A 535,385-nucleotide genomic window follows, 5' to 3' on the forward strand; every position below is an offset into this window, starting at 1 on the left:
AAGGCTGTGGTCCATGTGATCAGATTGGTTAGTTTTCTGTGACTGTGGATTTCAGTCTTTCTGCCCTCTGATGGAGAAGATAAGAGGCTTATGGAAGCTTCCTGATGGGAGAGACTGACTGAGGGGAAAACTGGGTCTTGTTCTGATGGGCGGGGCCATGTTCAGTAAATCTTTAATCCAATTTTCTGTTGATGGGTGGTGTTGTGTTCCCTCCCTGTTATTTTCATGGGGCCAAACTATGGTGGAGGAAATTAAGATAATGGCAATTACCTTCAAAAGGTCCCATGCAGGCACTGCTACACTCAGTGCCCCCAACCCTGCAGCAGGCCACCACCAACCCACGCCTCTGCTGGAGACTCCTGGACACTCACGGGCAAGTCTGGGTCAGTCTCTTGTGGGGTCACTGCTCCTTTCTCATGGGTCCTGGTGCGCACAAGGTTCTGTTTGTGCCCACCAAGAGTCTGTTTTCCCAGTCCTGTGTAAGTTCTGGCAGCTCTATGGTGGGGTTAATGGTGACCTCCTCCAAAAGGGCTTATGCTATACCCAGGTCTGCTGCACCCAGAGCCCCTGCCCCTGCAGCAGTCCACTGCTGACCCATACTTCCTCAGGAGACACTCAAACACAGTTCTATCTCAGTCTCTGTGGGGTCTCTGGGTCCTGGTGGTATGTTTGAGCCCTCTGAGCGGGGTATGGGGTTTGATTCTAAACACAATTTCGCCCCTCCTACCATCTTGCTGGGGCTTCTCCTTCCTCCTTGGACATGGGGTATCTCCTCAAAGTCGCTCCAGTGCCCCACAGCCACCACTCCAGTGCCTACCGTCTTGCTGGGGCTGTGGTGTTGGAGAAGACTCTTGAGAGTCCCTTGGACTGTAAGGAGATCCAACCAGTCCATCCTAAAGGAAATCAGTCCTGAATATTCACTGGAAGGACTGATGCTGAAGCTGAAACCCCGATACTCGGGCCACCTGATGCGAAGAACTGACTCATTGGAAAAGGCCCTGATGCTGGGAAAGACTGAAGGCCGGAGAAGGGGAAAACAGAGGATGAGATGGTTGGATGGCATCATCGACTCAATGGACATGAATTTGAGTAAACTCTGGGAGTTGGTGATGGACAGGGAGGCCTGGCGTACTGCAGTCCATGGGGCCACAAAGAGTCGGACATAACTGAGTGACTGAACTGAACTGAACTGATAATAAAGCAGCCCAATAAGAGAATTCTTATTTTTTGTATTGAAAAGCAGGAAAAGATAATGGAGAAGCTGTATATTTCCACGGAGAACAGAGTATAGTTAGGAATATTGTTTCTTTAGGCCTCCACTTCTATTTTGTTAATCATATTATCAAAACTGTTTAGTTCAAACGCTTGCCCACATATTTTTTTATCGGCATAGACTAAAATAAGTTTTTATACCACAGCATTTGAATACACAAATACATTAGCGTCCCTTTAATTTAAAAAATGATTTCATTCCCGAGAGTAGAGTTTTTCTAATTGTGCATTTTTTCTGTTCAAAGAAGAAACCTACAGGGAATTCCCTGCTGATCCAGTGGTTGCTAATCAGCATTTTCACTGCCACTGCCATTGCCAAGGGCGCAGGTTCAATCCCTGGTCGGGGAACTAAGATCCCAGAAGACGTGCCACTTGGCCAAAAAGAAAAAAAAAAAAAAGAATAAACCAACAACATTTTGTTTCCTCTTTGGCTACGGAGGAAAGGTAAATGTATTGAAATAAAGCTATGAGGGGTCGACCTGTATCTCTTGGCTTTGCTTTTTCCTATGTTTACTTCATTCTCAGGTAGACCTTTCATTTGAGAGACAGAGATTACCACTTGCAGTTCTAGACTGGCATGCCACAAGCTCAGTAGCCAGAGTACACCTTTTTCCAATAGTTCTGGAAAGTTCTGGGGCTGTCTTTCATCAGCCCAGCTTGGGTTTTATATCCATCCCTGAACCCAACCAATAGTTATGGCCAGGGAACAAAATATGTGGATAATCCAGGTCCTGGGTTACTCATGACCACATAAATGACTTGGATAAGGCTTCCCCTAAGGGCTTCTCTGATAGCTCAGATGGTAAAGAATCTGCCTGCAATGAGGGAGACCAGGGTTCATTCCCTGGGTCAGGAAGATCCCCTGGAGAAGGGAACAGCAACCCACTCCAGTATTCTTCCCTGGAGAATCCCATGGACAGAGGAGCCTGGTGGGCTACAGTCCATGGGCTCACAGAGTTGGACACGACTGAGCGAATAACTATCTAAGGAACTCCCAGCCTGTGGTTGGGTCTCTTCACACACTTTGCTTCCTCTTTGCCACTGTCTGAATCAATGTAAAAGATATCTATTATTTCTATCTGCCCAGAATCGAGTCTGTCTTAATTTATATAGATATCACTGAATATCACAAGTTCCTAATTACACCAAACCCCTGGATCCAACTATACATAAAGTCACAGCCACTCCTGGACTATCAATTCGCCTTCTCCCTCAGGTAAATCTGAATGGTGTCTTCAGACCATAAATTACCCTCTCCCTTAAGCCAGTTTTGAATGTCTTCAGTAAACTGACACAGAAATGAATAATTTGCAAGGTGGCAGAAACTCAAGCAAATTAATAGAGCTAAAAAGCATTTATTTTACTAGTTACTAAGGAGAAATAGTAATTTCATGGTGGAGGAAACCTGACAGATGTCACTTTACCAAATGATCACAGTTGCCATTACCAAGCATGAAAGAAATTGACATCATGGGCCTTCATGAAATGTTCCTTTGGTATCTCTAATTTTCTTGAAGAGATCTCTAGTCTTTCCCATTCTATTGTTTTCCTCTATTTCTTTGCATTGATCACCTAGGAAAGCTTTCTTATCTCTCCTTGCTATTCTTTGGAACCTCATTCAAATGGGTATATCTTTCCTTTTTTCCTTTGCCTTTCGCTTCTCTTCTTTTCACAACTATTTGCAAGGTCTCCTCAGACAACCATTTTGCCTTTTTGCATTTCTTTTTCTTGAGGATGGTCTTGATCACTGTCTCCCGTACAATGTCACTAACCTCCATCCACAGTTCTTCAGACACTCTGTCTATCAGATCTAATCCCTTGAATCTATTTGTCACTTCCACTGTATAATTGTAAGGGATTTGATTTAGGTCATCCCTGAATGGTCTAGTGGAATTTAGTCAGGAATACCAATGATATTTATGATTAAAGTGCATAACCTGAATCTAATCATGACAGAGACATATTGAAATTGAAGGATAGTCTATAAAACAACTAACCTACAATCTTCACATGTGTCAAGCTCATACAACACAAAAGAAGTCTGAATTGTTTCAGCTTAAAGGAGACTAAAGAGACATGACAACTTAAGGCAACACATAATTTCTGTAAAAAGGGTAATATGGGGACAATTAGCAAAACTGGAAAAGAAATGAAGATTAGATATTAATACCTTGTCAATGTTAATTCTATTACACTATGATTGTGTAAGATAATGCCTTTTTCTTAAGAAATGTGCACTTAGTTCCTTAGGGTAAAGATTATTGTGCTTCAGTTTACTTCAAACAATTGAGAAAAAATAATATGTGTTTATATACAGAGGTAGAAAAGGATAAAACTAATGTAAAATGTTGATGTCTCGGGAATGAGGGTGAAATGTGTTGAAATTCTTTGTATCCATCTTAGAACTTTTCTGCACACCTGGTACTACGTCAAAATGAAAGTTAGGATTTTATTTTATTTTTTTTAAGTTAGGATTTAAAAGTACATTGCAGGGACTTCCCTGGTGGTCCAATGGTTAAGACGCCACCTTCCAATTCAGGTATTGCGGATTCTATCCCTGGTCGAGGAACTAAGACCCCACATGCAGTATGGCCAAAAAGACAAAACAGAAAACAGAAACAATATTGTAATGAATTAAATAAGGACTTTTAAAATGTAAAAGTACACACAAGAGAATCTTTTTTAAAAGATTTTTAAAAGTACATTGTAAAGGTTTCTGACAAAGTCATAGAGGCAAAGAATAGGAAGTACCACTGGGTCTCATGGGTTGTGCAGATCTGACCAGTTCTTTTTATCTTCCCTCGATCTCATCATCTCTTGTCTGCATCCCTCAGCAAATTCCCCTCATTCTCTCCTTATAGATACCTAGCTTCCCTCTTTGTCCATAATTATTGTTTGTCCAGAGACTGGCTGCCACGGTTCTAGAGCGCCACACGCTTGCCTGACTCTGAAATGTGGTGCCTTTATTCCACATTCCAGACAGACCAAGTTGGATGAGCTCAAGTTAGGTTAAGAAAAGGAAACCATGGGGAAATGAAGACTATCTAGTACTGGAAGAAAATGGAAATACTACCTATCAAAACTTGTGAGAGGCATCAAAAGAATTTTGGGGAAAAATTTATACCCTTAATACTTATACTAGAAAAGGAGAAAGCTCCAAAGTCATGAGGTGACTATCTTAAGAAACTAATAAATGAACCATAGAATAAACCCAAAGAAAGAAGAAGGAATAAGAAAATTAAATCAAATAAATTAAAGGAAAAATGCAGATTCTTGTTTAAAAATCCAAAAGTATGGTCTTTGAAACTAACAAAATATGCAAATCTGACTACATAGAAAAGAAAGTCATTAGGATTATGAATAAAAAAGGCAATAAAACTATGAAAAGGAAGGATTAAAGATAAAGTAAAAGAAGGATTTCCCTGGTGGTTCAGTGGCTAAGACTCTGTGCTCCCAATGCAGGGGGCCCAGGTTGAATCCCTGGTCAGGGAACTAGATCCCACATGCCTTAACTGGAAAAAAAAAAAATTCTCATGTGCCATAAGGAAAACTGGGGATGCCAGGTGCCGCAACTAATAGCCAGTGCAGCCAAATAAATACATATTAAAAAAAATAAACTGAGAGAAAAGCATAAGAGCTTTCAGTCCTAATGGTATTTTGTAGGTTAAAGCAATCTCAAAGACTGCATGAGTGTGTGCGTGTGCATGCACATGTGTGTGCGGGATGGAGAGCCATGACACCCCCCGAAGTAAGGTGTCAGAACCCAAGTACAATGAGAGGGCTGTCTAGTGCAGGCTCTTAGAGCCCTGGGGTAAGGAAAAGGGTTAGTACCTGGGACAAGGGAGGCAGTAACAGTGGGAAATCAGTTTTAAATACAGAGGGATTCATAAAAGAAAATCAATAGATTAATGACAGCCGATTTCTCATTATCAGAGAAGGGACCTTGCATAGATCAAATTGCATCATGAACCAAGGATAGTGGTTAATTCATTCCGTGTGCCTGAGGACAGGAAGAAAAAAGAAAAACAAAACTAAACAAAAATGGTCAGGAAAAAGCATGTGCTCATGGGAGTGTAAATCAATACAACCATTTTGCCAAACTGGCTGTATCTACTAATTCTGAACACATGCATACCCATGCGTGCACGCTCAGTCGGTAAGTCATGTCTGACTGTGACTCCATGGACTGTAGCTCATCACGCTCCTCTGTCCATGGGATTCTCTAGGCAAGAATACTGGAGTGGGTTGCCATCTCCTTTCCCAGGCAATCTTCCTGACCCAGGGATCAAACCCACGTCTCCTGCAGGAGGATTCTTGACTGTTGAGCCACCAGGGAAGCCCAATTAAATTGTATATTCATCCAACGGATACTATGACAATGAAGATAAATGAACTACTGACCGACAACATGGTTGAATCCCACAAACACAATATTGAATCCAAAAGACTCAAAAGAGAACATACTGTATGATTTCAACTCTTTAAAGTTAAAAAGTCAAAACTGATTTATGGCAAAGGTGGTTTCCTTTGGGGGAGAGGGAAACAGTGACTTGAAAGGGACCCAAGGAGGGTTTCTAGGGGACTGATAATGTTGTTCCTTGACCTGGGTGCTAGTTACACAGGTGTTGTCACTTTCTGAAATTTATCACACTGAATATTTGTGATTCATGCATATTTCTTTCTCTGTATTATGCAACATTAAATTTTTTACAGTATATCTCATAGATGATATTATGATTTTTCTGATATGGTGAACAACCTTTGGTACCATTCTGAACAAATACTAAATTATATTTGTCATTTTATTTATGATTTGGTTTCATTTCAGAAAAAAAGTATGCTTTAAACCATCCCCAAAATATGCATGCATATGAATTTGTGTTATATTAACTTTAGATAATTATAAACTTTTCTTTGTACTCATATGAATGCATTTAAAGATGTTTTCAAGTTGTTGAGGATACAGACGCAGTGTTCTGCCTGCCTTGACTCTGGCCTCTGAATGTCTGTTGTTGTTCAGTGGATAAATCATGTCCGACTCCTTGCAACACCATGAACTGCAGCATGCCAGGCTTCCCTGCCCTTCATCATCTCCTGGAACTTCCTCAAACTCATGTCCATTGAGTCGATGATGCCATCCAACTATCTCATACTCTGTCACTCTTTTCTCCTCCTGCCCTCAATCTTTCCAGCATCAGGGTCTTTTCCAACAAGTTAGTTCTTCTCATCAGGTGGCCAAATTATTGCAGCTTCAGCTTCAGCATCAGTCTTTGAAATGAATATTCATGGTTGATTTCCTTTAGGACAGACTTATCTCCTTGCTGTCCAAGGTACTCTCAAGAGTCTTCTCCAACACCACAATTTGAAAGCATTAATTTGGAAAGCATTAATTCTTCTGCGCTCAGCCTACCGTAGCACCCTCCATAATGCGGCAACCAAGAACGTTCGGGCAATTTCCCGAAACTCCCACTAGGGGGCAGTACCGGCCCGTTTGAGAAGACTCAATATACCAGAAGATTGGTTGTGAATTGGGATCTGGAGCTCAGGGGACGGGTCTGTGTAGTGGTAGAGGGTGCCCTCTGCATGTTGTGGTCACTGAGCCCCAATATTAAAGGCGAAGTAGCTGTGTAGGGCATCGAGACGTATAGGACTGCAGGAACACAGTGTGGGAAGGGACTTTCCTAAAATTGAGGCTGGAGAATAACAGGGAGTGGTAGGAGTTGAGGTTGGTGAGATGGGCAAAGATATATTATGAAGGATTGTAGTTTATCCTCTGGGTGATAGGAAGCCACTGAACAGTTGAAACAACAACATCAACAGATGAACAGCATTTATGAGCTGTTTCCACATGCCAATCTCTTTTCTAAGTTTATGTATTCTCTCCCAGAACCATCAGAATCACTCATGAGCTCAGTTGTTCTGTCATCCAGGGTTTATTCACCCTTTTCCTGGTGCTATGCAGTCTTCCCTTGGGAAGCATCAGTGCCTAGGTCCCCTACTTCGGATAGGTTTTGTACCAAGCCCCCCGCTCTACCTGGAGCTCCACTAATAGGCATAGCTCTCAGAACTGGCCAACCAGAGGGTCTTATTTTCCAAGCCCAGTGATTGGCTTAGGGGTCACCAGGTGGCCCAGTCAGAGCCAATGAGAGGACTCTGATCCCTCGACTGGTCTCCTACTTAGAACTCTGCCCCGCCTCTGAGCTAATATTAAAGCTCCTTTCACTCTCACCCTGAAGGACCATCACCCACAGAAGGACCATCTGGGAGCTTCACTTAAGCTCCTCCAAGGCTACTAGAAGCTTCTCTCTTCGGACAGACCTCAAGGTTAACTACAGATGAGACTTCCCATTTCTCATCCCTCTTGCTCAATAACCCTAAAGAATTCACCCTTAGTTCTGGATTGCCCCATCTTGGGACAGTCTGTACTTTTCACATATGTAAGTATCAACATCAGACTGATAATCTCATCACCACACCCCAGTGCACCCCCCACATCTCTATCCTGGGAGAAGAACTAAATTCTCCCGATTGGTCAACACAATGTCAGAAGTCAGAGAGTGGGTTTTATTCCTCCTGCTAATAGGAAATTCCTCCTATTTCCAAAATAAGAAATAGAAGACAACCACACACATCACTAGTTCAACTTAAGTGTGGCTCACCTATGCCTAATTTGAGAAAGGAGAAAATTATTTCTCTGTTCAATAATCTCCTTCTATCACCATTAACCTTTGAGATCCACAATGAAAGCAACTCATCTGCTGTTTGGTCCTATCTCCTTAAGAATAAGCAAGGGGGAAAAAAGTAAGACCTGCCAGCTGAGAAATAAAAAATATCTTCTCTAGGGACTTCCCTAGTGATCTAGTGGTTAAGAATCCCCCTGCCTGTGCAGGGGACATGAGTTCGGTTCCTAGTCCTGTAAGATCCCACTTGCCGTGGAGCAAATAAACCCGTGCACCACTTGTGAGCCACAACTACTGAAGCCCACACACCCTAGAGCCCATGCTCTGCAACAAGAGAAGCCCATGCACTGCAATGAAGAGTAGCCCCTGCTCGCCGAAACTAGAGAAAAGCCTGTGCACCACTGAAGACCCAGCACAGCCAAAAATAAATAAATAAAATGATATAAAAAATTGTTACCCTTAAAAGGATATAAAGAGAATATTATGACAACTTTGTGCCAAGGGCTTTGACAAGTAAGATGAAATGTCAATTCCTTGAAAAATACAACATATGAGAACTAACCCAAGATGCAATAGAAAATATGAAGAGCCCTATATTTATTAAAGAAATTGAACTTACTATTAAAATCCTTCCCACAAAGAAAGCTCCAGGACCAGATGGCTTCACTGGTGAAATCTACAAAAGATTAAAGGAAGAAATAACATAAAAACTTTCAAATTTAAGATATAGTTATATGTGCTGAGATGAGCATAATCCTTCAAATAACATTAAGTAAAAAAAAAGTCAATGTGCAAAGGGACAAATAATATTTTTTCATTTATATATAAAAAGGAGTAATATAGGTGCATTTTCATGCACAAACTATCCTCTCCAAGGATACCTCATTGCCTTGGAGGCATGAAATTGAGGGACTGAAATTGAGTAGTTGGAGAATGTTTCACTTCATTTCCTTTTGTGCTATTTTAATTTTTAAATAATTTCTAAAACTGTACATGTAACTAAAAAAAGTTTAAGGACTTCCCTGGTGGTCCAGTGGCTAAGATTTCGCCCTCACAATGCAGGAGGACTGGGTTCCATCCTCGCTCAGGGAACTGGATCCCACATGCCACAACTAAAGGTCCCAAGTGCTGCAACTAAGACCTGACACCGCCAAACAAATACAAAGCAAACTTCCCCACTTCAATCTTGATAGTGGGTGGGAGGGAAAATAAGAATATATTTTAAAACCCTTACAATATGAACAACTGTGAATCATTATCAGGTTATGAAAAAAGGGCATAGAAGCCCCCATGAGACGCCACCCGGTTACAATTCCTCTGATCCCTTTCTGATTTTTGTGATAATGATTTCCTTGCTTGTCTTTTCTTTATAGTTTTACCACCCATGTATGTACCCATCCCCCTATACACTATATTGCCATTTTATTATCCCTGCTTTCAAGTTTATTGACTAGAATAAGACAGCATGTCCTGTTTGGTGTCCAGTTTCTTTCACACAACATGTGTGTGAGATTCATCCATGTGGTTGTATGCATCAGTAGTTTATTCTTTTTTCATTGCTGTATAGTAGTCTGTCATATGAATCTACCACAGTGTGTTTCTCTATTCTCCAGCTGATGGAAATTTGGATAGCTTCCATTTAGGGCTATTGAAAAAATACTGTTGTGAACATTTCTTCCTGTACATGTTTCCTGGTGTCCATGTTCAAGTTCTCTAGGATATACACTTAATATAAAACAGGTAGATTAAAGATTATGTGTATTTGCAAACTACACTCTCTCCCACTTTAAAATGAAGTAACTGCAACAAGAGATGTTAATAACTCTCCCAAGATCACAAAACCACAATGCCTGGCTCCCAGAGTGCTCTGACTTAACACCCATTGGCATATGATGGGTGCCTAATAATTGTGAGCTGTTATGCTGAGGGTCATTGAGGTTTTGAGGGGGGCTTTTCTTTCCTGTCCCCGTTATTCTGAACTATGTCCCTATAAGTTAATAATTAACTGCCCCTCAAGGAGTCTGTGATCCTAAAGATTTGCCTTTCCCTGGCTACTGTCTGGTTAATCAGTCACTGTCCCTTGCCGGGCAAGGGCCACTGGGTAGACCAGCTGCCTCCAAAGCCCCCTGACCCAGTGTGGAAGTGGTGAAGGGTTCCTGATGCTCCGGACCTGTCGTGTGCTCTGCTCCCGAGCTGGCCCCTCCCCAGGGGGCTGGCAGCCGCTCAGCTTTGATGGTGGGGCCTTCCACCTCAAGGGCACAGGAGAATTGACCCGGGCTTTGCTGGTGCTACGGCTGTGTGCCTGGCCACCTCTGGTCACCCACGGCCTGGCGGTGAGCAGCGACCCCAGGGGGACTAGCCTAGGAAGTTCCTGGGGCCTGGTTCTGAGCCCCTGCTCCCTGTCACCCCAGCTCCAAGCCTGGTCTCAGCGACTCCTGGGCTCCCGGCTCTCGGGTGCACTTCTCCGAGCATCCATCTATGGGCAGTTTGTGGCTGGTGAGACCGCCGAGGAGGTGAGGGGCTGTGTCCTACAGCTCCAGAACCTAGGCCTGCGGCCTCTGCTGGCAGTGCCCACTGAGGAGGAGCCAGACTCGGCTGTCAAGACGGGGTGAGTAAGGGGGCCTGGGCCCAGGGAGGCTGGGAGGTTGGCGGGAAGGGGGCTAGTGGGCCCCCAGCCCTGATGCCTGCCGTCTGGGCAGTGAAGCCTGGTATGAAGGGAACCTCCGGGCAATGTTGCGATGCGTGGACCTGTCACGAGGCCTCCTGGAGACCCCTGACCCAATGGGAAATGCCCTCATGCAGCTGAAGATGACGGCGCTGATGAGCACTCGACTCTGTGTAAGGCATGGGCCAGGTGGGAGGGGAGGGGCGGGTGCCCACCAGATCCCCCTCACCGCCCCACCCACCATCCCATTCCAGAAGGAGCTCACCTCGTGGGTCCGAAGGCCAGGGGATTCCTTGGAGCTGAGCCCTGAGAGGCTGGCAGAAGCCGTGGACTCTGGACAGGTAAGGACCACAGGTTGGGGGAGAGCGAATGGTTGGTGGGGAGTGCAGAGGCAGCAGACACCTGCCAGCGGAATGTTCTAAATATTTAACTATCTCTACTTCCCAGGCTTAGAACTATCAGAATAAATGGGGTTACTGCCCTGGGGCATGGCTGGAGAGTAACCGGAATATGGGTCACCTGGGGATTCTAGGCTAGGCGCCTGGGGGCTGGGAGCTCTCGTAGGATCAATTAAGACAATAGCTCTTTACCAATAAGAAAGTAACCAATATTTTTTCCATCAACTCAGCTATACTAGTGTATGCTAACTAGCTAGGAGCTATGATTAGACCAGTGGAGCTTTGGTTCATTCATTCACTCATTCGTTCTTTCATTTATTCTTTATTTCTGTATCTTATTTCTACCTTCCCCTCCATCAGTAACCACTTCATTAATATACATCTCTTTGTTGCCATGATGTGGTTTTGCCAAATATATGCTATTTGGGGGCTTATTTTTCCAACATTTTATTACACAAATTTTCAAACATACAGAAAAATCAAAAGAATTTTATGGTGAACACCTGCCGTTGTTAACATTTAACTATCATTGCTTTTAAATCATATCCATTCCTCTATCCATCCACCCACCCATCTTATTTCCCGATGCATTTCAAAGTAATTTGCAGACATCAGCACACTTCTCCCCCAAATGCTTCAGAATGCATATCACCAACTAGAGCTCAGCAGTCACTTCTTTTCAGGTAAAACTTATATACAGTGAGATGCATACACTGTAAATGTACCCTTTGACGCGCTTTGACAGAGACACACCGCAGCTGCTATAATCCCTATCAATGTACAGAACATTTCCATCACTGCAGAAAGTCCCTTCGTGCCCTTCTCCATCAATCTGGGGGTTGAGTATAGTTTTAAATATATACAAGTAACATTCAACATTATGTTGAAAAAGACTCTGATACTGGGAAAGATTGAGAGCAGGAGGAGAAGGAGGCGGCAGAGGATGAGGTGGCCAGACAGCGTCACCAACTCCATGAACATGAGTTTGAGGAAACTCCCAGAGACAGAGAAGGACAGAGAAGCCTGGCACACCACAGCCTATGGGGTCATAAAGAGTCGGACGTGACTTTGCGACCAAACAACATTATGTTATCTATTGCATTCTGTTTCTTACATTTTTCTCACTGAGCACTCTGATTTTTAGATCCCCCCAAGCATCTCTGTGTACATCTAATCCATTGTTTTTTTTTAAATTACTTATTTATTTCTTTTTGGCTGTGCAGGGTCTTCATTGCTGCGCTTGGACATTCTCTAGTTGGGGAGAGCAGGGGATACTCTAACTGTGGTGCGTGGGATTCCTCACTGCAGTGGCTTCTCTTGGTGCAGAGCACAGGTTCTAGGGCGCCGGGGCTTCAGCAGTTGTGGCGCACAGGCTTAGTGGCTCCGAGTCATGTGGAGTCTTCCCAGACCAGGAATCAAATCCACACCCACTGCATCGGCAGGTGGATTCTTAACCCCTGAACCACAAGGGAAGTCCTAATCCATTGTTTTTAATTTGGGCTTCTGGCCGCCTGTTTTACCTCTCCTGGGATGGGCACCCAGGTGGCCTCTGAGTCTCCATCACTGCCAAATAACACTACCTGGGACCCGCTGGTGTTTATTTTTTAATTTGTAATTTTTTTAAATGCATCACAGAACACATAGAAGCAGTGCTTAAAGGATCAGCTTTGGAGCATAACAAGTTTCACCCCTTCGTGAGCTTTTCACTCGCATGCGGCAATGGTAGTAATCTCTTCCCACGGCAGTTTTAAGGACTAAAACCCTTGCCAGGCTGGCATCTTCACCATGACAAAGGGGCCCTCCTCCTTCTGTGTCACTCACTTCCCTTGTCTTCCCCAACACCATCACACCTGGTGTTCCTCCTTTTCCATCTCTCCCTGCTCATTCTCAGTCTTCGTTAAGTTTACTCTGCCTGACACTCAAATATGGAGGTTCCTCAGGGCGAGGCCCCAGCTTGCTCCTCACGCCCCTTGAAGGGACCTTCTCACCCACTCCTCCAGCCTCAGTTTCCCCATTTTGCACTAAATGATCCCCGTTTCCTCTGTCTCCAGGCCCAGCCTTTCCCTGACCCTCCTCCTGCACCAAACCTCCCCCTGGGCGTCCCCCAGACTTCTCACACCCACTGGGTCCCACACTGGCCTGTGTCTCCCTAAAGCTGTCCCTTCTTCCTGTCCCCACGTCACAGCCGCCCTGCCACCCCCACCCCAGATCCCAACCCCCACCCATCCTTGGTCTTCACAGTCACCGGTTCCACAGCACAATTTATGACTGTCCTGTTCACGGCCATGTCCCAGGCCCTAGCACCTAGACAGGGTGTGATAAACATGTCAAATGAACGAATAAATAAATGAAGCAAGTGAATTCGGAACAACATATTAACGGTGGAGAACTTACCAACCACTCACAACGTGCCACGCGCTGTCCTAACAGCTTTACATATATTTGAGGGAGGCATTTCCTCTCTGCCTGTGGGTGGGGGTACAGGGTGATGGTTAAGTACTCAGGCTCTGGAGAAGCTGAGGTTTAAATCCTAGGTCAAGCTGTGTGACTTCAGATGAGTAACTTCACCTCTCTGTGCCTTCCCCTCTGCTTCCCGTCTGTAAAACGGGGGTGACAGGAGTCGCCACCTCAGACGGTGGTGAAGGGTAAATGAGGGCCGGGTAGGCCCCTGTGAGGGTGGCGGCTCCACCAGCTGCTCACACCCCAGAACTCCCCCGGACGATGCCCCACAGCGGGAGACGGTTCCCTGACTGGGGAGAAGAACTGGGCAGGTAGGTGCCCCTCGCTCTTCTCTCCTCCTGGAGAGTCTTCTTCCCCAGGGCGGGGTCCGTATCCAACCTGTCGGCCATGAGTGTGTGCATACGTGCTAAGTCGCTTCAGTCACGTCCAACTCTTTGTGACTCTATGGACTGTAGCCCTCCAGACTCCTCTATCCATGGGATTCTCTGGGCAAGAATATTGGAGTGAGTCGTCATGCCCTCCTGCAGGGGATCTTCCCAAGCCAGGGGTTGAACCCATGTCTCTTGTATCTGCTCCATTGGCAGGCAGGTTCTTTACCACTAGTGCCACCTGAGAAGGAGTCCTGTGGCCATAACAGAGCCCTGAATTCCATCTGTTCCTCTTTATTAACTTCCCCATTTCTCTGAACCCAACTGGACTCTCTGAGTCACCAGCAGCTCACATTCACTGTGGAATCCCCATAAGAAGACCAAGAATTGTGTGCGTTAGTCAGTCATGTCGAACTCTTTGCAACCCCATGAACTGCAGCCTGCCAGGCTCCTCTGTCCATGGAATTCTCCAGGCAAGAATTACTGGAGTGGGTTGCCATTCCCTTCTCCAGGGGAATCTTCCCAACCCAGGGATTGAACCCAGGTCTCCAGCATTGCAGGCAGCTTCTTTACCGTCTGAGCCACCAGGGAAGATCCCTGTTACAAATGTGTAACAATTTCTTAAATGTTTGTTGAGCATGTACCATGTTCCAGGTGCTGTGCTAGGGGTGGGGACTGTTGTTGTTCAGTCACTCAATCGTGTCTGACTCTTTGCGACCCCATGGACTGCAGCATGCCAGGGTTCCCTGTCCTTCACCATCTCCCAGGGCTTGCTCAAACTCATGTCCAGTGAGGGGTGGGGATGCTGACCAAGATAAACAAAATCTCTGTCCTTGAGGCACTTACTTGCAAGAGACAATCATTCAAGTCAAAGCCAAAAAGAAAAACAAATATCGTGTATTAACGCATATATGTGGAATCTAGAAAACCAGTACAAGATGAACCTACTGCAAAGCAGAAATGGAGACAAAGATATAGAGAACAAAACATATGGATACCAAGGGCAGGGGGTAGGATGAACTGGGAGATTGGGATTGACATATATCAGTTCAGTTCAGTTCAGTCACTCAGTTATGTCTGACTCTTTGCGACTCCATGGACTGCAGCACGACAGGCCTGTCCATCACCAACTCACAGAGCTTACTCAAACTCATGTCCATTGAGTCGGTGATGCCATCCAACCGTCTTATCCTCTGTCATCCTTTTCTCCTCCTGCCTTCAATCTTTCCCAGCATCAGGGTCTTTTCAAATGAGTCAGTTCTTTGCATCAGGTGGCCACAGTATTGGAGTTTCAGCTTCAGCATCAGTCCTTCCAATGAACACTCAGGACTGATTTCCTTTAGGATGGACTGGTTGGGTCTCCTTACAGTCCAAAGGACTCTCAAGGGTCTTCTTCAACACCACAGTTCAAAAGCATCATTCTTCAGCACTTAGTTTTCTTTATAGTCCAACTCTCACATCCATACACGACTACCGGAAAAATCATAGCTTTGACTAGATGGACCCTTGTTGGCAAAGTAATGTCTCTGCTTTTTAATATGCTGTCTAGGTTGGTCATAACTTTTCTTCCAAGGAGCAAGTGTCTTTTAATTTCATGGCTGTAGTCACCATCTGCAGTGATTTTGGAGCCCAAGAAAATAAAGTCTGTCACTGTTTCCATTGTTTCCCCATCTATTTGCTATGAAGTGATGGGACTGGATGCCATGATCTTAGTTTTCTGAATGTTGAGTTTTAAGCCAACTTTTTCACTCTCCTCTTTCACTTTCCTCAAGAGGCTCTTTAGTTCTTCTTTGCTTTCTGCCATAAGAGTGGTGTCATCTGCATATCTGAGGTTATTGATATTTCTCCTGGCAATCATATACAGTATTATATGTAATATAGATAACTAATGAGAACTTACTGTACAGCACTGTACAGTACAGCATTACTCAATGCTTTATGGTGACCTACATGGGGAGGAAATCCAAAAAAAGGACAATATGTATATGTATTCACTGATTCACTTAGATGTATAGCAGAAATTAACACATCATTGTAAAGCAACTATGTATGCTGTGCTGTGATCAGTCTTGCCTCACTCTTTTGAGACCCCAAGGTCTGTAGCCCATCAGGTTTCTCTGTCTGTGGGATTCTCCAGGCAAGAATGCTGGAGTGAGTTTCCATTTCCTCCTCCAGAGGAGCTTCCCAACCCAGGAACTGAACCTGTGTCTCCAAGCCTCTTGCATTGGCAGGTGGATTCTTTACCACTGAGCCATCCGGGAAGCCCAGAAAAAGCAACAATAAAAGCCCAAAAAAGCCCAATAAAAATTTAAAACAAAAAACCAAAGCTGAGTGCAGACTTGCTCGGTTGCCGGTCATGTGGTAGGGAGGGGGCGCAAGGCACCCAGCCAGGAATTTCGTTCTTTTTAAAGGTTAGGTTACCCTCTGGGTCTCAGTTTCCTTATTTGTAAATTGGAAATTATGTTTACTTAATTGTTTTAGGGAATCACAGTAATTAATGCAGATAAAGTAGGTACATTCGAAATTGGCTTCCGAGAGCTTTCCTTTATTAGTAAACCGCCTTTTCACTTGAGCTCTTTTGAAAGGTTTCTGTTTATTAGAAGTGATCTTGGATTCAGATGTGGAGGGTGGTGCAGGGACAGACACAGAAAAACACTGCCCTCTCTTCACGCTACTCATAAGTGTGTGTAAAATGTTTAACTCAGAGAGGATATGTAACAAGTATAAATAAGCATTGTAGAATGAGATGGTTGAATGGCATCACCAACTCAATGGACATGAGTTTGGGCACACTCTGAGAGATAGTGAAGGATAAGTAAGCCTGGTATGCTGCATCCATGGGGTTGCAAAGAGTCAGACATGACTTAGCGACTGAACAACAACAAGGACTTCTCTGGTGGTCCAGTGGCTAAGACTCCATGCTCCTAATGCAGGGGGCTCAGATCCCATCCCTGGCAGGAAACTAGATCCCAAATCTCACAGCTAAGAGTTCGAGTGTTGTAACTAAAAGATCCTGCATGCTACAACTAGAACCCTGCACAGCCAGATAAATAAATTAATTTAAAAAAAAACAAGCATTGTTGGGAAAAATAAGGCTGAGGAAGGGGAAGGGAAAGCCCTACCTAAGGAGTTGCAAATTCAAACCAGAGAAAATAAAGACCCTGTTGAGAGGTTGGAGTGGGGTGGATGGACATCTAGGGGAACAGTGTTCCAGATGGAAGGAACAGCCAGAGCAAAGGCTCTGAGGTGAGAAGGTACATGGCATGTTCAAAGAATAGCCGGGAGGCCAGTGAGACCAGAGGGCAGTGAGCAAGGCGAAGGCTGGGAGGAGGTAAAACAAAGGGGTCAGACCAGGGAAACCTTGTGAGTTGCAATGAGGCATCCTGAGAAACTAATGCAAGATAATACTCGCAGCTCTTATTAGGAGCTGACTACTGTTCCTAGACGCTAATTCCAAGTCACTTCACTCTCCCAGCTTTGGTTTTCTCACTGGAAAATGGAGCTTGGAATAACATCTACCTACTAGGATCATCGTGAAGATTAAATACATAAGACGGCATTTGAAGTCACCTAATATTATAACAATAATAGCATGTATCGAGTGCTTAGGGCTTCCCAGGTGGCGCAGTGGTAAAGAATCTGCTTGCCAAAGCAGGAGGTGCAAGAGACATGGGTTTGACCCTGGATCGGGAAGATCCCCTGGAGTAGGAAATGGCAATCCTCCCCAGTATTCTTGCCTGGGAAATCTAATGGACAGAGGAGCCTGGCGGGCTATGGTCCATGGGATCTCAAACAGTTAGACACGACTGAGCACACACAAAACAACAAAAACATTGAGCGCTTACCATATGCTGGCCCTGTCCTGTCCTGCTTATGGCCAGGCACTTCTCACATATTAACCTATTTTCATCCACACAGCAACTAAATAAGGTAGATACTATAATCATCCCCATTTTACAGAGGAGAACATTGAGGCCCAGAGAAGTTACATGACTTGTTCAAGGCCACACAGTGAATGGTGGAGCCAAGACTCAAACTCAAATTCTTGGCTCTCAACCCGTGTGTGTGTGTGTGTGTGTGTGTGTGTGTGTGTGTGTGTGTGTGCTAAGTTGCTTCAGTCATGTCTGACTCTGTGTGACCCCATGGGATTGTAACCCGCCGGCTCCTCTGTCCATGGGATTTCCCAGGCAAGAATACTGGAGTAGGTTGCCGTCCCCTCCTCCAGGGATCTTCCCGGCCCAGGGATAGAACCCGCATCTCTTACCTGCATTGACAGGCAAGTTCTTTACCACTAGCGCCACCTGGGAAGCCCATCCATCCCTGTATTATACCTTAATAAATAGTATCTATATGATACAGCTGCTTTCCAGATTTCTAGTAATTTCTAAACTTTTTTCCCTGCCTGCTGGTTGGGGAGAGGAGGCTTGGGCTCTGGAAGGGTCCAGTAGACCTGAGCTGCCTTGCCTCCCCGTTGCACCCCAGGACCTCCAGGTCTCCTGCCTCAACACTGAGCAAACACGACATCTTCAGGCCTCCCTGAGCCGCTTGCACCGGGTGGTACAGGTAATAGCTTTGGCCGAGGACTGCTCTGCCGCACCGGCTTGTGGGTCACCCCTGGGGCCCGACCACAGTCCCTCTCACCCTCAGCACGCCCGGGCCCAGGGCGTGAGGCTCCTGGTGGATGCCGAGTACACCTCCCTGAACCCGGCACTCTCTCTGCTGGTGGCCGCCCTGGCCACGCGCTGGAACAGCTCCAGGGAAGGCGGGCCCTGGGTGTGGAACACTTACCAGGCCTATCTGAAGGTGTGTGGTGCACTCCAGGGATGGAGGGGGCGGTTGGGGGCAGGGGGCTGCAGGCCAGGGTCCCAGCGCCTTGACCTGAAGCTGCCCATGTGCTCCACCAGGACACCTACCAGCGGCTGAGGCGGGACGCTGAGGCCGCAGACAGGGCTGGCCTGGCCTTTGGGGTGAAGTTGGTACGAGGGGCGTATCTGGACAAGGAGAGAGAGACGGCCCAGCTCCAGGGAACCGAAGATCCCACTCAGCCTGACTATAAGGCTACCAGTCAGAGGTGGGACAGGGGCAAGCCGGCCTCTGAGATGGATAACTGTTGCTGTGGTTGTTCAGTCACTAAGTTGTGTCTGACTCTGCGACCCCCATGGACTGCAGCATGCCAGGCTTCCCTGTCCTTCACTATCTCCCGGCGTTTGCTCAAATTCATATTCATTGAGTCAGTGATGCTATCTAGCCATCTCATCCTCTGCCGGCCTCGAGATGAATAGCATTAGCATCTAACCTTTCATTAGAGCTCATTCCCCACAGTGTCCAGCAACCTACGTGCATCTACAGGTCGCTCTCTCTCCCCGATCAGGAGACTGTCACTTCCCACCTGAACAGCAGCCTGTTCCCTTCTCTGTCACCCCTCCCCAACCTGTTGCCAGCGGGGAGCCTGTTAATACCTGTGTCAAATCTCCTCCCTCCTCAGTTCAAATCCTCCCATAGCTCCCAGGACAGCCTTGATAAACCCCCGCAGTGGCCTGCAGTCCTGTCCCCTCAGTCACTTCACTCCAGCCACACTGGCCTCCTTGATGACCCCAGGGACTTTGCACTTCTTGTTCCCACTGCCCAGAACCTTCTCCCTCCAGATGGCCACATGGCAGGGCTCAGTCACTCACCTTCTTAGGTCTTTACTTGTTGGGACCTTCTCAGGGGACCTTCTTGCCCTCCCTACCAAAAAACTGAAACACACCACACCCTCTCTTCTTGGATTATTTTTCTCCCAGCACTTATTGGGAGCAGAGCTTTGGCATTCAGTTGCTCATTGTCTTTCTCTCCCATGAGAGCGTGGGCCCAGGAAGGCAGGGCTTTCTAACCTGTTCACTGCTGACTCTTCAGTGCTTAATACTGCTCCTGCTCCATGGGAGGTGCTGAACCCTCCTGCCAGTGCAGAAGATGCAAGAGATGCAGGTTCGATCCCTGGGTCATGAAGATCCCCTGGAGAAGGGCATGGCAACCCACTCCACTGTTCTTGCCTGGAGAATCCCATGGACAAAGAAGCCTGGTGGGCTGCAGTCCATCGGGTCACAGAGTTGGACACGACTGAAGTGACTTAGCTCATGCAGACTGACTCTAGAACACTCGTTCTGATACACCTCAAATCACAGGCAAGACATGGCTGAGCTGCTGGGGCCACCATCTGAGGGCCCTGAGAAAAAAAGATTTATTCCCTCAATACACACTTGCTGGTCACTTGCTTTAGATCAGGACCTGTGTTGGATTCTGGCTGCGGTAGCAATCCAGCTGGACCCCAGGCCCTGTCCTCATGGAGCTTTCAAAGCCTGACTCCATTTCCCACTGGACAAGGAGGGGTCTGTAGAGCCACAGGGACTTACCTAGCTCCCACAGAAAGTGGCCAAGCCATGAAGGCTAAGCTTGCATCCAAGGCCCATGAAGCCTCCTAGGCACATTTGTGTCCTACGGGCTTAATCATTTGGAATCATTTTTTTTTTTTACTGAGATATAATTCACATACCATACATTTGCTATTTTAAACTACAATTCAGTGGCTTTTAGTATAGTCATTAGATTGTGCAGCCATCACCACCAATTCCAGAACATTTTCATCATCTCAAAAAGAAACTCCGGGACTTCCCTGGTGGTCCAATGGTTAAGACTCTAAGCATCCACTGCAGGGGACATGGGCTGGATCCCTGATCTGGGAACTAAGGTCTCACATGCCTCGGCAAAACAAACAGACAGACAAACAAAAATGGCACAGCCAAAAAAAAAAAAACCCATATCTGTCAGCTGTTTTCGTTCAGTAGCCAAGTTGTGTCTGACTCTTCAAGACACCATGGACTGCAGCACGCCAGGCTTCCCTGTCTCTCACCATCTCCAGGAGTTTGCCCAAGTTCATGACCAGAATCAGTGATGCCATCCAACTATCTCATCCTCTGTTGCTGTCTTCTCCTTCTGCCTTCAATCTTTCCCAGTGTCAGGGTCTTTTCTAGTGAGTCAGCTGTTTGCAAAGTACTGGAGTTTGAGCTTCAGCATCAGTCCTTCCAAAGAGTATTCAGGGTTGATTTCCTTTAGGATTGACTGGTTTGATCTCCTTGCTTTCCAAGGGACTTTCAAGAGTCATCTCCAGCACCGCAGTTTGAAAGCATCATTTCTTTGGCACTCAGCCTTCTTTATAGTCCAGCTCTCACATCTGTACACGACTACCGGAAAGACCATATCCTTGACTACATAGACCTTTGTCGGCAAAGCGATGTCTTTGCTTTTCTAACACACTGTCTAGGGTTGTCATAGCTTTCCTGCCAAAAAGCAATCATTTTCTAATTTCATGGCTGCAATCACCATGCAGTGATTTTGGAGCCCATGAAAAGAAAATCTATCACTGCTTCCACCTTTCCCCCTTCTATTTGCTAATCTTCTAATGCAAATATCCATTAGCAGTCACTCATAATTCCCATTCCCTTAGGCCCTGGAAGCCACTAATCTACTTTTTATCACTATGGATTTGTCTATTCTGGACATCTCATATTAGTGGAGTCATACAATACGAGATTTTCTGCACCTGGCTTCTTTCTCTCAGCATACTGTTTTCAAGGTTCAAACATGTTGTAGCGTGTGTCACCGCTTCATTCCTTGTTATGGTTGAATAATATTCCATTGTATGGAGAGACCACATTTGATTTATCCATTCATCAATTGATGGATATTTGGATTGTTTGCACTTTTTGTCAATTGTGGATAGTGCTGCTATGAACATTCGTGTACATATTTTTTGGTAAATGTACATTTTAAATTCTCTGAAAAGTCCACCTCTCTAGGACTGGAATTGCTGAGTCCTATGGTCACTCCATGTTTAACTTTTTGAGGAACTGCCAGATGGTTTCCCAAAGTGGCTCCAGCCTTTTAGACTCACACTAGCACAGTGGGAGAATTCCAATTTCTTCACATCTTCTCCAGCATAGTACCATTAACATTTTAATAGATATTTTAAATAAATAATACATTCACATGATTCAAAAATCAAAATGGGGACTTACCTGGTGGTCCAGAGGTTAGGACTCCGTGCTTCTACTTCAAGGGGCATGGGTTTGATCCCTGGTTGAAGAACTAAGATCCCACATGACACTCTCTGCACGGCCAAAAAAAAAAAAAATCAAAATGACAGAAAAATGAACAGGCTGACACAGCTCACTTCCACCCACATCCCCATCCAACCATGGGGGGTCCCTGCCCCTACAGGGGCCCTCTGTTATCCTCTGGTTGTTCATTTAGCCAGTCCCTCACTTACAGACATTTGGGGTGTTGCTAACCCTGCTCTGCAGACATTGCTGAAGTGAATATCGGTGGGTAAATGTCATCTCCTGTGACATAGCCCTTTGCTGTGAGACTGCCATTGTGCCAAAGACTTTAGGTCATCTCACTCCATCCTCACAACAATGCTGACAGGTGAATGTGTGTTGTTAAAGAGATGAAAAGGCTCAGAGAGATGATGTCCCTCACAGGTGAGGCAGGTGGGAGGTAGGTACTTCCTGACTTCAGGGTCCTTGCCTTTAGGCTCCCTGCCCCTCAAGGACATACATCCCCAGTCTCTGGGGCCTGACCCTAACTCACCAGGTGCCATAAGCTGACCCTGCATCTCCCTTCAGTTACAGCCACTGTCTGGAGCTGATGCTGACCCAGGTGTCCCATCGTGGCCCCATGTGCCACCTCATGGTGGCTTCCCACAATGAGGACTCTGTTCGCCAGGCAACCAAGCGGTATGAAGTAGGGGAATGAAAATAAGTGCCCAAAGGGTGGTTGACTAGGGGAGGGACTGTGGGGGCCAGTAGGTTCAAAGGGGGTCTGGGGAGAACATTCAAAATATTTAACCCCTGCTCCACCTGTAGGCTCCAGTTGAACAAGGAACTGCCCCTTATTTGCTGGGGAATATGGAAGTCCAAACATTTCAAGAAAGGAGCTGAGACTCACTGGGGAGCTTTCAGGGGTCCCAGGGCCATGGTTATTTATCAATGAGTTTGGAAATACTTCAATATTTGAATAACTAGAAGAGCCATATGAGTGTGTCATGGCTGACTTTCCACTCTGGATCCAGTCACTGTCTGGATTGATAATGTGACCTTTTCTGTAGCATGTGGGAGCTGGGCATTCCTCCAGATGGGCCAGTCTGCTTTGGACAACTTCTGGGGATGTGTGACCACGTCTCCTTGGCACTGGGTATGTGAGTGATCCATCCCTCCCAGCCCCTACTCCCACCTCACACCTAACCTGCCCCAGCCTCATTCCCTCCCAAACAGATCCCTTTTCCCAGACGATGCCTGGCCAGGCTCCCATCAACAGCCTGCAGCCGGCCCAGCGGCAGGCCCTTCCAGAGAGGTCTGTCCCATATCTGAAGGCCTCGCCGGCATATGTCTCTGCGTCTGTGTTCTGTTGTTTTTGTCTTGATCTTGGTATCTTGGTTCTTGATCTTGGTATCTTGTTTCCTGTCTGCTGTTATCTTTACTGTGTTGTTCCCCGGGGCCTGAGACCAGAAGATTTATGTTTTCTTCTGCCAGGCACTAAGGGGTACAAAATCACTGCACCCTAGATTCACAGCTTGAGGTTTCTTCAGATATCCCAAGGATCCACACTGGGGCTGCAAATATTTTAGGAGACTAACCCATGGTAACGGGCTTCCCGGGTGGCTCAGCAGTAAAGAAGCTGCTTGCAATGCAAGAGATGCAGGAGACGCAGGTTCGATCCCTGGGTCAGGAAGATCCCCTGGAGGAGGGCGTGGCAACTCACTCCAGTATTCTTGCCTGGAGAATCTCATGAACAGAGGAGCCTTGTGGGCTAACAGTCCATAGCCTTGTGGGCAAAGTCTGACACAACTGAAGTGACTGAGCACACACGCACGCAACCCATGGACACAACCTCTCAGAGACAGATTTCTGTTTTCTTCCTTGCTTTGTTTATGGTCAATGCCAACCTTCCTTACGAGAGAGTTGACTTCTTGTTAACTCTTTCTCTGAGGGTCTAGATTTTGGGGTTCACACTTAATCTGGGGAAACTCTCCTTTATAACTCAATCCTGGTCAGGCTTTAGGCCTCCATTTCTGTACCCCTTTAACTTTGAAGTCATTAGACAGCAGCTCGGTTTTGTCCTCAGGAAAGAAACGCTTCTTATGTAATCCTTCAGCTCTGGGTTCTCTCTTTTTTAAAAAAAACTTTTTTTTAATTTATTTTTGGCTGTGCTAAGTCTTCATTGCTGCGTGGTCTTTTCTCTAGCTGTGGTGAGCAGGGAGTTACTCTCTAGCTGCAGTGCACAGGCTTCTCATTGCAGTTTCTCTTGTTGCAGAGCACGGGCTCTAGGCATGGGGGCTTCAGTAGTTGCGGCATGTGGGGTCAGTACTTGTGGCACATGGGCTTAGTTGTCCAGCGGCATGTGGGATCTTCCCGGACCAGGGATTGAACCTGTGTCTCCTGTACTGACAGGCAGACTCTCTACCACTGAGTCACCAGATAAGCCCCTCATTTTTTCTTAATTCTTGAATTAGTAAGTTCTTTATTCTCTTTGCTTCCCTAATATCTCAGTTGGTAAAGAATTTGCCCACAATGCAGGAGACCGCAGTTTGATTCCTGGGTCAGGAAGATTCCCCTGGAGAATGGATATGCTACCCACTCCAGTATTCTTGGGCTTCCCTTGTGGCTCAGCTGGTAAAGAATCTGCCTGCAATGTGGGAGACCTGGGTTCAATCCCTGGGTTGGGAAGATCTCCTGGAGAAGGGAAAGGCTACCTACTCCAGTATTCTGGCCTGGAGAATTCCATGGACTGTATAGTCCATGGGGTTGCAAAGAGTTGGACATGACTGGACTGAGCAACTTTCACTTTCACTTTATTCTCTTTGCAGCATTTTTATAACTTTGAGAATTTTTTTTTAAATGTTTACTCCAGGAGTTTGTTTTTTCAGCAGGAGATTTTGTCCAACTCACCTAATCTGTCATGCTCTCAGAAATGGAAGTCTCTGTTCCAGATGGAGCCTAGGGGAGCCTCTTGCCAAACTTGAGCCCACACCCTGCCAATACTCTCCCTCCAGGGCAGGCTGGCTATGCCGTGTACAAGTCCATCCCCTATGGCTCCCTGGAGGAGGTGATCCCTTACCTGATCCGGAGGGCCCAGGAGAACCGAAGCGTACTACAGGGTGCCCGCAGGGAACAGGAGCTGCTCAGCCAAGAACTTCGGCGGAGGCTGCTGGGGCGGGGCCTGAGGGTATCCCCCCGTTAGCACCCCCAGGAGTCAATAAAGTTCTTGAGCTGTTGCCCAGGCAGCTGTCTTGCACCGAAGCCACCTCTTTGGGGAAGGGCTTATCTTGACCTCAGCCAGCCCAAGCTCGGGGGCTCTGCAGCTCAACAGGGATATTTAGATGACCCTAGAGCACACTGAGGGCATTGATCAAAGACTAAGGAGGTCACCCCTCAACCCTGAGGCAGTCTGTCCTGCAAAGGGCCTGGGGTCAGCTCTCCTCAACCAGTCAGTGGCTGACATGGGAATTGTCTTCACTCCTGTGACACCCAGGTAAACAGCACAGATGAAGAGCAGACACTGGAACACTGAAATCTAGAGGCTGGGCTAAGGCCACACGTCCAGGGAGGGACAGAGAGAAGAGCAAACCACTCTCTCACTTAATAAGCATTTACTGAGTCTCCTTCTGAGCTAGGCTCTGAGATAAACAATGCTGGGGACACAACAGAGACCAACACAACCCCAGGCGTGGCCTCACTGGCCTTTTAGTCCAGTAGGGGGAGACAGACCCACATTCACACAGTGACAGCCCAGGGTGATCAGGGCTGTGATGGGTGAGCTCGGAGGAGTATCTGGGCAACCTTGGGGAAAGCCCAGAGGCTGAAGGAGGCCAGAGGAGACAGCTGGTGATCAAGAGGGCTTCCCGGAGAATTCACAAGAATAACCAAGTAAATATTGAGAAGAACATTCAAAGACAAAGGCATATGCACAAACAGACTGGGGAGTGGGGAGACAAGGATGGGGGGGCAGAGGATGCAGTCATAGGTGCTACACTGCAGGGCTTCAACTCTGCCCAAGGTCACTAGGGAGTCAGGAAGATTTGAAGCAGGGAAGAGACAGAGTCAGGTAGGACTTTAGTTAAGAGTCCCCTGGCTGTCACATGATGGGTGGACTAGTGGAAAGAACCACCAGAAGACTGAGTGGAAGGGCCATGGAGCTGATAGGCTGGATCTGACGGAGACATTCAGGGTGAGACTCAGGGCTCTGGGTGAGAGGGGACAGTGGGACCGACTCTTAAGATGAGGATCTGGCAGGAAATGCAGTTTGGAGGAGATACTGAAGCCAGTGTGGGACCGGGTGGCTGTGAGGGTCCCAGGGGACGTCCAGGGAGAGGTTTCCAGGACACTGAGGAGCCCACGTGTGGGGCAAAGAAGAGAGACTGGGGCAGAGACAAACAGAAAACTGCCTGTGGGGGTGGATAAGAAGCATGGGAAGACAGCCAAGGACAGGGATGGTGAAAGGCTGGGCATTCCAAACAAGAAGCCAGTAACATTAGGGAGCAGCCATAGCTCTGGGGTGGACATTGTTCTCTCTTCTACTGGGTCACCTCAGGGCCATAAGACTAGCTCTCAGGGGCCGGAGGCTACTGCGCAAGCGCAAAGATGACTGGCGATCACAGATGCGCATGCGCCTGGAATTGCCGCCTAGACCTCCGGAACTTCAGCGTGGGGTCACGTGGCAGTCACATGGTGATCACTTTCCGAGCCCAACGGTAGGTGCAAAGCTGCAGGGACTGGGCCCGCAGCTGGCCACCAGGCCCCTCCCCCAGCCCACAGAGCCCCGCCCCCATTCTCCCTTCCCACCCCTCCTGTGCCCGCAGACCCCACCCCTTTCTCAGCATCGGTCTCAGTTCTGCACATCTTTCCCCCAGCCCACAGATACCATTTTCAGACTACTTCTTTCTTCCGTCCCTTCTCCTAATCCATAGACCCCATCCTAGTACACAAACACTTCCCTAAAGCTCAGTCTATGCCCCCAGCCCTCAGACTCTTTCCCAGGCCGCAGACCCCAGCCACTGCCCTCCTGCCCTTCCTCAAGGCCCTTTCCCAGCCTGCAGACCTTCCTCAGGCTGACCTCCTTCCTTGGACACTCCCATCTCACAGCCTGTAGACTGCACCTCCTTCTCAGGTCTTAACCCTCAGAGCCCTCTTCCTCCAGCCCCTAGGTAGTCTTCAGACTCTCTTCCCAAGCCCCATAGCCTTTACTACCCCTCTGCCACAGAGAGCAGATTTCCTTGGCTTCTTTTCATTCCCAGACTCCCTTGGACCCCTGACCTTCTGGTCTGAAGCTCTCCCAGGTCCCACCCTATTTCTCATTCAGATGCCTCTCTCCAAATCACACCCCTCCCAAATCGCCTTTCTTTCTCAGACTGCCCCCCAAGACTCACAACCAGCTCTGTCTTTATTGCCCCCAAAGGTCTAGTCCTTCATGTCCTTCTGCCCTCATGAGACCTGCTCACTGATCCCTGGCCAGGAGCTGACGGAGTCCACAGATGCCCTCACTGCGTTCTCGATTCCCCGTGGAGCTGGGCTCTGTTTCGGATACAGAAAGCCAGGTGGGCCGTCTGCATCGCCTGGCTGTGGCTGGGGGCCCAAGCTGGGGCCTCACCCGACTCCTGCGGAGAGGTGAGTTTGGCTGCTGAAACTGCCTGGGGGAACGAGATCAAGGAGCAGAAAGGAGGATGCGACTTCACTTGATGAGTTAACAATTGTGTATCAGGCACCTGTCATGTGCCAAGGCGCTGTTGTTTGTGATGAAGACTTAGGGCTGAAAATGATCCTCCAGATCATTGTGAATTAAATCTATAATGAAAATTTAAGAGAATGATGAGAATGAGGGAGACACCCTGCAAGGATGGCCTTTCGAATGGGTTGATACGTGGGTCCCACAGCATAAGAGCCAGTCATGGAAACAGCTGGGGAACAAGCACTTCAGAGGGTATAGCCAGTGCAAAGGCCCTAAAATCAAAACAAACTGGGTACACAGTATTGTAGAGCAATTATTCTACAATTAAAAATAAATGTTAAAAGCAAAAAAACTCCCACAAACCCCAAAACTGTGGATATGTAAGTAGCAGCAGGGAGCAAAAGAACTCAGGGAGGCAGCAACTACAGACAGGAACAGGCCTTAAGAGTAGTGTGAATTTTGTTGGAATTTGTTCTGCGTATAATTGGAAACCCCTGGAGTTGTAGGCAGGAAATTAACATGATCAAACTTACAGTTTCTGTTGTTCACTGATTTTTGTAAGTTGATTGTGTATCCAGCCACTTTCTGAACTTGCTTAATAGTTGTAAGTGTGTGTTGATTCTTTTACTTTATTGTCATCCGCAGACAGTGACAGTTTGGTTTCAGCTATTCAGTATTTAAAACTACAGTCTCTTTTTTCTGTCATAAGGTGTTGGCCAGAACTCCTAAACCTTGTTATCAATGGACATCTCTTTTCTTATTCTTATTATTAAAGAGAAGAGTCTTATGTTTCTGTATTAGGTACTTTGCTTGCTCTTGGGTTTTGGTTTGTAATTTTTATCAAGTAAGAAACTTTCCATCTATTCTTAGTTTTCTGAGGTATATTTTTTTTCCTTAATCATAAGTAGGCATTGAACTTTTTTTTGTTGTTTTTTGGCATTTAATTTTACCAAGTGCTTTTTCTGCATCTACTGATACAGTTAAATGTGATTTTTATTTTTTAATTTGTGAATGTGTTTTTTTACATTGATAGATTTTCTTTTGTTGATTCATCCTTGCTTTCTGGGAGTAAATCGATTGGGTTACCCCTTTTACTTTATTTAAGGGCTTTGCATGTATGATCATAAATTGAATTGATGTGTGACTTCATTTCTGGTTCTGGAAACTCTCATCTGGTTTTGGAGTTAAGGTCATATTTTGCCTCATAAAAATGAGCCTTGCCCTCTTGCCCTGGGTACCTTTGTACGATTTTTAAAATTTACTTATTTGTGGCTGTGCTGGGTCTTCACTGATGTGCAGGCTTTTTCTCTAGTTGTGCTCCACAGGCTTTTCATTGCGGTGGCTTATCTTATTGTGGAGCATGGACTCTAGGCGGTGGGTCTCAGTAGTTGAGGCTCCCAGGTTCTAGAGCACTGGCTCAGTAGTTGTGGTGCATGGGATCTTTCCAGACCAGGGATTGAACCTGTGTCTCCTGCATTGGCAGGCAGTCTTTACTGAGCTACCAGGGAAACCCCCTTTTGTGTGATTTTGACACCTCTGGGATAGGGGGGTGGATGTTGGCAGGGCAGGTAGACGTCACCTTGTTCCAGTTCTGTGGAGTGTGTTGAGATGGATTCTGAGGCAGAGTCCCCAGCGGCTGGAAGGTGGTGGTCCCAGGACATAGAGATGGAATCTGGAGTCAAGGTCACCCAGTCAGGGAGGGATTGTGGGGGCTGGGAATTGGGAAAGGTGTTGCCAGGACCTCTGCCCCTGGAGTAAGGGGCAGGGATAGTCCTAAGCTTCGCTGCCCCTCAGTTGTCCAGGTAGACGGTGAGAACTCGGCTGGGCAGACAGCACTCTTCCTCTCGGCGCTGCTGGGCCACAGCTCAGCCGTGCAGCTCCTGCTGGCCTCTGGTGCCAACCCCAACCAGTGAGTGGACACGTGGCGATGCCCCCATACTCCCAGTGCCTCGAGTCTGAGCCCTAGAGAGCCTGAGAGCCAAGGCTGTCTTCCCCAGAGACCTGTCTCCCTCAGACCCCCTCCCATCCCTGGTGACCCATCTTGTTCTCCCAGTTAACCCCTTCTTGTCCTCCAGTAACTATTCTCATCTTCCTGGTGCCTCCTTGCTCACCGCCATCCTCTCACCCTCTCAAGGACTCTGCTGTGTCCCCAAGTGAGCCCCCCATCCTGATGCCCTCCTCCCACGAGCATAGTGACCCCTGTATCCCTCCATGCTCCCCTCCTGCCACCTCCTGTCCCTGTTCTGTCCCTTTTCTAACCCATTCCTGTCCTCACTGTTCTGCTGCAGCCGCTGCCTGGATGGCAGCACGCCCGTGCACGCGGGTGCCTTCTCGGGCCGTAGGCTGGTGCTCCTACACCTGCTGCAGGCGGGTGGCGACCTGCGTCTGCGTGACCAGCAGGGGCGCAGCCCTCGGGACTGGGCAGCACAAGGTAGTGCCAAGCAGAGCTGGGAGGTGAGCCATGACCAGGGTGGGCTGAGGGCCTCAGGGCCAGGCCCCCCACCCTGCCTCACCCCACATGCTCCCCACCCCGTCCAGATGCTGGAACTGTTACAGCTGTGCCGGGCCCACATGTCAGCCCTGGTGCACGGCAGTGAGTTGGCGTCCGCTGCCTCCCTGGGCCAGTGGCAGGCCAGCTCTGGACACAGCCTGTGTGGTGGTCTGCGGCTGGTGCAGGCAGACAGGTAACGGTGCACGTCCTGAGGCCTGCCCACCCACCACGTCTGGCTAGCCTGGACTCACTCTCAGATGGCCCTTTACCTCAGGGCATGGAGGCCGGAGCAGACCAGGAGACCCTCCCATGTCCCTGCCTTAGGATTTGGCCAGGTAAGCGGGAGATGTCGGAGGGAGTGGGGACCACGGCATCTGTCGTCTTCCTGCCTCATGGTCCCGCTCCCCACCCCCAGCTGAGCAGCCTGTGGCCACTGGGGCTGGTAACAGGCGTACCCCTGGTGGACCCCAAGGAGCTGCTGCCAGCGCAGGGCGAGCCCGACCGCACCTACAGGAGCAGCTCCCACACCCTCATGGCCAAGTGAGAGAGCCCCTCCCACACCCTGCCTGGTGTCCAGCAGAGCTGGGGAGAGTCCGGCGTCCTACCTCACTGGGAAACCCCTTGTCTCAGACCCGCGCTCTCTCCCCTCCCCCTTCCTCCAGCCTCCTGTGGAGGGGCCACCCTGTGACTGTGCGGCAGTTGAAGGTGCCAGGAGCCCAGGCTGATGTGCTGTTGGCTGACCTTCAACACTGCAGGTGGGTGCCCCCAGCTGGCCTCCCAGGCCTGCAGTCTCCTGCCCGCCCTCCTGACTCGAGTGTTCTGGAAACAGACGACCAGGGAACGTGGTGGTGGCTGTGGTTACAGCCTTCACCCCTGGGCCAGCACTTGGCACGGAGCCCTCCTACTGGAGTGACCCACCTTGCCACAGGAAAGTGGGCGCTCAGTTCTGTAGGCCTCGGAGAGGAGTGGGTGTTGGGAGGGTACCACGGACACTGGTGCTGGCCCCACCGCTGCCAGGCTGTGTGACCCGGGGTCACCGTTTCTCCTCTGTCCGGTGGCTGAGGCAGATGGTCAGCTCCCGGCCGGGCGGGCTGGGGCCTCCTCATGAGTGGCCTGCTCTCCTCCTGCCCAGCACCCTGCACCACCCCAGCCTGCTGCTGCTGATGGCACTGAGCCCCTCGGAGGACCTGTCGGGGCTGTGCCTTCTCTTCGAACCCGTGTGGCTGGGCTCCCTACATGTGGTGCTACACCCCCGGGGCCCACGAGAAGGGGGACCCCCCAGCCCTGTGCCAGGCCTGTTGCCGGGCCACCTGCTGCTGCAGGTGCTGGAGGCCCTGCTGTTCCTGCAGGCCCGCCGGCGTGCTCACGGTGGCCTCAGCTCCCATGCTGTGCAGCTGGTGCGGCCAGGCCTGGCCAAGGTGGGCAGCCTGGAGCACGGGCGCCCGCTGCACCAATGCTGGCTGCAGCCCAGGTGAGTGCCTGCCTCTCTGTCCTGCCCCCGTGGCCCTGTCCAGCAGCCGCTGACTCACCAGGTCCCTTGGCCTCCACAGGCCGTGGCAGGGCTACCCCTGGGGAGGCCCAGGCCCAGGGCTGCCCCCGCCTCCTGAACTGTACCCATGGCTGCCGCTGGAACTCATCCGCGGTGACACGCCTGCGGCCACCTCAGACCTCTACAGCTTCTGCATCCTAGCCCAAGAGGTCTTCACGGGTCAGTGAGTAACCCTGCTCCTAGCCCCACTGAGACCCCCCACCTCTGTTGGGTCCCCCAATCATGCTTCCTCACAGGAGAGCTGCCCTGGGCTGGAAGAAAAGGGCTTGAGGTGAAGGCTAAACTGGAGGCGGGTGAGAGCCCGGCCCTGGACCCCCTGGTGCCAGCCCCCTACCAGGCCCTGGTTCGGGCTGGGCTGGGCTTAGGGCCTGCTGACCGCTGTGGCAGCCTGCAGAATACACGATACCTGCTGCGGGAGGCCATGGCTCAGGTACAGAACAGGTGGGCAGGGGAGGGTGGTAGCCATGGAACCGCAGGCAGGGCCTGTGTCCCACACCCAGCCTCCTCTCCACAGGACTCTGCCTCTGAGGTGAGCTCCCCAAGGGACTGGACCCCACAGTGCCCTCCACCCCAGGGTTCTCTACCAGGTTAGAGGGCACAGAGGGGATGGGAGCAGGTGCTGAACAAAGCCCAGCTGTGCCCCCGCCCCATTTCCAGCTAGCTGGTCTGCAACCCCAGAGACACTGTACTGTGAGGTGGCTCCTAGAGCGAAGACTGCACCCGGGCCTGTGCCCCCTATGATGTCCCTAGGCCCCTCCCCATCCTAGGTAGGAGCCAGGACAGGCACGTGGAGGACCCAGGGAGCTGTGGGCCACCCACGCCAGCTCTCTGCCGTCGCTCTCTGCAGGTCATGGGCCACAGCAGAGTCCAGAGGGGTGCCACCTGGGACTCGGGCAGCAGCTTGACTCTAGGCAGCAGCCCGAGTCCCCGCCCTGGCTTCTGCCCAGGGCACAGCCCCACAGCCAGGGTCAGCCTGGACCGCAGCCTGGAGCCCAGATCAACAGTATGGATACCCCGAGTCCTGCGCCATCATCCATTTGTTCACCCATGACCCTTCCCCCCAGTTGTCACCAACCCCAATTTCCCTGGCTGCCTGTCCTCTGACCAGGGCACCCCGGGGATCCCCACTGTTCCTCTCGCTGACCGGTGACCCCCCGCCCGACCAACCCTGCTTCCCCCAGGGCCCTGCCCTGCACGCCAGCCTTCAGGACTCAGCCTCCCTGCTGGGGACTCAGAGCTCTGAGGAGCGGTTTGAGAGGAAGTTCTCAGCCAAGATCCAAGCCCTGCGGGGGCTGCGGCGGCACACACACAGGGCTGCCCTGCTGGACCCCCAGCCCTGTGAGCCCACCCCCTGCCTGCTGACCCACAGGGAGGCTTCCCACGCCCTGGAGGCTGCTGGCAGGGAAGGCCACGAGGGCAGGTGAAGCAGAGGGCCCTGAGCCCAGGCCCTGCCCCAGCCTGCCCTCCCAGGGCCCTCCTGAGCTCCGTGGCCACTGGTGGCAGCTCTAGTCTTCACTCCTGCAGGTACCCAGCCCTGAGCTGATCAGAGGAAGTCGCTTCTCCAGCCTGCAGAAGTGAGAAGTGGGGTGCTGGTGGGAGGGCCCCGGGTCCCTTCCTCCTCCCCAAGGTCAACCTCAGCCCACCCCTACTCCACCCTCTCCCAGGATGGATCTGCTGGAGGAGATCATAGCAGAGCTGCAAGGTGGATGCCAACTTGAAGACGGGCCCAGGCTCAATCCCGCTCCTGACACACATTGTTAGGGCGCCCATGGCCCCTTCTCTGAAGGTCGCCCCTCAGAGCCTCCCAGGAGTGACTCCCCCACTTAGCACCTGCTGAAATGATAAAATGAAAAAGCAACCCACCTGTCACTTCCTCTTTATTCACTGAGCCTGGCCCCAGGATGACACCAGCAGCCACATTTTCACCATTTTTATTCATTAATTTTGTCAGATGGTTTAGTGGGGTGTGTCGGGGGAGATGGCAGGAGCAGTCCCCCACCCCCTGTGCACAGGACAGGACATGCTGGGGACCCCTGGAGGGAAAGGGAGGGTAAGGAGTCAGCCTAACCCTCTCAGATTTGTGCGAGAGGCCCCAGGATGGAGGGTGGCGGAGGGGGGGACGGGCACGCCCATCAGCCCAGGGTAGGTAGGCTGTGATAACGGGTTAGGGACCCACATCGAAGGCAAGTTACAAAGTTAGAAACCTGGGGTAGGGGTCAGAAGCTCAGGAAAATACAAAACAAGGGATTAGGTTGGACCAAGATCAGTGAGAGGGGAAGAGAAAGAAGGAAGGTCCCTCCCAGCTCCGGCTCAGCAGTAGCTTCGGGTCTGGCTCTCAGGGTGGAAGGACCAGCTGGGAGTAGGGTAGGCAGGTGGGGGACCAGCCCCCTCCCTCCCTTGCCCCCCATTCCTGTACAGGGACCCTCGGTGGTGCTCGCCCCGCCTCCCATAGGCTGGTGGGGCTGCCCTGTAGGGAAGAGGGTCTGGAGGGCCCCAGGGCCCAGGCACCCTGTGAGGGGTGTGGTGGCCCCAGGGGGCCCGCTGCTTTTGGGGGAGGCGGGGGGCTGGGGGGCCAGGATCAGAGCGGCTGCGGGGGTGGGCAGGAGGGGAAGAGGAGCTGGAAGAAGCAGGTGAGGGGCCCCTGGGCCCCAGGGCTAGGTTGACATAGAGGGGTTCAGGTCGGGTGGGGCGCCGGGCTGAGTGCTGGGGGGCTGAGTAGCCAAAGTGGTCGTGGGGAAAACAGGAGGAGGGTGGTGGGTAACTGAGCAGGAAGTCTGGGGACCTGTGGAGTGGTGGGGATTGGCCAAGCATGCCGTACGAGGCATTGAGCCTGTCTGGGGGCATGGAGCGCAAGGGACTCCAGGACCGAGTGGGGCCAGAGTAGGGGGATCCCTCACCCGCCTCAATCTCATAGTACAGGTTCTCTCCTCTGTCCAGTGGTGCAGGGGGAAGCAGGGGGCTCCTCCAGACTGGGGCCGGGGAGCTGGGCTGGAAGGATGGGGAGCCGAGAGGGTACAAGCCTGGTTTGGGGACCCCGAGGAAGGGTGGCAGGCACTCCCGGGGGGCTGAGAAGAAGCCAGGGGTGGGAACCTGCTGAGGAACAAAACACAGGAACTGGGCTGCCATCTCTGGTGCAGCCCTGCACCCCCCACCCATCCTGAGCTGGGCACTGACCTGGGCAGGGCCTCGGGGTGCCCTCCTTGAGGTCCCTGTGGGCCGCTGGCTCCTCACCAGGCTCCCATCACTTTGTTGCCTTGGTAAGGAGGGTGGGGGTCCCGGAGCCCAGCCACCTGGGTGGGCTAGGGGGTGGGGGGGTGGCCCACTCCCTGAGGTCCCTGGGGGCTCACCACCCACCTCCAGGGACAGTGAACGGTGGAAAGGGGACTGAGGAGCAGATGGGGTGCTCCCCTGCTCCTGCTGGCTCTGTCTCTGGGCCACCTGCTGAGCCCGCTCAGCCAGGGCCAGGGCCATGAGGCGTGCTGGATTTTTGGGAGGTGGGGGTGGAGCCCCCCCTGGGCGCAGGAGGGACAGGGGTGGGGGCAGCAGCGGTGAATCCATACCAGCACCTAGGAGAGGAACGGGAAGAGGAGTCAGCCGTTGGGCACAGCCTTGGGGTTGTGAGGGGGCTGGGCTGGGCTGCACAGGACAGGACACACCATGCTGGCCTTGGGTTCCCCGGGGACCAGGCAATGCCAGCTTGCTGCAGATCTCTTGTTGGCAGGTGTCACTCAGCTGGGCCTCAGCTCCACGCAGCAGCAAGGGGATGAGGTGGGGGCGCAGGCCCGGGTTGGGGCTGAGGGCTGGTGTTGGGGTGGCAGAGGCAGGTGTTCCTGCAGCCCCCAGCAGCTCCAGGACAGCAGGTGGCACCGACACAGACAGGGGCTCCGAGATGTCCAGGGCAGCGGGTGAGGCAGGGCTGGTGGGGCCCCGCGGCGAGAGGGCCTGGGGGGTCGCCCTGGGTGGAAAGGCAGAGGCGGGGGCTGGGGGGGCCGGGCTGGCAGGAGGTGCCGGGTCCCCGGGGGTGGGGCTGCTGCAGCGAAAGGTAAGGGGATCAAAGTCAAGCCCCCGGAGCCCCTCCAGGCAGCGGGGTGGGCTAAAGTCCAGCTCGTCACCATCGTCTAGCCAGGCTGAGGTTCGGTGTGAAAGGGAGCCAGAGAGTGCCCCCAGCCCAGCTGTGGAGGACTCGGAGGAAGAGGAGGAGGACGACTCGGAGGAGGACTCAGTGGACTCAGATGACGACAGACTCTCGCAGGAGCCAGCGGGTGCGGGGCCCACGGGAAAAGCGTCACTGCTGGAGTGGGGTCGCCGTAGCCTGTGCAGCCGCTGGAGGCCTGGAAGGGCAGTGTGGGGGAGGAGGGGTTAGGGCTCAGGGGTCAGAACTACCTACCCAGATACATCAGTGAGAACAGGACACACCCCCCCAGTAAGTTGGGGAAAAAACACACAGACACGTCCCTGCCTAGGGTCACAATGGCTGGGTATCCAGGGAGAGCTGTGCAGACTCACAGGTGATAGAGGACATCAGTGCCAAGTCCATGAAGAGAATCGTTTCAGAAGCAAGAACAAAGTCTGACAACCCCACTGGCTACAAGCTCGAGACCGACAGGATCTCATACCTGGTGGCTGGGAGGACAGCCTGGGGCGACCACATCTGGGAAATACTTGGGCCTCGTCTAGTACAGCTGGATATGGGCGTATTGTACAGTGTGCTCCTCCACTCCTGGGCGTGCTTGTCAGAGCCCCTAGATCCATCAGGGGGGCATGGGCAAGTATCCCCTCCACTCGACAATGGACAGTGATGGAGAGGAAGGAGCCTAAGCTACACCAGTTGTGCGGACGGCAGCCTGTGATGTAGTGGTGAGTGAGGACACACACAGCATGATACCCCTTTTTAATGATACCCTTTAATCAAAGTTTCAAAACAACTAGCAGTATGTTGCTGATCCCTACACCTGTACGTGACAAAACTGTAAAAGAAAAGAGATAAGGACTGTCAGAGGATGCCTGAGGTGGGGTGGCATCAGGTGGGATGGGGAGGAGTTCGCAGGTACTGTGGTGGGAGGCCTTTAGTTCTGGCCAGTGGGTTCATGGGTGTTCATGATACTATTTAATTTTTTTCAAAAGGGATGAACAAAAGACTAGAAGGACCCTGAGTGGGCCAATGACCACAGTGCATCGTGAACCAAGAGTGAAGCTTTATCAAACTTACTGTACGTAAGGTCCAGATTAAAACAAAAAACCCCAAGACCCCCAAGTCTAAGAACACCATGTGGAGGCCAGCTTAGAGCGCCAGTCCCTCCCAGCTCCACCTGGGCACAGGCAGGGGTCGTCACCCCGTGCTCACCAGCCCCACTGGCCTGCGATGACAGAGACTCCTCACTCTTGGCAGACCTCAGTGTGACAGTGTCAGGTCGGCAGCCTGCAGGGAGAGGACGAAGGGTCACGGGGGGCACTCCAGGGTGCCTCTCCAGCCACCATGCCCACTGCCCGGCCTCTGACCTGCAGGCTGCGGTCGGGCCCGGGTGCCCCCTAGCCAGGGCAGAGGCTTCTTTCGGGGGATGCTGGGGCCCCGGCCCAGTGCAAAGAAGGTCTTCCAGCTGCTACCCCCAGGCTTCCGCTGTTTCTCGCCTCTCTCCCCTTTCCTCCTGGAGTTTGGGTCAAGACACAGGAGGCCAGCTGAGGAGCTGGGTTCCCCCGGGCCAGTCCCTCCTTTCTGGGCATCCTACTCACCTTTCCACAGGTGAAGTTGGGGCCTTGGAAGTTGTGGGCTTGGTGGGTGTCCCCAGCCGACCCTGGGTCCGAGCCTGGGCTTCCTCTAGCGTCAGCAGGCGAGTGGAGGGGCCGCTGCCCGCAAGGGACTTGGGCCTGGGGAGGAGGCAGCGGCCTGGGGAGTCGGGAGAGGGGGCATCCGTCAGCCCTGGGGCTGCTGAAGGCCACAGGCAAAGCCAAGCGCTACAGCCCAAGCCCCGGCCCCGCAGCGTGCCCACCCGGGCTTGCAAGGCAGGGGACCAGGACAGATCAGGCGGGAATGGGTGGGCAGCAGGCAGGTGAGGAGGAGGAGTGAGGCAGAACGAGCTGATGAGGAGGCAGCTCCCAGCAGCCAGCGAGGACAGCGGCTCTGGCTTCAGTTACCTCGGGCCAGAGGGCCCTCCGACGTGCTGAGTCCTGACTGGGCTGGGGTCCGGGGCAGGGCAGGGAGTCTGGGTGGGGCCAGGGCAGGGTCAAGTCTGGGGACCTCCCACCTCCTCCCAGGTGGACCCATGGCCCCAAGTGCCCCCAGGAGCTACAAGGGGTGAAGGAAGAACGATGTCCGGGCCAAGAAGTGGGGATCCTGAGCGTAGGAGCTGAAATGAGAAGGGGGGGGAGGGGAGGGAGAGGCCGGGGCGGGGTCCTCAAGGAGCCAGAAGGGAGGTCCAGCTTCAGTGGGATAGGGATGGGGCTGGGTGCCCACCTGCCCTCCCACTGCAGCCCTGACGATGGGGGGCGGTAGTCAGGACAAGGAATAGGATGGGCATACCTGCAGGGTCAAGGCCAGCAGATGTGAAGGTGTCGCTGAACAGGACATCCACGTGGGTGAGAAGGAATTCCACCACCACCGACTGTACCCGCACCTCCCGGAAGGCTGCTGCCCCCCCTAGCCCCACTGACTCCAGCTCCATGGACCTGAATGGGAGGAGGGGGAGGGTGGCCGGGTGCCTGGAGCCCCAGCTGGTGGGTTCTGGCTGCGGGGCGGGGGTAGGGGCGCGCCATGGAAGCAGTGACTGTCATTCAATGTCTCTGACCTTATCAAACGGATCACATCTAGAACTAGATTCTCAGCCTTTCCCCAGAACCCGCTCCCTTCCTGCCTATCCCATCTCAGTCAATACCTTGGTATTGCCCTTGACCCCTCTTTCCCTAGCACCCACATCCAATTGCAGGAAACCCTGTGGGCTCCACCCACAAACTCTATGCAGAATCTGAACTCAGGCTCCCCATGCCCCTACTCTGGCCCTGCCTCCATCCTCTCCCTCCTGGACTAACACACAGCCTCCTCCCTGTTCTCCCTGCTCCCCACCAAACCCCTACAGTCTACTCCCCACTCAGCCAGAGGGAGCCTGTGAACCCCTAAGTCACAGATCAGGGCCCTCCTGGCTCAGAGCCCTCCTCTGGCTGCATGTCATTCCTGGTAAAAGCCAGATCCTCACCATGACCCACAACTTGTAAGTCACTCTTCCCTGTCTGTTCCTGCATCACCTTTCTGACCTTACCATCTCCTCCCCCTCAACCGTGCACTCTCTCACTCAGCTCCAGTGACACTGGCCTCCAAAACACTGGGCCCTGGCCCAGCCCCAGGACCTTTGCACTTGCTATTCCCTCTGCTTGGTTTGCTCCTTCTCAGCTACACAGGTCCCTCTCTTACCTTCTGCAGCTGTTAATTCAAATGTTACCTTCTCAACAGAGTCTTCCCCACCTATTTTATTTAAAGTTGTAAACCTATATATTCCAGATCTGTCTTTATTTTTGCTCATAGTTCTTACACCTACCACATACTAGCTAGTTTATTTATTTATCTGATTCCCAAGAAGAACTGAACTCCTCCAGGACAGAGAACTTGCCTGTCTCAGTCACCATCAAATCCTTTTCGGCTTACCCTGCTGCTGGCCAAGGAGGACTTCTGCCTGAAGCCTTCCCTGCCACTCTTATCTAAAAATTTCAAGTGCCATGACTGACCAGACCTCCTTCCCTACTCTGTAATCTTTCTCCTCGGCTCTCATCACTGTCACACGGTGCTCTTTTTTTTTTTGGTAATGTCCACTGTCATCTCCCGCATGAGATTGTGAGCTCAGAGCGTAGGTTCCTGCTCACCACTGTGTCCCCAGTGCTGAGAACAGGGGCTGGCATATGGGCACCCAACACTTAAGAAATATGTGTTGAGGGACTTCCCTGGTGGTAGTGGATAGGAGTCTGCCTACCAGACCTACCCCCAGGGGACGTGGGTTCAGTCCCTGGTCTGGGAGGATCCCACATGACTTGGGGCAACTAAAGCTCGTGTGCCACAATTACTGAGCCCATGCGCTCTAGGGCTGGTGAGCCACAGCTAATGAGACCCTGTGCCGCAACTACTGAATCCTGGGTTCCCTGGAGCCCACATGCCGCAACTACTGAAGCCCATGCACCTAGAGCCTGTGCTCTGCAACAACAGACGCCACCACGATGAGAAGCCTGTGCACTGCAAGGAGTAGCTCCTGCTCACTGCAACTAGAGAAAACCTCCAACGCAGCAACAAAGACCCAGCACAACCATAAATAAATAACAAGAAAAGAAATAATGTGTTGGGTGAAATGATCAAAAGAGCCAAAGCTGGATGGGTTCCTGGGGTGAGGTTGGGGGGGTGGCGGGGAGATTCCAGGCCCAGCCTGTGGGTTGGTAGGGAGCTGGGGGAGCAGGCTGATGAGCTGCCAGCTTACCGTAGCAGGTTAGGTGCCCAAACAATGGCCAGGTTGCGGGCGTGCATGCTGGTGTTGGCACTGTGTCTCGCCATGCGGGCCAAGTGCCTCAGCAGGTACTCCAGGGTCCTGGGGGTGGGAGTGGACACCTGAGCCTCACCTCCCTTGGGAGTCCACCACCATCCTTCCCTGCCCCTCCTGGTTTACCGGTAGTGCGGCGGGGGCAACTGCTGGATGACGTCGTGAACCCTCACCAGGCGCTCCTCCTCCCCTGGCACCGACATGGCCTCCTGAGACAGTGCACAGTGTGAGGGGCACTGGGCTGCCGCCTCCCAGCCCCTCCTACCTCGCAGTCACCCTCACTCACGCTGAACTTCCCGTAAAGCTGGTAAGTGAGTAAAGGGTTGGGCAGCTCTCGGAAGTAGAGCTTGCAGAGGGAGGACACGCTGTGGATATCCTGCAGGAAGGCGGGGCCAGACAGTTCAGGGATCCTCTCACTGTCGAACTCATGCCTGAGGCCACCACGTCGAGAAGAAGATACAGGTCAGAGCTGGCCCACCGGGCCGGGTCCTGCCCCCACACCCAAAGTGCCCACAGGTAGATGCAACCCTCTTCCTGTGCTGGGTTTTCAGAGGCAGTACCTTACTGAGCCCCCTTCCCCCCAACAACCCTGCATGCCAAAGACAAGGGCGCCCCATTTACACAGGAGGACACTGAGGCTCTGGTGGGAGACACACTGCTTGTAGCTACCCAAGCCTATCTGCCTCCAGAGTATGACTGGGCTCCATCCACAAAGCTGTGCCATTTTCCTGGCTCCAAGAGGCACTGGAAAATGCAGTTGAAATCCTAGTGGCTTCTGCTTACAGCCTGGCGGTGTCTCACCCTCTCAGGTGAAAAAGCTCTATACATGGGACCTCGGCATCAGGTTCTATGCTCTCGCCTGGAACCTGGGCCTCAGTGCTTCCCGCTTCTTCGACTGTTATGCCTGCTGCCTCTCTTAGGCCCACAATCCTTCCTGTGGTTCCTCTCTTACTCCCAGTAAAAACCAAGAGTCTAACAGTCATCAGAAAGGCCCCGTGAGCCTGCTCCGCCCCTAGTCACTTCTCAGCCATCATCTCCTGCTACCTTCTCCTCTCACTGGCTATTCTCTCCATGGTGGACAACCACAGTGCTCGCTCCCCCACCTCCTCCACAGCGAGCTGTCTCCCAGGAGGCCTTCTCCACCAACCTTGATTCCTTATTATGATCTCCCTCACCCCGTCTTTTATTTTCTCCAGGCCACTTGTCACCTATTGTCAACTCTCCCCTTTCCTCTCTGCCTCTCTCTCCAGCATGTGGACCCCATGAGGGCAGGAGTCTCCAGTTGTCTTGTTCACCATGGTGTCCCTAGAGCTTAATGCTTGGCATGTGGCAGGTGCTCATGAAGGTTGACCCCTCCCCTTTGAATGCTCATTCTACTCTCACCTTTCAGACCTCAGCTGAGGCATCACCTCCTCAAAGAAGGCCTCCCTGTGCCCCCCACCCTTGATCCAACCTTGCCTTTGTCCTCCTAACTCCCAATAACTCTGTGTCCCCAGCACGTGGCACAGGGACTGGATTAGAGATGACACTCAAGAAATGTGTGTGGAGGGAAGGGGTTGGTGGAGGGTCCTCACCGTAGCCTCTGGATGTTGGATGACACCCCCGAGAGCCGATAGATTCCATCCACCACCCCGTGGGCCTCAATAAACTCAGAGCAGCAGCGCAGCACCTGGGGCACTGGGAGAAAGTGGGGGTTCGGGTCTGGGTGGGTCACAGCCTGGGGGGGAGGAAGGGCAGGGGAGGTGGACCGGGCCTCACCGTCCTGGCCTGAGTTGCTGAGGTGTTCTCCCAGGTCACAGCCAAACACCCTCTGCCGCAGAATGCCCCGCTGCCGCAGACGCTGCCGGGAAGGGCGGGAGCGCATGAAGGTGCGGAGGAGGCCAGCCAGCTTCCCCCGCGGCCGGGGCACCGCTGTGGAGATAAAGGCAGGTCACACAGGGTCGCATGGGGAGAAGGGGCAGGGTCTGGCCCCTAGTAATTAAACAGGTAATGTTTGCATCACCTGAGGTCAGAGAGGCGACACCCTGGGGAGCCATGACACCACATGGGGGACCATCGGCATCTGCAGGGTGAACAATGGTGGAAAGGATGGAGGGCAGGGAAAGGATGCAGGAGGGCCTCCCCACTCTGCTCAGGACACTCACCCCCCTTTAGTCCTGGACCCGGCCGCTCCGTGAATAGTTCCACACACTCGCTGGGGAAGAAACCGACCTGAGGAGGGTTTGGGGTCAGTGACGGGGCCACCTGAGCTGGCGCGGTGCCCCGGCCCCACCTGTCCAGCTCGAGCCAGGCTCACCTGGAAGCCCCGCTTGCCCCGCCACCAGCTCCGATCCTCTGTGGGCGGCATGTCGATCACGGAGACAATGTCTCCCACCTGGGAGTGGGTGGGCATGAGGAGGCAGGGTCAGAAGGCACAGATGAAGTGGGGAGCCTAGCTGGAGTCTGCTCCCCCACAGCCTTACCTCAAAGGACAGCTCATCAGGTGCCTGGGCCGTGTACCGCTTTACCACATGGGCAGCGGCCACCGCGGGGATATTGAGTGAGGCCTCCTCACTGAGGAGCAGTCGCCGGCCGTGGTTGTCCAGCTGAGATGGAGGGGGATGTGGTAGGGAGAGGCCAGAAGAAGGCAACAGTAAAGACTGAGAAGTTTCCACCACTGGAGGCCACGCCCTGTCCCTCACCTGGGTGCCCCCGTCACTCAGAGCTATTGGTAAAACACCTACACTCTTGCCCCTTCCAAAGCAAGTTCCTTCCATGTCCCAGGATGCCCCTGCGCGAAACCATCCTGATTCACTCTTGCACCCACATCCTCTGCAGCAAACACTGCATATCTGCTATCCGAAAACCTGCACTCTTAGCCTGGCGTTCTGCGAGCTACAGCCAAACCTATTTCTAGCCCGTATACCAATATACCTTGAAATTCTCACATCCCCACAGCCCAACACCTGCACACACACACACACACACACACCCACTTGCGTTCTCTCTCACAGGCAAGCGCCCACACAGATACTGAAATACCAGTGCCTCCTCCACTCCAGCTCTTTTCTTTCCTATGCCCACACACCCTCCCAGGCTGCTTCTTGCTCCTCAGACATCCCTCCCTCACCCTCAGCTCCAAGCCCCCTGCCCGGGCCCACCTCCATCCAGGTAAGCACCGGCCCACAGTTGAGGTTACTGTCCACCAGCCCTGACAGGGTTTCCAGGTACTGCAGCAGCAGCGGCACCAGCATCTGGGGCAGGTTGTCAGAGTAGGGTTTGTGAGAAGACCCCACCCAACAAAGCCCACCGCCCTCCTGTACTGCCCTGGCTCGCCTCTGGCGGGGCTGAAATTCAACGTGAACACATGGGTGCCGCTCCGCTGTGAAGTACTGAAATACTTCAGTTGATAAATAGGTTGGGCCAAGGCCCTGTGTGCCCCCAGCAGTCTGGCCATTCTGACCGTCCCCTGGAACCCCCTGAAACTCCTCATGATCCTAAAAACTAAAGGCAGTCACCCTGCTGCAGTTCTGAGGCCCCCAACTGGTTGGAACTCAGGACATACCAGTGTTTAATATTTATCTATTTCCCCTGCTTTGATGGTTTCACCCATCACTGGTGAGGACACACCTTGGCTGAGGCAGGGGCTGAGACAAGTAGTTTACCTGGGCAGCCCTGGTGCCCTCTGGGGGTGGAGGAAGCTCTGGGAGGCAGGAAAACCTCCGGTCAAATATGCATCGGTGGAGGTGGGCATCCAAGGAACGGAAGTCATCATAACTGCGGAGAACTGGCCAGGAACGGCCCTGTGGGAGTGCAAAGGACAGGAGGGTACAGCGGCTTCATTATACTGAGCTGAGGACCACAGCAGTCAGTTCACCGGGCCAGAGGAGAGGCAGGGGTGGCTGGCCGCACCTGACAGGTCACCTGCACCCCGAACACCAGTTCATTCTCTCCAGAGACATTCGGACCTTCACGCTCTGGAGACAGCAGGAGCTGCAGAGGGAAACAAAAGGCCCAGGTGAGGATCTCACTTTTGTCCCTGTCCTGACCTCTCCAGATCGGCACTATCAAGGGATGGGACCGTGTCTGCCTCCTGGTTCTCCCCACAGTCAAGGCCTGGTGATGGCTCACTCAGAGTCCAAGGTCCTGGCACAAAGTTCACACCTAACACAAAGTCACTGCTGAATGAATAAAGGAACAAATGAATGAAGGAACAAGTCTCCCCTCTGCCCTGCAGCTCCTGCCACCGAGCAGTCACTCCTAGGGAGAGGTTTCAGGGGTAAAGTGGCTGATACTGCTTCAGGGTTGGGTGGGATCCCACCTACCCACCTGGGTACAGCTCCCATACCTGAATGTGGCCGAAGTCAACGTTCTCGTAGTGGAAATGGGCACAGTCTGCCAGCCGGGGAAAGGGACCTCGAGGAGCCGAGAGCCTGGGGGACAGACGATAGATCACCAGCAGCCCTATGCCTGGCTCCCCTCCTAGGTGGAGCCTCTCCCTCACCTCTCACCTCTTCCCAGGCTTCCCCTTCACACTGGGTCCCCCAGTGGGGGGCAGGGGCTGCACCGAGCCCTCCCCTGGGCCATCCAGGCTGTCAGTGCTGCGAGCCTGTAGAGCAGAAAGAAGAATCAGAGGCCCCCAGAGATGGGAGCAGAGAGACAATGGGAGCATTGTTATCTGGCAGCCTGGGCCTGCAGGCCCAAATTGCTCCACACACTGTCCTGAGCATGGAGTAGAGGGGTAGGTCAGGGGGAGGAGAAGGCTGGGCTCAGGGTAGGTCTGCTTCTTCATGTGTGGTCTGGAGCGGGGGACTGGAAGAGCAGGGGCCATGGGTGTGTCAGGGAAAGAGCATGCTGGTATTATCTATCCCTGTTTAAAAGCCTCCTGTAGCCTCAGGAGAGAAGGCGTTGTGCCCTTCCACGCCTTTCATCTGGACAATCACAGCTCCCATCTTATCAATCTCCCTGCTTCCACCTCTCCCTTCCTGCCAGCTTCTTCACAGCAAGAATCATTATCACTTTCACAAAACACAAATCTGCCTCTGTCTCTCCCCAGGTCAGGGATCTTCAATGCCTCCCTGTTGTCTTTAAGATAAAGTCTAAATACTTGGTCTCTGCTTACCTCTCCAGCCTCATCTCTTCCCACTGCCTCTACTCTCAGAGCTAGAGCTCTCAGACTTCTAAGAGTCCAACAAAAGAATCATCTTCTCATTTCCTTCTAGGCCTTTGCAAAGGCTGTTCCCGCTGCATGGAACACTCACCCCCATCTTTTACCCATGCTTTCACTTAGCCCTCAGATCTGACTCTCATGGTAGCCTCCCCCATCCCAGGCTTGATGATGTTGCCTTAACTTCCCTCATTACAGCCTTGTGCACTCTGAGATGTCCCCATCTGGTGACAAGTCCATCTCCCCCACTGGACTGAGGCTCAGTCTCTATTCCCCCAGCATTGCCCTGCACAGAGCTAGTTAGAGAATTGAAGCTCCTCACAAGTAGTGTTGTGCCTGATTCCTCTCTGGGTCCCAATGCCCAGTGCCAGCTCAGTCACCCAGCAGGGGCTGGGTAAAATCTGATGAATAAATTAACCATCTGCCAGATGAGAATTTCCCAGAATGGGCCCTAGCCTCTCCCTCCTTCATCCTCCTACAACCCCGATTTCATCCTTTGAGTCTCACCCTTGGGTTGGTCCCCCTCCAGCCCATGAAGCTACCCAAGGCAGGATGGGTTCTGACTTTCTCCGTGCCTGAGCAAAGGGGCTACACAGAGGTCTCAATGAATGCTAAGTGAGGGAATGAGGGAATGAATGGATGAATGAACAGGAGCAGCATGGTGGGAGAGGGAGACGATGGGGGAGGGCGGATGAGGACAAGAAGATGGAGAGGACTCAATGATCACATGGGGGGGTACAATGCACGCTGGGGATTGAGGTGGAGTAAGGAGGAGGGGAGCAGTTGGAGAGGCTGAACTAAAGGTTCAGGCTGATGCGGGGAGTGGGTAAGGGAGGGTTGGTTGAGAAGGACTGGGATGGGATGAGAGAGAAGGAGAAGAAAAGGGTCAGGCTGAGGATGGAGCCGGGTGGGGGTGGGGCTCAAGAATGAGAAAGGGGCTGATGGTAGGAGGAGGAGGGGTCTAGGCCACGGAGAGGAGGAGGATGGGATGACGATGCTGAGGATGGCTCTGGGCCAGGGGCTAGTGGAGGACTCGGAGACCCTCAGAAGGCCCCCGCGGGGGCCACTTAGAGGATGCGGGGTCCTTCCCTGGACCAGCCCTTTTTCCTCCCAAGTCTGGGTCTTCGGCCACTGTCACCCCCACACAGGGCGTGGAACGGGGATGCGCGCTGAGGGGGCGGGGCCGGGATAAGGGCTCGAGCCCAAGACCAGGCCCGGGTACCAGAGGGACCGCGATGAGGGGTGAGGGGCGGCGCGGGCCGCGGACTCGGGCGGGGCCAGGGGCGGGGCGCGTGGGGCGTGGCCGCGCGCGGACAGACTGACTTCGCCGATGGACGGACGGCCGCGTAGGCGCCTCACCACCATAGTCGCGTAGCCTCCTCAGGCGCCAGCCGCGCTGGACCCCTCGCTCGTCGTCCTCGTCGCCGATGCCGCCGCCATGGCGACACAAAGGGGAGGGCGCGAGCCGCGCGCGGGCGGCTGCAGGCCCCGCCTCTAACGGCTGCCCGTGGCTCTGGCGCGCGCGCTCCACGGGGGCGGGAGCAATGAGGGACGCGGCGCAGATTCTCGTTGGCTCCACGTTTAGCCTTAGGACGACGCCCCGCCCAACTGGAGGCTAATCATTGGCTTCAGCTTGGGTCCTATTTCTGGCTGGATCTCTTCGGTCCCGCCCCGCGAAGTTTGACAGCGCCACGCCCATGCCTGCGTTTCATTGGCTGTCATTCCCCTCCTGAGACACACCCCCAGGTTCTTTATGCTTTGCTTCTAACATTTCCAACACTAAGCAGTGGACCCTTCCCTTAGTCCACCGTCAGTGATGGCTCTTCTGACACTCTTAACTGGCTTCTCCCATGGCTGCAAGCTTTTCTCCACTCCCTAAACAGCTCTTCAAAGTCCCGATCCCCACTTTGTCAGTCCCGACTCAGCCCCTACCCCTGCCCTTGGAATACTAAGAACATTGGCCCATGGATGTTTTTCACTGGCTCAGATGACTCGCATAAACTTAATTCTAATTGTTCCTGTTGACTGAAGCTCAGAAAACACTCTGTAACAATGCCCTTTCCAAGAGAACTTGCCATTGGTCATGCCCTCAACAAGGTCCTCGAAGGTACATCCTTGATCCACCCATTCATTCATTCAAAAACTCTGATCACTTATTTTGTGGATCTATCAGTAACCAAAACGGGGGAAATATACTCTGCCCATATGGAGCTCAAAAGCTAGTGGGGAAAGAGTTGGCAAAATAAATATTTTAAAATATGGATAAAAGTTAAGCAGAGATTGGGGAAAGGGAGTGTGATGGAGGAGTCAATTTACAGCTCAATTTATTGAACTTGTTGACCTCACTTCCATCACAGGGATTTCCCACATGAAGTACCCTCTGCCCGGAATATTCTTTGCGCCCCCACCCCCTCATTAAAACACAACTGCAAATTCTTTCACACTCCTCTCGTGAGAGAGTAGAGTCTGCCTTCCCTCCCTCTTGAATCTGGGCAAGACCGTGACAACTTCAACCAATAGAGAATAGGAATGAATAGGAATTGACACTATGTGATTTCCAAGGCTAGGTAGTAAAAGGTAATGCAGTTTCCTCTTTGTCCGCTGGAATGGCTAGCTCTGGAGCCTTGATGCACCGTGTAGAAGTGCAGTTCTGCTGAGGCAGTTCATGCTTTGAGGAAGCCTAAGCCACAGACTCTGCAGGTGCAGAATCTGCCTGCAATGCAAGAGCCACAGGAGACAGGGGTTTGATCCCTGAGTTGGGAAGATCCCCTGGAGTAGGAAACAGCAACCCAGTCCAATACTCTTGCCTGGGAAATCTCATGGACAGAGGAGTCTGGCAGGCTACAGTCCATAGGGTCACAAAGAGTCGGGACACAATTGAGCACATGAACACAAACAAACCAAAAAAAGCCACATGGAGAGACACTACAGTCCAGCTTGGAGTTGTCAGAGCCCTGATGCCGAACTTAGGAGCGAAGAGGCTCCAGAGATTCCACTCCCAGTGTCAAGCCACCTTTGTCTTCCCAGCTGAACCCCTAGACATCATGGAGCAGAAACGATCTGTCCCCAGCTCCGTCCTGTCCAAATTTTTGACTCACAGAATCTATGAGCATAATCAAATCATTGTTTTATACCACTAAGTTTTGGGGGTAGCTTGTAATCTAGAAATAGTCATTAGGATGGCCCTTTGTTAATTATTAATTCCTACCTATCTCAACTCCTCAGGAATACTTCTAGGTCCCACTCACCCCACATACACCAACTAAATCAGATTCTGCTGCTATAAACATCTTTTTTTTCTCCTTATACCTAAACAGCTATTTCCTTCTTTTTATGTTATTTAAATGTATGGTTTGTTCAAAAAGACTGAAAACAAATATTTACCATGTCTATAACATACAAAAGCTACTTCTTACAGAAATCTATCCTATCCTCTTTTTTGTAAATACAAGTATCAACATAATCCTGATCGCATATTTAACCTTATTATAAAAATTGTCTAACATACAGCAAAGCTGAACAATTTTACACCCATATAACCACCCCAGATCCTACCATTAACATTTTACTATATTTGTTTTATCTCACATCTACCTATTACTCTATTCATCTGTTAATTTAACTTTGGATACATTTCAAAATAAGTTAAAGACATTGTATACTGTCCCCTAAATACTTCAGCATGCATATTTCACTAGAGTTCAATATTTATTTTTCTTTTCAGGTAATATATACCCAATGTAATTCACAATTTCACTGAATTTTAACAGGTGAATGTATGCATTTGTGCTAAATCGCTTCAATTGTATGCGACTCTTTGCAATCCCATGGACAGTAGCCTGCCAGGCTCCTCTCTGTCCACGAGATTCTCCAGGCAAGAATACTGGAGTGGGTTGCCATGCCCTCCTCCAGGGTATCATCCCAACCCACGGATCGAACTGGCATTTATGTCTCCTGCTTTGGCAGGTGAGTTCTTTATCACTAGCGCCACCTGGGAAGCCCCCAGCAAGTGCATATACCTTCATAATCCAAATCCTTACCCAGGATGGCAGCTGAACATTTTTATACAGCATCCCAGGACTCCCAAATGAGGTGGCGGGAGAGATAGGAGAAAACCAGAGGGCTTCCGTGGTGGCTCTGTGGTAAAGAATCCACCTGTCAATGAAGGAGACACGGGTTTGATCCCTGGTCCAAGATCCCACATGTTGTGCAGCAACTAAACCTGTGTACCAAAACTATTGAGCCTGTGTTCTAGAGCCGGGGAACCACAACTACTGAGCCCACGTGCTACAACTACAGAAGCCCCTGTGCCCTAGAGCTTGCGCTCAGCAACAAGAGAAGCCACCACAATGAGAAGACTGCACACCACAACTAGAGAGTGGCCCCTACTCGACACAAGTAGAGGAAAGCCTGCACAGCAATGAAGACCCAGCACAGCCATAAATAAGTAAATAAATAATTTTTTAATTATTTAAAAAACAGGTGGAAATTATATCTATTCTAATACAATTTAGAAAGTTAAAGTAAAATTGCTTCCTTTGCATTCTATTTGTGGAGGCAGTCACAAAGTTCTACCCAGTGTCAGGAAGGGCCATGGGCCCTATTTTTTTGATAGGAAATGTGCCAAAGAATTCTCAGACAAAACAATAGGTTTTTCAATAGTCCAGAGAGATGATGATAGTCTAGACTAGGGTGAAGGGATGGGTTAAATTCTGGAGAGTTTTTTTTTTAGTAAGTGATGTGACTCTTACAGTTTCTCATCACAGCTTTTATTTATTTAATTTTTTTGGTTGTGCTGGGTTTACTTTGCTGCACTCTGGCTTTCTCTAGTTATGGCGAGCAGGGGCTAGTCTTTGTTGCAGTACTCGGGCTTCTTTTTGCGGTGACTTCTCTTGTTGCAGAGCACAGGCTTTAAGCACACCGGCTGCAGTAGTTGCAGCAGACAGGCTCAGTAGTTGTGGCACAAAGGCTTAGTCGCTCTGCTGTCTGTGGAATCTTCCCCAACCAGGGATCAAATCCAAGTCCCCTGCATCTGCAGGTGGATTCCTATCCACTGTACCACCAAGGAAGTCCCTGGAGAGATTTTAAAGGTAGAGACGATATGACTTGCTGGTCAACTGATTGTGAGGAGAATCAACGACAGCTATGAGGCTTCTGACTTGAGCAGGTGGAAGGATGGAGCTGAGAGCCAGGGAGGAGCAGGTTTAGGGCAAGGATTAAGACCTATGGAGTTTGAGATATTTCTTAGAACTTTTTGTGTGGATGATGAGCAAGTCATGGGATATAGGAACCTGAGGTTCTAGGCTGAAGATAGAAATTTGTTGTAGCAGTCAGGCTTCACAATTTGTATGACTTTGTACAGTTCAAACTCGTCTATCAGAACAGAGATGAGGTTCAGAACCATGAAGCCAGATGAAAGCACCTGGGATCGATTGTAGATAGAAAAGTCAAGGCTTGGGACAACAAAGTGACAGGTGTGAGGCACAGTGAGGCACAACCAGATTGGTGAGGAGAAGGCTGGGGTTCTGGAAGCTAGGCAAGGAAGTGCTTCAGAGAGTGAGTGGGGATCAGCACACCTAATGCTGCTGCTGGGTCAAGCAGGATGTGGAGGCCTGACCACTGTCCAACACGCTAATGACTACAAGCTTCACACCCAGAGAACAGTTCCTTTGGTCTCATCTGAGACAGGAGGACCCACTCCTGAGTTGTCAGATAAAGTGAGGCCCAGTCTTGCCCAGACCCCTCTCCTGCCCTCAAAGATGAAACCAGAAGAGACTTGGCTTCAGTGGTCAGAAACTAGCGTTAAGTGGCGCAGGGCAGAGCTAGTGTGGGGGAAGGGAGGGGGCACAGGGAGCTATTTCCCTAAATTGGCAAGACCGTTGGCCTTTTCAAACAACTTCCTTTTCAGAAATAACCTGTAATCTGAAAAAAAAAATTTTTATTAAGAAAAATAGAATTTGGACAATTCGAAGTCGTCTGGCCTCAAGAGAGGCTCCTTCCCTCCTCAGCTGCAGCCTTGGGGATCCGGGTGGGGGGGCGACCTGGTTGGAGGAGACCAAGACTCTGGGTCTTCAGAGTGGCCCAGCAGGCGGGCTATTTGGGCATCCAGTTTCCTGGAAAAAGGACAGTGGGGTAGCGGTTGAGATATTTGCTCAGGATTAGGGTCTGGGGCTATATATGTTTTGGGAAAGGGGCTCAGGAGAGGTGGGCACCACATGGCAGTCTCAGAATTCAGGGGCTGGGTGTGTTAAATCCTGGCGATGGTCACCTTTTCTGCTGCCGCAGCGCCGCCCTTTGAATCCTTAGCACCTGCAGTATTGGGTCGTCCTGGAACTCGCTGCCATCGGAGTCTAAAGGACAAAGGAGCAAGATTCAAGGGGCCAGACTCACAGCGTAATGGACTGCCATTCAGAACAGGGCAGCCACGCGCGGCGTGCGCGCCTGCTCACCTTCCGCAGCCTGCAGAAGTCTGGCAGCCTGGGAGAGCAGGTCTTCTGAGGGGGCGTGGCCAGCAGCGGGTGAGGGCGTGGCTACCACCGCAAGCGACCCCGCCTCGAACTGAGGGGGCGGGGCCTTAACACAAGTGGCCACCTCCTCAGCTGGAGGAGGCAGGATCTTGGGCTGCACACACTTGACTTCAGCCAAGGGAGTGTCTTTGTCCTTCCTAGGCACCGATCCCGCTAGGGGGAGCATGGTCTTGGCATTCCGAGACCGCGCCTTAGACCGACCCGGAGATTCAGATAGATGAACCGTGATCTCTGAGCGAGGGGTCAGAGCGTGTGTGGCCTTGGCTTTCTGAGGTTCAGCCTCGAGTGGAGGCGGGCCCTCAAGGCGGGGGGGTGTGTCCTCCAGGCTGTCCGGAAACAGCCGAGCCGTCACCACCTGGCCCAGCGCGCCTCTGAGCTGCGGGCCAGGGCCCTCGTGCTCATCCGCTGCCGTGACTCGCCCTGAAGACTTCTGGCGTTGGGCTCTGCTTCTCCGAGGCTTGGAGCTCTGCTTCTCGAGCTCCGCTGGGCTGCTTGGTGCAAGGGTGGGGGGGCCCTGGGGGGCTGCAGGGGTCGTGGGTGTGGAGGCAGGGAGCGCGGGGGTTGAGGCTGGAGGGGCAGGAGTGGAGGCCAGGGGCGCTGGGGTGGAGGCCGGGAGTGTTGGAGGGATGATCCCAAGAGATACCCAGGGACTGGGCTGTGGGGCCCAGAAGAATCCATGGGGACTGGGACCCCAAAAGATGTGTGGAGAGAACCCTGGGGGAATAGGAGGCCTCTCCATGCGGAAAGCTTCCTGGAGACCAGGCGGAACCACACTGCCCCAAAGTGGGATGGAGTTAGACTGGGTTCCCAGGGAACCAAGGGTCTCCGCAGCGGGAGGAGATGGCTGTGGACAGATGGGGGAAGGGACCTGAGAGGGAGAGAAAAGGTAGAGAGTCCTCAGTCCCCCTCAGCCTCCCCCTTTCTCCAACTTCCCTTAGGATCCTCCCTCCACCCCCCTCAGGCTCCTCCCTCCTCCATCTCACCGTGGTGGTGAGGGCAGGGGTCTGGGGCAGCACCCAGGTTCCGTCACCCTGGCTTCTTCGAGCCTGTTCAACTTTCCGCCTCTGCCGCCACTGGTACAGAATGTCATCCTCTGGCCGCAGGGGTGCCTGGGAGGAGGCCGGGGCAGGAGTAGGGATGGGGACAGGTGCTGGGGTTGCTATGGAGGAAGTAGAGGGAAGAGGGGTAAGGCAGGGCCTGGGGTGATGAGCAAGGGTAGCCTAGCACACACCCTTTGAGTACCAGGTTATTCAGACAGGCTCTCCAGATATTGTCCCAAGTCCCCTGCAGATTGGGAAATGGGGAAAGGGGCAGAATTGGAGGAGAGAGCCCTCATGGGCTTCAACCTATCATTATTTGACTCTTCATTCATCAACAAATATTACTGAGCTCTTACTATGTGCCAGGCACTGGACACGGTGGTCACAGCAGGGACCAAGGCAGATCGTCCAGAATCTGCCCACATCTCCCCACTTTCCTGCCCTCACCTGTTAACCCTACAGCAACTTCCTCCCTGGCTTCCCTTTTCTCCCATCCTCCCAAACTGCCTCCATCTGCAGCCAAGGAAGCCTGTGAACACCTGAGTCAGGTCAGGGCCCTCATGATTTAGAATCTTCCCTAGGCTGCACCTCTCTCCTGGTAAAAAGCACATCTTTGCACTTGTGGTTCCCTTTGCCTGGAAGACTCTTCACTTGTGCAACCACAGGGTTAACTCCAAGTCCTTCAGGTATTTGCCTAAGTACCACCTTCTTCATGAGGCCATCCCTGGATGCCCTATTGAAAACTGCAACAGCCCAGCCCTACCACCCTCCATCCTCTTTCCTGTTCCATTTTTCTCCTTAGCACATCATCTTCTAACTACTAAAGGTCACACTTCTTTCCTTATTCATTGCTCATCTCTCCCTCCACAATGCCGACTACACAAGGACAGCAGTTTTTATCTGCCAGGCTGTTACCAGATCCCCAGTGTCAAGAATAGGGCCTGGTGTCACTATATGTGGCATTAAGGCAAAATGGAAAATAAATATATGCAAAATTGTGCTCCATCCCAGTGCCCAGCACTGTGCTGGGGATATAGCAGTGACTAAGAGCAGGATTACCACCTGTCCTCAGGCCTGTGGGACAAAGGGACATCATTTCCCATCACCCAGGGCATCATTTCATGAGTCATGATTAGTATGGCTATCATTATCTCTCAGAAGCCCTACTTACTAATGCTGCACAGAGAAGGGGAAGCGGGGTAGGAGGCAGCATCCGGGACCTCTCCTCCCCTCCCCTCTATATCCTGTGATCCTACTTCCTGACCTGGCCACTTTCCTCTACTCTGCTCCTCAGGCTCTGGCCCAAGGCAAACTACCAAAGTCTGTCTCTCACTATGTATTCATAGCAGCCACAGGGAGTTTGCTAACACCCAGTAAAGATCTTGTCCCTGCCTTGCTCACAACCCTCCTGTGGCTCCCCAGTAGATCATGACCAAATGCCTCACATGGCTACCCACCTCCATGTAATCTGACCCCTGCCAATATCTTCCACCTTATCTCCCACTACCCTTACCCCTGGCTCTTGCCTTTTCTTGTTCATTATCTGCATTGTGCTCCCTCCCATCTCAGGTCCTTTGTACAGGCTACAGGGCTATAGTCCTCGCCTTCATCATTCAGGTCTCCACTTAAGATAGCACCTCTTCCAGGAAGGCCTTCTCTGACATCCCAGTATCACAAGTTTCTCCTGCATGACCCTCATTTCTACTTATATTTGTTTGTGGAGTTATGCACCTATTCTGTGCCCCACACTCACTATTCTGTGAGGACCATGAAAGTGAGACCATGTATGATTGGTTCACTAAGGAATCCCCAATCTTGAGCACAGGCTTCATACACAACACGTATTCAATGTGTGCTGCATAAAAGGATATATACATTTACTCTGCAAAAAACCCATGAAGTATGTAGTAGGTTTATCTCTATTTTACAGATGAGGAAACTGAGGATCAGGAAGGAGAAGTGAATAAAAAGAGAAGCTTGGAAGGATCAAAGAATCAGGGGAGGGCTTGGGCAAGATCACTCAACATGCACAAACAGCACTCTGTTCTCTCAGGTTGCCTGTCCCCACTCGTGGGAGTCCTATGAGATATGGAGAGAATCTTTCCTGGCTACCACTGCATCCCAGGAACTGGGGCACACAGTAATAGTAACAAGAGTGATGACAGAAATAGTAACCCACGTCTTTAACCCAACCTCTGAAATCTTGGGGGCAGAAATTTGAGAGTTCAACACTTTGCATGTTTCAGTGAAGTTGCTAGGTATGTACAGGGTTGACAGGGGTCTGGGTCAGAACATCAGACTCAAACACACTGGTATATAGTTGAACAGTGTGAAATTGCCATTATTCAACCATTTCTTACTTACAAAGCCAAAAATTTCATAAGATTCATAGTAGTATGAATATTTACTCCCTGACTTCAGACTATACTACAAAGTCATAGTAATCAAAACAGTATGGTACTGGCACAAAAACAGACACAGATGAATAGAACAGATCAAAGCACCCAGAAATGAACCCACACACTTATGGTCAATTAATCTATAACAAATGAGGCAAAAATATACAATGGGGAAAAGACAGTTTCTTCAATAAAGTGCTGCTAGGAAAACTGGACAGCTACATGTAAAAGAATATTAGAACATTTTCTCCCACCATATACAAAAATAAACTCAAGATGGATTAAAGACCTAAATGTAAGATCTGAGCCATAAAACTCCTAGAAGAAAACATAGGCATGGCATAGCAATATTTTTGTAGATCTATCTCCTAAGGCAAAGGAAACAAAAACAAAAATAAATGAATGGGACCCAATTAAACTTAAAAGCTTTTGTACAGCAAAGGAAACAATCAACAAGACAAAAAGACAACCTATTGAATGGGAGAAAACATTTGCAAGTGATACAACTGACAAGGGATTCATAGCTCATACAACTTAACATAAAAAAAAAATAAACAATTAAAAGATGGGTAGAATCTGCCTGAGGACAACTGAGGCCACTTCCTGGGTGCCTGGCCTCGCTGCCCAGCAGCCCCCCCGTGGCAAGCGGCCCTGCCCATGGTCCCTTGATTTCCGCGGGGCTTGCTGGGGGGCTGGGGCGTGGGTGGAAGCCGGTTCACATCTGGAGAAGCACTAGACACCCCCCCACTCGCCCCGCTTTGTACTTCTCTTACTCTGAGCTGTGAGTAATTTTAACCCTGTACACATGGCAGCTCTTCTGATGCAGAGACTATTTTATCAACGTCAGTGCCATCACCATAGGATAACTCCATGGGTGTTTCCAGACTCAGGCTCTGAAGGACGAAATAAAAATGTTTTTTTTTTTTTAAATAAAAAGATGGGCAGAAGACCTGAACAGACACTTTTCCAAATAAGACAGATGGCCAACAGGCACATCAAAAGATGCTCAACGTTACTACTCATCAAAGAAATGCAAATCAAAACCACAATGAGATAGTCACCTCACATCTGTCAAAATGGCTGTCATCAAAAAGACCACAAATAACAAACGTTGGAGAAAAGGGAACCCTTGTACACTGTTTATGGGAATGTGTTTAAATTGGTACAGCTAGTAGGGAAAACAGCATGGAGATTCCTCAAAAAACTAAAAATAGAACTATCATACAATCCAGCAATTCCACTCCTGGGTATATATCTGAAGAAAATGAAAACAGTAATTTGAAAAGATACATGCACCCCAACAGCAGCATTATTTACCATAGCCAAAATATAGACGCAACTTTGGTATTCATCAACAGATGAATGGATAAAGAAGATGTGGTGTATATATACAATGGAATATTACTCATCCATTAACAAAGAATGAAATTCTATCATTTGCAACAACACAAATGGTTCTTTTCTGGGGGTGGGGGGAAGATATTATGCTTAGTGAAATAAGTCAGACAGAGAAAGATGAATACCTCATATTATCACTTATATGTACAACTGAAAGAATAAAACGAATGAATATAACAAAACAGAAACTGACTCACAGATATAGGGAACAAACTAGTGGTTAGGGGAGAGGGAAGCAGGGGAGGGGTGGGATAAGGACAGGGGATAAGAGGTAAAAACTTCTGTGTATAAAATAAATAAGCTACAAAGCTATATTGTGGAGCACAGGGAAGATAGCCAATATTTTAGAATACAGAGTTGGCCAAAAAATTTGTTTGGTTTTAAGTGAAAATAAAAGACATACTCTTCCTTCTCACCAAGAACTTTATTGAATAATGTATTCACTAACCAAATGAACTTTTTGGCTAACCTAATAACGTTAAGAGCTTCCCTGGTGGCCAAGTGATAAAGAATCTACCTGCAATGCAGGAGACATGGATTCTATTCCTGAGTTGGGAAGATCCCCTGGAGAAGGAAGTGGCAACCCACTCCAGTATTCTTGCTTGGGAAATCCCATGGGCAGAGGAGCCTGGTGGGCTACGGTTGGACACTAAATCACCATCTCCACAAATAACTTCAAATGGAGTATAATCTATAAACATTTTGAATTACTATGTCATCCACCTTAAACTAATAGAATATTGTCAATCAACTATGCCTCAATAAAAAAGGATGACTTCACCCTAAATGAGATAGATATATAAATACTCTTCATATTGTTTAGGTCAAATTTTGCTGCCAAATCAGCTGTGGTGCCAAATTTGCAACAAGCCTTCTGATTTTGGAGCTTCGTGTTCAGAACTGCAGACAGGATGCAGAGAGAGAAATTGCATACTCATGGGAGCTACTGTGTATGCTTTCTTAATTTTTCTGGCCACGGCTCATGGCATGCAGGATCTCAGTTCCCTGATCAGGGATTGAAACTGCACCCCCTGCATTGGCAGTGTGGAGTCTTAACCACTGGACCACCAGGGAAGTCCTCCCATAATAGGTACTCTTAACAGAGCCACGCTACATGCTCCATGTATTCACCAACTCTTTTAATCCTCATGAGACCTACAGCAGGGGAATACAGTTATTATCCCTGTTTTACAGTTGGGTAAACAAGGTGCAGAAAGGCCCAAGGTCACGGTGCTGTAAGTTGAAAAGTTGGAATTTGCACCCAGACTGCCCTCATCCTTGCCTCCCAGAACTCACCTTGTACCTTGAGGTCAGGGTCCTTGATGGAGTCAGGAGTGAAGGTCATGGAGAAGGGAGAGAGGCCATCAGAGCTGACGGGGAATGAGGAGCTGCCGCCATCACTGGGGCTGAGGGAGGAGGTGGAGGAGACGGAGGCCTTGCTGGAGGGAGAAGGCAGAAGTGAGGCCACGGGGGTCTCAGAGGCAGCGGCCTGGGTCCGGAGAGGAAGGACTGGGGAGGATGATGTAGGAGGGGGAGGCACCTGCGTTTGAGCAGCCTGGCAGCTCTGCTTTGCAGGCTCAGTGTCTCCAAGTCCAGCAGGGATGAGTTCCATGTGTTGAGACTCTGTGAGGTGAGAGGGGTCAGAGGCCAGCCCCCATCACAAAGGCTTCTGGGAAAGGGGCTCCAGACAGAGGGCCTGGATGCAGGTCTACATTCCACCTGGCACCCTCACATGCTGGCTGACAATCTGCTCCTCCTCCTTAGGGAAGACAGACCAGGTTTCCCTCTGTGGATCCATAACCCTCAGTGCAGTCATTGTTATAGTAGGAGGGTTGATCCTACCTTCCTGATCAGGCCTGGCTAGTCACAGTGTTCTGTCCTCCAGTTCACAGTGACTGGCTCACAAAGAGCGAATGAGAGTAAGTCCTGGGGCTTTGGATGGAGCTATTGGAAAAGCTTTTCCTTTTCACTGGAGTAATCAAGTATATCAGATGCCTACAGCTACTGGAGACATCTTAGCTATTTTTGAGGGGAAAGCCTACCTGAGATTGAGCCAAACAAGGAGGAACCGAAAGCCATGAGAGTTGAGTTCCTCTCAATATTGTTCAATCACCTGGATTCAGCTATGCTCAAAAGCATCTAGTTTTGGATTTCTTGATTGTACTAACCAACAAAGCCTCCCTTTTTTGTTTAGGCTGCCTTGAATTGGGGGTTGACTCTAATGCTAACTACACGTGTTTTTTTTTTCTTCTTTTTTGGCTGAGCCATGCAGTGACATATAGGATCTAATTTCCTGATCAAAGGTCCAACCCATACACCCTCCATTGGAAGTGGAGAGTCTTAACCACTATATCACCAGGGAATTTCTGACTCTAGGTCTATCTCAGGGCTGGTGCTATCAGTCCAGGCATAGAGGGAAAGAAGTGAGTGGCAGTGTCACCTGCTTTATTTCCTGAAGGGGTGCCATAGCCTTAGCCTGTGATGCACTGGCCATCTTGGCATGAGTCAGGACTGCTGTGTTGGGTCTTCCTTCTGGTTCACTGGCTCCTGCTGAGATGCCCCAGTTGATTTAGTTGGGGGCAGGTAGAGGAACTGCTGGGGGTATTGCTCAGGAGGAGATGAGACTGAAGCAGGTACCTGCTGCAAGTTGACTGCCAGGGTCTGAAGATTCAGGCCACAGCCACCAAAAGTCAGCTGGAGTTGGGCCTGCAGACTGGCGTTCTTCTCTGCTTGTGGGCTGAGCCTGTCGGAACCGGTTTATATACCTGTGAGCATCAGAGAATTGGAAGGTGGGTGGGATGAGGAGCACCCAATAATAATAACAATAATAATGACAATAGTCAATATATATGTAGCACCAGAGCAACACTTGGTAGTTGATCCTCAGCATCTGTTCTCTTTTCTTATACAGTAATGCAATATTATGTAAGATGATATAACCCTGGGCACACAGCCATTCTTCTATAAATACATTTGCCAGATGCCCTTGCAGCTTTATGGCCATGTATATTCCTGACCACAAGATGCAATTCTGGAAAATGGATATGGCTGGGAGACATTATGGGCTATGAAGGAAAGGGTTAACAGCCTAGGGAAGGGAGAACGACAAGAGAGAAGGAAACTGTGTCTCTGACACCTCAGTTAGGGGCTGCCATATCAGCCCTGGTTGCTTCTGCCTGGACTGTTAGGTGAGGGAGACATATTGATGAATACTCTTGTTTAAGGCACGATTCATGTGGGACTCCTTGTTATAGCAGCTGAACTTGGATCCTACAAATCCAAGTGCTCACTATGTGGCTCACTATTGTTTGTTACAGATGCAATACTGATAGTAATTCATTGAAAACTTAAAACAGACCCAGAACATATGTGCTATTAATATCCTCAATTTACAGATGAAGAAACTGAGGCCAGGATTGTACAGTGACAAAGCTTGGATTTGAACCTAGCTCCAGAGCGCTTGGTAACATGAATTAAGCATGGTCCTAAAAGTGCAGCTCTGGCTAGGATGATTATTATGAATGTCTGCCCCCTCGCACTGATCCAAACCCTTCTTTTCCCTGAGAGCTACTGGAACTTACTTGGCCACCACGGAGTCCCCACTGTCAGTCACGGTGGGTGGTGGGGAGGCTCCCATCTGGCCCTCAGTGGTGCTGGGTGGGGAAGGGGTCCCTGAGCTGGATGGCCAGGACTCCTCAAACAGCTCAGGGGAGCTGAGGCCTGTGGCCAGAACCTTGGGAGCTTCTGGAAGCCTGGATCTCTGGGATCTGGATGGGCTCAGGGTCTAAGGTAGAGAAGGTGAAGAGACGAAAAAGTGAGGCTGAGGAGTCATCCCTGTAAGGAAAAGAAGACACATACGAAGTCTCAGTCCAGAGGGGAGGAAACACATCCCACAATGGCAACAACTCAGAGTGACTGGGGAGGTGACAAGGGATTTAGGTGGTGGAGGACAAGGGCAGGGCCATGGGGAAGAGAGGAAGGGCTGTCTTCTAATCTCTCACCCCCATCTCTCATCACGTCTTCCTTCCCTCTAGTCGTCACTCCCTTGTTACTGGCTGGCACACTGCACTCTCTGTGGGGTGTCCTCACCTGGGAGTGCCAGGTCTGGCTTCAGGATGGCCAGTAGTGGCTTCAAACCACACTACGGTTCCCACGGAATCCTGGAAGAGACGAACTATAATTTCCATGAAGCACCACTGTACACTCAAGATAATGACACTGGAGGCACGATTCCCACCAGTTCTTGGAGCAGTCTCAAAAGAGAACCCGGGAACTGTTGGTTGGTGATTCGTAACCCTGGATCCAGTCTAAGAGGAGTCTTTTAAAAATGCAGAGGCGTGGTCCTCACCTCAGATCAAAAGAATCAGAATAGCTGGAAGGGGGCTGGGCATCTACATACACCTGTTTCACAGTGTTCCAGGTGATTCTGAAGTGGAGGTCAGGAGAAGAGCCAAGGCTAAACCCTATCACTGTATATTTCCCATAAGTCCTTGGGACACTAAGGAAAGGGGTAGACGGATTACAATTGCTATAGTCGCTGGGCTCCGCCTAAGCAAGACACCCGTGGCAGTCTGGGAGCAAATTCAAAATTACGAATCTTAACTCCCAAGGTGCCCCCGGACATTTTTAGAGAGAGAGAGAGAGAGAAAAAAAGCCCTTAGGGCCATTTAGAGAGCGGAACTTAAAACGCTATGGAACCCCCGCAGTGGTAAAGTCCGAGGTTGGAGCCGCTTAAGGCTGTGGAGCATCTTGGGAGTTGTAGTTCCGGTACGGTTGAGCACACTTGACTCCGGACCGTAGCAAACCCGATCTTAGGCTGTGTTACTCTCACCCTTGATCCTCCCCAGGCCTCCTGTGATCCATCACCTGCGGTCCATCCTGCAGCTACCTCGCCGATTCCGCCTGCTCTGCTCGGTCACCGGACTCACCCGGAGCGCATCTTTGTCGCTTAGCAATACCCTATAACCCCGCCCCTCTTTGGGACTGCCGGCGCGGGAAGAGAGCGGTCTCTAAGGCGACCAATGATAGAGAGGAAAATATAAGTAATTGGACAATGGCCAAAGGGAGCTGTCTCACAATTGGGTGTAACGGGAATGAGAGAGCATATTTGATTGGGGAACGGTAGCGAGCTGCAGTAATTGGCAAGCCTGTGGACCAATGGAAAGGATCCGAGGCTGGGCTCGCGGTTAGGAGGAGGTTCCAATGTACTCTTCGCTGTACGTAGTCATGTATTCTAACCACTCCCCCTCTTGCTGTCTAAATCTCATCCAGATTCCAGTCTAACTATGGATTTTCCCGTTGCAGGGGCCATCAGGGAGCCTACCCCCTCTCTAACCGCCGTCCCTCCATCAGTCCAGAAGTCTACCAGTCCCCCCCGATCTTCTAACCACTTTCGTCTTGCTCCAGGAGCAGCTGGTTACTCCAAGTGCCAAGCCTGGGCTCCTGGCCGAGGTGGCTGGATCATAACGAGCTATTTCGGGCCCCAGCGTGCGGCCCCCGGGGGGCCAGCCTGTACTGTTCTTGCCCGCGCCCCCTGGCTGCTGCTCACCTGGCAGACCCCGCTGTCCTGCGCACCCGAGGCTGAGTCAGACTCACAGAATTAGGCCCAGCTTGCCGGGGGTTGGGTCCAGGGCCCTGCTCAAATGGGAATAGGGTCTGTTCTGTGTCCTCCTGACAGCCTGGCCCAGCTACCGCATTCCCTCTACCCAGGAATCTGCTCCTAAGACCGGCATCTGCGTCATCCTCAGAGCACCTTCGGGGAGGGGGTGGATTAAAGGGACTAGGAATTCTTTGGTGGGTTTCTCAGGCTGTAGGTCCCAAACGCCACGCTTGCACCCCACTTTGGCAAGGCTCCGCCGCCTCAGCCTTAGTTTTTCTTTCTGGAAATTAGGGAATGATACCTCGCTGACATCCAGCAGGCGCTTAATAAATGGCCAAGTCATTGTTGGGCTGTCTAAATAAGGCTCTATTAATGGCCGGCTCTGGCCGCGGTCCCAATGTCCCTGGGCGGCCCGCGGAGGGGCGGACACAGGGCGTACTATAAAGCAGCGGCGGCGCTCGCTGGAGCACGGCGGAGCCTAGGGCGACGGCGGAGCAGGATGGAGATCCCGGTGCCTGTACAGCCGTCTTGGCTGCGCCGCGCCTCGGCCCCTTTGCATGGGCTGTCGGCTCCCGGGCGCCTCTTCGACCAGCGCTTCGGCGAGGGGCTGCTGGAGGCCGAGCTGGCTGCGCTCTGCCCTGCCGCGCTGGCCCCCTACTACCTGCGCGCACCCAGCGTGGCGCTGCCTACCGCCCAGGTGCCAGACCTGGGGGAGGGGCGGTAACCTGACTACTTCCAAGGCTGGGGTCCTCGGTCACCCTGAGGGGGGTAAAGGAAAGTCCCTTGACTTTGAGCGGGGGTGGAGAGTCCGGCCACTCAGAGAGGCTTCCAGAGTTCCCTGAGTATGGATTCTCAGAGGTCGTTTTCCTGAATCGGGTGGGAGGGCCCAGTCGTTGTGAGGAGAGTCTCACGTCCCAGAGGAGAGTAAGGGCTGGGTCCCTAATAGAGTGGGGACGCTCACTCTGAAAGGGTGTCTTGGTGATTCTGAAGGAGGCTGGGGACCCTCGGAATCTGGGTTAAAGGGGGAGCCCAGCCATTCTGAAGGGCGTGGAGGGAGGGAATTTTTTGTTATTCTTGAGGAAGACAGTTTGGAGACTGTGGGTGGTGACTGTGTGTGTCTCATGGAGAGGCAGAGGGGAAGGAGAGTCTTGCAACATGAGAAAGGGGGGTCTGGACACTCAGAAGTGGGGGAGGAGTACTAATAACTGCTGAGGGCTCAAGCAATCTCGTAACTCTAACTCGAGCGGGAGGGTAGAAAGGGAACTCTGGAGACTCGGGGAGGAGGCTTCTTGGCGATTTCTGGCGGAGGTGGAGCAGTAAGGGCCCCAGGGGCTCTGAGGGGAAGAGGGCTGAGGAGGCAGTGCCCAGGAGGATACACGGACTGCGAGGTTGTTGACTCTGGGGGAGCCGGCAGGCCTCACCCTGTGAGGGCAGTGGTCCCTGACCTTGCAGGGCAAAGGACGGACCCTCATCACCCTGGATGAGGCGGGAATCCCAGTGGCTACAGGGGGAGGGATCATGCCAGTTATTCTGGGTAAAGAGGTCCTCGGTGGCTAAGAGTAGGAAAGGGGACGCCCCAGTTCCGCAGGCCAGGCTAGGCTGCAGCACCGGAACCAAAGGGGAGCCTAGGGGAGGGGCCTTGCTGGGTCCCGGGAGCCGCGCCCCGCCCGATGACCATCAGGTTGTGCGCAGGTATCGACCGACCCTGGGCATTTCTCGGTGCTGCTGGATGTGAAGCACTTCTCACCCGAGGAAATTGCCGTCAAGGTGGTTGGTGACCACGTGGAGGTGCATGCGCGCCACGAGGAGCGCCCGGTGAGCCCGCTGGCGGGGGCGGGGCCAGAACGAGCAGGCGGGATCCGCAGGCGGGAGGGGCGGAGCATCTACGGGAACCTGGCGGAGCCTCTCAAGCCTCTCTCCCTCCAGGATGAGCACGGATACATTGCGCGCGAGTTCCACCGCCGCTACCGCTTGCCGCCTGGCGTGGACCCTGCGGCCGTGACGTCCGCGCTGTCCCCAGAGGGCGTCCTTTCCATCCAGGCCGCACCTGCGCCGGCCCAGGCCCCACCGCAGTCGCCACCCGAGGCGGCTGCCAAGTAAGGGCCAGGGCATACCTGAACCCTGGGAGCCGCCTCAGCGCCCCTGCCCCTTTAAAGCCGACCTGGCTCCGCCCAACCAGATGTCCCCAGCGTGCGCCAAGACTACCCGCCCACCCAGTCTGGGATCTGCCTTGAACCTTCCAACCTGCTCATCCTTGATAACTTAGGCTTTCCACTGACACTCCAGCTCTTACACCCTTCCGTGATTTCAAATCTCCAGACATCTAACTTCCAGACCCTACAAGCACAATCCCTCAGCTAGTCTCTCATCCTCACCAACCCCACTTGGCATATAACCCCACTTCAAACTCCCTATTTCCTTTTGAGTTTTCTAGGAAAACATCCCCTCACCCCATTTCAATCCCACCCGCCACCAAAGATTATGGTGTAGACAGCCCTGCCCCCACCCTAGGCCAGTCAAGCATAATTCCCCCTTCTCAAATGTCCAAGACTCTGCACAGACCTCCCACCCTGGACCATCCTGGCCTGGTCCCCAAGACTCTGGATCCTTCCCCTCATTCCAACCAGATACACCACTTCTCCTCACCCTCTCCCTCCAACCCATCTTCTAATCTGAAACCTCAGCCAGCCACTCCCAGATCCTTGAACCCCTTTTCTGACCCTACCCTTGTACCCCCATTCTAAGCCAACCAGAACCCTCAACTTCAGACTGTATAGATACCCACCCCTCCTCCCCAGAGTCTGCACAGATATCCCACACTATCCAGAACTCCTCAGTCATTTTGTCTCGACCCCCCAAATCTCCAACCACAACACCCCTGCCCTTATTCTCCAAGACCCAACCAAGCAGCCACTTTCTTTAATTCTCTACAATCTTTCTCCTTCCTCAAATTCCCTGATGCCCCATCCCCCTACCTAGGCCCACTCCCCCAATAAATGTGCTAGAGCTGTGCCAACTGCTTTATGTCTGATCCAGGAAGGATAGGGTGTAGCAAATGGGAGACCATTGTGGAGGAGGGGAATGTTTATTGTGATGGGGGTGGGGACAGGGGAACATCACTGTCGCTCATACATCTCCCGTAGGATCTTCATGCTCTCTGAGTAACGAAGCTGGTTCCGATGAGATGCCTCCTTCCACCTGCAGTGGGGGTAAGGAAGGCAAAGGAAGGACTCAGAAGTCGGAGCAGAGGCCGTGGAGAACAAGCTGGTGGGGGGATGCTCACCTCTGGCGGATGCGTTTCCAGCGCTGCATGTTACGGTAGATGAGCGTGGAGGGTGAGGGCTCAGGTTCGGAGGGCTGCATGGACAGAGAGGCCAGGCTGGGTGACCACGCCCACACCCCACAACACATGCCCCATGGCCCTGAGCCAGCCCAGGATATTCACCTCATCATCAGGGGTACCCTGGGTCTCAGGCTGCAATGGGGATGGAATTCGGGATCTGCAGGCATCTCCAGGTGGCCCGGGAGCTGTGGGTGGAGGCAGCTTATACACGTCACGACTCTTGCTGTTGGTGATCTCGGAACCCTGAGGATACAAGAACCCCACACCAGGCCCAAGAGAGTCAGAGAAGAGGGTCAGGGGCACACATTTCACACCTTCCCCAGAAACAAAAGACATGAAGGTTTCTCCAGGGACATGTACTTAGGAATCATATGTTTGCTCCAAGGACCCCTGTCCAACTCAGGGACCTCTGATCACTCCTGCCCAGCATAGAGACCTCCATCTATGGAGACCTCCATTTCCAGCCCAAGGGGTTGCCATCTGCTCCCCTAGACCAGGTGGCTATACTTGGTTGCCCTAAGGACCCCTGCTCAGTCCCTCAGCTCTTGGTGACTTCTGATCTTGGAGGGAACATCTATTTACCCGGGGAACCCTATCCCCTCTGCCTCTCAGACCAGAAAGCCATGTCTATCTGCTCTAGGGCACTCCAACCTTTGCCCTGGCCTAAGGGTTCCTATCTGTGTGCCTCACCGGATTCAGGAGTCACTGGTGTGCTTGTCTGCTGGGGAGGGTACCTTGTGACTGCCTACCCACTGCACTCCCTGGCTGCTGTGTGGGAGCCTGCCCCCATCTCACCTCCTCATCCTCAGGCAGGGGGGGCAGCGGCGAGCTGGGTGAACGTTCACGCTCACGCACTGTGGGGCTGTTGCGCATCCAGGCTCGGCAGATGGGGTACAGTGGCGTGTTCTCACTGAACTGAGCCAAATCCACACTCCGGTCAAACAGCTTGATCACATAGGTGTCTAGGGTGGGGTGAGTGGGAGGGGTATGAACATTCTTGCATAGCTCCCCCATCACTGCCCGCCCTCGAGGGCCACCGCCTACTCACTGGATCGCTGTGGCCCTCCCTCGGCCAGCCCCTCATCCATCTCCCTCCTCTTCTTCCTCCGCTGGTGGGGGAATCGGGCAGATGGCCTGTGTGGGGAGGGAGAACATCAGGACCGGGGTGGGGACTAGGGACCTCTCATCAGCTGGTGGGGCCCCTGCCAACTTACCGTTTGCCAGTGGCTGTGATGGAGCAATCCCTGTGGAGAGAGACAGGGTGTCAGTAGGCTTGCCCTTGAACGAATGCCTGCTTACCACCCCTCAAAGAGCACCCTGGGGGTACTGTGATTGAGCTCATAGAGATCCCACCAACCCCAGAGGCCTTGGGTCCCACCCCTTGCAGGCTGACATGCCATCATCAGGGGACCTAAGCTTCTGCTGCTCCAGGGCTTTTGTACATGAAGAATGGTTAAGACTGTGGTGGAGAAAGCACAGGGAAGGAGGGTCAGGGCTCAGATGAGGAAAGAAGTTATCTACCACAAACCCTCAGACACAGATCCCATCAATAAAACTTACTTGTTGTGGGTATCTGAGGAGGTCTTCCCAGGTTCCTCATCCAGACGCTCCCTGGTAGCAGAAGAGAACTGCACGCTCAGGGTTCCAAGGGCCCAGAGTGGGAAAGTACCCAGTGGCCTTGTCCATTGGGCCCCTTCCTTCCTAAGTCGTCTCTGGGGTCCCACCTACAGCCAGAGGGTCCCACCCGCTAGGGCCCCCAACTTCCCATGACCCCGTCCTGAGTCAGATCCCAACCTGTCCATGTGACTCTTCTCTAGCAGACACTGCAGAACAGCATCCAGTTGGTTCCGGGCCTTGGCCATCTCCAACTCTGGGGAAGAGGGAGGGTACCAAGCAGGAGTCACTTCCCAGGCCCAAGGCAGGTGGGCAGCCACTGGATCAGGGAAGGGCATGCATATATCTAATCATTTGGCCAGGCCAGGTGTGCTAGGAGGGTATAGTGGGCAGAGCCTACTGAAGAGCAAGAGCTCTGGCTTCCAGGGCTGACCCACATGCTCATGTGTGATCTAAGGTAAATCACCTTACCTCACTGAGCCTGTTTCCTCATCTTGAAAATGGGTCTCCAAATGATACCTACTGCTAGGACTGTTTTGAGGTTTAAATAAACCTATGCTGTATATGAGAGCTTATTATATGCCAAGCATTGTTCCAGGCACATCACGTATATCAACCCATTGAGTTTTTACAACAACTCTGGAAGGTGGATATGATTTTTATCCCCATTTCAGAGATGATGAAACTGAGGCACAGAGAGGATAGGCTACTTGCCCAAAGTTACACAGCTAGAAAATTGAAAGGCTGAAGATGTACACCAGGTCATTTGGCTCCACAGTGGACATTATAAGGCAGGGGCTCAAACTGGGTGCAGAATCCAGCCCCAAGATGCACTTTGTTGGCTGAGGTAGTGGAGTTATTTCAAAGCTATATTAAATCTGAATGAGATGACTACATTTGAACAGTTGGGCGATTTCACCTAAAATATCCATTTCAGGCTTTTTTTCCCCCAGGAAATGAGATCTGGGCCCACCTTCCTGCATGCCACAGGTCTAGCCTGGCTCTAAGAACCTATGTGTTTGCCTTTCTTCATCACAGAACTTATGGAGGTGATAATGTTATAAATTTTCTCCTTACATTTCTTGTGGGGTGTTCATTCTTCTCTTCCAACTAATAGGAGCTCTGACCCAGTGCTCAGAGCCTGGAAGGACACTTGGGTACATGACTAGCCAGTGCTGAGACTTCCTGAAGAGGCCAGGAGACATTACTCAGAGGAGACAGGGTGGGGATGTAGGGCTGGGAGCAGCTGAGATTCTTTAGCAAAGAGCCTTGGGTAGGAGCCAAGGTATGGATCATGCCCAGCGTCTTTCCTCAGTCCCTGCTTCTCTCCTGAACCTCAGATCTTGGGATCCCATGGACTCCCGGACACTTCCCCCTGGACATCCCCCAAGCTCCTTCCACAGACTGGGTCCCACGGTGGCCTCAGTGTCTCTCTAAATGTATCCTTTTTTCCTAGACTGCCATCTCAGGGATATCCCTCCTGTCACCCAGTCCTTTTCTTGATCTCAACGTGGTCACTGCTCTCCCTTCCCCGCCCACCCCACAACCTGTCTACTTGTCTCCTGAGGGTCTCTCCCCTCTCCCCCTTCCCTAGTCTGTCTGTCGTGTCCCTTCCTCCCCCTGGGCCCCCAGCCTCAGTCTCCCCTTCTGATTCACCCTCCACAAGGTGGCCAGGGGAATCTTCCTAAAGCCAAACCTGACCCCGATCCTTCCCTGCTTAGAACCCTCCAGAACTCTGCAGTGCCCACTGAGGCAGAGTCCTAGTGGTCAGCCTAGTGTTCACAGGCTTCCATGACCCTGCCTACTCCTTCCTCAACACCCTCATTTGTGGTCAGGCCCCCTTCACTCTTCCACCCACGATTTTTGGGGCATTTTTTGGCAGTTGGAGGGGGCATCTTGTAAAAACTTCCTCTGTGGTTCAAAACCCTCCCTTGGCTCCCCATTTCTCTTGGAGCAAAAGCCAAAGCCATAACCTGGGCCCACAAGATCTGCCCCCCTCCTTCCGCTCTTTGCCCTCATCTCCTCACCTTTATACTTCACTTCACTGGCTCTGCTCCAGCCACTCTGGCCTCCCTGCTGGCCCTTGAACATGCCAGAGAAATCTTTCACTTCTCCGCCATTTCAAAGCTATTTCCTTTGTCAGATTTGCTGTTTCCTCACTTATCACTCTCTCCCTCACCTTGCCTCACTCCTGATCTCCTTACCTTCTCCTGTTTCTTTCTTTCTTTCTTTTCTTTTTTTTTTTTAACCACTTATAGCATTTACTATCTCATGTCATTTTACTTGTTCTGGATTCCAGGTCTCTCCCACCACCCTTAACATGCTAGCCCTGGGTTCCCATCAGCTTGGCCGAAACCCAGAATGACTTCCTCTCTATCAGCTTCAGTTTCCCCATCTGAAGTAGGAATTATTAATCCCCTAGAATTATTGGGATGCTGCTGCTGCTAAGTCGCTACAGTCGTGTCCGACTCTGTGCGACCCCATAGATGGCAGCCTACCAGGCTCCCCCGTCCCTGGGATTCTCCAGGCAAGAACACTGGAGTGGGTTGCCATTTCCTTCTCCAATGTATGAAAGTGAAAAGTGAAAGTGAAGTCGCTCAGTCGTGTCCGACTCTTCGCGACCCCATGGACTGCAGCCTACCAGGCTCCTCCATCCATGGGATTTCCCAGGCAAGAGTACTGGAGTGGGGTGCCATCGCCTTCTCCGGATTATTGGGATACAGTGACTGCAAAGATTAAAAGCTTTCCTGTACTTCATCAGCACACATCTGCATAATGCTTGACTCAAGACCACTGATTGAAAGGGGGAAATGGAGGCAGAGCCATAAAAAGAGTCCTTGTTGGAGTCACACGGTTCGGGTTCCCCATGTCTGACCGCACCACACTGCCAGGCCACCACCAGTCAGCCTCAAAGCTATCCTGAACACAGATCGGGAGGCTATCAAGGTGGCCGGAATCGCTCGATCGATGCCTGACAGCAGTAGTTATATGGGCTGCAGGGAGAAGTCACGTAGTCCACCTTATCGCGACAATCCTGTCTAATGCGGCTCCCTTACCGGCCCCCAACCTCGGGATCCTCACCTGATTTCTCCACTTTCACCTTCACCGGGAACATGGTTGGGGTCTGGGATCTGGCTAGCTGGGCCAGAGGAGCCCAAAAGAGCCTAAAGTCACAAGTCAAGGCCGGAGGCAGACGGGGAGAGGTCAAAGGTAAGCTTCATGTGTAGCCAGTCCGCCACCCTGAGCAGTGTCCGGCCGCGACCGACGCTGATGCCGCCACCTCCTCCTGTTCCTTCTGTGGGCGGGCCTTCTCGGCAGTTCCTTGTTCCCATTAGTCAGTGCAACCGTCAATCCCATATCCTGGCCAATTAATAGCTGCCGCTGTAGGCTCCCAGCTCTCAGTCCCACCTTCCTAGAGCCCGGTTTCCGGAAACAAACCAACGACATTCCGGGGCCCTTCCCGGGATGTGGTTCTAACTTCCGAGACTCGGTAGAAGTAACGCACGGTGGGAAACGAAGGATCAGAGCATCGCGAGGCTGCTGCTTGGAAGTCAGAGAGTTAGAAGCTTTGAGTAACACCAATTTAGCTATTGAACAGGAGTTATTTAACCGTGGAAGTCTCTTTATCCCTAAGAGGTAAACAAATCTGGGGTTAGGCGGGGCTCCCTCTTACTGAGCACTTGTTAGGTGCCAGCTAGCTCCCTGTTAATCTCTTTTCAAATTTAGCCTCATTCACTTAGCGAATATTAGCGTGCCAGGTACTTCTCTAGGTACTGGGGACACCGCTGTGAACAAAACGGATAAAAATCCTTGCCCTAATGAGCTTATAGAGAATGGAAGATAAACAAGTAGAACATTTTAAATGAAATGTAATAGGAAAAAGAATGTAGCCTGAAAGAGACATAGGGAGTACCCAGGAGAGGACTGAAACTTTAAATAGGATGGTCAAGGAAGCTTTCTCTAATAAAGCAATTGAATACTTGTCTATTGGTACAGTCTCCTTCAGAAAGTGGGGAACTTCCATTTACCACATGTGCCTTGGGGGTGGTATTGTGATCCACACTTCTGATGAGAATAATGAAGCCCGGTGGAAAAGTTAATATTTTCAAATTCACATACTACCAGTACAGGATAACAGCCCCTACTAGTGGAAGTACTATTCCTTTTTTGGTTCCAAATCTGTAAAAGAGGGTTCCCAAGCAAGAAGTTTCCCATTTTTGAGAGTTATGAGTAGTATACAGTAAACTAATGCACATCATGTTTGAAGCACTAAGCCTAATACAAAGTAAGCAACAAACAAATGTTTCTGAATATTAATAATTATTTTAGGGAATTCTCTGGCAGTCCAGTGGTTGGGATTCCGTGCTCTCACTGCCAAGGGTCCAGAGGGCCTGGGTTCAATCTCTAGTTGGGAAAATAAAATTTCACAAGGTGTGTGCATGGGGGGCAAACCCCCCCCCCAAATCATCTTATCTTTCAATCTCCAAAAGATCCCAGGAAGTCAATATTGAGAATTAGGGTCCTTTATTGGGGGATGTCAGCAGAGAACATAGGAGACAGGAACAAGTCTTAAGGGCTTGAGAGTGGGCTTGGAGTAGAGGAGCCCATCCTGGTCCTCAGGCCTGTGCAGAAGAAGCTGTCAGGGGGTACCCAGCGGTATGGTGAAGGAGAGGTAGTCCCCAAGGGCACCCCAACGTGGCCGGTAGATCTGGAAGATAGTGATCCAGGTGGAGAGTACAATCACCCATAAGAAGAAGCCGACAGCTGAGCGCCAGACATCTGTAAGAGGGAACAGGAAGGGAAAGGCTGGCCTCCACCTGCTCTGTGGTCTCCCTGAAACCAGCCCTCTCTGCTTTTCCACAAAGTTCCAGGATTCTTGAACCTCTACCATCCCCTCCAACCAAGGATTCTTGAGTCCCCCCTCCTTACACCTGATGGCCTCCCTTCATCTGTGCCCTGGACTCACAGCCTTTGATTTGGCTCTGCTCCGTGTATGCCGGGACAATGAAGGCCTCTCGGAAGAACCAGAAGATGTTGACCAACCAGAGAAAAGGCAGGAAGGCAAACCCACCTAAAGAGAAGAAAGAAGACTGGGACATGAAGAAATGAGGATCCTCCCAACACCTACCTGTTGAAAGGTCCAGTAGGAAGATCCTCTCCCACAACCTAAGTGAAATGGATATCTCTGCTATCAGGGACTCAGAAATCCTGGCTCCTCCATGGGATTCAAGAATCCGAGTCCTCAACCACCTCTTTGTCAAAACCAGGAGTCCAGCCCCCGCAACACTTCTCTTTTGGGACCCAGAAATTGAGGCCCCAGTCTCCTCCTTCCGCAAGACTCAAGCCCTTCCTCTCTTGGGACCGAAGAATCGGCGTCCCCAGCCACTTTATCCTCTGGACCCAAGAACCCATGCCTCCAGACCCTCTTCCATCAGGCGCTCTAGTCCCGCCCTCTCTCTTCGGGTACACTAGGATACCCGCCCTTACCCAGGTAGTACTTCCGGCAGAGGTTCAACTTCTCCTCGTTGGACACCCGCTCCAAGTTCATAGTTGCGCTGGGGCCGCGTCTTCCGAGGGTCTGGGGCAAGACCCAAGTCCTGACCCTAAGTGACAGATGCAAGGATCACAAACAACCACGCCCCTATTACGACAAAAGGGAGAGAAACTGAAGGGTGGATTTTCTTAAAGAAGGGCACCCCAGCCCCCACCAGCAAGCTGACTGGGTTGAGACGCTCTTTATGCTTATTTGGGTGCGGAAACGACCCCCGACTCACCAGTGGAGTCTTAACTTCCTCCGGTCTGGACCCCTTTGCCACTTTCAACCACGGACTTTTGCGCGAGATGCCGCAAGTATCTCTGGAGATTGTAGTCTTCTTTGGTGAGGCAACGCCGCGCGCATGCGCCTTTAGGCAACTCCACTGGGTGAGCCAGTGCGGAGAGTGCGAGCCTCCCTCACGCAAGCGCACTAGGGAGTTTCTGAGTGTCCGAGGCAGCGAAAAACTACACTTCCCAATGCTTTTAAGCAACGGAAATGACGTAAATAGCAGACAGAGTTGGAGGGTTTGGGTAAAAATGGCTGAATATTTAGCATCGATATTCGGGACTGAGAAGGACAAGTGAGAATGGGTGCAGGGAGTGGCCCCTCGGGGGGCCGGGAACGGGGCACTTGGTAACCTGGTGGCTGGGCGGCGTGGGTCGGTGTTTCTGGGGTGTCCAGCTCCCTGGCCCTCGGTTCACCTCTGTCTTTGCACCTCTTCCAGGGTTAACTGCTCTTTTTACTTTAAGATCGGGGCCTGCCGGCACGGGGACCGGTGCTCCCGGCTTCACAACAAACCGACTTTCAGCCAGGTGAGACCCGGCGCGGAGCCTGGGGGGTTAACGCCTCCCGGCCATTCCCCTTCTGTTGTCCATCATCACGAGGTCCCGCCTTTTCCGGATTTCTAGGGCCCACCCTATCGCCGAGCTTTTTTCTTGTCGGACCTCTACAGGTTCCTCCCCAAACCTTCAGGCCCTTCTCCCAGGAACTTGGCCACGCCCCCGTACGTACAGACCACACCCCTGGGCTATCCCTCACTGCTAGATACCTCCTCTTCTGGTTCTCTGAGGGGCAAGCGTTGCTGAGGCACGCAAGATGTTTATGCTTTTTTCTCTGATGCAAGGTCTCAGCGGCAACCTTCATACCCCACCCCTTCGCATATAACCCCGCCCTCTGAGCTCAGCCCCTGCCCCTTTTAAATTCTGTTCAGACCATAGTGCTGCTCAACCTGTATCGGAATCCACAGAACACCGCCCAAACCGCAGACGGATCGCACTGTGAGTGAGCGGCCGGTGTTGGGGGCAGGGCGGACAGCCCCTAGCAGGCCTCCCCCTGATTCCACCCTGCACCCTCCTCCAGGTCACGTGAGCGACGTGGAGGTGCAAGAACACTATGATAACTTCTTCGAGGTGAGGGTTGACGGGGGTGGGTTGAGTTTCCAGTGGGCCAGGAGCTCCGCTGATTTCTTCCTGATCTTCCATAGGAAGTGTTCACCGAACTGCAGGAGAAGTACGGGGAGATTGAAGAGATGAATGTGTGCGACAACCTGGGGGATCACCTCGTGGGCAATGTTTATGTCAAGGTGCCTGCTGTTCCCCCAGAGCCCAGAAGTGAAGGCATTTCAGTGCCCAAAGGTCACCATTGAAGCCTCACAGCTTGAGGTCCATCACTAAACGCGGTCTAGCCCCTGAGCTGCTAGCTAATCCCCTGAAGATTTCTGAGTTTGATTGCTCACCCTGACTTACTTTTCCTCAGTTTCGGCGCGAGGAGGATGCAGAGCGGGCAGTGGTTGAACTCAATAACCGCTGGTTCAACGGGCAAGCTGTGCATGCCGAGCTGTCTCCCGTCACCGATTTCCGGGAGTCGTGCTGTCGGCAGTATGAGATGGGGTATGGTAGTACAGCAGTGGGATGGGCGCCTGGAGTCCCAGGCTTCTGTTGTGTGTTGAGGGGGCTGTCAGTGACAGTGGCCTCATCCATCCATTCATCCGTGTATTTATCCTTCACCCAGGGAATGTACCCGCGGTGGTTTCTGCAACTTCATGCACCTGCGACCCATTTCCCGCGACCTCCGGCGGCAGCTCTATGGGCGGGGACCCAGGCGCAGGTATTTCAGGACCAGCCTACTGAGACTTCTCATACTCCAAGCCCCCCGAACCCTGAGATGAATCTGATCTTATGCCCCAATAAGTGTCTCAAGCCTTTTGTGCCCTAAGACTAGCCCTCAGCCCCATCTGAAGGTCAGCATCTAAGCCTCAACCCCTAAACCAGCCTGAATCCCAAACCCAAGTCTATCCTGGATCTCCAGTCCTGAAATTAGCCCCTATGCACCTATCCTGAGGCCACCCCCAGGAACTATTTACTTCATCAATTGCCATGATTTATCCAAGAGCAGGGAGGCTGAACTGGGAGATCTGCACACCATTTCCTATGGCTCTAACCCTCCTCTCTCATGTCCCCAGGTCACCCCCAAGGTCCCATACTGGCCACCGTCCCCGAGAAAGAAATCGACGACGGTCCCCAGACCACCGGCATGGCCGTTTCTGAGACCCTGATCCCCTTGCCCTCCACCCCTGGCAGGCACAGATGTTCCTGGCCAGGACACCTCAAAGCTCCCTTAACTTCCCAGTGGCATCTTCTCCAAGCTCCGCGTCTCCATGATGTAACACCTTCAACACAGGGAACTTCTATTGCCCCCCCCCCAATAAAATTCTGCACTGAGGGTTTAGAGCTTCTTTGTTAGCTTGAGCCTGGCTGTAGGCTGGTTTCCTTCCACCCCCACATCTGGTGAAAAGGGGAAGTGGGGCCGGGCTCTGGCCACAACCTCAGCCAAGGAACTTCCAACAACAGGTACGAAAGCAGAACACCCAGGGTCCCAGAAATCCCCAAGTGGGACTGGATAAGTGGGGCTGCCTTTGTGCTGGAAACTTCACATCTGGCTGATGACTCTCGAGGGAGATGCTTGGTTGCAACAGGTTGGAGGACTCCTAATCTGGAGGAGATTGTGGTTAGGAGCTAAGGTAAGGTTGTTGGGCATTGGGTGGGAGTGTCTAGTGGGTGAGGACTGGGTCCTCCATGCCCACTGCCCCGAGATTGAAGTAGGTAGTACTTAATACTTAAGATTATTCTATGCCAGATGCTGTTCTAAATGCTTTACTTTCAGTCATAGTTTTACTTCTCCACAGTTACCCTATGAGACAGGTTACTATTATTATCCCATTTTACAGATGGGGAAAAAAGGGCAGGAAGATGGCAGAGATAGGATATAAATACACGCAATCTGGCTCTAGAGTCCTCGCTCTAGCCATCTCGAGGCCTTATGGCCTCTCTGATAACCGGCCAGGAGCTGGACTGGGGGCTGGGGGGTAGATTCTTGGCTTCTGAAGGGGACTGAGGATCCTATGCCTCCACATCCACTGCTTCCTTCTTATGCCCCGGTTTCCTGCAAGTGTGGCAGAAGCGCTGTGGCAGGAAGTCGTGTGGTCAGGGGCCCCCAGATTGCAGGCTCTGCCCGGATGGGGCCCCTACGCCTCCTCCCGACTGCTGTGCTGCTCCTGGCCCAAGCGGCGCCTTGGGAGGCCTCTCAGCACTGCGGCCGCCTCGAGTACTGGAACCCTGACAACCGGTGCTGTGGCAGCTGCCTGCGACGCTTCGGGCCGCCCCCCTGCTCGGGTGAGGAGCGGGGACTAGGCGTTTGCATATGTTCGGGCGGAGTTAAAGGGTGATGGGTTGGGGGGAGGGGCGAGGTCTGTGGGCTATGGCCTGTGAGGCTTGCTTCGGGGTAGGGGCGGTGGGCTGTGCGTAGACAAGTGAGGATGAAGGCTAAGCCTGCGAAGGGAGCTGTGTGGGTTAAGAGGGTCAAGGTGAAGGTGTATGACCCATTAGGCGGGAACCGAGCAGTGAGGAAGAAGTGGGCGGGACAACTTAAGGGGCGGGGCCTGGGTAGAGAGGGTTGGGAGGCTGCCTGAGATAGTGTGGGGCGGGGATAGAGGTGGGCACGTCCGCTGATAGGTTGGGTGAGTACAGTACAAGGGGCGGGGCCTGCTAGGATAGGGCAAAGATGAAAGGGCGTAGCTAGCGCAGAGAAGGCCGGCTTGACAACAGCACGTGACACTCTCTCGCACCAGACCTAGAGTTTTCCGAAAACTGCGGGCTGGATGATGCCGGCAATCACGTAATGCACCCTTTCAAAGAATGTCCTCCTGGACAGTGCAATCGCAACAGCGCGGAGCTATGTAGCCCTTGTGGCGGGGGAGCAACAGCACCCATTCCCTCAGGGAGCCGCGGCGGAACCGGGCGGCCCTGCCAAGAGGTACTGGTTAGGTTTCAGAGAGCCTGGGCAGGGTGCAGCTTGCGGAGCGGGGCGAGGACTGGAGGCGTGACTTGGGATCGGATTGGTGGGGTCTTATCAAGGGAAGGGGAGTAGCTTAACTGAAGAGGGTAGGGAGGGGGCCATGGTATCTGGAGATGACCTGCCCGGGTTAAAGGAGTCGGGGGTTGGGGGGGAGGGGCTGGATCAGGCGGAGATGTGGACCCATTGAGGGATGTAAGGATGAGAGGTTTGTGCTGAGGATTCGGAAGTAGGGCATGGCTCGCACTTTATTCCAACGCCTTGTTTTCCAGAAGCCTGTCCCTAACAAAGAGCCCTGCCCACTGACACCTGTAAAATCGAGCGTCGTTAGGTCCCAGGAGCCCAGCTCACCAGCGATTCCCAGTGTTTCGTGGACTTCTGAGCACAAAGCCCTTCAGCAGGCCTGGCCGAGTTTGAGTTTTGCCCTGTTCCTAGTGCTGGTTCTGCTCGTGACCTCAGCCATAATCCTGCTTGCTCTGCAAAGGCATCACCGTCGCCGCGACCAAGGGAAAGCAGTCCAACACCCATATCCTAGCTTGGTTTGCAGCGACCTTGACACCCACACCCGCTTCTTGCACTCGTCCTCTCCAGCCTCCCTGGAGACTTCAGAGGCAAGGGACTCATGGAAGGAGGTCTCTCTGCCTCCACTCCTAGGCAGAGGTTAGTTGAGGATACACGAAGGATGGGGAGGTGGGCTGGAAACTTGCACTTCCCCCACTCACCCCTCACTGTCTCCCAGAGATGCCAAGCCTGGAGTCGCAGCTCCTGTCTTGCCTCCTGGATGAGCTGGAAGTGCTGGAGGAGCTGATCCTGCTGCTGGATCCTGAGCCTGGGCCAGGTGGGAGGATGGCCTGTGGCACCACTCGACACCTGGCTGCAAGATATGGACTGCCTGCTGCCTGGTCCACTTTCGCCTACTCACTGCGGCCCAGTCGCTCGCCTCTGAGGGCTCTGATTGAGATGGTGGTGGCGAGGGAGCCCTCTGCCTCTCTGGGCCAGCTTGGCACACACCTGGCCCAGATAGGGAGGGCAGATGCACTGCAGGTGCTGTCCAAACTTGGCTGATCAGGGGCTTGCCTGGCCTAGTCTTCAATAAAGTTTCTATTGAAGTGAGTGCTGCTGTCTCCGGGCCTCATTAAGAGCCCTCTTAAAATAGTATGAATTAGGAATTCCTGGCAGCACAGTAGTTCCAACTCTGCATTTCCACTACAAGGGGCCTGGGTTTGATTTCCCATCAGGAAACTAGGATCTTGCATGCCGCTCCCCACCCCCAAAGCCTTAATTGGGCCAAAATCCAACAGACATCCTCTGATTCCCCTTCTACTCCCACCCCCACAGGAATGGGCCAATCCCACCTCACATACAAGACCAGCTGTGGGTTACTTCTGGGCAACCAGGGTCCCCTCTGAGAAAAGGCCCTGCTCCCCCTGGGAGAGTTCATCTACAGGGACTTAGATTCTAACCCGGAATAGGTACTGTATTTACCTCTGAGCCTTAAGAGACCCCCACAATTCTAGCTCTGAACCATGCCCTCTCACCTACCTGTTTAGGCTGACAGGCTTCCCTGGCTCAGGATGGGTGTGGGGCACAGAGAAACAGGAGCTCCTACCTGCCCCTAGCACCATACAAATGGAAGACCACCTCTCCAAACATTGACAGACTTTATTGTGGGGGGGTTCCCACCTGGGATCCCACCCCCTTAAATAAAAAAGTGCATAGAAAAGAAGGGATTTAGAAACTTTTGTACAATATCTACATCCTGGGCCCCCAGGGCAAGAAGGGGGCGATTGCTGGGTGGGCTGGAGGGGTGGAGGCAGGGCCCTCACCACCTGCATGCCCACATCCACCCTGAACATGAGGGTGGAGGTGAGATGCTCTGGGAGGGACGAGGGAGCCCCCAGGCTAGGGGCAAGATGGCAGCGGGGGGCGTGGCAGGCAGCCACTGCTTCAGTTAAGGAAGCGACGGCAGCGCTTGGCGCCACAGTTGCAGGGCAGCTTGTTGCTGGCATCCTCAATGGGGAACTTGTAGTCATAGGTGAGTTCCTCACCACGCAGGATGCGACGCAGGGCGAAGATGACAATGTGCTTCTGGCCCTCCACATGGATGACTCGAGAGAAGCAATTGGGCTCACACGAGTGATTGATGAAGCGGGCAGCGTTGCCATGCATGGTGGCGTCCACCACGTCAAAGTCATCCATACGGAACATGTAGCACCCAATGCCCTACAGGGACAGGGTGGGGACATCAGAGGCTCTGTTCCCATGGACCGCCCTGTTTCAGCTGCCTCATTCCCATGGCCTGGCAGAGCCTACCTTCCCATCATAGAACTTCTCCCGCTTGTCAGTCAGCACAGAGCGAATGACAATACCAGAGTACTCAATGACCATCTCGCCGGCATCGATGTTGCGCTTACAGAACAGGCCCCGCCCGTGGATGGCAGATCTGCAGGGTAGGATGGGCAAGGGGGAGGTCAGGGGGACAGAACCAAGGCAGCCCCTGACCAGGGCAGTTGCCTGTCCACCCAAGGGGCATCCTCCCCACAACCCCACGAACCTGTAGACACCCACAGCCTCTTTGGATGTCTTCTTGAGGTGGCGAAAGCGCATGGCCATGGGCAGCTCCAGACTGGTGGCACGTCTGGTGGGGGATGGCAGTGTCACACAGGCTGGTACCCAGAAATGACTTCTCTTGCCCTGATCACCCTCTTTTGGGCCCTTCCATGCCACCCCCAGCACCCTGGCCTGCCCCCTTACCTGGTTGACCTGAGCTGCACTTCATCCTCTTCCTCGTCACAGGTGGCTCCCTCAGGAAGCACCCGGTGCTGGGAGGCCAGGAAGTTGAACATGTCAAAGGTGCACTTGCTGCAGGTGGGAGGAAGGAAAGGAGGGAGGTTCGTAGCCATTCTTTCAGAAGATGCTACCCATTTATTCTTTGGCCTGGGCCTGCTGCTGCTGGGGCAGGAGGAATACTGCTACTATTGAAGACACAGCAAAAGGGAAGAGACACATCATTCCTCTGATGTGGGCTCCAGAAACAACTTCTGGAGTAGCCTAGTGTCTTCTTCTCAGACCTCAGTTTCCAATCTGTGCAGACTAAATTCCCAGCCTTGAGAACTCCTCTAGGGCTACCCGGACCCAGGGGCCACACCCCAGACCTCTCACCGGAGATAGACCTCAGCGCGGGCTGCCCCATGGGGATTCAGGGGTGGCTCCTCCTGGCCCTCTCCCTGCTGGTGGTAGCGGAACTTGTAGTGCTGGCAGCGCTGAGCCCCGGGCAGCTGCTCTGCCAGGAAGATGACAGCATCGTGGTGGATGCCCAGGAGCCTTGCTCCACTCATTCCTGGGGAGAGTCAACGGTGAGGACACACTGGTCATGTCGGAGGCCCATCCTGTCAACTGGGAGTCATCCCAGCTCCCAGCATCCCTGTGGACCCCCCTCAGTTACCACTGAAGGAGAGATGTCTGAGCCGGGCATGCCCTCGGGCCTCTTGCACCTTCTCAATCAGAGTTCTCCACGCCCCTGGGGAGAGCGCAGGGCCAGAGCTGTCAGGATCATGTTCTATGGAACATCTCCCCTCCCTGTCAATGCTATCCCCAACTCACCTTCCAAGCTCTCTGCCTCCACGCTGAACCCATCCTCACTGCTGATCTCAAAACGCAGGTGTGGGCCAGCCCGTTTAGGGGCCTGGTTTTCTTTGTCCTCTGGGGATGGAGGCTCTTCCTCGGAGCTTGAAGCCTCACCTGGCCCCAGGGAGCAGATCAGAGTTGGGGAGGGTCACCCTTCCTTGACTCAAACGTCCCTGGCTCCCCTCTGCCTTCCCTTCCTCCTCGGGTATAAGCACAGTTACTAGATTTAATAGCCTTCCTCTTGCAATATTTGCCCAGTGAATCCTACAGAGTGGACATTAGTTTTTCTAAAGGGCCTGCAGTCCCTTTTCTGTAGGACATGTTCACAGCTCACTCAAACTCAGCCTATCACAAATGCCTATCTACTCCTCATTCTTCTGAATCTCACACAAAATTTACAATACTGGAGAACTATTTTGCACATGTGTTTTTTTAAGTGGGCTTCCCTGGTGGCTCAGTGGTAAGGAATCTGCCTGCCAAGCAGGAGACGTGTGTTTGATCCCTAGGTTGGGATTATCCTCTGGAGAAGGAAATGGCAACCCACTTCAGTGTTCTTGTCTGGAAAATCCCATGGACACAGGAGCCTGCTGGAGTACAGTCCATGGGGTCACAAAAGACGAAGCAACAGACAATTAATCTCAAAAATATACAAGCAACTCCTGCAGCTGAATTCCAGAAAAATAAACGACCCAATCAAAAAATGGGCCAAAGAACTAAACAGACATTTCTCCAAAGAAGACATACAGATGGCTAACAAACGCATGAAAAGATGCTCAACATCACTCATTATTAGAGAAATGCAAACCAAAACCACAATGAGGTACCATTTCACGCCAGTCAGAATGGCTGCTATCCAAGTCTACGAGCAATAAATGCTGGAGAGGGTGTGGAGAAAAGGGAACCCTCTTACACTGTTGGTGGGAATGCAAACTAGTACAGCCACTATGGAGAACAGTGTGGAGATTCCTTAAAAAACTGGAAATAGAACTGCCATATGACCCAGCAACCCCACTGCTGGGCATACACACCGAGGAAACCAGAATTGAAAGAGACGCGTGTACCCCAATGTTCATCGCAGCACTGTTTATAATAGCCAGGACATGGAAGCAACCTAGATGTCCATCAGCAGACGAATGGATAAGGAAGCTGTGGTACATATACACAATGGAATATTACTCAGCCATTAAAAAGAATACATTTGAATCAGTTCTATTGAGATGGATGAAACTGGAGCCCATTATCCAGAGTGAAGTAAGCCAGAAAGAAAAACACCAATACAGTATACTAATGCATATACATGGAATTTGAAAGATGGTAACGATAACCCTATATGCAAGACAGAATAAGACACAGATGCATACAACAGTCTTATGGACTCTGAGGGAGAAAGTGAGGGTGGGACGTTCTGGGAGAATAGCACTGAAACATGTATATTATCATATGTGAAACAGAACACCATTCCAGGTTCGATGCATGAGACAAATGCTCAGGAGTGGGGCAATGGGATGACCCAGAGGGATGGGATGGGGAAGGAGGTGGGAGGGGGGTTCAAGATGGGGAACACATGTAAACCCAGGGCTGATTCATCTCAATGTATGGCAAAAACCACTACAATATTGTAGAGTAATTAGCCCCCAACTAAAATAAATAAATTTATTAAAAAAAAAAAAGAGGTAGACATGACTTATTGACTAAACAACAATTTTTTTATGTGCACCCCATTTCTGTAAAGATTACCAATATAGTATTATGAAAAGCCGATACTCACAGAATCAAGTATATGTACACCATGAGGGACTTCTCAAGGGCTAAAGAATTTAAAGCTAGGACAGACAGGCCTAGCTAACATAGGTGATGTGGATGTGAGAAAGAGTCAAGTCAAGGACAACTCCAGGTGTGGAGTCCAAACAACTGGAAGGATACAACGGCCACTGACTGAGGCGGTAAAGGTGAGGGAGAAACAAGTCTGTAGTGAAGTCAAGGGCACTGAGTCAGATCCCTTGTAGAAAACCTCCCCTTTCAACTTGTGGCAGAGATGGCAGGTGGGCAGCAGGATACAGGAGCCTCGCTAGCAATTTGGGAGCTATCAGAATTAGAGATGGGATTTAGAGCCAGGAAGATAGACGAAAGCACTCAGGAGTGAGTGGAGATCGAGAAGTCAAGGCCAGAGTCCTGGGACATACCCAAGTTGACAGGCTAGAACAATGAGGCACAACCAGAGGTGAGGAGAGGGCTGGAAGCCAGGAAAGGAAGTGCTTCAAGGAGGGAGGGATCCATGCACCAAATGCTGCTATTGGCTCAAGCAGGATGTGAACTGAGGCCTGACCACTGTACCTAGGGTGAGTGGGATGGGGGCAAATGTTTTGAATGGAGCACATTTTAGGAGAGGCAGGACTCACATGGCCATACTTTCTTCCCACATTAACTTCTTTGGGCCAATCTGCCCATACGCCCACCCTCTGGCCCTAAGCAAGCCTAAACCTAACTCTTGCTGTGTGACCCACATCATCATCAAGCCTCCAAGTGCCCCAGGGTCCTCCTCTGACTTCTTCCGCCTTTCTCCACCCTCACTTCCATTCTGTTCCCTGAACACAACTACAGAGACCAGTCTGTAGACAGAGGCCTCGCCCAGGCACACTCTCACTGGCTTCTTTCTCACAGCGCTCATTCTAAGCTAAAGTGCACTTGTTAATTACATGTCGGTTTCCTCTAGCAAAATGTGTCTGGTCCCTATGGGCAGGGACCTGTATGTCATGGTCACTACTACCTTCTTACGCCGTCTCTGACCCCAGTAAGTAGCCTTTCAGCTAAACAGTCTCAGTCTACTTCATTCCACTTCCTTACTCAGCAACTGAGCTCTACATAATGAGAAAATCCACACATCCCAACAGGACTGGGGCTACGAGAAATTCTGAGCCTTGGGCTGCTCAATTACCAGCTTACTTGGCTGGAGCCCACTCCCTCTCCCCCTGCCCTCCATGACCAGCAGAGCACTGCCCTTCCAGCTTCACTGAGTCCATCAGCCAGAACTGCTCCAAGTGCCCCATCCTGCATCCTGATGTCTCATTATCTCTGCAAGTACAGGCATAACTCGGAGATATTGCGGGTTCAGTTCCAGACCACCGCATTAGGGTAAATACTGAAATAAAGCAAGTCAACAAATCTTTTGGGTTTCCCAGGGCATATAAAAGTTATGTTTACACTACATTGTAGTCTCTTAAATGTGCAACAGCATTATGGCTAAAAAAAACAACGTACATACCTTAATTATGGCTAAAATATGCTAACCATCATCTGAGCTTTCAGCAAGTTGTAATCTTCTTGCAATAATAACAGCAAAGATCACTGATCACAGATCACCGTAACAGATAATGAAAAAGTTTGAAGTATTATGAAAATTACCAAAGTGTGACACAGAGACACAAAGTGAGCAAATACTGTTGGAAAAATGATGCTGATAAGACTTGCTCCATGCAGGGTTTCCACAAACCTTCAATTTGTAAAAAATGTGATAAAGTGAAAGGCAATAAAATGAGGTATGCCTGTACACCTTCCTCGTGTCCTTCCCTTTGTCTCAGAGGTCTCCAATTCAAACCTGATTGCCACACCTTCTCCCACCTCCTTTTCCATCCACGAGTCCCATTCACCTTCCTTTTTGCCTTTGCTTTCACAGCCCTCACATAAAACCCCTGTAAGTCTGTCCCCCGCTCCCCTCCAAGACTCTCAGCTGAGCTTTTTGGTGAGGTGCCTGGGCTTTGTTCTGGCTTCCTCATCACCCATTGCTTCAGTTTTGGACTCTGACACAACCTTTTCCCCACCCTGTGCTACCTGCACAGACAGTACACCTCTCCCAGACCCCACGTGCATGGAGTCCTCTGCGGCAGTTGGGATGGCCGACTACACTGCCTTCCCTGAGCCTCTGGATACCACTCTCCTCTGATTTCCCTACTGCTCTTGCCCTTCCTCTGGGTCTCAAGTGGGCTCAACCCTTTCTGAATGATCCCCAGAACTCCATCTTTGGCTTTACTAGGTACCTAACCCTCTGACCCTGGCACACGAAGTTCTGAAGCCCTTCCTTGACCTCTTGGGCACACTGGACAGGCATGTGTCTGTTTTTGCCACAGGCCACGAGCTCCTAAGGGTGTCTCTGCAACCCTAGCACCCCACCTCAGGCTCGTATCCAGGTTGAGTGTGCAATGTGCAAGACCCAGGGAGTGTTTCAAATGGACCAATTGTGTATCTCAGTTACTCAGCTGAGACAAGCATGGGGGAGGGAGGCAGTGAGAGGGTGAGGCTGGTCCCTACCTGAGTAGTGGTGCCACTGGGACTCAAGCAGCAGGTCAGGGGGACCATCAGGGGCCCGGGGAGGACCACCTTCGGGAAATGGCAGCAGAGGGGACTGGTCCTGGAGGGGCCTGTGAGAAGAGACCTGTCAGAAGGAGGAAAGGACAGTGGCACCACAGCCTCCAGGGAAAGGAGGCTGGCCACTCACCTCGGGCTTTCCCCTGCAGTGGGCTCCCCAGGATCATCCAGGTCGAGAACTCCACGCACAGTAGGCGTTTTCATCCTCACTCGGCTGAACCTGGGGTAGGGGCACCGTAAGAAGGCTGAGTGCCTTCGCCTGCCCACCTCTCTCTCACTCCACAGCCTGGCCACGCTCACTCACCCACTGCCACAAGGCCCTGGACCCTGGGGGGTGTCCTCCAAGAACTCTCCATCTTCCTCCAGCCGGGGAGTCTTGCTTGGTGGAGGCGCTGGTGGAGAACGGCCAGAGAAGGTGGACACCCTTTTGACACGGATGGCCTGGCGGGGCGGGCTGGGGGGCCCACTGCTCAACACCAGCGTCAATGGAGGGGGGGGTGGGGGCGGAGCGGGGCGGACCACCCCTACCACTGGCAATACACCCAGCAGGGGTCCTGGGGGCAGAGTCCAGGAAGTGGGAGCCGTGGGGGGCATGGGAGGGGGCAGAGGCGGTGGCTTCACCGGGGGTGAGACAGGTTCACCCTCCCCCGCCATCTTCACAAACACCTGCCCCAGCTTGTTGACGAGGATGATCTTGGATGCGGCAGGTTTGGGGGGCTCTGGGGCAGGGCCCAGGCTCAATACCCGGACCCCTGGGGGTCCAGGGAGCCAGGCAAACGTCCGGGTGGGGTCAGCTGGGTTAGGGGGCAGGCCCTGAGGGGGCTGGCTGCCGTTGGCCAGAGGAGGTGCTGGGGGGAGGGGCTCCTCTCTGGGTCCAGCACCCCCCTCCCCAGGCCCCCCTAGGTTCTTCAACACAAAATCCACGATTTCTGACGGCAAGTCCTCGGGAGGTCGGGCCCTGTCCCCTGCAGCCCCGATGACCCCCGCCCGGCCTGCTCCTGGCCCTGAAGGAGGAGTCCCCTGGCCCCGAGGCTGCTGGACTGCCTCGGCCTCGCTGTCGGTGCCATCATCCACTCCGTCCAGCTGTTCAATGCGGGGGGCTCCAGGGAGGGCACCAGGACCCAGGGCAGGGCCGGACACCACAGTCACAGGGAAGTGGACGTAGCGGGGGGTGGGGCTGGCCTCCTCCTCTGAGCTGTCCCCCGGGCCCCCGTGGCTGCTCCCCCCGGCCCCTGCAGCCACGATCTCTTCCTGGAAGGGCTCAGTCCCCAGCAGGCTGGCCGCAAAGTCCAGGTCAGCAGCACTCAGTCCTGATACCACCTCCATGTCCTCAAAGTCTGGGCCCAGGTCTTCAGGGGGTGGTGGAGGAGACGGGGCCCGGCTTGGGGGAGCCAGCTCCCCTGAGGTAGGTGTGAGGGCTCTAACGACTGAGGTAGGAGGGGGCACCCTGAGCTGAGGAGAGGTTCTGAGAGGGGGAGAGGCCCGCCGTGAAGGTGGCAGCCTGGAAGCCAGAGGGCTGGGGCGACGGGAGCGTCTCGGGGGAGCTGGGAAGTCCGGGTCTCCCACCGTAGGGATGTGGTGGGTCAGAGAAGATGGACTTCCTGTAGGGGGAAGGGTTGGTGTCAGCCAGGAGTTCCTGCCTCACCCTGCCCCACCCCTCCCCAGGACTTCCAGGTACACACCAGGGGAGGGCAGGGGTCCAAAGGACACACCCCCCAAGGGCCTCCGGGATGGTGAGTAGTTGGGCACTTTGATTCGAGCCCCCGAGAAGGAGCGGGGGGCTGGAGGAGGGGCGCTGCTTGGATCCAGCCGAGGTTGGGGGTCCGGGTTCTGAACGGGTGGGTGGTGCTCAGGAGCTCTAGGGATAAGGGCATCGGTATCTGGCGGGGGGTCCACATGATCTGGGGGCTCTAAAGAGGCAAGAGAATGGCATCGTGGGTGGCGGGGGCTCCTTGTGAAAGCCTCTGCTCACACACCTTTCATTCTTTTGAGGCACCCACACCTTCTCCATCTGGCCCCTGACCTGGGCACGAGGTGCTTGCATTCCCAGTCATCGCCCAGGTCTCAAACCTCTCTGGCTTCCGCAAAACCTCCCCATACACCTGGCTCAGAGTCCCTTTGTGACCCCCTCCTCACCCATCCTTTGCCATTTTCTCAATTCCTGGATGCCTGCTGCTCTCTTCCAGATTCACGCCCCATGCAGGGTACTGCCCTCCCTCCAGCATGGCCACTTTCTTACTTGCGCTGCATATCCCAGCCACATCAAACACATCCACCCCATCCTGGCACTTGTGGTGCCCCATTACTTGGCTCCACCCAATCTGTACAAGCTGATCTCTGCCGCCTCCTCCCAACACTCCTGTGTTTCCGGCCAGGATGGCCGTACCCTCTTTCCTCTCTTTCCTCCATGTTGTGCTCCAACCCAGAACAAACACCTTGCCCACAGCACAATCCACATCTCTCCCTCCTCCCCCTGGGCCCACCAGGACCTCTCTCTCTACTAGTCCTTGAGCCCATTTGGTGCTTCCTGCCAACCGGCCCTAAGTGCTAGCATGGAGAGGAGGGTGTCAGTTTGGGAAATGAGCAGATCTAGGGTTGAACCCTAGCTCCGCCACTATGCCCCTTCTGGGATGTACGGAGGAGCTTATCCCCTTCTCAAGGGGCCATGGGGAGCATAACACGAGCATGGAGCCCCAAGTCAGGTGGCCATAAATGCTCCCTACATTTATCCGAAGCTGCCACCCTTATAAGCAGTTAACGCGCATCTCTCTCCTCACTCCTGGCATGAAGTTAATCTTAAGCTACTACCATTACAACAAACAGAACAATAGCAAACATCCTGGGATTTCATTAGGGCACAGGAGAACAAGGCTTGGTGGGTAGCTGTTTGCAGAGGACAGCACTCGGGGAAGAAAGTGCGTGCGCTCCAAGGCCGTACCTGAGCAAGGGGCAGGACTGTGCACAATGGTCTGGTTCTCTTCTGCTGCCTCCAGGTGAACCGGCTCTTCCCTCGGCCCCCATGGCCGATACTCCAGGATCCGGCACCGATACCAGCAGCGCCGCCGAGCATCTACTGTGCTCCAGTACAGACGGGAGCACCTGGGGGGTAGCGGGGGTGGGACAAAAGGGTCAGGACAGCTTGGGAAACAAGATCCAGCCCTGGAGGCCCCCAGCCCCACCAACGCCCCTTGGGTTGCTCACTGGTAGCCAATGGGGAAGAGCCGTCCCTCACAGTCTGAGAGGTCAGACAGAGTGCCCAAGGAGTCGATCCGGATGGAGCCTATGGTATAGGTGGGTGGGAGAGGTCAGGAGAGCGGGCCTAGGCAGGGTCAGGAAGACGAGGGGAGAAAGCAAGTTGCTTACCAATGAGCACATTGATAGCATCAGGTTCAAGCCCCGTCAAGAACTTTCGCTTGAAATTGATGCCCTCAAAGTCCACGTAGACTCGGCGGAGAACATCAAAACCGTCAGCGTTCACGATCTCCTGGGAGGTGGGTGGCAAATGGGGTTGCTGGATTGGTGAGGGGGTGAGGGGGATGTGAGGGAAGGCTCGCTCCAGAGACCGGTCAGTCAAGGGGCTTGACTAAAGGACTGGGAGCGGGGAGTAAGGGAACAAGGAAGAGACACTAAGAGGCAGCTGGGTGAGGCCCGAGGGGCTACGGGGCTCCCTGAGAGGAAGCAGAGAGAGAGCAGCGGGGCACTGTGTCCCCAAGATGAGGGCCCACCTTGCCATCCAACAGGTCTGTGTGCTTCTGGCAGAACACTTTCTTGTCATCCTGGAAGATGCAGTAGCTGGCCCGGGCGCACATGAAGTGGAAGTTGCTAAGGCAGGAGGAAAGGCAGCAGCCCACCGTAGCACCAGGCTTCAGGCAGAGTTCACAGCGCTATGGGAAGAAGGGGTTGCTAAGTGAGGAAGCCAGGGCCTGACACCTAGCATCGCAAACCTCAAAGACTCCGCTTGGGCCCCTGCCGAACCTAGCACCTCACAGAACAGCAGCATATTACCTCCCCTCCAGTGGCATCCAGGCCCACATGCACATCAAAACAAGCGCAGACTTCTTGAAACAGAGTTGTAGCAGGAAAAAAGTAACAGGAGCTAAGGTTCCCTCACGCTGTTCTAATGTGGAGCCCATATTACTTCACTGAACCCTGACATCTGCCCACTGCGGCAGGTCTCTCTCTCATCCTACTTCCTGAGGTTGAGCTGGCAGCATCCCACAGAGCGGGGGTTCCCACGCAGTACCTCACCTCACAGGGATGGAGTAAGAGGTAAATGCCACACAAGCTTAGTAACAGGAGATCATCTAATTTTTAGTCTCCCAGGCTTCAGGCCCGTATTAAGCCAGAGAGCACAAACAGAAGACTTGCTTTCGCTGCAGCACTCGAGTCCTAGACGGCCAAAAGAGGCACCAAGGACAAGCTGTGGCGGAGACCGAAACCAGAGCTGTCTCTACTGGAGTTGGGCCCCAAGCCAGTCCCTGAGAACTGCCCCCTCTCCAGGCCCGTGCCCTCACCATCTGCCTCCCTCGAGCCACAGCAGCATGCACGTTCTTGAGGGAGCCGTCATTTTCTTCAAACACTTCGGCTGACCAAATGGCACAGTTGACGTGTGTCCACTCATTCTGCCCAATGTACAGGAGCCGTCCCGCCTCCTGGGAGCAGAGTCGCGGTGTGAGGAGAGGAGTTGGAGACCAGACCCTACTACCTGGGTCTTCATGCAGTAGCCCTCACCTTTGAGTCCGCATCCCCGTACTTGAGGCAGAGCGCACATTGACGAGGGTCCTCCAAGTGTGAGAAAGCAGCTGAATCCTTGCCCTGGAAAGCTGCAAGGGGTATGGGAAGGACGGTCCAAGAATGAGGACCCGGAGCCTGGCCCACCAACTAGGCGATCGAGCTTCTAGCCCCAACTGCTCAGTACCTGTTGAGGGATCCCCTGGAGGCTGCCCTGATTCTGGGGTCTCTGGTTCCTGCTGCCTCCACTGAGCGTAGACGTGGTCCAGGGATGGGGGCAACACAGCATTGGGAAGGACTCCGCTGTGGACAGGCAGGGTCAGCCTCTGACACATCTAACGGAGGGGTGCTGGACTGGGGCCCACCCACAGGATCAACATGATTACACCATGACCCCCTCTGTCCTCTCTCTACGTGGAACTTCTCTCAGCCTTCCAAACAAGCCAGACGCTCTCATGCCACCTTTGGCACATAAAATACTGTTCTCCGTGCCCAGAATACTTCTCCTCCACTTCTCAGCTTAGATGTCATTTCTCTGGGAAACCTCAGGCCTGAGGCTTCTAGGCAGGCACCTCCTCTGGGCTCCCACAGCCCCTGGGCCTCCCCATCAAAGCCCTAACTGTCCGGGTTATCAGTGCCTGCCCAACCCCCCAAACATGGCTTGCCCACTGCTGTCCCCAACACCACCTTGCATAATGTACAACCGAAGTAAGAGTTAACCACACAATATGAGTCTCTGCTCGTCTAGAACCACTGGGGACTCTCATCCTGCTCCCACCGCCCTCCAAGACCCTAACTCTGCTCCTTGTCTATTCTCAGTCCAGCTGGACCCTGGATTCCCAGGTGCCCCTGCCTTTGCCCTCACTCCCTGGTTCCCCTCCTGCTACCCAGCCTTGCTCACTTGGGCAGCCGGGTACTCCGTCGCCAGTACTTGGGGTCGTGGGCGTCGAACCAGCCGAACGCAGACTCTAGCAGCTGGGGAATGGGTTAACAGGATGAGAAGAACTGTCTTCCCCAGGAGAGGTGATGGGGGCAGGAACCCACTCTCTCCTCCCCGCTACCGTGCAAGCCACCCTCACGGCAGCCCCCGAAGAACTCACCTTCAGTAGGAGCCCCTTGGTCTGGCCTCCAGCCCGGCGCTCCAGTGTCTCTCCTTCCTCAGAGTGCCTCATCAGGATGCCCACCACATCCTCCATGAAGCTGTGCTGTAAGGGGGTTTGTCAGGACCCGAGCCCCTACCCCAATTCTCTCCCCCAGGCACGCAGGGGCTCCTCAGTGTCCCACTCACCACAGACTTGTAGTGGCCTTCCTCAAAGCGCCGGCTCACAGAGTGCAGATCACAGGGCCCTGGGTGCAGCTGCTGTCCATTCTGCCCACACTGCAAAGAGGGGAAGTCAGCAGGGCTCGTGCTGGGCCGGGGCCCTCCCGTCCAGTCATCCGGGCCCGCAGACCTGGGTGCACAGCAGCAGTGGGCCTGCCACCTTGGAGCTCAGCAGGCCCTGAAGCACCTGGCGCAGGCCCCCCTGCAGGGCCCCACTCAGAGCCTCTCGCCAGCGGGGGTGCGTGGCCCCAGCACACGGCCCACAGGTGTACAGCACCGAGTCTGGCAGCCCTGAAAGGATCTCGTAGTCTTCATCTAGAACAGCCAGGACAGAAAAGGGAAAAATGGTTTCAGTGATGTGGAGGTTCTCAGCCGGCCCCAGGTCACTAAGAACATTTCACTGTCCCCTGAGAGCCTGTGGCAAAGGGCAGGACAGGGCTGAGACCACACCCCAGTCTTCCGTCCACTCACCTGAGAGCCCCTCACACTTGGCGTGCACCCAGTGGTCACACTGTGCACACTGCATCATCTTGCTCTCATAGTCGTTGTCTTCGTAGCAGCGTGTGCAGATCGGGCAGTAGTTTCCTGGAGCAAGAAGAGGCAAGTCAGAGGGGCTGGTGCCATGAGCTGCCCTCAGCAGCCTGGCATGGAGGCCAGCCGGCCCACGACTGCTGCATGAGCTGCCCTGTCCTGCCCCACTTGGGTCCTACCATGCCCCAAAGGCTGGCTAAGGATAAGGTTGCTCTCCTAACTGCAGCCCCAAGGCCTCACAATGCAAAGAGCCTTGTTAAACTAAACCTGCTGTTTGAGCCAACAAGGAAGCCCAGGTCTTCAGAGAGCTCAGCAGAGACTTAAGGTTCTAGGAAGTACTTCCGGGACCACCATGAAGGTGGGGTCCAAGACTTCCACTCCCACTGCCCTCAGAGGGGCCATGTCCCTCTCTTAAGTACTAGGTGGGCTCCTACAAAAGAGTACTTTGAATGGAAGGAAAGGCTCCAGAGATAGAAGAGTGGAGAAATACTAGCAAAGAGTATCTCTTCCAACTGCTTGTCTAGGAACCTGGCCCATTCCCCGGTGGCCCCCAGGGCCCAGGTCCCCACCTTTCTCAAAGAGCTGGGTGCACCTGGGGCAGAGGCTGTAATCTCCAGACCACTCGACGTCCCAGTTCTTGCCTGGAGTCGCCCCACAGCTCTTACAGCGCACACAGGCTGAGCAGATCTGGGGGGTGGGAGGGGCAGGGCAATGTTAGGGGGAGAGCCAGACACCAGGCTGGAGCAGTGCAAAGTGGGGAGGGGCAAAGAGGAGTGGGCAGGAGACAGATGCGAAGGATGGGTAAGGAGAACAGGTGTGTGGGAGAGGTGAAGAGGAGGATGGAGAGAGAAAGAAGCAGGGCAGGAGAGAGATGAAGTGGGGAGACTGGCAGAGTGAGACGGGAAGAGATGAGGCTACAGCAGGGGACTGTAAGCCGGGAACTACGGAATCCATGAGCCTGTAAAACCATTATATACAAATTCTGCACAGAAATCTTGTCTGTGAGAAATTCTTGAAGAGGACATGTGATGTTTATCAAACTCCCAAGAGGACCTCCACCCTTGCACCCCCAAGAGCCCTGGCCTAGAGCAATCCTAGGGTGGTGGCGGCATTAATTTAGGGCTCCAACGCCAGGGGAGAGGGCCTCATCTCTCACCCAGTGGCGCCGTTTGCGTGTGGCCCGGGTTGGGTAGCTGGGCCCCAGACAGGCTGGGTGGTAAGCATGGCGGCACCGCTCACACTCCAGGAGGTGCTGTAGGATATTGGAGAAAGACAGCAATGGCAAAACCTACCGGCTCAGAGACACCCCTCTCCTCCATGCTGACACTGCCACGGCCCTTGTGCCCAAACCTTGGATCCCCGGCCTTTGCGCCCACAGACGTGACAAAACTTGCAGCGGCGGCAGCACCAAGTGTCATGATGTTGGGGCAGGGGTCGCTCGGCCTCCTCCAGGCAGAATGGATGGAAAGGGTCACAGCAGACCTGGCAGAACACCAGCTAGGAGTGGGGAGAGTGAACAATGGGCAGAGTGAGAGGCCAGGAGGCCAGGGAAGGTGACCCTGTTGAAAGGGCCCAAAAACCAGGCAGTGAGGGCTAACAGAGACTTGAGAGGGAAGGGATCCAACCTCATGCAGGCCTTTGCTGGCACACAGCAAGCACACCATGGGTGGTCCCCCTGGCACGGAGGTGAGTACGCTGAGGCCACCCATCAGCCACACGTTCTCCAGGTCACAATCCTCCTGAGGGAAGAGAAGATGCAAAATCAGGGAGCAGCCAAGAACACAGCAAGATCTAAACTTAAAGACCAAGGTTCTCATTGGTAACCAACATGTTTCTTCCCACTGCAGTCCCTACCACCCTGTGCCATACCTTAAAATCCACACGGACCCGGTGCACACCATCTGGAGACTTTTGTTTTCCAGTCCAGCCATTGGGGAAAGAGGCAAAGGGGCCAGGGGCCAAAGCATCCTAGGGAGGGACAGTGCTGCTCAGAGGGCTGCGGCCCCACCCTTTCCCAACTTTTCACTGCCCTCTGCCCAGCCTACGCCACCCTGCCTTTTGCCTACTTGGCCTTCCAGAGAGATATGCCTGCTTCACCCACCCAGGACCTGTCCTCTGGCATGGACACACTACAGCACTCAGGTGAGCCTGTGACCCTGAGCCACGGAGCCAAGGAGCCAGGAAGCTCCTTGGGATGGAGCCACACCTTACACAGGGCTCAGGTTCTTGGTGTGGGGCTATGCTGACCTTGTCCAGGCGCCTTCGGGCCTTGAGCTGCAACACAGGCTGCAGGGTGGGTTTGCGGGGCCGGCTCTGCTCCTCTGGTTCTGGCACTGGCAGCTCTAGGCAGGAAACAGGAATGGTGATGTTCCCCCTCTTCTCTGCCCCATCCCCCCTCCTCTACCATCCCTATGTGATTTCCTGATCCCCAGGCCTTTAATGAGCCCAGGTCCATGAGAATGACTTCAGCCTTGTTCAATAACCTACTGAAAACCTCCCGCACCCATTCTCCCTGTCCACTAAAACCACACCCTTCTCTTCACTCAGCCACTCTCCTGGAGACTGACAAGAGCCTTGGGTTGGGGAGTCCTAACCCTTCCTCACATAGGACTTATAGCGAAAGCAGCAAACAATTCATACCATTCTCCCGGGGGGTCCGACGCCGAGGAGCAGGGGGACCCCCGGGCTCTGAGTCATCCGAGTCCTCGAAGATATCATAGGAGGGTCGCTGTTTGACGCAGCGCCGGGCTGACTTGCGCTGCAGTAGGAAGGAGTCCTGCTCCTCGGACCCCGGGGGGGCCACCACCTCCTCCCGGGGCCCCCCAGCTCCTGCCCCCCGGCGTGGGCCTGGAGGACCAGGAGAGGCCTCAGGAGATTCATCGGAATCCCAGGGCAACAGCGTCTTCACTATCGTCCGGCCTGTGGGAACAGGGGACTTAGTAGGATCTGAGCTCAGCCAGGGACATGGATACTAACATGGAGAAAAGCCAGAAAAAAGCGCGGCAGAAGAGAACAAGTACGGGAGATACAAAAGTGCACAATGGGAAAGACGACAAAGGTGGTGGACTGCAAAGATAAAGGGAGGAGAGCAGAGAAAGACAGTTTCCTCCATACCATGCATCTCAGTAAGACTGTGTAAAGAAATGTTTCTCAAGCCTCGTTACCTTTTTTGGCCAGCCGTTCCATCTTCCGAGCCTCTATCTTGTCACACTTCCGGTATCTGGGGAGGGGAGCAGCACGTCACCAGGGTAAGGGACTGGTGGTCTGGGGGAAGAGAGGAAGCTCTCCACAAGGATGCCAATCCCACTGCTCTGCTGGGGCAGGAGACCTGGGTGACTGACAACCATGGGCGGGAATGGAGCCTGCGCCCCAGCTACTCACACACAGCACTGCTTCTTGGTGTTGGGGCCCCCAAACTTGGGCTTGTCCAGGCAGTTGACACAGGAGCCACAGTCCTGCACACGCAGGCAGCCCCGACAGTGTCCACACCGTGCCATCCGCATCTTCTTGCCATGATGGGAGGGCAGTGAGCGCCGGGGTGCGTGTGCCAGGGTCCCTCCAGACCCTGCAGGCTCTGAGTCTCCCCCGGGCCCTGTTGACTCCACCTTTCCCGGCTGGGACCGGGATGGGACGCTCTCGGTCTCAGATGCTGATGACGTATCTAGTGCAGTGGAGAGGTGGGGATGGAGCCACAAAGCACAGGAGTTCTACCTCGGTTCCCTGACCTCCCAGAGATCCCATTCAACTGGCCCTACTTTCCTACCATGCTCAGGCTCCAGGTGCTCCTAAGTCTGCTCTAAGACCTAGCACTCCAACCCACTTGCCACCTGGCCCTAAGCACCCTAGTCAGCTGCCATTCTCCCAGGTTCTTGATTCCTCCGTTTACCCCCAAACTTGACACAGCTGTCAAAACTTCCCCACAACACACCCGCCCCTACCCTCCGCGTTGAGGTCCTGCCGATCGCGGAGAGGGAGAGCGCTGAGGCGGGGGACGTCTTCGGGCACCATGGCCCGGGCCTGACCCAGGGCCACAGCAGCATGACGGCAGACATGTTTGATGCGGGGGCCTTGCACAGGGGACTCCGGGCCCTGGGGGAGGAGAAACCAGGAATACCTGTGGAGAGCTGCCCCTCATACCCCCTCTGCCAGTCTTCCCCAGAGGTCCTTCTTCCCCCTCCATACCGATGGTCTCTCCCTCTTAGTTTCCACTGATTCATCTTCCGACTTGACAGAACCTCTATCTGGGATCTGCTTGATAGTCCCCACAACCTCCTCCATCTGCCCTCCAGGGCTGGGCTGGTGGGGGAATAAATAGGGTCAGAGGATGGAGAGTGAGGACAAATGGGGCCAGGGAAGGAACCCAAGAAGCTGGGGGACAGAGGAAAGACTGGCTTGGAAGCTCCCTGCAATGCTAGAAGGTGTCCTGAGAGACAGGAGGTAAAGGGACTGCAGAGAATCGAGCCTAAGTGACTGGGTGCAGGGGCCTGGCCAAAGCACCATGCTCACCGGCATCAAAGACGCCACTTTCTGCTGCTGCTGCTGGTCAATTTTGATTAGCTGCACCTTGGCTCTCTTGAGGAGGCTGAACATTTTCTCTTCCACACCAGACAGTGGTAAGGACCCCAGGCCTGCAATCCGGGCCTTTTCCAGTGGTGGCGCCTGCTGTGGCGGTGGCTGCAGCTGTAACTGTGGCTGCAGTAGTGACTGCTGTGGTGGTAGTGCCGGGGGCAGCAGCTGGGTTTGCAAGGCCTGTAGGGGCTGCTGCAGCTGAGCATGAGGCTGCTGCCCACTGCTTGGAGCTGGAGCCCCAGGGGAGGGCACCTCAGCTTTAATAGGAGTGGCGACCACAGGGGCAAATCGAGGCAAGCTGAGGTGGTTCGTGCGGCCCACCGCCCGCGGCTCAGGCTCAGCTGGAGAGTCATCGGCAGGAGGTGGCTCTGGCTCAAGGGCTTCAGGGGCCCCAAGAGGAGGAGTAGTAAGCACCGATTCGTAGATCTTCAGGTGGGCTTCACTTGGGGTAAACTGAGGGGCCCGAAGGAGCAGGGGCCTCCGGGATGGAGTGACAGGGGCAGGAAGTGGGGGTGGGGCCGGTGGAGGAGCAGGGGGAGGAGGGGGCAGTTCCCGGGTCAGTGAGGTCCAGCGAAATGTGGGTTCCCTTAGGATGGACCGTCTCTTCTCAGGGAGTGGGACTGGGGTAGATGGAGGAGTTGGGGCACGGGGTGGAGATGGGGCTGGTGCTGGTTCCTGGGGAGCCAGCGGGGAGGTGGCAATGGGAGGCCGTAGAGTAGGTGAGACCTCCACCTTTGGGGGCTTGGGGGGGTCTTCATCCATAAATCGCCGGGGTGTCTTGATGACACGGGAAGAGCGGGCACTCACCACAGGCATAATAAACTGTCGGATGTTCTTCAGAAAGGTGGTACTTTTGGGGGCCACAGTGGGGCTGTCTTCCAGAGGGCCTCCTGTGGTGGTGCTGGGGACTGGAGTGGGAGGAGAGGTACCCTCTGGCCCTGCCCGAGCAGCTTCCCGCTCTGCCCGCTGGCTGGGAGTTAGGGGAGGCCGGCCCCTCTTTCGCGAGCATGTAGCTGGGACCATGGGAGGAGGGGACTCTTCCTGCTCCTCAGGGGCACGAGGCGGTGGAGGGGATGGTGGGGGTGGGGGAGACACAGGTGGGGGGGGAGGGCAAAGTGGGGATGGAGGAGATGCTGAGGGGGGTGGCAGGGATGGAGGAGGTGGAGGGGCTGGAGGAGTCAGGGGAGGTGATGGCAGCTTTGCCTCTTCCTTTTCCTCAGCTAGCACCATTGCTTCCTCAGCTACAGCTCTCTCTTCCTCATCTTCCTCTTCTTTCTCCTCCTTTCCCTCCTCCTCCAGCTTCTGCTCCTTTCTCCAGCAAGGGCCCTCTCCTTGCCCAGATCCAACTCTTCCCTGGGGGGCATCCTGCCAGCTTTCCTCATGCTGATCTTGACCCTGACCTGATTCAAGTCCCAAGGACAACTGTCCCATCTTCATTTTTTTGGCCTTTGAAACAAACTTGATCACGAGGGGGAGCCGGCCTCGGCCTCGGCCCCTGCCTCCACGGCCTCCTCGCCCAGACTGTCCTCCACGCTTGGGGGTCCCAGGTCCTGGGCCGGGCCCCTCCTTGCACTTCCAGCTGCCAGTTCGGTGTTTTACTGGAACAACAGGAGGTGGGGGCTCAGGTTTGGGGATTGTCACAGCTGCTTCTGCCACCACTACTGCTTGTTGCTTCTTCCTGCAGGGGCCTGCTGGCCGTCCTGGGGGCCGTCCCCGAGACCGACGGGGGGTGGAGGACTCACATGCCCGGCTCCGGGGAGCTGGGGGTGCCTGGGCCCGCCGGAGAAGTTCAGTCAGTGCCTGCACCATCCGTTCTGTGCCCTCCTCACCCCGTTTCCGGGCAGAAGTCTTTGGGGGTGTAGGAGCCACATCTGCTAGGCGAGGAGGCGGAAGGGGGGTCGTCTTATGCTTGCGGCCCCGACCTCGGGGGGCTCGACCTAAAAGGAGAATAGGTGTGGGGAGATGGGTCAAGCTGGCCCTGCAGACAGAGAAAGACTCCACGAGTGCAGGGACTCTGACTTGTCTGTTTCCCCCACAGCCCAGCCTAGCTGGGGCTTCGAACACGGAACACACTTGGTAACTGATGGAGACTCTAGAACAGGGCAGAGCTGACACGAAAAGCAAGAGTAACATTCCTATAAAGCTACAGAGGTAGAGTTTCCCCGTCACTCACCTCGCTGGGATCGGAGCGCAGAGCGCAGGGAACTGGGGGCCACATCTTCATCTGAATGAAAACCCTGAAACTCCTGATTTAGGGGACCAGGGGTGGAGGGGAGAAACAGCAGTCAGTGCCAAAGCCCTTGTTTAGCCTGAGACTCAGGTATTGAGGAAAATATCCCCAGCTTCCCCCACAACGTATCCCTATTTACAAATGAACTAAAAAGACTAGAAGGTGAAGGGGGAAAAAAACACAATCTCTTCCCAGGGATGGAAATAGAATGTATTTTCAAATTGCATCCCCAGTTTCAGACCAGACCAGCACAAGCCATCAGTGGTCCACTGGCTCAAAGGGAACAGAACAGGGTCTTCCTAATTCAGGCAGTAGCCACTACCCTCATATTCCCTCATCCTCCAACTCAGAAAAAAGTAGAACCTCTGTCTATGCCCTCTCAAGCTGCAGTTTCTCTCTGAATGAAAAATGGGAATTGGGGCACCCAAGTGGGGTGTGCATGTGCGTGTATTAAGTAGTTTATCATATTATGACCTGCCGTGAGCCCTCAAGTGGCTACAAACCGTCCCAAGCAATACAACCCACACCTCCGAGCCCTTTCTGAGAGACTAGTGATAAACCCTGAATTGAACTCAGACCTGCTGGAGTGCCCAGTCTCACTTATGTCCCATGTCTCTTCCACCTCTGCCCCCAAGAGGAAGCCCTCCACCATTCTCCCCTCTCCCCACTTTAGTCGGAAGAAGAATTGGTGCACTGGTGAAATGTGATGTGTCGGAGCTTATGAGGCCGGGTGGGGCAGCTTGCAGGTCCACAGGCTAGCCTGCGTCCACTCAAGCCACGCTTCTGCTGTCAACCACCACTGGTTGGGCATGCAGTCCCATAGCCTCCTAGCCCAAATCTCTCCAGCCCTGGCTTTGCCAACTACCAAGAAGGATCAGCCCAGGACACTTCAGCAGGACCTGCCTCGAGCCCAAGTGCTCAGCGGCAGCTCAGGCTTCTCTATCCACTTGGAGAGGCCTCTTCCACCGACAGCTCCGCACAGCCAACCTCCTCCCCTGCCTACTTCCAGGGCCCTTTCCCTCCCCAAGAGCCCTGAGGACTCCACTTCCCCACGCCACCCCTCGAGGCCACCCAGACCCCTGGAAGACCCCTGCCTCCGCCCCGCCCGGCGCTGGGGACGCCTCCGACTGCCTCACCTCATCGTCGGACTCCCCGTCACTGCTCTCCTCCTCCAGCAGGCAGCCCCGGCTCGGGCCCCAGCCCCGGCCCCGACCCCGGCCCCGGCCGCGCTGAATGCGCGGGCCGGCCCACAGGCGGCGGAGCCGGCGCAGGCCCCGGTGGAGTCCCAGCAAACGGAGCAGGGCCGTGTCCTCCCCGGGCTCGGCTCCGCCCGGCCCCGCCGCGCCGCCACCGCGCCGCAGAGCTACCCGCACTCTTTCGGCCCCGCTGCCCCGTCCGCCGCGGCCCCCGCCCCCGCCGGAGCCCCGCGGCCGGCCCGGGAAGCGGCCCCGCGCGGAGCCAGGCCCGGGGCAACTGCCGCCGCCCGCCGCCGCCGCCATCTTGGCACCGTGAGAGGGGCCGGGGAGGCGGGGGGAGGGGCGGCCCGTACGCAGGGCCGGGGGGAGGGGAGCAGAGGAGGGGCGGGGCGGCTTAGGTTCACGACAACAACCAGCGCCGCCGCTGGGCCGACACAAGCCGGGGGCTGGGCCGGCCGCGCGGGGCACCACGGGAGCGGGAGTCCGAGGCCGGCCGGCTGGTCACCCTTAGACCGCACCTAAAGAGCCTAGACCCCGCGTCGCGGCGGGAGAGGGCGACGCGCAAGGGCTTCCGGGAAATGTAGTTCGAGCGTCTCGCTCCTTCCGCCGCGAGCTAGGGCCGCGAGAGCTGGGACTATGGGAGCCTGACCCGGCCCAGAAAGCCATCTCTCGGACCGCCGGGAGATGTGGTTCTCGCCCCAGACTTCTCCCATTGTTCTTGTCGAGGCCAGCGGCCCGCGTGAACTACCACTCCCAGAGTGCAGCGGGCCTTAGACCCTGAGACCCTCAGGGACCCTGGAAGATGAAGTTCGCGACTGCAGGAGGCGTGGGCTGGGTAAGGGGCGGCCGCCTCAGTTTGGAGTTTGACCCGGCAGCCGCTCCGTACGGCGTGGAGGGAAGATACTGGAGGGGCTACGGCCTTTCGGCTCTTGTGCTCCGGAAAGGAGTCGGGTGGCTGAAAGCAGAGCATAGCATGCGTTCCTTTCGAGCCCCGGGGTAGACGACCCAGACTCAGACTGGCGCGCAGTTGCTTGCTGTGGAAGGGACCAGTAACTTAGGTTCTCACAGACTTTCCACACAGGGCTTGCTGCGAAGTCGGTCTGGACACCACCCTGTCCTCGCGGCCCGCTGCCTCGAGGGGAGGATCAAAAGCCCCGGGAGACGGAGGCGGTGGCCGCCACGTTGAACCACCAGGGGCCGCTACAGGACTAGGGGCAATGCTGCCCCCCGCGCGCAGACGAAAATCTGGACTCGACTTTCTGGTCCCGAGAGGAGAGCACAGGAAACTCTTTTTATTTTGGTGATGAATCGCCAGTCCCCGCACAGTTAACCGTCACTCGTGCAAACTTCACCGCCCTCACCCCAGAGGGGCTCTCTGGCCCAGGTCCGCGGCCCGAGGCCGTCTGGGAGAGGGCTCCTGGCGCTCTTCTCGCGGCGCTTCTTAGAGCTGAGTTTGCTAGGCTGCCGCAGGCGCGGTGCGGAATCAGAAGCCTAGCCTGCTCGCCGGCCCGTCTTTCACTTTTTAATTGTAAGCTTGGCTGAAGCCAAAGAAGTTACTGACGCCCCGTCAGGTGGTGGAGGAAGAGGGCCTACTGGGAGAGGTCGAGGCCCTAGACGGCCTCGAGGAGGAGGAGTAGAGGAAGGTGGAGCGAATGGTCCATCCCGGCGGGAGCTGACTGGGCGAGTGGCCGCGCATATGCGCCTGCATGGAGGCCAGGCTGGAGCAGCCGGCCTGGCACAGAGGGCAGCGGTAGGGTGCGGCCCCGTGCGTCCGCAGGTGCTTGGTCATGGCTGAGAAGTCCCGGGAGCGCTGGGGACAGAGGCTACAGGAGAAGGGCTTCTCTCCTAGGGCAGGTGGAGGGGAAGGCTCATGAAGGAAAGAAGAAGGGAGTGAAGGCTCGCCTAGGCGTAGGTAGGGGCAGCTGGGCAAGGTTGTTGCTCGGGAGCACGGCACTCACAGAGGGACTTAGGAGCGGGCCCACTGGAGTTTGGAAGGAAGCAGTTTGCACAGGGCAGAGCGCCCATACCTGTGTGGACACGGTAGTGCGTCTCCATCTGATGTTTGAGTGAAAACCTCTTCCCACAGACAGAACAAGAATAGGGCCGAGACCGAGCAGGAGTGGGTGGGGGAGGATGTTGGTGAGATGGATGGCTTGCGGTGCCGACATGACCCACACAGGTTGCAAGTTCACCTGTGGGAACAAAAGGCAAAGGAGGGCAGGGCTGGGATTCCCAGAGCCGGGTCACTGGAACGCTCAGGCTGGGGCTACAGTAGCGCTGAGCCAAAAGCACCCTCACCCTACTCACCCGTGTGCCTCTGATCAGACTCTTCAGTCTCCCCAGGGCTGAGCTGTGTGGGGCCCTGGGGGAGGGAACCTGGAGGGAACAGAGTGAAGCAGGCGCCCTGCTCAGGCTGGACTCCTGGAGCCCCGGCCTCAGTCCCAGCTGAGAGACCGTGTTACAGGGTGCATGCCAGGCAGTGAGGGGCTTACCTGTGGTGGGGCTGGAGGAGGCCAACTGGTTCTGGCCCCAAAGGCCTTTGTGGAGGTTCAAGGACAGTGGGATCCTGGGGGTGGGATGGGGAAGAGTTACAGCCTTGGTTACACCTGGGATCCTGTGGATCCCTTTCTGGGGAGGGAGGAGTCATAAGTCCTCTGTGGGGACTGGGCTTTGGCTTGCCCTGTGGTGACAGCTTCTTGTCCTACCTCAACTCAGGAAATGTATGGTAGAGATAAGAGATGTGGTACCCTTCCACCCATCACTGCTGCCTCTCCTGAGCCACTCCCTCCCAGCCAGAGGTCTTCCATAAGCCCTTCAACTCACCTCTGGTCCCAAGGCCAGACCTCTTGCCAAGCTCCAGTCATAGGGATGCTATGAGAGAAGGGAGTGCCATATCTGGGCGGCAACAGAAGGATGCTCCACAGGGCAGGCTGGCCCTCCCCCAACCAAGGGGCCTCAGCCCACCAAGGCCTAGGGGTGATGCCAGTTTGGAAGGAACCTGCTGGGGGAAGGGTGCCAGGGAACTCCCGCAGACTTTCCTCAGAGCCCCTTGCACTGTCCCTCAACCACATGATCACTTCTTGCTTCCTACCTACTCTGCCATGGCCAACAAGGGCTTGGTGGAGTTTCTCCTTTGGTCTCATCTGCTCCCCTGGACCCTCCAGAGTTGCCTCTGCCATCTCAGGGCTCTCTCCTGGCAGCCTGTGCCTGTGCAACGTCTCCTGCTCTTTCCCACCAGCCCTAACAAACTTCTCTGGTCTCTGCTTCTCCCCAGAGGCCCCCACGCTTCTCATCGAGTCCCTTGTGGGTTTCTCTATCTCCTCCTGTTGTTTCTTCAGCCCTGGACCCAGCTCTTCTCTGGCCATGTCCCTTCGAGCCCTAATGCATGCCTCTTCCAGGGACTGCACCCCCAGTGCTCTGGCTGCCTCCTCAAGGGGCCCCAGTTCCCCAGGATGCAGCTCTAGACTCTCCCCATAAACAAAGTGCAGAAGTTGGGCAAAGGTGGAAGGGCTGATGCCTTTCACCACAGCCCAGCGGCCCCTGCGACCCAGTTGCTGGCTCACACCTGCCAGCACCAGGCTGTGGGCAGGGAACTCCTGGCTCCCCACTGTGATCAGGGTATCACATAGTGCTGGCCGGAGCCTGGCTGCTAGCCGTACCAGCCGATCAGAAGCATAGGGACTAGGCAGTCTTGTTGGGGACAGGGGCATTGTGCCTTGCCTGGGTACCAATCTCAGAGGTTCTGAGAGAAAGGCCACAGTGTAGGGTCCATGGTGAAAAGGGGAGGGAGGAACCGCATACTCAAGCCTGTGGAGGTGAGGGGAGAAAGAGTGAGTTGCTGACTTTGAATCAGCTCTCTGTCCTGAATGGAGCAGATAAACTGACCCAAGAGAAAACCTGAGGTTGTTCAGAATCATAGCAGGGGTGGAGGTGGTGAGAATGGAAATTAGACCAAATTCAGGACTTAAAGGGCTATCTCAAGTAGTAGATAGATGGGTCCTGCCAGTTGGCAATGTCTGACTTAAGGGAGAGCAGACACTGATATTTCTGCTTCTCCAAGCTCGTCTGCAGGGAAAGACCCCTGAGTAGGCCCCGGCTCTCATTCCAGACAGGATCACCACAAAACCCAGTCAGCCCTGTAAGTTAGGGATGGAGCCAGACACAGCTTCATGGGAGTTTAGAAAGTTAGTGTGTCCTCCTCCTGCAAGCCTGTCATGTGGAGCTGAGGGCCTGAGAAGAAAAAAGGGCAGCAGGATGGGGTTGTAGCTGCAGAAAGCAGATTCAAAGCATCAACTGATCATCTCCCTCAGGATGAAACTTCTAGAAACCATCCTCAGAGAAGGAACTGGAAGTGACCAAAAGCTCCCATGCAGTGAGATAAAGAGAGCAGGTTGGAACCCACAGGAGAGAAGGCTCCTCACCCAGGGATGGAGAGATGTCGGAGAAGGCTTTGACCCCAGAGGAAGCAGGCAAAAGGGAAATGGAAACTATGGAGGGAGAGGCTATTTCCTCTCAAGATAAGGATAAGAAAAAAAAAAAAAAAAGATAAGGATAAGGAGACGGTTCAGTTTTGTTTTTCTTAAGCCAAAAATGAAGACTAGAAAGACAGAACCCAACAAGGCAGAAGTTTGTCACACATCAAAACCACCACATTGGCTTTTAAGAAGAGAACTGGGAACGCAGATACAAAGAGACAGACCTAAGTGTCCCAGAGCCCAGCAGGCATATTCCTAAGTGTGGGCTCAACCTGAGTTCAGACCCCATAGGAGGGAGGAATTACTACTTGGACACCTCACAGGGAGGGCTACAGGCTGGCAGGAAGTGGACAGAAAGAGGAGTGTAATGGGAGGAAAGTCTTAGATGGGGAGAAGCAACCACTCACCGGTTGTAGCTTCCTCCTGGACACCGCATGCTCTGAACTGCTGTTGCGGCTCCTGGCCCCCCTACTCTGGAGCTAGCCCCGCCCCTGACCTCACAGTCTTCCATTGGGTGTCCCAAGTATCAGTCTGCCACAGTCCCCCAAGGGGTGTGGTCTTATACCCCTGGCTGTGCTTCACCCCTCCAGGAAAGACCACTCCTCTCCTTCCAGAACCCAAGCGTTCTGCCTCCTGACCTATGGTCTTCTTATTTCATTTGTGAATTTCTGGAGTCAAAGAAGTATATCTGAAGCAATAAGAACTTTGGGATAATCAGATCTGCATTTGACTCTCATCTCTGCCACCTACTAGTTGAGTCACCTTGGGCAAGTCACCTCTCTGAGCCTCAGTTACCTCATCCGTGAAATAGGGATAAGCTCTGCCTACCTCATTTTGAGATGGGGTGAAGATGAAATGACATGATGTATGTGAAAGTGGTTTCTCGGTACATAGCATCATTCAAATACTATTAGTTCTGTTTCTTAGAGGTGTCAACAGAGCTCTAGCAGCTGGAAGCTCTTTATACTACCTCAAAAGTAAAAAGGACTGAAACATCTGGATTCTAAGAAGAGAGCGAAAGAGGGCCAAAAGCCTGCCTCCTCCTCCCTCTCTTTGACTTGGTACTGGGAAGCCTCCACTCCTCTGTGGGAATGACCCAGGTCATTTGGGCCATCACTGGGGACGGGGTGTGTGAGTGACTCAGATCCTCCCATCACGCTCTGAAGGGGGCAACCCCAGGAAGGGCCTGCGGTGGTCTTCGAAGAGAAAAACTCGTTTTCTTGGGCTGATGACAAATGACATTTCTCTGAAATCAGGACTTCGGGGTTTCTTTGACTTCCTGCCCAGGGGGTGAAGGTCCTCGGAGATTTGCCCTCTTTTCACACTTTAGCACTCCTTAACCTGGGGAAAAGATGAGGTCTGAGAGATTCACATTTCTTTTTCTGTTTCTTATTATTTCATTATTTCTTGCAGATTTTTCATGCATAGAACAGGTATTGCTAGATAGCTTACGATATGTGCCTGACATATATGCCTAATAAATAACTAGAAGAGTAAGAAGTCAGGCACTGGTAGGCTGATCTGATGACAAGACCTAGTCTGCTTTCCCCAAGGCTTCTCTCTTAGATTATGATTCCCTCCTAGACTCAAATATTATGTCTCTAAAACTCCTGTTTCACCTTTTGGCTTCAGGACCCCCAAATGTTCAGACCATCCTTCTACTCTCTCTTGAGACCTAACATACCTTCATTCTACCTCTCATTCTAGGTTGGGTGCAAGCAGATGTTATCCCTTCCTAGATCAGACAGGGTGTGCCAATGGGTGGGGCCAGTGGAGGGGCAATAATAGTGTGGGGAGAGGGGAAGATGAGTCAGAGTGAAAGGGAAAATGCAAATGGGGAAGTTGTATTCATTTGCTACTCTGGTCGTTAAATATTTTCCATTTCTAAGCTTTCTAACTCCTCACACCACCACACCCAGGGACCCATGAAATACCCATATAAAAGACCCTTGACTTGGACATTAGAAAAACACCAATCCCTGACATGTATGTATATGGAGGGAAAACATCCTTCCTCCCACATAGAAATACACACTCTCTGAGGATTGGAATAAGTGGGGGAAGCCACAAAGGAGAAACCCCAAGTGTAGGTATAGGGGCCTGGAAGATTACGTCATCACCCGGTGGAGTGGGGTCCCCCTCACTTCCCAGGCCTACAGCATGTGCCCATGACTCAGCTCCCCCACTGGTGGTTTGCCCACTGATGTACAAAAGAGTTGGAGGCTGTGCTCAAAGACTAGTATTTTCTTATCCAAATGCAGTTGACAGGGAGTGCCAACGGGCTTTCAGGAAACTTAACAGGGAGGGTAAGGGGTGAGGGGACTCCCCGTTCAGTGAACTAAAGCCCCCAAGGTTGGGAAACCCCATCCTTCCCTCCCACTTGGTGTCTACCCTCACCTAAGGATATCCCTTTAGAGACTGCCTCCTTAGAGGTGTCTCTTGGGCCCTCTACCCCTCAGCCCTTCTTCCTGCCTACATTCTTGACTGCACAGTCCAAACCGTCTTTCACTGGGCAGTGACAGCAGAAGCAAGTAGCACTTTGACTTGGAAGGGTAAGCACACTGCTGACTGTTTCTCTATTTTTTTTTTTTGGCCACAAGTCATGAGGAACTTCCCCAACAAGGGTTCGAAGCCTTGTCACCTGCACTGGAAGTGCAGAGTCTTTATCATTGGACCACCAGGGAATGTTGTGTTTCTCTTCTTTCTCTTCTTTCCCCCACAGTCTCAGAAACCTTGCCCACCCTCCACTTGCCAGGCTGACTCAATAGGAATCTCCTGCAGTTGTCTCTCTGGGGTGGAGCCAGGAAACCACAGGTTTTGTGGACACAAGCCTGCCTCTTGGGATAGAGTGGAGTAGGTAGGAGAGTTTACATAGGATATAATTGGAAGAGAAGTATGTGGGAAAAGGAGGTATGATTTTTGCCTCTCAGTCCTTTATAATATTTATATTACTAAATAAAGTTTGAAATCGGATATCTTTTATTCTTACTGATATACTTGACCACAAGCCCCTTCAAGCACAACTCAGCTTGATGTAAAAAATGTCAAAATAACAATAGTACAGATTCTCTCTAAATATTATAATTAAAACTTAGACCATCAGGAGACTTCCCTGGTAGCCCAGTAGCTAAGACTCTGTGCTCCCAACGCAGAGGGGCCGGGTTCGATCCCTAGTCGGGGATCTAGATCCCACAAGCTGCAAATAAGAGTTCGTATGATACAACTAGAGATCCTGCATGCCACAAGGAAAAGCGAAAGATCCTGTGTGATGCAACTAAGACCTGGTGCAACCAAATAAATTAATTTTTAAAAAGAACCTGCTTCTTAAAAAAAAAGGCTAAATAAACCATCAGAATATGCCAATTAGAGGGATGCTTATTTGTTTTATGAAAAATACTCCCTTTGTCTCATGTATTAAATATTGAGTACCTCCAAAGTCAGGTTAAACAAGATTCAATTTAGGAAAGTTCTATGAACTTTCCACTCTTCCCAGAGAAACATCGCTTTCTGAAAATTAAGGTGATTAAACTCCCCACATTTTATGCAGCTTAAAACCAATTACCCAAACCTTACAGAAAACTTGAAGTGTCCATTCTTTAGTTAAGTACATCCAAGACATACGAGGGAAGAGATGCCACAGAGTGAATGTGTTTCTTTCTTCCCTTAAATCTATGTTCTACATAACCCAAGATCTGGATATAGTAATAGGCAGGTGAGCTGAATCTAGGTCATAGAGACCCAGTTATAGCACACTTTTTGTAGATTAAGTGGCAAAAGAACCAGACTAGAAATAAAAACAATTTAGGTTCCACTGCATCTTCACAATAGACATCTTTCTTCTTCAGCCTTAACTTGGGGCTAACTCTTCTGAGACCTTCAACTTCTTCACAGGGACTACTTTCCACACCAGTGTTGAATATCCATATTGCCTCAAGTCCAGACAGAGGGCGCCACTCCGTCCTCTAGTTGTGTCCCTCCCCTTGGGCTGAGGAGATATCAGGTATCTAGGAAGTATCCACTTGTACCTCCCAATTCTAGACCATACTCTGGGAACTCAAAACCCCTGATCTCCTGGTCCAAATGGTCCACTACCCAGGCTCACACGAGCCTCAACCCTATAGATCTATACTCTTCAGAATGGTGTGGCCCTGAATAGGTGGTGGGAGGGGCATGTAGACTGAGCTTGGACAGGCAGGCTAGTGTGTGAAACACCTTGAAGTGTGCGCTAACACCAGATGTGGGGAGAAGAGGGAAAATCTCCCATTTCTAGTTTTGCCTAATAAACAATAGGGGGGCCTGCTTTATTCTCGTAGTTGTTAACCTCTCAGGGGGTCACTATCCTTTTTAAAATCGTATGTTATGAAATCAACTCTTTACATCAGAAAATTGTAGCTTCTCATACCATTTTGCATATGAATGACAAGAGAGTCACAGACTGCTCTGAAACATCCTTGGACAGGATCCACTTCTCCTCTTTGTGGCTGCTCACCTCCCCACCCCTGGGCCCAACAATACACATACAGTTTTTCCAATTATTTCCAGGAGCTCATAGACCCTTTAATCCACTCATAGACTACCCCCTTGCACCACACCCTTGGTTTGAGAACTCTGGGTGTACATGAAAGCACCCTGAAAGCTTTAATACTTTGTAGAACTTGAACAGCTGAGTGAAATTAGATATCAACCTCCTGCACTGTAAGTATAAAAATCTACTTCCTCCTGTGTCCAATACAACGTCCATCTTCCCCAAGACCCTGCCCCATGCTTAGAACCTGATAGCTTCTGGAAATGACCAGAAACAGTTTGGGGGAAAAAATGGGGACAGGGACTAAAAGGCCCCAGACACAACTCAATCCTGATTCTGTCTAGAGCCACCACAAGTCAATAATACTTCATGGAGGGCAAACAACCTGCTGGAATTCAGAGACACCCTCCTCTTCCTGGAACCTCCAGAAAACCACGGGCCTAACCTCTTGGCCATGTTGTCCAACTTGTACCCAGTACTGGAAAATCTTCCATGAATACCTCAAGCTGGAATCCATAGACCTCCCCACTCCCAAGGCCTTGCAGCCACATGTTCCTGGCACAGCCAGGATGCAAAGACTCTTGACAACTTCCTGTTGGGCTTTTGACTTCATCAACACTCACTCTCAGCCCAGGCTGGATCCAGAAACTCCAGAAGGCCTCTCAAGTGCTCTTCATTAGTTTCATTTCTTAGTCAAAGACTCCCAGTAACCTCTGGAGAGTCACAGACCTTTCTAGTCACCAGATCCAGGCTCAGTCCAGAGTCCAGACAACCTGTGATGGTTCAGAGGCCATACCTCATGGCCAGTGACCCCACACAGAGCTCCAAGTGACTACAACTGCCCCACAACACATTTCCAAATCAGGCTATCTCAGGGACCACGGACCAATTCATAGGACATGCTGGCCGGGTTTCTGCCCAGCTGGGCCCAACGGTGCTCAAGAGACCCCATTTCCAGCCTCTTCAGTGCAGAAGGCGTCCCTAGAGGCCAAAGCCCTCACCCCTCTTTCCCAATCTTCCTCCTCACGACAACCACTCAAGCCCCCATACTTCAGCTTTACCTCGGCCAGGTCCAAGCCCGAAGAAAAGTAAGAAAATCCATGATGCTTACTGACTCAGCCCCTGTTCCTCTCCCCACTCAGCCTCACATTCACTCAGGGCGGCACAAATCCGAGTGGCCGTTAGAAAGTGGAGCGGCGCGAGGCTCTTGGAGCGAAGCCTGACCGCGTGCACAGCTCGCTGGTCCCGCAGGGAATCCGAGGCAGAAGCCGATTGGCTGCAGTACTGGCCACACCCTCTTTCCTGGCTGCTGCCTGCGAGCGAGCGACAGCTCCACTCCCCACCCTCCCTTCGCCCTTCAGTCCCCGCCTCTGCCTCGCGACCTCCACTGATTGGCTGCAGAGCCCAAGCTCTAGCTCACCTGGCCTGCGCTGTGCTGAGGAGGCCTTAAGTCTGATTGGTCTGCGGACTTAGGCTTCAGGCCTCTAAGGCTGAGATCTCACCCACCAGCTGGTCCTCAAGGCTTTTTAGCTGCGGAGATTGCTAGTCCCATCCTCTATAGACTGAACCTCCTTCATCTGCATCACCTTGGAGGCTCCCTCTGTAAGGAAGGGCTTAGGGATATCACTTCTTTCTTGCTTCTGTCTTGCCATCCTGAGTAACTCTCACTGCAAAGTTTTTCACCTTTCTCTCAACCCCTTACAATCTGTGGAGAAATGAGTGTGATTGGATGGGGGCTCGGGGCGGGGGTGGGGGTGGGGGTGGGGAGGCAGCCAGGCTTTGAATGTTTGTGGGTAGCTCTCCTTTCCCGCCCTTTGCCCTGCTGAACGATTAATTGGCTGCAGAACGCACCCTGCCCCATCCGGGAGTATAGGGAAACAGAAGACACAAGCGTGGACAGTCAATGCTTCATTGACGCCTTAACAGTCAGCTGAGTCAGGATTTAACTGCGTACTTCACGTACCAACCGCCACCGTAAAGAGAATGACCCATTACTCTGCCCTGCCATTAACTTGCCCTGGGTTAGAACCCGGCTAGCGGACTTTCTGATTAGGCAGCATTTTGGTGCTGACACATCATGCCATTCTGAGGTTGGTCGACCGGCTCTCTTCTCCCACCATCCTTGCTAGCATAGCATGGTGGATAGGTTGGCCCCACTGGAGGGAGCCAAGCCCAACGGTTTCGGGCGGCGGTTAGAATTCTGTCCCTTTTGCTTCTTTGCAGCTTTGGGGCTCAGGGGATAAGTAGAGAAATAACTATGGCTTATGGAACAGCGATCCCATGCCAGGTCCTATGCTAACTACACTTATGTTGAGAAGCAGAGAACCTTGTGGTTAAGAAGCTGGACACTGGATCCAGTATGCCTGGATTCATGTTCTGGCCTTGCTACTTGCTAGTTATGAGACCTTTAGCAGGTTACTTAACCTGTCTTGGCCTCAATTTCCTCATCTGTAAAGTGGGGTTAATGATAGTAAATACCTCTTAGGACTGTCAAGAGGATTAAATGAACTAATATAACTACAGCATCTCTTCTCTTCCGCAGTGCCCTGAAACTGAGTTGTTTCCTTGTAATCAGCATCACCTGCCTTAATTCTGGTGTAGACACTGAAAATTAAGTCCAGATATTTGCGATGGGAAAATATAGGGGAAGTATTCTCCTGTGGCAAGTACAAAGCCCTTGAGAGAGCAGTGAACTTAGTATTTCTGAGGGATAGCACGAAGTCCAGCTGGAGCCAGGCAGATGACTAAGACTCAGGAGTTCAACTCAGCTGCACATGTGCTCATAACAGGCATCAAAACGACCTTGTACTTTTCAAAGCATGATGGACTTTACCTAAGATTTGACCTCTGGGGAAACTCAAGGCCATGTTTATTTTTGAGGCTCAGTATGCAAGCACAGGTAGAGATGAAGCTTAGAAGTCAGATTGTCTTGAACCAGGGCTCATGTTTAGGGGTCAGAAAACTTGCATTTGATCAAATATTTATGAAACTTCAAAAGCACATGCCACCTGTGCCAAACCCTAGGAGGACTTAGCCCCTTCAAAATCTTGAAAAGACTAAGATTCTAGAAAGGAATGAGACCTTACAACATATCTTTCCAGAACCAAATGGAAAGTGTAAGGAATAAAAGCCCAAAAAGGGCAGTCAAACGAGGGCTGGGGGAGGGAAAGGGTGAAGGAAGGTGGTGACACCAAAGTATATATTTTTGGAGGACCTACTATGTGATAGACATGGTGTTTAGTACAAAGCATATAATGGCAAACAAGAAGAGACCAAATGTGTTAGTCTGCTTAGGCTGCCATAACAAAATACCACAGACTGGGTGCCTTAAACAATACAAATTTATTTCTCACAGTTCTGGAGACTGAACGTTCAAAATCAAGGTGTCAGCTGAGTTGACTTCTCCTCAGTCCTTCCATTGGCTTGCAGATAGCTGTCTTGTCCCTGTGTCTTCACACGGCCTTGCTTCTGCTCACACACACTACTGTTGTCTCTTTTTCTTACAAGGTGCCATAAACTGAATGTTTGTTTACCTCCCCCCATTCATATGTGAAGCCTAATCCCCAATGTGAGGATATTTGGAGATGGGGCCTTTGGAGTGATTAGATCATAAGGGTAGAGCCCTTATGAATGGGATTAGTGCCCTTAAAAAAGAGGCTTCAGAGAGAGCTCCCTTGCCCCTTCCACCATGTGATGTTACAGTGAGAAGATCACCATCTACAAACCAGAAGGTGGGCCCTCACCAGATACCCAATATGCCAGTGCCTTGATCTTGGACTTCCTAGCCTCCAGAACTATGAGCAATAAATTTTATAAATGTTTATAATCTACCCAGTCTATGAGGGACTTCCCTGGTGGCTCAGATGGTAAAGCATCTGCCTACAGTGGATACCCGGGTTCAATCCCTGGGTCGGGAAGATCTCCTTGAGAAGGAAATGGCAACCCACTCCAGTATTCTTGCCTGGAAAATCCCATGGACAGAGAAGCCTAGTAGGCTACAGTCCATGGGGTCGCAAAGAGTCGGACACGACTGAACGACTTCACTTCACCCAGTCTATGGTGTTCTGTTATAGCACCCCAAACAGACTAAGACAGAAAGAAGGATATTAGTCCTATTGGTTTAAGTTCCTGCTCTTAGGACCTCATTTAACTTAATTCCCTCTGTAAAGGTCCTGTCTTCAAATACAGTTACATTGAGGGTTGGAGCTTCAACACATGAATTTGAGGCAGGGACAGAATTCAGTCTATGCCACCGAATATCTATAACTGAGGAATTAAATAGTCTGGTAGGGAGATGCATATTATTTGCATCATGTGAAGGGAGCAGAGGAGAACAGTTCAGATGTCAGATCTGGAATCAAACTGACAGGGTCCTGCCTCAGTCCCTTTACCAACCATGTGAACTTGAGTAGGTTTCTTCCTCTTTCTGTGCCTTGAGAGAATCAAATGAGCAGATATCCTTGAAGTCCTTAGGTTAGCCCCCGACACAGAGTAAGTGCTCATTAAATGTTGGCTATTGTTATTCACTACAAGTAAAATTAAAACTTGCTAAAATGTTCTGAAGGAAACCCACAAGATAAAGTAAAATTCTGGCCTGGACAGCGTTTTCAAGAAAGACTTCCTAGAGGAAGTGATGTTTGTTCTCAGATCTAAAGGATGGGTACTCACTAACCAGACTAGGGAAGGAGGAGAGTTTTCCAGGTAGTAGGAAAGTAGGTTCCAGAGCTCTTGGGTGGGAGGAAACTGGCCCAGAAGTCCAGTGTCTCTGGAGCAGAGAGAGTATAGACAGGAGGCACAGGGAAAGCTGGGGAGAGTGAGGCCGGTGTGGTTGCCAGGGCCTGGTCTTGCAGACCATCCATGCTCAGGAGTGCTGGCCTTCTCTTAAGAGCCATGCAAACTCGCAGAAGGAAGTGTCTTTTTTTTTAACAGAGACTAATAGTTTGATGAACCTTTATGTACTTATCACCCAGATGCAAGAGCTATCAACATTCTGCTTTTTTTTTTTTTTGCCATGCTGCATGGCGTGTGGGATCTTTAGTTCCTTGACCAAGGATAGAACCTGCGCCCCCTGTGGTGGAAATGCGGAGTCCTAACCACTGGACCACCAGGGAAGTCCGTTCCTGCCTTTCTTATTTCATCAATACTCCCTCAGTCTTTTAAATGTTTTTGTCCTTGAACACATTCTACTTAACAATGAAAGCTATTCGGACAAAAATCTCTTGAGAAGAGGAAATACACAAATCACTTTATTAGGGGGGAAAGGCACACACTTTTGGTTTTATCTAGAGATAATGTATGGTTTTTAAAAATTATTTGGCTGCATCAGGTCTTAGTTGCGGCATGTGGGATCTTTGTTACATCATTTGGGATCAGTGGGGCTCACAAACTCTCTAGTTGTGATGCTTAGGCTTAGTTGGTCCATGGCATGCGGAATCTTAGTTCCCTCACCAGGGAAGGAAGCTGCGTCACCTGCATTGCAAGGCAGATTCTGAACTACTGGACCACCAGGGAGGTTCCAATGTATGTTTTTTTTAAATGACATATTTTTTGAAATACTTTGAAAAATGCTTTAAAATTTTTTTTAAGTACCAATCAATAGACTTAACAGTACAGGAATACTTTGTTTTATTGTCTTTATCATGCTTTGCAGATACTGTATTTTTGTTTTTTACAAATTGAATGTTTGTGGCAACCCTATATTTAACAAGTGTTGGTGCCATTTTTCTAATAGCATTTGTTCATATTTCTGGGTCATATTTTAGATAATTATTGAAATATGTCAAACTTTTTCACAATTATTATATTTTATGGTGATTTGTGATCAGTGATATTTGATGTTATTACTGTAATTGTTTGGGGGCAAAGACAGGGAAGTCTGGCGTGCTGCAGTCCATGGGGTCGTAAAGAGTCAGACAAGACTTAGTGACTGAACAACAACCACCACCACAAACCAGGCCCATACAAGACAGCAAACTTCATAAATGTTGTGTGTGGTCTAACTTCTCCACTTATCAGCCATCCCTAATTGTCTCTCCCTTTTTTAGGGTCTCCTTATTTCCTGAAAGACAACAATACTGAAATTAAGCCAATTAATACCCCCACAATGGCCTCTAAATGTTTAAGTGAAAGAATTACATGGGAATTCCCTGGTGGTCCAGCATTTAGAATTCCATGTTCTCACTGCTGAGAGCTGGGGTTCAATCCCTGGTTGGGGAACTAAGATCCCACAAGCCATGCAGTGTAGCCAAAAAAAGAGAAAGAGTTGCACACCTGTCATTTTAAATAAAAAACTGGAAGTGATTAAGTTTAGTAAGGCAAGTTGAAAGTTGAGATGGGTCAAATGTTAGGCCTCTTGTACCAAAAAGTTAACCAAGTTGTCAATGCAAAGGAAAGTTCTGGAAGGAAATTAAAAGTGCTACTCAGTGAATACTAAGTAAAGTATGAGTGCTAAGAAAGTAAAATAGCCTTTTTGTTGCTATGGAGAGAGTTTTAGTGGTCTGGATAGAAGATTAAATCAGCCATAACATTCTCTTCAGCCAAAGTCTAATCCAGAGCAGTGCCCTAATTCTCTTCAATTTTATGATGGCTGAGAGAGGTGAGGAAGCTGCAGCAGAAAAGATTAAAGCTAGCACAGACTGCGGGACTTCCCTTGTGGTCCAGTGGTTAAGACTCAGCAATTCCAATGCAGACGGTGCAGGTTCCACCCCTGGTTGGGAAAATAAGATCACACATGGCACACAGTGAGCATCCCAGGTGGCACTAGTGGTAAAGAACCTGCCTGCCAATACAGGCGATATGAGAGACATGAGTTCCATCCCTGGGTCAGGAAGATTCCCTGGAGGAAGGCATGGCAACCTACTCCAGTATTCTTGCCTGGAGAATCCCCATGGACAGAGGAGCCTGGCAGGCTACAGTCCATTGGGTCACAAAGAATTGGACATGACTAAAGCAAATGAGCACACACGCATACCATGCAGTGCAGTCAAAAAATTAAAAACAACAAAAGCTAGCAGAGGTTGGTTCGTGAGGTTGAAGGAAAGAAGCTGTCTCCATAACAGAAGAGTACAAGGTGAAGAAGCAAGTGCTGATGTAGAAGCTGCAGCAAGTTATCCAGCAGATCTAGCTAAGATAGTTAACAAAGGTGGCTACGCTAAACAACAGATTTTCAATATAGATGAAACAGCCTTCTATTGGAAGAAGATGCCATCTAGGACTTGCAGAGCTACAGAGAAGAAAATGTCTGGCTTCAAAGGACAGGCTGTGTCTCTTGTTGGGGCTAATGCATCTGATGATTTCATGTTGAAGCCAATGCTCATTTGCCATTCTGAAAAGACTAGGTCCCTTAACAATTACATTAAATCTATGCAGCCTGTGCTGTGTAAATGGAACAACAAAGCCTGGATGGCAGCACATCTGATTACATGGTTTACTGAATATTTTAAGCCCATTATTGAGACCTACTCTTTCGGACAAAAAAAGATTCCTTTCAAAATATTACTGCTCATTGATAATGCACCTGGTCATCCAAGAGCTCCAATGGAGATGTACAGTGAGATTAATGTTGTTTTTATGCCTGCTAATACAACATCCATTCTGCAGCCCAGAAACCAAGTAATATTTTGATTTTCAAGTCTTATTGTTTAGGAAATACATTTTCTAAGGCTATGCTTCCATATATATGATTCTTCTGATAGAGATGGGCAAAGTAAATTGAAAACCTTCTGGAAGGGATTCACCATTCTAGATGCCATTAAGAACAGTGTGATTTACAGGATGAGATCAAAATATCAATATTAAAAAAGGTTGGAAGAAGTTGATTCCAACCCCTCGAGGGGTTCAAGACTTCACTTGAAGGAAGTAGCTGCAGATGTGGTAGAAATAGCAGGAGTTCTAGAATTAGAAGTGCAGCCTAAGATGTGACTGTATTGCAGCAATCTCATGATAACCTTTTCACAGATGAGGAGTTGCTTATTACGGATGAACAAAGAAACTGTTTCTTGAGATGGAATCTGCCCCTGGTGAAGATGCTGTGAAGATTGTCGAAATGACAATGAAAGATTTAGAATGGTACACAAACTTAGTTGATAAAGTGGCAGCAGGGTTTGAGAGGATTGACTCCCATTTTGAAAGGGATAAAATGCTATGAAACAGCACTGTATGCTATATAGAAATTGTTCATGAAATGAAGAGCCAATTGATGCAGCAAATTTCATTATATTTTAATAAATTGCCATAGTCACTCCAGCCTTCAGCAACTATCACTCTGATCAATCAGCAGCCATCAACATCAAGGCAACACCCACCAGCAAAAAGATTACAATTCACTTAAAGTTCAAGTGATGGTTAGCATATGTTTTAGCAATAAAGTATTTTTAAATTGTTTTATATATAATACTATTGTACACTTAATAGATGACAGTATAGTGTAAATATAACTTTTATAAATACTTGGAAACCAAAAAATTCTGGTGACATTCTTTATTGTAATATTTACTTTATTGCGGTCATCTGGAACTGAACCTGCAATATTGCTGAAGCATGCTTGTATTTTAGAGGAATGTTTTCAGAAGATTAAAACTGATTGGGGTTTTACCACTCACTTGGCTTGATGAGTACTATGGTAATCATTATAAATATAAGTATCTATGATCAAAATAGGGCTTTTACCCATAAAATATTTTGATAGTTAAATAGAAAGCATATTATGTGTCTCATGATGCTGTTAACCTCATTCCTTCCTGATCAGAAAATTTGCCTTTACTGAGTTAAAAGTTTGGTGCCATGGCATGGAAATGTACTCATCTATTTTGACTTGAAGAAGGTCAGGAAAGTCTAATAAGGAACAGAACTTGTGTCTTGCAAGCCTCCAAAAAGTGTCAGTGATTGCACCTGTTATTTCTAGACCTCTGTAAGTCCTGGTGGTATCTCAGTTGACATCAGGCAGGGGTGTGATCAGTAGATGTAATGCTTGGACTAGCAAGTAGATCTTTTGTATAATAAAACTTTGCTATAATTGCTTATTAGTTCCACGGTTATTTTTTGGTCCATTCTTTTATATTTTTTACATAGATACTTAATGTCATCTGCAAACAAAGACGATTTTATTTCTTCTTTTTCAATCTCTGTATGTTTTGTTTGCTTTTCTTGTCTTATCGCATTACCTAGGACTTCCAGCAGGATTTTGAAAGGGAATGATGAGATGAGACAATTTGGCAATTTGACCTTAGGTACTGCAAGAGGAATCTGACTACTAGGGACCTTCTTTTAATTATGTGTCCAACAGTACTGAAGTGGAACTCCAAAAAGACCACTTTCTAAACTTTTTACCTTTTATATTTTCTTTCCAATCCAGTGCCCATGGCATCTGAGGAGGCTGTCTGATAAGTATATAAAGGAAACTTGATGTCTTTAATAGATCTCCTGCTTGGGTTTTGAAACATGAATTCAGGCAAAAAATTGTCTCCTTAATCTTCTGTAATATCTGAAATTCAGAAAAAGGCACTTGTTTATAGAACAACTCTTTGGTTACTGGAAGAATGGCCCAAGGCATAGACTACTGTTGGCATTAACTATTTCCCATCTAGCTTCTGTCTGGGAACTGTTGGCTATCTGAGGAGAACAAGCTGTGAAACACTCTCAACTAAAGGTGTTTGACTACTTCTGCTGGGGACTGCTGGCATGTTTTTTTTTCATCCTGGTACATTGTTCAAATAGCCTCCATAATTCCCCTCCCTTCTGCACACCTCCCACACTAAATCTGGCCTTAGCCATTGACTTGTTTTGACCGATGGGACACTAACACATTTGGCAAAAGCAGAGACTTGAAAACTGAGTACACATTTTGGGACTTCTCTTTCTGCTCTTGGGAAACTTGCAAATGCTGCCATGTGAGTAAGCTCGGGCTTGCCTTCTTTAGATACATGGCCCAGTCAGAGCCCTCATCCCAGCCACTTATACCAACTTCTAGCCCACCATACATGTGAGGGAGGCCATCTTAGACCAGTCAGCCCCCAGCCACCCCATTAGCTGACAAATTGCATGGATAAGCCCAGGTGAGAAAAATGGAAGAAACTGCCTGGCTGACTATTGTTGTTATTCAGTCGCTAAGTCATGTCTGACTCTTTGCAATCCCATGGACTGCAGCACACGAGGCTTCCCTGTCCTTCATTATCTCCCAGAGTTTGCTCAAACTCAATGTCTGTTGAATCGATGATGCCATCCAACCATCTTATCCTTCTCCTCCTGCCCTCAATCTTTCCCAGCATCAGAGTCTTATCCAATGAGTTAACTCTTGCATCAGGGGGACAAAGTATTGGAGCTTCAGTTCAGCTTCAGCATCAGTCCTTCCAATGAATATTCAGGGTTGAGCTCAGCCCAAATGGTCCCACAGAATCAGGAGCTAAAAAAATCATTATTTTAAGCCACTGTGTTTTGGTGTAAGTTAACAAAAATTAACTTATATACCCTGGACCAGAGTGGTTTCTAGGCAACAAATATCACTTGCCTTGGCTCTGGGTATAGATCTTGAAAGTTGAAAAATCCCTTCAGTTTCTGGAATTGTCTAATCAGTTTTCTGAATATGTTTTTATGAGATGAATTTTAATGCCGGGGATCAAATGCCAGGCTCTTTTGATCACTTTTTCCAGCAGGACTGGAAGTGGTTCTTCAAAATGACCATTTTTTCTATTTTGCATCTTTTGACTTCCATTTGAAAAAATGAGAAATCATTTTTTTCATCTGAAAAAAAGTGAGAAATCATGATTCTATTTCATGTTTTCAATAGCTTTCTTACTTGGGTTAAGTGGTGCATTCCTAGCTGGGTTCAGGAAGGTGGCTCAGAAAGACCTGGAGAAGAGCCACAGGACCTGCTGGCTGGTCACAGCTCAGCAGTAACAAGAAGGAACCACTGGAATCCGGAGAGAAGCTTCTAACTTCTGCTGTGTCCCTCTAGCGCCCTCTACTGATAAGACCTAACCTTGTGCCGAACGATACATTTAGAATTCAGCAGCATAGCCATGATGTTTTTCAAAACCAAGAAATTAACACTAGTATGGGACCGAGTGACTGGAAAAAAAAAAGGACCATTAACTAAACTCGAGATTTTATTTGGACTGCCCTAGTTTTTTCACTAATGTCTTTTTAGGATTCAATCTAGGATGCGTGCTAAGTCGCTTCAGTCATGTCTGACTCCTTGCGACTCCATGGACTGTAGCCCGCCAGGTTTCTCTGTCTATGGGATTCTCCAGGCAAGAATCCTGGAGTGGGTTTCAATGCCCTCCTTATAGACTGTTCATAGAGAAAAATGCAAATTGCAAAACTGAATTAATGCTAAATACAATGCAATCTAGGATACCACATTTCATTTAGCATTAATTCAGCTTTCCAGTTTGCATTTTTCTCAATGAACAATCTAGCTTGGATATGATTTAATATAGCAAAAATAAATGGAGCTCCCTTTAAACTTAGCTGCATACTATTCTATGGTGTAAAAAAACGATTTGTATCACTAGTTCTCTTCAGTTACTGCTTTTGTTACCCTTGTATGTGGGTTTTTGAACACACTTGGGAGGGTATATGCAAGATAGATTCCCAGAGGTGGAATCAGGTGGGTCGAAGGGGTGTGAGTTTTACATTTTAGTGAATAAGTCAACTTGTTCTCATGGAAGGAATGTAAGCTTGAGTGCTATATAACATTAGTTTATCCTTTCTATTCCATGATCTCCAGTGGTGAGAGAGAGGTTGGCTCCATGAGACGGAAGGGACAGATGAGCTTGGGGAGGAAGCAAGGAGACAAGTCCAAGGGCCCCTCAGTGCCAGGCCGAGGAGCTGGACTCTGCTGAGGGCACTGGGGAGCCATAGCGAGTTAGAGGCCAGATTCAGCTCGAGACAGATGTGGTCCTGCAGAGGTACAGTAGGAACAGCCATCAAATGGCTGCCTCTCTCTTGGGTGGTCCTGGGAGCCTCATCTCTTTGCTCCTCTCTCACCCTCAGGAGCGGGCCTCTGAGTGGTAGGGCCGGGGCAAACAAACCCGTCCTGCCAGACGAGGCCTACCTTGGCCAGGTTACACTGCTGCCATTCCGGCTGAGCAGAAATGTGACCCGATGAAGCCAGAAAAAGGAGTGGCCGATGTGGGACAGAGGTGGAGGTCCACCTACGCATGGCCCAGAGGCCAGCTTGACTCCAAACCCCAGGGTCTGACAAAGCCTGACTTTGTCTTAACTGTTCAGATAAAGTTTGAAAATGTCTAGCAAAATAATTCTTTTCGCAATACACATCTCATGTCCAACAGTGAAGTTTTTATTAATATTTTATTTTTTTCTTTTAAAAAAATCTATCAATCATTATCTATTCAGCCATCCAGTCATCTATCATTCATCTATTTATTTATACAGGTTACTACCAGAAATGAAAAAAACAAGAACAGCTTGTTTGCAGTTGTCTGCAGTGGGGGTTAGGGGCGGGAAGGGCCTGGTGTCTGGTTTTCCCAGCTCTGGTCTCCCTGAGACTGCCCAGTGGTGAGCTTCCTTTAAGTTTCCTTTGCCAGTCACTTATTTGGATCTTACTGGAAACAGAAAGGCCTATAGAGGGACCTCCCCCCCATTGCTTCTACTTCACAAACTGCCTATCAGAAATTGGTTCACATCCCATTTAAGCAGGCAAATTTAAGTGCCATTGTTAAATTGCAATGGCCAATGTGAGACTGATGTCCAGACAGGAGTATTTGTCTTCTGGAAGCTGTGGTTGTGTGATTGGAGCTAGCACTGAGTAGAAGTGTTAAGAAAATTCAACTGAATAAATCTGAAGATCTAATTGGCTTAATTCAACGGGTCATGATTTAGACAGCATCCCATCTAGCAAGTAGAAAGGAACTCTGTTAATAGTTATTTTTGTGGAGGACAAAAGCAAGAGTTTTCATAGAAATTTTTGGAAAAGACCAAAATGCCCAAGAAATGAAATAAAAAATCCCCCTCTAGTGTCTCCTCTTCCTTAATAACCAAGGTTAAACTTTGGGATTTTACAAAGGCTTTTTTTACAGCGTTTTACAGTTTTAAGGCAACTGTGTTTTACAACTGTGTTTTACAGTTTTTAGGCAAATACACACATATTTATATTTTTATCAGCCTTACCCAGCAGTTTATTTCTGTATTTGATTCTGATTATACAGGATTGAGAAAATTCCTGATCCATAATAAAGAGGTCTATGGATTCCTGAGCTCTTAGAGTATAATGAACCCTATGCTATAAGGTAGGGGCTGCAGGAACCCCATTTTCCTTCGTACTTTTTTTTTTTGGCCCCACTCCGCCACATGCACGATCTTCGTTCCCGGACCAGGTATCAAACCCGCGCCCCCTAGTGGAACTGCGGAGTCCCAACCACTGGACCACCAGGGAAGTTCCAAGAACCCCATTTTAGAGAGGTGGGTACATGGAGGCTCGGGGCTTCCCTGGTGGCTCGGTAGTAAAGGATCTGCCTTCAATGCAGGAGACCCAGGTTTGATCCCGGGATCAGGGAAGATCCTCTGGAGAAGGAAATGGCGACCCACTCCAGTATTTTTGCCTGGGAAATCCCACAGACAGAGGAGCCTGGTGGGCTACAGTCCATGGGGTTGCAAAGAGTCAGACAAGACTTAGCGACTAAACGACAACAACGTGGAGGGACAACAACGTGGAGGCTCAGAGTGTGGTGGTGGAGGGTGAGAACTCAGTACTGCCTCTTTTCCTTTCTCAGAGAATCTGAGTCACTGACTAGGTCACTGTGAACTTCCACCTGAGAACACATCTGATTTTAAAAGTAGATTGTGACAAAATACCCTCTTTTCCTTGACATGTTTACAACGTGGTCAAATATGTGCTCAAGGATAGAGGAGAAGTTTCGTTCCCTGGCCTGCAGAAAAGCCTGTTAAGCCAGTTAATCTGGAGGTATGCTTATGTGTTAAAATATGGTACATATAACATCTACATCTACATGGTGTTTAAAAAAATTCTGTCTCGAAAAGCAAAGTTGTACATTGCTGAGTATTTCAGAAATCCCTTTACTAGCTTTTGTTTTTGAAAAGTAACAAATTATCTTTACAAAGCATTTTTTCCCAAACATCATAAAGATATATATGGTGTGGAAATTCCTCCTCCTCTTGGCCCTCCATCCCACACTGTTTCTCAAAAAAAATCTTTATGAGAAATACATATCATTTTTATAAAAAGGAAATCACTCATGCATGTTGTTCTGCTCCTTGCCTTGTTTACTTACAGCAGAGTATGGTGATCTGTGACATATCTGTATTCTGGAACACACGGCCACAGTTTCAAAAAAAGAAGTGAATTCACATATGCTGACATGAAAAGATGACCAAAATATATACTTAAGTGAAGGAAACAAGTTGCAAGGCATATTTTGAGCATGTTTCTATTTTTTTTATATTTACGTATTTGTTTTTGGCGGCATCAGGTCCTATCTGCAGCATGTGGTATCTTTCATAGTGATGGGCAGGCTTCTCTATAACTGTGGTATGGGCTTAGTTGCTCTGTGGCATGTGGGATCCTCATTCCCTGACCAGGGATTGAACCCACATCCCCTGCATTGGAAGGCAGATTCTTGACCACTGGACCACTAAGGAATCTAATCCAAAGCATGATTCTATCAAATGTGTGTATATATGTGCTTATATAAGCATGTATAGATACATTGATAAAAACTCTTGAAAAGCCATAAAGACATTTATCATGTATTAATAGCATTACCTATAGGCTTGGAGAAGATCTAGGGGGGATGTTTACTGGGGAATGGAATATGGGACACTTCTCATTTGTAAAATTTTATAATCTTTTAAATGGAAGCATTATAAATTATTTTTGCTTTCTAAAAAGTATTTCCCATAGTCCTTTAAACATTATTTTAAAATCTTGATCTATTTCTTTAAAAAGAAAAGACCTACCTGCATACAGATCTACAGGAATAAAAACACTGTATGTGCTTTGCCAGTATTTCTACTTGCATTCCTTGGAGGTTTTTTTCATGTTAAAACAATATTCTTTACTATTGTTTATGGTATTCTAGAGTACAGACATAACATAGCTAATTTAACCAGTTCACCACTGATGTTCATATAGGTTACTATAATGAACACCCTTATATATGCTTTTCAATTATTTATACCATTATGACATCTTTTTATATCAGCTCACATAGATTTACCTTCTTTATGACAGCCACAGAGAATCCCAGTCCAAGGATATAACATGAGTTGTACAACCCACCCTCTGCTGATGGATGTTCTGTTGTTTCCAATTTTTCCCTGTAATAGATTTGACCATTAAAGTATGCTTTCAAAAGCTGACATCTGATTCCAGCATTTGCAGGCCATTTGCAGACCAGTGGAGGAAATGAGGACCCTGACAAACCTCATTTAATGGGTAAGGAAGAATTCTCCTCATAGGGCCTAACCACTGTCAAATGGCCAGAGCATGGGCCTGCTTCAGAGAGAACAAAAGAACAATGATGAGGTTCTTACACTGTTTGCTCTCACACACCCCTTAGAGAACTTACTGGAAGCTTTAGTCCCTAGTAGGAGGATGTCTGGGGCTTCCCAGGTGGCTCAGTGGTAAAGAATACTCATGCCAATGCAGGAGACACAGGTTCAATCTCTGGGTCAGGGAAGACCCCCTGGAGAAGGAAATGGCAACCTACTCCAGTATTCTTGCCTGGGAAATTCCACGGACAGAGGAGCCTGGTGGGCTACAGTCCATGGGGTTGCAAAGAGTTGGACAGGACTTGGCGACTAGATAACGACAATAAAGGAGGATGTCTGTCACCTGTACTGGCCCAGCAGCCCTGCACTCTGATTTTCTTTTGATAACCAGTCCCCTTCCTAACACCACCCCTGGATGCATCCTTAGCAGGAATGTTAATCCACACTGCCCTCCCTTCCCAGACTGGAGTGAGGCTAAAACCTGAACCAAGACAGTGAGATTTAATCCCTGACCTTGGTGAAAGCTTTTGGGAAAGAGGCCTTTTCTCACTGCTGTGTTGCTTAGCTATAAAGATGTAAGTCTGGTGTTACCAGAGAAAACCTGCCAGAGAATGAAGCAGGTTTCCTGGAAACCTAGATTAAGCCCCTGGATCCAGACATGCCTGAAGCCAGAGCTACAGACTCAAGTTACATGAGCCTACACATTCCATTTTATGTTTCAGTCAGTGCCGGTTGGGGTGTAGTTCTTACGGTATAGTTCCACGGGTATAGTTGTTATTCATTTACTTTGGCCTTAGAAGAAAACAAACGAACTCATTCAAGTAGTATTTATTGAATATCCATGCTCAGCCCCATGCCAGGCGATGCGGGGGATATTAAAGTGACCATAACAGAACTTGTCCCTCTCCTCATGGCAGTCCCAGTTCTACCAGAATTTAAACAGACAATCACAAACTATTCAGTGATGATGATGGCATCCACCATGGAGGAGGAGCTCCGGGAACTATAAGAAAGGCATCTGTGAAAGGGGTGGTGGGATCAGGAAAGGGCCCCCCGAGGACAGGACTTTAAGTTGACCCTGAAAGATGGGCCAAGAATCAGTCTAGTGAAAGGAGGTTAAGGACTAAGGGTCTGTACACACATGCTACATACACACCCCTTAGAGAATTTGCTGGAAACTTAGTCCTTAGTAGGAGGTTGTCCAGGGGTTTTAGGGCACCCCAACTCTCAGCAGGGCTCAGAAACCTGGTATAACATCTTTGGAGTGGAGGGAGGGCCGGGCCAGGGAGGTGGGCCAGGGAGAGGTGAGTTCACCGTCTCAGCCAGAGGATGCCAGAGCAGGAGGAGGAGGAAGCGGGTGTGCACGCAGCCTTCACTTCTCGTTCCTCACAACGTGGTGTAGAAATACATGGCTATCAGCATCACGGGGAGCTGAAGAGGAAGCGTCAGGTGAGGGGCACTCCAGCCTCACATCCCCGTCCCACCCAGCTCATAGGCTCTGCTTCTCACCGTCCACATCAGGATGGCAAACCCAAACCACGAGATGCCCCATGTGTAGCTGTCGATGGCGTGGCCAATGTGTTCAAAGCAGCCCTGGGCAAGGGGAAAGTGGGAATCTGAGATAATGCCCAGGGAGGCTGGCTGCTGAAAGCAAGTCACTGGGCACCCTTGGGAGAGTCACTTCCTGCTTCGAGCGTTGTTTTTCTTACCTGTGGGATTACCGAGGGTGGGGGTTTCTCACCCTGGGGATCACGGCAGTGTCTCCCTCCCAGGGTGATTTCGGGGAGTCAGGACTGTGACGATAACCCAGACTGCACCAGCAGGTGCTGCCTCGATGGTGCAGTCTGAGGGCGATTCTGTCTGGGGCCGGCTTTCCATGCTGCCCCCAAGTTCCAAAGGTTTGAAATAGACCTTTAGGATCAGACCAGTTCTAATAGCTTCTCATTTAGAGGTGAGGCTGAGAAGGGCCAGAGCCCCACACCACTGACTTCATGTAGACCTCTGCTTGATCTGACTTGGAAGTGGCCAAGAATAAAGGTTCAGGGTGTGTGCCCTGGAGTCAGCAGGACAGAGGTGAGGGCCAGCTGTCGTTTGTTGGCTATGGGGCCTAGCTATGATTCTGACCCTCTGAGCCTCAGTTTTCCCATCTGCTGCTGCTGCTGCTAAGTTGCTTCAGTCGTGTCTAACTCTATGCGACCCCATAGACGGTAGCCCACCAGGCTCCTCCGTCCCTGGGATTCTCCAGGCAAGAACACTGGAGTGGGGTGCCATTGCCTTCTCCATTTCCCATCTGGGAAATAGCAATATTGACAGCACTACCCTCCAAAAAAGCAGCTGTGATGATTCTGTGAGATGAGGCATGTAAGTGCTCTGCACAGAGCCAAGGCTCAAGGAGCAGCTATCTGACTCTAGAGGGGTGATGGTTTGCATCAGGCTCCTCTCTCCATGACACTTGATCTGAGACACGCCGCTGAAGGGCCCCCCTAGCCCACTGGGACTGGTTCCTCTCCTCTGGCTTCTCTCTCTGCCTCTGCACTCCCCTTGCAGGAGTTAAAGCACCTGGTTGGGGCCTCACTGCATGAAATCACATCCCAGCTCCATCCCTTACTAGCGAAGTTCATCATCTGTAAAATGAGAACATTACAACCTTACCTCATTAGGCTGCCATGAGAATTAAATAAGTAAAAAGGGAAAATGTAAAGCACCTAGAAGGATGCCTGGTACAAAGTATAGGCCCAAGAAATGTTAGAGGTTATTGGTGGTGTGCTGCTGGTATTGTTCTTGTTGCTCTGATCCCCAGACAACCTGAGAAAAGTTTCAGGTGCCACCAGGTCTGGATCAGACCAAACTTGCGGTATGCATCCCACTGACTTGTGGCGGGACAGATAGAGGGTTGAGAAAGTCAGAGGGAGGGGAGAGAAAGAGAAAGTCACATGGGGGTTGGGGAGGAGATGACAGACAGATAGTGGGAGGGAGAAAGAGACAGAAGAACCAGAGAGGGCCAGACAGACCGACAGACACAGCAGGAGGAGACACACCTTGGTGAACAGGTAGTCCAGGTGGCCCAGGCGGCAGCCTTCTTCATTGACTGGGATGAAGTTGCCAGTCCATCGACAGCACAGCGGGGGCCAGGGGAACACCACCTCTGGGGTGGTGGCCCGGAAAGCTGATGTGAAGTTCACCCAGTCCATGGGGCCTGACGTGCCACAGCACTCTTGCTGGAGGGAGAGGCTGGGGTCAGGCGGGCTCCAACTCAGAGAGGACAGACGCTCCCCTGCAGTCACACAGCGAGGAAGGCCGAGGTGGGCCTGCACTCCAGTGTCTGTGTGTGAGCAAGGAACAGGCAATACTTGTCCCAGCACCCCGAGGCTGATGGGGGATATGGATCAAACCCACACTCATGGTTTATTTTTTAAATTTTTTGGAAAAAAATTTCATTTGAAAAAAAAATTTTTTTTTTTAATTAGCTCTCAACAAAATGAGTTAAATGACACCAAAAGGCCGATTTCTGGCTTCTCCTGGCCTTTGTGGGTGTTTAATTTGTGGCTCCCAAATGATGGAAACATAGGCCCCTTCAAACATGGGCTCCCGTCCGGGCTAGCTTGAAGCAAACGGGGACCTCAGTTTCCGCGGGGTTCTCAACATTCTCCCTTTGTGCTCCTGTATCACACTAAGTTTAATTAACATGTGTTTTTTAGAACCTGGCAGCCCGGGTTTGAGTCCTTCTGGTTCTGTGACCGACTAGCCATGTGACCTCCTGTAAGCCCTCAACCTCCTGCCTCCCTTTCCTCATGGCTAAGAGCTGATCTCCCTTATGGGCTGGCTGTGAGGATTAAAGAAGCTTCAAAGTGCTTTCAACGGTGCTAAACAAAAGGTAGTGCTGGTTGTGTTTGCTGTTATTATTATGACTATTATTATTATTAAGACAGTGCGTGTGATGGTTCAGAGCAGGGGCTCTGGATCTAGGCTGCCAGGTTTGAGCCCCAACTCTGTCCCTTACCAACCATATGGGCAAGTGTTGTTCTCTCTTGGGTGGTTTTTCATCTGGTAAATGGCAACGACCAGAGTTCCTCCCTCGTAAGAACCACGTGAGTAGATATCAGCCACCAGTGGGCATCATGGGAGCCCTAACTACCTCTGTGGTTAGAGCCTCAGATTCCTGCCCCCAACCCCCCAACACTGCGGACCCTCACCCACCTCAATCATGATGCGATCCCAGAGGCGGGTCAGTTCCCGGCCCTGGTCCGAGTTTGCACTGTAGAAGGTCAGCATCTGCTTGGTGATTAGGGATGGGTTGGACACCATCTGCAGAGGGCCGGGAAGAACAGGGTCCAGCCTGGCTGGGTGGGGAGAGAGCTCGACCACCACTTCCGCCGGAGACCCTCACCAAACTCCCCCCACCGGAAGTCAAGTCCCTCCCCTGGCCTCTGCCGGACTCACGTAGTCTCGGTGGGTGTAGGACGTGATGCAGGAGGCGCACTCAAAGATGTAGATGATGAGCATGAGTACCAGGTACTGCGGAGAGACGGAGGGAGGGACGGAGGGCCAGTGCCATCAGAGCAAAGCCTGTGAGGTCACCCCCCTCAAGGGATGACTCCATGGATAGAAATGCAATGTTTTGTTTTTTGTGGGGTTTTTTTTGGCTGAGCCCTGCAGCTTGCAGGATGTTAGTTCCCTGAGCAGGGATCGAACCAGGGGCCGGCAGTGAAAGCACCACTTCCTACCACTGGACTGCCAGGGAATTCCCAGAAATGCAATTGTTTAAAAAAGTATCGGACAATGTGAATGGAGGTCTTCCCTGGTGGCTCAGACGGTAAAGAAAATGCCTGCAATGCGGGAGACCTGGGTTCGATCCCTGGGTTGGGAAGATCCCCTGGAGAAGGGCATCCCACTCCAGTATTCTCACCTGGAGAATCCCCATGGACAGAGGAGCTTCGGGGGCTACAGTCCATAGGGGTCCCAGAGTCTGACATGACTGAGTGACTAAGCATTCACAATGTGAATGGAAATATCTACATGGTGGATTCATAGGTGCAAACCTTTCACCCTTTCCGTATATTTGAAATTTTTTTATAATAAGAGGTTAGGAGGAAATGAAATTTAAAAATATGTAAGGTATTCCCTGAAGTTAACTATTAGCTTGGATGCAGTCAAATGAATGTCTACTATAGAAAAGAAAAAAATAAAGACATTCCTGAGACAACCAGGGACATCTGAACACAGACTGGGTATTGGAAGATAGATAGGAAGGGAGTGGGGTAAATTTACAGGGTGTGCCCACGGTATAGTGGTTGTGCAAAAAACACCCCCCCCCAAAAAAAAAACAAACCCTTTGGTGTTTAATGAAAATTATTTCTCTGACCCTCAGCTGTCCCCTCCCCTTACCCTTAAAGCAACAGAGGGTAGGGTGTGGACATGCCATCTTCACTGCCAGACGAGATGCTATGGCCCAGCACACCTGGCTGTTTTAAAACTGTGTCCTTATCGCTCAGAGAAATGTGCACTCAACTATTTACAGGGAAGTGACTTGGTGTCTGGAATGCGCTTCAGAATACCCCAGGAAAGAAAAATGCGGGCAGGCAGAGGGTGGGGTGGGGGGATGACATGTGGGTGATATTGTTGAAACCAGGTGATAGGTCCACAAGGGTCATGGTGCCCTTCACTCTAGTCTGTTTGAAATTTCTCATAATAATTAAAGAAAAATTCTGTGTCTCAATTAATGACAAACTCACAGGGGAGACAGACACCGACTTTTTTTCTTTTACTAGTTGGGTGGACTTTTAGGACTGGAAAATTGTTGTGTTGGAGAACTAAGTGCAGGAAAGAAGAAAAAAAGGAAAGGCACGGACAAGAGTGTTTTCCATGGCTCCATCTTACACACAGTGCAGCCAAAGTCCTTACCAAGGCCTGCAGGGCCACCTGACAGGCCCACCTCCCCTTTCTCCCCTCATCACCATGTCCATCCCCCAGTGTTCTCTTCCCCTGTCCGCCCTCAGTTCCTCTCACTGCTGCTGCTGCTGCTGCTAAGTCGCTTCAGTCGTGTCCGACTCTGTGCGACCCCATAGACGGCAGCCCACCAGGCTCCTCCGTCCCTGGGATTCTCCAGGCAAGAACACTGGAGTGGGTTGCCATTTCCTTCTCCAATGCATGAAAGTGAAAAGTGAAAGTGAAGTCGCTCAGTCGTGTCCGACTCTTAGCGACCCCACGGACTGCAGCCCACCAGGCTCCTCCGTCCATGGGATTTTCCAGGCAAGAGTACTGGAGTGGGGTGCCGTTGTCTTCTCCCTACCTCCCCACGATTGGCTCCAGCCAACACACACATGGTCCACAGCCCCCTTCACCGCGCCCCACCCCCTCAACCTCGCCTCTGTTTCACTTTACCTGCAAGTTCTCCACTCTTCCTTCCGCAGCTCCAGCTCTTCCTTCCCTGGTCACTGTCTCCCCCATCACAGTGCCCTGCCCCATAGCCAGGGCTTTAATGGTTTGCTCACTAAATAACCCAGTCCCTAGCACAGGGCTTGGCACATGGTTCTTGCTCAATACACATTTGTGGATTAGAGAAGTAGTTGCTCCTGGGAATCCAAAAAGCCCTCAAATGGGGAGGAAGCCCAGTGTTGGCTCTGGGTCAGTGGGGCCGGGATTGGAATTCCTGCTTTCCCTATCATCTGGTCTGTGGGCCTCTTTGAACCTCCATTTCTTCATCTGGTAAATGGGTAGAGAAGCACTCACTTGAGAGGGCTGCTGGTTGGCTTGAAGGCGTTCATTTTCTAAACTGCTCAGCCTCATGTCAGGCACATGTGAGGTACTTGGGGGAGTGTGGGTTATTGCTGTGGGCAGAGACTAAGAGCCTAGGCTCAAGCACTGATGGGCTCAGGTTTAAATCCTGGCTCTGCCACTCGCTTGCTGTGCCACCCTAGAGAAGTGGATTCACTTCTCTGAGCCTCAGTATCAACTCTGTCAAATGGGCTCATGAGGATGAAGATGGAGATGATTGTGGTACCTCATGATGGGTGGTGAGGCACAAATGAACTAATCTATGGAGCAGATTAATTAATGGAGCACTCATTAAATGGTAGCCGTGCTGTTTCTTATTGTCGTTGTTATCAGCAGAGCTCACAAGCGCAGACCCTGGAGACCAACCAGCTGAGGTTCAAATCCCAGTCCTGCTACTCAAGAGCCATCTCCCTGTGCGGCGCCTTCTCCCTTGCTTCCCCTGGGCCCTAGTTTTCTTGGTAAGACGAGAGTAACAGCTGAGCCTAGGTTACTTGCTTATGGACAGATGAGATGATGTGATTGCCAGGAGGCCCTAGTGCAATGCCAGGGGGAAGGCCCCCTAGTGGCTTCTGTGCAGTTAGTATTATGGCTCTGTGAGGATGACCTCTATGGCCAGCTATGCCCATCCCTTCCTCCCGGGACCTCACCATGAGGATCATGGAGCGGCGGCGGCAGAGCGCTGCGCCCACACCAAAGCTGGCCACCACGAAGAAGGAGAAGCCGCAGAAGATGGCGATCCAGGCACCGGCGAAGACGTCATCCTTGCCCGAGACGCCCATCAGCGGGTACACGTGGTACTGATCGGCAGTCACCCATACCGTTTCAGCAAACAGGGCCAGGCCTGACAGCTGGACAGAGCAACCGGTCAGCAGGGGCTGGGCAGGGGCAGTTGTCTCACCTGCATGAGTCTCTGTAAGCAAGTACCTTTCCCACTCTGAACCTCTACGGCCCTCTTGATAAAGTAGTAAGAGTGTCAAAGCCGTCCCCTTCCACGAGCAGGGATGAAGCTGGGCAGGGGACCGAGAGAGGAGGGAGGACCCAGCCAGATCCCTGAGCTCCACCTCCACCCGAGCTGCTAAAGACTTCAAGGATATGAGGAGACACTACATGCAAAGCCTGGAGCTCATGACTGGCCCCAAGGAGATGCTGGGTCTCCTGGAGAGAGTTGCTGTTCCCTGAGGAGAGGAGCCTGGCTGTGGCCAGAACAAATGACAAAGGCATCGACCCTTCGGTCCAGCCATTCCACTCACAGGAATCGATCCTCCAGATATACTTGCCCATGCAGGAAAAGCACACACCCACCAGGTTATTCCCTGCAGCACTGTAGGGAATAAAGGAGCCAGGGTGCCACACAACGGAGGGCTCTGCAGTTGTGGGAAGGGGCGGGGAGGCTGGCTGAGGCCTGGTGTGGAGGGGCCTACACACAGCGGGAGCAAGAAGATGGGGGAGGCACAGGGCAGGATGCTGAGTGAGAAAGAAAGGGGAGAAAACAGGTACATAGTTTCCTATCTGCTTGTATCTGATTCAAGAAATATTGGAGAAAATAAAAATCTGGTGACCTCTTGGGATGGGGAACCAGGCGAGAGGAAGACTGCTCGGTGGTACCTTTGCCAACAATCAGACCAAGGTTCACAGAGTATTTATTGGGTGCACTGGTCCCCAAAACTGCTTCCCATGTGATAATCATCATTGTTACCAGCTGTCCTGCGCTACTGTTGTGACGGCCCGTACAGATAGCAACATGTGTGCCAGGCTCTGGCCTAAGCACAAATCCAGTAACTCATCTGATCCTCTCAGCATTCCTATTTTATGTCCATCTTACAGATGAGAACACTGAGGCCCAGAGAGGTTACATCACTGGCCCCAGGTCCCACAGTAGAAGGTGATAAAGCTGAGGTTTGAACCCAGGCTGTCTGGCTGCATGTGCAGGTATCAGATAACTAAAAGGCATTGCTATGGGCCTCCTGTGCACCCAGCAGGCACTTTATGTCCATAATCCTGTTAATGATGACAGCTGGCACTTGTCAAGCGCTTTTTCTGATCTGAGGACCATTAATCTGAGGATTAATCCACTCAACAGTGCCCACAGTGAAGACATAATCTATAGATGGGGAAACAGGCACAGAGAAGTCAAGTTGTTTGCTCAAGGTCACACAGATGGAGAGAGGCAGAGCTAGGATCCAAATCGAGACCGTTCTGATTTGAGAAGCCAGGCGACACGGGCCATTAAGTGGGTCCTGGGCTCTCAGCCGCCCTGCGCCCAGGCTCAGGACGACTTCCTCCTCCTCACCTACCCATTGGGCTCCCAGTGGATGTCTTACCAGAATGATGATGTTGCCCACGACCAGCAGACCCACCACAACTGGAGACCCCTTCTCTGTCGTTGCTGCTGCTGCAGAAGCCATAGTCCTACCTGGGACACATGAGCAGGGATGAGGCTGGGTAGAGGCTGGGAGAGGAGGGCGGCAGCCCTTGCTGGACAGGACCACTGCCCCCATTCCACACCCCAGCTGCAGGGGTCTGCTCCCAGCTCTCTGCTGGGCCCAGGCTGGTATCCAGTGTGCCCACAACCCTGGCAGTGGGCCATTTTACAAAAGAGGAGGGACTTCCTTGGCAGTCCAGTGGTTAGGACTCTGCGCCCCACTACAGGGGATGTGGGTTCAATCCCTGGTTGGGGATCTAAGATTCTGCAAGCAGCGGAGCATGCTCCCCCACCCCCAAAAAAAGAAACCAAGGCTGAGATGGGGCAGTCACTGATCAGAGCTCAGGGCTGGCCTCCTCAGCTCCCTCTACCCATCCAGACCCCCAGGGCCCCCTCCTCACCTTCTCTGCCTGTAGCCTCTCTGGCCAGCCCCTCCCACAGGGGCTCCCTATATACACCCAGGCCCCTCCTTAGGCCAGTTTCCTGGAAGGGGGGAGGGTGTCTGGAGGAGGGGACAAGAGGTCAAGCGGGCAGGCCAGTAAGGGAGAACAGCTTTATGAACCCACTGCCCCACCCCGCCCCCTGGCAGTGATTTATAGACTTGAAATTCCAGATTATGCTGGCCACATGGACAGGGTGACAGGCGGTGGACTCTGGTTCTCGGTCTGTTGTGGTGGTGGAGTGGGGGGTAGGGCGGGGAGGGCCAGTATACCACCCGACTTCTCTCCGCAGAACTAGGGCCTCCCTGGGACGGGGAGAGATTCAAATGAAACCCACACGCGAGTCTGGAATCCCAGAACTGCCTCCGCGGCTGGTGGCTCCACCTCTCCAGGGCAGGGACCCCGGCCCGCCAGGGCCGCTGGACGAGGCCGGGAGGAGGGAGGAGATGAGGCAAGTGGGAGGGATGCTCCCCTCTGTGGCCGAGGGAGAGTTTGGAAGGTGTGTGTGCGTGTGTGACGGGAGTTTGAGATGAGTGTTCAACGAGCAAGCGGGGAGAGGAGTGTGCAAGAAAAAGGGAAGGCATACTGAATGGACTTCGTGGCAGCCACCCCCCCCCCCGCCTCCCCGCCTCCCCGCGCCCCATCACCACACACGCGCTGACAAAGCAAGGTCACAGCGGGGAGGAGCCATGGTTGGAAATGTCTTCAGTCTGCGGAATCAAAGACCTAGGTTCTGATCCCAGTTCCGCCTACTCTGTGCCGCGTGACCTGGTGTGTGCGTTTGCCCGTCTGCAGAATGGGTACCATCATATCGCTTTCCTGGGGGGCGGTTGGAACTGAGGGCTAGGATGTCTGCGAAGGAAGTCTTTCCGCCAGGTGTGCAGCGGGCGAAGGCGCCTCCCCAGACGCGTTCCGGAGAGGCCCGCGGTCCCTCCGATGGCGCCCCCCAGTGGCACACAGGCCCATTCCGCAGGCGAAAATGGTGGCCTGGACTCGGTCCTCCAGAATTTCTCAAGCCCGAGAGCCGGCGCGTTTGCTGGATTTTCTCTCTGGGTTTTGGCTCCCCCAGTGTGAGAAATGGGCAAACAAACGCGACTTAAAATCCCATTGTCAAGATACTGGCTTGGTGGGACTGCCCTGGTGGTCTGGTGTTTAAGAATCCATGGCTTCCAATGCAAGGGGGTTCAGCTTGGATCTCCGGGTGTCGCTAGTGGTAAAGAATCCGCCTGCCAATGCAGGAGATGTAAGAAACGCTGGTTCGATTCCTGCGTCAGGAAGATCCCCCGCAGGCGGTCATGGCAACCTAGTCCAGTATTCTTGCCTGGAAAATGCATGCCATGGACAGAGGAACCTGGCGGCCTACCATGGGGTCGCAAAGTCGGAAAGGACTGAAGCGACTTAGCACGCGCGCACATGGAACTAAGATCCCACAAGCTCTGCGGCCAAAAAAAAAAAAAAAAAAGATACTAGCTTGGTAATAAGACACCAGAGATGTTTTCCAGCTAAAATGGATAATGTGATTTTTAGTCAATCCACTTCACATTTAAAATGGTTTTTCTCTGTTGACTTACATCTATATTAAGGACTAAGGAGAACATTAGAATAATAATGTATACAACCTGTCAAATACATTTTATAAGTTTTAGCTAAAATAACTTGCAAAATAATAGGGCCATGCTGATAATGTGAAATATTTTTATTTTCAAATAGTTCATAACTATAAATAATTGGATGTTATGTAAAAAGTCTAATAAAAGCAAAAAGTTGTTGTCAGTGGGGGCATTAATATGTCACATGTCATAAAAGGGATCTGTTTTCTTCTGAAACAAGAACCCAGTGTATCTTGATGTCAAGCTTGAATTTTCACTGTTCTTTCTTATTATGATATAAGCTAGTCTTCAAAGCAAGAAAATTTGAAGTGCTAATTACTCAGATGTTCAGAATGCTGATGATAAAAGCCACAATGCCAAGATCTTCTTAAGAGGACATACACTTACACACGATCCAGCCATTTGTCCCTGGGAATTCCCCCACTTTCATCTACTGAATGCTGTGAATGTATTCCACATTGGAAACCACCCAAATGCCCCTTAACAGGAGGCTGGATAAGTCCATGATGGTACATGCATACAACAGATACTATTCAACAGCTGCTGCTGCTGCTGCTGCTGCTAAGTCGCTTCAGTCGTGTCCAACTCTGTGCGACCCCATAGACGGCAGCCCACCACGCTCCGCCGTCCCTGGGATTCTCCAGGCAAGAACACTGGAGTGGGTTGCCATTTCCTTCTCCAATGCATGAAAGTGAAAAGTGAAAGTGAAGTCACTCAGTTGTGTCCGACTCTTAGCGACCCCATGGACTGAAGCCTGCCAGGCTCCTCAAGAGGGAATGAATTATGGATACATGCCACCACAGGGATAAATCTCAAAAGCATTATTGTAAATGAAAAAAGCCACACTTGAAAGACTGCCACTGTATGATTCTAGATAGGAAGTTCTAGAACAGGCAAAAGCAATAGAGTGATAAAAGTCAGGGAGTGGTTACCCTTGGGATGTGACTGGAGGGGACAGGAAAGGGACTTCTCTTTCTGAATCTGGACACCAGTTACGCAAGTGTGTTCAGACTGAAAATTCATCAAGCAGTACCTTGACGATAAGTGCACTTTTCTGGTTTTTTTTTATTCCAATGCCTTCAAAAGAAGGTAGATCCAGACTTCCCTGGTGGTCCAGTGCTTAAGAATCTGCCTGCCAAAAAAAAAAAAGAATCTGCCTGCCAATACAGGGGACACAGGTTCGATCCCTATTCTGGGAAGATTCCACATGCCTTGAGGCAACTAAGCTAGTGCTCTAGAGCCTATTAGAGCTTGTGCTCTAGAGCCCATGAGACACAACTACTGAAGCCTGTGTGCCTAGATCCTGTGCTCTGCAGCAAGAGAAGCCACCACAATGAGACACCTCTGCACCGCAGTGAAGAGTAGCCCCTGCTCGCCACAACTAGAGAAAACCCACTCACAGCAATGAAGACTCAACACAGACAAAAATAAATAAAAGAGGGTAGATCCTTTCAAAAGAAACATATTTGATGTGTTAAAAGTGGTGTTTTCCAAAGAAGGCACACAAGATAATTTTAGGTGCTCCATGAACAGAAAATGAAATGGCATGAAATGACATAAAAGTTATATGAAAATGAGCCACTTCTAACCAGTCTTTCTGATGTGTTTTGCTTTCCCTGGTCAGTGGTGAAAGGAAAGTTTTCTCAAATTTATTATAAAATATTTCAGTATGCAAGAAAACATAGAGATCATATAACTGACACCAACATCCTCACCCCCCAGCTTTGTCAAGTCTATTTTACTGTATTCACTGCAGATGGTTTTTTTAAGGGGCACACATCGCAGATGGCATTTGAAGTCACCTCCTGCTCAGAGACAACTTCGCTACTAAATTTGGGAGTCCTCCTCCTCCACATCCCTTCCCTTGTCTTCCTTTTTAGATAGCGGGTGTCATGGATTGCGTTAATCCCACACCCTCAGTTTATAGTTCATTATCCCCCACAAGACACCTCTTGATTTAAATTTAATGTATTCTGGCCTTCACCAGTGGCTCAGATGGTAAAGAATCTGTCTGCACTGCAGGAGATGGGGGTTCCATCCCTGAGTCAGGAAGATCCCCTGGAGGAGGAAATGTCAACCCACTCCAGTATTCTTGCCTGGAGAATCCCATGGACAGAGGAGCCTCGTGGGCTACAGCCCATGGGTTCACAAAAAGTTGGACATGACTTACTGACTAAACCACCACCACCACTTCAAGCTGAAACAAGAACAGGCTACATGAATGGATCACACGTGTAACTAACCAATAACAAAAATTCAAAAAATTTTTATGTATTCCCTCAGTCTCCATATCCCAGTCTCTTTTGGTGCCCCACCTGCTACTGACAAACATTCTAATATGTTCATACAGTATTTTCTGTTGTTGTTGAGTGAGTTCTTGTAAAATGAGTACCATTGCGTCCAGCGCATGTCTATTCTAATTTCCCTCCCCATGATTGTGTTAATAGCTTATTCTAGTCTTATTTTTCTTGCTGACCACTAGTTTTATTAAGGGCCATCATTGTTACTCTGGGTTCATTGAGTCCATGGCTTCTGATGGTTGCTTGGAACACCTCTGGTGCATCCCTCACAGTTTACTGTCTCCTGCCCAGAGAGGACAGTCAGGCTACTTCCAACTTCCCCACCTCCACCATTCCCACCGTAAATAATACTGCAATGAGCTCCCTCATGTGTGGCTCTGTAAACAGACCTTGTGTCTCTTTCTTAGGGAGCAGAATTGCTGGGTCCTGGGTATGTATGTGGCAGTTTGCTTTCCACAAGGCTGTCTCCTTTAACACTCCAACCAACAGTTCATGAGAGTTCTTGTATCCTTCTCTCACCACCCACACTTGCCATTACTCAGCTTTCTAGTTTTTGACAAGAGTAATTCCGTATAAAGTGATACATGCCGTTATTTCCATTCTCACTCCATTTTATGACTGAAGATTTTGAACATCTTTTCAAATGTTTGTTAGTGTTTGGGGTTTCTACTCCTATGCATGCTTTCATATTTTTAATATATATGCATGTATTCATCAACAATGTATAGAATAGCTTTATTTATTTTTATTGGAGTATAGTTACTTTACAATGTGTTAGTTTCTGCTGTAGAGCAAAGTGAGTCAGCTATATGTATACATATATCCCCTCTTTTTCGGATTTCCTTCCCAGTTAGGTTACCACAGATCTCTTAATAGAGTTCTCTGAGCAATACAGTAGTTTCTCATTAGTTATTTTATACACAGTAGTGTATATGAGTGAGGGAAGTTGCTCAGTGGTGTCCGACTCTTTGCAACCCCATGGACTATATAGCCTACCAGGCTCCTTCATCCATGGAATTTTCCAGACAAGAGTACTGGAGTGGGTTGCCATTTCCTTCTCCAAGTAGTGTATATAAATCAATCCCAATCTGCCAATTCATCCCAACCCCCTTCTCCCACTTTGGGGTCCATGCATTTGTTCTCTATGTCTGTGCATAGAACAGTTTTAGATTTGGGGGCAAACTTTACAGAAATTGTGTCTTGTGCTACAGGCAATTGATTTTTTTTGCACCTCAGCATTACACTTTTGAGATTTATACATCACCTATGTGGCTCTACTTCATCCATTTTTTTTTTGCAAGAATATGTCATAGGTTAAAATTTCCTTTCCAAATGAACTTATCAAAGAGGGTATAGAAAATGGCAGAACAGAGGTACACAGACTTAGCAATGTTCTGAAACCTGAAGTTTGGGTGCCAAGGTGATAAAGAGAGGCTGAAATCCCAGGTGCTCCTTTGGGTCAGCTGAAATTCATGGGTAGGGGTGTGAAAGGTGGGCATTACGCCCAAGAAAGGGAAGCTTCAGAGCTGGATGGGGCCAGTGTGAAAGGTGGCTTGATGGGGAGAGAGGAAGGGAAGCAGGGGGAGAGGGAGGAGTCAGGGAAGACTAGGACGTGCTGTGAAGTGGTGAAGCAAGGAGGAAAGCATGAGGGCAGGGTGGTCAAAAGGCCACCTTTTTAAAAATACATATATTTATTTATTTGGCTGTGCAAGGTCTTAGTTGCAGCATGTGGGATCTTTAGTTGCAGCATGCAAACTCTTCATTGCAGCATGTGGGATCTAGTTCTTTGACCAGGGATTGAACCCAGGCCCCCTGCATTGGGAGCTTGGAGTCTTAGCCACTGGACCACCAGGAAAGAACTTTTTTTTTCCCTCAGATTTATTGAGCACCAAATATGTGATCAGATCAGGCCTGAACTAAGCATTAAGGATCTGATGCATATACTGAATTTTCTCCCAATTCTGTGGGAGGCAAGGCTCGGAACATAGCAGTGATAAAGATGGCTCTGTCCCTGCTCTCATAAGCTCATGGAAGAAGGGGCTGGCGATGGGGTGGGGGGTGGGGGGAGTTATGCGGACAGACACTCAGCAGAAAGTGACAGCTCAGCATGGTCAAGGGGATGCTGGAGTGACCAAGGGAGGAAGCTCAGGCCAAGAGGTCAGGGCCGCCACGGGGAAAACAAAAGGGAATGTGTGAACCCAAAGGAAGTGTCTAACCCAGCTGAGGATGTAGAGGAAGGCTTCCTGGAGGAAGGGACATTGGAGGAGGAGACTGGGGCTGGCAGGTAAAAGGCAGAAAACATTCCTGACAGAGGAAGCATGATCTATATATACAATGGAATATCCTTCAGCCTTAGAAATGCAGGAAATCCCGCAATACACAACATGGATGAACCTAGAGGACCTGGTGCTACATGAAATAAACCAGTCACAGAACAACAAATAGTGCATAATTCCACTTATCACAGGTAATGAAGGGACTTCCCTGGTGGTCTAACAGCTAAGACTCCATGCTCCCAATGCAGGGGGCCTGGGTTTGATCCCTGGTCAGGAAAGTAGATCCCACATGCTATAACTAAGACCTGGCACCGCCAAATAAATAAAAATATTTTTTTAAAAAAGAGGAAAATAGTCATACTCATTAAAGCAGAGAGTAGAATGGTGGTTGCCAGGGGCTGAGGGGTGGGTGAGGAAAATGGAGGAATTACTAATCAACAGATATAAAGTTTCAGTTTTATACAAGATGAATAAATTCTAAAGGTCTGCTGTCCAACACTGTGCTTACAAGTTAACAATACTATACTGTGCAAGGCTGTCATGGTGGAACTGTTCCCCATAGTATCATCCTGCAGGTCACCTGTCAAATCTTTTCAGAAGAGACAAATTGTGGCCCCCACTAACAGGGCAATAAAATGAAGAAGGAATATACATATTCCTTGCCCTTGTGGAAATTATGTTTTAGTGGTGGGGAGATGATTATCAAGGGGTAATATGTAAGGAATATTAGTGGTAAGTGCTTAAGAAATGAAAGGGGTGAGGGCAGCAAAGTGTGTATGTTTTGTTTTTTTGGCCTTTCTTGCGGGATCCCAGTGCCCTTGGCAGTTAGTGTGGAGTCCTAGCCACTGGACTGCCAGGGAATTCCCTGTGTGTGGAGGTGTATCGGCAGGTCGAGTGGCCAGGGAAGGGCTCACTTCACGGTACTTGGGGAAGAGCTGAATGTGGCAGGGAGCAAGCTGAGTGGCTAGCTCGTGGGAAAGCGCTGCAGACAGAGCCTTGAGGTTGGAACCCGCCGAGCGCGTTGACCTTCTCATTACCTCACACAGTTCCTGGCACAATGAAGAGCAGTGCAGGAAGAACCGCAAGGGCACATGAGTGGTGGGAGATCAAGGAGGAAATGGAGAGCTGTATCAGTCCTTATCAAATCAGCTACAGACAGACTCAGTCTTTATGCTTCTAGATGCTTCTCTGGGCAATCTCTGAAACTGCTCATGGTGGCAGCCTCTGGGCAGAACTGGGTGAGTGGGGTCAAGAGAAGTCCTACATCTTGGTTTTTCGCTGGACTGTTTTCATTTGAAATTTCACCATGTTTACATTCTTTCCTATTTCCAACACATGCCAGAAGCTTCTACAGTTTCTATGTGTGCACTAGGCCCCTTGGTTTACAGCCCCTCTCTTCATGGGTGGCCATTTCAGGAGCACTCTCCTCAGGGCCATTTTTCCTCAATATGAGAAGAATCATCTCCCTGCTCTTTTGAACATAAGTTTGTAAAACAACCATTTATTGTCACCCTGCTGATTTAACTTATATTCAGAGTACATCATGCAAAATGCTGGGCTGGATGAAGCACAGGTTGGAATCAAGACTGCCAGGAGAAGTATCAATAACCTCAGATATACAGATGACACCACCCTTATGGCAGAAAGTGAAGAACTAAAGAGCCTCTTGATGAAAGAGGAGAGTGAAAAAGCTGGCTTAAAACTCAACATTCAGAACACTAAGATCATGGCATTTGGTCCCATCACTTCATGGCAAATAGATGAGGAAACAATGGAAACAGATAGACTTTATTTTCTTGGGCTCCAAAATCACTGCAGATGGTGACTGTAGCCACAAAATTAAGACGTTCGCTCCTTGGAAGAAAAGCTATGACCAACCTAGACAGCATATTAAAAAGCAGAGACATTACTTTGCTGACAAAGGTCCATCTGGTCAAAGCTATGGTTTTTCCAGTAGTCATGTATGGATGTGAGTTGGGACTATAAGGTAAGGTGAGCGCCGAAGAGTTGATGCTTTTGAACTGTGGTGCTGGAGAACTCTTGAGTCCCTTGGACTGCAAGATCAAACCAGACAATCCTAAAGGAAATCAGTCCTGATTATTCATTGGAAGGACTGATGCTGAAGCTAAATACTTTATCCACCTGGTGTGAAGAACTGACTCATTGGAAAAGACCCTGATGCTGGGAAAGATTGAAGGCAGGAGGAGAAGGGGACGACTGAGGATGAGATGGTTGGAGGGCATCACCGACTCGATGGACATGAGTTTGAGCAAGCTCCAGAAGTTGGGGATGGACAGGGAAGCCTGGTGTGCTGCAGTCAATGGGGTTGCAGAGTCGGACACAACTGAGCAACTGCTTGAGAAAACACCAATTTGGCCACAACATGGTGCGCTAGCTGTCATTCTGCCTGAGGAATTCCCTGTTGACAAGTTTGCAGTGGATGATATTTTGTACTGTTGTGTGACAATTCCTTTGGGAATGTCAAGAAAGAACACTTCTTAACTTGGTCTACTTAAATGACTTCCAATCGTCACCATGATCAACACAAAGAGGAAGCCTAGAAAACTGGGAGAAATTACACATTGTACGTTAGACTGCTTATTAGACAATATTAAGAACTTCTTAGTTTTTAGATATAATTATGGAACAACAGACTGGTTCCAAATAGGAAAAGGAGTACGTCAAGGCTGTATATTGTCACCCTGCTTATTTAACTTATATGCAGAGCACATCATGAGAAACGCTGGGCTGGAAGAAACACAAGCTGGAATCAAGATTGCTGGGAGAAATATCAATAACCTCAGATATGCAGATGACACCACCCTTATGGCAGAAAGTGAAGAAGAACTAAAGAGCCTCTTGATGAAAGTGAAAGAGGAGAGTGAAAAAGTTGGCTTAAAGCTCAACGTTCAGAAAACTAAGATCATGGCACCTAGTCCCATCTGCTGCTAAGCTACGTTGCGTCAGTCGTGTCCGACTCTGTGCGACCCCATAGATGGCAGCCCACCAGGCTCCTCCGTCCCTGGGATTCTCCAGGCAAGAATACTGGAGTGGGTTGCCATTTCCTTCTCCAGTGCATGAAAGTGAAAAGTGAAAGTGAAGTCGCTCAGTCATGTCCTACTCTTCGCGACCCCATGGGCTGCAGCCTACCAGGCTCCTCCATCCATGGGGTTTCCCAGGCAAGAGTACTGGAGTGGGGTGCCATTGCCTTCTCCCTAGTCCCATCACTTCATGGCAAATAGATGGGGAAACAGTGGAAAGTGTCAGACTCTATTTTTGGGGGCTCCAAAATCACTGCTGATGGTGATTGCAGCCATGAAATTAAAAGACGCTTACTCCTTGGAAGGAAGGTTATGGCCAACCTAGATAGCATATTTAAAAGCAGAGACATTACTTTGCCAACAAAAGTCCGTCTAGTCAAGGCTATGGTTTTTCCAGTGGTCATGTATGGATGTGAGTTGGACGGTGAAGAAAGCTGAGTGCCGCAGAATTGATGCTTTTGAACTGTGGTGTTGGAGAAGACTCTTGAGAGTCCCTTGGACTGCAAGGAGATCCAATCAATCTACCCTAAAGGAGATCAATCCTGGGTGTTCATTGGAAGGACTGATGTTGAAGCTGAAACTCGAATACTTTGGCCACCTCATGCGAAGAGCTGACTCATTGGAAAACACCCTAATGCTGGGTAGGATTGGGGGCAGAAGGGGACGACAGAGGATGAGACTGTTGGATGGCATCACCAACTCAATGGACATGGGTTTGGGTAGACTCCGAGAGTTGGAGTTGATGGGAGAAAGGCCTGGCGTGCTGCAATTCATGGGGTCGCAGAGTCGGACACGACTGAGCGACTGAACTGAACTGAACTGATGGTATGTTTAAAATAAATCTGTACCTTACTTATTTCCAGATGAAACAGGATCTCCAGTATTTGCTTTAAAATTATCTAGCTGGGGAATTCCCTGGTGGTCCAGTGGTTAGGACTTGGCACTTGTATTGCCAAGGGTCTAGGTTCAATCCCTGGTTGGGGAACTAAGATCCCACAACCTGGGTAGGGTGGGAATAACTAAATAAAATAACCTAGTAAAGAGGAGCAGCTGAGATGAAACTGATTGGTCATTTGTTGTTCACTGTTGAAGCTAGGTAAGTTTTTATTATACTATTTTTGTGTGATTCAAAATGTAAGTTTTTAAAAATTGTACAGGTAACAAAGTAGAACATATGGATAAACTTCAGCACATACAGGAACTTGAAGTTATTTTGTATAATCATTCACTCTATTGTCTGGTAAAGAAGAGGTGGTCAAAGTTTATTCAAAGAAAAACAGAAATAAAAAACAAAAAACCCCACCCTGAATTCAGTGCCCTTTACTGATCATGGTACTAATTCTGCCCCAGCTTCTGGCCCCATCATCCAGCTCTTTACACATACGCAGCCTTACACATTTCCAACGAGCATTTATTATTAGTTAAACCATGGTTCAGGATCCCAGGATGCGGATCACCATGTATCCAGGTCCCCCTTCACCACCCTGGGGAGAAGGACAGAGGACAGAGGAGGTGGGAGGGAGCCAGTTCAGATCTTCCCAGGAAACGTGCCTTCTGCCCGGCGGTCGTCCCAAGTTGACACCTGTAGATAGACAGCCAGTGTTATTCCCTTCCTCCACAGGGAAACCAGATGGGTGGACTTCTTTGCATTCCTCCCTCTGCCTACCTGTTCAGTCAACAAGTAACCCCAGTACCTGCTATGTGCCAATACTGGCAACTGTTCCAGGAGCCAGGGGGCCAACAGTGACCCAGAAGGACAAAAATCAATGCGCTAAATGAGCTGACACACTGAGGGGAGAGGAGGTGGAGGGTGGGTGGAGAGGAATATCAGGCAGACTCATAGCAGAGCTATCCATGGGGAGACATGTGTACAGAGCTCCAAGAGTGTGACTGTGCCCTGCTTCAGGAACCCCAAAGTCAACACTCAATGATGTTTGACAGAACAGAGGAAAGAAGGAATACTGGGCAGCTGTTGGGGGGGAGGGGTGGAGGCTATCTATACTTCAGCAGGAATGCATCTCCAAGATATACAGTTAAGTGCAAAAAGGCCCAAACTGGATATACAGCATGATTCTACTATTGCTCATGGATGTGTGCACACCTATGAAACATAGCAGAAAGGCCCACAGCAAACTGTTAACACTACCTAGAACTAATGCTCTGCAATATGTGGACCCTCCTACAGGCAGTCAGAAGCACATTTTTATACACACATGCACACTCACATGCGATATAGTAGAGGCAATGGATAAGTGCATGGACAAGGAAGACAATCTGAACCCCTACTCCATTACTTCCCAGCTGTGATCTCCTCAGGCAAATCACTCAACCTTTCAGGGCTCCAGTTTCCAATTCTGTAAAATGACGATCCTAATAAAAGGACCTATCTGTTTTTAGCATGTTCGCCCTTTTATGACATAAAATACTTACAACATTTAAGTGCCTTCAGTAAGTGCCTGTTTTATTTACACACACATACACCATACATCACAAATACTCTGTACTTAAACTGTCCTGCAACCTGCTTTTTTCATGAGTCTTAGAGCTCTTCCTGTATTCTGTCATATAGGCCAAGATGAATATCCATTTGTTTAACATGTTTCTGAATGTTCCCCATTACAAACCACTCTGCAGTGGATGTCCTCGTACACATTTTTACAGGATGCGCAGAGGTGAAAAGGCCATATCTGCAGTATGATTTTTTTTCATTTTGAAAGATCCTGCCTCAGGATTGACCTTCAAAGTGACTGGACCAGTCTACAAAACCACCAGCACTGAGCACTATCTACCACCCCCCACTCTCTTTTATATTGAAGGACCAGGCTGATCCTTTGGTAAATTAGTCTTTGCTCAATAATCTCACTTCATGGAAAGGAGACGCAAAATATTTCCTGTAGTAGAACTGTATACCACAGTATCATTTAAAAGAGTGAAAAAAGACTGCGTCTAGTTAAAGGGGAAGGAACTATTTTTTTAACTATGAAAGACAATGGCTACCCAATAATTGAGCAGGTTGTACTGACATAAAAATAAAACAAAGTAAAAAACCCAAAGATAAAACAGTATCTAAAGTATGATCTATAACTGTATTTTAACAGTATATAAACATACACCCACACCTATACAAACATTAGCACACAGAAAAGGAAGTGGAAGATTTATACCAAACTTCGAAGGGAAGTTAACTTTGGATTCAGAAAGGGGATGACTTAGGAGATCTCCACTTTCTACACTATAAAAACTTGTTTTGAAGCTTTCCAAAAAGCCACTGAATTTTTCATGGAGAAACTACAGATGTTTTAACACTGGAAAGGCAGTTCCTTGGTGGCCTAGTGGTTAGGATTCAGGGCTTTCACTGCTGTGGGGGCCGGGGTTCAATCCCTGGTGGGGGAACTAAGATCCTGAAAGCCTCAAGATGTGGCAAAAAAGAAAGAGAAAAGCTCATTGGCAAAAATGTTTTAAATTCTCATACAGGAAAAGTGATGGACTCTTACCCCCATTCTTCTCCAAATACACATTTTAGGGTTAGAGACTAATTTTTTAAAAACACACAGGAAACACTTGGAAGATGTTACATTATGATCAGCCAGATCAGGAGGATGAGGAATAATTTTTTCCCCTTCCTCTACTTCTTAAGTTTTTATGAGGTGGTTTCATTCTTATAAAAAACAAAAACAAACAGCATTAACACAACAGTTATTTTTGTTTCACCAATTTCTGGAACAAGGAAGTCAGGGCTGCTGGGTATAAAGAGTGTGTTAAAAAAAAAAATGTGTTCATATCCATCCCTAAGAAGGGCTAAAAAGGCAGATACAGCGAGCGCTTGAGGGGAGGGACCACACAATCTGATGTTCCCCAGGTAAGGGTAGGCCCTAGTGCCAGGGACTAGGGTATGGGGCAGCACTGGGTCTAGAAGCACACTTCCTAGCACTTGGGCCAGTGTGCACCCATCCAGTGCAGGCCCAGAGGCTGGAGAGTGGATGGTACCCAAGATCACATAGGGACAAGGAGAAATCCTGAGAGGGGAGTGGGTATGCAAAGGCACTTAAGAGTGTGTGGCTGGAGAGGTGCGAGGTACCAAACAAGTTGAGGAAGAGTGCATTAAGGCAATCTGTTCTCAACAAACAGGCCCCAAAGATGCACATCAAGGATGCTTAAAATACTGAAAAATGGGAACATCATCTCAATCAAAGGGGACCAGTTAAATAAAAGCATCTGTATATTAATAACCTCCCTGGCAGTCAAGTGGTTACAACTCTGTGCTTCTACTACAGGGGGTGAGGGTTTGATCCCTGGTTGGGAAACTAAGATTCCACATGCCATGCAGCATGGCCAAAAAATTTTAAAAAAGGAAAGAAACAAACAAAAATGAGGTGGATCTATATGCACTGTCATAAAAAAAAAAAAAAAAGGCTAAAAACATGTTGATAAGTCAAAGCAAGACATAGGACAGACTATACAGTATGACCCACCCATACACAGAAGTTCCATAGGCTTATGAATGATAAATGTATACAGAGAAAAAGGAATCTGCTAACAATAGTTACCTAAGGGGAGAGGGGGACTGAGGAGCGTAAGTAGATCTAATTTTTATTTTATTGTATTGCTCGTATTTGTTTTGTTTTTAAAAATGAGCACTGTTTTGTAATATCATATTCTGATTTTAAGACACATTTTTTCATTTTAACATCTCTGAAATTAGCATTAAAAAAAAAAATTTTTTTAACATCTCTAAGTGTTTCTTGTAGTCAATGGGGTCCTCAAGTTGATGAAATAAAGTAATATTTTACTTAAAAAAAAAAAAGAGGGTATGGCAGAGTATCAAATAGTAACAACAGGTCTGGTCAGATCAGGCCTAGAAGACTGCCTTACTGCATCCTTAGTTTTAGAGATACACACTGAAGCAGGCAGGGGTGAAATGACATATCTGGGATTTGCTTCAGAATACTCCAGCCAAGGAAAGAAATAAAAAGGACAGATGGGACTTCCCTAGTGGTCCCGTGGTTGACAATCTGCCTTCCAGTGCAGGGGACTCAGGTTCGATCCTTGGTTGGACAACTAAGCCTGTGCCCTGTAACTAGAGAAGCCCCCTCGCATGCCGCAACGAAGAGCCCGTGTGCTGCAACACAGACGAAATGCAGCCAAAGAAAACGGGTGTGTGTGTGTGTGTATAGATAGAAGAGATGTGGAGAAATCTTGAACTAACTACTCAGTTTGGGTGATGGGTGTATTTGAGGTCACTTAATTATTCTACTTTTATATACATTTGGAAATGTTCATATAAAGAAAGGGCAAGACTCCAAAAGTGGATAACTCCACAGAGACAGGGCATGTACTTGTAGAGCACCCGGGCGAGATGGACCTGGCTGCCTTGGCTGACAGCCTGGCTGATTGAGAGCCCTGGTGAAAGGAGGAAAGGGGGGTGATTCTAGGAAGAGGCAAAGGTGCATCCTTGGCTGGTGTGAAGCCTTGTCCTCCCTCTGCCCTTCACAGATAAGCTCCCACCAAGTCACCATACGCCCCTTGGCAAAAACCCCACCCCACCCCAGCATCCCAAGGGCCCCAGGAGGAGGCACCTACCCAGGATATGGGGCAGAGGGACTTGTACACACGCCGGTACCATTCGCACACGGAGACGTCACCCCCTTTAGCGGTCATTGCCTTCTCACAGCGGTGGAAGTCTGTGAAGAAAAGGAATCAGGGTCAGCCCAGACCGAGGGCTGGAACACACTTCTGATCAAAACTCACAGAAATACTTTTTACTTCACAATCAGTTACATAAATTTCCCCCACTCCCAAGTTTCACAAAGAAAGTATATCCTTACAAGTGTGGTACTGAAAAGGGCTAGACACACCACACTAAGCTTATTTTGCAATCCATAAAGAACTACTGTTTGGGACTTCCCTGATGTTAAGAATCCACTTCCATTCATTACAGGGGACCGGGGTTTGTGCCCTGGTGGAGGAACTAAGATCCCACAGGGCAACGAAGCCTAGCCTGTGCACCACAAAGCAGACCCAGAGTAGCCAAGAAAAAAAAGAAAAAAGAACTACTGTTCAACTTGGAACTTCCGGGTCAGAACAACAGGGCAACCTGAGAAATGTGTGGGGGGAATATGGAAGTCCAGAACCAGGACAAGGGAAGGGGAAGATGGTCTTGATGCTAAGATGCTGGCATCCAGGAGAGGAGAAAGGAGGGGGATAATCTGCTTTTTAATAGTAGGAAATTAATTCAAAGATTACTCCAAGTATTACACTCCTGGGCACACTCCCTAAGAGAGAAAGTATTCACAAAGACATCAAATTACATCAATTATAGCAGCATCATTCATATGAGCCCCAAACTGGAAACCACACCATTGTTCATGAATGAAATGCTGGAAAACTGTATGCAATAAAAATTAGCAAAATATATGCCACAGCATGGAAGAATCTTTGTAACTGCTGAATGAAGAAATCCAAGCATAAGACAACACACAGTATTTATAAAGCTTACAAAGAGGCAAACCTGAAAGCAGTGATAAAACCAAAACATGACCGCCTTAAGTCTGTGGGGTTACAACTCTAGTGGAGAGAACAGAGTGTTGCTTTCAAGAGATGGCATGCAGCAGGCAGGGGAGCTCAGAGGACTGGCAGTATACAGTTTTCTATCCAGATTATAATCACATGGAAGATTCAATTTAGAGTTATTCATTTAGCTGTACATTACGGTTTATGTACTTCCTATACATATGTTACATTCCATACAGACAGACAGACATATACACATCTTAGGGGGGAAAAATCACTATGGGATCCAAAGTTTGTGACCCTAGGTCAGATCTTGAACACAGGTGGTGATGGGGGGCATGGGTGCCGTGAAGTAGGATGTTCAGAATGAAAGAGAAGAGGCTATGAGGAGGCAAGAGGTAAGTGATATGAGGTGTGGGATCAGGGGAAGGTCAACACCGCCCCCCTCCTCCCCAAGTCCTGCTCACCCAGGTAGTTCTGCCAGCAGTTCCTGGTCTGGTTCTGGTTGGGGAAGCGGCTGTCAAAAGGAGCAGTCTGGTAGTTACTGATTTTGGTCTTGACGTCTTCTGCCATAGTGCTGACTCCTGGAGGGAAAGAGAGTGGATTCTGGCAGAGGTCCTAAGGGGCCTGGACACGGGGCTGTCAGCCCACCCAGGCCCAATGGAGGCCTGACAGAGAAGAATGGGCTGGGTGTGAACAAGCCAACACCCCCTCCCTTTCAATATACAGACAGAGGTGAAGCAAGAACACATCAGGTACAGAAGTCACAGCAGGATGTGTGCGGTAGACAACTCCTTGGTAAAAAAAAAAAACCAGGCCAAAATAACACTAGCTGATATTCACTGAGTGCTTACTATAGGCAAGGAAGCTTTACCCCTAAAGCTACTCTAAAAGACAGGAACTACTACTATCACTGCTTCACAGACAAGAGACAGGGTGTTTAAGCAACTTCCCAAGGTCATACAGCACACACGGGGTGGAGGTGAACTCCATCACTAACATAACCTACACTGCGAAGGTTCTTAATCTCTATTGGTGCCATGAAGTCCCCGGGAGTCTAATGAACCCTTTCTCCGAACATGTTTCAGCGCATTTAAAAATTGCACAGGATCACAAAGAAAACCAATTACATGTAGCTAAGGATTAATGAACTACCACAATTTCAAAATAATCATGCCTGAAAAGGGTTATGCTGTGAAATCTGCAAAAATAATGGGATACATGATATGATGACCTGTGATTTTCACTGCTGATAAAGTCACAGATGATGCCAAATACTACCGCTACTGCCTCCATTCCCAAGTGAAGGAAATGATACATATCAATGGGAAACTGGCAAAAATAACAGATGCAAATTTCCCTCCATTCACGTACTAGCATCCCTTGAGTTCCACCCATTCTGTGGCACCTAGGGTTAAAAACCTGTCCCATAATCTTTTATGAGGTGACACACGGTTTTCATCAAGGACTCTGACACCACCTCTATTCCAGGTTATTCCAGAAGTCGTGGTACTACATAGAAGTTAAGCAGACCAGTAATAAATTCAAGTGACCTAGGGTAGTGGTAAGGATTTGTGGCACCGGAGTTGTGTCTTTCCGGGAGCACAGGATGTGGAACACTAGACGCGGTGACATAGACGCGGTCGGAAGAGTTGTTTTGAAAGCCATCTCCACCCGATTTCGGGAGTAAGGCTGGACTGGGGATGACGCTGCAGCCCCTCCAAAGTGCAAGGGGCGGGGGGTGGGGGTGGGGAGTCACCAGGAAGCCAGGCTGCAGCCCAGCCAAGCCTCGGGGGTCAGGGGCCGGGGAGAGAAATGCCTGCGGCCTAGTGATTAAGAGCAATGCAGTCCTAATGATTTCCAATCCTGATCGCTAGCTAAACTGCGTATCTAAGCCTCAGTTGCCTCCTAGCTTAAAGACATAATCACAGGCCCTATCTCATAGAGTTGGAGGGAAGCTTAAATGAATCAACATAAATCGCTTTGAAAGTTCTAGGCATCCGAGAAGAACCAAATAATCGTCAGCTACGATTAATAATTGAAACGACCCCAGGGCTCCGGGAGGTCGGCCACCGCCGGCTGGAAACCTCATTTCATTTTCCAGTAGGGATCCTCAGTCCTCCAGGATGGGGTTCCAGGGTCCCGAGCTCTCAACACTCACCTAAAGATGCCCCTGAAGTCGCTGGAAGCTCAATGTGACCCTCAGCAAAGACGCCAGTACCGGACCGGAAGCGGAAAAAAGGTCGGCCGGAAGCGGGACGGAGCAGCGCACAGAGGAGTCTTCCGCACGGCCAGAGCGCCGTCCCTGGAGCCGTTCGGGCCACTCCCATACTTGCGAATTCCAACCTCCTATTGGGCCGAATGCCTGTTTATTCTCATTCTCAGCCCAATCGTAAGCTTGCGTGGCACTTGGCAGGTACCGTTCCGATCTGTCCCAAGCTGTGGACTCTATTCCAAAGTATTGACTGCTACCAGGTCGCCTCTCTGTCTTTACTAGGAGAAAGGGGTTCTGGGTCCTGGAGTTGGCTGGAGAGTGGTCCTGCGGAAAATATTCCAGCAGAAATGCTCTTATTCGTGCAAGAATTATTTACTGAATATTTACCCAGTGCCAAGTACTTTATTAAGGGTTGAGGAAACATAGTTGAACTAAACACAAAAATCGCTATGATTATTATGGGGCCAATTGTTAGTTTGGCCCCAGGTAAACAGCAGGGAGAGAACACAGCTCCACCCATCAACAGAAAATTGGATTAAAGATCTACTGAGCATGGCCACGCCTATCAGAACAAGACCCACTTTCCTGATCAGTCTCTCCCATCAGGAAGCTTCCACAAGCCTCTTATCCTCCATCAGAGGGCAGACAGACTGAAAACCATAATCACAGAAAACTAACCAATCTGATCACATGGACCACAGCCTTGTCTAACTCAGTGAAACTATGAGCCATGCCATGTAGGGCTACCCAAGACAGACGGGTCATGGTGGAGAGTTCTGACAAAATGTGGTCCACTGGAGAAAGGAATGACAAACCACTTCAGTATTCTTGCCTTGAGAACCCCATGAACAGTATGAAAAGGCAGACAGAGAGGACACTGAAAGATGAACTCCCCAGGTCGGTAGGTGCCCAATATGCTACTGGAGATCAGTGGAGAAATAACTCCGGAAAGAATGGAAGAGACGTAGCCAAAGCGAAAACAACACCCAGTTGTGGATGTGACTGGGAATGGAAGCAAAGTCCTATGCTGTAAAGAGCAATATTGCCTAGGAACCTGGAATGCTAGGTCCATGAATCAAGCAAATTGGAAGTGGTCAAAGAGGAGATAGCAAGAGTGAATGTCGACATTTTAGGAATCAACAAACTAAACTGGACTGGAATGGGTGAATTTAACTTAGATAACCATATCTACTACTGTGGGCAAGAATCCCTTAGAAGAAATGAAGTAACCCTCATAGTCAACAAAAGAGTCCGAAATGCAGTACTTGGATGCAATCTCAAAAATGACAGAATGATCTCTGTTTCCAAGGCAAACCATTCAATATCATGGTAATCCACGTCTATGTGCTGACCAGTAATGCTGAAGAAGCTGAAGTCAAGCGGTTCTATGAAGACCTACAAGACCTTCTAGAACTAACACCCAAAAAAGATGTCCTTTTCATTATAGGGGACTGGAATGCAAAAGTAGGAAGTCAAGAAACACCTGGAGTAACAGGCAAATTTAGCCTTGGAGTACAGAATGAAGCAGGGCAAAGGCTAATAAAGTTTTGCCAAGAGAACACACTGGTCATAGCAAACACCCTCTTCCAACAACACAAGAGAAGACTCTACACATGGACATCACCAGATGATCAATACCGAAATCAGATTGATTATATTCATTGTAGCCAAAGATGGAAAAGCTCTATACAGTCAGTAAAAACAAGACCAGGAGCTAACTGTGGCTCAGATCATGAACTCTTTATTGCCAAATTCAGACTTAAATTGAAGAAAATAGGGAAAACCACTAGACCATTCAGGTATGACCTAAATCAAATCCCTTACGATTATACAGTGGAAGTGAGAAATAGATTCAAGGGATTAGAGCTGATAGACAGAGTACCTGAAGAACTATGGATGGAAGTTCATGACATTGTACAGGAGACAGGGATCAAGATCACCCCCAATAAAAAGAAATGCAAAAAAGCAAAATGGCTGTCTGAGGAGGTCTTACAAATAGCTGTGAAAAGAAGAGAAGTGAAAAGCAAAGGAGCAAAGGGAAGATATACCCATTTGAATGCAGAGTTCCAAAGAATAGCAAGGAGAAATAAGAAAGTCTTCCTCAGTGATCAGTGCAAAGAAATAGAGGAAAACAGTAGAATGGAAAAGACTAGAGATCTCTTCAAGAAAATCAGAGATACCAAGGGAACATTTCATGCAAAGATGGGCACAATAAAGGACAGAAATAGTATGGACCTAATGGAAGCAGAAGATATTAAGAAAAGGTGGCAAGAAAACACAGAAGAACTATACAAAAAAGATCTTCATGACCCAGATAATCACGATGGTATGATCACTCACCTAGAGCCAAGCATCTTGGAATGTGAAGTCAAATGGGCCTTAGGAAGCATCACTATGAACAAAGCTAGTGGAGGTGATGGAATTCCAGCTGAGCTATTTCAAATCCTAAAAGATGATGCTGTGAAAGTGCCGCACTCAGTATGCCAGCAAATTTGGAAAACTCAGCAGTGGCCACAGGACTGGAAAAGGTTAGTTTTCATTCCAACCCCAAAGAAAGGCAATGCCAAAGAATGCTCAAACTACCACACAATTGCACTCATCTCACACGCTAGTAAAGTAATGCTCAAAATTATTCAAGCCAGGCTTCAACAGTACGTGAACTGCGAACTTCCAGATGTTCAAGCTGGTTTCAGAAAAGGCAAAGGAACCAGAGATCAAATTGCCAACATCCGTTGGATTATTGAAACAGCAAGAGTTCCAGAAAAACATCTACTTCTGCTTTATTGACTATGCCAAAGTCTTTGACTGTGTGGATCACAACAAACTGTGGAAAATTCTGAGAGAGATGGGAATACCAGACCATCTGACCTGCCTCTTGAGAAACCTGTATGCAGGTCAGGAAGCAACAGTTAGAATTGGACATGGAACAACAGACTGGTTCCAAATCGGGAAAGGAGTACGTCAAGGTTGTATATTGTCACCATGCTTGTTTAACTTATATGCAGAGTACATCATGAGAAATGCTGGGCTGGAGGAAGCACAAGCTGGAATAAAGATTGCTGGGAGAAATATCAATAACCTCAGATATGCAGATGACACCACCCTTATGGCAGAAAGTGAAGAAGAACTAAAGAGCCTCTTGATGAAAGTGAAAGAGGAGAGTGAAAAAGTTGGCTTAAAGCTCAACATTCAGAAAACTAAGATCATGGCATCTGGTCCCATCACTTCATGGCAAATAGATGGGGAAACAGTGGAGACAGTGACAGACTTTATTTTGGGGGGCTCCAAAATCACTGCAGATGGTGACTGCAGCCATGAAATTAAAAGACATTTGCTCCTTGGAAGGAAAGTTATGACCAATCTAGACAGCATATTAAAAGCAGAAACATTACTTTGCCAACAAAAGTCCGTCTAGTCAAGTCTATGGTTTTTCCAGTAGTCTTGTATGGGTGTGAAAATTGGAGTATAAAGAAAGCTGAGCACTGAAAAATTGATGCTTTTGAACTGTGGTGTTGGAGAAGACTCTTGATAGTCCCTTGGACAGCAAGGAGATCCAACCAGTCCATCCTAAAGGAAATGAGTTCTGAATATTCAATGGAAGGACCAATGTTGAAGCTGAAACTCCAATACTTTGGCCACGTCATGTGAAGAACTGATTCATTTGAAAAGACCCTGATGCTAGGAAAGATTGAAGGCGGGAGGAGTAGGGGATGACAGAGGATGAAATGGTTGGATGGCATCACCGACTCACTTAGACATGATTTTGAATAAACTCTGGGAGTCGGTGATAGAGAGGTCTGGTGTGCTGCAGTCCATGGGGTTGCAAAGAGTTGTACATGACTGAGTGACTGAACTGAACTCAATTGTTAGGGGATGAAAACAAATCATTTTTTTTCTCCCAGGTCATTTGTCACACTATGAGGGTGCCCAGACTCCACCTCCCTGTTCATTACCATCTTTCTCCAAATCTTAGAAGGCACAAATTAACAAAGATTTGAGTGACTGAGAGTTCAGAAACCAAATTCCTGCCACACAGAGAGGAGGGGTTAAGAGTTAAAGCTAGGGTCCGTGAAGGGTCAGAAATTGACCCATCTCTGCAAATGACAACTTCTGGTCACAGACATGTCCTTGACTCCTTTCTCTCACACCCCATAGCTGATCAATCAAGAAATGTTCTTGCTTCTGCCTTAGAAATATATCCAGAATCTTCTGATTCAAGTCACAGGAACCTCCAGCCTGGATTATTGCAGTGGCCCACTCCCTGACCCCTAAGCTTCCCTGCTGTCTTCCACAATCAGGTCACTCAGCCAAAGGGACCCTGTGAACTTCTCTTCCTTGGCCTGGCAACCTCCCCATGTGCCTGGTCTGACTCTTTTAGTCGAAAGCCAAAGTCCTTACAAATAACCTACACAGTTTGCCTCCCTTTATACCCTTGTTACTGTTCAGTCTCTAAGTCGTGTCTGACTTTTTGCAACCCCACGGACTGCAGCATTCCAGGCTCCCCTGTCCTTCAGTATCTCCGGGAGTATGCTCAGATTCATGTCCATTGAGTCTGTGATTCTATCTAATCATCTCATCTTTTGCCACCCCCTCTTCTTTTCCTTTTGCCTTCAGTCTTTCCCAGCATCAGAGTCTTTTTCAGTGAGTCGGCTCTTCGCATCAGGTGGCCAAAGTATTGGAGTTTCAGCTTCAGCATCAGTCCTTCCAATGAATATTCAGAGTTGATTTCCTTTAAGATTGACTAGTTTGATCTTGCTGTCCAAGGGGCTCTTTGAGAGTCTCCTCCAGCACCACAATTTGAAAGCATCAATTCTTTGGCCCTCGGCCTTCTTTATGATTCAACTCTCACATCCATCTGGTGACTCGGATGGTAAAGAATCTCCCTCCAATGTGGGAGACCTGGGTTTGATCCCTGGGTCAGGAAGATCCCCTGGAGAAGGAAATGGCAACCCACTCCACTTCTTGCCTGAAGAATCCCATGGACAGAGGAGCCTGGTGGGCTACAGTCCATGGGGTCACAAAGAGTCAGACACAACTGAGCAACTAACACACACACACACTCACATCCATACATGACTACTGGACAAACCATATCTTTGATTATACGGACTTTTGTCTGCCAAGTCTCTGGTTTCTAATATGATGCCTAGGTTTGTCATAGCTTTCCTTCCAAGGAGAAAGTGTCTTTTAATTTCACTAAAGTCACTATCTGCAGTGATTTTGAAGCCTAAGAAAATAAAATCTGTCACTGCTTCCACTTTTCCCCTTCTATTTTCCATGAAGTGATGGGACCAGACCCTTATCTCCTCCTAACTGCTGCTGCTCCAGCCACTTTGGCCTCCTAGCAGTTCCTTAAACCTGCAAGCTGGCTTCCCCCAAGGGTCTTACTGTTCCCTTGGCCTGGAATACTTTTCCTTCAGCTGGCTCCCTCCATCATGTCCTGCAGGTCTTTGTTAAAATGTCACCTTATCAGTGAGTTCTTCTCGGTCCAAATATTTAAAATTGCTATCTTGTCAGTTTCTTCCCTACTTTATTTCTCGAAAGCACTTATCTTCTAACGTGCTATATCCTTCCTTTTATTGTTTATCCCTCTCTCTCTTTTTGTTTCCCTCAATATAATAGAAGCATCACAAAGGAGCAATTTTTGTCTCTTACTCACCACTGTATCTCTACGACTTAATTTCTGGTACATAGTATGATTACTCTATAAATATTTGTGGAATGAGTGAATTTTTTGTGTGAATAAAGTGGGCTTCTGGGGACTGGAAGAGGGAGCCGTGAAAGACTGTGGCTCGACCTTAAAAAAAAAGAGAGAACTGTTATTGCCCCTCCCCTCAGTCTGGCCTCCAAAGCTTCTCAGGTGCTGAGTGCAGGGTCCAGGCCTAACTGGGTTGGGGGCGTCTTATGCTCTGTGTTCATGAATGCTGTAATTTTTTGTGGAGCTGCCTGTTTATGTGCCTGCATTACCCCTTCGAAGAGATCTTCCTGAAGCCCAAATCCCTTCCCTGCTTAAACTCCTTGGCTCCCCTGTGCCCTCAGACCCATTACCTTGGCCCACATGGGCACTTCGTCTTGGAGCTTTGTGAACTGACTCATGGTCCCCTCTCCAGCTATGCTGATAGTTTAATTCATTGAACAGTGCTGTGAGATCTACCTCCAGGCCTTTGATTTCTTCTGACGGGAACATTCTTTGCCTACCTGACTTCTTTTTTTTTTTCTACCTGACTTCTTAAATCAGCTATTTTTCTTCTCCAGTAAAGTTTTCCCTGACCAACCCCAAACTTCCCGCTTCAGGCTAGGGCAGGTCCCTCTTTGGGGGCCTCCTCTACCCCTGCAGAGTTCCCCCATCTCAATCCTGACCACTCTGGGCTGTCCCTGTCTGGTGGGGGGTCTGTCTCCTCACTGGACTGTGAACCTCCTATGGGCAAGGTCCAGAGTTGTCTTTGTCACTGCTGAGTCCCCAGCATGGCCCACAGAAGGACCACTTAATAGGCTGTCTTTCAGGCTCAGTAGTTCCCCGATCGGGGTAGGCTCTCACTAGGGTATGAGTTCTGTGTCCCGCAGGTTGGAGTAGACGCTTCTAGGGGGCAAGCACTAGGTCTAATTCCTTGATGGTCCCTGGCACTGGGGAGGCACACAGTAGGCCCTTTTTGGAATATAAGCCTTCTCTTCAAGAGGGGAACAGTAGGTAAACTGGGAAGTTAGTGATAGGGTCTGATTCCTGTGCAGGTCCCAGCACAAGGCAGGCGCAGAGGGAACTGAGTTTGAAACCTCTGCACGTCCCATTACACAGTGAGCACACAGTAGTTCCCCTTAGGGTCTTGGGTCTGTTTTGGTCATCGTGTTTCCTGGGATCACATGGGGTTTGTTGGGGGCGGAGGAGGGGGATGTGGATGTGGTGATACGCACAGGCTCCCAAGCAGAAGTAGTCTGTATCAGTGGGAAGGATGCAAACAGCACAACGAGGCTTGCTTGGGTATATTTATTGGGTCGTTGCTCCTAGCCCGCCTCCCACAAGGTCGGGATAGACTACATCAGGCACGCGTCCCCCGAAGCGGTACGTGTACTTGCGCCCCCCGCTCTTGCGCACGATGTCGCGGCGGTAGTAGTAGCGCAGACCTCGGCTCAGCTTCTCGTAATTCATGCCTGGCTTCCTCTTGCGCTCGCCCCACAGCCGCGCCACCTAGGGAGGAGCCGGAGCTTAGTCCGAAAGGGCGGGAGAGGGCTGGGGAGGGCGGGGCTAGACGGTGGATGGGTGGGACGGGGGCGGGGTTCCGGTCTGTCTGCAGAGGGTTAGGCGGGGCGGAGCAGGCTGGAGATGAAGGCGAGGCTGCGGGTGGGGCCTAGCACTAGGCAAAGTGCTGGTGGGGCTAAGGTGAACACTGGGAGACCTGGGCGGAACTTGGCGGGTCTGGGAAACTGCCCTACCTCTTTGGGGTCGCACAGTTGGAACTCTCGGCTATTGCCGGTCCAGCGGATGCAGCTTCTACGCGCCCCGTCGTGGAGCAGCTCCAGGAGGAACTGCCACAGCTGAATGGGACCTGTGGGGTGGGGACAAGTGTACATTCAGGTTTCCTGGCCCCAGATGATGTCGCTTCGATGACCCAGGAATCCGGATCTGCTCCTCCTTGGAGACCAACAAATCTGGATTTCTCCATCTAAGGGACCTAAAAATTGGGATGGGGACCCAGGCGTCCGGAGCCCTCATGTCGGAGATTTAGGATTTTGGCTGCCCCATCTCGGGGACCCAGGCATTCAGATCCTCATCTCTTTCTTCTCATCGAATCCAGGAGCCTAGGGCCTCGTCCCTTGCTCCCTAGAAACACTAGAAGCTGCTTGTGTCGGACTCCTTTCCTACCTAGGTACCCGGCAGTAAGGCCCCCTCCCCCTCCTCTCTGGAGCCCCGCTAATTTCCTGGGTCCCGCCCCCTTCGCGCCTCATTAGACGCCCGCTTCGATCCCACCAGAAAAAATCTCGCGGACCTCACCTCTGTGGTTAGTTTTGGGGTAACGAGCCAAGGTTGCGCGGTCCGACTGCTGGGTGGGTTCAGAGGAAGTGGTGAAATCTGAGCTCTGGTACTCCTTGGAAGAGGTGGTGCAATCCGTATGCAGCCCTGAGTCCCAGGAGGTGGTACAGTCCGAGGCCGCAGGGCCGGCCCAAGGAAGGGTCGAGTCGGCGCGAGGCTCCCCGCCGAGGCTCCTACCCCAGCAGGTGGCGCCGTCGGGGCCGATAGAATTGTCCCAGCTGGTGGAGCTGGAGGCGACCTGGGCGCACGACCACGAGTTGGCACTTCCCGCGGAGGTGGCGTAATTCTGGACAGCAGCCCCTTCGGAGCCGGTCCAGGGGGCGGGACCCAGGGCCTGGGAAACACCGCTGCAAGGGACGGTGCCGCAGCACGGCAGGTCTGTCCAGTCTCCCGGCCACGGAAGAGCTTGAGGGGCGGGCTCTGCGAGGACAAATGGACCCCAAGTGAGAGGAGTCCAGGTGTCCCGATCCCCTCACCCCTCCGGGATTCTGGGAATCGAAGCTCTCAGCCGTGGCGTCTGGGACTCCAGGCTCCGGGATCTAGGTCATACCACCTTAAGGACATGGTGTCCCTGGTCCTATCCCCCTTCCCCTCCATAGATCTCGGAGTCTAAACCTCTAGTCACAGTGGAGGACCCCAGTCCCCTCCTCCCCCCGTGCTTTTCCGCTCACACTCACCTGCCCCCCATGGAGCTTCTGGGTACGGAGTGGAGCTCCAGTCTGGCTGTGGGAGCCCTGCAAGGAATAAGGATGTAGCTGAGTTTAGGGAAGGGTGTGCACAGTGAGTGGAGACTCCCCTCAGCCACTCACCCAGTGGACTTTGTCAGGGACTGAGAGTTCTCAACCCCAGTTCCTACTCATTCAGATCTAGGACTCAGGACCCTGGCCCCCCTCCACCTCCTTCTTCAACCTCTGCAGTTCAAGCCCACACCCCTCAACCGCAGGACAAGCATGTCCCCTTCCTCAGACCTAGGAGTCCAGCCTCTCACCTTCTTCCCCAGCACCCAGGGGTCTCAGCCCACAGCCACCTTTCCAGCATGTGTCCCCTATCAGCGTGTCAGGGATGTAGAAGTTGAGTTCAGCTCCTGCAGGCAGTGAGGTTAGACAGAGCCCCATCAGGTTCAGCGAAGGCCCCCACCTGCGCACCCACCCCACACACATCATCTCAGCCCCTGGGACCTACCCAGCCCTGACATCCTGTGCCCCAGAGGCACTTCCTGTGGTGATACTTCATCCCAGTTCCACAAGTCCATGGATGTCCGTTGTGAATGTACTGGGTCGGAAAAAAATGGGGGGGGCACAGGGTGAGCCTGTGACCCTTAGGGACCCTGGAGTCTGAGCCCCATCCCTAGCTTCCCTCACAAGGAGGAGTCCAGGCTCCCTTCTTCCCCAGGGCCCTGGAATCTTGGCCGCCAGTGTCCTTTCATCTCAGACCCAGAGTGAGGGCCCCCAGACAACCAGACCCAGGAAACCAGGCCCCCAGACACCCGGTCTTCTAGCCCCCAGTTCATGGCTCACCTCTGGCAGGTCCTTCTGCCCCCAGCCGGGGGTCTCAGCCCCATTTCATACCATGCACCCCCTCCCCTGGGGGCCTGAGCAGGGGGGGCGGATTTTCCAAGACGTCAGAGCTGGGGGTCGCAGTAGGGGTCGAGTTGCAGGGGCTGAGGCGTGGCCAAGCCATGTCACCCCCGCCCCACTCCCCTCTGGCCCCGGGGATGACCGCCGGCCTCCGGGGTAGCTTTGGGAGGCAGCTTTGGTTGTCCCACTGCATGGCTGGCCTGGACTTGAACGGGAGCTTGGGAAACAGCGGGCTGGGTTGAGACCAGGGTGCAAGGGGTGTTTCCGGGGTGACAAGAGCCAGGCGGGGGTGGGGCTTGGGGACTTGATCCTGCGACATGGGAGGTGGTGGGGGGAGCAGGCCAGGGGTCAGCTGGGCTGTGCCAGGCTTATCTGCAACAGGAAGGGGGATTTCCGGCCAGAACCCCGGTCGACAGACGTCACAATCGGCAGGGGGCCTGTGGGGGATACGGTGGGGGTAGATGACCTGGGATCCTCCACCAGGCCCAGTTCTCCCCTTCCGAGGGCTTTGAGGAGGACATTCTGGATGCTTCCAAGGACAGTAACAATGTAAACAATAACAACAGTGATAGTAATAGCTGACATTTACTGGGGTCTCATTGCATACCACCAAACTGTGGGCCTTTGTTTAATCCCCTTACGAGGTAGGTATTAGTCTTATCCTGATTTTATGAAAGGGGAAATTGAGGAGGATTACTCCCACTTTTCTTCATCTCCAGAATCCATGCCCTTTCATGCTATAATAGTTCAGGACAAATGGGGAAAATTTGAGTAGGAACTGAATATGAGATACAGAATGAATCGTTTTCTTTGATGTGATAATGCTATTATAATATGAAATGCTATTTCAAAGGAACGCAGCTATTTAGGGGTGAATTGTTATGTCTGTAACTTTTCCAATGATTCAGCAAAACAAAACAAAACCATGTATACTTGCAACATATACATACATGCAATATTTGGAACATACAATTAGAAAATTATTTGTTGTTTATCTTAAGTTCAAATTTAGCTAAGTGCCTTGTATTTTTATTTCCTAAATCTGGCAACCCTACATCCTGGTTGCTTGACTTCAGAACCTATGCTTGTTTCCATCCTGCAATATTGATAACTAGATATGTATCATTAAAAATAACCTCTTTAAAACTCACAGACTTAGAAAACTAATTTATGGTTGCTGGGGGGAAGGGATAGTTAGGGACTTTGGGAAGGTGATGTACACACTATATTTAAAATGGGAACCAACAAAGACCTATTGTATAGCACATGGAACTCTGCTCAATGTTATGTGCCAACCTGCATGGGAGGGGGGGCTTGGGGGAGAATGGATACATGTATATGTATGGCCGAGTCCCTTTGCTGTTCACCTGAAACTACCAATTGTTTGACTATACTCCAATACAAAAATTTTTTGTGTGTTAAAAAAAAATTAAAAAGAAAAAACCTTTTAAATATGGACCTTTTCCAACATTCACCCAGTTTGATCATTAACCACTTGCCATTCTGGGGGTGTGGGCATTGCCTTTCTGTGTTACACAAAGGAAACTGGGCCTCAAGAGGAAGAGCCACTCACTAGGTTACACAGTGGGTGGCTGGTGCTGGGATTGGACCCAGTGTTGGTTGAACCACAGAGCCCTCAGGAGTCATTGGTCCCTCCGTCCATCTAACCCAGGGTTCTGAAAGGAATCTCCTATCTGCTGTACCCCACCAGGCCTGGGGCCTCCTCTCCCTGAAGCTGGTCTCTCATCATGTCTTCCTGCTCTGGGTTGGTGTCCTCTGTTGTGACAGGCCTGACTCTTGGTTGTGGGATCTTAGTTCCCAGACCAGGCATTGAACGCTTGCCCTCAAGTGTGGAATCCTAACCACTGGACCACAAGGGAAGTCCCCCAAGTCTCTTCTGGTGTCTCAGTCCCTCTCCATCTGTCTCTAAGTGTTCCTATCTCTCTCCCTACCTCCTTATCTGTTTCCATCTCTTTCCCTCTCTGGACTTTTCCCCCCAACTCCCTTTCCTGTTGTACTGCCTCTGACCCACCACTCTCTTTTCTTCCTCTTTTTGTCTTCCTCCCAACCCCTCAGTCTCTGCTCACTACATTTCCTCCATCTCTGTCCATCTGTCTCTCACCCCCATTGTTCTTCTCTCCCCTTGGGACTTAAATGCATGTTTAAAACCCTCCTTTCTGGAATCATTCGCATCTCCTCCCTTGCTTGCAGTGAATAGAAGGGGTTTAGGAGAAGGGAAGGGCTAGTGATGTGGGGATGGGGTTTGAGGGTTCTGGAGCTGGGTGGTCCAGCCAGGTGGCAGGGGGCTGAAGGGCACTTCCTGTCATTGAAAGGAGGCCCTCACCCCTCTAACCAGACTGGAAAATGTGACGTCAGAGTGGGCAGTAAGGGAGGAAGACCGGAACAGAGGAAATCTGACACCTCTCCTCGGTGACTGGCTTCTGGAGAAGCCTCGGTATTGTTTCTCCCCTCCCAATCTGGGGTTCTGATGGCTATGCCCCTGGGAGACCCTTGTCCCCTCCCCATGCCATCTCCCTCCTTTGGCTGGTCACTGCTCCAACCTCCTTTCTGAACCGCAGTTTTCTCTAAAGTGCAAATCTGTGATGCCAGTCCCCTGCCTGAACTTTGTCTCAGATTCTCATGGCTGGCTGCTGCCTTCAGGGTAAAGTCTAAGCTCTCAGTCTGGCATTCAAGGTCCTGCATGCACACTTACTTCTGACAGGCAGAGATAAGCCTGGAGCTGGGAAACAGGAGCTGGGGAGACTTACAGATGGAGAGAGAGGAGAGACTCAGAGACATTTAGAAAGAGACAAGAAGCAGAGGGGGACTCAAGAGAAACAGAAAGAGGCATAAACATTCGAAGAGAGCAGAAGTCAACTAGGTTTTGGCAGAGCGAAGAAACTGGAAAACAGTCTCAGAGACCTAAAGGGTGAGAATGGCAGAGACAAGGAGAGAGAATGATATTAATAGAAGAGAATGAGACAGTTTCAGAAATGACCAGTGCCTTCAGGAAGCTTTCCTGGACTCCTAGGGATGGTTCCCCAGCCCAACCCTGATAACTCTGGGCTGTCATTGTCTGGCAATGGCCCTATCTCTGCCACTGAACCATTAGCTAGGAACACTGTTTGTTACCACTGTAACCACACACTGTCCAGGTCCCTGATGAAAGTGGATGAATGAATGAAAGCCTGGAAAGCTCTGAGCTCCAGAAGGGCAGGGTGAAGACCTGAAGATCCACTACCTTGGTGTTGAGAACACAGGGTGGAGTCAGAAGACCACTGGTGTGAGCCTCCACTTGGCTTTGACCTTGCGCTAAGCCTCTACTTCCTCCTCTGAGGAATGAGCTGCACTCAGTGTACACTTAAGAGGTTTCAAGAAGATCTAACGGGCATGTAGCAGCATTGAAGATGCCCATCTGCATGTTTATGTAAACTTTCAAGGCTCCCCACTATCTCCAGAGTGGAGGATGCTAAGCCCTGCTCTCCAAAGAGTGCTTCCAAGCCTAGCCAAGGATGGAAATGAACATAAATTTATTGAAACTGGTGTTGGGGAGGATGGGTGGGTGGATAGTTGAGGGTTTTCTAAAGAACTGTGGGGAGGAACCAGCGCCCGGCCGGATGGGAGCGGGTGCCTGGCCACGGACCCTATCTCAGGCCCAGTTTCTTCTTCTCCTTCTGCTTCTTGCGCACCACGTCCAGGTTCCGGTCTTTCCACATGCTCTTGCGCAGCTTGATGGGACGAGAGCCCACATACTTCCCTGTGGGAAGAGAGGGTTCAAGGTTAGGCTCAGACCAGATGCCTGCCATGCCCACTGACCCCAGGGGAGACCACACTCACCATTCATCTCACGCATGGCGCGCACATAGTCACTGGGGTCCTTAAAGCTGACGAAGCCATAACCCTTGGTCTTGCCCGTGCGCTTGTCGCGGATCACCTTAGCCTTAAGGAAGGATGGGAAGCGGCTGAAGGCTCGGGCCAAGATGTCATCATTCACCTCATTGCCCAGGTCCCCACAGAAGATCCGGAAGTCATCTGGGGTTGGAAGAGAGATGACCAGAGGATACACATGTGTGGCCTGGTGTCTGTCTTACTGAAATGATCCCACCTTCTCTGGGAGCATCCCCCAAGCCCTCTTCCTTCTGTATCCCAGCAGTCTTGACCTGAGGTCCTCTTAGTTATAACAGCCAACACTTGGATAGTATTTACCTGTGCTAGGCTCTCTGCTAAGCACACATAAAATTTTCACACACCTGGCATTCCCAACAACCCTTTAAGCCAAGGCACAGAGAGGTCAAATCACCTGCCCAAAGTTAATCAGCAAGCAGCAGAGCTGGGACAAGAACTCAAGCATCTATCTGGCTCCAAAGCCTTCACTTTCAACTAACGGCACTGCCCTGCCCCACGCCAGGGCCACCTCACCCAGTCCCGTGATGAAGCCCCACCTTTGTCACCACAGCCCTCGCCTGTCCTCTGAGCCCCCAGCATCCTTTGGTCTCCTGAACACCTCTCCACGGACACTCTCTGGGCCCCTGTCACCCACTGGTTCCCATAACGGCACCCCATGACTGCAGACTTCATCATTCCTCAGCTCTGCCTCCTCTGCAAAGCCCACTTTGATCCCCTTTGAGTCCCTGAAACCTGAACACACTGCCTGATTCTTCTCCAAGGTCAACTTCAGCTGCCATTTTTGGATATACCTACCGGGCTGAGCCTGCTGCTGCTGCTGTTGCTAAGTCACTTCAGTCGTGTCCGACTCTGTGCAACCCCGTAGACGGCAGCCCACCAGGCTCCACCGTCCCTGGGAGCCTGGTCTTGACCAAATGTGCTCAAGCTCAAAGAATCCCTTCCCCCATAAGCATATACTGTTACTATCCTCTTGCTAGAAAACGAAGCTTGAAAGGCTGAGTGACTTGCCCAAGGTCACAGAATTAGAGTCTACCGCCTGGCCACCCCTGGGCCAGTGCTGCACGGCTCTGGCCTGGGGTGGGCAGATGGTCCCAGGAAAAGAGGCAGAAGTAAAGGAGTGAGGTGGGACGTAGGCCCCTTTCCTTGGCTACCACTGTGGTTGCCTCACAGCTTTGGTGGTGACTGAGGGCACTCTTGAACAAGTAAGGTCACGCCAGGCAGAAGTAATCTGACAAACTTAAGAGGGTAGGACCATCCATAAACCAACTGATTTGAACACTTCAAAAAACTATTATACCTAAGACAAAGCAGTGGGAGGGAGACAATTCTCTTTAAAAGATAATCTAGTGACACAAAACTGCATGCCTCCTGGTTCAGGGGAAAAACAGCTATAAGAAGATAGTTTGGAGACAACTGGGAAAATCACAATATAAACAGAATATGAGATAACATAGTTACTGTTAATTTTCTTAGATGTGTTAACTATATAATGATATGAAAGAAAATATTACTTTTCTTAGGAGATGAATATTAAGGTATTTAGGAGTGAAGTGATAACCTCATTTATAATTAACTTCACATGATTGAGCAAAAACCAAAAATAGATACAACTGGAGGGTTACAGTGAAGATAGCAAAATGTTAATTGCTGAATCTAGGTGGTTGAAATATAGTTAACTGTGCAACTCAATATTTAAAATTTCTCACAAAAAGTTAGGGAAAAAAAGAATGGTCTTTCTCCTTTAACAAGCCAGGCACCTCATGAAAGAAATGGGCCAGAGGTCCTACGCACCAATCCCCTCTACCCAGTTCTGTTCGGTGGTCGGGGGAGGGCCTGCCCCCTGAGCCACAGTCTGGCTCTCCAGGTGGGCTAACAACAGTCCTGCCCTACAGTGAGGTGTGGAGCTACCCGGTCCACCTTCCTTGGCTGAGCAGCACAGACCCTGCACTCGAGCCCACTCACCTGCATCCCACTCTAGCAGGCTGGGGTCCTCCCAGCTGCTCCCAGCTGCTGTGCGAATGCAGCGCTTCAGTTTCTCTGGTTTCCCTTTCTTCTTGTCCTCACTCAGAGGTTCTGGCACCTACATAGGAAAGGAAGGGTGCAAAGGGCTAGATGCTGAGTCTCCTGGGCCCATCTGCCCTCTTCAGGCTCTCCCACTTGGTCCCCCTAGTTCTCCTGTCTCCATAGTTAAAGTGCAGGATATGCTTCTGGGTGTCAGGTGTGTGTGCGTGTCTGCCTCCCTATTCCCCATGTTCTCCCAACCCTTCCAATTTCCTGGGTCCTTCCTACCTCTGTGGACAGAGGATGACATGTGTTTCTGTGTTGGGAAGCCCATGGGCCGCTGTCCGCCCATCCAGACCTTTCTGTCCCCCACTACTCTGCTCCCTGCTTACCTCAAGAGCCATGAGGCCAGGGGGTGGCTCAGGCCGAGGTGGCCGGGGTCTCGGACGCAGGGACAGGAGCTCAGGAATGCGCAGCGGGGGCAGAAGGCCTCGCACAACTTCCAGCGGGAGGGGCAGGGGTTCAGGCTCAGGCAGAGGCATGGCCAGGGCCAGTGGCAGGCTGGGCCCAATGACTGCAGGGCCAGCTGGGGCACCCCCGGCTCCCACTGCCACTGCTGCGCTAGCCTCCTCCAGCCCGGCCGCTGCCGCCACCACAGCCTCTTCTTTCTCTTTTAGGCCCAACCCCAGGCCTAGGCCCAGCTCTCGGGGTGTTGCTGGCTCTTCCTGTGGGCAAAAGGAGGGCATGAGGGGGGCCAGATCACAGGCTCACACCTCCCTCTCACCCTTATCTGTACAACAGAGCAAGGGCACCGGGGCCAGAGAGCAGGCAAGAGACACCAGGACAAGGAACAGTGTCTCTGCTCCTGTCAGACAAACACAGGGATAGAGAAACAGGCAGAGAGACAGACAAACACAGGGACCAAAAAAACCCCATAAAGACAGGAAGAGGGAGGGACAATCAAAGGAAAAATACAGATACACAAAGAGAAATACACCTATAATTTGTGTTTTCTCTCTAAACTTCCCTCAAAAAAAGCAAAAAACAGAACAATATGGCCACAGGAAGAAACAGGGAAAGACAGAGGCAGAGACACGTAAAGCCGGGGAAAGGCAGACTTGGTGGACACAGCTCATCAGGCCAGGATGAGGGTCCTTCTGTCCACCGCACCTGACCCTCAGTTCCCTGACCAACTCACCAGAGGAGGCCTCAGAGCAGCCATGGAGCCCAGGGGTGGTCCAGGGGCCCGAGCCATCGGTGGCAGCATCATAGGTGGTCCAGGGGGCCCAGGCAGGGGGGGGCCCACGAGGGCCTGGTGAGGGGGCCGCAGGGCCATAGGGCGGGGCCCAGCTGCTGCAGAGGTAAGAGCAGAATCTGTCAGGGTGTTAGTGGGGGAGTTGGAGGACTTGGGGAGAAGTTATGTGGCGGGGATGATGACCTTGCCCCCTCACCTGCTCTCTGCAGCACGTGAGGGACGAAGGCTGGACGCAGAATAGTGGCACTCTGGGGGGCCACAGCTGTGGGAGAGATGAGGGTGTGTGTCAAGGGGGCCTGGGGCACTCAGGGCAAAGTATGTGCCTGTGGGTGCTCTGAGCACCCAAGAAATTCTGCGGAAGAGCCTGGGGAACCCTCTGGGAGATGCAGGGTCCTTTTCATTTGTTCATTCAGCAACACTTACCACTGATGATCTCCTCTGGGCCCGGCCCTGTCCTGGGCAATGCTAGGGGCACACCTAAAGACCACAGGCCCTAGGGGTGCTCCTGGTCCAGAGCAGAAAAGAACAGACTCATCACCAGAGTGACAGCCAGAGTGATCAGGGCTGGGATGAGGGAAGCCCAGGCAGGGTGACCGAGGCTGGCAGTAGAAAACTCAGAAGAGGGACACCAGGGGGACTAGAGAAGGCTTCTGGCAGAAAAGGACCTGTGAGCTGAGACCCAAAGGATAATGAAGAGCTGGTAATGCAAAGGGTAAGTTTGGAAATATTACTGGCAAGGAGAACGCTTATAAACCAAAAATTTTCTCTCTTTAGTTTAGCGTAATTCCAATAGGGGAAGTCAGGAGTTGGAGAGCATCATAAGAGGATGGTCAAAAGGTCAGTAGGCATCCAAGCATAGTCTTGGTGGCTGAAAGACTGTTTCAGTGGTTGTTCTCCAGAGGGTACTGGGGTGCCACAGCAGGGCTGGAAGCTGGGCAGGGTGACTAGGTCAGATTTGCACTTTCATCAAAACCATACTAAAGTATAGGAGATATTAAACCTCAGATATCAGATAAAAGAGTCTATCAGGATTTAACTGAAACAATTAACAAGTTTGATCTAATGAGATGACACCAGAACATTACAGAACACATATCCTTTTCCTACCTGTAAGGAAGTTAATGTCACAAAAATTGACTGTGTGTGTAAGAGTCATCTCAACAACACGAAGTAAGAGTGTCTTGTGGAGATGATATATTTTAGTTGATTTTGGTTAGCTAGATTTTAGTTTAGTTGATAGGTCTGGAAGGTTAAAGTTGGGTGACAATGAGCAGGAGAGGGAAGGGACCTAAACAAGAGCCTTGCTGGCACATCCCAGCAATGTCTGGGGCTCCAGGGAAGGAAATGGGGATCTCTCCCTGCAAGGGGCCGGCTGATGTAAGGTCTTGACTGTCAGATGAGGACCATAGGTGCTTGTTTGATGGTTTGGTTTGTTCATCCCATCAAAAGAGAGCGTGTAATGCTTACAAGATGGCAGGCACCCTCAAAGACGTTATATTTTAGAGGAAGCAAAAGATGATAACCATAATAAACAAATAAATTGTATAACTTGTTATGAAGAAACAGCAAAGAATATGGATTAGGAATCACAATAAGGGGGCTGGTTTTCAATGACCCAGTAAAGCCTTACTAACGTCAAATCAACAAAGTACATGATTAGGTTTATGCTTTAGAAAGACAATAATATCTTGGGGATGAAATGGAGAGGGTGAAGTAGTCGAAACAAGAGTGCTTGGTGAAATGTGGGATTCTCTGGCCCCAGACCTACCTGCTCGCCGCAGGAACATGGCTTCTCGAGCCTCTGGACTGTCCAGGTGACTCCGATCACCAGGGCCAAAGCCAACTGTTGGGAGGGGAGTGATGAGGATGGTGGGGGGGAGGAGAGGAGAGTCCCAGGCTTCCCTTTTTACCACCCTGCTTCCCTCGTCCCACCACTTCTTACTTACCTGGACCCACAAAAGGTGGGCCACCCACCATGGGAGGAACCACTGTGGCTGCAGCGGCTGCTCGGGCCTCCAGAGTCTGTTGGACCTGTTGGATGGGGCTTGGGGTGAGGGGTCTGACTCAGTGCCCCCAAGCTGCCTGGCAGGCTCACCTGGGAATCAAGGGTTTTGTTCTTTGCACTGTGTGGCTATCTCTCAAACTTTAGGTCTCAGCTAAGACGTCACTTTTCAGAGAGGCTTCTGGGATCACACTAGCTCAAGGTGTCCTTAGTCCCTCCCTGGTGTAACTTCTCTCATCATCCTGCTTCATCTTCCCCAAAGCACTCACCACTACCTGAAATTATGTCCAGCTTGTCCTCCTCCTCTCCCATGCTACCACCCTGCTCCAAGCCACCATCATCTCTTGCCTAGAGTATGATGGTAGCCTCTTCCTCAGACTGCTTGATTCTGCCCTGGCCCCCTACAGTCTGTCTTCTAAACATAGCCAAAGTGACCCTGGCGACACCTAAGTTGGACCATATCACCCCACTGCTCAAAATCCTTCAACTGCTTCTCATCCCAGAGTAAAAACCAAGGTCCTTATGGTGATCCACAAGGTCCTACTAGATCTGTCTCTATCACCTCTCTGCCCTTATCTCCTCCTATTCTCTCCCTTGCTCACCCCATTCCAGCCACCCTGATCTCCCTGCTGGTCCTTGAACACGTCAAGTATGCACCTACCTCATGGCCTTTGCAGATCAACAGTTGTCTGGGAATACTCTTTCCCCAGATATCCGCATAGTTCCCTCCATCATGCTCTTTATATCTTTGCTTAGATATCACCTCCTCAGAAAGGTCTTCCCTGACCATGCTGATAAAATTCTGTCCTTCTTAATCTACTTTAATCTGTCTCTCCACAGTAAAACAGAAACTCCAAAAAGGTAGTGAATGTTTCTCTGTTTCATTCTCTGCTATATGTCTAGGGCCTAGATTGGCATCTGGCACAGAAGAGGCACCTGAAAATTATTTGTCGAGAGAATGAACAAGTTTCATTCGCTTGTTCACTCTTTGGTAATCTCTTTCTCCACTAGTCACATATTGTTAAATATGGAGAACTTGAATGTGATTAATGAGACTGAGAAACTATGTAACTCTAATATGAATTTTAAATAAATACAGGACATTTCCATCACTGCAGAAAGTTCTACGGGCCACCATGATCTAGAATAAAAGCATGCAAAGGGCAGAATTATTGTCTCAGTCGTTACCGAGTCCTCAGTGCCTGACACCTAAAATATTTGTCATGCTAATTAATCAACAAACCAGCATGTCAATAGCTCTCCGTATACAAACATGTGTCTGAGGCATTGTGCTCTCTTCTATGCCTTATTTCAGCCGTACCTGCTGGTATGTGTTGGTCGCGATAATTGGGCGGATCACAGGAGCTGTTGGGACTTGCATCGCTTCAACCGTGGGGACTGTGGGCACCGCAGGCACGGCAGTTGGGATTCCTGTTACGGGAGCCCCCAGAACTTCCTGCTCAAACCTGGGAAGGCAGGACAGACACCACAGCTCAGGACTTTGCACCAATTCTGGAACGGTGGGTATATCGCGACAGCGCTTTCACCCCTGCCAAACTCTCCTTCTTAACTCTCGTCTCCACAATCCCGAAAGTCCCATTTCCCCAAGACAGAAGTATATATCGAGTCCATCGTGGCCTGGAGGCTCCAGGGCTCGACGGTTCTGACTCTAGAACGGCTTTTATCGTTCCCTATCGCGGGCCTTACAGGGCCATCTCCGCCTCCATCTCCTTCAAGCGTTCCTCGCCGCTCTTTCCCGGGATGCCGGCACCAGGGCCCGGAACCACAGGTCCTCCCGCACCCGGGAGTCCCGGGGCTGGCCCCGCTCCGGCCATCGCTGCTGCCGTCGGTGTCGCCAGTACTACCGCCTCCGCTCAGTCGCCTCCGCCGGTTCCGCTGTATACTCTCTGGCTACGTCAGGGTGGGCGCTCGCGGATGACGTATCAGCGAAAGCGACGGGCGCCGACACATGACATCATGCGTCAACAGGGCTGGGCTTTGGAGTGATGGCCAATGAGAACCTAGCCACACCCAGAGGGTCCGCCCCCAAGGAGAAATATAGGCCAGTCAGAGTGCCGGAGAAACGAGTCAACGGAAGAAACTGAGTCTAGGAGAGTGCAACACAGAGAGACGGCCACGCCTTCATGGGGGAACACGGCCCGCCCCTAAAGTGGAAACTTGACCTTTGAGAACTCTGGGAATTTCGGAGGTCCCTCCTGTGCCACCGCGAGACCCGTTCTGGAAGTGTTAAAACACAGTGACATCCCAGTCACCCCAGGGCAGGATGGGGCTGGAGACAGCTGGAAGCCATGGTCGTCCACTTTCGGACACGCTACCAGTGACTTCCAGAAAAACCAGGACCGTGATGTGGGAATTTCAGAGGAGGCGCCTGACCTCCTGCAGGAGGAGGTGACACCTGAAGACTTCTGCTAGATAAAATGAGTATAGAGACTCTGGGTAGGATGAATAGTTCATGCAAAGGCCAAGGGACAGTAGTCAAATAAGTCAACTCAGAAGGTCACGTGTATAGTTTTGGTGTTTGTGCTTTCTTGAGACACAGCTTTCTCTCTTTTTTAGTCCTCAAGATGTTTTATGAATATTTTAAAAACTACACAATAGTAGAGAGAATAATATAACGAACATCCACGTGCCTCAAGAATTTACTAATATTTTACCCTTGTTTTGTCTATACGTTTTTTTCGCTTTACATTATAGCAAATTGAAGCTATCTGTCAATTCGCCCGTACTTGCTTCATAATGTGTAACAGATAAGATGTTTATTAAATAAGGAGTATTTTTTTAAAAAAATAACATGTTCATATCCAGGAAACTGTCTTATCATCTTACACCTAGATTGCGTTCTATTTTCCCTGCCTCAAAATGTCTTTATATTACAACAGTATTGTAAAAATCAGGATCCAAGTAAGGCCCACATTTCATTTGATCAGTGGGTCAGTCTTCTTCACCCCCTATCCCACCCCTTAAAACTTAATTGTACTGCCTGCCTTGGTTTTTTGAAGTTCCAGTTTGAATCAGCATAAACGAGTGATTTGTTAAAATAGTTTGCTTGCTTCTGTGCTAGAGATATTATAAGAAGAGAATAAGATACCTTAAAAATTATTAACTAGAGTCCATACTTTATTCAGTTTTCCTAGTGTTTACCTCATCTATTTTCTGTTCAAGCATTCCATCCAGGATAACATGTAACATATAATTGTCATGTTTCCTTAAGCTCTTCTTGCCAGTGACAATTTCTCTTTCTTTTTTCATGACTTTGATAGTTGGAGGAGTACTGGTCATGTATTTTGTAGAATATTTCACATTTGGGACCTCTCTGATGTTTTTCTCATTATTAGGCTGAGGTTATATTTTTTTGAGGATGAGGGGGAAGACCGCAGAGGTAAAGTGCAATTCTTATCATATCAAGGGTACATACTGTCAACATGAATTATTATTAACTTTAATCTCCTGAGGTAGCACTTGTCAGGTTTCTCTACTATAAAGTTACTTAAAAAAAAGAAACCTCCCTTTTTTTTTTTAATAAATTTATTTATTTTAGTTGGGGGCTAATTACTTTACAATATTGTAGTGGTTTTTGCCATATATTGACATGAATCAGCCATGGGTTTACATGTGTTCCCCATCCTGAACGCCCCTCCCACCTCCTTCCCCATCCCATCCCTCTGGGTCATCCCATTGCCCCAGCCCTGAGCATTTGTCTTATGCATTGAACCTGGAATGGTGTTCTGTTTCACATATGATAATATACATGTTTCAGTGCTATTCACCCAGAACGTTCCACCCTCATCTTCTCCCTCAGAGTCCATAAGACTGTTCTATGCATCTGTGTCTCTTATTCTGTCTCACATATAGGGTTATCGTTACCATCTTTCAAATTCCATATATATGCATTAGTATACTGTATTGGTGTTTTTCTTTCTGGCTTACTTCACTCTGGATAATGGGCTCCAGTTTCATCCATCTCAACAGAACTGATTCAAATGTATTCTTTTTAATGGCTGAGTAATATTCCGTTGTGTGTATGTACCACAGCTTCCTTATCCATTCGTCTGCTGATGGACATCTAGGTTGCTTCCATGTCCTGGCTATTGCAAACAGTGCTGCGGTGAACGTTGGGGTACATGCGTCTCTTTCAATTCTGGAGAAACCTCCCTTTTCAACCCTCTTGCATTGTTGATGGCAATGTAAAGTGATACAGCTACTACAGAAGACAGTATGAAGATTCCTTAAAAAAACTAGGAATAAAACTACCATATGAAAAAAAAACAAACTACCATATGACCCAACAATCCCACTACTTGGCATGTATCCTGAGAAAACCACAATTGAAAAAGACACATGTACCCCAATGTTCATTGTAGCACTATTTATAAGCTAGGACATGGAAGCAACCAAGATGTCCATCAACAGATGAATGCATAAAGAAGCTGTGGTACATATACATAATGGAATATTACTCAGCCATAAAAGGAACACATTTGAGTCAGTTCTATGAATTGGACGAAGCTAGTGCCTATTATGCAGAGGGAAGTAAGAAAAGAGGAAAACAAATATCATATATTAACATACATATGTATATGAAATCTAGAAAAATGGTACTGATGAATCTACTTGCTGGGCAAGCATAGGGACTCAGACCTTGAGAACAGACTAGCTGACATGCCGGGGGAGGGGAAGGAGAGAGTGGGATGAATGGAGAAAGTAGCATGGAAATGTAAACACTACCGTATGTAAAACAGAGAGCCAGTGGGAATTTGATGTATGACTCAGGGAACTCAAACCAGGGCTCTATGACAACCTAGAGCAGTGGGATGGGGTGAAAGGAGGGGGGAAGTTCAAGAGGAAGGGGACATACGTATACCTGTGCTGATTCATGTTCATGTATGGCAGAAACCAACACAATATTGTAAAGCAATTATCCTTCAATTAAAGATAAAAATAAAAAAACAAAAACCTTTTCAAGCTCTTTGTCTTGCATAGGGGATGTCTAGTCTATCCCCTTCATTTAAAATTATTAAATCATTTGTATCAGTATGGACTCATGGATATCTTATACTTTTGGTTATTATTCAATAACTTATTTAGTTGCTAAAATTGTTTCAGCTTATTAAAGTCTTTTTTTTTACCTTCTCTTTACCTTCCTCACTTTTTTTCTCTTTCTCCCCTAGACACACACTCTCTCTTTTTCCCTATTTGTTGGAGAAACTGATCACTTGTGCTGTTGGATTTCTCACATTTTGGATTTAACTAATTACATTGTTTCACTTGTTCCTCACTGGCCCCTCTCCCTTTCTTGACAGAAGCTTGATTAGATTTAGGTTTAATTTCCTGAAAGAATGCTTAAGAGGTAGTGCTGTTATAAACCAGCCATTGAATCCTACATGTAGCTTAGCTCAGCCCGGTAAAGAATCTGCCTGCAATGCAGGAGACCCAGGTTTGATTCCTTGATTGGGAAGATGCCCTGGAGAAGGAAATGGCTACCCACTCCAGGATTCTTGCCTGGAGAATCCCATGGAGGAACCTGGCAGGTTACAGTCCATGGGGTCAAAGAGTTTGACATGACTTAGTGACTAAACCACCACCACTGTCCTGTCAGGAGCAGGTGGTGTCTGGTTGTCCTGCTTCAGTGATGCCAAGATTGATCAGCAGTGTCATCCTGTTCATCCATTTAAAAAAGCTCAATCAGCCCTTCCATTCATAGTTTTAGCAGTGCTTGATCATCGTCACCTGTGTCTATTTCTTCATTGATGTATGGAAGATAGTGGTTTTCAAATTTTATCATTCTCTCTAAAATCATTAGTGACTTTTATAAACTTCCTCTTTTCAGAACTTGGGTTACTTGTTCACAAACAGGAACAGAAAATGCCTGACTCTTTCCCTATTTTATGGGGGGCGGGGATAAGAAATGAGTTGGTTACTAGCACCCTTCAAAGGACCAATGAGGTATATGTGTATGAATATCAACAAAAACTTATGTTTTCAAACATATTTATATGCTTCAAGTCATTCTAACTGTGGTTCAAAATGTCCCATCTTTAGCCAATATGTATGGATACATAGATGCAAAATTTTCCATACAATTTCAAATGGTTTACTAAACTATTTGAATCTTCCTGGAGTCAATTCATGGACCATGGCTTGGGTAAGGACTCCTGCTCTTTTATGTATAAACTGAGTTCCTATCAATCAGTCAAGGATGTTTTCATTTAAATGCAAGCCAAATCCCTTTGGGTATGATATATAAAAATAACTATAAAGGTTAATTGTATACTTTCAAAAGATCTTGACCCTGTGTAGTATTGTATTATATGTTTTGTCCACATATGTTTGATTTAATGTGGTTTTTATATGAGATTTACTATAGAATAATATCTTTTTGATAACTACTTAGTAGCTTTGGCTTATCTTTCATATGCCAAGGAAAAGCCATTAAAAAATTTTTAGTACACAAATTGATTCATATGGAGCCATGTTGAGTATTGTTTTGGAATATATATATTTAGATACATATCTTTCCAAAGCATGACCCCTCCTTTTCTTTCATTCTATTCATTTTCCTATTGATATAAAAAAATAGACTTACTAAATACACAGGCTGGAAGTGCAACTCATTGACCCCTAGGACAACTACTTTTCCTTGTCCTGGCTGTGAGCATGATGTGGATCTTGGAACATGGGGAATCAATGGTCTGTTTTGAAATTTCACTTGGGAAATGATTGTTGAAAGATATCGGCAGGCAGCCAGGGCAGCCACAGCCACTATGTGTGACCTTTGTAAACCATCGCCTCAAGAATCCACAAAAAGTTGCATGGACTGTAGTGCAAACTACTGCAGTGAATGCTTCAAAATTTATCATCCTTCTGGGTACTGTAAAAGCGCAGCGTGAGTATGTGGGCCCAACTACAAATTTTAGATCCAAGGGAAGTTTCTATTAAGATAGAGTATTAGACTTAATGGGCTTGCCTGATGGCTTGGAGGTAAAGAATCCACCTGCAATGCAGGAGACTTGGGTTCATTCCTGGGTCCAGAAGATCTCCTGGGGAATGAAATGGCAACCCGTTCCAGTGGTCTTGCCTGGGAAATCCCATGGACAAGAGGAGCCTGGTGGGCTACAGTCTATGGGGTCTCAAAGAGTCAGACATGACTTAGTGACTAAGTATCAACAACCTCTTCATATTGACTTCTGAGTCCTTTGACGCAGTCCCAATATTCTTAGAGTACTTCCTTGCTGCTGGCACAAAATGCTTCGTACTCATTTTGTACATTTCCTGCCCCAGACTAGAATCAGTTATTTCCCCAAGGATCCTTGGTTCCTTTGAGTCAGAAGTGGTACTTAGAGACCACAAGCTGGGCATGAGGGTTACTGGGTTGTATGTAGAGGTTTTCTGTGGACTTAGCTAGGGAACTATATATATATATTTCTTTTGTTGTTTGTTTGTTTAAGAAAGAGAAAAATCTATGAATTCATTCTAGCATTTCCAATTCAAACGAAAGATCACAGGGTATTACTTCTTTGATTTTATCTTTGTATTTCTTTTCACTTGCATTTAAAACTTGGTCCCCAGTAATGTTAGCATAGATACTTTTATGCTTTAGTCTAATATACATAATTTCAAAATATATGATGTTAGGTCTCAAAATTTTAAACATTTATCAAAATAAAAAAATCAGTATTATGAACAATAAGACTACTTGAAAGTAAGTTGCAGACATCATCCTTAATACTTGATACACATTCTCTCATCTAACCACAATATCATTATCACACCAAAGAAATGTAATAAAGATACATTTTCCAATATACCAATTTTCCATTTCTCATATGAAAATTTCCCCCATTGATTTAAAAATGTACTTTCAAACCCAAACACTTAAAAATCACAACAGCCTGTGAGTCAATCAATATCTTGCATTACATTTGGCTGTCATGTCTCTTTTAATCTAAAACAGTCCCCTCTGTACCCTCTCTGACTTTCTGAAGATGTGATCTAGTAGTTTTGTACATAGTGCCACAACTTATGTTTTGCCCCGTATGTCTTCGGATAGATTCCTATAGGTAGCATTATTTTGGCAAAGAGTATGTGCTCATATAGTTTTGCTGGAGATTATCTCACAGGTGTTCCATATGGCACACCCACTGATATATCCATTCATATATTTTATCCATTTTTCTATGGATTTGGAATTTTTCGTTTCCATTTTGACACTACACACACATACATACACACTCACACATCCTTTTATGGTATAAACTGCAAGCATTTTCCCCTAATTAGTCATTCCTTGTTAACTTTGCTTTTTTTTTTAAATCATGTAAAAATGTGTTTTATGTTTTTGTCCGTATTATTTCCCCTTATTGCATATGGATTTCAAATCATATTGAAGAAAGTTTGTCCAGCTTCTAGTTTACAGAGGAATTCGCCTTCGTGGAGGTCACATTTTGTTTGAGAAGGACAATAAAAGATAAAGTAAAATAGTATATGTTAGAAGCTATGTTACAGGAAAAAATTAAGCAAGGACAGGGTAAGGATCACCTTGTTCAGTAGGGAGGTGGCTGGAAAGTGCGATGAAGAGAAGAAAAAGGAGGGGGGAGCATTAAGGTGGCATGTGGGAAAGCAAATGTGTGAAGACTGAGAAAGAGCAGCTAGGGACAGGAGGGGCATTGGGGAGTGAGGGTGCTCTGGAGGTCAAGAGAGGAGCTATGGGAAGGGAGGTGGAAAATCAGGTTTAAAATCTCAAAGATGTCAAATATCCCTAACTGGTAGACTAACTGCAACCCCAGTAAAACTCCCATCTATGTATTTCTTCTGGAACCAGTCAAATTTGGTATAAAGTTAATTTCATCTAAGAGAAAAGGACAGCAAGTAGAGACAGGGAAACACTGACAAGCAAGAGCAAGATGGCAACCAGTCACTGCAGTTACGACATATTACACAGCCTTTAAAACTCAAACATTGTGGGGACGGCACACAAGAGTCAGACAGAGAGTGGGCTTGGATACAGCCAGATACAACCAGATACAACCCAATTAGCCATGGAAGTTTAGTGTATGAAAAATATCTAAATCTACTTTATAAAGCTTAGGTGGGTAAAATTTTACTTTACAAATTGAAGATAGTTCACAGTGAAATACAGAGACCTAATGAGTACAGCCAGATTAGTTCTGACAAATCCATACACCTGTGTAACCCTCACCACCTTCAACACACAATATATTTTTAACTCTAGAAAGTTTGTCTCCTCCTTGCCACCTACCCCTCCCTTAGAGGTGACCACTGCTCTGAATGAGAATCTTTGGAAGTGCTTAAAATAAGACAAAATGGAATCCATTTGGATAAATTCCAAATGGCTCGAAGATTTAAATGTTAAAAAAAAAAACAACTGTATAAAAACTCAGAGACAATCCCATCTCTTAAACCTTCTCTTCTTCCAACAGTGACACTGCCTCCTCAGCCCTCACACCAACACATGTGAACCAGGGCCTCTGCCCGTGCTGCGGTCTCCCCTCTGCAGGCGCTCCTCACATACCCGGCTGCTTCCTCCTCACTGCCTTTACAGGGTGGTGCCTTGCTCTGTAGCCCTCTATTTAACATTGCACCTCTGCAGTCGCTTCTTCTCATAGCAGTTCTTCCATATACTAGATATTTTGTGTACTTATTCTGTCAGCGGTCTGTTCTCCTGTCCTAGAACGACAACTCCCTGAAGGCTGGGACTTCTGTCCATTTTTTTAGTGCTGGATCCTCAGTGTTTAGAGCAGGCACTTGATTACTTCTTACTGAGGGTAAAAGTGATGAGGAGAGTCTCAGCTAGGGTGAGGCCCACGGTACCTTGTTCATCTTGGCTTCAGTACAATGACAGGACAGTGCAAGGCAATTGAGAGGAACAACTGAGAACAGCCAGGGATGCGGGACGGCAGCTGTGGTAGAGACCATGGGCTGACGTGTCCAGGCAACGCTTTCTTCCGGAGGTCTTAAGGGAAGTGAAGTGTTGGGATGAACAAGTGCAAAGCTCTTGATTTCTTTCTGAGCTACCTCTTCATCTGCACAACTGCTGCAGGGCACCTTGGGCCTGGACCCAGCGCAGCTGCCACTGGGACAGCGACAGGCCTTGGCAGAGCTCTCTGGAGAGGGCAGCTTGTCCTGGCTGCTCCCACCTGGAGAAGGGGATGGGGTTAAAAGGGAAGGTCCAGGGCCTCCAGACCTTCACTAGCCAATCCTCAACACCACGGTCTGCTTGTCAGCAGCCCCCCACCCCCTCCCCTGGCCTAAGTTCTGCCCGTTGCGCCCAGTTCAGCCCCCACCTCGTCAGGTCCCCCTCTCACCAGTCCCCCACGACTCCCTGGAGCTCGGGGACTCGCTTCAGTGCTTGTTTCAGCAGGTTCTCCAGCTGCTTCAGGGCCTGTCCCAGACTCTCCTTCTGCTCCTTTTCCTGGGATTCCTGGATCTGCAGCAGCTCTGTAGGTTAGAAACCCAGGGGGCAGCACTGAATCCTTGGGCTCCCGGGTGCCTCGCAGCTAATCAGTCACCAAGTCTCCAATCATCTAGTCTTCACCTCAGCATCTCTCCTAAACCTCTCTCTCCTCTCAGGTCCTCTTACCAGGTGCAAGCCCACCATGCCCCAGGTGTCCTTCTGAATACCTTCCTCCCTCCCCCTCAGTCTCCATGGTCCATCCCTCGGTGTCCTACCTGCTTCCCTGCTTACCCCCAGCCTCCCTCCTAGGCGCCAAGCCTCGGCCTCTTACTGGTCCATCCTTCACATGGCAGCCAGAGTGATCTCACAGCCTAAACCTGATCCTTTCCCTCTCCTGCTTGGAACCCTCCAAGGCTCCTCAGCGCCCAAGACCAAGCCCAAGCTCTCAGCCTACTACTTGAGGAATGCTCCATGTGGCCTCTGCTCACTACTGCAGAGCAAAAGCCTCATCTGTCCCCAGGCCCACTGGAGACACCATCTTTCCTCCTGGCAGCCCTTCCCAGCATTCCTCACCCCAGCTGCTTCCTCAGACTGCTGCAGTCCTTCACTCCACTGGTGTCTTCCCCGGGGGACTGTGACTCGTCTAGTGTCTCTCCACAGACTCAGAACAAGCCCAGCTCAGAGTAAGTGCAGATCAGCAGTGTGGTCAGACCCTTCGGGTCTGAACCCCTTCCTGGCCTTGTAACCTCAGGCATGACACTTGCCCTTTCTTTGGGCACTCTTAGGGACAGATGGAATTATTTGAGCCATAGGCTAGTGAGGCAGGGGACAGATGGGGGCACTCTGGAGAGGGGACCCACAGGGCTTACTGACAGGTTGAAGGCAGGGGTTCAGAGGACTAAGAAAAATTACGGATGACTCCTGGGTTTCTGGCTTTAGCCCCTGCATGAGGGCAGTGGGGTCACTTATTGAGGGAAGGAAACCAGGAGGGAAAAAAAACAGAACTGCTTTCTGGACTAAAGAGAACTGAGTTCCAGTTATAGATATGTTAAAAGTCCCTGATGCCCACGAGGTAGAACAATGCTGTGCCACGTCTTGGGCTGTTTCTGCTGTTCCTTCACATTGCTCCTTGCCCACTGAAGAGTGGCCACTCAAAGGCCTGAAAATGGTCTCTTCCTGCTTTGCTGATAGTACACTGATTCACTTCTCTTCAAGCCACCTCTTCTACCTATTTCTCTTTTGAATTCTTTGCTTCTACAATTGGGACACCGTGGGGCTGGACAGCTCTCACCTCTCTCCCTGTTGAATTCTCAGGGGCTGCTGCTGCTAAGTCGCTTCAGTTGTGTCTGACTCTGTGCGACCCCATAGACGGCAGCCCACCAGGCTCCCCCGTCCTTGGGATTCCCCAGGCAAGAACACTGTAGTGGGTTGCCATTTCCTTCCCCAACGCATGAAAGTGAAAAGTGAAAGTGAAGTCGCTCAGTTGTGTCTGACCCTTAGCAGCCCCATGGACTGCAGCCTACCAGGCTCCTCCGTCCATGGGATTTTCCAGACAAGAGTACTGGAGTGGGTTGCCATTTCCTTCTCCATCTCGGGGGCTAGTACATGGCATATACACAGTGAGTACTTGCTTAGTGAATCCAGTAATAAAGGACTTCTGAGTTTTAGCTTCCTTTCTGTAAACTGCAATCTTATACTCCCTTCCCTCATGGTAAGGACTAGAAGAGACTGTGCATGTGCAGATAGTAGAGACTGGAATCACACAAGGGACACAGAATGCTTAATTGCAGCCAGCCACAGCTCAATACCCTGTTCAGGTCACCTGACTGAGTCTTCCCAGCCATTCTGTAAGGTATTATTAATGATTATGCTTAGTCCACTGCAGAGGAAACAGGCAGAGGGAGACCATACAGCAAGGAAGAGGGGTTGCTGAGAAAAAAATCCAATAGTTTACCTACACAGCCTGGTATGTAACTACTCAAGTATACTGCCGTTTGATGATGGATGAATATTTGGCAGTTTGATGAGCAGTGTCACCTAGTGGTTAGGAGCACAGACCCATGTTAGACGGCCTGGGTTCAAATCTAGCTCAGCCATCTGGGCAGCTCGCAAGCCCTCTGCTTCTCAGTTCCCTCCTCTGTAATATGGAGAGAACCCCCAAGGATGCTGTGCAGACGACACTAGCGAGCATGCTCAAAGACCTCAATGCACAGTGGGCACTGTGTAAGCAGTGGGTATTTGTGATTTCTTCTGGAGGCTGAAGGTCCTGGGAAGGGGCTGGGATGCTGGATAAGGAAATGGGGCAGGCCTACCCTGGGTAGACGGTCCTGGCGGCAGGCTGGTCTTCATGTGGAGCAGATACCAGTGTCGGAGACTTTGTTGGTCCTGGAGGAACAGAAGGTCCTGGCGAAGAGAGGCAGCCTTCGGGAGGAGCAGCTCCGGAGCCTGCAGGGAGGAGGAAGGATAGTCACCTGGGGCGGAGGTCGGGGTCGGAAGACAGGTCCGAGGTGACAGGCACTCACCTTCCCCGCGGGCAGCCCCAGTGTGTGGCTCAGCGCTATGAGGCTGGAGCCCCTTGGGGATGCAGGATGAAGCTGGTGGATGGATGGCAGGACCGTAGGGAAGGGCTGCAACCTGCGGAGTGGGTTGGGAGGGGCACTGAGAGGGAGGCCGGGTTCCAGAGGCCCAGGAACTTGGAGGTGGGGCTGAGGGTGAGGTCTGGCAGCCTGGGAACCCTAGGACTGTGTTTTAGGAGTGGGCCCAGGGAGTAGCAGTCATCCACGACAGGGTATGTGGCAACCCCCATCTCACCCTCCGGGGCCGTGCTGCAGCAAGGGGCCCAGAGGAAGATGGGGCAGGTGCTGGGCTTCCTGCTCCAGACACCGCACCAGCTCCTGGCTCTGTGGAGCCACTGCCTCAGATGTGGGGACCACTTTTCGCTGAACCAAAGCTAGCACCTGTGGGGAAGGAAAGGGATGGGAAGGCAGCGTGAGGCTGCTTAGTCCCCTCCCGAGGAGGCCCAGCCCTCCCCAGAATTGGCCCCGATTCCCATCTCACCTCCCCAGGGCTCCGGCACAAGCGTGTCTTGCTGGATGAGTTGCCCTTGATGAGCAGGCGGATCTGCTCCTGTGTCTCCTCCTAGGCAACCAAGAGGCCACGGAGATGGGCTGATTTTCCGTTTTACCTCCCAGCCTCTGCTCCTGCTCACCCCTTTGCACAGGCCCTGACTTCTCTTGGGAGTCTCACCAAAGCCCTCTCCCTTCACCAGGAGGCCCAGTTCTGGCTCCTAAGGCTCCCAGTCTCACTCAGGCCCTCCATCAGGCCCAGCCACTTCTCCTGCAGTCCCACTTCTCACCACTAGCTGGCGCCAGTGCAGGATCCGTTGCTGTTTGGCCTGCAGCTCCTTGAGCAGAATCTGCCGATGCCCAGCAGCCTCCTCCAGCTCCTGGCTCAGGGCATGCAGGGCCTTGAGTTTGGCCCACAGGGCACAGACCCGGAGCCCCAGCACCAAAGTCTGCCTGCGGCCCAAGTAGGAAAGAACAAAGGAGAAGGAAGGTGACTAAGATTCTCGGCAGAGGAGGGAGATCAGATGCGCAAGGATGCACAAGGAACCGTAAGCATAGGGAGACGACCCAGCAGAGCAAGCAGGGAGGCTGAAACAGGAGCCAGAGTGCAGAAGTCCATATTCTGAGACCCCTGGGAGAGACATGGCCTAAAGGCCATGGCCCTTGGAGACTCCTCACCTCTCGCTGGATCCCAGGATACATCTATCCGCCTTCTCCATCAGGCCCTGGAGGCGCAGGGTCAGGACTTGCTGCTCCTTCAGGAGGGGGCCCCGCTGGGTGACCAGCTCACCCACAGACCGCCAGCCCTCCTGGAGTGAGCACAAAGTCAGGGTGACATGGTCCCGGGCAGGGAGGGGATCGAGGTGTTTTGGGTGGGAAGGGGATGGAATCCTGGGAAGGGTCCTGGGGGTCACCTGGATGAGATGCACCATGGATGGCAGGGTCTGGCTGGAGTCTGACTGGTCTGGTGCCTGGGACCTGAGAATAAGGACTGAGCTGTAGTGGGAGAAGCCCTGTCCCCTTGTAGGTAACCAGTGTCAGCCTACCTGCCAGAGTGGTTAATGGGCCTCAGTTCCCATTGGCAGGCACCTTGCCTGGTCCTGACCTGTCCCAGCTCAACTAGCCACCCGCCCGGCGCTGCCTGGGAGCACCAACACCCCACCTGGTTCTCTCCGTATCCTGAAGCCCATCCACACTGCACAGGGACTGGATCTCTGCCTCCCGCTCTGCAGCCAGATGCTGCAAGGCAGCCAGGACGTGGCCTGGAGGGTGGTTTGTCAGTAGGCTCTGGTGGGGAGAGGGGTGAAGTCAGGGCAGGATGGGGGCAGGGCTATGAGCTGGGACTCCATGGAGAAGGGGTAGGGATCATGAGTGAGGTACTGGCTCCCTGAGGTTTAATCATGGGGCAGGGGGTGTAGCGTTTCTTGAGAGTGCTCCTCACCTCCACTGAGCTAAGCCACTGCTGGTAGGAAGTTCCAAAGTGGTCATCTTGCAGGGTTCTGTGGAGTTGGGGAAGGGGACAGAGAATGTTACAAGAAACATTAATTCACCCTTTAATGATCACTGCCACTCTGTAAGGTAGGGGCTGTCACTGTCCCCATGTTAAAGATTGGAAACCAGGTTCCTCTATACCAGCTAGACTTGCGTGTCCCACTTAACAGCATATCAATGCCTTGGCCTTGGACCCTTTCATGTGTGCTGTTTACCTGGAACACTCTCTCAATCTTTTATCCCTCCTCACCAAAGCACCCATCCTCTCTGCCTCCTTAGCTGGGTAAGGTGTCTCCTTTGGGTACCCACAACCTCCCAGGCTTGCCCACCCTCTGAGAGCCCTGACTACCTGGGTCGTCACTATCTCTAAAGGTCTGCTTCCTCTCTTCCCAGCCTGGGAGCCCTGTCAGGGCAGGGCTTGGGGCTGACAGAGCCCAGAGGTACAGTGTCTGTAACAAGGTTTTTTACAGGGTCTCTGATGGCTGAGGGCTACTCACGGAATGTTGCCTCCCTGGGCCTGAGGATTCAGGAGGCTCTGTAGGAACTGGGTCCGGAGGCTGCAGGCTGTTCGGACATCATGCTGTGAAGAAGAGGGTGTAGTATGAGGGGGGCCCAGAGGTCCATCTAACTCCGGACACCCCACCTTTCTCCCCGCTGGCCCAGGACTCTTACCAGGACCGCAGGCTCCAGGCCCAGGGCTGCTGATGTCAAGGGTCCAAAGTTTATATCCACTTTGGCCTTCCTGTAGGGAAGAGTACAGTTGGGGCTGGGGTTCCTGGGAGGAGGCAGCTGGCAGCACAGAGGTTGGTGTTCCCTCCTGCTGCTAGCAAAGCTAGTCACAGGGATCACTGAGCCTGGATTTCAGAGGCCAACCCCCAAATGAGATCACAGTCATCTGGCTGGATGACTGCATTAATCTCCTCATCCATCTCCCTGCTCTTACCCTCTGCAGTCTGTTCTCCACCCAGTAGTAGCCAACGATCCTGTTAAAACCTCACGCATATCATGTCCCTGTTTTGCTCAAAACCTTTGAAAACGTGATGGGTTTCCATCACACGCAGAATAACAACAATTAGAATGCTTCTAAGCACTCTGCTGATTTAACTCAATTATCATACCTACCTTTTAGAGTAGATGTTGATATTATCCCCCTTCTACAGAACTTAGAAACTGAGGCACAAAGCAGTTAAATACTTTGCCCAAAGTCACACAGCTATAAGTGGCTGAGCCAGGGCATGAACCCAGCCTCAGAATAAAACTCCAATGCCTCCACAGTGCTCTGTCCACCTCTCCAACCTACTCCCTTATTACTCTGCCCCTTGCCTTCAAAATTTAAGCTGAACTGGCTTCTTGGCTGTTCTTCCCACATGCCAGGCTCAGGGGGCTCTGCTCTTGCTGTTCCTCTCCATGGAAATTCCTCCCCCAACTCAAATGTTAACCTCCTCAGAGAGGTTTTCTCTGACCATTGTACCTAGAGTAGCAAGTCCCTCTCCCTTTCTATATCACCTTTTCTTCATAGTGCTCATCTCCACCTATGATTATAGGGTTTGTCTGTGTCCTAGTTTACCACTTGTCTCCTCTGCATCAGAATGTGAGCTCCATGAAGGCAGGACTGTCCCTTGTTTACTGTTTTTTTTTTCTCCCCCCAGCAATTGTGTCCTAGATATACAGCTGGCACCATTCTAGGCATTGGAAAAACAGGTGGCTGAGATGGCAAAACTTCCTGGCTCCATGGACATTAAATCCTAAGGAGTGGAGCTCAGAATTCTAGAACCCAGAAGGGGTCTGGGCAGAGCACTGGGTCTCTACAAATGTCTGTATGCCCAGCTTGGTGAGGGATGCTCCCTGGACACCTGAGGCCTACCTCTCTATGTCCTGCAAGCGCTTGAGCTGATTCTGCAGTCGCTGCATGGGATCCTGGAGCCCACGCTGCTGTCTTCGCATGGCCCCAGCTTGAGCCCGGAGGAGGAGAGCACGGCGCTGGGTGTCTCGCATGCTCTGTAGGTTCTGCTCCATGGCCATGTCTGTGAGAGGAACAGGGGTGGCCATCAGTGCTTTCCCTCACCCCATTCTGCTGCCCATCTCTCCAGCCCCATGGTTCACCCTGAGCCTCAGTCTCTTGCTCCATCAGCTCCAGGCTCTGGTCTAACTCCAGGATCTCTGCCCGCAGGCGGGCAACAGCAGCTTCCAGCTCCAACTTCCGGCGGGCCTGGTGGAATCAGGTACAGGGTCAGATGCATGGCCTGACTGCTCTGTGTAGGGCAGCAGTCTCTCACCCGCCCAGTTACTTGGCACAGGGTTTTCCCTAGGCAGTTTCAGTGCCTGAAGAAGAGCACCAGGGTACTCTCCTGTTCCCCTCCTTCCTTCTGGGACTGCCTCACTGTCCCCCCAACCTGTTTCCTGTCTCTGTCCCAGTCCTCATTTTCCCATTGAGCCCGACACCTGGTGTCCTGAGGTCTCCTGGAAGCCTCCCCTGAGACGTCACCTGGGCACCATGCATACGCTGGGTCCCATTCTCGCCTCAGCATTTCTCCCAAGCCTGTCTCTTCTCCCATCAACCTCACCAGCTTTGATGCCTCATATCCATGTCCCCCCAGTCACAGCTTACACCTCCTCCCCCTGGACTGCAAATGAGTGCTGGGATCGGGCTGTCTTGTGACACAGTGACCCTTGGCATCACCCAGCACAGAGCTGAACCCAAAGCAGAAGATCTGTAAGTCCTTTTTTTGGATGAAATAAAACATTGCAGCACATGCTTCTCACCTCTGGATTGTCCTGGTGGCCATACCTGAGGAAATGAGACCAGAGTGAGAGGACGATGGAGACTTTCAGGGGAGAGACGGGACATGTGAGGCTGGGGGCAGGGACATGGTTGGATGGGGCTGGGGAAGACAGGAAGGGACAGCTTTGAGGACTGGTTACCAGAGCAGGTTTCCCCGGATCTTCCTGACGTTCCTAAGTGGAGAAGTAGGAGGAAGGGGAGTTACAGTGGGACTCTCCTGGGCCCCTTCTCTGCCACAGCTTCCCTTCTGTGGCCAGGCTCACCTCTGGCTGTGGACGTGCCGCAAAACATAGGCCCAGATGTCGGCCCCCTGGCCCAGACACAGCCTGTGGGAACAGCATGTAAAGGTATGCCTGGGACATCATACAGGGTGGAGGATCCTCACTAGCAGGGTGGTGAGGAGGTAAGACCTTTACTAGGGAATTCTCATCTCTACGGGAGGGAGGGTCCATAATTTGGGGGGTAAGGTATTCCCTCCTGGGGAGTTCTCAGAGAGTGTGCATCTCATTGGGGGTAGGGGTATTCTCATTCCCTGGTGGAGTGCTCCCTTTCTCCTGGCAAAGGATTATCTCCAGTTACTTCTAGAGGTGGGGTGAGGGCTACACTGCCAGAAAGGGCCCTCTCATGATCAGTTGTGGGTCATCACTCCTATATATTCAGTCTTGAATGGTCTTTGAGGTCTTGAGTGGTGGTCTTTGCTGACTTGAGTGTCCTCACTAGCTGGGGTGGATGGTGATGTACTGAGGAACAGCCTTACCCTGGAGATCCAATTTTCACACTGATAAAAGAGAGCTTTATTACTAACTCATGGAGGATCCCCACTAGTGCAAGGGACCCCACTTTGGGTGGCCTCAGAGGATGGGGGTGGGAGTGTGGGAGTCACCACCAGGATGCCCTCACTCAATTCAGGATCCTCTGTCTGGATTTACTACCTGCAGGGCAGGAGCGCCCTCCAGGGTTAATCGCACTGCGGCAGGAGCGCCCTCAAAGGTTATTTTCACCGGGGCAGAGGGGGGAGGGGAGGACGGCGCGTTTTTGGATGAAGATGTGGGTCTCATCCCGGGAGACTCCATCTCCAGGGTGGGGAGTCCTCACTTCCAGAACGGCTCTCACCTGCGCAGCGTCGACTCCGGGACCCGGGCCGCCACGGGCACCTCCATCTCTTCCGCCGCCCAGCAACTCAGTTCCCGCGCTTGCTGAGCTAACTCCATGACAGCGACCAGGCCGCTGCCTCCCGCCCCTTCTTCAAGTGTGGCGTCCTTCTCTGACGTCACGCACGCGCCGGAAGTGACGCCACGATCTCCAGGAAGGCGGGGGCTTTGCTGCTCTGCGGAGTCTCAGAGCCGATCCACAGCTCTACTTTAGGGTTCTTGTGAGCGAAGAGGAGGAGAAAGCAATGGCACCCCACGAGGAGAGGAACTTGAAGAAACGGTGGGATCCGCTTGCCTTCTGCGTCTTCCTTCCTACTACTAGCTGTTTCCTAAGAGGCTAACGGTCCCTAATGCCTCCCTTCATTTTCTTGACAAAATGGGATTTTCATCCTAGGAGGATGACAATCAGGCGAGGGGATGCCAAAATTACTGCCCTTTGATTTCAGAAACAGGGTGTCAGGTCTGAGTGAGGGACAGGGGCAGTTGGCATGAGCCTAATATTTCCTTGGCATGCTTTCTTCTAGGTATTCGTTCGTCCTTACCAATCCGTAACATTCGTGAGCTGACCGTGTGCTGGGGACATCCCGGTGGCTGAGACAGCCCCAGTCTCTATGCTCCGGAGCTCACAGTTCAGTGAGGGACGTAGACGCATCACCTGGTAAGGATGAATAGGACATAAGCAGCAGGGGTGGGTCACTTTGGGGTACAAGGAATGTGAGAGGTCTGTGGAGTGCCCCCCGAAAGCGCTAAATACTAGGGCTGGAGTCCTGGAGGGCCCACTCAGCCTCAGACATGGTCCTGAGAAATGGTACCATTCAGGGACCTCTCATTCAATATGATTGTGTCATTAATCACTGTCCTCAGTGTCCAATAAAGAGCCTGAATCTCTAAATAGTTGTTGAATAAACAAATGGGGGAGAAAGATGGTGGGGTGAGACTAAAAGCTGGGAACCCAGGTAGGAGGATGGAGCAGGATGAGGGAGAGGAGGGTGTTGAGGACAGTGCTGGACAACTGTAGGGATGTTGAGTAGAGAGGTACCTGAGTGGGTCTCATGTGAAGTTGACTGGCTGTAGAGGGGTGAAATACAGCACTCTAGGCTGGGGATTAGGTGGAACAGACCTTAATATGGGGAGATGAGAGAAGGGACAGCTTTGGAAGAGATGGTGACAACAATGTTATCAACACACTCTATGGGTGTGAGGAGTCAAGGAGATGTCCAAGGGTCAGCTGAGTCTCTGCTCCAGGAACAAGGGGACTACAAGGTCTCCACTGAGATAGCAGATTTCAGGGAGAAGCTGAATTGAGCTTCAAATGCTTATGGGCTGAGATGCAGAAGAGGGTGCCTGGGGCTGATATAAAATCCAGATGGGCTTCCTGGAGGAAAGATTAGCAGCTTCTACTTCACCATTTTGATTTCTCAACAGTCTTGATTTCTCTCAAACATCTCCACCCTTCCTACTTTTGTGGGTTGTTTTGCTATTAAAAAAAGCAATTAGACAGCATGTTTGCCATGGGTCTCTGAGCCTTTCAAGGGGTGTTAGAAAGTATTGACTGTTAAAGGAATAAAGAGACATCACAGATTGGGAGAAAATATTTGCAAAACACATATCTGATTATTGACTTGTACCCAAAATATACAAAGAACTCTTAAAACTCAACCATGAGAAAATAATCCAGTTTAAAAATGGACAAAAATTATGAACAGATGTCTCACCAAAGACAATATACAGATAAATGCAAGTAAGTATATGAGAACTTGTTCAACGCGATGTCATCATGGAGTTGCAAATTGAAACAATAATGGAATACTTCTACATATTTACTAGAATGTCTAAAATCCAGAAGTGAGGCGGCTGACATTTAGCCAGTCATGCAGGTTGTCCCTGGCTGGCTGCTGGCACATCATGTTTGCACAGGGCAGCAGCCAGGTCAGCAATTGTTTCACCTTCTCCTGGCTCTTCCTTCAGCTTCTGCAACTCCTGGGCCATGTGTGTGTTTAGCTCCAGCTCCTCCTGTGGGCATTCATACCAATAAGTTCAGAGGCAAGTTTGTTACAGCTTGTGCTAGCTTTCCCCCATTTACATCTGTCTTCCCTTCCTAACAACTGCCTGCCCTCTGCACTTTGAGTGGCAGCATCAGACACTAAGACAATAATATTAGGGACTGCTTAATGTCTCCACCAATTGCATAGGGTCAAATCCCTGTCTGTCTGTCTGACTGTCTATCTGTCTACCTATCTGTCCCCCCTATTGGTTCAGTCTCTCTAATTGAACCCTGATATCAGGAGGAGACTGAGGCCAGGGCAGGGAACTAGGGCAGGGGATGGTAGAACTGAAGCATAGCGAGGGACTGGTGAGAGTGATGATAGGGCTAACGGGAGGGAACTGATTCTAAGATTAAGACCTTTCCAGAGAGGAAAGCAGTGTTCTCTTTGGGATAGTACCTGTTAAGAGTCCCTCCCTCTCACATCTGAGCTTTTATTCCTGCTCTGCCCCCTAACTCAATTACCCTTCTTTCTTATCTTCAAAGGCTACCTCCTCCTCATTCTTTAATTAATTAATTATTTTTACTTTTGGCTGTGCTGGGTCTTTGTTGCTTTGTGCAGGCTTTCTCTAGTTGCGGCAAGCAGGGGCTACTCTTTATTGTAGTGCACAGGCTCTAGAGTTAGTGGGCTCTGCAGTTGAGGTGTGTGGGCTCTAGAGCACTCAGGCTTCAATAGTTGTGATGCATGGGCCTAGTCTATCTGCAACTTGTGAAATCTTCCCAGACCAGGGATTGAACCCATGTCCCCTGCATTGGCAGGCAGACTAGGTGGACTTTTTAAGAAACTTAGGTATTTTAAAGCTCTGAAGAGTTGATGCTTTTGAACTGTGGTGTTGGAGAAGACTCTTGAGAGTCCCCTGGACAGCAAGGAGATCCAGCCAGTCCATCCTAAAGGAAATGAGTCCTGAATATTCATTGGAAGGACTGATGCTGAATCTGAAACTCCAATACTTTGGCCACCTGATACGAAGAACTGACTCATTGGAAAAGACCCTGATGCTGGGAAAGATTGAAGGTGGGAGGAGAAGGGGATGACAGAAGATGAGATGGTTGGATGGCATCACTGACTCAATGGACGTGAGTTTGAGTAAACTCTGAGAGTTGGTGATGGACAGGGAGGCCTGGAGTGCTGCAGTCCATGGGGTCACAGAGTCGGACACGACTGAGTGACTGAACTGAACTGACTGAACTGAACTAGATATTTTATGAAATTCCTAACAAATAGAATGACATGGATTTAACAAAAATAGAGTAACATTAAGCATGAAATGAGGTTTTGCTTTAAGTTAGTACAATAGCAAAATTTTAAGATTAGTGATGGTATCCAATTAGGTAAAACCACCTGTCACAATAAATCAAACAATAAACTTTTCTTCTCACCAAAAAGAAAGAAAATTGTCAGTTTCATTCTTTTGCATGTGCGTGTGTGCTAAGTCTCTTTAGTTGTGTCTGGTCTGACTCTTTGTGACCCTATGGACTGTATCCCCAGGCTCCTCTGCCCATGTGATTCTCCAGGCAAGAATACTGGAGTTAGTTGCCTTGCTTTCCTCTAGGGAATCTTCCTGACCCAGGGATTGAACCCGGGTCTCCTGCGGCCCCTGCATTGCAGAAGGATTCTTTACCAGTAGCACCACCAGGGAAGCCCATATTTTGCATGTAGCTGTCCCATTTTCCCATCATCATTATTGAAGAGACTATCTTTCCTCCATTTTATATTCTTGCCTACTTTGTTTTAAATTAATTGACCATATGAGAGTGGGTTTGTTTCTGGACTCTCTATTTTGTTCCATTGATAAGTGTCTATTTTTCTACCAGTACCATACTGTTTTGATTACTGTTGCTTTGTAGTAGTATAGTTTCAAGTCCAGGAGGATGATAGCTCCAGCTTTATTCTTCTTTCTCAAAATTTGTTTGGCTATTTGGAGTCTTTGGTGGTTTTATAAAAATTTTAGGATTATTTGTTTTAGTTCTGTGAAAACTGCCATTGGCATTTGGGCATTTGACAGGGATTGCATTGAATCTGTAGATTGCTTTTGATAGTAAGGACATTTTAAAGATATTGATTCTTCTGATCCATGAGCATGGTGTGCTTTTCTCATCTTCAATTTCTTTCCTTGGTATCTTGTAGTTTTCAGAGTACAATTTTTTTTCACCTCCTTGGTTAAATTTATTCCTAGGTATTTTATACTTTTTGAGGCCTTTGTAAATAGGATTTTTCCCTTAATTTCTCTGATAGTTCATTACTAGTGTATAGAAATGCGACAGATTTCTGAATCATATCGTAGTTCTATTATTAGTTTTTAAAGGAAACTTCACACTGTTTTTCATAATGGCTGCACTTATTTACATTCCCACCAACAATGTATGAAAGTTCCCTTTTCTCAATATTCTCTCCAACATTTGTTATTTGTACACTTTCTAATGATAGCCCTTCATACAGATGTGAAGTGATACCTCACTGTGGTTTTGATTTGCATTGCTTTAGTAATTAGTGACATTGAGCATCTTTTCACATGCCTTTTAGCCATCTTTTGTCTTCTTTGGAAAAATGTTTATTTAGGTCTTCTGCCTACTTTTTGATTCCATTTGGGATTTTTTTTGATGTTGAGTTGTATGAGATGTTTGTTTATTTTGGATATTAAGTGCTTATGATGAAGCATTAGTTCATCATTTGCAAGTATTTCCTCCCATTGTATAGGTTGTCTTGTTTTGTTGATGGCTTCTTTTGCTGTGCAAAAACTTTTAAGTTAAATTGGATCCATTATTTTATTTTTGCTTTTATTTCTTTTACCTCAGGAGACTGATCTAATAAAATATTGTTACACTTTATGTCAAAGACTGTGCCACCTATGTTCTCTTCTAGGAGTTTTATGGTTTCAGATCTTACATTTAGGTCTTTAAACCATTTTGAGTTTTTGTATATGTTGTGAGGGAATGCTCTAATCTTATTGTTTTACATGTAGTTGTCCAACTTTCCCAGCAGTACTTGTTGAAGAGACTGTCTTTTTTCCATTGCATATTCTACTAATTGACCATAGGTGTATGAGTTTATTTCTGGGCTCTCTATTCTGTTCCATTGATCTGTCTATTTTTTGTGACAGCAACATACTGTTTTGATTACTGTAGCTTTGTAATATAGTTTGAAGTCTGGAAAGGTTATACCATCAACTTTCCCCCCTCCCCTTGGGATCATTTTAGCAATTTGGGGTCTTTGGTGGTTACATATAAAATTTATTCTAGTTTGTAAAAACTATCATAGATATTTTGATAGGGATTGTATTAAATCTGTAGATTGCTTTGTGTAATATGACTATTTTAGTATTCTTCCAATCCGAGAGCATGGGATACCTTACTATTTCTGTGAATAACCTTCAGTTTCCTTCATCAGTATATTATAGTTTTCAGAGTACAGGTCTTTCATCTCCTTGGTTAAGTATATTTCTAGGTATTTTACTTTATTTTTTGATGTGATTTTGAATGGAATTTATTTTTTTTACCTTGGGTCTCTCTTTAACTGTTGCCATTTTAATTATGTCTTGGTGCAAATCTCTTTAAGCTCATCTTGTTTGGGACTCTCTATGATTCTCAGACCTAGATGTCTGTTTCCTTCCTCAGGCAAAGGTAGTTTTTGGCTCTTATTTCTTCAAATAAGTTTTTTTTGTCCCTTTCTGTCTGTTATCCTTCTGAAGTGAGGTGAAATGAAAGTTGCTCAGTCATGTCTGACTCTTTGTGAACCCATCGAGTGTAGCCTGCCAGGATCCTCTGTCCATGGAGTTCCCCAGGCAATGAATACTGGAGTGGATAGTCATTCCCTTCTCCAGGGGATCTTCCCAACCCAGGGATTGAACCCAGGTCTCCTGCATTGCAGGTGGATTCTTTATCATCTGAGCCACCAGGGAATGTTAATATGCTTGATACTGTCCCAGAGGTCCCTTAAAAATGTCCTCATTAAATTTTTTTCTTTTTTCTGTTCTGATTGGGTGATTTCCATTTTTCTATTGTCCAGATCACTTATCTGTTCTATATCATCTGGTTTGCTGTTAATTCCCTCTATTGTATCTCTTATTTCAGTTACTGTATCTTTCAGGTCTGTTTGGTTCTTTCTTATATTTTCTAACTCTTTGTTGAAGTTCTCACTGAGTTCATCCATTCTTCTCCTGAGTTCAGTGAGCATCTTTATGATCATTGCTTTTAACTCTTTATTAGATAAATTGGGCTTAGTTGCTCAGTTGTCTCTCTTTGTGACCCCATGGACTGTAGCCCTCCAGGCTCCTCTGTCCATGGGGATTCTTCAGGCAAGAATACTGGAGTGGGTTTCCATGCCCTCCTCCAGGGGATCTTCCCAACCCAGGGCTTGAACCCAGGTCTCCCACATTGCAGACAGATTCTTTACAGTCTGAGCCCAAGGAAGCCCACTGGATAAATTACTTATTTCCATTTCATTAGGGATTTTTTCCCCCTAGAGTCTTTTTTTTTTTTTGGTCTTTTCATTTTGTTTGACTTTCTGTGTTTGTTTCTGTTAGTTAGATGAACCAGCACCTCTTTCAGTCTGGAAAAAGCAGCCTTGTGTGGGAGCATCCTTGGTGTAGACTGCCTGTACCTGGTGGCTTTGGCAGGCCTACTGGAGAACTGGGCAGGGGCTGGGGTTAGTCCCAGGACACTCTGCTGGTGTCCTTGGTAGATACCTAAAAGCTATTGTGGAGCCAGAGGAAACCCTAGAGCATGTTGTGCCAAGGCCTCTTTGGTGGACAGCTGGAGCTGGAGCACACATGGACTGGGAAGTCTAGGGATGTGTCATGCTGTAGGAGCCTTGGCAGGCAGCTGGAGCTGGAGCAGGCACAGGCTGTGGGGATTCCTAGGGGATCAAACAATGCCGCTTGCTGGAACCTTCAGTCCAGCAAGAGACTCTCTCCAACTGGAAAGAGTTCCAGTAGGTCCCTACCCATTTGGCACATACTCTAAGGTTAGTGAGTGGGATTTAAATGCAATAATATGCATAAGTTCCTTGAATTGTGATTGACACAGTTGACTGGTCAGTAGCTACAGTGGTGATGATAGTGATGATGATGGTCCTGATAAGCAAGACCCAGTTTCCTGCTTCCCCACTTCTTAGTACTTGCTTTTTCCTCGGCCCCTCCTTCATCCTGAGAGCCCCAGGCTTTTTCATGTGGTTGTAGAATGACTTTCCCTGCTCCTGCGAGGTGAGAGAGAAAGATGTGGTTAGAGGCTAATTTGGAAGAGGTGCTCTGCTTCCTTCCATAAGCTCTGCGTGTGTGCTAAGTCACTTCAGTTATGTCCAACTCTTTGCAACCCTGTGGATGGTAGCCCACCAGACTCCTCTGTCCATGGGATTCTCCAGGCAAGAACACTGGGAGTGGGCTGCCACGTCCTCCTCCAGGGGATCTTCCCTGACCCAGGGATCGAACTCGAGTCTCCTGTGGCCCCTGCATTGCAGGATGATTCTTTACCACAGAGCCACCGGGGAAGCCTTCCATAAGCTCAGAAGCCATTTATTTAAGTTTCATTGACTCAAGCAGGGTCATATGCCCACTGCTGAAGCAATCTCTGAGCCAGACTATGACTCCTCACACTCATAATGATTACTACCCCATACATCCCAGAGGTGTTTCTCACCTCCTTCTCCAGCTCAGATGAGGACAGCTCTCTCCTTCAAGCTTCTGAGGCCCCAAATCCCTCTTTTTCTCTTATACTCATGCATCAGTAATCCTATTTACCGTTCCTTTAAAATTCATCAAGGCTTTTCCTTTTCCACTTCCCTTACACTGCCCTGATATTCCATCACATCCCATCTAGACTTTCACAGCAGTCTGCTGCTGTTACGTTTCCCCCACAGTCAGCTCCCCTCCAAAGTCATGGAGAGCCTGTTAACACCTGAGTCAGCTCTTGTCACTCATCTGTTCGAAGGCTGTTGATGTTCCTCAGAGTAAAGTTAGCTCACTTCCTTCTTATTTTCTGTTACCTCTCTGATTTCTCCTTTAACCATTCCCTGTCTTGCCTTCTGCCCGTCAGCTACACCTGGCCTCCTTAATATATCTCAGAAATATCAGACATGCTTCTCCCTCCAGACCTTTGAACTAGCATTCCATCTCCCTGGGATAAGCTTCACTTAGATATCTGCCTAGTTTCCTCACTTAAGTCCTACAGGACCTAGATCAAAAGTCAGATCTGGGACTTCCCTGGTAGCCCAGGGGATAAGAATCCTCCTGCCAATGCAGAGGACACAGGTTCGATCCCTGGTCTGAGAAGATTCCACATGCCTTGGATCAACTAAGCCCATGTGCCACAACTACTGAGCCCACGCTCTAGAGCCTGTGCTCCACAGCAAGAGAAGCCACCACAGTGAGAAGCCTGAACACTGCAACCAGAGAGCAGTCCCTGCTCACTGCAACTGGAGGAAGCCCATGTGCAGCAATGAAGAGCCAGCACAGCCAAAAATAAATAAAAGTCAGATCTTCATTGGAGCATTACCTGCCTCCCTATTTAAAATGACAGCCCCTCACTGTCATTTTGGTTGTCTTTTTGGTGATTGGTTACTTCCAATCACCCTTATTCTGCTTTATTTCTCCCCACAGTCCTCTTAATATTTCACTATTTACTATATTTATTACCTTTCACACCCCACAAGAACATGAGATCCATGAGGTAGGATTTTTTTGGTTTTCTTTGTTGTGTCCTGTGCCTGGTGCAACAATAGATGCACAATAAAAATTTGCTGAATGAAAGAAGAAATGAAAGAACAACTCGCAGCTCTGTGTGGGGGTGAGTCTGCCTTGCCCACTGGGCTGTGGGTTTCCTGAAAGCAGGGATGGGGTCTGTCTTGGTCACAGCTGTGTTTCCAGCATCACCCAGCACAGAGCCAGGCATGGAGGGGATTGGGAGGTCCTATAGGAGAGTGACTGTATGTGCAAAATATTCCTGTGAGCAGATCTGTGAGAACCAGTGTTGAGTTTCCTCTTCAGGAAAGGTGGAAATGGGGGATATCTTTGGGACTTTCATAAGCACCTACAAGGATTCTTAACAGGAGGAGGAGAGAGCCCCGCCTATTTTGGAGAGGGGGAGATGTGTGACATTACTTACTGCCACATTGGCCTCCTTTGTGTTCCTTGAATTGCCAAGCTCATTCCAGCTTACGGACCTTTATGCTTACTATTCCCACTCTGTGGGAACTCTGTTCTCACAGTTCTTGGAACAGCTCTCACACTTTGACTTCTGTATCTCAGCTCAAGGAACATCTTAGAAAGGTGTGCATTGGGTGTCCAGCCTGGCACTACATTTCCCAGAGGCCCTTGTGTCCAGTTGATGCCATGAAATTAGTTCTGTTGAATGGACTGAGAGCAAATGTGATAGTTGGTACTTTAGGGCCAAAGTTTTATTAAAAAATTTATACTGCTTTATTGAGGTATAAATAACAAAAATTGTAATGTGGTTTAAAATGTACAACATGGTGATTTGATATATGTGTCATTGTGAAATTATTACCACAACCAAGTTCGATAGCATCACCTCACAGAGTTACCTTTGTTTTTGTCTGTTTTTGGTGACAGTGCTTAAGACTTATTCTCTTAGCAAATTTTAAGTATACAATACAGTATTGTTTATCACAGTCACCTTGTTATATGTTAAATTCTCAGACCTTATTCATCTTATAACTGAAGGTCTTTACCCTTTTACCAGCCTGCCCTCATATGCCCCACCCCCAGACCCTGGCAACCACCATTCTACTTTCTGTTCTTATGAGTCTGAAAACAAATCTAAAAAAGATTCTACATATAAGTGATAGCATATAGTATTTGTTTTTCTCCACCTATTTCAGTTAGCATAATGCCATCAAGTTTCATTCATATTGTTGGAAATGGCAGGATTTCGTATTTCTCATGGCTTAATAATATTCTTTTGAATATAGATATCAAATCCTCTTTATCCCTTAATCTGTTGATGGACACTTAAGTTGTTTCCATATCTTGGCTGTTATGAATATGCTGCACTGAATGTGGGAGTCCATCCAGATATCTCTTTTAGATAGTAATATTATTTCTTTTGGATATACCCTCAAAAGTGAGATTACTGATTCATATGGTAGTTCTATTTTAAAATTTTTGTGAAGCCTCCATCCTGATTTTCATAGTGGCTCTACAAACTTACTTTCCACCAACAGTGCACGTGTTCACTTTCAAGTCAAGGCTTTAAAGAAACATATGGGAGTTCTCCATTCTTATCTTCTGCCTGGACTCAAAGGATTCTGAGTCCTTAGGGGATGGTGGAATCACCACATGGAAGGATCCTGGGTCCCTTGCCCACCTTGGCAGGTTCTGTGAGTGAGAAATAAATTCCTATTTTGTGAACTATTAAATGGTGGGGTTTATCTGTTACAGCTGCTAGCATGACCCTAAACAATATACCTTCCAGACTTTTGCTGTCTATCCCAGTGCGTCTCAAACTATTTGTGATTGTGGAATAAGACCTGTATTTTAATATCTCCCAATCTGTCATGGACTGATCCTATGCCCTACACAATGAGACAAGTCTATTTCAAATACTTGGATGTCATAACAGGTCAAATTGCTATAAGTCTGAAAGCACCTACTGGCAATTTCTGCACATACCTTGTTGCAAACTATTAATAGTGGTAGACCAGTATTATCACTGCCATAGCTTATTACCCTGTTTTATTTTTCTCTGTGACATTCACCATTCCTTGTAATTATTTATTTCTATTTGTTTGTGGTTTTCTTCCCACTAGAATGTGGGGAAAACTTCCCAGATGTAAGCTCTGTGTAGTGATTCTCGTACCTAGTACAGTGCTTGGTACATCATAAGTGCTCAGAATATTCAACTTACTCAACAGAATAAGTACTTGTTGAATGATGAATAAGCCTCATACTTGGTGGTTAGAGGGGAGAGGAGGTAATCTACCTATTACAGAGGCTCTACAATCAAAATCCCAAATTCCAACAAGTTCACTGACAGTTGCTCACTCTCGAGTTTTCTGGTGGACCACAGCACCCAACATGACCTCTTACAACCCACTTCCCTAGGTTTTCGCCAGTAGAGACTGGACCCTCTATTCTGTTATTGTCTGGTGATATGACTGTCTTTCAGCCTGGTTTATAAGTTCACAGGAGGCACCAGTGGCACTTAAGTGGTGACTGCTCTGTCCCCAGAGTGTGGCAACACATTCAAAGCCCTTGGTCAACATAAATAGATTTATGACATGGATACATGAATATGGGCAGAGGAGAACAGTGTTCTACCCTGGCTCCCATGGTCCACATCTTGGCAGGGTCCCAGGATTGGTCTTGAGCTCTGTCCAGTGGCCCTCCTCCCCCATCAACCACCTCAAGCTGCCTCAGCTTGGCAATACTTGACCCACTAGACACTGAGGGGTAGGTGTCTCATTTGGCCCAAACGGATACTTAGAACCAAGGTAAGGAACAGTTTTGGATATATTTGGTGCTTTTTTTTTTTTTCTCATGAGATGGAGAGGAGGTTACCGAGAAAATAAGTCCATCATGCAGAAAATCAAGATGATGAGTATGATGACGCTTCCCATAACAATCCCCAGGACTGCAATGTAGAAGGTTTGGTGGGAGGTCTCGGCTGCCATGGCTCGATTATTCCATCTATTGCAGTGCCTTGTCTGATTGGAGGTGAGAAGTAGAATAGGAATAGATGGGCATAAAAAGATTCTTGTATGGGAGAGGGGTGAGCCATGGGACCATAGGAACACAGGGTGGGGACCGAAACCCAGAGGCAGGAAACAAGGAAGAATTTGAGTCAGTGTTAGGGCTAGGATGGAGAGTGTGAAAGAGGGCAAGGATTGGCATGACTCAGATTCCCACCTGGATGGAGAAGATCACTGCCACAATTCCTATGGGAAAACACAGGAAGAGGGCCAAAATGGACAGGCACATATAGTCTTTGGGGGGCTTGGCACGCAAAATCTCAAACGTCTGGGAGTAGGAAGTGAATTATGGCTCAGTATGGCTTCTGGGTTCTAACATCCCCTCTGACATCCTCCCTTTGACCTTCCTCGGTTCCTGTAAAGTCTTCACTGACACGCTTTAAAACTCTCATTGACTCCATTTACTTCCTACTGCATTCTCTCCAACCTCTCCCTATTCCCTTTAATACCTTCTCTGTCCTCTAGAACTGTCAGCCCCCCGACTCCATCCTCATCCCCTCTACCCTATAATCCCGCTCAGTTCTCTGTAAGGCTTTCCCCATCTCCTGTAAACTCCTCACCCTATTCTATAACTGCCTTTCAGATCCCTAAGCACGTCTCACTTGGTCCTTCCATTGTCCCCACAAAATCATTTACTGACTCCAAGGATTCTCATTTGGCCTCCCTGAAAACTCAGCTGACCCCCTAAGAGCATTTTGTTCTTATAAAACAAACCCTTATCATTCCCCAAGCAACCTTTTCTTTGTCTCTATTCACCACCCTACTAAGAAGACCCTCATTCAACACCTTAACACACTGACTTTTCATGTGTAAAACCTTCATTATCCTCCTGAAAATTCTCAACTTATAATAACTTCTAATGACCTTAATGGCTCTCTTCTTGCTCCATTTATAATATTCCTCACTTTGTCCCTATGAATCTGTCATGGTCCTACCTGTTATAACCCTTATTGTTCACCTATTAACTCCTCCCCACCCCACCCCCCGCCCCGCCCGCACCAATAACTTCTCACTTGGCTCCTTTAAGACCTTCTTTGAGCAACTGTAAACTCTTAAGTCCTCTCCTTGTCTATACATAGCCTCTTCTCTGTCCCCTTATAAAGACCTGCCGTGTCGCCCTCTAATGCCCTCTCGTTACGTCTGAAACCAGCTTCAAGACCCTGCGAACTTCCTGTACACTTATGACAGCAGCCTTCCCGTTCTCCTAGACCCGTGCCTCCCTCTAAATACTTAATACCCTCCCTTCCCCTTATGAAACACTTTCTGTCCTCTCATTCCCCTCAACCCATGCTGGCTTTCTTCCTCCCACCCTGTCCCCCCATAAATTCCCGCCCTGCCCCCTCAAACACCCCCATTAGGGCATCTGGATCTGGCTACATGGAGCCTCTCCCTGACTCCAACCCGCCAAGGATCGCCATGGAGACCACGCAGGCTCCGCCTCTTACCCTGTACCTTCTCCTATTGGCTGATTGGAAGTTGCGTGTTGGGATGGGGAAACCAATGCTGATTGGTCTCGTGGAGTGTGGGTCTGTCCTAAGCTCTCCTGTGATTGATCAATTCTGGGAGTTATTTTTACTGCAATTTAGTTTTTTTTTTATGTTCTTTTTATTTTGTTTAGAGTTATTTATCTGTATCGGATACAAGCCCTTAGTCAGATATGCGATTTGCAAATTATTATGTTTGGGTCTTTATCTTTTTATTTTTTGTCATTTGCAGAGCAAAAGTTTTTAATATTGATAGAGTATATATATATATATTTCTTTTAGGAACGTGCTTTGGTATCATGTTTAAGAACTCTTTGTCTAACCCAGTGTCAGAAATATTTTCTCCTATATTTTCTTCTGAATGTTTGATAGATTTACGTTACATATTTGATTGTTAATTTGGGATGTGTTATTTTCTAATATAATAAGCATCTGAGTATAATATGTTTATTTCTAAGCACTGCTTTAGCTGCATCCACATATTTTGATAAGGTCTATACTTCTTTTTTGGGGGGGCTGTTCCTGGTCTTCGTTGGTACCTGGGCTTTTCTCTAGTTGCAGGAGTGGGTGCTACACTGTAGTTGTGACATGCAGGCTGCTCATTGCAATGGCTTCTCTTATTGCGGAGCACTGGCTCTAGGGCACATGGGCTCAGTAGTTGCGACTCTCTGGCTTAGTTGCTCCTCACCATGTGGGATCTTCCAGGATCAGGGATGGAACCCATGTCTTCTGCATTAGTGTGGGGATTCTTTACCGCTGAGCCACCAGGCAAGCCCTATACTTCTTTTTTGATGTGTTAAATACATTTTCTAATTTCCCTTGATTCATGAGTTATTTTGACTTGCAAGATTTATTTACCAAGTGTTTGAAGATTTTCCTGTTAACTTTCAGTTATTTATTTCTGCATTACTTGTATTATGGTCAGCACATTAGTTTTCTGTTTCTATATGACAAATCAGCATACACTTAGTGGTTTAAAACAACAGCCATATATTGGCTCACAGTTCTGAGGATGAGAAATCCAGGAATGGTGTGCCTGAGTTCCCTGCTCAGGCTCTCACAAGGCTGATATCGGTGTGTCTGCTGAAATGTGGTCTCCTCTGCAGCTCTGGATACTCTTCCAAGCTCATGTGGTTGTGACCAAATTCATTTCCCTGTGGCTTGGGGACTGAGGCCATCCTCTTCCTTGCAGGTTAGCTGCCAGGATCTATTCTCAGCTTCTAAAGCACACCTGCATTTCTTGGCCTGTGGTCCTGTTCATCTTCAAAGCTGTGAACAGAGAATCTCCCTCCATCAAAATCACTCTCATGCTTTGTGTCTGACTTCTGTCTCTTACCTCTAGACCCACATTTAAATGCCTCATCATATGTTTAGGTTAGACCCATCCATATAATCTTCTTCTCTTAAGGTCAGCTGTACCATAAAATCACAGGAGTGATATCCCATCATAGTCACAATCTCAGAGATTTTACAGGATTGCACACCAGGGGCTGGAGTTCTTTTGTGGTTAGGGGGGCACATTAGAGTTTTGCATACCACAGTCAGATAATATAATTTTGTGTGATTTAAATTCTTTGAATTTGTTAAAGTTAGTTTTATGATCAAAGATATGGTCTATCTTTTTAAAAATTAAAAAAATTTTAAAACAATTTTAAAGGTTCATTTCCACTGACAGTTATTACAAAATGTTTTCTGTATTCCTCATGTTGCACAATACATCCTTGAGCCTGCTCAATAGTTTGCATTAATACCTGCCCTCATGACCTAATCACTTCCCAAAGGCTGTACATCTACGTAACATAACACTGGGGATTAGGCTTCAAACATGGGAATTTTGGGAAGACACGAACATTTTGATTTGTAGCAAATCATCTCAAATTAATGATGTCAGCTTCCACTTTGAGTATATGAAAAAAGGAGAGCAAATTACAATAAAACCAAGCAGAAGAGTCATTTTAACAAATGATGTTGGAAAAATTGGATATCCACGTGCAAAAGAATGAAGTACACCATACACCAAAATTAACTAAACTGGATCAAAGGCCTAAACATAAGATCTAAAACCACAAAATTTATAGAAAGAAACATCAGAGAAAGCTTAATGGTGCTGGATTTTGCAGTCATTTCTTGGGTATGACAACAAAAGAATAGACACAAAAGCAAAAATAGATAAAATGGACTACATTAAAAAAAAAAACTTGTATGTATCATAGAACATTAACAGTGAAAATGCAACCTATGATGGAATGGGAGGAAATATTTGCCAATCATATATCTGATAAGGGGCTAATATCCAGAATATATAAAGAACCCCTACTACTCATAAAAAGAAAATAATCGATTAAAAATGGGCAAAGGACTAGATATTTCTTCAAAGAAGATATGTAAAAGGCCAATAAGTATATGAAAATGTGCTCAACATCACCAGTCATTCCCTAATGCAAAATCAAAGCCATAATGATATATCTATCACCTCATATCCATTGGGATGGCTACTTTCAGAAAGCCCCAGAAAATAACAAATGAGGACAAGGTAGTGCAGAAATTGGAACCCCTATGCACTGTTGGTAGGGATGCAAAATGGCACAGCTGCTATGGACAACAGTATGGCAGTTCCTCAAAAACTAAAAAAAAATAAAAATTTTTTCACTCCTGGGTATATGTTCAAAAGAAATAATTAAAAATTATTTCACTTCTGGGTATATGTTCAAAAGAATTAAAAACACTCATGTTTTCAAAAGAATTTGCATACCCATGTTCATAACAACATAATTCACAATAGCTAAAAGGTGACAGCAACCCAAGTATACACTGATGGATGAATGGATAAACAAAATGTTGCATATATATATATATATATAAGCACGTATTTATAATACATGATAATATATGTGAGTGACTTGGGGTAAAGAATCTGCCTGCAATGCAGGAGCTGCCGGAGATGAGGGTTTGATCCCTGGGTGGGAAAGATCTGGAGCAGGGCATGGCAACTCACTCCAGTATTCTTGCCTGGAGAATCCCATGGACAAAAGAACCTGGCATGCTACAGTCCGTAGAGTCACAAAGAGTAAGACACGACTGAAGCAACTTAGCACACATGTATATACATACTTGTATGTTTATATTGGGCTTCCCTGGTGGCTCAGATGGTAAAGAATCTGCCTGCAATGCAGGAGACTAGGGTTCAATCCCTGGGTCAGGAAGATCTGGAGAAGGGAATGACTACCCACTCCAGTATTCTTGCCTGGAGAATTCCATGGACAGAAGAGCCTGGATATATATAAAATATATTTTATATGGATAAAAACATTTTTATGTATGTATATTATAAAAACATTTATATATATATATACACACACACACACACACACACACAAAATCCAGCTTTAAAAAGGTAAGGAATTCTGATAAGTGCTATAATATGGATGGACCTTAAGGACATTATGCTAAGTGAAGTAAGCTAGTTACAGGGAGCTCCCTGGATGTTCAGTGGTTAGAACTTGAACTAGTCCCTGATCAGTTAATTAAGATCCTGAAAGCCATGCAGTGCAGCCAAACAAGCAAAAAAACAAACAAAATAAGCTAGTTACAAAAAGGCAAATATTCTATGATTTTCATTTATAAAAAGAATCTAGAGTAGTCAAATGTGTAGAGACAGAAAGTAAAATGGTGATTTCTAGGGGCTGGTGGCAGGAAGAGAGTGGGAATTGTGTTTAATAGGTATAGAGATAAAGTTTTATAAGATGAAAACAGTTCTGGAGATTGGTTGAACAGCAATATGAAATGTACTGAACACCCCCAAACTGTACATTTAATATTTGTAAGGTGGTAAGTTTTGTGTTATATGTATTTTACCACAATTAAAGAATGCCATTTATATTGGTGTCAAAAATATTAAATAACTTGAGATGAATTTGACAAAAGATATGCCATATTTGTACATTGGAAACTACAAAACATTGCTGAGAGATTTAAAAGAAGACCTATGTAAAAGGGGAGATATACCATGCTCACAGATAGAAAGAAATAAAATATTGCTAAGATGTTGTGTGTGTGTGCTAAGTCGCTTCAGTTGTGTCCAACTCTTTGTGACTGTATAGACTGTAGCTTTCCTCTGTCCATGGGATTCTCCAGGCAGGAATACTGGAGTGGGTTGACATGCCCTCTTCCAGGTGATCTTCCTGACCCAGGGATCCAACCTGCGTCTCTTATGTCTCCTGCATTGACAAACAGATTCTTTATCATTAGCGCCGCCTGGGAAGCCCTGCTAAGATGTCAGTTCTCCTCAAATTTATCTATACAGTCTGTGCAATTTCAATGAAAATACTCACAGGCCTTTAAAATTTGTTTTAGAAGTTTATAAGATTCTTCATAAATTCAGACGTAAATAAAAAAGAACTGGAATAGCCAGAATGACTTTGAAAAAGAAGAACAGAATGGGAGAAGTCACACTCCTTGACTTCAAGTCCTACTATAAGGCATGGAAAATGAAAAAGTGTGGTATTAATCTCAAGATAGAGAAATGGATCAGTGGTAGGGTACAACCTATTTTTAGTTGAACTAGATCTTAACATATCTGAGCATTTGAATTTTTAAAAAATATGCAGAGGCAATTCAGTGGGGAAGGCCAATCTTTTCAACAAATGTCCCTGGAATAATTGGACATCTGTATGTGGTGTCCTTGGTGGTTCAGTGGTAAAAGAATCTGCCTTTAATGCAGGAGACTCAGGTTCAATCCCTGGGTTAGGGAGATTCCCTGGAAAAGGAGATAGCAACCCACTCCAGTATTCTTGCTTGGAAAATCCCATGGACAGAGGAGCCTGGCTGGCTACAATCCCTGGGGTCGCAAAGAGTTGGACATGACTCAGCACACACACATGCATGCATGCAGAAGAGTAAACTCAGATGCATACTTTGCATCTAATAAAAATGAACCCAGCATGGATCCTAGACTTAAATGTAAACTACAACCATAAAACTTCTAGAGGAGGATGTTAAGAGAAACCTTGGTTTAAGAAATCCTTGATTTCTTAGATTCAACAACAAAAATATGATCTGTAATAAAAGAGAAATTGACAAAATGGCCATTATCAAAGTTAAAATTTCCAATGTTCAAAAGACACTGTTGAGAGAAACAAAAAACAAGGTACAGGCTGGAAAATCTGACAGAGGACTTGATTCCAGAATGTATCATGAACTCTTGAAACTCAATAATAAGAAAAGAAACATGGACTTCCCTGCTGGTCCAGTGGTTAATACTTTGCACTCCCAATGCAGAGGAACCAGGTTGGGTCCCTGGTCAGGGAACTAAACTTGGTACAGCCAAATAAATAAATATTTTTTTTAAAAAAAAGAAAGGAAGCAATCCAATAAAAATGGGCAAGGGACTTCCCTGGTGGTCTAGTGAAGACTCTGTGCTTCCACTGCAGGGGGGCACAGGTTCCATGCCTGGTCAGGGAACTAAGATCCCGTATGCTACTTGTTGAGGCCAAAAAAAAAAAAAGCAAAGCATTTGACAAACACTTCACCAAGTATTGATGGTAAATAAGTAGTCAGAAAGATACTCAATAGTATTAGTCACTAGGAAAAGGCATGTTCAAATCACTGTGAGATATCATTATATAACTAGTAGAATGGCTAAAATGAAAAGACTAACCATACCATGGCAAAGATGTGGGGCAACTGGAACTCTCATGCATGGCTTATAGGAATGTAAAATAGTACAACCACTTTGGAAAAACACTTTGGCAATTTCTTAAAAGCTAAACATGTATCTAACATACGATCTAGCCATCCCACTCCTAGTTATTTATCTATAAGGAATGAAAGCATGTACCCACATACCCATACAAATACTTGTGTTTGAATGCTCACAGAGCTTTATTTGTATTAGGCAAAAACTGGTAACCATCATAGTGTCCACTAACAGGTTAACAGAAAAACAGACTGTGGCATAATCATATAATGAAGTAGTCAGCGATAAAAGGAATAAACTGTTGATAATGGAACAGCATTGATGAATATCAAAATAATTATGCTGACTGAAAGATATCAGAGAAAAGAAGGACACATACTTTGTGATTCCAGTTTTATGTGAATTCCATAAAATTCTAAAAGATACAGACTAATCTATAGCAACAGAAAACAGATCAGTAGTCACCTGGGGCGGAGAAGGCAGTGGCACCCCACTCCAGTGCTCTCACCTGGAAAATCCCATGGACGGAGGAGCCTGGTAGGCTGCAGTCCATGGGGTCGTGAAAAGTCGGACATGACTGAGCGACTTCACTTTCACTTTTCACTTTCATGCATTGGAGAAGGAGATGGCAACCCATTGCAGTATTCTTGCCTGGAGAATCCCAGGGATGGCAGAGCCTGGTGGGCTGCCGTCTATGGGGTCGCACAGAGTTGGACATGACTGAAGCGACTTAGCAGCAGCAGCAGTCACCTGGGGAGAGATGGAAGGGCAGGATGACAAAGTGGCTGGAGAAATAAGTTGGAGGTGATGAATATGTTCATTATCTTGATTGTGGTAATAGTTTCATGGGTGTATTACTTGTGTCAAAACTCATCACATTGTATTTTAAAATATCGTGTAGTCTTGTCAATTATACTTTGATAAAGCTCTGAAAGATTAAGTTAATAAAAGAGCAACAGAGTAAATTCTGTAAGTAAAAAAGAGATTAAAGGCAAAATAATTTTTTTCTTTAGGGTTTAAAAAACTAAATGGCATATGCACACTACCATATGTAAAATAGATAATCAACAAGGACTTACTGTATAGCATAGGCAACTGTACTCAATACTCTGTAATAACCTATATGAGGAAATAATCTGAAAAAGAATAGATATATGAATAACTAGATCACTTTGCTGTACCCCTGAAACTAACACAATATTGTGAATCAACTATATGCCAATGAAAAATAAAAAAAACAAATGCCTGGGAATTACATTTTGTGTTTATAAATCTGAATTTCCATGACCCCAGATTGTAAATGATCCATCCTATATTTTAAAAACACAGAATTGACTCAATATTTCAGGTAAATTTTAAGAACAGTGCAGCCAACTTCAAACCTGAGTAACTCTCAACCTTCTCAACCGACATGTGCCATGCCGTGCTAAGTCGATTCAGTCACGTCTGACTCTTTGTGACCCTAGGGACTGTAGCCTGCCAGGTATCTCTGTCCATATGATTCTCCAGGCAAGAATACTGGAGTGGGTTGCCCTGCCCTCCTCCTCAGCTGATGCAGATAAGAGCAATTCCAGCTGTAATTAGACACACTGAAAAGCACATGGACACTGTAAATGTGCCACAGAGAAGAGAACAACTTTGTTCATCTTGGCTTTTTTGTTTGTTTCGTGTTAACCAGCAGAAATCTTTTCTAACATAACATCAAGTCATGGACAGACAATACTCGAGGCTAGATAAAATCAAGCCAGTACAAGGTTTTGCACTCAATGTGGTAATCGCATACACTTCCATCTTGGGTTTTTATGAGATTGATTGGAAGTTGGTTAGATTCATACCAATGCACATTCTCCAACTGCCATTTTAATTCTTCCAGTTTTCATTCCTGTTGTTCAGTCTTCCAAACAAAAACTATCACAGGTATACTTGTTCCTCCAGACTAGAATTAAGGTGGCACATATAGGTAGTCCCCAGGCCTTAAATTCTCATTTTATCTAGGTACTTGGCCTCCTGGAATAGACTATTTTCCAGGTTCCCTGGGAGGTAGCCAGAGGCCTTGTGGCTAAATTCTGGCCAATGTGATGACAACAGAATAGATGTGTGTGTAAAATTTCCTGGAAGTGTCTTAAAATGGAGTAAGCATTTCATTTCCCCCCCACTCTTCCTCTTCCTACTGCCTGAGATGAAGATGAGTCTATCAGTCTTGGTCCAGGGCTATGACCACAACTGCAATAGAAAACGATCAAGAACAAGGTAATGAAAGTGCAGAGGGCAGAACAGGCATTGAAGCAGAGGGTGGTGGCAGAGCTGACTTGGGCTCAGATCACGTCTCCCTGGAGGGTGGCTCTCTGGGTCTGCAGTTGGGGGGAAGGGCATGGAGGAAGAAGCACATGGGGGTCAGTGACAGTGGTTGGCAGGGCTGCCATCTAGAGCTGTTTCGGTTTTGCACCCATTGCTCATGACCTGACCTGGCAGGGGAGTGCATGGGAGCTGCTTCAGTTGTCCAGGTGAATGGGCACCTCTTCTGACTCACACAAGGGCTCCCCAGAGGCTGGTGCTGGCCCTGAGGCTGGGACACAGTGGGTGTGGTGTACTAGGCATTTGGAGAGAGGTGAGGCAAAAGAAGATCAGTCCTGGGTGTTCATCGGAAGGGCTGATGTTGAAGCTGAAACTCCAATACTTTGGCCACCTGATGCAAAGAGCTGACTCATTGCAAAAGACCCTGATGCTGGGAAAGATTGAGGGCAGGAGGAGAAGGGGTCGACAGAGGATGAGATGGCTGGATGGCATCACCGACTCAATGGACATGGGTTTGGGTGGACTCAAGGAGTTGGTGATGGACAGGGAGGCCTGGCATGCTGCGGTTCATGGGGTCGCAAAGAGTCAGACACGACTGAGCGACTGAACTGAACTGAACTGAGGCAAGCCAGGATGCCTGCGATGAAAAGCTGACCGGGGCAGCAGAGGAACCTGGGTGATCCTCAGCCAGAGGCTGCCCTGAATTTTCAACGTCTGTGCAGCCTGTGTGTCCTTGGCTGCTGCTGGCTTCTCAGCCAGCATCTGGACATCCTGCAGTTGGGCTTCGTCTCAGGGTCTGGGAAGGTTCTGCGGATCTGTCTGGGGGCTTCATCTCAGAGGCCCCTACATCCAGTTGAGACCATAAGACTACTTCTGTACAAGACTGAGACAAAAGTGATTAAGAAAAAAGTGATGTGTGTTACTTTAAGACCAAAGCTTTATTTCAAAACCCTTCCCCTCCTTTATTGAGGTGTATGTGACAAAATTGTAATATATTTAAAATGTACAACATGGTGATTTGATATACATGTCTACAGTGAAATTTTTACCATACTGAAGTTAATTAACACATCCATCAGCTCACAGTTTCCTTTTTATTCAACTTTTTTTGAGGGGGTTGGGAGAACACTTAATAAATTATAAGTATACCAAATGGTATTGTTAGCTCCAGTTACTATATTATATATTAGCCCCTTAGACCTTATTTATCATATAACTGAAAGTTTGTACTTTTTTTTTTTTTTTACCAGCTTATCCTTTTTTTTTGGTTGGGGGACTGTGTGGCCTCACTTATGGGATCTTAGTTCCTTGACCAGGGATGGAACCTGTGGCCTCTGCAGTGAAAGCACTGAGTTCTAACCACTGGACCACCAGGGAATTCCCTGTCAGCCTATCTGTTTTTCCTCACCACCTTCCACCCTCTGGCAACCATTATTCTAATTTCTGTTCTAATGAGTTTGTTTTCTTCAAGATTCCACATGTAAGTGATATCATATAGTACTTGTCTTTGTCAGGCTTTTTTCATTTTTTATAATACCCTCAAGGTCTATCTGTTGTCTCAAATGGCAGGATTTCATATTTCTCACAGATTAAAAATTTTCCTTTGTATATAGATACCAAATCCTCTTTATTTCTTTTTTTTTTATAAATTTATTTATTTTAGTTGGGGGCTCCTCTTTATTTCTTAAGTTGATGATGAACACAGTTCATTTCCATGTCTTGTCTATTATGAATAATGCTGCAATGAATATGGGACTCCAGATATCTCTTTGAGATAGTGATTTTATTTCCTTTGGATGTATACTCAGAAGTGAGATTGCTACATCATATGTAGTTATAATTTTAATATTTGAGGACCTCCATCCTATTTTCTGGTCTTCCCTAGTGGCTCAATGGTAAAAAATCTGCCTGCAGTGTAGGAGACTTGAGTTCGATCCCTGGGTCAGGAAGATCCCCTGGAGAAGGAAATGGCAACCTACTCCAGTATTCTTGCCTGGGAAATCCCATGGACAGAGGAGCCTAATGGAGTACAGTCCTTGGGGTTTAAAAAGAGTTGGACACAACTTAGCGACTAAACACACACACATGTCTTATTTTCCATAGTGGTTGTTCAAGTTTACAATCTACCAACAGTGGACAAGGATTCCCTTGCAGGCCAAGGATATTAAGAAACAAGTGGAGGTGTTAACTCTTTCATCCTCTGCCCAGACTCAAAGGACTCTGAGCCCTTAGGAGATGGTGGAATCACCAAATAAAAGGAACATGGATCCCTGGCTTAATCTATGGGTCACTATAAATACTCACATGGAAAGGTTGTGATAGTGTGAAATAAACTTGTATCTTGTGAGCTGCTGATTATTTGAGGGTTTTGTTTTATTTTTACAGCCCCTAGCATGACTCTAAACAATATACCTTTTAGACCTCAGTGCCCACTAGCCCAGTGCGTCTCAATCTATTTGCAACTGTGGCATAGATTCTGTTTTTGGTATCTCCAATCTGTCATGGAGGGCCTCCCTGATAGCTCAGTTGGTAAAGAATCCACCTGCATTGCAGGCTTGATTCCTGGGTCAGGAAGATTCAGTGGAGAAGGGATAGACACCCACTCCAGTATTCCTGGGCTTCCCATATGGCTCAGCTGGTAAAGGATCTGCCTGCAAAGTGGGAGACCTAGGTTTGATCCCTGGGTTAGGAAGAAGGGAAAGGCTACCCACTTCAGTATTCTGGCCTGGAGAATTCCATGACTGTATAGTCCATGGGGTCGCAAAGAATTGGACATGACTGAGCAACTTTCACTTTCACTTTAAATCTGTCATGGATTGATCCTTTTGGTCTATACTTTGTTTGACAAGATTCTTGATCTTATACTTGGAGGTCATGATGACATCAAATTGCTATAAGTTTCAAAGTACCTACTGCCAATTCCTGCACCTGTTTTATAATGAACATTAGCAGTTTGATGGACCAGCTGTCAATGTTCATTGCATTATTGCTTTAGCTTATTACTCTGTTATTTCTCTCTATAGCATTTATGGTTCCCTGTAATTATCTTGTTTATTTAGAGGTCTATTTGTTTATGGTTTTCTTCCCACTAGAACTTAAGCTCTATCAGAGAGGGGCCTGATTTACTTTGCTCTGTTGCTTTCCTACTTCCCAGTCTAGTGCCTGATACATAGTAGGTGCTCAGAAAGTATTGTTGATTTTTGAATCACAAGCAGTGGTGTTGGTGGAGAGAGGAGGCAACCATAGCTCTCATGGAAGCTGCCTATGATCCTACCTGGTCTGAATTCTAGCCAGTTTACTCACAGCTTCTTGACTCCCTGGTTTTCTGATAGACCCTCAAGTATCCCAGATTAGGTCCAACCTCCTACAATCCCTCTCTTTAAGTTTTCCCCTTTAGAGATGGGATCACTATGGACTGTCACTGTTTAGTGATATGTCTGTCTTCCAACCTAGATTATGAGATTCTGAAGGTGTAAGGTTTGATCTCAAGTGATGACTGCTATGTCCCCAGAGTCATGCAGCACAGTCTAGGTCCTTGGTCAACATAAGTAGATTTATGGCATCAATGCATGAATGTGGACAGAGGGGAGGCTGCTGTGGGGAATCAGTATGCTACCTTGTTTCCCATGGCCCACATCTTGGCGGGTTCCTAGGAAGGTCTTGAGCTCTGATTTGAGGGGCTGCCTGAACTACCACTTTCTTTCTCCCAACAACCACCTTATGGCACTGGCTCAGGTTGGCAGCACTCAGAATGCCAGACACTGAGAGGCAGGAGTCTCATTTGGCCCCAAAGGATACCTAGAGCCAAGGTTAGATACACTGTGTATATTTTTTTGGTTGCTTTTTCGTGACCTGGAGAGGAAGTTACCGGTTAAGTAAGATTGTTAGGAATACAGTCATGGTGAGGAGTATGATGACGCATCCCGAAACAATTGCTGAGACAGCAAAACTGAAGACTTTGTGGGAGGTCTTGACTGCTAAGTTTCGCTCATTCCTACGGTTGTGGCGCCTTGTCTGAGTTTGGGAGGAGAGACAGAACAGGAACAGAGGGTTTAAAAGGGTTCTTGGAGGGGGTGAAGGCACTGCAAGGACTCAGCGTGGGGTCTGAGTCAACAGGATGGAGAACATGGATGAAACTGGTTCAGGGTCAGGGCCAGAGTGGAGAGGGAGGGGAGGGTGAGAACTGACACGATGCACATTCCCACCTGGGAAGAATAGTACAAGGCCACAGTGCCTAAAGGACAGCACAGGAGATAGGCCAAGATCGCCAGCAAGAGGTGGTCGCTTGGGGGCTTGTCAGATCTAATTTCAAAAGCCTGGGGAGAAGAAGTGGGTTATGGTTCAGTGTGGCTTCTGGACTCTAGGATTCCCAATACCGCCTACATTTCACCCTGCTTGGTTTCTATAAAATCTTTACTGACACTCTTTAAAAATGTTTCATTGACTCCTACTAGTTGCACCATACCCCCTTTAACCTTACTATAATACCTTGATGTCCCCTAGAACTCATTTACCGCCCCCCACCTCCACACTCTCTAATCCCTCTCTGTTCTCTATAACCCTTTCCCTGCCTCCTACAACCTCCTCACCATCTTCTCTAACTTCCTTGCACACCCCTATAACATTCCTCACTTGGCCCCTTCCACTGTCCCTGCAAAACTGTTCATTTTATTTTTGTGGCATCTTGTCTGAGTTTGAAAGGAGAGGCAGAATGGGAATAGATGAGCTTATAAGGGTTATTGTATGGGGGTGAGCCATTGGGAGTGTACAGACCCAGGGTAGGGGCCTGAATCCCAGGAAGGAGGACAAGGAAGAAGGCGATTCAGGGTCAGAGTCAGATAGAGGGAGGGGAGGGCTGGGATTCGCAAGATGCAGATTCCCACCTGGGAAGAGTAGAACGTGGCTGCCATGCATAAGGGACAACACATGAAGCAGGCCACGGTTGGCAGCATGATGTCATCCTCGCTGGGTGACGCCTCTGTCATAATTTCAAACACCTGGGGAAGGAGTGGGTTATGGCTCAGTATAGCTTCTGGTCTCTCATATTCTCTCTGACCCCCTCCCTTTTTACACCAACACATCTCTCTGTGGCTCCTATAAATTCTTCATTGACCACCCCTTAACCCTTGCAAACTCTCACTGTCTCCCCCTAACATCACCCTCTCTCTTTTAATACCTCCCTGATCACTAGACCTGGTAGCAACCTCCCACCCCACCCCCATGCCCTAGAATCCCTCTTTGTTCTCTGTAACATTTTCCCCTTCTCCTGTAAGCTCCTCTCTGTCTCCTATAATTGCTTGCTGATCTCTACAGCTTGTCTCACTTGACCCCTTCCACTGTCCCCCTAAAGTCCCTACTGATTCTGATGACTCTCACTTGGCCTCCCTGTACCTCAGCTGACCCACTGTTACTCTTTGTTTCCATTAACACTCTCATAGTCCTCCAAGCAACCTTCTCTTTGTCCCTATAAACCACCCACCTAAGAAGACCCTCATTCAACACTTTTCATGTGTAAAACCTCCATTGTCCCCTTAAAATCTTTCACCCTATAATACTTTGAATGTCTTTTTAAAAACGCTTATTTATTTGGCTGTGCTGGGTCTTAGTTGTGACTCTTCAGATTTTTGGTTGCAGGATGTAGGATCTTGTTCCTTGACCAGGAATCGAACCCAGGCCCACTGCGTTTGGAGCAAGCCACTGGACCACCAGGGAAGTCCCTATAATACTTCTAATGTCCTTAATAATTTTCTGCTTGTCCCCTTTATAACTTCCCTGCTGGCTCAGATGGTAAAGAATCTGCCTGCAATGCAGGAGACATAAGAAATGTGGGTTTGATCCCTGGGTTGGGAAGATCCCCTGGGGAAGAGTATGGCAACTCACTCCAATATTCTTGCCTGGAGACTCCAAAGACAGAGGAACCTGGCAGTCTACAGTCCATGGGATTGCAAAGAGTCGGACATGACTGAGCAACTAACATTTCATTTCATTGTCCCTTTTATAATACTACTACTCATTTGTCCTTGTGAATCTGTCATGATTCTATTATGACCCTTATTTTTCATCCATAAACTTCTCCCTTCTCCCCCTCACACCATAACTTCTCACTTGGCTCCTCTGTTATTTGACCAACTGTGAACTAAAGTTTGCTCCGTTTCCACTTACAGCTTCTTCTCTATCCCTTTATAAAGACTTGCCCTGTCTCCCACTGAAACCTTCTACCTCTGAAACCAACTTGGTGATCCTTTGAACTCCTTTTCCCACCACTAATTACAACCTCCCTATTCTCCTAAACTTGTGCTCCCTCTAGATACTTCTTTACTTATAAAAGTGTCTCTGTCCCCTTATGAACCTTCCCCCCTTTATTTCCCCCACCCTCTGTAACTCTCTCCCTCCCATCTGTCACCCCGTAAATTCTCTCCCTGCCCCTTCAAACATCCCATTAGAGCAACTGGATCTGGCACTACCAAGGCTACATAGAGCCTTTCCTTCACTATCCAGAGATTACTATGGAGACCAGGCAGGCCCCGCCTCCTAGTCTATCTTTCTACTTCTATTGGCTGATTGGAGGTTGTGTGTGATGACTGCTGCTCCGTGTAATGACTAGGGTAAGCCAAATACTCACGTGGCTGCTGATTGGTCTGAAGGAACTCAGGCTCTTTCTACTTTCTCTGGTGACTGATCAATTCCAGGAGTGCCTCGAGGGTCCACCTAGTCAAAGCTATGGTTTTTCCAGTAGTCATGTATGGATGTGAGAGTTGGACTACAAAGAAAGCTGAGCAGAGAAGAATTGTTGCTTTTGAACTGTGGTGTTGAGGAAGACTCTTGAGAGTCCCTTGGACAGCAAGGAGATTCAACCAGTCTATCCTAAAGGAAATCAGTCCTGAATATTCATTGGAAGGACTGATGTTGAAGCTGAAACTCCAATACTTTGGCCACCTGATGCGAAGAACTGACTCCTTAGAAAAGACCCTGATGCTGGGAAAGATTGAAGGCAGGAAGGAAAAGGGGACGACAGAGGATGAAATGGTTGGATGGCATCACTGATTCAATGGACATGAATCTGAGTAAATTCTGGGAGTTGGCGATGGACAGGGAGGCCTGGAGTGCTGCAGTCCGTGGGGTCACAAAGAGTCAGACATGAATGAATGATTGAACTGATACAAGAAAAGTCTTAATGACCTGGATAACCATGATGGTGTGGTCACTTACCTAGAGCTGGACATCTTGGAGTGTGAAGTCAAGTGGGCCTTAGGAAGCATTACTACAAACAAAGCTAGTGGAGGTGACAGGATTCCAGCTGAGTTATTTAAAATCCTAAAAGAGGATGCTGTCAAAGTGCTGCACTCAACATGTCAACAAATTTGGAAAACTCAGCCAGCAGACAGGAAAGAGTTTTTACTCCAGTCCCAAAGAAGGCTAGTGCTAAAGGATGTTCAAACTACTTGTACAACTGTGTTCATTTCACATGCTAGCAAGGTTACGTTCAAAATCCTTCAAACTAGGCTTAAGCAGTATGTGAACTAAGAACTTCCATATGTACAAACTGGGTTTTGAAAAGGCAGAGGAACCAGAGGTCAATTTGCCAACATTTGTTGAATCATGGAGAAAGCAAGGAAGTTCCAGAAAAAAATATACCTCTGCTTCACTGACTACTCAAAAGCCTTTGACTGTGTAGATCACAACAAACTGGAAAATTCTTAAAGAAATAGGAGTACCAGACCACCTTACCTGTCTTCTGAGAAACCTGTATGTAGGTCAAGAAGCAACATTTAGAACTGGACATGGGAAAACTGACTGGTTCAAAATTGGGAAAGGAGTATGTCAAGGCTGTATATTGTCATCCTGCTTACTTAACTTATATGCAGAGTACATCATGCAAAATGCTGGGCTGCATGAGTCACAAGCTGAAATCAAGACTGCCAGGAGAAATATCAACAACCTCAGATATGCAGATGATACCACTCTAATGGCAGAAAGTGAAGAGGAACTAACAAGCATCTTGATAAGGATGAAAGAGGAGAGTGATAAAGCTAGTTTGAAACTCAACATTCGGAAAACTACGATCATGGCATCTGGTCCCATCACTTCGTGGCAAAGAGAAGGGGAAAAAATGGAAGCAGTGACAAATTTTATTTTCTTGGTCTCCGAAATCACTGTGAATGGTGACTGCAGCCATGAAATTAAAAGATGCTTGCTCCTTGGAAGGAAAGCTATGACAAACCTAGAGAGTGTATTAAAAAGCAGAGACATTACTTTGCTGATGAAGATTTGTAGAGTCAAAGGTATAATTTTTCCAGTAGTCATGTACAGATGTGCAAGCTGGACCATGAAGAAGGCTGAATGCTGAAGAATTGATGCTTTTGAACTGTGGTGCTGGGGAAGGCTCTTGAGAATCCCTTGAACAGCAAGGAGATCAATCAATCCTAAAGGAAATCAACTCTGAACATTCATTGGAAGAACTGATGCTGAAACTGAAGCTCCAATATTTTGACCACCTGATGCGAAGAACTGACTCATTTGAAAAGACCCTGATGCTGGGAAAGACTGAAGCAGGAGGAGAAGGGGACGACAGAAGATAAAGTGGTTGGATGGCATCACCAATTCAATGGACATGAGTTTGAGCAAAGTTTGGGAGATAGTGAAGGACAGAGGAGACTGGTGTGTCCATGGGGTCGCAGAGAGTCGGATGACTGAGCAACTGAACAACAGTAACAACATTATATCCCAGTAATGATTTGTCTTATAACTGGAAGTTCATACCTTTTACCACTTTCATCCAATACCCCCTCCCCCATTCCGTTCCTTTGGTCACCACAAATCTGGTCTCCTTTTTTTAATGAGCTTGTTTAAAGTATAATTGACCTATCCCTGGTGCACAATATCGTGATTTGATATTTATCTACAGAACAAAATAATCACTGTGATGTCTAGTTATCATCCATCACCATAAAAAATATTACGTTACTACTGACTATATTCCCCATGCTTTACATAAATGTGATTCATTTATTTTTTAACTAGGACTTTGTACCTCTTAGTTTTCCCTTACCTATTCCACTTATTTCCCCACCCCCTTCTGTATCTATGACTCTTTTTCTGTTTTGTTATGATTGTTCATTTGTATCATGTTGGTAGTAAAATTATTACCATAATCAAATTAATTAACACATCTATCTGCTCACACAGCTACCTCTTGATTGTTTTGGGGGAGTGCTGAATGCTTAAGATATACTTTCTCAGCAAATTTTTAAGTACAAAATGCAGGATTGTTAACCATAGTTACAGTGTTATATATTAGACCTTCAGACCAAATTCACCTTATAACTGAAATTTTATACGTTTTTTTACCAGCTTGTCCTCCACCTTCCAGCCCCTGACAACCTTCATTCTATTTTCAGTTTCTATGTTTTTTTTTAAAAAAATATTCTCTACACAAGTGATATCATACAGTATTTATATTTTTCTGATTTGACCTATTTCATTTATAGTAATTCCCTCAAGGTCCATTTGTGTTGTCTTAATTGGCAGAATTTCATATTTCTCATGGCTTAATAATATTCACTTCTGTACATATAACACATCTTCTTTATCCATTCATCCATTGTCAGACACTTGAGTTGTTTCCTTATCTTGCCTATTGTGAATAACGCTGCAATGATCAAGGGAGAGCAGATATCTCTTTGAAGCAGTGATTTTATTTCTTTTGGACATATGCCCAAAAGTGAAATTGCTGCATCATATGATAGACGATCATAGTTAATATTTAAATTATATTTTTGAGGGTCCTCAATCCTGTGTTCTGTAGTGTTTGTCCAAGTTCACATTCCCACCAACAGTGTATGAGTGTTCACTTTCAGGCCAGGGATTTTAAAAAGCTGGTGGAAGACTTCTGTGGTGGTCAAATGATTAAGAATCCACCTGCCAAGATGGGGGACATGGGTTCTATCCCTGGTCCAGGAAGATCCCACAAGCCACAGGGCATCTAAGCCTGTGTGTTACAACTATTGAAGGCCGCATGCCCTAGAGCCCCTACTCTGCAACAAAAGAAGCCATTGCAATGAAAAGCCCATGTACCACAAGTAGAGAGAGCCCACATGCAACAATGAAGACCCAGCACAGGCAAAAATAAATGAAATTAAAAAGCAAATGTCTTACTGTCTTCTTCCACCTGAGTTCAAAGGACTCTGAGCCCTCTGGAGATGGAATCATCAAGCAGAAGGAGATGGGATTTGTGAACTATATGTGGGTCACTAGCCCACATTTTGAGGTTGTGATAGTGTGAAATAAACTTGTATCTTGTGAGCTATTGATTTGAGGGGGTTTATTTGTTACAGCCTCTAGCAGGACTCTATAAACAGTATACTTTCTAGACCTCGGTGCCCACTAGCCCAGTGCATCTCAAACTAGTTTTGACTGTGGCATTGGATCTGTTTTTGATGTCTCCAGTCTGTCATGTATTGATCCTTTTGGGTAATACTTGTTCAAGAGGACAAAACTCTTGATCTTATACTTGGAGGCCATGACACTGTCAAATTGCTGTAAATTTCAATGCACCTACTGTAAATTTCTGCCTGCTGCTGCTGCTGCTGAGTCGCTTCAGTCACGTCCGACTCTGTGTGACCCCATAGATGGCAGCCCACCAGGCTCCCCTGTCCCTGGGATTCTCCAGGCAAGAACACTGGAGTGGGTTGCCATTTCCTTCTCCAATGCATGAAAGTGAAAAGTGAAAGTGAAGTCGCTCAGTCGTGTCTGACTCTTAGCGACCCCATGGACTGCAGCCTACCAGGCTCCTCTGTCCATGGGATTTTCCAGGCAAGAGTACTGGAGTGGGTTGCCATTGCCTTCTCCAAATTTCTGCCTAGCTTGTTGTAATTAACATTAACAGTCAGTGGACTGGTACTGGCACTTCTCTAGCTTGTTACACTGTGTTATTTTTCTCCATAGCATTTACATTCCCTGTAACTATCTTGTTTATTTAGAGCTCTGTCTGTAAGCTCCATCAGAAAGGGGTCTGATTTCTTTTGCTCTTTTGCATTCCTAGTTCCTGTTATAATGCCTAATAAATAGTAGGTGCTCAGGAAGTATTGTTGAATGATGCCTAAATTACAAGCAATGCTGCTGCTGCTGTTCGCGTCAGTCATGTCCGACTCTGTGCGACCCCAAAGACAGCAGCCCACCAGGCTCTCCCGTCCCTGGGATTCTCCAGGCAAGAACACTGGAGTGGGTTGCCATTTCCTTCTCCAATGCATGAAAGCGAAAAGTGAAGTGAAGTCACTCAGTCGTGTCTGACTCTTAGCGACCCCATGGACTGCAGCCTACCAGGCTCCTCCATCCACGGGATTTTCCAAGCAATGGTGTTGGTGGAAAAAGGAGGAGGCGACCGTAACTGTTATGGGAGCTCTCTACAATCTTACCTGACTTGAATTCTAGCCAGTTCACTCACAGATGCTTGACTCCCTAGTTTTCTGATAGACGACAAGTACCCAGATTAGGTCCAGCCTCCTTTATCCCCTACTAGATTTCCCTGATTACAGATAGGTCCACTGTGGATGGTCACTACCTGGTAATATGTCTTCCCCCCTGGTTTATAAGTTCTGAGAGGGTGGGGATTTGATCTGAAGTTGACTGCTGTATCCCCAAAGTCAGGCAGCTCAGTCAAGGCCCTCGGCTGACATAAACAGGTTTGTGGTGTGTGTTTGGGCAGTAGCAGAGACTGCCCTGGGGAAAAAGTGCCCTACACTGTCTCCCATGACCCCCACCCCTCAGCAGGGTCCCAAGGTTGGTCTTGATCTCTGGCCTGAGTTATCACTTCCTTCCTCCATCAACCACCTCAAGGTGCTTCAGGTTAAAACACCTGGCACACCAGACATTGGCCCATATGGATACTGAGAGCCTAGGTTAATAACTGTTGTATATTTTAGTGGTTTTCTTCATGAGTTGGAGATGAGGTCACCGTTTAAAAGTGGCTATTATTAATATAATCCAGCTGTTGAGTGCAGCAATGCATGCCATAATAATTCCCGCCAGTGCAAAACTGAAGACTTTGTGGGAGGTCTCGGCTGCCAAGGCTCGTTCATTCCTATGGTTGTGGCGCCTTGTCTGAGTTTGAGAGGAGAGACAGAACCGGGATAGATAGGCTTAAAAGGGTTATTGCTGCAGCGGGGAGGGGGTAGGGGGTGGGGATGAAGGCTGCAAGGACTCAGGGTGGGATCTGAGTCAACAGGATGGAGAACATGGATGAAATTGATTCAGGGTCAGGGCCAGGGTGGAGAGGGAGGGGAGGGTGAGGACTGACACAATGCACATTCCCACCTGGGAAGAATAGTACAAGGCTGCAGTGCCTAAAGGACAGCACAGGAGATAGGCCAAGATCGCCAGCAAGAGGTGGTCACTGGGGGCCTCGTCAGACACACTTTCAGATTCCTGGGGAGAGGGAGTGAGTGATGGCTCAGCATGGCTTCTGGACGCTACCATTCCCTGTAACTTCCTTCCTTGACTGTCCTTGATTCCTATAAAATCTTTACTGACACTCTTTAAGAGTCTCACTGACTCCCTCTAACTCACACCATATTCCTTCAAACCTTATTACCCACTCTAATAAATACCTTTGTGCCATAACTCGCAGACCCTCTCTTCTCCCCACCCCGATGCCCTATAACTCCTTTTTGTTCTCTGTAACATTTTCTCCATCTCCTACAAGCTCCTCCCTGTCTTCTGTAACTACTTTGTTCCTCTCTACAGCATGTCTCACTTGACCCCTTCCACTGTTCCCCTAAAGTCCCTACTGACCCTGAGGACTCTCACTTGACCTCCCTGTACCTCAACTGACCCACTGTTACAGTTTGTTTCCATTAACACCCTTATTGTCCCCCAAGCAACCTTCTCTTTGTCCCTATAAACCACCCTACTAAGAAGACCTTCACTCAACGCTAACACACTTTTCATGTGTAAAACCTCCATTGTCCCCCTAAAAGCTCTCACCCTATGACACTTCTAATGTCTTTAATAGCTCTCTGCTTGTCCCTTTTATAATAATACCATTCATTTTGACCCTAAGCATCTGTCATGGTCCTGTTATGACCCTTATTGTTCAACTATAAATTCCTCCCTTTTTCCTACCCCCATATCCTCTCACTTGGCTCCTCTAAGATGTTTTTTGAGCAAATATAAATCTAAGTCCTCTCCTTGTCCGCTCATAGCCTCTTCTCTGTCCCCTTTTAAAGACCTGACCTGTTCCTCCTAACACCTTCTCTCTGTCTCTAAAACGAGCTTGGTGATTCTTTGAATTCCTTCTCCCTCCACTAATTACAACCTTCCAGTTCTCCAAAATCCATTCTCCTTGAATAATTCTCTACACCCTCTCTGCCCTCTAATGAAGCCCTCATTGTGGCTTCATTCCCCACTCCCTCTAACTGTCTTTCTCCCTCCTGTCACCCCATAAATTCTCTCCCTGCCCGCCTCACCTCCATTAGGGCATATGGATCTGGCACTACTAAGGTAACATAGGGCCTGTCCCTCACTCCCGTCTGCCAGGGATTACCATGGAGACCAGACAGGCCCCTCCTCCTATTCTATCATTCTACTTCTATTGACTGATTGGAGGTTGTGTGCTAGTTGAGGAAGCCAGTTCTCATCTGGCTGCTGGTTGGTCTGAAAGAGTTCAGGCTCCTCCTAGTCTCTCTGATGATTGATCAATCCCAGCAAAGGAGAGACACTGCTTGGTGCAAGAGTGATATGAGCCTAGGAGTCTTAGGTTGCTTCAGACACCTTCAGAGGGATCATTTAGCAGTGGCAGGTGGAGGATGATCTTTGCAAGAATGAACAGCTTTTCATGTGCTTATTTGCCACCTGTACATCCCCTTTGGTGAAGTATCAGTTCAGGTCTTTCTCCCATTAAAAAATAGTTTTTTTAAAAAAATTACAGTTAGGTTTGAGGGTCATGTATATTTTGAATTCAGATATCAAATATGTGATTTGAAAGTATTTTCTTTGGGTCTGTAGCTTAATCTTTTTATTTTCTAACAGTGTCCATTGCAGAGCAAAGTTTTTAATTTTGAGGGAGTCTAAATTACTTTTTTTTCTTTTATGGAGATGTTTTTGGTATCATGTCTAAGAACTCTTTGCTTAACTCAGGAGGATTTTTTCCTATGTTTCCTTCTAAATGTTAGATTTACAATGTACATTTAGCTCTATGGTCTGTATTGAGTATATCTGTATAAGATATGAGGTTTTAGTTGAGATTAGTTATATTTTGGTTATAGTGATCCAATTAAACAACATGAATGCCCATTTTTTTTCATAAATTTCTTTTGTACTTCTTTTTAAAATAAATTGACCATATTTGTTGTGTGCCTCTTTCTGCATTCCTTATTCTATTCTGTTGACCTATGCATTTATCTGTTTGCCAATACCACATTGTCTTATTAATGTAGCTTTATAATGATTCTTAAAATTGTGTAACGTGAGTTCTATAACTTTATTCTTATTTTTCATAATTATTTTGACTATGTTTATCTAGATCTACAAATCTTGTTGGTATTTTAATAGGAATAGTATTAGAATTTCATAACTACTTGAGAGATGTTGAACCTTTCAACTAACAATCGTGGGAACACTTATAAGTCTTCTTTTATTTCTTTCGTCAGCTGCTGTTGTTTAAATAGACAGTGCATACACATAATCTCTTAGATATACACTCCACTAGTTTTTTTTTTTAACTATTTATAATGGTATTTTAAAAAGATAGGCATTCTTATTGTTCATTGCTAGCATTTGCTAATATCTTAGATTTTTGCTTGTTGATATTGTACCCTGTGTTCTTCTAAATGCATGTTACCAATTCTAGGAATATATATGTATGTATGTGTTTTTTCTTCCCTTTTTATTGAGATGTAATTGACATATAGCACTGCATAAGTTTAAGGTGTACAGCATAACAATCAGACTTACATACATCATGAAATGATCACCACAATAAATCTAGTGAACATCCATCATCACATACAGATACAAAATAAAAGAAAAAAAATTTTTTGCCTTGTGATGATTTACTCTTAGGATTTAGGATTTACTCTCTTAACAATTTACATATAGAATTTACAGCAGTGTTGATTATATTATCACATTGTACATAATATTCTATTCATATATTATCTATTATCTATTCTATTCATATATTATCTTATAACTGGAAGTTTGTACCTTTTACCACTTCCATCCAATTCCTCCTCCCCTACTCCCATCCTTTGGTCACCACAAATTTGATCTCTTTTTTATGAGTTTGTTTGAAGCATAACTGACCTATGCCTGGTGCACAATATAGTGATTTGATATTTCTATACATTACAAAATAATCATTGTGATAAGTCTAGTTTCATCAGTCACCATACAAAGATATTTCATTACCATTGACTATATTCCCCATGATGTACATAAATGTGATTCACTTATTTTTTAACTGGAAGTTTGGATCTCTTAATCTCCCTCACCTGTTCCACTTACCCTCCTTTTGGCAACTATTTGTATCTATGACTCTCTTTCTGTTTTGTTATGATTATTCACTTGTATCATGTCTGCAGTGAAATTATTACCATAATCAAATTAATTAACACATCTGATAGCTCACACAGTTACCTCTTTATTTTGGGGGGGGGGTGTTGAGTGCTTAAGACTTACTTTCTTAGCAAGTTTTAAGTTCACAATACAGTATTGTTAATGGTAGTTACAATGTTCGGAGAAGGTGATGGCACCCTACTCCAGTACTCTTGCCTGGAAAATCCCATAGATGGAGGAGCCTGGTAGGCTGCAGTCCGTGGGGTCGTGAAGAGTCGGACACGACTGAGCGACTTCACTTTCACTTTTCGCTTTCATGCATTGGAGAAGGAAATGGCAACCCACTCCAGTGTTCTTGCCTGGAGAATCCCAGGGATGGGGGAGCCTGGTGGGCTGCCGTCTATGGGGTCGCACAGAGTTGGACACGCCTGAAGTGACTTAGCAGCAGCAGCAGCAGCAGTAGTTATTAGACCTTCAGACCTTATTCACCTTGTAACTGAAATTTTCTACTTTTTAAAAAGTTTTTACCAGCTTGTTCCTTTCCCTCCCGCTTTCCAGCCCCTGGCAACCATCATTCTACTTTCAGTTTCTATAGGTCTATATTTTAAAAAATTACATATGTAAGTGATATCATACAGTATTTATCTTTCTCTCTTTGACCTGTTTCATTTATGGTAGTTCCCTCAAGGTCCATCTGTGTTGTCTTAATTGGCAGAATTCATATTTCTCATAGCTTAATAATATTCCTTTCTGTACATGTATCACATCTTCTTTATGTGGATGACATTCATCCTTTATCAGACACTTGAGTTGTTTCCTTATTTTGCCTATTGTCAATAATGCTGCAATGATCAAGGGCGAACAGATATGTCTTTGAAGCAGTGATTTTCTTTCTTTTGGACATATGCCCAAAAGTGAAATTGTTGCATCAGTTGATAGACAATCATAATTAATCTATAAATTATACTTTTGAGGGTCTCCCATTCTTTTTTCTATAGTGGTTGTCCAAGTTTACCTTCTTACCAACAATGTACAAGTGCTCACTTGCAGGCCAGGGATTTTTAAAAATCAAGATGGGGTTCTCACTGTCTACTTCTACCTGAATTCAAAGGACTCAGTCCTCTGGGGATGGTGGAATTACCAAATAGAAGGAGATGGGATCCCTGAATTATTTGTGGGTCACTTGAAATGCCCAAATATGAGGTTCTGGGAATGTGAAATATACTTCTATTTTGTGAGCTAGTATACTTACTACAGCCACTAGTGTGACCAGAAACAATATGCTTTCTAGACCTCAGTGTCCGCTAGCCCATTGCATCTCAAACTATTTTTGATTGTACTATAGGATCTGTTTTTGCTATCTCCAGTCTGTCATGGATTGATCCTTTGGGGCTGTACTTTTTTTTTTTTTTTCATGTTTAATGGGTGTAATAAGTTTACCCATTCAGTTCCTATTTGCAGCACCCAATATTCTTTTGAAATACTAGACAGACCCGGCAGTGGCCAACAGTCAGGTTGTCTGAGCATTCCCTGTTGCAGTGGCACTTGTCCAAAATTGGTACCTCCCTATCGTTGAGTGAGCTTTAAATGTACCAGTGAAAAAGCTTTTCTCCTTCAAGGGGAAGAAAGAAAATCACTCCTCAAAACCCAGCAGATGTGGCTGTGCAGTCTTTCTCCCTGTCCCATCTCTTCAGGCTTGTTTCTCCTTTTCTTTTTTTGCAGTGGAGCAAGAGACCAAAATCTAACTTGAGTTACAAGAAACAAGCCAGTGACAGCTATAAAGGGAGTGACCAGGAGCAACAGAGCCTCCTGTCCCTCCCACAGCCAATATACGTGCATTACAGAAAAACAAAAATAATAGACTCACAAAATACAGCAGCCAGAATCACAAAAATCCATTCATCCAAGGGTGGTGGGAGGCAGAAAGGATAAGTGGAAGGGGAAATGGCACAGGGAGAAAGAGTATTCAAGTCAGTCCAGGCACGAGGCTGTCAAGTGTTAGAAAAGAGCTGCAGAAAAACCTGAAATCCTTTCAGACTCACCAGTGTTTAAAGTCCATAGTGGTGTCAGGAAGATCCTGCCTTATGTGCACCAGAGACAAAAGTCCGGATTCCTCAGAGAGAAGGGAATGTGTCTAGGGCCTTTGGCATGGTGGGCCCTGCCTTCCCTGGGAGGGGATGGAGGTGAACCAGGAAAAGAGCTGCCACGGCATTCTTCTGATACCTCCGTCTCCTCCGGATGGAGGGTGATGGACTCAGGGGCCAGCAACAGCCTTCAGCTCAGCAGGAGATGGGTGTCGTGAAGAAACTCTGCAGAAGTGGAAGTTACTGCAGGTCCACCCATCTTGTGGAAGAGTCTGCTGCTTAAGAAAATCACTAAGGAGAAGAGGTGCAATAGGAAAAGGTATGCTTTGCTGGGGATCTTTGCTTCATTGGCGCTGATAAGGAATAAAGGGAAAAGGACAGAGAAGAGGCAGCCACTGACAATGTTGGAAGACTGCACTGCTATGAGGAAAGCCAGGGGCAAACCAAATCCAAAGCAAGGCCAATTCCTTTCTGTGTTTGACAACTGCTGGTGCATTTCAATTCCTTTATTGAACCATCCATTGAAGCAGTATAGTGAGTAGAGCTTCTCTGATGGATCAGTTGGTAAAAAAATCTACCTACAATGCAGGAGATCCCGGTTCGATTTCTGGGTCGGGCAGATCTGCTGGAGAAGGTGTAGGCTACCCACTCCAGTATTCTTGGGCTTCCTTTGTGGCTCAGCTGGTAAAGAATCATCCGACAAAGCGGGAGACCTGGGTTCAATCCCTGCGTTGGGAAGATCCCCTGGAGAAGGGAAAGGCTACCCACTCCAGTATTCTGGCCTGGAGAATTCCATGGACTGTGAGTAATGAGTAGAAAAGAGACATATGCAGAAGACTAACCAGACTAACCAGCTGGGTGGGAAAGAGACTCACAAACATCCCCTGGAGGAGGAAGAGAGCCTGCAGCAAAAGGCTGAAGAGCATGTCAGCAATTATTTTGCTGACCCTAGGGAATGCAGGAGGCTTCCTTCCTGATACATCGGATGCCAGGTCAGCTATATCATGGAACCAAATTGAGCTTATGACTTTGGTGAGCGCCAAGAGGGAGTGCACCGACAGAGCTCTGAAAGTTGACCCAGGGAAAATCTCCAGCCATGATCAAACATCCCCGTGTAGTGATGGGATCACCAATAATCGGGCCGCTACTGACTGAAGCACAGGAATAAACACTTGATGAAACAAGAGGAGATTGAACCAGAAAACGCTACCATTCCGAGCGCAGCACTGAAAAATTCTCCTAACAACATGTGGTTCACTCTCCTGCTTCCTCTCCGTGCTCTGGGCTCTCCTCTGAGCCAGGACACGGCTTGCCCTTTTTGTGCACTGCTCCTCTCTCTTTTGTTGAATTCGAGCATCTAGCTTTGAGATGGTACAAATTCCCCAGACGGAGGTTTTGATTCCCTGGGTAGGGTCCTGTGGAAAGGTTTTGACTCTGTAAACCATTTCTTCACTGCCCAAACTATCAACTACACAAAGGCGAGAGAGGTGTCCCCAGATCTTTCATCATGAGGGACACAGCTGCTTTGCCACCGGGGCTCCAGCTCTAGCCGGGCCTCTCGCCCTATGCGGACCCGCTCAGCTCCTCCCAGCCCAACCTGCCTGGCCACCCACTCCTGCCCCCGTGCTCCCAGGCCAAGGCTGCTGCACCCATACTCTGGCTTATACTTGGTTCAACCAGATAAGACCCTTTATTTTTATTTTTTAATTTTTAATTGGAACAAGACTCTTGATCTTATACTTGGATGCCATGACAATGTCAAATTGCTGTAAGTTTCAACGTATGGCTTCCCTGGTGGTTCAGAAGGTAGAGAATCTGCCTGCAATGCAGGAGACACAGTTCAATTCCTGGGTTGGGAAGATCCCCTGGAGAAGGGAATGGCAACCCACTCCAGTACTCTTGAGTGGAGAATCCCATGGACAGAGGAGCCTGGTGGGCTACAGTCCATGGGTGTCACAAAGAGTCAGACAATCCTGAAAGACTAACATTTTCACTTTCAACGTACCTACTGGCAATTACTGGTGATGGACAAGGAAGTCTGGCGTGCTGCAGTCCATGGGGTCGCAAGGAGTCGGACATGACTGAGGGACTGAACTGAACTAAACTGGCAATTTCTGCACCTATCTTGTGTAATTAACACTAACAGTCAGTGGACCAGTATTGGCATTGCTTTAGCTTATTACCCTGTGATATTTTTCTCCACAGTATTTACATTCCCTGTAATTACCTTGTTTATTTAGGGGTCTATTTGTTTATGGTTTTCTTCTCACTAGAGCATAAGCTCCATTAGAAAGAGGTCTAATTTATTTTGCTCTGTTGCTTTCCCAGTTAGTGGCTGAGACATAGTAGGTGCTCATAAAGTATTGTTGAACGACGCCTAAATCACAAACAATGGTGTTGGTGGGGAGAGGAAGCAACCATAGCTGTTAGGGAAACTCTCTACAATCCTACCTGGCCTGAGTTTTAGTCAGTTCACTCACAGCTGCTTGACTCTCTGGTTTTCTGATAGACCACAAGTACCCCATATTAGGTCCAGATTAGGTTCAGCCTCCAATACCCCCCACTGGATTTCCCCAATTACAGATAGCTCTAATGCGGATGGTCACTATCTGGTGATATGTCTTCCCCCCTGGTTTGTAAGTTCTGAGAGGGTGGAGATTTGATCTGAAGTTGCCTGCAGTATCCCCAAAGTCAGGCAGCTCAGTCAAGGCCCTTGGTTGACATAAATAGGTTTGTGGCATGTATTTGGGCAGGAGGGGAGGTTGCCCTGGAGAAACAGTGCCTTACACTGTCTCCCATGAGTCCCCCTTGGCTGGGTCCCAGGGTTGGTTTGAGCTCCGGTCCAATAGGCTGCCTGAGTTACCACTTCCTTCCCCCAACAACCACCTCAAGGTGCTTCAAGTTAGAACACCTGGCACACCAGACACTGGCCCAAATGGATACTTAGAGCCTTGGTAAGTAACGCTGTTGTATATTTTGGTGGTTTTCTTCATGAGCTGGAGATGAGGTTACCGTTTAAAAGTGGCTATTACAAATATAATCCAGGCATTGATAGCAGCGATGCATGACAGAATAATTCCCGCCACTGAATAACTGAAGACTTTGTGGGAGGTCTTGACTGCCAAGGCTCGTTCATTCCTACGGTTGTGGCGTCTTGTCTGAGTTTGAGAAGAGAGACAGAATAGGAACAGATGGGCTTAAAAGGATTATTGGAGGGGGTGAAGGCACTACAAGGGTGGGGTCTGAACCAACAGGATGGAGAATATGGATGAAATTTATCCAGGGTCAGGGCTTCCCTGGTAGCTCAGATGGTAAAGAATCTGCCTGCAATGCAGGAGACCCAAGTTTGATCCCTGGATTAGGAAGCTCCCCTGGAGAAGGGAATGGCTACCCACTCCAGTATTCTTGTCTGGAGAAATCCATGGACAGAGGAGCCTGGCGGGCTACAGACTATGGGGTTGGAAAGAATTGGACACAACTGAGCAACTACACACACACACAACACTCACACAGGGCCAGGGTGGAGAGGGAGGAGAGGGTGAGGACTGACAAGATGCACATTCCCACCTGGGAAGAATAGTACAAGGCTGCAGTGCCTAAAGGACAGCACAGGAGATAGGCCAAGATCGCCAGCAAGAGGTGGTCACTGGGGGGCTTCTCAGCCATAATTTCAAACGCCTGGGGAGAGGGAGTGGGTTATGGCTCAGTATGGCTTCTGAACCCTACCATTCCCTGTAACTTCCTTCCTTGATTGTCCTTGATTCCTATAAAATCTTCACTGACACTCTTTAAAAGTCTCACTGACTCCCTCGAACTCACACTGTATTCCCTCGAACCTTACTATCCATTTTAATAAATCCATTTACCCCATAACTCCCAGATCCTCTCTTCTCCCCACCCCCATGCCCTATAACCTCTCTGTTCTCTGTAACATTTTCTCCATCTCCTGTAAACTACTCCCTGTCTTCTACAACTGCCTTACTGCTCTCTACAGCATGTCTCACTTGACCCCTTCCACTGTCCCCCTAAAATCTTTTCTGACTCTGAGGACTCTCACTTGACCTCCCTGTACCTCAACTGACCCACTGTAATACTTTGTTTCCATGAACACCCTCATTGTCCCCAGAGCAACCTTCTCTTTGTCCCTATAAACCACCGTTCTAAGAAGATCCTCACTCAGCACTAACACCATTCACTTTTCTTGTGTAAAACCTCTATTGTCCCCTTAAAGACTTTCACCCTATAATACTTTAATGTCTTTACTAGCTCTCTGCTTGTCCCTTTTATAATAATATCGCTCATTTTGCCCCTAAGCACCTATCATGGTCCTTTTATGACCCTTATTGTTCACCTGTAAACTCTTCCCCTCATCTATCCCCCACGCCCATATCCTTTCACTTGGCTCCTCTAAGACCTTTAAGCAACTGTAAACTCGAAGTCTCTTCTTATCCACTCATAGCTTCTTCTCTGTCCCTTATAAAGACCTGCCCTGCGTCCTCCTAACGTCTTCTTTCTACCTCTGAAACCAGCTTTGAACTCCTCCTTCCTCTACTAATTACACAACCTCCCTGTTCTGCTAAACTTGTACTGTTTCTAAATTCTTCTCCTCTTAATAAACCCCCTCTGCCGGCTCATGAAACTCTCCTTCCGCCTGATTCTCCCCTACCCCTCCTAACTCTCTTCCTGGCACTTGTCACTCCATAAATTCTCTCCCTACCCCTTCTAATCCCCCCCACCTCCCTCCTTTAGGGCACCTGGATTTGGTACTACCAAGGCTACATAGGGCCTCTTTCCCACTCCACCCTGCCAGGGATTACCATGGAGACCAGGCAGGCCCCGCCTCTGTAGTTCTACTTCTATTGGCCGATTGGAGGTTGTGTGTGCTGGGGAAGCCAGTACTCAAGTGGCTGCTGATTGGCCTGTAGGGGTTCAGGCTCCTCCTAGTCTCTCAGGTGATTGATCAATTCCCGAGGAGCCTTGGGGAAAAAAGCGCCTCTTGGAGAAAGTGATGTAAGCCTGGGAGTCTTGGGTTGCTTCAGGTACCTTGAGAGGGGTCATTTAACGATTTGAGTCAGGTTCTGCAGCAGTGGCGGGTGCTGTTTGTGAGGATGAACGTCTTTTCATGTGCTTACTTAACACATCTATATCCCCCTTGATGGAGGGTCAGTTCATCTCTTTTGCCCATTTTAAAACAATTGCTTCGTTTTTATTACAGTTGAATTTGAGGGTCATTTATATATTTTGGATACAAGTCCTTTGCCAGATGTATGATTTGCAAATATTTTCTCTGGTTCTGAGGTTCATCTTTTCATTTTCTAACAGTGTGCACTGCAGATCAAAAGTTTTTAATTCGGATGAAATCTAAAGTATTATTATTATTTTTAATGAGGGTGCTTTTGGTATAATGCCTAAGACTCTTGCTTAACCAGGTCAGGAAGATTTTCTCCTATGTTTTCATCTTAAAGTTTAATAGATTTATAATACAATTTACATTTACATCTATGCTCTATATTGAGTTTCAAATGTGAAGTTTTAGTTGACATTATATTTTGCATATGGTGGTCCAATTAACCTAACACCATTTCTATTTCTTTGGTAAATTGCCTTTGCGCTCCATTCTAAATAAAATGGCTGTATTTATTGTGGGTCTCTATCTTCACTCGTTATTATGTTCTGTTGACTTATGTGTTTATCCATTTGCCAGTACCGAACTGTCTTATTCATGTAGCTTTATAACGATTCTTCAAGTTGGGTCATGTGAGTACTCCAACTTTATTCTTATTTTTCAGAATTACTTTGACTATGCTTGTCTAGATCTACAAATCTTTTTTGTCTTTAAATAGGAATTGCATAATCTCAAAAATAATATATGTGTATATGTATAACTGAATCACCTTGCCGTGTACCTGAAACATTGTAAATCAACCATACTTCAATAAAAAATATATATTAAGGAATTGCATACGAATTTCAGAATAAGTTGTGAGAGGTGTCAAACCTTCCAATCATCAACTGTGGGCAAACTCTCCATTTGTTTAGTTCTTCTATTTTTTTCATCAGCCATCTAGTTACACACACAACTTATGCACATGATACATTAGATTTGCACCCAGTGTGTGTGTGCTCAGTTGTGTCTGACTCTTTGAGACTCCACAAACTGTAGCCTGCCAGGCTCCTCTGTCCATGGGATTTTCCAGGCAAGAGTACTGGAGTGAGTTGCCATTTCCTACTTCAGGGGAATCTTCCCAACCCAGGGATTGAACCCGCATCTTTTGTGTCTCCTGCATTGGCAGGCAAGTCCTTTACTACTAGCGCCACCTGGGAAGTCTCGGATTTACACCCAACTACTTGCCTATTTGGGAGCTACTGGAAATGGTATTTTAAAAACATTTTTTATTTTGGTTTCTGATTGTTTATTGCAAGCATATGGAAATACAGTAGATTTTTGAATATTGATATTGCTACCTGCACCTTGCTAAACTCATCGATTTTAGGAGTTTTTATTTCATTTTAGTTTTTTTTTTTTCAAATTCTTTGGGCTTTTCTACATAGAGAATCATGTCATCTGCAAATAAGGTAGCTTTAACATCTGTTTGTATGCCCTTTTAAAATGTATTTATCTGACTGCACTGGGTCTTTGTTGCCGCATAAGGGCTTTCTCTAGTTGCGGCGAGTGAGGGCTACTCTCTAGTTGTAGTGCACAGGCCTCTCACTGAGGCGGCTTCTCGTTGCAGAGCAAGGGCTCTCGATGCACGGGCTTCAGTAGTGGTGGCATGCGGGCTCAGTAGTTGTGGTGCATGAGCTTAGTTGCTCTGCAGCATGTGGAATCTTCCTGGACCAGGGATTGAACCTGTGTCTCCTGCATTGGCAGGCAAATTCTTTACTACTGGACCACCAGTGAAGTCCTCTATGCCCTTTCCCCGCCCCCCCGCCTTGTTCTGACATATTGTGCTGATTAGGACTTCCAATCTGATGCAGCATAGGGGTGATGAGAGTGAACATCCTTGCCTTGTTACATATATGAGGGAAGAAAGCTTTCACACTTTCAGCACCACATATGATGTTAGCTATAGGTTTTCTGTAGACACTATCAGGATGAGGAAGTTTCCTGTTCTGGTTTGCTGAGTTTCTATTGTTAACGGATATTGACTCTTCTCAAATGCCTTTTTTATATTGACTGATCGTGTAGTTTTCCTTTTTTTAGACAGTTCATATAATGGATTACACTGATTTTCTAATATTGAACCAACTTTGCATTCTTGGGAGAAACCCCAGTGGGTGATGCTGTATTCGATTTATGTAGTTCTGTTTTTGGTTTTGTATTGTTTCTTTGAGAATTTTCTTATCTATATTCATAACAGATATTGATCTGTAATCTTTGGTACATTTTTTTTCTGATTTTAGTATCATGATAATGCTGGCTTATTGAAATGATTTTGGAAATATTTCCTCTAATTTTTTTTTTTACTGAAGGAGCTATTTTCTGTTTGGTGGTGATGGATATTTTCATTTCCTTGATTGTGGTAATGGTTTCATGGGTGTATACATATGCCAAACTTACCAACCTGTATACTTGAAATATCTATAGTCTTGTGAATTATATCTCAATAACCACCCCCCCAACTCCAGTACTCTTGCCTGGAAAATCCCATGGATGGAGGAGCCTGGTAGGCCACAGTCCATGGGGTCGCTAAGAGTCGGACACGATTGAGCGACTTCACTTTCACTTTTCCCTTTCATGCACTGGAGAAGGAAATGGCAACCCACTCCAGTATTCTTGCCTGGAGAATCCCAGGGACGGCGGAGCCCAGTGGGCTGCCATCTATGGGGTCGCACAGAGTCAGACACGACTGAAGCGACTTAGCAGCAACCCCCCCCCCCCAAATTAGTAAAGAGTAATAAAGTAATTTCTGGAAGAAAGGAGATATTAAAGGCAAGACTAAATTTCTTTCTTTAGGGCTTAAGAAGCTAAATGCTTGGATATTGTACATCCAGGTGAAGATTATATCTCCAAGTTTCCCTGACCCCAGATTGTAAATGATTCATCCTGTATTTAAAAAACACAGACAGTGACTCAATATTCCAGATACATTAAAAAAAATTATTTATCTATTTATTTTGGCCACACTGCTCAGCATGTGTTGAACCTGTGCCTGCTGAGGTGGAAGCTTGGAGTCCTAACCACTGGACCACCAGGGAAGTCCCTCCAGATACGTTTCAAGAACAGTGCAGCCAGCTTTAAACATGAGTAACTCTCAGTCCTCTCAGTCGACACAGATAATAGCAATTCCAGCTGTAACTGGACACATTGAGAAGCACATGGACTCTGTAAATGTACCAGAGGGGAGGCACGAATTTTGTCCATCTCAGCTTTTTCATTTGTTTTGTGTTAACAGGGAGAAATCTTTCCTAACATAATATCAAGTCATGGTATGTTGTTTACAGACAACACCTGAGGCCAGATAAAATTGGACCAGCACAAGGTTTTGTGCTTAACGTGGTAATCACATACACTTCCATCTTGGCTTTTCATTAGATTGATTGAAAGTCAGTCAGATTCATAGCGATGCACTTTCTCCAACTGCCATTTTAATTTTTTTCTTCTCATTACTGATGCTCAATCTTCATAAAATCACAGATGTATTTGTTCAGTTTTCATATATCACAGATATATTTATTCCTCTAGACTGGAGTTAAGGTGGCATACACAGGTGGTCCCCAATCCTGAAATTCTCATTTTATTGAGGCACTTGGCCACCCATAGAAAAGACTGCATTTTCCAGGTTCTCTGAGAGGCAGCCAGAGGCCATGTGATTAAATTCTGGACAATGCAATAGGAGCAGAATAGGGGTGTGTGTGTGTGTGTGTGTGTGTGTGTGTGTGTGTGATACGTAGGTTGTGGTACTGACCCTCAATATAAATAATGTAGTCAATCCACCTTACAGTTCTTCTGGTGCAAGGGTTTGGATCATAAAGTATCAAACATTGTGGGGAATAAATTGTGGGGATAAAAACACAAAATATCTGTGTTCTCTTTAGATTTCAGTATAAGATGGTCCATAATAATTTTTTTTAAAGAGAAAGCAAAAAGAATGATAAGATGATTCATCTCAACCATTAGGAATTTTCACAAAGCTTTTTTTCTTTTGTGATGTAGTTGATTTACAATGTTGTGTTACTTAAAAAAATTTATTTATTTATTTATATAATTTGCTGGGTCTGTGCTATGCAAGGGCTCTCTCTAGTGTGTGGGTTTCTCACTGCAGTGGCTTCTCTTGTTTCGGAGCACAAGCTGTAGGGCACGTGGGCTCAGTAGTTCTGGCTTGCTGGCTCTAGAGTGTGGGCTCCGCAGTTGTGGCACATGGTTTAGTTGCCTTGTGACATGTGGGATCTTCTTGAACCAGGGATCAAACCTGTGTCCCAAGGCAAATTCTTAACCACTGTTCCACCAGGGAAGCCTGTGGTGTTAGTTTCTGCTATACAGCAAAGAGGTACAGTTTTATATATATATATACACACATATATATACACCTATACATATAATATTTATATTTTTTCATATTCTTTTCCATTATAAGTTATTACAAGATATTGAATATAGTCCCCTGTGCTATATTATATATTATGACAAGTAGGACCTTATTGTTTACCTATTTCATATAGAGTAGTTTGTATATGCTAATACCAAACTCTTGATTAATCCTTCCCCACCTCTTCTCCTCTTTGGTAACTCTAAGTTCATTTTCTATGTCTGTAGGTCTCTTTCTATTTTGTAAATTAGTTTACTTGTATCATATTTTAGATTCCACATATAAATGATGTCACATGATATTTGTCTTTGTCTGAATTACTTCACTTAGTTTGATAATCTCTAGATCCATCCATATTGCTCCAAATAGTATTATTTCATTCCTTTTTTATGAGTGTGTAGTATTCTGTTGTGTGTGTGTGTGTGTATATATATATATATATATATATATATGTTATATAAAACTTCCTTTTTAGCCATTCATATGTCAGTGGACATTTAGGTTGTTTCTGTATCTTGGATATTGCAAAGAATGCTGCTATGAACATAAGGGTGCATGTATGTTTTCAAATTAGAGTTTTGTCTGAGTGTATGACCAGGATTGGATTGCTGGATCATATGGTAACTCTATTTTTAGTTTTTTAAGAAACCTCCATACTGTTTTCCATAGTGGCTATACCAATTTACATTCCCACCAACAGTATAGGAGAGTTCCCTTTGTTTCACACTCTCTCCAGCATTTATTGTTTGTAGAGTTTAATAATGGCTACTCTGACTGGTGTGTGATACTTCCTCATTGTAGTTTAGATTTGCATTTCTCTGATAGTTAGCTATGTTGAGAATCTTTTCACGTGCCTATTAGCCATCTGTATGTCTTCTTTGAGAAATGTCTATTTAGATCTTCTGACCATTTTTTGTTTAGTTGTTTGTTTTATTCTTATTGAGTTACATGAGCTATTTGTATATTTTGGAAATTAAGCCCTTGTCAGTTGCATTGATTTGTAATTTCTCCCTGTCTGTAGATTGTCTTTTAATTTTGTTTATGGTTTTCTTTGCTGTGCAAAAGCTTATAAGTTTCATTAGGTCCCATTTGCTTATTTTTGCTTTTATTTCTATAGCCTTGGGAGACTGATCTAAGAAAACATTGCTACAATTTATGTCTCAGAATGTTTTGCCTATGTTCTCTGTTTTATGATGTCCTGCCTTTATTTAAGCCTTTAAGCTGTTTTGAGTTTATTTTTGTGTATGGTGTAAGGGAGTGCTCTAACTTCATTGCTTTACATGTGGCTGTCCAGTTTTCCCAGCACCACTTGCTGAAGAGACTATCTTTTCTCCATTGTATATTCCTGACTCCTTTGTCAAAGATTAATTGACTGTAGGTATGTGACTTTATTTCTGAGCTCTCTGTTCTGTTCCATTGATCCATGTCTGTTTTTTGTGCCAACACCATGCTGTTTTGATTACTATAGCTTTGTTGTATTGTGTGACTTCTAGAAGGGCTATGCCTCCAGCTTTGTTCTTTTTCCTCAGAACTGCTTTGGCAATGCTGGGTCATTTATGATCATTTTATTAGGGTTATTTGTTCTAATTCTGTGAAAAATGTCATGAGTAATTTGATAGAGATCAAATCAATTTGTAGTAATATTTGTTTGGATGACGGAGGATGGCATCACCAACTCGATGGACATGAGTTTGAGCAAGCTCTGGGAGTTGGTGATGGACAGGGAAGCCTGGTGTGCTGCAGTCCATGGGGTCTCAAAGAGTCAGACACGACTGAGCAACTGAACAACAACCAAGACATTAATACAACATTGTGAATCAACTATACTTCAAGAAAATAGTTTTTGAAGAAAAGAAAAGAAATGAAAAAAAAAAAGACCCTAATTTGCTAGGTTGAAACGGTAGCTCATGAGAGGGAACATATGACAAGTGTCACTTGCAGTAGGAAGGTGCTAATTTTCTTCTAGAGGTTGGATGATTGAGTCTGGCACAAACAAAATCCAGTATAAGTATTTTACCAATTAACAATTTTTTTTCACAAGGGGAGGCACATAAGTGAGATCTTACGTATTTCTGTTAAGGAGTAGCTAATATATTTTTCTACAGATGATCTTGAATCGGTCTCTTACCTGCAGCTGTGTCCTCAGCCCCGTTGTGTCATCATTTCTCCTTTGTATAGATAATCGCTTTGACTGATCATGTTTTCTGGTCCATGGCATATCTGCTGCCATGTAAGAACTCGAATGAGTCCCTCTCTGGGGAAGGGCTGCATGTCTGATGGGGAAAGAGGACACAGGCTGGCTGTGAACACTGGGGTGAAGCCCCCATAGTTCAGAAGTCCTGCTGGTTTGGTTGGTGCTTTACATCACAGGGAGAGGCCCATTTTGCCTGTTCCTGTTGCCAGGAGAGGTCCTCTGAGTCCAGCCCAGGTGTGTTCAGGCAAGTGCAAAGCTGGCTATGCTGTGGAGCTGCTGGGCATTGTCATGCCAAGGGGAAAAATCAAACCAGGGAGAAAGCCTCGACCACCTTCACTCTGCAGGAGGGGCAGCTGTGTCTGTCATGCTGCAATCGACCATTTTAACAACAAGCACTTTCACAGTGCTTATTATATGCTAGGCTTTTTGAACTCTGTGAACTCACTTAATCCCCACAACGTCTATGAGGGTTCTATCATTGTACAGTTGGGGAAACTGAGGCAAAGTCAGGTTCATTAGCTTCAGCACCAGGTCCTGACTCGGGATTTGAATGCAGGCTGGCAGGCAGATCCCATACTGGCAGGCAACTGGAATGCTTGCCTAGAGCTGGGACACCAACCAGGCCAAGCAGCATTAGTCCTACTCAAGGCACTTTCTTCTCTTCCCTCCCTTCACTCTTGCTAATGCAGAAAATCCTCATCTCAGGAGCTAAGACAATTCCATAAGCTATTTGATCCAGGTCCTGGGAAGGGTGGCTGAAAGGAGTGTTGCGGCCACCTTGGAGGTGGGGTGTCACTTTCCTTGGGGAGATCGTGAGCCCCAGCCTCTTGTCTATGTCACTAGAAGGGCTAAGAGTTCTTCCCAAGGACAGGGAGGTGGGTGGGAGGCCCTGGAGACCCTTGAATCTGCCAGTCCTGCTCCCAGTCCATGACCACAACTGCAGTGGAAAGCGATCAAGAGCAAGGTGATGGAGTGCAGATGGCAGAAGAGGCCTTGAAGCAGAGGGTGGTGGGAGAGAGGACTAGGGCTCAGATCACGTCTCCCTGGAGGGTGGCTCTCTGGGTCTGTGGGTTGAGGGGAGGGGTGGGGAGGAAGAAGCACATGGGGGTCAGTGACAGTGGGTGGCAGGGCTGCCACCTAGAGCTGTTTCGGTTTTGCACCCATTGCCCATGACCTGTCCTGGCAGGGGAGTGCATGGGAGCTGCTTCACTTGCCCAGGTGAACGGGCACCTCTTCTGACTCGCACAAGGGCTCCCCAGAAGCTAGTGTTCGCCCTGAGGCTGGGCTGCAGTGGGTGGGGGTGTGCTGGGCATTTGGAGAGAGGTGAGGCAAGCCAGGATGCCAGGGGTGGAAAGCTGACCAGGGCAGCAGAGGAGCCCGGGTGACCCTCAGCCAGAGGCTGCCCCGAATTTTCAACGTCTGTGCAGCCTGTGGGTCCTTGTCTGCTGCTGGCTTCTCGGCCACCACCTGGACATCCTGAAGTTTGGCTGTGTCTTAGGGTCTGGGAAGGTTCTGTGTATCTGTGGTGGCTTCGTCCATAGGCAAGAGAGTCTAAGGCTCAGGAGACTGCTTTCCTGCTCAGTTGAGGCTGTAGGTTTGGTTCCCTTAGTTTCTCTCTCCATGAATTTCTTTGCCTCATACTGTATACATCTTCAGTATCCTCTCTTCTAGCCTCTTCACTCACAAACTGCCCCATAGGGTTGTGTAGCTGCAGATACATTCCTTCCCTAAAGAGACACACATACAGGTCCGTGCAGAAACCACATCTGACCCTACTTTATAGTTCCTGTTTGTAATTCTGAAAGCGTGCCCCCGGGATTCAGAGAGGTGTTCTAGGCAGAACTGTTTCCCCTTCAAGTTCATATGTTGAAGCTGTAACCCCCAGTACCTCTGACTGTGACTGATTTGGATATATGGCCTTTAGTGAAAGTGAAAGTCACTCAGTTGTGTTCAACTCTTTGCGACCCCATGGACTGTACAGTCCTTAAAGAGATAATTAATTTAAAATGAAGTTATTAGGGTGGACCTGAATGCAGAATGATTGGTGTCCTTAAAAGAAGAGTCTGTTATACAGAGTGAAGTAAGTCAGAAAGAGAAAGATAAATATTCTATACTAACACATATATACGGAATCTAGAAAGATGGTACTGATGAATTTATTTGCAGGGTAGCAGTGGAGAAACAGACGCAGAGAACAGACTTACGGACCTGGGGTGGGGGCAGAAAGAGGGTGAGAGGTATGGAGAGAGTAACATGGAAACTTACAATACCATATGTAAAATAGATAGTCAATGGGAATTTGCTGTATGACTCAGGGAACTTAAAGAGGGGCTCTGTGACAATCCAGAAGGGTAGGATGGGAGGAAGATGGGAGGGAGGTTCAGGAGGAAGGGGACATGGGTGTCCCTATGGCTAATTCTTGTTGATATTTGACAGAAAGCAACAAAATTCTGTAAAGCATTATCCTGCAATTAAAAAATAAATAAAAAATTTTAAAAAAGGAGATTAGGATACAGACAGCACAGAGGACAGCCATGTGAGGACACAGCTAGCAGATGGCCGTCTGTAAGCCCCAGAGCCAGGCTTCAGCAGAAACCAAGCCTGCTAACACCTTGATCTAGGACTTCTAGCCTCTGAAATTGTGAGAAAACGATCATCTGTTGTTTGAGCGTCTTGATCTGTGGTGTTTGTTTTTCTTGGCAGCCCTAGCAAGCTAACACAAGAGGTGTACCTATTCCTGGATGATTTCTGGTGGACACCTTCTAGCTGCTACAAGAACTTTGGGGTAAACTTAGGCAGAAATATCCAGGTACGTAACAGGAAAACAAGACACCTCCCAAGACAGTGACAAAACCTCTCCAAACATCTTAGCTAGAAAAGCCTGCAAGATGCATCTTCTTATATATTAATCTCGGGGAATTCCTTAATGGCATCATATATGACGCTCTTCTTCAGCTCCTAGGAAATCCAAGCTAACTCACTAACAGCCTCACAAAGAGCCATAGTACTTCCCATTGACCTTCAATGCTACCTGGCACAATTTCCCTGTTGCCCCACAACAACCTCCTGTAAGATATTCCCTTTACTGTAATATGCCCGCCAAGGCCATACAGCCTGCCTTGGTCCCTGCTCACACTCTTCGCGCTGACATCCTTGACTTGCTAAACCAAACAGGGACCAGTGAGTCCCGGTAACACATCCCCAAAACCTCCCTAACACTGTCAGTAACCTCTGAGTTTTGCACACCAATCAAACATCTCTTTGGCATCTACAGTCTTTGCAATCCTCAGTTACCCCTGTTACCCTCTATGAATGCTCTCCACTGATCATTCAGAGCACCCCCAGTGACTATCTAGTTTGTACTTTCTCTTTTTTAAAAGAAATTATTATTGTTATTTTAAAATTAATTAATTTTTGGCTGTGCTGGGTCTTTGTTGTTGCGTGCAGGCTTTCTCTAGTTGTGGCAAGTTGGGGCTACTCTGTTGCAGTGTGTGGACTTCTCATTGCAGTGGCTTCTCTTGTTGCAGAGCACAGGCTCTAGGCAAGTGGGCTCAGTAGTTGCAGCTTGTGGGCTCTAGAGCACAGGCTCAATAGTTGTGCCACACAGGCTTTGTTTCCCCACGGCATGTGGAACCTTCCTGAACCAGGGATCAAACTTATTTCTCCAGGATTGCAACGTGGATTCTTAACCGCTGGACTAGCAGAGAAGTCATTTAAATTTATTTTTTAATATTTATTTATTTGGCTGCATTGGGTGTTAGTAGTGGCACTTGGGATCTTTGCTGCATCATTTGGGATCTTTCACTACAGCTCATGGACTCTCTAGTTGTGGCCTACGGGCTCAGTAGTTGTGGTGTGTGAACTTAGTTGCTCCGTGGCATGTGGAATCTTAGTTCCCCAAACAGGGATCAAACCCATGTCCCCTGCATTGGAAGGTGGATTCTTAGCCACGGGACCACCAGGGAAGTCCTAGTTTGTACTTTCTCTTTAAAAAGGCCACTGACCTCCAGTGACAGCCCTCAGTGAGCCAGTTTAACTGCCCACCTGCCCTGATATAGCCAGTCTTTCCTGACATGGCCCCTCTGTCCTGATATGACCGCTTTGTACCCTCCATAACCCCAAGTGTTTTGATTTTCCCCACAATGTCCTTCCAATCCTTCCTCACTGCTGTGAACTAGACTCCTTTAATACTGCTGGATCCCCTCTCTGCTCTGAGAACATGTTTTTCCTGTCCTCTTCCATCCACGGATGTCCCAATACTCCCTTCTCAATAGAGCCTGTTGTCTGTATCACCTCTGTCATGCTCTGTTTCTCCGAGGGGCTCCCCCATCACTGCACCTGTGTTTCTGTCCCTAAATAACAGCCTCACTGCCCTGCGATTGTGCACAAGGTTAAAATCACCCCAAAGGAAAGCTTCTGCCCACCCTACCTCTGGGCCAGCCCTCTGCCTAGCATCCTGATTGGCCCACATCCTTTGAGGGGGTGGCTCTTTAGTGCCTGTCCTCACCTAGTTCTTGGACTTGCCCTAGAATATGCAGCATTCAGGCCTATTTCTGCATTTCTGGGGCTCCAGGTTCTGAATGTCAGAGTACAGAGCTGAGTCAAGGTTGTTGGTGGATGTCTGAAGGAGAGTGAACTTCAGGATGGCCTTCTGATTTAAGAGTGTCCAGGTCTGGAGGTGCCCAAGCTGACTCCTGTTTTACAAAAGTGATCAGGTCCAGAGGTCACTAAGCTCTGGGCTTCCCTGGTGGCTCATTTGGTAAATAACCTGCGTGCAATGCAGAAGACCTGAATTTGATCTCTGGGTCGGGAAGATCCCCTGGAGAAGGAAATGGCAACCCACTTCAATATTCTTGCCTGGGATATCCCAGGAATAGAGAAGCCTGTGGGGCTATAGTCCGTGGGGTCATAAGAGTTGGACATGACATAGAGACTAAATCACTACAGATCTGGAGGTACCCAAGTGCCCCAAGCCGACTCCTGTTTTACAAGGGTGTCCAGGTCCAGAGGTCCCTGAGCTCTGGGTTCTTCAGTTATCAGGGTTCAGAGGTGCCTGAATTAATCCATTTTTGAGGGTGTCTGTTGTGTCACAACCTCAGGAGTTTCCTATGTGAAATCTGAACCTGGTCCCTCTACCCCCGCCCCCGCCCCATAGATGAAGGACAGGCTGAAGAAAGAGGCAGGCCACTCCAGACTGTGGAGTGGAATTTTTTGTTTGTTTGTTTGTTTTGGCCATGCTGCTCAGCATGTGGGATCTTAGTTCCCCGACCAGGGATCAAACCTGCCACCCTCGTACTGGAAGCACTGTGTCTTAACCACTGGACCACCAGAGAAGTCTGGTGGAAGTTTTGATAGCCAAAGAAACTTACATACCAGGCTGGTACGGGGCAGCTGCAGGACGAGTAGGTCTCTGCACCTGCCTGCCAGAATCCTAAAAGTTTATCTATTTTTATTTTAGAAAAGTAATTTTATTTATTTATTTAGGCTGTGCTGGGTCTTCGTTGCTGTGTGGGCTTCTCATTACAGTAGTTTCTCTTATTGCAGTGCATGGGCTCTAGGACGCATGGGTTTCAGTAGTTGCGGCTCCTAGGCTCTAGAGCACAGGTTCAATAGTTGTGGTGCACAGGCTTAGTTGCTCCACAGCATGTGAGATCCTCCCCAATGAGGGATCGAACTTGTGCCTCCTGCATTGGCAGGCAGGTTCTTTACCACTGAACCACCAGGGAAGCCTTCTTAAAAGTTTAAATAGAGACCTTAACTGGGTTCAGTCACGTATTCAGTCCAGATGGCCTCAACAACACCTTACTCTCCCAAGGCTACTGTCCTTGTAGAGGTTCCCACTGTGGCAGCAGTGGGCAAAGTATATATTCCTAGGACAGAAGAGGGGGTAAAGAGCTTCTGATTGCCCAAGTCTATTTTGGAGTTTACCTGGTGGTCACATCCTCTTCATGACTTCCTCCAACAGTGGCCTGGTCTGGAGGTGTCCGGGTTTTGTGGCCCTCTTGTTATAAGGTGTCTGGGTCCAGTGGTGTTTACGTTCTGGGTTACCTTCTGCTCCTGAAGGGGACCAGGAACAGAGGATGAGGACAGACCTGCAAAAGAGACTGTTAAAGAGCTGCCAGCATTTAGGAGGAGAATGGAGAGTGTTTCCCCAGAAACCAGGTGAAGAATATATTGGATTGGCCAAAATGATCATTCAGGTTTTTCCATCACATCTTACATCTTATAGAAAAACCCAAATGATCATTTTGGCCAATCCAATATTTGCAGATGGAGGGAGAGATCAGCTGGACCAACAGAGAGACCCAGAAGGTGAGTCCTGGAAGGTGAAGAGCTGGAAACATTTGCAGAGGGAACTAAGGACTATTACACACTCAAACAACAGCTCTGCACCATCAAGTGTTCAGTTCAGTTCAGTTCAGTCGCTCAGTCGTGTCCGACTCTTTGCAACCCCATGGACTGCATCATGTCAGGCTTCCTTGTCCATCACCAACTTCCAGAGTTTGCTCAAACTCATGTCCATCATGTCAGTGATGCCATTCTCCACCATCCCCTTCTCCTCCTGCCTTCAGTCTTTCCCAGCATCAGGGTCTTTTCAAATGAGTCAGTTCTTTCCATCAGGTGGCCAAAGTATTGGAGCTTCAGCTTCAGCATCAGTCCTTGCAGTGAATATTCAGGACTGATTTCCTTTAGGATGGACTGGTGGACCTGCCTGCTGTCCAAGGTACTCTCAAGAGTCTTCTCCAACACTGCAGTTCAGAAGTATCAATTCTTCGGTGCTCAGCTTTCTTTATGATCCAATTCTCACATCCATACATAACTACTGGAAAAACCACACCTTTGACTAGATGGACCTTTGTTGGCAAAGTAATGTCTCTGCTTTTTAATATGCTTTCAAGGGTTGTCATAGTTTTTCTTTCAAGGGGCAAGTGTCTTTTAATTTCATGGCGCAGCCACCATCTACAGTGATTTTGGAGCCCCCCAAAACAAAGTCTGTCACTATTTCCATTGTTTCCCCAACTATTTGCCATGAAGTGATGGAACTGGATGCCATGGTCATAGTTTTTTGAATGTTGAGTTTTAAGCCAGCTTTTTCACTCTCCTCTTTCACTTTCATTAAGAGGCTCTTTAGTTCCTCCTCATTTTCTGCTGTACGGGTGGTGTCATCTGCATATCTGAGGTTATTGATATTTCTCCCTCCTTGATTCCAGCTTGTGCTTCATTCATCCCATCATTTCACATGATATACTCCACATGTAAGTTAAGTAGGTAGGGTGACAATATACAGCCTTGATGTACTCCTTTCCCGATTTGGAACCAGTCTGTTGTTCCGTGTCCAGTTCTAACTGTTGCTTCTTGACCTGCATACAGATTTCTCAGGAGGCAGATAAAGTGGTCTGGTATTCTCATCTCTTGAAGAATTTTCCACAGTTTGTTGTGATCCACACAGTCAAAGGCTTTGGCATAGTCGATAAAGCAGAAGTAGATGTTTTTCTGGAACTCTCTTGCTTTTTCTAAGATCCAACGAATGTTGGCAATTTGATCTCTGGTTCCTCTGTCTTTTCTTTTTTTAAAAATTAATTTATTTATCTATTTTTTAACTTTACAATATTCTCTGCCTTTTCTAAATCCAGCTTGAACATCTGGAAGTTCTCAGTTCAGGTATTGTTGAAGCCTGGCTTGGAGAATTTTGAGCATTACTTTGCTAGTGTGTGAGATGAGTGCAATTGTGCAGTAGTTTGAACATTCTTTGGCATTGCCTTTCTTAGGGATTGGAATGAAAACTGACCTTTTCCAGTCCTGTGGACACTGCTGAGTTTTCCAAATTTGCTGGCATATTGAGTGCAGCACTTTCACAGCATCATCTTTGAGGATTTGCAATAGTTCAGCTGGAATTCCATCACCTCCACTAGCTTTGTTTGTAGTGATGCTTCCTAAGGCCCACATGACTTTGCATTCCAAGATGTCTGGCTCTAGGTGAGTGATTACACCATTGTGGTTATCTGGGTCATTAGGATCTTTTTTTGTATAGTTCTTCTGTGTATTCTTGCCACCTCTTCTTAATATCTTCTGCTAGGTCCATACTGTTTCTGTCCTTTATTGTGCCCATCTTTGCATGAAATGTTCCCTTGGTATCTATTTTTCTTGAGGAGATCTCTAGTCTTTCCCATTCTCTTGTTTTCTTCTATTTCTTTGCATTGTTCACTTAGGAAGGCTTACTTACCTCTCCTTGCTATTCTTTGGCACTCTGCATTCAGAATGGTATATCTGTGTTTTTCTCCTTTGCCTTTAGCTTCTCTTCTTTTCTTAGCTATTTGTAAGGCTTCCTCAGACAACTATTTTGCCTTTTTGCATTTCTTTTTCTTGGGGATGGTATTGGTCACCATCCCCTGTACAAGATCATGAACCTCTGTCCATAGTTCTTCAGGCTCTGTCTATCAGATCTAATCCCTTGAATCTGTTTGTCACTTCCACTGTATAACCATAAGGGATTTGATTTAGGTCATACCTGAATGGTCTAGTGGTTTCCCCTAGTTTCTTCAATTTAAGTCTGAATTTTGCATAAGGAGTTCTTGATCTGAGCCATAGTCAGCTCCTGGTCTTGTTTTTGCTGACCATATAGAGCTTCTCCGTCTTCAGCTGCAAATAATATAATCAGTCTGATTTCAGTATTGACCATGTGGTGATGTCCATGTATAGACTCATCTCTTGTGTTGTTGGAAGAGGGTGTTTGCTATGACCAGTGTGTTCTCTTGGCAAAACTCTGTTAGCCTTTACTGTGCCTCATTTTGTACTCCAAGGCCAAACTTGCCTGTTATTCCAGGTATCTCTTGACTTCCCGCTTTTGCATTCCAGTCCCCTATGATGAAAAGGACATCTCTTTGTGTGTGTGTGTGTGTGTTAGTTCTAGAAGGTCTTGTAGATCTTCATAGAACCATTCAACTTCAGCATCTTCAGCATTAGTGGTTGGGGTATAAACTTGGATTACTCTTATACTGAGTGGTTTGCCTTAGAAACGAACAGAGATCACTGTCATTTTTGAGATTGCACCCAATTACTGCATTTTGGACTCTTTTGTTGACTATGAGGGCTAATCCATTTCTTCTAAGGGATTCTTGCCCACAGTAGTAGATATAATGGTCCTCTGAATTAAATTTGCCCATTCTGGTCCATTTTAGTTCACTGATTCCTAAAATGTCAATGCTCAGTCTTGCCATCTCCTGTTTGACCACTTCCAATTTGCCTTGATTCATGGACCTAACATCCCAGGTTCCTATGCAATATTGTTCTTTATGGCATCAGACTTGACTTCCATCACCAGTCACATCCACAGCTGGGTGTTGTTTTTGCTTTGGCTCTGTCTCTTCATTCTTTCTGGAGTTATTTCTCCACTCTTCTCCAGTAGCATATTGGGCACCTACTGACCTGGGGAGTTCATCTTTCAGTGCCATATCTTTTTGCCTTTTATACTGTTCATGGGGTTCTCAAGGCAAGAATACTGAAGCGGTTTGCCATTCCCTTCTCCAGTGGACCACATTTTGTCAGAACTCTCCACCATGACCTATCTGTGTTGGGTGGCCCTACATGGCATGGCTCATAGTTTCATTGAATTAGACAAGGCTGTGGTCTAGGTGATCAGCTTGGTGAGTTTTCTGTTATTGTGATTTTCATTCTGTCTGCCCTCTGATGGATAAGGATAAGAGGCTTATGGAAGCTTCCTGATGGGAGAGACTGACTGTGGGGGAATCTGGATCTTGTTCTGATAGGCGGGGCCATGCTCAGTAAATCTTTAATCCAATTTTCTGTTGATGGGTGGGGCTGTGTTCCCTCCCTGTTGTTTGGCCTGAGGCCAAACTATGGTAGGTGTAATGGTGGTAATGGTGGTAATGGTGACCTCCTTCAAAAGGACTTACGCCTGCACTGTTGTATTCAGTGCCCCTGACCCTGCAGCAGCCACTGTTGATCCATGCCTCTGCTGAAGGCTCCTGGACACTCACAGGCAAGTCTGGCTCAGTCTGTTGTGGGGACATTGCTCCTTTCTCCTCGGCCCTGGTGCATACAAGGTTTTGTTTGTGTCCTCCAAGGTTCTCTTTCCCCAGTCCTGTGGAAGTTCTGTAGTGAAATGCCACTGGCCTCCAAAGTCAAATTCCCTGGGCGTTCTCAGTCTCTTTGCTGGATCCCCAGGTTGGGAAATCTGTTGTGGGTCCTAGAGAATTTCTTTGGTATAATTGTTCTGCAATTTGTGGGTTGTCTGCTTGGTGGCTCTATGGTGGGGCTAATGGCAACCTCCTCCAAGAGGGCTTATGCCACACGCAGCGTGTCCCAGGTCTGCTATAGTCAGAACCCCTATCCCCACGGCAGGCCACTGCTGACCTGTGCTTCCTCAAAGTGAAAGTGAAAGTGAAGTCGCTCAGTCGTGTCCGATTCTTTGAGACTCCATGGACTGTCGGCTACTAGGCTCCTCAGGAGACAGTCCATGGAGTTTTCAGGCAAGAGTACTGGAGTGGGTTGCCATTTCCTTCTCCAGGGGATCTTCTCGACCCAGGGGTCAAACCCGGGTCTCCTGCATTGCAGGCAGATGCTTTACCATCTGAGCCACAGGGAAGCCCTCGAACACTCAAAAGCAGGCCTGGCTGAGTCTTTGTGTCCCAGTGTGCACAAGGTTTTGTTTGAGCCCTCCGAGCGTCTCTGGCGGGTATGGGGTTTGATTCTAAACATGATTTCGCCCTTCCTATCATCTTGTTGGGGCTTCTCCTTTGCCCCTGGACATGGAGTATCTTTTTTTGGTGGGATCCAACATTCTCCTGTTGATGGATGTTCAGCAGTGAGTTGCAATTTTGGCATTCTTTCAGGAGAAGATGAGTGCACATCCTTCTACTCTGTCATCTTGTCTTGAAATTGTGTGTGTACATGCACATATGAAGTCAAAGTGCAAAATACACACAGGGTGGATTTACAGCAACAGGAGTTCTGTGGTTTCTTCCAGACATGGAGGGAGGGAAGAATAGAATAGAGAACAGGAGGACATGAGTTTAATTTATACCAACAACATTTTATTTTTAAGAAAAAAAGATCTGATGCAAATATAGGAAAATGTTTGTATCTTTTAAACCCAGATGGTACATGGGGGTCTGTCAGACTCTTTCTATACAGTTTGTAAATTTGAAAACTATCTGAATAAAGTCAGAAATTAATTTTTTTTTTAAGTGAAGAACATTCTGGTGTTTTTGTGGAGGGTGGACCAGAGGAAGAGACAGACCATGGCATGGACCAGAGCAGATGATGGCTGAATCATACCAGGGGGCTCATGGGAGAGATGTTTGGTTCAGCAATATGTCCCCTGTGCCTGTCACAACAACAGATGCACAATAAAAGTTTGCTGAGTGAAAGAACAACTCATAGCCCTGCCTTCCTCTGTGGATTTCCTGAGGGCAAGGTTGAGGTCTGTCTTGGTCACTGCTGTGTCTCCTGCATCATCCATCACAGAGCCAGACGTGGAGGGAGCTTGGAGGTCCTACAGGTGGGTGGCTGTATGTCTGTAAAATATTTCTGTGAGCATATCTGTGAGAACCAGTGTTGAGTTTCCTCTTCAGGAGAAGTGGAAATGGGGGACATCTTTGGGACTTTCATAAGCACCTGCAAGGATTCTTACCAGGAGGAGGAGAGAGCCCCGCCTATTTTGGAGAGTAGGAGATGTGTGACATTACTTACTGCCACATTGGCCTCCTTTGTGTTCCTTGAATTGCCAAGCTCATTCCAGCTTACGAACCTTTCTGCTCCCTATTCCCACTCTGTGGGAACTCTGTTCTCACAGTTCTTGGAACAGCTCTCACACTTTGGCTTCTGTATTTAGGCTCAAGGAACATCTTAGAAAGGTGTGCATTGGGTATCCAGTCTGGGACATTTCCCAGATACCTTTGCATTCAGATGAGGCTGTGAGACTAGTTCTGCCCCATGGACTGAGAGCAAATGTGATAGTTGGTACTTTAGGGTCAAAGCTTTATTAAAATTTTTTACCCTGCTTTATTGAGGAATAATTGACAAAATTGTAATGTATTTAAAGGGTACACATAGTGATCTAACATGCATATACATTGTGGTGTTATTACCACAGTCAGTTAATTAATAGGGCTTCCCTGGTGGCTCAGTGGTAAAGAAACTGCCTGCCAATGCAGGAGACACGTGTTCAACCTTGGGAGGGGAGATCCTCTGGAGAAGGTAACCCACTCCAATATTCTTGCCTGAGAAGTCCCATGGACAGGTGGAGCCTGGTGGGCTATAGTCCATGGGGTTTCAAAGAGTCAGACATGGCTTAGGAACTAAGCAGCAAGTTAATTAATACATCTATTACCTCTATAGTTATCTCTGGTGAGGATACTTACTCTCTCAGCAAGTGTTAGTATTGATATATACAATGGTACTGTTAACCATAGTCATCGTGTTACATTTTACACCCTCAGACCTTATTCATCTTACAACTGAAAGTCTGGATACTTTTACAGTCTGTCTCCATTTCCTCCATCACCCAGCTCCCGAAAGTACTATTCTACTTTCTGTTTCTGTGAGTTTGGCTTTTTCAGATTCCACATAAGTGATATCACACATTGTCTTTCTCTCTCTGACTTATCTCACTTATCATGATGCCCTCAAGTTCCATTTATGTTGTGGAAAATGGCAAGATTCATATTTCTCATTAACTTCTCAAATTAATAATTTTTATTTGTATATTGCCCACTAGCCCAGTTGTGAAGTAGTTATCTGTTTTTGATATCTCCAGTCTGTCATGGACTGATACTTTTGGTCTACACCTTGTTAAATAAGACAAGACCCTTGATCATGTACTTGGATGTGATGATGCCAGATTGCTGTTTCTAAGCACCTTCTAGCAATTTCAGTACTTATCTTGTTGTACACCATTAGCAGGCCATTAGCAGTTGGTGGACCAGTACTGGCACTGCTTTAGCTTATTACCCTGTTTTATTTTCTCCAAAATTACAGCATTTTCCATTCACTGTAATTATCTTGTTTATTTAAAGATCTTTTTGTTTATGATTTTCTTCCCACTAGAACGTAAGCTCCATCAGAAAGGAGTCTTGTTTATCTTGCTCTTGAAAGTTCCCTAGTTTCCAAAACAGTATCTGGTAGATCATGGATGCCCCCACAGTATTGTTGAACAATGATTAAAATCATAAGCACTGGTATTGGTGGGGAGAGAAGACAACCAAAGCTGTTATAGAAGCTCTCTACAATCCTAATTTGACCCTAATTTTAACCAGTTCACTGATAGATGGTTGACTCCCTGGTTTTATGGTAGACCACAAGTGCCCCAGGTTAGGTCTGCCCTTTTACAACCCATTTCCCTATGTTTCCCCCATTACAGATAAAACCATTCTGGAGTGTCGCTGCTGGTTAATGGTTCTGAGGGGATGGGGTTGAGTCTGTAGTGATGACTGCTGTGTCCCAAGAGTCATGCAACACAGTCAAGTCCCTTGGTTGGCATAAGTAGATTTATGGCATGAATGCATACATGTAGGCAGGAGGGGAGGCTGCCCTGGGGAAAGAGTGCCCTCTCTTGTCTCCCATGGCCTGTGTCCTGGTGGGGTCCAGAGTTGTTGCTGAGCTCTGGTCCAATGAGCTGTCTGAGCTCCCACTTCCTTTCCCCATCAGCCACCACAAGGTGCTGGATCAGGCTGGTAACACCTTTTACTTCCAACCATGAGACGGTGTGGGCTTCCCTGGTGGCTCAGTGGTAAAGAATCCTCCTGCAGTGCAGGAGACATGGGTTAAATCCCTGGGTCAGGAAGATCCCCTGGAGGAGGACGTGGCAACCCACTCCAGTATTCCCGCTAGCAGAATCCCATGGGCAGAGGAGCCTGGCGGGCTATAGTCCATACAGTTGCAAAGAGTAAGGAACGACTGAAGTGACTGAGCACACACGCACACACGAAATGGTGTCCCATTTGGCCAGATAGATACTTAGAGCCATGGTAAGTCACACTTAAATATATTTGGTGTTTTTTTTCATGAGCTGGAGAGGAGGTTACCGAGACATTATGAATAGTAGGACTGCAATTGAGATGAAGACTAGGATGATGCAGATCAGGCAGACACATGCTGTAACAATTGCTGAGACTGCAAATATGAAGGCTTTCTGGGAGGAGTTGGTGGCCAAGGCAAGTTCATTGTTATTGATGTGGTTCCTTGTCTGAGTTGGACGGGAGAGACAGAGCAGGAATAGTTGGACTTAAAAGGATTATTGAATAGGGGTGAGCTGTGGGTCTGTGGGGGCACAGGGTAGGATCTGAAGAAACAGGAGGGAGAACGTGGATACAGTTTGTTCAGGGTCAGGGCCAGGATGGAGAGGGAGGGGAGGGCGAGGGCTGGCGTAATTCGAATTCCCACCTTTACAGAGTAGTACAAGGCTATGGTGCCTAAGGGGCAACACATATTGCAGGCCAAGACTGACAGCAAGAAGTGGTCACTGGGGGTCTCCTCAGATGTGATTTCAGATGACTGCGGGCAGTGAGTGGGTTATGTAGCTTAATATGGCTCCTGAATTCTAACGTCTCCTCTGACCTCTCAACATGTCTCTTCTTGGCTCCTATAGAAATTTCACTGACCCCCTTGAAAACTCTCACCAACTCCCTCTAACTCCCACCATGTCTCCTCTTAGCATCTCCTTATCCTCTTTAATACCTTCCTGTCCCCAGAACTCTCAGCCTGCAGCCGCTACTTCATGCCCTATAACACCTCTCTGTTCTCTGTAACATTTCCCCCATCTCCAATAGGCTCTTCTCTCTCTTCTATAACTGGCTTGCTGGTCCCTACAGGATGTCTCACGTGACCCCTTCCACTGTCTCCACAAAAATCCCTACTGATTCAGATGACTCTCACTTGGCTTCCTTATACCTCAACTGACCCACTGTCATACTTTGTTTCCATTAACACCCTCATCATCCTCCAAGCAACCTTTTCTTTGTCTCTATAAACCACCTTACTAAGAAGAGCCTCACTCAACACTAGCACACTCACTTTTCATGTATAAAACCTTCATTGTCCCCTTAAAAACTTTCACCCTATAGTACTTGTAATGTCTTTACTAGCTATTTGCTTGTCCTTTTTATAATAATATCACTCATTTCGTCCCTATGAATCTGTCATGGTCTTGTTCTGACCCTTATTGTTCACCCTAAACTCTTCCCTTCTCCCTTCCTAAGACCTTCTTAGAGCAACTATAAACTTTGAGTCCTCTTATTGTCCACTCATAGCCTCTTCTCTGTCCCCTTTTAAAGACCTGACCTGTTCCTCCTAACACCTTCTCTCTGCCTCTGAAACAAGCTTGGTGATCCTTTGAATTTCTTCTCCTTCCACTAATTACAACCTTCCAGTTCTCCAAAATCCATTTTCTCTAAATAATTCTCTACACCCTCTCTACCCTCTAAACTCTTCTTGTCCCTTCATTCCCACCCCCTCTAACTCTCTTTCTCCCTCCTGTCACCCCATAAATTCTCTCCCTGCCCGCCTCACCTCCATTAGGGCATATGGATCTGGCACTACTAAGGTAACATAGGGCCTGTCCCTCACTCCAGTCTGCCAGGGATTACCATGGAGACCAGACAGGCCCCGCCTCCTATTCTATCATTCTACTTCTATTGACTGATTGGAGGTTGTGTGCTAGAGTTGAGGAAGACAATTCTCATCTGGCTGCTGATTGGTCTGAAGGAGTTCAGACTCCTCCTATTCTCTCTGATGATTGATCAATCCCAGCAAGTGAGAGACACCACTTGGTGCAAGAGTGATATGAGCCTAGGAGTCTTAGATTGCTTCAGACACCTTGAGAGGGATCATTTAACAAGTTGGTACTTCAGCAGTAAAGGGTGATCTTTGCAAAAATGAACAGCATTTTATGTGCTTATTTGCCTCCTGCTCTGTGTCAGGAAGATCCCTTGGAAGAGGACATGGCAACTGACTCCAGTATCTTGCCTGGAGAATCTCATGGACAAGTGAGACTGGTGAGCTACAGTCCATAGGGTTGCAAAGAGTTGGACACAACTGAAGTGACTTAACACACATATCCCCTCTGATGAAGTGTCAGTTCAAGTCTTTCTTTCATAAAGAAAAAAATTGGGTTGTTTTTATTACAGTTAAGTTTGAGGGTCATTTGTATATTTTGCATACAAATCCTTTATCAGATGTATGATTTGCAAATATTTTTTCTGGGTCTATAGCTTAATCTTCTCATTTTCTAACAGTATCCATTGCAGATCAAAAGGATTTAATTTTGATGTAGTTTGAAAGTGAAAGTGAAAGTTGCTCAGTCCTGTCCGACTCTTCGGGACCCCATGGACTATACAGTCCATGGAATTCTCCAGGCCAGAATACTGGAGTGGGTAGCCTTTCCCTTCCCCAGGAGATCTTCCCAGCCCAGGGATTGAACCCAGGTCTCCCGCATTGCAGGCAGATTCTCTACCAGCTGAGCCACCAGGGAAGCCCTTGGTGTAATTTAAATTACTTTTTTTTTTTTTTCTTTTCTGGAGGTGTTTTTGTATCATGCCTAAGAACTCTGCTTAATTCAGTGTTTTCTCTTACATTTTTGCTTGTAAGTTTGATAGGTTAACAATTTACATTTAGATTTGTAATACAGATTGAGTTTATGCTTGTATAAGATGTGAGGTTTTCATTGGGATTAGTTGAGTTTTACATATGGTGGTCCAATTAAACACCATAAAACACAATTATTTCTTTGATAAGTTGCCTTTGGATGCATTTCTAAATAAATTGACCAAAGAAGGCCAGTAAATAAATTGTGGGTCTCTTTCTGCACTCATTCTGTTCTGTTGACCTGTGTTTATTCATTTGCTAATACCACACTGTCTTATTAATGTAGATTTATAGTGATTCTTCAAACTGGGTAATGTGAATAATAACTTTATTCTTTTTTTTTTTTAGAAGTGTTTTGACAATGCTTGACTAGATCTATAAATCTTGCTAGTTTTCTTTTTTAATTTTAGTGGAAATTGCATTAAAATTTCCTATCAGTTTGGGAGAGATGTTGAGTCTTCCAGTTCACGACTATGGAAAGGCTCTCCATTTATTTAGGAGTTCTTTGATTCTTTCTTCCTTTTTTTGGCCATGCCACACTGCTTGTGGGATCTTAGTTCCCTGACCATGGATCGAACCTGAAACCTCAGCAGTGAAAGCACAGAGTCCTAACCACTGAACTGCCAGGGAATTCCCAGACATCTTTGATTTCTTTCAGCAGCAGCCAAAGTTACACACACAGCTTGTATAAGTAACATTTTAGATTCACACCCGACTAATTGCTTGTTGAGGGGCTACTGAAAATGTATTGCAACCTGAATCTTGCTTAACTCATTTTACCAATTCTAACATTGAGTGTGTGTATATGGATTCCTTGGGACTTTCTACTTAGACACTTATGTCATCTGCAAATAAGGGTAGTTTTTATTTCTTCCTTTACTATTTGTATGCCCTTTCTTTTTTCTTTTTCTGACGTACTGTGCTGATTAGGATTCCCAGTCTGACATGGAACAGGGATGGTGAGAGTGGACATCCTTACCTGTTGCATATATTAAGGCAGAAAGCCTTCCCACTTTCATCACCACATAATATTAGCTAGAGGCTTTCTGTAGATGCCCTTTTCAGGATGAGGAAGTTTCCTTTAATTCTGGTTTGCCATTTTTATTGTACATGTATGTTGACTTTCCTCAAATGCCTTTTCTGCATCACTTATCATGTGGTTTTCCTTTTTTCAATAGTTCATAGAGTGGATTACATTGATTGACTTTCTGACATTGAACCAGCTTTGCAGTCTTGGAGAAACCTCAGCTGGTGATGGTGTGTTCTATTTATACATTTCTACTTACACTTCTATTTTAAATTTTCTAATATTTCATTGAGAAATTTGCATCTATATTCATAAGAGGTATTGGTCTGTAGTGTTTTATCCATAGTCTATATGTGGTTTTAATATCAAGACAATGCTGGCCTCAAAAAATTAGTTGGGAAATACTCTCTCCTCTTCTATTTTTCTGGAAAAGATTGTGTGGAAATGATGTTATTTGTTTGGTAATAATTTACTAGTGAAACCATCTGGTTCTAGAGATTTTTATTTCAGGAGTTTTTTAGTTACAAAACAAATTTCTTCTCTTTTTAAAAAAATATTTAATTATTTGGCTGCACCAGGTCTTAGGTGATGCACATGGGATCTTCAATCTTCGTTGTGGCGTGTGGGATCTAGTTCCCTGATCAGGGATGGAACCCCCTGCCCCTCTTTCCCCAATGCACTGGGAGAATGGAGTCTTAACTACTAGACAACTAAGGAAGTTCCAAGGGTCGACTTTTAAATATGAATTATTGTGTTATTGAAATAGACGGCAAAACATTGTGTTCATTATGCAATGATAATGTGACTATACTGAAAGATTACACTATATGTTGACCTTATCAGACTGAGTACTCAATGCAATATCCCTAGCTCACAGAAAATAAATATTCAAAAAAATTTAAAAATGAAAAAGGGAATATCTCATCACAGTAGAATTTCTTCACAAAAAAAGGAAAACATGAAAATGAGGCTGTAAGCAAAGTAGGTTTCTAAATGGCTCATTTGTGAGTCAAGCAAGGAAAGCATTTACCAATGGTGAGTTAATTAAATTATGTTTGATAGCAGCAAAAAGAAAATCTGTCCAGAGGAAATACATTTATCTAAGAGTATTAGCCCTTCACAAGAAGAGTTGCTAGAAGAATAGAAGACATTGAAAGCAGCATCACTGTCAATTACTAAAACAAGACATATTCAACATCATACAGAACAAAAGTAGAAAAGCAGTTGCCAGAAGTCAATAAATGGGATAGACTAAATTAGAAGAATTAGAAATTAGACTAATTAGACTAATTAGACTAAATTAGAAAGAAAAAATCATATGATAATCTCAAAAAGCATTTGAGAGAAAAAGCATTTGACAAAATACAACAGTCTTTCATAATAATACTTTCTTTAAAAAAACCTCTCAATAAATTGGGTATAGAAGGAATAACCTCAACACAATAAATGCCATATATGACAAGCGCACAGCAAACATCACACTCAGTGATGAAATGTTGAAACTATTCCTCTAAGATCAGGAACAAGAAAGGGTGACCACTTTCACCACTCTTATTAGGAAGTCCTAATAGAGGAATCAAGGAATGAAAAGAAGTAGAAGGCATCCAAAACAGTACACTCTTGCACATCAGTTCAGTTCATTTCAGTCGCTCAGTCGTGTCCGACTCTTTGCGACCCCATGAATTGCAGCACGCCAGGCCTCCCTGTCTATCACCAACTCCCGGAGTTTACCCAAACCCATGTCCATCGAGTCAGTGATGCCATCCAACCATCTCATCCTCTGTCGTCCCCTTCTCCTCCTGCCCCCGATCCTACCCAGCATCAGGGTCTTTTCCAATGAGTCAACTCTTCGCATGAGGTGGCCAAAGTATTGGAGTTTCAGCTTCAACATCAGTCCTTCCAATGAACACCCAGGGTTGATCTCCTTTAGAATGGATTGATTGGATCTCCTTGCAGTCCAAGGGACTCTCAAGAGTCTTCTCCAACACCACAGTTCAAAAGCATCAATTCTGCGGCGCTCAGCTTTCTTCACCGTCCAACACTCACATCCATACATGACCATTGGAAAAACCATAGCCTTGACTAGATGGACTTTTGTTGGCAAAGTAATGTCTCTGCTTTTAAATATGCTATCTAGGTTGGCCATAACCTTCCTTCCAAGGAGTAAGCGTCTTTTAATTTCATGGCTGCAATCACCATCAGCAGTGATTTTGGAGCCCCCCAAAATAAAGTCTGACACTGTTTCCACTGTTTCCCCATCTATTTCCCATGAAGTGATGAGACCAGATGCCATGATCTTAGTTTTCTGAACGTTGAGCTTTAAGCCGACTTTTTCACTCTCCTCTTTCACTTTCATCAAGAGGCTCTTTAGTTCTTCTTCACTTTCTGCCATAAGGGTGGTGTCATCTGCATATCTGAGGTTATTGATATTTCTCCCGGCAATCTTGATTCCAGCTTGTGTTTCTTCCAGCTCAGTGTTTCTCATGATGTACTCTGCATATAAGTTAAATAAGCAGGGTGACAATATACAGCCTTGATGTACTCCTTTTCCTGTTTCTTAGCAATATTTTTTTAAACTCTGTCTCTGCAGGCAGGGGAAACAAAAGCAAAATAAACAAATGGGACCCAATCAAACTAAAAAGCTTTTGCATAGCAAAGGAAATACAATGAAATGAAAAGGTAACTTATTGAATAGAAGATAATCTGCAAATAATATGTCTGAAAAGGGGTTAATATCCAAAATATATAAAGAACTCATATAACTCAATATAAAAAGTTTAAAAATGGGCAGAGAGCCTGAATAAGCATTTTCCCAAAGATGTACAGATGGCAAACAGGCACGTGAAAAGATGTTCAGTATCACTAGTCACCAGGGAAATGCAAGTCAAAACCAAAATGAGATATCACCTCACACCTGTCAGAATGGCTATAATCAAAAAGACAAGGAATAACGAAGATTAGTGAGGATGTGGAGAAAAGCGAACCCTAGTATACTGTTTGTGGGAATATAAGTTGGTACAGTCACTAAGGAAAACAGTATGGACATTCCTCAAAACACTAAAAATATGATCCAGCAATCCACTGCTGGGTATATAGTCAAAGGAAATAAAAAGAGGCTCTAGAAGAAAGATCTGCACTCCCATGTTTATTGCAACATTATTCACAATAGCCAAGACATAGAAATAAGAAATAATAAATGTCTGTCAATGGATGTTGCTCAAAAGGACCAAATTTCCATTTAGAAGATGAATAACTTTTGAGGATTTAATGCACAATGCAGTGATCACAAATAATAATATTGTACTACATACTTGAAAGTGGCTAAGAGAGTAGATCTTAAATGTTCACTCCACAAGAAAGAACTGATAATTATCTCTCGTGATGCAATTGTTAGCTACACTACAGTGGTAATAATATTAATACTACAGTATAGAAAGTATATCAAACTAACACACTGTACACTTTAAAATGACACATCTCAGTTATATCTCAGTAAAGCTGGAGGGGAAAGTAGTTGCCAGAGACTATGGGGAGGGGGAAATGAGGATTTACTACTTAAATGGGTACATTTTCATTTGGGATCTGTAACTTCTGAAGTTGAGCAGCAGTGATGGTTGTACAGCAAAGTAAATGCACAAAATGCCACTGGATGTTTCACTTGAAAATGATTAAAATGGCAAATTTTATGTGTGAAAGTGAAAGTCGTTCAGTCCTGTCTGACTCTTTGCGACTCCATGGATTATACAGTCCATGGAATTCTCCAGGCCAGAATAGGGAGTTGGTGGCCTTTCCTTTCCCCAGGGAACCTATTTTCCTATTTGGAACCAGCCTGTTGTTCCATGTCCAGTTCTAACTGTTGCTTCCTGACCTGCATACAGGTTTCTCAAGAGGCAGGTCAGGTGGTCTGGTATTCCCATCTCTTTCAGAATTTTCCACAGTTTATTGTGTTCCACACAGTCAAAGGCTTTGGCATAGTCAATAAAGCAGAAATAGATGTTTTTCTGGAACTCTCTTGCTTTTTCGATGATCCAGTGGATGTTGGCAATTTGATCTCTGGTTCCTCTGCCTTTTCTAAAACCAGCTTGAACATCTGGAAGTTCACGGTTCACGTATTGCTGAAGCCTGGCTTGGAGAATTTTAAGCATTACTTTACTAGCATGTGAGATGAGTGCAATTGTGCAGTAGTTTGAGCATTCTTTGACATTGCCTTTCTTTGGGATTGGTATGAAAACTGATGTTTTCCAATCCTGTGGCCACTGCTGAGTTTTCCAAATTTGCTGGCATATTGAGTGCAGCACTTTCACAGCATCATCTTTCAGGATTTGCAATAGCTCAGCTGGAATTCCATCACCTCCACTAGCTTTATTCATAGTGATGCTTTCTAAGGCCCACTTGACTGCACGTTCCAGGATGTCTGGCTCTAGGTGAGTGATCACACCATCGTGATTATCTGGGTCGTGAAGATCTTTTTTGTACACAGTTCTTCTGTGTATTCTTGCCACCTCTTCTTAATATCTTCTGCTTCTATTAGGTCCATACAATTTCTGTCCTTTACTGTGCCCATCTTTTCATGAAATGTTCCCTTGGTATCTCTGATTTTCTTGAAGAGATCTCTAGTCTTTCCTATTCTGTTGTTTTCCTCTATTTCTTTGCATTGATCACTGAGGAAGGCTTTCTTATCTCTCCTTGCTATTCTTTGGAACTCTGCATTCAAATGGGAATATCTTTCCTTTTCTCCTTTGCTTTTTGCTTCTCTTCTTTTCACAGCTATTTGTAAGGCCTCCTCAGACAGCCATTTTGCTTTTTTGCATTTCTTTTCCATGGCGATGGTCTTGATCCCTGTCTCCTGTACAATGTCATGAACCTACATCCATAGTTCATCAGGCACTCTGTCTATCAGATCTAGTCCCTTAAATCTATTTCTCACTTCCACTGTATAATCATAAGGGATTTGATTTAGGTCATAGAGGTCAGGGGTGGCAGCTGAGAGGAGCTACCCCACGTCCAAGGAGCGGCGGCTGCAGGGGCACAGGAGGGCTGAGAGGAGCTACTCCAAGGTCAGGAGGGGCGGCCATGAGGAGACACCCCTCATCGAAGGTAAGGAGCAGCAGCTGCGCTTTGCTGGAGCAGCCGTGAAGAGATACCCCATGTCCAAAGTAAGAGAAACCCAAGTAAGACGGTAGGTGTTGCGAGAGAGCATCAGAGGGCAGACACACTGAAACCATAATCACAGAAAACTAGCCAATTTAATCACACGGATCACAGCCTTTCATGCAAAGATGGGCTCAGTAAAAGACAGAATGGTGTGGACCTAACAGAAGCAGAAGATATTAAGGAGAAGTGGCAAGAATACACAGAAGAACTATACAAAAAAGATCTTCATGACCCAGATAACCATGATGGTGTAATCACTCACCTAGAGCCAGACATCCTGGAATGTGAAGTCAAGTGGACCTTAGGAAGCATCGCTACAAACAAAGCTAGTGGAGGTTGCTGTGCATACACACTGAGGAAACCAGAATTGAAAGAGACACATGTACCCCAATGTTCATCGCAGCACTGTTTATAATAGCCAGGACATGGAAGCAACCTAGATGTCCATCAGCAGACAAATGGATAAAAAAGCTGTGGTACATATATACAATGGAATATTACTCAGCCATTAAAAAGAATACATTTGAATCAGTTCTAATGAAATGGATGAAACTGGAGCCTATTATACAGAGTGAAGTAAGCCTGAAAGAAAAACACCAATATAGAATACTAACACACATATATGGAATTTAGAAAGATGGTAATGATAACCCTATATGTGAGACAGAAAAAGAGACACAGGTGTATAGAACAGTCTTTTGGACTCTGTGGGAGAAGGCGAGGGTGGGATGGTCTGAGAGAATAGCATTGAAACATCTATATTATCATATGTGAAACAGATTGCCAGTCCAGGTTTGATGCATGAGACAGGGTGCGCAGAGCTGGTGCACTGGGATGACCCAGAGGGATGGGATGGGGAGGGAGGTGGGAGGGGGGTTCAGGATGGGGAACATATGTAAACCCATGGCTGATTCATATCAATGTATGGCAAAAACCGCTACAATATTGTAAAGTAATTAGCCTTCAACTAAAATAAATAAATTTAAAAAAAAGCTAGTGGAGGTGATGGAATTCCAGCTGAGCTATTGCAAATCCTGAAAGATGATGCTGTGAAAGTGCTGCACTCAGTATACCAGCAAATTTGGAAAACTCAGCAGTGGCCACAGGATTGGAAAAAGTCAGTTTTCATTTCAGTCCCAAAGAAAGGCAATACCAAAGAATGCACAAACTACAGCACAATTGCACTCATCTCACACATTAGCAAAGTAATGCTCAAAATTCTCCAAGCCAGGGTTCAATAGTACATGAACCGTGAACTTTCAGATGTTCAAGCTGGATTTAGAAAAGGCAGAGGAACTAGAGATCAAGTTGCCAACATCCACTGGATCATAGAAAAAGCAAGAGAGTTCCAGAAAAACATCTATTTCTGCTTTATTGACTATGCCAAAGCCTTTGATTGTGTGGATCACAACAAACTGTGGAAAATTATTCAAGAGATGGGAATAGCAGACCACTTGACCTGCCTCCTGAGAAATCTGTATGCTGGTCAAGAAGCAACAGTTAGAAGTGGACATGGAACAACAGACTGGTTCCATATCGGGAAAGGAGTATGTCAAGGCTGTATATTGTCACCCTGCTTGTTTAACTCATATGCAGAGTATATAATGAGAAATGCTGGACTGGATGAAGCACAAGCTGGAATCAAGGTTGCCAGAAGAAATATCAATAACCTCAGATATGCAGATGACACCACCCTTATGGCAGAAATCGAAAAAGAACTAAAGAGCCTCTTGATGAAAGTGAAAGAGGAGAGTGAAAAAGTTGGCTTTAAACTCAACATTCAGAAAACTAAGAATGGCATCTGGTCCCATCACTTCATGGCAAATAGATGGGGAAACAGTGGAAACAGTGACAGACTTTATTTGGGGGACTCCAAAATCACTGCAGATGGTGACTGCAGCCATGAAATTAAAAGACACTTGCTTCTTGGAAGAAAAACTATGACCAATCTAGACAGCTTATTAAAAAGCAGAGAGATTACTTTGCCAACAAAGGTGCATCTAGTCAAAGCTATGGTTTTTCCAGTAGTCGTGTATGGATGTGAGAGTTGGACCATAAAGAAAGCTGAGAGCCGAAGAATTGATGCTTTTGAACTGTGGTGTTCAGAGTCCCTTGGACTGCAAGGAGATCCATCCTAAAGGAAATGAGTCCTGAATATTCATTGGAAGGACTGATGCTGAAGCTGGAACTCCAATACTTTGGCCACCTGATGCGAAGAACTGACTCATTGGAAAAGACCCTGATGCTGGGAAAGATTGAGGGCAGGAGGAGAAAGGGATGACAGAAATGAGATGGTTGGATAGCATCATTGACTCAATGGACATGAGTTTGAGTAAACTCCAGGAGTTGGTGATGGACAGCGAGGCCTGGTGGACAGAAAGGAAGCAAGCTCTCACAGTCTCTTCTTATAAGGGCACTAATCCCACCGGGATTATCCCATCCTCATGACCTTATCTAATCCTAATTATGTCCTAAAATTCCTATCTCTAAATTTAATCACACTAGGGGTTAGGGTTTCAACATATCAATTTTGTGGGAAACAACTCCATCCATTGTAATGATCAAACTCCCTACTCATCTCTTTCTTCTTCTTTTAGCCACTGAGTTGTGTCCAACTCTCATGCAACTCCGTGAACTGTAGCCCGCTAGGCTCCTCTGTCCATGGGATTTCCCCAGGCAAGAATACTGGAGTGGGTTGCCATTTCCTTTTCCAATGGATTTTCTCGACCCAAGGATTGAATATGCATCTTCTGCATTGCAGGTGGATACTTTACCACCGAGCCACCTGGGAGGCCCCCCTATTCATTATAGAAATCTAAATTAAAGCAATACAGAGCTATTGTATAACTTCTCACCCACCCAGCACATTGTGTGCTGACAAGAAGACAAATAACAATCCTTTCACACGCTGGAATTGGAAGTGTGACTTAGTGAAGCCTTTGCAGAAGTCATCATAGTATGATGACCACCAAGTCCTTATACTTTGACCCTGCAATCCCACTTCTTGGATCTGTTTTCCAGTGGTACTTGCTCACTTGCACAGAGAACCATGCCCAGGGGTGTTCTTGGCAGGATTGTTTGTGGCAGCCAAAAGATGGAAATCATTTTTATATCCAACTGGAGGGTCCCCAGAGTGAAGTTTGTAATTCCTGATGTGACCCCCAAAGCAGTTATTAAAAGGGAGAGAAAATCAGGATATAGGTTCTCATCTGTGGAGAAGTAACTGGGAGAGGGCATGGGGGTCTTTTGGTCTGGGCCTTGTTTTCAGATGCAGTTTCCATGAGTCTCCCATGTGTGAAAGTGTATACATGTATGATTAGGCATGTTTATGCACTTCCATAAAAATACTTAAAAAAATAGGAGATTCAGTGTACTCTTAATTTCAGTGAGACTCGGATTCCCAAGCCCATCATTTCAACAAGAAATCTAGGTCTCTCGAGGGTTCTTAGGGAGTATTTCTTGGGTGGGAGAGAACTAGTTTTCTCTTCTTAATTCACATATCTGTGAGAAAAGAGGAACCTTGCGTACAGTTCTCCTTCTGACTTGAAAATTCAAAAGCATATCTCTTGTTCACGAAATAAAGGATATCAATTCAAGGATTGTGAAGTCACTTGAAACAAGTATTGTTAAGACACTTGAAATAAGTTAGATGTCTTATCAAAACTGAACACTGAAGTTAAAAATCACAGTCATAGAACATGGTGATAATGTTGCAGTCTGAGTGTCTTAAAGTTTGTTCAGTTTTCTGGGGTTAGATATAAACTTGGATGAGGCCAACTCGTAGTGTGGAACAGAATCCACTTTCCTGCAGCTGCTTATTCTTTTGAGATTGTCTCTGTTATCCTTCTAACAGTTCTTTCACCAGAAAGAAGAAAGGCACACAAGTTCATGCCAGTGCTGGAATCACACCCTCTTCCCTTGTTGCTCAGATGAGAAAGAATTGGCCTGTGATGCAGAGAACCGGGTACAGTCCCTGGGTTGGAAAGATCCCCTGGATAAGGGAATGGCTACCCATTCCAGTATTCTTGCCTGAAGAATCCCATGGATATAGGTGACTGATGGGCTACGGTCAGTGGGGTCGCAAAGAGTCGAACACAACTGAGTGACTAACACTTTCACTTTCCTCTAAAACCAAGGGAACTATTATTATCAGCTAAAACCCAGTGGCATTAGCTTCCATTGATGGTTCTCACCTGAGTTAGTAGTTACTATGGTGTTTGAATGATTGTCAGTTTTCTAATGATGCATAAGAAATTTCCACAAACTTAAGTTTGTTAACTTAGAGTTCTGTGTAGGTCAGAATGTCTGGTGAATGATTGTCAGTTTTCTAATGATGCATAAGAAATTTCCACAAACTTAAGTTTGTTAACTGAGTTCTGTGTAGGTCAGAATGGCTGGGTTCTCTGCTCACCATTTCACAAGGTTAAAATCAAGGTGTTGGCCTGCATTCTCATTTGGATCTAGGACACTCTTCCAAATGAATCATGGTTACGGCAGGATTCAGATCCTTATTGCTGTAAAACTAAAATCCCCATTTCCTTCCTGGCTTTCAGCTGGGGGCCACTCTGAGTTAAAGGTTGCCTGTGCCTGCATTTCTGGCCACATGGTCCTTTCTGAGTTAAAGCCAGCTGGGGAGAGTCTTGCTTGCCTCTAAGCTGCCTCATGCCTGGGAATCTTTGCCAGTAAAATCCAGTCCTTTTAAGGAACTCATCTGATAAGGTTAGACCCTTTGAAGATATTCTCCCTATTTTACCATTAACTGATTGGGGACTTTAATTACAGCTACAAAATCCTCTCACAGCGGCACACAGATTGGTATTTAATGAACAACTAGGAGCAGGTATATGTGTCAAAGAGCAGGAATCTTGGAGTCATCGTAGATTCTGCCTACCACAATGGTGATTTCTTATTTCCATCATTCCATCAATATGTATTAGATGGCATGAAACTCAAGAAAGACCTTCAGTTGTGGCATATGGGATCTAGTTCCCTGACCAGGGATCAAACCCAGGCTGGGAAGTCTTAGCCACTGAACCACCAAGGGAAGCCCCCGCCTAGTTTTCTTATGAGGTTTGTCTACTTCCTCACTCCCACAGCTCTTGGGTGGGGTCTCTGGTACTGGCTCCTGCCCTGACTGCACATAGGCATCTGCAGGAAGGAGGAACCGGAAGCCAGCCTTACGGCTTGCAACTAATTCCTATCAGGGTTGGCGGAGTCAGTGTCCTGACAGAGGATGGAGCACCCTGTGAAAAGTTAAAGAAGCCTGGGAGGCTACTGTCCAGGGTCACAAAGAGTCGGACACGCCTGAAGCGCCTCAGTACGCACCCACCTTCTTGAATCCTGGAGGAACTGAGTAAAGTGGGACCACGCCCCCTCACACGGGCAGCCAATCAGGACCTGCTCTGATTTCCCCTTTGTGAAGTACTGGCCCTTGATGGTCTGGGGTCTGGGTCTTGGGATTCTGGATAGAACAAGGGGACGTGTAGTGGGTTTGGCTCTCTTTTGAAGATACTTGGAGTCTTTTAGGATAGAAAAATCATGGCCTCGCAACCCGACCCAGGTGCGCCACCCCCTGACCCCGCCGCCGGCGCGGTGCCCCCCGCGGCTCCTGGGGCCCCAAAGGAGGCGGGTCAGCCACCAGAGGCTACACAGACGAAAGAAGAATTGTTATTTTATGCCCCGGATTACCTGTGTTTGACTGTCGTGGCCTTAATTTTATTCCCTCCCCTGGGAATACCAGCGTTCGTACTCAGCAGCAAGGTAAACCAGTGCCTAAACCTGGGCCCATCCTGTCCTCTACCTGCCCCCTTGCTGTCCCCTTGCATCTGCTCCTGTCCTGGGATATGGGCAGGGGTTTTCCCTCCTGACGGGAGAGGTGTCTAGCTATTACCCAGGGGTGTGACAAGGCTGGACTCAGAAACCCAAATCTAAAGCTCCCATTCCTACAGACCAGAGAGGCCAACAAGAAAAGCGAATGGGAACAAGCTTATATCAACTCAGCACGAACTGGTTGGCTGGATGTATTCGCCATACTCATCGGCTTAGGCCTCATTTATTACTTAGTTCTATTTATCTGAAGTCCAGACCCAATAGCCAACGGGTTCACCCACCCCAACAGGACCGGCTCACCAAGACACTAACCAGCCAAATCAGACACCATGCAAGAAACCAACAGCTGGATATCCCCTAGCCAGAAAACCTACCAGCCAAGGAGCTCAACATCCAAGCAACCCACTAGCCCAGGAAAACATTACTTTATGCTCTTGGCCTCCAGTTCTGTCATTATCCATCTTGGGGATCTTCACTTTGATGCTCTGGATGCCTTAAGCTCCTTGATACTGGGCTGCTCTTTCAGGAAAATATTTCTTTAAACCAATAAAATTGAAGGGTATGTTCCAGCGTCTCCTGTGTGTACATGTGTGTGTTTCTGAGTCAGTGTCTGTGTTTCTCTGGGGCTATGTGTTTCCCAAATCAGGTGAAAATTAGAATGACCTAATGGTGAAGCACAGAGACATAGAAATCTGGCGGATGTAGGTCAACTTCTGACACTTTAAAAACTGTATATCCTTGAACAAGATGATTTTCTGGAAACTGGTTACTTTGTAAAATAGATATAATAATTGCCAATGTAGAATGATATTTAGAAATTTGAATTAATGTTCTCTAGGTTCATTCAAACTGGAATTCCAGGCTTCCAGTGTCTCAGAGAAAGGAGGGAAAAATAGAAACCTCCTCCAGCTTTTGAGATTTAAAAGCCAAACTCTTAGGAAAGAAAGACCTCAAGAACTAAATAGTGAAATTGCCAGCAGAGCTGATCAGGACTGCCTCTCCCCCAATCCTGAACTGGAAATGGCTGCCTATTTATGGAATAGGGAAGTAGAGAAAGACTTGATGCCAGTATATCCATCAGAAGGCCCCTAATAACATGCATCTCAGGAAGGGGCAGGGTGTCAAAGACCCTGGTTAATACTTGTATTCCCACTTCACATACAAATCCTAGAGAGGCTTTAAGATCTCAAAAAAAATATACTGTGTGGTGTGGAGGTCTAGGAAGAAATGGTCTCAGACAGCCAAGTGGGATATCTCACGTCCCAGCTTGGTGAGGAGGAGTTGGAGGCTTACAGAATGCCAAGTGCCTGAGTGACAATGACTGTCAGGGAAACCAGGGACAACACAATCACCATCAAAAATGAATGGAAACAGAGATCAAGGGTGATCCCATTGACAACATTCAGGGGTTTCTTCTGGGGCCCTAGCTTCACAGACAACCCCAAATGCACACCCAGAAACCTTAGCCTTAGTGGAATTAAGTTTCCACAGTCAAGGGGAATGGGAATTATCAGTAGACATATATTGAATAGCTAGGGGAAAGACCGCTAACTCTTTCTCCATGCCCATCTCCTTTTCTTCTTGGGGACACAACTCAGTCACATTTCCTAGGTTCCCCTATGTGGCCATGAGATTGTCCTTGGCTTCATGGAATGTGATCACAAGTGATGTGTGCTACAAGTGATGGCCTTAACCCATCTCCCGCACAAGCACTCCACCTTTTTCTTCCTCCCTTAGCTGATTGGGCAAATGATACCCCTGGTGATTTGAAGGTCACATGTTATAGAGATAGAAGAGCTCCCATCTGCCTCAGTCCCTGAATCTTAGGGACTACCACCCTAAGATTACCGCCCTAAGATTACTACCGCCCTACCACCTCCCATGATGGGAGCAGAAAATAAACTATGTTGTGCCATGTTATGTATGACCTGCCTATTTCCACAACTTAATCCGCCCTAACCTGCGCAAATGCAGGAAAATAGAATTACATTGCTTAGACATCTGGGGTTACAGCTTTAAATTCATACCCAATAAGAGACTCATCTTGGAAGGTTTATGGAAAATAATGAGTGAAGGAGAGAATGAAAGTGATAGTCTATGGTTAACCTTGACCTTACCTGTTACAATGCTGTTTCTGTTTCTTCTGTGGCCCTGGGTATCTGCACAGACCACACTTGTTTGTGGCATACTGCTCCATGTTATGGGTGTGTCCGGGAAAGGAGATTATAACTGCTTGTTTGTTGTGTTGGTGGCTCTGGATGGTCAGGGTCAGCCATCCCTGTCACTCCCCAGACCAGCCTAAGCTGGGGCTGTCACATTCATCTGCAGAGCCATGTCGAGTCAGGATGGCCTATGTCAGGGTGAACAGCCAAATCCAAAAAAGTCATATGGTGGTATAAAACTTGGAAAGCCAACCAGTCTTCTCTGCTTCAGCTTCCTAACTCCCCCCAACCTGCATTCCACTCTCAGACATTCATCTGGTATTTACCAACATGTAATGTGAAAATGAAAGTTGCTCAGTCGTGTCTGACTCTTTGTGACCCCATGGACTATGCAGTTCATGGAATTCTCCAGGCCAGAATACTGAAGTGGGTAGCCATTCCCTTTTCCAGGGGATCTTCCTAACCCAGGAATTGAACCCGGGTCTCCTGCATTGCAGGTGGATTCTTTACCAGCTGAGCCACCAGGGAACAAACCCCAAATGTCTATTCTTCTATCTTGAGACATCATCAGTTGAATTACTAGAATGAAACACACAGATATAATACCTACCCATTTTTCTCCCCCTTCTACTTCCTGCAGAACGGGACTACTATTTTTATTCAATTTATAGGGATTATATTTCACTAGGCCTGTGTAAGTATGCTCCATTACTGAGCATGGTGGTTCATGGTGATTGAAATTGAAAAAAGTGAAAGTGTTAGTCACTCAGTCATGTCCGACTCTTTGCAACCCCATGGACTGTAGCCCGCCAGGCTCCTCTGTCCATGGAATTCTCCAGACAAGAATACTGGAGTGGGTTGCCATTCCCTTCTCCAGAGGAATCTTCCCAACCCAAGGATCAAACCCACTATCTGAGCCACCAGGGAAGCCCCTTATGGTGATTACATACTCTGAACTAATTTTTGAACTCAACAGCCAAGCAACCCATCTGCCTGGACTCCTTCAGATTTTTTTCTTCTTCCTCTGTCTCCTCCAGTTTTTGCTTCTCTTCTCCCTCTTCCTCCTGCTTCTCTTCACCTTCCTCCTCCTCCTTCCTCTGTTGGTTCTGTTTGCTCAGTTATCTATGTGCTCCTTCATGAGTTGTTCCCAGACTCTCCAGAACTCTGTAACTGCTCTCAACAGAATTCCCCCATGGCCAAATCAGCCAGGTCATTTTTAATTCTCTTTTTCCTTTGGATCCTTAAACCTGTTTCTTTACCTGAGATTTTTAAATTTAATTTTATTTCTTTTTGGCCATGCCACGTGGCAGTACCTTGACATGCAAGATCTTACTTAGCTCCCCATCCAGGGATTGAACCCCCACCCCCTCTTCCCTGCATTGGGAGCTTGGAGTCTTAACCACTGAACTGCCTGGGAAGTCCCATGGAATTTTTTTTTTTGGCACAACTTCCACACAAATATATTCTCACAAAAAAAATCAAGTAATAAAGAGAGTCTGAAGGAGAGGAGAAGCTCATGTTATGGCTGGTCCTGGTATCACTTTCCCCCTCTCGTAGGTTGTTGTTTAGTTGCTCAGTCGTGTCTGACTCTTCAGGACCCTATGGACTGTAGCCTGCCAGATTCCTCTGTCCATGGGATTTCCCAGGCAAGAATACTGGACTGGGTTGCCATTTACTTCTCAAGGGGATCTTCCTGACTCAGGGATCCAACCCCTGTCTCCTGCATTGGAAGGTGGATTCTTTACCACTGGTGATTGCCACCAGGTAATTGCTGACAATATCTTATTGTATGACAATATCTTATTGTATGACAATATTTTATTGTTAACACTTTCAGTTACCTTTATGCATTTCCATGTGCATACGTATTCAAACACCTTGATACCACACTTCTGCTTACCTCTAGATCTTGAAAATGCTTTCATGTTAATACTGAAGATTTTCAACACCGAATGCCCTGCATTCTACTTGTCTATAACTCCCCTCTGTGAACTGATCATGATGATTTCCAATTCCTAGTCCATCTTGTTCCAATAATTCATCTCTGAGGGCATATGTGTTAAGTTCTAAACATTGGGAGGATTAGCTGGGTTTTCAAATTGTGCAAGTAGAAGTGAATTTTAGGAGCCAGCAGATGGCTGAGCCCCAAGAGAGAGTCCTAGGCATATTCATCCCTCGTTTCTGTCCCCCTTCCTCTGTCCCCCAGCAGGAAGAGCCGCACAGAAGGAGGCCGCCTCTCTGAATTGTTATTACTCAGTTCTGGAAGTTTGAAAGCAGTAGGCTGGAGGAGCGAGTGAACTTCCAAAGGTGAGGGTTTACTCCCTAACTCTTCTGTGAACACTAGCAGCCTGGACTGTTGCTGCCGACTTCTAAAGGGACAGCCGATGACTTCCTCAAGGCAACTACGTCGAAGTCAAGAGCAGGATCTGAAAAGCATTCTTCCAGCAACCTAGGCATTCCATCCACAGATTTATACCCAAAGAAATGTGTACATATATTCTAGAACAGTGGGCCAGTTTTGTGGGAGACAATTTTTCCATGAACTTGGGCAAGGGGAGGGGTTGGTTTGGGAATGATTCATGTGCATTATATTTACTGTGCACTTTATTTCTATTATTATTAGATCAGCTTCATTTCAGATCATCAGGTATTAGATCCCAAAGCTTGGGGATCCTTGTGCTAGAATATTCATAGCAACTTTATTCCTAAGAACCCAGACTGGAAACTACCCAAATGCCCATGAACAGAATGCCAGAATACATTGGGTGTGTATTCCCCAGCAAAGAGGATGGTTGCTCCACAACTACACACAACAATGTGGATGAATTTCCCAGACATAAAATTGAGAAAAAGAAGCTTCCTACAGACTGATACTGTAGAAAGTACAAAAGCAGGATAAATTAGTGTTTGGGGAGCAGTGACTGGAAGGAGGCCTGGGGTTAAGAGGTTGAATGCTGGTTACGCACATGAGTTCAGTTGGAGAAGATCTGAGCTGTACCTTTCTGATACGTGCACTTTTCAGTGATGCGTTAGTTGCGCAGTCATATCTGACTCTTTGTGACCCCATGGATGGTAGCCCACCAGGCTCCTCTGTCCACAGAATTTCCCAGGCAAGAATACTGGAGTCGGTAGCCATTCTCTTCTCCAGGAGATATTCCCAACACAGGGATCAAACCTGGGTCCTCCCGCATTGCAGGCAGATTCTTTGATAGGTCTCATGGTAGACCTATCATACTTCAATAAATTGCTTTTAAAACTCAAAGATTACCCTCCAGTGCTTCCACTACATGGAGTGTGGATTCAATCCCTGGTTGGGCAACTAAGATCAAGCATGCCCCATGGTGCAGCCAAAAAGTAAAAAAAAAAAAAGAAGAGAGAACTTGAGATTCCTGGTGGTCCAGTGGCTAAGACTCCTCGCTCCCAATGCAGGGGCCCAGGTTCAATCCCTGGTCAGGGAGTTAGGGCCCACATAATGCAACTAAGAGTTTGCATGCCGCAACCAAAGATCCTGCATACAGCAATGAAGATTGATGATCTTGAGGGCCACAGCTAAGACCTAGTGCACCAGATAAGCAAATAAATAAATAAATACTTTTAAAATGTCAAAGGTTACCTTTAGGAAACAAAAATCACACACACACACACACACACACACACACATGCTCACCTTTCCTTCAATTTATTAAGCCTTCACCCCTCCAGCCACTTTCTGCTCCATACCACCTGTGGCCACCTGTGCACCTTATAAACACTCCACACCAGCTGGAGGCAGCCTTCAGTCTTCCTAGGGTGTCATACTTTTTCTTATTGTTGTTAGTTCCTGGAATCCATGTTTTTCTCTCCCTTTTTGTTTTAGGGGAGAAGTGACAGAGAACATATCTCTCCGATTTAAAAAATAGGAACTCAGGTTACAAATTTCCAGTTTCACCATCAACATGAACCCATTTGTTTTGACTATCTGTACATTCCCTGGTGGCTCAGTTGGTAAAGAATCTGCCTGCCATTGTAGAAGACCCAGGTTCGATCCCTGGGTCTGTACCCTCGAGAAGAAAATTGCAACCTACTCCGTATTCTTTCTTGCTTGGGAAATCCCAAAGGACAGAGGAGCCTGCTGGCTACAGTCTATGGGGTTGCAAAGAATCGGACACAACTGAGCAACTAATACTTTCACAACAACTTTCAAAGCACACACAAACACACCTCAATTGCCACTGTTCTGTCTCCTTTCTATCTCTTATTTTGAGATGTCTTAATTTTTATTGGGTTAGAGTTCCAGGACTTCATATGGTATCATACACGAGTAGTTAGCTTAAATCCTGGATAAAATAAGAAGATTTTGTAATTGGAACACATGAACAATCTTACTAGGGATAATATTTTTGTGTCACTTTCTCAATGGTCTGTAGCCATTTTCTCATGTCCAGGTTCAGTGATGGCAGTAAGTCTGGTGCCAGCCTAATTCTCTCTCCTTTTTAAAAAAAAATTTTTTTTTAGGCCCCATCTCAAGGCTTTCAGGATCTTAGTTCCTCAACCAGGGATTGAACCTGTGCCCTCTGTAGTGGAAGCGTGGAATCCTAACCATTGGACAACCAGGGAATTCCCTGTCTCTCCATTTAAGTAACTGTCTGGGACTTCCTGGGATGTTTGTCTTACTCTTAGAATTCAGGAACTTCACCAGAACAAGCCTAGGAGTGTGTGTGTGTGTGTGTGTGTGTGTGTGTGTGTGTGTGTGTGTGTGTGTGTGTGTGTGTGTGTGTGTGTGTGTGTGTGTGTGTGTGTGTGTGTGTGTGTGTGTGTGTGTGTGTGTGTGTGTGTGTGTGTGTGTGTGTGTGTGTGTGTGTGTGTGTGTGTGTGTGTGTGTGTGTGTATGTGTTGTGCACCGTTCTGTCAGAAACTTTGTGAATTCTTCCCATGAGCAGTATTTTGTCCAGCTTGGGAAAATTATCTCATTTTTACCTTGTTACTTCCTTTCTTTTTCTGAAAATTCCTACCTAATATCTATTAGATCTCCTGGACCTTTTAAATAACTTTTTTGCTTGTGTTGTTGTTTTCTTGTTTTTCTCTGAATTAAATTTTCTATTTAATTATATGGACCAACAAATTGATCATTTATTTCAATTCTTCCCAGGTGGCACTAGTGGTAAAGAACCCACCTGCCAATGCAGGAGACATTAATAGACTCGGGTTCAAATCCCTGGGTAGACAAGATCCCCTGGAGGAGGAAATGGCAACCCATTCCAGTATTCTTGCTTGGAGAATCCCATGGGCAGAGGAGCCTGGTGGGCTACAGTCCATAGCGTTGCAAAGAGTCAGAGACAAGTAAAGCAACTTAGCACGCAGCATGCATGCACTCTATATCAAGTTTAGATTTGCTGAATATTTTAAAATTATTAATATATATAAATTAAATAATTTTAAAAATCATTTAATTTAACTAATGAATTTTGTAGGGTAGCGGTATCAGTTAGAGACCTCTCTCTTTAATAAAGAACTCTTTTCTCTTCCACAAATTCAATGGAAGCCCCTAAGCTAATTAGATGGTCAATTAGAGAACTTCTGAGGTCTCTTGGGAGAATCACAATGTTCTTTTGCAGGCTGCTGGTGGCAGGTTCCTTTCATAGGCTAGAGAGGAGGTTCTTGGGAGCAGCAGGCAACAAACTTTTGCTCCTGAGTACCCATGATGAAGAGAATGGCAAATGTTTCCTTCTGTTTTAGACACAGTGCCAGAATGAGCTTTCTTCTTGTTGTTCAGTAGCTCAGTCGTGTCCGACTCTGTGACCCCACTGAAGCATGCCAGGCTTCCCTGTCATTCACTGTCTCCCGAAGTTTGCTCAAACTCATGTCCATTGAGTCGATGGTGCCATCCAACCATCTCATCCTCTGTTGCCCCCTTCTCCTCCTATCCTCAATCTTTCCCAGCATCAGGGTCTTTTCAAATGAGTCAGTTCTTCACATCAGGTGGCCAAAGTATTGGAGCTTCAGCATCAGCCCTTCCAATGAATATTCAGAGTTGATTTCCTTTAGGATTGACAGGTTTGACTATCTTGCTGTCTAAGGGACGCTCATAGAAAAAGGTGTGAGTCACAAATACACATATACACAAATTGGTTTCACAATTATTGACTGAATATTTGGAATTCATAAAAATTCAAATAAATCTCATAGTAATGTAACCAATGTCATCACTAGGTCAACTGTTAAATTTAGTATTCATAAAAAATGTAGTATCTATTGAATAACAACTTGGATGTCAGACTTCCCCCATTCCAAGAATTCTCTAACATGCAAAATGGTTGCCAACAAATCTTACCCAGGCTTTCCTGGTGGCTCAGTGGTAAAGAATCTGCCTGCCAGTACAGGAGCCACAGGAGACACGGGTTCGATCCCTGGGTCAGGAAGATCCCCTGGAGGAGGGCATGGCCACCCACTCCAGTATTCCTGCTAGGATAATCCCATGGATAGAGGAGCCAGGTGGGCTATATAGTCCATGGGGCTGAAAAGAGCTGGACACAACTGGACATGCATGAAAGGTGGAGTCTTGCTGTATTTAATCTGTTGCTCTGTTGGTGGGGGATGTAAAAAACCTCCCCTATCCTTGGTTTTCCTTAGGTCCAACCTCAGAAATTGGGAGCCCTGCTTCTTTTTCCTCTTCCCCAGGCAATCTGATGAAAGAGGTTGCTACCAGAGGGGACTCTCAAATGGATTTCAGGGCCAGAGGCATAACACCTAGGGGTCTGTTAGAAATGCAAATTCATTGGTCCTATCTCAGACCTGCTAAATCAGTCTCTGGGGATGTAGCTCAGAAAACTGTTTCAAGAAGCCCTCCAGGAGATTCTGATGGCACTCCTTCACTTCTACTGCCCCATCAACTGGCTGGCTGACCTCTCCCACTTCTTAGAGCGAAGCCGAGGAAATTCTTCTAATGGCTGGCAGCCACGCCCTTTCCCAAAGCACCACTCCCTTCCTCAAGGACATTGGCCACTAGTCTCTAAGTACCCCTTCTCACCTCTTCTTCTGCCACTCCCTTTAGGGTTCCCTCTACTCCCTCCATTGCTCCACTGACACCTCCCCAACCATGTGCTCTAGGCAGGGTGGAGGGGATACATTCAAGACCCATCTTCTAGAGTCTGCAGCCAAGAACCAATAGGAAATATGCTGAGAGAGCCCTGCCAAGGAGTATCAATCAGCATTTAAAATTCAAGAAGGGCTGGATGTTGTTCCATATTTTTAAGGAGAGAATTTGAGGGTCCTTGTGAAATTTATTCAATCAAGACTTTTTGAGAGAGTTCTGGACAGTCTGCATCTCTTTCAAGACTTGTCATTGCCCAAGACCTTGCCCCCCCCATATATATCCCAAATCCACACCCCAAATCCTTTTCCTAAAGTCTCTACTCCCTGCAAGTCTTCTGTTCTAATCTTAGGAATTTCAGGGTGGGGATCATCCCTGCTGTAGTCTTCAAGGACCCCCACCCTCCTACCCTGCATTTGACTTTATAAAATCACATCACTCTCCCATCACCACTGACTGAAAAATAACAGGAAGAATAACTGGGCTAGAGCTGAACGTTTTTCTGTGTGAGCCAACTGGCTGAGAATATATGGAATCTGGAGAAACTTCCTCCTCATCATATATATATTTTTTCATCTTTCACTGCTGGTCTGGCAAAGCCAAGGGGAACATCAGATAGAGACCCTCCAACCAAGAAACTTTATAGACAAAGAACACCTCAGGCAACAGACCCCACAGGCAAAGGACTCTCCAGTGAAGAGAATCTCCAGGCAAGATTCCCACCAACCGATAGACTGTTGAGCCAATCGTATCCACTGCTCACCCAAAGGGGATCACCACAAAGGAGTGGATTTAACTGCTTTTATTCCTTCTAGCTCCTTTCAATGGGGATTTTATTGTGGAAGAAATCTTGAAAACTTTAGAAATTGTAGGAAGGACCTGCTGGTTTGTGGAATAGGTTTGCGTAAGGGAGAGAAAAATGCATGTATTTTTCATGTAGGTGAGTTTGTGACCGTGCTTGGCTTTGACTGTACATTCGCAAGACTGCGTGTGGGCTCAGTTTTGATGACATGTGACATTGTCTGGAACTGTGAAGGCAAGGGGGTATGGAGGTGAGTCTGATTCCTAACACTGCCCTACTCACCCCTCACCTCCAGTGGCCACCCTACCAGGCAACAAGGGTCAATGACTTCCCAGGAGGCACAGGGAGCCCATCAACCTCTCTCTCTCTCTCTCTCTCTCACACACACACACACACACACACACACACACACTTTTGTAGTCAAGCATAGCTTGTTCTCTCCTGACATTCCCAAGACATTGTCTATTTCAGAAATATCTCGGACATGCCCAGAGCCCACACAGTCTGGGCTTTTCTTCTTTCTCTTTCCAGGCACAAGGTCTTCAGGCTCTGTGCCCATAAGAAGATCAGGAACCTACTGTGTCCCACTGTCCATTCTGCTTAGGGTATCCAAAGAACCTCAAAAATGTATATCCCCATGACAGGTTCCCACAGTACTTAGAATAAAATCTTATTTGTTCAATCTACAAGCCTATAAAATTCTACCCATGTCCTTGGCACTGAGGATTTGGATGGCAATATGTCTTGATTTATGTGTGCTTGTCTATAAATAATTCCTAGTAAGTATTTTCAACTTGAAGACTCAATGTCTTTCTTTGATTAAGGTGAAACTATTCTGTTATCCTTTCCCACTGTTTTTGGACCTAAAACCCCAAGCTGAAGAGCCTCTGTACTTCCAAAACCCAAAGAATCTCCTAAAGACAAAGTCCAGAGTTCAAAGCGAAGCTCTTAGAGGGTCCTTGGCACTTGCACCCTTTCTCATTCATTCCTCTAGTCTGGTGTTTCTCAAACTTTAACTTGCATACGAATTGCATGGAGGGTGTTTTAAAACACAGATTTCAGGCACCACCAGGGTTTCATACTCAGAAAGTCTGGGGGTGGGCAAGAATTTGCTTTTTAATGAGATTTCCAGGTGATGTTGGCTCTGCTAGTCAGATGACCATGCTTTGAAAACCACTGTTTAGGTCCAATTCTTCCCCTTGAGTTTCCATCTCCTGGCTTTCTCTATTAGGGCTGATCATTCTCTGAGGTCCTGCCACACTCTGCCTATTCAGAGTGTGAATAGTGCCTATTCAGAGTGTTCTGCCTGCCCTATTGGTCCTGTGTCATGCTTTACTGACAGCCCCCACCCTCTGCATCTCTTCCATCCTATGACATTATGGGCTGTCACTGGAAGGCTGTCACTCTCAGCCATAGCTTTGGTCCCATCCCCAAAGTTCTCCCAGAGCAAACATCATGAAGGCACATTTCCCTTCCGTCATCACAGACCAGGAAAGCTAACAAGTACAAGTGGGTCACAGATGAGACCTTTTCAATATGGGTCACTCTGCTGAATATGGAATCATGAGGGTTCTCATCCTCTTACAATTTTCTCAGCTTTATTTTCTGATGGCCTGGAAAAGCCAAGAAAAACACTCAACCAAAGAATCTCCAAGCCAAGGAACCACCAACAGAGGCATTCTTCAATCATTCAGCCTCTGTTCTAGGGGATGAGTGCAGGCACTTCACTTTCTTGCGCCAGCGCCACACACAAGGCTGTTAATTCAAAGGAAGCCATCAAAGTAAAAAACTCTAAGCAGAACTTGCTGGCTTGCAGACTGTGTGTGTGTTTGAATATGCACAGTTGTGTGTGCTGTTTATGCATCTTGATCTATCACTGAGTCCAACTACATGGCCCTTATTTCTGCTCCTATTCTTACCAACCTCCTTCCCACCCCAGGACCTTTGTATTAATACTTGCTGTTCCCCCTGCCTGAAACTCTTTCCTCCAAATATTCTACGGAATGGCTCTTTTGTACTTCAGGTCTCAGCTTAGATGTTCCTTCTCAGAGGGACGTTTTTTCTGCCTATTCAACCCCACCCTGCAGTCCCTTGTGGGCCCTGAGGGTCCCTCTCCCTCCCCGTTCTAGTTATTCCTTGTAGCTCTTAATCCTCCAGTAAATCGTTTAATCTATTTGTTTGGGTGTTTTTTTCCCTTCTCTCCCAGCGATTGTAAATTCCAGGAAAGCCATGGTCTTGTCTGCCTTAGTAACTACACGGTCCTCAGTGCCTAGCCTAAGTCTAGTAGTGTTCATTAGGCTCCTCGTAGGCATATCAGTTGGCCCTTTGCTGTCAGATTCAATCTGGAAGTAAGACCCACACACTCTATGTTGAACCAATCAGGAATTCAAGTTGGGAACGACAACGTAAAGGGCGAATACCTAGTCCGGTTTTTCACCGAATCAATTAAGAAGTCAAGAAGAAAGGGGATTGGCTAGGTAACACTACTTACATACCCTGAACCAATCAGAAGCCGGGTCTGAGCACCGGCGGCACATCTATACGGGAGCAGTCAATCATAATGCAGTGGTGGTCAGCTGGGAAACCGCCCAGTAACTCAAATCCCCAAGACTGTCAGGTGAAGGGAAGTCCCAGACACGTTAACTAGGTTTGTGATGGGTTATCAGAAAATTTAAGTGTGTATATGTGGAGGATGTTGGGAGAATTAAGCGGAGGAAAGTAGTTAGAGGGAGATACGGAGCGGGTAACGGGGCAGGATACAGAGAGGAGTTATCCAAGGATAGAGGAGGGTCGAATCGTGCTATAGGGCCATGGAAACTGTTCTATAGCTACATATATGGTATGATGGCTTCTGGTTTGGTGTGCTGTCCCCTAGTTTGGGGCAGTGTCTGTTTTCAGGGCCTTTCTAGGTAGCGGGATTGGTTCGGGACAGTCTTCATTTCTTGGGAACTCAGATATCGCATTTCCCTTGTCTACAGATTGCACTTGCTCAGTGTCTCCTCCTCTGGCCAAGGTCCATGGCTACTGAGACTCACCCCAAGGACCTAAAGTCCAAGACTGCTCCAGTGCTGCAGGTTATCCCACTGCAGCAGGTCTACCCGCTGCAGAAGGTCTACCTGATGCAGCCAGTCATCCTGGTGCCCTTGAATCCCCCAGAGAAGGATTATTTGTTTCTCTCCATCACTTCCTTCTTCTTCATTCTGCTGGCACTCCCGGCCCTCTTGTTCTCCTTCAAGGTGGGCACCACCCAGCTACCACCAATTCCTGTTGCCCCCAGATCTGCCTTCTCTGTCCCATTCCACCTCCCTGCTCCTCCCTAACAATCCCCTTTTTCCTCCTGGGGGATTTACTCCTATTTCACCATGTAGCTGCCCTGTTCCTTCCCAGGAGTGCCCTCTCTGCTCCCCACTCCTGTGTTCTGCCCAGACTCACACCCTCATCCTGGCTCCCTTCTTTCTTCCTTTTTCCACTGAGGGGCTGACCTCTGCACTTTCCACCCTCACACCACTGTTACTAGTCTTTCACACCCCACCTCTCCCCAGGGATGCCCTTCCTTCATCTCCTTTCTCCTTGGAAACACTGCCACCAGCTTGCCTTCATCCCCACAGACCCGCGAAGCCAACATCCTTGGGGACCAGAGGAAAGCACAGAGAAATTCCAGACTGGCCTTGGGCTTTAGCATCTCAAGCATCCTGGTGGGCTCCACTCTCATTATTTCCTCTGTTGTTGTCAGAGTCATGAAGCAGCGAGAATGAGATCATCCTGAAAGCTCAGCTCCCTCAGAAAGTTATGAACTGTACCTCATGGATCCTTTTGGAGCCTTTGAACTTGAACATCAGTAACCTACCTATACTGGGGGAAAGTTCCCCACCATTGGATTTTTGACAGCAGTAAAGTTTATGAGGAAGTTTCTGCTTTCCTTTTATCTTCTGTATGTATGTGTATGTTCACACATGTTCTCATTCCCCTGCATGTCCACTTCAGAGTTCCATGGGGCTTATTTACATATTCAGTGAATATGCAAATCATTTATTGGGCAACCACTCTACTGTGCCAGGCAGCTTTAGGCCTTAGTGATTCAGTGCTGATTCAAGAAATGAGGGATCTACTTCCATAGAACTTGCTCTATTTTGAGAGCACAAAGTAAAAAGGGTAAAATGTAAAGCAAGAAGATGGTTCTGGGTCCACTCTGTCTAACAGAACATTTGGCAATGATAGAAATGCTTTGTAATCCACCCTGTCCAATATGGTAGCCACTAGTCACAGGTGACTGTTGAGCACTTGATGAGGCTAAGTGCAACTAAGGCGCTCAATGTTTAACTGAATTATAATTAATTTAAATTAAATTTGCCACATATGGCTAATGGCCACTGTCCTGGACAGCACAGTTCTAGGTAGTTTCAACATTATGAAGAAGAAAAAAATTGGGAGAGTAGGAAGAGGGACTTATGACAGAGTGGCTAAGGAAAACCCTCACTGGAGAGCTGATATCTGAGCTGTGGTCTGAAGCGAGAGGAGGGGAGAGCCTTAGAAAGTTCTGGGAGAGAGTTCTAAGCAGAACAGCAAGTGCAAAGTCCCTGGGGCAGGAAGGAGCCTGGCTTGTTCCCAGAAGAAAAAAGAAGACTAGTGGGATCAGGGTGGAGCAATGGGAGTGCTACAGAATAAGTTCAGAGGGTGGGCAGGAGGCAGGTCACAGAGAGGCTGGAAGGTCACAGAAAGAAGGTCGGATTTTAAATGCGAAGTGAAGCTATTACAGGTATTAAACAGGGAGAACACAGACTCTGGATTCTGTTTTTAAAAGAGTTCCATGTCTAAATCGAATGTAAAATATCTTTGAATAGGTTCTGTTACCAACTCCAATTTTGGAGGGTTGATACCCACACTTAATAAGCTATTCTCAGACACTAGCTGGATGTCCTGTGTGCATGCGTGCTCAGTCACCCACTTGTGTCCAACTTTTTGGGACCCCACAGACCATAGCCCACTGGGTTTCTCTGTCCATGGAATTTTCTATGCAAGAGTACTGGAGTGGGCTGTCATTTCCTTCTCCAGGATGTCCTACAATTAAACTCAATTCTGACACTGCTTGGTGCTAGCATCAAATTCCACAGTTTGAGGACTCTGTCCTACAAGGCAGCTCCCACTCTCCCCAACCACTTCAGACGTCAGTCACAAGCCTGACCACCCAGGTACAGATTGGAGTTTTCTACAACCTCTTCCTGAGGCTTCAGACACCAGTCCCCAGTCTGGGTTGTTACCTGTATGTCTAACTGACTGGTTGTAAATCAGAGGTTCTCACAATCCCCTCCTCAGGACTGATTAATTAGAGTGGCTCATAGAATTCAGAGAAACAACTTACTTAGTAGATTCAGTTCAGTTCAGTTCAGTCGTTCAATTGTGTCCAACTCTTTGCAACACTATGGACTGCAGTACACCAGGCTTCCCTGTCCATCACCAACTCCCAGAGCTTGCTCAAACTCAATGTCCATAGAGTCAGTGATACCATCCAACCATCTCATCCTCTGTCATCCTCTTCTCCTCCTGCCTTCAATCTTTCCCAGCATCAGGGTCTTTTCCAATGAGTCAGTTCTTCCCATCAGGTGGCCAAAGCATTGGAGCTTCAACTTCAGCATCAGTCCTTCCAATGAATATTCAGGACTGATTTCCTTTAGGATTGATTTGTTGGCTCCTTGCAGTCCAAGGGACTCTCAAGAGTCTTCTCTAACACCACAGTTCAAAAGCATCAATTGTTTGGCACTCAGCTTTCTTTATGGTCAAACTCTCACATCCATACATGACTACTGGAAAAACCATAGTTTTGACTAGATGGACCTTTGTCAACAATGTAATGTCTCTGCTTTTTAATAGGCTGTCTAGGTTGGTCAGAGCTTTTCTAAGGAGCAAGTGTCTTTTAATTTCATGGCTGCAGTCACCATCTACAGTGATTTTGGAGCCCATGAAAAGAAAGTCTGTCACTGTTTCCATTGATTCCCCATCTACTTGCCATGAAATAATGGGACCAGATGCCATGATCTTAGTTTTCTGAATGTTGAATTTAAAGCCAGCTTTTCCACTCTCTTCTTTCACTTTCATCAAGAGGATCTTTAGTTCCTCTTCTTTTTCTGCCATAAGGGTGGTGTCATCTGCATATCTGAGGTTATTGATATTTCCCCTGGCAATCTTGATTCCAGCTCCTGCTTCATCCAGCCCAGCATTTTGTGTGATATACTCTGCATCTAAGTTAAATAAGCAAGATGACAATATACAGCCTTGATGTACTCCTTTCCCAATTTGGAATCAGTCCATTGTCCCATGTCCAGTTCTAACTGTTGCTTCTTGACCTGCATACAGATTTCTCAGGAGGCCGGTAAGGTAGTCTGATATTCTCATCTCTTGAAGAATTTTCCAGTTTGTTGTGATCCACCCAGTCAAAGGCTTTGGCGTAGCCAACAAAACAGAAGTTGATGTTTTTCTTGAGCTCTCTTGCTTTTTCTATGATCCAATGGATGTTGGCAATTTGATCTCTGGTTCCTTTGCCTTTTCTAAATCCAGCTTGAACATCTGGAATTTCTCAGTTCATGTACTGTTGAAGCCTGGCTTGGAGAATTTTGAGCATTATTTTGCTAGTGTGTGAGATGAGTGCAATTGTGCGATAGTTTGAACATTCTTTGGCATTGCCCTTCTTTGGGATTGGAATGAAAACTGACCTTTTCCAGTCCTGTGGCCACTGCTGAGTTTTCCAAATTTGCTGGCATATTGAGTGCAGCACTTTCACAGCATCATCTTTGAGGATTTGCAATAGCTCAGCTGAAATTCCATCACCTCCAGGAGCTTTGTTTTTCGTGATGCTTCCTAAGGCCCACTTGACTTCACATTCCAGGATGCCTGGCTCTAGGTGAGTGATCACACCATCGTAGTCATCTGGGTCATTTAGATCTTTTTCAGTAGATCTTAGTAGATTACCGGTTTATTATAAAAGAATGTAACTCAGGAACAATCAGATGGAAAAGATGCACAGTGCAAAGTCTGGGGAAAGGTCACAGAGTTTCCATGTTCTCATTGGAGAAACACTCTCTTAGCACCTTCATGTGTTCGCCAGCCTGGAAGCTCTCTGAATCATCCTTTTGGGTTTTTATAGAGACGTTTGTTAAGACTTAAAGAAAAATGCATAAGAGTTGTGAATTTAGGTTTTATTCAGGGAACTTACTGAGAACTATAGCCCAGGAAACAGTCTCTCAGTAGCTCTGAGGGAACCATTGTGAAGAAGTAGGGGGAGAACACAGTATATATACACAATATATATGTAGAAGTCCATATGTATATTTGGGCTTTCCTGGTGGCTCAGTGGTAAAGAACCCGCCTGCCAATGCAGGAGACATGGGCTCGATCCCTGGGTTCGGAAGTTCCCCTGGAAGAGGAAATGGCAACCCATGCCAGTATTCTTGCCTAGGAAATCCCATGGATAGAGCATCCTGGCAGGCTACAGTTGGCTGGAGTCATAAAACAGTTGTACACAAGAACTGTGCTAGCTACAAAATTAATTCAGGATGACCACAGACCTAGATATGAAAGCTAAAACTTAATATAAAGCTTCTATGAGAAAATACAGGAGAGTAGTTTTTATAACCTTTGCATAGGTAGACAAAGATTTATTATATAAGACTCAAAAAAAAAAAAACCAACTCAAGCACAATAATAAAAATGACAGTTGGATTTTATTAAAATTTAATACTTCTGTTTGTGAAGACACCACTAAGAAAGTGAAAAGTTGCTACAAATTGAAAGAAAATATTTGCAATAAGAAAAAGAAAGCAGCTCAGCTTTTTTAATGAGCAAAAAACATGAACATGCATTTCACAAAATGTAATTTCCACATGGCCATAGCATTTGCAAGGTGATTAACATCCTTTGTCATTAGGGAAATTCAAACTGAAACCAAAATTAAAAAGACTATTGCCAGCAAATTTTGGCAAGAATGCAGGAATCCATCTGTAGTCATTGGTTGCAAGTAACAGAGAAGAAAACTGATTCTTTTACAGAACAAGCACACAGTAGTGTGGACATGAGACAAGTAGACTGCCAGATATTTCTCCTGCAAGTGTTAGTCACTCAGTCATGTCTGACTCTGTTACCCCATGGACTGTAGCCCCCCAGGCTCCTCTGTCCGTGGGATTCTCCAGCCAAGAACCCTGGAGTGGGTAGTCATTCTCTTCTCCAGGGGATCTTCCAAACCCAGGCATCAAACCCCAGTCTCCTGCATTGGAGGCAGATTCTTGACCATCGGAGTCACCAAGGAAACCCCCAGTTAGGAGGGGGGTCTTTCTTCTTCCTGTAGGGCTCTGCTGTTGATACAAGGTATGAGAGTGCCCCCTTCTGGTATCCTAACTCTACTTGATTGAGATTTCTTTTTATTAATCTTTTACTGTAGGCAGGTTGCAGGCACAAGTACCTAGCTCTATTTCCAGCTTTTCTCCTAGTCCTGCCCTTATACCTGGTTTTGCGGACAAAGAAAACTCTAGAATGTGTAATGCAATGGAATTTCAGATGTTGGGTGAGCCCCTGGAGAGAGTGGCAGGGGGCACAGCCCTTGCAGTTCACTCTCACTTGCTGAAACCCCACCAAAGAATGGCTCTGGTCAGGGCTGCACATTAAATCCTTAGTGAGACGGAGCACTGGGAGCGATGGCCTCCCTGGGATGTAGACACATGGCTCCCACTGGCTAAGAGACACATGACCACCAGCCATGGGATCCGCCTGGCAAGAAACACACCAGCCAAGGGACTCTCAGCCACGGGTGAGGATTCTCTTCCTTTCTTTCCTTTTGCTTGCACTGGGTCTTTGGTGCTGTGCTTGGGCTTTCTCTAGCTGCAGCTAGTGGGGGTTACTCTTCATTGCGGTGCACGGGCTTTATCACTGCAGTGGTTTCTCTTGTTGTGGAGCATGCATGGGCCGTAGGCATATGGGCTTCGGCAGTTGTGGCATGCGGGCTCAGTAGTTGTGCCACACGGGCTTAGTTGCTCTGCAGCATGTGGAATCTTCCCAGACTAGGGATCAAATTCGTGTCCCCTGGATTCTTTTTTTGTTTTTTTTAAAATAATATTTACAAACCCTGTGTCGAGGGCTGACTTTCAATAGATCGCAGCGAGGGAGCTGCTCTGCTACGTACGAAACCCCGACCTCCCTGGATTCTTATACATTGGACCACTAGAGAAATCCTGGGGGTGCTCATTCTTATCAATCTGTGTTGATGATTTCTCTGGTAGAAGGTGAGAAGCACACTTGGGCAACATGATTTCTGCCTACACCAGTCCTACCTGCACCTTTCAGCTTCCATGCTTCCAGGGACTGGGGAAGGTGACAGCCTAAGATGAGGAAGGCATCACTGAGTCCTCATATTAGGAAATAGACATACACATGTACAGACAGACACTCTCAGATCCCACAAGGCTATTCCTGGCTGATGTTTCCCAGCTCATTCTCTCTTCCAGATACTCCTTTTTTTCCATCCCCAAGTCCCACCATGTTCAAAGGATTCAGGGCTCAGGGGCACTGCCCCATTCTCCCTAAGAATAAAACTGCCAAACACTGTCTTCAGGCAAAACAAAAACCTTCTGCTTTCCACTCTCCATTCAGCTTGAGGCAGCTGGAGAAACTCCACAAGCTAAACCAGATTCTGTCCCTCCCTGGATTAAACCCTTCATGTTCCCGTGGCTCTTGGGATCAAACCCAAATCCTTCACCCAGGTATTCAGGCTCAGCCTTGGTCTGCTACTCTCTCCCTGCCTCTCCACACTCTAGACACACTGCCCTTGTTTCTGTTTTTGGAACACACAAATCTTTTTCTCACTTCAAGACCTTTCCACTTGCCATTCCCCCTGCCTGGAACTCTTTCCCCCTGATCTTCTCATGGCTGGCCTTTCATCCATGGTCTCAGCTTGGATGTCCTCTTCTGGGCAGGCCTTCCTTGACCTCCTCACTACGCATCTGCCCTCATGTCACCCTCCTGGGTTCCTCGCCCTTGTGTCCTAGTTATTCCCCATAGCCCTTGGTCATCTCTGAAATCATTTGGCTTATTCATTCAGGTTTTCCCTCTCCATCTCCCCATCTCCTGCATGGTCTATGAACTCCGGGACAGCTGTGGTTTTGCCTTTCTTGGTTGTTACTTGGTCCTCAAGAGCAGAGTGCTGCCTGGTGCACCCTAGGCTTCTGATATTTTCATGCTAAAAACAGCAACAACGACATTACACCCTGCCCTTTGCACTTCAGTTCAGTTCAGTTCAGTCACTCAGTCGTGTCTGACTCTTTGCGACCCCATGAACCACAGCACGCCAGGCCTCTCTGTCCATCACCAATTCCTTGAGTCCACCCAAACCCATGTCCATTGAGTTGGTGATGCCATCCAGCCATCTCATCCTCTGTCGTCCCCTTCTCCTCCTGCCCTCAATCATTCCCAGCATCAGGGTCTTTTCCAATGAGTCAGCTCTTCGCATCAGGTGGCCAAAGTATTGGAATTTCAGCTTCAACATCAGTCCTTCCAATGAACGCCCAGGACTGATCTCCTTTAGGATGGACTGGTTGGATCTCCTTGCAGTCCAAGGGACTCTCAAGAGTCTTCTCCAACACCACAGTTCAAAAGCATCAATTCTTCGGCACTCAGCTTTCTTTATAGTCCAATTCTCACATCCATACACGACCACTGGAAAAACCATAGCCTTGACTAGAAGGACCTTTGTTGGCAAAGTAATGTCTCTGCTTTTTAATATGCTGTCTAGGTTGGTCATAACCTTCCTTCCAAGGAGTAAGCGTCTTTTAATTTCATGGCTGCAGTCACCATCTGCAGTGATTTTGAAGCCCAGAAAAATAAAGTCAGCCACTGTTTCCACTGTTTCCTCATCTATCTGCCATGAAGTGATGGGACCAGATGCCATGATCTTAGTTTTCTGAATGTTGAGCTTTAAGCCAACTTTTTCACTCTCCTCTTTCACTTTCATCAAGAGGCTCTTTAGTTCTTCTTCACTTTCTGCCATAAGGGAGGTGTCATCTGCATATCTGAGGTTATTGATATTTTTCCCGGCAATCTTGATTCCAGCTGTGCTTCCTCCAGCCCAGCTTTTCTCATGATGTAGTCTGCATATAAGTTAAATAAGCAGGGTGACAATATACAGCCTTGACGTAGTCGTTTTCCTATTTGGAACCAGTCTGTTGTTCCATGTCCAGTTCTAACTGTTGCTTCCTGATCTGCATACAGGTTTCTCAAGAGGCAGGTCAGGTGGTCTGGTATCCCCATCTCTTTCAGAATTTTCCACAGTTTATTGTGATCCACACAGTCAAAGGCTTTGGCATAGACCATAAAGCAGAAATAGATGTTTTTCTGGTACTCTCTTGCTTTTCCGATGATCCATCAGATGTTGGCAATTTGATCTCTGGTTCCTCTGCCTTTTCTAAAACCAGCTTGAACATCTGGAAGTTCATGGTTCACGTATTGCTGAAGCCTGGCTTGGAGAATTTTAAGCATTACTTTACTAGTGTGTGAGATGAGTGCAATTGTGCAGTAGTTTGAGCATTCTTTGGCACTGCCTTTCTCTGGGATTGGAATGAAAACTGACCTTTTCCAGTCCTGTGGCCACTGCTGAGTTTTCCATATTTGCTGGCATATTGAGTGCAACACTTTCACAGCGTCATCTTTCAGGATTTGCAATAGCTCAGCTGGAATTCCATCACCTCCACAAGCTTTGTTCATCGTGATGCTTCCTAAGGCCCACTTGACTTCACATTCTAGGATGTCTGGCTCTAGGTGAGTGTACAACGTGTACAAAGTGTACAACGTGATTATTTGACATACATATATATCATGAAAGGATTCCCCCCATCCATCATCTCACATATCAATATTTATTTACCTTTGTGTGTGTGACAGAACACTTTTGTTTGACCCTCTTAACACATTTAACAAATTTCAGTTATACAATATAGTTTTATCAACCAAGGACTATCTTCTAATCAGAAATAATTGAAACCAGGAGACATTAGTGTGACATTTTCAAAGTACTGAAAGGAAAAAAAAAACAACAACAAAGCTGTTCCCCTGCTTCCACTCCGGATTGGCTGGAAAGCCAAGAAGGTGTACCGAGCCTAGGAATCCGTATCAGCCAGCTGCTGGTCCAGCCCCATTATCGTTTTTTTTGTCCTCCTCTCATGATTGGCTGACGTGTGTAAGGGGGGTGTCCTGGACATCCACCATCCTGATGCCACGGCCCCCCATCCCCCATGTTTCTCTTTACCTATTGGCTGACAGTCGGTGTGAACAGGCTTACTTTCCTGATGACGCTGGTCCAGTCCCATTTGTTGAGTCTCCTCTTCTGATTGGCTAGAAGTTGGAAAAAGATGTCGGGCTCCTTGCCCCTCCCCCTCCTTCCAGAATTAGTCGATTAGGTCAAGAGAATTGTATGCCTCATTCTTGGCTTCTGAACCCCATTCTGAGATTTGCATACTTCTTTATCTGAGCTTATCTTTTCTAACTCTAATTTTCTCAAGCTTCCCTGCCAGGCGAAAGGAAGGGGAGTTGGCATGCCCTCGTCACAAAACGGAGTCCCTGGTTTCACACGGTTTCTATCAAATATCTGAGTTTTGCCTTCGACTCCTCCAGCCATGCCTTTAATCAGCAAACAGTGAGCCACCTGCTGTGTGCCAGGCTCTGTGCTGGGCACTGGGGGCTCTTAGAAACACAAGACACTGCTGAACCCACCCTCCTTCAACAGGGTCCTTTTTCCTTTGCTTCCTGAGCACGCCCTCCATCCCACCCTTGTCCCTGGTTCTCAGAGACCTCTCGGACTGTGCGTTCATCCTTCATAGTGTTGCTCCCAGAGGCTGCGTCCTGGCCCTGCCCTCCCCACCTTTCTGTCCCCCCTACCCTTGCCAGAGGTTGTCTCATCTCCTGTAGCCTCACTTTAAGTTTCCCCATGGGAACTTCCCTCGTGGTCTGGTGCTAAGACTCTGTGCTTCCAGTGCAGGGGGCCTGGGTTCAATCCCTGGTCAGGGAACTAGTCCTACATGCCACAATGAAGATAGAAGATCCCCCATGCCACAACTAAGACCTGGGGCAGCCAAATAAATAAATATATTTAAAAAAAGTCTCTACACTGACAACACCCTCATCTCAGTCCCCAGTTTCAGGCTCTCCCGTAAGCTCCAAGACCCTGTTGTTCTGAAGCCACCTGGTCATCTCCCCTGCATGTCCCTGGCTCCTACAATGTCTGAGCACTTCCTCAAGTCTACCTCTCCTCCAAGGCCTCATCTCTGGGGTGGCCTCTTCACCCTCAGGCCAGAGCCCTGGGCCTCACCTGGACACTGCCTTCTCCAGCCCCTATCCCCACAGGGGACCTCCTGAGCACCCCTCCTCCCGGCTGCTCCCTTGTCCTTTTCCCCAGGCTCCTTCCCCAGCCTTCTCCCTTGGCTTCTAATCTTAGTATCCTCTGATTCACTCTCAACGTAGCAGCCAGGGGCAGCTTCCTAAAACTCAGTGCTGATGGAGCCCCTTCTTGATCAAACCTCAGATGCCTCCAAATCCTAGCCCCTCAGGGACTTCCCTGGTGGTCCTGTGGTTAAGAATCCACCTTCCAGTGCAGGGGACTTAGGTTTGATCCCTGGTGGGAAAGCTAGGATCCCACATGCCGAGGAGCAGCTAACCCGTGAGCTGCAACTACTGAGCTCACATGCTCTAGAGCCTACGCACTACAACTAGAAAATACGTGCACCGCAACCAAAGACACAACATGACAAACACAACAAACATGACTGACACAATGAAGATCCAACACAGCCAAGAATAAATAAATATCAAAAAAGAGAGAGAGAGACCCAGTGGAAGAAGAAAGGGAGCCATGCAGAATCTGGGAGAAAATCATTCCAGAACATGCATGTGTACATGCTAAGTTGCTCAGTCATGTCCAACTCTTTGCAACCCCATGGACTGTAGCCCACTAGGCACCTCTGTCCATGGGATTCTCCAGGCAAGAATACTGGAGTGGGTTGCCATGCCTTCCTCCAATTCCAGGACGAGGAAACAGCAAATACAAAGGCCAGGAGGCAGGACTCTGCTCACTGTGCTTGAGGCACTGTGTGGCTGGGGTCAGGGGAGTAGTGTTCGGGGTGGAGCGGGGGGAAGAGGTGAGGTCAGGGAGGCAACAGGACAACTCACCAGGACCTCAGGCCCCAACGTGAGGACTTTGCTTTCAGCTGGAGTGAGGTAGAGCCCCGGGAGGGCTCTGAGCCAGGAGGCCCCTGCTTTGACTCAGGGGTTCACCGGCTCCCTCTGGCTGCGTGTATGGGGACAGGGATGGGAGCAGGGGGATGAAAGCAGGGAGACAGAGGCAGGGAACACAGGTGGGAAGGGATGGAGGTTGAACCAGAGAGGGAGCAGAGATGGGAGAGATGGCTGGATTCGGGATATGATTTTAAGATCCCGGATAAACAACCCCAAGGACATCTGACCTTTGCACATCTGTACAAAGGTGGGAGGGGAGCAGAACCCAGGAGACCAGGCTACTGGCTCAGCTGGGCTGGGGCGACCTTGCCCCTCCCTCGCTGACACACTGCCTACTCCTCTGCCAGCTGCAAGAAGAGGGGAAGCAAGGTTCCTGCCTGCTGGGCCCCTAGCGTCCAGCTGGAGGGGGAGGTGCAGGTGGGGGAAGGGTGACCTGCCCAGGAGGCGAAGGGCATCGCTGAGCCCACTATCTTATCAGAGACCAAACACAGAAAACCAAGGTCACAATGAGCTCCTTCACTCCACAAACACTCTCTGAGGCCAGCCAGGGTGACTCTGGGCTGGGTGGTGCAGGCACACGGTGGTGACCGAGACATCAGGGACTATCCTCTGGAGGAGGAGGGGAGAGGAAATGTCACCAGACAGCGACAGCCCAGAGTGGTCAGGCTTGTGAAGGAGGAATTAAGCATCAGATTGGTCTCGGGCTAGTATAGGGAAGCCTAGAGGTCTGTGGGAGCCCAAGGTGGATACCTGATCCAGCCTGGCAGGTGGTCCCAGAAGACTTCCTGGAGGAAGGGGCATCTATGCTGGAGCAGGATAGATGAGGGGTAGGTGAACGTGGGGAGGATGAAAGGTGAGTGTTTCAGGCAGAGAAAATTGTATGCTTCAAGGTCTTGAAATGATTTTTTTTTTCTTTTGGCTTGCAGGATCTTAGTTCTCTGACCAAGCATCGAACCTGCAGTGAAAGTGCGGAGTCCTAACCACTGGACTGCCAGGGAATTCCCTTGAAATAATAATTTTGATAAGCAGACATCTTAAAACATGAAGCAGAAGTGGCACATGGGATGAAGGAGGGACAGCCGGGGGTCTGCTCCCAGCAGGTCTTGTAAGGTGCAGAGTCCCTAAGAGTGTGTGCGGTCACATTTCTAGGAGACTCTTGTTCAAATTCCCTTGAAAGTGAAAGCTGCACAGTCATGTCCACTCTTTGCAACCCCATGGACTGTTGCCCACCAGGCTCCTCTGTTCATGAAATTCTCCAGGCAAGAACATGTAGTGGGTTGCCATTTCCTCCTCCAGTGTTATCTTCCCAACCCAGGGGTCTAACTTAGGTCTCCTGCATTGCAGGCGGTTTCTTTACCATCCAAACCACCATGGAAGCCCATAAAAGCCCATTCACATATTTGCCATTCATTTAACAGTCTGTCTCCTCTGATAATTAGGAAAAAATGTTCAATTCTGAATGTTAATTGCTCTCAAAAAGTCTCCATTGCCCCATGTGCCCCAGGTTCAGGGAAATCTTGCTCCCTGTGCTAGATGGATGGTGTCATGCTTTGTGACATTCTGGAGAGAAGTCTTTGCCCCTGAGTGGTGCTGGGAGTTGTCTGTCCCCTCCCCACATGGCACAATCCGCCTGGGCACTGCTTCAGGTGCCAACATTGGTACACCTCCCACTTTATCCAGATCCTGCCTGGGGCACCCGCCTGTCCACCCCGGAGACAGGGTTAGGATTGCTTGGACAAACAATGAAAGAATAAATGCACAAACAATGACCCCCCCAAAGATGCAGAACTTGAGTACCAGCTGAAGACTGTGTAAGCAGGGGGCTTGTAAAAAACAAAAAATTAACGGAGCACTGACTAGTCAGAATGGATGAGGCCATGGGGCTGGAGCAAGGTCAGGCTGGGATGGGTGTGGGAGATTTGGGGGTTCAGACAGTGGCTGTTTCCACTACTTGAATCATTGGTCCAGCTGAGTGCCAGCCCGCGACTGCCACAGTGTTTTAAATAGAAAATAAAAAGACCATAGAACAGCTCTCTGGTCATTCCCTAAGCCTCTTGATATCCCCCAAATGGGCCCGTTCTTGATATCCCCCAAGCCCGTTCCAGGCTGCTTGAAAACTCAGAAATAAAGCCCACCCTGACATGATACTCAGAGAACACGAACATCGCTGCCATGCTCCTACCAGCCACGAGGAACCATCAGCCAACCCAAACCAAGGGAAATTCTGCAAAATAACAGAAATGCTCTTCCAAATGTTAAGGTCACGAAAGGCAAGGAAAGACTGGGGGAATGTCACAGACTGAAGGAGAGTGGGGAGCCAGGACAGCTAAATGCAAAGTCTGGTTCTGGATTGGGTCCTAGACCAAGAAAGAGGCATAAGTGGGAACACTGAGGAAATTCAAATAAATTCTCTAAATCAGTTACTAATGTCATATCCACAGTAGTTTCTGAATTTGATTGGGGACTGTGATTATGTAAGAGAGTGCCCTTGTTCATAGAAGACGCATGCCCAAGTATTTATAGATAAACAAGCATCCTGTCTCCAACTTACTCTCAAATGAGTCAGTGATTCAGCCAAAACTTTAAAAAAGCCTATTATATATCTTGTTGTTGTTCAGTCGCTCAGTTGTGTCCAACTCTTTGCGATCCCATGGTCTACCCAGATCTACCTACACATGCCTCTGGAGATACTGTCAGGCTCAAGCAGGAGAATATCAAGGACCCGCCATCCTACCAGGGCAGCCCTCACAGCTTCCCATGGAGGTCCCTGCCTGGGGAGGTTTCGAAGGGGATCTCCAAACCTCACACCTGGTACCAAGCACCAAGTTCAAAAAATCCCTTCCCCACTTTGCACTGTGGTTCCCACCTAGACAGGTTGGGGTGGAGACAGGGCACTGATTGAGGGCTGTGATGGCTGTAGCTGGAGGGTGGCATGCCTCTGGGGTCCTCTGAGCCTGTTTCCCTCTCTGTGTGATGGCAATAATACTACCATCTTCACAGGAATTTCTTGCAGGGACCCATGTGCTCAATACTGGCCCATGCTTAGCACTGCTGCTGTGAAGCTAGGGTGTTTTCATTGGTGAGTGCCTATGAGAGCCAGGCTCCAGGGTCAAGCTTGGGCTGGAATCCAGTCCCTGTTACTTAGTCATTGCAACCTCAGGCAAAGTCTTTGATCTCTCTGTGGCTCAGTTTCCCCACCAGTACAATGGGGGCTAATAAGAGAACATAGCTTCATGGGGCGATTGTGAGGAGCTAAGCAAGCATTCGAGCCAAGCAGACAGGGCTGACCCAGCACAGGATAAGTGCTCCCTGAAGGACAGCCATTAGAGCCACTGTTGTGACCCCCCCCAGGGGTCCAGCACCTGCAATTCGGCTTAAAATAGGACAGACACTCTGCACTCAAGCTGCCTGCTTCTGAGTCCTACCTCTCACATCCTGTGGGATGTGGGGACATGTCACTTCACCCCCCTGTGCCTGTCTCCCCATCTGTAAGCGGGGGAGCAGGTGAGAATGGCACTCACTTCAAAGGGTAGTTGTGAGGTTAAACAAGCTAATATGTGAGAGCCCTTACACAGTGCTGGGCACATAATGAGCACCTTATGTTTTTGCTATTCCTCTGGTTGTCAGGACGGCTTTTCCCACTGAGCCCCTGATCTCAGGAACAGGTTGCGATGGGGTCTGGGCTGGTAGGGCAGCCCAGTAGGAAAGGCTCGAGCTGCCCAGGCCTGGAGGTCACCCCAAGGAGCCCCGTAATCAGCTGTAATCAAGCCTGTCCTGCTCCACCCCCTACCTCCCTGGGTATATCAGGGCTGGTCCAGATCCTGGGCTCTGTCTCAACAAAGGAGGGCACTGCACTGGGCACCATGGGGAAGGCAGTGAGTGCGGTCAGGAATGGGGGGGTGGAGGTTGGAGGCAGGGGCTCTAGTGGGATCTGATGCCTTCTTGGTCCCCCTCCCCTCCCCAGGAGAATTACGAGCTGCACCAGGTAGAGCTGGGTCCTGGCCCTGGTGGGGACATGGCAGCCAAGATGAGCAAGAAGAAGGCGGCCAGTGGAGGGGGCAAGAGGAAGGAAAAGCTGGAGAACATGAAGAAGGAGATGGAGATTGTGAGCAGGGGCTGGGCGGGGCTGAGCGAGGGCAAGGGTGGGGGCTCGAGAGATGGAAAGTGAGTGTGGTGCCCCCTCCATGCAGAATGACCACCAGCTGTCAGTGCCGGAGCTGGAACAGAAATACCAAACCAGTGTGACCAAGGTGAGCTGGGGCAGGGAGAGAGGTGGGTGCAGGGAAGGAGAGGGGGAGAGAGAGAAAAACATTAGAAAGGGCCAAACAGGGGCTTCCTTGGCGGCCCAGTGGCTTAGACTCTGTGCTCCTAATGCAGGAGGCATGGGTTTGATCCCTGGTCGAGGAACTCAGATCCCACATGCTACAAAGTGCAGTCAAAAGAAGAAAAGAAAAGGCCAAACAGAAAGGGACAAGTAAGAGAGGCAGATAAAAAGAAACAGAGAGACAGAGACAGCAGGAAGAGACAGAGAGGGAGCAGGAGGCGGGTGAAAGAGACAGAGGCAGAAGAGCTCTTGTTAATGAGAGGAGAGTCCTTGGTGACCGCCGTGACCCCGCCCTGCCCATCCCCAGGGCCTGTCTGCCAGTCTGGCTGCTGAGCTGCTGTTGAGGGATGGGCCCAATGCTCTGAGGCCGCCGAGGGGCACCCCCGAGTATGTCAAATTCGCGCGGCAGCTGGCAGGCGGTCTGCAGTGCCTCATGTGGGTGGCCGCTGCCATCTGCCTCATCGCCTTTGCCATCCAGGCCAGCGAGGGCGACCTCACCACGGACGACAATGTGAGTGGCGGGTGCTGGGAGCCAGATCTGGGACACAGGGACCTGGGGGACAGAGGAGATTAAGCATGCAACTCAGGATACGAGTGACATAGGATGGGGATCTAGAGACATGGAAAAACAGCTTTAAGACGTGGGTCATGCAGGCTGAAGGACACTGGGCTAAGAGACAGACCCCAGATCACAGGGGATGTAGGGGAGTCTGTGTCGCAGAGATGGAGGACATAGGGAGGAAGACATAGACATGCAACACTTAAGATATGGTCCTGGGGAGGGACTTCCCTGGCAGTCCAGGGGTTAAGACTTCACCTTCTAATTCTGGGGGTGCGGGTTCTATTGCTGGTTGGGGAGCTAAGGTCCCACATGCCTCAGGGCCAAAAATCCAAAACATAAAACAGAAGCAATATTGTAACAAATTCAATGAAGACTTTAAAATGAAAAAAAAAAAAAACACACCCAACTGCACAGTCCTTGGAAAACAGAGGTCATGAGGACATGAGGCAGACCAAGGACAGAGGGCACAGGGGACACTGGGACTCAGACATGGGGACACAAGACTCAGGACGCAGCTCATGGAGACACGTAAGCTATTAGACGTGAAGTATATTGAGATGCAGGACAAGAGAACATTGGATACATGACAGGGTGAGGACAAGGGACGTGGGGGCCCAGGGACATGTGGCATTGGACAGAGGATGGAAAGTCATAGGGCATGTGACACAGGATGGGGACTCAAGGGTACATAGCCGTGTGGAGGCACATGACAGAAGGACCTGGAATTTGGGACCCGGGACACTGTGGGCGACACAGAACATGAAGCATGAGATCGACAGCACACGTGGAAGTGGCGACATGAGGGCACAGGGACTGCTGGGCTCAGGGGACAAGGAGGAGCACACAGGTTATGAAAATACAGACTGTGAACCTTCGAACACAGAGGACATAGGACATGGAAACATGAGGCAGAGGACGGTGCAGAACGCAAGACTTGGGGGCACGGGAAAAGGGAACATGTGCCACCAAGCTGCCTGGCGATGCGGGGCACAGTCACGGAGCATGAGGCCACAGGGCCAGGGAAGTGGGATCTGTGCCCACAGTGAGCACAGGGCAATTGAATGTGGGATGTGACTCTCATGGGGACAGGGACACAGGTCACAGGAAACAGTGCCTGAGGCTTCCTGGTAGAATAGGGAAAACCATGGAAGTGACCCTGGAGAAAATCACCAGGGGGACCAGAAAGCAGGCCGTGGCCTCAAGCAGGGAGCTTCCAGCCCCTGGTCATTCCCCACCCCTCTCCGCCTCCCCCAGCTGTACCTGGCGCTGGCCCTCATTGCCGTGGTCGTGGTCACTGGCTGCTTTGGCTACTACCAGGAGTTTAAGAGCACCAACATCATTGCCAGCTTCAAGAACCTCGTCCCCCAGGTGGGTCACCAGTCCCCAGCCACTAGCATTTTCTGTGGCTCCTCCCATCAGGCCCAGCTGGCCCCTCATCCCCTGCCCTCAGCTGTCCCCACAGGTCCTCACCTTTCCTTGTTTTCACCTCCCCACCGCACACGGCAACTTCCACCTCTGCTCTCTGCCCCCCTCAACTCTGGTGCTCCGGTCCCACAGCAAGCAACTGTCATCCGGGACGGGGACAAGTTCCAGATCAACGCAGATCAGCTGGTGGTGGGCGACCTGGTGGAGATGAAAGGGGGGGATCGAGTACCGGCCGACATCCGCATCCTCCAGGCCCAGGGCTGCAAGGTGGACAACTCCTCGCTGACTGGAGAGTCTGAGCCGCAAACCCGCTCGCCCGAGTGCACCCATGAGAGCCCCCTGGAGACCCGCAACATCGCCTTCTTCTCCACCATGTGTCTGGAGGGTCTGTGAGGTCCCCACCCCCCACCCAGCTGACTACACTGCCTCCGCGCTGCCCTTTGCTGCCTCCACTGCCCGCTTCTGCTTCATTCTGAGACCCACTGACTCCCCACTTCATGTGATCGCTGCCTCTCTGGGTCACGCCACCTCTCTAGCTCCCCCTATTGCCTCCAGTGCCTTCCATGACTGCCCCTCCTTTGGTTCACGCTGCTGCTGTGCAACATCCCCGCCCCCAACCCTCCCACCAGTGCCGCTCACCTGACACTGAGTTACCCTCTTGGCCCCACTGCAGGCACCGCCCAGGGCTTGGTGGTGAACACGGGCGACCGCACCATCATCGGGCGCATCGCATCACTGGCCTCAGGAGTAGAAAATGAGAAGACGCCCATCGCCATCGAAATTGAACATTTTGTGGACATCATCGCAGGACTGGCCATCCTCTTTGGTGGCACATTTTTCATAGTGGCCATGTGCATCGGCTACACCTTCTTGAGGGCCATGGTCTTCTTCATGGCCATCGTGGTAGCCTATGTGCCTGAAGGGCTGCTGGCCACTGTCACGGTGAGCTGGGGATGCAGAAGAACCATGCAGTGAACTGAGAGGCCTGTCCATCCATCTTTCCGATCATCCAGGCTTCCCTGTATCCTCTCCCTATCTGTCCATCCATCCTCCATCACCTCTTCTCCTCCTCCCCACCTCCGTCTCTCCATCTATCCCGTTCATTCAGCAAACACCCACTGGGGCTGCTCTGGGCTGGGTCCTGTGCCACACACCCAACACTCAGAGATGAACAGGGAAGGGCTTTGACAGGAGGAGGCTGAGGTCGGGTGTCGAAGGCTGCTGTGGGCAGCCTTCCATAGTGAGCACCCAGTCTTGGGCCAGTCCAAGAGGAGGCTTAGGGAATGTTAGTTTCCTTACTTTGATTGTACTGATAAGAAATTACAGAACCTCAGCTAGGACAGCTAAGAGAGGAGCCTGGCTATATTTATCTGGACAGATTGGGGAGGTATCCCAAGTGGAAAGCAGAGTGGACAAAAGTTTGGAGGCAAGAAAAAGCCTAGTCTTTGCAGGGGGATGCTGTGTACGCAGTACTGTGGCAGCTTAATGGTGCATACTGTGGCTGGGTAAAGGATCCCCAGTGCTGAGAGAGGAGGGAGGTGGGGTGGGGAGCAAGGCTTGATCCCCACGCTTGTATTCCTCACCCTTCCCCCAGGTGTGTCTGTCCCTGACAGCCAAGCGGCTGGCCAGCAAGAACTGTGTAGTCAAGAACCTGGAAGCAGTGGAGACACTGGGCTCCACCTCGGTGATCTGCTCTGACAAGACGGGGACCCTCACTCAGAACCGAATGACTGTGTCCCATCTGTGGTTCGACAACCACATCCACTCGGCGGACACTACAGAAGACCAGTCAGGTGTGCGGGTAGGGGGGACAGTGGCTGGGTGGGATCTAGTAGATGGTGGAGACCTAGATGGGAGCTCTGAAGTTGGTAAATGGAGTCTGGGGAGGGCTTTGCATTAATGGAGAAGGGGCCCCAGCAGTCATCAGGCAAAGGCTGGGTCCTGGGTGGCTAAGCTCCGGGTCTGTGAGTGAGTGAAGTTGCTCAGTCGTGTCCGACTCTTTGCAACCCCATGGACTGTAGCCTACCAGGTTCCACCGTCCATGGGATTTTCCAGGCAAGAATACTGGAGTGGGTTGCCATTTCCTTCTCCAGGAGATCTTCCTGACCCAGGGATTGAACCCGGGTCTCCCGCGTTGTAAGCAGACGCTTTACCGTCTGAGCCACCAGGGAAGTCCCCCGGGTCTGTGAAGGGGTTTGATATTTACTGGGTCTCCTAGGAGACCTGATACTGGGTCTGGAGAGAAAGCTCCGCCCCAGGGTATGAGGAGGTGTGTGGGTCCCATCCAGGCCGGGATTCAGTCTTGAATCTAGGGGGCTGGGGGACTCTATTCTGGTACGGGAGAGACCCTTCGCGGCCCCAGCCCAGATGCCTGGTCTGCAGGGCAAACATTTGACCAATCCTCGGAGACGTGGCGGGCGTTGTGCCGAGTGCTCACCTTGTGTAACCGTGCTGCCTTCAAGTCGGGTCAGGACGCAGTGCCGGTGCCCAAGGTGAGAGCCTCGAGCGCTCAGGGGAGTTGGGGGACGAAGCCTGGGGATCCCGGGAGCCTGGTGGTGCAGCCCGGCTCGCTCCTGACACCGCCTGCGTTCCCAGCGCATCGTGATCGGGGACGCGTCGGAGACGGCTCTGCTCAAGTTCTCCGAGCTGACGCTGGGCAATGCCATGGGCTACCGCGAGCGCTTCCCCAAAGTCTGCGAGATCCCCTTCAACTCTACAAACAAGTTCCAGGTGTGCATCTGCCGCGGCCGCCCTGTCCAGGGTCCAGTCCCGCCCACCACAAGTCCCGCCCACTGACCTAAATTCTGCCCATTCCTCACGCTCAGGCCCCTATCCAGGTCGGTAGGTCCTCCCCAACCCTCAGCCTCTACCAAGGACCTGCCCAGCAAGCGAGCCCCTCATGCTCAGTCCCTACCTGACCCACCCAAGGCTGCTCCCGCAGCTCTGGGGCGCGGTCAGCCCCTCAGTTCCCCAAGACCCGTCTCCCCCCCTTGACCTCGCCCACAACCCCGCCTCTTCCTCCTCCCACAGCTGTCCATCCACACGCTGGAGGACCCGCGCGACCCGAGGCACGTGCTTGTCATGAAGGGCGCCCCCGAGCGCGTGCTGGAGCGCTGTAGCTCCATCCTTATCAAGGGCCAGGAGCTGCCACTGGATGAGCAATGGCGCGAGGCCTTCCAGACCGCCTACCTCAGCCTCGGAGGCCTGGGCGAACGCGTCTTGGGTGAGACCCCAGACCCTGCCCAACCTTCTGGGCCAGCCCCAACCCTGACCTTTCCCATCCTTCGTCAACAGTTGACCTGCCCCAGTCTACACACTCAACTTTGATTTTCCCTATCTCAGTCCTGATCCCTGTCTTCAATGCCTACCTCCACCCAACCTGTCCTCACCTGAATCTTACCTCTCCTGACTCAAACTGTGATCCCTTGATTTCCCCCAACTCTTGCTCCACCCGATGCCCAGCCCTTGTTTTCTTTCTCGTCTGCCTTTCAGCGTCCTCCTCCGGACCTTTTGACTTTCTCCAGTCTCTGCCTCAACTCAAGGTTTTCCCCAATTCTTGTCCTAACCTCTGACCCCCTCCCAATTTTTATCTTAACGTCCTTAAACTTGCATAAACCCCTGCCTTGGTCTTCCACTTTGCTTGGTGTGGGACATCTGGCAAGAAGTGTCCCTTCTCCAAACCTGTTTCTTCATTTGCAAGATGAGGATGCTAGTAACTCCCAAAGTGGTTGTGGGGATGGATTCCAATACAGTCGTCCCTCAGTGTCCATGGGGGATGGGTTCCAAGACACCCACCACATTCCCCCCACACCCTTATTACCCCACAGATACCAAAATTTGCAGGCATTCAAGTCCCTCATGTAAAATAGCATAGTATTTGCATATAACCTATAAACTTCCTTCTGTATACTTAAAATCATCTCCAGATTACTTGGAGTGCCTAATGCACTCCTATGCAGGTAGATGTAACTATGCAGGTAGTTGTCAGTGTGTGGCAAGCTCAAGTTTTTCTGGAATTTTCTGGAGAGTTTTTGGGAATATGTTTGATCGTAAGTTGGTTAAATCTGTGAATGTGGAAGTTGTGGATACAGAGGGCTAAGTGTAATGCGAATGAAGGATTCAGCACAGGGTCAGGCATTCACAGATGCTTGGTGCAAGTCACATGGTTATTTTAATCATCATTTGGTTTTGCTACGGAAGGGTTCACCCAGGACTCCTGTTTGACTTTCTTGTTTTCTGGTCAGGCTTCTGCCAGCTCTACCTGAGTGAGAAGGACTACCCACATGGCTATGCCTTCGACGTGGAGGCCATGAACTTTCCAAGCAGTGGCCTGTGCTTTGCGGGACTCGTATCCATGATAGACCCACCCCGGGCCACCGTTCCTGATGCTGTGCTCAAGTGCCGCACAGCGGGCATCCGGGTATGCCCCTGGGGAGAGGACCAGGCAGGGGTGAGAACAGAAGATGACAGTATTTGAGGATGAGCAACCCTGTGACAGAAACCCACCTGAAAACAGCTTGAACCACAAAGGAATATATTGGTTCAAGAACTGAAAAGTTCTGGGGAACAAAGATTCGAGTATAGCTGGATCCAGGAGTTCAATGTCTTTAGGAATTTGCCTTTCTCCACGTTTCAGCTCTGCTTTTCTCTCTGCTGGCTTTATTCTCAAGCAGTCCTCCACTTTGGTGGACAAAGATAACCACCACCCAGCAGCTCCAACTAAGTAACATCCCACCTGTTTAGCCATCCCACCAAAAAAAGAGTGCCTCTTTGGCAGTTATTCCACATTTGGTTACATGTTCATCCTTGAACTGATCACTGTGGCTGAGGAATGTCCACTGGTGCAGACAGGGAGAGTGGGTTAATCTGAAGGGGTCAGGAGTCTGCTGGTTCCCCCTTCAGGTGATCATGGTGACAGGTGACCACCCCATCACAGCCAAGGCCATTGCAGCCAGTGTGGGCATCATATCAGAAGGCAGTGAAACAGTGGAGGACATTGCTGCCCGCCTCCGTGTGCCCGTGGACCAGGTTAACCGGAAGTAAGCCCCCTATGTCCTCCTCGCAGCTCTTCCCACACCCCACATGGACTGAGGTCCCATTGATGTCTTCCCACCTCCCTTTCTAGGGATGCCCGCGCCTGTGTGATTAATGGCATGCAGCTAAAAGACATGGACCCATCAGAGCTGGTTGAGGCACTGCGGACCCACCCTGAGATGGTGTTTGCTCGTACCAGTCCCCAGCAGAAGCTGGTGATTGTGGAGAGCTGTCAGCGACTGGTGCGACCCTGACGATGAAGGCCGGGAGATGGGCTGGGCTAGCCCTGGGCTGCCCTGTCACTGACCACCCTTCCACTTGTACTCACTGCCGGCAGGGTGCCATCGTGGCCGTGACAGGAGATGGTGTGAATGACTCCCCAGCCCTGAAGAAGGCAGACATCGGCGTGGCCATGGGCATTGCTGGCTCAGATGCTGCCAAAAATGCAGCAGACATGATCCTGCTTGATGACAACTTCGCCTCCATTGTGACGGGCGTGGAGCAGGGTCTGGGCCAGATCAGAGATGGGGGCCAGCAGTGTGGGTGCGGGAGGAAATGGGCTAGAGGGAGACTGAGGTGCCTGCTGTCCCCCCACAGGCCGACTGATCTTTGACAACCTGAAGAAGTCCATCGCCTATACGCTGACCAAGAACATCCCTGAGCTGACACCGTATCTCATTTATATCACTGTCAGTGTGCCCCTGCCACTCGGATGCATCACCATCCTCTTCATAGAGCTCTGTACTGACATCGTGAGTCTACGGCCCCGATGCCCACACCCATACGGTGCCCAGAGACATATCCCCACAGTCAGGCGTGATAGAGACCATCACAGACAGTCTTGGACTCAGAGTGATACAGATGTGTGTACAACGGACAGCCAGGTGTGGACACACAGGCAGGCAGGAAGATAGCCATGGACAGAATTACAGACGTGGACACACAGGTGGACACTCAGGTAGGCACGGACAGACTCAAGGATACACATGGACTCAGATATGGACACTCAGACAGAGATTTTAACAGACACAGCTATCTGGCTAAGCTTGGATTGCAGACAGACATTCCCCAACAGACATGGACAGATAAACAGTGTCAAAGAGATCTCAAGGCAGACAGACAGAAAAGAGCCTCAGATACAGCCACAAATACAGCCAGATGCACGATCATGTCACAGATTTATTCAACAGCACTTACACAATGCCTGCTCTGGGCCAGGTATATGTTAATTACTTCATTTTGTCCTCATAACTACACTATGAGATGAGCTTTATTTCATCATCCCTATTTTACCAATGAGCTAATTGAAGCTTAGACAGCTTGAGTGGCTTGCCCCAGGTCACACAGCTAATTCAAGCCCAGGCAGGCTGGTGCCCCGAGACTCTATCCTCGGTCAGTACACTCTGCTGCCACTCTGTGGCCACAAACAGATGGGTAGGGGACAGGGAGGAGGCCACACGTACACAGAGAGACAGAAGAGATGCAGAGATAGTGACAGAGAGATAAAGAGACAGGAACACAGAGATGCAACAGTAGAGACATAATCATAGCACGAGACAAGAGACAGGAACAATAACAACAAGAAAAAAAACAAAGAATGTAAGGGACACAGAGAGAGAGAGAACATGCAACAGGGAAAGCCGTCAAGACCAGAGGAGCCCAGAGAAGAAACAGAGAGGAGGAGGAGGAGGAAGGGAGAAAGACAGAGACAGAGAGAACACACAATAGCAGAGATAAACACAGACGTTCCCATGGAGACGGACACCAGGACAAATGTGGACACACGTGGACAAGGGCCAGCTGGACCCAGGCTGTCCAGGCAGGTGTGGCTGTGTGGTCACTGTGGGTCCCACCTCCTAACCTCAGTTCTGTCCCTGTCCACTGCAGAGGGGGAAGGGGGTCCAAAGAGTCAGGGACAGGGGCCCAGGCAAACTGCCAACCCTGGTTCCTTCCACTCCTGGCCAGTTCCCATCAGTGTCCCTGGCATACGAGAAGGCTGAGAGTGACATCATGCATTTGCGTCCACGGAACCCAAAGCGGGACCGACTGGTCAATGAGCCCCTGGCTGCCTACTCCTACTTCCAGATCGGTGTGCGCCCAGGGGGGCGGGGTGGGGAGGTGCAGGGCTGTCCTGCCGGACTGCTCGCCGACCGTGGGGTCTCTACCTGGGGCTTTGCCTTGCTCTGGATCTTGGTGTCTGCCTTTGATCCAGGGTGTCTGTCGTTCTCTGAGCCTTTGCCTGCACACGATGGCCTCTGTGGTCCCCTGGGTGTCTCCTGCCTCTGGCCTCGTTCTCCTTGACCCTGACTCTGGGTCATTGCCTCCTGTCTCTTTTGGGTTCTCTGGGTGTGTGTCTGTCCCTGCCTCTCCCTGTGTCCTGACTCTTGTGTCACTGTTGATCTCTCTTGGAGTCTTTTCTCTGTCTGTCCACCGTTTGTGTTCCTGTCTCCACACTACTATTTCTGTGTGTTCCTGATTCTCTCTGGCTCTCCATCTCTGTCTCGCTGCGTTTCCTTGCTTCTCCCCCAGGTGCCATCCAGTCGTTCGCTGGCTTCACTGACTACTTCACGGCCATGGCCCAGGAGGGCTGGTTCCCTTTGCTGTGTGTGGGACTGAGGCCGCAGTGGGAGGACCACCACCTACAAGATCTGCAGGACAGCTATGGCCAGGAGTGGGTGAGTCCCTGCCCCCATCCCCTGAGTTTCCAGCGCCACCTTCCTTGAGCGTGGCCCACATTCACTCCTCCATGCATGACTGAGCTCGGTCAGAGCCTCCTGGACACCCAAGCTCTCTGCCAGTTCTGGGAGGAGGGGCCTTTCCCACCACAGTCTCGAGCTCCAAACTCTCCTTTCTGGTGACCCTAGCTGCAGATGGGTCCTCTCACCACCCTGACAGCAAGACATCATCTCAGGTGTGGAACCAGGATCGCACCCCGCACCCCAGTATCCTGTTATTTTCCCTGCAGCAGCTTGACTTACACAGAGTATTTGCACGTGTGGCTGACTTAGGTGAAAGCTGGCGCACAGAGAGGCTAGATCTGGCTGGCAGGTGTGTTTAGTTTGCCCTGTGGAGTGACAGATTGGGACATTCCCCTTGAACATTTACTGTTGTGTTAAAAAAAAATAGATCTTGGGACCAGACTGCTTGAGTTCATTGTCTGCCACCACCCCTCACAGCTGTGTGGCACTGGACAAAGTCGTTTGCCTCTCTGCCTCAGTTTCCCCACCTCTAAAGTGGACAGCATACTCATGTCTTATCTCAGTGACTTTCACCTCATTGATTTTTACAGCGTGGTCCCCAGACCAGCAGCATCAGCAACACCTGGGAACTTGTTTGAAAGGCAGATTCTCAGTTTTTCCCTCAGACCTCTGGGATCAGAAACTCTAGGGGTGGTGTCCGTGTTTTAACCAGCTCTGGAGATTCTGACATACGTTGAAGTTTGAATACCACCAATCTACCTCATAGGACTATTGGGAGGATTCGATGAGATAATACATGCAAAACACTTGGTACCTGGAGCATAGTAAGTGTTCCTTACACAATTAGTGGTATATATAAAAACAGTTATACTGAAGACATGGACTGAACAGTGGCTGCCCCCTCTAAATGGGGCTTGTGCTGCGTTCCTCAAAGGCCCATCTGGCTCATGTTTGCCATCTTCCCAGGTCCTGGAGTCACCAAACTTTGTATATCCTGCCTCAGGATTCGAATTCCCTTTTCCCAGGTGCTCCCTTTAGGGTGCCCAGGAAATCCTGCATCCCTCCTTTCATTATGAAGGCAATTGACCTGACCTGCTGATTGGCCAGGCACTGACATCTAAGCTCACTAGACCAGGTTTCTAGGCCCTGCATTCTGGGGTCCTGCAAACCTGGCAGACCCTGCATCTCTCCTTTGTCCCTCCCCACCTCCCCACGCGCCCCCCCACCGCCGCCGCCGCCAGCCTCTGACACGAGGGAACGAGTACTGAAGGGCTCGTGGCCCCAGGCCCCGTGTGCCCGCTGGCTGCAGAGGCTCTCCTCCGCCTGGGCTCAGGCTGCTTTTGTTCCCTCTGGGCCCACAGACGTTCGGGCAGCGCCTGTACCAGCAATACACCTGCTACACCGTGTTCTTCATCAGCATCGAGATGTGCCAGATCGCTGATGTGCTCATTCGCAAGACACGCCGCCTCTCTGCCTTCCAGCAGGGCTTCTTCAGGTGTCCCGGGCTGGCCGCAGCCCCGTCCCCACCCTGCCTTCCAAGCCCTGCTCCCAACTCCCAGCAGGTCTTGACCAGGGCTTACTACAGCCAGCAGACCCCAGCACTGGATATGCTGGGGCCAGGTGCTAATGTTCCTTATCAATAGCTGGCCAAGAGCTCCCACCCGGTGCCTCTCAACTGGCCCCTCCATGTTTCATCAGCTAAAGGAGTGATACTGACCACTCCTGGTGTAGGGCCAGCGTCCACTGGGGGAGAGGTGCGAGCTATGCCAGTGTTCGGTGTTTAGAACATCTCCCTGCAGCTGCTATCTGACCCCCTCTGACCCAGCACCCTGATGTCCATCTGGTCCCCATCTCCTCCTGGCCTTTGTCCCAAGTCTACCCATCTGAGCCTGTCCCACCCCACCCCACCTGCAGGAACAGGATCCTGGTGATTGCCATCGTGTTCCAGGTCTGCATCGGCTGCTTCCTGTGCTACTGCCCTGGCATGCCCAACATCTTCAACTTCATGCCCATTCGGTGAGGGGCTGTGAGCTGTGGGCATCGGGTGGGCCTGTGGGACACAGACCTGGGGGTAGCCCTGACCGTGCCATCTCACCTGTGCCTTCAGGTACCAGTGGTGGCTGGTCCCCATGCCCTATGGCCTCCTCATCTTTGTCTATGATGAGATCCGGAAACTTGGAGTCCGCTGTTGCCCAGGAAGTGAGTGTGGAGCCTGGAGGCCTGGGGATGGAGGGCTGAAACTTTCTTAGAGCTGCTGCCTTGACGTTTGATTTCCAGTACTTGACCTCTAAGCCCTTGACCTGCCATATCAAACCACCACTGAGCTATCACCTTTGAGCCCCTGGCACCCACATCCTCACCCGAAACCCCCAGCACTGAGTCTCCTTTCTCTCTCTCCCCCAGGCTGGTGGGACCAGGAACTCTACTATTAGAAAGACTGCTGCCTTCAAATCATCCTCACACCCCCTACAGTAGGGTGGGGGTGGGGGACACCTGGGACCCTCTGAACAGCCGCCAAAACATCTGAGCAGTCGAGTTCCAGCCCCATCTGTGTCTGCTCTTGTAGCCCACAGCAACTCAACCTCGGAGAGACCTTACCCAACCCCCTTCCCCACCCACCCTCCCTAGGCCCAGTTCTCTGAGCTGGCCTCAGGGAAGCCCCTGAAGGGTAGGGGGCGCTTTGAAGGGGAGTGGGAGTTCACAACTCCTACGAGGTGGGTCTCTCCTTAGGACTTCAGGGCAGCAAGAGTCTTCTTTAAAAACACACTTGTGTCTGCATGATAGTAATAAACCAGCTCACACTGACTGTGCTTTTATTTGGTGCTGGGCATCATCATCGTGTTTTCATGAGCCCCTTTGTTTCCTACAACTCAGGGGCTGTTTGTTCCAGGCTGTTATTTCCAGTTTCTAGAACACAGCCTGGCACAAAGTAGGTATGCAGTAAACATTGCCTGGAAGGAATTCCCAGTTCTTTGCTGAGAGTGACAGCATTTCTGGCAAGCTGGTGTGACCGTGGGCACGCTCCAGAGTGGTGCCTTTAAACTGTACCACTAGCTAAACACCACCTCTGGGCTCTCCTTTCTCAGGACCACTTTCTGTCTCTGGAGGCTCCTCAGCAGGTGTCAGAATCGTTTCCGCCTCAAGCAGCCCCTCCCTGTTCACAGGAGTTTCCTGATTCCACTTATACCTTTGCAGCTGCAGTGGGCATCCTATTGCTGGTTAGTCCCAACAGACTCCGGAGGCTAAAAGTCACAGGTCCCCTCCTCACACTCCTATCACCTGAAAAGTTAATCCTCTGTTGGAAACTCCCCTGTCCAGTCCCCCCCTACTTTTGCCACTCCTTTTCCCAGTCCTCTTTCCTGTCTCTCTTCCCCATTCTTTGACAAGTCTCTCTGGCTGGACCCCAGGCTTCTCCTTCCTCATCGGCACAGTCCCCACACCCCTACTGGCCTCAGTTGTCTCTGCAGTAATGCACACATCTGTCCCCAGCCTCCCCTGGCATGTTCAAGGGGGCCTACACTGGCCTCTGCATCATCCTCCAAACCTGCTCCCATCATTCTGGCTCGTTATCACTGGGAAACGTCATGAGCTCTCAGCCGTGCTTACAAACACCACAATTCTATTACCCTGGACTCCTTCCTTTCTCACTGGTCCTCTCCCTACTCCCCACCCCCAGCCCGCCTTGTGAGATAAAAACACACAGCTCCCTGAACTCATTCCAACCAGTTCTTGTTTCACTGGAAAGGCCAGGCCCTCTCTCTTAACTTTAAGGACTTAACTCCTTGAAAAGCAAGGCCTTGACACCCACTTTCTTCTCTTTGCCCCATGAACTCATCCTCTGAAGTCTCAGCTCACACACCCTCTCCTCCAGGAGACAGACAACCGTCTTTTCCCTTCCCAGCCCTTATCACTCTAGGCCATGAGGGTTCACCATCAGTCCTGATCCCTCTGGCTTGCATGCCCCCATTCAGTCCCTGAGCCCCATGAAAGCTCGGACGACTTCAGATGGCCACCAGTAGGAGGCCTGGATCAGGGTCCCTACTCAGCAGATAGTTGTTGAATAGTCATTTCTGCAACTTCCCTGTATGTGCTCAGGGCTAGGTGGGGCATGGGAGGAGGGTATGGGGGAAAGCAATGCCCTTATACATCCACCCATGTGGGCTAGGGGAGCACCCCATCCACTCCCTTTTCATATCAAACTCACGGTGACCTCTCACACACCTCCCCACCCCATCCCAAGGCCCTGTGAACTCTGTCTTGACTAGGAGCAATGAGGAGGAGGTGGGCTAGATGGTGGTTGCCCCATCTGAAGGTAAATGCTGCCTCTGGAAACACCAAGACTCAGAGTAGAGCTGAACAGATCTGTGTTTGGTGCTTTCCTAGGCCCCGGGTCAAGAAACATTATGGCAGGACCTGGAGAGCCTAGTGGAGGGAGGGAGGCGTGGAGGGAGGGAGGCAGGAAGGGAGGGAGGGAAGGGGCATGTGCTCTATCTCAAGCCCTGGGGGATCCCACTGCGAACACCAGGGCTGGGGTGCACCTTCCAACATGGTCAGGGTTTGCAGCTGGGTGGAGCTTAAGAAAGCCATTCAACGCCCTGCTTCTAATCCATCCCCCTTAGAGAAGAGGAGAGAAAGTGGCAGGAAGCTGGCCTCACTAGACCAGGGAAGGACTGGGATGAGCAGGGTGGTATTCAGGGTAACAGCCACACTGGTGGGCTCTGCTACTGGGCTGCAGCTGTCTCTGTTCTCCATCCTAAGAAGACCTAGGCCAGGGTTTAATCTGAGGGCCACAGAAACGAGTCAGTGCACTGAGGACCTCAGAATCACAAAACAGACCCTCAAAGATAAAACCAAGGGTCCAGTGGACTGCCCCTGTGTGAGTAGCCCTAGATGGTTGTAAGCAGAGAAGGGTGAACTAGTAACATGGGGGTTTCAGATAGATTCCCTTAGTTCCCATATAAAAGGTGGATGGGGGGATGGTTTGGGACCAGGAGCTGATCAGCCAGCTGATCAGCCAGTGAAGGGCCATGTGGGAGAGGGCCAGGTTAAGGCAGTGAGGAGAAGCCCTCAAGAACCATCTCTTGGATTCTAGCTCCCCTCTGTCACCTGTTCCCTGAGGGCCCAGGCTCTGCCACTGCTCAAAGACTGACTACGAGCCCTCAGCCAACTCAGGGAAAATAAGGAGCAGAGGAGCTGGTCCAGGAACACAGGACAAATCAATGCTGCCTAGTTTCCTGGCTTGCCTACCTGGCTCCAAAACCAAAACGAGGGTCTCTGGGCCCCAGGTGAGCACAGTATTGGCAGACAATTCCAGAGAGAGAAACAGAGGCAGAAAGAACTTTCCAAATACTGTTTACTTCACTGAACCTGGGGACGGGGAGAAGGTATGTGAAAGTCTGGGACGCCGAGCCTAGGAGTGCACGTTGACAACGGCAACATACAGGGCCAAGGTGCTGAGGGCCAGCAGCCCCGTCACCAGTGCTCGAGCCAGCAGTGCCGTCCAGCTGCCCAGGGAACAGAGGTGGACGAAGGTCCTGTAGGGAAACAGCACAATGAGGGAGGGAGAGAGAAAAACCTGACCCATCTGGACCCGGCCTCAAACCCCACCCCGCTCACTCCATGACAAAGGCCTTGTAGACGCTAAGGAACATCAGGAGGAGGACTGCTGGCCGATAAGTGTGGTACAGGTCGTAGCGTGTTATCATCCACACCTGGGCAGAGGCGACGATGTAATGGACCTGGAGGGAAGCAGGAAGTCAGGACCAGGCCTCAAGAGGAGTAGAGCCACCAGCAAACGAGGTGTGTGTAGGGTAAGCAGGACTGCGTACCAGACTGATGTTGGAGTCGATGCTCATCTGGATGTATTTCCAGTCAAACTCAATGCCCCGAGCTCCAACCCAGAGGGGGATGCAGCTGAGGAAGGCAAAGGGAGGGATTCTCCAGTACCCAGACACCCTCAGCACCCAGAATCTGAGCGAGCCACCCCCCTCCAGCACCCCCTGGAACCCAGGTGTCCTTTCTCAGGAGTCTGGGCTCCAGGCTGCTGCACACACCGGGACATAATGAGCTCGGCGGTGGCCCAGCCCAGGGCAGCAACCATGATCTTGTATTCCCCCTTGCCGGCATTCCGGGACATGACAAGGTTTAGGCCTATCAGGTCTGCCACGTCCACGCTGGCCTTCATGAACTCCTGCGGGTCAGGTTGAGGCTTGAGTAAGCACAGGTGCCAGGGGGCCCCACTCGTGCACTCCCTCCCCCTCCCTTGCCACCACTCACCCCAATGAAGTCATAGATGCCGCCTTCCCAGGTGGGAAAGAAAGTGGCCAAGAACAGCATCTGAGACCAGAACACAGAGAGGTCACCTCAAGGTGAGGGAGAGCAACCATGTGGATTGGGTGGGAAGTTAGTATGTCGAGGGCAGTACATTGGGGTTCTGGGGGGGTCCATGTGGAAGAGGGATCACCAGAGAGCAGCAAGAAGGCAGGAGCTGGGGTGATTGAGGGCAGGGGCTTGGAAGTCTGGGTTCTGCGGTGATCATAGGGGATCGAGGTCAGGTCTGGAGGCACCGGGGCTGGTTACCCACCAAGGCAGTGGTAGCAGTGTTGGTGGGACCTTGGGAGTTAGTCAGCGGCTCTTAGTATCCAAAATCCTCTTGGCCATGTAACTGAATGTTCTGTTTTACTAAAAGTGCTATACAGAAGTTGCTCGGGGACCTCTCCTCGGGTTCCAGCCCATCCAAGCCCGGCTTCCCCAGGCATTCTGGAGCACCCAGTTGGGGTGCGGGAGTGGCCCCACCTCGGGGGTCCGGGCGGGGGCGGAGACGCGGGTCCCCCGAGCCCTAGCGCGGCACCGCTGGCGCCCTCACCTTGCACAGCTGCACGAACAGGTAGGTGACCCCAGCCTGCACGCACTTCCAGAAGGCGTTGTACTCCGACCTGCGAGAGTGGGCGGTGAGGGATCGGCTCGACCAGCGTCCCCCTCCTCCCCACCGCCCCGCGGCCTCCCCGCACTCACAGGCCGCTGCACTTGTAGGTGATGAAGTAGGGGAAGTAGGCCAGGGCGAAGCAGTTCCCGAAGTGGAAGAGCGTCATGACGCCGGCCGCCTGGCCAGCCGGAGCGCGCCTCTCTGCCTCGGCGGCCTGGCGCCCGAGCCCGGGCCTGGCGCCCACCAGCCTCCGCCGCGGCCCGCGCGGCCTTCTGGGAGCCGGAGTCCGTGGCGCGGCTCGCTGACGTCATCCAGCTCCGCCGCGGTGCCCGAGGGCGGCCAGCAAGGAGCCCGAGCCGGAGCTGGAGCCTGCGCCGTCCCGGCCTCTCGGGAGCGGCTCTTGGGGTCCGGGCGCCCCGACCGAGCGATCGCGTGCGGCGCGGGTTTGGATCTCGGACGCGACCCCACCGTAACCGGCGCAGAGACATGGGGCGCAGCAGTGAGCATTCTGGGTTTTTATTTTACCACTGGCCCAGCGGCACGGGCCCCTCACGCGGGGACGCCCACCTTCCCTCGGGGGGCCGAGGACAGGCATGGGAGAAACAGGTTCCGGCCCGGGAGCACTGGGAAGCAGGCGCGGGCCAGCCTGCTTCACTTGTCTCTGCTGAACATGTAGCGGACGAGGTCCACCACCCGGTTGCTGTAGCCATATTCATTGTCGTACCTGGGGACAGAGGGATGGAGAGAGTTCAGGGGATCCTTTCCGACCACTCCCACTCTGCCCACCACGGTCTCTGACCCCTTCCGCCTTTACCAGGAAATGAGCTTCACGAAGTTGTCGTTGAGCGCGATGCCGGCCTTAGCATCGAAGATAGACGAGTGGGTATTGCTTAGGAAGTCCGTGGACACGACCTAAATATCAGGATTTCAAAGATAAGCGTGGGTCACAGAAGAAGGACCTTCAGAAGCTCGGTCTCTTGGGTGCACAGTGTTTGATGGAGCCCCACTCTGTCCAGGTTCTTGGGACAGGGTATGAGGGAGACTCATGGGGGGCTTTGCAGATAGGGGCCAGGCTAAAGGATACAAACTGCAAACAGCCTCTGATGATGCACCAACAGACATCTCTTCCTGGGAATCCTGCAAGGGGAAGGAGTCGCCAGAGGCCCTTGAGGGGAGGTGGTGAGCCTGGCTCTGGACGACTAGGAGGATCTGATCAGCTCCACCGCTCAGTAGGGTCTGAGGTGGAAAGAACTGGAGCACCAGGGCCCTGGGGGTTTGACCCTATCATGGTGGAAGGCCACAGGAAAGTTTCTAGCTCTGAGGGTGATGTGATCTGGTTTCTTTAAGGGATCCCGGCAGCTTTGGGAGGGTGGACTTGAAGGAGCTAAAGCAGGGAGACAGCACCAAAGTGGATTGATGGAGCAGAGGGAGGTGATAGCCGTTTCTCACAGGGAAGGCCATGGGCTGTGGCTGACCCGAAGCAAGTGTTGAAAAATGGGAGTCCTTGTCTTGTTCACTAAGCATGTGTTGAACACCTGCTGTATGCCAAGCCCTGGGAAGATGGCTGGAGCTACGGAAGTGAAAAATGAGTTCCCAGGTCACTACTGTCTTGGAGTGTTCATGCTAGCAGAGCCAACAGTGACCATGAAATGACATTTCAGGTAAGGACAAAGGCCACAAAAAGAAGAGGTGAGAGGTTTAAGTAGTGACTTGGAGAAGGTGAGGACACACTGTGTGGCTACTTGAGGGAAAAGCAGTCCAGACCAAAGGGGAGCAAGTGCAGAGACCCGGATTTGGTGGGGAGAGCTGACCTTCCCAGCCCTGCAGGTCCTATCTTGATACACTGCAAACAACTCCTTGGCGAATGGAAAACCATGCTCCCTCCCCAGAGGGTTCTTCCCAGGGTCCCTTCTCCTCAGCCCCTACCTCATCCTCTGTGTAGGCAAGGATACCAGCCATGGGCCCCTTGGCTGCTGCTTTGATGGCATCCTTGATGGCTGAGTATGGGGTAGGCCGGGCCAGGCGGCAGGTCAGGTCCACCACAGACACGTCTGGGGTTGGCACTCGGAATGCCATTCCTGTCAGCTTCCTGAAGAATCCCACAGCAGGGGCAGGAGTCAGAACCCAGGGGCCTCGCCACCATTCCCCCTTGTCTCTGCTTCCCCTACACTGGACACCTCCAGGATTGGGGGCCAGTCCAGTCCTCCTGAGGTGCGCCCCCACCCCAGTTGCAGCCTCATGCCCTCATACCCTTTGAGGTCTGGGATGACTTTGCCCACGGCCTTGGCAGCCCCCGTGGAGGCTGGGATGATGTTCTGGTGGGCGCCCCGTCCGTCTCGCCAGGCTTTCTTCGACGGCCCATCCACTGTCTTCTGGGTGGCCGTGTAGGAATGGACTGTGGTCTTGGGGAGGAAGAGGGCCAAGGTGAGGCCTTCCCTGCTCCTTGGCTTCTTCTTCCCAGGCCCAAGGTTAGTGGTCCAGGTGTGGAGGTTGGCAGGGCCACCACCACTCATCCACAGGAGGAGCACATGCAGGCAGAATCCAGAGTTCAAAGGATGTCACCACTGGTGGGCTTCTCCCCACCCAGAAAACCAGCCTCTCCCTGTTAACTCCACACACACACAAGCAAGTACGGGAGGAAGAGGTACAAGTTCCTAGCTGTGTCTCCTGCCCCACCCCCTCTCCCCAGCTCACCATCAGCCCTTCCAGTATCCCAAATCGTTCATGGATGACCTTGGCGAGGGGGGCCAGGCAGTTGGTGGTGCAGGATGCATTGCTGAAACAGCCAGGAGTGCCAGGGCACCGTGAGGTGAACCACAGAGCCGCCCCTCCCCCCTTACCTGACCTTCAGGGTTTGCACGCAGACTTGGTTTGCTGAAAACTTGGGCTGGGGATGAGGGAGCAGTGGGGAGGGGAAGCTCCCCAAGCATGTTCTGAGAACATTTCTAACTGATGGCTTTAGGGTAACATGAACAAGAGGGCTGCTAAGGCCTTAGGAAGGAGAAGTGGAGTGAAGTGAAGACAGCACCAGGGGCCGAGGGGGAGTGGTGGGGGTGAGATGGAGGCCTGTCCCCCCCGCCACCCCCAGGCTTGTCCTTCAGGCACACCCTGCAGCATATTGCTGCCCATATGTCGTTACCTGACGATTTTCATGGAGCCGGGGTTATAGTCCTTTTCGTTCACCCCCATGACAAACATGGGTGCGTCTGGAGAGGGCGCACAGATGACCACGCGCTGGGCACCTGCCTCGATGTGGGGCTAGAGAAGAAGCAGGGTGTTGTGAGGCACTTCGAGTGCCACCCCACCCAGGCAGCCCCGGGCATCTCCTTCCAACTTACCATAGTTTCCTCTAAGGACAGGTACACACCGGTGGCCTCCACCACAAAGGGGCTCCCAACAGACTTCCAGGGGATTTCTTTGGGCTGCTTGCTGTGGAGGGGCAGCAGCACCGTCAGTCGGTCTCTCCCCTGCCTGGCCTCCCCTTCATAGTCCCTGGCCTTCACCATTTGAGAAAGGCTGACGCGAGGCCTTCCTGCCAGGCCATCTGGCAGGAATGAGCAGCTTCCTCGTCTCCCTGGGCACCACGCATGGTTCTCACGCTGTGGTCATCTGGCAGGTCCCCCTTTTCATCATCTGACCCAAGCAGCTCTTCTCTTATCCCCCCCTCCCCTTTTTCTGCCTTCCAAGTTGCGGGAAGGGACCTTCAACAAAATCCTCTGCAGCAGTTTGGGAGCTGGCATGCGGCAGAGTCAGTGCTCCTGGAGACCCCAGCCCCCTTCCCTAGGCTGTCATGGGCCCTGCCCTCCTGCCCAGGGGCCTGTTTTGAGGATTCTATTCATTCGTTCTTCAAGGAAGTACTGAGTCCACCCAGGGCCAGGGCCTGTGCCCACAGGTGCCAGAGCAACAGTGGTACTGCAGACTGACAGGGCCCTCCCAGGGGCGCTGCATGAGGCCTTGTGGGAGGACGACCTTGCTGGTGCTCCCCGCACACCTCTGGCCCTTCTCTCTGCTTCGGATGTGGTGGGTATGATCAGCATCCCCATCAGATACACGAGGAAACCAAGCTTCTTTCCCTTGGCCAGGGTCATGCAACAGGAAGGGGTGGAGCAGAGTAAAGTACACACACAAGCAACACTGCTTGTGCAGACAGCCCAGAGGGCATCCACGGTGCTGCGATGCAGAGCAGTGGGGAAGGGAGAAAAAGGACTGCAGTCAACAGAGAAGGTGGCACCCAAGCGGGGCACACACTGAGGGGGTGGCTGTGTGGGGGTGGAGCAGCACTGGGAGAGTACCCTAGGGGACAGGGATAATGGTGCCCGGGCCCAGGAAGGGAAGGACTCAGTGTATCTGAGCGACGACTGCTCTGCTGGAACCTGGAATTGTTTTTGCTGTCGTGACTTCAAATTGGGGTCAGACAGCTTCTTTCATTCTGACTCTCCAGTCCTCACCTCCACTCACACCTGACCACCGATGACCAGCGGGGCTGAGAGTGGACCTGCTGGGAGGAGCACTAGGAAGGCCGTGGATCTTGCCTGTGGCTGGAGAGGGCTTGCGAGTGTGTGTGTGTAAAATTGAAGGCAGCCACAGGGCCAGCAGTGGCTAATTTACAGTAAATAAAGTAGACTTACTGATTCCCATTTTATAAATTTTAATTTTTTTTTTCTGGTATTTTGAAAATGTATTTGAAGCTTAGTAAACATCTAGTTGTTACTGATTTTGACTTAATAGATTCTAAACATATCTTTAAGGGACTTCCCTGGTGGTCCTGTGGTTAAGAATCCACTTTGCAATGCAGGGGACATGGGTTTGATTCCTAAGGTCGAGGAAGTAAGATCCCACGTGCAGCAGGGCAACTAAGCCCATGTATGACAACCACTGAGCCCATGGGCCGCAACCAAGACCTGAGGTAACCAAATAAATATTTTAAAAACCACAATACATCTTTAGATGAAGGAGGAGTGTTTGTATCAGTGAGAACGGGGTGAAGTGGGTTCTAAGAGGTACTGGAGCAGGGTTCCAAGAGGTTGATGGCCGTTGTGTCTTTGGTGACATGGAGGGGCCTGGGGCCTGGGGCACATAGTTGGTGGGGAGCCCCGTCAGCAGCTGGGATTTTGTTTGTGGGGTGATGGGAAAGCCACTGGAGGATTTAAGTGGGGAGGATTGGGGGGGGAGTAACCAGGTCCAGCTGATGTTTAAGAAGGCTTCTGTGGTTGCTTATGTAGGAACTGAGTGAAGTAGTTGGCTAGATGGTGATGCCATTTCCTGGGCAGGGGGATAAATAGATTGGAGGGTTGAAGGATAATCAAGGGTTGAGTTTTAGACAGGTTGAGCTGATATGCCTGAGAGAAAACACTCACATGTGTATTAAATAGTATTTTGAGTACAGTGGGGCATCTTTCTAGATTACTGCTTCACCATTCTAGGCGTCAGGGGCTTCTCCGAGATCGCCTCTCCAAACCAGTACCCAGAAGCATATGCACATACAATTTGGGGGGTTACAAATTGAACCCTACATGAGAGGCTGGAATCCCCTTCTAATCACCTCTACACCCCCTGCATTAATATGTTGTAGGTTGGCATCAGACAGCTGCCCTTACCACTGGAAGACACTGATCTCATTGTTATCGACGACCAGTTGTCCATTCTTGTGTTCCACGCTCCCCTTGTATCGACCGTGGGTGGAGTCATACTTAAACATGTACACCTGCAGGAGACAGAATGACTTCTAGTCCTGGGGTGGATGGGGAGTGAGCATCCCTAGGGAGCACCCCCCCCCGACTGTGAGGGTTCCACAGGGCAGTGGGAGCCTTCCCCAGAGCTCCCCCGAACCCCTTCCCCACTCTGGTCCCACTCTCCCATCCTGCCTCTTGTCTGCTGCTCACCATATATTCCGGGTCGATGAATGGGTCGTTCACTGCTACCACCTTAACACCCTTCTCCATGCAGGCACGCAGCACTAGGCGACCGATGCGTCCGAATCTGCCAGGGAGAAGGTTAGGGGTTTGTCCTCAGAGTCCTCAGCCAGCAGGCAGAGGAGGGGGCAGGAGGGAGGGGCTAACAGAGAAGAGGCCTGCTCAGGGGGTCTGGGTGGGATGTCTCAGTCTGGGGAAGACGGTCCTATCCCTGTGCGGGCCAGTGTCATTTTGCTCACACGACCTCGCCCATCTCCACCACTTTGTGTGTTTCTCTGCCCCTCTGTCCTCTCTCCCCTATTCCTCACTTCGTAGCTGGATGCATCCTGTAGAACTTCAGGTCAGATTATATCTCTTGAGCTGAAAAATGAAAACCTCTATCCCCGTCTATCAGTAAAACCAGATCCAAACTCCTCACCGTGGTCCTCCAGGCCCCTGTGTGGCTTTCCACCATCCTCCCCCCTCTTCTCTCTTGCTTGTGCCACCCCCACCCGCTGTGCTGAATTCCTGCCTGTCCTTAGAACACTGAGCTGCCCCCCACACCCCATAGCCATTGCTTGCTGCCCCACTGTCACTCAGGTCAGACTCCAGTGTCACTTCCCAGAGGCCTTCCCTGAGTCCCTGGCTAACACAGCCCTCTTCAGTCTTACTCTCCCCCCAAGTTCCACATTGTTCACCACTGAGCTGCCATGTTCCGTATTTGTTGACTTTCTGCCCAAATGTGAGCTCTTGGAAGGTGGAGCCCTCTTGACTTGATCCCTGTGTTTCTCCAGGATGGGCAGGATGAAGGCATTGGTAAGACATGAGGAAATGGCCCCGTTAGTAACAGAGAGTCGTTTAGTCGCTATGTCATGTCTGACTCTGTGACCCCATGGACTGTAGCCCACCAGGCTCCTCTGTCCATGGGATTTCCCAGGCAAGAATACTGGAGTGGGTTGCCATTTCCTTCTCCAGGGGATCTTCCCGATCCTGGGATCAAACCCAGGTTTCCTGCATTGCAGACAGATTCTTTAGCTGAGCCACCAGGGAAGCCCAATGGGGTAGAGGCTGAAAAGCCTCTACCAGTGAGGTAGAGCTTTAGGGGTAGGCCCTAAAGCTTCGGGAACCACTCAGGGGTGACTCACCCATTGATGCCAACTATCAGCTCCCGAACCTTCTTAGTTGGAGGAGGGGGCGGTGGTGGTGGAGGTGGTGGGACTTCCTTCTTGATTGGCTCTGGCTCCAGCTGGGGTTGGGGCGCAGGCTGTGCCTCAACCCTGGGCTCTGGTGGGGGCGGTGCTCTGGTTACTGTGGGGATCGGGGGAGAGGGACAATGAGCTAATGAGCTGCACCATTACTTCGACAGAATGAGTCGTCTTTGCCACTCAGGATCTGCCGCTGACTCCTCGCCCCTAGTGGCCAACTGTCCAACACTAGTGGCCCAGTGTTTCCCAAACGTATCCGATCCACAGAATAGGGCGTGGGCTTGCTTTAAAATATCAGTGCCAGGGCCTCTTCCCTGGGGATTCTAACTCAGTGGGTGTGTATTTTTAACAACTGCTTGGGGTGATGGTCTTTGTGCCTCAAGTTCCTCTGTAAAATGGAGGTGACAATGATACTTCTCTCAGAGGATCGCTGTAAGGATTAAATGAGGTGACACGGGCAGTGCTTACAAGAGAGTCTAGGAAACATGCCACACACAATATTTTGAAGATCATTTCTCAAACTTGTCTGATAATTGATCTAGTCCAGTGGTCCCCAAACTGTTTTGGTAAAGATCACCGGAAGACCTCTTCCTAGGGAAATCTGACTCGGCGGGTCTGCACTGAGCCCCAGGAATCCTGTTTCCAACAAGGTGATTCTTAGCCTCAGAAACACAAGTCCATCATAACATATGAAACAAATGGAAACCCCTATCAGCTTCTGCTTCTCCAAACACGCGTGTTCACATCCATACTGCATTTAAAACACCTACGCTTGAAGCTGTGTTGTCTGAGCTATAGGTGAGGGCTTGATGTGGGGAGGAGGGACCTGGTGGAGACAGCAGTCAGGGAGCCTGGCTGGCAGAGGGTTTTAAGCTGAGGGTCAAGCCTGGATGTCAGCCCTAGCTCAGCCACCTACCAGCTGAGTTGTCTTGGGCAAGGTAATGAAACTAGCCTCATTCCTGGTGTCACACCTGACCCTTCACCTGAGGGCTACTGTGAGGACTCAGCGAGATCTCAAGGCACAATCGGTGCTGGTTTTAATAGAGGGAACGTCTGACACTAAGTGTATTCATGAGGAAAGGGAGAGGGAAGAGATTGGAGAGAGCCTGGAGGATGAAGGTTGGAGTTGTGTTTGGCACCAGAATCAAAGGGACCTTGGAAGGGGTGGGATTAGGAGTTAGGGGGTCAGCCGACCTCTCTTCCTAGTCTCTCCAGTCTGCCAAAGACCTTGTGGCCTGAGGCTGGGCTGTGTGTATTTCCAGTAGCACTGCAAGTTCATAAAACTATTCTTCAGTGTTTATTGGTGGTTATTGTGACCTTAAGAATGTATTCCTGGGGGTTCTGTTTCTGCTCTCGTGAAAAGTCGGGATTTCTCCATATGGGTGAAGAGTAGGGATTTGAGCCCACTCTGTGACCTTTCAGAAGAAACCTCAGCTGGCCTTCTTTTGCAACTTCCCCCAGGCTTGCCTTCTTCCCTCTGCTCCTGGATCGGGTACATGGGCTGAAGGAGAGCTGCTGCGATGGGAAGGAAGAGCCTGGGGCAGCTTCAGTGATGAAGCCTCACCCGGTAGGTGAAACACGGTACTGGGCGCGCTCTCTATCAGTTATTACAATGACGCTCCCATTTCCTGGTGCCACCAAGGGCTAGGTGCTGTGCTGAGCTCCTCACCTGCATCAGCTCACTGAATCCTGTGAGGTATGCGCTGTACACCCGCTTTGCCAAGGGGAAACCGACCACTGAGATCACCGACCGAGTGATAAGCAGGGAGAGGGGTTCAAGGCCTACAGGCGCCTTCAAGGGTCTCCAGGACTCTGGAGCCCCGCCCAAGCCCCGCCCACCGCGGCCCCGCGTAGCCCCGGGGCGGGGAGGGAAGGGGGTGATGATCCCAGGTGCCCCCTCGTAGACCCGGCTCCCGCCTCCGCCCAGGCCAGGTTTCTACCCTTCCACGGCGCTATTGGCGCAAAACCCAGCCTGGGGGCGGGGGTCGCCTTCCCCTCCACCGTCGTCAAAGAACGCACTGCACTTTGCTCGCAAACCAGGTGGTGAGGAGGATGGGGCTGCGGGGAGTGAGGGCAGCGGTTCTGGATGGAAGAGCCCCGACCGCCAAGCGGCGCCTCACCCCGCACCTCCCGTCCGGCTCCTGGTGGACACTAGTGGGGCGCCTCCCGCCGTCAAGGGCTGGGACCCATCGCCCTTTCCCCCCACCCAGGGGTCGCTCCGCCGCCTCCCTCACCCGGGCATGGCGGTCGCAGCAGCTGAACAACGGTGACATTGGTGAGGACGATGTCGCGTTTCGACATGGCTTCCTACGGTTTCATAGCCCAGCCAGCCGCCCTGGCACCTGCCGCGATGTTACTGCTCGACGGGGCTCGGGTCTGGAGGGACTGGAACGTCTTACCGCGACGTCACAGTCCCGTGATGTCACAGAGGAGGCGGCGCGGAGGCCCAGTCAAAGTCGAGGCGCGTGGCTGCGGCCGTGTACCACCCTTCCAAGACCACCCCTGGCGTCTCGAATGGAATCCCAACATTTTGCACTGGCCTTCAAAGCCCTTTCTCTGTTCTCTTCTTTCTTCTCCTTGGGCACACAGGCTCTATGCTCTTCTGGACCGTCTTCTGGATAGTTAGCCTCGCTCTTTCCTTTTGCCTGGAAGTCCTGTATTTATTTATTCATTTTGGTATTCATTCAAGTTCTTCCCTTGGCAGCCTCTTGGTTTCCCTCAGGTGCCACACTCTAAGAGAGTTCCTCCTAACTCCACATCTAAAGTTCTCTCCTTTCTCAGTCACTATCTGCCATGACCATTACTCCCTCCATCTACCCATCATCCAGGAATCCTTGTCTGACTTCCCATCCTGGGTTACATATGAAAATGTGCCAAACTGCTCTAGGGTTATACTCTATAATTTTCTTTTCCTCCCAGCGCATCTCTCTCTCTAAAGATCATTTTATTTATCCTTTTTTTTTTTTTTCTTGCAAATTGTCTCTGCCCATTAGAGGGCTTGTCTGCCTTTGTCACTTTTATATCCCATTGACTAGAAGAATGGTACTTAAAAGGTGCTGGCTCAAAAAATAATTCCAGAATGAATGAATAAATGTCACCTGCTGAGGTTTCTTCTGATACCCAATCTTAAGAGTCCTATCCTCGCACACATGCTGTTCTTATCCTGATGGCTTTTTATGTATTTAGTTTACCATGATGCAGTTATTCCTTTACTTGTTCATTGTCTCCCTGTTGGGCCCATTGTTTTCTGTTTTGTTCATCACTGGTCCTCCAGCTCCTGTGCCTGACACAAAGCAGGCTTTCATTAAACATTCTGGGAGGAACCCATGGACGGATGGCTCCCTTCCCCCAAAGCATGGGGTGTGGGGGCTTGCTTGCTCATCTGTGACTCACAGGCAGGCACCTTCACCTGTAGGGCCAGTTGACACACAGCTGTGACCAAGATTTAGGGGGGATTTGGGCCAGGAGGGAGTCATCATCCCAGAGAGAGGTGTGGAAGCAAGAAAGGGCAGAATGACATAACCTCTTCCTTCCCCTAACCTCCATAAGGACTCAGTTTGCTAAGCATCTGCCATGAGACAGAGCAAGGGTGAGGCCCTCCTACTTGGATGGGAAAGGTGAAACTGAAAATAAGTTGAGTGAACAGTTGGGGAGATGTCAACAAATCCAGACCAAAAAAGAGAACAGAGATCGGGGGTGGGGGGCACAAATTTAACATGTATAGTCAAGGTGGAGGAAAAGTGTGCACAAATAAAACCAGGACTGAAAAGGGACCGATTTTGTATGACTTTACAATAATAGATATGAAAATTTAGATGCAGTTAAAATGTTCTTAGAAAATACGAGAGATCAAAACTGGTACAAAAAGAAACGGCGGGACTTCCTTGGTTGTCCAGTGATTGGGAGTCTGCCTGCCATTGCAGGGGATCTGGGTTTGATCCCTGGTCTGGAGAGATCCCACAAGTCTTGGGACAATTAAGCCCGTGCACCGCAGCTACTGCGCACAGTAACTACTGAAGCCCACATGCCCTGGATATTGAGCTCCACAACCAGAGAAGCCACCACAATGAGAAGCCTGTGCACTGCAACTAGAGAAAACACAGGCCCAGCAACACAGACCCAGTGCCACCAAAAAAGAAAGGAAATGGCAAATCTGCATAGGCCAATAACAAGAGAAGAAACAAGGAGTTAAGATCTATCCTCCCAAAGGATGACTCAGATCCCAATGATTTTATGGGCAAGATGTGCTGAGGCCCTGGGAACAAATATTCGCCATTCTACAGGACATAGTGCAGAGCCTAAGTGGAGCTGGGAAGCCCAGTGGCAGCTCCTGTGCTGAGAGGCTCTGGGTAGGGCCTGGGCTCTGAGGCCCCATGGAGGGGCAGGCACACTGTGTGTACCCACATCGCACATTTCATGAGAGTGCTAAGGGGTGCTGTGACAGCTCAGCCCCTGAAACCACCACTACTCATTCTAGGAAACAGCAGAGAAAGGACAACTCCAGGTTAATCTCATATATGGAGATGGATGCCAAAGTCCTGAATTAAATAGTGCAAGTGAGAATGAATGGTTTTTCCAGTAGTCATGTATGGATGTGAGAGTTGGACCATAAAGAAGGTTGAGCACGAAGAATTGATGCTTTTGAACTGTGGTGTTGGAGAAGACTCTTGAGAGTCCCTTGGACTGCAAGGAGGTCAAACCAGTCAGTCCTAAAGGAAATCAACCCTGAATATTCATTGGAAGGATTGATGCTAAAGCTGAAGCTCCAGTACTTTTTGGCCACCTGATGCAAAGAGCCGACTCATTGGAAAATCCCCTGATGCTGGGAAAGATTGAGGGCAGGTGGAGAAGGGGGCGACAGAAGACAAGATGGTTGGATGGCATCACCAACTCAATGGACATGAGTTTGAGCAAAGATAGTGAAGAACAGGGAAGCCTGATGTGCTGCAGTCCATGGGGTGGCAAATAGTTGGACACGACTGAGTGACTGAACAACAGTGATGAGAACTACACACTGGAGAGAAGGATGGAGATGGACAGAAGATGGCAGGATGGGGTGGGGGGAGAGAAATGGAGTATATTTCTGAAGGAGAAACCCCACCTCTCAATCTCCAGGCAGATTAAGATTCTGAAGCTCACCCTTCCCCACCTAGCAACCACCTAGCAAACTCCCTCATTCTGGTGCTGGACAAGTACAGGAAAGCCACACCTGAAGTTGCCCAGAGATTTGACTTTATCCTTGGACTGTAAAACCGACTTGGTGAGCTCAAGCTTGGAGAGGTGGCACAATTAATCATGGTCTATGGGCAGAGCCTAGAGAAGGCAGAAACTCCTGGCTTTCTGGGTCTGGATCTCTGGATCTGAGATGGAGCCCTGGGTCCTCCAGGGGGAGTGGATCTTGTCGCCCTTGTTAAGCAAAGCCTGAAAACATGTACAGATTCTCACCACACCTGGGCACCCACACACATAACTCTGCCGCCCCCACCTGCTCACACCCAGCACATTCCTTCGTGGCTGGCCTGCCCACCTGCAAACCCACCTTCGCCCCCTCTCCCAGGCTCTCCCCTTGACACCAAAACCCAAATATCTTTCACCCCAGCACCCAACTGTACCCACCCACTGGCCGTCATCCTTCTAGTCCCTCCAAACCAGCTCTATAGACCCACCAAGGACAGACCTATCCCTGCCCTCGGCCCTTCCCTCTGATGTCCTGCTCCACACCGAGGCCAAACTCTCAGCTGTTTCTGTCTCCAGCCCTTGCCAGTATGTCAACACTTGGGACTTCAGGTCGGGACTTAGGAGGCCTCAGGGGGAGGAGGGAGGAAAGGATGAGCTCCTGGCCCCCAGCCCAGGTTCTGGCTGACAGGCTCCTGCTGCCCTGGGTCTTCGGCTCCTCCCTGTGGCTGCCTTAACCGGCTTTTCAGGAGACACTGCATCCTGTCCCAGCTCGTGGCAATCAGTCCTCTGCCCTTGCCCAAGGGCTGGGAGGTAGGGCAAGAATGTGTTTCTGGTTCCCAAATCTGCCACCCTCACCAAGGGACCTGATGCTGCTCTGGGGACACACACAAACTTCCCTCCATCACGCTCTGAGACCCAGGCTCAGGCCTGGACTCTCATCCCCTTATGTCTTCTAATCCATCCATTGTTCAACCTACAAATGTTTACTGAATATTCTCAAAGCTCAGGATATAGCATGCCCAACACAGACAAAGGCTCTCTGGAAGTCTACAAACTGATAGGGGTGTGTGTGTGTGACTCTTTGTGACCCCATGGACTGTAGCCCCCCAGGCTCCTCTGTCCATGGGATTCTGCAGGCAAGAGTACTGGAGCGGCTTGCCATGCCCTCCTCCAGGGGATCTTCCCAGCCCAGGGATTGAATCCAGATCTCCTGCATTGGCAGGAGGGTTCTTTACCACTGAGCCACCTGGGAAGCATACAATCTGATAGGTGAGACAGACAATAAAAAATAATTTCAGATTGTGGTAAGAGCTATAAAAAGTAAAGGATGACATTACAGAGTATAACTAGGGGAGGGCCAGGGAAGGGTGTTTTGAGAAGGTGACATCTGAGGCAAGAAGAGAGTGAGGAGGAACCCAACCTGTGAAAATCTGAGTTCTTCATTCCAGGCAGAGAGAAGAGCAAGTGCCAAGGGCATGAGGCAGGAATGAGCTTGGTGTGTTTGAGGACCAGAGAGAAGACCTGTAGGCTGGAGCGTAGTAAGTACAGGGGCCAGGGGTCAACAACAACAATCAGAGCAAGGCCTAATGATTGCTTCCACTCCCTGAGGGTGCTTCTGGCCCCCGCTCCCCATCTTTTCAGACTCTTGTTGCTGGGGAGGCTGGATCCTTAGATCCCCTGAGAGGAGTGAAGATGCTGAAGAACCAGCCAGGGTCTTAGGGATGGAGGGTGACTGAAGATGGGGTTGGGAGAGATGAAGCCTGGATAGTAACTGAGGAATGAAAAGAGCAGGTGATTGGAAGGGTAGACATCTGGGCTGTAGGGTGGAGGGCGCGAGCTGGGCAAGGAGCAAAGATGCCGCGTGAGTCTTCTCCATTCATGACTCACTCTCTCTTCCTCCTCTTCTCATTGCTCAACTCCAGATCTCCCTGGGAAATACCTCCCTGACTGGAGACTAAGTACCTCACAGGGTAATTGAGTCATGAGGGGTGGAGAACAGCAAAGGAGGCAGAGGATAAATAGCAGCTTTGCCTCCCTGGCTCTTCTCTGCATCCTCCCCGCTTGTCCAACAATATGCATCTTGCCAGTTTGCTCAGCTCCTGCTCCCTCCTGCTGCTACTGGGGGCCCTGCCTGGATGGGCGGCCAACAATGATCCCATTGAGAAGGTCATTGAAGGGATCAACCGAGGGCTGAGCAATGCAGAGAGAGAGGTGGGCAAGGCCCTGGAAGGCATCAACAATGGAATCACTCAAGCTGGAAGGGAAGTGGAGAAAGTTTTTAATGGACTCAGCAGCATGGGGAACCAGGCCGGCAAGGAGCTGGACAAGGGCGTCCAGGGGCTCAACCACGGCTTGGACAAGGTAGCCCATGGAATCAACAGTGGCGTCGGACATGCAGGAAAGGAAGCAGAGAAACTTGCCCATGGGGTCAACCACGCTGCTGGACAGGTTGGGAAGGAGGCAGACAAAGTGATTCAGGGGGTCCATCATGGGGTCAACCAGGCGGGAAGTGATGCAGGGAGGTTTGGCCAGGGGGCCCACCATGCTGCCGGGCAGGCTGGGAGTGAGGCAGAAAAGTTTGGTCAGGGGGCCCATGCCTCTGGGCAGTTTGGGAAAGAGGCAGAGAAGTTTGGTCAGGGGGCCCACCATGCCACTGGACAGTTTGGGAAAGAGGCAGAGAAGTTTGGTCAGGGGGCCCACCATGCTGCTGGGCAGTTTGGGAATGAGGCAGAGAAGTTTGGCCAGGGGGTCCACCATGCCGCTGGGCAGGCTGGGAAAGAGGGAGAAAAAATAGTCCAGGGGGTTCATCATGGAGTGAATCAGGCTGGGAAGGAGGCAGAGAAATTTGGTCAGGGGGTCCACCATGATGCTGGGCAGTTTGGGAATGAGGCAGAGAAGTTTGGTCAAGGAGTCCACCATGCCACTGGACAGTTTGGGAATGAGGCAGAGAAGTTTGGTCAAGGAGTCCACCATGCCACTGGACAGTTTGGGAAAGAGGCAGAGAAGTTTGGTCAGGGGGCCCACCATGCTGCTGGACAGTTTGGGAATGAGGCAGAGAAGTTTGGCCAGGGGGTCCACCATGCCACTGGGCAGGCTGGGAAAGAGGGAGAAAAAATAGTCCAGGGGGTCCAACATGGAGTGAATCAGGCTGGGAAGGAGGCAGAAAAGTTTGGTCAGGGGGTCCACCATGCCGCTGGGCAGGCTGGGAAAGAGGGAGAAAAAATAATCCAGGGGGTCCATCACGGAGTGAATCAGGCTGGGAAGGAGGCAGAGAAGTTTGGCAAGGATGTTCATTATGCTGCTGGGCAGGCTGGGAAAGAGGGAGAAAAAATAGTCCAGGGGGCCCAACATGGGGTGAATCAGGCTGGGAAGGAGGCAGAGAAGTTTGGCCAGGGGGTCCACCATACTGTTGAACAGGCTGGAAAGGAGGCGGGCAAAGTGGCTCAAGGGGTCTGTGATGGGGTCAACCAGGCCGGCAAGGAGGCAGAGAAATTGGGTCACGGGGTCAACCACGCTGCTGGCCAGGCTGGAAAGGAAGCAGAGAAACTTGGCCAAGGTGTCCACCATGCTGCAGGCCAGGCCGGGAAGGAGGAGGACAGGTTGCAGCAGAATGTTCATAATGGGGTCAACCAAGCCGGCAAGGAGGCCAACCAGCTGCTGAATGTAGGTGAACAGGGGTGGGGAAGTGGGGAGAAGGGTGTTGGGGGAGGGAGAGGTTCAACCCTTGGGATATTTGGGGAGCCCACGTCACCATCATTTGGTGAAAGAAGCTTGGGCGGCTAAGCTTGGGGGAAGCTTTGGCTTTCCCCTCTCCATCTCCCTTACAAAGGAGCTGGTGGCCAAACGGTCAGACAGATTAAGCCATCTTATCTGCAAAGCCCTATATCAGAGAATGTGGACAGGACCCCAGCCCCACCTCCAGGGAGCTGCCCTCCCAGTTAAGGCGATCGGTAGGGAGGAGCACAGCCTCCCCTGGGGAACAGGAAGCAGTTACTGAGGCCAAGATCTATTATGGAGCAAAGAGAATGAGTGTTGAGAAAACCCAGAGCGTCAGCATGAGCTTGAGGACTAACTTTGGAAGATAAACCCACTCTGTTTAGTTTTCATAGCAAGCCTCTGAGGTAGTCAGGGTAAGGATGCTGACTCCCTGATTCTCAGATAAGGAACTGGAAGCTCAGCGAGGTTTGAGGGATTTGCCAAGGTCACGTGGCTAGCACACAGCTTTGGTGAATCTCCAAGTTAGGCTTCTTTCCCTTCCTCCACACTGCCCTGTCAGAGGAGGGCTTCTAGAGGATCTTTCTTCCTTTGTTCCTTCCTTCATTTCTTTCTTTCTTTGTGCCATGCAGCATGGGCTCCCCTGGTGGCTCAGATGGTAAAGAATGTGCCTGCAAGACCAAAGACCTGAGGTTGGGAAGATCCCCTGGAGGAGGGCATGGCAACCCACTCTAGTATTCTTGCCTGGAGAATCCCCACAGACAGAGGAGCCTGGTGGACTACAGTCCATGGGGTTGCAAAGAGTCGGACATGACTGAGCGACTAAGCATAGAATAGCAAGCACAGCCATGCGGCATATGGGATATTAGTTCCCAACCGGGGATCCAAATCCCACCTCCTGCATTGGAAGTTCGGAGTCTTAACCACCAGATCACCAGGGAGACTTCCTGGGGGATTTCTGACCCTCACTTAGGTAGAGGGGACAGATACTGGGAGGCAAGCTGCACCACGCACAGCATTATGAGCACCAAGGAGGAGCAAGAGAAGGCTGACTCCTGCCTGCCCCTGTTCGCCACTCCCCACTCTCCATGCGGAGTCTTGGACACCAGCTCACAGACTGGCCCAGGCCTCGAAAGCTGCCAGCCACGGAGCCAGGGATGGGTGGCTGCAGAGAAAGGAACTATGATGAAAGTGTTCAGGGTAACGGAGAGGGCTGTGAGTCAGATGCCAGGATTCACTGAATAGAGCCCAAGAGAGGGCGGTTTGTTTGGGGATTCAAGGCTAGCAGCAGCAGTGCAGAGGCAGAGGCACTGCTAAGAGTCTGGGGAGGATTCAGAATGGGGATCAACCCGAATTAGGGATCAGGCTGGAGTGTGTGTAGAAGAGCGTGTTAAAGGTCAAGGTGGAGGTTAAACTATGGTCCTGGTATTTGTGAGGCTCCTCTGGGCTCCCTTTCCAGTGAGTCCCCTTCTCAGTGACTAAGAACGTCTCATTAACTCGAACAAAAGGGAACTGAGGGAAGACTAACCAGTAAGGGCAGACATGGTTCCTGGCTTGTCCTCCCACCTCTCACGGAATTCCCACAGCCACGTGGGCTTTGGGTTTTCTTCCTGGTCAGTGCGGGGCGGCGGGTGAGCTTATGCCTCCCACCCCAGCCCCAGTCACCCTAGGGGAAACGGGCCACTGCGAAAAAGGAAGTTGGGAAACCCTCAAGGTCTGGGGGGTTGTAATGACAGTCTGGGCTTCGTCCACAGGGCGGTCATCCAGGTGGATCCACCGCCCAGCACGGAGGGGCCGCAACCACCACCTTAACATCTGGAGTAAGTCTCGAGCACACAGCGTGGACTTGGAGGGTGGTAGTTCGGGGATCGGAGGCTCTCCTCGGGGGGTAGGTGGGATAGATGCTGGGGACTGACCCTCTTGTCCTTGAATTTCAGGCTTCGGTCAACAAGCCCTTCATGGCCTTATCGGTCCTGTGGAAGGTGAGTGCCCAGGTGGTTTCTGGGAGACGTTCTCACACCCCTCCCATCACCTGTTCATTGAGAGCTGCGCTGTAGACAGACACTCAGGCTCTGCAGATGCCAGCCAACCCATTTCCCAGCTCTGGTCTGCCTTGCCTCCCTGCTCTCTGCCCTTCACATCCTGTGCTCACCTTTTGGGCTCTTTCCATTCCCATCCAAGCAGAAGAGACCTCCAGGGGCCTCTATGTATCTAGGAGCCAGGGAGGGAGGGGCTGCTGAAACGCTGTCGTGTGTGCCCATTACCACCCACCTCGGCGTCTCCTGTCACACCCCCTCCCTTCACTGTGACTCCCTTGGCTGTCTTGTCCCTGCTGTCTTGTGGCAACATCCTGGGTGGTGGGAACCCCAGCTCTGTCCCTGGTGGACAGCAAGTCCCTCCCCACCCCCACCAGGCTAAAAGCTCCTCTGGGATCCTGGGCCTCCCTCTAGACCCAAAGAGAAGTCCTAGCTCTTGTCTGTGCTCAGTACATTCAGAGGCCTGAGACTGGATCTGATGGGTGAGAGTGTGGAACAGCCCTAAGACTATGCCAGAAACTCAGAGACACACCCTTGTTTATTCCCGGGCTCTGGAGGTGGCGGAGGATCCTCTCAGGCAAAGCAGACAAAGCTTCTCAGTCTCTACCAAGGCTCTTGGCACCTGTGTCTGGGTGGACCAGCTCCCTGTTCTTCCTGAGTCTGGGTGCCACCTTCCTTAAGATAGTCCCTGGAACAGAAGCAATTCCTGGCTGGAGTAGCTAGTCTCCCTCTCATCTCTCTAGGGGGTGTGAGGGCACAGGACTCTGTATCCACTCCCTCTCCTTCTCTCCAGAGCGTCACCAGCATCATTCCCTAAGCTGATGAACTGGCCTGGTTGAAGAGACTGACATTCCTATTGTCATATCCGCTGAAGTGACCTGAAGGAGCTGGGGCATGCAGGGCGGGGTGGGGCAGGGGGAAGGGAAGGGGGAGGCTGGATTTCTAGAGTCCCTTAAGGGGGCAATACTGAGACTTGTGAATAAATACAACACACTGTACAATATCATGGTCCACTGTGCTCCCTAAGCGGTGTATCTGTGGGAGGAGGTTTGTCTTTCCTCCTCTTGCTACTTTGCTGGAGGAGCTGGGAGTCTGATGCACAGGATGGGTGGAGCTGGAGATTTCGGGCTGATCTGATCGAAGAGGGTGGTTACAGGGACAGGTTATGCTTCACTAGTGCAAAGTTTGTGCTTGGCACCAAGAGGAAATCCATGCAGGGAAAGCCCCTCCGGGCCAGTAGTGGGGCTTTCTTGGGTGCCAGTAGGAGCACCTGGGGAAAAAATGGCAGGAACCTTGATGGAGCCCCAAAAGTTAGCATCCTCATTCAGGGGTGTGGCCAAAGGAATACCAATAGTAACCCGTGTGTATTGTGTAATTAAGGCATGCTAGGCTCCCCGTGCATTACATGCATGACCTCGCTGAATCCTCTCAATTGACCTGTTAGGTAAGAGGTACTGCTTGCCCCATTTTATAAAAAATCATACGGAGGTTCAGGCAAGTCAAGAAACACGACCAAAGTCACATGAGTGGAGGGAGAAACAGCCACAAAGGATATTCTGAAAACCCAGAGGTCTTTTGCTGTTTATTGGGTGGGCTTCTCATTGCAGTGGCTTCTCTTGTTTCGGAGCACCGGCTCTAGGGTGTGCCAGCTTCTGGAGGTGTAGTTTATGGGTTCAATAGTTGTGGCTCCCGGGCTCTAGGGCACCACCTCAGTAGTTGTGGGGCATGGGCTTGGCTGCTCCGTGGCTTGTGGGACCTTCTCGAGGACCAGGGATCGAATCTGTATCCCCTGCATTGGCAGGCAGATTCGTATCCACTGTACCACCAGGGAAGTCCTCTTTTGCTGTTTAGTGTCAGTGGGGAGGGGACTCAGTGAATAAGGGGAGAGGGCTCAGGGGGAAGGCACACCGAGGACAGGAGGGAGGCCTCTTTGTGAGAGAAATGGTGACGCACGAGGCCCCGTTTTCAGATCTGTGGCTGGCTCAGAGCCTGGAGAAATGATGCTAGCAACCACTATATACTGAGCATGTAGTAGGTTCCAGGTACCGTATGAAAAATACTCTACAACCATTTAAGCTTCCTACAACCCAAGGGTATGATCTACACTGTATGGATGAGGAAGTTAAGGCTTCAAGTTGCCAGGCCACTTGCCTGGGGTCACCTGTGAGAAAGTAGCAGGCCTGTCTATTGCCAGAACCTGACCTTGCCCGGTTGCCTCTAAAGTCTGTAGAACACTCACCTAGCACGGGCGGAGTGCTGGGAGACCGTGTGCCTGTGGGCCGTGTTCTTCCCCTCCAGGGGCCACACTTCCTCCCCTATAAAGGGGGGCGGGTGTCTGCAAGAGAGGACTACAAACATGGCTTCCAGGTCCAAAATTCTATCAACTGTGGGACCAGAAATAGAGACAGTGTTTTTGCCCTTGGGGAATTTAGAAGCTTCCTGGGAAGTCTTCCCCAATGGCTCAAGAGGTAAAGAATCTGCCTGCAAAGCAGGAAACACAGGAGATGTGGGTTCAATCCCTGGGTCAGGAAGATCCCCTGGAGGAGGAAACGGCAACCCACTCCAGTATTCTTGCCTGGAGAATTCCATGGACAGAGGAGCCTGGCAGGCTACGGTCCATGGGGTCACAAAGAGCTGGACATGACTGAGTGACTAAGCCCAAAGCCCGAACAGAATTTGAAAACAAATACAAAGTGATGTATCAATAAAGACTAAATGACACACCGGTGGGGGGAGGGGCCTGATAGGCCCTGATAGGGGCCTGTTTTCGGCACTTCATATTCTCTGTTTTTTCTTATTTGTAGAATACCACTATTTTATTTTATTAGTTATTTATTTTTTGTCTCGCTGCCTCCCCAACAACAGATAGAACCCAGGCCCCCAGCAGTGGAAGCACGGAGTCCCAACCACTGGACCACCAGGGAAGTCCCAGAATACTTCTACTTAAACAACATATGCTCCTTTTCTTCCCTGGCAATATCTTATTGCAAAAATGAAAGAAGTTTACAGTGGATACCTGCATACTCACCACCTGGATTCCACCATGAACATATGACTATGCTTGCTTTATCACATTTCCACTCATCACACACCAAGCCATCTAGCCATGTACTGATAATTTTTCTTTTTTTTGTTATACAGTAGGTCCTCGTTCACGACTGAGTGACTTCACTTTCACTTTTCACTTTCATGCATTGGAGAAGGAAATGGCAACCCACTCCAGTGTTCTTGCCTGGAGAATCCCAGGGACGGGGGAGCCTGGTGGGCTGCCGTCTATGGGGTCGCACAGAGTCGGACACGACTGAAGTGACTTAGCTTGGCTTAGCTTAGGTCCTTGTTGGTTATACATTTTAAGTATAGCAGTGTATACATGTCCATCCCAAACTCCCTAACCGTCCCTTCCCCTGATCCTTCTGCTCGGGTACTGATACATTTTCGATGGTTTTCAAAGTAAATCCCAGAGCTTTATTTCTGGCATTTCAATAAACAGAAGCATTCATTCCTATTGGGTTGGCCAAAAAGTTCATTTGGTTTTAAGTAACAGTAAAATACATATTTTTCATTTTCACAAGAACTTTATTGAACAACTATTCACTAACCAAATGAACTTTTTGGCCAACTCAATACCACATGTTTCCTACACATGTGGGAACAGAGGGTCTACTCTGTGTTGAACGCCCTTTCACCTGGTCTGGAGGAACTCCTTCAGAGTGGGGAATCATTCTCTCAGAAAGTAAAAGCTTTCGTTGATTCTATTTGCCGATTTTCTTGCTAGGTTGGCTTGAATGGGGGTCCTGAAAGTGCCAAAGAGATATAGGATAATGCTGGGTGTCAGTCCTGGGAGGTTTCTGCACGAGAAGGGTTGAGCCAGATCTGAAGGTTACAAGAGGCATGGCTCAGTCCTGCCTCGAGGCCTGGCGGGCTCTGCTTCTTCTGCTAGGGACGTCCACCCTGCCTATCCGTCCTCTCTGGCCTCCCTGGTCTGAGCAAAGGGCCATCTCTGATACTCTCCCATAGTGCACTGATCCTGGTCTTCAAGGTGTTGTGACAAACTGTAATTACATACTTGTGTGTGTGTGCGCGTCCTCAGTAGCTTCAGTTGTGTCCAGCGCTTTGTGACCCAATGGACTGTAGTCCGCCAGGTTCCTCTGTCCATGGGATTCTCCGGGCAAGAATACTGGAGTGGGTTGCCATGCTCTCCTCCAGGTGATCTTCCCAACCCAGGGATCGAACCCACATTTTCTGCATTGCAGGCAGATTCTTTACCCACTGAGCCACCTGGGAAGCCTGCAATTATCTCCTTACCTGTTTCATATCCATTTCCCCTAGACTAAGAGGTTCCGGAAGAGGGGTCGAGGCCAGGCACAAGTGTCTGGCAACCAGTAGAGGGGAGGCTACCAGCTGGAGCAGACTTGGGATGTGTGAGCAAGAAGCCCAAAGCTGGGCCAGACAGGAAGAGTCAGGCGAGGGAGTCAGAAAGAGAGGAGGCCAGTTACCGAGGCTGTGGAAGAACAGGGAGAGGAGTCTGTGGGACCGTCACCACCAGCTTTTATTGGGTGTTCACCCTGTACTAAGCATTTACAGACATGATTCACTCACCCTCATAACCTCCCCTGAGGCGGGTCCCATGATCACCCCTTAGAGATAATGAAGCCGAGCCTCAGAGAAGGGAGAGAGTTGACGGAGGCCACCCAGCCAGCAGGCAGTGATAGCTGGCTCCTCGACCCAAGCACTTTCCTGCCCGGCATCTCTGCTCGAGGGGTGGCGGCGGGCCTCCCTGTGACCTTGGGTTGGGGGAGGGCTACTTCCAAATAAGTTCCCTGTACCAAGTTGTTTCTTTTCAGCGGTGGGGGAGTGGGAAGCACATCGCTTGCGGGATCTTAGTTCCTGGATCAGGGATTGAACCTATGACCCCCACAGTGGAAGTGGGGAGTCCTAACCACTGGACTGCTAGGGAATTCCCCAAATAAGTCCTCTTTAAAAGTAAATTTCTGCCTTTGGCCCGTCCAGGGGGTCCCTGTGTGCCTGTGCACGTGTCTCAAAATTAAACAACTGCCAGGAAGGTATTCCAACAGCAGTGACATGTCTGACACTAGCAAGAATACATTTCGAGTGTTCTTATGCTCCAGGCACTGTCCTAAACACCTGGCGCGTGTTACCTTGTGTCATCCTCGTATCCACCCCTCTTGCAGTAAGTAAGTAATCAAGTCAGGATTTGAGCATAGGTTCCAGGACAGGATGAGGTGAGCCAGCAGCTGCCAGTCTGAGGCCCAGGACCCCGCAGAGGGGAACAGAGACACCACACAGACCCGAGCCTCATGTCACCTCCCCTCCATCCTTGAGTCCAGCCTCTGTTCTCCCCCCGAAGCCTCCTCCCTGATCTCTGTACACCTCATGCCCACTCCCACGCCAGTCTGTTGGTCAGTTAAACATCTGAATCAGGTCACAACCTTCCTTGGTTTCCAGCCCTTGGCTGGTTCTACCTCATTCAGAGTCAAAGTCCTCACCACAGTCCCCAAAGTCCCACAATCTGGCCTGGTTTTGTCTGACTTCAACTACTCCCATTTCCCCTCTGCACCAGCTGCAATGGTCCTCAAACAGAATAAGCAGGCTCCCGCCTCAGGGCCTTTGCCCTGTTTCTCTGCTTGGAATCCCCGGGCTCCAGATATTCTCATGGCTCACTCTCACTTCTTTTCAGTCTTGGGTCATAGATCACATCTCAAAGAGCCCTTTCCTGACCACGCTATTCAAAACACTCTGAGGGAGTTCCCTGGTGCCCCAGTGGTTAGGATTCTGCTCTTTCACTGCTGTGACCGGAGTTCAATCCCTGGTTGGGGAACTAAGATCCTGCCAGCCACGAGGCACAGCCAAGAAAACAAAAAAAAAACCCAAACTAAAACAAACCCCAAACTCCGTCTTGTCTATTTCCTCACCCCCTTTCTTTATAGGACTTTATCTTTCTTTATAGGACTCTTCGTCACCTGATATGTTTATTGTTCAATCTCCCCTCAGTGAACATGATCTCCCCAAGGAGGGAGATTTTCATGATCTTGTTCCATGCTGTACTACATGCCTAGAGCAGGCATGACACAGAGTATGCACTCAATAAACGCTTGCTGAATGAATGAAGTAGTGAATTAGAGAGAAAAGCTGAAATCAGAATGTCTGGGCATATCAGATTTATGGATACTGTTATGCCTAAAAGAAGAGAAGAGGCAGGGAGCTGCAGGAGAAAAGGCTGTCTGGAGTCAGACAGATCTAGGTCAGATTCTGACAGCCCCATTTTGCCATGATCTTGTATATGATTTTGTATGTGTCTTAAACAGCTTGTGGCCTCAGTTACCTCATCTGTAAAATGGGAATAATATCTATCTCTTGAGATTATAGTGAGGACTAAATGAGATCATTCATGTGAAAGCACCTAGTCTTCTGTTTATTAAATACACAACAGGTATTTAATAAACATGCCTTCAGACTGATTTGAAGTGACCCATCAGGTCCACAGATGTCTGAGGGCAGTATTTTTCCAGAAGGTAGAAATGGGACTACTGGTGGCATGGGAGAATTTAGATGGCTTGTGAACATGGCTTTGAATAAGTCTGAATCAAAAAGTGAGAAACAACTGTTTTCTTAAAAATTTTAAGAAACTTTCTGATTAGGTGAAGAAGGAGACTCCACTTCTGTGCTCGTGGGCTCAGAACACCTCTATCAGATGTGCTAATCTTTTTTTTTTTTTAAACAAAGAGGGTACAGGAACTGCCACCAGCTATAATGTAATACAATTGCTTGCTTCTCACTTTGTTTTTTTGTACTTTCTATTTATGGGCCAGTGATCCTGGCTTTCTACTTAGAGTAGTGATATAAAATATTCTCTTAAAATATACTTAAGAAGGTAAGCTGGCTCCAAGAAGGAGAGAGGAAGAAGAAAGAAGGGACAGGGCAGCTCTGTGCCATGGTGAGGATGTCCCACGAGGGATGTGTGGGAAGGAGTCAGAGTCGGTGAGCACGGGCTCCACCTCCTATCCCGAGGTACTGTGGGGGTGAGAAGCAGTGAGTCCTGGGGGGTGTGGGGTGTCCATCACCAACCCCAGAGGCCTCAGATTTGCTCCTGCTCTCTGCCCCTCACATGGCCCCAGAGCAAAACCCAAACCAATTCCACCCAGAGAAGAATGAAGATTCTGAAAACCAGGGGAGGGTCTCAGGCACCGAGAAGACAGAGTACCCTGGGAACCAGGCTCAGGAGCAAGCCAGGCTGGCCTGGGCTTCGCCACTACTGCACACGTACTATATCCTCTCTGAGCCCCAAGTTCTCTGTCCCTAAATGGGGATGATAATAAGACCGATTCTTCCAGGGCTGTCTGAGCCTTAAAGCCCTTAGTCCAGTGCTGGGCACATAGAAAGCTGTGGATCAACTGCAGCTACAAAGATGATGACGACTACTATTGTGTTACCTTTGCCACTATTATTATCATTAAAGAATCAGCGATGGAAAAACAGGGAAGAAGGAAGGAGCAGAGGAGGACAGGCAGTGTTTACATCGTGAGAGGTGATGGATGTTACAAGTTGGGGTGCGGGTGCTGGGGTGGAGAAAGACTGCCTGAGAGACATTGAGAAAGGCAGATGGAAACTGGCCCCTCCTAACTGAGTCCCAGCAATACAAGACAGTGCCAAATGGGAGGACCTGGGGTTCATGGCAGTGGGAGAAGCAGCCACACTTGCTGAGCAGCGAGCCATGAACCCTCCGGAGGATGCTCGAGTTCTTCATCCTGAGCTGGGCCCAGGGGAGAGAGGGCCACTGTGCTGACCCCTCCTCCCTCGCCAGTGCTGCTCTGGCTCGTTGGGGAGCAGCTGGGGGTGGGGTGGGGTGAGCTGGTGTAGTCTCAGCCCTCATAGCAGTCTGTGAGCTCACACACGTGCCCCCTCCTGGCCTGGCAAACAGGATAGGTGCCTGGGTCAGCTGCACCCTCCCTAGGTCTTTCCCTCCCACTCGTTCCCTGAGGGTGGCCGGCCCGCCCAGCTCCCCTGCTCCACACCCAGCTTTCTCAGCCCAGATGCTAACTGACTCGCCCTGATGACCACTCTGAGGGTTGCAGCCACTTCCTTCCCGACTGATGACTCCCGGGGTCCCAGGCTCTCTGTGGCTGGAAGACATGGCAGTGTCAGGATCTTACCTGTAGGTGGCAGTATGGGGAGTGAGATGGGAGAGATGAAGGCTGGCGAAGGTCACCTGCGCCCATTGTGGTGTCCCGGACCCATACTGGCTTACACCTAGGATGGGTCCTGTTCCACTGGGCTCCTTACCCTTGCTCCCTCTTTTGATGTCCTGCCTGATTCTTCCCTCCTAAGTCCCCTCCACCCCATCACCTTTAGGAGGCACCACCAGCCTAGCTCCCCAGATGCCCCCACCCCCACCCCGTGCCCCAAATTCCTGGGGTTGGGAAATCAGAACAATTTGGCATCAAACTCATCCCATTTCTTCCTCCCTCCCGGATGCACGGACTCCCTCTCTGTTTCGACACAGACACTCAGACTCACAATTACAGCTCATTACCCTATCGGATGGTTGGACCTGAGTCACTGTGGGGAGGGACGCTGGACCGCCCAGCCCTGCCACCTTCTCCCAAGCTACACTATAAGGAGTAGCGGCGTGGAGGAGGACTTTGGGAAGACAAGGCCATCTGGGGAGGGAGAGAGCAGGCTGCAGACCCAGAGGGAGGGCGAACAAGAAGCCAGAAGGAAGGAGAGAAGGGAGGAGGGCCGGCAGACACTGGGGAAGAGACAGGGCTGGTAAGGGAACCTGGGTGGGAAGAAGGCACTCAGGAGAGAGGAAGCGAGGCAGAGATGAAGCTAAAGGGGTCTCTGGCCTGCCTCCTGCTGTTCCTGCTCCTGGGCAGTGGGGAGGCTGGTCCGCTGCAGGGTAGAGAGGAGAACACTGGAGGAGAGGTTGAGGAAGCCATTGGACACGGATTAGGAGAAGGCTTCGGAGAGGGGATGGCAGAAGCCATCATCCACGGAATCGAGAAGGCCACTGACCGAGGGAATGGAGAGACAGCGGGTTTGGGATCCAGGGAGGCCAGGGAACCCCACTTGGGGGATGCTCTTGCCCACAAACCTAAGGAAGAGAGCCACGCTCTTGAAAACACTAGGACTGAGGCCGGCAGGCAGGCTGAGAATATCATCGGACACGGAGTGGGCCCTGCCCACAGCTCCTGGCATGGGACGCCCAGCAGCAATGGAGCTTGGGTGAGTGGCTGGAGGGCTGCTCCGGAAATGGGAGGCTATGGGCAGCTGGGCTGAGGATCCCGGGAAGCAGTTGAAAGGAGGGATGCTTCCTCATCGGTGGTGATCCTTCCATGTCAGGCCTCCCTCCTCCACCGCCCCTGGGTCTCTCTCCACCTGCCTCCCCCCTGCCACCCCCGTGTCCTGCTCTGGCTCCTCTCTGAGTTGCTCTGCCCACCCTCCCCTACCCCAGAGTGAGGAGGTCAGACACACTCAGTGCAGCCATGTCGCTCTTGCAGGGAACCCATGGTCAGCCTCCATCAGGAGGACACGGCATCCCTGGCTCTCAGGGCAACCCTAGAGGCCCAGGGGACCCCCGGGACCACGTGTTCTCTGGAGGCTCAGGTGGCAGCTCTGGAGCCAGTGCTCAGGGAGGCTCCTGGGGCCAGGGAGGCCACAGAGGGCCATTCAACCTGGGGGCCATCTCTCAGGTAAAGTAACCATCAGCCCTGATGCTTGCCCCCTCCCTCCCTTCAAGCCCTCCCTCTTGGCACCTCCCCTGCATCCTTTCTGATCCCAAGCTCATCTCACCCTTCCTGCAGGGAGCCACGGCCCAACCTGGTTCAGTGAGAGCCAGCAACAACAGAAATACAGAAGTAAGAGGAAGAGCCTGGAGAGGCAGAGGTGTCTGGATGCATGTGATAGAACCTGGGAGAGACACAGAGGAAAGGCGGGCAGGGGAGGGTGGAAGGAAGAGGCCGACTGGTTGGGGAGAGATGGGCGTGGGGACCAGGCTCAGAAGAGTGAGCTAGGCTTGGGCGGGGGGAGATACACCGGGACAGGAAGCCAAGCCAAGGATGCAGGAGAGCTTGGTCTGGGGGCAACAGCTTCGACTGGAAACCCACCCGTCCCCTTCCCTCCACAGTGCACCAACCCCCCCGGCTCAGGTGGAAGCTCTAGCAACTCTGGGGTAAGAGGACGGGGCAACATGAAGCATTTTTGCACCGGGAGGAGACGGAGAAACTCTACTCCTCTCAAACCGGGCGGGAAATATTCCTGAGGGAGGAGGGAGAGGGAGGAAAAGGCTTCTCCCTTGGTGTTCTCATCTTTAGACCTCGCTCTGGTCTCTTGGCTCAGACGGTCAAGAATCTGCCTGCAATGAGGGAGATCGGGGTTGGATCCCTGGGTGGAGAAGACCCCCTGGAGGAGGGAATGGCTACTCACTCCAGTCTTCTTGCCTGGAGAATCCCCTGGACAGAGGAGCCTGGCAGGCTACAAGTCCATGGGGTGGCACAGAGTCGGACACGACTGAAGTGACTGATGCTGGTCTCTTCCCGCTTCTCAGGGAAGCGGCAGCAGTGGCAGCAGCAGTGGCAGCAGCAGTGGCACCGGCAGTAACGGCGGCGGCAATAGCAGTGGCGGCGGCAGTAGCAGTGGCGGCGGCAGTAGCGGTGGCGGCGGCAGTAGCGGTGGCGGCGGCAGTAGCGGTGGCGGCGGTAGCGGTGGCGGCGGCGGCAGCGGTGGCGGCGGCAGCAACGGCGGTGGCGGCAATGGAGGCAGCAGCGGCAGCTCCGGCAGCTCCGGGTCCAGCTGGGTAAGTTCTACTCCTTTGTTGAAGGCAGAGATGGGGCCCCTGGTGGTTCCTGCTGAGGACACTCACTCCAAGGTCTGCCTGAAAGCTGCCAGCCCCAGGGTAGCTGGCCTCAATGGAGTTGTCATCCCAGGCCCCCCAGCTCGTGTTGCCCACCTTCCAGCCCCACCAGGCAGTGCCGCTGACACGTGCCCTCTAATTTCCAGAAGAGGTGCCCTGCCTACTGTGTTTACCCTAGCCCCTCGCCATCCACTCGGTCACAGGGGATGACACTTATTTGGGAAGCTCCCAGGAGGACTGGGAGAGGACCACGTGTGGAGACTTAAAGATACTTACAGAACTGCGGTGTAGATGCTAATAACAGTGTCCCTACACGAGGGATGAGAGGATCAGGAGGGGACTATGACCTGGGAGCCGGATGAGGGTGGAGCTCCCACCAGGGGGCCTGCAGAGAGGGGGCACAGCTGGCTTCCTTGGGGTTCTGGGAAAGGTCTCAGGCAAGAACAAGCCAGGTGCTGTAAGCTGCCGTAACTTACTGCTCCCTGTACCACCCACTTTCCCTGCATCTAGGACACTAGAAATTCTGATCATGGTGGCTCCTCCCAGGTAAGGATTCTCGGGGTCCCTTCCCCTCTCTGGGTTCCAGAAGAGGGTGAGGGGATGGGAACAATCCGTACTTTGGGAACTCTGGGCCCTTCCAAGTCCTTTGAAGCCCCCACACGGACTCTTGCTCTCCCTTGTAGGGATACAATCCCAACTCCTCCTTGGGGAGCAGGGTTGGAAGTGGTGGCGGAAAGAAACCTGAGGTGAGTGTGAAGAGGCATAGAGGGTGGGTGACGGTGGGAGAGGACAGCTCCCCCAGTCTCTGAGGGGAACGGGGGCAGATGCTGATGGGGTGATGGACCCAGGCCAGCCTTGGGGTGCGAATGCTGCAATCTGCGGGGCTGGACTAGGTCTCTGGGTGGGGACCAAGAGTTTTCTCTTTGTCTCTCCCACAGTGTGACAACCCGCACGTGTCCGGGGGATCTGGGGGCCAGGTGAGAGCCGAACCTGCAGCGACTGCGGTTCATCTCCGCAGCGGTGCTCCCTCCTCAATGCAACTCCACTCGCCCCTCTCCTAACACGAGCCTGCGTCCCAACCCCGTCCGTGGGGAATTTACAATCCAGGGGGAAGAAACCACGGGCATGCTCCTCAAAAGACTAATAAGCTCCCAAGTAATAATTAATTGTAGGTCCTTACATAATCTATCTCACGTTAGACCACAGACGGGGGCTGTGAACAATCGTATGAAAACCAGTCCTTTTAGAAACAGGATTGTTTCAGATGTCCTATACCTGACCAGTGAACAGAATTCAGTGATGAGTTTTGAAACCGATTTTGAAAGCACACCTTTCCCTCCTAGTTATCCTGGAAATCTGGCTCTCTGTCAGCACCTGCTGTGCTGCGCTGACAGAGGAGGTGTTGCGCTAAGGTCCACAGGCAGCGCCCAGAGATGTTGTGAAAATGCAGATTCTGATTCAGCAGCACTGGGGTGGGGCTGAGACTCTGGTTTTCAACAAGCGTCCTGGTGAGGCTGCTAGCCTATGTGTGAGGATGAGGAGCACGCCCAGTGGGGATGAGGGCGCTATACCCAGAAGGCTCTGTGAAGAGCTCCTCATCTATCAGGGACACTAACCTTTTATGGGTAAGCAGGTTTTAAGAAACCTTCTCCCAGTTTGTAATTCTATTTTTAGTTTTCTTTTTGCACACCAAAGTCTTAAATATGTAGTGAGGTGGAAAAACAGACAAAAATGACAGGATAGTCAGTCAGTTCAGTTCAGTTCAGTCGCTCAGTTGTGTCCGACTCTTTGCGACCCCATGGACTGCAGCACACCAGGCCTCCCTGTCCATCACCGACTCCCGGAATCCGCTCAAACTCATGTCCATCGAGTCGGTGATGCCATCCAACCATCTCATCCTCTGTCATCAAGGGGATATTTTTTTTAATTTTATTTATTTACTTTATCAACTAACCCCACAGTATGTGGGATCTTAGTTCCCTGTGCGTGCGTGCTAAGTTGCTTTAGTCGTGTCCAACTCTTTTCTACTCTGTGGACTGTAGCCCACCAGGCTCCTCTGCCCATGGGGATTCTCCAGGCAAGAATACTGGAGTAGGTTGCCATGCCATCCTCCAAGGGATCTTCCTGACCCAGGGGTCGAACCCACATCCTTTATGTCTCCTGCATTGGCAAGCGGGTTCTTTACCACTAGCGCCACCTGGGAAGCCCCTTAATTCCCTGACCAGGGATCAAACCCGCACCCCCTGCATTACAAGGAGGAGTCTTAACCACTGGACCGAAGGGGAAGTCCCAAGGGAATATTTTTTAAAACCAAATGTAAGAAGACAGAATTGACAAATGGAAAGGCAGTGAATTTTGAGTTAAAAGATGGAGGCTTGAACACCAGCAGTATCACCTGCCATCTGTGTCTCCAGGCAAGTCAGTTGACCTCTCTGAGCCTGGGCTTCCTCTTGTGTAAAACAGGGACAGCGAAGCTAACTTGTTGATCCCTGTCAGTTACTGCAGAGCTTTCTGCACCGTAATCACACCAAGGTGGTTCAGAGTCCTGGCACTGGAGTCTGACACAGAGACAGGTGCTGAGAAAAGCTGCTGGACAGCTCTCTGCTTCAGTTTCCTTCTGTAAAGCAGAGCCATCTCCACATGGGAAAGTGGTGGAAAGAGGCACAGTGCCCCGTGCACAGTGGGACTACATGTTGGCTACTAGTGGTGTTTGGGGAGCAGGGCATGGGGCAGAAGCAAGAATATGGATTTGATTCAAGGGACTGGGAAGGGTTATTCTGGAGAGCAAGCAGCAAGTCAGTCCAGGAAGGCTTTCTGGAGGTGGCAGCTCTTAGGTGCTGTGGAAAGAAGTGGGGTGGATAGCTTGATAGAGAGTACACAGTACAAAGGCCGAGAAGAGTCAGGTGATAGGTGGCATGCATGACAGGGTGCATGGAGCCTTGAACATCCCCTTTTCCCCACCCAGGGGCAGGGCTCCGGTGGCGAAGGTGAAGCTGTCAGTGGAATCAACACTTTGGTGAGTGAGAACATCCCTCTTCTTGGGTTGGGACCATGGTGTCAAGCACCCCTGCCTGCCCTCCCCGCCCCCCCATGCCTCCCACCCCTGCCTCCAGCCCACAGAGTGGGTTCTTACTCTCATTCTGGTTTTCATTGGTCCCTTAGAACTCTCAGACATCTTCTGAGCCCTTCAACTTCGACACCTTCTGGAAGGTGAGTTCGGCAGGAGTGCTCTACTCACTTTTCTTTGGAAAACCAAACCTGTGTCTCTTGGTCCCAGGCTGAAGTCTGTGCTATTGGGTTGGCCAAAATGTTCGTTCCGATTTTTCCATATCATCTTTGGGAAAATCTGATCAAAATTCTGACTAATCCAATATAATGATTGTCATCAATGGCCCTTGAGCTCTCTTGTCCTGAGGCCCTGAGTCAATCACGCTATTCTTTTTTTTTGGCCATTCTTTTTTTTTTTTTTTTTCCTGCAGAATTTTAAAAATAAGCTGGGCTTCATTAACTGGGATGCCATAAACAAGGTAAGGGCTGGAAGGCCGCATCGTTCTGATCTTTTTAAGAGAGGGATGTAGAGAAGAAAGCTAAACTCCGGCTAGGTGAGCCAGGGAACAGTGATGATCATCATTAGGAAGACATTTCCGCCAGTCATTTAAAAAGAAAAGATAAAAACGAGGAGGAAGGACAGCAGAGACCTGAAAAGAGAGGGAGAATTTCAAAACAGCTGGGAGTGGGGGATAAGGAGGGAGCAGGTCTCTTTCATGTCTCAACATGCAGACCTGAACAGTCCTGAACCTCAGTTTCCCCGGAGAGTAAGTAGGCCTAATCCCCAGGAACCAGGGAGGGAGCAGAGGCAGAGAGAGGCAGGGCATGGACTGAATCATCAGGGGCAGCTAAAGTTCACTTGAGGATTGATGCCAAGAGAGAAGGGAAAAGGGAGTGAACACTCCAGGCATCAGTCTGGGCCCTGCACATACATAATCTTGGGAGACGCTCAGAGCCCAGAACCCCCTTGTCCTTCCTCCCTGCCTACCCCTTGCTCTCACAGGGGAAGCCCTGGCCGGGCTGGTCTGACACCAGTATAGCAGATATATCTCCAGAGCAGAGGGGGCGGACTGGAAGCGGGGATAAAGGACAAATAAATGATTCAAATACCAAAGGCAGAAGCTGCAATCGGTGGTCCACTGATCCTTTTGTTTGATTCATTTTCAAAGAACAATACGGCAACACTGGGCTCCTCTTTCTATGGCCTGTGAGAGCCCAGAGCCAAGAAGCAGCTGCTTCTTGCCACTGGGGCTTGCTCTCCAGTGGTCAGACGTCCCCTGCCCATCCCAGTCCTTCTAGCCACCTGATTGGAGAAACTAGAGTTCCTGACCCTTCGAGCAAAAGAATGCAGACTAGGATTCTTGCCCTCCAAAACGCGTGGAAGGGAGATGGTCGGTGGGGAGACAGAAACATCACCCTCTGGGAATAAGATGGGGATTGAAAGATGGGAGATGCAGAAGCTTCCAACTACAGCAGAGTCCTGGTTTGGAGGGATGAAATGAACAAAACAGACTTTTGTATTTCATAGAGAATGGTCTCTGGTAAGGGCAAGACTCCTTACTGTGGACCCTGCTCAGGCCTGTGAGCATGGGCACTTAAGAATTTAATGGGAGAACCAGGGTGTGCACAGATACTTCCCAGGGGGTCAAACGTTTTTGCGCATCTAGGGGGGCAGTAAAGGGAGTGCTTGCCGCTAGGCACGATTCACCGGGGGTGGCTCCCCCAGGAGCAGATCTCCCAGGAAAGGGACAGAACACAAGAGGTGGGCAGAGAAGAGGGTGGAGAGATTCACCTCCTTCATGGTAGGGAGAGGGGCAATGAGGGAGCCAGGACTCGGCCAGAGTGAGGAGTGAGGAAAGGGGACCACGCGTTCCTGGCAGGTATGGGGGTCTCCAAGCCCAAGAGCTGGACTTGAGTGGATGACAGCAGTGGGCGAAAAGGTCCCTGTAGATTTCTGATGCGGAGGTTCCATCTACCCCTACCTTGGTCCATTGCTCCCCAAATCCCTAGTCCTTGAGCTCCCCCTTGGAACTTCTTTCTTTGCCCAGGACCAGAGGAGCTTTCGCACCCCGTGACTTCCAGACATGGAGCTACCAGATGGAGGGGAGCCACCCCCCCCACCGCCACCCATTCTTAAAACACCACTATCTCCCTACTAACCTCAACGCTTGCTCCAAAATAAATCTTAGCTATCCCACATTCCTGGTCTCTGCTCCTTTCTTAATGTCTCCACTGTTGTTCTGGGGGATGGAGGGCAGGGTGGTTGGAAGGGGGGATTTCAGCTCCACATCTCTGGGAGGTGGGCAGGTAGTAAGGTGCGAAGGTGCAAGGGGCAGGACCTGAGGTCGTGTTCTCCCTGAGGCTGGGGTGGGGGTGGGAACTGGGCTAGAGAAGAATGCTGTCATGTGCTGTGGGGGTGACAGAAGGGTGGCTAATGGCTCCAGAGACCTAGCCTCCCTCTCCCTGTCCCCCAAAACAGTATTCTGGTGTCCCTGGAGACACCAGCTCCCCCTAGACCTCAGTCACAGTGAATTCTGAAGGCTGAGGGATACAGGAGCAGGGGTTCAGGTGAGGGTGGGTGGGGGACAGTCTCCTTGCTCACCGGCTCCCCACTTTCATCCACAGACCCAGGCCCGACCCCCCAGCACTCGTGCCCTCCTCTACTTCAGGCGGCTCTGGGAGGTAGGAGAACTCTCACTCTTTGAAGAACTGGGAATCCTGGTGATCCTGTCCCTCTTCCCTGCCTTCCTCAAGGCAGCTACTCCTCTGCTCCAGTCTACCTGTCACAAAATCCCCCCTCTTCTCACTTCTGAGATGCGTCATCTCCCCCAAGTCTTATCACCAGTACCATCAGCAATGCTAACACCCTCAGTCTCCTGGAGGCTTATCTTCATCTAACCCCAAACTACACCCAGGCGCCAAAACCCGTTCTTGCACGTGATCCTGAAACTTTCACAACAGGCTGCCACACTCCACCCTCTGAATCCTCTTTCCCTGTGGCCCACTCATCTTTCCTTCTTCCTCCAGGATTTCAAACACAACACTCCTTTCTTGAACTGGAAAGTCATTACTGAGGTAAGGGCCGTAGAACCCCTGGTTTGCGGGTCAGGACACTCAGCTCTGGGGACACAGGGTTTGGGGCCCTGGGCAGTGGCGTGGAGATTGGGTTCTGCTTCCTTCCTGCTGAGGGAAGGTGCCTCCCTCCGTCCCCACTTTCCTCCCCGTGTGCGTGCCCAGCGGAGGTGGGGTGGGACAGGGAAGCTGTGAGTCACGGAGAAGGGAGCCGGGTGGGAGGTCCTCCCGGGGATAAAAGCCCGAGGTCGAGAGTCGAGGGCTCCACAGGCGGGAGATCATGAAGCCGGCCACTGTCTCCTCTCTGCTGTTGCTCCTGCTGGGCGTGGCCTGCCTTGGGGGGAGCCACAGCTGGGTGGGTACTGCAGGGGGAGCAGGGGGCGGGGGTCGCGGGGTCGGGGAGATGGAGGGGCCTGAGGCTGGGCTCAACTCTCAGGGCCGGAACGAGGTCACTCAGGAGGAAAGCTGAAGGGCAGCGGGAGGGTAGTATCTATGGGGGGAGGAGGAGAAGGGGGAGTCAAGTTCGGGTGCAGGCAGATTCGGAGGGGTCTGGTTATCTGAGTTCTGGGAAGGACGGGCAAGGCCTTAGCGTCCTGTTGAAGGACACACTTGGGTTTCGTGGGGCTAGTGGCCTTCAGGAATCAGGGCTCTTGGGCACTGAGGCCAGGGCCGCCGGCTCCCCTGTCCACATGGGCACGTGAGGCTGGACAGATAGAGCCATGTTGTCTTGATTTTTCCAGAAAAGCTAGAAATCTGGCTTTCAACTGTTCACAACTAATTGAATTTACACATGTGGACCAAGCCAAAAAAATGCCTGTGGTCCTCCAGTTTGTGTCCACGTTTTTGGGGCTAGTAGTGGGGTTAGAATTCAGTGACAGAAAGAAAAAGAAGTCAATGGCAGGTATGGATAAGGTGGAGAGTTAAGCCAGATTTGGGAAGAACATCCTGAGCCTGAGAAAGAGACAGGCAAGATTTCCCCCTGCCTTGATCAGAGGAGGGGAGGTGGCCTGTGCATCTGCAGTGCTTCTTCTTTTTAAAAAATATTTATTCATTTCCTTGGCTGTGCTGGGTCTTAGTTGCAGCATGCAGGACCTTTGAGCTTTGTTCTGGCGTGGGGACCCTTAGTTGAGGCATGTGGGATCCTAGTTCCCTGATCAGAGATCAAACCCGGGCCCCCTGCATTGGGAGTGCAGAGTCTTAGTCACTGGACCACCAGGGAAGTCCCTGCAGTGCTTCTTAAGGGCTCTGTCTGCTTTCCTGTATTTCTCCCTTTCCTCTCTCTCCTTTGATTTGGCCTCTGTGGGAACCAGCCGGGCCTTCCAAGGACCCCGCAGAGAACAGCATTTGGGAAGAGGGATCACCAGGCCTGTGAGGGGAGCAGGGCGTGCTGCAAGCTGAAGATGGGTGGGGCTGACGTGTGGGCTCCGCCCTGGGAGCTTGTGTGGGTTCCCTCACTTGTTATTCTGGCTCAGGCCGGCGCAGCAGGTGTCTGGGTGATGGTGGGGCTGGCAAACCCGTTCTCTCCTCGTCCTGCCCACTGAGTGTGGCAACCTGTCCTCTATCTATCCGGGCCATCGGTCTCCTCCCGGCCCGCCGCCTTCACTGTAGGCAGCACCTATCACGGACCCCGAGAGGGCTGGGTGGGTCGGGTGGGATGCTGGCCTCCAGAAGGAGGGCAGAGCCTGGGCGGTGAGAGTCTGGCAAGGCCTGAAGGACCGCGAGGCCGCCCTCATTCTGACTCCCGCTTCCTTCCAGGGCAAGGACGTGCCATCGCTTCAGAAGAGAGCAGGTGGGGCTGGTCAGGTGAGTCCCTCCCTCAGAATGCCCTAGAAGGCCCGTGGTCCCTCTCCGCCTGGCTCTTGTGTGTGCTAAGTTGCTTCAGTCATGTCCGACTTTTTGCAACCCTATGGGCTGCAGCCCACCAGGCTCCTCTGTCCATGGGATTCTCCAGGCAAGAACACTAGAGTAGTTTGATATGCCCTCCTCCAGGGGATCTTCCCGACCCAGGAATCGAACCCACGTCTCTTATGTCTCCTGCATTGGCAGGCAGGTTCTTTACCACTAGCACCACCTGGGAAATCCACCTGGCTCTTGGTCTGGCCAATCTGAAATTCTCCCTCCTCACGCCTGGTTCTATCATTTTCTTAGCCTGGCACAGGATGGCAAGACGCAGTAGCTGTGACTGCTAAGGTGAGCTAACTGCCACCTGACCACCTGATTCAGACTTCACTTCTTTCCTTGGTCTCCTCTCTTCACCTCCTCAGTGACACCTGAGATGCTGGGAGAGGCAGAGAAGGACGAGGGAGGCCAGGCCATCTGGGCTGGGAGGTGAAGTGAGGTGAAGGCGTGGGGTGTGGCGGAAGGAGATTCTATAGAAGCAAACACATGACATGAGGAGGGGAGGAGGCAGGGGCTTTGAGAAAGGTCCAGCCAGAGCAGGGAGGGTGGGAGTAAAATGCCTTCATCCCTTCTCTCCTGTCCCCCTACCCACCGCCCCCACCCACTGCTTCCTTCCACAGAACTACAATTACAACCAGCAGGGACCCCCTACAGCCCTTGGTGCGCAGTACCCCGTCAAGACCCCCGCTAAGGTAAGACTTGCAACTGCCCACCCACTCAGAAGAGGTTACAGGGGAACTGTGCCTGCATCACATGCCGTGGAGAAAACTGGGATCCTCTCAATGAGGAACATAAGCCTCCTCAAAAATCACAGGACCCACGGCAAATCAGCCAGCCAGCCAGGCTTCCCTTTCCGTGTCTGCTCTCCATCTCGAACTGCTGACCTTTCTCGGGGAGAGGAGGCTGGCCCAGAAACTCCTGGTTGGTGGGAAAATGAAGGCTTCTTTACATAAAGGAAGTAACAGGAACGAAAAGTGAGGATTTTGCTTTATTCAGGCTCAAAGAAAACAACTTTATAAATTCAGTAAAGGAATATGCTAAATACTAATTAGGCTGGTTAACAAACAGACAAACAGCGGTATTTCCCTCGGAAACGGCAACCCACTCCAATACTCTTGCCTGGAAAATCCCATGGTCAGAGAAGCCTGGTGGGCTACAGTCCATGGGGTTGCAAAGAGTCATGACATGACTGAGTGACTTCACTTTCACTCGGAATAATAAAGCCCCTGCCCCTGGGGAGAGGACTTCTCCTGAGAGGTCAGAAATTGTCTGCTGACTGAAAGGAGGTGCAGCTGCAGTCAATACTCCTGTGGGCATCCACTGGGCCCACCCCCTGGGCAGGCAGAGGGACACCTACCCTTCCTCTTCTCACTCCCCTTGGTCAACGCATGCTCAGGGACCACATCCAGTATCATCTTGGGTAAAATGCACGCAGGATGAGAAATTGGCTGTGGCCGAAGGGCTGCTGTCAGACCAAAGGGTCTCTGGGATGACCCTGGTCTGAACGAGCCGGGGCCACGGGCCCTTCCCGAGCCCTGAGGACATGGCTGAGTACAGAGCAGTCATGGAGGCCCTCACCTCACCTCCTCTGATCTTCTCTTTACAGGGGGGAGTCACGGTTTCTTCCTCGGTAAGTTCTGGGCCAGAGAAAATCTGGCTCTTGAGAGACGGGGTCTGAGGCCAGAGGGTGCACGGGGGACGATGCGCTGTCCATTCAGACCTTCTCCTTGTCCCACAGGCTTCCCGGATGCACCCTGGCCTGCTGGAGTGGGTGAAGTTTTGGTAGGTGAGTATCAGAATGAGCGGCTGCAACCAGGAGCTGAGGCACAAGTCACCTGGGGTCAGGGCTAGGGGCTGGGCATTCCCTTTGTTCTAGAAGAACATGCTAGAGGTATTAAGGAGGAGGAGACACCCGAGTGTGGCGTGTGGAGAAAGACTCATAAGAAAATGACCGGGAACTTCCCTGGTGGTCCAGTGGTTAAGACTCTGCGCTTCCAATGCAGGGGGTGTGGGTTCGATCCCTGGAACTAAGATCCTCCATGGCTTGGCCAAAAAATGTTTTTAAAAATTAAAAAGAAACCTATACTTCAGTTAAAATAAATACTTAGAAGAGTTTCTAAAAAATGACCTAGAATACTGGGAGTGCACCCTCTGAGTGCTGGGTGGGGCCAGGCAGGGACAGGAATGCACACTAGATTAAGGAGCGGGGAATAGGATAGGAATTGTGTGTGGAGAGGGGAGGCAGCTGTGGGATGAGCCTTTCAGGTGTAAAGGTTCAGAGGCAGGAAGAAGTGAATCTCCAGGTGGGGAAGGGGTAAGACTTGTTTCAGGGAGGAGCGAGAGAGGAGACCGCAGGTGGCACAGGCAGGACATGAGGGAACTGTGGGCGCAGCAGCTGGGGGAGGTGAGAGAACGTCTGGTTTCAACAGATCTGGGAGTGGCCGGTGTTCTATTTTCTCTTTTCTCTGCTTCTAGACAATCACTTCCGACAGTGACTGAGGCCCTGAGAAACATGGGTCATCAAGGGACCGGGCTGTGCCCCTGCCCCAGCTCTTGGCCTGCGTGCCGACACCTGCCTTTTCTAGCCTGGGGACCTGCCTGCCTGTGCCTTGTCTCTTCCCACACACGGTGGTGTCTCCTTGACCACCAGTCTCAGTGGGTACCCCAGCCGATTCTTCACCGGCTCCATTTTGTGACCTGAAGTCACCGTGACAGAAATTCAGGAGGAACGTCTTACTTTAGAGTTTCTCTGTGGAAATAAAACATGAATCTTGTATCCCTAAGACTTCGGCAGATTTTATTCTTTAATATGACACTGATGGTCTGGGTCAGGGAGGAGGGAAGACGGGTTTGGGGCGGGTGACTCACCTTCCTCCTGAGTGTGGTCAGTCACTCAGTCATGTCCGACTCTTTGCAACTCTATGGACTGTAGCCCGCCTGGCTCCTCTATCCATGGAATTCTCCAGGCAAGAATACTGGAGTGGGTTGCCGTGCCCTCCTCCAGGGGATCTTCCCCACCCAGGGATCGAACCCACATCTCCTGCATCTCCCGCATTGCAGGCCGATTCTTTACCACTGAGTCACTGGGGAAGCCCCTTCCTCCTGAGAGGGGTGTACAAAATGACCGACATGAGGGGGAAGGGGAGGTTCAGTTCCCAGGGCTTAGCTCAGGGCCTGGCACAGGGTGGGCCCCAAACGGTTGATGAAAAAATGAAAGAAGCCGGGCCCAAAACGGACTTAGGGGAAATGACTTGCGTGCATCCGTTTCTCACGTTTATCCTTAAGCCGGGGTTCCTGCTTTATATTCATCTCTGAATCTCAGGGGCTTCCCTGGTGGCTCAGATCGTAAAGAATCTGCCTGCAGTGCAGGAGACCCGGGTTTGATCCCTGGGTTGGGAAGATCTCCTGGCAAAGGGAATGGCAACCCATTTCAGTATTCTTGCTTGTAGAATTCCACGGACAGAGGAAAGTGGCGGGCTCCAGTCCACGGGGGTCGCAAAGAGTCGGACACGACTGAGTCACTTTCTGGATCTCACCTGGTTAGGGAGGTCCTTGCAGTACCTCTCGCAGCCACAGGGGGGAGAGCGCGGCCGTCCCGGGGCTGCCGCTCAGTCCTTCCAGCTGACTTGACAACTGGCTTCATTCAGGGCGAGCGGGTGAGCGACAGAAACTGCTGGACCACACGTTGCCTCCTGCCAATCCCTGAGGGATCGAGGGAGAAGCTGGGGATTGAGGGATCGAGGTGGTCAACATAGTTCTGGACTTGGGGCGTTCGTGGTCCGAAGGGCTGAAAGCCACCCTCTAAAGGTTAAAGCCAGAGAAGGCAATAGCAACCCACTCCAGTACTCTTGCCTGGAAAATCCCATGGACAGAGACTCGGCAGACTGCAGTCCATGGGGTCGCTACAAGTCGGACATGACTGAGCGACTTCACTTTGACTTTTCACTTTCATGCATTGGAGAAGGAAATGGCAACCCACTCCAGTATTCTTGCCTGGAGAATCCCTGGGACGGTGGAACCTGGTGGGCTGCCGTCTACGGGGTCGCACAGAGTCGGACACGACTGAAGTGACTTAGCAGCAGCAGCAGCAGCAAAGGTTAAAGCACCAGGTGAAGCAGGTTGAGGCCCTCTGGTGTAAAGGATTCTTATAAAACAGCAGGCCAGCCCTTCTTCTTGGTGGGACCTCTGAAGCAGCTTCTTGAGGGGTTCTGACTTTTGAGTTTCTCCTAACATCCATTCTCCCACAGCAGCCAGGGAAGCTCCCCTGCTCAGAATCCCCCACAAACCCCACTGTTGTTGTTTAGTGGCTAAATCATTTCTGACTCTTTTGCGACCCCATGGACTGTAGTCCACCAGGCTCCTCTGTCCATGGGATTCTTCAGGCCAGAACACTGGAGTAGCTTGCCATTTCCTTCTCCAGGGGATCTTCCAGACTCAGGGATGGAACCCGTGTTTCCTACATTGGCAGGCAAGTTCTTTACCGCTGAGCCACCAGGAAAGCCCACAAATTCCATTAACTGTCGAATAAAATTTCAACCCCTGAGCACGGCTCAGCATGTTCTGGCTCTGGTCTCTCTGTCCAGTGTCAACCCAGATGTGCTTGGACAGTCTCCCAAAGAACACTGCTGCTACCTGTCCCTGAAACCCAGGATCATCAAAAGGCTGAAACTTTAATGACTTTTGGTCTAAATGCAAATCCCCAAGCCAGCTTAACCAAGGACACCTTCCCAACCACTCTCACATCACCTGGTTTTATTTTCTTCACAGAACCTGTCATCCTCTGAAATGATCTTGTTTCTTAATTTTTTTGTTAGGTTATAACCTGTCTCCTTTAATGGAACAGAAGCTTCACAGGACAGGTGCCCTGTCCATGTTGAATCCTCAGCACCAAGAGCCAAAAAAGGCTGTTTAATAAACATTTAGGAATTAGAGAATGGAAGAGGGGTCAGCATTAAGTGGGTTCAACAAAGTCTTAGCTTCTGTCAGCCACTTGTGAACGTAGTTTATAAGGTATAAGAAGTATTGAGATAAAGTAGGTGAATGACATGGTCTATCTCCAAGTTGGTCAGCTTTTATATCGTATTCTGGGAGTATTCATCCACTAGAATTGCATGAAAATTTTCCAACTCAGTCGTTGTTGATATTTTCGAAAAAACAAAAATAATTCTGGTATCTCTCTAGCACAGGTCACTCACTGTCAAGCAGCAATAAAATCTTTTCACGGAATGTATTAGTCATTATCCTCGGGCTTTTATAACCTTGGTTTGAATCTATCATAATGAAATAAAACTCTATTTCTTGAAAAAAAAAGAATTAAGTGGGCTGCATCTAAGAAATATTCCTGGGAGAAGTTTAAGCAAAGTATACACAGAACAGAGGGTGGGTGGCAAGGGAAGAAACCAGACTTGCTGGGCAACGTGACTGCGTTCTTGGGTGTGACCACAACACCGGCAGAGGGAGGAAAGGGTGAGACAGGGATGCCTTGGGCTCTGCCTCTCCATACCCCATACCTCATACCCTGGCCCCCTTTCTCTCCAAGGATTCTAGGCTTTTCACCTCGATGTTCACCAAGACCCTGAGACCCTAGCGTGCAGCCGTTCCCTGAGCCCAAGGAGGCTGGCTCCCAGCCCCTAGGTGTGTCCGTAATGTAGCAATCAGGGTTGGGCCTCACCTCCCACCCACACTCAAGTTCTGGCAGATTTGGGGTGGAGTGGGCCAAGGCCTGTGGGAAAACAGGGGCTTACTGGTATTCTCGGAGTGAGAGCTAGGAGATCAACCAGACTTGGGGCTGAGGTGACACAGAGGCAGGCTCGGTGACTCTGCCTGACTCCACCTACCCTATGGGATGCAGCCAAAGCAAGGCTGAACCTGGGAAGATTCTCCTGCTGAGGGTCCCATTACCTGAACTGCGGGGAGTCTCTCTGCCAGTGAGGATCCTCCTATGCCTCTCTTCCCAACCTGCCCAACCACTGGACACTGGACACTTGGGAAACACAAACTCACCCAGGCAGTTTAAATGGGAGAAGGGGAGAGAGCTGGGAGAGAGGGACATTAGACTGTAGATTAGCATTTACAGCATAAATCATGTAAAGCCAAAATTACCCTTGAAAATCAGGAAGGTGCCAAATGGAAATAATCATAAGTCCGGCACAGCCAGTTGTTGTTGTTGTTTTAACTTTTAATTTTATATTGGAGTATAGCTGATGAACAACATTGTGGTAGTTTCAAGTGGACAGCAAAGGGACTCAGCCGTACATATACATGTAACCGTTCTCCTCCAAACTGCCTTCCCATCCAGGCTGCCACATAACATCGAGTAGAGTTCCCTGTGGCACACCCTGTTTGTTTTTCTCCAGAATGTGAACGGAATTTCTTGGGGTTTGCACGTGAAACAATAGGCTTCTGATTAGAGGCATTATATAAAAGCACCTATCTTTAAACACTAGAAGACTATCTTAAACACACCCTTGGTGTGGCAAGATGCTCAAACTATAAGAGGCATCTGGAATCTGAGGCAGTTGCAGGTTCATTCTGGAGCATATGCTCAGTGAGGACCATTTAATCTCTCAGCTCTCTGTTTCCATTTGGTAAGAACACAGTTTCAGTTAGTTAGTTCAGTCACTCAGTTGTGTCTGACTCTTTGTGACTCCATGGACTGCAGCATGCCAGACCTCCCTGTCCATTACCAACTCCTGGAATTCACTCAAACTCATGTCCATTGAGTCAGTGATGCCATCCAACCATCTCATCCTCTGTCGTCCCCTTCTCCTCCCGTCTTCAATTTTTCCCAGCATCAGGGTCTTTTCAAATGGGTCAGTTCCTCGCATCAGGTACACAAAGTATCGGAGTTTCAGATTCAGCATCAGTTCTTCCAATGAATATTCAGGACTGATTTCCTTTAGGATGGACTGGTTGGATCTCCCTGCAGTCCAAGGGACTCTCAAGAGTCTTCTCCAACACCACAGTTCAAAAGCATCAATTCTTCGGCACTCAGCTTTCTTTATAGTCCAACTCTCACATCCATACATGACTACTGGAAAAACCATAGCTTTGACTAGACAGACCTTTGTTGGCAAAGTAATGTCTTTGCTTTTCAATAGGCTGTCTAGTTTGGTCATAACTTTTCTCCCAAGGAGCAAACATCTTTTAATTTCATGGCTGCAGTCATCATCTGCAGTGATTTTGGAGCCTCCAAAAATAAAGCCTGTCACTGTTTCGACTGTTTCCCCATCTATTTGCCATGAAGTGATGGGACCAGATGCCATGACCTTAGTTTTCTGAATGTTGAGCTTTAAGCCAGATTTTTCACTCTCCTGTTTCACTTTCATTAAGAGGCTCTTTAGTTCTTCTTCACTTACTGCCTTAAGTGTGGTGTCATCTGTATATCTGAGTTTATTGATATTTCTCCCAGGAATCTTGATTACAGATTGTGCTTCATCCAGTCCAGCGTTTCTCATGCTATATTCTGCATATAAGTTAAATAAGCAGGGTGACAATATACATCCTTGATGTACTCCTTTTCCTATTTGGAACCAGTCTGTTGCTCCATGTCCAGTTCTAATTGTTGCTTCCTGACCTGCATACAGATTTCTCAAGAGGCAGGTCAGGTGGTCCGGTATTCCCATTTCTTTAAGAATTTTCCAGAGTTTGTTGTGATCCACACAGTCAAAGGCTTTGGCATAGTCAGTAAAGCAGAAGTAGATGTTCTTCTGGAACTCTCTTGCTTTTTCGATGATTTAGCGGATGTTGGCAATTTGATCTCTGGTTCCTCTGCCTTTTCTAAATACAGCTTGAACACCTGGAAGTTCACGGTTCACGTACCTTGGAAGCCTGGCTTGGAGAATTTTGAGCATTACTTTACTAGTGTATGAGATGAGTGCAGTTGTGCGGTAGTTTGAACATTCTTTGGCATTGCCTTTCTTTGGGATTGGAATGATAACTGACCTTTTCCAGTCCTGTGGCCACTGCTGACTTTTCCAAATTTGCTGGCATATTGAGTGCAGCCCTTTCACAGCATCAGCTTTCAGAATTTGAAAAAGCTCAACTGGAATTCCATCACCTCCACTAGCTTTGTTCATAGTGATGCTTCGTAAGGCTGACTTGACCTCGCATTCCAGGATGTCTGGCTCTAAGTGAGTGATTACATCATCATGATTACCTGGGTTGTGAAGATCTTTTTTGTACAGTTCTTCTGTGTATTCTTGCCACCTCTTCTTAATATCTTATGCTTCTGTTAGGTCCATATCATTTCTGTCCCTTATTGTGCCCATCTTTGCATGAAATGTTCCCTTGGTATCTCTAATTTTCTTGACGAGATCTCCAGTCTTTCCCATTCTGTTGTTTTCCTCTATTTCTTTGCATTGATCACTGAGGAAAGCTTTCTTATCTCTCCTTGCTGTTCTTTGGAACTCTGCATTCAATTGCGTATATCTTTCCTTTGCTCCTTTGCCTTTCACTTCTCTTCTTTTCATAACGTTTGTAAGGCCCCCTCAGACAACCATTTGGCCTTTTGCATTTCTTTTCCTTGGGGATGGTCTTGATCCCTGTCCCCTGTTCAATGTCACAAACCTCTGTCCATAGTTCTTCAGGCACTCTGTCTATCAGATCTAATGCCTTGAATCTATTTCCCATTTCCACTGTATAATCGTGAGGGATTTGATCTAGGTCATACCTGAATGGTCTAGTGGTTTTCCCTACTTTCTTCAATTTAAGTCTGAATTTGGCAATAAGGAGTTCATGATCTGAGCCACAGTCAGCTCCCGGTCTTGTTTTTGCTGACTGTATGGAACTTCTCCATCTTTGGCTTCAAAGAATATAATCCATCTGATTTCAGTATTGACCATCTGGTGATGACCATGTGTAGAGTCTTCTCTTGTGTTGTTGGAAGAAGGTGTTTGCTATGACCAGTGCGTTCTCTCGGCAAAACTCTGTTAGCCTTTGCCCTGCTTCATTCTGTACTCCAAGGCCAAATTTGCCTGTTACTCCAGGTATTTCTTAACTTCCTACTTTTGCATTCCAGTCCCCTATAATGAAAAGGAGATCTCTTTTGGGTGTTAGTTCTAGAAGGTCTTGTAGGTCTTCATAGAACCGTTGGACTTCAGCTTCTTCAGCATTACTGGTTGGGGCATAGACTTGGATTACTGTGTATTTAATGGTTTGCCTTGGAAACGAACAGAGATCATTCTGTCATTTTTGAGATTGTATTTTAATTCGCTGAAATTAATGTATGCCTGCTCAGAGCTGCCATCTACGGCTGTGCAGGCGACACACCACAAAAGGACACCTGGGACTTTCCTGGTGGTCCAGTGGTTAAGAATCCGCCTGCCAATGCAGGGGACGCTGGTCCAGTCCCTGGTCCGAGAAGATCACACATGCTTTGGAGTAACTAAGGCCACGGGCCGCAGTGATTGAGCCTGTGCACTCTAGAGCCTGTACCACATGAGAAACCACCACAATGAGAAGCTTGCGCACCACAACTAGAGAGGAGCCCCCAATTGCTGCAACTAGAGAAAGTCCATACAGCAACAAAGACCCAGCACCACCCAAAATTAAGCAAATAAAAGTTAAAAAACAGGACACCTGTTGAAGAGGACTAGTGGGGATTCCCTGCAGCCTTGCCCCCTAGCTCTCAGGGCATGGGTCTAATTCATACAAGGCTTGAGGTGGGAAGGCTGAGACCCTCTGCAGGACACAGTACAGGAAAGGAGTGATATAGGTGCAGGCTCTGGAATCTGGGGTTGTAATGCTGGCCTTGCCACACCCTGGCTGTGTGACCTAGGGTGAGTGGTTTAACCTCCGTGTGCTGTGGTTCTCCTGCCTACAGACTGTGGATAATTGTAATACCCGCCTCACAGGAGCTCTGTGGGATTTCAGTGAGATCACGCTCTTCGAGCACTTAGCGCAAGGCCTGCCACAGAGTAGGACATCAATAAACTGGCTCATGTTATTATTAGCAGCATTTGCATGAGGTGGAAAGGAAAACAGGGAAATCAGTTTGTTGCAAAAGTACTCTGGAGCCAGATGGTGCTGGGCTGGTCTGTTTTTCTAGGTGATCCAGGCCGAAGTGCTCCTTCATTAGCGCGTCTGGTGGGACTTCATTACACCACATCGGCTCTCCTTGGTTGAGTCTTCATTTTGGTCATTCTTTATCATTATTTATGTGTTTTTTACTTACGACTGCTTTGGGTCTTATTTGCAGCATGGGCGATCTTTTGTTTTGGCAAGCGGGCTGCTCCGCAGTTGTGGCTCATGGGCTTAGTTGTCCTGCAGCATGTGGGATCTTAGTTCCCTGATCAGAAACTGAACTGTGTCCCCTGCATTGGAAGGGGGATTCTTAACCACTGGAACACCAGGAACTTCCCATTTTTTTCATTCTTCATTCAGCTTCATTCATTGTTGACCCTATGCTGACAGAATGGTGGTTAATGAGCTCCTTCAGGCCCTGTTAATTAACTAGTAAGAATTCATCACACATTAAAAAAAACTCGCGTCCTCCAGAAAACCTTTTTGGGAGGAGCTCCACCCATCTGTCATTTTCTCACTCGTCCCCTCCAGGAGCACCAACCTTGCATGACATCCATGGTGACCTGGTCATCTGTGCTTGATGGTTTCTCAAACACTGTCTCCTCAGACAGCTCTGCAGAGGGGGAGTTGCTGTTAGAAAGACAGAGGAGACTTCCTGAGGCTAAAGAAGGCAGGATGCCGGGGACTCGGGTGTGGGGGCAGGAGGAGAATTGAAAAGATGTTCCAGCTTCTGGGCTTCAAGAAGATTGTTGCTGAGTAAGACCCAGCCCTCCCCCGCTAGGCCTGCTAGCTCTGTGTACCCCATCAGGCTGGGGTAAAAAGCCCAGTCTTCTTTTTTTTTTTAAGTTTTTTTTTTTTTTTTTAATATGGACCATTTTTAAAGTCTTTATTGAATTTGTTACAATATTGCTTCTATTGTTTGTGTTCTAGTTTTTTGGCCACAAGGTTTGTGGGATCATAGCTCCCAGACCAGGGATCAAACCCACACCTGCTGCACTGGAAGATGCAGTTTTAACCGCTGGACCACTAGGGAAGTCCCAAGAGTCCACTCTTAAAGAAGATTTTGCCTTTTCCAGGCAGTACCAGTCTTCATTCCAGCACCTCCCTGTTACGCCAGGAACCGGTTGGGCTGCCTGAACCTCGCTGCAGAGAAGGCTGTTTGATGAGGGTGGTTTGTTGCTTTGAGATGATACAACTCCCAAGCTGGGGGAGTGGGGTGGGGAACAGAATCAGCTCAGCAAGATGGTGTAGGCACTCAAAGTTTAGGACTTAGAGCGCATCTCCAACTGGGTAGCTCTAAGACCTTTTTTCACTTGCCTGTGTTTCTCAGTTCTTTGTCTTAGCTCAAGACAGTTACCTCTCTGAAGATCCAAGAGTAAAAGATGGACAGCTGGATAATGGGTCCAGCCCTAAAGGAAGAAAGTGTACAACTTGGTGGAAGGATGCTTAAATTCTAAGATGTCTAATCTAGCCTCCGTAGAATCCACTGCCACTCTAAGGCGCGGTGCTGGGGGATATAAAGGTGATCAAGATATAGTCTTTGACCTCAAGGAACTTGACATTCTAAGAGGAAAGAACACAAGTGACTCTAGGTACAATGCCCGAGAGATACAAATGAACTGCTATGGCAGTTCTGAGGAGGGAGGGAAAAGTTTTGGAGTGGAGGATAACAGATGATGAGAGATATCAGGGAAGATTTATCTAAGATAGGTGTTGGGTTCTGAGAACAAAAGTGGAGAGAAGGGCATTTTAGGAATAAGGTAGCATGGGCAGCTGCTTGGGGAGGGAGTCAAAGAGTATCTTTGGTAAGGAGTTCAGTTTGGCCAGAACATGAGGTATGTGCAAAGGGAGTGAAAAGAAGGAAAAGCTAGAAAGGTGGGTTGAGACCAGAGCCTGGTAGGCCTTCAATGCCAGTGTAGGGAGTTTAGACAGAATTGGATAGGGTGGGAAAAAGCCTGAATTATAAGAGATGAACCAAGAGCTACAAGGAAAGGAGACAAAGACAGAAGGACAGATAGCTTGGGTGCCACTGCCAATCTCTTGGAGGGACAGGTCCAACCTGTCTCGTCTCAGCTCTGTTGCATGAAGAACCCCATTGCTGGCTCACCTTTCGAGTGCCCGGGGCAGTATGTGAATTGAGAAATCCCAGGTAAGTGGGGAACAGTCCACACCTCCCCTCCCCCAAGCCCCAGGGGTGGGCAACAGGATCTGGAGGTGAGTCAGTGGGGTGGGGACCCCAGTTCTGCTCAGATCTGCCTCCTTGGGAATATAAAGGGCAAGCCTTGGGTTGCGTTGCCTCAGAGCACCCCAAACTTGACATCATGAAGATCCCCGTTCTTCCCGCTGTCGTTCTTCTCTCTGTCCTGGTGCTCCACTCTGCTCAGGGAGCAGCCCTGGCCAGCTCCGAGGTGAGCAATGTCACCTGGCTTCTATTATTAGCTGATTTGCTTCTCAGCTTCTTTACCCTCCATCAGTCACTGGAGAAGTGGCTCTTATCTTTGGCCGTTACCAGGGGCTGAAGGAGGAGCTGGGGCTCTGAGGAAGGGAAGACAGGAGGAAGGACACAAAGCATTCCTGGGAAGGGGCAGAGAGGCTTATGTTCCTTGGAAAGGATAGTCGAGTGTGGGGTGGAGGCTGGACATCCTGAGAGGGGACAGGGGCTGAGGCTGGTCGTCTGGCTTCAGCCACACCTTTTTCTGACCTCAGGAAAACTCCTGAGGTCCCTCTCTTCCCACCTTATCCTACTGTCTGGGGAGAATATCCATGCTGGATATGAAAGTCAATGACAGGGCACAGACTCCACTGCGCGGGATGGGAGCAAGTGATGTTGGGGAGCAAGAGGGCTGGTGGAGCTTCAGGGGAGGTGGCGCGATCTTACCCCATCTCAAAAGGGACAGTCTGTATGCCACCTGCCTGCTGCTAAGTGGGAAAGCGTACCTGGTGTGGCCAGAGTTGAAAAGTTTTCCTGAGAACCTGGAAATCTGATTTATGAACTCTTACTAATTAAAAATGTTTAATTCAAATTAGAAAACAAACAAGCCAAATTATGATGCGATGTCAACATTTGGGTCTAGCCTGTGGGCTACTGTTTGTGACCTCTGTTGTGGGAAGGAAGAAATAAGGGGGATGAAGCTGGGCAGCTGAGTTGGGGAGGGTGACAGACTGGAGGCACTGAGGTCTGGGGATGGGGGCTGGCTACCAGCTGGAGTAGAGAGATGGGGACCTGGACTCTGGTGGCAATCAAATCACAAAGCAAACCAACCTCCATCAATTAAAGGCAGGCAGGGCACCTCAGAAAGGGGTCCCACCTGCCTGCTAATCTCCCATGCCCAGCTTTGTGGGTTAAGTGGGGGTGTCTCAGGAACACCCTGAGTCGACCGCAGAACCACACAAGCTAGTTTTTCTTGGGAGGAGTCCTCTTTCCTCCACCCTCCCCTCCTGCTGCCTACAAGGGATGCGGGCTTGGGCTCCAAACTCTCTGTCTCCCACATGCCACCCTCCAATCCCTTTCTTGTCACCTGTACGTCTGTCTACCATCCACCACCATACTGGGTCGGAGTGGGTTAACTGAGGTCCCCGGATATGGAGAATGGGGCTGCCCTGTGGAGGGCGGCAAGGGGCAGGGAGGCTTTAGGGAAGGGAATTTGCCACCAGGTGATCATTTAGCCCCTTTCTCTTCTTCCCTTTCCAGGAAGAAACCACCATTGGTAATTATGCAGCGGGACCCGAGGTAAACCACCTGTTTTCCCCATCTGACTACGAGTTTGTCCCCTATCTCTTCAGTGTTCTTCAGTAACTTTCTTAACACCCTGCTTCTTTGCCTAGGCCTTTAATGCCCAGTTCCTGAACATTGACAAGTTGCGATCAGTAAGTTTCATTCTCTAGAGCGGCCTCCACAAATACCCCCATTCTCAAGGAGATTGATGCCTGGGTGGAGAGCTTGCAGGGCTTCCTTGGTCCCTCACTCTTCTCAGAGGGTCAGGGGCTAAGCTCTGTCCTTCCCTGGAAGTGACCGTCTTCTGGTCTCTTTCTCTCTCTGCAAAGGCTTTAAAGAATGATGAATTCCTGAACTGGCACGCTCTCTTCGAGGTAAGTGCTTGGGTGCCCTTTCTCTCCTGATTGTTTTCCCAGATAGGGTCAACACATCCTGGTCTAGCCCTTTTGGTGCTTTCCTGGGTTCCAGGAGGGAGTAACGGTCCCACTGGAATGCTGCCCAGCTGAAGAAAGTTTCTCTGGGAGGCTGTCGTGGCCACACTTTGTTTTCCTAATGTGACCCACAAAGACAATCCCTGAAAAGTAAGAGCTTAATCAGTCAAGGGTTTATTCAAATCCCCTCATCCTCCAGGAAGAAAATGAGGTCCTAAGTTGAGGGACTTACCCAAATTTAGAAGGCTAAAGCCAGGGACTACCCTAGTGGTCCAGTGGATAATGCAGGGGGCCCAGCTTTGATCCTTGGTCAGGGAACTAGATTCCACATGCCACAACTAAGACCCAGCACAGCCAAACAACTAAATAAAAATAAATATTAAAAAAAAAAAAAGAAGGCTAAGTCTGTGGCAGACCTGAAAGTAGAGCCTGTGGTACGTGATCCCGCACATACTCACTACGTGCCCTCACGCAAATGTCTCCAGTTCTCTGAGCCTCAGTTTCCCCATCTGTGATGTGGGTATGATGTCAGTACCGAAATCAAAATGTTGCTGCAAAGACCAAATGAAATCATGCCTGTAAAGTAGTCTGTACAAGGCAAGCACAGAATACAGACTCAGAAAATATTCATTCTTACTGTATTTATAAGACAATGACACCATCACCACTGCAGAGAACTCTTCAACAAGTGCTTACTGATCCATGTTCGCCTGACCCGTAACACATCACTCTCATTCTCTTTTTCTGTCTTAGTCTATCAAAAGGAAACTTCCTTTCCTCAACTGGGATGCCTTTCCTAAGGTAAGAGGAGGTGGGCATTAGGAGGGAAAGGAGGCTGGGGGTGAGGGGAAAAAGCAGAGGATCTGAGCAGGAGAGTGAGGAAAGTGAAACGGGGATAAATGTTCTTCTGACCAAAGCTAAGTCAGTCAGACAGAGAAAGACAAGTATCACATGATATCACTTATATGTGACATCTAAAAAAAGGCTACCAATGAACTTATCTACAAAACAAAAATAGAGTTACTGATGTAGAAAATAAACTTATGGTTACCAAGGGGTTAGGGAGGGGAGGGATAAATTGGAAGATTGGGACTAACATGTACACAATACTACAAATACAATAGATAACTAATAAGGACCTACTTTATAGCACAGGGAACTCTACTCAATACTCCGTAATGACCTATATGGGAAAAGAATCTAAAAAAAGACTGCATATATGTAGATGCACAACAGATTCACTTTGCTGTACACCTGAAACTAATACAACATTGTAAATCAACTATACCCCAATAAAAATTTAAACAACAACAACAACAACAAAACAAGTCTAAGGGAAATTGCAGCCACTATAACTCAGAGGAGAATAGGAACTTAGACCGGGGCAGTGAGTCCTCTCTGTCAGAACCCCACCCTACCCTGGGCTTCCTTAGGACCCTGGCTCCCTGCGCCCCAGGGTCTCCAATCTGACTGTACCCTCTCCCTCTCAGCTGAAAGGACTGAGGAGTGCAACTCCTGATGCCCAGTGACCTGCCCCTTTGAGACCCAGTGCTGCTGATGCCACTGAAAGAGTGGGCTACTGATCACCATCCCATGATCACCCTTTGCTGCCTCAGTAACTCCAATAAAACGTTTTCCAAACAAACAGCTCCTGCATCTGCATCTCTGTCCTTATCTTACTGGGCTCTTGAAAGGAATTAAGATGGAGTGGGATCCAAGGCTGGTAGGCAGAAATTTTTACTTCTGAGAGGATAGTAAGTAGAGAGGGCTTCCCAGGTGATGCCAGTGGTAAAGAACCTGCCTGCCAAGGCAGGAGATGCTGGAGATGTGGGTTTGATCCCTGGGTCAGGAAGAACCCCTGGAGGAGGGCATGGCAACCCACTCCAGTATTCTTGCCTGGAGAATCCCTTGGACAGAGGAGCCTGGCAGGCTACAGCCCATGGGGTCTCAAAGAGTTGGACATGACTGAGTGTGCGCGCACACACATACACACACACACACACACAGAGTAAGTAGAGAGGGTAGTAAGTAGTGAGATAGGATGAAGTGGGAAGGGCGTATCAGGCTGGCAAGAGACCCCTTGTGTCTTAGCTCCTTAGCACTGGCTGACATCCTTGAGGAGCATGAAGCAGTGAGCAGCTTGGAAAGATCCCCAAGGAGACTAAGCTGCCCCCTGAACATCTGGCATCCTGCCTGACCTACCTTCTGAGATCCTGAGTCCTCTGGTGGTAGTGATTTGGTATAACAGAGCTATCTGGGATTCCAGGCTTAGGACCCAGCTTGAATCATTAGAGCCCATCTGAAATCCCTTCTTAAAAATTAGGTAGGTTATTTCCAGTAAGCAGCCTGAGGTGACCTCTAAAACTGGTGGGCTATTCACTTGACCCAGAAAACCCCACAAAATCATGCAAATCGAGAGGTTCAAATCTTCGTGTTCACTTTAAGAACACTCGTGAAACTGCCCAGGCCACAAAGGGTCTGCTATCCGAAAAGCCACCAAGTATCTGAAGGATGTCACTTTAAAGAAGCAATGTGTGCCATTCCGTCGTTACAACGGTGGAGCTGGTAGGTGTGCACAGGCCAAACAGTGGGGCTGGATACAGGGTCGGTGGCCCAAAAAGAGTGCTGAATTTTTACTGCACATGCTCAAAAATGCAGAGAGTAATGCTGAACTTAAGGGCTTAGATGTAGACTCTGTGGTCACTGAGCACATCCAGGTGAACAAAGCCCCCACGATGCAGCGCAGGACTTAGCTCACCGTCGGACCAGCCCCTACATGAGCTCTCCCTGCCACATTGAGATGATCCTTACTGAAAAAGAACGGATTGTTCCTAAACCAGAAGAGGAGGTTGCACAGAAGAAAAAGATATCCCAGAAGAAACTGAAGAAACACAAACTTATGGCCCGGGAATAAATGCCGCAAAAAATAAATGCAAATAAAAGTAAAAAAAAATATTAGGTAGGTTATAAATAAAGAAAACTAGTGGTGTGACCCTGGGACATTTTAAGCCTCCTTTCTTTATCTGTGAAATGAGTGTGGAAATAAACAAAAATGATAATATCTACCTTGAGGTGTTGTTATGAAGGTCAAATGAGATAAGGCATGTAAAACCCTTTGCACAGGGCCAGGCATATAGTAGGTCTTCAACAATTGCTTGTTTTCTCCACTCCCCTCCCTCACAACCTTGGGAACAGCGGTATAGACCCAAGCTCATTATTTACTCACTTACTCACTCACCCACCCTCCCATCCACCCATCCATCCATCCACCCATTTACCGCAACGGTCTAGAAGTATGGAATGGATTCAGTTTCAGTTCCTGCAGACATACTCTGTCTGGAATCTGTGTGCTCTGTGTGCCTGCTGTATGTACTTAAACTATTGAATTAGTTGGGGTTATTTCTGGTTTCTCTTGAAAACTGGGAAAATGAGAGAACAAGGGACCCTCAGTTGGCTTAAATCCAAGTTAACAGTTGCCGTCTTTACATAGGACATGGTCTCAGCTAAGTTCCACATGGCAAACTTCACTTATTTACATTGCCTTTTGGCCCTTACAAGCAACTGAACTTGCAAATTGTGACCTGTAGTTTACTTGAAGAAGTAGACTACAAAGGGAAATTAAACTTATATAGGGGGAAGGAAAAACTTCCCTCTACAAGCTTAAGTTCTGTGGCTGGCCTAGTAATTAAATGGACATGGGGCAGATTAACAGGGGAAAAGCGTATACATTAAATTTGTTTTTACATATACACAGGTTTCTTCAGATGGAAAATGAAAACCCGAAGTCATTAGGTCCTAAATTATACGATACATACCTTTTAACAAAAAGAATGATAAATTGTGGGGATGTGACAAAGCACAGGGGCAATAAATCGTGGGAAAGTGACTAGGAAGCATGTGAAGGGAACTAGGGGAAGATAAGGGTTATTTTAGTAGGTTTGTTTATACAGACTGGAGTCAACTCCCAGTCTCTGATGATAAGAATGTTCTTCTCTTCCTGGTACAGGGAGGGTACCTTTCTCAAGGAAAAATTTACATCTCGCTTTTAGGTGTGTATGGGGGGGTATCAGAGAGCCCTTCCTGTTATCTGCTGTTTAATAAGTGTCCTCAGCTCAAAATAATCAATAATTAATCATCAAAGCAGAATATTTTAACATGGCATGTTCTGAACCCCTTCACTTGGTTCCTGCTTTCAAGGAGCTCAAAGTCCAGATGAGTAAGACATGTAAATGTGGTTTATACCTGTTCTTCTAGTTGACACACACACACAAACAAGAAGCAACTTATAAATAGGATCATTAATGGAAAAGAAAAAACAGAAAACTGGTCAAATGCCACAGTCAATTAAAATACTTACCAAAGACTGAATGCTCATAAATTGGGTGATATGAAATGGAGTAGAGGAAGAAGAAGGGGAAGTCCTTAAGCTATATTTATTGAGTGAGTAGGTTTTAGAGAAGGAGACAAGTCGTCATCAAATAGAAGGCAAGAGTATCTTTGAGATAAACTAGTTCTCAAAGTGTAGTCCTGGGATCAGCAGCATCAGCACCACATGAGAATTTATAAGAAGCACAAATTCTCGGGCCTCGCCCCAGCTCTACTATATCAGAAACTGGGGGTGGAACCCAGCAATTCATGTTTTAACAAGCTCTTTAGGTGATTCTGATGGCTTAAGAACCACTGAGAAAGGAAAGCCCAAGAATGACTAATGCAAAATTCAGGATAGTAGTTACCTGGTAGGTAGAGAGACCATCACTTGACAGGGAAGGGACACGTGGAGGCAGAAGGAAGTGACAGAGGCTCCTATTATTAATGTTTTTATTTTTTCCTTAAATATATTGGAGGGGAGGAAAAATAAGTCTTTTCCTTCTACTCTTCCAGGTTCTTGACTGGGTCTCTGTAACAAAAGACATGTTAACAAAAGAAAAGTACACATATTTATCTAGCATAAGTTTTATGTGACACGGAAGCCTTCACAAGTAAATGAAGGCCTGAAGAAGTAGTCAGGCTTGTCTGTTTTTGTGCTAGGTTTGATGACGAGTGGGAAGTCATGGTGAAATGGGATAGGACAAATGGGATATGAGCTCAGTAAACTGGGGAAACTTAGGTATGTTCAATAATATTCCTCTTGAGGGGTCCCTCCATTTTGGAGGCAAGCGTGATCTTTTCCCTTGGGTGGAGGCAGGGCACTTCACACATGAGGGTCTTGTGACCTGCTTCTAGGGAAGGTCAGAGAGTCCTTCCTGCATCTATTTTCTTGGATTCCTTCAGCTTGAAATATTCAATATGCTAAGGCAGCATATTTGGGGATAGTGTGTACTGAACCCCACCAATAACACACATTTATGTATTCAGTATTGCACAATAACATTGAGTTGACCGAAAAGTTCATTCCGGGTTTCCCAAGGATGGCATGGAAAAACCCGAATGAACTTTTTGGACAACTTAATATTTTATTAGCACAAGAGTAATCTGTGAGTGCTGAGGGGTTACAGAGTTAAGAAACAATTTATGAGTCTAGGAAGATTGGACTCTGAAGGGAAAAAAAAATGCAGATATGCTTTTGTAAATGGGTGATGTATGTACTCTAGATCAAATGAAATTGCCAAAGATGGACCAACATGGGTGAGATAATTCAGAGGATTCAAAGAAGAGAAAACAAGATACCTGTTCTCTCTGGGGAATGTGTAGGATAAGGAAGAAGCCAAGCCATTTCACTCTATATTTCATAGAAACAACAAATGGATTCTGTATGGACATTATGCTACTCATTAATAGGATGCAGAAATATATGTTGAAATATAGAATAATCTCTAAGTTATAGTAAAATGGAAAAAGAAAGTGGCAGAGCAGGGAATAGTACGTTAAAAAAAGATGGTACAAGCATATGCTCTTGTATGTATAAAGTAGGACTTCCAGGTGGCACTAGCGGTAAAGAACCCACCTGCCAATGAAGACAGATGCAAGAGACATGGGTTTGATCCCTGGGTCGAGAAGATCCCTGGGAAGAGGGCACAGCAACTCACTTCAGTATTCTAGCCTGGAGAATCCCATGGACAGAGGAAGCTGGCAGGCTGTAGCCCATAGGGTCTCACAGAATTGGACACAACTGAAATGACTTAGCATGCATGCATGCATAAAGTACTTGTAGAATAAAACTCAAGAAGTAACAGTGATCATCTTTGGGGGCTGATGTACTTTCACTGTGTACCCTTTTGTATTTTATGAAAAATAAAAAAAAATTTTTTTACCATGTGTACTAGTATATATTCAAAAAGATAAATTAAAAAAACTCTGATAAAACAAATAAGCCCACCAAAAAGCCTCCTGCATTTTAAGGTATTAGGGCCTAGCCCATGAACTAGTCTGAGTGAGCACTTCTGAGTGAATGAAATTTCCCATACATTCACCCTACCCTTTTGCTACTCAAAGTGTGCTCCTTGGACCAGCAGCATTGGCACCACTTGGCACTTGTGAGGAAGCAGAATCTCAGCCCATCCCAGAACCAGTGAATCAGAATATGCATTTTAACAAAGACTCTGCTTCCCTCTCCACTGCAACTCCCCATAGGATTCGAATGAAGGCACCATGAAGTTTGAGAAACACTGCCTGAGGCATTATGTTAAGTGCTGTGCAGAATGCCTTCAAGGAGCTTCTAGTCCAGTGGAAGATAAAGAGAAAGTGGTAGAAAGCCCTGGAAAAAAAAAGCCCTGGATAGAAAAGATGTGCTTAAATTCAGAAGAGAGAAATGTCTTTTGAGTCAGGGTAAAAAAACTAGGGGAAATAACTTTGGAGCTAGGCATTGAAGAATTCATAATAGGATTAAAAAAGGCCAAGAAACTCATTTGTAACCTTTAGAGGCTGCTTGGGAACCGAATTCATTTTCTGAAAACCGCTAAATAAGGGGAATGAACCGAGCATTTATTCTCTTTCCTGTAGGAAATGTACCTCTGGGCAAACAAATAGTATTTCTTTACACAAGAATTTGAAGCTAATAAATGCAGAAGGATTAACAGAATTATAATATCACCATTTTGCAAAACTTAATAAAATAATGGGTCTAGGCTAGCATCAGTGACTGCTAAAACCATCAGGTGAAACGCTGGCAGGGAACTTGAGAAGGCTGGATCGGGCTGACAATCTGTGGACTCATGGACCTATCCAAATACTACAGGAAAGATGAGGAGACCTGATTCAAGAGAAGAGATAGATCACCATCTATGAAGTATTCTTGCCAACAGTCAACTTCAAATCAAATTAAAACTCTAGCATCCATTGCAGCTCTAACTACCAGTCTGCAGGGGAAAAAAAGTATAGAAGAACCTGGTAAAGGATTCCAGGGAGAGGAAATCAACAAAATCTCTTGGGATTTCCCATGTTTCCTCAAGGAAAACATTATAGGAAAGGGACTTTCCCTGTACAACAATGTAAATCAGCTTTATGTATGCATATATCCCCTCCCTCATGAGCCTCCCTCCCACCCACACTCCGTCCCACCCGTAGGTAATCACAGAGCACTGAGTTGAGCTCCTGTGTTATACAGCAGCTTTCCACTGGCTATCTATTTTACACATGGCAGTGTATATATGTCAATGTTACTCTCTCCATTCCTCGCACCCTCTCCTTCCCCAACTGTGCCCACAAATCAATCCTCTACGTCTGTGTCTCTACTTCTGCCCTGCAAATAGGTTCATCAGTATTTTTTAAAAGTGTACTTTTGTACTTTGGGAGCAAGGAGGAGGACGTGAAGGGTTCCCCCAGTGGACATGAAGAAGGAATTCATAGGGCGTGGACTCCATCTTAGGCCTGTTCGTGCTGATTATGCTCGGCCACCTCTCTAATGGACTCTGAACTCTGTGCTTAGTGTCTGTGGAAATGACAATAGAAGGATAAGACCCCCTCCGGACAGGTCATAAATTCTTATCTGTAACCTCAGGCTTATTGATTGTTGACTGTTCAGAATGTAACCTCAGGCTTATTGATTATTGACTGAACACTTAACACATGAATGATGGAGTTATTGTGATTGTATTTACCTTTCCTTTGTTTATGTAAGTCACAAGGAAGTTGGGTGGTGGGTTCAGACATGTATACATGGGGTATAAAAGATTTTCACAAATGCTGGTCGGGGTCCTTGGCTAAGAGGATACTCTGCCTTGGGCCCGCCGATGTAACAAACTGCACTTCACTATCTGCATCGTCCTTCTGAGTGAGCTTGTTTCCCGGAACGTGTGGCTATAACAGACAGAGCATAAATGCAGAACTGGTAGTGCAGGACACTGGAGTGGGGTTGTTGTAACAAGCCAGGCTTCATGCCAAGTGTTCTGCATATATTGTCTCAGTTGATCCACATACAAAGCTATTAGGTTGGTATCATTACCTCCATCTCGCAAATGAAGAAACTGAATCTCAGAGAGATGAGTAATTTGTTTTGGCTCACACAGCCTAAACAGAGCCAGAATTAAACTGGCATGGACCTATGACGTTACTCTCACTTTAACTGGAGTTGTACAATATTCATTTGCTTTACAGACCGGGGTTCTATATAAGATTTTCCCAGACAAAATGCTTCCTTTCATAAAAAATGTTTAGAAATCACTGCTGAGCATGATGGGCAGCTGCAGGAGGCATTTAAGGCTTATAACCTGGTGATGAGAACACGTGCTTTAAAATCAGTCAGGGCTTCCCAGGTGACACAGCGGTAAAGAATCCGGGTGCCAATGCAGGAGACACAAGAGATGCAGATTCGATTCCTGGGTCAGGAAGATCCTCTGGAGTAGGAAATGGCAACCCATTCCAGTATTCTTGCCTGGAAAGTTCCACAAACAGAGGAGCCTGGTGGTCTTTAGTCTATGGGGTAGCAGAGTCGGACACAACCGAGTGACTGAGCACACAACACACTGTTATAGCCACGCGTTCCGGGAAACAAGCTCACTCAGAAGGACGATGCAGGTAATGGAGGGCAGTTTATTACACCGGCGGCCCAAGGCAGAGTCTCCTCTTAGCCAAGGACCCCGACCAGCACTTGTGAAAATCTTTTATACCCCATGTGTACGTGTCCGAACTCACCACCCCAATTTCCTTGTGACTTACATAAACAAAGGAAAGGTAAATACAATCACAATAACCCCATCATTCATGTGTTATGTGTTCAAACAGTCAATAATCAATAAGCCCGAGGTTACATTTCAAACAGTCAATAATCAATAAGCCCGAGGTTACAGAAAAAAATTTATGACCTGTCCGGAGGTAGGGGGATCAGTGTATGTTTTCTCTTAGGTGATGAGTAACCTGGATACAATCTTCAAGATTCCCCTGTCCGGAGGGGGTCTTATCCTCCTATTGTCATTTCCACAGGCACTAAGCACAGAGTTCAGAGTCCATTAGAGAGGGGGCCGAACATGATCAGCACGAACAGGCCTAAGATGGAGTCCAGGCCCTATGAATTCCTTCTTCAACACCACTTCACTAGCCATGTGACCTCTGGGAGGCCACCTGCTGGGGCCTCAGTTTCATCATCTGTAAAGTGAGAATAATACCAGTACTTCATAGGAGTTAAGAAACACTCAATAAATATTAGCCTAACATTCATATCAACAAAAGGTAGCTGTTATCATTAAGCTCTGTAACGCTAGTCAGCTCATGACCCAGACACAGTTAGAGAGCTGCATTCACAACAGCACACATTTGCTCTCTCCTAACAGATGAGGAAACTGCTGCCCAAAGAGGTGACGAGACTTTCCCAAAGGCACCCAGAGAGGAAGCAGCAAAGCCACGCTCTGAACCCAGGTTCTGTTAGATTCCCTTCCTGGTGGCTCAGATGGTAAAGAATCTGCCTGCAATGCAGGAGACAGGGGTTCAATTTCTGTGTTGGGAAGATCTCCAGGAGAAGGAAATAGCAACCCACTTCAGTATTCCTGCCTAGAGAATTTCACAGACAAAGGAGCCTGGAGGGCTATAGTCCACGGGGTTGCAAAGAGTCAGACGTGACTGAGTGACTAACACTTTCTGTTAGACTAACACTTTCTGTCGGAGAAGGCAATGGCAAGCCACTCCAGTACTCTTGCCTGGAAAATCCCATGGATGGAGGAGCCTAGTGGGCTGCCGTCTATGGGGTCACACAGAGTCGGACACGACTGAAGCGACTTAGCAGCAGCAGCAGCAGCAGCAAGACTTTCTGTTAGACTCCAAAGCCTTAGAGCTTTTAATGATTTTAATTTCCTGTCAATGAGACACAAAGAGAGCACCTACCGCATGTAAGATATTGTGCTAGTACTTTACGTTCATGATCTTATTTAATTCTTCCAGTTCAATGAAGTGGGTACTATGATCGAGTCTGCTTTATACACAGGAAAATAAAACTCAAAGGGGCAAATCATGGCTGGGTTTAACTTGCGGTCAGTGAAGTTTCTCGTCAGACTCCTGAATGATAAAACCAGGACTGAAGTACAAAGTTGTGGATGCATCATGTGCATGCCAGCAACTGCTGTCCTAGTATACACTACAAACGTGCACCTCTAGGCAACGAGGCAGGTATCCGGATTCTCACAGCAGCAACGCTCATGATAGCTCAACAGCGGAAATCACCGAAATGTCCATCAACAAGAGAACGGATGCATAAAGTACGGTATGTCCATTTGGTGGAGCCGTAGGTATCCAGGAGTGAAAATGAGATAGAAATATATAAATCAACCAGGCTGAGGCTAAAGAGTTGTTAACTGAAAAATGCAAGGCTCTTAATAATATATTTTATTTACCCTTACACCTCCAAAATATTATCTTTTCTTTTTTAAAATAATTTTCTTTATTTAGGCTGTGCTGGGTCTTCGCTGCTGTGTGGGTTTTCCTCTAGCTGTGGTGAGCAGCGGCTACTCCCTCCGCTACTCCCTCCTTGCAGTGCACGGGTTTCTCATGGCTTCTCTATTGTGGAGCAGAGGCTCTAGGGCATGTAGGCTTCAGTATCTGTGGCTCATGGGCTCAGTAGTTGTGGTTCCCGGGCTCTTGAGCATAGGCTCAATAACTGTGGTGCATAGGCTTGGGTGTTCTGCAGCATGTGGAATCTTCCTGAACCAGGGATCGAACCTGAGTATTCTGCATTGGTAGGCAGATTCTTTACCACTGAGCCACCAGGGAAGCCCCTAAATATTATCTTTTCAACATGTGGCACTGGTCACATTTCAAATGATCAGGAACTACATGTGGGTAGGGGCTACCATACTGGCTAGTGCAGATCTAGAAGATAATAAACATATATAACAGCTATAATTTGAAAATTTTTTATTGTTATTGCTACACTAATTTTCAAAATGCCAGACATCCTCACATTCAAATGCAAATCCAAAACATACTCCTAGATCAAATTTATTATAGTGTTACCTTTGCCATTTCTCTTCTACGGTCTTGGCAATGGCCTTATGTTATGTTATTTGAAAATCATAATGAACCCAATTGACTTCATGAGGCTGAATCACAGTCCATGGGGCTAGTCTATAAATAATCAGTCAGGAGGAAATGTACATTTAGAGAATAATTCAAGAAGAAACAGATTTTCTTGAGGTGAACTTTCAAAATAGAGAAGAAAAAAGATATTGGGCAATCCAAGTGGCACTGTGTACAAGCCCTGGTATCCCTGTCTTTTGAAGTAAAATGCTGACGCAAGAGTTAATGTTTGGGTAAAGTGTAGAAACAAAGAACAGTTGTTGGGCTGGGGAACTGGTAACAATTTAGACTGTAACTCTGCCACATAACAGAATTACCACCTCCCAGTTCCCTGAATGATACAGATAAAGGCCTGACACAAAATCCTAAGTTGGTTTTATAGGAAGCAGACCACCTCCAGATGAATACTGCTGACCACAAGACCATAGACTCTAGACTGGTTGAAACCAGAAGGTTGATGATGCTTGAAACTTCACCTTGATGTCAACCAATCCAAGAGTAGTCCATGAGCTGATCATGCCCTGCTCCCTGAACACTAGAAAATTCCTTAGTACCTCTTCCAGGGTGGGTCACATGGTCTTCAGGGCATTAGCTCACTGTGGCCCCCTTTGCCTGGCAAAGCAATAAAAGCTACTCTTGTCTACTTCATGCAAAACTCTGTATTTCTATTTGGCACTGGTGAGCAGAGGCTGAGTTTCAGCAACACAAACAAGGGGCCATTGATTGAGGATACTGTATTGTCTAAAAAACTCCGGAACATGTTCTTACCATAAAAACTATCACTGTGTACATCTTGGGTGGGGAGGGGTAATACAAATAAGTAAAGAAACCTACTTCAGAAGGGAAAAATCAAAGTATAAAGCCTTTTGTTAAATAAATATTGACAAGAAAAAGAAAAATTCAAGTCGCAAAATAATACCTGTAGTGTGAAACCATTAATATAAAGCCTAAAAACATGCAAAGCAATACTATATGTTTATGGGTACACCTACTTACAGTGAAAGTGCAAATACTGGTGGGAAGGATTTTCACTCACTTGAGGACTCTGTTACCTCTGGGAATAGAAGAAAATAGGATCAAGAAAGGTCTAATCAGGCTTCAACTCTGTCTATAATGTTTTAGATATTAAAACAAGACTGAAGCAAATAGGTCAAAAGGTTAAGATGGATAAGGCTGAGGGACATGTACATCAGGCTTTGTTAGTATAGTTTCTCATATTTTTATGTATTTTTTGGACTATTTCATAATAAAATATTATAAGACAACAATAAAGACACCTTAATTTCAATCTGCCCAAAGCCATTCAGCCATGAAGGAGTTCTGTGGCTGACCCCATACTCTTCAAGCCATTTCCTAAATACAGTGGTTTTATATACTGATTTCCTTCATTACAACCCCCCACAACAATGGCACTTGTGGGAGGGAGCCCAAGAACTTTGACAGACAAAATATCTTCAGATGCTTCTGAGAAGTGAACACAACATACCACCCTTGACAACTATCCTCCTATTAAGACTCCCATTGCAATTCCTGACACCCAACAGATAAACCTATGACAACATTCCTGGGTGCTCCTCCCCAAAACCAATGACAATCCAAACAAACAAAAAGCCCCCAGTCCTCTCCCACTAACAAACCCCTCCCATTCCTCATATGAACCCGAGTCTCCCAGACTGGCGCCTGGAGTAGTGTTCCTCAGTGCCCCCTACTGCAGTGGACCACTATCACCCTCCTACCAGACCCTGTATCATCATGGATACACAGTCACCTCCCAGGAGCCCTGTAAGCTCCTTCTCTTATGTTAAATCAGATCATGTCATGTTTCCAATTTTGACTCTTCAGTGATTTCCCATTACTTTCAGAATAAACCCTATAGACTTTACAAGGGGCCTCATCTCCTACCTCCCCGATTTCCCTTCTCACTCTGATCCAGCCACCCAGCCCCTTTGGAGCTCCTCTGGACTGGCCTAGCTGCTCCCTCTCCCACATGACTCACTCCCCACTTCCCTTGCTCCCTCACTTCATTCAACTTTCTTAAAATAACACCTCTCTGTGAAACCTTTCCAGTCTGATCACCTCACTTAAAAAGTCACCTGCCCTTTTGATCTTCCAATTCCGCTACATATTTTGTTATAGCATTTATCACTACCAGAAACATCTCTATTAATTTGTTATCTTTATAATACTCACCGCACTCTCCAATGCAGCTATCCACTGTCCACATGTGACTATGGAGCCCTTGAAATGTGACTAGTCCTGAGATATGAGGCAATGTAAAACACATACATTGAATTTTAAAGACATTACATAAAAGGAAAAAGAATATAAATATTTCACTAATATTTTGACTTTATATGTTGGAATATTTTGGATATATGGGGTTACAGAAAATACATTAATATTTATTTCACTTGTCTAACTTTTTCAAAATCTGACTATTGGAAACTTTTAAATTACATATGTGGCTCACATTCTATTTCTTAGATAGAGCTAGAAGGTCAGTCCCATGAGGATAGGAACTCTTCTGCTTCCTATTGTATCCCTCACACATAGTGCCTGGCACAGAGAAAGTACTCAGTAAACACTTGTGAAATGAATGAAGGACCAGTCTCCTTGTCCATGACTAAGCTTACATCTGATTAGGCACAATCAAGCCTCCTTCTGAGTCTGCCAAACAATTACTTCTCTTCACACGTTCCTTCTGAGAACTCCCTCTCCAAGGCCTCACACCATCCTGGCCTTACAGCAAAAGCCCCAACACCTCCCACAGCATGACCTCCCTAAATACTATTCTTTCACTCTCTCTCTAAGAGGTGAGGAAACCCACCTTAATATTCCCCAGTGCCGGGACTTCCCTGGTGGTCCAGTGGTTACAATTCCATGCTCCCAATGCAAGGGGCCCAGGTTCTATCACTGGTCAGGGAACTAGACCCCACATGTCACAACTAAGACTTTGCATGACACAATTAAATATTGTACATGCTGCAACTAAAAATCCCATGTGCCATAATGAAGACTGAAGATCCAGAGTGTTGCAACTAAGACCCAGCACAGCAAAAAAAAAAAAAGTCCCCCAGTGCCTCTCATGTGATTCTCTGCATTGCTTAAATAATGTGTTGACATGGGTCACTGTGATCATCTCAACCAGAAACCTCCTCCCCACCTCCCGACCCCACCATGCAAACCTCTCTCCCTACACATAGCACTCCTCATCATACTCTTTCCCAGTGTAGCACCAGGGACCAACGTCCATCTAGAGTTGGTGACCTGATGAAAAGATCCCTCAAGACTTCCGATTGTCACAGATCCCCCTTATGCTTGAGATCATCTTCCTCACTAATTCCTAACAGAACATCTGGGGCTCCTCCCCTATGGAAGCAGGAGCCAGGAAAACGAACTTTTGACTCCTTAAATTACCTCCAAATCAGACTATTCAGAGTTACAGAGACAGGCTGACTAGATTAAGAAACCAAGGTCTCATTCACCGCACAACTTAAAAATAGTGTCCCATTACCAGGCCACCTTATTTCTTATAAATCAAATCGTCTGCACTCTCATTTTGTCCAGGATGTATTTTTGTATTGTATAGTTCATTCAATGTAAATCGTTATGACATGGCACGATTTTTTTTTGTACCACATTTTACTTTGGCTTCGATTCATTTTTCAATACACTCCTGAGGAGGGCTTCCCAGGTGGCGCTAGTGGTAAAGAACCTGACTGCCAGTGCAGGAGATGCAAGAGACACGAGTTTGATCCCAGGTCGGGAAGATGCCCTGGGGAAGGGAATGGCTACCCACTCAAATATTCTTGCCTGGAAAATTCCTCAGACAGAAGAGCCTGGTGGGCTACAGTCCTTGGGGTCGCGAAGAGTTGGACACAACTGAGTACCAGTGTCCACCAACCAATCATACCCCAGAGAAATCTCCCAAGATCTGTCCTGATCTGAGAGAAGCGTAGTCCAGCTCCCTCCCCGCAAAGAACCTGCCCAGGAATAAACCCTCCTCCCCTGTGGTCCCAAACTTACAGTTCTTACTATTCCCAGTGGAGAAGTCAGTGTCCAGTTCTGACCTGGCTTCCAGCACCAACGCTAACTGCTCTTCTGGCTGTCCCAGCTCCACGGCCAGGGCAGGATGCCAAGCGTCAAGAAAAGGACACCTCAGCCCCCAACTGTTGCTCGTGGTGCTTCCTTTCCCTTCTCATGTTCTTCCGGTGGAAGCTGCCCTGCGCATGCTCCTTGACTCTGGCGCTCCTTTCTCTGCTCTTTCCAGCCCACTTCCGGTTAAGACCCTGTTGCTGACCACTTACCACACCTGTTTCTGTTGAGTATCTGCATAGGAAGGCACTTTCAGGCTTCAGTGGAGGACTGCCTCCCCATTTCTCGCTTGAAGGGCTTTGGCACACTGAGAGAGGTACAGAAAAGGCAGGAAAGCTGAGACATAGTCTGAAGGACATTGAGGCCCAGTTCTGAAGTGTGAACTTTCGAATCCCCAAATTTTGAGGCAAGAGCTGAGGTCTTCAGAACCCAGAAGGCAGAGTGGAAGGATGGAACAAGAGTACTAAAAAAAAAAAAGATAATATTTCTGTTTTAAAAACAATGACATGCTGAGATAATATATTTTGAACATGTTGAATTAAATAAAATATATTGTTAATTTAATTTTTTTTTTACTTCTTATAATGTGGCTATTAATAATTAAAAATGGCTTACATTGTATTTCTGTTGCACAGTGCTGGAGTTGATATAAGGAAACATTCCAAAACTTTTAGCCCAGTAACTGACAAACCATAAATGTCTGATAAATTTTCTAAGGGCTTCTCTCGTGGCTCAGATAGTAAAGAATCTGCCTGAAATGCAGGAGACCTGGGTTCAATTCCTGGGTCGGGAAGAGTCCCTGGAGAAGGAAATGGCAACCCACTCCAGTATTCTTGCTTGGAGAATTCCATGGTGGGATACAGTCCATGGGGTCTCTAGGAGTTGGACACAACTGAGTGACTAACAAGTTCTCTAAACACACTTTTAAACATATTGCTTCCTTGTGAAAAGTTTTCTCTTGGTTATTGAGGACGCAACCATGAAGAAATAGAACTGCCCTGGAGTGCTCAGCTCTAACTGGGGAGACACTCAGTAGGTAAGTGAACACAGAAAGAAGACAGTTTCAGATGATGATAAATACACAGTGGAAAAGCAGCAAATTGGGGCAGTGGAACAGCAGGAATTGGCAGTTTCTCTTTAATTAAGGCGTCAGGGAGTCTCTTTGAGCTGGTAGCATCTGAGCTGAGACCTGAATGATTTACAAAGGAGCTGGCCCTGAAAGGCCTAGGGGCAGGAGTTCCAGGCAGATGGAACAGACTCTGTAAAAATCTTGAAGTAAGAATGAGGCTTCTACAGCTAAGGAACAAAAATAAGCTCTTGCGCTCAGAAAAAGGTTAGTAGAAAATGAGCCTGCACAGGTGGAGGTGTGGTGGCTGGCAGGTCACAAGGACCCCAAAGGCTGTGATCATTGCAGTGTGACAGGGAACTTTTGTGGCCATCTCCACTCAGTTCTTGCAGAGAATTAAGCCCTGACACTCTAAGACATCCATTGCATGTTGTGAATTAGGTCATTTCCTATTGTAACGAAAGAATGGTATTAGCCAGTATCATCCTTTGGAGAACTGAGAAAATACTCACTCATACCATTCTCTGCAGGGCTTAATTTCTCCTCTAAGATCCTGAGAAAGGATGCATGAGAGGATATTTAGCAACAGACTTGAAAAAGAGCACTTTGACTGCAGTGTAGAGAGTGGATGGGATGGGGCCTGAGGCAGGAATGGAAGCCTGGCGATCAGTGAGCAATCTTGCAGTGGCTCAGATGAGAGATGGCGCTAACTTCCACTGGTGCTGCAGTAGCTGCTTAGTGAGAAGTGAGTACGTATTTTTGAAGCTGGAACTAACTGGAACCAACTGGAACCAATGGACTATACATGGAGAAAAAGGAGAGACTGGAAGGAGTCAAAGATAACTACTGAGTTTTTGGTTTGAGCAACTGGGTGAATGCCAGTGCCATGTATGATGATTTGGATTCTAGTTCCAATTCTGGGCAAGCAAGTGACTTATTCTCTGCTGAGCCTCAGTTTTCTCATCTGTAAAATGCAGGTTGCCATGGAGATTTGATGAGATCTTGAACAGAAAGCACATGTCTGGCATATGGTAAGCACTTAAACTGCTATTATTATCATCATGATCGTTACTACTCAATCAGCACTCTGAAGCAGGTAAAAGCGGGCTCTGAAACCAGTCAGACGTGAGTGCAGTCCTTGCATTGCTATGCGACATTTGCAAGGTCAATCCATATCTCTGAGTCTCAGGTTCTTCATCCGTAAAAATATCCTCCCTCCAGACATAGCTGTGAGGAGTCAGTGAGTTTTGAATATGAAGCGCTTAGAGCAGAACATAGCAATTGCTCAGTAAATGAGGCCTAAATGCTAGAGTAATTTGACTTTTCTTCTGTATGTGTGTTTGGGGAGCAGACATGTGCTCATTGGGAAAATGCTAACAGTACAGAATTATGTAAGGTAGCAGATGAAAGCTGACCCTTCCCCAACTCCCTAAATAACCACTGTTGGCTGTTACATAGCCTTTCTTGATTTCAGACACATGCCTGTGTGCACAAATGTTCTGCTCTTCTTTGAGAGGCAAGATAAAACTTGATGGCTGAGAATTCAGGCTCCAGAGTTACACAGACCTGGGTTCTAGTCCTACCTCTGCCATTTTCTTTGCTATGAGATATTGGGCAAGTGATTTATCAGGCAATCTAAAATTCAGTTTTCCTTTTTGTAAAAAGAAAAGCCATCGCAATGCTGACATTGTGGTTTGGTAAGGAGTTGCTAAAGAGTGAGTGCAGAGGAATTAGCACTGTGACTGTGTGTATCAAGGTCTTGGGACACTTAGCTCCTACTGTTATATATACATATTTTATTAATAACATAATGGATGATACTGTTTTCTTTATGCTTGTGGAGAGCCTTAATTCCTATCATTTTTAATGCTCTCTTGCAATTGTCCCTTCCTTCCTTCCTTTCTTCTTCACTTTAGACAGTTTTAATTTCCTGGGACTTCTCTAGTGCTCCAGTGGCTAAGACTCTGCGCTCCCAATGAAAGGGCCGCAGGTTTGATCCCTGGTCAGGGAACTAGATCCCACATGCTGAAACTAAGAGTTTGTATGCCACACCCAGTACAGCCAAATACATATAATAATAAAACATTTTTTTTAACAAAGAAAGTTTAATTTTCCTTCTTTAAATCGACATAAAATTGGTATATACCATTATATAAATTTCCAGTGTATACTATTATAATTTGACATCTGTATACACAGCAAAGTGATCACCACCAAAGGTCTAGTTACCGTCTGTCATTGTGCAATTGATTCTGCGTCTGTTTTTGTAGCTTAGTAAGATGTCTTAAGCCTCTGGATACTGGTTTGATCTCTGGTCCGAGAAGATCCCACATGCCGGGGAGAAAACTAAGCCCATGCCCCACGATGAGCTTATGCTCTAGACCCCTGGGACGGCAACTACTGAGCCCACGCCCTAAGAGCCCCTGCTCTGCAACAAGAGAAGCCACCATGATGAGAAGCTGAGCACCGCAACTAGAGAGTAGCCCCCGCTCATGGCAGCTAGAGAAGAGCTGGTGCAGCCAAAATCAATCAATCAATAAATAAAATAATTAAAAAAAAAAGATGTCTTGAGCCTTTTGTCACACCACAACTCATCAAGATTTGACACAGGGTTATGATGCTGTGAAAGCACTGCGCGCAATATGCCAGCAAATTTGGAAAACTCAGCAGTGGCCACAGGACTGGAAAAGGTCAGTTTTCATTCTAATCCCAAAGAAAGGCAATGCCAAAGAATGCTCAAACTACCGCACAATTGCACTCATCTCAAACACTAGGAAAGTAATGCTCAAAATTCTCCAAGCCAGGCTTCAGCAATACGTGAACCGTGAACTTCCAGACGTTCAAGCTGGTTTTAGAGAAGGCAGAGGAACCAGAGATCAAATTGCCAACATCCGCTGGATCATCGAAAAAGCAAGAGAGCTCCAGAAAAATATCTACATCTGCTTTACTGACTATGCCAAAGCCTTTGACTGTGTGGATCACAATAAACTGTGGAAAATTCTTAAATAGTTGGGAATACCAGATCACCTGACCTGCCTTTTGAGAAACCTGTATGCAGGTCAAGAAGCAACAGTTAGAACTGGACATGGAACAACAGACTGGTTCCAAATAGGAAAAGGAGTACGTCAAGGCTGTATATTGTCACCCTGCTTATTTAACTTATATGCAGAGTACATCATGAGAAACGCTGGGCTGGATGAAGCACAAGCTGGAATCAAGATTGCTGGGAGAAATATCAATAACCTCAGATATGCAGATGACACTACCCTTATGGCAGAAAGTGAAGAAGAACTAAAGAGCCTCTTGATGAAGGTGAAAGAGGAAAGTGAAAAAGTTGGCTTAAAGCTCAACATTCAGAAAACTAAGATCATGGCATCTGGTCCCATCACTCCATGGCAAATAGATGGGGAAACAGTGGAAACAGTGTCAGACTTTATTTTGTTGGGCTCCAAAATCACTGCTGATGGTGATTGCAGCCAAGAAATTAAAAGACACTTACTCCTTGGAAGGAAGGTTATGGCCAACCTAGATAGCATATTTAAAAGCAGAGACATTACTTTGCCAACAAAAGTCCATCTAGTCAAGTTTATGGTTTTTCCAGCGGTCATGTATGGATGTGAGAGTTGGACTGTGAAGAAAGCTGAGCGCTGAAGAATTGATGCTTTTGAACTGTGGTGTTGGATAAGACTCTTGAGAGTCCCTTGGACTGCAAGGAGATCCAACCTGTCCATCCTAAAGGAGATCAGTACTGGGTGTTCATCGGAAGGACTGACATTGAAGCTGAAACTCCAATACTTTGGCCACCTGATGTGAAGACTTGACTCATTGGAAAAGACCCTAATGCTGGGAAGGATTGGGGGCAGGAGCAGAAGGGGACGACAGAGGATGAGATGGTTGGATGGCATCACCGACTTGATGGGCATGGGCTTGGGTAGACTCCAGGAGTTGGTGATGGACAGGGAGGCCTGGCATGCTGCGATTCATGGGGTCGCAAAGAGTCGGACACGACTGAGCAACTGAACTGAACTGAACTAAGGAGGTGGACCCCTTGTCAGCTCCTCATCCCTATCTGCTTCTGAGAGATTCCTGGCTGCATGTGAGTAACAGAAGCCAGGAATGCAGCACGCAAGGTTCTCCTGTCCTCCACTATCTCCCGGAGTTTGCTCAGGCTTTGGAGCCAGGTAGTAACGTTGTCTACCCAGGAGGTGGCAGGCAGAGTCCAAGAGAAGACAGCAAGTAGCACAAGGAAAGTGTGAGAACTCATAGCCTTTTATCTCTCTGACCCCCGTGCCTTTGGAAGTTGTCTGAAGTTGCTTCTTGTCTCCCTTAAGGGGGCCGTGGCTTCTACTTTCACTTTTCCCTGGGGAGCCTCAGGCAACATTCAGACTGTCTAGACACTAAGACAGTCTTAGATCCCAAGATAGTGATGTCATGTTTTATGGAATTGGCTGTCTAGGGTATTTTGTAACTGGCTTTATCATTGTAATATAGTTTTTGTTTTCATCTCCTTTCACTCCCACCACCTTTCTTTCTTTCTTTTTTTTTTAAAGAGTCTACTGGTAGATGGTTATTCTCTTCCCACCTCTCTACCACCATACACATACTGCTTTTACGTTCTGGGACTTTTTCTCTCTCCTTTGAGCATCTAACTCCCCACTCCCACCCAGTATCAACCTTTTCTCTATGCTCTACTAATTCCAATAGTCCCACTTTTCTTCTTTTTCTGCTCCAGCCATGTCACAAAATTCAGACATTCTGTTTGCTCAAAGGCCCTTGGGTTACTTACCCACATCTGTACCTGTTTTCCTCTTTGTGAAACAGCTTGTTTTGTATTCTTGAGAACTATTTCCTTGGGAAGTGCCAAGCCTTAAGGGTCTTATTTGCAAACAAAATGGCAGGAGAGGCCAGACCAATGACAGCAGCATGGGGTAAAAAGTCAGGAACAAGGTTGGTGATTTCTTTGGCACAGGGTAGTTCTTGGCAAGAGTCACAACTATATTAGGGCCAGTAATAATTTGTGTCTTATCTGGTCCATGGACTGGTGTCGGGATCAAATAAGATTCTGAAAGCACTCTGTAACATGTAGAGCATCTTATAACCTGTTACGTATCCTTAGTCAGCAAAATCACCCACCCTGTGACAAGAAGAACACAAGATAAAAAGTCAAGAGACCTGGTGGGTCTGCTACCACCATGTTGAGAGTGAGTAGCAGGTTTCCTTCTCCAGCAAATTGATTCAGTCATTTGTTGAACACCCACCTGTATCAAGAATGGTTCTGGATGCTGGGGATGCACAGGTGAACAAAACAAGTTATCCTGGAACCCACAGTCAAGAGGGGAAGACAGGCAATAAACAAGTAAACAAACAAATAACAATAATAAAAAGGAATACTTGATGATGGTAGATTGAATACCCATGTTTCCATTGGTTCCCTCCTGAGATCACACCATAATGACAGTAAAGAGATCTTTTTGAAAGGCACTAGACTTAGAAGAACAGGGAGAAGAAAGAAAAATGCAACACCACCAGAATTTTGGAAGCTGGAAACCAGATGAATGACAGTGTGCTCAGTCATGTCCAACTCTTTGCAACCCCAGGGACTGTAGCCCACCAGGCTCCTCCGTCCATTTAATTTTCCAGGCAAGAATACTGGAGTGAGTTGCCATTTCCTCCTCCAGGGAATCTTCCTAACCCAGGGACTGAAACTGAGTCTCTTGTGTCTCCTGCATTGGCAGGCAGATTCTTTACCACTAATGCCACCCGTAACTGGTAACTGACTTGTCAGACCTATGAAAAGTTGAACCCCAAATAAGCAGTGGGAGAAGCCAAGACTCAACCAAGTTTCTACAGCAGAGCCCATAGAAGGCTCATGAACTGGTGGGAAGAGGTGCTTCTGGGGGTGAAGGGCAAGCTAACACAGGGAAGCTTGGCTGAAAGTTTATTTGAAAAGAGCCCCCAGATCTCTTCTCCAGTTTTCTGATGCAAGGCAGCTGCCCCTCACACAGGGAAAGACTGGAGTTTTATTCTCTGGAGAGGAGAACACAGAGAGTCTTTGGAATGTGGGGCATCAGAGACAGTAAGAAGAGGGAGCAACATCAAGTACATCAGAGATTAAAGGAATGGTACATATTGAGACTGCTCACCTGTCTTTTCCATTTGAATCCTAAACTTCTGGCAATCCAACTTTCACCTTCCAGGCAGGAGATTAGAAGAATCTTTCCTGGAAAATTTGATCAGCCCAAGGAGAAATTGACATCAGAAGTTCCCTAACTAAATGACCCAGCTGATCACCCGCCAGTGAAGTCTAACTCATGTGCTCACAGCTTCCACTCATTACCTAGTACCTATAGAAGGCAGCCTCCAAGACAGCCCCAGTGATCCCACCTCCTTGTACTCAACACTCTTATATAATTCACTTCCCCTTCCAAAATGAACTGAGAAAAATGATGGAAGATCACTTTGAAGGTCAAGTTTATAAAAAAAGACTGCCTTCCTTCTTGTCCTCTCATGCTTTCTTGCTTGCTTGCTTGCTCTGGTAGAGGCCAGCTGCCCTTCAGCAAGGTAAGAAACTGAGGGAGACCTCCAGCACATGGTCAGCAAGGAACCGAGGCCCTCAGTAAAGAAGACATCAAGGAACTTAATTCTGCCAGTAACCACATTTTTATTGTGAATATTTTCAAGTATGATCAAAAGTAGAGAGAATAGTACAATAGAGTCTTATCCATCACCCAGATTCAACTCTTATGGAGATTTTGCCATGTTTTCATTCATTTTTTTTTTTCCTTTTCTGCCTTTAAAGCAAACCCTAGACAACATGTTACACTATTTTTATTTACTTTTTTTATATCTCAAAATATATTAGTCTCCTTCCTTCTCTTCAAGATGAGCAGACAATCAAGGATTGCCAGATGTATGATGACAACTTCTGACATAAAAGATTGAGGCCAGCACATTAAAAGTAACTTGGAACAGGGACATGAAAATTTCTTAAAGAGATCAGAGTGGCTATTACAACCAGGACTTTGCTGTAATCAGTCAAGAATAAAAGAGAGTCCTTGGATATGAAAAGTGATAACAAAAAGGAAAAACTAAACAGAAGGTCTGAGAGATAAACTTGAGGAAATCTCATGGAAAGTAGAACAAGAAGATGGAGAGATGAAAAAAGGAGACGGGATGAAAGAATATGGGGGAGAAGGAAAAATTAGTGGGCCAGGCTAAGAGGTCCAATATCCCCCCAAATAGTAGGAGTTCTAGAAAGAGAAAAGAGAAAATGAAGGCAAGGAAATAATCACAAAATATTTTAAGAGAATTTCCCCAAACTGAAAGATATTATTTTGCAGATTGAAAGAAACCAAGTGCCTAGTGCAGTGGATGAAATTTTAGAATAATTATGAGAAAGGTAAAGGACCTTACAAGCTTCCATTGAAAAAAAGATAGATAATAAACAAGGAATCAGAAATAGGAATGCCTTGGGAATTTTCAACAAGACTGGAAGCCAGATGGCAATATGGCAATGCTTTGAAAGTTCTGAAGGGAAATTATTTCCAATCTAGAATTCCACATACAGTGGAATTCAATGAAGAATGAAGGTAGACTGAAGCCATTTTCAGATACGTGGAGTCCCCAAAACATTTATTATTTTCTAGAGAAGCTGTTACTGGGCTTCCCTGGTGGCTCAGTGGTAAAGAATCTGCCTGCCAATGCAGGAGATGTGGGTTTGATCCCTGGGTTGGGAAGATCCCTTGGAGAAGGAAATGGTAACCCACTTCAGTATTTTTGCCTGGGAAATCCCATGGACAGAGGAACCTGGTGGGGTATAGTCCATTGGGGTCACAAAAAAGTCGGACACGACTTAGTGACTCAACAACAACCACAATAACAGAGAAGCTGTGAGAAGACATAAACCAAGGAAGAGAAACGAGAGCAGAGCAGCAAAAAAAAACCCTCCCAGTTTAAAAATGTCCAAGACTCAGCTGGCACAAACCGCCACTAGTCCAGACTGAAACATATCAGAAAGTTCTTGGAGAGGTCTCAAGAAGATGAATCTATCTCCTGCTAATAACTCTGAAGGTCTTGAGAGGAGATAAAACAATTGGCAAACAGCTTGGGTGAAATCAATGATAAGTATGTAAAAAGCTAAGGAAATGAAAAATAAGGTGACTATTAATTCTGGGGTGGGGCGAAAGTTGTGCAGGGTATAGAAGTAATCATAGTTTGCTATAGAACTCCGTTATTTACATAGCCACAATAACGTAAGCATTGAGGGTTTTTCTAACGTGATTATGATGTAAGTATATTATGAATGTGTAGAGTAGGAAGTGTGTTTATGTATTCAATTCAGTTTAGTTCAGTCACTCAGTCGTGTCTGACTCTTTGCTACCCCATGAACCACAGCACGCCAGGCCTCCCTGTCCATCACCAACTCCCAGAGTCCACCCAAACCCACGTCCATTGAGTCAGTGATGCCATCCAACCATCTCGTCCTCTGTCGTCCCCTTCTCCTCCTGCCCTCAATCTTTCCCAGCATCAGGGTCTTTTCAAATGAGTCAGCTCTTTGCATCAGGTGGCCAAAGTATTGGAGTTTCAGCTTCAATATCAGTCCTTCCAGTGAACACCCAGGACTGATCACCTTTAGGATGGACTGGTTGGATCTCCTTGCAATCCAAGGGACTCTCAAGAGTCTTCTCCAACACCACAGTTCAAAAGCATCAATTCTTCAACGCTCAGCTTTCTTCACTGTCCAACTCTCACATTCACACATGACCGCTGGAAAAATCATATCCTTGACTAGACAGACCTTTGTTGACAAAGTAATGTCTCTGCTTTTTAATATGCTATCTAGGTTGGTCATAACTTTCCTTCTAAGGAGTAAGCATCTTTTAATTTCATGGGTGCAATCATCATCTGCAGTGATTTTGGAGCCCAGAAAAATAAAGTCAGCCACTGTTTCCACTGTTTCCCCATCTATTTGCTGTGAAGTGATGGAACTGGATGACATGATCTTAGTTTTCTGAATGTTGAGTTTATGTATTGGGGAGAGCCAAATCCACATCTGACATTGGGGGAGTTAACAGATAAAACCTGATATTGAAAAATGAGAGAAAAGAGTAAAGTAAGAAGAAGAAATAAAGAGCCTCTTGATGAAAGTGAAAGAGGAGAGTGAAAAAGTTGGCTTAAAGCTCAACATTCAGAGAACTAAGATCATGGCATCTGGTCCCATCACTTCATGGAAAATAGGTGGAGAAACAGTAGAAACAGTGGCTGACTTTATTTTTCTGGTCTCCAAAATCACTGCAGATGGTGATTGCAGCCATGAAATTGAAAGACGCTTACTCCTTGGATGGAAAGTTATGACCAACCTAGACAGCATGTTAAAAAGCAGAGACATTACTTTGTCAACAAAGGTCCGTCTAGTCAAGGCTATGGTTTTTCCAGCGGTCATGTATGGATGTGAGAGTTGGACAGTGAAGAAAGCTGAGTGCCGAAGAATTGATGCTTTTGAACTGTGGTGTTGGATAAGACTCTTGAGAGTCCCTTGGACTGCAAGGAGATCCAACTAGTCCATCCTAAAGGAGATCAGTCCTGGGTGTTCACTGGAAGGACTGATGCTGAAGCTGAAACTCTAATACTTTGGCCACTTGATGCAAGGAGCTGACTCATTTCAAAAGACCTTGATGCTGGGAAAGATTGAGGGCAGGAGGAGAAGGGGACGACAGAGGATGAGATGGTTGGATGGCATCACCGACTCAATGGACATGAGTTTGGGTAAACTCTGGGAGTTGGTGATGGGCAGGGTGGCCTGGCGTGCTGCAGTCCATAGGGTTGCAAAGAGTCGGACACGACTGAGCGAGTGAACTGAACTGAACTGAATATAAGCAAATTCCTTATAGACACGAGGGATAAATATTCAATGGAAAAAAGATGAAAGCAATTGCCTCCAGGAAGGGGTAAATGTCCATGGTGGGGTGAGAGGGTTAGCTATATGCTGTTTTTCACAGCAAACTATTTGACTCATTAAACTATATGCATGTATACCTTTTGTAAAAATAATAAGAAAAAATAGATACCAGAGAGTGATAAATGCAGTAAAGTCAGTAACTCAGAATAATGTGAGTAAGTGTCTCAGAGAGAGGCAATTTTAGACTGGGCTGAGGAGAAAGTCCTGTGAGCAAGCAACATTTAAGTCACCAGAAGCCTGAAAGATGAGGACGCAGCCCTGTGAGATCTAGGGGAAGAAGGTCCAAGAAAAAGGGAACAGCAAGTGCAAAGAATCAGAAACCAAGATCTTAGCAAGTTGGAATTTGCACAAAGGAAAAATGAAGTGAGAATGATGGGGTGCCAGGCAGGAGTGAGGAAGAGATGAGCTTTGGCAGATGGACAAGTGTCAGATCATTCAGGGCTTGGCTGGCCCAGGGAGACCTTGAGTTTTATTCTGAGAGCCATGCATGAGAAGCATTTGGAGGGCTCCATGCAGAAAAACCCTGATGCTGGGAAGACTGAAGGCAGGAAGAGAAGGGGATGACAGAGGACGAGATGGTTGGATGGCATCACTGACTCAATGGACATGAATTTGAATAAGCTCTGGGGGATGGTGAAGGATAGGGAAACATGCCATGCTGCAGTCCATGGGGCTGCAAAGAGCTGGAAATGACTGAGCAACTGAACAACGACAACAATGCAGAAAAACAGAATTACATTTTTAAAGCTCGCCATGTATAAATATCTACAGGGTGCAAGATACTGTTCTAAGTGTTTTGTATGTATAATATTAAACTCACTTAATTCTCATAATAGCATAAAGCTGTGTTAGCCATAATTTTTTTTTTTTAAATCAGAAAACTAAAGTACAGAGAAGTTGAGTTGCACAGTGTAAATCAGGTTTCAGTCCCATTTGCTGTGATTGCTGCTTCCCTGGAAACCCTGCTGGTTAGTCCAGTGGAGGCTTTCAAAAATTCCCCCAGGTTCCACAACTCATCCTCACATCGCCATTTCTGTTTCAGTGGCCTGAGATGGTGCCAGTTACTGCCTCTACCTCCCACCCAGGCTGTCCCAGAGCCCAGGCATTCTTCCTTCCCCCAGCCACAACTCCTTCCCAGAACCTCGCTTTCCATGCTGGTCTCTGCCCTGGATGCTCAGATGTCTTGTCCCACCTCTGCTTCCTTTCTTTCCTGATAGTCTTGGCAGTCAGTCTTCATCTCCCCCCACCCCCAGCATTCTGTACCAAACTAGTGCACACCTCGTGAATCATGTTTCCTGCTACCCTTTCTCTCCCACAGAGGGGTAACTGATTGAGCCAGTGAGCACATCTAGCTTTGAGAGGGAGTCTAGGGTCTGCACCAAGGCTCAGAAGACTGTCTTGATGGGGACTGGGGCATGTCACTTGACAGCTCTAGCCTCAGTTTTCCGTGTTGTTAAGCAGGGAGAAGAGAATGCACTGTGCTTCCTATCAGAAACTTCAAGGCCCTTAATGATCTATTCCTTGACTGTCTTCTAACCATCACTCAAGCCCAGTCACCCTGGCCATTCTATTCCTTGTGCAAATTCAGCCGGTTCCAGCCTTGTACCTGCCTTGAACACTTTGCTTGGAACATTTTCTCCAGAGTTCTTGGCTTGCATAATTTCTTCTTGTCAGTTTGGTCACAGCTCAGATGGCACTTTCCAGTGGCCTTCCCAAGCCACTCATTCATTCCTCAAAGTCATCCCCTACCCCGGCTCTGTCTTACTATCTTCAGAGCCCTTAACACCGCCTCAGAGTGTCTGTTTATTGTCCCTTGTCTGCCTCTCCCCCAGATGTGAACTGCCTGAGAGTAGGGGTCTTGTCCTTGTGCACTGCTGTGTCTTTAGCACCTAGAACAAGGCCTGATGTACCAGAGGCCTCCACAAACTTTCATGGATGAATGAATGCTTATGTGTGATGACGTGAGGTCTGATGTGGCACTTTATTTTTTTAAGTGAGTTAGTCTTTTTTAAAATTAATTAATTTTTGGTTACACTGAGTGTTTGTTGCTGCGGGGGCCTTCTCTAGTTGTGGCGAGTGGGGGCTACTCTTCCTTATGGTGCATGGGCTTCTCTTTGCAGTGGCTTCTATTTAACTTATATGCAGAGTACATCATGAGAAATGCTGGACTAGATGAAGCACAAACTGGAATCAAGATTGCCGGGAGAAATATCAATAACCTCAGATATGCAGATGACACCATACTTATGGCAGAAAGCAAAGAAGAACTAAAGAGCCTCTTGATGAAAGTGAAAGAGGAGAGTGAAAAATCTGGCTTAAAACTCAACATTCAGAAAACTAAGATCATGGCATCTGGTCCTGTCACTTCATGGAAAATAAATGGGGAAACAATGGAAACAGTGATTAACTTTTATTTTGGGGCGGAGGGTGCAAAATCACTGCAGATGGTGACTGCAGCCATGAAATTAAAAGATGCTTGCTCCTTGGAAGAAAAGTTATGACCAACCTAGAACGGCATATTAAAAAGCAAAGACATTACTTTGCCAACAAAGGTCCGTCTAGTCAAAGCTATGGTTCTTCTAGTAGTCACATATGGATGTGAGAGTTGGACTGTAAAGAAAGCTGAGTGCCAAAGAATTGATGCTTTTGAACTGTGGTGTTGGATAAGACTCTTGAGAGTCCCTTGGACAGCAGGGAGATCAAACCAGTCCATCCTAAAGGAAATCAGGCCTGAATATTCATTGGAAGGACTGATGCTGAAGCTGAAACTCCAATACTGTGGCCACCTGATGCAAAGAACTGACTCATTTGAAAAGACCCTGATGCTGGGAAAGATTGAAGATGGGAGGAGAAGGGGATGACAGAGGATGAGATGGTTGGATGGCATCACTGACTCAATGGACATGAGTTTGAGTAAACTCTGGGAGTTGGTGATGGACAAGGAGGCCTGGTGTGCTGCAGTCCATGGGATCACAAAGAGCTGGACATGACTGAGTGACTGAACTGAACTGAACTCTTGTTGCAGAGCACAGGCTCTAGGCACAATGGCTTCAGTAGTAGCAGCACTCTGGCTCAGTTGTGGCACACAGGCTTCAAGGCATGTGGGATTGTCCCAGACCAGGGATCGAACCCATGACCCCTGCGTTGACAGGTGGATTCTTATCCACTGAATCACCAGAGAAGTCCTGATATGGCACTTTAGAAACTCAAGACTGCTGTATATGATTTAAAACATCTAGATTTGGGAGCTGTATGTTTAGTTTCCTAACACTGTTTCCTTGAGGCTAGGGCTGACAGATGGCAGGGGACAACAATTGGGGAGAGGGAGCCTGAGGTTAGAGCAGAGCCCCTCCTTGAGTAAGCTGTTGGTGGACAGCTGACCGCAGCCTTGGCGGTCACCCACCCCCACCACTTCACATCTTCTCTGTTATCACACCTTCAAAACTCTGCCAAGTAGGTTACTGGACTACTGAGTCTGAAGGTTTAGTGATCTTTGGCCCAATTTCCTGGTTTGAATGTGCAACTTGTCAATGAAAAATGTCCTCATTTCCTGTGACTAGAGGAAAATAATGAAAAGGAAAAAAAATAGGACAAAAGTATTAATATTTAACCAGAGGAGGCAGAGAAAGTTGAAAAAAGAGAGAGTGAGAGAACCAATAGAAATCTGGACAGAAGGAGCAGGGAAGTTAAAGGGAATGGAGTTGGAATCTTGGCCGTGTGTTTTCCCTCAGACCCTCTCTGGGCCCACCCACATCTGCCTTCTCCCACCGCAGTGTCCCCCGCAAAACCACACTACACGTGTGGTCAGTGAGAATTTCTGAGAAAGGGGCACAGGAGCATCTTTTCCAGAAAGGGGAAGTGAAATAGTCAATGCCAGGTTCCCCCTTCCTGCTGGTTGGGCACCTAGATCAGGCTCAGACAGCTCCCTCCACCCTTGTTTCCTAGTAGCTGCTCTAGGCTGCTGTCTCTGTTATTCATTAACCAGGCACTAATATTTCTGTTTACCCATCTGTCATCCTGCAGGGAATTCAGAGGAGTCCCACAACTAACCTGACACCCAGATTCTCTTGGCTTTGGCCCAGTCAGCCACATTTAGCTAGTGTTTATCGTGTTGAAAGTCCTGTGCCCGAGCCTGGTGCTCTCTGTAAGCAGGGAGAGAGAAAGTTTCCTCAAGTAGGATGTGACCAGTCTGCCAGTTGAGCTTATGTGCTGGGCAGTGCATCTAGTGATGTGCTTGAGCTGGTTTGCAAGAGCTGCTTTTTAGCATCGATTGCCAAACCCACATTCAGTGTAGAAACTGGCCCCGGAGGGAGTGTGTGGCCACAGAAATTGGCAAGTGCTGCAAATCAGGGCCCTTGCTACCCTCCATCCTTTGTCCCACCATTACCCCTCTACCCTGCTCCCCGCCCCTTGCACTCTCATCCAAAGAACCAGCTTACATATGCTGTTCAGTTGTTCAGTCGTGTCTGACTCTTTGCGACCCCATGGACTGCAGCATGCCAGGCTTGCCTGTCCTTCACTGTCTCCCAGAGCTTGCTCAAACTCATGTCCATTGCATCGGTCACCTATTTATCAAGTAGATGTGTGACAACTTATAAGGTCTCCTCTTGGCTGTTTGGTTCTTGAGCGGTCAGTTCTGATGAAAGAGGAAACTGCTTCACTTTCACGGAGCTCCTAGTCTGATGAAAATCCTTCGTGTTTGCTACTTTATGGTTCTTAACTCTACTGCGCATATTATCTCCTTGATCTTAACAACCATCTTCCTTCAGTGGTAGGCACAGATACCACACTGATCATCTGAAAATGGAAATTAGATGATTTTACCCTTTTGCTTCAAACTCTAGAATAGCTTCAAAAATTCTTGCAATAAATCCATGCTTTTATCCGGAGCCTCAAACACGTTGCATTGTCTGGCCCCTGCTGGCTTCCTTGACTTCCTCTTTCACCCTCTCCCCATTTCACAAGATTCCAGCCCAGTGGTTCTCTAAGTGTGGTCCCTGAAACACCAGCATCTGCATCATTTGGGACTGTTAGAAATCCAGACTCTTGTCCCAGACCTACTGATTTGGAAACTGTGGGGAGGGAAGACTAAGCTATGCTTCAGCAAACTCTCCTGGGGTTTCTAAAACATACCTGAGTCTTGCAGACCACTTCTCTGTCTCTGCACTGAGATGGGGGCACCCTGAGAAGCTTAGGTTTTCTCCCTTCTTAGGGCTTTTGCACCAGGGGTTCCTGTTTCTAGAATGCTCTTCCCATGGGCCTTTGTATGGCAACTCCTTCTTGTTCAGGTCTCACCTGACCATCACTGACTCTGGAGAATCTTCTAAACCTTCTCAATCCCTCAGTATAGTTTCTCCCATATCCCTGTTTTGGCCAATTTGTAAAAACCATTTGCCACATTCTGAAATTACCTTGCTGTTTGTTTACTTGCTTATTAACTATTTTTTCCCAATAGAATGGAAGTGCCAAAAAGGTAAGTACCTTGTCTCTTATACACTCTGCACCCCAGTCCCTAGAAAAGTATCTGGCTTACAATAGATATTTAAGTAGGTTAAAAATCAATACATATTTGGTAAGCAAATGATAGTAACTTCTCAGTAAAGATATGGGCTATATATGAAGTGACTTGATGGAGATCACTTGTCAGTGAGTAGCTAAAATTTCACCCTGAAAGGCTCAGAAATCCATAAATTTTCTTGCACTTTTTAGCAAGAGCAGCCATGGCCCTAAAACCCTGGGAATCTCTGAGTTGGAAGGAGTCTGGCAATTAACTGGTTCAGTCCTTTCGGATATGGGAGTTTGCTCCATATCTAAGATGAGTGCCTTCTACTTCAAAATTCCTGGAGGCTTGGGAGTGGTTACCTTGTTGAGCCCTGACTGTTTAAGATGTAGCTGTCTGCCTCTTTTGCCCATGATCCTTGTTCTTCTCTGTGGGGCTACAGAAAATCCATCCTCCATAAAATGGAGCCACATATTCAGCATTCTCTTACTTACTTGTCACACGTCAGTGAAAAAAAGCAGGTACTTTGGAGTTGGGAAGACTTGGATTGAAATTCCCTTTCACTATTGACCTTGGAAAGTTCTCTTAATTGTCTCAGACTCCTTCTCTAGAACAGTGCCTGGCATTTAATGTGTGTTGTTATTATGCTTTAAATCTCCAAAGCAATATAGTTAATTTTTCTGGGCTTGATTCCTTGGATTAATGTCCTTTTAAAATATGCACTGCTTAGTACTGAACATGTTACCAATTAGACCTCAGTAAAGTGGGATTATCATTAATTTATTTAGACTCAATTTCTTTTAATGCCATCCAAAATCAAGTCAGCTTTCTTTTTTTGGAAGGTATAATGTATCACATATGCATAGTAAGCCTATAGTCAGCTGAAAATCCAAGAATTTTTTGTGACACATTACTGTCAAACCACCCTACATAGTTGACTATATATTATTTCCGTAACTTTAAATGTTCTACTTACTATGCTTCTTTTGAGTGGAAGTACATCTGTGTTTCACACACACTGATATCTTATTTTTTAAGTTGTATATTTATTTAATTTTGGCTGCACTGCACCTTCCTTGTGGTGCTCAGGCTTAGTTGCCCCAGGGCATGTGGGATCTTAGTTCCCTGACCAGGGATCGAACCCGTGTGCCCTGCATTGGAAGGTGGATTCTAAATCACTGGACCACCAACCTGTGAAAGTCCCCCGGGTTGATATCTTAGAGTCAATTAACACTCCATAGTTTCTCAGCAGTTTTATCTGTGCAATCTCACTTGAATCCTCAGACTCTCACCCTGAGAGGCATGTGGTATCCTCATTAGTATGATTTGGAAACAGTGGCTGGGAAGTCGTGACTTGCTCAGGGTCATCTAGCTACTAAGCAGAATCAACAGTGAAACCATAGCTTTTATGACATCAGTCCAGTATTGCCTTGAAGAAGAGTGGAAAATGAGCTCTCAGTTGAGTGGGAGTAATAAAGGAAGTCTCTCTGGAGAAAGTACATGTTGAGTGGTGTCTCACAAGAGAGGGAAAAGCAAGCAATCAGAAGATGGCATGGTATGGGTTTGAGGAAAAGGGGACTTACAAGCAGGAAAAGGTCTCTGAAGAATAACTTCTTGGGACCCTGAGCAGTGTGGTTCCTGACCTGAGCTGCCTTTCGTGATCACCTGGGAAGCTTTTTAAAGCTCACCTGCTGGGGCTCCACCCCCAGCAATTCCAGGTTAGTAGATGTGAGGTGGCTATTTGTAGAATTTTTATACCTCTACCTGTTATTCTGATGTGCAATGCACGCATGCTAAGTTTCTTTGATCGTGTCCAACTTTTTGCAAGCTCGTGGGCTGTAGCCCACCAGGCTCTTCTGACCATAGAATTCTCCAGGTAAGAATACTGGAATGGGTTCCCATTCCCTTCTCCAAGGGATCTTCCTGACCCAGGGATCCAACCCATGTCTCCTGCAGCTCCTGCATTGGCAGGTGGGTTCTTTACCCACTGAGCCACCAGGGAAGCCCTCTGTTGTGGAGTCTCTGTTGCGGACCACTAGGTGCTGGAGGGACCATTAACTCGGGAGCACAGTCTAGGGATCCTTCTGCAGAGAAATGAATTAGGCAGGTGGAGTTGGGAAGGGAGAGAAGATAAAGGGCAAATGTAGGGTGATGAAATGTGAATTCTTGGGAGGAGAACTTTGGATGAAAGGAAAACGCTGCAGGTTTCTAAGCAGAAGGATAACATGTTTAAAGTCTCTGAGAAATAAAATAAAATTCTTAAAAAAAAAAAAAAAGCCTCTGAGATACACTGATAACCTTGAGTACCCCAGTCCTCTTTCTGAATCCAATCTCTATTCATCAGTCTAGGCAGGAATCCATCCATACTTACTCTGCTTATTCACTCCACTCTGATGACATCTTTATCTTAACAGATTTCTGTGGTTTCAGAGGCAGCACCCTCCCACTTTACCACAGAGTCTAATTCTCCATTCCATTTTTGCTCCTCTTTGTGCTTGCAGAAATGTCACAAAAATTGTGGACACTCTCTTCAGAGTTTTATAATCTTTATTTTCATTCATTTTTTTTTTTTTCTGGCCACACCTTGTGGCATGGAGAATCTTAGTTCCCCATACAGGATCCTAGATCCCTGACCAGGGACTGAACCTGTGCCCCCTGCAGTGGAAGCATGGAGTCTTCACCATTGGACTGCCAGGAAAGTCTCTAATCTTTCTTTTTAATCTGCCAGACCAGATTGTCTTTTCCTGTGCTAGTCAGAGTTGAGCTCTAACTGATGGGTACCAAGCTGGGTTCTGACCTGCAGGGAGCACCATGGAGGGAGAATACCTACCCAGACCTCAGGTGGCTCCCAGTTTATTGGGGGAGACAGGTACACACATGAAGACAGGATCATACTTACAAAGCAGCAGGTCAGATGGATATTGTCCACACCTCAGTCATTAGAGGTCTAAATCCCTGTCCTCCCTCCTAGTCCCCTTGGTTCAGAACCTTCCTACATCTTCTTTGACTTCGTTTAGTATTTCTCTTCCATCTTTTCCATGGGCTTCTTTCCAGCACCACAAACTAGACCAGCGTGTAGGTGTTGTGTCAAAGCTGGTAGCTAGATTGCCTTAGCTTCAGCTACTAACCACCTCACAAGGACTGCTGGAATCTGTATTAGCTACATTGCTTCAGAAACTCTGGTCTGATAGTGCTTCTGTGCCCAACCGTTTCTTCTTTAGTCCTGGAGCTATGCTCCTTTGGGAAGGAAATTCAGTCAGGAAGGGATATGGAGCTGGTGAGAGAGATTTTTACAGTCCCCAGGAGTGGATTGGGTCTGGGGGGAGGGGGGCGGTCCCTGAATCAGGGCCAGGAATCCGTGTTCTCCCTCTTCAAGCCTGCTCAACTCCTAGGAAACTCAGAGTTCCTCCGAAGGTCCAGGAACATCCCTAGTCCGTGGTGAAGTCTGAACTCGGCGCTCCCTCTGCTTGACTCACGCCCCGGTCCTCATTCGCTGCCTCCGCTGTTTCCTTGCCTTTGCGTCCCAGCAGGGAGGAGCCCCGATGGTGCAGAGCCTGCAGCCCTTTCTCAAACGACCTGCGTACGACTGAAGAAGAGAAATAGAAAAGCAAGGGGTCCAGACTGGCATTGAGGCTACCAAATACCACAGCTTCCCTCCGCCACTTGGGGCTTGCTTTCATGTGGAACCCCACCAGGTGGGATATGTTATAGGGCCCAAAGCACAGCAGGAAATTAAGGAGAGACACGATGGCCAGCCCCACGGCTCGGCGCCGCTTCTGAACCCCCATATGGGGCTGGGTGAGCATGATCCTCACAAAGCGCCAGTAGCAGAAGGTGGTGACCACCATGGGGATGAAGAAGAGGACGAGGCACAGCTCCAGCCGAATAGGAAGCAATATTCTCAGCTGCTCTTGGGTGAAGTTCTCGTAGCAGGTGGTCTCATTCTCCTTTGGGGCCCTCTGGGTTGAATTCAGGTACTGAACGATGATCACCACGGTGCCGTGACCAAAGGACATGGCCCAGGCGATCAGAGCAGCGATCACTCCGTACACGGGCCGGCGGGACAGCTTGTACTGCACGGGGAAGGCCACTCCCAGGTAGCGCTCCATGCTGATGCCCGCCAGTAGCCACGTGCTGCAGTAGATGCTGCTGTAGAAGCCAAAACCCATGAGGGCACAGGCCAGATTAGATAGATCCCAGCGGAAGTCAGACGCGGCTTCGATGATCTTGAAGGGCAGCAGCAGCAGCAGCAGGAGGTCGGCCAGTGTTAGGCTGAGCAGGAGGATGTGGACGGGTGCAGGGTGGGGCTGGCGCACGCGCCCCATGAAGGCCCGCAGCGCCAGGAGATTGGCAGGGAGACCGGTGAGCAAGATAACAATGTAGGCCATGAGGATCAAGGAGCTGTCCAAGTTTGGCATGGCTGTCCTGAAAGAGGATGAAAAGGGGCAGGGGTCAAGGTCAGGTGGACCAGCCTGCAGACCCTGGTCTGGTTCAGTCTGTGGACATCCTCCTGGGCAGGCTCCCTTTTCCAGGCCAAGGCTTTCTGCCCCCACCACTGCTTGCTCACACCACCTGCCAGAACTGCCCAGAGCAATTATTGACTTTGCTTGGGGCGGGATATTAAGTAGTAGTTACTACGTTTGCCATCATGTGTCTCTGGGGGAGACCAACCCTTGGCTGCCCAAGGGAATTCCCCCTGTGGTTCTCCCAGCCTCTCTCCTTCTCTCCTCCCAGATACAGGAAGTTACTGTTAGCAGTCTGCAACTTTCCTCAAGTCCTTTCCCCAGTCAGAGACCTGCAGAGAAAAGGCAAGCCTCACCCCATCAAGGAGGGTACTGGAAGACTTCTCTCAGGAGAACTCAGGCTCTGAAAACCCAGGCCCCATGACCTAGGGCTGGTTCTTCCTCAGGACCCTGCCACTGGCCCAGGAAGCAGGTGCCCAGCCCCCATCCATCCCCTTACCTGTTTTCTTCTCCTTTTGCAGAACACAGATTCTTCCCCACCTCTCCCTGCCCAGCCCAATACGGACTCGGACTCAGGACTAGATTGCAAAGAGGAAGCTGGAGAAGTACAGGGAGGGGGCGCGGGGAGGAGGGATGAGCCCACAATATCCTATGGGGCTTGTCCCCCAAGAGACTTCGGAGAATATTCAGAAAAGCGCATGGGCTGTCACTGCTCCTGAGCCGGGTGTTTTGATAATAAACAGAGCAACTCTTCTTAATGGGGTAACAGTTTCCGTTTGGTTTGTCGGCCTCACTGCCCGCACACTGTCTGGCCCCTCCATCCTCTCTCCAGGGTTAGGGTCTGCTCCACGATTTCTTGCCCCCGTTGGCTGCTGTTTCTGGTTTTGATCCTCTCACAGTCAGTTTCCTCCAGCCGCCCCCAACGCTTTCCCCTCCATTTCTGATACTGGCATCACTTCCCAGAGTACAAGCATTAAGCAAGCTGCCTTGCCTCGTCTTCCTTCCAGATAAATGGCTTCTTGGGATTAGTCTTGAAGGAGAGTCTGAAAGCTTCTGGGAAAGAGGAACAGAGCATTAGCCATGGCTACAGCCCATTTCACACAGCAAAAAGTGGTAAGAAACTTGGCTGGTAGAAAGCTTTTATACCAGCAATAGTCATGTGACTAAAGAGGGGAAGCTCAGTAATTGAGTGCTGTCTCCTCTCGAACCCAAAGGAAAGGATGTGAGCATCTTTATTCCCCACCACTCACCCAGAGATCCTCACTCTGATTTCCAAACCCAGATTTTCTGTCCTTAGTTCCTGATTTTTTTTTTTCAATCCCAAGCATTCCCCCCCCATTTCCCAAGTCAGATTATCTCATCGCCTTCTCTTTTCTAGGCGATTTCTTCTGTAATTCTACTCAGTCTCCAAAAAGAGTTTTATGCTTCCTTTTCTTCTTCAATTTTTCCCTTTCTTCCCTCTGCCCCCAACAAGTTTCTTTAGCCTTCCCAGTTGAAACTGATTGCTTTCTCCTAGCCTATGTCTTGTTGGGGTGGAAACAGTGTGGGATTTAAAATCATGCAGTGAAGTGAAGTGAAATTCACTCAGTCATGTCTCGACTCTTTGTGACCCCATGGACTGCAGCCTGCCAGGCTCCTCTGTCCATGAAATTCTTCAGGCCAGAATACGGGAGTGGGTTGTCATTTCCTTCTCCAGGGGATCTTTCCAACCTAGGGATCGAACCCAGGTCTCCTGCATTGCAGGGGGATTCTTTACCAGCTGAGCCACCAGGCAAGCCCCAAATCAAGATGTGGGAGCAAATCCAAGTCCCTTCATTGTGACCTTGAGGCAGATCAATTTTCTGAACTTTAGTTTCCTTCATAGCCAAGCGAGGATGGGAATACTTACATCCCAGGACTTCTGTGAGGGGTCCCCAAGGCAGCGTAGATAAAGCATACAGGCCAGTGCTTTACACGTAATGGATGCCCATAAGCAGACGTGGTCCCTCCTCCCAAGCCAGTTGGACAGCTTCCTAGAGAGTGAGCCACCTGGTAGACTATCTGAAGGCTGAGGGCACAGACATGCCTTGTGACTTGGGAAAGGGGCAGGAATTCAGGGAGCCCTGTGCGCCTGCGTGGCCCTTCCTTGGGGAGTGGCGTTCAGGCTGCATTCCCTTCCCCTGTACAATTCCTATTCCTGTGGGCTGACCTAACCCCCTAGCCACCCGTGTTCCTTTCTCACTATTTCTCCCTCTCTGACTTATATAGCTCTGGCTTGGAAGTTCCTCAAAGGCCTTCTGAAACACACACCTGAGGAAACAAAGTTAATCAGAATGTGTTTCTCTTGACCCAGGTAACAGGCCTCTGGTTTCCCATCTGTGGCCTTATCGCTGCTCAGAGAATCTCCGTTCTTTCCTTAGGGCTTGCACTCACTCCTTATTCAGTCGTTAGTTTTGTGGCCTAGAACTCCAGGGTCCAGGTGTTTTTTAAAAATTTTATTAATCTTTTTAAATTGGAGTGTAATTATCATCGACAAAGCAAGAGAATTCCAGAAAAACATCTACTTCTGCTTTATTGATTACGCCAAAGCCTTTGACTGTGTGGATCACGACAAACTGTGGAAAACTCTTCAAGAGATGGGAATGCCAGACCACCTGACCTGCCTCCTGAGAAATCTGTAAGCAAGTCAAGAAGCAACAGTTACAACTGGTCATGGAACAACAGACTGGTTCCAAATCAGGAAAGGAGTACGTCAAGGCCGTATACTGTCACCCTGCTTGTTTAACTTATACGCAGAGTACATCATGCAAAATGCCAGGCTGGATGAAGCACAAGCTGGAATCAAGATTGCCGGGAGAAATATCAATAACCTTGATGACACCATCCTTATGGCAGAAAGTGAAGAAGAACTAAAGAGCCTCTTGATGAAAGTGAAACAGGAGAGTGAAAAAGTTGGCTTAAAACTCAGCATTCAGAAAACTAAGATCATGGCATCCAGTCCCATCACTTCATGACAAATAGATAGGAAAACAGTGGAAACGGTGACAGACTTTATTTTTTTGGGCTCCAAAATCACTGCAGATGGTGACTGTAGCCATGAAATTAAAAGACGTTTGCTCCTTGGGAGAAAAGTTATGACCAACCTAGACAGCTCATTAAAAAGCAGAGATATTAATTTGCCAACAAAGGTCTGTCTAGTCAAAGCTATGGTTTTTCCAGCAGTTATGTATGGATGTGAGAGTTGGACCGTAAAGAAAGCTGAGTGCCAAAGAATTGATGCTTGTGAACTGTGGTGTTGGAGAAGACTCTTGCGAGTCCCTTGGACTGCAAGGAGATCCAACCAGTCCATCCTAAAGGAGATCAGTCCTGGGTGTTCACTGGAAGGACTGATGCTGAAGCTGAAACTCTAATACTTCGGCCACCTGATGCAAAGAGCTGACTCATTTGAAAAGACCCTGATGCTGGGAAAGATTGAAGGCGGGAGGAGAAGGGTGTGACAGAGGATGAGGTGGTTGGATGGCATCACTGACTCGATGGACATCAGTTTGAGCAAGCTCTGGGAGTTGGTGATGGACAGGGAAGCCTGGAGTGCTGCAGTCCATGGGGTCGCAAAGAGCCAGACATGACTGAGCAACTGAACTCACTGACTGACTAATACTTGCTTTACAATATTGTGTTAGTTTCTGCTGTACAACAACGTGAATCAGCTGTATATATGCACATATATCCCTTCCCTCTTGAGGCTCCCTCCCACCACCACACCCATCCCACCCCTCTAGGTCATCATAGAGCACCGAGCTGAACTCCCTGTGCTATACAGCAGCTTCATACTGCTGCTGCTAAGTCGCGTCAGTCGTGTCCGACTCTGTGCGACCCCACAGACGGCAGCCCACCAGGCTCCTCCATTCCTGGGATTCTCCAGGCAAGAATACTGGAGTGGGTTGCCATTTCCTCCTCCAGTGCATGAAAGTGAAAAGTGAAAGTGAAGTCGCTCAGTCGTGTCCGACTCTTCGAGACCCCATGGGCTGCAGCCTACCAGGCTCCTCCGTCCATGGGGTTTCCCAGGCAAGAGTACTGGAGTGGGGTGAGCTTCATACTAGCTATCTGTTTTACACATGGTAGTGTATATATCAGTGCTACTCTCTCAAATTGTCCTAAGTATCTTAATATTTAGCTCCTCTTTCTCTTCAGTTCTCCTCTCCTCTAGAACCGAGGAGTTCCATCTTTTCATTTAATTCCTTCCCCAGACACACACACGCATTTCCCAGATTAACCAGGGAACTAAGGAACAGACTGTTCTCTGTTGCTTGCTATCAAGTTTATTCATGTCGTTTTGCTTTTATGATTTCCTATAAATATTTACAACGATCTGAATTTAATTGCACAGTGGAAACTTAGTGGAAAACAGGTGCTGAGTATTTAGGACTACTTCTTTGTCTCTGCCTCTCTTCTCCCTACCTCACACTTTTCTCATTCCACTATTGTGTGTCACCTATGTTGAAGGTTCCCCATAAACTCCCTTCTCTATGTTCACAGTAGTTATGAAGGTGGCATAATGAAGGAAATTTTTGAATTCTTGATTCACGATGCCCACTTATGTCACAAGGGAAGGAAATTCAACCTCTAGGCTGAATTCAAGGGGTGAGCTTTCACAGAAGTAGTATCTTTCACAATCCCTCCCAAGTTCAGTTTTCTGTCACCTTGACGTTTATTATAATAGGAAGTTAGATCCATTATCTAAAGTTACATAGAATCACTTTCTATGAACCATTTCATAGTGGTTTTCTAAGAACCACTTCCTTATTCCTTGGTCATCCCTCAGTCCACTCTAACCTGAGTTACATCCCTGTTTTCCTGTAGAATCTGCTCTTCTTAAGTAGTGAGTCTCTGTTACTAAATTCAGTGGACATTTTCTTCCTATTTGATTAGCTTTCCACGCAGTTTCCACACCCTTCTTGAGACATTCTCTTCCCATGAGTTACAATACGTTATGGTCTTCTGGTGTCCCTGCCTTTTCTTTGGTCACTTCTTAATTTTCTTGGCTAGCTCACATTTTCCTACTCACTCTCTAAAGTTTGGAGTTCCTCAAGACTTCGTTCTAGGTTCTTTCCTATCCTCATCCATGCTCTCTTTCTAGTCTGTTGCATCCATTTCTACAGCATCAATGACCACCTTCATAATACCCAATTTTGAATCTCTATCCTGGGCTTCCTTGAGCTTTCACATCCACACTGTAACTACCTAGGAGGCACTGTCATTTGGATGTCTCCCAGGCACCTCCACTTTTGTGTCTGGACCTCACTTTAGACATTCTCCACCAAATTAAAGCTTCTGCCAGCATTCTCCATTCTTGATGTTGGGTAATGGGATCTCTTCCCATTTCATCCCTGAGCCATAATATTAGAGGCAATCTTGAAGTCAGTCTTTACACCATTTTCTTCCTTGTGCCCTGAATGTAGCTCAGCATACTTCTCAAATGCCTAACGAAATCCATCCATCTGTCTCTATCTCCATCATCCCATCTCAGTGTAAGCCACCACCATTGGTTACCAGATTTCAGCAGAGGCCATGACCAGCTCCCTCATAGCCACTCACTGTTCAGAAAGTCAGTTTCAGTCATACTGCATTTAGCAGGTTCTTTCTTTTTTTTAAAGATTGAAGTTACTTTTAAAATATACTTTATTTATTTATTTGGCTGTGCTGGGTCTTCGTTGTGGCACGAGCTACTCTCTAGATGTGGTGCAAGGGCTTCTCATTGTAGTGTTGAGAACCTCTCCACTCTTTTTGAGGAGTGTGGGCCCTGGAGCATGTTGGCTTCAGCAGCTGTGGCTTCTGGGCTTACAGAATTATAGGCTCGGTAGTTGTGGCGCACAGACTTAGTTGCTCCGAGGTGTGTAGGATCTTCCTGGATTGGAGACTGAACTGTGTCTCCTGCATTGGCAGGCAGATTCTTTACCACTGAGCCATCAGGGAAGCCCATCGTGGGTTCTTTCTAGAGTGTCAAGCCAATTATACCACTCTCTTCTTTAAAATCCTTTCAGAGGCTTCTTACTGCTTCTAGGATAAATATCAGAACCTTAACAAGGCCTATAAGGCCCATCTGACATGGCCCTTGCCAACTTCCAGGCTTAACTCATATCACTCATCTCTCTCCTTGCTCTGTAAGCAAGACTATCTTGCACTTCTGTGAATGTGACGTCTTTATTTCTTCCAGGGCCCCTGGAAGCCTCTGCCTGAAATGCTCTTTATTCCTCATTACCCACTCCAGCCTCCCTAGTTATTTCTTAGTCTTTCTGGTATCCACTTCTTCCTTCAGAAAACCCTCCCTGACCTCCTAGATTGAGTTAGATTCCCTGTTTATATGTTCTCATCACATCTTTTCTATTGTGGAATAGTAGTCTGTTTTAAGAGGTTTTATATTTTATGTATGCCTCTACCTGTTGATAGACATTTTTTTTCCTTCAGTTTTTGACTTGTGTAAATAAACCTGCTCTGTACTTCCTTTTCATGTCTTTGTGTGAATATGTTTTCAGTTCTCTTGGGCAATACCTGGGAGTGGATTGGCAAGGTAGTATGGAAAAGTTTTTGTTTGACCTTTAAAGGACCTGCCAGTTTTCCAAGCTGGCTGTACCATTTTTATTCCCACCGGCAATGCATGATCCACTTTATATTGGTTAGTCTTAAGTTTTAGGCATTCTGGTTAGTGCGTTGTGGTATCTCATTGTGGTTTTTATTTGCATTTCTCTGCCAACTGTTGATGTGGAGCATCTTTTAAGTACTTCTTGGCCTTTCATGTATCTTCTTTTGTGAAGTGTCTGTTCAAGCCTTTTGCTCATTTAAAAAAATTGGATTATTTTAATGAGTTCTGAGAATTCTTTATTATCTAGGTACTAGCCATACATTAGATATATGTAAACATTTTCTTTCACTCTATGACTTATCTTTTTGTTTTCTTAATTGTTTCTTGAAGAACAAAGTTCTGCTTTTGATAAAGTCTAATTTTTCTAGTCTTTCTTTTATAGTTTGTGCTTTTATGTCCTAAGAAACTTTTACCAACCTATACAATTCCAGACTTCTTTTCCCTGTTGAATTGCCTGGGCACCTTTACTGAAACTGAGTTGGTTGTACGTATATGAGTGGACCTATTTTCTTAAATATTTTTTCTGCTTTAGTGATCTTTATATCTTTCCTTCCACCATTTCCACACAGTCTTGATTACCATAGTTTTATAATAAGTCTTAAAGTTGGGTGGTGTAAGTCTTCCAACTTTGTTCTTCTCTTCCGAAGTTGTTTTGTCTTTTCCAGGTCATTTACATTTCCGTATAAATCAGTTTCTACAAAAAAGGATGCTGGGATTTTGACTGGGATTGTGTTAAATCTGTAGATCAATTTGGGACTGTCGACACTGGAACAATATTGGGCCTTTCAATCTATGAACATGACATATCTCTCCATTTGTTTAGGTTTCATTTCTCTTGGCAGTGTTTTCCAGTGTTCACCACAGAGGTTTTCCACATCTTTTCTTAAATTAATTCCTAAGTATTTTTCATGCTGTTGCAGATTTCATTTCTTAAAAAAATTCGTTTTTCTCATTATCCGTTGCTCTCATAACACCAATTAGTATTTCTTCATAGCACATATCTCATTTCTTCATAGCACACATCTACACTTCTTCGTAAGAGGATTTGCTTAATGTCTGTCTCCCTTTTTATCCATAACATCAGGGAATATGGCTGTTTTGCTCACCATTGTATCCCCAGGGCCTGGCATAGAGCATGGCACATATTAGACACTTAACAATTATTCCCTGGGTGATGTATGGATGGATAAGTGGAAGAATTGGAATAGAGAGGAGTTGTTTTCAAAAGCTCAGAAATATTTGTCCTCAGATGCCTCCATTTATCTTCTCCTGGGACCATCATAAGAAATCCCAGCCAGTAATCATTTGGGAGTTCTCTTGTAGATTAAGGCACTCGCAATACTTTTGCTCCCTGGAAAATGGCAACCCACTCCAGTGTTCTTGCCTGGGAGATCCCATGGACAGAGGAGCCTGATGGGGTACAATCTACAGGGTAACAAAGACACAGACATGGCTGAGCACTGCAGCAGCATTATTTTGCAGGAAGCCACAGGGATCCTTTCTCACCGTCAACATTGATAATTCAGGCTAGTGTACCTTTATTATATAGATCTTTCTTAGCAAATATGAGGAGGGTGTAGATATAAAATATCCAAAAATTAAAGGGAATGCAGGATTTCACCAGTAGCATCACTGACAATAAGTAAGGAACTGTTGTTTCATTCATTCATGCAACAAACATGTATCTACTCCCTAAGATGTGGTGGGATCTGTGCCAAGCACCGGGGTTATTGGGGGTCCAAAAAATAGGTGTGGTCTCACACTCATGGAGGAAGGTCACATTCTAGTGGAGGGAGATAAGCAAACAAGCAAATAGGAATAAAGGAGGAATTACGCAGTTATTATGAATGAAACGAACTGGGGTGATGACAGGGAGAGTGGTCATGGGTGGCAGGAGTCAGAGAAGCCATTTCTTAGGTTACCGTTGAGCTCAGCTGACATCTGCTAGGTTGAACTGAATTCAGTGAAGGGACTGCGTCAAGTTCCGGCAGCGGAGTGGTCTAGGTGGAGAACCCGCAAGTGCCAGGCAGAAAGCACCTTCATGTGTTGGGGAGCAGAGGAGCCAGTGTGATGGGAGCATGGTGAACCAGGCGAGACTATGCAGGGCCTTACTGATCACAGTTCAGTTCAGTTCATTTCAGTTACTCAGTCATGTCTGACTCTTTGCGACCCCATGGACTGCAGCACACAGGCCTCCCTGTCCAGCACCAACTCCTGGAGTTTACTCAAACTCATGTCCATTGAGTCAGTGATGCCATCCAACCATCTCATCCTCTGTCGTCCCCTTCTCCTCCCGCCTTCAATCTTTCCCAGCATCAGGGTCTTTTCAAATGAGTCAGTCCTTTACATCAGGCGGCCAAAGTATTGGAGTTTCAGCTTCAGCATCAGTCCTTCCAGTGAATATTCAGGACTGATTTCCTTTAGGATGGACTGGTTGGATCTCCTTGCAGTCCAAGGGACTCGCAAGAGTCTTCTCCAACACCACAGTTCACAAGCATCAATTCCTTGGCACTCAGCTTTCTTTATGGTCAAACTCACATCCATACATAACTGCTGGAAAAACCATAGCTTTGACTAGACAGACCTTTGTTGGCAAATTAATATCTCTGCTTTTTAATGAGCTGTCTAGGTTGGTCATAACTTTTCTCCCAAGGAGCAAACGTCTTTTAAATTCATGGCTGCAGTCACCATCTGCAGTGATTTTGGAGCCCAAAAAATAAAGCCTGTCACCGTTTCCACTGTTTTCCTATCTATTTGTCATGAAGTGATGGGACTGGATGCCATGATCTTAGTTTTCTGAATGCTGAGTTTTAAGCCAACTTTTTCACTCTCCTGTTTCACTTTCATCAAGAGGCTCTTTAGTTCTTCTTCACTTTCTGCCATAAGGATGGTGTCATCAAGGTTATTGATATTTCTCCCGGCAATCTTGATTCCAGCTTGTGCTTCATCCAGCCTGGCATTTCTCATGATGTACTCTGCATATAAGTTAAACAAGCAGGGTGACAGTATACAGCTTTGACGTACTCCTTTCCTGATTTGTAACCAGTCTGTTGTCTTGTGTCCAGTTCTAACTGTTGCTTCTTGGCCTGCATACAGATTTCTCAGGAGGCAGGTCAGGTGGTCTGGCATTCTCATCTCTTTCAGAATTTTCCACAGTTTGTCGTGATCCACACAAGTCAAAGGCTTTGGCATAGTCAATAAAGCAGAAATAGATGTTTTGCTGGAGCTCTCTTGCTTTTTTGATGATCCAGCGGATGTTGGCAATTTGATCTCTAGTTCCTCTGCCTTTTCTAAACCCAGCTTGAACATGTGGAAGTTCACAGTTCATGTACTTTTGAAGCCTGGCTTGGAGAATTTTGAGCATTACTTTACTAGCATGTGAGATGAGTGCAATTGTGCGGTAGTTTGAACATTCTTTGGCATTGCCTTTCTTTGGGATTGGAATGATAACTGACCTTTTCCAGTCCTGTGGCCACTGCTGACTTTTCCAAATTTGCTGGCATATTGAGTGCAGCACTTTCACAGCATCATCTTTCAGGATTTGAAATAGCTCAACTGGAATTCCATCACCTCCACTAGCTTTGTTCGTAGTGATGCTTCCTAAGGCCCACTTGACTTCACATTCCAGGATGCCTGGCTCTAGGTCAGCGATCACAACATTGTGATTATCTGGGTCGTGAAGATATTTTTTGTATAGTTCTTCTGTGTATTCTTGCTGCCTCTTCTTAATATCTTCTGCTTCTGCTTACCAGTAAGAAGTTGGAATTCCATTCATAAGCTATGGGAAGTCACTCATGGGGACCATAAGAAGAGAGTGAGGGGATGAGATCTGAGAAGCTCAGGGAGGCTCTATATGAAGAAGGGTCTTGAGGGGGATGAAGCTGGAAGCAGAGAGATCAAATAGAAGTTCATAGCAGTCATCTGGGGAGGACTGATGATGGTGTGGATTCAGGAGAAGGTAGCAGTGGAGGTAGAGAGGATCCATTGGAATTTGGGATTTTCTTGTTATTGTTGTTGTTTAGTCTCTAAGTCAGCAGCAGCAGCAGCAGTCTCTAAGTCATATCTGACTCTTTGCAACCCCATGGACTGTAGCCCACCACACTCCTCTGTCCATAACTTTAAATAAACAGCAATCAATGGAGAGCTTCAGGATGCCAGGGAGAATGGAACTCTCCTGGGGAACGAGAGGGAAGATGATTCTAGACCAGCGCATCCAAAACAGACTTTGAGATTTCGTTGCTCTGCTGTGGGAGCGCAGTTCAACCTACTCTCATGTGTGAATTACCCTTTAGAGCCCTGCAGTGGCCTTATGATAGTATGGAGGTGACAGGTTACGCCCTTCCCCATTTGCATCTCCTCTTCAGCTGCCGCTTGTCCAGCTCTTTGCTGTCATCACTTTAGTGATGGCCTCCAATCCTGCACCTTTTACAAAGCCATCCCGAATACTGGCGCACTACTGAAGAAGAGAAATAAGAAGGAGCAGGTCAGGACCAGCATCTTGGGAGTTGTCTGCAGACCTTGTTTCTGTTGGCCTCTGCAGGGGGCATTGTGAGTTTTTACCACATATCACTGGTAACCACACACCAACCTCCCACTGCAGAGACCTCTCCTTCACACTCTGCCCACTTGCGTGGTGTTAATCAGACTGCACTCTTGGGTAATAATACCAGCTGTGATGGCTGAATAATGGTCCCTCCAGGAGATACCCACAACCTAACCCCTTGAACCTGTGACTGTTACATTACATGACAAAGAAATGGATTTTACAGCTGTAATTGAGAGTGCTATGATGGAACTCCAATGTTATCAGCAGCACTATTTAAAATAGCCAGGATGTGAAAGCAACCTAGATGTCCATCAACAGAGGAATGGATGAAGAAGATGTGGTACATATATAGAGTGGAATATTACTCAGTCCTTAAAAAGAATGCAAGAATGCCATGTGTAGCAATATCAATGAACCTGGAATTGTCATGCTGAGTGAAGAAAGTCAGACAAATATCAAATGATATCACTTATATGTGGAATCTTTAAAAGGGGTACAAATGAACTTATTTACAAAACAGAAGTAGAGTCACCAATGTAGAAGGCAAATTTATGGTTACCAGGAGGGAAAGTAGGGGAGACATACATTGGAAGATTGGGATTGACATGTACATACTACTATCTATAAAGTAGATAACTAATGAGGACCTACTGTATAGCACAGGGAACTCTACTCAATACTCTGTAATGGCCTATATGGGAAAAGAAACTAAAAAAAGAGTGGATATATGTGTATATCTAACTTATTCACTTTGCTATACACCTGAAACTAACACAACATTGTAAATCAACTATACTCCAATGAAAACAAATATTTTTTAAAAGAGTTCTGTGATGGAGAGATTATGTGGGTCGGCCTTAACATCATGAATGTTCTTGTAGGAAAGCGGCAGAGGCAGATTTCTGACAGAAGAGGAGAAGGCAGTGTGATCATGGAGATAGAGATTGGAGTAATGTGGCCAATAAGCCAAGGAATGTCAGCAGACACTAGGAGCTCAAAGAGGCAGACAATGGGTTTCCCTCAGCCCAGTGATACTGGCATGGGACTTTTAGCCTCTAGAACTGTGAGAGAATAGATTTCTGTTGAGTTAAGCCACCCAGTTTGTGACAGTTTGTTATGGCAGACATAGGAAACCAGTACACCAGCCAACATTTACTGCCCAGTCAAATGATACCATGCACCAGGCACTGTGCTACGAGTTTGGCATTTAGTCCTTAAACCCTTTTGTGAGGTTGTCACACTCATCCCCATTTTGCAGATGAGAAAACTGAGGGGATAAAGAGGTTAAGTAATTTGCCTAAAGTCACACAGCTGGTAAATAGAAGAACAGAACTCTACACTGGGGATTTAGGTAGTCTGGCTGTGGAGTCCACAGGGGCCACCACTGTGCTATGCTCCCCACTGTACTGGGAGGGTCCAGGTTAGAATCAATTTCCCTGGCAACCCCCAGGAGTCCTGTAAGTCCCACACAGGAGGACACAAGGGCGCAGGCCAAGGTGTAAGGTCATGTTATCTGCGTCACACAGGAAGTGTCTGCATGGTCACCAGCCTTCCTGGTGAAGCCATGGCTCTTTCCCTGAAACCATGAAGGAATGATCTTCACCCTTAGTTTCCTAGGGTTCATCTGCAGCTCTCAGCCTTTCATATGTTCTCATTCCTGCTGTAACCCCAGATCCCACAGGGTACAGAGGGGAGAAGCCATTTACTGTTGCTCTCTACTAAATGTGCTGTGTCATTTAGCATTATGAGCAAGAATGTTTACAAGGGCTGGGATTTAACTGTGGAATAGAAATTACGACTTGGGAGAGGACTCTTCCTTCATTCCTGGAATCTTGAAGAGGTTGTCTGACCTTTTCCTTCCTCCCCGACCCCTCTTCTCCACAGCTGTCCCTGCAGAGCTGATCTTCAGAGCAAAAGCAGGACTAAAGAGCCGCCTGCCCCCACTTCCCTTGGCCACACACAGCTTCCTGCCCAGACCATCAGGGAGCTTTCATGGGCTCATGCCACCCTTGGAAAAGATCAGGAGGCCACTGGCTGCCTCCTTGAACTGCCTTTCAGTATTGACCCTGAGGTAAAAATGATTCAGTTATACACATATATATTCTTTGTCGTGCTCTTTTCTCTTGTGGCTTGTTACAGGATATTGAATATATTTCCCTGTGCTAGGGACCTTGTTGCTTATCCTTCCTATATGTAGTAATTTGCCTCTTAAGCTGGTGGAGCTTTGTTAGGGGTGTCAGGGTAGGTGAGTCTTCTCGGGGCCAGCTGTAGCATCTCTAACTTCCAGCCTCTCAGCACACCTTAGTCCAGCCTTCATAAGCCAGGAAACAGTGAGTCCCTTGGGTCAGCTGTCTGTGGTTTTCAGTACAGTCTCCTTCCCACCGTCTCCCTGAGGGAGAAAGACCACTGCTTACTCCACCACTTCCCAACCTTGAGTATGCGACTTAGTCTCTCCGTGCCTCAGTTTTCTTGTCTTTAAAATGGGATCATAACAGGAGGTTGCTGTGAGGCTTCAGTGAAAAGGGGCACAGAGTGCTTTGAACTGAGTCTGGAGAGTAGTGAGTGCTTTGTAACATGAGCTGCCATTGGCTGATGCTTAACGGAATGAAGAAACTAATAAGGCCTGGATGGTGGAGTGATTCCCTGGGCTCCCTCACACCAAGGGGGCCAGGGAGGGGTGTCCCCGCCATGCGGAGGGGAGAGGAGCCAGCCCTGGCTGCGGACCCGGGTGGGGGTCAGGGGAAGGCTCAAAGGAAGCTGTGCCCGCTGCCGGGAGTGGCCGAGTTTTGGGGAGCCTTGGGTTCTGGCCCTTCCTCTGCCTTATTTATGTTGGGCAGCATTCCCCTCCCCAGGCTCAGTTTTCTCGTCTGTGAAATGGGAAAGCTGGTCCTGACGCCCCCAGGTGCCCTTCGCCCTTGCCTGGGCCTCCGTTTTCCCGTCTGTAGTGTGGGAGGACAGGCCTGGCTGGTCAGTGTCCAGGACATGAGGCTTCTCACGGCCTCATCCGCCCGTCCCTGGGGCCCTGTGCGCAGGAGTCGGCAGTATGTTGGGCCCCGGGGCTGGCCCGAGGGGGCGGCTCCCCCACGCACGCCCCCTCTCTTCCCGCCCCGTAGAGTGTGGGGGCAAGAACTTCCACTTCGTGCACCGCTCGGCCCAGGTGGACAGCATGGTGAGCGGGACCCTGCGCTCGGCCTTCCAGTACGGTGACCAGAAGTGCTCGGCCTGCTCCCGCCTCTCCCCGCCCGCCCGGCTCCGCGTGGGCGCAGATCAAAGGGCTGCTGCTGGAGGAGCTCGGCGGGATCCAAGTGGTCGACGTGAGTGGCTCGGCCTCCTGCCGCGGCCCAGCGCGGGGCTGATGGGATTGGCTAATGGTGGGGCGCGGTGTGGGGGGGCGCTCCCCTTGTCTCGGCCTGCGGCCACCTCCTCTCTATCCCTGTCTCCCTTGCCTCTAGCCTACAGAGGATTTTGGGATCTTCTTCTCTGCCGTCATTGATGCCAAGGTACAGGCGTTCCGGGAGGGGGGTGCCAGGCCTGGGCTGGGTAGGGGGCGGGAAGAGCGACCCAGATCTGCTGCTTCAGGCAGTAGCCTGAGAGCCACACACACAACCCCTGCCACCCCTGCCAGCCCTGGAAGGGATAGAAGCATCCCTACCCAGAGAGGAGCTCGCCTCCTGCACACCCTGCCACCAGGCTCGACAAGCCCCCTTTAAGTGCCCGCGTTCACACGCACATGTACACATAGGCCCGCACGCCTGCACACATACACCTGAGCACAGGTACACACACAGCCGTGAACACATTCATGTAGATTTCTGTGTGGGGTCATGCGCGTAGGTCCACCCATGTAAACACACGCACCCCCCCACATATCTCCATACATAGACAAATCTGGCACACACATGTGTATATGTGTGCATATGTGCACACACGTGTGGGTCTGCATTGCAGAAACACATATAATAAAGGCATATGTGTACCTACATACCTAAACCTAAAGACTCATGACCTTAAACCTAAAGACATATTTATATATATGTATGTTTGCATGATGTTTATATGTAAGTATACATGTTCTTGTTCTTCCCTGGTGGCTCAGACGGTAAAGCGTCTGCCTACAATGTGGGAGACCTGGGTTCAGTCCCTGGGTTGGGAAGATCCTCTGGAGAAGGAAATGGCCACTCACTCCAGTACTCTTGCCTAGAGAATCCCACGGACAGAGGAGCCTGGCGGGCTACAGTCCACGGGGTCGCAGAGAGTTGGACACGACTGAACGACTTCCGTTTTCCGTTTAAGAAGGAGAGACAGGAGAAGTAGAAGGGGGACAAATTCTCTTAGAAAGCCAGGAGTGCTTGCAGTCAGGTGCTGGCTGAACTTGCAAAAGTCGAGTCAATTCAGGGCAAAACCAAATAGTCTGCATTCTTTTTCTCAGCCCAGGCTTCCTTCTGCTTTTCTCCCTTAACCTGCTTCTGTCACGTATACAAGTCATCTTCCCCTACTAGCTGTGGCATCGCTGGAGTTTACCAGGGTAACCCTGGTTTGCAGAATCTTAGGAAATGATTCTCAAGAAGCGTGGGGGAGAGTAGCAGGAACCCTTGCGGGCGGGCAGGGGAAGTAACAGAACTTGTGATTTCCCAGGAGAGGGGAAAGCTCTGAGTTTCTTAATGCGGTCTATAGAAAGTACAGTTTGTGTTTATGGGAAGTGAGAAATGGTTAAAAATAGATTAAGAAACAGTGATGCAGTTGATACAATACTTTACTACTGGCTCTCAGAAAAGTTTGTATGAACCAAGATCCTCCTCACATTGGGTCATCCAACACCAGCTCCTTCCATTGCCAGAAGAATTCAGGTCCCATAGTGAGCAGTAAACACTTATCAAGAGAAGGTGGGGCAGAGAGGGGAAGAATGCAGGGAAGGGATAGTTAGGGAGTTTGGGATGGACAGGTCTAAACTGCTATATTTAAAATGGATAACCGTCAAGGACCTATTGTATAGCACAGGGACCTCTGCTCAGTGCTATGTGGCAGCCTGAGTGGGAGGGGAGTTTGGGGGAGAATCAGTCAGTTCAGTCGGTCGGTCGTGTCCAACTCTTTGCGACCCCATGGACTGCAGCACCCCAGGCCTCCCTGTCCAGCACCAACTCCTGGAGTTCACTCAAACTCATGTCCATTGAGTCAATGACGCAATCCAACTATCTCATCCTCTGTCATCCCCTTCTCCTCCCGCCTTCAATCTTTCCCAGCATCAGGGTCTTTTCAAATGAGTCAGCTCTTCGCATCAGTTGGCCAAAGTACTGGAGTTTCAGCTTCAGCATCAGTCCTTCCAATGAATATTCAGGACTGATTTCCTTTAGGATTGACTGGTTGGATCTTCTCGCTGTCCAACAGACTCTCAAGAGTCTTCTCCAACACCACAGTTCAAAAGCATCAATTCTTCGGGGCTCAGCTTTCTTTACAGTCCAACTCTCACATCCATACATGACTACTGGAAAAACCATAGCCTTGACTAGATGGACCTTTGTTGGCAAAGTAATGTCTCTGCTTTTTAATATGCTGTCTGGGTTGGTCATAACTTTTCTCCCAAGGAGCAAGCGTCTTTTAATTTCATGGCTGCAGTCACCATCTGCAGTGATTTTGGAGCCAAAAAAATAAAGTCTGCCACTGTTTCCACTGTTTCTCCATCTATTTGCCATGAAGTGATGGGACTGGATGCCATGATCACTGAGGATCAGTGCAAAGAAATTGGGGGAGAATGGACACACATATATGTATGGCTGAATCCCTTCACTGTTCACCTGAAACTATCACAACACGTTTGATTGGCTATATTCCAAAGCAAAATAAAAAGTTTAAAAAAATTGAAGGGGAAAAAAGAGAGAAGGTGGGTAGGGGATGTCCCTAGTGGTTCAATGACTAAAACTCCATGCTCCCAGTGCAGAGCATCTAGGTTCAATTCCTAGTCAGGGAACTAAAGAACCCATATTGTGCAACTAAGACCCACCACAGCCAAATAAATAAATACTTTTTTTTTTTTTTAAAGAAAAGGTGGGTTGGGACGTTGCAGATGAAGTCTTTTTCTTTTGGCAGGTGTCTTCAAGGTCCTCCTTTTTGATTTTGCTTTGGGCCCTTGCTATGCCAGAGCGTGAAGTTTGCAGTGAATTAGCACCGCAGAGTCCCCTTCTGTCTCAAGAAGTCTTTGCCATTGTGTATAAAGGTAAAAAGCTTGTATCTTAGTTGGGGATTGTCAGATGTGCCCGGAATGCCACGTAACAGAGACTGACACACACACAGCTTTCTTTTTCTCTGGTCACATGGAGAAAATAGGGAACTGAAGGCCGGTGCTGCTGCTTCCGAGCAGCCCTCCAAACCCCATGCCCCTTATAGCTTTTCTGCCCCAGCATCTGTAGAGTTTGACTTTCTGTTTCATAATCTTAAGAAACATCTATATTCTGAGCAGAAAAACAGGGGGTGGACAGGACAGAAAACAAAAGACACAGAGAGATCTATCCCTTTAAAAACTTTTTAAAAAAATAGACTTTATTTTGTAGAGCAGTTTGAAGTTCACAGCAAAACTGAGCAGAAGGTACAGAGATTTCCCACCTACCCCACACACGCATAGCCTCCCCCACCCGAGTGGTACATTTGTTACAACTGATGAACCTACACATCAGTATCACCCAAATCTACCCCTTTTTTAATCAAGAAAAATATAGCTTTTCTAGAAATCACTACCTAGCTAATTTCTGCCTAGTTCTCATTGGCTAGCACTGTATCTCATGACAACTCCTGGATACAAGTGCATCTGGGGAAATGATAAATTTTTTAAGTATTTATTTTTTGTTGAAAGATAATTGCTTTACAATATTGTGTTGGTTTCTGCCATGCATCAACATGAATCAGCAGTAGGAAATGATGATTAATTGAGCACTCTCCAAATCTGACAAAATTGGTTTAGGAAGAAAGGGAGAGTACCAAAACTATATAAATCTGGAATAGCAAATATGGTAAGGAAGAATACTTTGAAGACTATAATATTTATGGTAGCCCTAAAAAGGTATGGGATTTTAGAGAGGATTTGGAAGTTGTTTTGATTGAAGGGTAACATATATATAATAAAGTGTACTAATCTTAGGGATAAGCTGATGACCGTTAACATTTGTATATATATTTGTGTGACTAGATGAAGATAGAAAACATTTTCAGCATCTTTTGAAGGCCATTCATGCTTCCCTAAGTCAACACCCCCCACCCCTCACTGAGATAATCCCTATTCCAGCTTCTACCACTTAGAGAAGGATACTAACCATCACAAAATGTTGGAAGGAAAACAGATGATGGATAGAGAGGAATGAAAGGGAAGAAAAATAAGGCCAAATAAATGGCTCCTTTCATGATATTGCTGCTCTCCTTTGCCTCGTAAATTATTCTGATTCCATTCTGAAAGTGGAATTTTAAACGTCATCAAAAAAGTCATAAAAAACTGAAGATCAAAATTTTACTTTGCTGTAAAGTTGATATATGCTGAAACTTCAATCAAGACTGGATTCTATTTAGCACATAATATAACAACTCTAGGTAATTTATAGTGGTGTAAATAAGATATAGTTATATTTCTCTGTCACATAAAAGCAGCCTGCAGATATGTAGTCAAGGACTGTTTTTGGCAGCCCCAGGAAGACTCTGTAGCTCTCTAGCTCTCTGCTCTTCCAATCTTAGGTGGCCCTCATCCTCATGGTTGAATATTGAAGTTGTAACTCCAGCCATCACATCTGTGTTCCTGGCAACAGAATAGAGGAAGGGGAAAAGAATCATTCACCCCTTCTCAATTTAACAGACTTCTTAGAAGTTCCACACTACACTTCTGCTAATAACTTACTGACAAGAACTTAGGACATAGCCACACCTACCCACAAAGAAGGCTGGGTACAATGTGTTGCTAAAAAATCACACTTTTTATGAAGTGGAAAAGCTGGTAGTCTCTTCTAAGCTGCACTTCTGCAACTTTTGATCCTCCCCGACCCTTAATTCTTCCACCTTTGCATTGCATCCCCAAAGGCATGTGAACCCATCTTAGCCCCAAACGCCAGATCTGCCCTTCTCAAGAAGGAAAAAACAGCTCAGCAGATGGGAAAGATATCCTACACAGGCCATTGCAACCAGCCACACTACTGTCTGGTTCTGTGGTCCCTGGAGTCCTTCTTGGGGTTGGATGAATATAATTCAAACCACGTTCTGATGGCAGCAGTCAGTGTTGTCTTAGGGACACAACATTAGATGTAAACAGTCTGTTAGTATCCCAGCCAGCTGTCGGTGGGCAAAATTGAGATGCCTTTTATTTGTATTTTCTTTGACATAAGTGCCGTTTGTTTCTCAGTGAAATAACCCAAACACACCACCATGAGATAGGAGCCAGGAGCCTGGTCGCTGAAGCAGCAGCTGCCCCACATGGCGGGTGGAGGGAGGGGCCCTGTTGTCTGGGAAAGCCCCGCTGCTGGATCCTCGGTGCCAGTCCAGCTGAGAGCCATGGGCCCCAGTGGATGCTGCTGTGGAAGCAGAGGCGGGACTAGGTGAAGGTGAAGGCAGAGGCATCTGAAATGGGCCATGAAGGGGTAGGAGTGGCATGTCTGGCAGTATTTGGCCTATGACATGGTTGAGGTCACCAGGTTGGCCACAGATGCAGAGAATTGTGGAATCAAGTGAAGTTCTCTGAGAATGTTCTGCTTGAGTGGAGAAAACTTAGGATAAGTTACCTCCCTGATTTTATGTACCTTTCCCCCCATGCTTGACTGCCTGAGCTTCTGTCATTTGCTTCTTTGAAACATCTCTCAGTGCCTCCTCTCCCACTCCCTGATAGAAGGGTTAGTGACATCCTCAATGCAGTAGCGTCAGCTTGTCCGAAGTCCTATCCCAGTGTCCCAGGAAAAGGCTGAGTCCTTACTTGCCCTGATTCCTCTTCTTGTTCTCGGAGAGCCAGCAGTGAGCAGTGGCTTGAAGTGAAACCTTAGTTTCCTGCCCAAGAATTAGACCTAGGCAGCCTGGATGAAAACCAGGAATCCTTGCTGCTGGACCAGCAGGGGTGAGAGGTTAGAAGCAAAGCTCCCCTGGCTCTGGCCCCGTTTGAAAAATTAATTTCTCGAAGAGGCAAAAACTGTAAAATTAGGCACAAAGTCTGTTATTAGAGATGTAACACAACAAGTGGGAGAACACGGAGAAACAGTTTGTTTACATAAGACAGAAGCAAGGCAGAAGTACACACCTGGAGAAAAAAGGGTGTGGGCATCCTCCCTGTTGAGGAAAAGCACAGAAAAGAGGCAGTTAAATTATTTATATAGGGCGGTTCTTCCGGGTCTTTGTTTACTTTTGGCCAATTATCTCGTTTCTTCTCAGCAACGGACCTGCCCTAGGACCCTCCCCATATGCGCGCGCATCTTTTTGGCAAGATGGATTCCAGTTCAGAGGCCTGTGGAAGTTTGACATGACTTATTTCGGGGAGTTTCTCCCTCCCTTTTTGACCCCTGAGGAGCCTTCCTGTACCGCTGGGGAGGTTTTCCTGCCTCAGGAGTGACAGATGTGGTCATTTTATCTCTTTACTCCGGCAGAGCTCAGCTCCTGCCACTAACTTTGTCCCTGGAGTGTCTAGGGAAAACAAAGCTCCAATTTACTCCACTTGACCAACTCCAGCTGCACTGCCCAGGGGTTTATCTGTCCCTAACTCATCCTTACACCTCAAACAAGAAATGTTCCTACAAGGATTTTAAAGTTTCAAAAGTGCCCTCCTGCCACAAAAGTGCCAACTTGCTACAGTGGCAAGCTGTACCACTGCCAAATTCTGTCTGAGCCTCCCAGACGCCTCTTGGGCTCTCCAGAGAAGGGTGAACTGGGTTTGAGGGAAAAGAGGAATTCGATGGCCCTTTTCTCAATAAGGTTGTTCCAAGTGGTGTTCTTTAGTCGTTTAGGGTTACAGCCTGTGCCGAGTATCTCTTATGCTGAGGTCCCAGCCAGGATCTCAAGGCTGGCCCTGCTGGCCCAGACTGGTTTGACCACCACACGTGCCTGCAGCTTGTCATCAAAGCTGGGGGTCAGCCCTGCTTGAACCACAGAAAGTAAGAGTGGGAAAAGTCAAGTTCCCAAAGCACCGAAGGAAGGAGTTCTATGTCAGGACCTGCTACCCTCAGATCCTATGCAATCCCCGGCCTGCACCGTGATGTTCCCCCTTCTTTCTCTGCAAAGTGCAATGAAATATTCACAACTGACAGTGACACTGTACCAGCTCGCTTTGGATCTGCTCATTTCTTTGTTTACTTGACTTCACAGACTCTGGTCCTTTCCATTTTACCAGAAACCACTAACTTGGGCATCTTGCCTCTGGTTGCGTATGCCAGTGTGTCTTTAGGGAAACGCTGAGTTAGAGGACCAGATGAACAGAAAGACATTCTGGCCTGGCTGGGGATGGGCCACTCTGCCCGGGGCTTCTCTCTGCCCTGGCACCTGTGTAAGCATCTGCCTGCATTCATATTCAGACCCCATCTATTCTCTTCACTGCTGCCACCTGTCAAGTTGTTCCCCCAGATCACCTTCCACTGAGTCCTCCAGAAGTCCCAGGGCTTATTGGTGTGTGCTCTGCACCCCACTTCCTCCCAGGGAAAAGTTGCCAGGATTCTGGGAGGAGACATAGGCTTGCAAGTACCTTGCTGGCCATTCTCTTCAGGACCACAGAACTTTCCCATCTGCAGGAGTCACTGGTCAAGAGGAAAAGCTCCGGTGAGCTCTTCTGAGGCCGGCAGTCTGCTTCCCCTCAGACCTCTGCCTCAGGGAGTCTAATTGCTCTCTCATATGCAAAGACTGTTCTCCCAGGCCTCTCTTCACGTCCGTTACCCACATAACCCAGATTTTCTTCCGAGAATTCTTTCATGTCATTTATTTATCTTTTTTAAAAATAAAATTTATTTATTTATTTGGCTGCCCCGTCTTAGTTGCAGTATGTGGGTTCTAGTTCCCTCACCAGGGATCGAAGCCAGGGCACCTGCATTGAGGGCACAGAGTCTCAGCCATTGAACCACCAGGAAACTCCCATCTTTTAGGTCATTTCGATTTACTATTTCTCACCCCTTCCTTCTGTTCTTTCTTCACCTCCTTTCCTCTCCACCCTTACCCAAGGCTATATCAGGTTTATCAACTTACTGTTCCTTTCCCAGCATGATCCAGTCAAAGCAGGTTGATCTCTCCAGTTTTGCATCACATGACTTCCTTTGACTAGCAGAGTATATTTCCTAGAAGTTGGGGGTACTGGCTTTCAAGTCCAGGGACTCCAGCCAGCCCAGAAAAACATCCTGAAGTCCAGGTGGCCCCACTAAGCCCCATGCTGTCTGGGGAATGAGACTTGACACTTGCTCTCATGCCTCTTCTCTTTCCCAGGTTCTATGCCTGGTTTCTGTGCCACCTCCTTCCTCTTCCTCGGTGTCCTCTTCCTGAGCTTCACAGGCTCACGATGCACCTGCAAGTCTCTTGGATCAGGCAGCTGAGGGCAAGATGACAACCAGATCATGCATTTCATCTCTCCGTGAATGAATGGGGCTGGAGCATCAAACAGGACAGACATCATTCTTGCCTTCATGGAATTTACACGCAAGTCGGTGGAGTGGAGCGGGAAGTGGGGAGAACAGAACAGTATCTCCATGAACATAGAGGATAATTTTTTTTGGTGGCACAGTCTATGAAGGAAATAAAATAGGATGATATAGTAGAGCTCCAGGGGAGGGGTGGGGAGAGTGCTCTAACTTAGTGGGAAGGAAGTGTTCCCTGATGGGGTGACACTTGAGCACAGACCCGAAGGAACCCTGCTGGGGCTGTGGAAGAGCTGCAGGAGGACAAGACAGTTTGTGCAAAGACCCTGAGGCCACACAAAGCCCAGCATGATGGAGGAACTGAAAGCAGGCCAGTGTGGCTGCGGTGGACTGTGCCTGAAGGAGACTTATGGGAAATGAGGTCTGAGACATGACAGCAGGGAGTGAAAGCTCATCGCTCAGTACAAGGTGAGGATTTGGGTTTCATCCTCAAAGCAATAGGAAACCACTGAAGGGCTTTCTGCAGAGAAGTGAAGTGATCTGATGCGTGTGTGTAGCCTTTGTAATTTACTCATTTATTTGGCCGTGTTAGGTCTTAGTTGTGGCATGGGAGGTCCTTGCATCATGCAGGATCTTTGTCGTGGTGCACGGACTCTCTAGTTACGGCGTGTGGACTCTGTTGCTCCATGGCATACGGGATCTTAGCTCGCCAACCGAGGATCAAACCTTGCAATGCAAGGTGAATTCTTAACCACCGGGCAACCAGGGAAGTACCTGATTTGTGGTTTTTGAAGGCCCCTCTGGTTAACTGTTGGAGTACAAGAGTGTCTTGCTCTGCCATCTGCCAGGTGTTTGTTCCACTACCACCACCACCCCCAAGCACTGGGGAAGCCTAATGATGCCGGTACCCCAGCAGGGACCTGGGGTCTGTCATTCACCTCTCCGTCTCGGTCTTCAGGCTTCACTGGCCTCCAGCACAGGCCCACTTTCTAGACAGTAGAAACATAAGGGAAGACACTGTTCTTTGTGTCTCTGGACTGACTTTACTTGCATCATTTTGCTTTTATTATTGTCTGCAGATGTTTGTGACATTCAGATTTTAAGTGGATGACAGAACATGGGCGAGGAAATGTCAGGAAGAAGAAAAGTGCCTCTCCTCCTTGAGTCTTTTCTTGCCACCCTTGCTGGTGTGAATATGACTGAGGAGTCAGTCTGGAGCCAAAGTCAAGTCACAAGTGGTTCCCAGGATCCTTTGACCCTGGCTGTTACCTCGCGTCCGCCTGTGGTTGCCTGGGGACGGTCTATGCTGCTCCTGTACAGGTGTTAAGGCTGGATAAGCAGGAAGAGGAAGACCAAGCCGAGACAAAGCTGCCTTCTTCCTGCTTTCCACCCGCCCTGGCCCTCGCCTCCTCCTCTTTTACAGCCCGGCAGGCTGATGTGGAATGAGAAATGCTACACTGCCGTGAACCACCCCACCCCTGCCAAGTGCTCTGAGGTCAACGGAGATTCCTCCTGAAAGCAGACTCTGCTCTGGCCTGCAGGGTATTGAGACACCTATATAGGCTAGTGTTTGTTCCCCAGGCCTGGTGGATCCATCCCCCCACCTTTTGTTTCTCTGAGGAACAGAGGATGGTAGGGATATTTGAGGAGAGAGGGTGTGGGATGGGAGGGAGTAACCGCCTTGAAAAAGCATATTTGACTTAATTTTATATTTCAAAAACAAAAACAAGGGACTTCCCTGGCTGTCCAGTGGTTAAGATTTCGCCTGCCAAAGCAGGGCAGGGCGGGGAGGGTGGGGGCAGGTGGTGGCAGGTGAAACTTATACAGGTTGTTACTATTATTATTTTATCTTTGTTTAGAATAAGGCTAGACTATATCTGAGAAAAGTAGATTTTTTAAAAAAATCCATAAGTAAATCGGGTGGTGTGTGGATACAGTAAAAGTTGTGATCCTGCTTTTGATAACGGAAGTGAAACTCGAGGCTGGACCACAGCGTTCTGTCCTCTCCTTCACTTCTTACTGCTTCCCATTGACTCTTCCATCTTTTCCTGCTACTTCTTTACTGGATTTTCTGTTGTGTAGAAAACCAGCTCCTTAGGTCTCTGATGAAGTCTTTCAGCCCTCTCATCTTTTCTGCTTCTCCGGCTGAAGAATTATTTTCACAAGGATTCCAGAGTCTCATAAGCACTCTCCCCTGCAGGAGGGGAAGATTCCTGGTATATCACAGATCAGTGGTTCTCAAAGTGTGGCCTCTGGGCTAGCAGCATCAGCATCACCTGCGAACTTGTTGGAAATGCATGATCTTCTTTTAAAAAAAAAATTATTTATTTATTTTTGGCCGTGATGGGTCTTCACTCCTGTGCTTGGGCCTTCTCTTATTGTGGCGAGTGGGGACTACTCTTCGTTGTAGTACACAGGTTTCTCATTGTGGAGGCTTCTCTTGTCGTGGAGCACTAGCTCTCAGGCATGCACGCTCAGTACTTGCGGCTTGAGGACTCTAAAGCTCGAGTTCAGTAGTTGTGGTGCACAGGCTTAGTTGCTCTGTGGCAGGTGGAATCTTCCCAGACTAGGGATCGAACCCACGTCTCCTGCGTTGGCAGGTGAACTCTTAACCACTAGACCACAAGGAAATGCACATTCCACAAGGAAAATGCACCACTAGAGATGCACATTCTTGACCCCTCACCCGAGACCTGCTGAATCAGAAACTCTGCAGGAGCCTGTGGCCTAGACTTTAACCAGCCCTTCAGGAGATTTCAGTGCATACTAAGGTTTGAGAGCCACCGTCACAGAGGAAGGGTAGGTCCAGTGGCTCTTGTGGGGTTGTGCAAGCTCACAGTCCTGTTCTAGGCACCTGGTACTCATGAGAAACTGTCAGGCTCAGTCATGAAGATGGGGACCAGAGGCAGAAGAGCAGGCAGACAGGGAGCCAGCTGAGCACTGTGAGTGCCTTTTAGCCTGGTTCCCTCCTGAACCTTCCCAAGGCAGAGCTCAGTGATGTCAGCCGGGCAGTTGGAAGACAGCCTGGATTCCCACGTGGGCTCTGTCTTGATGAGCTGTGAAGTCTTGGTGAGTCACTTAACCTCTCCGGGCTTCCCGGTGGGTCATAACCCTCTGTGAATAGAGCAGGATTGTTTGGGGAAATACATGAAGTAACATTTGTGAAAACACGTGTGTGTGTGCACGCACTCCATTGTGTCTGACTATTTGTGACCCCATGGACTATAGCCCACCAGGCTCTTCTGCCCATGGAATTTCCCAGGTAAGAAATACTGGAGTGGGTTGCCATTTCCTCCTCCAGGGGATCTTCCCTACCCAGGGGTCGAACCTGTGACTCTTGAGCCTCTTGTATTGGCAGGCAGGTTCTTCACCACTGTGCCACCTGGCAAGACTGAAAATACTTCTCTATGGTAAATTGTAACCAGACAAATAAACTCTTCACGGGAGCGAGTCTCAACTTTTCCCCGGTGGCCACACATGGGACAGATTATGCTCACATGCTGGACAAACTCCCGGAGCATTCCAACCGCAACTTCTCCCAGTCGTCTCCTGATCAACAGAGAGAATGTTGACAGCTGAGTCAGAAGCTCCAAGGGGACAGAAGAGATGTCTCTCTGCCCTGTGGCTTGGCCTTGTCTGTCCCCTCTCCCCTCGCCCCCAGAGCCCCATTCAGCACTGTGCTGTCTCCCCACTAGCATCTCTCTAGCCCTTTCCCAGAACATAAGCGGTTAGCTAAGAACTTTGCTTTATACTGATTTTTTACTGAGCAAGAGGATTGCTGCCTCCAAAAGGAAGTCTCCAGGCTCCTAATGAGGCAGCAGAATTGGGGCTCCCTTTCCTCACCCGACTCTGCTCCAGGGTCAGGCTTTTACCACGATGGCCGTGTCATCAGCAGAAAGCCCACAGTTGATGACTTCTCTGTCTTTCCTCAGAAAGCCCTGTCTTGGCAACCCCATCTAAAGGAGTCTTCTCCTCCTTGTTATGATACTGTTTGATTTTCTTCCTTGTGTCTTACCAAAATCTGAAATCATTTTGTTTATGTTTATGGTCACCAGTTCTTGGTGACTGGGAGGTGCTACTCAGGTCACAGTCTTGGTTTTATATTGCTCCCAGTAAAAGCTTTTCATCAACTCAAAGGACATGAGTTTGGGTAAACTCCGGGAGATAGTGGAGGAGAGAGGAGCCTGGGGTGCTGCTGTCCACAGGGTCGCAAAAAGTCAGATACGACTTAGCAACTGAACAACAAATAATTAGAAATGCATACCCAGACATACTTTTAGGTTAGGCAAACAAACATTTTTTGTTTTGTTTTGTTTTTGTTTTATTTGCTGCCTTTCAATCCCCCCTTGGCTTGGAAACAAGGAGGAGGAAGCCACACTTATGTTATCAAAACAACTTCGTTAACTATCTGGAGTCTTCTATTAGTTTGGTCACATAGTAATCATTTACAGTTCATCTCATCCCAGAAGAGTCCACATACTAGACTTGAAGGGATCCTCCAACTCCAGCGCACTTCCAGAATGTAAACCTCGTGCAAGCTAGTAGCTTCTCTGTCTCGTTGACAATAGCATTGCTCAACCTTGAGCAAGTCCTGAATCGGAGCAGGTACTCTGTAAATACAGTGAATGACAGAATCAAAGGCAGACAAATAAGAATGTGGGCAGTTGTCTCCATCTCTGAAGAAGGAAGTGGTCCTTTGTCTTCCCAAAGCCCTGCAGCGAGAGCCTTTAGGGAGCACATGAGACTTTTATAACAGTGCCAAGTCCACAGAAAGTTCTTCATAATGCTTTCTGTTGACAGAGGCCCCAGAAGACTCAGTTCCCCTCCCAGGATCCTAACATTCAGCCCCCCACCCTCTTTTTTTGGCCATGCCCTGAGGCATGTGGGATCTTAGTTCCCTGACCAGGGATAGAACCCGTGCTCCCTGCAGTAGAAGCAGAGTCTCAATCACTGGACCATCAGGGAAATCCCCAAACATTTAGCCCTATAGTCTTCCTCACACCATACCAAGCTGCTTTTGGATAAAATTCTGTACTCCTGTCTCTGAGTCCTTCCCATTAGCTCCTGACTTTTCAGAAAGCTGGTGGAATAAAAGGAGCCCTGGACATGGAGGATCAACATAGATTCTGGTCCAGGCATGACCACTGCCTGGCTGTGTATCTTTGAAGAAGGCATTTAGCTTCTTTGGAACTTGGAGTCCTTGCTTATGAAGGAGGCATAAGAAACCAATTTCAATGATTATCTTATGAGTCAAGTCATAGAAATATTTTTAAAACTGCAGAGCACATTTCTTCTAATTTAAGTTCTTGTTGTTAACCAGGCATGTGACCTCTGAGAGGAGCAAAGGCAGCCCTCAACATACATAGAACTACATGCCGTTCCTTGTCCATACGCTGTCCCTCTAACCCTTGCATGTCAAAATGCAAATGAGTTGGTGAAATTATGAGACATATAGCCTCAAATCTGCTCTAATTTATTTAAAAATATCATAAAAGGTATATTTCAGAAATATTAACTCTTTGTTATTAGTTACAAACTATTTACCAACTGTTTGTGTTAATATCTTAATTCTAGGTGACAGAAACTTGCCCAGGCTGATTAAGCAAAAATGGGAATTTGGGGCTGTGGAATTGAAGAATCTGTGGCAAAGCAGCTTCAGAAATGACTAGATCCAGGTGCTTAAATGAAGCTGCTGGTCAATTATCTCCAGGTTTCAGCTCAGTTTTCTTTGCCAGCTTCATTCTCAGGCAGGACCTTCCCAAAGATGGCTCTCTGAATCTCCAGGATTACATTTTTCCAGCCTAACCACCCTGTGGAAAGAGTGTGCTTCTTTACAAATCATTCTAGGAGAATCTAGAAATGATTGACTCTGGATGGACTGGCTTGGGCATGAACCTGAGTTGGGGTGACAGCCCGGCTGGGGGCCAGTCTTTTTCCCCCAACCCCCTACCCCCTGCCACATGGACTGAGAGTAGAGAAGGAGTGGTTGACTAAGAAAGAGTGGGATGTTGTCACCAGAAGAAGGAAGGAAGGAAGCTTGGCAGGCCAAACTCCAGGGATCCACTCACAGATGACCACAGGAAACAGGCTCAGCACAGAGGCAAGGAATGTTAGATCAGTTAAATACCAGGGCGTTTCTCTCAGACAAGGCAGATTAGTTCTGCTTGGGGCCTCCCCACCATAACTTGTGTAATCCATCCACCAGTTTATCTCTTCAGTCAGTCACTCAGTTTTCTTGACCTTTACTCTTCTGGCTTCATCCATTCACTGGCCGTGAACTCTTCACCTTGGTCTCCTACTGGGTGACCCTGCAGTCACTTAGGCCTCTCATCTTCTTCCTTTTCTGGATCAGATTTTAGGGTGCCATCTCCTAGGGCTCACTTGGTGTTTGGGGTGATGAGCCTCATCCCATTCCCAAGCAGATGTCTCCGAGTTCAGCCCTGAATGGACATCTGCCAACTAGTGGAGTAAGGTGCAGAGACACAGGTGCTTCTGCCCTCTCAGGATCTCCCAGGACATTTACACTTGAACTTGCAATATGTCAGGAAGGGGCAGGTCAAGGGTTGAACTCTTTCTCAAGCCACTCAGCCCTCTCTACTTCCCCCAAAACTCTGTTCCCACAAATCTAATTCATCTTCTCAAGCCATGATTATTCTTCCAGATGCGGCTCTGCTTTCATAATTCAGGTAACCTGTTTTACATATTTTCCTGAGCTAATAATCTGAAATGAACTTGCATATGAGTTTGTTCATGTGTTGGAGAAGACTCCCGACAGTCCCTAGGACTGCAAGGAGATTCAACCAGTCCATCCTAAAGGAAATCAGTCCTGAATATTCATTGGAAGGACTGATGCTGAAGCTGAAGCTCCAACCCTTTGGCCACCTGATGATAAGAACTGACTCACTGGAAAAGACCCCGATGCTGGGAAAGATTGAAGGCGGGAGGAGAAGGGGACAACAGAGGATGCGAAGGTTGGATGGCATCACCAACTCAATGGACATGAGTTTGAGCAAGCTCCAGGAGTTTGTGATGGACATCTAAGCCCGGTGTGCTGCAGTCCATGGGGTCGCAAAGAGTCGGACACAACTGAGTAACTGAACTGACTGACGTACTCCTTTCACTGCCCCTGGCCATTCTCCCTGTTTGGTCATAGAGGGCCGGGGTCGTGACACAGCCCGTCCCTGTATGCAGGCAGGGCTTCTGATTCTGACTCCCAGTGCCTCATCTCCTGACTCCGTACCACCTCTGCCTTTTCCCCACTTCTTCTCTGCTTCAACCGTATAGATCCAAGGTGGCTCCAGTTTCCTTGGAAGCCATTTGACAAAGACACATAAATACATGAGAGACCACATGATTCCACAGGAAATGTGCCTGGTCTTAGCCCACAGTCATATAGTCTAGAACCAACAGGTTACATTCTCATCCCCATGATCAGGATACTTGACCCTCATCCCCACACCCTAGATTCCCCCTCAGAGTCCCAGCATCTTATTTTCCTTTTACTCCATTGTCAACCTGGACTCTCCTCCAGGACCAAGACTTTCTTTCAGCCACCATTTCTCAGATCAGATGCACCTCCAATATAAACAGCGGAATGTGGGAGAAACACCTCTCTGCTACTTTTAAAAAAATTCTTCTATTTATTTAGTTTTGACTGTGCTGAGTCTTTGTTGCTGCTCTCAGGCTTTTCTCTAGTTGTGGTGAGTGGGGGCTACTCTAGTTGCGGTGCACAGGCTTCTCATTGTAGTGGCCTCTCTTGTTGCAGAGCACAGGCTCTAGGGTGCTCGGGCTTCAGTAGTTGCGACATGTGGGCTCAGTAGGAGCTGTTCCTGGGCTCTACGGCACAGGCTCAATAGTTATGACCCATGGGCTTAATTGTCCCGTGGCCTGTGGGATCTTCCCAGATTAGGGATCGAACCTGTGTCTCCTGCATTGGTAGGCAGATTCTTTACCACTGAGCAACCAGGGAGGCCCTCAGTTACATTAAAAAAAATTTTTTTATCATGGTAAAAGTCACATAATATAAAGCATACTATTTTAACCATACTTAACTGTGCAGTTCAGTGGCACTAAGTATATTCACATTGTTGTACAACTCTCACCATCATTCATCTTCCAAATTTTTCACCTTCCTAAACTGAAATTCTGTCCTTGTTAAACACTAACTCTCCCTCCCCACTCCCCACCCCATCTCCATGCCCTGGTTCCTGGCATCTATCAATGTACTTTCTGACCCTGTGAATTTGACTATTCTAGGTACCTCGTATAAGTGGAGTCAGACTGTATTTGTCTGTGCCTAATGTAAATTGGATTACATTTTTAAGGTTAACTTAACATATGTCCTACAAACAGATTGTACCTTCTTTTTTTTCTCTTTCCCGCTGTGCAATACAGTAGGCCCTCACCAGCCATCTACATTTAACTGTGTGGTTGTTGCTGTTGTTCAGTCCTGTCCGACTCTTTGCGACCCCATGGACTGCAGCATGCCAGGCTTCCCTGTCCTTCACCATCTCCCGGAGCTTGCTCAAACTCATGTCCATTGAGTCAGTGATGTCATCCAACCATCTCATCCTCTGTCGTCCCCTTCTCCTCCTGCCTTCAATCTTTCCCAGCATCAGGGTCTTTTCTAATGAATCGGCTCCTCACATCAGGTGGCCAAAGTACTGGAGCTTCAGCTTCAGCTCCAGTCCTTCTAAAGAATATTCAGGACTGATTTCCTTTAGGATTCACTGGTTTGATCTCCTTGTAGTCCAAGGGACTCTCAAGAGTCTTCTCCAACACCACAGTTCAAAAGCATCAATGCTTCGGGGCTCAGCTTTCTTTATAGTCCAGCTCTCACATCCATACCTGACTACTGGAAAAACCATAGCTTTGACTAGATGGACCTTTGCTGGCAAAGTAATGTCTCTGCTTTTTAATATGCTGTCCAGGTTAGTCATAACTTTTCTTCCAAGGAGCAAGAATCTTTTAATCTCATGACTGCAGTCACCATCTGCAGTGATTTTGGAGCCCAAGAAAATAAAGTCTCTCACTGTTTCCATTGTTTCCCCATCTATTTGCCATGAAGTGATGGGACCAGATGCCATGATCTTTGTTTTTTTTGAATGTTGAGTTTTAAGCCAGCTTTTTCACTCTCCAGTTTCACCTCATCAAGAGGCTCTTTAGTTCTTCTTCGCTTCTGCCATTAAGGTGGTGTCATCTGCATATCTGTGTTATTAACTGGGTTATTCTACCTTTTTTGTTTACCTTTTATTTATTTTTTATTGAAGGATAATTGCTTTACAGAATTTTGTTGTTTTCTGTTAAATCTCAACATGAATCAGCCATAGGTATACATATATCCACTCCCTTTTGAATCTTCCTCCCATAACTCCCCCATCCCACCCCTCCAGGTTGATACAGAACCCCTGTTTGAGTTTCCTGAGCCATACAGAAAATTCCTGTTGGTTATCTATTTTACAAATGGTAATGTAAGTTTCCATGTTACTTTTTCTATACATCTCACCCTCTCCTCACCTCTTCCCATGTCCATATGTGTATTCTCTATGTCTGTTTCTCCATTGCTGCCCAGTAAATAAATTCTTCAATACCATTTTTCTAGATTCTGTATATGCTTTCCTTTAATGTTCCTGACAGCCTGGATTTGGTTAAGAAAGATGAGCAATGGGGAGACAGACCACTCCGTTACCCCAAGGGCCTGAAGAAGTTCTCTGCTCCACCTTGCCCATGCTGTTGTTGTCATTGTTTCATCGTTGAGTTATGTCCAATTCTTTTGCAAATGCATGGACTGTAGCCCTCCAGCCTCCTCTGTCCATGGGATTTCCCAGGCAAAAATACTGGAGTGGGTTGCCATTTCCTTCTCCAAGGGATCTTCCTGACCCAGGGATTGAACCCGAGTCTCCTGCTTGGCTGGAGGATTTTTTTTTTTTAAAACCACTGAGCCACCTGGGAAGTCCTGCCCATGTGTATAGATGTACAATATATGGACATACACACATAGTCCATTTACATGTACCTTCCATGTGTATATCTGGAGCATATGCCAATCCACTGGGTCACTTTGAGGGTCTCGGGCCTCATTTGAGCTCATTTTCCTGTTGGCAAATAGCACATACCTGGTCTGTTCCCTCCCACTCCCAACTGTGTGCCTACTACAGAGCCAGTGTCAGAAGAAGAGCTGGTGGGAAGGTGGTAGTGGTAGCAGGGGCTTCTGCCAGCCTTTTCTTCGAAAGAGCTGGATTTATGCTATCACTTTGGAGAGAGTTTGGCAGTTTCTGCTGAAGCTGAAAATGCAGATGCCAATGCTCCCAGTATTTCCCCTCCCTGGAGGAACGTTCCCACAAGTGCACAAAAAGACATGTACAGGGATGTTCAAAGTAGTATCGCTATGCTGGTGGAAAATCTTCAAGTCCACATATCATTTTGCTCTTCCCCGCCTCCCTCTTATCACTCTGCGCCCTGCCCCTGTAGCGGGGTTTCCTCCTGGGAGTAATGTTGTAAATGCTAGACCTGGGCTCTTCGGTGGACTTCCGTAAGCCAGCAGGTCTCCACCCAAGTGGGGATGGGAGCAGAGCCTCTGCCAGGTGAGCAGGTGAGAATCACAGGGTAGTATGAAAGTAGGATGTTGTGGATGGCTTGAAAATACATGTTTAATATAATTTTATCTTTGCAAAACAGTATTTGTTTAATGTGACACAAACGACAGCAGTTAGCAACGTATTATTGTCAAAATGGCATGTGTTCCAAGGTTGTGGAGTGCTGATTGCGGGTGTGGTATCTTGAGCCCAGCTCAGAGACAGAGCTCGCACAAGAGTTTACATAAACCAAGTGACCTGATTTCCTTTCCCGTGGAAGCACACCCTCCCCACCATTAACCTGAAAACTGGAAAGGGCTGAGATATGACATTGCTAATGGTATCTTCAAACCTTCCTTCTCCCCCTCCCCCTTAACACAATGCTCCAGGAATTATTTATCAACAGGTGCAACAGTCATTGCATTGAACTAGATTATATGAACTAGATGTTGTCGAGTACTCTAACTGCAAAATTGGGGCTCTCACTGGGGCTCTGTGAAACCCCCCCAAATAAAGGACACTAAGTGTGTTCATGACTTTTACCCTGATGAGCTTTCTTTAATCTTTGCTGACAAAAAAAAAAAAATCAAACGTACAGTTCTTTTCAAGATGACATTGGCAAATAGAATTAGTATTGAGCCTTCCCTTTCTCCAGTTAATACAACTTCTCAAATCAGAAATTCTCTCCATAGTTTAGATCAACACAGTGAAAGTGAAAGTGTTAGTCACTCAGTTGTGTCCGACTCTTTGTGACCCCATGGACTGTAGCCTGCCAGGCTCTTCTGTGGAATTCTCCAGCAAGAATACTGGAGTGGGTAGCCTCTCCCTACCCTAAGGCACTCCTAACATATTAAAATATCTGAAATAATCAATACAATAATAAAGAGCATATAATTTCAAATCAGTGATGTGAGAAATCAATATGAGAATGATATGAGACATGAAAGGAAATAAAACAAAGGGAAAAAAACCAACTTAATCCCAGAGGAAGGCAAGAGAAGATAAAAAAGAAATGTTAAAATATGAGGAAAACAGAAAGCACAAAATAAGATGGTAGGTGTTTCTTTTATTTTTTTTATTTGAATATGTTCACAGTGACAATTCATCTGACCAGTACACTTATTATCAGGCCATGCATGATATGCATGTATGTTTCAGTATGTATGTATACTTCAATGAAAGTGTTTAAAAATAAGATGGCAGAAGTAAATCTAAATATATTGGAAATGATTATGATATAAATATAAATGAATGAAAGGATATAGTTAAAAGACAAATACTTTTGAATCATAGGACCAGATTACAGAAAATCCAACTATTGTGTGTTTTGCTTATAAAAGACACATCTAAAACATCAGGATATTGAGAGTTTGAAAAGAAAAGGATGGGTAAAAATGTACTAGTCAAATACTACTAAGAAAAAACACATATTGGTGTGGCTGTATTCATATCAGACAAAATAGATTTTAAGGCGAATTAATGTTGAAAGACATTCGACATTCTCAGTAGACTGAACTACAGGGAGAAATAGACAAATTCACTGTCATAGAAGGAGCCTGTAACCCACCTTTCCATGCAATTGATAGATCAGACAAAAGTAAATAAAGGTTATAAAGATTTGAACATTCCAAATTAACAAGTTTGATCTAAAGTGTATAGAGAGAACTCATCAACAATTTCAGAATCTATATTCTTTTCAAAAATGGAACATGAGATAGACTATATTCTAGACCAAAAAACAATTCTCAACAAATTTCAAGGAACTGGTACTATTAAAATAGTGTTCTCTGATGGTAGTGTGATTTACTTAGCAATGAGTAACAATAATAATAGGGTCAATAAAAATTTATGTGCTTGAAAATTAAGAATCATTTCTAAACCCAGGAGTCAAAGAAAAGAAAATCAGGTGGAAATTAGCACCTATTTAGAACTCAAAATAATGAAAATTCTGCAAATCAAAATTGTGACATCTCCCTAAAGCTCCTCTTATGTGCATGCTAAGTTGCTTCATTCATGTCCGACTCTTTGTGATCCCGTGGACTGTAGTCCACCAGGCTCCTCTGTCCATGGGATTCTCCAGGCAAGAATACTGGAGTGGGTTGCCATGCCCTTCTCCAGGAAATCTTTCTGATTCAGGGATTGAACCCGCATCTCCTGAGGCTCCTTCATTGAGGGAAATTAATAACCTTATATGGGGCTTCTCAGGTGGCACTAGTGGTAAAGAACCTGCCTGCCAATGCAGGAGACATAAGAGACATGGGTTTGATCACTGGGTCGGAAAGATCCCCTGGAGGAGGGCATGGCAATCCACTCCAGTATTCTTGGCAGGCTACAGTCCAAGTCCACAGGGCCACAAAGAGTCAGACACAACTGAAGTGACTTAGCACACATGCACGCAATAGCCTTACATACTTACATTAGCAAAGGAGAAAGGCTAAAATGAATGAGTATCCAACCTTAAAAAGTAAGAAAAGGAACAACTGAAAAGACTCAATAAAGTAGAAGGAAGGAAACAATAAAGATAAAATTAAGACATTAGTGAAATAGAATACAGAGATAAATGCCAGAGAAAAGCTGGGTTTTTGGAAAAGACAAATTAACAGACCTCTGGCAAGATTGATCAAGGGAAAAAAGCATATAAATACACAATGTTGGGGACTGAAAATAAGACATAACTGCTAAGGAGTATCCTGACCCAAGTTTCTTCACACCACCACTGACTTTTCTCTCAAGGACTTTTTTCTTGCCCGTTATAGACCTGAGCCCTCAACTGCTTTGGTCAGGGCTCACAGGCAGCCCGTAGGGAGATACTTGTTTTGCAGATATCTTTTGCCAGTTTATCCTTTCTTTATTCATTTTGTTTACAGTACTTTTTGAAATACAGAAGTTTTGAATTTATATGTAATTGACTTTGTCAATCCTACCTATGGCTTCTGAGTTTTATGCCCCATTTCTTTTTCTTTTTTCTTTGCCATGCTCCTTGTGGGTTCTTAGTTCCCTGACCAGGGATTGAACCCGGCCCTCAGCAGGGAAAGTGTGGAGTCCTAACCCCTGGACTGCCAGGAAATTCCCTATGTCCTTTTTAAAGAGGCCTTTCCTCTCCAAGATTATAAAAATTTTAAAACAATTACACATTTTTCTTTTAGTTATCCTATGATTTCATTTTTTAAAAATTTGTATCTTTGATTCATTTAGAATTATGGGGGAGAGAATGAGGGTAGAGATGGAGATTATGTTTTTGTTGTTGTTGTTAATTCACTTATTCACTTAATGAAAATCCATCTTTTCCCATTAATTTCAAAAACTCTTTCTATCTTGAGCTCTGTGTACTCTTCTATTGATTCCTTATTGTTGAGTCTTTTCTAGGTAGGACATTTTAACTTTCTGTTGCTTTATTTTCCTATCTAGGAGGTTAGTCTTTTCACTGGTCTTTTTTCCCTTTCAAAATTGTCCAGACTACTTTTGCCTGTTGATTGTTCATATAGACACAAGTGGCATTTTATCATGTTCCTCCTAAAACGTTCTGTTATTACTTTGATTGGGATTGCACTGAGTTTATGGATGAATTTATAAAGAAATTGATATAGTTACAAAGCTCTTGAAGAATAAGATTTACACATTATTGATTTCTTCTTTTATGTCTTTTATTAGGATTTTAAAGTTTTCTTTTTGTACACCAAATATTTCTTGTGCGATTTATTCCAAAGTCTTTTAATCTTTGTTATTTTTGTCGGCAAATATGGAGCCCTTTCTTTTTGTATCTTTCTAACTTGTTAATCCCCACTCCAGTACTCTTGCCTGGAAAATCCCATGAACGGAGGAGCCTGGTAGGCTGCAGTCCATGGGGTCGCTAAGAGTCAGACATGACTGAGCGACTTCATTTTGACTTTTCACTTTCATGCATTGGAGAAGGAAATGGCAACCCACTCCAGTGTTCTTGCCTAGAGAATCCCAGGGACAGGGGAGCCCGGTGGGCTGCCGTCTATGGGGTCGCACAGAGTTGGACACGACTGAAGCGACTTAGCAGCAGCACAGGCAGCATCTTATCTTGCTCTGTAGACCCCTGCCTGTGCTGGATGTTCAGACCCAACACATGGAAATCACCCACTTCTGATTCAGGGCAAAAGATAAAGCTAAAGAATTCTGTAGCAGATAGTATACCTTGGCGATATGGCAGGTTTGTTTCCAGACCACTGCAATAAAGTGAATGTTGCAATCAAGTGAGTCACGAATATTTTGGTTTCCAGTGCATGGTGGCTCAGCGGTAAAGAATCTGTCTGCCAATGCAGGAGACGCAAGAGATGTGGGTTCAATTCCTAGGTCTGGAAGATCTCCTGGAGTAGGAAAATGGTAACCCACTCCAGTACTTCTTGCGTGAAAAATTCCAAGGACAGAGGAGCCTGGCAGGCTACAGTTCACAGGGTCACAAAGAGTTGGACACAACTGAGCATACACACACACACACACACATACATACACACATACACACAGTGCACATAAAAGTTTATACTGTACTTTAGACTGTAAACTGTACAATAACATTATACCAAAAAAAAAAATTTTTAAATTTAGAAATCCTTTGCTGCTGTTTGCAAAGTATTGCTCTTAGAAATACTTTGTTGGCCACATACAGTTGCCACAAACCTTCAAATGGTGGAAAGCATAGTATCTTGGAAGTACAGTATAAGGAGGTATGCCTGTTAATGAACTCTGCCATCTTACAGACACTGGGTAGGGAAGGCAAGGGATTCCACGGCTCTGATATCCCAGGATAAAAGGGCTTGTAGCTTACCACAAGCAGTACTAGCCACGAATGAGGAAATGTCGTAAACCACAGGGAACAAAATGAAAACCCTCACCCAGTGGATGAGTTGGATTTAAGAAACCCACTGCTGTTCTTTGCCCCTTAAGCTCGGCACAGGAGAACTTGCCCTGGTTCTGTTTCATTGTTCCCCCTTTTGAGCCCCCTTCTCCCCAAAACACAGTAACCCAGGCTGGCAAATCTAGTCTCACGTGGCCGCACTAAGCTCCCATTTCCTCTCTCTGCAGCTGGCTGTCCGGCTGGCCTCCTCCAGTACCCTGCTAGGGAGGCGCCCCCGCTCTGCGGCCTCTGTTCAGTTCAGTTGCTCAGTCGTGTCCGACTCTTTGCGACCCCATGAATTGCAGCACGCCAGGCCTCCCTGTCCATCACCAACTCCCGGAGTCCACCCAAACCCATGTTCATCGAGTCGGTGATGCCATCCAACCATCTCATCCTCTGTCGTCCCCTTCTCCTCCTGCCCCCAATCCTACCCAGCATTAGGGTCTTTTCCAATGAGTCAACTCTTCGCATGAGGTGGCCAAAGTATTGGAGTTTCAGCTTCAACATCAGTCCCTCCAATGAACACCCAGGATTGATCTCCTTTAGGATGGATTGATTGGATCTCCTTGCAGTCCAAGGGACTCTCAAGAGTCTTCTCCAACACCACAGTTCAAAAGCATCAATTCTGCGGCGCTCAGCTTTCTTCACCGTCCAACTCTCACATCCATACATGACCACTGGAAAAACCATAGTCTTGACTAGACGGACTTTTGTTGGCAAAGTAATGTCTCTGCTTTTAAACATGCTATCTAGGTTGGCCATAACCTTCCTTCCAAGGAGTAAGCGTCTTTTAATTTCATGGCTGCAGTCACCATCAGCAGTGATTCTGGAGCCCAAAAAAGTAAAGTCTGACACTGTTTCCACTGTTTCCCCATCTATTTCCCATGAAGTGATGGGACCAGATGCCATGATCTTAGTTTTCTGAACGTTGAGCTTTAAGCCAACTTTTTCACTCTCCTCCTTCACCTTCATCAAGAGGCTCTTTAGTTCTTCTTCACTTTCTGCCATAAGGGTGGTGTCATCCGCATATCTGAGGTTATTGATATTTCTCCCAGCAATCTTGATTGCGGCCTCTGTAGCCTTTCATCAAAGGCTCTGCGCACAGCTGAGGAGGAGAAATAGAAAATCAAAGGGTCGATGCAGGCGTTGAGAGCGCTGAGCATCACGGCGCAGACCCACCACCTTTCGCTGATCTTACGGAAGAACCCCACCACGTGAGACACATTGTAGGGTCCCAAACAGACCAGGAAATTGAACAGCGTCGCACCAGCGTCACGGCTCTCCAGCACTTCCGGGTCTCCGCTTGGGGCTGGGAGAGAACGATTCGCACCAAACGCCAGTAACAGAAGATGGTGACCCCCATGGGGATGAAAAAGAGAAGGAGGCACAGCTCCAGCCGCACCGGAAGCACCACGCACAGCTGCTTTTGGGTAAAGTTGTCATAGCAGACAGGGCGGCTGTTGGCCTCGCGCGACGAGTTGGTTGGTAAGTACTGGACAACGATCACAACGCTACAGTGTCCGAAGGACAAGAACCAGATGGCCACGGCAGCGATCACTCCGTACATGGGCCGGCGGTTCAGCTTGTACTGCACGGGGAAAGCCGCACTGCGGTAGCGCTCCACGCTGATGCCCACCAGCAGCCACGTGCTGCAGTAGATGCCGCAGTAGAGGCCGAAACCCATGAGGGCACAGAGCGTGTTCCCCAGGGGCCAGGCGAAATTATGTGCGGCCTCAACCATCTTGAAGGGCAGCAGCAGCAGCAGGAGGAGGTCGGCCAGCTTCAGGCTGAGCAGGAGGATGTGGGTGGGTGCGGGGTGGGGCTGGCGCACGCGCCCCACGAACGCCCGCAGCACCAGGAGGCTGGCAGGAAGACCAAAGAGGAAAGATAGAAAGCAGACAAGAGAAGTCCCAGGTTTGGGGGACTTAGGGCCATCCCTCCTGAAGAGACAAAAGATGCTGTCAGAATTCTCTCTGACTGAGTTTCCTAGCCCCAAACCAAGGCGAATCAGACTGCATCTCCCCTCTGCGTTTCACTAAGGGATTATTGCCTACCCTGCAGATGGAACATTATTCTTCCCGTGTGTCAGGGAGAAAGAACTTGTCCTTTTTCACAACAAAATCATGCTTTTTGCTTCACAACAAAATTACTTCTTTAGGATCTACACAACAAAATTACACAAGAAAATTACTTCTTTGGAATCTTCCTCTTCTCCGTTTCCACCCTGCAAATTGAGAGAGAGAGTCTTAAGAGTTTTGATGTCTCAGAAGCTCCCACAGGAAAAGTTCTGAGGTCTCCAAGTCCCAGATAGAAAGGTGGACTTCCCTGGTGGTCCAGTGGTTAAGAATCTGCCTGCCAGTGCAGGGGACAGGAGTTCGATCCCTGGTCTGGGAAGATTCCACCTGCCTCTGGGCAACTAAGCCCATGTGCTCCAACTACCGACCCTGCACACTCTAGAGCCCGTGTTCCACAACAAGAGAAGTCACCACAAGGAAGAGTCAGTTACCCCCACTCATTGCAACTAGAGAAAGCCCCCCCCCACAGTGGCAAAGACCCAGAGCAGCCAAAAATAAATAAACAACAAAAAAATTTTTTTTTAAAGAAAGGACGCTGTGTGAGGGCTGTGCGGTCCTCTGTCTTAAGTACCTAGAACTGTGCCCCCAACACATCGCAGGTGCTGAATCAACTTCTGTCGGTCAATGAATGGCTGCTGTGTGAACTGTGGTTCCTCACGAAGACTGGGTAACCCCAAGACTATCTCTGAACATTTCCAAATTCTTGACCTGCTTGTGGCTTTTTCTTCTCCTAATCTTTGACCTCTTTTCTTTTTCTTTTCTCTCCCCAAGTCACAGGTCTTGGACACAAGATTCTCAGCTTCGCCTCTGAAAATGGGAGTTTGGTTGAGCTTGAGGGGAAAGCAGCTCAAGCCCAAGGTGAGCCTCAGATGCCCTGTTTCTCATTTCTATGCGGAGCCATTCAAAGACAACCTGTAGATTCCGGGTAGGGTAACAGAGGGGCCTGACGAGGACCAGGATTCCAGTCCAGGCCATGCCGTGGATCAGTCATGTGACTCTTGGAATCATTCTAAGTCCTCCCAGCATTGGCTTGTTTCCTTCTGCTTCACATATAACCAGTGATTTCACCAGAACCACAACAGTTCCCATGGGCTTCCAGCCAGTTCACCCTTTCTCCCCCTTGAAGAAAGCATATATGTGAGATGTATGTCAATCAAGAATAACCTTTAATCTCCTTGTACACACTATTATGCACTTCGCAGGTGGCTCAGTGGTAAAGAATCTGCCTGCCAATGCAGGAGACGTGGGTTGGATCTCTGAGCCTGGAAGATCCCCTGGAGAAGGAAATGGCAACCCACTCCAGTATTCTTGCCTGGAGAATTCCATGGACAAAGGAGCCTGATGGGCTGCAGTCCCATGGGGTAGCAAAAGAGTCAGACACGACTTAGCAACTAAATGACAACAATAGCACATTGCTATATCTGAGATGGATAGCCAACAAAGTCCTACTGTGTAGCACAGGGAACTGTGCTCAATGTTAGACAGAAACCTGGATTGGAGGGGAGTTTAGGGGAGAATGGATACATGTATATGTATGGCTGAGTGCCTTTGCTGTTCACTTGAAACTATCACAACATTGTTAATTAGCTATACTCCAATATAAAATAAAAAGTTTAAAAAAAGAGTAACGTTTAATCTCCTTTCATTCATCATTAACAAGTGTACGTTTAAAATTAAACTTGAGTCCTTAACCTGTTACTGGTAACATATTACTGGTGGCCCACCCGTGTATCTCACTTCTAAGTTGGAAAAATCTCAGAAGTAGAAGGCCCTGTGAAAAGGGAGACTACTCAACTCATTGAGCTCACCTTTTCTGTTCCTCCTGTGCTTACCTGTGCCCTGGCCCGCACCAGCACCCTCTCTCCCTTGACTTATCCTGGCCCCCTTTCATTTCCATGACCTCTTCCCTCCCCTCATTCTAGAGTCAACCCATACTCTGCTCCCTCTTCCTAAGTTTATCTATCCAAACTCCTTCCATCCCCTTTCCACCTATGGTTGTGATCCCAACAGCCTCTTCCCTGAGCATAAGCAAAGTCAGGAGCCTTGCCTTTTCCTGGAAGTATACGGATGGCTTTGCAAATATGTCAGGTCTCAGAAGCAAGCGGAACCTTGTCTAACTGGGCCACCTTTCCACCTCCCCGCCAAAACAACAGTTTTTTATAGCTAGAGGAGTCACATGGTCAGAAAAAGGAAGGTCAGTAGTTGAGCTCTTGCCAGGGCAACTCAACCTGGATCCCCCACCAAATTCTGCCCCACCAAACATATTTCTTCCAGAATCCAGATCGTAATCGTTCTTTTGAGCTTTCTCCTCCTGCATTCCAAGTAATCTCTTCTCTCTCCTTTCTGTGGGCCATTATTCTAAACAGTTTTGCACATGCATCCACTTCCTGATCCCTCTGCTCTTTCTTCACCTGTCTGCCCCCCCGGCCCCGATCTTTTCTCTCAAGGCCCCTGACCTGATCAATTTCCTGTTCTCTTTCCAGGCAGCTCTGGCAGAATCTGGTTAGCATCTTGAGCATTGCCTGACTTCCTCTGGCCCATTAGGTCCCTTCTTAAGATGCTTTCTTCCTTGGGCTCAGACTATCCATGTAACGTGTAACATGGACTCAGAGTCCATGTTGCTGCCAGGCAGCCTGTTTCTGGCTCTCCTCTTCTCCCTTCATCTCCCCTCTGGAGTCGTTCCCTTCCCACCATGATCTCTGTCCTGCTTGGACCACCCTTTCTTCTCACTGTTCTCTCATCAACCTGTGTAGGGCCCACATTGCTCCCTGCTAGCATCTCAAGGCAGACAGACAAGGTGCTTGTCTCTCGTCAGGAAACGTGCTTGTCTGTCCACTGGCTGCCGGACACTCACAACAGAGGCTCTGGTTCTCTCCCCATGACCCAGAAAACATGACCCTCAGCCGTTTCTCATTCAGAAAGGATCTCTTCACACTTAGGTCATCACTCCCCATCTTGGTACCCACGTGGTCTCTCTACATTTCTTCAGCCTGCCCTTTGTAACCCACATGGTGTGTATCCTAGAATGGGCACCTAGGAAGTGGTTTTGATGCTTGATACTCAGGAGACGAAGGCAACATAATTATCTTTCATTCTCTACCAAGGTATTTTGTGCTATTTTACTGTCTGCATGTGATTGAGCAACAGAAACTTACTGGAAAGGTGAAGATTGCCGGATAAGGATAAGGCTGCTTTCATTAGCTTAAAATGCTAAGAGAGGGACCTCTTTTCTCCATTCTTATCCCCCCAGCCATGCAGACCTGCAGAACCCTCTCTTCTAGCAGGTGCCAGGACCCTGAGCCATTTCCAAAGCCTCAGGAATCTCTTAGGGAACCCCCTTTTGGCTTGGAAAATGGCAGTGCTTTCTGAAGTGAGTCTAGGTAAGATTGGTTCTTCGGGGAATAACTATTTTGAAGTCTGTCCTTAGGAAAAAAAAAAACTAGCACAGTCCCTTGATTATGATAGGCACTTGATCGCTATTGTTTAGTGGCTAAGTCATGTTCAAGTATTTTGTGGCCCCATGGACTGTAGCCCCCAGGCTCCTCTGTCCGTGGGATTTCCCAGGCAAGAATACTGGAGTGGGGGGCCATCTCCCCCTCCAGGGGATCTTCCCGACCCAGGGATCGAACCTGCATCTCCTGCATTGGCAGGCAGATTCTTTACTGCTGAGCCACCAGGGAAGCCCAGGCACTTGATTACTTGTGTCTGGGAGTAGAAGGATTGGAGTTGGATGTGCCTGTAAGAGCTTATTAGCTGATGGTACTAGCAGAGTAAGTCAGAACCTGTGCTTTTTACCTTCTTTTTTAAATCTCCATTCTGTTCCCCAAGTCACCAGTATTGGGACATCCTTGGTGTCCCTAAGACCCCAGCCTTATGGGCATTCAGACTAAGTTGTTACTAAATCACAGAGCTTCAGTGACCCCACCCAGTGGCATCATGGGAGTGGGCAGTGCAGTATTTCCAGTCCAACTCAACTAAGTTTACCTCGGAGTGACTCACACTGCTCTCCACCATGCCACACCTGTCACCAGCTCCCCGCTTCCCAGCCATCAAAGGCCCTGTGCAAGGCATGGTTCTGGGTGCTGGGGACACAAGTGAGCAAGACACAGGGTAAACAGGTAAACAGACAAAGCAAGTGATTTCAAGCGAAGGAAGGAAGCAAATCTAAAGAGAGTCTGGCATAGGGCTTTCTTTAGGTAAGGCTGTCGGTACAGGCCTGCTCTGAAGAGGGGTGTTTGAACTGCTGAGAAGGAGCCAGCCGCATGAAGGGCATTCCAAGTAGTTGTTCAGTCGCTCAGTCAGTTGCATCTGACTCTGCGACCCCGTGGACTGCACCATGCCAGGCTTCCCTCTCCTTCACTATCTCCCAGAGTTTGCTCAAACTTATGACCATTGAGTCAGTGATGCCATGCAGCCATCTCATCTTCTTTTGCCCCCTTCTCCTCCTGCCTTCAATCTTTCCCTGTATCATTTCAGGTAGCTGCTGCTGCTGCTGCTAAGTCACTTCAGTCATGTCCGACTCTGTGTGACCCCATAGACAGCAGCCCACCAGGCTCCCCCGTCCCTGGGATTCTCCAGGCAAGAATACTGGAGTGGGTTGCCATTTCCTTCTCCAATCATTTCAGGTAGAAGGGATGGCAAAATCCAAAGCTCTGCACTGGGAACAAGCCTGCAGTGTCAGAAAGGAGGGGAACAGAAGGGAGGCCAGTGCGGCTGGGCCTGCAAGATACACTGGACAGAAAGGCCTCTGGGCTCCACAAGAGCACACAGGGGTGAGCCTGAGCACGTTGGCTCCTCTGGAGTTGTTTGACCTTGGATGACAGTGTCTCATCATCTTCCTCTCTGAGGATTAAGTATGTCCTGATAAGCTTCTGTGGCCAGTCAGAATCTGATAGCTTCCTTCTGGTTCCGAGTCTTCCCGACCTCTTGACAACACAGAGCCACCGCTGTCCTCTTCAGCATCCAGCGACAGCAGGTGGGGTGATGATCAGAGGTGGGGTTGCAAAAAAAAAATGGAGTGACTCAGAAATGGATTTTTTTGATGATTGCGATTCTTTTATTTTTTGCTTCAAATTAATTTTCATTGGAGTCTAGTTGCTTTACAACGTTGTGTTCATTTCTGCTGTACTTTTTATTTTAGTTTTTGGATCTAGTTCCCTGACCAGGGTCAGCTCATGCCCATTGCACTGGGAGCACAGAGCCTTAACTGCTGGCCTGCCAGGGAAGTCCCGTCTGCTGTGCTTATTAAAATGATAGAGATGGAGGTATGCAGCCCAGCACGTACCAACATTGGAAGTAAACAGAGAGGAGGAACATGGGCCCGACCCAGGAGCTGGGCTAGAGTCAGCCACTACCCTCATTCAAGCTGGGCCCCCAACAGCTTACTTCACCACAGTTCCGTGGAACCCCTTTGAAACCACACAGTCTAAGATCAGGAAACCTTATCTGTTAGGCAGTTGAGGTTCACCAGATGCCTCCCCCGCCCCCACTCCAGCTTTCTGTCCACACTCTCACGTCCAGCACCTCAGGAATGGACCGCAGGGGACATGGACCTTGCCACCCCATCCTTCCAGATGGACAGACCAAAATCCTGAGAGATCCCTTTGACTCTTTGAAAATATCTCTCAGGATCTGACAACTCCATCAGCAAATCCTCTCCACTCTATCTTCAGAATATATCCCAAATCCAATCCCTTCTCACCACATCTGCTGTACCACCTGGTCAGGCTGGCCATCTCTCACCTACGTTCCTTTGTTTTCTCCTGTCTGGCCCCTTTGCATCTGTTTTCCCTTTCAGTCTGTCCTCCACACAACAGCCAGAATGATCACTTAAAACATGAGTAAGTCTCTCTCTCCTCTGCTCAAAATTCCGTGGTCTCCCTATCTTACTCATCAAAACCCTAGTCCTTACAATGGCCTCCAAGTTCAACTGTTTTGGCTTCCTGCCCCTGTCACACTCTGACCTCATCTGCTATGCCTCTCTCTCTCCTTGTTACTTGGGACATGTCTCCACGGGGTGCAACTTGATGACATCTCTCAAACTTAAAAATTTGATATCATCTGACCCAACAAGTTGACATTCATGAGTTTATTGTGTGGATATACTTTCTCCTGCGCACAAAGAAGTATATTCATCACAGTGTTTTTTGTTTGTTGGTTCTCTGATAATGAAAGACCAGGGACAATCTCTGTCCATCAGCAAAAGGTCTGGTTAAATAAAAATCATGGGGCATCCAATCAGTTGAAATACTGAGCATCTGTTCCAAATAATGAGGCAGGTCTCCATACACCAAGGTAGATCAGACTCTGAGGCTTATTGTTAGATGAGAAAAAGCAAGTTGTGAGACTAGTGAGTTGTAAGAGAGAAGGGACCTACACCCACACATTCACCCAGTGAGTCCTCTCTGAGAGCCCCTAGGTAACAGCACTCGCTGTCGCTGGGGAATCAGCGGTGAACCGACCTTGCCTACTGGAGCAGATGTTCCATTGCGATAAGACAAGAAATAGATTGATAAACAGACACATAACCTCAAGTTGGGGGCCAGGCTGATGCTCAGAAGGAATACGGAGGTTGGAAAAGCAGAGTGGAGGGGCAGAGAGCTAGGGCAGTCCAAGAAGGGCTCTCAGAGGAGGTGATATTTGAGTGGAGCCCTGCAAGAAAGAAGGGCTTCCCTGGTGACTCAGATGGTAAAGAATCTGCCTGCAATGCCGAAGACCTAGGTTCGATCCCTGGGTTGGGAAGATTCCCTGGAGAAGGGCATGGCAACCCACTCCAGTATTCTTGTCTGGGAAATTCCATGTACAGAGGAGCCTGGCAGGCTACTAGTCCACAGGATTGCAAAGAGTTGGACACGACTGAGCAACTAACACCATACACTGCAAGAAAGAAGAGCATGAGAGTGGGACTGTCAGGGGTTGGTCCAGGTAGAGCATGTCTAGCCCCGAGATGAGCCACAGTGTGTCAGAGGAGGTCAGGGAGGCCAGAGCTGCTGCAAGAGGGCTGAGGGAGAGTTGTGGGAATAAGGTCAGGGCAGTAGGCAGGGCCCAGAGTGTGTGGGGCCCTGTGTCTGAGGTCTGGATGTAGAATGACATCTGAGGTCTGATGGGCAGAGGTGTGAGGTAACTTGGTCCACATTTCCAAAGGATCCCTCTGGATGCTGATGGGTGAGGAATAGATTGCAGGAAGGGACGCCCATGGAACTGTTCACAGTGGTGTGTCTCTGGGAAGGGGAACTGGTATTGGAGGGGTATTGGGGTAGAAGGGAAAGTTACCAATCTCCATATATCTTTTGTACTGTAAAAAAAAAAAAATTTCTTTTTTTCTGAGTGTGTGTGTGTGTGAGTTTACTCAAAAAATAAAAGCAAGAGAAAACATTCATAGCTAATATTTTTGGGGCATGTGTTATGAGCTATACTGCTTGTCACAGTGAACCCTTAGGATTAATTGAGCTGAGACAGTCCGTGTAAGTGGCCAGTTGTGTGGTCCACACCACCCAGCCACAGCCTTTTCTTCAGTTGTGCTGTCCCAGGTGGGAGAGGGGATAAACCCAAAGTAGACGTAAAAAACAAAAAGGGCAGAGCTAACAGCCTTGTAACCATTGGATCTCTGAACCACATCCCCAGCCAGACTCAGCTTTATCCAGTTTCTGTGGGGTTTTTTTTTTTTTTTTTTTTTTTGCCAGTTGAATGGATTTCCAGCAGTGTCTCCTTGCTGTTTTAATGCAGCTCCATTTTTCTGATTAAGAATAGGTTGAGAACCTCTCAAGAGAACACAGGCTTTTTCAGCCCATAATCATTATGCCACCCAGTGTCTAAGTGATGGCTCTTAACTGAAGCAACAGAGGTCAACTCTGGCTAATTTAGGGATTATCCGATAAGATGTTGGACAGCTTAGAGACTTGGCAGCAAGGCTGGGGAACCAGGCTTACAGAATAAAGGAAGCTATGTAGCCAGGACCACCATAAAATCATGCCTCTGATCCAACCCAATGAGGATCCAGCAGCCCTTCCCTCACCACCACCCTCCCCCCCAACACACACACTACATTGAAACTTGGGCCCCAGAGCCACATTCCTTCCCACCATGACTTCCCTCCTTCTCTGTACCAGGCTGCAGCCTCACATTCAGAATTGGGGCAGGTGCACTTGATGGGCCAAACCTAAGAAGGTTGCTCAGAAAATAAGGGCCTACAATTATCAGCTTCTCCAGCAGGAGTAGGGCTCTGCTTCTCACCAAGATTCAAGTTTCACATGTGGGCAGTTTCTTCAGCACAGGAAGGGTTTCAAATGTTAGGCAACCAAAGGGTGACCAGAGGCCCACAGCAGGGCCTCTCAGAGGTCAGGACAGTCCAGATCATTTCCATATTTTGAGGTTCCCAGTATATGAAAAAACAAGTGATGAAATGCCCAAATGAGATTTAATAGTGAGGTGCCATTCCTAACAAGAAAGAAATAGAATCAGACCATAAAGAAGGTTGAGTGCCAAAGAATTGATACTTTCGAACTGTGGTGCTGGAGAAGACTCTTGAGAGTCCCTTGGACAGCAAGGAGATCAAACCAGTCAATCCTAAAGGAAATCAACCCTGAATATTCATTGGAAGGACTGATGCTGAAGCTGAAGCTGAAGCTCTAGTACTTTGGCCACCTGATGCAAAGAGCTGACTCATTGGAAAAGACCTGATGCTGGGAAAGATGGAGGGCAGGAGGAGAAGGGGACGACAGAGGATGCGATGGTTGGATGGCATCCCCAACTCAATGGATATGAGTTTGAGCAAACCCAGGAGGTAGTGAAGGACAGGGAAGGCTGGTGTGCTGCAGTCCATGGAATAAAAAATAGTCAGATACAACTGAGTGACTGAACAGCAACAACGACTCACAAAACAGTTTTACAATTTGTTTGGTTTTTTTTTTTATGGACTTTACAGATGTAGAGCCGAAAATGGGCCACAGGTTCAAAGTCAGGTTGTGTCAAGATAGTCCTGCAACTTTATATTTAACCTTATTTAGTGTTCACATCATAAGAGTGATGCTGAGCCCTGGGCCAGATGCCTTCCAGGCCTGCGCTTCCACAGGCCCTGGTGTGGGCAGATGGTCCAGGGTCTGCTCCTGGGCAGCAGTCCCTCCCTGCACGGGCAGTCTGGTCCAGCTGGCCTCAGCCAAGAGCTGCCCTGGACGTGTAGATGCTGCATACCACAGAGGATATTACTGCACCCTGAGGCCGTCTGAAATGAACGCATACACGCTCAGTTGCTTCAGTCATGTCCAACTCTTTGCAACCCCATGGACTGTAGCTTGCCAGGCTCCTCTGTCCATGAGATTCTCCAGGCAAGAATACTTGAGGGGTTACCATTCCCTTCTCCAGGGCATCTTCCCCACCCAGGAATTGAACCCGTGTCTCCTGGGACTCCTGCATTGCAGGCAGATTCTTTACCACCGACCACCTGGGAAGCCCCTAAAATGAATATAACCATGACATTCAGTGGCCTGGGCTGGGCAGGTCCAAGTAAACCTTATTTTCCCCTACATCCCTTCTTCCTACAGCTTGCATGGCTCCTTGGGTGCCAGGGCTTCTTCAGACAATAAAAAGTCCAGTCCAGTTAAATAATCACATAGCTCCAGGCCAGTATAACATCAAAATTCCTAATTCTACTCTAAGTATTGCTTCTCCCCGAAGTTCTGCAGTGCCTCGGGCTCACAGCCTGGAGAAGAGGGTGGGACACTGTCCAGTTTCTCTTTCTTTGCTCCACCTTGTCTCATCTCCTCTCCTGCATGTTAATTTCATTTCGGATCCACTGAAGGTCCCACCCTGTGGACAGAGAGGAGACGGAATGGGCAGTGGATGTCAGGCTGGCCTGGTGCACTTACGGCCTGGAGCCAGTGCCCTCTGCATGGGACAGACATCTAGTGCCAGCTCATTCTCCCATGGGGACCTTTCACTGATCCTTGGACCTCCCTGGTAGGCACCTTTACCTTGGATGTGGAGTACCTCCTCCCCTTGGCCACGTTTGATCCATCCTCAGCCCCTGGGCATCCCCTGTGTAGGTTTGCATGGCTTCTCTAGGCTGTCCCCTTGCATTGGCAGCATTTATAAAATGACTTTAGGCTGGCTTCTCAGCAAAGAGCCCTCTTTTGGTCCAAGGGAGCCTCATACCTTTGTCCCATTGTTGGTGGAACAGCAGCTCACTCCAGTGTAGCTTCCCTCCTATTTTTGCCTGTGGTCCCAGCAAGCTCTTCGGTTTTTATTTCTCCCAGCCAGCATCTGTCACCAGCCCTTGCTTCCCTAAACTTCAGGGATAGGTTCAGTTCTGCCAGCAGCTGTCTTGACATCCCTCTAGTGTTATCTCATCCGTGAGCAGGAAGCTTCCCTGCTTCTTCCCACTGGGATCAGAACACAGCACACTCACAGCTCCTCCCTGCCTGCCTCTTCCACTTCCAGCTTCTTTGTATTTGGCCAAAGGTGAGTCTTGAGCTTATGTTCACAAAGCCAGTTTCCAGAGTCTGCATCGAAGATCTAACACCGTCACGTTGTGGTTGTACTTGGTATCTGTTGATGGATTTTGGCTGAAACTGAAACAGCAGAGATCCTTCTTTTTAATGCCCTGTGTCCATTCCACAGACCTGATCCTCTGTTCTGTGTCTGTCAGGAAAGCGGAATGATGCCAACCCCTCAGGATTATTTTACAAGTTAGATCATCCCTGGGGAAAAGCTTTTACCAAACCGTCAAGCCCTCCACTAGCCCTGCTGCTGTGCTTCTTGGCAGACAACCTCACGGGCTAAGGCAATGGTCTCCATCCTTTATGGCCACACTATGCAGGAGGAATGATGCCTCCCCACCCCCACCCCCACACACCCATGTCTGTGTAACACCTGCCTTCAGGGAGAACAGTTTTGAGCAATCTCAAGTGCATCAGTTATACCTTCACCTCTTCCCCTTCACTGAAAAATGTTTGTGAGCCAGAGTCTTGCCACCAAAGGCTAGCTTTGGCTCTGTGCATTTTTTTTTCCCCTAAGTAGCTGTTTAAAAATTCCACTTTCTAGCTGTTGTGATAGGAGACTCCTCCCCACAAAGTATGACACTGTACCGCACAGGCTGTTGCCATGCATCTCAAGTCATTCACAGGAGCCCTTTAATTTGGGGGAAATCTCATGCCTGCTCTTTGAGGGCACCTGGAGACCAGTCTAGGAAGAGACCGAGAGCGCGTGCCAGAAATCTGACTGCCTTTTGAACTCATTTCTGATGATTTCCTATGACTGGTTCCCTGGAGACAAGCAGACAGTATTCTGTCCGGGTGTGATTCTCCTGATACTCACCCTGTGGGTGCATTTTTTTTTTTCTTTTAAAGTCAGTTTTATTGAGTTGTATTTTTCCTAGAACTTTGCCCTTGTAATCTTTTTTAAAAAAATTTTTATTGGAGTATAGTTGCTTTACAATGTTGTGTTACTTTCTACTGTACAGCAGAGTGAATCAGCTATATATATACATATACATATATTCCTTCTGTTTTGGATTTTCCTTCCCATGTAGGTTGCATTTTCTGTATCATTGGGAGAAATGGCGGTGTCCAGGGGCATGCATGGGCTGGCCCCCCGCATAAGAGGTGATGATGCTCCCAACACACATCTCCTGTGCATTCACCCTGGTGGTCATTATTGGATGACCCTCCCTGCTTGCCACCCGCATTTTTCCTAAAGAAGCTCCTGCCTTGCCTGCTTTAGGCGTGATGGCAGAGTAGCCACCTCACCCTTCCCCAGCGCTAGGGGTGGACCCCTGGAGTCCCGAGTGAGTGGTGTGATTCATCCCCAGTCCCAGCTGACCTCACAGTGGCCCGTGAGAGTGTTCAGGCAGCTTGAATCTCTGTGCCCGGTTCTCTGTTCTAGCTTGGTCAGATCAGAGTGATGAGTGTTCTTCCATTATTATTTCTGTATTTTAAAAAGTTGCATAATCATGTCGGGTTGGCCAAAAAGTTCATTTGGGTTTTTCCATTTTCCATTTGAACTTTTTGGCCAACCCGATACATGAGTATATTCTTCTTGTAAAAGAATCCGACAACACAGAAGTCAAGTGTGAAAGGCAGCTTCACTTCTCCCTGACACTTCTCCCTTCCTAGTAAACTTCCCTTTTGTTTATACCCGTATATGTACATACATAGAGATATAGTTTAAGAATGGGTAAAGGGAATCGTACTATACATAATGGTCTAAAATGTTTCATTTTGTACCATAAAATCTGCCTTGGTGATCTTTCCGTGTTAGTACACATAGAGCTACTATATTCTTTAAAAAAAAAAAAATTTATTTATTTGTTTGTTTTTATTTTTGACTGTGCTGGGTCTTCCTTGCCTTGGGCTCACAGCCTGCAGCGGAGGGTGGGACTCCACCTTGTCTCATCTCCTTTCCTGCATGTTAACTCTGCTTTGGCTCCATTGAGGGCTTTTCTCTAGTTGTGGTGAGTGAGGCCTTCTCCTGTTGCGGAGCACGCCTTCTAGGGCACTCGGGCTTCAGCAGTTATGGCACATGTGATCAATAATTGCGACGCATGGGCTTAGTTGCTCTGAGGCATGTGGAATCTTCCCAGACTGGGGATCGAACCCATGTCTCCTGCATTGGCAGGCAAATTCTTTACCACTGAGTCACCAGGGAAACCCTACTGTTTTTTATGACCGTCCTTTAATGTATGCAGTCATTTAGGGCCCGTTTTCACTTTTCCCTTCCTTTGTTATAACAAACAGTGTTTTGCCGAATAGCAATCTATCTGTCTGCCTAGACCTGTGTGAGTATTTTGGTTAGGTCGATATTTTAGAAATGTAGTTGATATAATTCCTGGGACAAAGAGATGCACTTTCAAATTTTTGGTAGATATTTTCATATTACTTTCCTGAAAATGTTTAGTAATGTACGTTTCCACCAACAGTGTATGAGAATACCCATTTCCATACACCTTCTCCAGTGCTGGATTTTTTGAATGTTTAACATTTTTGCTTATAGGATGGGTAAAAAATGATATCTTGTTTTAGTTTATATTTTGAGGAGTCATTCAACTAAAGTGATCCAAGTCCATTTCAGATAACTATGGGAAAGGATGGGGTATTTAGTAAGCAACGTTGGGGTAGTTGACTGCCTATATGGAAGAGTTGCGATTAGAGAGCAAAAGTAACTTCCAGTGTTTTAAAGATCAAATATATTTTTCAAAAATACAGAGATGTGGCGGATGGCCTTTGCCACGTGGCTGGCGGTTTTGCCATCTTGGCGTTTCTTGCGTTAGAAGAGTGGAGCCTGGCCGGGAGGCGGGGGAGGGGATGTTGGCTCCATTACTATGGACGGTTTTTCTTCATCTGTGAGCTCTCAGGCCACACACGCTCTTTCATCTTCAAGGTAGAGGAAGAGGACGGTGCAGAGCACATTTTGGTTTTGACCATGCTCTGCCTTACCAGGTTGGGGGTGGGCAGGGATCAAAGATGAGTGTAACGTTGTAGAAGTCATGGCCCAGAACCATGATCACCAGGAGATCACAGGCCCTGTGGCCAGCCTCAAGTTGTCCTGCCAACCATGCTGTTTGGATGACTTCCAGCTCCAACCACCTGTAACTGTCCGCCTCTTGTCGGGTTCTGGCCCTGTGAGGATACCGGGCGGCACCAGACTGTTACTATAAGCAATGATGTTTCTGAGGAAGAGAGCATAGGATAGGGGAGTGAGGAGGAGGAAGCTGAGCTCTTCACCATTCTGCCTGCCAAGAAGCAGGGGGGCAAGCTCTAATCCTCCTGGTCAGCTAGCTGCTTGCCGCCTGCACCATGTTCTGCGTTCCTGTACAAGTTTCGATAATTTTGTGTGTTCTCCGTGGAAGAGGATGGATAACCATGGGGTGGAGTGGGCGGGGTCTTAGTCTGGGGCCAGGAGAAAGAGGGTCCCATTCTCCATCGGGCCCTGGCGTTCTCATCCCGTGCCACACCCGTAGCTTCCCTTTCCTCCCTACACATTTTTTACATTTTTGGATAAAGGTTGAAATAAAGTGGTGTGGAGAGTTTTGTGGGTTTTTGGTTTGTTTTTTTTTGAAAATATTATAGAGAAGTTGTACAGATATTATATAGTTTTTAAGTTTATTTATTTATTGAGTGCACTGGGTCTTCCTTGTTGTATGTGAGCTTTCTGTAGTTGTGGTGAGCAGGAGCTACTCCTTCTTGCAGTGCTTTGGGCTTCTCATTGAAGTGGCTTCTCATGTTTAGAGCATAGGCTGTAGGCACACAGGCTCAGCAGTTGTGGCACTTGGACTTAGTTGCCCAGAGGCATGTGGAATATTCTGGGAGCAGTGATCAAACCCATGTTCCCTGCACTGGCAGACGGATTCTTAACCACTGGACCACCAGGAAAACCCTACAATTTTTAAGCTTTGTAGATGAGATGACTTTTTCCTAGTGTGATATAAACACAGAAGTCATCAAAGAAATGACAGATATGAGCACATGAAACTATAAAGCTGTGGAAAAAATATCATTAACGAGACTATCTTTCTACATACATAACTGATAAAGGGTTTATGTACTAGTATTCAAAGAGCTTCTGCAAATCAAATAAGAAAAAAGCAAGTATAGGTAGATAAAAAACATAAATTACTGTATACAATATAATATTCTCTACCTCAATTTTCATACAAAAAATTAAAATAGTACTGATTATGATGTTTAATTTTATGTTCTACTTTTCTGGACCACAGTGCTCCTATATATATTTGATCAAACATTGTTCTAGATGTTTCTAGGAGGATGTTTTGGGGTGATATTTAGGTTTAAATTGATAGACTTTGAGTAAAGCAACTGTCCTTGTGTTAATGTGGGTGGGCCTCTTCCAATCAGTTGAAGACCTGAGTAGAACAAAAGGTTGACCTCCCCTCATCAAGAGGGAATTCTCCACCAGACCTCATCTGCCCCATAGCTCTTCCTAGTTTTCCAGCAGATGGCCTTTGGACTCTAACATCAAGTCCATCCTGAGTCTCCAGCCTTCTGTTCTCCTCTGTCAGGTTCTGGACTCACCAAACCACTGCAGTCTTAATTGCCCTAAATTGAAACAACTCCATGTCCTTCATGGAGTGTACGAATAAGCAAGTTGTGGTGTAGTCATACAGTGAAACAGTACTCAGCAATAAAAGAAAACAAACCATAATAGTATCAAATGAGATGAGTATCAAAGGCCTTATGCTGAGTGAAAAAGCCAGTCTCAAAAGGTTAAAAACTATAACCTACAGGATGTCATTTATGTGACAGTCTAGAAAAGGTGACGCTGATGGCAGGGAGCAGGTCTGTGGTTGTCATCGGTTAGGGCTGAGGGGAAGATGTGACTGTGACTGCTGTTTATCTTGATCGTGGTGGTAGTTAGAGGAAGCTGTGTGTGTTAAAATTCACGGAACTGTATGTACACCTCTCCCTGAGAAAACTTCCTTTTTATAGTATGATTATTTTTCAAAAGAAAAAAATTAAATTGTTTTTTAAAAAAATGATGCCTGGCTGTCTGGCATGGGCAGAAAAGTAGAGTCCACCATTTACAGAGGTGGGATAGGCTGGGTGGTGGGGCCAGATCTGGGGAAGGAAGTAAAGAGTTCAGTTTTGGACGTGTGAAGTGGGGATGCTCCCTGGACACAGTTGAGTACACAGGAGTCTGGGGCTGGAGATTTGGGAGTCAGCAATGATTAACATGGTGATGAATTACAACACCTAGGGAGAGGGTATAAAACAAGGGCAAAAGGGGAGAGCCTTCCAGAACAATGTTTTCGGGAGAGTGAGGGCAGGAGGAAGAGCCAGGGTCGAGATGGAGGGATCAGGGGATGGTGGGGTATTAGGAGCGCATCTCCTCTGCCTGACTGTGTCCTCCAGGGGCCTTCCCTGGGAGAAGGGCTGGCGGTGTGAACAGGAACTTCTAAATGAGAATGAGGGACTGGTAAGAACGATTTTAGAAAGTCAGCGGTGGTCTTTGCGACGTTCTGCCCTCAGATCTAGGCAAGATTCTCTCTGAGTGGTGCTTCCTCCTGCTTTCCTCCCTACCCATCCTTCCCCAACATTCTCTGCAGCAGAGGCCACAGACTGGAACCCCAGGAGCCAGGCCACCACCCTCAGATCTGTTTTGTTTTCACCTCACACAATCATTTCACATTTTGAATTGGTTATCAGCTTAAAAAAATATAAAATTTCAGAAACAGCAGATTTTTTTTTTTTTAATTTGGCTGTGTTGGGTCTTAGTTGCAGCACTTGGGATCACAGACTCTCTAGTTGTGGTGGGCAGGCTTAGTTACTTCAGGTTATGTGGGATCTTAATTTCCCAACCAGGGATCGACCCCACATCTCCTGCATTGCAAGGTGGATTCTTAACCACTGGACCACCAGGGAACCCCTCAAAAACAGCAATTTATACAGCTGTATTTCCAACTTGAAAAATTGGAAGGTATGGCAGCATGGAGCCCACTGCCCTGCATGATAACAAGACAGCAATTGAGTTCAGATGAGCCGTGCACTCTCCACTTGGCCATAGTCCCTACTACTCCCTATGGTGGCCAATACTTTGGCCACCTGATGCGAAGAGCCGACTCACTAGGAAAGACCCTGATGCTGGGAAAGATTGAGGGCAGGAAGAGAAGGGGGAGAGAGAGAATAAGATGGTTGGATGGCATCATCAACTCAATGGACATGAGTTTGAGCAAACTCCAGGAGATAGTGAAGGTCAGGGAAGCCTGGTGTACTGCAGTCCATGGGGTTACAAAGAATCAGACACGACTGAGCAATTGAACAACACTCCCTATGGATGTCCAGTACTAAGAGCTGGTTGCCATTTATCACTGTTTTGCACCATGGTTTCTGCCCTTTTGTGTAACTTCTGTGGTCCCACAGCTGTCCCAATTTCTGCAGAGTGGCTCAGCAAAAGCAGAGACTTGTTTGGATTATTGAAACTTGGGAAGATTTTCTTGACTATGGTGAAACTGAAAGTCACTCAGTCGTGTCCGACTCTTTGCAACCCCATGGACTGTAGTCCGTGGAATTCTCCAGGCCAGAATACTGAAGTGGGTAGCCTTTCCCTTCTCCAGGGGATCTTCCCAACCCAGAGATCGAACCCAGATCTCCTGCATTGCAGGCGGATTCCTTACCAGCTGAGCCACAAGATGGTATGTACAACCAATCGAATGCGCCCGAGGTGAGGTGTCACATTTTTAGTCAACTGTTTTTGATAGAAGCTTAATTTGCATGTTAGCCATTTTAAAAAATATTCATTTATTTATTTGTCTTCATCGGGTCTTAGTTGCGGCACATGGCACCTTTGTTGCATCCTGCGGGATCTTTTGTTGCAGCCATGGACTCTAGTTGTAGCGCCCTGGCTCCGGAGCACACCAGCTCAGTAGTTACCATGTGCAGGCTTAGTTACTCCTCAGTATGTGAGATCTCAGATCCCAACCAGGGATCGAACCTAAGTGCCCTGCATTGCAAGGTGGATTCCTAACCACTGGAGCACCAGGGAAGTCCCAGTAGTCATTTTAACCAAAGAGTTCACTAAGTTTTGATAGATCTGTGTAACTACCACCCTAATCAAGTTATAGAGCATTTCCATCACCGTAAAATGTCCCTCTGGTGTCCTCTCAGCCAATCCCCTCCCAGTCCTATCCCCAGTCCCTGACAACCACTGATATGGTTTTGTCACTTAAAGGGATTCTGGTACCAATTCCAAGCTGGGGTGTCATTTCCTCTGCACCACCAAGCCGCTCTCCCAATACCTGCTGAGTATCCTACAATTCAACCCAATTCTGACCCCATCTACCCAGAGGTAGTGGGTCACTTCCACACCCATTCCCAGCACACCACTCTGCCCAAGTCTCCATGTGTTCACCAACTCAGAAGCTCTCCAAAGTCCATCCCTTTGGGTTTTTATGGAGGCTTCCATAGGCACGATTGATTAAATTTTTGGCCATTGGCAACCGATTCAACCCCCAGCCCCCCTCTAGTTCCTGGAGGTCAGCAGGGGTAAACTGAAAGTTTCAATCCTCCAATCATGTGCAGTCAGCCCTCATCCTTTGAAAGTCACCTTATTAGCATAACAAAAGATAGCTTTATTGTTCTCATCACATAAGAAATTCCAAGGATTTTAAGAATTCTATGCCATAAATAGGGATGAAGACCAAATATGTATTCATTATAAATCACAGTGTCACAGTCAGAGGTTATCCTGTTACCTATGTGACCAGTTTGTTACTTTTTACTGCCAAGTAGTGTTCCATTGCATAGCTACATCAGTTTTAAAATCCATTCTCTTTTGATGGACACCTGGGCCACGTCCAATTTGGGGCTATTATGAATTAAAGTTGCCCTGAATATTTGCATGCCATCTTTGTTTGGACAGGATGCTCTCATCTTCCCAAGTAATAGCTGGGAGGATACCACTGCTCATAACCTCAGAAGTCATGCCTCCAAAGCCCTCCTGTGTTTCTCGTCTCACGGAGCTGGGGGATTCCTCACCGGGTTGGTTGGCTTGCCATCTGCATGCAGCGGCAGGAGCTTGCTGACCTGTTTGTTCGGTTCACTCTGCAGTGAGCTTTTCTGCTTACATCTTTTTCTGGCTGACCTCTTAATTTACAGCAAATAATCTGATTGTTTTCCAAAGGATAAGCAAACAAGGAGTTATTTCAATGGAGATTTCTAGGGTGTTAGGAAGAGAGGGTTGTGCTCTAAGCAAAAAGAACCACTAGAAAACAATTATTAGAAAGTGGGAGGGGACAAGGGAATCAGTGAACTGCAAACCCATGATTGCATATCAATTACAAGTAAATTATGCATCCAGGAACACGTATCCTCATCTTCATATGGGCAGAGTATGTGTGATGGTGACTCCATGGACACAAAGACTGGGTAGCTCTCCTGTTTCCAAGAATATACGCAATGCCAAGTACACTTCTATAGGGCAGCATCCATTATGATCTCCACCCCGCTCATTCTACCCTGTCTAGTTTTCATTGCAACCAAGATTCCATAGTGGAGAACAGTGTGGAGGTTCCTTAAGAAACTAAAAATAGAGCTACCATTTAATCTAGCAATCCCACTCCTGGATATATATCCAGAGAAAAACATGGTTTGAAAGGGTACACGAACCCCAATACTCATTGTAGCACTATTTACAATAGCCAAGATATGGAAGCAACCTAAATGTCCCTTGACAGAGGAATGGATAAAGAAGATGTGGCACATATGTACAATAGAATATTACTCAGCCATGAAAAAGAATGAAATAATGCCTTTTGCAGCAACATGGATAGACCTAGAGATTGTCATATTGAGTGAAGTGAGTCAGATAGAGAAGGAGAAATACTGCATGACATCACTTATATGTGGAATCTAAGAAAAGGGTACAAATGCACATATCTACAAAACAAATAGAGTTACAAATGTAGAAAGCAAACTTATGGTTACTGCAATTAAGAGAAAGGGACAGACTGGGAAATTGGGATTGACATATACACACTACTATAAAATGGGCTTTCCAGGTGGCTCAGTGGTAAAGAATCTTTTTATCAAGCAGGAGACATGGGTTCTATCCCTGGTTGGGAAGATCCCCTGGAGAAGGAAATAGCAACCACTCAGGCATTCTTGCCTGGGAAATCCCATGGACAGTGAAGTCTGGAGGGCTACAGTCCATGGGGTTGTAAAAGAGTCAGACATGACTAAACAATAACAACAAATATACAAAATAGATAACTAATAAGGACCTACTGTATAGCACAATGAACTCTACTTAATACTCTGTAATGACCTACATAGGGAAGGAATCTTTAAAAAGAGTTGATATATGTGTATGTGTAACTGATTCACTTTGTTGTACAGCAGAAACTAACACAACATTGTTAGTATATCAGCTATACTCCAATATATGTATTTTTTAAATCCCATAATAAGCTTGGGAAATTTCATCAATAAAAGGAGGAGAACTTGCAGTTGAGACTGTCAGTTGGATGATACTCAGCCTTAGAAAGTGTCCATCTTCGTCAAAGTTTTGTTCTTTGTCTTATAGTGCTGGGTCCATGGAGCCCCAGTCAGCTCTCAAAAGCCCCTTTCTAAACAAGGGGGATCCCAATATCTTGATGCCAGAGCTACTGACTGGAGCCATAAGAAATCTCCCCTGAGTCCACTCATAATAGGTAGAATAAACACTAAGATTTCATAGCTCCTACAAAGCAAACAGAGTTTAGAAATTCCAGGATCATAAAATAATTTAAAATAAGAGAAGACGTCATTGGATAGGTTCCAATAGGATACAGGATGTTTTGGGGTACAGGCTTATCCGTTAGAGTTAAGATACATTTGGCTACAAGTTAAAGAATATCTTGCCTATAGCAAGTCAACCATAGGGTGTTTGGAGGTGGTGATCCCAGCTCAACAAGCTCAGCAAGGACCCAGGCTCATTTCATCCTTCTTCTCTGCCACCTTAAATGTGTTACATTTGTTCTTCAAGTATGTGGTCTTATGGCCCCAAAATGGCTGCTGTAGCTCCAAGTATCACATCTTCACATAAAAGCTTCCAAATCAGAAAGGGAGAGGGCTGTTCCTCACACATCTATCTCCTTTAATAAGGAGGAAAGTCTCTTCCCAGAGACCTTCAGCAGACTTCTTACCATTTTTTGGCTCAAAATGGGTCACGTGTCCATCCTGAGACCAGTCACCCATAAAGAAGAACAAGATTGTCATGACTAGTTTCAATTGCAATTCACCCCCTGGGGCTGGGGGATCTGAAACATGGGATGATTAATGTAGTTGTCTCACTGTACTCTTCTAGCCTGAATTCAGTGAAATCACTCTTTTCCAAAAATATTTCTAATACCCCATTTCCTGTTTTGTAACATTTCCTCTCCCCTAGTTCCATGCCTCCATGGGGGTCAACTCCATGGCCCTTCCCATTTCTAACAGTGTTTATCAAATTTCATTCCTTCTAGCCCATTATTTTTCTGGTATGTGACCCCAGCATCCTTTTCCCAGAACATGGGCCACCATCTTCATGCCTTGATCTCCCTTCATATGGTTTTTCAGAACTGGCCTTAAAGGGAAGTCAGTAGGCTTCACATTTCTCTTTACAGTTTTAGGGGCCACAACTACCTGTATTGCTTGGGCTTTTTTTTTTTTTCAACCCAAGGTATCATGTCAGAGATAGGAAGGTAAAAATTGAGCACTCTCTCACACTATTTCACTCTATTTGTTCCCCCACCCAAGACTCTGTCTTCCACCTCTGAGTCTTCTCTCCCAGAATCAATGGCCTGACTCTTCTTCCATGTCACTTTCTACTTTTTATTGCTGCTCTGCTTCCTGCTTTTGGATGATTTTTGCAACTAATTTTGCAGACTCCCAGGCTTCTTATTCCTACTCTCCCTCCTCAATCTGTTCTTCACCTCCCACCTCCCTGCTCCCCCAAACATAACCTGGTCTACTTTTTGCCCCATCTCAGGGTTCAGGTGAAGCAGACTTACCTCTCCTGCTTTGCATCACAGCTTCCCCAGCCCCACCGGGCACAGACACACAGTGGGAGGCTACTTGCTAAACTATCCACAGGCTATGGTCGCAGGTGATGTATTCAACTCAGCAAAAGGCCTAGCTTCCTCCCTGCTCTCTGTCTGGTCCTCCGCCCTCCTCTGACTGACACAGGTTCATGGACAGTCTGAGCTACAGTGGTTTCACCACTTGCTGCCTTCAGTCAGGCTGCAGTGAACCATCTTTGCCAGTTTCCTAATGACTTCTTCGGTGGCTTCCCTAGATTTCTGGTCACACTTGGCTATTTAAAGCTCCTAGCCTCCTCCCATTCCCCTCTGAGCTGACACTTGGCCTGTGACCCAGAGAACCTATGACAGAGATGAGTCAAGCCTACTCTTCCTTTCTTCCTTCTGGATTGCACTGCTCCTAGGTTCTTTTTGGGGGTGGGGGGAGGGTGACCTTTCCTTCTAGGAAGGGAAGTTTCCTACTCTCATGGCCATCAGTGACTCCCTTTTGTAAGCCTTTAAAAACTTGTTTTGTTAATTAACAAAATTTTACTGCTAAGAAACCTAAATCTTAAAATCACAGACTGGGAATTCACTGGCAGTCCACTGGTCAGGATTCTGTGCTTTCACTGCTGGGGCTCCAATTCAATCCCTGTCAGGGAACTAAGATCCAGCAAACAGTGTGGCATGGCCACAAAAAAAAAAAAAATTAAAAATAAATAAATAAAATTAAAATCACAGACTATCAGACACATGGCTGTTTGAAATCCCGTCAGTGAGAATGGAACATTCCACTGCTGCCTGGAGGCACTGGGCAGGAGCCTGTGACAGAGTAGCAGCCTGGCTTTTCAGTCTCCAGAGCGTCACATGAATTTTCAGACATAAAATTCCACCTTTATCTTTATTTCGTGTTTTCCAGAGAAATAAGACCCTGGGTCTGCTTCTCGGCACAGCCCTGAAATTGATCTCTTTCCACCCAGGCCTGCTGTGCTTTGAGCCTATCAAATACGATGTCATCAAAACATCACCTAAAGGTCACCCTCATCCCCAACCTCTAAGAACCCAGTCTCTTCATTTTCGAGATGCCCCACGCTTCCTCTGGAGTGTGTGTAGTCTCCTTTGCTCCAGCAAGATAAAGAAGCTAACTTTGTTGGGCTGATGCATGAGATAGGCTTTCTCACTCTGTGAGTGATGAGACCTGTACTCCAGCTCATGCATTCTCCACAGGGGCAACAATTGTTCCCAAAGACATGAAAATGTAGTTCTTGGGGAACCAAAAAGTCTTTCAGTGGTTTACCGTCTTCCAAAGGGCTACACACATAGACAGATACAGAGTATATCTGTTGTATTAAAATGCCAGGGGAGGGGGGACTTCCCTGGCAGTCCAGTGGTATAGAATCCACCTTGCAATGTAGGGGACGTGGGTTCCACCCAGATCAAGAAGCTAAGATCCCACATGCTGCAAGGCAACTAAGCCCACACACCACAACTGCTGAGGCCTCACGACCCATGGAAGATTCCACGTGCCACATCTGAGACCCGAGTCAGCCAAATAAATTGTAAAAATTCTAAAAAATAATCACAAGAATTCATGGGCAGGGAAGGGAAGGTACTGAGTAGGAGGAAAATATCCAGAAAAGGTTCCTTGAAGGAACAGCGGTACAAAAGTTTGAGAAACAGTGCTTTAGCTGATATTGACTAGCTTTGGGTGTTTGCTGTGAGTCGGGTGCCCAGTTGCTCTCTTTTGCAACTGGAATTGAGTTCTCTGACCTCGGTCTTGGGAGACCCTACCTGGTTTGCCCTCTTGTGGCACCCTGAGAACTGCCCCCTCCCCGCCCCCGTGCCTGCCACGTCCTCACCCACCCGAGCCTCACACCTGCCGGCTCTGCCGAGTGGAGAGAGTGCGTGATACGCCGTCACGCACAAGCATGCGCTCACGCCATCTCTCCACCCGTCTCTCTCGCCTGCTTTGAAGGGCACAGGGCAGCAGCCCAAAACCCACCCTCTACTGCCTGAGCACCCCTCTCCCTCGACTTCCGAGAGACGTGGAAACACTACCACTCTGCTGTCACCACCACCCAACCTCTGGTGACTTTTCATCCTCTCCCCTACTCAGTCTTCAGCTTATACAGACTGGGGTCAGGGTGGTGCTGGGTGATGCTCTGCCAGCTAAGCTGCCTCTTCTTCCTCAGTGTAAACCCCGAGGAAGGAGTCAGACTCCTGTTCTCCACAGTTCTCTCTGGAATGCTGGGTTTCCAACTCCTCTTTGTCCTCAGACTTGGGTCCTTGCTACCACCCCCGGAGTTGCAGGATTCCACGCCACCATTGTGCCCTTTCCGAAGCATGTACACCCATGTTTCCATCAAGGCCTGAGTGCCTTGGAACAGACAGATGAACCGTGGGACAGAAGGACAGCTCATGCCTTCATCTCTGCACAGAGATGATGTCTCTCTCCATTCACCTGAGACTCAACCCCCACAAACAGCCAGTCCTCATTCCCCAGTGACATTAACCCCTGGAAGAAAGCAGATGCTAAAGACATTAGTAAAGGGCTTCTCAGGTGGCTCAGTGGTAAAGAACCCACCTGCCAATGCGGGAGGCGCAGGTTCGATCCCTGGGTCCGGAAGATCCCCTAGAGAAGGAAATGGCCACCCACCCCAGGATTCTTTCTGGGAAATCCCATGGACAGAGGAGCCTGGCAGGCTACAGTCCATGGGGTCTCAAAAGAGTGGGACATGACTTAGCAACTAAACAGCAACAACAGAGACATTAGTACTGAAATCCCTAAAGTTCTGAGCCCACCCATCTACACACAATAAGGGCACAATAAATGTTTTTGAGCTAAATCTGACTGAGTGTTAACAGTGCCAGCATTTCTCTGGATGCTTTGTGGGGCAGGGGGAAGGCCCCAAACAGCTCTTTCTCAGGTATCACCCACCCCTCTGTGGGAAACAAAAAATTACTACATGATCACAGTTTGATAGAAATAGCTCTTAAGAGCACACATTTGTCTTTGGGGTAACCCGAAGTCAACATGCTGACTAATTCTCTTATTTTTCTCAAGGAGGTTTCTTTACTGGGAAGAGGATGTATGCTCACAGATAGTCCATCTGCTTTGCATCCAGTTCTGTTTCTCCTCATGATCTGTTTACATTTGTCCCAGTCAGTCTGCCTTGGCTGACTCTGAAAGTCTGACTGGGCCTGCTTACCGATGACATACAGCTAGTGGCAGAGTAGCTCAGGGACCTGGGTTTCGGAGTCGGCTAATTTCAGCTTCCAGTCCTGCTTCAACTGCTTGCGGGTTATGGGGTCTCAGATAGAAGACTTCACCTCTCTGGGCCCAGTCTCTCACCTGTAAAATTGGAAGAGTAATAGTACCTGCCTCACAGCAACTGAGACGATTGAAGAAGACAGTGTCAGGCCAAGCTCTTAAGATAGGTTAGTTATTGTTCTTATTCTTCCAACTCCAGTCCTCTCTCAGTATCTAAGCATCTTCTTGTTCATCCCTTTTCTTTCAGAGTCTAGGTGTTTTATCCTTTCATCCATCAATTCCACCTAAGATACACTCACATGTATCAATCACATGGACCATTAAGAAAAAAAAAAACAAATTAAGGAAAAAAAATTCTCTTTTGCTTGCCACCAAATTTATTTAGTTAATGTTTCTTCTGCTATTTTTCATAAATGTCCCTGAAGATCTGAAATTATTGAACAGTGGAAACTTTCTGGAAAATCCACATGTGACAGCAGGGTGCTCCCTCCCACCTGGAGTCCTGTGTCCCTACCCCCACCAGCTGCGTCAGTAGTTCTGAAGGACATATTCTTTCCATCTTCTGTCCCAAGTCACTGGGCAGCTCCCTAGGCCCCTGAACACTGCTCTCAGCTCCTCTTCTACCTTCAGCAAAGTTCAGGAGCTGGCCTGCTGCCATGGGGAACTCCTTTTTTCTCCATAGCTCTTCCTCACCTTGACCACTTCCTGGGCACGTCAGGGGATGGGAAGGGAGGGCAGTGTGGTGAGATCAAGAGCTGGGCTTTTGTGGGCACATCCTGAGGAAGGCGGGCTGCCTGCTCTGCCCCAGATGGTGCCAGTCCCCAGTCTGTCTCTCCAGGGTCCTGCCTGACTTGAGCTTGGAACTGCCCTGGGGATGATCCCCCTTGCAGCCCAGTCCACCGGCCACTGGCTCCAGAGCGACCACCTAGAGTACACTAGCTGGCCTCTATGTTGAACAGCTCCTGCGGTGGCCCCTCTCCCTCGCTCTTCTTCGAGGTCACACCTTTCTCTTGCCGCCAAGGGCCCCAGGACCCAGTCAGCCTCCCCAGCAACCCCCGGAAGTCAGCTTGGAATCCAGATGATGAGAAATAGTAGACGAGGGGGTCGACACAGGAATTCAGGGTGCTGAGGAGCAGCACGTAACTTCTCCACGTGGGGCTTTCACCCTGGATGTAGCCCACGATGTGGGACACATTGTAGGGCCCGAAGAGGACGAGGAAGTTGAGCAACGTGGCGGCTGCCAGCCCCGCCACTCTCTTCCGACGGCGATGGCTGGCTCCCCTCCCGAGTATGCAGACCAGGCGGCCATAGCAGTAGCTGCTGATGAACAAGGGCACCCCAAAGAGGACCACCGCCATCTCCAGCCGGATGGGCAGGAGAAGGGCCAGCTGATCGTCCCGGAACTCCAGGTAGCAGGTCCCGTTGATACCCTGGCTGGGGGAGGAGTCCCCCGAGAATTCGATGACGTAGACCACACTGCAGTGAGCAGCGGCCAGGAGCCAGCAGGCCCCGCTGACCAGGCCAGCCTGCCCCGGCCTCGGCCGAGTCTTGTACCAAAGCGGGTAGGCCACGCTCAGGAAGCGCTCTGTGCTCACGGCTGCCAGGAAGAGGGACGTGAGATAGATGGTGGTGAAGAAGAGGAACTTGGAGAAGGGGCAGAAGACGAAGGGCAGGGACCAGTGCATGGCACTGGCCGCCTCCACCATGCGGAATGGCAGGAAGAGCAACAGGAGCAGGTCCGAGAGGGTGAGGTTTAGCAAGAGCACGTCCACGGCCACTGGGCGGCGTCGCAGCTTGCCCACGAAGATCACCAGGGCCATCAGGTTGAGGGGGAGCCCCACGAGGAAGGTGAAGAGGTACACGGAGAAGAAGAGCCAGTGATTGCCGAGGAAGAAGGAGCGGTCTGGGCTGGTCATGGCCACTAGCGAGAGAGAGAGAGACAGAGAGGCAGAGATGGCAGCCCAGGTAGGGGTCTCGCACCATCAGCTTCCCAGCCATCAGCCGGGAGCACCCCCACCCCCATTCCCTCACGCTTTCCGCAGCAAGGGCAGCCTGCCTCTCTTCCTGGTCACACCCGGTCTCCTGCCCCTTTCCTGTCCCTCTCTTCCTGGTCGCCTCCTGTCTCCTGTTCCCTCTCCCTGAGCGCCAAGATGCCCTCCACAGAGCCCCTAAGGACCCCATGCTCACCTGCTGCTTTGAGAACCCGAGGGCTCTGCTGCTCAACACCTTGCCGGCTCCTCCAGATCAAGTCCGGTGAGCTATTATCTGGCAGAACTGATAAAAACCTGGCAGTGCCCATGACGTCACTCGCTGGAGAGCAACAGCACAAAAGATGCCTTTAGCTCCGTTAGCAGCGCTGCGGGGCCAGTATGCAAAATGAGGAGCAAATTCCACAACTGCCTGCATGCCTTGCTCCTGGGCGGCCTCACAGGGGATGTGCAGACTTTGTCTTCTCTCTGATCCTCCACTTGAATTTTATCTGCTCTTCTAGAATGGCACTCCTCCAGTTTGCCTTGTAAGGGCAGGAAGTGTGACACAGTCATGCAGAGCCTGGGCTCTGGATCCAGGCTGGGGTTCAATGCTAGCCCTGTCACTTGCTAGCTTCGTGATTTGCAGCTAGTGACTTAAGCCCTCTGGGCCTCTGCTTTCTCATCCATAGAGCAGGATCATCAGAATACCAATCTCATAGGCTTATTGTGTAAAGTGTTAGTTAATAACCTGTCAAAGGCTAAGTTAAGTGTGGTGAGCACTGAACAGATGTCAGCTGCCCTCATCCCTCTTCCTGCGGTGGGCTTGTCCCTGGGCTGATAGTAATATTAATGTTGGTGGCGACTACCTTTTAGGGGCCACATGATCCATAGCAGGGGCTTCCCTGGTGGCTTAGTGGTAAAGAATCCACCTGCCAAGCAGGAAATGCGGGTTCAATCCCTGAGTGGAGAAGATCCCCTGGAAAAGGGAATGGCAGCCCACTCCAGTATTCTTGCCTGGAGAATCCCCATGGACAGAGGAGCCTGGTGGGCCACAGTTCATGGGGTCGCCAAGAGTCAGACACAGCTGAGTGACTGACACTACCTATTGACTTAAGAGAAATGAAAACATATCCACACAGAGACTTGCTCATAAATGTTATAAGAATATTAGTCATAATAACCAAAAAGTGGAAATATTACCTGGTGTCCATCAGCTAGTGAATGGATAAACCATGTGGCATAGCCAGACAGTGGAATACTATTTGGCAACAAAAAGGAATGAAATACCCATGCATACTGTAACACGGATGCACCTAAAAACATTGTGCTAGGTGAGACAAGCCAGACATAGAAGACCATGTATGTTTCCATTTTTATGAAATGTCCAGAGTAGGCAAATCTGTAGAGACATAAAGTAGATGACTGGTTGCCTGGGGACTGAGAGTGGAAGTGGCTTAGCTGTAAGTGAGCATAAGAGTTATTACATTTTTATCAAAAAATGTCCTAGATTGCTTGATAGTGATAGTTGCACCCCTTGGTAAATGTACTAAAAATCACAGAATGGTACGCTTAAAATGGGTGCATTTTATGATATGTAAATTTTATCTCAAATAAGCTGTTAGAAGTCGGGCTGAGAACCAAACAAAGTTTTTGCTGTTGTGGGGCTTATATTTGGTGGGAAGGGGTGTCCTTGAGAGGGACTGAGCAGGGGGACAATAATAAAGACACAAATGATACAGAGTAATAATAAAGACACAGATAATACAGAGGCCAAGAGCCCCTGGAGGAGACAGTGCAAGCACAGGGAATAGGGGTGCACAGTGGACCTGCTGGGGCCACTGTTAGCAGGTTCACAGCACAAGGGGCGAGGGTGACCACAGGATGCTGGGGGCTGGCTCTGCAGAGCCGCAGAGAGGAGCTGAAATCACCGCTAAGTGGTAGAGATACAAGTAACCGGAAGAGGTGGCCCAGCAGAAACAGGTGCTCTGGTGCAGTGGAAGGGAGCGTAGTTGTCACTTTATGGGAGGTGTCACCTATGCTGGAGTTCAGGCTTTGACCAAGATTCCCTGGTGTCCCCACTGCACAGAGAGGAAACTTGTTTCTGGCTTCAGTGGAGCCTCTGGCCAGTGACTTCACTTCTCTGGCCTGTTTCCATATTTGTTTGTTATTGCTGTTGTTTAGTCTCTAAGTCGTGTCGAACTCTTTGCAACCTCATGGACTATAGCCCACCAGGCTGCTCTGTCCATGGGATTGTCCAGGCAAGAATACTGGAGTGGGTTGCCATTGCCTACTCCATGGGATTTTCCCGACCCAGGGATTGTACCTGCGTCTCCTGCATTGGCATGCAGATTCTTTACTACTGAGCCACCAGGGAAGCCCTCCAGCTTTATAAACAGAGATAATAAAACATTCTTTGGAGGGCTGTTACAAGCATTCACTCACTCAGCAAATATTTACTGCAAGCCTACTATGTGCTTGTCTCTCTTCTAATTGCTGGGGTTATATCAGCAAATGAAACAAGAATTCTTGCCCTTGTAGACATTTGTTTTTCTTGGCCACACCATGCAACATACAGATCTCACTTCCCAGGCCAGGGAATCCAACGCACTCCCCTTGTAGTGGAAGCACAGAGTCTTAACCTCTGGACCATCAGGGAAGTTCCCCCTTGTAGACATTTAAGCATGAAAAGATAACTTGTGTAAACCACAAGTGCACATCAGGCATGTAGCTACCAGTTCTTTTGCTTCTATGTGTTCACATCTTTGTCATCATAAGAGGAATAAGTCTGCTTCCTACACCTCATCTCAGAGCAGACGCTCACTCTGTCCACTCTCTCTTGGGTTCAGGGTGTTACCATTCACCTTCACAAAAGGGGCCACAAGGAGAGGCGTTAACCCCGATACCCCTAAGTTTTCCAGATGTCCCCTGACCTTTTGGGGTCCTCCTCAAAGCATCACATCTTATGTCCACCGCTCCATTGCTGTAAGGCCTCGGGCAAATTTCTGAACCCCGAGAAATGGAGATGATGATCATACCTGGTTCCAGGACCGTAGCAAACTCATGCAGCTGCTGCTGCTAAGTCACTTCAGTCATGTCCAACTCTGTGCGACCCCATAGACAGCAGCCCACCAGGCTCCCCCGTCCCTGGGATTCTCCAGGCAAGAACACTGGAGTGGGTTGCCATTTCCTTCTCCAATGCAGGAAGGTGAAAAGTGACAGTGAGTCACTCAGTCGTGTCCGACTCTTAGCGACCCCATGGACTGCAGCCTACCAGGCTCCTCCTTCCATGGGATTTTCCAGGCGAGAATAATGGAGTGGGGTGCCACTCCAGTGGCAAATTAGGAAAAGGCACCCCCTGCAGAGCGCAGCCCTGCACCAGGGAGCATGCACTGCCTGACAAAGTGGGTAGCGTCTTTGTTCAAATTAGAGTAAGTCACTCCTTCTCCTGGGTGGAAGCAGCCCCACACCAGGCACGTGGCTTGGTGAGCAAAGAGCAGTCTAGAACTCAGTCAGCGTTTGCCCTTTTGCCTGACTCCCTTATGCAGTGAGCAGCCTGCTCATCTGTACAGTAGCTGCACGGCTAAATCAAAGGATTGTGGGAGGATGAAATGAGACAACACTTGCAAAACTCTTGACATGGTGACTGTCGTGTATATTTGTTTGCGGCTATTTCTGGTGTTGCTATTCCCTTCCCCCTGCCCAAGCATCTGTTGCCTACCAGCTTCCAGTTCACAGTTCTAATGCTGCCCCCTTGTGATTCCTATAGGCTATCACAGTGTCATGGTCTTGCCTCCTGCCTCTTACTGAGAAATTTAAATGTGCATTCCTAGGAAATGATTTTGGAGTAACATCTCCCCAAGCGTACCATCAGAGTGGCAGTGCCTCTGGCTTAGAAGCAAATTTCCTTCCTCCTCCCCTACATGGCACGCTGGCAGTCGGGGCTGTCAGGATTCAAGGAGATGAGAGACAGGGGGAGGTGGGAAGTCCTGTATGCCGGGGACAGCTTACCTTCCTCCTGCCATCCGGCTCCAGGCCTCCATCCTTCTCTCTGACTGCAATGCTGTCTTCTTCTAGGCTCAGTTCTTCCCACAAGTGGCTCCAGGCGAGGCTGCCCCGCCGTTCCTTGAGAGTGGCCCTCGCCAGGAGCCCGGAGAAGCAGCCAGGCTCTCCTGCTCCCTGCCCCTTTCCCCCAGGCAGTGGCTACTACTTCTGGGATGCCCCTATTTTTGTTTTTGCCACACAGACTGTCCCCCGGCCAGGGCGCCCTCCCAAGTAGCCGGTCACCAAAGGGTTGAGCACTACGCTCCAAGCACCTGTGATGAGCCCCAGCTGCCGCCACTGGCCTCCGATGTCGGGGTGCAGGAAGCCAGCCACGTTGGAGGCGTTGTAGGGTCCTAAGCAGAGCAGCAGCGTGAGCAGGGCCCCGCCGGCCACCCAGGCTGCCTTTAGCTTCCGTCTGTGGCTCAGGCCTGAGCGGGCCAGTGCCCGGAGGCAGCCCACGTAGCAGAAGGCCGTGATGACCAGAGGCAGAAAGAAGAGCAGAAGCGAGAGGCTGAAGCGGGCAGGGCCCGCTGATGCTGGGTCCCAGGCCTCCAGACAGACCGGAGAGCCGTTGACTGGCGTGCTGATGCCCAGGGAGCTGGTGGAATTGTCCAGCCAGCCCCCTGGGGCCTCGAGCCCAAAGACCAGCCCCAGGTGACAGAGAACGAGAGCCCATATGGCCACACACACACCCCAGGAGTAGAGCGGCCTCCGGGCAGCTTGGTAGCCCAAGGGGAAGGCGGCTCCGAGGTAGCGGCCGACACTCAGGGCGGCCAGGAAGCCCCCGCCTGCATAGAGCGGAGCAAAGTGGATCAGAGCGAAGGCAGGACAGAGGGGGGCTGGCAGGGGCCAGGCGCCCCCAGCCAGGGCCTCCACCGCCTTCAGGGGCAGAGAGGTTGCCAGCAGGAGATCAGAGCAGCCCAGGTGGAGGGCATAGACCAGGCTGGGGGTGAGACGCAGCCGGGCGTGGGACACGGCACCCGCAACGGCCAGGGAGTTGAGTGGAAAGCCCAGCACAAAGGCGGCCACATAGAGGGCGAAGGAGAGCTGTGGGGGCAGGTCCATGGGGCCCCTCGTGTGCTCCCCTCACTCCCTGATCTCAGACCTCCTGGGACCGGGGAACAGGGGCTCCTGGAGTCACAGACTGGTCTCAGCACCGCTCAGGGCGCGAGAAACTGTCTAGTGAGATGGGTGGCGAGATGGACGCCCACAGAGGGAGGTGGTAGCTCTTTAGCAGTCAAGCCTGGATTCGAGCAGGTACCACTCGCTGTCAGCCCTCTTTTCTCTCCACCATGTGCCCCCTTAAAATGGAGCACGCGATCACTGGTAACAGGAGGAGATGGAACCCAGGTGGGCAGGTCCCAGGAGAGACAAGACCTCCTGATTCCTGAGCCTCTGGGAAAACAAGAAGGGAGAGAGTTCAGAACCAGAGTTAAGCCTGAGAGGAAGTTTTTCTCAAGAGAGGAATCTAGAGTCCTGTGTTCATGCCCCTTCCCCAAGTCCCTGGGAAGAGAGGGTGCTGCTCCCCAATAGCAGGCAGTGTGGGGCAGGTGGCAACTCCCAGCTGAGGGGATGAGAAGTCGGGGCATCGGGAAGGTGAAGATTGTGGCCATGGGCAGGAGAAGAGGGTCGTCTGAGGAGAGTCCAGGGGTAAGCCAAGTCCCCTCGGTGTAGAGGAATGACTCAAGCCAACTTCAGGGGTTCCCCCTGAGCAGAGGCATCTGGGGATCTGGGCAATCATTCTTGCAGGGATCTGGGGGATCATTCTTGCGGGAAGAGAAGCCATAGAAAGAGGGACTCACCTCCTGGTGCTGCCAGATGTCTGAGGCTCAGGAGTCCCCCGAGGGAGGGTGGCCGGGATGGGCAGTGAGCCGGAAGGGAGGGAAGGGCGGGGTGTCAGGGCCATTAGCCTGAAGCACTCACAGCCTGGATGAGCAGCTAATGGACCATCTCCAAAGGAGATGAGGGTCCAAGGTGATGTGAACACAGGAAGGGGAGAGGTTAGAGGAGTGGGCTTTCGTTGGCTGGAGGGGGGAGTGCCTGGCCAGCACCTTTAAAGAGCAGGGTGGGTGGGGTACAACCAGAACACAGTTTTATTCTGCCCTCCGCACAACAGTCCATTCAAACCTGCCCTGGGGGCTATGTCTTCTCTACTCTTGGACAAGCTCGTGGGCAGGGCCAGGCTCACTCTCAGAGACTAAAAAAGCCCCTCTGGTCACCATAGCATCTCCACTTGGCGTGTAGTAGGTGGGATAATGTGGGATAATGAGATCATCATGCCTAGGTGGAGCTTCCGCTCTCCCCATACCTGATAACAGGCCTTGGGCTCCTCCATCCTCCTTATCCACTCCCCTCTTGTCTGATGACTGTGGTTGCTTTTTTTCATATTTATATTTATTTATTTTTATTTATTTGGCTGTGCTGGATTTTAATTGCAGCATGTGGGATCTAGTTCCCTGACCAGGGGTTGAACCTGGGCCCCCTGCATTGGGAGCATGGAGTCTTAGCCGCTGGACCACAAGGGAAGTCCCCAACAGTGGTTACTGACCCTCCCCATGTCTGCAGGAGTAAGAGGAGGAGAGACCAGGAACCAGCAAAGGTGAGATGGATGGCACTGAAGTACCCGTGCAGTGGTCCACCCTGCCCCTCTCTGAGCTGCACTGATGGCAGAGGGGACCCCACCTGGGGGCACTTGTAGGGACCCTGGGTGGCGCGTGCCTCCATCTGGCTGCATATCTTTTGTCTCAGCCTCTGGAAACTCGGTTGTTCACCTCCCTGTTGGTATCATCCTCCCTACGTGCCTGCTTAGTCATTTCAGTCATATCCGACTCTTTGTGATCCCATTGACTATAGCCTGCCAGGCTCCTCTGTCCATGGGATTCTCCAGGCAAGAATACTGGAATGGGCTGCCATTCCCTTCTCCAGGGGATCTTCCCGACCTGGGGATCAAACTTGCATCTCCCTGCATCTCCTGCATTGCAGACGGGCTCTTTTACCTACTGAGCCACCTGGGAAGCCCCATCCCCCCTAAGTGAGATTTAAACAGCCCCAGGCTGTCTCTGTGATCTTGTCTCTCTGTCTCTGACTGAGCAGGTGTCTGTCTATCCGTCTGTCTCTCTCCTGCGTGAGACTGACAATATGGCCTCTCTGGACTTCAGCTTTCTTGGGTGTATGTGTCAGTCACCAGGCCACTATGTCCTCCCTGAATTCCAAGTCATGCAAAATAAGCTTCTCCTAGTAGCTCCCTGAAAGTGCTTCCCATCAGGCTTCAAGTGCCGGCAGCGTGAGAGTCTCAGCGGATCCACAACTCTCTCCAAAGAAATGGTTATATTTCTGTTTGAATCTCAGCTTCTCCATCACCTCCCTTCCAAGTCCTGCATATGTCGTCCAGCACCTCCCCTGGGATGTAGAAGAACTCACCACCTGCTGTTTAGGGTTTTGTCTTTTGAAAACACTCAGAAACTGACAGGGCTGGGGAAAAAAATCAACAGAAGTGCCATTTTACCTGTTGTGATGAGTGTTTGAGAGATGAACAAAGCTGGGTGCCAAGGGAGACAGCGGGTCTTCAAGCTCTTCTCCGCTGGCTCTCCCACCTGGCAGTTCAGGTGTCTGACAAGCATCACATCCTCAGAGACTCCCTTGGTCCCTGCATCCTACGGGCCCTGCCTCTGCTCCAGCCCCCTCTGCTGTCATTTTGTGTTGTTTATTCTGAGCACCTGAAACTCTGCGACATCAGATTTGCCAGCTCCTCTGCTAAAATGTACGGCTTCCCTGGTGGCTCAGTGGTAAAGAATCTTCCTGCCAGTGCAGGAGATGCAGGTTCAATCCCTGGGTCAGGAAGATCTCCTGGAGAAGGAAATGGCAACCCATTCCAGTATTCCTGCCTGGGAGATCCCATGGAGAGAGGAGCCTGGCGGGCTACAGTTCATGGGGTCCCAAAAGAGTCAGACATGGCTTAGCGACTAAACAGCAACGACTGCTAGAATGTTGGCCAGTGAGAGCAGAGCTTTCTGTCTGCTCTGTCCACTGCTTGCTGCATACACAGCCCGGACTCACTGAGTCGGATGAATGGTCTATTGTCTGGGCTCCGGGAGGATGGTGAGGTCTGGGGCTGGATGCAGGGGTGCATGTGTTCTGGCCCCAGCGCTGCCCAGTCTCTGCTGTGCACGTCTCAGTGGGGCCTAATGACAGCTATATCTTTCGGGCAATTGGTCATAAAGTAGGTTGATATCAGCAGCCAGGCAAGGGGACGGGATGAAGTCAACTGCTGGTTGCTAGGGAACCCCGTGCCAGGCCTCCTCAGGCTGCTTTCAGCTCCTTGGGCGTCTAAAACCCTCTGGGCAGCTAGACCAGAGACCCCTAAGATTAGGACTATGCTCTATCTTTTTTTGGTATCCCAATAACTGGTTCTGTGCTGGACACAGTGACAGGTGTCAGTAGGTAAAATGGTTGAATAGATTCAGTGATTCTGGTTCCCAAGCCCTTCCCCTCTCATTTCAACAGTCCTCAAAGCCTTCTCTAGAAAAGCATATGGTGCTTACAAGAAGTCAAACCAGGGAATTCCCTGGCAGTCCAGTGGTTAGGACTCAGCACTTTCACTGTGAGGGCCCCGGAACTGAGATGCCCCAAGCCACATGGTGTGGCCAAAAAAGAAAGACAAAAAAGGAAGAAGTCAAACCAGGGACAAGAAGGTAGATGGGAAAATCAGCACCCCACTCCTCAGGTATCCCAAGGACGACCTTGCAGAGAGCATCTGGTATTGGGCAGAGGGGAATGTTGGGGGCAGGAAAGGAAGGTAATGCCTTCAGAGCACTCACCATAGGCCAGGAATTTGCTGGGCATCTTGCTGATTGATGAGCCACACCTTCCTGCCCCGAAGGAGAATGGGTTTTGGCCCCTTGGCAGAAGTGGAACGGGTAGAGAGAGAACAGACGGAGAAGCAGAGGGCAAGTTGGCCAGGGAACATACTAGAAAATGAGTGAGGGCAAACGAATGTAGAAAGGGTGAGTGATCCCTCCAGGTCTTCAAGAAGGCATGCAGCTGTTGGTTGTGAAAGAACTCAGCAGGGTCACTTTTTGAGAAGTGCTGTGAGTAATGAATTGGCTTCCCCTTTTCACAGTCTTCAAGAGATGCAAATCAGATAGGAATTTGATTTTTAGGGACTTTTGGCTGCTGTGTTAGCCTTCTCATAATATGACATAAGATTATAGCTCATTTCCTGTTTCGAACCACCTGCACCTTCTTTTTAACAGATGAAGAAACTGAGGCTCAGAGAAGCCAGTGACCTCTGCTCAAGCTCACTTGGCTGGTCAAGTGGAAGAGCCGAGACCCAGACTCTGTGATGCCAGTGGACTCTCGGCAACCAGAAGATGGGCTCTCCAGTCTGGTGATTTTATCATGACCTTTCCCTTCTTCCCAAGCCCCAGGATGCCTGCCCCATCTCCCTGTCCCCACTCAGACTCTGCAGACTGGAAATCACTCACTGGCTCTTTGATGCAATATCTGAGTCAGGTTTATTGTGCAGCTCTGTGTCTGTTACTTGTGTGTCCACGTCGGTATATGTCTCAGACCCTGAGACCTCCAAGGACAGGGGCCGCAGCAGCATAATCCTCTCCGTGGAATGCCTCCTAGAGGAGGAACTGGCCCAGGGCAGTGCCTCTCTCTATCTCGTTTCTGTTCCTCTTTCCCTGGGCTTTGTCCCACAGGCAAACATTAGGCATTACATTAGTGAGTGCAGTTATCAGAGCAGGGGTGGCTTTTCAAAGGAACAGGGTGAGAGAGAAATAAAAGTAATGACCAGCTGATCCCAGTGGGGACACAGCCATCTAGGGGATGGGGTTTGGGAGGGGGTAGATGGTGGCTGAGATGGTAGAGATTCCGCCAGCAATGCGGCAGACCCAGGTTCAATCCCTGGGTTGGGAAGATCCCCTGGAGAAGGGCATGGCAACCCACTCCAGTATTCTTGCCCAGAGAATCCCATGAACAGAGGAGCCTGGTGGGCTACAGTCCATGGGGTCACAAAGAGTTGGACACGACTGAGCGACTAACAGACCACACACACACAGGTGGTGACAGATGGCTGGGGACAGGCAGGGGGGGGGAAGATTTGTACAGTTCAGGGTAGGTATGTAGATGAGACGCTGAGAGGAAAGGACCAGCAACGAACCCTTTGGAGGGTTACCAGTGCTAAGAAGGGAGACTGTGTCTGGGCCACGTACAAAGTCCTCTGCACCAGCTGGGTTGCAGTAACCGTGCATGCGTGCATCCGTGTGTATAACGCCCCAGCAGAACAGCGGGGGCTGAGAAGGTTTGGCCCATCAGTGCTTGAGAGTCACATATTCCACTCCTTCCTGGGCCAGCGCCCGCTTCCCATTCCCAAAATGGACCAGCTCCGAGTAATGAATGCCCTCATCGTCTAGGACCTCCGGAGTCACGTTCTCATAGTCGGCCTGAGGAAGCCACAGTGTGGTGAGCAGCCTCCCGCTGTCCACTCCTGCTGCCCCTTCCCTCCTGGCTCCCCCCACCCCCACCCCGGGGGTCCAAGGGCCCTCTTGTCTGGAAACTGGCCACAGTCGACCTCTCTAACTGGGAGGTGCCTGCCCAGGCTCTGACCATTGCCGGGGCCTGGGCAGCCCTCCCCACTGCCCAGCCTCTGCCACCATGGAGCCCACCTAGGTCCTTCCCATCTGGGACTCAGGGGCGAGGCCAGGTCCCCCTCACCTGCCTCCCACAGCCCTGCTCTCTTACCGTTTGACAGTTCTGCACCACAGCGTAGGTGACCCTGTCGTCCCTGCTTGGGGGAATTTCCTGCATCTCTGAGCTCCCTGCATCTCTGAGAGGGAAGGCAGATAGATAACCACAGGTGAAGACTTTTGCATGCAATTTGCTCCTTTTTCCAACTCCCCCAGCCCCTAAGAGCACGCCCAGCCTCTCAGCCCCATGTGTGTGATGTCCAGTGTTCATAGCAGGAGCTCAGGTGTCCACTGAGCGAACGTATGTTGTGTATGTTTCATGAAGCCTCAACCTTGGTGAGGGAGGCTGGCCCTGGCTTGAAGGCATAGATCCAGTTCCCTAGACCATTCCCCAGGGGTTTGTTACAGAGCTGGAATGAGAAGAGGAAGCAAAGAGGAAGGCAAGATGAGAGCCCTACCCCCATGACCCTTCCAGGGCGCAGGTGTCCCCCCCGGTACCTAAGCCTCTGTGTGTCAGTCTCGCCAAGAGGAAAGCTCAAGGTAGCATAGCTGATGGCATCTTCCATCACTGGATTGTAGCACCCCAGGTAGTGGGGGCGTTCGGCTTGGGGGGTCCTTCTAGCCTGAGAGAAAGACAAAATGTCAGCTCTTACCACTCCTCTCCCCATCCTCACTCCCCCATCCACCCCCACAATACTCTATCACCGCTGTCCACGGTGTTTCTTTCAAAAGACTTTTTTTTTTTGATGTGGACCATCTTTTTTAAAGTCTTTATTGAATTTGTTACAGTGTTTCTTCTCTCTTATGTTTTGATCCCTATGGCATGTGGGATCCTAGCCACCTGACCAAGGTTGGAACCCAACATGCCCTGCATTGGAAGGCGAAGTCTTAACCACTGGACCGCCAGGCAAGTTTTTTCTTTTATAATTGACACATAGTTGATTTTCCACTTTGTTTCTTTCTTGACTTCAAGACCTGCCCTGCATTTCCTCCTTCTGTCCTCCTACCTTTATATTCCTCACAAAGAAGCTCTGTCCACTGGAACTTTCCGGAAGGCCCTGCTGTCTCTGAATCCTCTTCCAACTGAGAAATAAAGACGTGATCAGGGAGGAAGAAGGGCCTGGGGAGAACGCCCTGAGGACCCGGCACGCTGGGGGCTGCAGGGCTGAGTGACAAGGGACCCACTCACTGGGATGGGGGAGGCAGAGCAAAGGAGGCAGGTGGTGGGAGGCACTCACTTCCGCTGAAGCTTGACTCCCCAGATGGCCAGAAGGAAGATGGCCAAGCAGAACCCCACTCCCAAGGCCGCACGCCTGCTGATGGTGGCAGCGCTGTCTGATGGAGAAGGGAGGTACGTCAGTTGATGACACAGCCTCAGTCGGGGAGCAGGCCTGCTCCACCCTTTGCCTGGGAGGCATCCTCGGCTTCTCTCTGCGAGGCCACTGTCCTTCTAGCCTGCAAGACTCCTCCATGCCCTGGGCATGTGACTCAGAAAAAGAGGGAAAAGCCAGCCCTGACCTCTGGACATCTCATTAGAAGGGAAGTGCAATCAGTTTTCAAGAGGAGCGCCTGCTTTGTGACAGACTCGGGCACACGAAGAGCACGCGACCCTCACCCTCGTAAATGGTACTGTATCATCAGGAGGCCTGTTGCATGTGAGCGTGTGCTAGGTCGCTTCAGTTGTGTTCAACTCTTTGCGGCCCCATGGACTGTAGCCCTCCAGGCTCCTCTGTCCATGGGATTCTCCGGGCAAGAATACCGGAATGGGTTGCCATGCCCTCCTCCAGCGGATCTTCCTGACCCAGGGATCTTGCATTTCCTGCATTGGCAGGTGGGTTCTTTACCACTAGCGCCACCTGAGAAGCCACAAGGGCCACTTGGCTTTACTTAAAATCACTTGTCCTTCAACCCAGTGAGTCCAGGTGGGAACCTAGCCTACAATTCTCCTTATGGGTGTGCCCGGAGCAGGAGACTGTGTCCAGCCTTGAGGAGGGCACTGGGCACACAGCTTTTCAACATTGCACCGTGAGGAAACGAGGCAGTTCTCAGGGTGTCTGTGGAGGGGAGACCTAGGGAATGTGGTTTTAAGTTACTTTTCCAAATGGCACCCTCAGATTGGCTCCCTTTAGCACCAGCTTTGCATGGTGATGATCCTCTAAATTTAAAGTCCTGGCTCCAGTCACTAATCTGAGAAAAACACAAAAAGTAAATATTTCTACCTATGTTTCCAGACTCTTCAGACACCTGTTTATGCCCAAATCTAGAACAATCTCCAAGTGCTGTTATTACATGGAAGGTGAAAGTGTTAGCCGCTCAGTTGTGTCCGACTTTTTGCGACCCCATGGACTGTAGCCTACCAGGCTCCTCTGTCCATGGAATTCCCCAGGCAGGAATACTGGAGTGGGTTGCCATTCCCTTCTCCCCGGAATCTTCCCGACCCAGGGATTGAACCCAGGTCTCCAGTATTGCAGGCAGATTCTTTACCCTCTGAGCCACCAGGGAAGCCCCCATTACATGAAGAAAGGAAAATTCAAGGCAATGTGTGAGCTCTTCCAACGTCTAAGTAACAAAGAAGGGTGTATGGACACAGGTCTCTAGAGGCCTATTGTGCACGAACAGAATATTTCTGCAAGGAGACATACCCAGCCAACAGTGAACGCCTTGAGGGAGGAGAGGAAGCAGAGTTCTCAGGGAGCAAGAAAGGAGAAGTGACTGTCCTTCCACTATTTACCCTTCCATGCTGTTTCATTTTTTTTTTTTTTTACCACGTACTTGCATTGTCTTTTAAAAACACACACACACACACACACACTAAAAAAAAATCAAAAGATAGAAACAAGCAGCCTATCAAGGGTAAGACAGAAAGGGAGGGGCAGAGAGAGGGAGCCAATAGGAGCTCAGGTGTCTGGAAGCAGGGGGGCAGGCAGAGAGGGAGTCCTCCTGGAGGCTGGAGAGACTGAGCAGGAGAGGGAAGATGGAAGAGCTGTGTGTGGAGCAGGGGGCCCTCTGAGCACAGGGTTCCCCATGCCCCCGTCCACCCCCTGCAGGAGAGGGAGGGTGGGCAGGGCAGGATCAGGGATGTGATCTGAACACACAGCAGCACAGCCAAGGAGGAAGCCCCAGGAGTGGCCAGCACCCGAGAAGAAGAAGGAGGGGGCCTTACAGTAGACAGTGAAGGTTGTGGGGGGTGACTGGCTCTGGCCCAGACGGTTGCTCCCCCGGCACCAGTAGTTGCCTGCGTGCTGCAGCTTCACGGGCTCCAACCTCAGCGTCTGACCGTAATGGTGGAGTTCTTGGTTATTCCCATCAAACCAGTTGTAGTGGGAGAGGGGAGGGTTGGCGTCACTCTCGCAGGTCAGGACTGCCGTCTTCCCCTCGACCGCGCCATCTTTCGGGCTGATGGACACGCGCAGCCTCCTGGGAGCATCTGCAGGACAAACAAAGTCAGGATTCAGGTCACTGGTCCTCTGCCCATCTCTGCCATCCGCCTCCAGCTCCAACCACTCACACAGCACTCGGAGCTCGTAGGCCTCAGATGAGGTCTGTCCTATGGAGTTGTTGACCAAGCAGTGGTAGGTTCCCGAATCTTCTGGAGAGATGGGGTCAAAGTTAAGTGTCTTCCCTTCCTCCAGAAGGCTTCCATCTTTCTTCCAGAAGAAGTGGACGTCCGTGGGATGGCTACTTGAGAACTCACACTGGAGGAGGACCTGCTTCCCAGATCGAATCTCTGTATGAGGGTTGATCTGGATGCTGACGTCCTTAGGGGCATCTGGAGAGCAAGGACCTCAGGCTGATCTCTGGGGTCCCTTTCCCTCCTCCTGTCCCCAAGACTCCCTCTCGCTTTGACTCTGAGGCCTGACTCTCATCCCTCAGTTCTCTGTGAGGACTGTGGTCCAGGCTTTGGGCTCCTCACCCTCAGAACCCCGTGATCCCAACTGGGCCACCCCTCCACCTCCCCCGGGCCTGGGTCACTCACAGTGGACATTCAGGTTGACAGAGGGAGACCATGAACACCACTGGTTACAGGCTTCGCATTTGACTGGCCCTGCGTTCCAGGTGACTTTTCGAATTGTCAGCTTCTCCTGTGATGTCTGGTCCTGGGAGCCTGGGCTGTTCCAGTTATATCGAGTAACTCTGGGGTTACTGGAATTGAAGGTGCAGGACAGGGTCACACTGTCTCCTTCTCGAATCGGTGTGGGGTTTTGAATCACTGTGGTGACCCCCTTGGGGGGATCTGGGAGAAAACCAGAGAGATGGGTGAAGAAAAGGCAGCCACCTCTAGGATCTGTATCTGTTCCTTATGGCTTCCGCTCCACTCTCCCCGTGCCCTGCATTGACGCAGTTTGTCAGTTAGCTGAGGGAAGGCTTGTGCTTCCCTCTTGCCCTGGCCGTTTGAGGCAGGATGGTGCAGTGGTTAAGAGCACAGCTCTGGGAAGAGTACATACGTATGGTGCTGAGCAAGGAGGGGCTACTGTTTGTGGATCTCTGCATGGGTATGGGGGCTGTCAAGGCTTGGTCATATAGCAAGGGCGTTCATTTAAAAAAGCAAAAGCATAGGTCTGGAGCCAGACTGCTGGATCCTGCCACTTGGAGGCTGCAGGCCTCAGTTTACTCATCTGTCAAATGGGGTCCTGTGAGTAGCTAACCTTGTGGAACCATTGTGAGGACAGAGTGAGAGGAGGCTGTTAGAGCCACATGGCAAGTGGTAAACACATTGCTGCTACTAGCGTAAACCATATCTATTGTCTAGATTCCAGGATTTGGGCATCTAGTGTATTTGGCCCATACTATGACACCCCAGGGTCCAAGGATCAAACCCAGGAACTCTCTTTGTCCCGGGCTCTGCTCAGTGACAAGACTACTGGTGCTTAACAGGGCCAGATGACAGAGAGGTAACAAGGCATTTTGCCCCAGTTCTCGAAAACTTCAGGACCCCTCCAGGGACTCAGTCGCTGCATAGCGACGCCAAGTCTCCGTGTCCCTCATGGGACCCTGGCAGCTTGCTGTTCATTCAGTCAACAGACATCTACTGAGCACCTCCCACAAGCCAGGCCCTGGTGTGGTGCTAAGGACACGACTGTGAAAACAGCACAACACCCGCCTCCCAGAAGCTTATCTGTCGGGAGGCCCTGGTTTCTGCTTGCTGTCCCTTCTCGGACTCTTCTGTTGTCCTCTGCAACTACTCACACTGGACGTCCAAGTCAGCTTCCTGCTCAACAACTCCAGGCCCAAGACTATTTTCTGCCAAGCAGGAGTACCTCCCAGCATGCTTGACGAGGACTTGAGGGATCTGGAAGATCCTGCCGTTCTTTCCAGGCATTTCTTGCCGATTGAAGTACCAGGTGTAATTAGATGGAGGAGGGTTGGCTGCTGATATACAAGTCAGCTCTACTGTAACTCCTTCTTTAATTGACGAGGGGGAGATCTGAACCTGGGAAGGTTCTGGAGCATCTGGAAGAAGGGGCCGAGGCAGGGGGTGGGGTGAGCAGAGGCCTCTATGGGTCCCCTCCTGAGGGCCTGGGCGGCGCCCCTGCTGACCCCCAGCCTGCCCCTTTTGCAGCTCCCGGGAGGCTCACAGTGCACCTGGAGATCCACCACATCTGACTGTCTTGTGCCCACATCGTTGGAGGCCTTGCAGGTGTACTGCCCGCTCATCGTCCTGGTCACTTCGGGCAGAGTGAGTGTTGTCCCCTGCTCCTTCAGTTGAGTCCTGTCCTTGAACCAGGACACGTTCGAGGACCGCGGGTTGCTGCTGATGACCTCGCAACTCATGGTCACAGACTCTCCCTCTGAGACAGTGGCTTCTTCGGGGCTGACTTCGATCTTCAACTTCGGTGCGTCTGGAGGAGCAGAGGACAGTGCAGAAGGGGTAGGGAATTCTCCGAGGGTTTTAAGTGCTGAAAGGTTGCAGCCCTTTTATTCTGATAAAGTAGCAGCCTACACAGCGTGGGGCGAGAGTCTGGAGCCACTCCCTGTTGCCCTTGTCAACAAGGGTGGGCTGGCCCAAGCACCAGGGGACTGTCACAGCCTCCCAAGTCATCTCTCTGCTCTCCCCAGCCCCAGTCCCCAAAGCTCTGGTCTCTGCCAGCAGCCAGCAGCATTCCCAGGACAGTCCATCAGAGCTTGCCACTCCCCTGCTTGAAGCCATTCAGTAGATTCCACACTTAGAGAAAAACCCAAACCCCTCACTGCAGCCCCTGAGATCTAGTGTCCCAGTCCCTCTCGGCCTTACTTTCCTACCATTGGGCCCCTTGGACAAAGTGCCAAGGTCAAAGGCCCCTTGCTCTGATGCAGACATGCCAAGTTCCTACCTCAAGGTCTTGGACTTGTTCTTCCCTCTCCCTGGAATGCTTTTCTCACAAAGATACTGTGTGCCTGCCTCAGTCCCTCCCTTCGCTGAGTCACAGCTCGAGTTAAGCCTCCACCCCTCACTCTCTCTGTCCTAGCCTTGCTTTCCTTTTACTTTTTCTCTTTTTAAATATTTATTTATTTGGCTGAGTTGGGACTTAGCTGCAGGACATGGGTCATCGTTGCATCATGTGGGATCTTTCGTTGCAGCACAAGGACTCTCTAGTTGTGGAGCACAGACTCTCTAGTTGCAGCCCATGGACTTTCTCGTTTTGGCACATGGGCTTAGTTGCCCCCCAGCATGTGGAATCTTAGTTCCCCGACTAGATCCTGAACCCATGCCCCCTGCATTGCAAGGCAGAGTCTTAACCACTGGACCACCAAGAAAGTCCCTATTTTTTCTTAATTACACTTAGCACCACCTACAATTATGTTCTGTATTCCCCTGATCATCTATTTGCTTTCCTGCCCCCCACTGCAATGCTAGTTCCACGTGGGCAAGAACTTTGCTCACTGCTCTATGCCTAGCAGCCATAATACAGCTTAGCGCTTAGTAGGTTCACAATAAATATTTATTGAATGAATGAATGAGGCTCCGATAATGATGTGAAAAAATCCTTCACCCCATCCCCCCAGGGGAACAAAAAACCCTTAGCCAAGTGATTCCCAACTCATGTCATGGCTTGAGGATAGATTAAATTATTTTATTCTGTTTGACTGGCGTGTGTGCATGCTCAGTCACTTTAGTCATGTCCAACTCTTTGTGACCCCATGAACTGTAGCTTATCAGGCTCCTCTGTCCAGGGGGATTCTCCAGGTAAGAATTCTGGAGTGGATTGCCATGCCCTCCTCCAGGGGATCTTCTCGATCCAGGGATCAAACCTGAGTCTCTTATGTCTCCTGCTTTGCCAGGTGGGTTCTTTACCACGAGTGCCACCTGGGAAGCAGATACTAACATGAATCCGTACCCTGAAACACCAGCGCTGATGATGGGAAAGGTAGAGGAGAGGCCGCAGCTTTGCCCGGACCATTCCCATCTGCGGGTGCCCACAGACCCATCACACTTCCTTCTCTGAGTTCCCATGCCCCTTTGAGGGGGTGAAGAGATGACAGGACCCTCGTCCCTCCCACAGGAGCATCAGGGAGACTCACGCTTCACTTTCAGCAACACCGTTTTCTCCGAGAGTATCCGCTGTTTCATGGGGTCCCACAGCTGGCAGGTCAGGTTCGTGCCGTCATGAGTCCAGTTGGGCTGGAAACTGAGGCTGCTCTGGGTAGAGACCATCTCAGGGGAGAGTAAGGTAGAGGTGGTCACAGACCCCTCCAGGGACCACTGCAAATGGATCTGGTAATCATGGCAGGCGAAATTCAGTGAGCAGGTGACAGTGACTTTCTGGTCCTCCCAGATTTCCTGACGGAGCTCTATGTGGGGTTGAGGAGCTGTCTCTGCAAAAGAGCAGGGACTCAGTGGGAGAAGGAGAAGGTGGGTTGATTTTAGAGTGTCGCACTGAAACATATACACTGCCATATGTAAAATAGATAACCAATGCATGTTTGGTGCATGAAGCAGGGCACCCACAGCAATGCTCTTTGTACAACCCGGGTGGATAAGGTGGGGAGGTAGGTGGGAAGGGGGTTCAGGATGGAGGGGACACCTGTATACCTGTGACTGATTCAATCTGATGTATGGCAAAACCCATCACAATATTGTAAAGTAATTACCCTCCAATTAAGCAAATGAATTTTTAAAAATAAATAAAATAAATATTAATCTTATCTAAAAACATCTTCATAGAAAATCCAAAATAATGTTCGATCACATTCCAGGCAACTGTAGCCCAGCCATATCTACACACAAATTAGCCATCACGGGAGTGATGCAAGAAGGCACTGCAGTTCTTTCTGTGGTGATGAAAATGTTCTAAAATTGACTGTGGTAATGGTTGAACATGTCTATAAATACACTGAAAAACACTGAACTGAACATTTTTAGTAGGTGAGTTGTATTAGACATATCTCAATAAAACCGTTTTTAAAAAAAGAAAAAAAGAGCAGGGACCACGCTGGAAGCCTGAGAGATGGACCCACTTTAGACACCCTGCCCCAAGTAACCCATCAGGAATCCCCGGCCCCTCCGTCCACCTCTCTCCAGGCCTGCCTTTCTCTGCTCAGCTGAAATATCCTCTGAAAGGGCTTGTGAAAGCTGATCCTCCTTAGGAACTGTGTCTTATGTTTTCTGCTTACTTCAATCACATGCCCCGGTGTTTGCTTTCTCAGTGTTTACTCTCCTTTAGTGGAGAGGCCTTTGTGCAGCCAGTCTCCGTTTTCCCCGGGTCTGGACCACCCTCATATTGTGGCATCTCTCACCCCAAACATAGGGCTACATAGAACCACCCACCAAATCCACAGGCCATGGAACAGAGTGAGCATGCCGCCTGGGGTGCGGGGTCCCACACCTGTGTTTTGTTCATACCCTATCCGTGTGTCAGGTAGCCACGTAGGGCTAATTAGAATTAATCCCTCACATAAACACATTGGGAGATTTCCCTTGAAAATTCATATCTCCATGTTCTCTGGAAAAATCAGGCAACCCGGCAGCCAGATTCTAGAATGTACAGGGGCTGAGTGGCGGACAGTGTGCTCAAGGAGGGGTGAATGCCCACACTCCAGTTTACCACGGGCACCACGGGGTCCTTGTGCCAACCTGGTCCCTCTCTGGCATCCCCGTCTGGCCTCCGCAGGCCACCCAGTTTGTGATCGGTCCCAGGAGTCAGATGTTTCCCCACCTTCCTCCCTGCTGAGACAAAGGGACCCATCCTCAGGGCCTTACCAGAGATGCTGAGGTTCAGAGTCTCCATCCATTTGTCAGTCCCCGACGTCGCCCTCAGCCCCAGCACACCGCTGTCATTGACTTTGACAGGATTGATGAGGAGGGTACAGTTGTTTTTGTTGTTTCCCAGGAACCGTACCCTTTGCTGAAGGGGGGTAGGTGCCTCGGTTTTCAGGTTCTTATGATAGAGGACGGTCCCCTTGTAGTCCTTGGCCTCCTTGTCATACTCAGAATTGTGGTACACAGTCAGGTTCTCTAGGACGTGTCCACCACCCTTTAGCAAACTGTATTTGCAGGGGATCCACACGCAGGCTCCATCCCAGGCATAGAGGGTCTTAGGATGCGTAAACTTCCAGGTATTATAAGCTGAGTCAGAGAAAGCCAAGTATTCTGGAACCCACCAAAGTGAACAGAAAACACTACTGAGGGACACTGAGAACTTTCAAAGGAATAAAGAATTTCCCCTGAAGAGACAGGGAGGGAGAGGGAGAGGTGTGTGTGTATACACACACACACACACACACACACACACGTATGAGCTTCCCTGGTGGCTCAGATGGTAAAGAATCTGCCTGTGATGCGGCAGACCCAGGTTCAATCCCTAGATTGGAAAGATCTCCTGGATATGCGCATGCATGCATGCTAAGAAGCTTCAGTCATGTACAACTCCTTGCGACCGTGGACTGTAGCCTGCCAGGCTCCTCTTTCTGTGGGGATCTTCCAGGCAAGAATACTGGAATGAATTGTCATGCCTCCTCCAGGGGATCTTCCAACCCAGGGATCGAACCAGCGTCTCTTATGTCTCCTGCCTTGGCAAGCATGTTCTTTACCACTAACACCACCTTGGAAGCCCAAACACACACACACACAGACATACACACACACACACACACACACACACACACACACACACACTGCCTGTCCCCACCCTGCCCCACATTTACTCTTCTCTGCCCCTGTCTTTCCTCCACCCCTGGCTCTCCCACCATCAGCCCAGACCCAAGGACCCACCGCGACAGCCATCCTTACCAAGAAGCAGGAGCGAGGGGCCAAGGAGATGCATGGTGCTGTGTCTAGGCAGGAGCCTGGGCCAGGAAGAGTTTGTCTTTGAGCCACCTGGTCGCTGACATCTTCCAGACAGCTCTTCTTGTGCACCTACACCAACCCCTTTTCCCTGATCCCAGGAGGACCGTGACTGGTTGCACAGCAGAATAGGGAATTCTAGAAGCTCACGGACTTTTTCGGGATATGCCATGCCTCTCCCATCAGCCCAACACCATGTAGGACTAGCACTTCTTCTTTTCTCCCAACTATCCATCCATCCAATCAACCATCCATCCAAACTTCTATAAACTTGCTGGCCAGCTCTCAAGCTTTGAGTGGCACCAAACTGCTGAGCACCTCAAATGTCAGGCCCTAGGTGACTTGGAGCTTACCTTGGGGAAACCAAGGAAGGGTTTCACATAGGAAAGAGACAGGGCCAAACTCTGATTTTAAAGACCAGGAAAAAAAAAACAAAAAACAAATTCTAAAGCCAGTCATTGAGTATGATACCAGGAGAGCATCTAGATGGATCTGAAAGGACTCAGGAGAATGCGGTCCAAGGGACCATTCAGAGCACCGCCCCCCGACCCTGTACCCTGGGCTTGGTAGGAAACAAATCAACCAGCCTTGAGTAAAGGCCATGCCTATCTCAGTTCCAGTCAAGTGGGAACGTGGGCCCAGCAGTGCCCTATCTTCTACTATTTTAAAAGCAGCAAGAAGCCAGAGTTTCATGCCTTGCTTTGAAAAAAAAAACAACACAAATGAACACCATGCTGGTCAAACAAAACCTGTCTGTGGGCTAGAAGTAGTCCAAGGGCCACCCATGTGCAACCGCTGCCTGTGTGTGTGTGTGCATGCACACACAATGAGCTGGACAGCTAACTCACTAGACTTTTACATAGAGTTACATTTACATAGAGTTAAATTTAAGTCCCAATTTGCATGGTTGCGCCCTTCAGGCCTGTCCCTGGCGGGGGGTCACCAGGACGGGCCAATAGAGTGTGTCTCCTGTCTCAGCCCAGACCTGCGTCTCCTCCCCACCCCCTCCCTGCCCAGCCAACAGTTCCCACACATCAGCACCCTGCCCCCAACCCCTCCGGCTGTTTATCTCCTCCGGTTGTATGGCTTAGGCTAAGGACTGTTGGGTGTCCACGATCAGATCAGCGTGGGGAAAGCTAGGCTGCTGGCTGAAAGTAAGCAGGGGGCCTGTTCCCAGGCCCAGAAGTCATGCTGGTCTAGCCCCGGGCACGGATGGGACTGTACAGCTCTGCGGGAGTTAATCACATTACACAGAAAAAAGTCTTCAAGGTCATATCCATCTGAGAGAAGCTGGATTAAAAAACATGAAATGGGATTCTTTAGCATAGACCTTTTCAGGCCCTTTAACCAGCGGTATATGCCTCGTGCATTTCCCAGCATGGAGCTTAGACTACAGCACAAGACCCCAACTTCTTTAGCCAGGGGAACTATTTTACATGCTTTAGTCCCAGAGTCAGTGTTCCGAGGGATGTGCTTTGGGCCCCCTTTAGGTTTTCACAAGGGCTGTGGCCAGGGCCAGCGTCCATTCTTGGTGGCAAAGACTAGCCTCCAGGAGTTGGGCCAGGGTGCCCCTCTGCCAGCAGCCACCAGTCGCACCCTCATTGGGGACCGGCTGGAGGACACCAGACCAGTGGGAGAGGGGTGCTTCTCAGAGCAAGGCTGCATGCTTACCCCCATGGAGCCTCAGGCAGTCTCTAGGGCACAAGGAGTGGGCCCCAGGCCTGCGATTGGAAGGCTGCTGAGGTGGGATGGTGCGGGGAGGCCTGGGGACAGTCGGCGCTGTGCACAAAGGCTCCAGACCTGTGCTCAACACCAGCCCGTGTAGAGCCTCGCAGGACCTCAGAGCTGGCCTCCCCTCCTGGGCACCCCGTGAGGGCAGGGCACCCTCCTGCTCTCAGAAGACTCGCCAGAGAGATGCTCAAGGACAGGGGACTACTACCTGTGGTCACACTGGCAGGAAAAGGGAAGAGAGTCCCCACTGCGCTCCCAGCCCCTGAAATTGTGCCGGCTTTCGGCGGCTGCTCCGTGCATGCTCGTTGAATGCAAAAGAGAACAAAATAGTTTTTACCTGTTTCCTCCTGCGTCTTGCCTCTTCAGGGACCCTGGCAGCATCTAAGAGTGAAAGGGGAAGCATAGTGGAGTCACCAGTGACCGATTTTCACTCTTCTTGGCCACGCCCCCCGGCCCCGGCTCCCTGTGACAGCAACGCCTCTTCTGGATTTCCCTGAAGGAAACGAAATACTAACTCGAAAGGATATTGGCACCCCAATGTCCCCTGCAGACATGGAAGCAGCCTAAGTGTCCATCGATGGAAGGGTGAATAAAGAATATGTACACAAACGAATATTTTTCAGCCATGAAAGAAGAGTATCTTGCCATTTGCTACCACGTGGATGGGACTGGAGGGAATTATGCTAAGTGAAATAAGCCAGAGAAAGACAAATACAGTATGATCTCACTTACATGTGGGATCTTAAAAAAATGAAAATGAACTCATGGATACAAAAAACAGTTTGGTGGTTGCCAGAGGCAGGGGGTAGGGGTGGGCAAAAGGGGTGGCAGTGGGTTAAAGGTACAAACTTCTGGTTATAAAATGAATAAATAAATCCTAGGGATGTAAGTTATAGCATGGTGACTATAGTTACTATTGCTGTATTGTATATCTGACAGTTGCTAAGAGAGTAAATCTTAAAAGCTCTCATCACAAGAAGAAAAATTGCAACTATTTATTCTGATGAATGTTAACCAGACTTATTGTGGTGATTGTTTTGCTGCTGCTGCTGCTGCTAAGTTACTTCAGTCGTGTCTGACTCTGTGAGACCCCATAGATGACAGCCCACCAGGCTCCCCCGTCTCTGGGATTCTCCAGGCAAGAACACTGGAGTGGGTTGCCATTTCCTTCTCCAATGCACGAAAGTGAAAAGTGAAAGTGAAGTCGCCCAGTCGTGTCCAACTCTTAGCAACCCCACGGACTGCAGCCCACCAGGCTCCTCCGTCCATGGGATTTTCCAGGCAAGAGTACTGGAGTGGGTTGCCATCGCCTTCTAGTTTTGCAGTAGATATAAATATTGAATCATTATATTATACACCTGAAACTAACATAATGTTATATGTTGATTATATCTCAATTTTAGAAAGAAAATAGGAGTGGCTATAATACAGGTGGCTCAGTGGTAAAGAATCTGCCTGCAATCCAGGAGGCCCAGGTTCAACGCCTGGGTCGAGAAGATTCCCTGGAGGAGGGCATGGCTATCCACTCCAGTATTCTTGCCTGGAGAATCCCATGGACCGAGGAACCTGGTGGGCTACAGTCCATAGGGTCGCACAGAGTTGTACACAACTGAAGCCGTCTAAGCAGCAACAGCATAGTAGATTTCAGAACAAAGAAAATTACCCAAGACAGAGAAGGATATTATGCAATAAGGAAAGGGCTGATCCTCCAAAGCATAGCACTCTAAATGTGGGAGTACCAAACAGCAGAGCTACAGAATGTGTGAAGCAAAATCCAATAGAAGTGAAAGAATAGACAATTCACAATTATAGTTGGAAACTTCAACACTCATCCTCAACAACTAACAGAAGAACTAGACAAAAAACAGCAAGGACAACACCATCAACCAACAATATCATCAATAAACAGTATCTAGCTGACATTCACAGACTACTCCACCCCCAAACAACAAAATACACATTATTTTCAAGTGAGCATAGAGTGTATACCAAGATCGAATTTAGGGCCATAGTACAAGCCTCAAAAAATTTGAAATAATTGCATCACATACAGTATATGCTTTAACCACAATGGAATCAAACTAGAAATCAAAAATAGAAGCATCCCCAAACACCTGAAAAACAAACAGCACATTTCTAAATAACACATGGGTCAAAGGGAACATCTCAAGGGAAATTTAATAATACATTGAACTGAAATAAAATGAAAATAGAACCTATCAAACTTTGTGGGACACAACTAAAACACAAGGGAGAAATTTATGGCACTGAATGTTTTCATTAAAAAAGTAAGTCTTGAGAGTTCCCTGGTAGTCCAGTGGTTAGGACTTTGTACTTTCACTGCAAAGAACCAGGGTTTAATTCCTGGTTGGTGAATTAAGATCCTGCAAGCCAAAAAAAAAAGTAAGTCTCAAATCAATAACTTAAGATTCCATCTCTACAAACTAGACAAATAAGAGCAAAACAAATCTAAAACAGGCATAAGGAAAGAGATAATAAATATAAAAACAGAAATCAATGAAACTGAAAACAGAAAAATAATAGAGGAAATAAAATACCTGGTCACTGAAAAGATCAAGAAAATTGACGGATCTCTAGCAAGACTGACAGAAAGAGAGAAATTGTTAAAATCGAAAGTGAAACAATATTTCTACATACCCTGCAGATATCAAAAAGATAATAAGAGAATATCATGAAAAACTCTATCTGCTTAGAGTAAATGGATCAATTCCTCAAAAAGTACAAACTACAACAACTCAATCAATATGAATCAGATAATTTGAATAGCCCTATAACTACTAAAGTAATTTAAAACGTGAAAAACAAGCGTTCAGGTCAATATGGTTTTACTGGAGAATTTTATCCATCATTTAAAGAATTAATACCAATTATACAGAGGAACCAGAGACCAAATTGCCAACATCTGCTGGATCATTGAAAAAGCAAGACTTCCAGAAAAACATCTATTTCAGCTTTATTGACTATGCCAAAGCCTTTGACTGTGTGGATCACGACAAACTGTGGAAAATTCTTCAAGAGATGGGAATGCCAGACCACCTTACCTGCCTCCTGAGAAATCTGTATGCAGGCCAAGAAGCAACAGTTAGAACTGGACATGAGACAACAGACTGGTTCCAAATAGGAAAAGGAGTATGTCAAGGCTGTATATTGTCACTCTGCTTATTTAACTAACATGCAGAGTACATCATGAGAAGCGCTGGGCTGGAAGAAACACAAGCTGGAATCAAAATTGCTGGGATAAATATCAATAACCTCAGATATGCAGATGAAACCACCCTTATGGCTGAAAGTGAAGAAGAACTAAAGAGCCTCTTGATGAAAGTGAAAAAGGAGAGTGAAAAAGTTGGCTTAAATCTCAACGTTCAGAAAACTAAGATTATGGCATCTGGTCCCATCACTTCATGGGAAATAGATGGGGAAACAGTGGAAACAGTGTCAGACTTTATTTTGGGGGGCTCCAAAATCACTGCTGATGGTGATTGCAGCCATGAAATTAAAAGACGCTTACTCCTTGGAAGGAAGGTTATGGCCAACCTAGATAGTATATTTAAAAGCAGAGACATTACTTTGCCAACAAAGGTCCATCTAGTCAAGGCTATGGTTTTTCCAGTGGTCATGTATGGATGTGAGAGTTGGATGGTGAAGAAAGCTGAGCTCCACAGAATTGATGCTTTTGAACTGTGGTGTTGGAGAAGACTCTTGAGAGTCCCTTGGACTGCAAGGAGATTCAACCAGTCCATCCTAAAGGAGATCAGTCCTGGGTGTTCATTGGAAGGACTGATGTTGAAGCTGAAACTCCAATACTTTGGCCACCTGATGCGAAGAGTTGACTCATTGGAAAAGACCCTAATGCTGGGAAGGATTGGGGGCAGGAGGAGGAGGGGACAACAGAGGATGAGGTGGTTGGACGGCATCACCGACTTGATGGACATGGGTTTGGGTGAACTCCGGGAGTTGGTGATGGACAGGGAGGCCTGGCGTGCTGCTATTCATGGGGTCGCAAAGAGTCAGACACGACTGAGCAACTGAACTAAGAACTACATACTCTATTTTGCAGAAAATGGTAGAGAGAATGCTTTCCAACTCATTCTATGAAGCCAGTATTACCCTGAAACCAAAACAGAAAAGATAAATATAACACAAAACACGGAGGCTCTGTGGGGTCCTCACAGAGTCCAGGGACCCTCCCAGAGGACTCCATATGACTGGAAAAGGTCAGTTTTCTTTCCAATACCAAAGAAGGGCAATGCCAAACAATGTTCAAACTACCGCACAATTGCACTCATCTCACACGCTAGCAAAGCAATGCTCAAAATTCTCCAAGCCAGGCTTCAACAATACATAAACTGTGAACTTCCAGATGTTCAAGCTCATTTTAGAAAAGGCAGAGGAACCAGAGATCAAATTGTCAACATCCATTGGCTAGCAGAAAAAGCAAGAGAATTCCAGAAAAACATCTACTTCTGCTTTATTGATTATGCCAAAGCCTTTGCCGGTGTAGATCACAACAAACTGTGGAAAATTCTTCAAGATGGGAATACCAGACCACCTGACCTGCCTCCTGAGAAATCTGTATGCAGGTCAAGAAGCAACAGTTAGAACCAGACATAGAATAACAAAATTGTTCCAAACTGGGAAAGGAGTACATCAAGGCTGTATATTGTCACCCTGCTTATTTAATTCATATGCAGAGTACATCATGTGAAATGCCAGGATGGATGAAGCACAAGCTGGAATCAAGATTGCCAGGAGAAATATGAACAAACTCAGATACGCAGATGACACCACCCTTATGGCAGAAAGTGAAGAGGAACACTTGAGTGAAGAGCCTCTTGATGAAAGTGAAAGAGGAAAGTGAAAGAGGAAAGTGAAAAAGCTGGCTTAAAACAGCATTCAAAAAACTAAGATCATGGCATCCAGTCCCATCACTTCATGACAAATAGATGGGGAAACAATAGAAACAGTGAGAGACTTTCTTTTCTTGGGCTCCAAAATCACTGCAGATGGTGACTGTAGCCATGAACTCAAAAGACGCTTGCTCCTTGGAAGAAAAGCTTTGACTAAACTAGACAGCATACTAAAAAGCAGAGATGTTACTTTGCCAACAAAGGTCCGTCTAGTCAAAGCTGTGGTTTTTCCAGTAGTCATGTATGGCTGTGAGAGTTGGATTATAAAGAAAGCTGAGTGCTGAAGAATGGATGCTTTTGAACTGTGGTGTTGGAGAAGACTCTTGAGAGTCCCTTGGACTGCAAGATCCAACCAGTCGATCCTAAAGGAAGTCAGTCCTGAATATTCATTGGAAGGACTGATGCTGAAGCTGAAACTTCAATACTTTGGCCACCTGATGCAAAGAACTGACTCATTGGAAAAGACTCTGATGCTGGGAAAGATTGAAGGCAGAAGGAAAAGGGGACGACAGAGGATGAGATGGTTGGATGGCATCACTGACTCGATGGACATGAGTTTGAGCAAGCTGCAGGAGTTGGTGATGGACAGGGAAGCCTGGCGTGCTGCAGTCCATGGGATCACAAAGAGCTGGACACGACTGAGCAACTGAACTGAACTGATAGTATGAAAAAGAAAACTACAGACCAATAGTCTTCATGAAAATGGATGCAGAAGTCCTTAACAAAATGTTAGCAGATAGAATTCAGCAATATATAAAAAGAATTATACAACTATAACCATGTGGGGGTTACTCCAGGGATGCACGTCTGGTTCAATATTTGAAAATCAGTCAATGTAATCTCACATTAATGGGACAAAGAAGAAAACTCACATGGTCATATAAATTGTTGCAGAAAAAGCATTTGGCAAAATTCATCACCCTTTTATGATAAAAACTCTCTGAAAACTAAGAATAAAAATTTTTCAACTTGATTACCTACAACTATCATACAAAACATACTTAATTCTTAGCAGTGTTAATACTCTCTCTTTCTAAGCTTGATAACAAGGCAAGAATGTCCACTCTCAATTATTCCTATTCAATATAGTACTGGAAGTTCTAGACAGCATAAGAAGACAAAGAAAGGCAATAAAAAGCATATAGATCTGAAAGGAAGAAATAAAATCTATTCACAGATAACATAAAGGTCTGTGTAGAAAATCCCAAGGCACCTACCAAAAAATTCCAAAATTAATAAATGAATTCAGCAAGGTTGCAGGATACAAGATCAACACAAAAATTAGTCACATTTCTTTATATTAATAATGAATATTTGGAAACTGAAATTTAAAGTGCAATTCCAGATTTCTTGGGCTTCCAACTCCAGAAGACAGAGAAGGATACATGCTCATATCCTTCTTTGAGAGCCCCCAAAATCACAACTAGCTGTTGAACTACCGTCAACAGGAAGACACTGAACCCACTGAAAAAAGATATCCTATGTCCAAAAGCAAAGAAGAAGCCACAGCAAGACAGTATGAGGGGCACAATCATGATAAAATAAAATCCCATACCCCCCGGGTGGGTGACCCAAAGACTGGAGAACAATAATACCAAAGAAGTTCTCCCACTGTTCTGAAGGTTCAGAACCCCAGGTCAGGGTTCCCAGCCTGGGGACCTAACAAAGGGACTGGGAACCCCCAGGGATCTGACCTTAAAGGCCAGTGGGACAAGACTTCCACAGGACTAGGGGAATCAGAGACTTCAGTCTTGGAGGGCACAAACAGAATCTTGCACACATCAAGGCTCAGAGGAAAGGAGCAGTGACTCCACAGGAAACTGAACCAAAAGTGCCTGCTAGTGTTTGAAGGTCTACTGTGGAGGCGTGGGTTGGGTTGGCAGGGGCTTACCACAGGGACAGGGGGACCGGCAGCAGCTGTTTGGGAAGGTCCTTTTTAGAGTAAACTCTCTTGGAGTTTGCCATTAATCAGACCATAGAGCCCATGGACCCCAGGGCTGGGTCAGCTTAGTCACTTAGTCATGTCCAGCTCTTTGTGACCCCATGGACTCCAGCACTCCGGGCTTCCCTGTCCATCACCAACTCCCGTTGCTCAAACCCATGTCCATCAAGTCGGTGATGCCATCCAACCATATCACCCTCTGTCATCCCCTTTCCTTCTGCCTTCAATGTTTCCCAGCATCAGAGTCCTTTCCAAATGAGTCAGTTCTTCGCATCAGGTGGCCAAAGTATTGAAGTTTCAGCTTCAGCGTCAGTCCTTCCAATGAATATTCAGGACTGATTTCCTTTAGGGTCGACTGGTTTGATTTCCTTGCAGTCCAAGGGACTCTCAAGAGTCCTCTCCAATACCACAGTTCAAAAGCATCAATTCTTTGGTGTTCAGTTCAGTCACTTAGTCGTGTCTGACTCTTTGCAACCCCATGAACCGCAGCACGCCAGGCCTCCCTGTCCATCATTAACTCCCGGAGTTTACCCAAACTCATGCCCATTGAGTCGGTGATGCCATCCAACCATCTCATCTTCTGTCGTCCCCTTCTCCTCCTGCCCTCAACCTTTCCCAGCATCAGGGCCTTTTCAAATGAGTCAGTTCTTCACATCAGGTGGCCAAAATATCGGAGTTTCAGCTTCAATATCAGTCCTTCCAATGAACATCTAGGACTGATCTCCTTTAGGATGCACTGGTTGGATCTCCTTGCACTCCAAGGGACTCTCAAGAGTCTTCTCCAACACCACAGTTCAAAAACATCCATTCTTCAGCACTCAGCTTTCTTTATAATCCAACTCTCACAGCCATACATGACTACTGGAAAAACCACAGCTTTGACTAGATGGACCTTTGTTGGCAAAGTAACATCTCTGCTTTTTAGTATGCTGTCTAGGTTAGTCAAAGCTTTTCTTCCAAGGAGCAAGCGTCTTTTGAGTTCATGGCTGCAGTCACCATCTGCAGTGATTTTGGAGCCCAAGAAAAGAAAGGTGTTTCTATTGTTTCTATTGTTTCCCCATCTATTTGTCATGAAGTGATGGGACTGGATGCCATGATCTTAGTTTTTTGAATGCTGAGTTTTAAGCCAGCTTTTTGACTCTCCTCTTTCACTTTCATCAAGAGGCTCTTCACTTAAGTGTTCCTCTTCACTTTCTGCCATAAGGGTGGTGTCATCTGCGTATCTGAGTTTGTTCATATTTCTCCTGGCAATCTTGATTCCAGCTTGTGCTTCATCCAGCCCAGCGTTTCTCATGATGTACTCTGCATATGAATTAAATAAGCAGGGTGACAATATACAGCCTTGATGTGCTCCTTTCCCAGTTTGGAACCATTTTGTTATTCCATATCCATAGATATGGTTCTAACTGTTGCTTCTTGACATGCATACAAATTTCTCAGGAGGCAGGTCAGGTGGTCTGGTATTCCCATCTTGAAGAATTTTCCACAGTTTGTTGTGATCTACACCGGCAAAGGCTTTGGCATAATCAATAAAGCAGAAATAGATGTTTTTCTGGAACTGCTTTATTGATGATCCAAGGTAAGCTGGATGTTTGGCCTGAGGGGTGAGTCACCTTAGGCTAAAAACTACCAGGGAGGGAGCCCAATCCAATTATCAGCAGATAATTGTATTAAAGCTTTACTGAGCAAGGCCCTGCCCACCAGAGCAAGACCCAGTTTTTCCCACCACCAATCCCTCCCATCAGGAAGCTTATAAAAGCCTCTTAGCCTCCTCCATGAGAGGGCAGACAGAAGGAGGAAGAAAAACCACAATCCCACAGCAACTAAAATAAAACCACATTACAGAAAGTTAATCAGCATGAAAATGCAGAAAGTTATGTCCCAGATGAAGGGACAAGATAACCCCCCAGAAAAACAACTAAATGAAGTGGAGATAGGCAACTTTCCAGAAAAAGAATTCAGAATAATGATAGTGCATATGATTCAGGATCTAAGAAAAAGAATGGAGGCAAAGATTGAGAAGATGTAAGAATTGGTTACCAAGGACCTAGAAGAACTAAAGAACAAACAAACAGATGAATAAAACACTAGAAGGAATCCATAGCAGAATAACTGAGACAGAAGCATGGATAAATGACTTGGAGGACACAATGGTGGAAATCACTGCCACAGAACAGAATATAGAAAAAAGAATGAAAAGAAATGAAGACAGCCTAAGGGACTTCTGGGACAACATTAAAGGCATGAACATTTGCACTATAGGGGTCCCAGAAGGAGAAGAGAGACAGAAAGGACCTGGGAAAATATTTGAAGAGATAATAACTGAAAATATTCCTAACATGGGGAAGGAAATAATCAACCAAGTAGAGGAAGTGCAGCGTCCCAGGCAGGATAAACCCAAAGAAGAACACACTGAGGCATAGAGTAATCAAACTGAGAGAAAGATTAAAGACAGAGATAAAATATTAAAAGCAACAAGGGAAATATGACAAACAACATTTAAGGGAACTCCCATCAAGCTATCAGCTGATTTCTCAACAGAAACTCTACAGACCAAAAGGGAATGGCATGATACATTTAGTGATGAAAGGGAAGAACCTACAACTAAGAATACTCTACCCAGCAAGACTATCCTTCAGATTTGATGGAGAAATCGAAAGCTTTCCAGACAAGCAAAAGTTAAGACAATTCATCACCACCAAACCAACTTTACAACAAATGCTAAAGGAACTTCTCTAGGTAGGAAACAAGAGAATAAAAAGCCCTACCTAGAGAAAATGAACCCAAAACAATTAAGAAAGTGGTAGGATTATGCATCGGAAAAGGCAATGGCACCCCACTCCAGTACTCTTGCCTGGAAAATCCCATGGACGGAGGAGCCTGGTAGGCTGCAGTCCATGGGGTCGCTAAGAGTCGGACACGACTGAGCGACTTCACTTTCACTTTTCCCTTTCATGCACTGGAGAAGGAAATGGCAACCCACTCCAGTATTCTTGCCTGGAGAATCCCAGGGACGGCGGAGCCTGGTGGGCTGCCGTCTGTGGGGTCGCACAGAGTCGGACACGACTGAAGCGACTGAGCACAGGATTATGCATGTCGATAATTACCTTGAATGTAAATGGATTAAATGCACAATCAAAAGACAGACTGGCTGAGCAGATGAAAACATATGCACATATGCACTTCCGCTTACCACATCACTCTGCTTGACCCCCCCAAAATTGTATGTAATTATCTTATACTGTTAGGTTAATCATGTTCCCATTATAGCTTGTGATTGTAATTTTCTTTTATTTTTTTGTCTGGCTATTGATTGTGAAAACTGATAACATCTTTTACTATTGTGATTATGTAACTATTACTTAATATATTGTATCATAATTGGTCAACAGTGCTTCCTGGAAGTGAGGTGACAGCCCCAGCTCACAGGCAGGACAGTAGCCAGAGACCCCACTCCCACCCCAGAGCTTGGTCTGCCTGGAACCTCGTCTCTGGGACCCAGGTGGGGAAGCACAATTTGGTCTCAGAGGGCCTCTCTCTCAAAATCAGGCTAGAGATGAGCAGCCAGAGGTATGTGTGACGTGATGTCACCATGGAGTACCTGTCAGGCCAAGCAAGGGACTGTCGGCAATAACGACAGCTCACTTTTATAGAGTGATGCTCATTTCATGACTGCCACCGTGCAAAGTGCTTTGCATGCTCCTGATTGCTCACAGCACACTCAGGAAGTCAGGACAACCCATGTCTGCACCACCCTTAGAGGGGAAACTAAGGGACAGCTCACAGCTGACAGGTGGCAGGACTGGGATTTGAACCCAAGTCTGTTCACCAGGTGCTTATCACATGTCGTACGTATGTCATAGGCAGCTGAGTGCAGTGCGTGTGTGACCTCACTTAACCCTTTGAGAAAGGCGCTCTTGTCCCCCTTGTTCAGGGCAGATAGGGGTACACGGCCAGCCGGGGAAGGAGCCCTGGCCTCACAGTGATCCTCCCAGGTGCCTGGCTTCACAGCTTCTGGGGCAAGGTAGGGGACAGTCAAGCCAAGTCACCCCAAAACAGAGACCACCTACCTCTTTGGAAGAAAAGATGTGAAGGCTCCAGAGCTGTGTTCTCGTGAGTCCTGCTTCCCTAGCCCTGCCTCCTCCGTGCAGCCCTTGAACTCCCTGACTGATTTCTTCCTGTGACCATCAGCAATGCCTGGAGCTATGCCAGAAGACACTCCTAGCTGGTGAGCCAGAATATACATCCCCAGTCAGTCCCCTGCTGAAGACTTCTGGGATCTTGTCCCCTGGCCTGGGAGTCCCCTACTGAGATCACTGGGTTGTTTTTTTTTTTTAACTTTTTATTTTGAAATAATTATAGACTCAAAGGAAGTGACAAAGATAGAAAAGTCTGCTGTGCCCTGTGATGAGTTTCCTCCGATGGTTACTTCTTACATAATTAGGTATAGTACAACCTGTGTGTGGTTCTGTCTTTTTATCTCGTATCTAGATGTACATAACCATTGCAGACAAGATACAGAATTATCACCAAGATCACCCTTGTAGTCACATACAGAATTATCGCCAAGATCACCTTTGTAGTCACACCCACCTCCCTTTCCTCCACTATCTCTAACCAGTAATCTGTTCTCCATCTCTATCATTTTGTCATTTCGATAACAGTACATAAAGGAGTCATATGGTACATGACCCGTTAGGATTTTTTTTATATTTATTTATTTGTCTGCACTGGGTCTTAGTTTGGGCATGCTAGATCTTTAGTTGCACCATGGTAACTCTTAGTTGCATCGTGTGGGGATCTAGTTCCTTGACCAGGGATCAAACCCGGGCTCCTTGTATTGGGAGTGCAGTGTCTTACTACTGGACCACAAGGGAAATCCTTGGACTGTTTTTTTGTTTTGTTTTTTAAGCTCAGTATAATGCCCTTCAGAATTTTCCAAGTTGATGTCTGTCTCATACCTCATTCTGTTGCTACATAGTACTCCTGGATGTATCACAATTGTTGGATGTATCCCAGGGAGTTGTGATACATCCACAGAGTACTATGTAGCAATGGAATGTATTACGTACACTGTACTGTGTAGCACATAAATGTATCACAATTGTTGAACCATTTAGTATTGAGGCACATGTAGATTATTTCCAGTTTGGGGCTATTACAAATAAGGGTGCTTTGAACAACTGTGTACAGGTTTTGGTGTAGACATGAATTTTTATTTATTGGGCATCAATGCCTAGAAGTGCAATTGCCAAGTCATATGGTAGGATTATTTCATTAATTTTTCAAGAGTGGCTGTACCATTTTACATTCCCACCAGCCATGTATGAATGATCCAGTTTCACTGCATCCTCACCAGCAGTTACTATCATTATTATTTTTAATTTTAGTTGTTTCATTGGTATGCAGTGATTTGCACAGTCTTGATTTGCATTTCACTAATGGCTAGTGGTGCTGAACATCTGTTCATGGGCTTATTTGCCATTTGTGTATCCTCTTTGGTGAAGTATCTTTTCATGTCTTTTGCCCATTTCCTAATTACCCATACAATCCACCTACTTAAAATGTACCCGTCAATGGTTTTAAGTGTATTCACAGCATTGTGCAAACCATCACCACAGCCAGTTTTAGATCATCTCATCACCCCAGAAAGAAACTCATGACCATTAGCAGTCACCCCCTGTTTCCTCTTGACACCCGCACCCCAGCCCTAGGCGACAACGAAATCTACTTTCTGTCTCTACAGATTTTCTTTTCCTGGTCATTTCATAGCAGTGGAATCATACAATATGTAGCTTTTTTGTGATTGACTTCTTTCACTTACTGTTTTTAAGTTCATCATTTTACAGGATCTGTACAGTGCTCCATTTCTTTTTATTGTCAATGAGTGGTATTTCATTGTATGGATATACCGTATCTTTATTCATTCATCATTTGATAGACATTTGGGTTGTTCCCATGTTTTGGTTTTTATGAATAATGAACTATCAACAGTTGTGTTCAAACTTTTGGGTGGATGTGTTTTCATTTCTCTTGGGTATATACCTTAGGAATAGAATTTCAGAGGCAGACTGGAATTCTAGGTTTAACCTTTTGAGAAACTGTCTTGAGACTGTTTTTCAAAGTGGCTGGACAATTTTACATTCCCACTAGCAATGTATAAATGCTTTCATTACTACACATCCTTTCTAACATTAGTTGTTGCCACTATTTTGTATTTTAGCTGTCTAATAGATGTGTGAGAATGATAATTCATTGTGATCTTAACTTGAATTTCTCTAAAGGTTAATGATGTTAAACAACTTTCTATATGATTATTTTCTATCCATATACCATCTTCAGTGAAATGTCTCTTCTTGCCTTTTGCCCATCTTTTTTTTGCTCATCTTTTAGTTGTTCAATTTTTGGTGTTTCTGAATGTTGAGTTTTGAGAGTTCTTTATATGCTCATTCTAGACATGAGTTCTTTGTCAGGTTAAGTGGCTTGAACTATTTTCTCCTAGTCTATAGTTTGTCCTTTCATTCTCTTAAAAAACTTTCCTGGAGCAAAAAGAAATTAATTTTGAAGTCCAATTTATATTAGGGGTCATGTTTTGCAGAGTGAGGAAGGTGGGGAAAGAAGGAGGCGTGGCTCTTCCTGGGCAGAGCTGTGGGGTTCCTCCCCGCACCCCCAGGGGAGTAGCCAGCACGTAGCCTGGAGCCCTTTCTTTGTTGGGTATATGGAGCTGCCTGCCCCAGGCACTAGTTCTCAAGATAAGGTGGGAAACCCTGCTGGCAGCTGTGTAGATAGTGAGCACAGGGGATCATCAGGCCAGGGGCTCCGGAGGCCATGACTCCTGTCCAAGAGAGATGTTCAGGGATGGCTTTTCTCAATCAGGAATGATCCAGGAGTTTGGTGAGAGGGGAGGGACAAAGTGGTCCTTGTTGACATGCCCTGGTACCCTGCCCCTCCTTCAGCAAGTGGCCCCTCCCTCGCGACAGGTACAGCTGTGAGACCTACCCAGCCCAGCCAAAACTCTTCTGCGTGTGTCCCCGGCTGTGAGTCACTGTGTCATGGGTGCTGACTCTTCCTCAGCTTGAAATGTCCCAAGAGAGGAGTCCTGTCATCCTTGCCTGTCCTTGAACATACTGAGTGCTGTGTTCTCCCCCAAGCTAGCTCCTCTCGGCCTCTCCAGCATCTAAGGAAGCAGCCAGCATCTCTTCCTTCCCCTCCGTATCAGCTGCTCTCCTTAGGGCCCCCTCCAGAACAGATCCTGACTCTCTTCTCTCTCACCCCCTGCTTCCCCTCTCTCTTGGACAGGAGTCATGCCCTCTGGAGCCCCTGGCCTGATGATCCCCTGTGCTCACTGTCTACACAGTTGCCGGCAGTGTTACCAAAACTGCTGCATAACACTCCTCTGCGTGTAAGTCTCCAGTAGCTCCCCAGTTCACTCAAAGTCCAAGTCCTGACCTAAAGCCCTGCTGTGATCTGGCTCCCTTGGGCAGCAGCTCAGGCTCCTACACACCACTCCATGCATGCTGGTTGGTTTCCTTCTTGTTCCATGACCACCGCAAGTACATTCCTGTGCTGAGCATCTGCACCTGATCTCGGCTTTCCCTGGACCCACATTTCCTAGAAATTGACCGAGCTCCTTCCCTCCCTCCCTTCCTTCCGGTCTCTACTCAGTTGGCCACTTTCTAAATCAGCAGACTTGCAGGCACATACTGTCCTTCTATCTCTCTTAGCTTCCTTCTTAGCCCACTCACTGTCTGACCACACGTTTATCTGGTCTTTGTCTATCTCTTCCACTTGACGTCAGTCCCAGCAGCCAGAGTGTGGGTCTTTTGGTCTGTGCAGCAGCCCTAGAGTCCAGCACAGGCTTGGCACAAGTAAGTGCTCAGTAACCTTGTGTTGATGAAACAGGTGAATTCTGAGGGGTCCAGGCACTGGGCAGAGTGTGATAGCTGAGTTGAGTGTCATCACTAAATGTTAGCCCCTTCTAAGAGATGGTCTCTGTGTCAGATCACATCACTGTAACCCAAACTTTAATGGTTTGCCTGTGACCTTTAGGACTTTTGTCCTGTCTGTGAACCACCTGAAGTATTTTTATTTCATATGTTTCTTGAGATCAATTCACTTGATTGATTTTTTAACTTACTTCTTCCTCAGCTTTTAGCAAAAAAGAAAAAAATCACACTTCTAAATATTCCTTTGGGGATGGACACGTACACTCTGCTGTATTCGAAGTGGACAACCAATAAGGACCTAGTGTATAGCACATGGGACTCTGCTCAATGTTATGTGGCAGCTGAATGAAAAGGGGGTTTGGGGGAGAATGGATACATGTATATGTGTGACTGAGTCCCTTCACTGTTCACCTGAAACTTTCCCAACATTGTTCATCCGCTCCACTGCAGTATAAAGCAAAAAGTTTTTTGAAAAATTTAAAAACAATCACATTTGGCGTGCTAGTTTCCTTTTGCTCGGACACAGACTAAGTGAAATATGACTGTTCACCTGAAAGTCCCTCCACACGGCTCCCGGGGACACCCAGCTCACCCGGGTGGTGCTCTGGCTGCATCTCAGGCAGCACAGGGTTACTCCGATGACTCCAATTGTTGACATTGCTCTGCCTCTCAGGGCGAAGTCCTTAGGGGCATTCCTCCCCGGCCAGACCTGCTGGAGCCAGGGGCTGTTGTCAGGGGACAGGTGTGTCAGGGCAGGTTCCTGCACATGCACAGGAGAGCTGGTCAGAACGTCTAGTGGGGCTGCCATGAAGCCTCTGCTGTTCTCTGCCACCCTCTCTGGCTTCGGTTCAGCTCCTGGAACTTTGCCAAACGTGTTTCCACTTGGGGACTTCACACAGGACATCCCTGAGTGGCATTCCTTCCATAGAGACACTTCCCCGACCCCGAGACCCTAAGTCTCCTTTCGTTCTAGGCACTACCAGCCTTCCCTGTTGGGAGCAGGTGTCGCATGTAGCAGCCAGGTGTTCTGGCTGAGGTCCTTTACTTAACGTCCTTCTCCCTCAGTGACTGCCAGTGTCGGGAGGAAGGGGCAGGCCTCAGCGTGGGGTCCCGCCCCGCTACCACCCGCCTCTCTGCCTTTCTCCTGCACGGGGACAACCCATTCCAGCTAAAGTAGCCTTGTCCCCTTCCCACTCAACACAGTTTGGTTATTTCTGCCTCTAGACCCTGACTTTGGTCTCTGTTGTATCCCCCACCTTCTCCAAAAAAAAAACCAGGGCACAACCACTTTCCTCAGGAATCACCCGAATCCCCCATAGGTCTGCAGCTCTGTTCTTACCGCCCCTTTGGCAACTTCAGACTCACAAGCTCCTGCTGCTTCTCACCGAAACGGCAGTGTTGCACAGTGGTCAGTGCAGGTGGGGAGGTGTTCCAGGGCCAGGCCCCAGGTGGGTGCTCAAGTCAGTGCTGCACAGTCCTCAGCTGGGGGCCCTTGGGGAAGCCGTGTCGCCTCGGCTCCTCCAGATTCTCCAGGTCAGTTCACAAGAATCACCAGGCATGCATGTGCATGCTGAATCACTCAGTCATGTCGGACTCTTTGCAGCTCCATGGACTGTAGCCCACCAGGCTCCTCTGTTCATGGATTCTCCAAGCAGGAACACTGGCAAGCAGGAACACTGGCGTGGGTTGCCATGACCTTCTCCACCAGGAAGAGTCATGAAAACACAGACTGCTAGGCCTGGGTATAGCCTGAGAATCTACCTTTTTGACAAGTGCCCAGGTGAGGCTGATGTTGGTAGTGCCAGGACCCTACTTGGAGAACCATTGTCAGAATCATCAGGGAAGATGGACAGAGATTAATTCATGTAAACCAGGTAGAATCATGGGGCACGTAGCAAGCACTCAGCAAATATGTTAGTTGTTGATACCAATTCATGCCAGAGAGTCTGGCCTTCTTTAACTTCAAGAAGATTTGAGTCCAGGGTCTGGCCATGCCATATCCTGGCTCTGGGACCCTGGGAAAAATCATGGGGCTTCTCAGAGCCCCAGAGCTCTCACAGGGTTGTCCTGCAAGAGGTGGGGGGGGGGGTCCCTTTCCAGGATAGCCCGAGCTTCCTAGAGGGGTTCAATACACAGTTGGTGCCTGATGGATATTTCTTGAATCAAATGAGGTTTGAAAGATTGAGAATTCCCTGGTGGTCCAGTGGTTAAGACACAGGGCTTTCACTTCCAGGGCTAGAATTTGATCCCTGGTAGAGAAAACTAAGATCTCAGAAATGACATGGTGCAACCAAACTAAATACTTCATTTAAAAAGAAAAAAAGAAAGATTGAAGCTGCAGAATGCAGCATAAATGTGAGGCATGGCAGTCAAGCTGACACAGGCTCAGGAAACACTGAGACCCGGGGACCCCCTGTGACCCACCGGGGGCAGGGGGGTAAAGTCAGTGAGTGAGGCCAGCCAGGTGGAGGACAATAGGGAATGGTGGGCACTGTGGCAAATCAGAAGCCAGGCTGAAGCAGCCGCCATCTCTGTCAGTGAGACATGGCTTTGCGGAAGTGCGAGCCTAGGGCTCTTGGTCACTCTGACTGTGGCACAAGCAGGAATGAGGGTTGTTAGGTGAAATCACCCTGCAGTCAAACATGACCTCCCGTGGGCCAGACCCAGCCCACAGCTGCCAGATCAGAGCAGAAACAACTTAAGAATGGCTGACCTGGATGCCGGGCTAGAATCCCTGAGGACCCGGGGGAAGGGCAAGGAGGTGGGTGGTAGGCTTCCCAAGGATGGGTCAGAAATCATCAGGAACTAGGCGGGTATTTGGCTTCAGGGCATTTATTTCACATCCCTACGTACAGGTCCTGGGGCCAGTTGTGGGGGCAGGAGACCAGGCAGAGGGTAGCAATAAATAACATGGACAGACGGAGCTCCCCTCCAGACAGATGAGGTTAAAGGAGGTTAGAGGGAAGCCACAGGGTGGAAATGGGGTGCTGCCGGGGCAGGGGCAGCTGGGAAGGAGAGGAAGGCCAGGCCCCTAGAGCTCTCCGTCACCGGCCTGGGCCTTTCCCTGCCCCAGCCCCCACGACTTTGGGGAGGAAGGGAGCCCGCAGCCAGTGGGGGCCAGCGAGGGTCTTGGAGGGGTTGGGTGACCGCACAGGCGGGCCCCGGCTCCCTCACTTGACGCGGATTTCAGCATACTCGGCTAGCTCCTCCGTCAGGGTATAGCTGTCCTTGGTGGGTCGTTTTCCCAGGTCCGAGTGAGAATAGCTCAGGTCCAGCTCCGGGGGTTCTCCCCGAAGACCCAGCAGCCTCCTCTCTGATCCCAGGCGCCTCTCACTCTACAAGGGAGCCAACCCATTAAGCAGTCCTGTCCCACCTTTCCCAGCTGCAGATGCTGGGGTCGCTGGCACCCCCGTGGCTCTAGAGCAAAGTCCCGTGTGAGCCTCCTTCCTCAAGGACCACCCACCCAGCTGACTCCATGGTCCTGGTTCGCCCTTAGGAGCCCTGCCCTCACCAGTGCCCCCTACACAAAACAACCTCCTTGCTGCTAAGCTTGAAAGCTGCCCACAAATTCATTGTCTCCAAGAAACCTTCCTCAACCTGGGAATTTGGGGGGCACCCAATTCAACCCATAACGCCTTTCTAGATGGAAGCCACCTGGTTAGGAGCCCACTTTTCCCAATCGTTGTAAGTGCCTGGCTCAGCAGTTTCGGGTCTGGTGTGGTCCCTCCTCAATCTGGGACATCCTCCAGATGCAACTTCAGCTTCCCCATCACACCTGCCATCCTTGACCTCCCACCTTCAGACACACACACACACACACACACAGGACAGTGGCCACAGACAGACAGACGGGAGCAGTAGTGGGACAGAATAGACAAGGCCAGGGGGTGCTGGGCAAGGCCACACTGAACTGGGGACCAACCTGGACGCCTGACAGGGACGCACACACATGCACGCCAACCCCGAGGCCCAACACGGGCCCAGAGGTGGGCACACTGAGGCCCCCGGAACCTACCTCCTGGGGTGCTCATGCCAGGGTAGAGACCTCTCTGGACTATTGGAGAAGGAAATGCAGTCACAGACCCAGGCGGGGAGGGTCAGGGCTTCTCGTGGGCCCTGAACTCCACAGCCCTGCTCACAGCCTCAGCCTGAGAGCCCTGTCCCGGCCCAGGGCCAATCCAGTCTCAGCAGATCCTTTCCTCCCTTTCTTTGGGGCCAGCGCCCCCTCTGCCCAGGGCCTCCCAGGCCCCTCCCAGACCTTCAGTGTCCCCGGCACCCAGGATCTCCAGCCAGCTTGGCACCACGGGGCTCTGGCCTCACCTCATATTTCTCCGGTGCCCCGGAGATGCGGAAGTCGCTGCTGAACACGACAGGGGGATTGTCCCCCCCCGAGAAGCTGGGGCTTTCCGTCACGTTCTTTCTGCAAGGCAGGACATGTCAGCCCCAGTGCGACTTTCAGATCCCTTACTCCCCTGCCTATCTGTAATCTCCTCTACCTTAGGAGTTTGGCCCAAAGGACACCAGAGCTGCTCCCACCCCTCTCTAAGACGGGATGGGCGGCCGCTTTGGTGAGCAGCCTCTTCCCATCCATCCTAGCCCATCCCTCTCCTGCTTCACGGCTGAAGACGAGCCACGTTTGGACCCTAATTTCTGCCACCTTCAGGACCCCTGCCTGGCTCCTCTGGGTTCTCTGGGGCCATCTGTACCCCCTGGCTGCCAGCATGAAAAATGGGGAGATTAATTCCTTGTCAGGAGAGCTGATGTGTGTCTAACACAAGTTAGAGAACTAGCAGCAGGCAGGTGTGACTTGGGACTGGGGAGCATTTATTTATACCAAAGATTATGTGTAGTAGTTGGAGTTTCTGGAACCCACTGTGACTGATGCTGTGGCCGCAAGCCAGGGCACTGGCTCTCCACATCACAAGGGAGGGGCAGGAGGTGACAGCAGAGATGGGGCACCTGTGATGACTGGTGGGAAGGGTCCCGTCCAGGCACCGACATCTGTGACCCGACCACAGCGGCTCCTGTTAGCTGGAGCCCACTGTCCTGCACCCAGCTGAATTCTCACAGCAGAATCCGCCCTCCCTTACCCACGCCCAGCCTCCAACTGGTCTGCCCCCGCCCTGCCCTTGGAGGCTCCCTGCACCTCCCACCCCATCACACTCCAGCTCAGTCCCTGTAGGCCACTCACTTTCTGCGCGTCTGGGTGATGTAGCAGACGATGGCGATTAGGATGGCAAAGGCCACCACGGCTCCCACAGGCCCGATCTTGGCCCACATGAGCCGGTCTGAGGAAAGAGAAGACCCAGGCGCCCTCAGGGCTGCTAGTGGGAGTGAGGACATCAGAGTTCTTAGGAGACGGGCTGGGGCAGGGGTGGGAGTGAACGTATTTACACAGCAGGCACACCCTTGCATTGACTGGCTAGTTGAGCTGTTGGAGGGGCCCGCAAAGTGTCAGCAAGCTTGGGGCAGCCTCTCCTAACCGGCCGGAAAGCACCTCTTGACCATTCGATCAACAGCATAGCCGGACCATCGCTCGGCGGCCGATAATCAGCCTCGGGGAGGGGAGCTTAGATCCAACGGGGGTCCCATCTGTCCCTTGACTCCCAGCCCCAGGCCACTTCACTCACGGGCTCCCTGGAAGGGCAGCTCCAGACTCTTGGTGCCGTAGAGGTTGTGGGAGGTGCAGATGACCCGGGGTGGGGCCTGGGCCTGCCCCCGCAGCGTCAGGATGCTGGTGAGCAGGAGGCCGCTGCGCTCTGAGTACACGAACTCGCGCTCTGTCTCATTCACGGTCACATTGCGCAGGGGCAGCTCGAAGGCCACGGACGGCTCTGGGTTGGCTTTCACCACGCACAGGCACTGCACCGTGTCGCGGGCTGCCGCACAGTGGGACTCCAAGAGGATCACAGGGGCGACTGTAGGGGTGAGACCAAGACTCAGTAGGCTGGAGATGGGGCCCTGGGGGCTTCTGGGCTGAGATGAGCTGCCTGTGCCCCCTGCACTCTCTCTTGTGTGTGCTCGCTCAGTCACTTCAGTCGTGTCCGACTCTTCGCAACCCCGTGGACTGAAGCCCGCCAGGCTCCTCTGTCCATGGGATTCTCCAGGCAAGAATCCTGGACTGGATAGCCGTGCCCTCCTCCAGGGGATCTTCCCGACCCAGGGACTGAACCTGTGTCTCCTGCATTTTTTGCATTGCCAGCAGATTCTTTACCACTGAGTCACCGGGGACACCCCACACTCTCTCTAATGCCCTCTCTAATGCTGCTCACCTTGTAAAATATAAATTAGATCATAGGAACTTCCCTGGTGGTCCAGTGGCTAAGACTCTGCACTCACAATGCAGGAGGCCAGGTTCAATCCCTGCTCAGGGAGCTAGGTCCCACGTGCTGCAACGAAAACATCTCACATGCCGCGGTGAAGATCTCAAGCGTTGCAACCAAGACCTGGCGCAGCCAAATAAATAAATATATATTTTAAAAACACGAGGGGCTTCCCTGGTGGCTCAGTGGTAAAGAATCCACCTGCCAACACAGGAAACATGGGTTCGATCCCTCACCTGGGAAGACCCCAAGTGCCATGGAGGAACTAAGCCTGTGCGCCACAACTACTGTATGCTCTAGAGCCCGGAAACTGTAACTGCAAATCTCACGTGCTGCAGCTACTGAAGCCTGCGCACTCTAGAGCCTGTGCTCCCGCAACAAGAGAAGCCACCACCATGAGAAGACCACGCACCGCAACTAGGGAAAAGCCCGAGCAGCAACTAAGACCCAGTACAACCAAAAACAAATACAATTTAAACAAAAAACCTGAAATAAAATCTTTAAAAGTGATAGTTATAATATAAATAAATCAGATCACGGCACTCTCTGCTTAAATTCACCCCCTCCATCTGCTCCCCGCGTCACTTAGAATAAAACCCCAATTCTTTGCCTTGCTCTGCAAGGCCCTGCAGGACTTGGCCACACTCAAATCTCCTGCTTTCACCTTGGCTCACTCCCTTCCAGCCACACCGGCCTCCTTGCTGTTTCTCATACTCTTACCACACCCGGATGTCTTCCATTTCTCCCTCAGCCTGGAGCACTTCCCTGACACCTGCCAAGCTCACATCCTCACTCCAGGCAGCTTCTGTGCAGACCACGCTCTTTCTCTGACCACATCATGTAAGCGGCACCTCGCTGCACTAACCGTTCACTTGGGTTTGCTCCTCAGCACTTACCTCTTACCCGGGTTACATACTGATGTGACTGCTCTCTTATTTCCATCCAGACAAGTGCTTTCTCTGTCTCCACTCTGTCCCTACTGTTAGAATATACCTTTCTTTTTGCTCTTTTTGCCACACTGAAAAGCATGCGGGATCTTGATCCCCTGACCAGGGATCAAACCCAGGCCCCTTGCACTAGAAGCTCAGAGTCTAACCACTGGACTGCCAGGAATGTTTCCAGAACATCCCTTTCACCTGGCAGGAGCTCTGGGAAGACTCATGGGATGAGCGACTGAGTTCAGCCAGCTCCACCTCCAGACCATCCTGCAGATGCCCCCACTCACTCCCTGGAGACCCTGCGTCCTGACCCTCCCTCCCTCACAGGATGCACCAAACACCACCCTCCACCCAAGATAATTTTGTTAAACTTTGCTGCCATTTGAATTACAAAAATGTTACTGGGATGCTTTTTTCTCTTTCATTTTCCAATATGAAATTATAATAGAACATTGAATGTTGCTTTTTAACCTATGTTCTCTTTCCTTCCAAGAGTTTGGCACTTGCCTCTGCTCACTCTAGACTGACCTTTGGTTCTCAGTCCTGAGTAAACCTCACTTCCATATGAACAAAAGATCCTTGGCCCACCTTTGTTGTGGCTCAGTCGTGTCCGACTCTTTGAGACCCCATGGACTGCAAAGAGTTGTTTATTAATAACTTCACTTATTTTCACTTCACTTATTTTCAAGTTCCAGCCAAAAAGAATACGCAGGTAACAGTGATGGGGCAGGGAGCCATGAGACTTGGGTATTTGCAATAGGGATCATTCCATTTGGAATGAGTATGTAACTCTAAGTCTAGTAAATTAAAAGTTAAATAGTCCAAATTCTGTTTAGGCAGACATGTATATGCTTGCTAGGTTGTTGTTTAATTATTAAGTCATGTCCAACTCTTTTGGGATCCCGTGGACTATAGCACGCCTGCCCGTCTCCCCCCTCCACGGGATTTCCCAGGCAAGAATATTGGAGGGGGTTTCCACTTCCTTCTCCAGGGGATCTTTCCAACCCAGGGATTGAACCCTCGTCCCCTGCATTAGCAAGCAGATTCTTTGCCACTTAGCCACCAGGGAGGCCCGATGCTTACTATAGTATTAACGAATTAACACACCACAGAGTAAATTAGTAATGACCAACCTGAACTGACAGTGATTATTTTAAAAAGTAAAAACCTTTTCATTCTAGACTATACCGCTAGTACAGCTGTGACAGGGCTGCGGGAATGCTGACACCCTGCTGTGTGCTCAGCATCTTTGCAGAGTTGCCGGCAGCCCTGAGACCTGTGAAAACCTGACTAACACTAGACAAACCCCAGGTCCCACAAAAGATGGGAGGTTTGGGGGGGTGGGGGACAGCTTTGCCTTGAATTCCAGCTCTGCCATCTACTGGCTGGTGGCCCAAACCAGGCCACTCAGCTTCCTGGACCTGCAAAATGGACTTCTCATCTGTGCAAACAGGGTTAACGGGTGCTTGACTCGCCAGGGGCTATGGAGAATACACTCTGAAGTGGGAGCGTGAGTGTGTTGAAAAGAAAGCTTAACGTCCCACCTAGGGATTTAGGATTAGATAAAGCGACTGAGCACGCACACATGCACATCAAACCATTCCAGAAGAGGGCGCACGTGAGCAATGCCTCGTAGCAGGAAGGCAGCGGCTATCCAGCCAGGAGTTCAGGGAGATGAGTGGGAAACTAAGAGGGTGTCTAAGACTCACAGGGCACATGGGCTCCTGTCAGGCACTGTGGGCTCTCACCATAATAGCCTTAGTGTAAGATACTGTCACACCCATTTTTCAGAGAAGAGAATCAGAGCTCAGCAAAGGTGAAGTCACTCCTCTGGGATCATATAGCAAGATGGAAACAGAGCGTGGATTCAGACCCAAGTCCATTCAGCTCTGTCGGGTGCTGGACACCAGTAACACTTCCACTTCTTCATATCAAACTGGGGTGATGAGCCATCCCTACCCCCAGTTGCATCGTTGTGAGAACGAAACAGATCAATATGTGCAAAGGGCTCGGACCTGCTTGTCACAAGATCTCAGTGAGGGTGAGCCCCCTGCAGGTCCCCTGTTGGGACCTCCTCCTCAGGAACACCCACCATTGTAGGCGAGTCTGGAAGACCCAGTACTAGGGGACACAGACTTCAGGGACAGAGAGGGGACTGAGGGATGGTTCTGCCCAGCAGCCTGAGGCTGGACTTCCAGAGTGCAAGCACTGTGACCCAGACCTCGGGGCCCAGCGACGGGCTCAGCATGGGTGGAGGTGGAGGCACGGCTGCTCGTTGCCTCCGGGCACATTGAAGGCCTTGAGTTCTTGGGTACCAGGGACTTCAGGGGAGGTGAAGCAGTCAGATGTTTACGAACTGGACAGACAGGGTCCAGAAGAATCTTGACACTGGCCAGCTCCCAGCTGCATGGCCTTGGGGGATTCTGTCCTGCAGTTTCTCCCCAGCGAAGGGAGATGATGATAATGCGCAGCTGCTTCAGAGGTGACCAGGGAGGGGGGTGGGGACTTAGTGTTTAATGGGGACAGAGCTTCAGTTTAGGAAGGTGAAAAACTGGGGAGATGGGTGATGGTGAGAGTTGCACAACAGTATGAATGTACTTAGTGCCACCGAGATGTACAGTTAAATATGGTTAAGATAGTGTGTTTTATATTATGTGACTTTTACAACAATAAAAAAAACACATTGGAAAATTAAAAAAGAAAGAGGCCACCACAATAACACGTGCTGGGGATGCAATCCTGGTTCAGGGTAGGCCCTTCAGTGTTGTTTCTTGCTGCACTCTTACTGGGCTTCCCTAGTGGCTCAGGTGGTAGAGAATTTGCCTGCAATGCAGGAGACCAGGATTTGAACCCTGTTGGGAAGATCCCCTGGAGAAGGAAATGGCAGCCCACTCCAGTATTCTTGTCTGCAGAATTCCATGGACAGATGAGCCTGATGGGCTACAGTCCATGGGACAGGATGGTCTGTGACTGAAAATGTACACGAGGTGGAGTTGTGTGTACGTTGAGGGGCTTCCATCAGGTTCTCAGGGGGTTCTCTGACTCTTACACCTAAGAAGCTCTGATTTGGGAAGTAGATGTAATGGGGAAAAGCAAGAGGAAGAAGGAGGGGCATGTATGAAGAAGGCAGAGTATACACATACGCATGATCACGACTGATGCTAGGAGGGAGCAAACTGGGAGGAAAGATGTCCCCAAGATGAAAGGTCAGCAGAGCAGTGACAGCCATCACCTTGCCCTGGAATAGTCTGTCTCCACTTTGCCAACAAAGCCATAGTCAAAGCTATGGGTTTTCCAGTAGTCATGTATGGATGTGAGAGTTGAACCATAAAGAAGGCTGAGCACCAAAGAACTGATTCTTTGGAAATGTGGTGCCGGAGAAGACTCTTAAGAGTCCCTTGGACTGCAAGGAGATCAAATCAGTCAATCCTAAAGGAAATCAATCCTGAATATACACTGGAAGGACTGATGCTGAAGCTGAAGCTTCAATACTTTGGCCACCTGATGTGAAGAGCTGACTCATTGGAAAAGACCCTGATGCTGGGAAAGATGGAAGGCAGGTGGAGAAGGGGGCAACAGAGGATGAGATGGTTGGATGGCATCACTGACTCAATGGACTTGAGCTTGAGCAAACTCCAGAAGTTAGTGAAGGACAGGGAAGCCTCGAGTGCTGCAGTCCATGGGGTTGCAGAGTCAGACTCGACTTAGCAACTGAACAACAACTGACTGTGGCCACTTGCAGACTGTTGAGTATGGACTGCGCTCAATACCTTCTGACAAACTTGTGTGGTGGGGACCACAGTAGGTGGAATAAGTGGGTCTGGAAGTGGTGACTTTGGAGACAAGTGCCAGAGGCCAGGGTGGGGTTGGGGAGGAAGCAGAGAGAATGGAAATATGGAGGTGACATTCCAGAAGGAGGTGCTGGAGGAGGGGAAGTGGAAACCATGACTTGGGAGCTATGACCTGAATGATGGCTGGGGTGGGAGTGGGGTGTTGGCAGTGCTGTCCAGAGAAGGGAGGTCAGGAAGGGCACTGGTTTGGCAGTGGAACAGTGAGCTCTATTGCCAAGACAGTTAGCTTTTTATCTGCATCCATCTCATCTCTCCAGCTGTGCTTTATCTGTTAACGTGTTTGGTGTCCTCTTGGTCCTATTCCCCACCTCCCACTGAGCCACATAGCTCATGCACATAACAACGGCTTGATCAATGTATTCTGATGTCATAACACAGGATGAGGTCAGCTTTGGGCAGTACAGAAGAGTGGAACCAGACTGCTGCATCTGAATCTCAGTTCTGCCTGGGTGACCTGGGGTGAGTGACATAACCCCTAAGGGCCTCAGTTTCCTTCTCTGGAAACTGGGGACAGTAAGAGAACCTCCCTTACTGGGATGTCAAAAAGGTGAAAGAGTAGGTTCCTGTCAAGAGCTTCCAGCAGTGCCTGGTCCCTAGCGATGCTCCACAGGGTTAGAGGTTGCGGTTTTTGTTTTAGTTAGTGCCTGTGTGCTTCCCTGGTGGCTGAGACAGTAAAGAATCTGCCTGCAGTGTGGGAGTTCAACCTCTGGGTCAGGAAAATCCTCTGGAGAAGGGAATGGAAACCCACTCTGGTACTCTTGCCTGGGAAATCCCATGGACAGAGGAGCCTGGTGGGCTACAGTCCATGGGGTCACCAAGAGCTAGACACGACTGAGGGACTAACACTTCTACACTTCAAAGAAGCAGTGGCTACAGGATTCAGAAATATCCTTGCTCAAAAACCCATCCCAGGGTGTGGGAATATTATGTTCTCAGGTGGGACTTTTCTTTTTTTTGGCCAATCCGCACTGCATGTGAGATCTTAGTTCCCCAACCAGGGATCGAACCCATGCCCCTGAATTGGAAGTGTGGAGTCTTAACCACTGGATTGCCAGGGAAGTCCCTTAGGTGGGCCTTTTCTTGCTGTGAATTCAGCTTCCCCACCCACATCTGCTGGAGCAAAGCTGACCCTTGGTTGGGATGCTGAGTGTCCCCTGTTGAGCTCCACCGCAGGGGTGGGTAGGCAGGAATCAAGCCCACCTGCTCTCATCAGGGGCAGAGGGTCGAAGTAGGGTACTCACACTCCACAGACAGGTTGAAGGCAGTGGCCCTCTGGCCGTACTGGTTCTCAGCCACACACCAGTACTCTCCGTCGTCCTCGGGTGTGACGGCAGGCAGCTCCAGCTGCAGCTCACTCTCGTAGATAACCGTGGCCAGAATCTGCTTCTCCTTGAAGATGGTGAGAATAGGATCCGGGTTGCTCTGTGTGGAGCACAAGATGGAGACTGTCTCGCCCTCCACGGCCACCACTGTCCCGTTCACTGTCGGCTTCCAGGGTGCATCTAGGGGGCAGGACAGGGGGCCAGTGGTCAGAAGCCAGGGGGGCCTCTTCTGCCAGTCAACTCTCACCCCTAAATGTGACCCTAACACCCCAATTGGAACACATCACCTCAGGACAGCCCAGGTAACCCCAGGCCTGGCTGTCTCGTTTACAAAGACAGAGACTCTGCAGACACGGTGCTTGTGTCTGAGTCCCAGCTGTATCCCTTCCCAGCTGTGTGTGGACCTATGTCTTAACCCTTCGGGGCCCCATTTTTAAAATCTGGTTACTAGGCTTAATAATATTTCCAACTTCATAGGGGTCACTGAGAACAGACTATGACACGCACTGCTTTAGCCTGAACAAGGCAGATGAAGATCTCTGTCCATGTAGACAGATGCTGTATAAGGAAATCAAGTATATAGTTGGCAAGATGGGGAGGAGCGCTTTGGAGAAAAATAAAGGTGGGGTGGGAAATCAGGGTAGTTATGGCTTTAACTAGGATGATGAGGGAAGGCTCCCGTGAGACTAGAAGGGGGCCAGGAGGAGGCAGTCAGCCAGGGGATGTCTAGGGAAAGACCATTTGCATAGGGCACTCAGAAACTGCTGAGTAAATCAAACTCTGCATGGCGCTGTCATTTTTATTATCCCCAGTCCTGGGCACTTTGCCTCAATAAATATTTGTGAGTGAATGAATGAATGAATGAATGACCTCTCCTTGGCTCCTAGCCAAAAATCCTGTTTGACCCGCCCTCTCCCCCTGAAGCCCCATAATGCTCCAGGGTGCCCACAGGGGCTGGATCAGGCTTGGGTTCCCCTCAACCCTCCCATTGGAACTGTAATAGGGCTCATTTTCAAATGCAGATTCCAGGGCTTCCCTGCTGATCCACTGGATAAGAATCCGCCTTGCAATGCAAAGGACATGGGTTTGATCCCTGGTTGTGGAACTAAGATCCCACATGTGTGTGTTCAGTCGTGTCTGACTCTTTGTGACCCCATGGACTATAGCCTACCAGGTTCCTCTGTTTGTGGGATTCTCCTGGCAGGAACTGGAGTGGGTTTCCTTCTCCAGGGAACCTTCCCAACTTAGAGATCAAACCTACGTCTCCTGCATTGGCAGGCAGATTTCTTACGACTGAGCCACCTGGGAAGCCCCTAAGATTTTAGGCTCACATGATGCAGCCAAATAAACAGATACTATAAAAAATGTAATAATAAAATTCACATTCCTGAGGCCAAGCCCAGCTCTACGCCCCAGGAAACTGAATTTAACAGGCTTTCCTGAGTGATCAAGGACTGCCTCTGACTCTCTTCCTATCTCCATCTCCTCCTAGCCGGGAGATTGGTGCCCAGTAGGTGTTCAAGAATGAAGAACTCCTTAACCTGAAACTTCCTCTCCATCTTCATCTCAACTGCAGGCAAGGACCTGATCATCACCGCTACCCCCAGCCCCAGCCCCCCAGCTCTGCCCTGGGCGAGGTTGTTTCCCCCAGTGCCCGATGTGTGGGGCGCACAGGGCGGCGACTCACACATGACGCTGAGCCCCACGGTGCGGTTATCCTGGCCGTAGGTGTTTTCAGCCAGGCAGAGGTAGACGCCGTCTTCGGCCGGGGTCACTTCTTCCAGCTCCAGGGACAGGCTCTCGGCCACGGCCTCCCGGAGCACCGTGCCATCTCGCATCCAGGTCAGCAGCGGCGGCGGGTTGCTGTCGGCCCCGCAGAACAGGCTGACGTGGGAGCTCTCGATGGCCTCGACAGTGGAGTTTATCTCCACGATCACCGGGGGGTCTGCGGCGCGGTGGGAGGACACAGGACCTCAGCAGGCACCTGAGCAGGCCACGCCCCCAGTCCTGGCCCCGCCCCCGACCCCCGCCCCGCCCTCGGCCCGGCCCGCACCGCCCCCGGCCCGCACCCAGGCTCACACTTGATGTCTAGGCTGGCGTAGCCCTCGAACTGCAGGGTGGTGTTGGGGAACGAGGCCTGGCAGCCCAGCCGGTGGCCGTTGGTCTCCCTGGTGGGCACAAAGTGCAGCAGCGACACCTGCACCCAGGTACCCTCCTCCTCGCGCAGCCGCCCCAGCACAGTCGGCTCCCCGAGCCCCTCGTGGCCCAGCCAGCTCAGCTCTGGGTGCAGCTCCGGGCAGTTGTCAGGCACCATGCAGCTGACCTCCACTTCTGTGCCGGCCATCACCTCCGGGGGGACCACGATGTTGGGGGTGTCTACGTGAGCCCGGGAGATGGAGGGTGAGGAAGCAGCATTGCCCACCAGCCATCCCTCATCCGCAGGCCGCTGTCGGACTCCATTCCTGGCGCCTGGTTCCCTCCAAGCCCTTGGAGGCAGAGTTCCCCACAACCTTCTCTTCTCCTGGGTACCATTCACCCAGAAGCCCTCCGCAGATCCAACGAGGGATGTAATAATAATGGAAACAACAATATAGTGCTCTGACTACTTCACTGGTGTTTGACTTGCCAATCCTTCCAGCCATGCTGAAACTAGAGGGTGGGTAATGTTATTTTGCTCATTTTACAGATGAGGAAGCTGAGGCCACAGCTAGTACCAGATAAAACTGAGCTTCAAACCCTGTTGCTCTGGCTTCATCATCTGTGCCCTATGTGTGCGGTGCTCAGTCACGTTCAACTCTTTGCAAGTCCATGGACTATGTAGCCCACTAGGCTCCTCTGTCCATGGAATTTTCCAGGCAACAATACAGCAGTGGGTTGCCATCTCCTCCTCCAGGAGATCTTCCCAACCCAGGGATGGAACCTGAATCTCTTGCATCTTCCTTCATTGACAAACAGGTTCTTTACCAACTTTGCAACCTGGGAAGCTCCGTGCCCCAGACAATATATTATATTCCTCAAGAAACTTTTCTCCTTTCCATGTTTGCTTTGCTTTACCTTCCACCTGTGTGTGTGTGTGTGTGTGTGTGTGTGTGTGTGTGTGTGTGTGTGTGTGTGATGTGTCCTGGAGCTGTGTCTGTCTGTCTGTGCTGGTTTGGAGTTGGGGGCAGGGTCTCTTTCTGCAGCAGGGCTGTAATTTGGCTCCTCACATGGTCTCAGAGCTGATGGGGAACCTGAATCTAAGGGTTCCATGCCTCTCAGGGCCTCTCAGAAATGAGGCAGTGGACCTAGTCTGCCCAAACTGGCCCAGAGCTGCATTTTATTTGGCGTAAACTTAAGACATTAAAATATATATATATATCTGAAGTAGCAGCCTATGCTGAAAATACACAGAAAAATACACAGCTCTGGTTCCCCTTGAAAATTCAGAGAATTCCCTGGCCAGTAAGTGGTTAGGACTCCAAGCTTCCACTGCAAGGGATACCGGTTTGATCCCTGGTCAGGGAACTAGGATCCCCCATGCCACTTGGCATGGCCCAAAATGAAACAAAACAACAAAAACTCAGACTGCCTGATGCTACACCATTTAGCTCGAGCTGGGCTCATTGTGCCAGGCACTGCTTTACGCACTTGACAACTATTCCCTCATTGAAGTTTAAGTGCTGTTCTTATCCCCATTTTACAGAAGAGGATAACAAGGCCCAGAGAATTTCAGCAACTTGCCTACAGTAGCCCAGCTACTCAGCTAACACAGAGATGCAGAGGCCTTACCCCAACCCCCGGGCCCCACTCCCTTTCTCCCGGGTCTCTCTGAAGAGTAAGAGCACTGCTTTCCTCTGGGGAGGACAAGACAACTTGGGGCCCTGCTTTGCCCCTTTCTATCATCTGCCTGGTCATGTGAGCTGGAGGCTTGGCACCCCTCCCTCCAGCCAAACCAGTAAGTCCTTGGTCCTGCCGACCAGACCTGCCCAGAAGGGCACTGGGAGGACTTCCTGTTTCCCATGCTCCCTGCCCCCCGTACAGCCCCCCGAGACTCACTGATGATGTCCAGGACGCTATGCTCGGAGAAGGTGTACTGGTTGTAGCCTCCCAGGTCCCCTCGGAAGTAGTATTTGCCGCCCAGCTCAGGGCTGAGGTTGCTGAGCAGGAGTGTGCAGTTGCGCAGGCCCAGGTCCCCCAGGAGGCGGCTGCGTCCCTGGAAGCTCTCGTGCACCACCTGCGTGCGTGACTTGAAGACCACTGGTGGGTAGTTTTTTGGGTAGGGGCTATTGAAGTACCAGACGCCGTGCACAACAGCTGGCCGCAGCTCATCGGGGAAGCTGAAGCGGCAGGGGATGGAGACGCACGTGCCCTCAAAGGCCGAGATGGACGATGGCATCCAGGCGCCCCACTGACCTCCACGAGAGGCTGTGGGTGAGCAGGACCGCTGAGGCTGAGAGACACATCCTTGCCGGGGTGCCCCCAACCCCCACTCCCATCACCTCCCACTGCCTGAGGGGTCCAGGGACCCTAGCCTGCTCAGGGGCCAGGACCCATGGACCCTCAGACTCCCAGGCATTATTACCTGAAATCATAATCCAAAACAGAGACAGCGCTGTGAGGAATATCATTTTGTACAGCAAGTGAGCAGAGCTGGAGAGAGGGGAAAGGAGAGGGTTCAAGGTCAGGGGAAGTGAAAAGGAAGACTTCTGGTAAGATTTTAGGAAGCAGCCCATTCAGATGTTAGCCACTGCTGCTATTAGTATTTATGATCACAGACACATCTATGGCATCAACCATTTACCACCCATGGTACTCTACTATACAAATTCATTTGAGGTAGGTACAATTATTATCCTGTGTTTGTAGCTGAGCTTCAAAGAGACTGAGTAACTTGCCCAAGGTCACACAACTGGCAAGCGGCAGAGCTAGGATTCAAGCCCTGTCTGCCTGTCCAGGGTTGCAGACTTCACCATCAAACTGTCCTGACTCGACGTGGGTTTGTTGTTATTCAGTTGCTAAGTCATGTCCAACTCTTTGCGACCCCATGGACTGCAGCACGCTAGGCTTCCCTATCCTTCACTGTTTCCCGCAGTTTGCTCAGATTCATGTCCATTGAGTCGGTGATGGTATCTACATGGTTAATGATGTGCTAATAATTATCTTCATCACCATCATGCCCTGGGGGATCTCCAGAACGTAAGGATAGAGACAAGTTTGGATGAGCAAGAGGAAGCAGGAAAAACCAGGAGGAAGGGAAGTTGGAACCCTCCCCCCTCACCTCCGTCTCCCTGAGTTGGGAATGCCTTCTGGTCCCACTTGCAGCTGTCAGCCGGCCAACCTGGAGCAAGAGTCAGACAGGTGTGAGGAGGTGGGGGCCCGAACAAACCCCACCCCCGCACACAGGATCCACCATGAGTCGTGGCCGTTGTCAGGCTGCCCACACAGTCTCTGTTGCCCGTGGCCTCTGGATGTTTGAGACCCTCCCACACAGCCTCAAAGCTACTCTGTGGTCACCTCCTGTGGCAAGCCACGATGGAGGAGAACTCCAGGGAAGCAAAGGGGAGCAGCAGAGCTTTGGGGTGGGGGGAGGCGAGGGATGTGAATGGGGCAAGGGAGCACTTGTCCCATGGCTGAGGCCTGGGGGTGGCAGGCAGGGACCCAACCCCATCAATGACCGGGTTTCACAGCATCAGCATTCCCAACATGCCGCGGGAATTCCTGCCGCCCTCTCCGCCCCACAGACGGGCCCTGGTGTCCTCACCCTCCAGGGGCCAGAGCCCAGTTACAAAAGAGGCCTGTTCCCTCAGGGTAAGGGCGCCTCGTCCTCGTCCTCGGGGGCTTCTGAGGTAGGTGGGGTCGAGAGAAGAGCTGGGAACGCCTGTCCAGGCTCTGAGTGGAGCCAGGAAGGACCAGGGACTGGGGTTAGTGAGTGCCCGGTACCCGGCTGCTCTGTGGGTCACCTCAGGTTGGAGCCAGGGTTTCCAAGTGGCTGCTTTTGTGGCCTCTGACACTGTCTTCCCATGGACAGACGCACACAGTCAGACACATGCAAATGCTAGTATGAAATGTTACAGATCTGGACAAAACCAGAAGGAGCCAGCTTACCCCAACAGAAGCCCTGCTCAGGACCCTGCACACACCAACAGGCACTGGGTCCCATGTGCAGCAGACACTCACACACACCTGCACCCTCCTACCCACCACACACCTGGACAGGTACAGGCATGGCCATCAGGCACACACACTGCGTGCCATGCTCCCAAAGGCACTCAGACCGGCACACACATGGAGGTGTGGCTGTGGCAAGACCCACCCAGACCCATGCCGAAGAACACACGGCAGATGCCATCTTTGTACCTGCCACAGGGAGGTACGGCAGGGTAGACACAGGTAGACACAGGTGAGGGCCACGGGCCCAGACTGATGAACCAAGCATATAGACCATGCATTCTGAATAAGGATGAAAACTGGTTCTTGGGGATGGGGTCCAGAAAAGCCTGAGTTATTATGATGGTTTGTGGCTCTCTAAAGGGCTGTGGTACATAAACACAAACAGTCCATCCATTATCTTAAGATTTCATGGGGGAAGTGGGTTTAGGAAAAGCAAGTCTGAAAGGTTTCCTTAGTGAGATGTTATAAAAAAGATTAAGAAACAATGATGTGGATTAAGGCTCACTCAGAGAGGTGCACGCGCCTGTACACACACGCCGCTGTCGTGTGCTCAGTGCTGGGACTTGTCCACTCAACACCCCCACCCCCATCCCCTCCCAGACGGCAGGATACAGACCTGTGATCACTTGGGCATCCTTTTACTCTTCACCTGGCCCTGGACCACTTCCACCCCAACTGCCACAAACGTGGGAGTCCTAGAGCAGAATCTCTACTGGAGGGGTGCTGAGGAGGGTGCCTCATTCTCTCTCTCTCTGTGGTTTCCTCCCAAAGCCCTGTCACTGTCCGTGCCATGATCCCAGCCCACGCCCAGCGCGGTCCTGAGCAGCACCCTCCCCCATCCTAAATTAGTGGCAGCTCACAGCCACCATCCATGGCCCAGAATGCCCTGCGTTGCACGCGCCCTGGGCGACCCTGCCCCATGCTCTCAACCCGGGTCCTCTGCTCTCCTCCTCGTCCCCAGCCCTCTCAGCTGCAGTACTCACTTGATGCTCTTGCTTCTGCACCCTCTGCTCTGCCGGCCCTGCTCGCAGTCCCCTGGCCTCCCAGGGTCTAGGCCCCCACTCGCCAGCCCCTCCCCTCCCCCCGGGTGCCAGGGGCCGCCTGCCTCCAGGGCCCAGCTCCTCCCTGCCCCCGGGGGAGGGGGGCACAAAGGGCCCTTGTCACCACAGCTCGAACTGGGCGGCCTGACGCCTGGGTTCCACGAGCTCCTTCCTGGAGGGGCTGGGGGTGGCCGCCTCACTCGCTCCCCGCTCCATCCCCACGCACCCTAGTTCTGGGTCCCTGGGGCAGGGGCGGGGGGTGGGGGGGTGGCTCTAACATCTCTGGAAGTCTCAGGCTGAGAGGCAGAACGTGTTGTCCTCAGCTTCTAGGGGATCTTAGTGCAATGTTAGTGATACCCTTAGGCCCGGGAGGCCATAGAGGCCAGTGTGACCAGAAGGAGGCAGGCTCTAGAGCTCGCTCTCGGCTTTAGTCCCCTCCATCCTCCCTAGAGGGTGTCATGTTTGGTGCCCACACCCTGGTCTATTCTCTTGCAGACTCCTCTTGCCATTGGAAATGACTTTATGTATTAACTGTCTCCGCCCGTGAGAACATGACCTTCAGGAGGACAGGGCTTTGCTTCCTCCCAATCTATCCTGCAGGGAGACGGACTCCTGAGTTAAGCTTCCTAAACGCAGAGTGGGTGCGCTAGTGTGTTCCTCAAATACCCTGACTGGAGGCCTTGGCGCTGTTCCTTCCTCCTGGAAACTCCCCTGCCCTGTTCTACTTCCTGATCTGCTGCTGACCAGCCCCTCTCGCCAAGCCGAGCCCGCCTGTATAAAAGTTGCCCCGGGGGCTTCCCTTGTGACTCAGTGGTAAAGAATCTGCCTGCCAATACAGGAGACATGGGTTCGATCTCTGGTCCAGGAAGATCCCACATGTCGCGGAGCACCCACATCCTTGCACCACAACTACTGAGCCTGTGTTCTAGAGTCCATGCTCTGCAATAAGAGAAGCCACCAGCAAGGAGAAGCCCTCATTCCACAACAAAGAGTAGCCCCCACTCAACCTCAAGTAGAAAAAGCCCGCGAGCAGCAGTGAAGACCCAGCACAACCATAAATTAAATATTTAAATGCTGCCTGGTCCTTCCATGGGCCTCAGCACCTCGTTCGCCCACCTACACCCTTGGTGAGCTGCTTCCCCGCTGGCATCTGAGCTCAGGTTTCCGCCTGTCTGTCTTGTTCACCCTTGTGTCCCCTAGCACAGTGCCTGGTGCACAAGGGTGCCCAACCCGGGCTGTGCTGACTCTCTGAGCTGGGTAGGGACCCTTTGTGTGCAGATTCCATGGGGATCCTCCTGCCGCCCCAGGCCCGGTCATGACCTTTGCATGGTGGTGGTGTGACCAAGTGTTCGGTTCGGTTCAGTTGCTCAGTCATGTCTGACTCTTCGAGACCCTATGGACTGCAGCACGCCAGGCCTCCCTGTCCATCACTGACTCCCGGAGTTTACTCAAACTCATGTCCAGTGGGTCGGTGATGCCATCCAACCATCTCATCCTCTTGTCATCCACCTAAGTGTAGTTGTGGCTTGATCATGAGCTGCTCAGCCACATTGGGGCATCTTCTGTCCTCCTTCTGGCCAGAGCAGTGGGGAGGAAGGGAGGGAGAGAGGGCCCTTTCTCCCAAGGGAGAACCCGGCCCTGAAGCCCAGGGATGGGTCGAGGCTGGGAAATCCCTCAGACTGGGGAGTGAGGAGTCAGAGAAGGCTGGATGAGGGGGGGATGGGGAGTCCCACCCCCACCTCAGGCTTCATGATGTCAGACTCTGCCCGTGCCTTTCCCAGTCAGGGACAAAGGCCCATTGAGAGTGGGGTGGGGCTTGAATGCTTGGGTCCCAGAGAAGAGAGGGACCTGGTGTATGGGCTTTGGGGGAGGACACAGAGATCTTGGAGGACTCATGTCACAGCCTTCCATGTCAACATCAGCCATGTTGGAGTTGTATGTCTAGTTTGGGAGGCCCATTGACTCTCTGGGTGTGAGCCGAAGGCTGTCCCTGGGGGCACAGTGCACAGGTGAGTGTGTCCCACAGAGGGTGCTATTGCTGAGATCTGCACCCGGGTCTCCAGCCCACAGGCGGACTCAGGGACCTGAGAGCCTGTGCCCGCAGAAAGGAGAGGTGCCACTCAGATCAAGCTACCAGTGCTGCCCTATCACCAAGTCTTTCCAGGCCAGGCAGGTTTGCTAGGGTGACTGTGACAAAGCCTCATAAATCCGGTGGCTTAAAAAATAGAGTTTATTGTCTCATGGCTACAGTTTTACCAGTAGTCATGTATGGATGTGAGAGCTGGACCATAAAGAAAGCTGAACACCAAAGAATTGATGCTTTTGAACTGTGGTGCTGGAGAAGACTCTTGAGAGTCCCTTGGACTGCAAGGAGATCCAGCCAGTCAATCCTAAAGGAAATCAACCCTGAATATTCATTGAAAGGACTGATGCTGAAGCTCTAATACTTTGGCCACTAATGCTAAGAGCCAGCTCATTGGAAGACCTTGATGCTAGGAAAGATTGAGGGCAGGAGGAAAAGGGGACAACAGAGGATGAGATGGTTGGATGGCATAACTGATTCAGTGGACATGAGTTTGAGCAAACTCTGGAAGACAGTGAAGGAGAGGGAAGCCTTGTGTCCTGCAGTCCATGAGGTCTCAAAGAATCAGACACGACTTAGCACTGAACAACAGCAACAAATTATCTCATGGTGCTGGAGACTAGAGGTCTCCACGTCCATGTGGTGCTCTCCTATATGTGGGTCTCTGTGTCCAAATTTCCACTTTTTATAAGCACACCAAACCTATTGGGTTAGGACCCACCTAATGACCTCATTTTAACGTGATTATCCCTGTAAGTATCAGTATCAGTTCAGTTGCTCAGTCGTGTCTGACTCTTTGCGACCCCATGGACTGCAGCACACCAGTCCTCCCAGTCCATCACCAACTCCTGGAGTTTACACAAACTTATGTCCATTGAGTTGGTGATGCCATCCAGCCATCTCATCCTCTGTCGTCCCCTTCTCCTCCTGTCTTCATTCTTTCCAGCATCAGGGTCTTTTCAAATGAGTCAGTTCTTCGCATCAGGTGGCCAAAGCATTGGAGTTTCTGCTTCAACATTAGTCCTTCCGATGAATATTCAGGACTCATTTCCTTTAGGATGGACTGGCTGGATCTCCTTGCTGTCCAAGGGACTCTCAAGAGTCTTCTCCAACACCACAGTTCAAAAGCATCAATTCTTCAGGGTTCAGCTTTCTTTATAGTCTAACTCTCACATCCATACATGACTACTGGAAAAACCATAGCCTTGACTAGACAGACCTTTGCTGACAAAGTAATATCTCTGCTTTTTAATATGCTGTCTAGGTTGGTCATAACTGTCCTTCCAAGGAGTAAGCATCTTTTAATTTCATGGCTGTAGTCACCATCTGCAGTGATTTTGGAGCCCCCCAAAATAAAGTCTGCCACTGTTTCCACTGTTTCCCCGTCTATTTGCCATGAAGTGATGGGACCGGATGCCATAATCTTTCTAAGACCCTATCAAAGGACTTCGTTAATGGTCCAGTGGTTAAGACTCCACACTTCCAATACAGGGGATGTGGGTTTGATCCCTGGTGCAGGAACTACAGTCGCACATATTGAGCCAAGCAATCAAAAAAAAAAAAAAAAGACCTTACCACCAAATAAGGTCATGCAATTGCTTTTGGGGTTAAGACTCCAACATTTACATTTAATTAATTAATTAATTTATTGGCCATGTGGCTTGCAAGATCTTAGTTCCCCAACCAGGGATTGAACCCAGGCCCCAGCAGTGAAAGCACTGAGTTGAGTCCTAACTACTAGACCGCCAGAGAGTGAAAGTTGCTCAGTTGTGTCCAACTCTTTGCGACTCCATGGACTATACAGTCCATGGAATTCTCCAGGCCAGAATGCTGGAGTAGGTAGCCATTCCCTTCTCCAGGGGATCTTCTCAACCCAGGGATCGAACCCAGGTCTCCTGCATTGTAGGCGGATTTTTTATCATCTGAGCCACCAGGAAAGCCCTGCCAGGGAAACCCCAGCATATAAATTTCAGAGGGACATAGTTCAGTCTGTAACAGCAGGAGTTCACATTTTTATGTGAAATATCTCAATCTTTAGGTATTTGCCCAATTTATACCTAAAACATTGTACAGACTGAGCAAAACTCATCTCAGGGCAGAATCAAGCCCTTGCACCCACTTGCTCCACATGCTCTTGACTGGGAGCAGGTGCTTGGTCTAACCCAGAGGTGCTCGCTGCCCTCAGCCAACAGCAGGAGTCTTCAAAGTGTGGCCCCCAGGCCAGCAGCAGCAGTATCAGCTGGGAGCTGGTTAGTAACGCTCATTCCAGGGCCCCACCCTGGACCTGCCAAGCCTGCCTTTTACTAGGCCTTCTGGGAGATTTGGGTGTACACTGATGTTTGGGTACCTCTGCTTCCCATCGCTAGGACCACCTGGAGGACTGGCTAAGCTGAGAGAATAGCACTGGTGTGGGGATGACCCTAGTGGTCCTGTGGCTAAGACACTTCGCTCCCGATTCAGAGGGCCCAGGTTCACTTCCTGGTCAGGGAGCTAGATCCCACATGCCACAACTAAGATTCCGCATGTTGCAATTAACACCAGATGCAGCCAAATAAATAGATAAAAATAAATATTTTTTTTAAAAGCCCTGGTGTCATCAAATGCAATCAGCGATTTCGAGTTTCCCACCTCCAGGGTATTTATTTATGAGGAGGGTCTGAGAGGCCTCCACCTCCTCTGTCAGTACGAATCCTTCCTGTTGATGAGGCATTGGACGGTTTCCAAAACCGCTTCACACTCTTCAGTTGCTGAGCATCTCAACAGTCCAAAGAACTGAGGACTCTAGAACCTTCTCTCCTTTTACAGATGAGGAGGTGGGGTTCCAGAGCAGGGCGAGGATCTCGCAAGATCCCACAGCTGAGAGGCGGCCAAGCTCCCCACACAGCCCTTCCTCTCCCTGTCCTTCTGTCTCTGTTTAGGAAAACCTCTTGCAGAGGATGAGCCTCTTGTGGCTTCCGAGGCAGAAGCTGATGGTGTGCAGAACCAATCTGGCTCCCAGCTGGGTTTAGTTTGGCTCCCAGAGTGTTGATTTTTAAAAAATCGGATTCCTTTCATCAGTTGCCAAGATTTTAAGAATCAGGAAATTTCACATAAAAATAAGGATCACCACCTTCTTTTGAAAACTAGCTCTCGTGATGTTCAGCCCTCTAGTGGGTGTGGCAGCCCTCGTTGAAGGGGGCCCCCAGCCTCCCCACTCCCTATTTTTACACAACACTGAGGCCAAGTGGCTGAGGCCCTTTATCATCGCGCTAGTGCCGATGTGCCCTCATGGGCTAAGATGATAATGAAATGCATCTTGTATCTCCTCTTCTATCAAAAGTGGGTAAATCAGATAAATTGAGAGGAATAGTTTTCAAGAAGAAAGGGAGGGAATTCAAGCCCTGTGGAGGTGAACAGTATTGTCCTATGAGTCCTAGGCCAAGTGTGTCCTTACTGAGAGCATACAACTGAAGACGCTTCTGTGAAACAAATCCGTCAGGCCTCACTCATTTACTGCACCTGTCTGCTCCCTGAAGGCCAGTGGTTCTCATACTTTTTGGTCTCAGGACCCCTTTATACTCTGAAAACCTATTGAGAACTTCAAAAACCTTTTGTTCTAGTGAGTGGTCTCTATAGTTGTTTTATCTATTAGAAGTTGAGACTGGGTATTTTTTATCTTTTATTAGTTATTTGGCTGCCCTGGTTCTTCATTGCAGCGAGTGAGCTTTCTCTATTGCAGCCAGTGGGGTCTCCTCTCTAGTTGTGACGTGCGGGCTTCTCATTGCCGTGGCTTCTCTTGTTGTGGAGCCCAGGCTTAGTTGCCCCACAGCATGTGGGATCCCAGTTCCTGTAGCAGGGATCGAGCCCGAGACTCCCGGATTGGCAGGTAGACTCTTAACCACTGCATCACCAGGGAAGTCCCGAAACTGGACATTTTAAAAGCGCAAGAAGGATGACATCAACACATGTCAGGGGGCCTCTGAAGAGCTCCACAGTCCACTCTCGAGAGAACGAGTGTGAGAAGGATGGGTAACACCTTAGTCATCTCCACTTTGTGGAGTCCTGGAGGAGTCCCCAGACCTTGCTCTGAGAACCCTTGCTAGGGATCTGAATTTACCCCTGTTTTAAGACGATTTCAAAGAGGAATCTTGAACTTTCACTCCCTGCTGTTGCAAAGTAAATTCGAGGTCTTTTGAAGTGGGGGAAGAAGAGAAAACAGATGTCGTTCACCAAGCTTCCTTGCGACCTCCCAGTACACACAGACCCTGCACACCCCACTGATGAGGACTGACCCTCTGAGACAGGGCCCAAGACAAGCCTCTGGCCTAGACCTGGGCAGGGAGCAAAGACAACAGAGACTCTGGTTTGGAAAACAGCAGCTAGAACCAGCCATTTTATTTCAAGACCATTCACCGAGTGTTGGAGGGCAACAGGAATAAATAAGGGAGGAGGGCACAGCGGGGCTTGGCGGGGTTTGGCGGGGTGATCTACGTCTTGCAGCACATCCCACACGTGCCTTTACGACAGCAGCCGCAGCAGAAGATGCAGATGGGAAAGTGGGTGTCTCGTCTCCTCCTCTGGAGCACGGGCTGTGGGAAGGAAGGGCAGTGAGCCAGGCGTAGAGGGCGCAGGCACGGGAAGGCGGGCGAGGCTCAGAGGGGAGTCCCAGGGGCTCTCACCGTCAAGCCAGCTGCCGCTCCAGCTGTGTCCTGGGTCTGGAGGTCTGTGAGCTGTCGTGTCTGTGAAAAGCAAAAGAGGGTACTGAGGATGGCAGGACCCCAGCAGAGCTCTCCGTTTAGCTCTCCCGGAGCAGAGCTTCCCCAGGGGTTGGCATCTCCTGGATCAGCTGGAGTCCCAGGAGTGGCCTCTCATTTGGACCTTTCCTCACCTTCCCATGGGCAGTTCTCCTGTCTGCAAACATCCCAGATCTGTCTCCTCCTCTCTCTATAGCTACTCACACTTCCATAGGACCCTCCGTGGCCCAGAGGCCCATCCCCACCCTATATCTTGCCCCTTACAACTCGTTCTCTGTGTGTTATCAGTCAGATCTCAGCTTTCTCCATTTCCAAAGCCTGCAGGGCTTCCTCTTCACTTGCCTATAAGACTTGGCACGGCCACCCCTTGGTCTTGTCTCCAATTACCATCTCCTTCACTCACCCGGCCCTCTGCTCCTCGGGTCCACCATGCTTGCCCCCCACCTCGGTCTTGGCTGGCTGCCCCCTTCTCTTATCCTCCCAAACATAGGTCAAATAACATTTCCTCACAAAATAGCCAACCCCCACCATCACTCACCCACCATCTTTTACGTTATTCATGGAATAGCATTTCCTAAACACAAGTGTTTCCTTGTTTTAAGTTCATTGGCTGGTTTCCTGACCAGGATGTATGAGAATATTCATGAGAATATTCAAGCTCCATGAGACTATTAGAGCTTGGTCACCGCTGTCTAGAACAGGACTTACTGCTGAGCAGGCACTCAGTAAATCGCTGTGGAATTAGATCAGGGCCCCCAGACCCTGCCGCTCGGTACTCCATCTCTGCGCTCTGAGCAACTGCCTGTACCCCCTTTCCTTGCCCTGAGTTCCGCCCCCATGCTGGGGGTCTCCCGCTGCCCTCCACAGCCGTCTCCCAGGGGCTGTTGTGATTCCGGCTGCCCTCTGGGGCCCCGGGCCCTGTGGGCTCTCACCTGGGGAGGGAGAACGGAGCCGCTGGTCAGGCTGAGCAGGACAATGAGCAGAAGGCAGGTGGCCCGGATCTGCGTGTTCAGTGCCATTGTGCCGTCTGTCTGGCCGTCCTGCTGTTAGGTCTAGGACCTGCTTTGGTGTCCGGGAGCCCAGTTACAGTTGCTTTTATGGGTCCTCCTGGGGGAGGCGGGGATGCTAAGCCCTCTTCCCTTTGGCCCGACTCATTTCCAAGAAGGTGGTGGCGCCGAAAAGGCGGGAGAGATAAGCGGGAACAGAGGTGACAGGGAACAGGGTTGTGTCACCCTCAGCCGACAGAGGTGTGTCCAAGAGGTGGGGCAGACATGACCGCTGACACATGCCTCTAGTCAGCCACCTGGGAGACACTTTCCCTGACATGACATCACCTTGTTGATTTCAAGAAAAACATTCCCCCTTTTGCCCCTGCAGTAGAACGGATCGAAGAGCAGGAGTAAGGTGTCCTCCGTCCCCACCGTTCCTGACCTCGTCATTCACAAGCAGTATGGCTGTCACTTCCCGGGCCCATCACTCTCCCCACCATCTTTTATGTTATTCATGAACAGCATTTCCTAAACACAAGTGTTTCCTTGTTTTTAAGTTCACTAATTCCCTGACCAGGATGTCAGCTCCATGAGAATATTCTTCTCTCATCTACCTTGTTCACAGCTTGGTCACCGCTCTCTAGGATAGGACTGGACTTAATGCAAAGCAGGCACTCAGTAAACCGCGGTGGCACTGGATTGAAGTTGGCTTCTGGGAGGGAACACTGTGACACCCATGTGCAGGAGTTCGTGTCCACAGGAGCCCCCAGCACACGTGTGGGGTTTCTCAAGGGTCAGAACCTTAAGATGTGGCCCTGTGGATCTGGGAAATGTTCCTGTGCAGTGTTGGCCAAAAAGGACAGCGGTGACGGTAACAGCTAACATCCGATGACCGCACCTCGCAAGCCAACAGATGCACTGACTCATTTCTGTGTTAACTCAGCCTGTGTGATCTTGCCTGAGCAGCTCCTGCCCACCCCATCCTGGGCTCTGCTCTGCTTTCAGGACCCTAGCTGCCTTCTCAGCCACTGACCCCCCCAGCTTCCCAAACCCTGCTCCTGGGAGAGGAGCCCACCATGCCCACCTAAGACTTTTTAATTAAAAATGTATTATTTATTTATTTATGGCTGCCCTGGGGTCTTTCATTGCTGCACATGGGCTTTCTCTAGTTGCAGTGGAGTGGGGCTACTCTTCCTTGCGGTGCCTGAGCTTCTCTTGTCACACAGCAGGGGCTCTGGAGTGTGCAGGCTTCAGTAGTTGCAGCGCACAGGCTCAGTAGTCGTGGAGCATGGGCTAAGTTACCCCACGGCAAGTGGACTCTTCCCAGACTGGGGATCAAACCCATGTCCCCTGCATTGGCAGGTGGATTCTTAACCACTGGACTCCCATCACGGAAGTCCAGAGACTTATCTTCTTCACTTTTTAGGGAGAGGAGCTGAAGGCAAAGATTTAGGACACTGCCAAAGCTTGGTCAGCCAGAGGCAGAGCTGGGCCTCCAGTCTGGGTCCTGTGCCCTCATCACCAGGCTTTCCTGCCTCCAGGGCATGGTGGGTCTGCCGGACCAGGCTTGTACTGGCTCAATGAGCACACCGTGTGCATCCCAACTCCAGTCGGGAACATCACGTCAGCACCTCGACACCCCCACTGGTGGGTGTACTTACATCACAGACAGTGGCAAACACTACAAATCAGGCTTTTGTTTGGAGGGCTGGCTTCCTGCACATGACGGAAGAGGAGCTGAACCCAGGCTGCCTGGCTGTGGCAATCTCATTGCTACATACGACCTGAACCATCTTAGGGCGCACACGTCCCGGGGGAATAGCAGATCGTGACTCCAGAGATGGGCCCTTGGCCATCTTCTCTCACTCCTGGGCCATCCAGTGACAACCCTAAGAGCCTGGGGATGGTGCTGCCAAGGAATGAACTCTTCTTCCTGGCCTTGAACTGCTGCCAAGGCCCACTCGAAAAGCATGAAAACAG

The 535,385-nt window shown here is 48.6% G+C and overlaps 31 protein-coding genes, 10 long non-coding RNA genes, 1 other non-coding gene and 2 pseudogenes across 182 annotated transcripts; 16 read left to right on the top strand and 28 right to left on the bottom strand.

Moving 5' to 3' along the window:
* The first annotated feature begins 10,096 nt into the window (after positions 1 to 10,096).
* PRODH2 (proline dehydrogenase 2) lies at positions 10,097 to 25,120 on the top strand. The gene is made up of 10 exons (XM_081510718.1): positions 10,097 to 10,285; positions 10,364 to 10,560; positions 10,652 to 10,790; positions 10,872 to 10,958; positions 18,326 to 18,406; positions 18,491 to 18,646; positions 18,748 to 18,914; positions 22,507 to 22,617; positions 22,989 to 23,074; positions 24,933 to 25,120. The coding sequence occupies exons 1-10, from the start codon at positions 10,112 to 10,114 to the stop codon at positions 25,118 to 25,120; spliced, it is 1,386 nt and encodes a 461-aa protein (XP_081366844.1). The 5' UTR covers positions 10,097 to 10,111.
* A 1,475-nt stretch (positions 25,121 to 26,595) lies between these two features.
* On the top strand, positions 26,596 to 33,502 carry LOC145515690 (inactive serine/threonine-protein kinase TEX14-like). 19 transcript variants are annotated; one of them, XM_081516791.1, is made up of 16 exons: positions 26,596 to 27,083; positions 27,335 to 27,543; positions 29,399 to 29,513; positions 29,893 to 30,058; positions 30,143 to 30,288; positions 30,370 to 30,430; positions 30,511 to 30,635; positions 30,758 to 30,850; positions 31,228 to 31,566; positions 31,646 to 31,803; positions 31,881 to 32,074; positions 32,159 to 32,173; positions 32,492 to 32,647; positions 32,826 to 33,064; positions 33,169 to 33,218; positions 33,309 to 33,502. In XM_081516791.1, the coding sequence occupies exons 2-15, from the start codon at positions 27,411 to 27,413 to the stop codon at positions 33,185 to 33,187; spliced, it is 1,959 nt and encodes a 652-aa protein (XP_081372917.1). In that variant the 5' UTR covers positions 26,596 to 27,083; positions 27,335 to 27,410; the 3' UTR covers positions 33,188 to 33,218; positions 33,309 to 33,502. The 19 variants fall into 19 exon arrangements, 11 of the variants coding, with proteins under 11 accessions (XP_081372917.1, XP_081372916.1, XP_081372926.1 ...); XM_081516790.1 differs by having other exon boundaries at positions 26,596 to 27,046; XM_081516800.1 differs by having other exon boundaries at positions 26,596 to 27,046; positions 29,893 to 30,035.
* A 57-nt stretch (positions 33,503 to 33,559) lies between these two features.
* Positions 33,560 to 46,820, bottom strand: ARHGAP33 (Rho GTPase activating protein 33). Of its 10 annotated transcripts, none has more exons than XM_081516683.1 (23): positions 46,660 to 46,820; positions 44,645 to 44,742; positions 44,482 to 44,566; positions 44,046 to 44,126; positions 43,799 to 43,936; positions 43,295 to 43,387; positions 42,617 to 42,739; positions 42,451 to 42,528; positions 42,299 to 42,365; positions 42,157 to 42,216; positions 41,913 to 42,065; positions 41,729 to 41,831; positions 40,441 to 40,585; positions 40,281 to 40,363; positions 40,095 to 40,202; positions 38,162 to 38,307; positions 37,375 to 37,528; positions 37,144 to 37,289; positions 36,989 to 37,063; positions 35,301 to 35,975; positions 34,819 to 35,210; positions 34,542 to 34,734; positions 33,560 to 33,677 (listed from the first exon to the last, which is right to left on the bottom strand). In XM_081516683.1, the coding sequence occupies exons 1-23, from the start codon at positions 46,663 to 46,665 to the stop codon at positions 33,601 to 33,603; spliced, it is 3,279 nt and encodes a 1,092-aa protein (XP_081372809.1). In that variant the 5' UTR covers positions 46,666 to 46,820; the 3' UTR covers positions 33,560 to 33,600. The 10 variants fall into 10 exon arrangements, with proteins under 10 accessions (XP_081372809.1, XP_081372808.1, XP_081372806.1 ...); XM_081516682.1 differs by having other exon boundaries at positions 34,542 to 34,737; XM_081516680.1 differs by having other exon boundaries at positions 33,560 to 33,997; positions 34,542 to 34,737.
* Positions 46,821 to 51,218: 4,398 nt separating this feature from the next.
* On the bottom strand, positions 51,219 to 62,382 carry PROSER3 (proline and serine rich 3). Of its 27 annotated transcripts, none has more exons than XM_081516759.1 (11): positions 62,213 to 62,382; positions 60,666 to 60,838; positions 60,246 to 60,448; positions 59,302 to 59,429; positions 59,105 to 59,214; positions 58,205 to 58,287; positions 57,961 to 58,103; positions 52,811 to 52,986; positions 51,750 to 52,695; positions 51,569 to 51,650; positions 51,219 to 51,413 (listed from the first exon to the last, which is right to left on the bottom strand). In XM_081516759.1, the coding sequence occupies exons 2-11, from the start codon at positions 60,669 to 60,671 to the stop codon at positions 51,305 to 51,307; spliced, it is 1,986 nt and encodes a 661-aa protein (XP_081372885.1). In that variant the 5' UTR covers positions 60,672 to 60,838; positions 62,213 to 62,382; the 3' UTR covers positions 51,219 to 51,304. The 27 variants fall into 27 exon arrangements, with proteins under 27 accessions (XP_081372885.1, XP_081372902.1, XP_081372894.1 ...); XM_081516776.1 differs by lacking the exon at positions 62,213 to 62,382 and adding an exon at positions 61,531 to 61,594 and having other exon boundaries at positions 59,105 to 59,211; positions 60,754 to 60,824; XM_081516768.1 differs by lacking the exon at positions 62,213 to 62,382 and adding an exon at positions 61,531 to 61,594 and having other exon boundaries at positions 60,754 to 60,824.
* Positions 62,383 to 62,731: 349 nt separating this feature from the next.
* HSPB6 (heat shock protein family B (small) member 6) lies at positions 62,732 to 65,279 on the top strand. The gene is made up of 3 exons (XM_081517101.1): positions 62,732 to 62,960; positions 63,956 to 64,078; positions 64,190 to 65,279. The coding sequence occupies exons 1-3, from the start codon at positions 62,763 to 62,765 to the stop codon at positions 64,361 to 64,363; spliced, it is 495 nt and encodes a 164-aa protein (XP_081373227.1). The 5' UTR covers positions 62,732 to 62,762; the 3' UTR covers positions 64,364 to 65,279.
* Positions 65,280 to 65,332: 53 nt separating this feature from the next.
* LIN37 (lin-37 DREAM MuvB core complex component) lies at positions 65,333 to 70,523 on the bottom strand. The gene is made up of 9 exons (XM_081517097.1): positions 70,302 to 70,523; positions 67,401 to 67,476; positions 67,167 to 67,217; positions 66,821 to 66,850; positions 66,655 to 66,740; positions 66,402 to 66,568; positions 65,709 to 65,849; positions 65,547 to 65,620; positions 65,333 to 65,461 (listed from the first exon to the last, which is right to left on the bottom strand). Exons 1-9 carry the CDS (start codon positions 70,333 to 70,335, stop codon positions 65,380 to 65,382), a joined length of 741 nt encoding a protein of 246 aa, XP_081373223.1. The 5' UTR covers positions 70,336 to 70,523; the 3' UTR covers positions 65,333 to 65,379.
* A 1,204-nt stretch (positions 70,524 to 71,727) lies between these two features.
* PSENEN (presenilin enhancer, gamma-secretase subunit) lies at positions 71,728 to 73,021 on the bottom strand. 2 transcript variants are annotated; one of them, XM_081517131.1, is made up of 4 exons: positions 72,995 to 73,021; positions 72,708 to 72,823; positions 72,187 to 72,291; positions 71,728 to 71,999 (listed from the first exon to the last, which is right to left on the bottom strand). In XM_081517131.1, the coding sequence occupies exons 2-4, from the start codon at positions 72,766 to 72,768 to the stop codon at positions 71,860 to 71,862; spliced, it is 306 nt and encodes a 101-aa protein (XP_081373257.1). In that variant the 5' UTR covers positions 72,769 to 72,823; positions 72,995 to 73,021; the 3' UTR covers positions 71,728 to 71,859. The 2 variants fall into 2 exon arrangements, with proteins under 2 accessions (XP_081373257.1, XP_081373258.1); XM_081517132.1 differs by having other exon boundaries at positions 72,708 to 72,861.
* U2AF1L4 (U2 small nuclear RNA auxiliary factor 1 like 4) lies at positions 72,878 to 75,477 on the top strand. 15 transcript variants are annotated; one of them, XM_081517064.1, is made up of 9 exons: positions 72,878 to 73,098; positions 73,481 to 73,568; positions 73,709 to 73,759; positions 73,967 to 74,033; positions 74,116 to 74,165; positions 74,240 to 74,338; positions 74,512 to 74,645; positions 74,767 to 74,862; positions 75,218 to 75,477. In XM_081517064.1, the coding sequence occupies exons 1-9, from the start codon at positions 72,959 to 72,961 to the stop codon at positions 75,300 to 75,302; spliced, it is 810 nt and encodes a 269-aa protein (XP_081373190.1). In that variant the 5' UTR covers positions 72,878 to 72,958; the 3' UTR covers positions 75,303 to 75,477. The 15 variants fall into 15 exon arrangements, 12 of the variants coding, with proteins under 12 accessions (XP_081373190.1, XP_081373191.1, XP_081373195.1 ...); XR_014060989.1 differs by lacking the exon at positions 72,878 to 73,098 and adding an exon at positions 73,266 to 73,336 and having other exon boundaries at positions 74,240 to 74,417; XM_081517067.1 differs by lacking the exon at positions 72,878 to 73,098 and adding an exon at positions 73,266 to 73,336.
* A 105-nt stretch (positions 75,478 to 75,582) lies between these two features.
* Positions 75,583 to 78,219, top strand: IGFLR1 (IGF like family receptor 1). Of its 4 annotated transcripts, none has more exons than XM_081517040.1 (5): positions 75,583 to 75,775; positions 76,205 to 76,427; positions 76,883 to 77,067; positions 77,379 to 77,766; positions 77,846 to 78,219. In XM_081517040.1, exons 1-5 carry the CDS (start codon positions 75,698 to 75,700, stop codon positions 78,169 to 78,171), a joined length of 1,200 nt encoding a protein of 399 aa, XP_081373166.1. In that variant the 5' UTR covers positions 75,583 to 75,697; the 3' UTR covers positions 78,172 to 78,219. The 4 variants fall into 4 exon arrangements, with proteins under 4 accessions (XP_081373166.1, XP_081373167.1, XP_081373168.1 ...); XM_081517041.1 differs by having other exon boundaries at positions 77,382 to 77,766; XM_081517042.1 differs by lacking the exon at positions 76,883 to 77,067 and having other exon boundaries at positions 75,686 to 76,427; positions 77,698 to 77,766.
* Positions 78,220 to 78,750: 531 nt separating this feature from the next.
* KMT2B (lysine methyltransferase 2B) lies at positions 78,751 to 99,991 on the bottom strand. Of its 6 annotated transcripts, none has more exons than XM_081516666.1 (37): positions 99,614 to 99,991; positions 98,421 to 98,493; positions 96,185 to 98,184; positions 95,861 to 95,974; positions 95,617 to 95,767; positions 95,060 to 95,339; positions 94,843 to 94,898; positions 94,319 to 94,597; positions 93,926 to 94,020; positions 93,548 to 93,646; positions 93,304 to 93,417; positions 93,029 to 93,175; positions 92,835 to 92,930; positions 92,248 to 92,365; positions 91,619 to 91,732; positions 91,278 to 91,462; positions 91,115 to 91,204; positions 90,927 to 91,031; positions 90,728 to 90,801; positions 90,014 to 90,129; positions 89,827 to 89,918; positions 89,610 to 89,747; positions 88,821 to 88,979; positions 88,459 to 88,579; positions 88,297 to 88,375; positions 88,034 to 88,194; positions 86,778 to 87,005; positions 85,400 to 86,696; positions 85,226 to 85,315; positions 85,039 to 85,148; positions 80,710 to 80,847; positions 80,552 to 80,626; positions 80,269 to 80,446; positions 79,861 to 79,968; positions 79,661 to 79,744; positions 79,420 to 79,549; positions 78,751 to 79,329 (listed from the first exon to the last, which is right to left on the bottom strand). In XM_081516666.1, the coding sequence occupies exons 1-37, from the start codon at positions 99,974 to 99,976 to the stop codon at positions 79,054 to 79,056; spliced, it is 8,133 nt and encodes a 2,710-aa protein (XP_081372792.1). In that variant the 5' UTR covers positions 99,977 to 99,991; the 3' UTR covers positions 78,751 to 79,053. The 6 variants fall into 6 exon arrangements, with proteins under 6 accessions (XP_081372792.1, XP_081372791.1, XP_081372794.1 ...); XM_081516665.1 differs by having other exon boundaries at positions 88,459 to 88,606; XM_081516668.1 differs by lacking the exons at positions 98,421 to 98,493; positions 99,614 to 99,991 and having other exon boundaries at positions 96,185 to 97,845; positions 97,990 to 98,178.
* Positions 99,992 to 100,929: 938 nt separating this feature from the next.
* Positions 100,930 to 109,845, bottom strand: ZBTB32 (zinc finger and BTB domain containing 32). Of its 15 annotated transcripts, none has more exons than XM_081516942.1 (7): positions 109,785 to 109,845; positions 104,977 to 105,489; positions 102,497 to 102,544; positions 102,166 to 102,239; positions 101,981 to 102,049; positions 101,701 to 101,865; positions 100,930 to 101,518 (listed from the first exon to the last, which is right to left on the bottom strand). In XM_081516942.1, exons 2-7 carry the CDS (start codon positions 104,979 to 104,981, stop codon positions 101,241 to 101,243), a joined length of 639 nt encoding a protein of 212 aa, XP_081373068.1. In that variant the 5' UTR covers positions 104,982 to 105,489; positions 109,785 to 109,845; the 3' UTR covers positions 100,930 to 101,240. The 15 variants fall into 15 exon arrangements, 13 of the variants coding, with proteins under 13 accessions (XP_081373068.1, XP_081373067.1, XP_081373063.1 ...); XM_081516941.1 differs by having other exon boundaries at positions 109,735 to 109,845; XM_081516937.1 differs by lacking the exons at positions 104,977 to 105,489; positions 109,785 to 109,845 and adding exons at positions 103,394 to 103,480; positions 104,556 to 104,589.
* Positions 109,846 to 110,102: 257 nt separating this feature from the next.
* On the top strand, positions 110,103 to 116,458 carry LOC145515788 (uncharacterized). Its single transcript, XR_014061011.1, has 2 exons — positions 110,103 to 110,275; positions 111,216 to 116,458. It is a non-coding gene; the product is annotated as an uncharacterized LOC145515788 (long non-coding RNA).
* Positions 116,459 to 124,954: 8,496 nt separating this feature from the next.
* On the bottom strand, positions 124,955 to 135,167 carry UPK1A (uroplakin 1A). 8 transcript variants are annotated; one of them, XM_081517059.1, is made up of 10 exons: positions 134,582 to 134,659; positions 133,739 to 133,839; positions 133,237 to 133,328; positions 131,563 to 131,763; positions 130,523 to 130,597; positions 128,582 to 128,656; positions 128,339 to 128,446; positions 127,178 to 127,359; positions 125,651 to 125,734; positions 124,955 to 125,572 (listed from the first exon to the last, which is right to left on the bottom strand). In XM_081517059.1, exons 3-9 carry the CDS (start codon positions 133,318 to 133,320, stop codon positions 125,659 to 125,661), a joined length of 801 nt encoding a protein of 266 aa, XP_081373185.1. In that variant the 5' UTR covers positions 133,321 to 133,328; positions 133,739 to 133,839; positions 134,582 to 134,659; the 3' UTR covers positions 124,955 to 125,572; positions 125,651 to 125,658. The 8 variants fall into 8 exon arrangements, with proteins under 8 accessions (XP_081373185.1, XP_081373186.1, XP_081373182.1 ...); XM_081517060.1 differs by lacking the exon at positions 130,523 to 130,597 and having other exon boundaries at positions 127,180 to 127,359; positions 134,582 to 134,709; XM_081517056.1 differs by lacking the exon at positions 133,739 to 133,839 and having other exon boundaries at positions 127,180 to 127,359; positions 134,582 to 134,695.
* An 8,749-nt stretch (positions 135,168 to 143,916) lies between these two features.
* On the top strand, positions 143,917 to 143,989 carry TRNAT-UGU (transfer RNA threonine (anticodon UGU)). The gene has a single exon. It is a non-coding gene; the product is annotated as a tRNA-Thr (tRNA).
* Positions 143,990 to 144,397: 408 nt separating this feature from the next.
* On the bottom strand, positions 144,398 to 151,747 carry COX6B1 (cytochrome c oxidase subunit 6B1). The gene is made up of 4 exons (XM_081517120.1): positions 151,676 to 151,747; positions 149,982 to 150,098; positions 148,585 to 148,685; positions 144,398 to 144,586 (listed from the first exon to the last, which is right to left on the bottom strand). Exons 2-4 carry the CDS (start codon positions 150,085 to 150,087, stop codon positions 144,533 to 144,535), a joined length of 261 nt encoding a protein of 86 aa, XP_081373246.1. The 5' UTR covers positions 150,088 to 150,098; positions 151,676 to 151,747; the 3' UTR covers positions 144,398 to 144,532.
* A 6,950-nt stretch (positions 151,748 to 158,697) lies between these two features.
* On the bottom strand, positions 158,698 to 161,711 carry ETV2 (ETS variant transcription factor 2). The gene is made up of 7 exons (XM_081517054.1): positions 161,273 to 161,711; positions 160,938 to 161,027; positions 160,744 to 160,839; positions 160,433 to 160,489; positions 159,717 to 160,175; positions 159,158 to 159,270; positions 158,698 to 158,912 (listed from the first exon to the last, which is right to left on the bottom strand). Exons 2-7 carry the CDS (start codon positions 161,005 to 161,007, stop codon positions 158,712 to 158,714), a joined length of 996 nt encoding a protein of 331 aa, XP_081373180.1. The 5' UTR covers positions 161,008 to 161,027; positions 161,273 to 161,711; the 3' UTR covers positions 158,698 to 158,711.
* Positions 161,712 to 164,845: 3,134 nt separating this feature from the next.
* On the bottom strand, positions 164,846 to 172,411 carry RBM42 (RNA binding motif protein 42). Of its 4 annotated transcripts, none has more exons than XM_081517005.1 (10): positions 172,204 to 172,411; positions 171,818 to 171,962; positions 170,441 to 170,525; positions 170,263 to 170,337; positions 168,691 to 168,756; positions 168,438 to 168,592; positions 167,632 to 167,964; positions 167,201 to 167,318; positions 165,170 to 165,364; positions 164,846 to 165,089 (listed from the first exon to the last, which is right to left on the bottom strand). In XM_081517005.1, the coding sequence occupies exons 1-10, from the start codon at positions 172,329 to 172,331 to the stop codon at positions 164,977 to 164,979; spliced, it is 1,413 nt and encodes a 470-aa protein (XP_081373131.1). In that variant the 5' UTR covers positions 172,332 to 172,411; the 3' UTR covers positions 164,846 to 164,976. The 4 variants fall into 4 exon arrangements, with proteins under 4 accessions (XP_081373131.1, XP_081373130.1, XP_081373133.1 ...); XM_081517004.1 differs by having other exon boundaries at positions 168,438 to 168,613; XM_081517007.1 differs by lacking the exon at positions 168,691 to 168,756 and having other exon boundaries at positions 168,438 to 168,589.
* Positions 172,412 to 178,030: 5,619 nt separating this feature from the next.
* On the bottom strand, positions 178,031 to 189,532 carry HAUS5 (HAUS augmin like complex subunit 5). Of its 11 annotated transcripts, none has more exons than XM_081516876.1 (19): positions 189,380 to 189,532; positions 188,530 to 188,592; positions 188,407 to 188,439; positions 188,248 to 188,272; positions 187,588 to 187,693; positions 187,349 to 187,508; positions 186,157 to 186,226; positions 185,982 to 186,064; positions 185,435 to 185,492; positions 185,156 to 185,280; positions 184,908 to 184,971; positions 184,672 to 184,718; positions 184,284 to 184,446; positions 183,986 to 184,066; positions 183,740 to 183,885; positions 183,451 to 183,562; positions 183,241 to 183,373; positions 180,840 to 180,972; positions 178,031 to 180,671 (listed from the first exon to the last, which is right to left on the bottom strand). In XM_081516876.1, the coding sequence occupies exons 1-19, from the start codon at positions 189,475 to 189,477 to the stop codon at positions 180,554 to 180,556; spliced, it is 1,818 nt and encodes a 605-aa protein (XP_081373002.1). In that variant the 5' UTR covers positions 189,478 to 189,532; the 3' UTR covers positions 178,031 to 180,553. The 11 variants fall into 11 exon arrangements, with proteins under 11 accessions (XP_081373002.1, XP_081373000.1, XP_081373001.1 ...); XM_081516874.1 differs by having other exon boundaries at positions 184,672 to 184,802; XM_081516875.1 differs by lacking the exon at positions 188,530 to 188,592 and having other exon boundaries at positions 184,672 to 184,802.
* Positions 189,533 to 189,570: 38 nt separating this feature from the next.
* ATP4A (ATPase H+/K+ transporting subunit alpha) lies at positions 189,571 to 309,754 on the top strand. 11 transcript variants are annotated; one of them, XM_081516691.1, is made up of 27 exons: positions 189,571 to 189,697; positions 189,942 to 190,075; positions 242,702 to 242,807; positions 293,832 to 294,015; positions 295,569 to 295,716; positions 295,919 to 295,984; positions 296,870 to 297,010; positions 297,096 to 297,155; positions 297,537 to 297,740; positions 299,046 to 299,159; positions 299,349 to 299,601; positions 299,890 to 300,158; positions 300,811 to 301,009; positions 301,599 to 301,708; positions 301,812 to 301,946; positions 302,247 to 302,439; positions 303,461 to 303,636; positions 304,119 to 304,255; positions 304,342 to 304,492; positions 304,588 to 304,756; positions 304,848 to 305,002; positions 306,216 to 306,339; positions 306,780 to 306,925; positions 308,311 to 308,444; positions 308,864 to 308,965; positions 309,057 to 309,148; positions 309,353 to 309,754. In XM_081516691.1, exons 7-27 carry the CDS (start codon positions 296,921 to 296,923, stop codon positions 309,379 to 309,381), a joined length of 3,042 nt encoding a protein of 1,013 aa, XP_081372817.1. In that variant the 5' UTR covers positions 189,571 to 189,697; positions 189,942 to 190,075; positions 242,702 to 242,807; positions 293,832 to 294,015; positions 295,569 to 295,716; positions 295,919 to 295,984; positions 296,870 to 296,920; the 3' UTR covers positions 309,382 to 309,754. The 11 variants fall into 11 exon arrangements, with proteins under 11 accessions (XP_081372817.1, XP_081372816.1, XP_081372821.1 ...); XM_081516690.1 differs by lacking the exons at positions 295,569 to 295,716; positions 295,919 to 295,984; XM_081516695.1 differs by lacking the exons at positions 295,569 to 295,716; positions 295,919 to 295,984; positions 297,537 to 297,740.
* LOC145515785 (uncharacterized) lies at positions 191,010 to 202,583 on the bottom strand. The gene is made up of 5 exons (XR_014061008.1): positions 201,322 to 202,583; positions 200,974 to 201,119; positions 197,096 to 199,791; positions 196,578 to 196,655; positions 191,010 to 191,430 (listed from the first exon to the last, which is right to left on the bottom strand). It is a non-coding gene; the product is annotated as an uncharacterized LOC145515785 (long non-coding RNA).
* On the bottom strand, positions 214,449 to 217,146 carry LOC145515781 (uncharacterized). Of its 2 annotated transcripts, none has more exons than XR_014061002.1 (4): positions 217,103 to 217,146; positions 215,522 to 215,635; positions 214,844 to 214,954; positions 214,449 to 214,652 (listed from the first exon to the last, which is right to left on the bottom strand). It is a non-coding gene; the product is annotated as an uncharacterized LOC145515781 (long non-coding RNA). The 2 variants fall into 2 exon arrangements; XR_014061003.1 differs by lacking the exon at positions 217,103 to 217,146 and adding an exon at positions 216,519 to 217,077.
* Positions 220,316 to 225,660, bottom strand: LOC145515784 (uncharacterized). Its single transcript, XR_014061007.1, has 3 exons — positions 224,102 to 225,660; positions 222,951 to 223,061; positions 220,316 to 222,737 (listed from the first exon to the last, which is right to left on the bottom strand). It is a non-coding gene; the product is annotated as an uncharacterized LOC145515784 (long non-coding RNA).
* LOC145515749 (etoposide-induced protein 2.4 homolog) lies at positions 228,566 to 229,719 on the bottom strand (annotated as a pseudogene).
* Positions 231,226 to 233,102, bottom strand: LOC145515776 (uncharacterized). The gene is made up of 3 exons (XR_014060997.1): positions 233,029 to 233,102; positions 231,842 to 231,952; positions 231,226 to 231,432 (listed from the first exon to the last, which is right to left on the bottom strand). It is a non-coding gene; the product is annotated as an uncharacterized LOC145515776 (long non-coding RNA).
* On the bottom strand, positions 253,987 to 255,591 carry LOC145515779 (uncharacterized). The gene is made up of 3 exons (XR_014061000.1): positions 255,527 to 255,591; positions 254,402 to 254,512; positions 253,987 to 254,204 (listed from the first exon to the last, which is right to left on the bottom strand). It is a non-coding gene; the product is annotated as an uncharacterized LOC145515779 (long non-coding RNA).
* LOC145515764 (uncharacterized) lies at positions 262,630 to 282,551 on the top strand. The gene is made up of 5 exons (XM_081517124.1): positions 262,630 to 262,724; positions 272,979 to 273,079; positions 278,782 to 278,893; positions 281,622 to 281,879; positions 282,252 to 282,551. Exons 3-5 carry the CDS (start codon positions 278,888 to 278,890, stop codon positions 282,396 to 282,398), a joined length of 411 nt encoding a protein of 136 aa, XP_081373250.1. The 5' UTR covers positions 262,630 to 262,724; positions 272,979 to 273,079; positions 278,782 to 278,887; the 3' UTR covers positions 282,399 to 282,551.
* Positions 268,249 to 269,184, top strand: PMIS2 (PMIS2 transmembrane protein). The gene is made up of 2 exons (XM_081517129.1): positions 268,249 to 268,541; positions 268,730 to 269,184. Exons 1-2 carry the CDS (start codon positions 268,320 to 268,322, stop codon positions 268,856 to 268,858), a joined length of 351 nt encoding a protein of 116 aa, XP_081373255.1. The 5' UTR covers positions 268,249 to 268,319; the 3' UTR covers positions 268,859 to 269,184.
* LOC145515782 (uncharacterized) lies at positions 303,358 to 306,035 on the bottom strand. 2 transcript variants are annotated; one of them, XR_014061004.1, is made up of 2 exons: positions 304,424 to 306,035; positions 303,358 to 303,644 (listed from the first exon to the last, which is right to left on the bottom strand). It is a non-coding gene; the product is annotated as an uncharacterized LOC145515782 (long non-coding RNA). The 2 variants fall into 2 exon arrangements; XR_014061005.1 differs by having other exon boundaries at positions 304,579 to 304,681.
* Positions 309,755 to 312,285: 2,531 nt separating the features above from the next.
* Positions 312,286 to 314,155, bottom strand: TMEM147 (transmembrane protein 147). Of its 2 annotated transcripts, XM_081517123.1 has the most exons (7): positions 313,964 to 314,140; positions 313,815 to 313,884; positions 313,226 to 313,285; positions 313,003 to 313,139; positions 312,778 to 312,862; positions 312,566 to 312,687; positions 312,286 to 312,483 (listed from the first exon to the last, which is right to left on the bottom strand). In XM_081517123.1, the coding sequence occupies exons 1-7, from the start codon at positions 314,038 to 314,040 to the stop codon at positions 312,360 to 312,362; spliced, it is 675 nt and encodes a 224-aa protein (XP_081373249.1). In that variant the 5' UTR covers positions 314,041 to 314,140; the 3' UTR covers positions 312,286 to 312,359. The 2 variants fall into 2 exon arrangements, with proteins under 2 accessions (XP_081373249.1, XP_081373248.1); XM_081517122.1 differs by lacking the exons at positions 312,778 to 312,862; positions 313,003 to 313,139 and having other exon boundaries at positions 313,964 to 314,155.
* A 43-nt stretch (positions 314,156 to 314,198) lies between these two features.
* Positions 314,199 to 324,087, top strand: LOC145515793 (uncharacterized). The gene is made up of 3 exons (XR_014061015.1): positions 314,199 to 314,373; positions 322,432 to 322,537; positions 323,181 to 324,087. It is a non-coding gene; the product is annotated as an uncharacterized LOC145515793 (long non-coding RNA).
* On the bottom strand, positions 314,375 to 323,342 carry GAPDHS (glyceraldehyde-3-phosphate dehydrogenase, spermatogenic). 3 transcript variants are annotated; one of them, XM_081517037.1, is made up of 11 exons: positions 323,205 to 323,342; positions 320,911 to 321,049; positions 319,757 to 319,853; positions 319,472 to 319,578; positions 317,213 to 317,303; positions 317,014 to 317,132; positions 316,569 to 316,650; positions 316,125 to 316,276; positions 315,801 to 315,963; positions 314,689 to 314,786; positions 314,375 to 314,598 (listed from the first exon to the last, which is right to left on the bottom strand). In XM_081517037.1, the coding sequence occupies exons 1-11, from the start codon at positions 323,269 to 323,271 to the stop codon at positions 314,526 to 314,528; spliced, it is 1,188 nt and encodes a 395-aa protein (XP_081373163.1). In that variant the 5' UTR covers positions 323,272 to 323,342; the 3' UTR covers positions 314,375 to 314,525. The 3 variants fall into 3 exon arrangements, with proteins under 3 accessions (XP_081373163.1, XP_081373162.1, XP_081373165.1); XM_081517036.1 differs by having other exon boundaries at positions 320,911 to 321,073; XM_081517039.1 differs by lacking the exon at positions 323,205 to 323,342 and adding an exon at positions 322,640 to 322,784 and having other exon boundaries at positions 320,911 to 321,073.
* Positions 324,088 to 328,221: 4,134 nt separating the features above from the next.
* Positions 328,222 to 332,901, top strand: SBSN (suprabasin). Its single transcript, XM_081516931.1, has 4 exons — positions 328,222 to 329,811; positions 331,617 to 331,682; positions 331,800 to 331,844; positions 332,692 to 332,901. The coding sequence occupies exons 1-4, from the start codon at positions 328,222 to 328,224 to the stop codon at positions 332,713 to 332,715; spliced, it is 1,725 nt and encodes a 574-aa protein (XP_081373057.1). The 3' UTR covers positions 332,716 to 332,901.
* A 5,720-nt stretch (positions 332,902 to 338,621) lies between these two features.
* LOC145515783 (uncharacterized) lies at positions 338,622 to 380,596 on the bottom strand. The gene is made up of 6 exons (XR_014061006.1): positions 380,422 to 380,596; positions 361,352 to 361,440; positions 354,324 to 354,489; positions 352,366 to 352,549; positions 342,342 to 342,724; positions 338,622 to 340,069 (listed from the first exon to the last, which is right to left on the bottom strand). It is a non-coding gene; the product is annotated as an uncharacterized LOC145515783 (long non-coding RNA).
* On the top strand, positions 340,641 to 353,570 carry DMKN (dermokine). Of its 2 annotated transcripts, XM_081516997.1 has the most exons (19): positions 340,740 to 341,141; positions 341,417 to 341,608; positions 341,720 to 341,773; positions 342,043 to 342,087; positions 342,463 to 342,711; positions 343,279 to 343,314; positions 343,452 to 343,514; positions 343,707 to 343,745; positions 345,734 to 345,784; positions 345,931 to 345,978; positions 346,248 to 346,295; positions 348,442 to 348,498; positions 348,844 to 348,891; positions 350,644 to 350,691; positions 351,037 to 351,078; positions 351,408 to 351,479; positions 352,394 to 352,417; positions 352,526 to 352,573; positions 353,263 to 353,570. In XM_081516997.1, exons 1-18 carry the CDS (start codon positions 340,740 to 340,742, stop codon positions 352,571 to 352,573), a joined length of 1,566 nt encoding a protein of 521 aa, XP_081373123.1. In that variant the 3' UTR covers positions 353,263 to 353,570. The 2 variants fall into 2 exon arrangements, with proteins under 2 accessions (XP_081373124.1, XP_081373123.1); XM_081516998.1 differs by lacking the exon at positions 351,037 to 351,078 and having other exon boundaries at positions 340,641 to 341,141.
* KRTDAP (keratinocyte differentiation associated protein) lies at positions 363,132 to 366,530 on the top strand. 2 transcript variants are annotated; one of them, XM_081517134.1, is made up of 6 exons: positions 363,132 to 363,218; positions 364,502 to 364,540; positions 364,636 to 364,677; positions 364,855 to 364,899; positions 365,710 to 365,757; positions 366,447 to 366,530. In XM_081517134.1, exons 1-6 carry the CDS (start codon positions 363,132 to 363,134, stop codon positions 366,483 to 366,485), a joined length of 300 nt encoding a protein of 99 aa, XP_081373260.1. In that variant the 3' UTR covers positions 366,486 to 366,530. The 2 variants fall into 2 exon arrangements, with proteins under 2 accessions (XP_081373260.1, XP_081373261.1); XM_081517135.1 differs by lacking the exon at positions 364,636 to 364,677.
* A 17,244-nt stretch (positions 380,597 to 397,840) lies between the features above and the next one.
* On the bottom strand, positions 397,841 to 412,441 carry FFAR2 (free fatty acid receptor 2). 2 transcript variants are annotated; one of them, XM_081505669.1, is made up of 3 exons: positions 411,552 to 412,441; positions 401,977 to 402,530; positions 399,531 to 401,439 (listed from the first exon to the last, which is right to left on the bottom strand). In XM_081505669.1, exon 3 carries the CDS (start codon positions 401,430 to 401,432, stop codon positions 400,443 to 400,445), a length of 990 nt encoding a protein of 329 aa, XP_081361795.1. In that variant the 5' UTR covers positions 401,433 to 401,439; positions 401,977 to 402,530; positions 411,552 to 412,441; the 3' UTR covers positions 399,531 to 400,442. The 2 variants fall into 2 exon arrangements, with proteins under 2 accessions (XP_081361794.1, XP_081361795.1); XM_081505668.1 differs by lacking the exon at positions 411,552 to 412,441 and having other exon boundaries at positions 397,841 to 401,439; positions 401,977 to 402,592.
* A 2,889-nt stretch (positions 412,442 to 415,330) lies between these two features.
* LOC145513720 (delta-1-pyrroline-5-carboxylate dehydrogenase, mitochondrial-like) lies at positions 415,331 to 424,161 on the top strand (annotated as a pseudogene).
* Positions 424,162 to 439,786: 15,625 nt separating this feature from the next.
* Positions 439,787 to 455,205, bottom strand: LOC145513721 (free fatty acid receptor 2-like). Its single transcript, XM_081510719.1, is given in 4 exon segments — positions 439,787 to 439,856; positions 440,710 to 440,905; positions 440,908 to 441,578; positions 455,141 to 455,205. Coding segments are annotated over 4 exon segments (1,002 nt in total).
* An 11,614-nt stretch (positions 455,206 to 466,819) lies between these two features.
* Positions 466,820 to 472,728, bottom strand: FFAR3 (free fatty acid receptor 3). Of its 2 annotated transcripts, XM_081513619.1 has the most exons (3): positions 471,471 to 471,981; positions 468,653 to 468,977; positions 466,820 to 468,386 (listed from the first exon to the last, which is right to left on the bottom strand). In XM_081513619.1, exons 2-3 carry the CDS (start codon positions 468,762 to 468,764, stop codon positions 467,401 to 467,403), a joined length of 1,098 nt encoding a protein of 365 aa, XP_081369745.1. In that variant the 5' UTR covers positions 468,765 to 468,977; positions 471,471 to 471,981; the 3' UTR covers positions 466,820 to 467,400. The 2 variants fall into 2 exon arrangements, with proteins under 2 accessions (XP_081369745.1, XP_081369747.1); XM_081513621.1 differs by lacking the exons at positions 468,653 to 468,977; positions 471,471 to 471,981 and adding an exon at positions 472,444 to 472,728 and having other exon boundaries at positions 466,825 to 468,386.
* On the bottom strand, positions 466,825 to 473,541 carry FFAR1 (free fatty acid receptor 1). Its single transcript, XM_081513622.1, has 2 exons — positions 472,444 to 473,541; positions 466,825 to 468,386 (listed from the first exon to the last, which is right to left on the bottom strand). The coding sequence occupies exon 1, from the start codon at positions 473,539 to 473,541 to the stop codon at positions 472,639 to 472,641; it is 903 nt and encodes a 300-aa protein (XP_081369748.1). The 3' UTR covers positions 466,825 to 468,386; positions 472,444 to 472,638.
* Positions 473,542 to 477,970: 4,429 nt separating this feature from the next.
* CD22 (CD22 molecule) lies at positions 477,971 to 491,542 on the bottom strand. 10 transcript variants are annotated; one of them, XM_081516703.1, is made up of 15 exons: positions 491,498 to 491,542; positions 489,376 to 489,431; positions 488,780 to 488,785; positions 488,347 to 488,736; positions 486,669 to 486,962; positions 484,745 to 485,008; positions 484,356 to 484,619; positions 483,145 to 483,402; positions 482,677 to 482,937; positions 482,332 to 482,595; positions 480,407 to 480,503; positions 480,176 to 480,251; positions 479,667 to 479,791; positions 479,224 to 479,308; positions 477,971 to 478,925 (listed from the first exon to the last, which is right to left on the bottom strand). In XM_081516703.1, the coding sequence occupies exons 1-15, from the start codon at positions 491,539 to 491,541 to the stop codon at positions 478,794 to 478,796; spliced, it is 2,616 nt and encodes an 871-aa protein (XP_081372829.1). In that variant the 5' UTR covers position 491,542; the 3' UTR covers positions 477,971 to 478,793. The 10 variants fall into 10 exon arrangements, with proteins under 10 accessions (XP_081372829.1, XP_081372831.1, XP_081372827.1 ...); XM_081516705.1 differs by lacking the exon at positions 488,780 to 488,785 and having other exon boundaries at positions 482,677 to 482,754; positions 489,376 to 489,520; XM_081516701.1 differs by lacking the exon at positions 488,780 to 488,785 and having other exon boundaries at positions 489,376 to 489,520.
* A 10,420-nt stretch (positions 491,543 to 501,962) lies between these two features.
* LOC145515780 (uncharacterized) lies at positions 501,963 to 521,020 on the top strand. The gene is made up of 5 exons (XR_014061001.1): positions 501,963 to 502,258; positions 502,393 to 502,474; positions 517,467 to 517,547; positions 519,987 to 520,252; positions 520,853 to 521,020. It is a non-coding gene; the product is annotated as an uncharacterized LOC145515780 (long non-coding RNA).
* MAG (myelin associated glycoprotein) lies at positions 508,793 to 525,596 on the bottom strand. 3 transcript variants are annotated; one of them, XM_081516886.1, is made up of 12 exons: positions 525,544 to 525,596; positions 523,668 to 523,727; positions 522,972 to 523,039; positions 522,446 to 522,814; positions 520,490 to 520,786; positions 520,098 to 520,355; positions 518,330 to 518,590; positions 511,607 to 511,894; positions 511,168 to 511,264; positions 510,297 to 510,396; positions 509,992 to 510,030; positions 508,793 to 509,311 (listed from the first exon to the last, which is right to left on the bottom strand). In XM_081516886.1, exons 3-11 carry the CDS (start codon positions 523,015 to 523,017, stop codon positions 510,004 to 510,006), a joined length of 1,743 nt encoding a protein of 580 aa, XP_081373012.1. In that variant the 5' UTR covers positions 523,018 to 523,039; positions 523,668 to 523,727; positions 525,544 to 525,596; the 3' UTR covers positions 508,793 to 509,311; positions 509,992 to 510,003. The 3 variants fall into 3 exon arrangements, with proteins under 3 accessions (XP_081373012.1, XP_081373011.1, XP_081373013.1); XM_081516885.1 differs by lacking the exon at positions 509,992 to 510,030; XM_081516887.1 differs by lacking the exon at positions 509,992 to 510,030 and having other exon boundaries at positions 508,793 to 509,340; positions 510,286 to 510,396.
* A 6,430-nt stretch (positions 525,597 to 532,026) lies between these two features.
* HAMP (hepcidin antimicrobial peptide) lies at positions 532,027 to 534,299 on the bottom strand. Its single transcript, XM_081517133.1, has 3 exons — positions 533,349 to 534,299; positions 532,342 to 532,401; positions 532,027 to 532,251 (listed from the first exon to the last, which is right to left on the bottom strand). The coding sequence occupies exons 1-3, from the start codon at positions 533,433 to 533,435 to the stop codon at positions 532,150 to 532,152; spliced, it is 249 nt and encodes an 82-aa protein (XP_081373259.1). The 5' UTR covers positions 533,436 to 534,299; the 3' UTR covers positions 532,027 to 532,149.
* Positions 534,300 to 535,385: the final 1,086 nt, after the last annotated feature.

The sequence above is a fragment of the Giraffa tippelskirchi genome, chromosome 7 (assembly GCF_054371585.1).
Source record: "Giraffa tippelskirchi isolate mGirTip1 chromosome 7, T2T-mGirTip1v1.2.pri, whole genome shotgun sequence".
Classification (NCBI taxonomy): domain Eukaryota; kingdom Metazoa; phylum Chordata; class Mammalia; order Artiodactyla; family Giraffidae; genus Giraffa; species Giraffa tippelskirchi.

Bases quoted from the DNA above. Each gene is read 5' to 3' on its own strand.
- PRODH2 (XM_081510718.1), top strand. From the start codon at position 10,112: ATGCTCCGGACCTGTCGTGTGCTCTGCTCCCGAGCTGGCCCCTCCCCA. The intron at 10,286-10,363 runs GTGAGCAGCGAC...CTGTCACCCCAG, and splicing joins TGGTCACCCACGGCCTGGCG to CTCCAAGCCTGGTCTCAGCG. The intron at 23,075-24,932 runs GTATGTGAGTGA...CTCTCCCTCCAG, and splicing joins CCACGTCTCCTTGGCACTGG to GGCAGGCTGGCTATGCCGTG.
- LOC145515690 (XM_081516791.1), top strand. From the start codon at position 27,411: ATGCCCTCACTGCGTTCTCGATTCCCCGTGGAGCTGGGCTCTGTTTCG. The intron at 30,059-30,142 runs GTGAGCCATGAC...CACCCCGTCCAG, and splicing joins GTGCCAAGCAGAGCTGGGAG to ATGCTGGAACTGTTACAGCT. The intron at 31,567-31,645 runs GTGAGTGCCTGC...TGGCCTCCACAG, and splicing joins CAATGCTGGCTGCAGCCCAG to GCCGTGGCAGGGCTACCCCT.
- ARHGAP33 (XM_081516675.1), bottom strand. From the start codon at position 46,665: ATGGTGGTGAGGCGCCTACGCGGCCGTCCGTCCATCGGCGAA. The intron at 37,529-38,161 runs GTATGCCCATCC...CCGACTCCCCAG, and splicing joins TGCTGGCCTTGACCCTGCAG to GCCGCTGCCTCCTCCCCAGG. The intron at 35,211-35,300 runs GTGTGTCCTGTC...TTCCTCTCCTAG, and splicing joins GGGAACCCAAGGCCAGCATG to GTGCTGGTATGGATTCACCG.
- PROSER3 (XM_081516759.1), bottom strand. The intron at 52,987-57,960 runs GTGAGTTCTGGG...CTTCCTCCATAG, and splicing joins CCCTGACCTCAAGGTACAAG to CAACCCCAGCACCTGTCCCC. The intron at 52,696-52,810 runs GTGAGATGGAGG...TCTCCCTCTCAG, and splicing joins CCCCTGCCCTCACCACCACG to GTCCCTTCCCCCATCTGTCC.
- HSPB6 (XM_081517101.1), top strand. From the start codon at position 62,763: ATGGAGATCCCGGTGCCTGTACAGCCGTCTTGGCTGCGCCGCGCCTCG. The intron at 62,961-63,955 runs GTGCCAGACCTG...GGTTGTGCGCAG, and splicing joins TGGCGCTGCCTACCGCCCAG to GTATCGACCGACCCTGGGCA. The intron at 64,079-64,189 runs GTGAGCCCGCTG...CTCTCCCTCCAG, and splicing joins CGCGCCACGAGGAGCGCCCG to GATGAGCACGGATACATTGC.
- LIN37 (XM_081517097.1), bottom strand. From the start codon at position 70,335: ATGTTCCCGGTGAAGGTGAAAGTGGAGAAATCAG. The intron at 66,741-66,820 runs GTAAGTTGGCAG...CTCCCCACACAG, and splicing joins ATCACAGCCACTGGCAAACG to GCCATCTGCCCGATTCCCCC. The intron at 65,621-65,708 runs GTGAATATCCTG...CTGTCCATGCAG, and splicing joins AGGGTACCCCTGATGATGAG to CCCTCCGAACCTGAGCCCTC.
- PSENEN (XM_081517131.1), bottom strand. From the start codon at position 72,768: ATGAACTTGGAGCGGGTGTCCAACGAGGAGAAGTTGAACCTCTGCCGG. The intron at 72,292-72,707 runs GTAAGGGCGGGT...TCTTCTCTTTAG, and splicing joins CTGCCGGAAGTACTACCTGG to GTGGGTTTGCCTTCCTGCCT. The intron at 72,000-72,186 runs GTGAGTCCAGGG...TCCCTCTTACAG, and splicing joins GCAGAGCCAAATCAAAGGCT to ATGTCTGGCGCTCAGCTGTC.
- U2AF1L4 (XM_081517064.1), top strand. From the start codon at position 72,959: ATGCTTATTTGGGTGCGGAAACGACCCCCGACTCACCAGTGGAGTCTT. The intron at 73,569-73,708 runs GTGAGACCCGGC...GGACCTCTACAG, and splicing joins ACAAACCGACTTTCAGCCAG to GTTCCTCCCCAAACCTTCAG. The intron at 73,760-73,966 runs GTACGTACAGAC...AATTCTGTTCAG, and splicing joins AGGAACTTGGCCACGCCCCC to ACCATAGTGCTGCTCAACCT.
- IGFLR1 (XM_081517040.1), top strand. From the start codon at position 75,698: ATGACTCTCGAGGGAGATGCTTGGTTGCAACAGGTTGGAGGACTCCTA. The intron at 75,776-76,204 runs GTAAGGTTGTTG...GTTTCCTGCAAG, and splicing joins GATTGTGGTTAGGAGCTAAG to TGTGGCAGAAGCGCTGTGGC. The intron at 76,428-76,882 runs GTGAGGAGCGGG...CTCTCGCACCAG, and splicing joins CGGGCCGCCCCCCTGCTCGG to ACCTAGAGTTTTCCGAAAAC.
- KMT2B (XM_081516665.1), bottom strand. From the start codon at position 99,976: ATGGCGGCGGCGGCGGGCGGCGGCAGTTGCCCCGGGCCTGGCTCCGCG. The intron at 93,176-93,303 runs GTTGGATCCCTT...CCCCACTCCTAG, and splicing joins CCAGCAAAGGCCTGCATGAG to CTGGTGTTCTGCCAGGTCTG. The intron at 91,205-91,277 runs GTCTGCGGGCCC...CCCTCTTTGCAG, and splicing joins CACTGCTGCTGTGCACCCAG to TGTGGGCAGAATGGACAGCA.
- ZBTB32 (XM_081516932.1), bottom strand. From the start codon at position 103,590: ATGATTCTGAACAACCTCAGGTTTTCTCTTGGGTCAGTTTATCTGCTC. The intron at 102,050-102,165 runs GTAAGCCCCTCA...TGTTCCCTCCAG, and splicing joins CTCCTCCAGCCCCACCACAG to GTTCCCTCCCCCAGGGCCCC. The intron at 101,866-101,980 runs GTGAGTAGGGTG...TTGTTCCCACAG, and splicing joins GTCTGATCAGAGGCACACGG to GTGAACTTGCAACCTGTGTG.
- UPK1A (XM_081517055.1), bottom strand. From the start codon at position 134,468: ATGGCTCCTCCCCGCTGTGACCTTGCTTTGTCAGCGC. The intron at 130,598-131,562 runs GTGAGGTCCCGG...GCTATGGGGCAG, and splicing joins GCCGCTCCATGATCCTCATG to GGCACTGTGATGGGGGAGAC. The intron at 128,447-128,581 runs GTGAGTCCGGCA...GGCCCTCTGCAG, and splicing joins CCTACACCCACCGAGACTAC to ATGGTGTCCAACCCATCCCT.
- COX6B1 (XM_081517120.1), bottom strand. From the start codon at position 150,087: ATGGCAGAAGACGTCAAGACCAAAATCAGTAACTACCAGACTGCTCCT. The intron at 148,686-149,981 runs GTGAGCAGGACT...TTTTCTTCACAG, and splicing joins CTGCTGGCAGAACTACCTGG to ACTTCCACCGCTGTGAGAAG. The intron at 144,587-148,584 runs GTAGGTGCCTCC...GTCTATCTACAG, and splicing joins CCCTCTGCCCCATATCCTGG to GTGTCAACTTGGGACGACCG.
- ETV2 (XM_081517054.1), bottom strand. From the start codon at position 161,007: ATGGACTTGTGGAACTGGGATGAAGTATCACCACAGGAAGTGCCTCTG. The intron at 160,840-160,937 runs GTAGGTCCCAGG...CACTGCCTGCAG, and splicing joins GCACAGGATGTCAGGGCTGG to GAGCTGAACTCAACTTCTAC. The intron at 158,913-159,157 runs GTAGGGCAGTTT...GCTCCTCCCTAG, and splicing joins AACTGTGCGACCCCAAAGAG to GTGGCGCGGCTGTGGGGCGA.
- RBM42 (XM_081517004.1), bottom strand. From the start codon at position 172,331: ATGGCCGGAGCGGGGCCAGCCCCGGGACTCCCGGGTGCGGGAGGACCT. The intron at 168,614-168,690 runs GTGAGGGGGCAA...ACACCCTGACAG, and splicing joins TCACGTGCTGCAGAGAGCAG to ATTCTGCTCTTACCTCTGCA. The intron at 167,319-167,631 runs GTAAGCAGGGAG...TTTCCTATGTAG, and splicing joins CTGGCCTCATGGCTCTTGAG to GTGCCAGAACCTCTGAGTGA.
- HAUS5 (XM_081516874.1), bottom strand. From the start codon at position 189,477: ATGGAGTTAGCTCAGCAAGCGCGGGAACTGAGTTGCTGGGCGGCGGAA. The intron at 184,067-184,283 runs GTGAGAAGTGGG...TTGGTTGCCTAG, and splicing joins TGCACTGGCGCCAGCTAGTG to GAGGAGACACAGGAGCAGAT. The intron at 180,672-180,839 runs GTGAGAGGGGGA...CCCCTTCTCCAG, and splicing joins CAGGGAGTCGTGGGGGACTG to GTGGGAGCAGCCAGGACAAG.
- PMIS2 (XM_081517129.1), top strand. From the start codon at position 268,320: ATGGCCTCGCAACCCGACCCAGGTGCGCCACCCCCTGACCCCGCCGCC. The intron at 268,542-268,729 runs GTAAACCAGTGC...CCATTCCTACAG, and splicing joins CGTTCGTACTCAGCAGCAAG to ACCAGAGAGGCCAACAAGAA.
- LOC145515764 (XM_081517124.1), top strand. The intron at 281,880-282,251 runs GTGGGCACCACC...TCATCCCCACAG, and splicing joins CCCTCTTGTTCTCCTTCAAG to ACCCGCGAAGCCAACATCCT.
- ATP4A (XM_081516686.1), top strand. From the start codon at position 294,099: ATGTCCACTCTTTGCAACCCCATGGACTGTTGCCCACCAGGCTCCTCT. The intron at 304,256-304,341 runs GTAAGCCCCCTA...CTCCCTTTCTAG, and splicing joins GTGGACCAGGTTAACCGGAA to GGATGCCCGCGCCTGTGTGA. The intron at 304,757-304,847 runs GTCTGGGCCAGA...GTCCCCCCACAG, and splicing joins TGTGACGGGCGTGGAGCAGG to GCCGACTGATCTTTGACAAC.
- TMEM147 (XM_081517123.1), bottom strand. From the start codon at position 314,040: ATGACGCTCTTCCACTTCGGGAACTGCTTCGCCCTGGCCTACTTCCCC. The intron at 313,286-313,814 runs GTGAGGGCGCCA...TTCTGGTCTCAG, and splicing joins TGTTCGTGCAGCTGTGCAAG to ATGCTGTTCTTGGCCACTTT. The intron at 313,140-313,225 runs GTGAGTGGTGGC...CCTGACCCGCAG, and splicing joins GCATCTATGACTTCATTGGG to GAGTTCATGAAGGCCAGCGT.
- GAPDHS (XM_081517036.1), bottom strand. From the start codon at position 323,271: ATGTCGAAACGCGACATCGTCCTCACCAATGTCACCGTTGTTCAGCTG. The intron at 317,133-317,212 runs GTAAGTTGGAAG...CTTCTTCTCTAG, and splicing joins TGTCCTTAGAGGAAACTATG to CCCCACATCGAGGCAGGTGC. The intron at 315,964-316,124 runs GTATGAGGGCAT...GGGATTCTTCAG, and splicing joins GTCATCCCAGACCTCAAAGG to GAAGCTGACAGGAATGGCAT.
- SBSN (XM_081516931.1), top strand. From the start codon at position 328,222: ATGCATCTTGCCAGTTTGCTCAGCTCCTGCTCCCTCCTGCTGCTACTG. The intron at 329,812-331,616 runs GTAGGTGAACAG...CTTCGTCCACAG, and splicing joins AGGCCAACCAGCTGCTGAAT to GGCGGTCATCCAGGTGGATC. The intron at 331,845-332,691 runs GTGAGTGCCCAG...CCTTCTCTCCAG, and splicing joins CCTTATCGGTCCTGTGGAAG to AGCGTCACCAGCATCATTCC.
- DMKN (XM_081516997.1), top strand. From the start codon at position 340,740: ATGAAGCTAAAGGGGTCTCTGGCCTGCCTCCTGCTGTTCCTGCTCCTG. The intron at 341,774-342,042 runs GTAAGAGGAAGA...TTCCCTCCACAG, and splicing joins GCAACAACAGAAATACAGAA to TGCACCAACCCCCCCGGCTC. The intron at 346,296-348,441 runs GTAAGGGCTGGA...TTTCATCCACAG, and splicing joins ACTGGGATGCCATAAACAAG to ACCCAGGCCCGACCCCCCAG.
- KRTDAP (XM_081517134.1), top strand. From the start codon at position 363,132: ATGAAGATCCCCGTTCTTCCCGCTGTCGTTCTTCTCTCTGTCCTGGTG. The intron at 363,219-364,501 runs GTGAGCAATGTC...TTCCCTTTCCAG, and splicing joins CAGCCCTGGCCAGCTCCGAG to GAAGAAACCACCATTGGTAA. The intron at 364,900-365,709 runs GTAAGTGCTTGG...TTTCTGTCTTAG, and splicing joins ACTGGCACGCTCTCTTCGAG to TCTATCAAAAGGAAACTTCC.
- FFAR2 (XM_081505668.1), bottom strand. From the start codon at position 401,432: ATGCCAAACTTGGACAGCTCCTTGATCCTCATGGCCTACATTGTTATC.
- FFAR3 (XM_081513619.1), bottom strand. From the start codon at position 468,764: ATGGGCACTGCCAGGTTTTTATCAGTTCTGCCAGATAATAGCTCACCG. The intron at 468,387-468,652 runs GTGAGCATGGGG...CTCTCTCGCTAG, and splicing joins TCGGGTTCTCAAAGCAGCAG to TGGCCATGACCAGCCCAGAC.
- FFAR1 (XM_081513622.1), bottom strand. From the start codon at position 473,541: ATGGACCTGCCCCCACAGCTCTCCTTCGCCCTCTATGTGGCCGCCTTT.
- CD22 (XM_081516699.1), bottom strand. From the start codon at position 489,664: ATGGATAGTTGGGAGAAAAGAAGAAGTGCTAGTCCTACATGGTGTTGG. The intron at 482,938-483,144 runs GTGAGTGACCCA...CTTGCTCTCCAG, and splicing joins TGTCAACCTGAATGTCCACT to ATGCCCCTAAGGACGTCAGC. The intron at 480,504-482,331 runs GTAAGGCCCCCT...CTTCTCCATCAG, and splicing joins CACAACCTTCACTGTCTACT to ACAGCGCTGCCACCATCAGC.
- MAG (XM_081516885.1), bottom strand. From the start codon at position 523,017: ATGATATTCCTCACAGCGCTGTCTCTGTTTTGGATTATGATTTCAG. The intron at 522,815-522,971 runs GTAATAATGCCT...GCTCACCCACAG, and splicing joins GTTTTGGATTATGATTTCAG to CCTCTCGTGGAGGTCAGTGG. The intron at 511,895-518,329 runs GTGAGTACCCTA...TCACCCCTACAG, and splicing joins CTTCAACCTGTCTGTGGAGT to TCGCCCCTGTGATCCTCTTG.
- HAMP (XM_081517133.1), bottom strand. From the start codon at position 533,435: ATGGCACTGAACACGCAGATCCGGGCCACCTGCCTTCTGCTCATTGTC. The intron at 532,402-533,348 runs GTGAGAGCCCAC...TGCTTTTCACAG, and splicing joins GCTCCGTTCTCCCTCCCCAG to ACACGACAGCTCACAGACCT. The intron at 532,252-532,341 runs GTGAGAGCCCCT...TCCTTCCCACAG, and splicing joins GAGCGGCAGCTGGCTTGACG to CCCGTGCTCCAGAGGAGGAG.